This window comes from Agelaius tricolor, unplaced genomic scaffold (genome assembly GCF_023055355.1).
Source record: "Agelaius tricolor isolate 1412-34295 unplaced genomic scaffold, bAgeTri1.0.p SCAF_10, whole genome shotgun sequence".
Classification (NCBI taxonomy): domain Eukaryota; kingdom Metazoa; phylum Chordata; class Aves; order Passeriformes; family Icteridae; genus Agelaius; species Agelaius tricolor.
In genome coordinates this window covers 28,182,656-28,670,242 of record NW_027269270.1, presented here as the reverse complement: position 1 = coordinate 28,670,242, position 487,587 = coordinate 28,182,656, and the positions used below count along the sequence as shown (strand labels likewise).

The window sequence follows — 487,587 nt, the reverse complement described above, 5'->3', positions numbered from 1 at the left end:
AAAACTCATTTTATTTTTGAGCAATAACTTCCTGCACTGGAAGTATAACTTTTGATATGGTAGCAAATACTGCTCAACAGCCTCCCTTTTGAAAGAACAGATGCTTCAGAGATGCCTGAAGCTGGAGTCTCATGCAGTGAGAGGTTCCAAATCAGCAGTTTCTTTTGGAGACTCGTGCCATGGCTTCTGGCCGTAGTCTGTCCTCATTCTTCTTTGCTTCCTCTTGAACCAACTTTACCTGCCCTGGCTGCAGTTTTGTGCACCCCTCAGAGACACCCCAGGAATGCCTTGGTGTGTGTCTTGTTTTACTGGGAGGATTCTCTAAAGTAAGAGTCATTAAAGGATGTTATGCATATACAAAATACTGCTTGCTCATTATCAGCCTGCGGTGTCACAATCTGCTCACAGAGCTTACCAACTTCCATCCCCAAATCCTGGCTTTGGCACCAGCTCTGGGTTAGACCCGCAGAAAGAGAATCTGTGTATTCCTGGCAAGGCCTGCTCAGGAGTCTGGAGGGTACAGATTCTTAGCTTGTACCACAACCAACCCCCGTGAAAGTTATTTGGGTGAAAGTCTAATTAGAGATCGATTTCCTCTGCTCCACGGGGAAGCGTGGAGCTGTCGCGGTACTGAACAAAGCGCGGTGATTTCGGGAGCCCGTGCGGGGCCGGGAGGCTGGTGCCGGTGCCTCGTACCTGCGTTACATAAGCACGCCCGTACCCCGCTACCGCAGTGGGCTGGAGGCGTTTGGAACCGAGGGAAGAGGCGGCAGGAGGGAACGGGGAAGGTAGAAAGGAAAAAACCCCGCGGAGCACGAAGGAAAGAGCAGCCAGCATAAACTTTCTGCTGCAGTCTTACTCATCTCGGCTGAGAGCACTGCTGCGGGCCCGGCTTTCACAGAGCGGGTCTGATCCCGTTCATCTCCCCAGCCCCGGGGGCGCGGCCCGGCCGCGTCCCGGTCCGGAGCGGGTCCGGCGGGCGGGTCCGGCGGGCGGGGCGGAGCGGGTCCGGCCCCGCCGGGCGGAGCCGCCGCGGCGCCCCGGGGTGCGGAGCAGCGCAGCCGGAGCCGCAGCCTGAGCCCCCCGGCCGCTCGGAGGCGCCGGGAGGGACCCGCGGGCGCCCTGTGCCCGCCCGGCACCATGAACCAGACGGCGACCGTGTCCCACCACGTCCACTGCCACTCGTCCCGGGCCGTCAAGGTAGGGCGGGCGGCAGCGGGGCTCCCCGGCCGCCCCGCGTCCTCTCGCTGCGGGGAAGTTCGGCGGAGCTCGGGGAGAGGCGAGGGACGGCTCCGGCCGCGGGTCCCGGCAGCGGCACCTTCCGAGCGAGCCCTGCCCAAAGTTGCCCCGAGCGGGCGGCGCTCGGCGCGGAGCTGGCGGCGCCTCCCGGAGCGCTGCTCCGCAGTGCCGGCACGGCAAGGGCTCTGTGCAATCGACCTGTGAGACGCGGTTCTGGTGGGGTGTGCTCCGAACCGGGACCGGACGGGACGGGGTGCTTGATGCTCGTGGCGGTGTCCTTGCGTTAGGGAGAGTTGGGTGGGTGCTTTGGCCGGGCACTGGGGGGATCCTGCTCGGGGAAGAGCCGAGGGAATAGCGGGGTCTGTCCTCGACTGCCTTCTTGCCCAACCTCTGACACCATCCCGCCTTTGCATTGATTGAAAAGTACTTTCTAGCCGAGTTACTGCACTCTGGAGTGATAGAATGAAATCCCTAACCAGATTGGTATTCAGTAGGAAGTACCTCTGCAGAAATAAGTGTGGTTTTCTTTTTTTTTTTTTTCCTGAAATAAAATAAAAACGCAGTCAGTGACAATATTTGATTAGTGAGTTTTAGTCCTGAAAAAACAACATCTAGAAATCTTACACCAGGTATTTTGTTTCATAAAATGATGTGTAAGCCTGAAGAGTTCACTTCAGTGCCTTTCTGTGGGTGCCAGGCTGTGCTCGGGTTTGTGTGGGGTGAGGAATCCTGCTGGGGCTTCACTCCTTGTGCTCTGAAGTTGAGGGGTCTGGGGTTTGTTTGTCTTCTCAGAAGGAGCAGCTTCCTAACTTCACATCATGTTAGGAAATTCTCAGTTGGGCTTTATCCCGTTAGTGCTGGGAATAAAAATCATGACTTAGAGCTGAGGCAGGAGGGGATTAAAGGCATAAATCTTCGATTAGCACTGTCATTTTTATATAGGCTGCATTAGGCTGTGCAGTGTACGATCAGTAATGCAGAATGTCTGCAGGCTCGGGTACAGGGAGGGGGGTTACCTGTGGCTCTAATGACCACTTGTGTAAGGTGTAACTGTGTTCATCACATCACAGAATGTCCCCTTAGTTTATGCCCAAATGGGCAAGGTCATGGGAAATGATGAATTACAATTGCCCTGGCCTACTTCAAAGAGTCAGCAAATATAATCTTAAATTGCTTAAAACTGTTTCATCCTCTCTAGGTCTGTCTCTGAAAGTACTAGAGAACAGAGAGCAGTCTGGTACTTGCTCTGGGAAATATTCCCTTGTTATGTTTGCCAATGCTAATTTTTCACTGCCAGAAACATTTATTAAATTCATTTGACTGGACTTCTAAGCCAAAACAACAACAACCACCAATATCAATATGCCATTAAAAAAAAAAAAAAAAAAGAAAAAGAGCCAGAGGAGTCAATAGTCTTCAAAAAGAGAGAACATGAATCAGAGCCTTCTAGACATGAGTCCATTTTATGACCAACACAGTAATACTGATGCCATTAGAAAACTGTCTCATTTTTCTGCTCTTAATTCTATGTGTCAGGTGTGAAATGTGCTTTATAAATAGTTCTAAGTGCTTCAATGCTGAGCCAATGGATACTCCATGAAAAAGTATTTATGACTGTAGAGGAGCAGTAACATCCCTATGGTAATGAGGACCTTGTATTGTACTTCAAAAATTCATTAGTGATCAAATAGAAATTGCACTTTGAGCATGACTTCCCAAGAAACAGTGTTAGTTCTAGCAGTTATGAAGATTCAAGAAAAAAGGTTGCTGGAAAACTTCACACCTATTGGAGTGAGATCCCTAAAACCCTTTATTTTATTCCTCTTATATTTCTCCCCAACACACAAAGCTGTTGCATCTCAGCTCCTGTGCATTAATATCAATGTAATGTTGCTTCTCAGTGGTTTTTGGATCAGCCACTCTCTGCTTTGTAACACAGCATAAACTTCTGGATTCACGGAAGAAGCAGAATGATCCACTTGTCCACTAAATGGAATCCTGCAAAATTCGTCCTTGCCAGTTCCCTCTCTGAGTCACCCTGGGGCTGCAGGAGGGTTGGATGGAGGAACACCCCTGGCCCTCTCTCACATCCTTCTTTGTTGAGGGATGGGTACATCCTTCAACAAAATGATCCCTTTTGCATCCATGAACTGAGTGCACTGCATCCAAAGTAAGTCTGGTGACAGAGAAACAAACAAATTTTCAAGAGGAAAATTAATATCAAGCAAGGAAAAAAGCCTAAAGATACCAAACCCCTTGGAAAAAATGCCAAATCTCCTAGAAAAGCCTTTTACCTCTAAGACTCTTTATAGCTTGTTTTGAGGTGATTGCAAACCTCACCACCTTGCTGACAGTATTATGAACAATGATCTTTCACTCTGAGATGTGTAACAAAAGCTTTTAGGGTCAAGCTGGGAATGCCAAATACCTGCCTCATTTCTGTATCATTACATGCTTGACTCCAGGATCCCCCCATGGCTATGAAATTGGTTTTATTCTTCACAGTTTTGGCTCATCTTGTCAACACAGCAAGCAAATTAGCTCTTCCAGGAGAATCACTGAGTTTTGTGCACTTCCATGTTGTGTTGATGGCCAGATAATTTTTCAACATTCTATTTTGTCTGACAGAGAAAAATTCTGTTAGAACATTGTTTGCCTTGCTTGGAGGAAAGAAAGAAAGAAAAAAACCTCCACAACCCGGAAAATAGAAAATAATAATTATCCTGGCTAGCTAGGAAAACAAACCAAACATCTGTGTGAAATTTACCAGGGACTGTGGAATAGAAAAGTTTGTCTTGCTCTTAACACAGTCGCGATTACAATTTGCTCTTAAAAAAAAAATGGAGTTAAGCTAATATTTCTGTGGCTTTATACATTCTTTAATAATAAAATATTCTTTACCAGATCATGACTCTCTGCTGTTATCAACCTCATATTGATCTGACTGCAAGCTGGATCATGGAAAGAGTTACTAATTGGCATTTCAGAAGCACATAATTACTGTGTAATATAATATGTATGTTATAACCTTTTACTCTTCTTTCTTTCCTGCCTTCCTTTCACTTTTATTTATTCATTAGCTCTTAGATTGTAAACTATAAAAGGAAAGTGCAGATATGTCCTTAGCAAAAATTCTGCAGCAAGTTTCATTAGTGTCCAGGGACTGTATCAGCAATTTTTACATTTCAGGTTTATTGTAGTAGTGTTGTAGCACCTGCTAATTGATGGGTAGTGGTGTACTAATAGTTTTCTTATTTACAATTAGGTTGAGGAGCAAAGACTTTAGGGGGGTTTGTAGTGTTCCCTTTGGACTTCTATGTGTTTAGAACAACTAATTTCTTTTTAAACCAAACCTGTGCCTTAGCAGGAAAACATCTGCCCACTCCTGCAAACTGCAAATGCATCTCCTCCTACAGAAAGAGAGAGAGAGAGAAAGAGAGAGAGAGAGATAGACAGATATTCATATGTAACTGTTCCTGGTCATAAGGGCTGCTTGGTCACTCTTTTTGGGTTGAAACTTCAGGTAGCTGGATCTTTGAATGCCCACAGCGTGTGCACTCACCAGGCCTTGTGCAGATAGGAGAATCACTGCAATCTACCAGCTGCTTAGGAAATAAATCCCTTAAAATGAGAGCAGTGTTTCTGAAATCCATTACATCAAAAGCAAGTCACTAACAGATAATCTCAGTGAGTGTTCAATGATGAACTAGCCAGGATACACAGCAAAGGGCACAAGAGATACAGGGCTGTGTCATTGGTAGGAATATAGTCTATGGCAGCATAATAATGCAAAAAAAAACCCCAATAAAACCCCAAATAAGTGGTGCATTTAAATGGAATAGGTTTGCATGGTATTTTGTTTAAGGCAATATGGAATTTGAGCAGTGGTGTGCCATGTGCCAACATGTTTGTCTTGCTGTGTGAGGAGCTGCAGCTCTGGGGAAGTGCAGTGTGGTGGTGGCTGGAGGCAGCCTGGCCATGGGGACACATGTCACTGTCACCTTCAGGATGTGGCCAGCTCAAAATGCATGCTTAGAACAAAGTAAATATTTCTATTTTCCAAAGCACTGGGAAAGTGTACAACACTCCTGTGTTTATTCAGTTCTTGAGACTGTCTGGAGGTGTATAGTGACCTGTTAGGGGACTCCAAAAATTACAAGTTATAGCACCCATCAAAGAGACTTGCTTGGAGCATGATAGAAATGCCTTAAGTGTTGTTGTCTGAATGCATTTTTGTTGAGTGGAGTTGCTGGTGTGATTTATTTGTATTTTGTAGACCAAAACTAGTGCATGATGACACATACGTATATGTGGAGACAAGCTGGAGATCTCCAGGTGGAAGTTTGAAGAACAAATCACAACTTTTAAATCTTTCCATGTAACACCTTTCTGTATTTTTTCAGTCTCCTCGCCAGCATCTGTATTACTGGAGAATAACTGGGGCCTTTTCCTATTAAATGTCCGTCCTTTGTCATGAGAAGGGGCAGGAAAGAGGAAAAAAAAAACATTTGAAATGCTTGTATTTTCCCCTTCCAGTCTATGAATGAAGAATTGCTGCATGTCAAAGGTAACATCAAGATTAGTTAACCAGTACTAGATAAAAACTAGAGGAGAGAGAGAAAGGGGAAGAGTTGCTATCAAATCCCCAGCTGATGCCATAAGGAGCAGCACAGTGTCTCCATAGGTGCTCAGGCCCAGTGTGTCCCAGCAGCAGTGCCCAGCACTCCACAGCCAAGATAGAAATGGTAGAGGTCTCTCCTTGCAGGGGAACTCAGTCCCATTGCCTGCTGTGACCTTGCTGGTCGGGTATGTTTGCTGCCACTTCCTTGCCTACAAATTTCCTATACACTTTCAAAACTTTCCACTCTTAATTCCCTGCTCTTTTCATAAAACTTCAAAGTAATTAGTAAAAAGTGCAAGCACTTTTATATGCATGAACATATACTGATTCTGTGGTATAGCTTTGACATATGTCATATATAGCCAACCCCCCATGTATTCTAATACAATTCATGGCTTTCAGTGTAATGCTGACCATAGGGATTTAGAAGGCTGCCAATTTAAAACTAATAAACACAAAGATACATGAACATGGTGGTAAATTATAATTAATAATGGCTTAGTACTTTACTTATATTGTAATAATGTAAAATTTTTCCTACTACCTTACTTTAAGGAATAGGGCATTAAATTTGATTCTCTTTCAAGCCACTTAAGTTATGGGTCTGTGATGTTACATAACACCTTCCTGAATAGATACCACATCATGAGGAATTTAATCTTTCTCATTCTTTAATCCAAAACTGTTTTACTAACCATGTGTTAGGAAAATTTTGTGCTTATTTTGTTCAGTATTTCATTCTGAAACATAGCATAATAAGACCAGCATGCAGTCTAACATCTGAGTATTGCTTTAGAATTTGCTTAGGACCTTTCCTGTTTAAATATTTTTATCTAAGGTCCTCAAATTGAATTATAAATGTTAAGTTATGCAGCATCCAGGTTTGTGACTGCACTGTGTTAATCATTTGACAGGTTTTTGGATCAGTGACTTTGACTTCTCACGTGCTGACAACACCCAGTGTTACTGGCAGCATGTGCCAGTAGCAAAGCAAAATTAGCTTCTGGGACTCTTAAAAATGAGGCACCTGATGTGGCAGAAAGCATTGGGGGCTTTTTGTTTCAAAGAGAGAGAATGAGACAGGCAGATTCATTACAGTGTGAATGGAACCAAGAGTGATTCACAACTATGTACACCAACCCGAGGGACCTGAGGGAAGGAACACCTAGAATGAGAGTCATCAACTTAATTAAAGAGTCTCCACAGTCCTGAGCTGTGGAGCTAATGCAATGGCTGCAGATGAGGGTGTGATTTATTTCATTTTGAATTTAACCGGTGAAATAGTTTGAGTGAATTATGCTTTAAAATGCTAATTTCTCAGTGCTGATGGCAAAGGCAGCTCCAGTGCCCAAGCTGGGTGGAGGGTGTGTGCTGTGGGTCTCTTCCCCACATCAGGAGTGCCAGAGGGAGGGAGGGAGGATAATGTCCAAAGATGTTTAAAGCTTAGTGATACTGATTTCTATCATGCTGGCCTTGAGCTGCTGACCTCTTTCCTGAGGATACATCAGAAAAATAATCCGAAGGTAGAGTTTAAAAAAGAAAGCGAGTGGAACTGGAGAGAAGGAGACGGCTGTTTGAGCTTGTGTGTGACCTTACCAGGGAAACGGATGGGGAAGGCAAGCCCTGGGGAAGTTCTGCAGAAAGTTGAGAAGGAAGTAGAGATGATATCTGAAGGACACCTTGAGGCAGTGGCGGCAGCTTGGCAGGAGGAGGCAGAGACAGGGGAGTTTCAGGGAGACAGAACCCGAGTGTGACTGGCTGCTAATGACAGCTGGCAAGTCAAGGAAGATCAGAATGGGGTATTGTGTTCTGGCTTCAGCTAAGGAGACTGCACTTGGCATATTGGCTGCTGGGTTAGATTACATTGCTAGATCTGACCTGTCACACAGAAGTTGTTGCAGAAAGTCACAGCCCTAAAGAGAAACCAAGAGACAGAGATAATGTACTTTTTTTTGAGAAGTGACAGAGATGAGGTTTGCAAAGTTATCTCTCTATGGAACCCCCAGAAGCAAGGGAGCACAGTGTCTGCAGGCTTCATGCTGGGGAAAAAAACCCATAGGTATATTTGGAAGAGATATATATGCATATATTCAGAAGAGTTTGGCAATATGGGGGAAAAGAAAAATATATGCACAGGGCTTGTTATAATTAAGTCCACTGTTTTGTGTAGTAACATAGAAAAGTAACTAAAATAGTGCCAAAACCATGAGTTTGTCAGGAAACTTATGGTAATAATTATGCAAATGTTTCCCCTTTAAGAAAAGGTTTGGGGAGCCTACAGTGATAGTATTTTGGTAATCTTTGTCCAAGTTTGGCTACCTGTGCAGTAATGGTTTAGCACTGTGAGAGGCAATAACACTACATATGTGTTAAATTATTTTTTAAAAGTTTTAAGTTATTTTAAGCTTATTTAATAATGTTTTAATTGGTGTAGCTCATAAAAAATGAATATTTCATTACCAGTAATAAGCCTATTGCTTCTTGTACAACCTGAGCTACTTCTGCAAGTAATGGATGTCAGGTTCATTTGAGGGACATTTCTGCATGAGGAATTCTAAGAATTTTCATTAGCACAATGGTGGTGAAATCAAAATTAAAGCCACTTGTGTAAAAAAGAGTGTGCAGTTGTGCAGCAAGTTGCTAAACACAGAAAAATTGACACTGTTATATTAAAGAGTAACACTTAGGTTTTATGTTCCTTCAGATTGAGAAAGTCACAACATGCTAGTGCTTCATATGAAACTTGCCTTTACATTTATATCATTAAAAAGACAAGCTTTGTCTTCAAAGGTACTGTTTTTTGGGGTGATAATTGTGTTCCTCCTGCTGCTGGGAGAGCCCCGTGCCTGATCCCATCCCAACTGTCCTTGTCACCAGTGGAGCTTTGCCCAGGGACATCCCTGGCTGGCCGAGTGTCCTGTGGCTGTTCCTCAGAGAGGAACCTCTGTAGGTGCAGCAGGGAGAGAGTTTCACACCCTGTGGATAGGAGAGATGCAAACATTTTCAGTTCTGACAAAACTGAGACCTGCTGAAGGTTTTTAATGGGGAGAGGGAGGGAGAAAGCTGGGGCAGATGCCTGGTGGTCACACTGGTGGCTGTAAATGCTCTGTTCGTGCTCCTGCAGAAGGTGGAGGAGTTTCTCCAGGGCAGGGGATGGTGCTGGAGCTTTTCCCTGAGCTCTGCTGCACCGTGCAAGTCAATGCACCAAAGTCCATTAGCTCAAGGGGAGCTGATTTCTTGATGCCAGTGGTGAGGGCTGAGTGTGCCTCTGGGGACCCCATTTCCTCAGCCCCTGCCGCCTGGGTAAATGATCTGTCAGAGATCTGGAACAGTGCCTCTGAATTTGCTCTTCACTGAAACAGTCAAGGAATGAAGAATGTTTGTTTAAATTCTTGTTTATTAGCCTTATTTATGTTTTTAAAATTGTGGTTTCAGGAGTGTAAAGGCAAGAGTCTATCCCTTGGCTTAGTTTTTCCCTGGGTATTAGAGATGAATAGCAGGCTTACATTTTGAAATAAACTTTTTTTCTTTTGTAAAATCAATTGCTTAGGCAGGAGAGTTCCTGACTTCCCAATTAAGCAATTTATCTAAAAGAAATCTTTTTTCCTTTCCCTTCAGAGCATTAAACCCTTACTCAGCTTGAAAGCTGCATCAGTCTGCCAGTGTGGGATTAATGCCACAAACGTTACTGCTCATATTTGCTGCAGAGATGACCTGCAGACATGACCATCATGTTAAAAAATAGCTTTTATAATTCCTTGTGCCTGATAACAGAGCCAAAAAACCTGCCTCTGTTTTCCTGCATTTCTTCTTACTGCTTAGAGGAGGGAAGAAGACACAAAATGTGGTGCCTGCCCCCGATGGCCCATCCATCCCTGCTGCCTCCTGGGGCTTGGGCAGTTTCTGGAATGGCTTTCTGGCTGCAGTGGCTCTGCCTTTGCCATGTCCCTGTCCCGTGGGCACCGTGGGAGCATCAGCACACACGGGTGCCCCCACAGGCTGGGTGTGAGCACTTAGCCTGGCATCCTAGAACCTGCCCTGAGCCTGGTCCCACTGCACACCAGGCAGACCTAGGGCTTACTTTGGCTTTTTGGATAAATCTAGGGAAGGGAGGAGAATTTTTGTTTTCCTCTTAACCTGTTTGCCTGTTGTCAGTATAAATAAGTTTGAACATGTTTTGAGATTATCAGCACAGCTCCTGAACACTGAAAGGAATCAACCTCTCAAAGCTTTTGAGCTTTTCCATCACTCACATTTTACCTGTACAAGCAAACCCCATGTGTGTGTGTGTGGCACTGAGCAGCACAGTAGTGTGTTTATTCATTCTCTGAGCTAACCTTGCTTCTCCAAGAGGCTGGAAGGAAATTGCTGTGCTTCTGCATTTGCTTGTGGGACATATTAGTTTCTGCTGCTTGTAAGGATCCTTTCCCCAGCTTTCCTGATCCAAACCTAAAAAAACCAATCTAGCAGTGCTGGAATGACTGACTAAAGGTTTTCTCACTGTAATTTATACACCTATCAATAATTTCTTAGTTGATTTTTTTCCCTTGTACAGGACACAATGTCTTATTGCTGGAGCTGAAAACTGAAAAATTGGAGTTTGGGGTAGACTCATGAGTTCTGTTTCCTCTGGTGGTAACTGTTCATCCAGGCAGAGATTTTGCAACTGTTTCTGCTGGGCTTTTTCAGGGAATTAAGGCTGGCTTTTAAGGTTAACAGTTTCTTTTAGGAGGTGGAAGGAAGCTTTCCATGGCTTAGCAGGCTGCCCCAGCTGCCCCAAAGGTCAGGGTGACCTCAGCACTGCGGCGGGCAGAGTTGGGGTCTCTTGCTCAATTTTCCTTTGTGGCTTTCTGTTTTCTTCTGGGTGTGAGTCCTCGTGGGTTGTTTGCCTGGGCAATCACGAGCAAGTGAACTTCTGTGGCAGAAAAAGAGATGGTGCCAGTCACTGGGGCAGCCTGGAGGGAGCTTGGTCCCTGTGTCGCTCTGTTCAGCCACGCCTGGGGCAGCAGTAATTCTGGGGGGAAAGGAGGCAAAAAAAAAATATGGCAGAAAAAGACTGAAGGAAAAGAAGGGGGAGAAAAGTTAATCCCTCAGAGCCACTCTGGTGGCCTCAGGAGACACATCTGTTGATGGCACATTGTACACACCTTGTTCATGTGAGCATCTCTATAGTTTGGGATATGATTTTTGCTTTCTGAGAAGACAGGACTGTGTTCATCCTAAAAACCTTTTCAACTGATTTTTTTCACACGATATTATCTGGCTGCTGGGAGTCAATACGACCCTGGATTTGTCTGTTTAAAGAACCAATATATACAACCCATGGCTCTCTTTCCTAGTGATGATTTTTAAGCTGTGAATTCCCTACATTTACCTACAGTAAAACCTCAGCTGACATCCAGAGTGCATATTTTTTGTATAGATTTAGTCTGGAGTTTGAAAAATCTCAGTTTTGTAATTCAACAGCTGTAATGTGTTTTCTGGGAACATTAATGTTTCTGAAACTTGATTATGCAAATATTTGCAGAGGGCAAACAAACGCTCAGCGAACAAATCCATAAAATAATTAAGCAAAGACCGGTCGTTTTCTATTTTCGTAGTATTTCTGTTGGTTTCTATTTTCATAGTATTTGTGTCTGTCTAAACATTTCCCAAACTCTCTGGATGCCTCTTTCCCCTCAGCGATTTAGAAGTCCCTGGTGACATTGATTGCATCCCAAGAGAGGTCACCTTTACTGGTGAGACCCATGAGAAAGCTGATGCCATGTGAAGAAATTTTTGAGATATCTTTACAGATATTTTATAGATTCAAAGAACTTTTCTGGCATCATCAGAATCATAATACCAAGCAGTGTTCAAATTTGAGGACTCTTAAAAGTATGAAGAAAAAGAATTTTAGATGACCATTGTCCTCTTGGTTACTGGTGGGCAGCTGTGCTTTTCCACATCCAGTACTTAAATACCAACTCATTGAGTTGGTGGTTATGCTGTGGAAGAGATTTATTTCAGGAGTTATAACTAAAATTATGTTGTGTCAGAATTTTGTGATCTTTAAGTTGTTTTTTGTCATATTGGCTTGAAATTCTGCAGGTTCACTGTAGCAATCCTGATACAGGCAAGTTATATTTGGATTGAGCTCTAGACATATGGAAGTGAGAAGCTCATTCTCTACCAGGCTTTGTGTTCCCAGAACAGCTCTGTCATTTTTGTACTGGATTGGACAACATAAAAGAAATGCATTTATAGTCCCAGGCAGTGTTCAGAATGAGTGTTGTGCATAAAATTGCTTGCTGAAGTAACTTGCCTGATGCTGCATGAGAGATGGGCTAACAGAGAATTTGGGTCACTATACCTAAGAAGATTTCTGTAATTAAACTGGTTTGCATTTTTACATTAAATACTTGAAAAAGCTTTAAAGTTTCAACCTATCTATCCCCTTTCCTCCTGAAACAATATTGTTATAGCTTCACATCTAAACCATTTAGAACCAAATTTTGATAAAGAAAAAGAATCATCGTTGCAGGATTTTGAAGAACTTATTTCTCATGTTGAGAAAGATATATAAACATGTATTTTCTGTGTGTGTCGTCCTCTGAGTACTCTAGCCTTACAAAATAAAGCTGGCATGGGTTGGATGCAATGGAACTAAAAAAGACTGAGTTTGAATGAAAAAGAAATAATAACTGATATTCAAGATTTTTATGTTTCATTTTTAAACTGTAATCAAAAAAATAGTGTGTACTCTTGTTTGATGAATGCTGCACACACTGCAGAAAAAGTGCACTGCAAGATTTTGGAAAAGTGCCCACAACTGATACAGTGGGATTTGGGAAGAATTTTATTTTTTATGGTTTGGTATTTTTTAAAATACTAACAATTCTCAAGCTGCCTTCTTGCTTAGGTCAATTATTTTTTGAGGAGGGATGCAGTATGCTCATTACTTTCCAGTATTTCTTCTGTGTTGTTACTGCAGAGAAAGCAGACAGTAAAGTATCTAAAAGCCCAAATATCAGTCTTTAATGATTTCTGCATTTAGAGCATAGGAATGAAACTACTAACATTACAGTTTAGCATAAATTTTCATTTCTATTTAATAACTGCTTTGAATGGTGACTTGTGTGATTGATCATGCACACTTACACAATCAGCATTTATAGTTTAACTTTTTAAATGAAAATGTGGAATACCTACAGGTATAGGCTATATAGAGTAGTATGTGATAATGTAAGAGTTCTCCAAATTAGTACTATGACTGCTTGACAAACTCTCATAATGTCAAAGTTTAAATTATTGAATAGCTACAATTCTGCTGTAGAAACTGCTATGTAGATCATGAGACATAAAAGGAAGCATGTTCCAGATGAAGTAGCTGAGTAAATATATCATCCAAGTGGTTGATAAAGTATCTAAATTACTGTAAACAAACAATAAAACATCTTAGAGGAAATATCTCAGAGAAATTGCTTATTGAAAGCTTAAAAAGATAAATGCAAATTGTAAATATGTAAAGGCTGGAGGGCAGTTTTTTGATAAAAGCTGTAGGTTCTCTTGGCTGTCTGTCTAATACAGATGATATCCTTGAACAGTAATGACTATTCCCTCTGACACAGAGTAAAGCATAGCAGTTGAGAATTGATATAAGATGGACCAAATCTATTTCTGCCATTAAATACTTATAGAAATATTTCTGGGCAGTGTAATATGAAAATGTTCAGTGAAAGGAAAATGTTGGGACTGTATACATCATTAATCAATTATAAGTCATCTTAATGGATAAGAAATTACTCCCAAGATGTTTGTTTTATTAGTGAACTCAGTTCTGCAGAGCACCAATTCACTGCACACCACACAAACAGCCTTTTTTTTTGGTTTTTCTTTTCTTCTCATTACCTTTGATAATTTTAGTTTCCAGAAAATACCCATGGAATTGATCACCCTCTATCCCTAAGGCTGAAGATGCCAAATATATGATTTTATGCCAAAAGTATTTGTGGAACCATCAAAGTCCTTGTCTGCCAGCCAGTGGCCAGATGCCATCAGTAGCAGAGGTGGCTGGGAGTTTTCAAGCTGGAGCTGAGATGTTGTAAAAGAGTCCAGAGACCCTCAGAGCAGCCTGGCAACACTTAAAGGGCAGCACTTGCTCATCTTAGGAGAAAGATGGGGTCAGACTTTTTAGCTGGGCCTGATGGGGTAAGGAAAGGGGTAATTACAATTTAAAAAGAGTAGATTTAAACTAGATATAAGGATATATTTTACAATGACAGTGGTGAAGCACTGGAACAGGTTGCTCAGAGAGGTGGCAGAAGGTCCATCCCTGGGAACACTGGATGTCAGATTGGATGGGGTCCTGAACAGCCTGCTCTGGTTGAAGATGTCCCTGCTCACTGCAGGGTGGTTGGACTAGATAAACTTTAGAGGTCCCTAACAACTCAAATTATTCCATGATTCTATAAAAAAAGGAGAAAATTAAAAGTGCTATGAAGCACAGCAGAGTTGTCAATAATATCTCCTCCCATCTAACAGGAGGCAGCCTGGAAGAGCTGGAAGAAATTGTGCTTTGTGCATGCATTGCTCTGTGGTAATGTTTTCTCTTTATATTGTGTTTTTCATCCTACTGCCTCTGGACAACTCTCATGTAGATGAAAAGGTAGTGGTAATGAGTTGAGCTGATAAATCTTTCAGAAGAAAAAGGGAGAAAAAGAGATAAAATATTATAACTGTTTTCAGTAAGGGGGGCTTACTTGAAAATACTTAATATCTGATTCTCAGTGTTTTCTCAAAATGACACCTAAAAAAAAAGATGATAAAAAGTTTCTAAGATAATGAAGATAGTAAGAGGTAATACTAAAATGACATTGATAACCCTTCTGCATTCAGTATTATTTTATGTGACTACTTTATTCATTATGATTTATGGAGAATATCCCTGACTACAAAAGCTAGATAATAGATGGGTTTTATCTTTTTAATAACAGATCTAATCCCACAGTCATTATTTAATCAAAATTTCTTCTTTTCAGACATTTTCTTGCATGTATTTTTCTGAGTCAGGTCTGTGATATTTAGGAGTTTCCATAGGTGACAATTTACATTTTCAAAAAACACATCAAGAAATGGTCATGTTCTTGCCTTGTGCCAACATGATGAACAATTAAGCACTATTAATTCCCTTCTGTGATGGACATTGAGACAAAGAAAATTTAAATATCTTGCACAGGGCTGCTGAGGGTTTGGTGTTAGAAGTGATGATATGTTGAGGGTTCCTATCTCTTTCCAATACCCAGCTAGAAATACAATATTCAAGAGGAAAAGAACCAGTGTTGTTCCTTTTTAAGACAAATTGTCAGAAGTTCTGTTGATTTTTAAGAGGACATACTTGTTGCGTAGGTGACTCTTGATTTCTCTATAGGTCATCTGTAGGCACTTGGACAAGGTGCAGAATAAAGGTGCTGTTGTATTTTGGTTTTGTGTTTTTTTTTTTTTTTTTAAATTTTTTTTTTCCTTTCAGCCTGGAGGTATTTGTATTCACCTTTCCTAAAGAGATAGAAGGATCTAAAATTTGGAGGAAGCATATTCTCTAAATAAAAAAATATTATTATGAAGAATGTTTAATTATCTTTGCAGTGTCAAAGTAATGAACTGATGTAATTGTGATCTTCATTGCTGTGTGAAGAACAGAGGAGGGACACAAAAAAGCTAATGAAGATCTTCCCTGTCCAGCCACATTTGATAGATTTGCCTGTCATTCAGTGAGAAATGCTACAGAGCTGGGAAATCTGCCTGCCTCTGCTGAAGGAGTTTGAATTATGCTTTTTAATAATGTAGCTTTATATTTAGTGGTGAGTTACAAAGATTTTTGCCCTTCTTTCCTGAAGGCAAGATATGATCCAAGTTGGTTGATGAGACGAAAGCTGGTGGTGTTGAGTGCCATCTACATGCATCAGATGATCTGATGAGGAAACTTGGTTGTACTACTTTTTGAGGCAGACTCTAGGGCTTCTTGGATCCATCATTTCTGCATAGAACACTGAACATGCTGGAGGAATACACAGCATGTATAATGCATGCTGGAGGAGCGTGCTGATGAAATGTGGATGGAATCAAAGAGTAAAACCAGAGTAATTGCTGAAATCTGCTGCAGATCCTGAGTGTAACTGATAAATAACTACCAATAACCAGAGCAATAACAGTTTTGCTATGCACACATTCTGAAGCAGTTTGTGTTTCCAAGGGAAGTTAAAGCATGGCTGGGTTTTTTTCAGGTTTCAGTAGCAGGGCTGCAGTGCAGATGCTCTTTCCATGGTGCAGCAGCCTCACAGGGCCATGCTGGGAATGGGAACACCCTGCACAGAGACATTTTTGTATCCTGCTGGACTCAGTTAATCAGATCTGAGTGGCAACATACAGAGTTCCAGTGTCCCACCTGATGACTCTCAGCTGCTGGAATGGGATCACACCTGTCCATGGGCTTGTACCCTCTGCTACTTGATTTCAAAACTGTTTTGAAATAATGTGATTGTGCTGGTTATACAAGGAGAGCAAGCTTAGATGGCCTTTCTGCCATGGCTGGAAGATGCTTTGAATGTTCAAGCACATTAAATACACACAAAGTGCCAGGTGACTTTGTGATTTAGTGATGATAGGAACTCCCACTGATCTTCTTCTCCTTAATCCCATTTCAGTAGGTGGCTCTTGGACAGGTAAGATTAGTAGCCTGCCAATAATTATGTGAATTTAATGCCAGCTTCTAAATTTTATTTAATTGCTGTGAGATTCACTTTAGGTTTCTGGTCCAATAACATTTTAGTAATTAGTGACCTAACAGACATACAATACTGCAGCAGTCATTTGGATGAAGGTTTTGTTGGTTCAAAGAAGATCAGGCACTCTTTCTGTCATTAAGTGTGGCTGTGAAAATGGAGGACGAGCACAAGGCAGCACAGGCAAGGGAAGAGAGAAGATTTTGGTTCTGGAGATGTGCTGGTGGGGCAGTGAGGTCTGCCAGCCAGAGGGACAGGCTGGTGTCTGAGGAGATGGGGTAATTGCCAGAGCCATCAGGGCCTCCAGCCCCTTAAAGAGCAGCTGATGAGATTTACCTGCCCTCTGGCTGAGGCATCCCTGGGGGATCTAGGGCTGGAAGGGACCTGAGACAGGTCCTTTGATATCACTGTAAGGGTCACTTATCACTTGCACCTGCAGCTGAAACAATAGAAGCAATGTTTGTGTGAGCAGGGCGTGACAAAGCTGGGTCCTTCCATGCACTCCTGCCTTCTGAGGACAATTCTTACACAGCTGGAAAAGGACACATTGAAGTCTGGCATAGCTGTGGGGCAGAGCTGAAGGTGTAGCACAAGCTCTGGGAAGCACTGGACACCTTTGAGCAATCTGGTGTCCCTGACCATTGCAGGGGACTTGGAGTGAAATATCTATAGGGGCCCTTCCAACCCCAACCACTCTGGGATTCCATGACTTAAATGTCATGTCATGTTGCTAAACTGGAAATTTGTAGAAGCTTTTTAAAACAAATGCTTATATTAAATTACCCCCTATCTGTGAGAATTAGAAGTTGCTAGTTGCAATGAGCAGTTTTGTTTCAAAGAAATTCCTTAGGGAATAGAATGAAGGAGATTTTCTCATTTTTGTATCAATGCTTCAGTTAAATATTTATGAATAGAAGCTTCTCTGTTTGCTTTGAAGCCAGCTTCTTTCTCAGATATGTATTAGTGTCCAAATCCATCACTATAACATCCTGGATCCTTTAATTAGGTTTGCCAGTTCATGAGTAAACTAAAGTTGCTTCATCAGATGTTTCTTTGAGACAGAAAAGATGTTTCCTTGAGGTTTTGAGTTATTTGCATTTTCTGCAATGCAAATTCTAGGCTTAGCCTTTCAGAAGGCTTAAATGATCTTGAAAAATAGAGGTCATATCAGAGTGATGTAGAGCTGTCTTGCTTGTGCTGGCTTTATGTTGTTTCTAAGTAAAAAATATCCAGAAATGAAATGAAAACTCCTCCTTCAGCTCGAGTTCATATGGTAGCAATTGCTATGAGACTTCAGACAGACAGACCCTTCCTTCCTTCCTTCCTTCCTTCCTTCCTTCCTTCCTTCCTTCCTTCCTTCCTTCCTTCCTTCCTTCCTTCCTTCCTTCCTTCCTTCCTTCCTTCCTTCCTTCTCCTTCTTTTCAACATTTTTTTACCCAGATATTACAATACAAGATTCCCCATAAACGAACAATATAAAAATGCTTAATTGATATGCCTCTCTACATTTTCTAGCAGGAGCTGTAACACTTTATGGCAAGACCATCTTCTCTGTGGATGGAAAGCTTTTCAGAATCTGGGTTTTTGCCTGTGGTATGAAACAGCATAGCTAATGCTTGAAACAGTCAGAGAGCCAGCGTGTGGCCTGGCTGCCTTCTCCTGACAGGGCATGTGCCAAAAAACCATAAAAAATCAAAACAAATATGCAGGTTTTTACACTGTATGTGAGTAAGTACTGTTCCTCTGGGTTCTTCCATGTGTGTTGTTCCAAGGATTATTTGAATGATAATCCAAGGATTATTTGAATGCTGTTTTGGCTCATCTGAGGGCCCTGAAGGTCCAAAAAATAAGTAGTATTTCTCAACTTGTCTAGATTAAAAGATATTTAAATGGAATATGTAAAAGTTTTAGATAGACTTCAATGAAAATTATTTTTAAAGAACTTGTATATTTTGCACTTTACTTTTAGAAGTGGAAGTTTATTTTTTTTTTCCTCTAAAGTAGAAATGGGACTTTGAGTAGAAGTACTCATGCTTTGCACAACCATATCCTTCTGCAAACTTTTTTGAGTTGAACTGAGGTCAAATTTCCCATGCTAATAATGAGATAAAGATTCAGATTATGGAGTAAAGTTGATGATCAGTAATGGCTGATTATGGTAACCAAGTGAAGACTTTAAAAATCTTACTATTTCAGAACAGTTCCAGATCACATTTAAGAATGATTTAAGCAATTCTTGGTAAAAAAACCCAACTACCAAATGTAGAATATTTTGGCAAAGAATACACAGCCTTGTAAATGGAAATTGAATGAAACAGAATTTGACTTGAATCTAAAAGACTTTATATGATTCAGCTGAAAGGTTTGATATTGTCTCCTAGTCTCTAAGGAGATACAAGCTCAGGATAGACTGACAAACATTTATTTCATCAGCAATGTCACACGTACTTCTCACTGCTAAATTGCAAAAATATAAAGTTTACAGACCACTCATACCTTAAATTTTTATTAGAATAGATTAGAATCTACGCTCAAAAGAAACTGTTTTTTTCCCATGTGATCTTCTCTTCATACTTATGTTTATATTATATTTTATCCTTTTTCCAGGTCAACAGATAAACAAAAATTTTGGGGTCACATTATTCAGCATATTATTTTGTAAAAATTAAGCTTTTTGTTCTTAGAGAAATATCAAAGCTGGTTCTGTAAGTAAAACTTCACAGCCTGCCCACCCCCCTGCCGCCGCCCCCAACTTAAATCAGTGGAGGATGTTAAGACATTTTAAGAGTAAACAAATAAAAAAAAAATCCCATAGTTTGTTACAGTTTGTAGGATTAAACAGGTGAGCAGCAGAAGGCTTGTGGGCCTTTCCAAAAGAGGAGCAGAGGGGTTGCAGGCAAAAACCCCCTTGGAGACTGGAAAATGTCAAGTACCTTTTAAAAAAAACTCAACCTAATTAAAGTTTATTTGACTGAAAATGGTGCTAAAATACCTAATGCATGGTGTGTGAGGCTTCTGGTTTTGACATTAAAGATATAAAACAAATTTAAAATACCATAAAAATTGTACTGCTTTGTAAACTGTGAATAGAATGACATTTTCCTTCCTCTTCCTGGGACTGTCAGAGTGTGACTTCTAAAACTTGTGTTACTGCCTTAGAGTCTGTGCAAACACAGCCACCTCATGGGATCCCTTCTGAGGATATCTCTTGGATATGAAAATGATGTTTTCTTTAGAATCAGTCCCATGGCAGCCCTGAAGGTATTTTTGGTTAGTTTTCATCAGAAACAGGAGACTAAAAAGCAAGGAACAACACTTGGAATTCATCTTCTGAAAGTGACATAATTTCCTGCTTCCAATGAGGAATTAGCCTCAGGATTGGATGAAATTGGTTTAATGCTTTCCCCTCAGCTGGCTACTCAAGTTTTATGTCAGGAGGAGTTGCTGGTGCTCCAGCTGTACCAATTTCAGCCAACTCATCACATCTCACTGCCACTCACCCAGTGCAGCCACGTGTTGCCTCTGTTGGATGCCAGTTCAAGAGACTTGGTCTAGTTCTTGGTGTGCAGCAAATTAATTAGTTAATTGGGAGATAAATAAAGTCTAAGAAAATTTTAAGAAATGAGCAAGCTGGACATGGATCTGGAGTTTGCTCTTCGGTGATAAGACAATTCACATTTCCAGTTCTGCAAAAGAGGGAGCCTCCTCATTGCCAAGTAATATATCAGGTGAAATACAGAAGGTTGAAATATTCTAGAGTGTTTCAGAAGTAGCAAAAATTTCCAAAGGCAGCAGAATTTGTGTAAAAGCCACTATGGCTGTAATGGACATGTTTTGGGCAGTTCTGTGTCACTACTGAGGAGCTGTCCAGGGAAGTAAAACTGAGGCCAAATTTCTTAACATGATTAAAAACAACATATGCATAATCTTTAATAAGCTACTCATTAGAGAACTGCCTGTGTTTAAAGCATCAACAGATATTCTAGAGCACAGTTTTTGCAATATCTGCTTATGCCTGAGGGTGCATAGATGGGCTGAGCCAGAGGCAGGATGGAGATGGTGGGCACAAAAATCCCTCCAGTGTTTGCATATATGCAAATAATGCATTAGCTTTCCCTGAGGAATGTGTGGGGAAATTAGCATCCAGGTCACCAAACTCCATGTTTTTGTCCCAGGCTGATCTGCTGGGAGAAGGGAGGTGGCTGTCACCAGTGCCACCCCCAAGCTGCTCTGTGGATGCTTGTCATTAGTGATTACAACTTTCATGTCTTTAATTACTGAGCTGCTTTAATTCAGTCTGATACAAAATGAACTTAAGGCTCTGTGGATTCTCATTTGTGCTTTTGTAAAAACAGGGTTTCATAACAGAGCCTAAAATTCAGTTCACTCTGAACTTTCTAGAAGTTGACTGTTGGTGAGTTTGGGACCAGTTTTGACCAAGACAGTTTATGGCTTTCTGGTAAACCACATGAAAATTTGAGGATTTGGAGGCATTCCCTCATACTCATTATTTCATGTCTGAAAGGAGCCTCGGGGTATTAAATTTTCAGGTTACTGTGGTTTTGTTTTTTTGTTTTTTTTTTTTTACTGAGTCCAAGTCAGTAAGTGCTTTTATCCACAAGGGCCTTCCAAAATAGACATTATCTACATCCTAAACAGCAAAATAAAAAAAAAAAAGGCATACGGAAAGTGATTTATGAAGCTTGTAAGTAAGAACTAATTTATTTGCTGATTTGTAATACATCTAAACAAGAAGATTTTCCTAAATGCATTTGAATGGCATTACCATGTAGGCCAAGTAATGCAAAACAACAATCTGATTATCTTCCTTTTGTCTTGTGGCATTCAGGGTTTGATCCAACATGAAAATGGGAGCCAGATAAAGAGCAGCACTGAGCTAAGTGAGTAATGTAACTCATCCTCTTAGTTAAAAATGTTTATCTGCAGTCAAAGCTGCAACTGCCTGTAAATGGCTTAGAGAAATGCCCTGGGTAAAAGCCTTAAAGCATGTGCTTAATTTTAAATATGGATTTGCTTTGAAATGCATAGAACATATCATAGCATAAAAGTAATTTTAGAACAATATAATTTAAAGTGGCCATATAGGTTATTTTTTTTTTCTTTTGCTGTGATCAACAATGGTATTGTAGTTAGATCCCTATTGCTCTTTCCAGGCCAAATGGAGAAACAGTGATGGATGGAATTACTGAAAAATGTCAAGAAATGGATGCACAAATTACTGAGGGTATTTTTAGTGCTTTCCTTTGGGGGTGTTGCTTCAGGAGGAAAATCTGGGCTTCCACAGGTACTTGAAAGAGAAATCAAAACCATGCTTGGAGGGAAGGAGTATGTACAGCTACAGAGGGGGTTTATTAGGAAAGAAGGGTTTTCTCAGAACTTTTGCCACCCTTTGAGAGCTTGTAGGGAGAAACATTCTGTTGCCACCCAGAGACTTGAGGACCATGTGGGCAATGTCCCTGCTGAGCCTTATGTTCTCCTCAAATGGATTTGTCTCTCTGGGCTCTCAGTTTGCCCCAGTGAAGCCATTTCCTCACCTTCTGACTGCTCCCAAAGCTGAAGCCCAAAGAAAAGTAAAACAGACAATAAAGCATGTGAGCAATCCTTAAATAATTGTGTGCCACCAGAGACTTGTTTCAGGATAACTGACTAGGATTACTGACATACAAGATTTTTACTCTCTGCATTTGTAAGTACTTTATAGGAATTAGCACAATGTCTTCTGAAACCTAAATGTATGAAAACTGGCTGGCACTGCAGCTTTTGCTCCTGTCAGCAGCAGCAAAAGCAGGAGAGCATGAAAGATGTGGTCTTTGAGCATTTTGAGGTGAGACAAAGTGGGAGAAGAGGTGCCAAACCTCAGGTGTAGATAAACTATTTCTACAGCAGTCAGCTGACAGGCTGGCACTACAGTGCATTATAAATCATCCTGCCTATGAGTTAGCTACTGGTTTCAGCTGCTTCTGGTGAAAGCAAAAAGTACAAGCTACCTGCCCATGTGCAAATAAGCTTTCATCCTGCAATGGATGAACAATACAGGACAATTTAGTTCCCTATTTTAATGTTGCTTTGCTCTGATATTATGCCAGAATCTGCTGGAAAAGGAAACATAAATCTCTACACTCTAACATGTAGTCAAATAGGATTTTTGAATATGTAAATTGTAAACCCAGGTGGAGCTGGAAGTTCATTAGCTCAGTAAAAGATTGTTTTCAAGAAATGTTTAATAGACTCTAACCACTAATCTTATCACCAGGTTGCACTTGGTACATCTATCAGTGAAATTTAGGAAGGCTGAATAGGAGAATGTGTCTTGGGTTGACAGCAGCAGCACTGCACTGAGAAAAGAGAAGGTGCAGTTTGTAAACAACTGCTGCTTACAAGGCAGAGGGGAAGAAAACTTCAGTATGGTCAATTAAAATCAGTTGAAACCTTTTGAGGAAAGCTGTCAGGTCTTCCCAGCAGGCTGGCCAGTCTCCCTGTGTTGCAAGGTCTTTTCCATACAGCCATTTCTGTTCCTTGCTGGGACAAATCAGCACTGTTCATGCTGGGAGGATGATTTGTTGCCTTTTTGATCCGTGCCAAATATTTTTATATCCTGAGAAGGGATGAGTAAAGCCACCAACTTAAATTTTCTACAGTCTTCATTATTTTATCTGTCTTCACTTTTTCAAAACCATATAGTCACATTATTCTGCAGTGTCATAAATGTGATGCTTGGAGGGTCATCCAGTCCCATCTCCTGTAGGCAGCAGCCTTTGAAATGTGTTTAATTGCTGTTGTGTAACATCACAACATGAGTTGGGTCAGGCTGCAGCACAGGGGGGGTGTAAGTGCTCAGTTTGGTGTGCACAGAGCCTGGCCCTGTTCCTCTGACCTTACACCAGTCAGCTGAAATTTTAATCTGCTTTAACCCACAGGCTTCACCCCCAACATCCACCCTTGCCTCTTGTGTGGGGTAGGAGTGGATGTGCTGGTGAGACTCAGAAGAAAAGGAGTTTGCTACAAGAGCAGGCTGTTAACCCAGAGATAAAAATAGTGTCTGTACTGTATGTCACCTAAAGTGAAACTGTTGAACATCCCTGGACCAAGATGTTTAATTTTATCTCAGTTGTACAGTAGTCTGTGCCCTCCAAGACATGTTAAGACACCGTGAGAGCTTTAATTTTGATGCCACCAGCCAGACTACTCTCCTAAAGGCTGGGTTCCTGGGCTGTGCTATAAAAAAAAAGAGGAAGAAAGAAAAAGAGGTTTAAAACACTTTTTTTAGGACTGCTATCCTGTGAAACTTTAAGGGATTATAAATCATATCAGTAGCTACTGAAATCTTTAGTCATGAGTATTTTTTACAGAAATGTCAGCAAAAACCATAACAGAATGTGTTAACTGTAACTTGCTTTTATCGCCTGATCCTGAGCATGCATGCAAGTGTTAAAAAATGGGTATTTTAAAAGAAAACTTGGCAGCAGAATATCCAGCATTTTCAGGAGAAAATGTATATTTCTTTTGATGTGGATCATGTGTTAGCAGGGAGGGATAATCAGAAAGCACCATAGCCACTCAATATCATATCATACATCATTCTATTATAAATAATTCTCAGCAGATATGACTAATTTAGCACACTTTGGCATTACCTGTTGGTGCTGTGGGATATGCTTGCAACTGTAATTTCAGGTCTCTAATGTTTATTATGTTACTGTCTCTTTTGGTAGTATTAAATCTTGCCTGATTGTTTCAAAAATTCTCTGTTCTTTTTTATTCCCATATACTATTCCTGTTAGACACAGTTCATTGAAAACTCACATAATATTGCGTGTTAAATGGTACAGCATGTGTACTTTTGCTAGAAACCATGGCAGTAATTGTGTCTAGTAGTTTAGATCCCTTGCCTAGCAGGGGTGTGATCACAGTAGGGATATAAAAGTCTACTATCTTTGTGTTAGAAGAGCATTCAAAAGTCATTTGGGCAAAACACTTAGCAGAGAGCAGAATCCATTGTACAGGTGAGCACTCCATAAAAGCACTCTCTATATGTAAGCTGAGACACTAAAAAACACTCGAGAAAAGCTTGAATTATTTATTTCCGCATGTTACCCGTTAAAAGCACTTTAAGATCACTCCAAAACACTCCTGTCTGCACACAGTAATCTCAGCAACAGGAGGAGATGAAAGACACTGTTTGGGAGAGGCTTTGCAGAGTGGAAGTGCAGATAACTGCTGCTTGAATGGGCCAGCGATGTCTGTCTCTAGTTCTCTAGACACTGCTATAGGACTGAGACACTTATTTCAATTTTGCAAACAATTTCGCCTTCAAATCCCCAGGCCATGATCGCCACATGACATTGTCCTGCTTTGATGCACACAGAAAACTTGTCAGTGCCTGGAATGGGGCTCAGCTGTGCAGTTACCCCAAACTTTGTGTTGTGGCTGGACAAGCTAAGGGAGAGTTGTGTTCTTGCTCCAAATGGCTGTGAAAGGGTTTGGATCTGTGGCCATATTTCTCTTCACAGAGGAAAACAAAGCACAGCTTCCCAAGGATATTTCTGAGATTGACATTGTCTGAACCTCAGAGAAAGAAAAAAACAGTTCTTATCTCATTAACTGTTCCTGTGTTTTAAAACAAGTGGAATGCATTGAGGAAGATCGTTTACCTGAGGGAATTTGTTTGGATTCTGGTGTGAGTGTTTTGATTCATCAACCAATTGAATCCACGTGTGTGTTGGGACTGTGGGCTGACAGTCACGAGATTCTGGGCACTTCAGTGGGCTTGGGTACTTGTGGAGATTCAGTTTAGATTCAGTGTGATATAGTGTAATATAATATAGAATAATATAGTATAATAAAGTAATTAATTAGTGTTCTGATATCAATGGAGTCAGATGCATCATCTCTCCCCTTTGAGAGAATTGATGATTCTTTGTTGGGGTAGCCCTGCTTTTGCTATATGGATCCTCTCCCAGGTTCTTCCAAGAGACAGAGGACAGGCAGCATCAGAGGCACTGAAAGAACAGGAGTTATTTTACTGCCTGACAGAGCCATGGCAGCCCCTCGTTCCCTTGTTCTCCTTACAGAGCGACTGAAAACATTTCTCTGAAAAATGTGAAAAACCCCTGCAGTTTTACTCCCCTCTAGCTGTCTGCTGGGGCCATGCAATGTTCTCTCTGGATGTGGCAGTGAGGTTTGGAAAGTAATGAAACATGATGGAAAGGCCCAAAGGGTCTCTCCTGCAGTTCCTTGTGTTGGTGGCCAGGATTTGTGGCAGCATGTATTGGCACAAGTGCAGAGTCCCTCACCTTGCTCTGGTGGCACCACTGTGGGAGGGTGTGCTCACATCTGTCACCAATCACTCTTCACAGTTTCTTTGCGTCAGCTTTGTGCTAACATTTATTTTCTTCCTTAAAAGGATAAAAAGAGTAGATCAGATAATGTATTCCTTCCGTGTTTTTAGATTTCTTCTGTCATTTGAAATAAAAAAAAATTAAGAGGATGAAATTTTCGGAGAGTCAGTTGGGTGTAAATGTTTATTGCTAAAAAAGTGTGAAATTCTACAATTGTAGTTTCTGATGATGCATTAACTCTCTGTTTTTTTTTTTTTTTTTAAGTGACTTCTTAATAGCAGAGAGAGAGTGTTGTCAAACAATTATTTGTCTGGAGCTCCAAAAATCACAGATGTGATTTACGCTCTATTGAAAATCAGTGGGATACATTTAAAGTACTGTTGTGCTTTTTAAAATCCCACCAAGGATGAGGCTTCCAGGGGTGCCTAAATACAAATTCAGCTGCTCTGGACTATAACATCATTTTGAGGTGAGTATCTTGTTTGCTCTGTGAGGAAGGAAATGCACAGATCTGTCTTTGACAATTTGTACTGCAGATCTGGAGGCACTGCCTGAGCCTGCTGGTCACTCTTACACCTGTCTGGTGCTCAAAATGAGTCTGTGGCTGTTCTGCCTTTTCTGTCAGGGCATGGTTTTGTGACAGGTGATATGGCCAAGGGTGCAGGACAGAATACTGCAAAACTTGGATGGTTTTGTATGGCAAGAGGAAAAACCATTTCAGAAATATCACTGAAAGCTGGTAACCTAATTTGACATGCTTTTAATTGAATGTCCCATTAAAATCTATGGCATTTGGTGCTGCTGAAAATCAGATAAAGTATTTTGTAACAAGACTTGGTAATTGGAAAATACTGATTTGTCCAAATGGGAAAGATTTCTCTTCAGTGGGTTGCTTTGCTCATGAAATATGAAAAAAAGCTTTGAAATTGGGAATATTTTATTTAAAGAATTTTGTAAAAAACCTCACATATAGTATCCACTCGTGATTCAGTCTGGTGAGTAATATATATTTCTAAAAATAAACCCAATTCAAATAAAACATTTACAAAATATTGAAAAGAAACTCTTGCCTATTAAATGAGTATGATTCAGTACATAGATAATACCTGAAAGCATTTGAGTTTTTCAACTTTCCCAGGCAGAAACATAAAGCCTTCACACAAAACAAGAACAGAATCTGGATTTCCTGGGAATGCTGTTGAGCTAAAGAAAGCAGCTCACCTCCTCCCACCAAAGAACTCAGTGAAAGTCTCTGCTAGCACGAAGTCAACAATGCACTGTAAGTTTTTAGACGTGACCTTGCAGAGATTTCTTTTCCCCAGGTTCTCCAGTGACCTCTGCTCATAGGTTAAATGAGCTGTTCTGTAATGGAAATATCCAGAAGACAAACCTGACATATTTCTTGTACTTTATTGAAAAGAATCTGTATTCTGATAAAAAAACCAGCTGAAATTATAGCATGAAGGATGGTTTATAGAGTATAAAAGATAAATTGTGGAGAAAATTCTGTCCTCCTTTAGGTGAACAAATTTCCATCTAAATGGAAAGCTGCACAAGTAGGAAATGAAGTAAAATAAAATACAATATGATATCATTACAACTTTGTTTTCCAGATGTATCAGACATCTTGCTTGCAAAATTTAACATTAAACTGCAACAAATTTAAATATTCATTAGTATTCAAAATTATGGTAATTAGCCCAATAACTGTGCATTTTTCTATCAAGTTAATGCATTACCATTGTCCTTATCTGCTCATGTAGAACTTCATAATATATTTTGATAACCTAGATTGGTATCAAAAATCATAATAATCAATAATCATACACATTTTTGTGTATCACTATCATCTTCCCTGCCTATGGGTGATTAAATTTTAACTTCTCATGAAATGGGATTAACAGTCAGCAAGCAGTAGGAAAAAAAGCTAAAAAAATGAATAAAAAGTGCTAAAGTACATCTACTCTTCTTGCTGTAAATTGGGGTTTCTGAACTCAGTGAAGACTTCCCTGGTTTAACCAGATGAAAATTAGACTCACTGAATTTCATGTTTTGCCCTGGATTCCATCTGTTTCACAATTTTTTAAATATAGAAAATCTATGGGGTTTATGACTACCTGGCCCTTGGGCAGCACATCAGAGCAGGTGAATGTTTCCTGGAGAAATACCTTCAAATTTCAGGCTACATGGCTCCTGTTCTCTGTGCCAGAGTAACATTCTGTTCATGGGTGGGGAAAAATAACAGAAATCACATGGGAATTTGATTTTCATTAGAAATTCCAACATTTTCTACAAAAAAAAAAAAAAAAAAGCATCTCCACTCTGGGTGACAGCTTCAGGGGTGGCACAAACAATGGAATTAATATGCTCAATATTTTTTGAGAGGAGCAATGGGCTCTGCTTGAGTCTCAGCAGGCCAGAGATTGCCTAAGTGGGCTTCTCTGCAGGCAGTGGTGGCCCTTGTATGAAACTCTGTGAATCTTCAATGGCAGCTGTGCTCCTTTGCTTTTGCTGCCCAGTTCTTCTCCATGTGGTTGGGTGTACCTCCTGATTCTGTGAGTGATTTACATCTGTTAGTTTAGGAAATAATGCTTTGAAGGACAAGGGTTTCCTCTGCTGGCTGGAGCATCTTTCTACCCATGCAGGACAACATTTGCTGTTCTATGGGTGTGTCTGTGGTTCAATGCTCTGGAAAAACAAGGAGCAGGGAAGAGAATTTAACAGTCTTACCACCTGCTCACCCACCTTTGAACACACATCAAAGAAACATTTCAAGGGGGAAAGAACAACTACTTTATTTTTGTGGAATAAGTTTCTAAGGACAATTTAGTCATCTGGTAACTGTGGCAACAAGGGAATGTGTTTGCTTTCATGCAGATTGGAGAAAAAGGAAATAGTTTCTTCTAATGAAAATGTGGGTGTTTTTTCCTTCTTTTCTGTTGACAAAATTAAGGAGATTGTGCAAACAGAGCCGCCAAACATGTTTTCATTCATTAACCACATTGTAACTAGCACCTTCATGCAATGTTTTCTTAACAAGTAATAGTTCTGGAATTTTATTGAAAATCTTAGTGTAAAATAAAGGTTGTTTTTTTTTTTTTGTATTGCGTAATTGAAATCTCAAGAAGGACTTTTTACAAGTGCATGAAGTGATAGGACAGGGAGGAATGATTTCAAACTGAAAGGAAATAGGTTTCGATTGGAGATAAGGAACAAATTCTTCACTGTGGTGGAGGTGAGGCCCTGGCACAGGCTTTGTGCTGGGGGATTGGATGGGTTTGGTAGTTGTGAAGGTGCTTGATTCATACCATTGCATGTCAGAGCAGATTCAGGTTTTTTTGACTTTCAGTAACTTTCCCAAAGTTATTCTGCATTTCTTTTTCATTTGTGCTCAAGCAAAATAACCTAAAAAATGAAGTGTAGCAGTCCAGAGTTTCTTGTAAGGTTTCTTCTCTAGTTTCTTGGAAAAAACATTTTAGTGTGGACCTGCCTGAGGTTAGAGTTATTGTAGTGCAAAGTGAACAGGACAGAGATTGTTATTATGACATTCAGGGCTTATTTGGGTGAAATTCCTTGTCTTTTGGTACTGCACTAGAAGTGGGACAAAATAACCAATTTAAATGCAACTATGCAAATAATTTTTAGCTAAAATGTGCTTAGAATTCTGTGAATGCAGATTGTGGAGGCTGGGTGTCATTTTAAAAATGCAGTGACAGAGGAATATGATTTCTGGTGGCTAAGCCAAACTTCTGTCACTAATATTGATATGTTTAAGAGGCAATGGGAAAAAAACAGTTCTTTGTGGTATCTTATAGGGGCCTATGATAAGGAAGATAACAAGGATAGCTTATTATATATAAAGTTGATGCTTCCAGCTTGGGAAAAAGAATCTCATAAAACCAAGTAAGATTATCTGGCTGCTGAAGAGATAAGGCATCTGTTTTTGGTTGTGGGTCATATAAAAAGATAACAGAATTGAACATTAGATTTACTGAAAACTATTTTGCTTTAGTTCTGAAGGTGAAAGCTTCCATTTCAAAAGCTTCCATTTCTTTCTCAAGAGTTTGTGTGCTGTAGCCTATAATACAATGTAAATTTTACACTGAAATACAGAATAATTCAGGGAAGGACAGGGCCATTTGGCAGGCACAGGTGTTTGCTGTTTTAGCTCCTGGTGTAACTTCACACCTTGCTCTGCAAATCCAGATAAATCCAGATAGTGCTAAATTTATCTGCTGCTCTTTATTTCTGAAACTTAGAAATCAATTTTTTTTTGTGATTGGTACTTGCTAGGAGCCAAGAAAGGAAGAGTTTCTATGTAGTGCTCTAGTATAGCTTCAGTCTGAAACAATTTCCGTGTAGTTTTGGAGGAAGGTTTAGGCTCATGTACCATGTGTGTGTTTATCTTACCCAGAATTTAGTTGATTGTAAAGAATTAGCTAAGTGAAAGTATGTAAAAAATGGTTGAATAGATTTTCTTTGATATAAATTCATAAAATATTCCTTACTTTCAGATAAATCAACAAATTTCCAGAGAAAAGTTGGGCAATTTAAATAACAGAATTCAGAATTTTCAGAGAAGAAAATGGAAAACAAGTTAATGGAAAACAAGTTTAATTCCTGTCTGGGCTTAGTTCACCATTGCTGGAAGACCTAACCAAAGTCAGTGTAAATAATATTGTAGGTGGATGGAAAACCACATCAGTGTGCTGAGAAGCCAGTGGAAATGGCTGCAGCTGGAAAACCCTAAATCAGTGAGCTGAGCCATTGGAACCTCACGTGGCTGAAAACCCCAAATGCTTATGAAACATGGGAGGTTCAGGAGCCATCAGTTGTGGTGGAGCCACAGCTGCTGTTATGGGGACACAGCAAGTGGCAGCATCAGGGTTGTGCTGCAGCTTCCCTGACTGGTTTTGGGATCAGTGTGAAAGACCTTGGCACAGATATGAGAGTGCTGGTGTGATTTGCTGAAGATGCAGGGGTAAAAGGGACTGTCAGTAAGGTGTGGGATGTCCTACAGGAAGGATTGTGTGACCTTGATTAGGGTAACAGAAAGGAAATTCAGTGGTACAGAGGGAAAGGCCCTTCTCCAGGGGGTTAATAGCAGGAATGCCAGGAATTGGCTGGGAGCTGGTTTCCCTATGGGATACAGACTTTTAGTGTACAGCAGGTGCAGTCAAGCCTTTTTATTCTGACAGTTGTCATCTTTTAAGGTTGTGAAGCAGGTTTTGTTATTAAAAGAGTTAATACATATTTTAATTACATATTTATTTTTAATAATTTCTCTCATGACTAGCATTAGTTGTGTCTTGCCTGATCCATGTGTGCAAGAACAAAAACCTACCAGGGTGAACAAAGCAAAGAACTCTCCGTGTAGTTACCTGTGAGACAGAGAGAGGAAGAGAGCAGAAGCAAGGAAAGAAAATTGAGCATTCACATGCCCAGCTCATCAGCTCATTTGAATATTTGCTGAATATATGTTTTTTCCCTGTTGAGGTCAGAGGGTTCCTGTAAGAACTTGAGGAAAACTTTAATGCTCTCATGCCCAGACACTGGATGTTCACAAACACCAGGGCAGCACTCTTGGGCTCTCCATGGACCCAGTGCCTCAGGAAGTGTCTGCTGGCTGCTCTGTGGGAGTACATAGGGGAATACCCACCCAGGACCTGCCCTGCCTGACCCAGGTGCTTCCCCATCACTGCTGGGCAATGTTTTGCCCTTTTGCAAATCCCTGAGGTGCCCCTGGGTGGGGCTGCTGCAGAACCGACCTTTTCTCAGGGTCCCCACTGCCAGCATGGCACAGTGGGGAAAGTGGCCCACATCTCAGGAATTTGGGGAACCCTTGGGACTCAAGTGTGTGCCTCAGACTGTTTGAGAGGAGACACTGATGGGACACTGTCCCCTCCTCAGCTTTGGGGCAGGAACTGCCTGGGGAGTGTGGCACCACAGATTGCTCAGGACAGCTCATCCTCTGCCCTGGTGCTGTGGACTGAGGAAAACACAAATGCAAGTCCAGCTTGCACTGAGTGAAAAAACTAACAAAAATAGGTATGTGACTTAAGTGTTAGTGATATGGCAGGTATTTGGAAGCCTCTCCCCAGTAATGCTCCTCTGGCTGCCAGGTGGGCTGGTCTGGTGGCCACATCTGGTAACACCTGGACTTTTTATCAGGGCAGGACAAGGCGTTGTGGTTTTAAACTGAAAGAGAGTAGATTTATATTTGGTACAAGGAAGAAATTCTTCCCTGTGAGGGTGGAGAGGTGCCCAGAGAAGCTGTGGCTGCCCCATACCTGGAAGTGTTCAAGGCCAGGTTGGACAGGGCTTGGAGCAACCTGGGATAGTGGAAGGTGTCCCTGTCCACAGCAGCAGGGATTGGAACAAGATGATCTCTAAGGTCCCTTCCAACCTCAACCATTCTAATCTCTAATAAATGGGTCAGGAAAAAAAATGGAGTGCTTCAGACTTGTTTAATATATTCATTAATGGCCTTGACATAAATATTATGAGTGTACTTAGAGAATTTGCTGAAAATGCAGAACCAAGGAGCTCTAGAGGAATAAACCTGCTGGCCCAGGAAGGCTTGTTCAGTTTGGGATGACCTGAAATTAATTTTTCATCTTTTTTGGTCATTGAACTGAAACAGTGTTTTTCACACTGTTCTAGCAATAATAGCATTTATTTACGATGTGCTTTCTTGCCTTTGATATAGTGCTGCTGGCAGGAGCAGAGAGGAAAGATGAACATAAATGTTCCTTTATTTCTGGAAGAAAGCAGAAGACTGAAAGAAACCAAATGGGGAGAAAGTATGTTCAAGCTAGTAAACACTATGGGGAGAAAAATGTTATATATTTTGCCAAAGCATTTCCTTGTAGATCACAGGGAAAGAATTTATCACAGTGGAGAATTTTCTTCTGGAGCAAAAGCCAGGTTTCTTAAGTTTGTATCAAGGTCTTTAAGAACACATATGGCTGCTAGTGTAATAATTTTAAATATCCTGTGGAAATGTTGAAATTGTTGAAATGTTGAACTCTGTGGGTGCACTTCCTCTCCAGCAGGGACCTGTGCCTACCTGACCCCAGCATCAAGCACACTTGATGGCCCTGGGTTTGGGGTTCAGCAGCCCTCTGAGCTTCTCCAAGCAGGATATGTTTTGCTGGACAGTTCTGGGACCAGCAGAGGTGGCCAATTATTGTAAATCAAGGTGACCCCCAAGGAAGGGGAGGAAATAATGCATCTGACTCCATTGATATCAGAAGGCTAATTAATTACTTTATTATATTATCTTATTCTATTCTATATTACACTGAATCTGCACAAGCACTCTACTCAACTGCCCAGAATCTTGTGACTGTCAGCCAACAGTCTCAACACACACACCTGGGTTCAACTGATCAATGAGTCAAAACACTCACACCAGAATCCCATTACCAATTCCATTCAGATAAACAATGTTCCACAATGCGTTCCACTTATGAACAGCAAGAGGAGCAGCAGAAAACAGATAAGAACTGTTTTTCTTTCTCTGAAGTTCCTCACCGTGATTCCCAGAAATCTCCTTGGGAAGTTGTGCCTTGCTTTTCTTTGTGAAGAGAAATGTGGCCACAGCCAATGATGCCATGATAAGCACCACTTAGGGACCACCCTAAAATACGATTATTTTTTTCATGGGATTTTCACTTTTAAAAAAAATGAAGCTTACCAAGTGAAGGCTTAATTGAGTGTTGTGCAACACATGAGCTTTAAGTGTGGGAGCAGTTCTGATGGGCTTTCAAGGTCATTTTTCTTTATTGAGCATTTATAGCAGCTATGTAACAATTACTGTGTAATGGATACCTGCCTTCTCTGGAGTATGCAGAATTGATTTTTTTGTGAATTACTGATTGGATTGATTTTATACTTAAGACAGTACTGGGCAATTTAAGTGCATAAGTTAGTTTGATCTCAGATACTTTGATTAATCATGGCAACCTAAATCTTTAGGCATATTTGTCATGACAATTACAAGTTTGTTACAGTTTTGTTTGTTGCCTTTTTGGACTCTGAGAGGATGGTGTGGGTGGGTGCTGGCCCTGATGGTTATTACTGTTAGTGGGATGGAGAGTTTGTTATTAGATTGGAAAAGAATTATACAGATATTAAAGGAAAAGACAAAAAGCTTGAAACTGTAGGAAATGTGAGGAGGGATTCCCAACAGATTGGTCACAGTGTGAAGGGTTCTGAAGTACCTGTGTTTTCTTTGTTTCCATGAAAAGTGACAGGAGGGGACATTTCAGAGTGGATATTTTCACTTGGTGATTTCACTTGATAGGAAGGAGCTAACAGCTGTATGTTCTGAAAAAAAATGCTAAATAATTCCCATTTGCCCTCTGGACTCTGATTTCTGTCTGGCTGGGACTGCACAATGTTCCTCTGTGTTGTGTTCCTGATAGCACCCTCACATCCAGTCACCTTTCTGCCCTGTCTGTCCTTCCTCCATGGCATTTATGCACCCCTGCTGCAGGATCCAAACACCTCACACTCTTCTTTGCTTTTTCCTATTCCCCCATGAATTAGGCAAATGCACTTATTCCCATTTGAGAACTACAGGACTAAGGGGCTTGAAAACGAAAGGCTATAAAGTGAAAGATATTTATGCACTTCACACATTTAGGTGCCTAATGTGATTTTCTAAAGCATCCAACTGCATTAAGCATCCAACTCCTGCTGACTGTGATGGAAGTACTTAACTCCTCTGGATGTTGTGGTAAATTGCAGCTGGCTGCCAATCTGTCTCTCTTCATATTTATTTAGATAAATTTTGGAAAACACTAGTCTAGATCACTTGCTCCCTGCTACACAGTGAGACCCCCAACTGATAACCTATTACATTTGTTTCTTCAGCTTTTCAGTTTCATAGCAATTGGTTATTCTACTTAGAAGTTAATTTGAAATACTTTCTCCTAAAATATTATAAACATGGTACTTTAGCTATCAGATTTCTTAGCAATTCAGCAATAGTACCACACTTGGTTTGAATCATGCTTAGATTATCTCTCTCCTAAACCACATCTTTTCTTAAGGGCATTTATCAAAGCAGTTTTAGAAGATGTTTTAGCTAAATGCAGAGAGCACTGTTTCAGTTAGAAGGAGGCAGATTTGTACCCACACTTACCCTTCGGCATGGAAGCTGTGCATCATATTTCTGTTATTTAAATTATAATGGGATTTGATAGAGTGATAAAATATAACAGCTGCATTTTACAATCCTGAATTAGTTCACTTTAGTCTGGGATGCTACACTATTGAATCTTTGTAACAAAGTTCCTGAAAGCAGCAGAGAGTCCCAGGTGTGACATCTGAAAGCTCTGTCAGGCTCCTGGCCAGGTTCCCTGTGACCTGGGTGCTCCAGTTACTCCATGTGCTCCTGAGTCTTCTCCTCCTGCCTCAAGGCAGAGCAAGGAGCAGACCCTGACCCTGGGCACATCTGTTCTGGGGTAGAATTTTGGAGGAAGAGCTCAGGCCCCACTGGAGCAGCCCAGCCCAATGTGTGGATTCAATCCCCAAACCCCATGGCTGCACAAATCAGTGCCTGGCATTGTACTTGCATATCTTTAATATCACAGATCCCTTTCACAAAAAACAGTTTTCACAATTCTCTCCAAGTGAGAGATTCCTGACAGTGTTCAAATTCTTGCTATTCTTTCATATTCAAACATTTTAATGTCTTTTCCCTCTTTATCACACTGTGGAGGAGACTTGAGTTGAAAATTAATTTAAAAGGGCTGCAACTTTGTAAAAGCTGCACCAAGTCTCTCCATCAAATAATAGTTTGTTTTCTAAGTGGTTTAAGCATAATTGAAGTCAAAATAATTTATAGCAGCAACACTTCTGCCATTGAGTTCAGATCTATTTATAGCCTACAGCATTAAAATTGCAATTAAAAACTCCACGCTTGCTTTTAATGAAATGATCATTCATCTTCTGCTCTCCAATTAACAGAATATAATTGTATTTTTTACTAAGAAAATTTCTATATTTCTTTGATTCAAACCTCTTCTGGAAGTGTTTAATGCTGTATTTGATTTTAGCCACCTATAGGACATCATAAAAAAAAAAAATCCCTCTTAAAAAGGTTTTTGTGGGTGGCCCCTTTATATCAAACTGAATTCACACGTCAACTTGAAATAGCTAAAATCTACTCTGGCAGTGGATTGCTTTCATATTTTTGTGTGGATAGAATTTTGGAATTTTTTAAATCACTGAATAACTTTTTCATATCTTCTGCTGGAACAAAGCTGAATATATCTTTTAGTCAGATTCTTTAGGCAGGCTGTTCTGACATAAATGGAGAAATTGCAAACTGTAAAATCTGACTGTGCCTCCCGGTGGCAGCATGGGGCAATTCCTGCCTGCTGGAAGGCAAACGACTGTAACTCCAGAGAGGGATAAATGGATTATGGAGAGTACGTTGAGCTGTGTGAAACTAGCATTTTTCTCAGCTCTGAAAGCAATCAGCACCACTTCTAACAGATAAAGAAAATCAGCATCTCTTCCATTTTGCCTGTGGCTTTCATATTTAATGAGATTTTCATCAGTATAAACAGAATTCTTTTGGAATGCAAGCCTGTTTTTAGTATAAAATATGGTCTATGCATGTAATACAATAAATGTGTCTTGACTCTGAATGTTGCTGAAAATCAGTGCCTGTGAGGCTGAAAAATAATCTCACAAATATTTAGCTGCAAAACCAAAACCACTTAATTATTTTGAAGAGTCGTTGTATTTCCAAAAATTGAGAGGACCACGGGTTTGTCTGAGTATTTCTGAGTAAATAAAAACCACCCAGCTGTTCACATTTCCTTAGGAGATTAATCCTGCTGCCTCATAAAAACCTTTCAAGCTATGTTCATGTGTGGTGTGAAAATTACTGTCAACTCGTGTCCTCTTTGAAGGTTAGAGAGTGAAGATTAACTTTCCCAGAGATCAGCAGAGTAACTTGAAGTTCATAAAAAGATCAGGCTGGGAGTTATCCTTAGTGAGGTAGGGAGGGACATGACCCCAGATGGTCGCATTTTCCTTCTGGATGTGGGCTTGGATTGAGAGGCAGCTTGAGTGCTTGCAGCTCCATCTAATTGTGAGAGCACCAGAGCATTGGAGCAGAAAATTCCTACATGTGCCAGCAACAGGCTCTTCATTGCAAAAATGTGATCTTAGGTGTTGCCTTTGACACTTGATATGTCTGTCATGAGGCTGTGGCTTTCCTTTCCTTAGGTGACTGAAATTCAGGTCACAGAGCCAGGTCCTTCTCTAGTTAAAACTGTACCTTTATTTGTGCCTGAGCAGAAATAATCCCAGTCTTCAATGGGTGTCTAATGCTATGGTAGTAGTCTTGTGTAGCATGTTGGGTCTTTCTGTTTAACAAATCAAAGTTTCTCTGTTTTCCAAAGCCTTTTTCCTTTCTTAATATTTCTTCTTGTTATTTTCTTCTCCCAGTGGTTATATCCTGCCAACTCTCAATCTCATCATTGCACACTTTGCTGTCTTGTCTTCAATATGTCTTCATAAATATTTTATCTGTTGCTAAAATTCCTCAGAGGTTTGAATGATCCTGCAGCCCTTCATTTAAAGAATGGCATCTTTTTTGGCCCACCTTTTAGATGTTGTGTCTATTGTAGCAGGGGTGGAGGGTTACCCCTTCCCTACAGTACATGCTCTGTTGGTTTTTTCCCACCTCCAAAGTCACTCACTCATCTTTCTGTAGCTGTCATTGATTACTTCCAGGTGAAATCTTGTGTATAGAAATTACAGCTTTCACTGTAGCTAAAATCTGTTGGTGTTATCAGCAAGCTGTTCCTGGGGAGAGGCAGTAGAGGAAAATGACATATTTTTGTTGATTAGAGTTATGAAATACCATTCCTGATGACAAATATTTGCATGTCACCTCTGGTCTATGGGATTTCATCTTCCTGGGAATACACCAGAATTTGTGCAGAGTGACTGAAATTTATTTCTATGATAAATACTGACAAAGAAGATTATCTGTGTGGGTTTTTTTTTTTGTTTGTTTGGTTTTTTGTTTTGTTTGGGTTTTTTTTTTTTTTTAATGAGGTGTTGAGGAAACTTAGTTAAAATTATTAAATATTGAGGTAACTGTACTACATTGTGAAGGTGATTCATGCAGAGCATCCCAAACCTGATGTTCCCTGATTTTGCCCTTCTGATTTATTATTGATACAGCCATGTGTGACTCTTTCAGGAGAGGTGATAGTGCAACTGCTGGTTTTGTTCCTTTGGACATCTTTGTCCAATGGAAATCCCAGCTGGTTACCCCTCATTTTCTTCCACTCTTGCCGATATTTCCTCATATCACTTTTCTACTTTATTTTTCTCTTTTCCCATTTATTTTCTTAGTCCCTTCCTACTGCTCCTGGTATCCCCCTGTCACTTCTGGCAGTGTCCTGTGGGGTGATGTCCTTGTACCTGTGGGCTCAGATTTGCCTTTTCCCCACCTGCCCTGTGGCACTCTCAGGAAGATGCAGGTGGCTCTCTGGAAATCTTTCACCCATCCTAAAAATCTGTGGAAAATTTCAGATCAGCAAGGAAGCAGAAGGCAAAACAAGGGCATGGCCATATAAGTGGAAATGCTGAACAAGTAGCAAGTTGGAGAAACAAGCTTTTAAGTGGTGCAATTAATTTTAATTCTTCTTTACCTTGATGTACAAAAATATATTTAGAAGCAAGTGTTGGAAGAGAAGGTAATATTTAATGATATGCCTGTGGTCCTTGTGAAAGTTAATTACCAGAGCATCCATTAGAGCCAGGAACAACATATGTTTCCTCTGGAGTGCCTTTCTGAACCTGTCTAAACATTTTTATTGTAAGAAGGCCATGCTGGGAAGCCTGTCTAGCATGAGATGTCTCTAGAGAATTGTGAGCTAATCTTCCCTTCCTCAGAAGGCACCCAGTGCTTTTGGGTGAACATTATTAGGGTACAGCATCTTTATCTGTATGGGCTATTTCTGCTATCTTTTTCAATTCTGTAATTGAGTAAGGTGTTTTAGTAATTACCCTTGTTAGCATGTGAAGACAAATTTATTTTGCTGTAAGACTGGTTCCTTTGTAAGCTTTTGTATTTTTGCTGACACTTTACTTTCTCCATGTGCAATGTGCTGTTTCAAATGAAACCAAGAGAAAAAGTTTGTTTTCAAAGAAAAGAATGCAATTGTTGTACTGGTCCAGCTGTGATTTAAGGATGCATCCCAGGCTTCCCCAGCACAAAAATGTGATGTGGAGTTTATAGGAGTAACTTGCTGTAGGGTTACCAAAGCCATCCCAAACAACAAAACACCCCAAAATGAGCAGTATCAGCTGTCAGTGAGAGCAGTGAATGTGTGCTGGGTATTTGTGTCTTATGACTGCTCTGGGGGAGGAAATGTGCTATTAAATCCATTATGTTATCTATTCTGTAGGGCTGTAGTCATCTATGGGGATTTGTCAGAGCTTACAGGTTTCTGTTGAACTCCTTAGGTAGCAGTTTTTTCTAATAAACTCTTCACATTTGTCTAGAGCCTCATTGTTTTCATCTTTGCTACAACCTAAAGTGACCCTCTGGGATAATTTTGAAGTGAAAAGCAGCTCACAAGTTTGAGGTTATCAGATCATCAAAGTAGTTGTGAAGGAAAGAAATATTCAGAATGACTGAACTGTACATTTACTACTAAAGGATAGCTTTCTTTAGGAATTCACAGTGTCAGAGCCTGCTATACAGACTTTCAATGGTGGCTGAACTTCACTTTTCTGAATGAAAATCTGTAAGTGAAATTTGGTTACCAGCTGCTGGCAGCACTGCACTCCTGCTGAAGTGTTTGCAGGAAAGTTGTGCTCTTCCAGCAGTTACTTCCATCAGTCCAGTGCAGTGAGATGTTCTGAATTCAATTTGCTCAAATATTTGGTTTGAATATAGCATTTAGAATCAGGAAGTAAATGAAGCTTTCATAGCCACACACACAGAGTTGAAGGATGTTGCTATTTATTCAGATTATAAATCAGCCCTGTTTTGAGCTGCTGAATGTAATCCAAACATTGGCAAAGAAAAAATAATGATAACATACATCATTGCTGCATAATTTTAAGGCATTTTATAGCCTGGAAAATGTGGTGTATTCTATAAAAGTGACAAATGACAGAACACTATAATAAATAGTCATAGTTTATGCATTGTGAATTGGAGTTTAGAGTCAAATGGAAATTCTTTTCAGCAGATTGGATGTGAATTCAATTTCACAGGCTCTCTACACAAATTATTTTGGTTTTCATCTATTAGTCTGTATTCTAATCAATGATGATGTGCACATTCTATTATAAATAAGTACAGTAACAGTCATAATCAGAAGATACTTGACATCAGTTACTATGAATATGATACACACATGTAAGACATTTAAATGATTCTCCAACAATAAGACAAACTGCCTTGACTTAATGCAGGATGACTTTGATTAATTGCCTGTTTGGCATGTTTTGTTCTTACTAAGTTTATAAGAGAATGGTTCAGGTATGTGCTGAATTACCATCTTTATCATGGTAATTAAGTCCATTGTGCTGGAAAAAATCTATTTCCACTTCCAATTAGCATATTATATAAATATTTACAAGGATTGAGTTGTTTGAAACTCTTAATAAAAGGTAGGATGACTCTTCTGGAAAGCAATATTCCAGTGGTAGTCTTGTTAATATCAGACAGATGCATCACAGTTAAAGTGCTGCAGTGTTTTTATTATTCAGTGGAAATGCATTGGTATTTTTCTGACTACAAGGAATTGTTAGGAGTCAATATTGGACTTGATATCTCATGGCTAATTAAACAATGCAATAGTAGACATGAGGCTCAAATATAAACTGTGGGCTTTGCTAAATTATTCCACAAGTAGCTTGACTTGTACAATATCATCTAATTATAGTTTGTATGGAATATTTCTGTGACTGCACAGCTCTTCCCAAATAAAAAGTAAACTTTGGCAGCAATGTATTGCTGTTTACCAGACTAGAACAGATCCTGCTCAGCCTTGAACAAAATTAACTTCTAATGGTGCACTGTGCTCAGGCTCAAAACTTTCCTGCTGCGGCTGAATCAGCTTGAGTTGGTGTAGGTGGCACAAAAGCCTTTCAGGTGAAAGGAAAAGGCTCTTAATAGTAACCCAGTGTGGTTGGGGCACAAGAGAACTACTCAGGGCTCTGCAGCATAACAAATGTGAGAGTGAAATCCTCTTTTTGGAGAATGTTTTGCATAGGAGTTGTCACAGCAGGCTGAGCTGTACCAGAGCCAGTAGGGTGTTCTGCTGGTGCCTGTTATGAGCAATATTTCTGTCAGGAGAAGGGTACCAATAATGCTGTTAGAGGAACTGTAAGCTTGTCTTTGGAAAACTGGTCCTATCTCCCATAGATTGCTTAAAATTCTGAATTATTATTGTTTGTGCTTTAAAAAAACCCCAGCCCACTAATGCCACAAAAACTTCTCAAAATTACATCTATACCTTGAGGAATGAACGTGAGGAGAAGATCCAGTATCAACAAAATAATTACTTGTGTGGTCTGGAGACCATATTTCGGATGAAGCAGTAAAATTAACATTGAAATGAGAAAATCCATCAGAATGTTTAAAGTCTGCCTTTAAAACGTGTGTGGGTTTAGCAATCATGTGACTACAGTGATGTGTGAGTGTTTTCTTTTTGGTTTTCTTTTTTTTAAAGACTTTTGTTTCACTATAAAATAGGAAAATAGAGAGAAAATGACTAAGGGTATAGGGAACAATTCTCCAAAATTAAAAACAACTTGCAAAGCAATGGTACAAAGCATTGCAAAACAGAGCACAAAGTTAATAAGAAATTTTCCTGTACTCTGTTTCTTATAAATTTTGTGGTAGCATAGTCTGTGCTAAGGAGGTTGTCACAGGTTTTCAGTGTAAAGGAGTTTGGAAGGCAGAAATTGTCCTATGAAAATGTAAATCTTCCCATGACTTGAATGCATAGATCCTCCTTATTCTGAGTTTTGTGGCCAGTTCAGCTCCAGGTCAGTACTCACTTGAACCTGTGCCTTACTCAGTTTAAGAGAGCTTATTTGAATGTAAGTGTAGAACACTGTGACTCAAGGCAGGGTATGTGCCCAGATGTTCCTGAAATAGGGGTCATTTGTTTGACTCCAAATTACCACCATTTAACAACTTTTTCCCATTTAAAGGCAGTAAAACTCTGCACTTGGAGTGCTCAGAGCATGAATTCCTAATTAGAAGTATCCAACCCATGTAACAGTGTCCAATGCTTCCCTGACCTAGGAAAGTGAAAGCAGTATCTAAGCCAGAATCCTTTGGATTTGAAACTTTGGGAGCTGTTTAAGTATTCTTTTTTTTTTTTTCCATTCAAGCATATTTTTTGACCTATTGCACTTATCCTAGAGTGCCAGGGCACCAATAATTTTAATTGTTACCTGTATGTGACCATGAACAGGAAGTAAAGTGTGACTAAATATATTAAGTGGCCAACTAAGAAGTACTGTAGAACTGGTACTTTCCTTCAGGTAAATAGCCAGTTTTGCAGATTATTGGCTCAATAATCTGCAACCTTCAGAGCTGGCTGGTGTGGTGTAAATCTGTGGCCTCTCATGCTGTTTTCTGGAAATCCTAACATGTATTTCAGAGCAGATTTAGGGTGGTAACATCCTCTTGGACCTGCAGGAGGGCCCTGGCTCTGCTGCCATCTGAGACAAAGCTGCAAAAACAATTTAAGTAACAGAGTAATTGTGTGTGTGTATATATATATTTTTAAAAAAACCTTTTATGGTAACAGTAATATAGTAATAGTATACATATGTATGCACATATGTATTTATGTACATATGTAATACATAGTATTACATAACTAAATATTATGTATTTAGTTGTTCTTTTTGCACAGCATTTTTCTCATTCAAAGAGTCTGAAGTTTCTAGAGGGATGCTAATAGTTTTGCTTCTTGTATGTGAACCTGTAAAGATGAACACAGCTGGGAGATTTTCAGAGTACTTCATGTTGCATTTCTTCACCTAAGAAGCAAAAACGGTGCCATATATCTCGTGCTCTTCCTCATGTTACTGTTAGAAAATAATGTAAAACAATGCATTTGGAAACAAACTTTTTGTGCCATGTGCAGCTACAATACTGAGCTGTGTATCTTCTGTGTGTTTGAGGATTTACAGCAAAATAAATTAATGTTGGTTGGGAGTTAAAGGTATCTTTTGTTCCTGTAGCTTCAAGTAGTTGGTGAAGTGAAAGTTTCCCAGTGTACTTTGAAGACTTTTTTCCTTCTGAGATGCTTGTTTAGTGTAAAGTGAGCCATTTTAGACTGTAAGTGTACAGATGTTCATTGAGTATGAAAAAAGAATATCTTTTAAATATTGACATTACAGAGTTCTTTTCAAGTAAAGGGAAATTCACCCTGCTGCTCTCTTGCTTATACTCTCATAATTTGTCTTGAATAAATATTCAAATGTATTTAAATATGTGATGAATTATTTTACTTTGGGAAAAAGTCTTCGTGGGATTATTATCATGCTTCTATTTTTGCTGTTAGTAAAATTTAAATTTTTTTTTCAGCTGCCAAAGATGTCACTCTACCCAGATCTTGCAGCTGTGTCTCCCTTGATGGCAGTTCTCATTTTAGTTTTTCAAACAATCCTGATCGATAAAGATGTATATTATCACTTTACTTTTTTGGTAACAAACTGTTGTCTGAAATGTCCATTAGTAAAAAGCTTTTCAGTTGCTTCCAAACCCCTCAGCTGAGTGTGAGCAGGGAAGGGTAAGGAGGAAGGTGGCATTTAGCTTGCAGAGGTCTGAGATCCACTGTCAGAGCAAACACTACACAAATGAATTTTTAACAATGAGTTAAGGTGTTAAAGAGTTGAAATTGCAGTTTTCTTCTCAAACTTTGTACGTGTTGATGCTGTGAAGGGCATCACCACCACACTAAGTAGCACTTAAGACAATGCATGCACAGCTGATACTCAAATCCAACTAAGTGACAGTAAATGCCCTTCTTTGTGTCTGAGGGATTTGTGGGTGGAGGCCAATGGGAATTATTTAATGCACAGCAAACATGAAGGACAACCACAGACTGAAAAAAGGGCAGAGAGAAGGGCTTAGGTTAAAAAGAAATGGCCTCTGGGAAATTGGAGGTGATAGTGTGTTGAACTTTGATTTAGTTGCTGCATTCCTGGCAGTAATAGACTTATCTCCAATGTATTCTCTAGGGATATAGGTACAAAGCATGGATTTGTGCTGTTTCTAAAGTGGCTTTTTGTGGCTGGACAGTAAATTTAGCAGCAGACTTTAGGAGAAGGTTGGAAATGATGAAGCAGAGATGCAGCCCAGGATGAGCCCTGTGGTGGAGGAGCAGTGGGGAGCTCCTGGTGCAGGTGACTCTGGTGGCTCTGGCTGGGCCATCCCAGGACAGGATGGGGGAGATCTTCACAGTGGGAAGAGGGAGGTGCACATGGAACCCCTCTGTGAGCCGTGGCTGTGCCCTGCTGGGGGGCTGAGCACCCACCCACAGCCTGGAGGGTGCCTTTGGGGCATGGGCCAGCCCAGGATGTGCCAGCCCATCTGCTTGGCACTGCAACCCCAGCTTGGGGAGCCAGGAGGGGGCAATGGGATTCCCTCAGGAATGCATTCCCAGCCCAATTTAGAACCTTAGGGTAGGCCTACCCAATATCTGCAACCAGTTGTACAGGAGGAGAATTGTTCTGTGCACAGCATTCCAACAGGCAACACCAGAGAATCAAGAGACTTGGAAATAAGTTTAGATTATTATTCTTTTTAGCTATTCTGAGATATGAGTCAAGTAACATTAGGCCAACCAGAAATGACAAATCCATTTATGATGATTTTATGTTGAGGAGATGCTTCAGGTTAGATACTGTTGAAATATATATAGATATACACGCATATATATGTTTTCAGCTACTAGGGTCCATTTAGATGGGTTTGTTTGAGGAATGCAAGGTTTTCCCTTTTAAATGCTACTTTAAATTGCCTGATTTGTGTGGGAATGAAAAATTTTGTTACTTCCACTTGAATCAGATAACTTTTAATAACCTTTAATTGCCAGTCTATTTATACTGACTTGAATTGTAAGGATGAGATTAAAATAACTTCACATAATGACAGAAGGTAGCTTAACATTTATAAGGCCTCATTCACTCTGCCTTATGAAGAAAATATATTTTTATCCCTTTGATTTTTTTAGAAAACCTTTGGTGTGATGGAGTTTGGTTTGGCTGATTCAATTTGATTCTCATATTTCTCATGGAGGAGAGAATCACCATGATAAATGGATATTTTATGGATTTGATGAATGGTTACTTCCTGTTCCATATAATTATTAGGCAGTAGTTTCAATGAAAGATGCTGGGAAATGGAACTTTTCACTTCAGATAACCATCCACCCTGTCTGGCAAGAAAAATGGATCTCAATTTTCAACATATTACTGTGGATCAAGGCCCATGGAGGGAGGGCACCTTTTAGTAGGTTGTGAAGGATAGGATGGATTTGAAAAAGTGCCTGTCTAAATGAATGAAGTTGTGATGAAATTTTTAAGAAAAAACATGTACAGGCAATGTTGAGAAACCAGATTATTTAAGAAAGCTGATTTTAATACATATCCCTCAGGGAAAGGATTAGTGTTTATAAAAGGCACTCAAATGTAGTGGTTCATTTTTGATCCTGTATGTCAGGAAGTGTTAATAAGGATTAATTCAGAAAGAAAAAAAATGAGTATTTCTGTCTTAGGTTAGTTTAAAAACAGTCATTTGTGGTTTTATTATTTAAGTTCCATGTTTCTAATTTTCAGTTTCTTTCTCAAAGCACTTGTGCTGTGCCAATTGGTTATTATTTTGCATTAAGAACAGGAGAAATCAGGTAACAGCTTTGCCAGTATTTACCTCTTGTTATAAATCCTGTTAAGCTTACAAGGAGATTGGCTTTTGCAAATTTTAGGGAATAGCTCTGTTCTAAATTCTTGTGACAAGGCTCACAAGAGTTGATGTTCAACTTTCCTGTGTTAAGAACCATTAGAAGAGATGGATAAAAAATACTCAGTTTGGACAAAAGTATTTATTTTCAAATGCTGTCTTGTGTATAAAGATATGGCAATATTCTGTAATATGAAACAATTGGGAAAGTGTTTTAATTTATCAGTTTGTGAGGACTGAGAGAAGTGCTGTGATGGAGCTCCACCAGCTTGTTATGGTGAATGAGAAGGGGCTGTCAGTGTCTGGATTTATCTGGTCATTTCCACATAGATATTAATTTTAAACTACTTCTACATTTAACTGCAGCTTAAAAAGTAATAGGTTTTCCCTTTATCAGCTTGTTTTTAAAACCATATTTAGAACAAATCCCAATGAACAAATCCCACTATTTTTATTTTCCAACCATGAGGGGAGGGAATGTTTCCTCTTTTCCATTTCCCCTTTCATTCTTTTAAGGATTGGATGTAAAAAAAATTCCAGAAAATCTCCTGTCCTTGATATTATTCTACTTGCTTAAAGGACCATAAATTCTGTGGAATTTACCTATACATGTGCAGAGGGAGCCAAGGGGTGAAATGAAGATTTTACATAAAAATTATTTTTAAAATGTTTTTCTTAGTGACTGGTATTCAGAAACATAAAAAATACCTTTACTCATAAATCCTGCTGCCTGATGTGAAGGTTTTATGCAGGTGAAGAAGGAAGGTTTGACAGGTGGTGGTTCAGTGAGATGCAGCTGCCACAGGGGAGTGGAGTGCAATGGAGCTGGTTGGATCAACAGCTCTCCTGCAGTAAATCTTCATTCAGCACTTGCTGAAGTAAAAATGAAGTAAACATTTGTGCCCTAAAAATATCCAACTGCAAGCAGCTAGTGAGAAGAGCTTACAGTTTTCAGCAATAAGTGGCCAAGAAAACCCCATGAGGAGGATAACTATTTGTGATGGTTTTTGTCTGGCAGTCCCCAGGCGTGTGCTGAGACCACTGAGCCATCATTTCCATGAGCAGTGGCACCACAGGGGCCTGTTCTCCTGGGCCTCCATCCCCTGAGGATGAGTGTGTGTGTGCATTTCCTCATCAGGGATAAAGGGAGAAGCCAGGAGGTGGCATTTCAGTAGGAGCCTGTCTGCTTATCATTCCTACAGAAGGACAAAGTGACTGATGGACATCACAGGTACTGTCTCCATGTGTAGAACCTAGGCCTGATCTTTAATCTGCTTCTATACTTTTATTTTAAGCATAGATGAAACAGATATGTCCACATTGAAGTGTTGAAAAGGAATTATCTTGTGGTGTGATGTTCCAGTAAATTGAAAGGTATTTCTATTACAGGAGAAGAAAATCAATGATAAACTATCGTATCTGTACTACAGATGAAGATTAAGGCTATAATACCAGAATGAAATGATAAAAAAACCCCACTTGCTTATCATGTAGCACCCCACTACTACTATCGTGTAGTTTTATTTTATTAAAACTGAAATTTCATTAAATACTTTTACTAATTATCTTAGTAAAAGTATTTAATGAAATTTCAGTTTTAATAAAATAAATGAGGTAATTTTAACCTTATGATAATATAAAGTACATATTGAGTGGAGCAAGTTTGTTTAAAAATTATAACAATTACATGTAAAGGAGAAAAAAACCCCATAACTTCTATTATATTCTTTATAGAGCAGTGTGTGAGCCGAGATAAATTGCAATTGCAGAATTTGTTATTGTGATGTGTGTTTTGATAGAAAATTATGGAAAAGAGTTTTTCAGTTTGAAGCTATCTTTGTGTTTCTTTTGTGATGAATGACAAATGTGCTGGAACTCAGTTTGAATAGAAACTGAGTGACTAATCATCTCATATTTCCATTACTATTAATTTATATTTTTTTGCAAGAATTCCATTATGTAGGGCTTCTGTTTTCAGGGGAATGTAATGGTGGGTTATTTTACTCACACAAATTACTCTGATGGTCTGTGTATTCTGAGGAAATGAAGACATGATGAAGAAAAAAGTGCCTTTAGTGGTGATCAGAAGGATCATGCTTGCTTCATACCGAGGAACGTGTTTTCTGCAGCCTTTGTGGGAGATGTAAGAAAGAGGGATTTCAGGCATGACAATTATGCATATTTTCAAATGTAAATTAACATTACTGTCCTCAGACCTCGGTGCTGCTTTTTCAAGTCCACCCAGAGCAGTTCACCACGATTTGGATATTAAAATCTGACGCTGCAGGTGTGCCTCAGTGGTTATTTGGCATCACAGTCTCAGTGTTCTGTTTATTGGTGGAAGAGCTGCTGGTCCTGTCGGGGTTCTGTGCACTGGCATCCTTCCCCCACTAGGGTGTACAAACAGCCTGTGCAACTCCAGGCCATGGCAGAGACTGGATTTGAATTCTGCATACACTTCACTAGTAACAAGCCAGCCCAAATTAATCATCTTTCCCTAAAACAAGCAAGCAGGTGGAAAGATGTTGATTTCTGAGGCAGAAATTGCACAAAAAAAAAAAAATCTAGAAAGCATCACTTTTCAGAGTAAATTAAAAGCATATATTTCAGTCTGCAACACCAGAAACTTGATGTATTGTAAATGTTACCACACATTTCAAATCTCTTGAAAGATGCCATCTATTATGATGAGATTAAAGGGCTGAGAGCCTCATTCAAGTAAATCTCATACAAATCTAATTTGAGTGGATCCCTTAAATGTTTTGGGTAGGATACTTAAAAGGTAGATATCTAGCTATATGTACAGGAGTACCAGTCATTATTCCCCTACCAGAGTTCACCTGAATATTTTAATGATAAATGGGATAGGAACCAGAGCCAGACTGTGTAACAGCAAAGTCCTCACAAATGACTGCTGATTTGGTGACTTTAATCTCTATTTCCCCAGCTTAAGTTCCATTTAAAGGCTGACTTCCCAGAGGATCCTTACTGTACAGTTTGATGTGGTGGTGTTCACAGGGGTCCCAGGAAGAGGGAAGAGATGAGGATCTGACTCCATGTTTCAGAAGGCTTGATTTATTATTTTATGATATATATTACATTAAAACTATACTAAAAGAATAGAAGAAAGGATTTCATCAGAAGGCTAGCAAGGAGTAGAAAAGAATGATAACAAAAGCTCGTGCCTCTCAGACAGTCTGAGACAGCTGGACTGTGATTGGCCCTTAATCAGAAACAACCACATGAGACCAATCCCAGATGCACCTGTTGCATTCCACAGCAGCAGATAACCATTGGTTACATTTTGTTCCTGAGGCCTCTCAGCTTCTCAGGAGAAAAACCCCTAAGGAAAGGATTTTTCATCAAATGTGTCTGACAGTGTGATGTGAAGCACTGCCTGCCTGAGCACACCTGCTGAGGGGGTAGCTGCCTGTGTGCTGTGTTCCTGCATCCTTGATTCTGGGATGCCCTGCCTTTCAGTGCTCTTGCACTCTGCAGCTCTGCTGGGGAGCTTGTGAACTTTACTGGGAGCTTCTGCTGGGAAAACTGCTTTGCTGTGCCCAGATTCTGGTCCTTGCTCTGTCCCTTGGGCAGGTGTATTGAGGTGAGTGCTGTGAGATACCCAGGAGAAGGAATGGTGGGGAATACCTGGGCTGGTGGGAAAATGCTGAGGGAGTAGGAGGAAAAGGAATGCAACCTGGTGTTGGTCTGTTCAGCCTTCTCAGGCCACTTGCCTGCTTGAGTTGAGAAGATTTCTTTATGCAAAAGTTATGCAAAAGAGCTACATTTTCTGTGCCCTATGCCCAGACCTACTGTGTTGTTTTTGTTTTTTTTTCTCTGATGTTTTATGCATCTCAGCTGAGAACTTTAAAGATTTGAGGTTATCTGTCTTTCCTGATCTATGGCTTAATTTAGCACATTCAAATTCAACACCAGCGTGTGGCCTAAACACTTGAAAGCTATTTAGAAGCAAGAAAACGGAAATATAACACATCTGCTTTTCTGTCAGAAATTTTGTAATTAGTCACACGAAGAAACTTGAACATTTAGGTCAGTCTTCATGATTTGAGGAGGAACAGGAGTTTAGAGTGCAGTGTAATGGGTCTGGTTGCACAGTTTTTAGAATTCATTATCAGCTCATTATTTTAAGCTGATAACATACTTCAGCTGAAAAATGAAGTTTAAGAGATGCAAAAGGCATAAATAAAAATGTGGGGAATGCCAGTTTGCACTCTTATTTCCCAGCCAAAAAGAAAAGCTTGCACTTTAGATCAGAGCTGTGAGCTTCCTTGAGGCAGCACTGGAATAAATCAAATAATGTAATGGAGAAGTTGGGAGAGAGGTGAAGTTCACATTCTCAAGCTAAAGGTTTTCTTGTCTTGGGATTTTGTGCACTTTCCCTTGTGTCCCAGTCCTCCCAATGCCTCTTCTGGGACAGAGCTTTTTCTTGCTGCTGTGAAACAGATTCTCCCAGAAACCAAGCACAGCCTAACTAACAGCAACACACACATGATTTCATTTTATATTGGAAAATTATCTGTTCAGTTTTCTCCCTGGAGACAGGCCCACAGTGTCATGGGTCCTCTTCTGGCTCTCCCCATCACTGCTGGGGAGGGCTGGTGGCCTCTATCCAAGGCAGGAGTAAGAGATGTAAAGCTGGGAAGCATTGAAGTGTATTGTAGGGAATGAGGAAATAAGATTCTTAAGGAGAGAGGCACATACCACAAGTTTGTTCAGCTAATTTGAACACTACCATTTTTCCGAGGGACCAGGAGAGATGCAATCAATTGACTGTTAATTTAATTATACATGCTTGGAGTGTTAATATTCTTAGTTTACCTTCTCATCTACAAAACAAATACAGCTTATTATTAAATTACCACTGAAGATTAAGGCAGCTGTCTGTAGTGCTCTCTGCTTGGGAATGCATGACTGCATGTATGATAATGTGGTTTTCAAGAAGAATGTAGTAAATATGCAAATTCTTCTTTTTTTTTTTTCTCCTCATTCCTTAACTTTTGAGATTTGACTGTGTTAAATGTGTCAAAGTAGTTTATTTTTGATCAATGCTCTTCATCTGTTTCTGTCACAGTTGACATTTGTGGCTGATTGCAGATACAGTTCTGCACCACTGTCTTGTAAAGCCCTGCCTTGCTTCATGCAGAGCTCAAACTCTCGGGGGGAAAGACCCTGTGCCCCTTCTGTATTTGGAAATTCCTCAGTAGAGCAGGGTCTCTGGGTGAATAAGGGAACCTTCTCCCTTCCCAAGCTTTCTCATCATCCTTGTCTGCATGCCAGGGTCCTGCTGGTTGTGTGGGAGGTGGGCACTGCTCAAATGTGTGGGGAGAGACTGAGCACTCACATGTGGAAGAAAGCGTAGCCCAGACACACTGTCTGTACTTGCTTGTGCACTCATTTAGCCATGGCCACCAAAATTTAAGTGACTTGTATCTCTGGGAAGTATCTTTAGGTGCTTATGCAGTGATTTTTGCCTCCCTACCCCTTGTTGATGTTTATTAGAAGACTTTTTTCTCAATTGAGAAAGCTTCCTGATAATGCTTTCCAGATGTGGATTCTTGGTGCTTTTCTTTGGTTGTGTTCAAGGTAGAGTTTTCTGATCCTGCTTCTCAGGTGTGGTCTTCTAATTGCTGTTCCCTAATTACACCATTTGCATGCAGCTGTGAGGTTGCTTGAATAAGCCATAATAACACATTTTTGGTTTGATTTCTTTAAAATTCATTTTACACTGCCATGATTCATTAAAATAAAAACATAGAGAAGTAGCTTGTGAATGTAGTGCAAGGCTGAGAAGAAAACAGAACCCTTGAAAAACAGTGATTAAAATCCCTGCATTTGACCAGCCCATATCCATGGGCACAGCAGAACCTGAATTAACCTGCTCAAATTTCAAGAAGACCCTTCCAGAAGAAGTCTTTTAAGTCTCTGTTCCATAATTGTGCCTGTGTTATATTGTTTTGTACTGAGAGCTACCAGAGACCGGATTGCTCTGTAATTGTAGTAGAATTTATTGAAAAACACTTTTTGGCTTCAGTGTTGCCCCTCAGTGCCAGCTGGATGGTCTTGTGGATTTATTTATGTGTGGTGAGCACTTTGTCCTGATGTTATTTAACTTGTGCTCTGAACTGTTGCAGTATAGGTCTACTTTTATATCAGTATCTCAAAGGAACATATTCTTTAATTCAGCAGAGAAAAGGCTTAATAAACTCCCAGTGATCAGAATTTAATTGAATTTGCTCAATTAGAAAAAAGCATTAAATGAATTGGAAAAAAAAAAAAGAAAAGGAAATAGAATACTGGAAAATTAAGCTTTCAGAAATGTTTTAAATTAGATACCAAAGAACATTTTTATCATCTTCCCATTATTAATTAAAGAGGAGATCAGGTTTAAATGGGTTACAGAATAATCTGACTGGGAAGCCTGCTGCTGTGGCCTTGTGCCTACAGGAGGGGAGCAGCAGGGAACAACAGGTGGGCCCAGAATGGCTCCAGCCTATGTTGAACTGCACTGGTTGAGCTGAAGTTATGCAGAGAACAGCACAGAGCTGCCTGGTGGTACTGCCATAAGGCTGAACTCCTCCTTTGCCTTGGTCTATTATATCTCTTAAATTCCCCCTTCATTATTTTCTGTTTGAGGATGACCTGAGGTTTTAGTACTTTCTGTCTTCTAATGCCTGGGGAATTTGTCTGCCAAAAGGAAAAGCAGCATTAAAAAAAAAACCATAATTGTAGCTGCTTCACTGTTCTCTGGACTAGGAAATGCTAAATGTGAAACTAAAACCCAATCAGTTCTGTTTAATAATAAAATATTTTTTTTCCTGAGAAATGTACTATGTATATATATTAACAATAACTCCTGGAATATTTAATTTTAATGCTAACTGTAACTGTGATTTGCAATGTCTCCTGGTGCAACTTTTCTCTGTTAATAACTATTCATTACAGCCAGCTACTATGTGATGTATATTATGACATAAACTTCAAAATGTAATATACACACAGGCATTTCAAGCTACAGTAATTCTGCAGTCTCTGTATTTGCTTATCATAAGTTTCACATACTTGTAACAGCAAAATCTAATAGCTGTATAAAAAAAATTCTGAATGTTGTAAAACCCCAAAGGAAAACACGTGAATTGCAGTTGATAAATTGAGGATAACCAGTGAAAGTCAGGGTGAGTTTGGAGGGGTTACTTTGAGGATAACCAGTGAAACTCAACTTAGGGTGACTTTTGCGAGTTGCTCTGGGTCACTTGTAGAGGGGTATTTACTGAGAATCCAACTATTTAGAGGTGTTCAACAATTTATCTACAGGGAGGAATGAGACTATGAGAATTGTTCATCTGTTTCTTGGCAAGTTATTTACCTAGTAGTGGTTTGGGGTTTATATCATTTATTGTGTGTGTGCGGGTTTGTACCTGTGCTCAGCTGCAGGTGTAACTCTGGAGCTGAGGACTGTGTGCCCTCAGTGCACAGCACCTCCACAGTCTCCCCAGGGCAAATATCCTGACTGAAACCCTTCTGAACTCTCTTCTCTTTTCATTACTAAGGGTGGGAACAGGAAGGAAGTTTGCACATTCTGCATCTCTTAAAGTTGCTTATATTGCTTTAAGTGATCTTTTATTTTCTCCCATGTGCTGTCCCTGGCAGACTCTTCTTCTTCTCCTCTCAACCCCCATTGAGGCTGCTTCATGGTTCTTTCAGATGCTTTTACCTTCTGGTTAATTTAAACGTGTTTTCCCTTCAGATGCCCATTTTCCCCTGTAGCATAAACTCTTGCCTCTGTCACCTGAAGCTCTGTTCCTTGCAAGGGAAGGTGGCATTGCCTTCCCTTCTTGTCAATCTTTATCTTCTTCCAAGGTCTTTCACTTCACCTTTTTTCCTTGCAGATCTTGATTTTCCTTACACCTGCCCAAGGTTTCTCTCCTTATTGCCATGGTTTAATATCTGCTTTTCTCAAGGCAGCTTTGCTTCCCACTGCTCCCCTGCCTTGCCTCTGTGCCCTGTGCAGTGCTGCTCAAGGAGTGACCTGACCAGTGACATCCCCTCCCTCTGGCATCTTGGAAATGCTCTAAAACCCCCTTTTCTGGGAGTTGTGTGAGTCTGTAATATAATATAATGTATAATCTGATGTCCTCAGGGCTGCAGCTAAGCTAGGCACAGCCTGACATAAAAATAGAGGAGATGTGGAAACATGAAAGTCATGGAGAACCTCTGAAAAGTGACCCTGTGTGTCCAAAAATCAGAGGCTTTTTTTTTTTCATTCTATGTTGTAATGATGTATGTGATGGTAACAATACACAGTGATTTTTATTTAAAAAAATAAATTCATTTACTACAAAAATGCAAGATCTGCCGCCCAGTCCATGGTAAATGTAGTAGAACACTTTTATAAGGTTTCCTGGCTAAAGCAAAAGTCTATTTTAAAGTCATTAAAGTTCTATAATGAGGTAGCTTTCTAAGCTCACTGATAAAAGTACAATATTCTGTGGCTCAATGTAATAATTCAGTGAAATTAACCAAGTAAGTGGTCAATGAAGCAAATGATTAAAAAGCAGAAGATTGAAAAATGAAGATTAAGAAGGGAAAAAATGTGTTTTCTATTACTGTACATTTTGTAGGTCATAATTAAAGTCCACCACATAAAGAGTAAAAACACCCTTATAAAATGTATGAAATTATGTAGGGGTGCTTGCATCTTTGCCTGCTGTGTCAAACTATGCATATGTTGCTAACTTTAAAAGGCTTAAAACAATTATAAGAGAATTTGCAAACAAGAATAAAAAGGGCATAAATTTTTAAATGGTCTTAAGCAGCTATTCCAGCTTTTCTGCCTTGCTACTGGTTTGTTTTGGGGTTTTGTTTGGTTGAGTTTTGGGTTTTTTTTTCCTATCTCTGGGACTGCTAATTGATTATCTTGTGGGTGAAACAGATATTTATAGTGAGGTTCACAGACCATATTTAAGCATTTTGTGCTCATCCCTGATGTTTTCAAACCCTGTGCTGGTGTGAATATAGCAGCTGCTGCAGGGAAGGGAGAGAGTCAGAGGTCCTGCCAGAGAGGATGTCAGTGGATATGTCTGGTAGTCAGCAGGAGCTGCAACCTGACAGCCTGGGCTATTTCTTTTAAAATGGTGCTGGTGTTAGATATCACTGTTGCTCAGAAAATTCATTTTGTCTTCCCAGTGCTGGTGGTGATAAACAACAACTTAGGGGCTCTCAGATGGGCCTCAGTGCCACCTGTTGGCTGTGCAGTGTTTGACCTCATGTAAAGACTCTGCTGCAGGCTTGGGGTTCTTACATCTTTTGGTGTTGCCTCCTTCCAGTCACACTTGTGTCTGGATATTTGCTGGAATAGCCATAACTTTATGCACTTTGCACCAAGAGAAATTTTTAATTTTGTGCATAAAATAATGGCCTGGATTTTCAGTGTCAGGCTTCCTCAATTCCTGCTGGTGGCAGTGGAAACCATTTAAAAGAGCTGAATTTTAAGCCATTAACTGTGAGCATGTAAACAATATTCCTCAGGCAGCTGGGTGTAAATTTAATGGCTTGAATCATTGTAACACTGATTCTATCACCAATTAGGGACTGTAGCCCAACAATTTTGGCATTATTAATTTCTTTTAACTAATATTTACCAATATTTCAACACTATAGGTATTAGGGAGTCTTTGAAAGTCTCTGAGTATTCAGGTTTCATAATTAAGTGTGATTTTTGTGGTTCCCTTTAATATCCCAACTTGGGACCTTCAATTGAATCTAATTATGTTTCAATTGAAAATAAGATATTCTTCAGACCAAAGCTGTACATCAGGGCTCATTATTAAAGCAGCTCATTATTTTTAATGAGCAACTTCATTACATCTGATTCTGCAGAGAACAAGCCATAATTCCATGGGTGCTGAGAGTCTCAAAGTTTGGTAGTCAGCAGCATATGAGTAACAGCCTGAATTGGGCAACAATGATGGGCAAAAAAACCCCAACGTTAGGAGTCTAACCCCAACGTTGGGAGTCTAACCCCACAGATGAGTGAGTCTGCAAAACAATTTTCTGGTTCTTTTTTGTTGGTATGAACTTTGTTGGGCTGGAATAGATGTATATTCCTTTTGTGGTTATATATTCCACCTTTTAAGTAATCTAGTTTAGAAAATGAACAGCAAGCAAAATTCACAACAGAACATGATTTTTCAGGGAAGTTCTACTCCAAAGGAGGAGGTTACAGCATTTCCCTGCCAATCTCAGTGCCTGCTGGGAGTGTTACAATATGTGTTCTGTTCCCTAACACAGCATTTTTGTGTTGTGCCTCTGAATTAGCTCACAAATGTGTAAATTTGTGCTACCTGAAAACTGCCTGGGGAGGGTACAAATTAGCAAGGCCTCAGGTAAACATGGAGTCAGTGCAGCACAGAGCAGGAATTGAGAGCTCCTGGCAGGAGCTTGGTGCTGTTCTGCTGCTCTGAATCTGCTGGGGATCCCTTGTGAAGGCACAGGAGCTCTGTGCTGGGAGGAAGAGCCTGTGATTGCAGCTCTGCTCCTGCATTTCCATTAATGCATTGTTAAAAAGCAACAGATATTATTAAACAGCAAAGAAATAGTCAGAGAATGTGCTTACCTAAAAGTCTGATCAGATTTTTTTGTGTCTTCTTGGACACACAAGCTATTTAGTTCAAAATTTGTATTTTTCTCTAAATTTATTAGACACTTCTAGCTTATTTCTTAGTGCTAGGGTCATAAAATTGATGATGTAGCATTTCTGGCTTTGATACTCCAGTCTTATTCAGTATTTTAATAAAAAAGTTGGCTGATGGAATAGAGAATACACTTAATACATTTGGAGGTAGAGTTTGAACTGAATTTTCTTATGTTGGAAGAATCTCCTGAAAAATCAGAGAGAGTATAAAATAATCTTGATAAAACAGCGACATGGTCTAAAATCATCAATATCTGGAAAGGTGGAGCTAAATGCCCTAATAGAAGATGGGAGGAACTTGCTAGAAAGTAACTGAGTGGACATTCATAAAGGTGTGAGCAGAAAATAAACTACATGTACATCAATAGTTTAATGATGATCAAAAAATGAGGCCTGATACGGGCCAAGCTTTTTCCAAAACTGACAAAGCTTCTCCATGTTTGGGTAGAAGTTTTGTGTACTTTTCAGTGAAACAGGCCCAAAGACTTGTGTCTCTCACTTCTGCTGTCTCTTTTCTGTGTCATTTTAAATTACTGGAATCAGTAACTGAAACAAAAACAGAACTTTTGTTACTGCTGTGAGTGGGCTGCTTCTAAAACATCTGACTCATCCCCCTACTTATGTGGTTGATAAAGAAAACCACAAAGCATTTCTTGTGCAATGCATTTAGAGTTCTATTTTTCCCATTTTAAGGAAGTTTTCTGTTGCAGAGCTGTTCCTGCAGTGTGTGAGCATTCCAAAATCAGAGTTAATCTTGCAGTACAGATAATTGCAACGCTGGAGCCACTGTGTTAAATTTTTATGAAGGGCAGCATAACATCTGTCTGAGGTCTCAAGTGCTCCTGAGGCACTGAGTCCCACCTAATCTAGGAAAATCTTGCTTTAGTGTTACTGAAGTTGACATAACTATCACTGTTATTATTATTTCAGGCATCAGTTTAGACTGGGAGGTGTGCTGGGATCTCATTGAAAAGAGCCAAACATTTATTATATTGGTGGCAGAGTCTGTCAGTGGAGTTTTGTGATTTGCTTTCTGTGACTGGAATAAATCATTGGCCACTGGTAATGTTTGTATATTACATACATGAAATTTTTATGGAAATCCCTCAAAGCAGGTAAAAACCAGCAGAAGAACTACACAAGAGTGTTTCTATATACAAAGGAGTCAGGTTTATTTCCTACCTCACAGGAATGCTTTCACTTTCTTTGAACTTCAAGTGCTTTTGTTCTCCCTTTTAAGCTCATGATAAAACCTTCCTACCTGGATATCTATTCTGTTTATTAATTTCCTTATGGAATAGCAGAGCATTTCTACAACATGTAATCTTCTCTTTAAGTGATTCCTTCTCAACCTAGAGCTGAATGAACACAATTTTCATTCTGTTGAAAAGTTTCTTTCAAGTTTATTTCCAAATCAGAACATGTCAGAACTGGAATCGATCAGCAATGATGCTGTCTATTCAAGTATATTCAAGAAGCAATTATCAGTAGATTCAAAAGATAACAGTATCTGTGGAACAAAGGCAGCTGATAATTAGCCTGAAATTACATTTAAAAGGTGTATTTCATGCAGTGTTTTATATCCTATAAGATGTAGTGAATACACATAATGCCTCTGTAACAACAGCCAGTAATGTAGAATTTTCGTTCTCTAGAAATCTTGGTATCTTGGGGTCACTCCTTGAAAATTTAACCTCTAACCCTGAAAAAGTTGGTTCTTGAGCAGAGCAAAAAAAACCAAAAAACAAACCAAACCCAAAAAACCTCCCCAAATGAACCAACCAAAAACCCCCAAAACTAAGAAATCCCCCCAAAAACCCCAAAACAAACCAACCAACAAAAACAAACCAGCAATAGGACAATGTGAGCTGTGATTTATGTGAACTAATAATACTTCGCTAAAACCACTTGTCTTTATCTGTCTTTTGCATTTCTGTGGTGAAATTATTTCTCCTGGGGTCAGAAAGGGCTGATGTACATTGTATATTAACATCATGCAATACCTGGATTTTATTTGGAGAGGTGGTGCTTCATATTTAGTATCCTCTCTAAGTAAATCAGTGTTTGTGCAGGAACCCTCACAACATTTGTACCAGCCTGATTGCAAACTGCTGCATGACAGATGAGCAGCACTTGGAACACTTAACCTGAAGTATTTTGCTGTCATTTCTGTGCATGAATATGTAAATTATTTTTGCCATTTCTTTTCAGATCTAAGTGGACACTTCATCTTGATATGAACAGATATTGGGTTTTGAAACGTGGTGGGAAGGGGTTGATTCAGCACCATCATAGGTTATGTATGTACTGAAGTTGCATGAAAGACTATTAATGACATTGCTTTGGCTTGAGTGGCCCTATTCCAAATGTTCCAAATATCTACTGGGGTTAAAATCAAAGGATTGTAATGAAATGAAGACTGATATGCTTAGTTGAATTTTCAGACTTAAAGTGGGATGGAAATATGGATTTCTGTTTAATGAAATAAATTGGTTCCTGTTGAATGATAGCAGAAGGTTCCTTTTCTAATTCCTTGCAAATAACCTATAACATTTTTTAAACATGGACTTGATTATAAAAGAAATGGATTGGCATTTGACTTTCAAATGCATAATTCATCAAACCATCAAATGAATATTAGGTAAATATTTTGAAATTTCTTCTATATGCAAAAATCAGACCTATAGAGCCGTGACTTGAAATAAGTGATTCCTTCCTGCTAATGCAGGTGTGTAAAAGATGTGGTGAACTAGCAAACTTCAGTGACAGTTATACATAATCCACCTGATCTGCTTGAAAAATTTAAGTTTTAGCAAGACAGGAAAAAAGTTCCTAGATTGGCTCATAAAAGTGGTTTTCTGAATGTTTTTATGATGTGAAATATATAAAATTGTTATTAATCAACATAAATTGTGTTAATTCATATTAGAGATATTTTTATTAAATAATTATATTTTTAAAAAAGCATTTAAATTTTTAATGCCAGTTTCTGGTTTTAGGTATGCAGCAATTCTGAAAACCTCATATCAGTTTTTCTTGTTTTGTGCTAAGATTCACCTTCCTTCAGAAGTTCTTTCCCATATATTTTAACAGATCAGAAGTGGGTTCAGTCTAGGGGAGATAATTATACTTAATTCATCCTTTTCAGGTTGATTTTGCCTTTTCTTTGTGTGAGTGTGATCCATATTGCTCAATTATAGTGAGTCCACTGATCTCAGTTGGAGTGAGCTGTGAGGAGACCATTGATCCAATGCTTCTCCCAGCATGTCCCACAGGCTGCAACTCCTTCAGGGGGCTGGAAATCCTGAAAAGTCACTTGAATTGATCACTTTTGTGGATGGGTTGCTGACAAAAAGGAAGATCTGGGTGTTCTGTAGATGTATGCTGAAAATTAACAAAAAAAATGCTATTTCCAATGACGGTGAAGTCAAGGACCTAGAGAATTCCTAAGCACCTAATGGAATGTTCTTGCTCAGTTTGTGTATTATTCTCCAAATAGAACTTAATGGGTACTAAGCAAATGCTGTAGCTGAGGTGATTAGAGACAAGACTCAAGACAATTAATTGTGCAAACGTGCAATTCTGTGCATTTTTGAGGAAGACTGTTCCATCTTTGTTGAGAATAAAATACACTTTTTGAGCAGAGTTTTTGGAAAGAAGCATGCTGGTTTTTTAGGTGTGCTGTTTGGTGTTTCCTGGGGAAAAATTGTATTAGCTGAGTAGTGGGAAAGGGTTTTTTTGCTAAATTTGTATTTACTGGTAGTTCATGCTAGCAACTGTTGTAGTAGGTGATTTTAACAGACCAAAGGAGAAGGAGTCTAAATCAAAAACTGAGTAAAGGCAAAGATTTTTCTTAAAACACAACTTGGAAAGAAATACGGCTGTGCAAATTATACTCTGAACTTCAACAATGCAGGTTGTCATGCAAAAATCCTGATTTCAAGAGCCAGCTCATGGCTGGCAGAGGAACAAATTCCATGGAAAAATGTCAGAATTTGTGGTTGAGTTAGCAGCAACCTTGTGCTCTGCTGTGCCTGGTGAGCTTGTGTCCTGCAACAGGCAACGCAGACAGAAACAAAACAGTGATTAAAGCAGGTGCCCAAGTGGCACTTGGCCATGGAGAACCAGAGGAAAAGGAAGCTAATCATTATTTGATTAGCATTTCTTAATGTAGTCTGTGGATTACTGCAGCTGTAAATATTCCTTGAGAGAGCCCTGCTGCCAGGGCTTGGTGATGAATGGCCACCCTTGGAGCTCTCCTCTGGGAGTGTTTAGAAACTGTGAAAGTAGAAATAGAATAAATAGAGCACACTCCCTTTCCCGTAATTTATCCTACCTTTGCACACTGAGTTTTTTATTGGTTTGGTTTTTTACTTTATTTTTCAGTGGGAAAAATATAGAAGAGACCAAATAACCTTCAGCCTTGCAGTATCCTGTTTTTGTAGCTTCTTTTTTTGACTTGTGTCTCATGGAGGGTTGGAAGAAAGGTGCTACTGGGTCAAGGAGTCATAATTTTGGAAACTCCTTCACCAGATATACTCTGAGAACATACAAATTTTCTTCTTTCCTCTCCCAGCACTAAATCTTTTGAGAAATCTTTACATTCTGAATTAAATAAGTGTAAAATTGAGAAGTGTCTGAATTGTTTTACTGTATTGGCTGTTAGGAACTACCTAGATTCCTATGGACTCATGGATTTAAATAATCTCCATTTGCTCAAAGTGGTAATGGTAGAAATATTTTAGAGACAGCAGACAGATGCAGAAACTGTGGTACATAAAACTAAATTTGTTTAAAATATCATACAAAGATAAGTAAAAATGTATTTGTATGGATTCATGCTTGTATTTTTGTTTTCAACATAACTACATTTAGTTAAAGATTACTAGAAAATAACTTGCAGACAAAGAGGAAATATTAAATGTTTTTATACTTAGAGCATGATACAAGTTCTTTATGGAATTAATAATAGTGAAGTTCTCAGAGATCATTGGTGCCTTTAAAAGGCACAACTAAACACTGAAACTGCTCTGAACTTCAGATATTTAGGGATTAGGAATCTACTCTGCCTTGCTCTTGATAAAAGCCTTGTAGTGGTTCTACCAGTTTTCTATTTTTGTCTCCTCGTGTATCTTGAGCTTCTGGTGCTCTCAGTTGGCTTACCTTAAACCACAGCAGTTAAAGCAGTGTGACTTTTTCTGCAAATGTGGAGCACACACTGACTGTAATTCCCACAGCAAGAATTCACTAAAGGGTGATTTACAGAGGGGTGCTGTCAGGAATTTTGACAGACTGGATTTAAACCTCCATCTATATAAGACTTACTGCCTGCACTGCAGTTGCATGAAGGAACAAAGTGCCAGCTGATTGCAGCTTGTTGACAAAGTAATGGCTTTTTTAAAAACATCAAGATATTTTAGAAATGTCAATTGCAATCCTCTTTCATTTTTTCCTCCTCCTAGTGAAATGTTCAATTAAAACCTAGAAAGGTTCCATGATAAATAGATAACTTAATTAAAGAGATCTATGTTACAAGGGACACCAAGGTTAAAGTCTTTGTTTGCAGCAGAGTAGGGACTGACTTTCTAAATGTAGTCCAAGCTGGGAGTCTGGAAGGAGGATACTTCCTCAGGGCAGTCTGGTTTCTTCCTCATTCCCTCCTGAATTATGTTAGAAATATTTCTCATTTTGCAAATTCAGAATGAAAGCATGTCAAAAGCTCAATATTTTTTTATGTGAAATAGAATTCTTGGTTTCTGACCAATTCTCTGCTTATATTTGTGGTGAGCACTTAATCCTTATTTCCTGCAGTAAGTCCTGATCCAGGGAAGCCACTAAAGGTGTGTATAACATGAAGTGAGGAGTGCCCCTGATTTGAGTGGGGCAATCCTGTACACTTTGTATTTAGAGTGATTTGGGGAGTCTAAACACATCCAACAGGCAATCAGGAATCTGCTCTAGGATACCTTAACAATCAGGAATCTGTTCAACTCATACCTCGTGAAATGATGGAAATAACCCAAAACTGTTCTCAGGTGGATTTCAGTATTTCTGAAGCTTGATTAACACCTGCAGTAACATCCCTGTTAAGTACCTGTTCCATGGAGCACTTTGTAACCTGTGCTGCACAGGGAGAGCTCACAAAGCCAAGAAGTTGTATTCTATTGCCTGTGCTGTGGCTCTGTAATTTAATTGATGTATTGCAGGCTGTCAGCTGACCTTGGAACTCTCATATTCTCATTTTTCTTCCCTTGTACAACTGGTTCATGACGTGTATGTGATTTAAATGCCTGTTTCCTTTCTATAGTATCCTTTTTCCTAGCCTGCCCATTAAGTTGGGTGCCTGTGGTGGTTTTTCTCTTGTATGTGCTTTGCTGTCTTATCATACTCATATTTCTGTTCACCAGCATTAACAAATAGAAGTCTGGCTGTGTTTTCCTTTTTAGATATCTTTTTAAAGTGTGTATCTTTAATGTAAAAATTTTCTGCACACTGATATTTAAGGTCATAAGGATTGCTTATGAGGAAAAAAAAATTCTAAAAATTCGCACAACCTAAAGTCTCAAACTACTAGGTGTGCTTAATTTTTCAGTAGAAAAGCATCAGCTTCTGAAACTCTAAACTGAGGTTCCTTCCTTTCCTAAGGACTATGAATTTTTCAAAGTGGAGTGATCAACATGTTCTGAGAAACAGTACCTATTTCTGAGCATCTGAAAGCACTGAAACTACTTCCAGAATAAATTATCACCCATAGAAACATGAGTATAAGAATTTGATTAGTTGAGCTGCCTCTTCAGTTAATTGCTGAAGCATTTTTCCTGCTATTCATTGCAACTTTTCCTGAATAGATACAGACTTTAAAGGGAATGGGACATTACAGTAAATATTGCAATTCAAGCTTGGAGAGAGATTATTTAACCAGTCCCTCTTACCCAGAAGAAAGTGACTTTTACATTTGGCATCTGTAAGAAATTAGTTAACTAATAATGATCAGCCTGGCAAATAAATATTGACTTAACATACAGCTGCAAAATATATCCATACATATACATTTATATATAGTGTACACCTAGACATATTTTAAATTCAGGCAGCTATCACTAAATACTAAACTGAATATGGTTTTTTTTATTTTCTTTGGGTAAAATAATTGTTATATAGTGATAGAGTTAACAAAATATATGCCTTTGCTAGTTTTATTTACTTCTGCAAAACTCACTAAAATGAGATTTCTAGCCTGAATAGGATATTTTCTAATACACTAATATAATATAGAGGAGGAAAAAAATGGCTAAACTACTCTAATTATATGCTGTGTCCTGCTCTCCATCTTCCTGTTTGGTTCCCTGAGCTGCAAACATTTTAGGCCAATGATTATAATTATCTGTTTGACCATGCCTGAAACAATACAGAATAGGTCTCAAAAAAAGGCTGACAAAATAATCACTTCATAAGTTAGAGATATGACCCTCCTTGTGGGTCTGTCATTTTAAACTTGTGTTTAGTTGTTTTTCATCTGTATTTATGTTTTGGTGTTAGGACCAGCCTCGTATTTCTGCCTTGAGGGTCAGAATGAGTGCTGCTGAAATAATTGAAGAGCAGCAGATTAAAAATGAGGCTTTCCCTCTACATGTTAAAGGTTTTGCTTTTGTCTTGGAGTAATTTATAAAACCTACTATTTTGGACTTTTTGTTAATTAGGGCCCTTGCTCCCTCCCAGCCCAGCTGCCCTCCCTTTACTGCAAGCCCTGGTCAGTTTGGGGAGGGAAAAGTGGCTGTTCCCTTCCTCCCACCCTGTGTGCAGCAGACAGCTTCTCTTGGCTGAGAACAGGATCCTGCTTCAAAAAAACCTCCAAACCAAAACCACAAAACAAACAAACAAAATGCAGGTGAGACTTCCTCTTGGGAATGCCTGGGACTGGCTTTGAGCCCTGGCTGATCCTTGAAGGAGAACAAAGCTGCCACCATGCTGAGACCCTGAGCGAATCTGGTGAGCAGCGTGCTCTTCCCTGCCTCCCAGAGCAGGCTGTAATTTTACTGAGTGTGTTGACAGTCCTGGCTGAATGAAATGTCAGAAGAGAGAAAGGAAACAGGCATTTCTTTCCCTCCAGGAGCTGAGCCAGCTGTCACTGTGAAGGTGTGTGAGCAATAGCATGGAAGGTTCACTCCAGCTTCTGTATTTTATTTTTTACTCTCCCTTTGAGAGTCTCATGGAACTCTGTAATCCTCTGAAATTTAACATGTCATTCCCTGAAGTACTCTCTGTGTCCCCACTTGTAACTTATCTGTTACAATGTGGAATTTTAGGTGCATCTCAGCTGCCTTTAAGGCAGGTAGAGCTGGTTGTGACTTCAAGGAGATGAAGCTTAATAAAAGTTTATATGCTCTTTTCAGCCATCCAAGGTGTAAAATTACCCTCTCAGCTGCTAAGTGTGCTGGGGGCATAGGAGGTTGTGTTCTAGGGTGGAGAGGTGAGAGCAAGGCTGTTGCAGGATGAGGAAGAAAATGGCAATGGGGAGAGGATGGATGGAGGGAATTGGAAATTCAGACCTAAATTTCTTGTACCACCTGCTCTGAGGTGCACCTTGAACCCCTCTGTGGCACCAAGTGTCCCAGGGGGGAGAAGCAGCACCCTTGAACCCAGCTCTCAGGTTTATTTTGCTGCCCTCAGCCACCCACAGACCCACATTCTGCACAGAGACAAAAACAATACCCAGTGCATTTCATTGAACAACAATACCCAGTGCATTTCATTTTAGAAGTTCTGAGTCAAGCAAAACCAAGACCTTTAGTGAAGAAACCTTTAGTTCATACTTGTGTGGATTATTTTGAAAACATGAGCACAGAAAAAAGCCCCAGCCACCAAGCCCTTCCTCTGATGAGGGCAGCAGTAATTAGTGGTGTTGTTGTTGCAGGGTGACAGTAACACAGTGGCTGTTTTATTTGTCCTGTAATATGTAATGAGCATTCCATCTGGATTATAAAACAACACGATGGATGAATTGGGCTCTATCGATTGAACCTCTGTATCAGTCAGGAATCATTTGGTTCCTCAAGCTTTTATGCCTTCAGAGCAGGAATTAAAAAATGGTTTAATTAGAATGTGGGGAACTATCCCCTTCAGTCAGCATTTGCTAACAATAAACATAAAAGGATTAAAGCAGAAAGACTTGTTCAGGGATGTGGGAAGTCATGAAAGACCACATGAAATGGTGGTGTTCATTTCTTTATCAGACTCTATGATTATTTTCACTATTTTTTAAACTGGTTTACTAATTTTTTAAGTGTTACTCATCTAATTATAGTATCTTCTACTTAATCTACTATTTTTCAGTGAATGACCATTTTCTTAAAGAATTGGACTTAAATTGTCAGTATTTCATTGAAACAAAAATATTTGGAACATCTGGTAATAAAGAACAAAATAAATTCATTCAAAAATAAACATCTTTTGTCAGTAATCTCCATGACCAGCCTCTATCTAATTCTATTTCTTCTATGAGTTAAAAAAAGCAAATCAAAGCAGAGCTGAATCCTTTAGAAGTTAATGGGATGTCCCCAGGGCTGTGTCCTTTCTACTTCTTGCAGTTGGCTTTTGCACAGAGCTGTTGACCAACCAAAACATCTTTTTATCAAACTTAATTTTCTCTAGGGTATGAGCATACTAGGGAAAATAGGTGGGAATTAAGACTCAAGGAGAGCAGAAGGGCAACAGGTGTTTTTGTATTTTGTGTTGTGCATTTTGGAGCCTCCTCATGGAGCTCAGCACTGGCCAGTGCAGCCAGGCCAGGCAGGGCTGCAGCTCCAGGTGTCAGGAAAGGGGAGAACCAGCAGGGCTTCAACAAAGATTAAATCAAGAAAATCAGCATCACTCCAGGATGATACTTGTCCATCTTTAGTTCTGGTGCTGGGGGGAAGATTGGAAAGGAGAAGAGAGGGATGTGTGCTCAAGTAATGAAATTTAAGATGAAGTAGTAGTGATTTTTGGTAGACTTTGTTGAACACCCTGGGACAGGGATGGCAGAGGATGTTACCTAGCAACTGCTGGAAGGTGGTTAACTCTTTGGTACCCATCCTTTCTGCCTCCCCAAGAAACTGAGAGCAGAAGCTGAATTTCTACAGAGAAAAAATTGGGAAGTTTTCTGCTATTTGCAGTGTAATGTTTTATGGATGCTGTAATTAAAATGTTAGTAAATAAAAATAAAATAGGCCTGAAGTGTTATAGTTCCTATTTAAACTACTGTAATTATTTTGGGGCTTGTGAGTAGGTTGTTTACAACATTTTAGGGTTTGTGTGGAGGTTCTTTATAACCATGACAGACATGTCTATCACCAGATATAACACTCCTGTATTTCTGCTGCATGAATTTCTCTAGCATGTAACATGCATGTGATGCGAGTCTGCAAATGGAAATCTCTTGGAGATCTGAGATTTTTTGGTTTTTTTTTGCTATAAACAAAAAGTATACAATACATCAGTCCCATATTGTAGATCAGACTTCAAGGAGGAATCAAGATTCTCCAGTTCAACCAGTTAAATACAGTAAAATCATAGGACTTAAACCAATTGAAGATGTAGCTGGCAATATGGCATTACTGGGTAACAGCTGGTGTTGAGTTGGGAACTCATTTTAGATGCAATGGTTTTAACAGGTTGCCAAGTAAAAGCTTGTGAAATGTGTGGAAAGACGGGGGGTGTTTAGTAGGCATAGTTGAATACTCAACTATGAGTATTCTAAACTGAAATAAAGACAAGGTGATCTTAACTTACCCTGATATACTTTTCCCCATGATAGTCTGGTCAATATCTTTGTGAGGGTATTTGGATCTATAGTATTTTTTAGGTATTCCCATTGCCACATGTGTTTTATAATTGAATGAAGATATCTGCAAGGAGGCACCAGATGGGAAAATCCATCAAGTCCCTGTCAGCAACAGGGGCAGGAACCCAACTGTCCAGTGGGTAGTTAGGTGTATATAGTCTTCTATGTTATATATAATAGTGAAATGAGAGAGTGTTATACAGAAATAAGCATTCTTTCTTTTCCTGGTAACATTCCTATATTACTGTATTAGCTGCAAATTCAGCACAGAGTTGCAGGCAGCATGTCATAGTTTGCAGTTATTATAGCTGTTGGTTTGTGAGCCTTCATTCTTCTAAATGTTCTCATGAAAAGTGAGGTGCAGAAAGTTAAATGATTTCTCTCATTTATTATTTTGATTTTCCTTTCTTGCTTTTATTTATATTTTCTTAACCTCTTACAGTTTCCTCTAGGTGAGCAGGGATTTAATAATAGTAGGTTTTATTATGCAAAAGCAAAGACTGGCTGAAAACAGGTATGAAAACTCCAAAGAATAATAGAACAGGATGTGCTGGTAGCTGCATAGACAACTTTAAATTACATCAACAGACTGTAATGTTGTTACTGTCTCTATAGCTGAATATTGACTTTGATTTTGATTGCTTGAGCTAATATTTTGTTACAATTTCTCATATGAGAAATGCAATTGAAATTCTAACTTTTGGCATGTCAAGTATTGCTCATGTTGTAGGTGACAGTTGAGGAGTCTCATACAAGAATATTTTTCTTTTATTCTTTTCTTTATTATTCATGATTCTGTCTGGCTTTGCACTGAAGCAGAGTAAATGTGTTCAGCTGGAACTGCAGTTATGGTTAGTGTGCCTGGAATGGAGGTGGTCCAGGCCTTCATCTTGGCACCAGTCTTTTCAGGTGAGGTGGGAAGATGTGAGAGAGATTGAGAGCAAAAAGAGCTTTGTGTTCATCTTATGGTTTGCAGTGGCTGATGGTGACAAGGAAATGGTGGGGTGGTCATTGAGGTAATTGCTCCTGGTTTTAATTTTAATGTTGAAGCCAAATATAAAGCTTTGCAATTTGCATTTTTCTTTGTACTGCAATATTGAAAGGGACCTGTTTTCAAGAAATATTTGCCTGTGGAGGGGTGGTCACAGTAGTTTTACAGGGGTTCCAGAAATTCAAAGCCAGAGCAGTGCAGGAGCTGCAGTTCATTTGCATTGCGTAAGCCCTACAGAAACAGAACCATAATGGGGTTAAAAATTTATTATCTGAAGCTTGGCATAGCAAAACATTTAGTCCAGGTCTGTGGCTATCTGTAATTCCAGTGCTGGGAATGGGATGCATCTGAGAGCTGGGCTGCTGAGGGTATCATGTCCACTTTCAAACCATGTTTCTCCAAATGGGTTAATTGCTCTGAGCAGTTTGACTGGGGAAAGAGCAGCTCTTTGAAAGAGGATCATGGATGCCATCATGGGGTCCAGCAGAATTCCTTCAGGCTGCACTGGGGACTTCTTCTGTGGTTTTGGGTATTCCACATCCTTCAACTCCAGCACTGCAGTCCCAGTAGGTTACATCCAACTTCTTCCAGGCATTTCCCTCACAACTAAGATGGGTACTGAAGTTCCATTTTTACTTATTGATACAGGCTTTTGCTACACTCTACTTGGTATTGTCTTGACTTCATGGAATGCATTTAATAAGCATAAAATTGGACAATTATACATAATTTTATGAAATGACTGATTTGTGTTCAAACTATCTAAATGCCTGTGTATGTTCTCTGTTTTTTCAAGACTTTTTCTTGGAAACAACGATTGAAATCAGAGATGATATACATTGAGGGATCAGATATTAGAGGAGAGTCTCAGAAATAGATTTTACTATTTTTACCTCGCTGTAAATTTAAAAGCATGGCATTTTGATATTAATTATTTACTAAAGATCTTGCATTTAAATTTATAGTATGGATTTTTAAAAAATAGGCAGAGAAGACTGAAGTCTTAAAACATTTCTCACACATAAGTTTGAAAGGCATCAGTGGTTATTGAAGACAGTCATGGAGACAAATTTCAGTTTTAAGGCGATATAGACAAACTTGCTTGCCTCCATCTGCATTATGCTTGCTTGTTTAAATAAATTAAAAGTTTTTGAAGCTATACTGATTAAGTGGAATCAGGATGTTCTGGATGTTTATCTTCCCTTTCTGCTGATTCAGAGAGTAATAAACAAGATGTAGAAGGACAGAAAAAGGCTGATATTAATTGCTCCTGCTTAGGAGCAATTTAGGATGGCTGCAAACAAATTCAACCATGCAGAGCCATCCTTCATGCCCTAGGTTGGAAATGCTCAGTGAGGAAAGATGTGTCTACTGACTCCATCCTAGCTGTGGGCTTTTTCCCCTGTGACTTTTCAGGATGTGTTTCAGGCTTAGTGTTTTTGCTAATGTGAAATGTTGAAAATAAAACACAATTTTATAACAGTAATGTAAAGGAATATTTCCATCACACACTGTGTGACATCAGAATAAAGACCTGGTTCTCTCTGTCTCCTTACAGAATTTGGCTAAATGAGAATTACTGATGATTCTGTCAACACCCTGGAAATCACTGTTGCATTTCAAAGGCACATCCCAATGTAGAATGTTAAATTGCACTAGGACAGTATCAAATGTTTTTCTGTGACTATTTGAAATGCTAAGCTACACAGATTTCTTTCCCTTCTGATTTTTTCTTATTGTCCCTTCACAGACATTAACACAGCTCAGGCTTGGAATATAGCATGACATGAGGCAACAGCAATATAAAAGAGGTCTTTGAAGCTGTTGCTTTTTATCATGCTTTACCCTTAACAGGGTTTCTGTGGTCTAATTCCTTTGCAGTTCTAAGGAGAATTACATTTCAAGTTCCATAATTGCACCAGGGAATTGAAACCTTATTTAAACAAATACATAAAAAATCAAGTATTGTGTCCAAGACTGATTTTATTATCAGCTAGTATTGATGGTGATGTACCAAGATGTATCAAGAAAATGTTCTGAGTATTGCACAAAAATCCTGTTTATAATGAATATCCATGGAAAATTCAAATAGGCATTATAGCACTTTGATACACACTTTTTGACCTCACTCAAATATAATTGAGAAGTTCCGTGCTAGCACAAACACCTAAAATCTCATAAATCTAATGTTTTACAGAACCTGAATTACCCCATTCATTGCTAATTGTCTAAAATGTGATGATTGTACATAGACTGCTTTGTCTATGTACATGGTACTCATTTATGTTATGGTACTAATATTAATTTACATTTAATTTACATTTAATTTACACATCCAGAGGGGTGGTGTACTGGGAAAGAACACTTAGCCAAAGTGTAATACATCCATATCTCCTTAAGCCTCCCCAGAATGTGCTGGAATCCCTCAAACAAGTTGAAAATTTGATGGTACCAAATTGCTACATCTGATTGCATCCTGTCTCTTATTGACCTACGTGATCTTTTCTTCTTCCATTACGAACATGTTACATTCTAACGGCTAGTTTTTGTTGTTTCCTTCTTTGATCAATAAAACTCATAGAAGACCTGTGTATCCAACAGAGTGTCATTTAGATGAATGGAGAAATGACTGAAAACCAGCACAGTTTTGTCCTGCTGGAGCACCTACAGGTGTTGTGAAGGAAACATCAGCTCCAGAACTGCTGATGCTGGCAACAGTTCAGAGCAATTTGTGGTTCAGGTGTGAAGTCAGACTACAGCCCTTTTAAAAATGAATCATATTTAGTGTATTTGAATAAAATGCTACAGTCATAGGAGGAAAAAAACAACTTTATTGCTCATTAAGTTTTCTGTAGAATCAAGTCAGGAGTTTTTATTATCTTCCATGCAAATTTCTATTATAATTTGGCTTTTTTTGTTTCGAAGCTTCAAGGTCTTGCATATCCCCTGTACCCATTGCTTGTAGGCTCTCAGACTCTAAAATAGAGCATCTTATTTTATTTAATGGTGGGAAAAATCCACTGAGCAATATTATTCTGAGAGACAGTGGATGGCAGTGTTGGTTTGCAGCTATGAATCTACAAAAATGAAGCAGGACAGGACAACCTTAAAAAAAAATAAAACCGAAACAAAAACTACTGTACCACTCCTCCTGAAAAACAAACAAAATCCCTCACTCCATCCCCTCCAAAAAAGTCAAAATCAAGCTAAACCATAAAGTAGTATTGTCTTAAACTGGATGGAGTAATTTTCAAGCTATGAACAGTACTCATAAATTCTCAGATGAAGATAACATGTAAGATTCATAAACTAAAAAAAGAAAAAAAAAAACAAAACAAAAACCCAACGAAATTGGGTTGCTTCTGTCTGTTTGACCCTGGTTTTGTCAAAGGAGGAAGAAAATCCCAGCTGGCTGAGGTGGGCCTTAGTGATGGTAAATTAGTTGAGCTGAAGCACTGGAAGAGCAACACGCCCTCAGTCCAGGCAGGACTGTCAGCATTTGTGGGCTTTGAGGTTTGCTGCAGCAAGATCACACCTGTGCAGAGAGGAGGAGAAATGAGTTCAGTCATTTGGAAACTACTTACAGATGTTGTGGAGAAAATAAAGTGTAGTTTTCATGTCTGGTTGTGGTGAGGAGGAGGAAAGGTTGATGTGGTCTTGAAGGTTACTAAGAAAAGAACAGCATGGATTTTAAGAGCCTGGAATTGTACTGAGCTTTGCATCAAGAGATTGGATCCATTGGAAGGTTTGGTTCTTTGTTTTTGATAAGACCAAATGCACCAATTGTTTTGTCCAGTTTTATTCTAAAGTGTGAGGCACACCTTTGACCAGTTTGTAGAAGTCAGATCTGGGCATGGCCAGTGTTCTGGTGAGCTTCTGCTGGTAATCTGTCCAAATCACATGCACAGGAAATCCAATACTGAGTGAACATTTTAGCATTTATCATCTCAATGCCTTTATGCTTGCTTGTCAAACACCAAAATTCAATTCAATTTCTGTCATGTAAATGTCATTTAAAGAGAGATTGAAACTATTAAGGGGAAATACCACCAAAAGATGAATAAGACTGTCATTATCACTAATCTTTGTTTCTGATAGTAGCAACATCTCTAAAGAGAGAGAAAATTTATTTGTGGAAGTTTTACTCAATTTTACACTTATGAATTTGATGTTGCAACATTTCTACAATCCACCAAATATCTAAGCCCTTGAGAATTGTGTAGATGCTTGGTAGCTCACAACCATGCAGTGCTGTACATATTTTATACTTCTTTAGAAAGACAAAACCTGTTTAGTTTGTAACAGGGAGGGGAAGAGCCCAGTTGCAATTATGAGAAATTATGGCTTGACTAATTTGCCACAAAATAAACCCACTGTCTGGAAAGAGAAGAAGTACCCTTGTGAATAATAGTAAATAATTGAATTCAGCCTGGTGTGAATAACACAAGAACATTTCTTACAGAGAATGAAAGACAGGATATGAAGGATGAAATTATCATTCAGAAATTTGGGGGTTTTTGTTTTGTAATTTGTGCTTTTAAGGGGATTAGCATCAAATCAGGTTCAATATTATTGAATTTGAAATTCAACCTGTTGCTCATTTCATCAAAGAAAAAGACCCAATGGAATTAATGGAGCTGTTTGCTTCTTGCCTAAATGTGCTGTTTCATTGGAATGTGTGTTTGTGTAGGGCAGTTTTGCTCTTCAGTTCACTGTTCACCTCATTGCAGACAACACACAGGGACCCAGTGAATGCAAAGAGAGTGGCTTAGCCCTGTGCAAGTTCTTAATTCTTTTAAAACAAAAGCCCTGAGTAAGTCTCAGGGATTGCAGATGGGTTACAGGTAAATGGTATTTTAATCAAGGGTATCTGTGTTGGCTGTCAATCCATTGATGAGAGGCTCCTGTAAAAACACACTTGTATGAAGGCTATGCCTCAAAAGTGGTAAAAATTATTATATAGGCTGATGAATTTATAAAAGGGATTAGGTGGTCATCATTGGACAAAAGTTATTTTTTAGAAACTGCTGGTCCATCATCTTTGTGATGCCTGTAAAATTGCAAGAAGGGGCTTTGGCCAAATTAACACCTTTTGACACCAAAGCAGTACAAAATATTGATTCCATAGCTACTTAATCTGTATCCTGTAATCATCATGAAAGCCAGTTTTTATTTCCAGAAACACATTTTTTGTGATAATGATACATTGCCTTTAGGGGATGGTAATGAAATTATACCCCTCTCAGTGTGAATTTTTTGTATGTGAATGCCCTACAAAATCTCTCTAGCATTTGTGCCAGCTCTAGAAACCTCACACACAACAGTCATTGCAGCTGCTTCTGGAACAGATTTTTAATGTGCTCTGAGGTGACAAGGGATGCTCCTGTTTCACCTGCCATGGGGGCAGTGCCATTTTTGCATGCTTGGACCAGGAAATGATCAGTTCATCTTATCTTTGATGATTTGTATGGATCCTTGTTGCTTCTGTAAGAACAAATAATTGTTCTAACTAATGAAACCTTACCTTTTCCAGCCTGGATGCAGGGGAACAGGCTGCTTTGTCTACACCAACAGGATTCAGGTGCCAGGGAATATTGCAACAGCCAAAAACATCCTGTGCTGGTGTCTGTTTTCCTGCTTGGTTAGCTGTAAGGAAATACCCACCTCAGGAGAAGAATAAAGTTGGACTTTGGAGTTGTGTAGGAGCTTTGGCTAATACAGTGCCTTTGTTTTTTCTACATTAGCTTTGTTGGTACTTTTTCTAAAACACAAAGCCAAGGTGGTTGCTAAGGACTGTTATTATCAGTGTGACATGTCTGAGATGAGGATCCTTTGAGATGGTGAATGTGTTTGCCAATTAAAAGACAATGGGAGGAAATGAAGCAGTTTAGTCATGGAGGAGGATAAGAGAAGTGCAGTGGTGAAATTCAAAGAAAGGAGAACAAAAAAAAGATAATGATGAAACAGCTAGCTGAAACTAGTTTCAAAATTTAAGAAGACTGCAGAGCCAATCCTTTTTTCTGCTTAAATTCCTGGAGAGGAAATTGAATCTGGCCTTCTGAAATGCTAGGGGAAATAGGCTGTGCTAATAGAAAAACCTCAACATGGATATCAGCCAGCAGTAAAGTAGAAAAATATGGGTTTGTGCCAAAAAATCAGGCTGGAGATACCGAGTAAAATTGCAGCTTCACTGTTGCACCTGTCCAACCTGTAGATCCTGATACATCTTTTCTCTAAGTGTGCTTTCTTTTTCTTTCTGTTTTCTTTTTTTTTTTTTTTTTTGTCTCCTAATTTGCAAATATGTTGTGATTGATATTGTTTGTTATTTAATTTAATTTTGAAAAGTGGAACTGGGCAGCATCTTGGTTCCAGACTATTAAATATATATCATTGTATGCTGCAGAATATGATTATGTAATGTGGTCTGTGTGGGTAAATGGAGTGTTTCCACTCCATGACTGAAATCTCACTCCACAGGGGGAATCTATTTAAAAGCCTTGTTGTTGTACCAACCCAGAACATGGTTAATATTGGCTAAGGAAGAAAGGTAAATGCAGTTGCCTTCTGCTGAGGACAGTGCTTGCTGCTGGTGTTCTTTTCCTTCATTAGGCACTTCTCTTTCCTCCCCACTTTTCCAAAGTGTTTTCAGATCCCTGGGACAGCCCATCCTTTGCTCTACTGGTTGCCAGACAGAGAGAGTTGTTCACTGGTGTGATTTTATCCAGAACATTTTTAAGCTTTTATAGCTTTTGTTTTTATGTTTCCTTTGTTCAGACCTATGTCTCTCTTTTGAGAACTGGTTGGAAATTTTATCATTAGATACTTCTTGGAATGTATCAGTTTGTTAAAATAAATGTTATGTTGAAAGGGTCTTGTTTACTTTTGTCAGGAAAGGTTTTCTGGGCCTTGGTGGTCTCCTGGTTAGAACATGAGATTCTCCTGCATTATCCAACCACCCACAGGTCAGATGGGTAGAGATGGAGAACATAATAAATCTCTCCTACAGGAGTGCCACCTTTCCCTTAGTGAAACTCTATTTGATTGAAGCAGTGACCTGAATCCTGGTTATGCACATTTGCCCTGTTCCCAGCCACTGAAGTGTCTCTCTCCTTCCTCTGCATTCTCCCTGCTTTCCCGTGTACATAATTTACTTGATATGCTGGAGGAGAAACTGGAAAATAGATGAGGTGAATTGGGACTGCAAATCTGTGATCAGAATTAGAACCTTGGTGACCTTTAAGATCTCATCTCTAAAGAGCATCTTGCTGCTTCTGGATAATCCCCTTTTTTTTTTTTTTAATTTGGAAGTTTTATGCTTGTATCAGTGCCAAATGGAATATTTGGAATGCTTTGGAAACCTTAGTGGAGTTTTCAGGACCAGAGGTGTTATGTTTCAAATTGACCCCACCAGAGGAGTTTCTGTAGTAAAATGACTTCTTGTGAACATAAAACTTGTCAACATAACTCTTATTATGTCACTCACTTGCTCTTAGTGTTATTGATGTGAAAAATAAGGGATGGAAAGGAATCACATCATAAAGAAAGAAATAAAATCTCCTAGAATTACAGAAATAAAGTCAACATATTACCAAAACAGATGTCAAGAGCTAAGGGCAAATGGCTGAGTCATTGAACATTATGTTCTACAGAGCTTTCACAGTCCTACAAAATGTAAAAATGTATTTTGTTATATACAGCTGAGCATCAGGAGATGGCAGCAGTGCTCACTGAATTGCAAACCAAGAATATTGGGGAGAAATCCCTAGAAATTAAAAAAAGCTGCTTTGTAAATTTGCCGAAGCAGGTAACACTATTCTAATTTATTAGAACTGTGTACAATCATCCTCTTTTAATTGCAAGTTTTATTGACTATCTGGTGTGCTTAGCCTAGAATTTATTGTTTTTTATTTAAAAGCATTGAATATTGCCAGAGATGTTTATCAATAACATATTAATATTAGGATTTGGAAAGACTTTCTAGAAGAAATGTCTAATCTTGTCCTTGACCAAATTTATCATTTATGTCTCGTGAAAGGTTAAAATCATCAATCTTATTCAGGGTAGCAGCTTTTAGCAGGTACTACATAAAAGAGTAATCTCTGCTTCTTGGGCACAAAACTATACTGCTTTATATACAGTCATTTAATTTTACTGAGTATGTCTGTGACTCAGAAATGCACTTGAACTCATTCTATAAAATAATGAAAAGGGAAGCGCTTCTTTTCTGTGCAGCGTTTCCAGATGTGATCTTTGTGTGGTAATGTACCTTTGGTTTCCTTCAGCATGTATCTGGTACTTAAAATTTACTTTGGAGGTGAATTACAGTTACATGCTTTGAAATGTCCCAAAGGGGGAAAAAAAGTCCTTTTATGAAGTTAAAGGAAGCAAATTTCAGAGGAAGTGGAATTCTGTCTTATTAGTGAAATACAATTCAACAATAAATGAACAGTGGAATATAATGTGTAGCTAATGAATAAAGGAGGCTATGTGGGGGCTTTTAAAAAATATTATTTGTGGAAGAGAAAATACTGAAAAGCATAAGTTTCAAGTGTTGTGACTATGTGGAGAGAGTAATTGCTCATTATTCTAAGAACATTATCTTTTGACTTAAGACCACGAGCCTTTGTTTTTTGAAGACAAACTTACTCACTTTCAAAGTTATCAATATTAAATAGCAGTATCTATAAAATACAGCTGAGCAGCAGGGCTGGGTTCTGAGGGAATTCTGTGGGTGTGTGCACCATTCCTGTGCAGAGTCACCTGCAGGACAGCTCCTTCAGGTGTCACAGCTGGGCCACAGCTGTCTGTGCTTGATCCTGAGCAGGGACAGGGATCCCTGGGAGATGAACATATCCTTGTTCCCTGGGCAGGACATGGACACAGGGGTGGGACCTTTTGAAAGGAGCTGCACTTGGGCTGGTTTGGGTCCATACCCAAGGCTCACAGAGCTGTGCCAGATGTTCCAGCTGTGTGCTGAGCCCTTGCACTGCTGTTTCACCCAGCTCTGAAGCTGCTCCTCCAGTTGTGCTGATTTGGATATGGAGAGACCATACTTGAAATTGTATTGTGGCAACTTCAAAGGTTAGGAAGGGTTTTCTGAAAAAACAGCAATGAGAGCACAAAATATCACACAGGGTGCAGTCCAGGGGCTTGCTAAACTGGAGGAGTTTGCATTCAGCCTCTCATGTTAATCACCTTTGAACATGTGTAATCAGTTTGTAAATCCATCTTCATCCTTTGCTCCGGCAATCAATCCAATAATTTATTTATGTGTGTGTGTAAAAGATATTCCTTTTGTTCTAAACCTGCTGCCTGAAAAATTCACTTGGTGTCCATTAGTCCTTGTTTTATGAGAGGTAGTGACTAATCATTCCTATTCATCCTTTTTTCACTTGGCAGTTTTCCTCAGCTAAGGAGTTTGACTCCATTTGAACTGTCCTTGTATTGAAGCCTTTTATGTTTCTGATGATCCTTGTTGCATTTCCCTTTTATTGTGTTGTTCTTGAGATGGAACACTCAAAACTACATGTGCTGTTTGGGATGCAGGAATAACAAGAATAACAAGAATAGTGGAATAATTATCTTATTTTGTCCTTGTCTCCATTCTTTTGCTAAAAATTCCTAGCAGTCTGGTTATCATCTTACTGCCTTTTGGATGATGTGCTGTTGTTCCAGGGAAAGATCCCTGAAATATTCTTGAGTAGCATGAGCTGAATACTCTGTGGGTGTAGTATGGTTACCTTTTTATCCCCATTTACAATGTTTTATATTTATCTACATTAAATTTCAGTTGGCATTTTGTCACCCAGTCTCTCAATGTTATGAAATCTTCATGCAATTCTTTTTAAGGTTTATTACCCTGGATAATTTTGTATCAGCACAGGATATTATCACTTCCCTTATTCGTGCTCTTTTCAAAGCACTTATGTGTGTCTCAAATACCCCAAGTTTCCTCTACAAAGCTGTGGATGTTACTTCCATGTTTGAAGACTTCTTCTACTCCTGCTGTTCCTTTAAAGCTCTGTTGTTTATCCCTTTCAGCTTTTGGAGAGATAATGAAGTAGGAGAAAGGCTTTTAAAGTCACAGCTGTTAAAGTAGTTTGTTTACTCTCTCAGCTGGGTTTCAGTTCACAATATTTTTAGTGCTTGGCTATTTGTAATTTTCTTTTGGGGAGTTTTGACACTGTCATGCACTTTTTCTTCTTGAAATGGAAAAGTTTTAGTTTTGTTTTTTCTTTTAATTTAAAGAATGTTGAATTTGAAAAACATGTAAGAATACAGTATCAGAGTGGTTACATTGTGAGACCTCTTGCATGATGTTTGTGCCTAACTCAGGAACTCTTGGGATTTTGTGACTAGTTTCTTTGAAAGAACCATTTGTGCTTAATAATATTTTTTTCTGTGATCTCAATATTTCACAGTCAGTGCATTGGTTAGTTGTATTTCACTTGTAAAATCCTTTCTTTCTTTATGCAGGTAATAAAAAATCCAGGGGAATTCTGCAATGCAATTACCCTGAATTTATTCTCTTTGACTGTTGGCTTTCCTTCACAACAAGGCATTTCTCTGACAGCCAATTCCATCGTTCCCACCATGTCAATTTTGAAAGATTGGTGTTTCAGTTGTTTTCAGAGACCACAATTTTGAAGTTTTCATCATTTTATTTTAACATAGTTGCTGGAATCATTATTAATTTTGTGGTGTGAGGACTTGACACCATGTCAGTGTTATGTCTCTTTACAACTGGACATTTGGGGAGATAAATGTGGTGACTGGAAGCTGTTTTATCTGTCCATTCTGGGCTTCTCTCTTCCAGAGCTTTATTGACTTATCAGCAGAATAACTCAGAATAAAGAAAGATCAAAAATTCTGGCAAGAATTTTTGGTCTTTCTTCATAACACTGATAATTTTGGGGGTTTTTTGACCTTCATTTTTGCTTAGGAGAAAATATTGGTGCAATGTTCAATGCTGCTATTAACCATGAGACTGAAAGCTTATTTCTTTCTAATATTTCTCTTTGCAGCAGGGTTTGTAAGAGTTTGGAGAGTGGCAGATGATGTGTGTTGGCAGTGTTTGACAACACAGAGGGACAGGATCCAGCTCACAAAGTGGATTCCTTCACTAAGGAGTAGAAGAAAACCCTTCATGCCCCAGATATAAAACTATAGCTTGCTGGGAGAATCAGGATCAGATCTCTCAGAAAAGACTTTCCTACTTATTTTGTGGCATGGCCTGCTCAGGTGTGGGGGTTTTTGGCTGTTCATTAGAAGCAAAGTTGGATAGCAAAAAGGAACATTTCTACCAAGATCCACTAATGACACGTTAAGTGCTATAGAGGAGTCTCAGACAATGCAAAATTTTCTCCTTTGTAGATTGTTAAAGTACATGACAATGTTTTCAACTGCCAATGGGTAAGGAACATTTTAAAAGTCTTTTTATAGAAAAGGGATTCCTTGAATGAAGAGTTGTTAGATACTAACTAAAAAGGAAAAAAAACCCAATTGTTACTTGATGCTGCCAGGAATGTCAGATATTGTGTTTTCTGTGGTTTTCTTTTAGGGAACACTTGGAACAATCATAGCAAAATGTTGTGCAGAAGTCTGGCTTCCTGCAATCTTTTCAAATTTATTCTAATTTTTGACTGTGACTAGATGTCGGTCTGTTTAAGCATTGCATTGCTTAGTAACCTTTTCAGGGCAATGACAGATAATGTTAGATATTCCTGGTAAAGAGCATTATTGGACATGTTCTCCTACCACTGAACATATTGCTCTGCTAAACTAATTATACTGCTGCCTTAATGTGGAGGGCTTCCAACACAGCAGTCATTAACTAATGGTTCTGTAACTAAGGTACAGTCCAGAAACTGGAAAACTGCTTTCGCTAAAATATTAGGACTCTCCTAAAACTTGAATAAAAATCAACAGTGTGTCTGAATTGAGAGTGTATCTTCAGCAGTCTTCTGTTTCTTCATTTCTGATCTCACTTCACAATTTCTTACCACCCTCAGGTTTACTCAGAAAGTTCCTCTTGCTCTCTCAGTTCACAGCATTGTGTATCTGAATTGAACTTTGCTGCAGAAACCTGAGTGGCTTGGCTTAGCTGTCTTTTCAGTGTCAAGGCTTAAAGGCTCTTAACAGAGCAGTTTGATAAATGAAGGTTGCAATTTTCCTTTCTTTTCCATACTACCCCAACAGATGACATGTTGAAACTCTGAACAAGGAATTGACAGAGGATAAGTGAAGAACCAAACCCTGTCCCCTAAACTAACAGAAAAAGAGGGCAGGGCATTAAAAAAAAAAAAAAAAAAGAGGAAATATCTAGAATAATTAAAAGAAAATTGTACCTCTTCCATCAGAGGTCCTCAGCTGCCCTCTCCCACCATGGAGGTGCCTTGTCCCCACTGTTCAGTCACCCCTTTGCTCTTTGAGGAGTGGCAAGGGAAGGGATTGATGTGTGGATGGATTGATGTGTAGACCCAGATGATGGATTGATGTGTAGATCCATATTTTCACCATGTGGTTGCAATCCTACACAGCTGCTCCAGACCCTGTCTACATCAGCACCAATTCCCTTAAAATACAATGCAGATAGTCATGGCAACACAGGGCTTTAATAGATGCCATGGTGAGTAGCCAGGACTTCATTTAAAGGGTTAGGCACATCAGCCTCTGCATAATCTCTGTTAGTGCCAAATGCCCTTGGAGTGCTCATTTTGCTGCCCTGCCCTGATTTGGAGACTTTCTCTTTCCCATAATTGAGATGAATCAATTTGTTGCACAGCCCATGAGCAATTTTACACTGATACCTAAAGGAACACTCCCTGGGCAAGAACAGAAATTATTAATTATGCAATATAACACTATAACCTGGTAAGAAAAATTACATCACTAGCAACAGTTTAATGGTGATTGCTCAGTGCTTTCTCATGGATCCCTTTCTGCACAGGGACTAAATTCATGCTCAGCCTCGACTGAATGAAATCCTTTAAAGATCTAGCACCTTTCTCATAACATTTTCAAAATGTGGAATATATTTCAAATAATGAATAACAGTGAAACTATTAGGAAAAATAATGCTACTGCACTGTATGAGCCGGATGTTGTCAAGGTGAGTAACATCTGTTTTAGTATATTGACTTGACTGACAAGTAACCATGGTTTCTGCCTTCTTCCTGCCCTCCATTTACACACTTTCATTCACTGGATAAATATACTGGACTACAGGAAAGGAATTGTTTCTACACTTCAAGGAAAGAGAATCAAAGCAAAACATTCTCAGAGACTGAATGGCTGTGTGAATCATGGAAGAGAGGCAAAAAATATTGTATAATTATTCATAGGAGTTGTAACAGCTGATTGAAGTGACATTACCAATGTCAAGGCTGGCAAACAGGCAGTTATCTGTCATTAACTGGCACCAGAAAACTAAAGTTTCAAAGCTCAGACCCGAGGAGGGTAATTGTCAAAGCCTACGTGTGTTCCTCCGGGGCAGCTACAATTAAAAATTCCTTTCTATTCTCTTGTTGAATTGTGCTGGTGAAAAGAGAACTTTTTGTTTTTAAGCAAAACCACAATAAATAAAGTGATCTGAGCAGTGGGTTTCTAAATCTTATCTTAAGGGTCTCCTTTATGTTGAATAGCAATTAATTCTCTAAAGCTTTGTACTAGTAAGTGCTGTTTTCCTTTAGAATCATAAAATCATGGTTGCCATTGGCAGACCTGCTGAGGGTGCACTCAGTCCCATTTCCATGTCCCCAACAAATGTGCTGAGCAGTGACATCCCAGAACCAACCCTGAGGAACCCAGGCACTGGGGTCTCCACATTGAGCCATTGACTGCAGCTCTTTGAGTGTGAGCATCCAAACAATTCCTTACCCACTAAGTGGTGCATGCCTCACATCCCTGTCTCTCCAGTTCAGACCCAAAGGTGTTGTGTGGGGTGGGTCCAGTGCTTTGCACAAGTTCAGGCAGATGCTGTCAGTCATCTAAACATCTCTTTGGCTTTTATAGGGCTTTATCAGGCACTGATAGTTATTACTTTTTAAATTTACATAAATAAATTTCATGGCATCATATAACTTGGCTGCTTATTTATCTACTGGTTTTCTCATTTTTTGAAACTTTGCTGGACAAAATAATGCTTGATTTGATCCAATTCATTTGTCGTAGTAATTATTATAGAAAAATGCAAAAGCTGTCTCAATAGCAAAGCCATTCTTTGCAATTAGTAATCAAAATTGATCTCATTAACATTCCTTTTAAGTTCAGGTCTTCACAATAGGAATAATGGGTTTTATTTAATATTGTTTTTTATATATTAGCCTTTGAGATGATATCTGAAGTAATCTAAACATTTAAAGCTTTAAAGTTGATTCTTTCAACAAGATAAAGCAAAAATCTGGCATCTAAAAGAGTAATTTCTTTGGGGTATACTGAGCTTCCTCTTTCTCAAACCTCTTGAAAATGTTAATTAGCACAAAATACAGAACAGTGAAAAATGTCTGCAGTCTTCCTTGGAGACTAAGATTTGGGACAAATAATTTTGCACGTGAAGTGAATATGCAAGTGTAAAGAGATTTAAATATCTGATTTTAATAGGTTTCATCCCACTGGGAGAGACTCTTTTGATTATCTATGACCTATACCAATTATTGTGATTCTCCCTGTAGGCAAGTCATAATTTTAACAACTAATCAAACTAAGCCTGAAGGTTCTGCAAAATGCCAAATATGTACTTGCACTCTTGCCAGTTACAGAGCTCATACTCGCTACCTGACCTTCTGTCAGTATCTTAAACAACTTATTTTCAATCCATTGAAACATTCATCTTTTGAAGTAGAAATCCTTGGAAATCAAAATAAAACTTGATAACAAATGGTTGCTTCATTGGTTTTGGTTTCACAGCAAGTGAATAAAATAGCAAACTCTCATTTTAAATGAAAGTTGGCTTGACAGATGCTGAGGCTGGAAGTGTGTCAGTAGTGCAATGGTACAAGCTAAGCCAAATTCTAAAGCAAGAACCCCATTAAAATTGGTATCCAGTTCACTGCACCAACCTAATCTTGCTTTTTAGGTCAGTAGCACATCTTGTCCATTCACTCTGCAAAATAGACTTTAGGAAGCTCCTTAGAGTCAGAACTGAAAATAGTGCTCTGCTGAGGTGATTTTGCTCTTCTAAAAATACAGTGGCTGAGGTGAAACAGGAAATTCTGCATTTATTCATCACAGTGCTCCATTCAGGAAACATTGTTGGGAAGCTTTAGGCAAGTCTGCACCTCTGTTCAATCTCTGCAGCCCCACGTGTGGGAATTGGAGGAGATTTTAATGTCTCCCTGTAAGGGACAGGGTGTTGAGCTTATGGTGTTGTGGAAAAGGGCAAATTCATAACAGCAAAGGTACTGCAAACAATCTTAGCAGTGCATAGTGGCGCATGTGAATCTTAGAGTCAAACCCATTTCTTGAGGTGAAATGTTTTTAGGAAGTTGTTGCTGCAGTTGTTCACAGAGTGAATGCTTGTCAAGCTTCTTCTCACAGAACCTAATGGAGTTATATACAGTGAAAACTTGCATTTAAATGAAAAGAGATATTGTACATGGGTAGGAATACCTCTCTGCAACTTGCAAGCCACAGGATGGCTGTTATATGTAAAATTAGTCCAGAATTTGAATTACTGTGGCCTAGTGATGCTTCTGGGCAAGTGTGCTTTAAACAAAGAAAGTATACAGCTCATTAGCTGAGACTCAGACTCTGACTGGGTTTCCTGTCTCACTCTTAATGGAAATAAGTATTTCCTGATTAGAAAGCTTTGGCTGTACCAGCAGATGCTTTTGGGATGCTGCTGTTCAATTCAATTTGTGGCGTGTCAGCCAAGGCAGTACCTGCAAAAATTACTGTTCCTCTCCATTGATAAATTATAAATCTAAATGCACACCAAGGTTTTCCTAACAGGATTGTTGGGTTATAAAATAATTTGGCAAAACTTTAAGTCTTCATTGCTTCCTGAATCATGTCAGAAATTGTCTTATTGATTGGTGTTTTTAGTCAACCATCCAAAAAATTTGAGATTTGAAAGATGGTTCCCAGTAGAGGTTCTAATTTTCATCATGTTTGTTTACATTGATGTTTATTAGCTTTAATCTTGAGTAATTTTACAATGTTAATTGTATTTATATTAACAATTTTTTAAAATGCATACATTTTGTGTAGCATTTCATATTAACTTTATTCTGTTTAAACTTGGAACATTCCTAGTTAAATGCAGAATATGCATGGATAAGATTTTTTAAAAGAACAAATAATATGCCATAAAAGTGTGTTAAGGACATTATAAAAACATATTCAAAACTAGAAAAATTAGTGTGACATGAAATATAACAGATGCTAAATATTTGGTAAAATGGAACAAAAAGAAAGGTGCTATACAGCTGAATGGAAGAATATGTAAAAAGGGATATAACAGTTTTTACTAGACCACCTAAAGTAATTGGAAAAGACTTGATGCTATTGAGAATCGAGCTGACATTTTGGAAGCTTTGCACAATTTCTTTATGGCTCAGTTACTCATTATCATGATACTTTTTGCATTTCTTTCTTACAGCCAGAAGCCAAGTGGCATGGGCTGATCATTCCCACATTGTTTAGGGCCATCCCCCTTTGGAGCAGATTTGTATTGCAAGGAGAGGACTGGACCTGTCAAAACTGAATTAGAGAGTAAGCTAAGAATGAAGTAGTATGGATGATCACAGATCCTGTGTTTTAATTTTGTTGATAGAAACCTTTTTTCATTTATCAATGTAGATGTGGCTTAAGGCATCACCTGAGTGATGAGAACACAGTAAATATATTTAATCCAGCAATCACAGCCGTGTTTTTATACTCTTGATTTGGAGGCTACTGAGCTGATCATGCTCTGGAGTTGAAGTCTCCTTAATATTTATGGCAAGGTCTTGCTTGGAACTTAATTGTGTGTGATAATGAATCTTCTCTTTGGTTGAATGCATGTGAATACAACACAAGAGGCAGTAGGAGCAGCCCACCCTGCTCCTGCCCCTTTTGGAGCTCTTCTGTCAATAATGTGTCCTTTCAAGGACACCTGATCAGATGCCTCAAGTTGTTCAATACACTAAATCAGAGACCTGCCAGAAATCTATAAAATGTGCTGTGCAGAGCTTATGAAATCCTATTATTTTCTCCAAAAGCTGTCTCAAGGTGAAGTGTAGGTCAGTACTGGGATGGCAACGTTTAAAAGCACCCTGAGTATCCCAGCTGTTGCCACTGAGTTCATCATTTGTTTGAGATGGTATTTCAGGCAAAAAAACTCACTTTCTTCTCAGGAACCAGGAGCCAAGTGTCACCACTAAGGTTGCTGCCCTTGCCATCGTCAACCAAGTGGGTGATGAGAGATGACAAATTCGTTTCCTACTCACAAAAAAACTTGTGTACCAGCAGAAAGAATTTTACACTAAACAAAGACTGTATTTCTCAAGGAATTAGTAGCCTCATGTGAGAACAATTTGACATAATCCAAACACCTCAGTGCAGTCAGGATTGTGTTATGTGTGATCTGATGTTGGAATAGTCCACACTGACTGCTGCACCTGACTAAATAAGTGCATCCCAGACCTTTTGTAAGTAGTGACCATTATTGCCCCAGGTGGAAATAGAACTTTCCTTAAATGGAATCTTTTATAAAAGGAAAAAGCGAAGGAAGAGAAATCTTTCATGTGTATTAGCAGTGAACAGTGAAATTCTCTCGCCCTAAGTAATTTTTGACTAAAATATGGTAATTACTGATTTCCAAAGGCTATATATTGATTTTTCTTTGTAAGTGAGGATTTGGGTTTTTTCCCCACTGAAATAACAGTTCTTGCAATACTTTTATAGTGAATTGTAACATTAACTTGATGGGAAGAGGATGCACATGTATAAATAATGAATTTCTCAGAACAAAATCATTTGGAATTAACATTGTAGCACCTGCAGCTTTGGATTTTTGTTCTAAAATTGACTCTGCAAAACTGGACTTGCTGCATAAATTAAGGAATGAAGCCTTTTTCCATATGTACTGAGGCTGATCTTGGTTTGCTGCTTTATGTAAAAGGCAAAGACATGCTGTTTAACCAGGCTGCTTTCTTGAATGTCATTTGAAATTATTTTATCTGAGTTAAGCTGTCTCATTAAGCCTTTTTCTAGTGAAAACATAATTGTGAATAAGACTTTATTTAACTTAAGAAGATTTGTATTCTCACATTGTTGTCACTATAGTGCCGGAAAGATATAACTGTTAGGTTTTGCTTTTCTTTTCCTTCCAAGCTCTTAAATTTGTATGCCACTTAAACATGTTGTTTGCAAATTTTAAAATGACTTGTGAGTGCTGCTCTGGCATTTTCAACCTTGTCACTGTGAATCTTGATAAAATACTGATTTTTATTTTTTGCTAGTGACAGGAAAATTGTCCCAAATCCAAAGACTTCATTTGCATCTTTAATTTCTGTGGGTTCAGTGTCTCATCTAGGATGCTCCTGTGTGTGTGTGAATGCTGCACAAAAGGACAAAACCAGCACAAAATAATGCAAAACCCTCAGTCTAGTTTTGTAACTGAGACTTGTGTAACCAACCACTTCACTTTTGGATGTGAGGTCTGCATAGGTGAGTCTGACCTCAAGATTATGTGTTTATTCAGCTTTGAATGATTTGGGAATGAAATAAATGCCCAAACAGTAGACTTTTGTTGCCCCTAACTCAGTAATCAACCATATCAATCAAGAAATAGTGAATTTTACAGCAGTCAATGTTTCTACATGAGAAATAAAGAATAGTATATTTGTTCAGTATATAAGCCCAAGAATTATTTACTCTGGCCCCAAATCAGCCCCTTCCAAACTCTGAGCAGCAGTGTGAATTTAGGAATCTTGTAACTCTCAGAACATTATAATTTTAGTGGGACAACCCATGTAATAGATGTTACCAGAGGCTGAGTGAGGACTTCTGAAATGTCTGTCTGACATCTGTGTCTCATATCTATAAAGAAGACCATAAAATACTTTGATACCTTAACCAATAGCCTGATGTTTAGTGGGCTTCTGTTTCTGGCGTAAATAATTATCCATATTCTGGCTTTTTATGTGTCACTTTAAATCAATACCTGAGATTAATAGAAATACTGAACTTATAAATATTTTGGAGCTGTTTATTTCAGGATAAAAAAAAGAGATCTCAAGCAGTTTGCTGCTTTCTTGTCTTATTATACAGTCTTGACATTGATGAGTTACATTTGTTCACAGTGACAAGCTGACTTGATGAGGGCTAGCAGTCTCCTTCTGGAAGCAGAATGAATAGAAAGCATGCCTGAAATGTTTGGAAATGATAGATACCTGCCACTGAGTGGCAAATGCAGTTTGAAATGACATTGTGGATAGCACACGCACATTTTGATTTTGAAGTTAGTAATGCTCAAAGTGCCTCCAAATACTTGTGTCACCTGTTACAATAGATGTAACTAGATTTTGCTCTAGTCAAATGGCACAAATCTGAAATAATTGTCCTCAGTTTGGTGGAGTTGCACCTCAATAACTCCATTGCAGTTTTGCTGTAAAGTTGTTATTGCCCTCTGCTTCAATGCTCATTCTTTTGTGAGTTATACTTTTCATATAAGGTCATGGAGAAAAGTGGACTCCATTAATAGGACTTTACTAGTGCTTGAATATATGGAAGATATTTGTGGTAATGGGCAGTGGTATAGAATTGCACGTTAAATTAAAAATAAATCCTCTAGTTGGGCTACTTAGGTCTAAGTAATTACTTTTTTTTTTCTCCCTGACTTACCATGTCATTCAACTCTTACTAAGAAACTATTTTTTCCCCCTAAATTTCAATTAACAAAGGTGCACTATTATATTAAATGCAAGTTCTAGCTTTGATTTCTCAGTAATACTGCTCTGTGAGTCAGGATCCAACTGCCCAATAACCAACCTGGGCAATAATCAGTTAGTAAATCCCTAATTTGTCATGTTTTTTCCCAAGACACATAATGAGAAAGAGGGTGAGCTACTTGGTATTCCAGTATGTGCAGGGCAATTTAAGGACAAAATCCATTTGTGCATTTGGGAATTTACTGGAGTGGAGAATCCCACTGGAGCTGCTGCCTGAGGAGCATCTTTGGTTTTCTGGCAGTGAGAACTGTGCAGCATCCTTCAGTTTGTGGGTGGGTTTATGTGTGTGCTTGGTGACTGCAAAGCCCAGCCCTTTGTTGAGTATTTCACAGGGCTCAGCTGGTTCTCTAACACCTGCTGTTCCTTTGGTGATTGAACAGTTATGATGGCTGCAGTCATCTCCCACACCTGAGGAAGGGCTACAGCAATATTTAGGTGTGAGGTGTGTGTTTAGCTGATGTTTCAATGAAAGCTGTGAACAGAAACATGCAAACACATAGGAGCTTCCAAAGATTGCTTGTGCTTTGAAGCAAAACAGATTTTGGATGCAGGCAGAAGACAGGCCCACCCATGCTTTATAATAGTTGTTAAAAATGCACCTATTTTCACTGAGACTTTGCCTTTCTGCATTTACTCTGAAATGCAGAAATTAAGAACAGTGCCACAAAGAGTCCAGAATATACCCATGTGCTCCAGACTTTCAGTGGTACCTCTGTGCCTTTTCATAGTGTCAATTCTTTGAAAAATGGGCATTTTCTACATTCTGGAGATTTCACATTTTTTTTACTGCAGAAGACTGTATAAAGTATGCATTTTCAGAGATTTTTCCTTAAAAAATTCTGTTAGTTCTCTATAGGATTGTAAAGACACTCTGTGCAAATTTCCCCCAGTAAAATTTACCTTTCAGCCTCTCTGTTGTAGTTAGGGACAATACACTCCAAATCTTAACCTGCATTTCATTGCACCCCTACATTCTACTGCTGCATAAAGAATCCAAATTTTTTTTTTCCTCAGTTCCACATCAGTCTGCTTTCAACAGTAATCCATGGTTAAAATGTAAAATTAAAGTACATGATTACTGAGTGAAGTTTTTGTAGCATTTCAGATATACCAGATTGTCCAGGTAAGAGAGGCATAATGTACATTTTTGCCCAAATTCTTGCTAAGCATGTTATAACTGTAGTTAGGACTCACAAGCTCCTTTTGCTTAGAAAAATCCTGAAGAATTAGGAAGGCAATAAGGATTAGTTACCTGTCAAACTTCATAAAAAATCATCTGCATATACAATGAATGTAAACAATGGATTGCTGAAAATTTGGAGCACTTTTGTTGTGTCAGTTAAGATGATGCTGACTTTTGAATTGATAAGTATGAACCCTTATGATAAGCTGTCTGATTTCTGCTGTATTCAGGTATTGTCCATCAGTCACTTCTGGCATGGAGATGGACACTTCTCTCTGGGGCTTCTGTGGCACAAAAAGGTGTTTGACTGTAGCTCATTGTTTTGCTTATCAAGTCTGTCACTGCCTTCAAATCCACTTGCAAAAATTCTCTCAGGAGGGCCCATCCCTGTAATAGCAGTGGACTGGATAAAAATGACTATTTTTACCTTCATTCTTTATCACAAGACAAGATCTAAAATCTACAGGCTGATTCAGGAAGTGAAATAGCATTAGATTGAGTCAGCTGTACCTCAGTGTGCATAGGAAATAAATGAAAAATTATAAAATCCCTTCAGTTTGATCCCACAAGGGTAACAAAATCTCACATGCTTTGGCAAAATGTTACAGCAACACCAATAGTGAATATCTTCTTTTCATTGTCATCTCTACCACCTTATATATGGGAGATAAGTGTCATGAAGGAGTTAACCCTCTCTCTTTCACTGGTCTCATGAAATACTTAAAGCTCCTAAAATAAATTATTGATCAGATTCTAGTATTTTTGGATTTAAATATAGATTATTTATTTCCTACTTCAGTAGGCACTGGGTATCCAGGCTGGTAGATCCCCAAGGAGGCTTGCTCAGAGTTGCAGCACTCATCTCTCAGGTATCTTTGATCTGAGTTGCCAACATTTTCAGTAAAAGAATCATGAAGACTAAAAATGAGACTTGTGAAGGTCTGGATGCCTGATAGGGAACCAGAAAACTGCTAGTTATTAACTAATATACACAACCAAATGCATCCTCTTCTGTAATATGGAAGTTTATATTCACTGGAGATAATTACCTTCTGCTCAGTTCCACTTTTCAATTCCTTTGCATGTACAAGGAGCTGGAGGAATGTTGCTCTAAGTAGATCCAGGTGAAATTTCTGCAGTCATGGCCAAATTTTGAATAAAATTATCCCAGTCTGAGCCACCTCAGACAGTACAGAGGTGGGATCTGTTTTTCTCAGTACCACAGGACTTAAGTTATAATACCTATGTGCTATTCACATTGAGGGAAACTAGTGAACTTCTAACCCTTGTAACAGTACTGGAGATCTTTGGGTATTCCTATTCTGCCAGAATAATTTAGCACAATTGTGATTGTAATCAATGAAGTGACTCATTTATATTTAAAAAAATAGGGAAAATAAAAGTGATTTACAACTTAAAATGTATTTGATTTTTTTTTTTGGTAAAGTAATTTTATCATGGTGAATAAAATGAAGTTATTTAAAACCTGATTTTGTGTGTTAGGCCTTAGTAATAAACAGGAAGCCAGGAACATTAAATATTTAATTTGCTTATCTATATCAAATGAGATTGTGCTGTATAGTATAATGTTTCAGTGCTCTCATTGAATTTTCTTTTTAGTAGGAAGAGTTTATGTTGAATTTCTGAGAAATTTCCTTACTGGATTTTTAATACCTACTTTTAGTAGGTAAAATGTTGCCTTCAGTGAAATACACAATAAATCAAGAAAGGTTGGTTCAACTGCTTGAGTGTGCTACAAGCACAGTAATCAAACAAATAAGGAGGTAATATTTCTGGTAGTAACAGTAATATTCCTTTTGAACCAGGACTACATTGTGGTATTACTGCTTTTCAGTATTTTAAATACACTGCTGCCTCACTAGTGGGCTTTCTTCCAAGAATGAATTTTCAGAGTTGAATATGATGGGGGAAAAAGGCATCTCTTGCAATGTCATTTTTGGTTTTGGACACAGTCTTTTTGTTAAAGTGTCTTCTTACCACCTGTATTTGATAGACTGTGTAACATTTGATTCTGGTCATAGCATTGAAAGACATAACTCCAATTTCCTGGGACTTAAAACCTTTGTTTTGCACTGAGACCTTTTCTTCAATCTGAAATATTTCATACATATGCACAGTAATGATAAGTGTTATTATTATTAGGCACTGAGATAGGTCACTGCTACTGGTGTTAAACCTGCCTGGGTTATGTTTTATTTTTTAAAAACTGGAATGGAAAATCTCCAGCATTTAATATTGATCAAGGTAGCTACTCAAAACTTAGTATATAGAGCTGCCTGGGAAAATATGGTGCTAATGGAGAGGGATTCAGTTCCAGAGGCTGACTAGTCCACTGCCAATTTCCAGAGGAAGCCTGAGCACTGAAATTTTAACAATATTTGAAGGTATTGATGAAAGAATGCTGTGGCCAGTTCAGATGGTCAGAATCACTTACCATCCTTTTAATAAGCTCAGATACTAAGACAAATAATTGGGGATCATTCTGAATAAAAAATTCAAGGATTTGACCTGATTTTAATCTGTAAGTCTTAGAAAAAAATTGGTTTCTGTAATCACCACTGAATTTTTCTAACAGAGAGATTATGTCCAGTTTTTTTTTTTTGAGGAAAAATCATTATAGAATGGAACATTAGTTTGTTAAAGATGGGGTAAAATCCTATGAACCTTCTCTGGGAGAGATGGTAATTTTCCCTACTTCCTCCTTTAAAAGGTGGTCAGGGTGATAACACTCCTTCTGAAACTGTGAGCTAAAATAAAACAGTGCTTGACAACTAAGGCAAAAAATGAGACTAACTCTCCCACTGAAATATTCTGTTCTTGTCCACATTCACCTCATGAAAGTAAAGATCATCTTTGAATTTATCTTTTGAATACTTCAGATTCACTTTTGAAACAGCATACATGATAAATTACAAATTTTTAGCCTAGAAAATCTTACTGTCTTGCTCTTCCACTTGAAAACTTGAAGGTTATTTTGATATCTTAAATTACACTAACTTAAATATTCTGAAAGTTAGAATTAATTTTTCCTACAACCCCTGGAGGTCTGAAGACAATTCTTAGTTCAGTTTCACTAAAAGAAATGATATTTGATTTCCATTAAATGTCACACCAGCCATGGTGCAATAATATGGGAAATATTCTGCTGCATCCCACTGCTGAGGAGATAATGTGGGAAGTCTCATTAACCTGATTCAGTGCTGCTCTCTGCCTGATGAAGGAGCCCAACAGTGAAACAAAATAGGTTCATGCAAACTGTGAAATTTAGGTGCTGGAGTGCACTAGACAGAGTTTGTAGATGCAAAAATTTAGGTGCTAAGCTCTTAAATACACTAAATATGGTCAGGAATTTGTGTAACTGTGCTGCCTGCATGTTAATAGCTAAACAGAGTTACCACTTAGTTTCTTTTTTTGTTGTTGTTTTTTTTTTTTTGGTTGGTTTGTTTTTTGTGGTTTTTTTGGTTTGGTTTTTTTTTTTGTTTTGTTTTTTGTTTATTTTTTGGGTTTTTTTGTTTATTTTTGTTTTTTGTGTTTGTTTGTTTTTTGCATTGGTGGTTTTTTTTTTTTTTTTCATTGGTTGTATAATTAGAAAGGAAGAAAGGACAATGTTCTCTAAACCAGAAGGGACTGAATACTCATTTTGAGATTCAGGAAAATCACAGTTTGTACCTGAACAGCCATCTTGCTGCAGACTCAGTCACTTTATTCAAAACTCACCACTGATCAGTTCTCTTTCCATGCTCTTAGAATTTGGTAGCCAAGCCCATGTTGCTACAAAAATGCCACTAGGATTATTTTATTTTCTTTAATATTGTTTGTACAAAAGAATATAAACATTCAGAAAACAAAAATTGCAAATAAATGTTTCTTACCACAGAATTTGTAAGTCACAAAAAGGAACTTTGTGGGAATTAGAATAAACTAAGAGGTGGGCAAATATTTTCATGAAGAACTTTAGACTTATGTGTAATGTAATAAAATCTTATTTAGTTAAAAATTATAACTCCTTAAGTTGAGAGAAAAATCATTAAAAAATATGAGCACTAAATATTGGGATTGCTTCAAAGCATGCAAAAAAGAATTTCCTAAGCAGGTTTCTCATTTTGGATTCCTATGTAAAAACAGACCATGGAAACTGATTGTGCAAAATGTACAATGTCTAAAATTTGATAATAGAAAAGAAGTGCTTCAGCTTTATGGAAAGTTCCTAAAAGGTTCTGGAACATTCTGGAAATGTTATTTTGATGAGGGGAGTCTCTATTTGTGGTATAGCCCAATTTGCATTATTTTGCAATGGGTGAGATTGGCACAGAAGACTTCCCCTGTGGTGGACAGCTCTGTGAATTTTTAGTGCCAGAATCACAGGCAGAGCTGTGAACAGACATCATTTACTAATATTTTATAAGGCTATTTTTCCATGGGGTCTTAGCAGGTGTTAGTGTAGCTAATGCTGCTCTTAGGCTTGATTTCAGTAGATTTTCAAAAAAGTTTGAACACTTTGTTATATAAAATCCCATTCCTTCCCTCAAATTACCTTAATTCATTGCCTTCTTGCTATGATAGTTTAATTGAGTGTAGGGTATAAAGCTAATTTACTTCTCTTTTGCCATCCTAATAGTTCTCATTTTCTTTATTGAAATAGTAATTACTGCCTTTAGATACAATAACTGGGAAATTACTTTTTCTAATAACTTAGGTTATCATATCATCATCGTCATAGTAAAAATCATTGATGCACCAAAAAGAGTTTTGTGACTTCAAATTAGTTTAAAGTAGCTGAAATTGCTATAAAAAGTTATATTTCTATGGTCATCATTTAACCTTTCTTCAACAGACTTCATTGTTCTGTGCAGGACGTAAAAGACTGGGAAAATACAAGTTTATTTTTCTGTATTTCACATACTATTTTCAGCTGTTGAGGAATACATCCAGTTCTTTTAGAACAAACTTGCTGTTTTCACAGAATTTATCCCTCTACCAAATGTCTCTGAATGGTACAAGTGAAAGAAACAAAGATTTAGTGCTCTAAACCAGATCTCTTCTGCAATTACATAAGCATGTGCTATAAAAGAAGGCTTATGTGTTAGAAAAAGAACAATCCAATGTTGATAATGGCTAAAGGTGATTATGTGAGGTCTATGTTAACTACTTTAAAAAATGAGAAAACTGACACTTAAAATGTGTATCAGAAGAATTACTACATAAGCACTTACACACTGGATATGTGAGCAATTAAAGCTGAGGCAAAGAGTTTTTGATTGCTCATCTTCTGCAAACTGAGGGCACAATAAGTGGAATAGAAAATAAGATTGTGGCTTCTAGTGTGTATAGAACATAAAACTGAATTTTGCTCTTACACTTGCTTAAGTAATTCAGTGTAATTCATTTTTATTAACATGTTCATCAGACAAGATAAGCTATAAATGGGATTGTTTTGCTCCCTCCTGTTCTGTTGTCAATAATTATTTTGCATGTAGTAATGAAATGTTTTTCTTTAGAGGCCAGGGCAGGAAGGAGTCTTTAGACAGCCAAGTGGAACAGGCTCCACGTGCTGGATCTGAAAAACTTTCTAGCAATGTAAAAAACTAGGTGATGATAAAACTCTATAAATGATGAAGAAAAAATTGTATAATCTATTTATAGACTTGTTACCTGATCTATTTTTGAGTCTTTTAATTATTTCACTGGGCTAGAATCCAAAAGACTTTACTTTTGAGATAATGTGTGCAAGTACATATTCCTTTACCTGGCATCCTGTGGATGCTCTTCTCCTCTATGCCAGGGATGAATTTTCACAGGAAAGCTGTGCAATGTGGTACCACTTAATCTCATAATTATAGAGAGTTAGCAACCATTATTAATGGTTATTCCTCTTACTTGGCAGAGCAAGGTCACCTGACTGATATGTAGGCACTACTTTAACAACAGCTGTATTAATAACAGGACTGCAATGTCCTAATAGGGAGCTGGAAGATGTTTAGAGTCTCATTTTTGAAATTATTAATAATGTTAAATTAACCAAAAAAACAGCAACAACAAAAAAACCCAACAGCAACAACCACAAATTAAAACGCCCCTGCTCTGGATTTTCTGGATGGTGAAAGAGGTTTGAGGTTTTTTTTCCCCCCTCCCAAGATCAGAATTTTTTTTCACTCTAAATTAGTCTCAGTCATGAGTTGTTTCTTTTGGGCTCAGTTACAGGTGTAACTTTGGAGTGAGTCTCTGTGCATGTCCAGGTTAATGTTTGTGTCTCTGGAAGCTGCTCTCTCTCTGCACTGTGAACACAGAGCTTGAATCCCATGTCCCTGTCACCTGATGGGCATGGACAGGAGGGATCCTCTGTGCCAGGAGTGGAGCAGCACCTCCAGCTGTGGCTGCTGATGCTCACTCAGTGCCTGGTGTCCTTCACTTGTCACAAGACCCCATTTGAGCAAGGACAGCACTGTCCAAGCCTGTGTCCCAATATTGGTGTGAAATGGTTGTGTTTTGTTCCAGAAGTTGGTGGATTATAGTGACAAGGAACTGGTCTATCAAAAGGCATATTAGAATGGGAGGTAATATGCTCCATGAGCTTTTATAAAATATGAATTACTTTGGTTGTTGCTTTGTACCAGGCAACCAAAATTAGACTGCCTTTGTATGAGGCAAGATCAATATAACTGCACAAAAGGGAACAGAGTGGTTTTATTGTCACATGGCCACCTACGACCTAACTGTTCTTCTGTCTTGTGGTCTCTTACAAAGCAACAAAAGAAACTGAACCCACACTATATATCTTTCTTCTTATACCATTTCATCTCTTTGGAGACATAAATTCAATATTATGATCTGTAATGCAGTGTAGCATCTCAGGACTTAAATTGATCATAATCAATGATTTGCACACAATGGGGTACTGTTATCCATTGCAATTTTGTGATATAATTTTAAATATTGCAGTGTACATGGAATTGCTTGTCCTCATGTTGTTGTGGTTTTGCTCTTAACTTCTGGCCTCTATTCTTTCTACCTTTTCCTGGAGCAGTGCACACATCAGTACTAGTGGTGGAAAAGAAATTGATGCCATCTCATGCTTCCCAGGAGCTTTGGCTTAGTTAATGCTGGAAATGTATTTCTTGTCTATTGTGCAAGGTCAATCTCTCTTCTTTTAGTGGTAAAAGACACCAAATGTCTGTGCTGCTTTTTGCCTAGCATATAGGATAGAAAATATGCCACATCTCAGCTCACAGATTTCCCAGTAATAAACTATATGTGTGCAGCACTTCCTGAGTGAAGAAGATGGCAATATCTTTGAATCAAAGGCACTGCAAATAGAGAGGTCTTTCCCTGAAGACATACATATCAAATATTTAAAATGGAATGGGAAAAGACAGTAAAGAGACTCCCATCTGAAACATTTTGCAAGAAGCACAGTTTACTTCTCTAAAGAACATTGCACTGTGTATCACAGAGACAAGCCAAAGCTTGTGTTGTAATGACTTGAAATAGTAAAATATCACCAGGGTGATTTATCCATGGCATAACTCTCTTGACTTCAAATAGCCTTATGTATTTTGCACCAAAGCTCTAATTTGCCAGAAAGAAAAGAGTGCACCTGGTGACAGTTATTTTATTCCAGTGTAGTGCTGACTTCAAGATGTAAATAATAATGGCCTGGATGAAAGAAAGAAGCTTTGATTCTGTTCATTTTAAATAACAGCAGAGCAGTTGACTGCATGCACAATGTAGTTCCTGCTATGAGATTTAACCAGTAAGGACACTTGTGACTTTATTAGGCACCTTTAATAAAAAACAAACAAAGCTGTCTGGTGCCTGCACATTGCTCCAGAGGTGTTTCAGCAGAGCTGGTGGGTCAGAACCCTGCAGAGCTCTGGGTGGGCAGAGTCTTCAGATCTCTGGAGGCCTGGACAAGACTCCCTGGGGAGCTGCAGAACTAAAACACTTCCTCAATCATTCAAATGTGTGTTGCATTAAGTCTCAGTAGCTCAGAAAGGATTTTTCCCCATGTAAATATACTGCAAAATCCATGTTCTGCAAGACATAGTTTTTTAATTTTCAGAATTTAACCAGCAGTATTACTATTAGGAGGATGTGGGAAAATAAATCAGTGGCCCCTGCTTACTTACCTCTGAGTGTATTGACTATCTGGTGATGTATAGCTGCTTTGAAGCAAAAACTCTGACTTCTTGTCAAGACTCTTACTTCTGTTTACCTGAGTGCTCATGTATGATTTGACAGATCTGTCTGTTTTTAAATTTGGTGGGCTGATCTGTTTTTAGATGGGGATTTCTGATGCTGAGAGCTGTTACAGTGTTGATTTATTAGCATTCTTACTAACTCATAATTGCTCCAGACATGCCAATCAAGCTCCATCCTCTGTTGGCCTATGCAGGAAGCAGACTCTGACCAGCATTTCTAACCAGCTAAGGGAGCTTTTTAAAAAAAACATGAATGATGCACAGGGCCAGAGAGAACATAACAAAGATCTTAACACCAGAGTCTGACATTGGAAATGTGATTTCCTGGGTAGTACCTGTGCATATTTCACTCAGGTCCTCAGCAAGCACATCTGCCTTGGAAGTTAGTCCTGCTTTCAGCAGGAGGTTGGACTAGATGACCTCCACAGGTCCCATCCAGTCTCAATAATCCTGTGATTTTGTGATTTCATATTTGAAGAGCTGTTACAGTAGATTATTCTCTAACTCATTCTGTTGCTGCTCTAACCTGTGTTGCTGGAGTATTCTATGCAACTAATACTGCTAGCAGCTAGGGATACACACTAGAGGAGTAGGAAGAATTTATTTGATACCTTTAAAATAAAGGTTTCCAGTCTTTCCTGCAAGTTCTACATAAGCAAGCAGGTTTTAAGTGTTCAAAAATGGTAAATCCCTGAAAATTTCTTTAAATATGTAGCTTGAAAATATGTTACTACTAAATGATACATCCTCTTAAAGGCCAGGGCACCTTTCAGTGTTGAGCAGAGTGTATCTTTAGAGCTGCCAGCCTAAACATTTGAGCTGTGGTGCAGCCTCCTTTGCCTCTGAAGTACAGAAGAGGATGATAAAGGAATAAGGGCAAATCAATCTCAGTCATGGGTTAAATGGAAAGTCTGGAGCAAGAAATCCTGCCTCTGAGACTTGGCTGCAGAGCACACAGATAACTGTTTCACCTGCTGTGGCTCTACAGACAGGAAAGAAATGATAAAGCTGGCATGTTATATCACCAAACACAATATTCTTTATGGTTCTATTCCTGACTATTTTTCTCCCATAGGGGAGTTTTTGTGAGGTAAGGGCATGAACTCAAACCACTTGTTTGAGTTCATGCCCTTACAAGTGTTCAAACTGACCTTTAATCACTAAAGATAATGGGATGTAAAATCTACATTGGTATTAGAATTGTTGCACTGGTAGAAAAAAGCAACCTCTTTGTAGCTTTTGTCCTTTCTGACTTAAAATTTTATAACCAGCTTTAATGCTACTAGTATGTAAAAGATGAAGGAACATGGTGTAATGTTAGTGAAAAGCTGGACTTTAAGTATTCCCCAAATAACTATTCTGAGAAATTTAACTATATCAAAAATCAAAGTAGTTTTAGGTGAATTTAGTATTGAATGTCACTGTTTCTTCCAGTTCTAAATTTTAAAGAAAGAATTTTCAAAAAGTTTTCCATGTTTGTCTCAGTCAAAGTGGACTTGCCCTGTGTGCTGCTGCTGTTTTCTGCTGGATTTCTGTTCCAGTGTACTGCAGCCACTGCTTTATTTTGGTCTCTAATTGTTTTGCAAAGCATTTTTTGTTGTGACACACAAGAAGTGAGTTGAGTGGGCCTCAGCTTGGTCTAGTTGGTACTATTCATTTATTGAGTTACAAAAATAAAACCTGTAAATTACAGGGAAATAATTGGAGTGATCAAAACTTGATATGATGCCCATTCAAGCAGTGGGAATCTTCCTGCTGGTTTCTCTGCTTCTCATCAGGCTCCTCACTTGCATTTTTATTGTATTTATAGTTGTTACACTCCCTTGTCCTGGCATGTTTAATATTAGATCTGTAAACTCTTATGGTGAAAGGTGACCATGTCTTTCTTTGCTTTGGCTAGGAAATAGGATTGTTCCTCAGTCTTGACTAACAAATTTAGGCCCTACAGGGATACAAATATTATTATTATTATCATCCTCATCATAATAAGTATAATTTTACACATTCAAGTGTGCTTGTTCACTTGTCTACTGCAAATACTTTTATCTCTGTCTTGTTCAGGCTTGTATGAAGCAAATGCAATTGAGTGCTGAAACAGGAGGCTAATCCCATGAACTTGTATATGTCCTTAGAAATATAAATAGTGTCATTCAACTTCATCCCCTAGTGCAGCTCCATTAAATATAATCAGCAGCTGTTGACAGGGATTCAATAAGTGGAATCTGAAATTAAGCCATGTAACCAGTCTTAGCAAATGCTTAACAAGGGTTGGAGTTGTACATTTTCCAATTTGGGTATGAATGTTGTCATGGGAAAGGATTAATGTCCTGCCATTTTCTGCCCTTGTTACAATCTTTTTTTTTTTTTTCCAAAGAATGTCATATCAGAATTTTAATGTCTTGTATAATCTATGAATTATATCATTGTGCTCCACTCCTTTGACCTTTTCTACATACTCTAATTTGATAGAGTAGCCATTCCAGTGCTCTCTTTTTTAACTGCTTTATTATCCCATAGGGAATGTGCAGTCTGGGCAGGCATTCAGGATGCACTTCACTCTCATTTTGACTGTCTGCCTTTTCATTGCTTCCCAGGGCTGTTACTCAGGCCTCATATTCATTAATTGGTACCTAAAAGGGAAGTAGGCTTATCAAGGAATGTTATAGAGAAGGAACAACGTGTACCAGAATACTGAGAAGTCAGAGTTGCATAACATATTTCTTAAAGTAGTGTAACTATATGTGTTCCCAGATGGCACAGAGTTAATTTGCACTATGACAAAGGTGATATCAAAGTGGAAAAAGAAATAATTTTTGCCAGTTCTCATTATGATCTGGAGATAGTACACTTGTGGCCTTAGTGCCATAATGATGGCAAAATGTATGATGAATGGAGATAGCACCAGACACTGCATTTTGGAAGGGTACAGGAATAATGTTCCAATGTTATCAATGCCACAGCTGTGGTTGAACAAGACCAGAGTATTACAACTGTAAGAAAAAATGTTTAATTTCACAGTTTTCTTTTGAAGGTTCACGAGGAGAGAGACTGATTTCACTTTCTCTGATGCCCTAACAGAGTTTTGCCAGTCTGCTGTGCAGATGGTTGTTCTTTGGCATGACAGAAGTGCTTTAGGTATAATTTGATGTCCTATTTCATCAAACTTACTCTGGCTTATTTATTCAATGACGTTTTCATGAGCTTTTGTACTTAATGTACTCTTTGAGTAAAATAATAGAATTTGCTATGAGTGAAAGTGGTTTAAAAAGAAGAATGAGGGCTAAGGAGAAATTATTTTTGTTTAGCAAAGAGAGATTCTGAGCACAAGTTACTTGAAATGTACTTTTAAATGTTTATCAGAGGAGGTGCCTCTCACTGTGCTTTAATCACTTAAAACTCATGAAACTTGAGATAAATTTTAAGTTATAAGAAAAGGTATGTATATGCTATTGACATTAAACCAAGATATTTCAAAAGTTGGGAATGTATCTCTAACTCCTCACCCTGCTTTGAAACAGCAAATATTTTTAATAGGAACAAAAATATTCATAGTACAGAGCGACATCTCCCTTTCACATCCATTGCTGAGTGGCTTTAGAAGAGTTTCAGCCTCTAGGCTTTGCCATTGACCATTGGCACTGTAAGGGCTGTTTTCTTGTCTCTGGGGCAGCAGCCTTGGCTCTGAGCTGGAGCACCTACAGACCCTGCTCTGTGCTCTGTGTACCAATGTGCCAAGGAAGCTGAAGGGAGGAACCAGGCCCAGCCTGAGCTCCGCACACTTTGTGCCCAAATTGCTGCACCCTGGACGCTGTGAGCTGGCTCTGGGAGAATTGCTCAGCCTTCAGTCACCCTTGGGTGCCCCTGCACTCTGACCACGAATAAGAATCCCCGTGTTTCCATGTTTCCTTAGGTTACAGACGCAGAAGGTTTGAAAAAGCAACAACCCACGGGATGGATGCATAAAATCTCTCCCTGCAGTCACTGTGACTCTTCCCATTGATTTGGGTGGGAATTTTGGTCAGCACTGTGGTTTGCAGAGACCAAACCAGCTGGAGGGAAGGCTTGGTTTGTTAGTTGCAACTAGAAAACAAAAAATGTATGTGATGACTGAGAAGACATCTTACATCCTTCTTTCATGGTCTTTGTCTTTCATTCACTTCTTAGTATTTATGCTAAAAAACAAAGAAGAAGGATTTTAGGAGCTTCTTTGTCTGATTTCAGTATATTATTTTTTTATGTATTCCCTCCCTTTATTGCTATTCATTTCCCTCATCTGTTGTACATTTGCTAACCAATCAGTGGCTCTCTCAAAACTTCCCTAGAAGATTGTCTTTTATTACAAAGTGCTATAATCACCCATCTTAGTGACACACTGCAGAAGGCACAATAGCTCCAAAAACAGACAGACAATTGGTGCTTATTTTCGGCCAATTTTCATTTATGTGATTTTTCTTTTTTTTTTCTTTTTTTTTTTTCCCTCTTCTTTCAAATGCCTGTGAGTAACTACTTGACTCTTTGAAGGTCCCTCTGATGTGACTCTGCCTTAGGAAGATGACTCATTGTTCTGACCTTCACTTCTCTCTCCTCATTTTGATGAGGCAGCTTTCCATTTTGTAAAACAGAGAGCTGTTTTCACTTGCAAAATCATTTTATTGTGCCAGTCAAATTGCACAAGTCGTAGCAGGATGAATCTCTGATTTCCCATGAAGGCCATGGGCACGTTTAAAGAATCTTGCTTTGTGTGCTTGTGTATTAAGTTTTTCTCATTTGTTTTTGAGAACCAACTCAAAACATTTGCAACACAAATCCTCCCTTTGTATGCTTTGGTTTTGTGTTTTTTCATTAACTGGTTGAGTAATTTTGCTGCAGATGGCTCTTAGAGAGTCCTCACTATGCATAAGCATTTCCCTTTGGTAAGAATCAGGTGTTCTGGCAAGTAGACATGCAAGGTTTTCTTGATTTAATATAAAGGGAAAATTAATTTAATATTTTTAAAATGGTCCTTTTCTTTGATGTAGCCTACTAGAAAGCATACAGAGGAGTCTATAAAATTGCTAATGTTAAATATGTGTGTTGTTGCACTGAAATTCTAGCAAAGGAAGAAAAGTATTTATTAGAATGAACTTCTTATGAACTTGGAGTAAATGCATCCTTCCTCAGTTTTATTTCAAGAAAAGTTTCTTCTGTGGTTCCTAATGTTTTTATTTCCCAAAGGCCTTAAAAAAACATATTTAAGTCTCCATTGCTATTTTAAACTTTACAGAAATAAAGAAGCAGGGTTACTTTAATCTGATCCTTTTAAGCTTTCCACAATTATGGGTTTACCACTCTCCCATTAAAAAACATCTGAATTATTAAAATTTTTATAGTGACTGCCATTGCCAGTACAATGTGGGTTTTTTTAAGTGCTAACAAATTTTGTGCTAGCTTATCAGAGTCATGCCTTTGTCAGTGCACATAAATAAATGTACTTGACTTCATTTTCGACCATCTTTATCTAGGAAACCCCTGAATTATGCCGAATTGTTTGAGCAGACTTCAGGTATGTTTCTGTATGGGGAAAAGATGAAAAAGAGTAAAAGAATCTAATTTGCAGGAACCAATACTCTGGCTTGTGATGTGACTCCAAGCCAGAATGACACCAAGAAGAAGTCAGTTCTATTTGAGGATTTTAGTAGGACTTACTCTAGTTTTCTGCAGTGTCCATGTAAAGCTGTATCAGTTGCATTTCTTTTCTGTGGCATGGGCAAAGCCAGGTATTGACTGGGTGAGGTTCAGATGACAGAAATTCAGACCTGGTTCAAGGTGAGGTGTAATGAGGACTTAAGTTTTTCCACAGAGAGGGTTCCAGGAACTGTGTGTGTTGAGTCAGCACCATCTCTGTGTGCAAACCCCATTTCTGTGGGTTGGCTCAGCCTGGGCATTGGGTTTGCATGGCCAGGGTTTCTCATGGAGATCTCTTTCCCATGGGAGGGACTGCTCCTCTCTCTCTCCTCTTTTGAACTAACAATAAATAACAATAAAATAAAATTGGGCTAAAGGTGTACGTTGATAAGGTTTTACAACCTTTCCTATTTGCATAGAAAAATTCCATAAAAAAAGGATTCTCTGTTCTTTATGCCTCTTCAGTGTTGATTGTTTTCGTTCTCATTGTCTATAGCATATTTGAATCCTTAACTCTTTAAAAAGCAGCTGTGTGAGAAGCTCATTTTAGATGACTTTCTAGTTTAAAAACATTGCTGTCTTATGCTTTAATAACTGTTGACAGTAATTTATTTGTTATTTGCACATAGACCCTCTGGATTTGGTAGTTTATGAATGTTTTAAAAGTTAAATGGATCAATTTTATCTTTTTTTTTTTTTTTTCAAAATTTTAATGAGATGATATGAACTCCCTTCCATCTATGGACCATAATCTTCCCACATGCTGGGTTTTTCTCTGTTTTCTCAGTTCAGGAATATAAATCCAGATGCTACCATAGACCATATAATTAAAACCTGACTTAATGATCATTGCCTTTCAGACCCAGATGACAGAACATTAAGAGAAGATGAATAATCTTTCTACTTCTAGTCCTTCCTTCCCCTTCAAACCCTTCAGCTGGTGACACTATTTGAACAACAGTTGCCACCTCTCAGAAGGAGATAGTAGCTCCCCTGTTTTCTCTGCCAATAATACCCCTGTACCTGCATCCTTCACCAGTTTAGTAGCAGGGAAAGCATCAGGTGTGCAGCCTCTCCTCCCTTCTCTAGTATTCTTACTCCAGTGAATTAGACTGTTAAACAAAATACTGTTGTCTCAGTTTGAAAAGACAGGTCCTGCTAAGGAAGTCAGGAGCCTCCCTTGAGATGGAAAATGTAAACTCCTTCTGTACTTATTATTGTGATTTTGAAATTAAGGAGCTCTCAGGCAAAGGTATGGGTATAGGAATAACAGTACTTTACTAGGGAAATTAAAAAGCAATACAAATGTAACAGTACAAAAAGAAAAACCACTGCCAGAGTCAGAACATGACCTGACCCCCTGTTGGTCAGGGTGGTGGCAGCAGTCCCATTCCATGGTGGCTCAGCCCTCCTGCAGTGACAGCTGTGGTTCTGTTGGAGCAGGATCCTGGAGAAGGGTGGAGCTTTCCTCTGAAGCTCCAGGGGTGCTGGAGATGGGCCTGGTCTCCCTCTGGGAATGCAGTGGAGCAGAAAGCTGCTCCTCTGGGAATGCGGTGGGACAAGGCTCCTCCAGTGTTCCAAACCTCAGATTATATCCAGGCAGATATCCCCTGGCTGGAGCATCTCCCAGTGGGATGATGAAATTTTATCAGCCATGCAGGGACACTCACTGGCCCATGAACAGAAGATAATTAATAATTAATGGCCCATGAACAGAAGAGATCTCCTGGAGGGAGGATTGGTTGTGGAAGAGATAAAGAAAACTGCCCAATGAACAGAAGATAACTGCCCCACCTCTGACAGATGGGAATAGAATACACACCCCCAGCCTAAGACAACTGTGTTGAGTGTCCTACCCCTTTTGAACTCTGAAGAACATCTTTGTATTTCTGCAGTGGATTTTACTGGTTATATCTCAAACTCTTCCATTTCCACATCATCTCTTCATGGTTTTTTAAGGAGTTAAGACATGTATGGTTGCACTGTGTGTTCTGTACTCCCAAAGCTTCTCAGCCTGTCAGCTGATTCTATGTGGGTTTGACAGAAGTCTGATGGCATTTAATCCCTATTTTGTGTATCTCAGCCTGTGTGAACATCAGAATGCTCGGGCTAACCGCTGCAGGGCAGTCAGAAAGTCAGCAGCATCTCCCCTTGGAGACTGAGAGAGCCTTGCAGCAAAATTAGACTTTTCCTGTTGGAGCTCCTGACTGAACTAATAGTTATCTATAGTTATCCTGAGCTAAGTTATCCTTACCTCTTCCTAAAGATACCTTCCCTTGAGAAACTGCAAGGACAAGATCTGTGGGACTGTGTCTCATCTTCTTTTTGTCCAAATTATCTCAGGGAAGGGGATTTCCTTGGGATTTAGTTATAGTCAAACAACAGTCTTGGGTGGAACTCCTGGCGCTTGGGTATCTCATTAGATGATTCTCACCTGTCACAGTATATTTGCTTCCAATGTTTCCTCACTTCTGGACTAGAAGATCCAAATCTTTGATTGCCATTAATTTTGGTTGGAACAAGGTTTCAATCTTAAAGTCATATTAGAAAAGTGTTTCCAAAGGTAAAAAAGGACTGATGGAAAATCTTGGCATGTTTTTACATCTTATTTCATGACAACTTCATCAAAATTGCTTATCTGACAACCAGGTTGTTTTTTCTAAGAGACAAAAAATCTCCATAAGATTCTGAAAACCTGTGCAGAGTGGATGCACCCTCTCTCTCTGGTGTCCTGCCAGATTGAGGTTTCTAAGCTTTTACCCAGAACCCCAGGAATTTGTACAAAATGTTTGGTACAGAGCTCTCATATTTTTCTAGTAAATGGCTAACTTTCTACAATTTTTTTTTAATGAATATATGTTTTTCATTCTTCCTGCTGTGAAAATAACCCTACTTAAATTGTGTAGTAAAGGAGGGGAATTGTAGCAGATGACAGATAATTTTGAATGTAATAAAGTCCCTTTGATTTCTCTTGGATTATTTAGACATCTCTTATTAAATGTGTTCTATTTGGATTTAGGTAGCTATTTGTGCTTTGTTAAAAAACTGCATGATCACAGCCCAGAGGTGTAACTTTTAATGTTTCCTTTGTTGGAATTACACCAGATGAGTTGAAATGGAGGTGACTTGGTTTACATGAAAGATGAGAGGTAAAAAACCAAAAACCCCTACAGTTAAGAAAAAACTCTAAAATTACTGTAGCTTTTGTAAAATGCTGATTTCATGGAAGTATGTTGGAAGTTAACCTGAGTGTGCAAAAAAAATTTCAAAATGTCTGCATCTAATGCATTGCCATGTTCCTGCTCTCAGTACTGACCCATAACAGATGTTAGCTATGGTTACACAGATACTTTTAGGATGAATATTGCTGCTGGGCCTGTAATTAGTTTTCTGTCCGGCAACATTGGTGGAAAAAAATAATCAATATTTTTGTTTTGCACCTGATGACTTCGTAATTTTTGGGGTTCCAAGCAGTAGTGCTGTTGTTGATCTTAAACCATTTTCTTTCATAAGAAATGTAAAACAGCTAAAATACAATAATTCCTCTGATTTTGGTTCAAATCATGCACATTTGCCAAGGTAAGGAGAGCCATTGCAAAGGGAGAAAGTTTCCAGTGAAGTTTGCTTGTCAAGCTACCTCTGCTCTTTTGTAAAGGGTACTGCAAAAATAAAGATGATTTTCTGGGGAATGTCTGTACCTTCTGAAGGTGCTGTCCTAGCACAGGGAGATCTGGGTGCAGTGTGTAACTCTGGGATGGTGTAACACGTTTTAGATCACGGCCTGACCTTACCTATCAGGCTTTTTGCCTTCTTCAGAGTGAAGAGTCTCCTAAATAGCACTATTTGCAGAATGCCTAATGTGCTTGAGCAGAGCCTTGCCCAATGGGCTAATATCCACATTAACATGTGCAACATAGTAAAAGTAGTAACATAAGTCAAATAGCAAACCATTAGAAGATATGACTTATATGGATGAAACAATTTCCTCCTGTGTAATTGAAATTCAGGCTCTATAAAATCAGAGGCAATACACCCTCTTTGCAGAGCTGTAGTATCACCATTATTGCCATTCTTATAATTTGAATTAATCATATGCTTCCTTACTTGCAGTTTAGTTCTTGCTCAGGCTCTTAAAGTGCCTTTTTCTTCTCTCAGCAAAGACAGTGGAGAACAGTTTTGAAGGTAAACCAGAAATTCTTTTGGAGTGTGATGCAATTTGGTTTATTGGACATTTGCTTCCAGTTACTTTTGAAAATCCTTTTAGGTTTTTGCATGTCTGCCATGAGTCTGATGTAAGGGAAACAATCCTTTCTATCCAGGATAATTCTTTACTACCTTGGGGAGTTATATTGAAAAAATCCTGTGTTTAATTCCCATGGTGTGCATCTTAAAAAGAAGTAGTTGTAATTCAAGGGAGTGGAGACCATCGTTTGTTCTGTTGCTGTTCTTATGGGGCCACAGAAATATCTCATGGATATTTAGATAGCTATGAGGGCTGCAATTTATTAGAAAAATAAACCAGGAGAGATGTCAGGGGCTTACTCTTAATGTTGGTTTTATTTCATGCAAAGTCTGCTCGAGGAGCTGAGTGTAAATAATCAAATTCTAACTCCTCCCTCTGTAAAAGAGACACAGCACTGAGATCACATCTGGTAGCACTGATACAAGAAATGTACTTTATAGGCTGACACTGTTGGCTGTGTGGGAAGAAATTAGTAATTTAAAATGCTTTAGCTTTGTGACTGTTGATAAGCAGAGGGCTGGATGTGGAGAACCACATTTTCCCTCCTGTCAAATGGAGCTGGGTCCTGTCATGGCTCTGTAGAGACAGGGACTGTGTTCCCTGAGGATTTACCACAAGAGAAGGGCTCTGCAATTTGTGCACAGCACTCTGCTGCAGCCTTTATCCAAAGTCCTGCTCTGGGTATAGAAGGAGTCCTGTTCCTGTGTGGATTTATGAGCTCTACACTCACCTGCACCTCTTGTCAGATGTTAGATTTTGAAGACTCCTTTTGGGAAAGTCTGATAAATAGAAAATATCTGGCCTCCATCCTGAGTTCTAAGCATTAAAATCCCATGAACTGTTTGTGTAATGAACATTTGGAGTTAACATGTTCCTTTTTTTGCCATTTTGAATGTATTTTGTTGGGATCAGTCATGGGAAAGGCATGCAATGCCATGCACATAATGTGAATGTCTATTTACCATGATGGTGTGCTGTCCTCCTTCTTGAAGTAATGGGATATTCATGAATTTGGTGCACAACTGAGCATGGATTTTTCATTTTTCTCTAAGTAGCAGTGTTAATTTGCACTGTTTTAGACCACTGCTTAATTGAAAAACATTTGGTGGGAGTGGTGTAACAACAGTTTGAAGATGATGAAATCGACCCTCCTGGGTATTCTGGCTTATGGTGAGGACTTCAAAACTGCTTGTATCTTCTATATTCTTTCTTCTTTATTTCTGTTCTGTTCTAAAGCTTCTGAGAGAGGCTCAGGAAGAAATCTGTTGGCTCATTTAAGCCTATTGATTTCCCCTGCTTTAAAAGTAGTTCTGGTTTGGGATTTTGGAGGTTGTTTGGGCTTTTTGTTTATTTGTTTGGGGTTTTTTTCAGTCCTTGTTATTTTTATTTTCTTTGATAGTACAAACTCAGAGCAGAGGAAGTAAAAAAACACCCCCAGAATCCTGTTTGTCACTTTTGGGACCAGATGTTCACATGAGCTCCAAAGCACTTAATACATTGCTTGCAAATATTAGTTAAGACAGAAGATTGCTGTGATTAAACAGGTTTTCAGACTGCTGCTGTTTGTAGCCCTGCTGGTGATAAATGATGGGAATAGTGCTTGATAAAAATATCAGAGAAGTAATTTATGGATTTCTGCTAGATTCCACTGAGGTAGGGAATTATTTAGACTTAGTGGGAATAATGCAATCAGTTATTCATAAACAGTGCCTTGAAGGTCAGTTCTTGAGGACCTGGTGATGCCATTTCTCAAACAACAGCTGTAGTTAAAAATATTGTGTATATTTGTAGTAATACAGTAATTATAATTCCTTCAGAAATTATTAAGATCTATAAAAATCCAGAGTATTGTCAGGAAATGCAGAACTTGATTGAACATCACAGGAACTGTAGTCCATTTTCCTACCTAGAGAAGAGAGAGGAATTAATTTTTCTTTTGTTGATCCAAATAAATTTTCCTGGCTGGTTATTATGGCCCCTTCAGACCCACTGCATGTCCCCCAAAGGGCTGTCCTGTAGTTCCATAACAGTGCACAACCTTTAAGTCACTTTGACAGCATAAAGGAATGAAAAAGTGGCCAGGAAAAGCCACTTTTATGGTAGATAAAGCCCTTACCTGGCAGGGCTGCTCTGCTGCCTCTTGGCAGCTGCTGCAGCAGGACTGAGCTCTCTATCATCCTGCTCCACCCCCAGCAGCCTGGCATGGTGTTGGGTGCCCAACTGGGGGAAAAATAGAAGTTTTAGAAAATGGAATGTATGGGCACGTTAATCCCAAATGCCCCATCTTTATATCCTTGTTAAACACCTGTAATTGTCCAATCCAAGCTGATGAGCAGTCACAGGGCAGGATCAGGCACTCCAAATCAGGATTTTTAAAGCAGCTGCTCAATGAACATTTATTATGTTCATTTTCTAGCATGGAACTAAACCTACTTGATTTGGTGACCCCTGCCAGGTTTTCTCTAGGAAATTCTCTTTATTTCAAATGGTCCATACTGGCATTTATAGGTGAGGATTTACTTCCAATGATTGTAAATCACCAATGATTTACTATCATTAATATCTTGGTAAATTCCAAGCAGCTGTGTTGTGATAAATGTGGAATCTTAAGTCTCTATTGCTGTTGCCTTATAATAAACAAAATACATATCCCAAAATCTTGCAGTGTACTGAGCAGTTGTAGTTTGTGCAGAGATTTGCAAAGTGCAGCAACAGCACCAAAGTGAATTAAAGATGATTAATTTTAAGTAAGTTTTACATGGTTGTATTGATTATTTTCATTTACCTAAATCAGAGAAAAAAAACCCAAAACAAACCAAAATACCAGCCATTTTATGATTACCTGCAATAAATAAATATTTATTTATAGATATTTATTAAAATAAATAAATATTTATTTTAATAAATATCTTTTTTATTTAGAATGTCTGATGTTTAGTCTAGAAAAATTGTCAACCAAGAGATCAGTAAAACACAGACAGGACACCAAGAAAATAAATTGATATTAGAGAACAGGAAGCAGGAATTCTACTTTTTCTGGCTCTCTAGGTTGTATCTATAAAATTATGGCTTTCTGCATTAATTAGGCTGATGTCTAGAGCTGTGTCATGAAATTTGCAAAGCAATTAAAGTTAATGAGTTTTCTCACAAATGCAGCTGTGTCCTCCTCCACTGCCACTGGTACAGTGCAGCCATAAGCAGGCACTGGAGTCAGGGAATTTCTTTATACTTACTTATATTATTATATATAATATAATAATATATAAATAATATAATCTATAATCTAATCTATAATCTAATCCAATGTAACATAATATAAACAAATAAATATATAATATTAAAAATATATAAAACAATATATCTATTTTGTTAAGCATTTTCCAGTACTAAGTTATATATAACTATGAACAACTGCACAGTGAATCAGAGACACGGACATTTCACTCATTCAATAGCTGCACTCAACTAATAAAGCAATTTTTAAGGTCAATAATAGGATTATATAGATCCTGGTTTTGCCTTCCAGCCTCATCATACTGTTCCCTTGTTAAAACTACAGAGCTTGTGCTGAAATACAAAAACTGCCTTAGCACAGTGTTTCAGAAGATGTTCACAATTTCATTGTGACTTTTCTAGCCACTTTTAATAATAGTGTGTAAAATGAAATGTGAATATTTTTTTTAGCACAGGACTCTACATTTTCAAGGAAAAGCATCTTTAAGTCACATGATTAGTATTAAAATAAAAGTTATTGCTATAATAAGTGATGTAAAGAACAAGGATCTCACTCATATATCATAAGCACTTTAAGAACCATGTGAATTCATTACAATTCTGTTATCTTAGCCTATTCATTGGAAAGCAAATAATAGGGAAAAAAGGAATTACATTTAATATGAAACAAAGGACAGGAAAATTCCTTTAAATGCTCAGAAATGGAGATTTGCTGAAATCAAGTATAATTCTAGAACCTTGAAATGGAAGAACACAGGTTTAATTATGGGATTAGTTGTGTCTGGTAGTAGTGCACTTTAGAATATATCAGTGTATTACAAAAACCTTGTAGTACTTGAAAAAGGGAAAAAATAGTAATTCCACTGATTCTTTAAAAAGGAGAAAGGTGGGTTTTTTTTTGTGCTAGGGATGCTACAAAACATAGTCAGTTTAGGAAAGCTCAGTCAAATTATAAAACATTTTAAATGTTATAGGTAATGGCTTTTCAAGTTAGTGTTTCCAGCCTAATGCAGGTAATGGGATAATGAGGCATTTATGGAGATTATATTTTACAAGTTACAAATGTACTGCTTTCCAGCCAGCAAGATTGCACACAAAACCAGAGGGGTCTTTCAGGAAACCATTAGAGATGTTCATAGTGTAGAAGAGAGTAAATTGAACTTTGCTGGGTTTAATGGCTTTTCCATGTGTCCTATATACTTCTTATGTCCTTTTAAAAATTCTCCCCTCTGCCTGTGCAGTTGCACTCTGGGTTTAAAGTGCATTCATCTCCTCCAACCCAAGGAATTAAATTCCACATTTTTAACTCCTCCTTAGGTCCTTGTTTAGTTCCTTGCCTTGCCCAGTCAGCTGCAAAGGGGCAGGCACTTTGCCAGGTGAGATTTTTGCCATCAACTTCTACCTCAGATGGTGGAACCTGGCTCAAGGTCCTTCCTGTGGGGGAGCCCCAGCTCATGACACAGCCCCCCTGTCCTTCTGGCTGGTGTACTTAGCTCTGCAAACTCATGATGCCTTTTGAATTACCCAGCAGAAGGTTACTGACAGTCAGAAAACTGAATTGCTTTCAGAAAACCCAAGATTTCAGAGTTAGAAAGGTTTGTCAGTACTCTTCCTCCGTAGTTTGGAGAAATAAAGTGGATGTAGGGTGTGAAAAAAGGTGTAAAAATATCTTGATGTGTAAGTGCTGGACTCTCCATTGACTGAATCTGGTCATACATGAAGATTAGGGAGATAAAGGAATGTGGCAGAGAAGGAAAAATGGAGAAGAGATGAGGAAATGAAGAAAGGAAAGCATCAGAGAAGAAGAGCAAAACCATGTTCAGCAGCAAACAGGGATCTGTTTGAAGAGGATGTGGGTAACCATGTGGGGATCTCTTGTGAGACTGTCAGTGAAGGACTCAGAGCAGAATTGGAGCAGACCCAATGCAATATTCTTCTGATCATGTATCAATGAATTAATCATTACTCGGCGTTGTTTGATGTACCAATGAAATGCATCATTACATTGAACCATCTGAATTTTTTACCGTGCAATACATCACTGGTGAGGTAGAGCCCTAATGATAAACTAGCATGCAGCCAGGCTTCATTATGTTAAATTAACTAAAACAAGATTCTTTAGGCTTATAAATATATAATGAGAGCCGTCTCAGCTGGGAGCCTGAGAGATAGAGGGCTGGTGGACTTGCACATGTCAGGGTGTAACAAGACAGCAAACAGCACAATTTGGGGTGGTTTGGATATGAAATATCTGCCTAACGTGGCTGTGGAAGTAATTGGATGAACCAGCACTTCAATCATGAAACTTGTCACTCTGTAATTACCTCTTGAGTTCAGCATTATCACGCTGGTCTGTCAAATAAAAAATGTGGGAAGGTAACTGAGAATGCATGTCTGAAAATGTCAGTATTTCTCATTTTACAGACATGATCATTAAGAAGGGAGAAAGCTCTGAAGGTGCAGCCTCCTGTATTTGTAAGAAAACAGATGACAATTTAGTCACAAAGAGAAATTTAGTAAATTGCATTCAACCAGAATATAATATATTTACTTCCCTCTCATATCACCTCTGCTGAAAGTCGCTCCATACACATTCAAACATGATCTGATTGATATGAAAAATAAATCATGTCTGTGTGCCTGTAAGCTTGCTACATTTTAAAAATAATAACAGGAATTCTGACATTTCTAGCATTAAAGCAATAATTCCATCTGTCATTGAGTTGAGAAAATCTCAGGTGGTACTTTTAAAAAGTAACAAATGGAAATTGCTGCTGCTGGAATAAAATTCAGAACATGAAAAACAAGTACTTATAGTCACCTATTTATAGAGAAGTGATTGCTTATCTAACTATATAAAACAAAAATTTTCCCATTAAAATACATTTTAGTAACGCATGTAGTTATTCACAGGAAAATGGTTTTGAATTTTAAGGGAAATAATGATTTTGTTTTTGGTGTGACAAAACAGAAAATGCTTGATTATAGTCAGACACAATGCAAACAGTCCCTTGTTTCTACTTCAAAAATATATTAAAGAGAATTGAAATTTGGAATAAAAAAGAATATTTTCGCTTTCAATAATTCTTTGGAGTAAGGAAGCCTTTTGATCAACCATAAACAAAAGTAACAATAACATTTTATTTATAGAACCTGTTGGAGAACCATTTGGAAAATCAGCAGTCAATGTACTACTTACTATGTGAAAAGGTGGAAAGTGTGGCCTTTTAGCATTTCCTGAATTGTAGGTTACAAAATTTACAAAAGGATTGATGCAGTGGAACCACCATAGGAGGATTCACTTCTCAGTGCATTTTTGTTAGGTGGGTTGGAAAATCATCTCTAATCTGCTTATTTGAAAATATCTCAAATATTTTTTTGTAGCATTTAGAGATGTAAAACTTGGTCTGTATTCTTCATAAAATATTGAACAGCAAGGTACTAGCATCAAACAAAATGCATCACTTTGAGGCAGTATCCTCTTTTCCTAAATTTAAATTTGAATATTAATATGGTTTGCAGAAAGTACTTAACTAAAAAAAAAAATCAAATCTAATTTAAAAATTCATGGGCTGCATAAGTAAAAGGATTTGTGGAATATGGTTAAACATTCAAACCTAATTAAAAATACCTTACTACATAAAAAATGAGGGAACTGTGTTCATGATAACTATACTCCTGCAAATAAATTAGTTTTTTCATTAAGACTATTTGTTTAATGTTCTCCATTAAGCTAATGAAATGCTGAGAGATAATTTGGGATACATAGTTCTGTGAATTTTTCTTTTAGCCTAATCCTGTGTGTTTTAAGTCCTCCACTGATTATTTTTGAGTTGGCTGTGAGGCTTATATCCACTGAAAAGCTGCACAAGAGATGCCCTGAATCAACTACATAAATATATATTTGAAAATTAGTTCTGTTAAAAGAAGTGGTACAGGTCTAACCAATGACTGTTGGCATTTATTTATTTATTTATTTATTTATTTATTTATTTATGTGTACATATACAAGCAAATGAAGTTGTCTTCAGAACTGATGAGCAAAGTGTGTGTGCATGTGTTGTGTGTGTACATAATATGTGTAGCTGTTTAAAAAAATAGTATTTGCCATGTCCTGGCCTTCCTCCTACTCAATGAGAACGGAGAGGTTGGAGTTGATGGAGAGGATCACCCTTGAAATCTGGTTCCATGGATACCTGGACAATTAATTTCCTGTAAAATCTTTTTTGTATTCCTTCTACTCCCATTTGTTTTCAATAGGACCCAGAAAGTTCAAGCAGAGATCAGTTATTTCTTTTTAATTGGCATAGGTAGGATTTATGGTAAAGTCCTGATGGCACACCCATCTCTTATCATCTTCCTATGAAAAAAACAACAAAAAATTCCTTGGTTCAGCCCTGAAGAGCTGAATCCAGGATAAATCTTTGACCAGTCATCATCATAATCTTTTTTTCTCATGAGGAAGCAGATGCAAAAAGCCTGGTATAGGTAAAAATGTTAATGTTTTTGCTACCCACATTAAATTAGGGTTGTTAGGCAACAGTTTAATTACAAATATGTTATCCCTTATTTGACTACCAAGAAAATAAGCATTAGAAACATTAGACAAGTTCTATGTGATGAGCTATGCAAGCTGTTGCTTAGGTGGTCAATATTAAGCTGAAAAAGGCAGCCAGGGAATTAGTTTTCACCCTTTTGTACCCTATTCCCATCACTTACTGATATTATAGTTTTCACTAAATAAAAATATTTGGCATCCCCAAAGAAGAAGCAGGGGACTGTTTAAATAGCACAAACAACAGCCAATCCTATTACAAAAAAATCTACATTTCTGGTATCACAGAACATATCTAGCATGTTAAAAATATATTGTTCTTATGCAGTAGATTAGTAGCACTAAATAAATCTCTCTAAATATGAACAGTTTAAAAATGTACATATCAAAATATCCCCAGAACAGAAATTTATAGCATTTGGTGTTCTGTAGCATCATCCTTCTTCATATGCTTTGCATCTGAAGAATGAAATGTGAGCAGAGTGAAATGTGGAGATTGTGTGAAGAGCCACAAGGGCTTTGTCTCTAGATGTGACGTGTACACACAGATACACATGGAGAAAGAGCCAGAGTGTGCTGTGGAGAAGAGCATTTGAGCTTAAATTGCATCACTGAATTTTTCTTTTCAATGCCATTTTGCCCCTTCACTTAATTTCTTTCTCTTCTCTCTGGAATCTCATCAAGAAACTAATTGAAAGCGTAAAAGAGCATTGGCTTAGAGTACCTTTCATAGAGCTATTTTAATCAATCTTCAGTAGTGTATATGGATTCATATAAGACCTCCAATTAACTTGCACATTAACACTGGTTAAGCAATTTTAGATCCTTAACTTATCAGGAATGTTGTGTGCAAGGGATTTGAATAGCTGAGCAGAGTTTGTCATCAAACACATTTCATCACCGTGCTCTTATTATGCTGGTCACCACCCAGAAAGGGAAACAAATGAACTGAGAATGGTGGTTTTTTCTGGGATTTTCCATTCTTTAAGCATTAATGTTATCTGCATGTTGCTGTCTCCCAAGTTGGAGCAGGTTTTGTGAACAGAGAAGCACTTGCTGTCCCTGCTGACCTCATTCAGAATTGAGGGCATTCTCTGTGTAAAGAACCAGCCTCCTTTAGTTTTGTAACATCTGAATCTCTCTTTTTGTGGCACATTATCACCTCTCTTAGTAGTGGCAGCTATGAGGAAGCCTCATTTCCGAGCTGCTGCTGGACTGGCCATTGCCAGAGCTGCCAAAGCCAGAGGAACAGCTGGCACAGAGCACCTCACTCCCTGTCCTGGGAGCAGGAGCTGCTCCCTACACGGGCACATGGAGTGCCTGATGGAGCTCATCCTGGTTTTTCCAGCAGTTAACTGGCAAGATTAAATGAATCGATCCAGCTTTTAAGCATTTATTTTAAAATTATCTCCATCTCAAAAATTCTACTCGAATAAAACTGAGTTAATTTTGTGCTTTCCTGCTTTTTAAAATCACTTTATGGAAAATATTTTTCTGTCTTAGGTTTGTTTCTAGGGCCTCATATGTAATAGGAGCTTACTATGATATAGATAGAAAAATTCATAGCACCCACTAGCCTTCACCATGAAGAACCTGGATTATTTTACAATGTTTTAGCCTTTTGTTCCCATGTTCTGCTTTCAGAAACAGCAAGGTAAATAAAAATCCCCATGAATGAAAAGTATTTTACTGAACTAAGTAGGAGCTAATGCTTCTTATTCAAAAGTGCCTACAGCATTTTAACCTGTAGTGCATTAATTTCTCAAAACTACTTTGTGTCCAGTCAAAAATGATTATAACAAGCCCTTTCCCTAATCAGAAAGATAACAGTGAGTTTCAAATCCAATTATTTTGTAACCTGCTCAAAATTTCTGATGCCTGGCTGACATTATCATCATCATGCCAGGTTCCCAAGGATAGTTGTTGGTGTTGCTGTCCTTGCAGCAATGGAAGAGAACTCTCTGTAGCTTTGGGGGCCTGGCAATGGCCTTCATTTAATGCTCTCTGGTGACCCTGCTGCTTTTGTAACCAAGGCATCTCTGTGGTCAGCTCCTCTCAAGTGAAGTGTGTTAAGAATGGATTTTGACCCTGAGATTGGGACAAATCTTTGCTTTTAATTTACTGGAGGGGTTGTGTGATACAAAAACTCCTAAAATGAAGACCAATGAACTTTATTGGTGTTTATGAATGTGTGAGAAAACTGCACAGCATCACAAAACTTGGGTTGGTGGAACTGTGTGTATGAGATTTATTTCTCAACTATACTCTTTGCAGAACTCAGGAAATATGAGCTTGATAAAACCTTTGCACTGCTTTACTGATGGTTTTCAGTCAGGCTTTGTCATCTGATGAGCTCTGTATAAAACTGAACCCCTCTATCCCTGCCACATGGGTAACTCCAGGAAGTTTGAAAACTGGTTGCAATTACCAGATACAAGATGGCAATTAAAGGGGTGCATTCTTAACACAGATATGTATAATGTGCTGGAGACTAATTAAAGATGTGAGCACACAGATCACTAGGAATTGGCCAGGAATAGAAGTTCACTTGAAATAAGGTAATTAAGCTAATCTTCTGATAGTGGGGTTTTGCAGTAAGTGCATGTACTAAATATGAAAGGAAGGAACTTAAGAGGTAATTAAAAGTAATGCAGGCATTAAATTAACCTTCTAGCTATATGAAGTGGTAGTAATTACAGACATCAAAATTAGAATCATATTGTAATCAGATTAACTACGGTGTAATTTATGTACCTACATCACAACCTATCTACAAAAGTCAAATACAAGGTGTTGGTTTCCCAGCAACATTAATGCTTCAGCTGGAGAGCAAGGCTCAAAACTGGGAGCAGACATCAGTACCCCAAACCTGAACAAAGCTGCCTGTGCTGGGGATATGTAGCATTTTCAAGAGCTGCACCCTGGGGTTTCCAGGAAGGCTCTGAAATTCTCCCCAGATTTTACAGTATCCCTGTGCTGTGGGAGAGCTTTGCAGGCTCCCTGGCAGAGCAGGGGTTACAGCTCTGTGGAGGCAGGCAGAGCCTCCACTTTCTGCAATTAGGCTCCTCAACATCCCTCTCAGGAAAGTGCTACTGGCTCATTAAGGCTAATTGCTGGCAGACACCTGATTCCCTCTGAGGCCAAGCAGAGGAGCCAGGCTCAGGGGAGGGTTCTGGTGGCTGAGCAGGGGCCCTACCAGGCAGGTGGATGCACTTTTAATCATTCCTACAATTGACTTACAGCTACAGGAAACTTGACCTTTTCTTTGATTAGAATCTGAGCTGATGAAATTCCCCTTTTTCCCTGCAATCAGTTGCCACATGAATTAGGCCATTAGATTTGTGTATCTACCTATCTGCCCCAGGCATGTTGTTAATGCAGCTGTGATTAAAGAAATTTATTACCAATTATTGGGTGTGAAAAGGGATCTGATACTATGAAGTAATATTTTAAAGGAGACATTCTAATAGGCACAGTGAGTGTCACGCTTTGTTTTCAATTATTTTATCTCTGGCAAGAACAATAGATTACCCACTACAGGCTTTGTGTTATAGGGCAACTTGTACATGATCTGTGAAGCAAATGGAACTAAAAAAAAAAAAAATCCGATTGCATCTCAGTCTTAGCAGAGGCTGTACCATTTTCCAAGGCTGCAGAAGCAGATTAAACACTGCAGTTTGGTTTCTATGTATCCTTTTATGCTAGAGTTAAGCATAAACCATTTTTTCATGTTGGGAAAGGTTTCTTGCATGTTATTCCTCTCTCCTCCACTTTTTTCTTTGTCTTAATTTATTTCATGTATTTCCCTAGATAGCACTCAACTTCTATTTTAATAAAATAAAATTTTAATGTTGTGCATTTAGCTACATCTTTTCCATGTGAGCAAGAAGCCCAGCCCTTGTCCCACCATATTCATCCCAGGGAGTTTTACTGTAAACCTGGCAAAGTTTTGGCTCGAGGCTGTTCCCATGCAGCCAGACACGCTGCAAGCACCAGGAGGCTGCAGGTGTGTACATCAGTCCTCATATCATCAGTCATGCCTTTGGAGGTTGATTTCTGTTTTTGGCTTCAAACATTTTGGAGGGTTTGGAGATTTCTGTGGATGGGTGCAGGCACCCCTTTGTTCTGCTCTGTGCAGAGGGTCGGGGACGACGTGGCCGCGTCGATGCCTTTGTGTTTCCAGGACTTTCCTGCAAGGTTTGTTATTGACTTGAGCTGGAAAGATGAGAATTGCTGTGTGTAATTACACCATTGAACTGCTGGAATTGCCTGAAGGATAGATTGTATATCACACTCATGGCATTTATTACTTTTTCATCTGAGTGGAAAAAAAAGGCAGAATGCCGCGCAAGCCTGATCAAATCACACAACTATTCATCAGCAGTCATGAGTTAACACATAACATATACAAGACTCACTGAAAAGTCTGAATTTTACCTTAAAACCTGTTTGATTGCAACATTGTGGTCCATCAATAAAAAAGATAGTGTCTCTTTTTGTAATTGTGGATTAAAGTTGGGGATAATGGATAAAAGAGCAAAGAATCAGAGAAGAAAGAAAATGTATTTTTGATTCAAAGCTCTGGTTAATTGAATAAAATGTGCCCCTTCAATATTTTCCAAAAGAAAGAAGTCTTTGTACTTGGGCTGAAACTGCATTTATGAATTGGAAATCTGTCTAACAAAGCTGGAAAGCAGTTATTAAGTCTTCCCCTAAAAGATTTTTTCATAATTCCTATGAAATTCTTAGACATCTTTTAAAACAACCTGTCTTATTACTTGTTGACACTTTGGAGCCATTTTTTGTCAATGAAAATCACATAAGCATTTGATTATTATTTTGTATATTTTGATTATAAGGACTGATAATCTTCTTTGTTTCTCATCTGAAAAAAAAAATTTCATATAGGGATTCCAACTTTTTTTCCAATCTTATTGGTCAGAAAAATGTATTTGTTTAAGACCTTGAAGAAAGCATAATAACTTTTCATACTCAAAGGCTCTATGATTTCTCACCATTTTAATCAAAAGTACAAGAAACTGACTCCTTTATTGGAGTGTGTGAGGAAAAAAATTGGGTCACAGGATGGTTGGAAAACTGGACATTGCCAGAATAATAACAATGAAGTTCTTGCAGTGGTTTAGAGGCATTTGGCTCCTTATGGAGCCCTGGAGCTACAGGGAAAATGTGTCACTGAGTCCAAAATATCCTCACTCTGCATCGTGGTTGGACAAAATTGAACTGATTCTAGGGAGACAAATACAGAACTCTTCAAGATGTTAAACAGAAGTAGGTAACATCATTTAGTTCCAAATAAACATAAGCAGTGACTTGGTCTTTCTCCTTTAATTTCTAGATCATCTTATTGGAACACTAGAGAAAACCCTAGTGCAGCTATGTGCTGTAATCTGGAGTGATGGATAATAAATTTTTGAGAAACATGACTTTTACATGGGAAATAACACAAATGGACACTCCCAGCCATGGTTTTCTAATAAACAGCTGCTCCCATTAGGAATTAAATTATACCTGTTTGTCCTTGGAAGCACTGGTGGGTACCTGGAAAAACTGTAGAGCCCTGAAGCATTGTCAGGGGCTTTCAGGAAGGACACCTGAACACCTCTGCTGTTGCACCCTGTACTGTTAAAGAATTTATAGTTGAATGTTTTCAGTTGATTTCTGAATAGCAGGAAAACAATATTTTGTTTTCCTAGTTTTAGGGACATTAAGGTCTGCAATTTAAACTTTTCCTCAGAATTGCGAGGATCATATCATGTATACATATATCATGTATATACATATATCATGTGTAATGGATTTTATTTTTTAAAATTATATAAATTTCAACCAACTGATACTGTAAATCAGGTTTAAATTTTCAAAATTCAAAACATTGCCTAAGAGTTTTCACTACCATCTTAAATATAGCTGATGCAGAAAGAGTCAAGTTGTGGGAGCATGGGCTGCGTGTAACTCATGGTGCAGAAATGGCTTTGAAGTCAGACTTAAAGCCAAAGTTGCAAGTTGCCTACTCAGCGTCCTTATCAGTGTCTTCAGTGCTCCAGAGCCAGCAAGCCAGTGCTTCAGAGCTTGCCTCCCAGCACATTGGTCTGACAGTGGGCAACCCCTCAGCAGCCCACCTCAGTGTTGTGCTGTGTGGTGATAAGGGGCAGAGGATCCTACAAGGCCCTTGTGAATCCACATGAGCCCCAAAATCACCAGTCATGAGCAACAATGAGGTTTATGGATGGTCTGGTGCTCAGACATGACACTGCCATTGTGGACCACATGGAGAGGTGGAATCAAGTGCCAGGGCTGCTCTGGGTTGGTGGCTGCTCCAGGGCAGCTCAGTCTGGGTTATCCCTCTCCTGTGCTTGACTCAGGCCCCTCAGACCAAGCTGGAACATGGGGCAGCTGGGGACACTCTTTGTGTGGTGTGTGAAATTGAGTTGAATAACCTCCCTTCGTGCAGCAGTGAAGAGCAATCCTGTTCCTAAATATCATCACATGTGATGATAGGTTTGTTAGGTGACCCCATGGTACAAATAGATCACACCCAACCTCCTTCATCCTAACACTGTGCCACAGGAATTAAAGCATCTCTTGACTAAGAGCTTTGGATACCATGTTAGACTGCTGTCAGGCCTCTTTTCTGCTTCCCATTCCAGTGTGAATGGCTGACTCTTGTACGGCATGACCTGATCACCAGGACAGGTCAGCCAGAATAGAACTTCAAATTGGGCTGGATGTCTCTTGAATTTAATTAACTCCTGCTGTCTAGGCCACTTAGGCCTCACCTTCTGAGCTGAATGGTTTACTCTTCTACTTTCATCTCTTCAGGATGGGAAGCTGGGTCCAAAGACCAGCGAATTGAAAGGGCTTCAGGAAACTTTGTAGCCTGTTTCAATAACAATGGGGGGAGGGACTCAGAAAGTTCCTTTTGAGCAGCTCCGCGCCAGGTGAGAGCAAACTCGAAAGCGGAGGGCAGGACAACCGGGGTGCCATTCCTTCACTTCTGTTCTTGGAGCTGGAGATGAATAAGGCTGGCTTCTGCTCTCTGCTCCACATGCAGCCCAGACTTTCCAGTAGGGAGCAGAGGAATGAACTGAAATGGGTTAAAAGGATTCCAGGTTTGTTAAGGTTCTCTTGATTCATCTTTGTTTTGTTCCTTACTAGAGTCACGACTCAACAAATCCGTGTCACCAGAGGAGCTTTTCGAGTCTCAGGCAGGAGAAGGTGGCCCTCCTGCCCCCAAATAAAGAGCTGTGCTGGCTCTTTAGGAGGGCCACTCGTGTGTGTGTGGAGGATAATGCTTGCAGTTCATGCTCTTTGACCTGTCATGTCTGATGCTACCAGATGGGTTTGGAGGGTGACCATGATGGCCCTTGCAAAGTATAAGTGGCCACACTGATGAAAAGAGGTGTTGGGATAAAGGCAAGTATTTTGCTCCCCACACAGGGCTGTTGTCTTGGCATGTTACCTTCATTAATTAGCAGAGTTTAACCCACAGAAGGGTTTCCCCAGCTTCTAAGGAGATGTTCTGTAACTGAAGTGGCAATTTGGTAGCTTTGCAGCATCCGAGGTTTCTGATTCCTGTAGAACCCCATCAAATGGGTCAGAGCAGGGACAGCCTATTTCTCTTCATAATCCAACTCTGCTTTGGAGACATCCTTCCAACTTTCCCACTTTGAAACCAAATTTTTAGTATTCATATTCCCAATCAAGAGTATGTGTAGGTTCTTATAGAGCCTGAATATTCTGCCTCTCCCAGTGGGATTACTAGTCCCATCATTGACTGAGCTCATATAAAGCTGATAATTCTTTGTAAGGGATGGTGTTTCTTTACAGTGAATAAATAAATATCTCTATTTTATCTTCACAGTTATATGAGGTAACTTTCATAGATCTTTTTGCATATTTTCTGTGATTTTCTGGTGCCACACATTTTGTGCCACGTGTTTCTTCCTCAGTATAAATATTTCATAGCCACTTAAAAAGTACAAAAAGAATTATTGTGTGCAGCTGAGCTCTCAAGGGCAGTAATCTAATAACAAATGTGTGGATCAGAGAGAAAAAGACTTGATTATGCATTTCTAAACCATTATGACAGACAACAACAGATAGGAAATGTTTTTAACCTATGAAGCTTAATTAAATTTTATCTTGCACTGTAAAATGCTCTGGCTGTGGTCCAAGAAGGGCTTGTGTACAGATGTCTCCTTGCTCAATCCCTGGTTTCTCCAGCATTCTAGAGAACCATCTTTTAATTGTTTCTCCAGCATTTCTGGTTGCATGACCCTGTGCTGGGCAGTTTGCTGTGCTAAACACATCATGGGACGGGCTTGGAAGAATTAAGCTGGAAATTGGACAGGGCTTTTGAGTGTTGTGGGGATTTTAAAAGTTCTGTCAATACTGGTCACTCAGGCCTCTCCCTGCAATCTGCATCAGCTCCTGCCCAGCTCCCTGAGGTGTCTGTGTTGTGCACTTGCATCTCAGAGCAGAGATGGGGACATGAGCACAGAGCAGACAGAGAACAAAGGGCCACTGGAACCAGCTCTGCCTCCTGAAAGAAAGCCCAAGGCTTTCTCCTTGCACAGAGGAAGAAGACAAGGTGCTTTTCCTCTTGAGAAAGGCCTCCTAGAATTTTTTTTTTTTATATTTTACATAAATTAAGTAGTTTACTTTGAATTGTCTTTAAATGGAACACGCAAATATTCTCACAGCTGGAGCTGGATGCTCTTTCCAGCTGTCAGGGAGACCTTCCTCCCTCAGTGCTCCTGCTCAGGCACTGTGGCACCTGGCATCCTTTCCATGTGAAACAGCTTAAGGTGGACACTAAGGATGGTGTGGGATGCTCTGAGATAAACGTTTGCCTCTTGCTGTGTGTTACATCCTAATAATGCAGTAGAAGAACCTGAACAGTGTCCACCACTGAAAAGAGAAAGGCACAGGCAAGCTACTCAGAGCATACTAACCCTGCCTTGCCTTGACTTTGGGGACTGTAAGCTCTGTAGAAGTGTCTTCCTATAAAAAATTCCATTTTTCACAAAATATTTATACATTTTTTTCCTTCTGTGTGAGATACCTGGACAAGACAGTGAAAATGTAACTAAAATAACGTTGTAGCAATTGTTCTGTGTGATTTTTCACGGATGTGTAAAGGGTGACTTCTGTAATCTGATTTTGAATCAGTCTTACTGCAAAATCCATGCCCAGTACTTTTTCTGGCAGAATTGTTAATGTGTTCTCTGGTTGGTGGGCAAATACTATTGTCTGCAGTTTGTGGCCTAAGATAAGGAGCTGAATTTAATCTGAGACAGTGAGTCAGTAGCAGAACCAGAGGCAGAACACAAGTTCTGTGTATTTATGTTCCTCATTTGACACAGCTGCTGAAGCTTCTCCAGAGCTCCAGGATGCTTCTACCATTAGTGCTGCTGCACTTGTACCACTGAGATGGTCTCTGCAATACAGAGTATTGTACTTCATAGGAAATTTAACTGCTCAGGGAACAGCAATGTTGCAGTAGAGAAGGAAAAGTTTAAAGAAATTAATTGTAAATACATCAGAAATCTGCTAAATGTGGCACTTTCTGTAAATCTTGAGCTGTATAGAAATACTGCAATATACGTGCAGGGCACATCACACTTCAAGGAAGTTAGTCTTAAAATAGTGTGAAGTTTGACAAAAGTAGGTTCTGAAGTACATTCCAAGACCAGTTCAGGGAGAGGGTGAATAACATGAAAACTGCTACAAAAAATGGAGGCAAATTCTGCTCTGTATTAGAATGAGATATCCAATGGGTGTTTGTAATGTAAGTGGAAATATAAACTACACAAGAATTTTTGTCAGAACAGGCATAGGAGATGCCACAATTTATGCCATTCTGCAAAAACAGGTTTTAAAAAACAATTTACAAGAATTGTTGCTACAGCAATTAGAAATCACAGCATAGAAAGACTGGCAGAGCAAATGTTCTCACTTCTTTGATTTACAAGATTAAATACACTTGAGAAAAGCATAATTTCCCCTACAGGAGATGCGAAAGAGGAGGCTGTATCTGATGCTGAGCCTGTTTATTTAATGGCAAATAGGTGTCTGTACCAGTGGTCTCAAAAGTGCTCTTAGAAGAAAAGACCCCATGGTCTGTGAATTTCTATTCCTTTGGAAAACTTCTGCAATGTGTAACTTTGGTGGCATGTGGCATGGGAGGTGTCACCAAAAAGTAAAATGTGATTTTAATGATTCCAGGCTTACTAAGGTTTCTATGTACTGTATTTTCCTCTTAGGTACAGAATTGTAAGTGTTTAATGAAATGTTTAATGAAATTCTCAATGCAGTGTTAGAAAGAGCATATAGTGGGTAAAGCAAAACAGAACTGGCCAGGTGCAGAACTACACACAAGTGCTTATGTACCACAAACAGCTACAACATCCTGATCTGTGAGTTCAGATGGAGATGGAGACTTGGAGAACTCAGCACTGGCTCAGTGTGAAGTGGGAAGTTTTTCCTATTTGTCATTTCTGTTTCCTGAGCTACCTGTTTATTGCTAATCCTGGCTGTATTGTTCTGGAAGAATACCAGGAACATTTTTCTTTTCAGGTTATGGGGGTCCAGATTGTAGCTGTGGAACAAATTCAGAAGCAATTTGATGGCATACTTTAACTTCCAACAAGTTTTGTTTAGCATTATATAGTCAGATAAAGACAGAACAAGAGCATATTTGATTTAATTTAATATCTTTGTTGATGAATTGAAAGATGCAGAAAAGGTTTGATCTGAATCATAGTTTCTCTTTTGTAAGGTTTGCATTTGTTTCTTGTCAGAAAGTACCAAAGTTTATTGTTGTTTACTTTAGAGACAGAGGAGTTAGACATATTTTTCTGTTCAGGCAAAAGTTCATGTTTTGCACAAACTGCATAAAAAATGCAAATAATCTGATTTTATAGGTTTGCCATTGAGATGCTAAAGTTCACTCTCTGAGTTAAGTTGTACTGCACAAGGCATGGCAAGAGCGCAGAAAATAAATGCAACGAGCAGTGGAGGAACAGCTGTTGCAGAAGATGGATGTTTTGCTGTAATGATGTTGCTAAGATTATTAATTTATTTAATAGAATTCAGAAAGGATTCATCTGTTAGCTGTCATGATTTTATCACTGGGAGTCTGCAGGTTGCCATGGGCTATGGGCATGCTGTGTGCCTGTTAACAACATCCAAGGGGGGTCAGCTGACAAATAGCTTTGTTTATTACCATTTGGTTTATAGTTCAGGATTCATTTGGAATGTCCCAGCTAACATTTGGTCCCTCAGTTTCCTAATATTGCTGACACCAGCTGTACCAGCAGCCTTTCTCTTCTGTGAAATCCTTCTTCCTTTGATAAGCTTGTTCCCATAATTGGTTGGGTTGTTTTTTTCCTGCCTAGATTTTATTAATGTTGGTATTGCAGGGGTACTTGCAGGCCAGTTTTGACCTTGCTATTCTAGCCACAGTCTGTACACATCACAAAACCATATGTTGTTAAATATCTTCAGTTTCTGTTTAAGATGAGATAATAGGTGGATGAAAACAGCAGATGCAAGGGCTAAAAAATTATGAGAAGTTCTCTTAATTAGGTGAATTTGTAGGATGCCATGGATTTGTTTGCTGCTCCTTTGTTGTTATTTTAGGGTTTGGTGTTTCTGTCAGTCCTTCAATGCCATGTAGTAAACAGGACTTTTACCACTGCAGCATCTGCCTTAAAGTGTGCTGGTCTTATTTGGAGGCAGAGAGGTGAAGGTCACAGTAATTTATCCTGAAACCTGTACTGATGGCATCCATATAACCTCAAACACCAGCAGCTACTGGCTGTAATCTGGGGTTGTAATTCAAGTGGTCTGATTGAATATGAGGGGTGATAAGGCTTCTTCTCATTATTATTATTGCAGAGCAAAAGTACCAGCAAGTGACCACATAGAATGATTGCTCATCATCTGGAAACTGTGTGAATCAACACTCTCTGATTTGATTTCTGAGAAGCTAATGGAAGGATTTTTTATTCTTTATTTCTCTATTTCTTGTTCCATTTTTTTTTTGAGGAGCCTTGCATTTCTGTTCTTTACCCATCCAGTCAGTAATCTGACATTGTTTTAGAAAATAATATTACTTTAATTTCAAGCAATTTTTTTGGTAGATTTTCTAAGGAGGAATGTAAATAACAACAATTCAAGCCAACTTCTTTTTGCAACTCTGGCAGATAAGCCAGTCAAGTTCTCTCTGAGTGCTAGTTGAAATGGGGCACTATGTTTTGTGGAACTAAAGAAAAGCCACAAGTTACAGGAAATGCACATAATGGCAAATTAAGGAAGAGAATGGAGCCCAGGTTTAGCCAATTGGTGAAAGGAAAGCAAAGAATGTGGGATTGCTGGAAACAAACCAAACCAAACATCTTCACATTTGGAGAAGGAATAATTTTAGGCAGTGTTTCAAACACATCACAATCAGTCCCAAGACCAGGCCAAGTAATGTGAGCTCTGTACCTGAGCTTGCCTCGTGCTGCTCTGCTCATGTCCTTCTCATTGCCCCCCTGCTCTTCCACTTTCCTGCCCTCCCTGCCAAGCAAACAGCACAAAGCCATGGCAAAGGAATGTATCACTTCTCTGATTTCCATGTTGGAAACAACAGAAAGGGATGTTGCAGACTTGTAAGAGTGAAGTGACAGGTTCTGTGTCAGCCTGAAGAACAGCAGTGCCCACAAAAATGGATCAGAACTCAAATGACCTCTTTGTGCCTTGAGCAGGGGAGCTGGGTCTGCCAGTCCTTCCCTGAAACTCAGCTGGGTGGGTGACAAGTCAGCCCTGTCCCAGTGACTGAGGTGGGACTCACCAGCTTCATCTGGGTAATTGTGAAATGGAAGTGCAAAGGGGCTGTTATTGAACTGTGCAAACTCTTGTGAGACGCAAGAGGCTCCAAGTCTTTGTTGTAGGGATGGAGAGAGGAAAAATCCATGTCATCAAACCTGAACATCACTCAAATTGATCTGTTTTTCAGTTGTGTTGCCTTCAAAATTTGCACCCAGACTAACAAGAGAATGATATCTGAAGAAAGTTCTTCTGAATGATGAGGGGAAAGGACACATCTGCATAAACTTAATCTATAATGTAATACAGCAAGGTCTAATTTTTGTTAATCATGTTTTTGTATTATTTCTAAAATTTTGTCTGAGACAAAATAAAGAATATTGTCTCATTAAGAAATCTGCCTGTATTACTGTGACAGTAATCACATTTTCATTCTGTTTTCATAACCAAAGCTTCAAAGCAGCTTGAGAAATGTTCATTACTGATGCAGGCTTGAACATGCAAGTGAATAGCTGTATCAGTACTGTCATATATAATTTCACCAACACTATCCAGCACAAGAGAAGTTTATCTAACTGCAAGATAAAAACAATGGACTCCTGGATAAGATTAATGAAAATATTTCTTAAGAAGAAAATAGGTATCTCAAAAACAACAAAACCAAAAAAAAAGTAATTTTTTACTGAAGTAGTAAAGGCTGCTCTTTTATTGCTTGCTGTTGATACAATTATTTCCCAAAGGAATGTAGTCTGCTGGATTTTAAAGATCTACTTTAAAATATATTTTTGCTCTTTGGGGAAACACTTTAAAGGAAACAGAACTCTAATAATTTGGTTCTATATTTTATGTTTAAAATCAAGTGCTCAGGCAGGCTGAGATGTGCTTATAGAAGTTGGTGGGATGTGGTGAGGGTGAACACCTTGATTTGTCTCAGGTAGCGGGAAGGGTCAAGGGAGAATTTGTGTTTCTTCTCCAGTATTACTGGGGGTGAGAGCATTGCTGGTTTTCCTTCATTAACCTAAGAGGACAAATTAGTCTGCTGACAGTTTATAATTGAAAAGCTTTTTAATGGTGTGGAGTTGAAAAGCAAAGAACTAAAGATGGAGATGAGGACTATTCTTTTAAATTACTCAAAGGGAGCTATGGGATACACAATAGGGAAGGCAAATTTAATCCCCACCATGGGGTCTTTCTCTGCACATTCAGGGCTGCATAGCTGTAGTTAAATAAATCTAATACTGAAACTTGTGGTGATTTAAAACTATAATTTAAATCATATTTGCCTCCAGAATCTGTGGTGGGGAAGGTGGGAAGTAACATGAGAATGGAACCACCACAGGAGCTCATTTGCACATCCTAAAGTGTGCTGCCACTGGGCAAATTGTTCCACCTTTTCAGGGATAGTTTTTTTCTCAAGTAGACTTTAACCTTAAATTACAGGGTTGGAATTCTCTGAACTGCTTGAAAGTGGGAAAACCAGTAAATTTGTCGTATTTGTTTTCTGATGGAATTGCTAAATAAAGGAATTGGAATTTGGAGTACTGTTTTTAAAACCTGAGATGAAACATTAACATTCTTAAAAAGCAGTTCAGAAAATTTGCAGTGATTTTGAACTAAATACTTTTCCTGATATTGTCCTAAGTAAAGCCTTGCTGTTATTACAGTTGTCTGCAGCAATACAAACTTAGGGTCAGCCCTGGGAACATGAGAGAGAGTGGTAATATTTTCTGAATCAAATTCACTGCTGTCAAAGATCATCATGATTATTGTAACTATACCCATTCCTCTAAATCTGTGCATGCTAAAACAACAGGTCTGATTTTTTTTAACTTGGGTGTCATCCATGTTTTGCTTTGGAATACAGTAATTTGTAATTATTTTGGTTTTAAGACACATCACTGTGGTTATGTCCTGCTTGCAGCCTTGCTCAGCAAAACACAACTGCAGCACATTCTTGCTCTGTGGTTTGCACTTGTCACCACGGTGATTCCTTGTGAAGGCTGACCTAGAACAGAGACTAAACAGAGTTAAAGAATAAAGTAGGGATTTACTGGGAGTCCTCAATGGATCCACCTTGGGCAGCACAAGAGCCCAGCCAGGGCTACACCCAAAATGAGCCAAAATGGTCACAAAATGCATGACTGGTCATGAGGTCTCTCACTTCAGTAAGTTCTGGTCCATTTGCATATTGGAGTTAATTGTCCACTTATAGTCCAATGTTGTTTATGCTCTTGGGCCTGAAATTTGGATCATTTGTCCTTGGTCCCCAGCTAGAGAAAGAATTGTTTTGTCTCCCTACTCTGCAAAGAGAGCTTACTATCCCCTAATATGAAGCTCAGAACTACACACTAAAGCAGTACAGAATATGAAAAATATAAAAGCTAAAACCCGAGGCATCCATGGTGTGATGTGATGCTGTGTCATTGTCAGCTGACTGTGCAGCCTTCAGGCCTGGGCAGCCTTCAGGTCTTCCAACATGCACAAATTTCCTGCCACACTCCATTTCTCTGCTGGTTTTCTCTGGGCTCTCACTCCTCTGTGGGTTGTGGTTTCAAGGTTTTTGTCTCCATAGTGTTTAATGATAGTTAAAGCAATGGGAAAAGAAACTTTTGACACTTGTACTTGTTGCCAAATAAATGCTTGCAGATTTATATCTGTATATGTAAGGGTACCTAGTGAGGTGGAATTTAAAACTGCTGATAAAGATTTTGTCCTTTAAATCAACTCATGGTGACTGCAGTTCCATTTCCATTACAAATATTTAAAGGAGTCAAATGAAACAGGTGGAGTGGGAAGCAGACATAGTGATAAAGGATTTACAAAACCCAGTCTTAACATTCTGGGGATTTCCTAAATCATATCATGTGCTTTCTGCTCAGCTGTTCAGGATAGCAAAATTGTCCAGTGCCCTGGGCTGAAATAGATATTAAAGTGTTCAGTAAAGCAATGAAATATGAGAAGCTATTATAGCAGTTTTCTTAAGGAGTGACCCTGAATGGATTATCCTATATAGGGATTGTGTTTAGAAAGTTAAGAAAGAAAGGGAGGAAGGCTTATGAGTTAAAATCCATTGGTGTGTTTTTCATTTGAAAGGCTTCACTTCTTTGAATAAAGTATTTTACTTTAGCATGAGCTTATTTTTCAGATAGTTCTCCCTAAATTAAGTACCAGACTCTGTGAAGCAGCAGCTTTTGTGTAACGTTCTCTGTGTATCAGAGGTTGCTGGTGGTCCCACAAGAGCTGTCTTGTCATGTTTTTCATTACTTCCCAGCTCATTACTATTAGACACAATCAATGCTTTTCCAGGACTGAAGTTCTGTGGAATTTCCTGCATCTTGCCCAGGAATGTTGCATCTCTGATATTCAAGCTCTGTACACGATCATGACTGGGAAGTATGAAATAAGTGAGAGTCTATATTCAGTTGTGGATGTACTGAAGCTCTCAGGGATGGGTTGCTATGTAGGAAATAACTTCTCACTGCTGTAGGAGATAATGGAAAATCTTTTATTTTGGACCAGGACTTGGAGTGTGTGACTTCTGCTAAAAATAATAATTGAGACCTCATTTATTCTACAGCAGCTGTGCTGACTGTTGCTGGATGTTTTTCTTTGGCTCTTCAGATATTTTTGCTTCTTTTTAAGTTCCCTCTTCAAGAGATGCCAGACCTGCTGAGCACCTCTGCAGAGCTCCTGGGCTCTCCTGGAGGAGGGCTCGTGCTGTGTGTGCACAGGGCTGGGGGAGAAAGACAAACCTGTACAGAACCTGCTGGTCTGTGCTGCTGCCAAGGGCTCAGGGCTCTGCCCTGCTGGCAGTGGGCAGGGCACAGATTGCCCTAAAACATGCTGGATTTTAGGTTTTAGCATGCATTGCTTCCTGAACCAAGATGTTGCTCTCCTCTATTTTTCACTGTTGCCTTCCATGGACCTAAAAATACAGCTAGCTCTGATCTTGTGAACTTCATTCTATTTTTGCTTTTCTGTCTTTCTAAATTTAGTTCACTCATCTCAGTTCTGAGTCTGTGTTGTGCCATTTCTGTGCTCTGACTGCAGCAGTGTTTCTCCATGTCTGCCATTTACTGAACACTTTTGTTTCTAAGCTGACCTCTAGCAAGGAACAGATCCTGCTTCACTTCTCAACAGCATTTAAATGTTTTAGGGAAGAGTGATCATCACGTTTGATTTGAAAAGGAAAGGTTAGAACAGAAAAATATTAAAACAAGGAAATTCTAATCCATGCGTCTGCTTTAACTGCAAAGGACAGAGGAATGGTTGCTGTGCTTATGTATGACTTTCTAGTGCACTTTCTAGTCACTAGTCCTGAAAATGAAACATTTCTCATAAAGAAGCAGACATTTAATAAAGGAAGAAAGATGAGACTAAAGTGGTTGAAAATAGCTGTATGATTAAAATGCATCAAAAAAAAAGAGGGCATTGATGGAGTAATGGTGAAACTTGGTAAGAAAATTGAGAAATGTTTATATCTGCATGTAAACATAATAGCAACAATGATGAAAACATATCAGAGCTGCCAGTAGGAACTTAACTAGGTATGCCATTGTTTTTTTAATTTGTTTGATGCAGTTTTGTTTTTAAAATTGAGAGGTATATAAGTGCCTATACATTTCATTAAATAGACAAGGTAACCAGTGGGACCACCTAGAAAAGTGTCAGTCTGCCAGCTAATAATGTCCTGTGTTGAGCATTAAAATAGAAATTTAAATGCATGTCAGAAAGTAAGCTGTGGAATAATGTAGGAAAAATACATAAATGTGGGACATACAGTTTGAGTGCAGTGGTTTGAGCTCCCATGTCCCTTGAAGAATACCATAATGCTGGCCATCCTTAACAACTCAGTGTAAGCCAGAAATGAATGCTGATACTCTTTTTGCACGTTCCCAGGCTCCTTCTGTCATTTAAAGCTAATCAAAGGCACTTGTCACATGGTGTGGTTCACTTCCAGGAGTGATGGAGAATGGCCTGGGTGACCTAGATATCCCTGTAGTGTCTCAAACTTTTATGATTCCATTAAAAATGGTTTTCTCTCTGTGTCTGAGCAACACAGAAATGTCTTTAATCAGTGTCCCTCCATCTTGCTCTGAGTGAAGGAAAGATCCTAGCTGGGAACTCACTGCCCCCGTGGTTTTGCTTCCTCCCTGCAGTTCTATTTCTGGGACCTCCAGTTAGCTTTTCCCAATATCACTTGTTCAAATATGACATTTGGTTGCTATCTCCAGAGCCCAGCTTTTACATTTACACAGAGTTTGGCATTAAGGACTAAGCCCAGGCTCGTATAATTCTGATTTTGTGCTTATCAACACAGTCTATCCCTTTTCCATGGATGTAAACTGTTGTGGGTGTCTGGTACACACTGGAACAATCTTGAAATATTACAGGGTAGAGGCACTTTTATCTGCTTGCTTTATACATTTTCTGATAAAAACACAGGCTTTGTAGCTTTATTATTTTAACTAATTATATTGCATTTATATTAGACAGCACAGTCATGAATTGGAAAGTTAATGCTGTATTAGACAGCACAGCCATGCATTGGAAAGTTAATGCTGTATTGCATTGGTGGGAATGTTTTCTCAGATTTACCACTGAATTTATTCTCCTTCTGATTGTATCTGATTATTCTGTTATGACTAATGCTTTTATCAGGACTTTACTGTTAGTCAACTCTCTGGCATCCTGTTCTCTGGCATTTCTTTTTAAAGTCAGCAACCCTGCAGTTGTATTTACAGTGATAAATGCAGCACCAAATTTATATTTGTTAATTATGCAGGTAGGCAGGGCATTTGAATTTTGGCCAAACTGTCCAGTTCTGATTTCCAGTGTTATGATGTTTAGACTTTGTCATGACAAAGGTACAAAATTCTCCCAGTTGCTGTTGCCACAATGACGTTAGTGCTCATTATTGATGTAATAATTATTGAATTCTCTGAGGTACAGGTTAAATGCTGTAAACAGTAGAAATATGAGCCAATATTAGCAGTGACACATGTTTATAGCATTGATTTTACATCTCCTCAGCCCAGCTTGCAATGTATTTGTTTGCAAAGTATTTAACCTGGCGAGGCATAAGTATCTCTTTTGGGCCATAGTGCTGTGATAAAATATTAGTGGGAAACTCAGTAAGAAGCTTCTCTTTTTAGCTGACTTCCCTACATAATTTTCCTCCTTTCTAATCTGCAGTCTGTTTCTTTCACTGCCTCCTTCTCCCCTGCTGGCTCTGTGCAGGCGCAGTGGAGCACTCTAATGGTCCATCAAGTCTATTATCCATCTCCAGTGGTGATCTGTACCTGGGATCTTGTGTACTTTGTGATATTTTTGTTTTGACATTGGCCTTGATGTTTGCCAGAGAAGCATCCTGTTACATAAATGCATTAAGAAACCTTAGCTTTCATGTAAAAAAAAAAAAAAAAGAAAAAGAAAAAAAAAGAAAAGGGTTTTGGAGCTTTCAGTTACATGGAAATAATTCTGAATCCAAGCAGAAGGTGGATTGTGGCAGCTCTGTGTGTGTAAGCCTGCCAATATTGTAAAGCAGCAAAAACATCTTTGCACTTCAGGGACGTTTGACTTCAAAATGTAATCATTACTTTATAAGTATCACCATGACCACATCATCCAGCTTCTTTTTTGACTCTTAATTTCCCCTATTCAGGAATCACCTGTAGTGACAGTGGCCAAGAGACAGCAATTCCTTCATTGTTTTGTTTCACCTGCAAATGATCTGTGTGCAGGTACCTTGCAAGTTCTTGCTGAGAAAACCTTTCTGCTCCTGTGTTTTTTGTGCTTGTTATGTTGTAACTCACAGATGAAAAAGGAGCTAAACTTGGAGAGTTGTGTCAGGTTTCTTGAGATTGCTTATTTGTGACCTTCTGTCTGTTGAGGGCAGATATCTCAGACACCACAAGGCTTTTCTAAAAGAAGGTAAGATACAAAACTAATAAATTAAAAAAATGTCTCCTTCACTCCTTAAAATGTAATGCTTGTAAAGGACAATTTCTGTTGTTCCCCTGTAAGGAACCTCACATAGGTACTGGATTCCTCAATACAATTTGGCTTTTGAGAGCCGAAATACAAATGTTGAAATGCAGCCCTTAGGTCTGTATGACACTGCTGTCTGCCTGAAAGCCTCTTCTCCCCAAAAGGCATATCCCATTAAATATGACCTTGCTGCCAGCCACAGTGTCCAGGAGAGCTGTCTGTCCTGGAGGCTGCCTGATTTCACCCAAAAGGAAGGAAGAGAAGGAAGGTTCTCCCCTCACAGCTGATGGGAGCCACTGGGTGTGTTGGTGTTGGCAGTGACAGAGTGATTTTAGACTTGGTTCTCTTTTATGAGGAGTGAAAAAGGAACAGCTCCTCCTGCTTTCCAAAGAAGTGTGAATGTATGAGAGATGTGTATATACAAAGGGTAGAAAATAATGCACTTCATGCTTTTCTGGTGCATACTTTTGTGGCAAAGCAGAGCCCACTGCTTCTCACTTGGTTGCCATTTATTGCAAAGTGTTTATTTCTGCTTAGGATGATGTATGCTGAGTCCAGAATGGATTGTCCCTTTTCTTGATGAAACAAATGGAGATTGTCAATAAGTGAAGCAGAGATAAGATAGATAGTAGCTTGTTAGTGATTTGAGAGTGAGGTGATATGGCACAATAGATTAATGCTTTGCCTTCATTTGTTGACATTTAATCTCTAAACTTTGGTTTGTATTCAGTGCACAAAGTAACTGAAAACCTCTCCCATTTGGTACTTGGGAAGTTGATATTAGACTCACAGTTTGCTTGCTCTTCAGTATTTCATTTTAAAAATAACTTTTAAACTGTGTTCCTGAAAATTGACATGATTTCACCATTTTCTCCTCAGGAGACTCAGTAGTTATGACTTTGTGGCACACCTCTTCTTTTCTGATCTCCTTCCCCCTTTTCCCCCTTGGCCTGGTTGGAGGTTTGCAGTGTTACTCAGGGACTGACATTCATTATGCTCTGCCTGCATTGCCCTTGTAGCCCTTGTCCTTGCTGGCTCCAGACCTCCTGTGAAGATGAGTCCTGAGGAATGGGCAAAGCCTTTCTGTGCAAATATTCCCCCAGCAGAGCTCTGAAAGATCCAGGAGCACAATTGTACCTGTGTTTATGAAACTCATGATGATGCAGGGCTGGGCTGTTTTTCTGAAATGCTGTGAAGAAGGGTGTCATGATGAACTCTCCTGGATCCCAGCTGGGAGAGGCAGCAGCTCTCCTTAGGATGGCTGCTGGAAGAACACATGGCACCCATGTTTTGAGCAATGACTATTACAGGTGAGAGAGAGCTCATCTTAAGATCAGTGGTGATGGAAATTGCATTTTACTCAAAGAGCCTGTGCAGAGTGAGCAGCATTGAGTGAGTGCAGCCTCCTCCTCCCTGCACCACCGAGCTTCATTAAACTCAGAGAGTTTGCATCAAACACTGAGCTGGAGAGAGCAATTAACTCTGCAGGTCTGGTGGAGGGTGCCAGCCCTGCTGATGCATTTGATGCTGACCCTCCTCTTGTGGGACCTGCCCTTGCCATTAGGAGATTTCCTGCTTGGCAATGACTGCATGACCTATTCCACTGGAGGGAACGGGGCTGGGAAGGGGCTCTGCAGCAGCTGGAAAAGCCTTCCTCCTTCTCCTGCTGTCATATCTTCCTCTCCTCATGGTAGCCACAACTGTTCCTATTCAGCACACAATATTCTTGACCATTTCCAGGGTTTTACAGGCACAACAGATCCCTAAGAAAAGCGATGAATGGCAAAACAAGGAAACTGATTTTCTGTGCTGGCGCAGAAGAGCACACAGGGGGCCTGGTGCAGTGTGCTGCTGCTATGTGTCTTGCTTAGAGCTAACATTCTTATTCATTCAGGAAATACCAGTTGAGGCAAAAAGCCAGTTCATTCATATATTTGCTAGTGATGGAAATAGGCCCCCAGATATTATCTTGTCTTAATACAAAATTAATGAGTAAAGACCACATGCTCTGAATCAACATAAAAATAACATTTTTCAAGGGTGTTTGTTCCCTTTCCTAGGGACAATTAGTACTTGGTTTTATTTTCACCACACTTCAGCAGCCATGTCTGTACCTTCTAGAGCAGATTTTTCTGTAGTTAATATGCATTACCATATTTGATTATTAATTCATCTAGTCTCTCCTAAATCAGCCTTTTGTGTGCAGAAGAATGCTAATAGAGTTTTGCTTCTAAATCTTCTAATGAACTGTGAAAAAGTCTACTCCATGGCTGACTCCTGCCTCTTAAATATTTAAATTCGTGTTCTTCTGTCTGCACAACTGATTTGCAATGACCATTGTTTGGATATGGAGCTACCTGTCTGTTGTAAATACTTCACAGTCCCATGATTACCAGAATGAGCCTGCAGAAGCTCTTAGAGACTAGCTAAAATACAGCTCCTTGAGGTTTCCTTCAGATCTATTTGACTTGTTTTTAAAAAACTGCTGCTGAGTGCTGCTCTTTTCCTCTGCCCATCCCACTCCAGCACCAAGATTTAATCTCAGCTGACAGAATGAGTTACCTGTATCTAGTCTCCAAAAAACCCCTTTTTTGCCTTTGACCCTACCAGTTTACTCACTGTGGTTGATGGACAGTTGGTTAAGTAAAGCATTACAGGGCTTGTGCCTGACTGCACCAAATCCTCAATAATGAAATCCCCAGCTCAGTCTTAGCTGTAGATACCTGGAGTTGTTCTGTGCTTTGGTGCTGTTCCAAAAGGAGGTATGGAACCTAAGCATAATGATTTTAGCAGTGTGTGTTCAGCACCCTGAAGAGGATCTTCCTTTGAGGACTTCCTTCCTTGGTTAGCCACAGCACAGTCTGGGAAGCAGGATAAGCTTTTATGTGATGCTTTTAATGTGTTTTGCATCATCATTTTTATTTCTTTCTTATATCTTTTTGTTGTTGTTCTTGGTTTTAAAGCAATACCTGCAAAACTTCTACATGAAATTACTTTTATATAGAATTTTTAAAATTGTCTTTTTGGGTCGTGGTTTCTGAGTTCTGTTGGGTTTCTCCCAGTATTTTAACAGTATTCCTTAAAAATATAATTTTTTTTTTTCCTGCAATCCTTGATCTCACCTGATCAGGTGAACTAACCTGGGTTGTATGTGGCCATACCCAGTTTGAATCAGAGCACACAGCTATTAAACCCAGACACCTATAACACTGCTTTATTTCCTAAAATTGGAAGAAAACAGCATAGAAAATTGATTTTGCTCCAGTGCAGAGTCAATAAACAAACTGTGCCAAAGTATTTGTGATGCTGATTACAGGAAGGCTGCAAAAAATGAACGGCAAAGGTCACTTGCTGCCTTCTTGTGATGTTCATGACTCATTAATCAGAAAGCCAAGTTTGCATTTATCATTTCTCTAATCAGACAGTGAAGTCCTGAAGGAGCAGGGACCATTGGAGTATAGAGGAGATTTAATGCTGAACTGGTTGAGCACATGTCAGTTCAGTGTAGATCAGAGATTTGTGGAGGTCATGCCTTGCTCTCACTGTGGAGAGAGGCAGGACCCCCATTTGGAGCTGGTCTGAGTTTGAGTTACAGCCTTAGAGAAAGCCATGTGAGTGATGCAGCAGAATGCAGATGGTGAAGAGAGGAAAAATGTAAAGGAACATGGGTATCCTTTAAAAGTTTCAAATGGTCCTTTCAGCAAAAGTAGGTGACACTGGTTATTAAAAGGTTTAGATCACTGATTGAGGCTTTGGAAGTGCCTTTGCCATGGAGGAGGAGCTGGCCTTGGTGTGGCTTTGGACTTGCAGGGAGCAGATACAGGAACTGGGTTTGGTTTGTGTTTTCTGTTTCTCCTGTGGCCACAGTGCCTGTGTTGGCTTCTCAGCCTCCCAAGTCCCTGAGCAAACCTCAGGGGTCCAAGCAAACTGCTCTATGACAAGGTCTTTATTTCACCCTAAAACTGGGGTGAGAATTTTAGGAGAAGGAGGTGGTCGTGAAACACAGATTAGTTAAAAATTCATGTTTGAGCAAAAGAGATTTACAGAGAATTAACACTGTTGACCTTTTAATGTAAGCCCTCTGTTCCCTACAGAGAGCCCAGAGTGTGCATTTAGTCAGCTGGAGTCTGTAATCAGGTCCAGTGGCCATGTGGCTGCTTGGATACCACAGCACTGACAGGAGTTTGGGCATCCCTGGACAAGGAGCTTTATGTGGCTGAGTGCTGGTAGTTTTAATTTGTAGAACACCTCTTATATTTAGGCACAAATGTAGATCTAAATTTCCTTACTCCTGGTTGTTTTGAATATAAAATTCTCCTACTTTTCATAGTGAGGAGGATCTGTGAGGACCTGTTGGACTTTTAGCTGATTGTGAGATGATGGCTGGGTGGCTGTTAAGAAGGAGGCTGTTGTGTTTTATACCAATTTTCTCATCTCAGCTAGGTCTCTTCCTGTGGTTTTGCTGCCTGCTCTTCTAAGTATTTCTTGACTGTTTGCAAAGGTCTTTTCAAAGCATTTATATTTATATCCAGCTGGCTCAGACCAAGTGATGGCAGGAGCCAAAATATACCTGCTGCTGTTCCAATAGATTTGCTTCAAAACTATAAGAATAAGATAAATAATGTAAAAGGTATGTTAAACTGATTTTTACATTCATGAATGTCCACATAGGCAGTCTGAGTAGGGAATGTAGATAGGAAAGGTTTCAATGTCTCTCTTCTTTTACCTTGCCCACTGCCCTACATTTCACAGGAGTGCAGTGAACTTTGCTGGCTGTGGAGGGGAGGCTGCTGATTTCCCAGAGAGAGATGCCTGCAGAGCTCCCTGCCTCCTAAGTTCCCTGCTGTTGTAGCTTTTATAAGCATAATTTTAACCCAATATTGTTATTTTACCCACTAGACAAATTTCAGCATTTCATTATAATGAATATTTAGACTATCTGCTGTATGTGTTTTATGATTTTTTTTTTGTTAATACTGCAGAGGAATGGATAATATTTTCAGGAGTAATTGCTTAACTTAGTCTTCTGTGCCATGGAATTTATGGAAGCTTATAGAATTCAATTTAGCAAATGAAAATGACATTTGGAGTTCATTTAAAAAAAATGATCTTTTGCTCTAACTTTCAATCTGATACTCATCTCCTGTTTTATCACAGCTGTGTTCTCATTTTTAGAATAATTATTCTCAACTTTACCTGGCAAAAGAAATCTAGCTCCTTTTTTCAACTGAGCAGCAATAATTCTCTTTATTATAGGTAAATCTAGCTATTGAGGTAGTTAAGCAGAGTAGGAGAACTATTTTAAGCACTTTTGAAAGTGTGTGGTTTTACATAGCTGTGATCTGTGAGGATATCTGTGTGGCAAGAAGCCACCACTGTGCAGGTTGATGTAAAGCCCTTTATAATTCCTGCAAAGTTTAGCATTTTTTTAAACTGTGTGTAAAATATTGTTATATTTCTGATAGCAATTATTTGGGAAAGTTAGAAGGGCAAAGTTTTGGCCTACATAAACCACAAGTAGACAAAAATGTACTGGACCACTTGTAAATTGTAATTATGCAAGATGCAAGGAATCAACAGGCTCCTCCAGCTCAATCCTTCTGCAGTTTTGAGGGTTTAACAAATCAAATTCATTTCACAAAGCTGCTTAAAGTTGTCTTTGATGTGCAAACGTTTGGAAACAGTGAATATCTTGTTATGTTCTTGTTGAAGCACTAATCAGCTAAAGGACAGACACGTGTTTTGTTATAGGAACAAACAAAGTTCCTCAGCTTGAGGGATCAGAGAGAAAGACACGAGGTCTGACAGCTGTAGGCTTCTAAAGCAGGCTGGACTAAAAGGAGAATTTACAGAACAAGAGCCTCTGCTGTTGTGATAATCTGTTTTCATCTAAATAACTCCATTTGCACCAAAGATGTCTCTGAAACAGTGACATTTAATAAGAGATCTGTGTGCTCGCATTTGAACAGTGATGCACTAGAGCTACAAAAGCTCTGTAAAGGGCTAAAATTTGATTTTTTTTATGTCAAGAGAATATAATGGGAAAGACAAGAAATTAGGATGTTGAAGATACATATTAAAAAAATATTAAGTGGAAGCATAGTGCTGAGAAAGCTTTCATGATGCCATATTTAGATTACATTGACTAGGGTTAAGCTCTAGGTTTAAGGTTAAATATTCATCTAGTTTGGAAAAAAGAATATTTTTACACTAAATATGTTCTTCAAAGTAATGAAACCTTTCTCTTTTTATTTTTTTTTTTCTTCTGTAAAGTTCTTATTCCTGAGGTAATTAACTCCACATTTACTGCAAACTTTGCAGTGGTTCACAGAGCCACTGGGTTTCAGCAGTGCCACTGAGATACAAATCACATGTGTAGGCCCACATTTGGACAGCAATGCTGTACTGCAACTTTTAGGAAAAGAACAAGAAATTTATTCTTTTATCATCTAAAAACTCTTTACAGTGTGTGAGAGTTGAGATTTCTGGTGGAATATGGCAGAAGAGAGGATAAATTCCTGCATTCCCATGCAGTGCACTTATTCAGCTTAAATATAATGTGGTATTTTTGATTTTTCCTTCCCCAAAAGAGTGAGTTAGAATATATTGTTCTCCAGTATGAAAATTTTAAAAACATCATATGCATTTCTGAAATTTCCTGTCAATCACATCATGAACACCCAGAAAAAGAGACCTAATAAAAACTGGTGGCTGAAAACTAATATTCCAAACTGTCATCACCTAATTAATTTTCTCATTTGTATTCTAAGTACAGTCCCAACTCATATGGACTTCTGCCAGAGAACTCAATGATAAAATGTTCATTTAAAATTTCTAACAGTAAGAAAATATTGAAAGACTGGGAATAAACAATCTAGCCTTGGATGAATCAGTCTGAAAATTCTACATTTGCAAGTATGCAAGAGACTGGCCATAATTTTAAAATAATGATAAAACCATAGCAACTTTAATTGCTTTGTATTTTGGGACAAATTGAATTGCCCTTCACACCTGTTAGGTTTATTTTAGACTTTCAGAATTTACTGTTGGATTTTCTTTTTCTTCCTCACATCTTTAACCATATCAGACAAGCCAATTGTTCATCTTGCTCTTAAAATTTAATATTGCTTGCATTAAATGATTTAAACAGAGACTGAACCACCTACAAGTCATTATTTTAATCTTCAGATACTGAATTCAGTAACAAGATTTTTTTTAACATACTGATATACCTTAAGGTGCAACTAATGAGATCTATCAGAAAACATCAAAGGAGCTAATTCCCTAAATACTGAAGTACTTTAGAAACTCCTTGAGACATTACCTGCATCACTAAATATCTGTAAAACTCCAGCACTACAACCCATTTAATTGCAGATTGTCAGAGCCTGTGTTCTTACTTTCTCCTGTGAAATCCCATTCATTTAATTCCCAGTGTATAAAATTTATACTCATTTATGCCCATGACACCTGGAATTATGCAGAAGTGTTCATCAGGAAGGCTGTTCATAAAATTTCTGCCTTGGTAACTTTTAGATAGTGTTTTTTCTCACGTTGTTTTGTTTAGCTAAACAATGTATTTGTGAGAGCAGCATTGTTCTGGGTGGTTGTGTGACACCACAAAAATATACCAACAAACAATATATTTTCTGCAAAAGAAAGGAAAAAAAATCACCTCAATTTTCCTAAGATGCTGCTTGGTTTGGAAATTGAAAAATTGCTTGAAATTCTGCTAAGAATGGAAAGTAAATGGAAATACAATAAATTATAATGAGACAGATGTGAGCTCATTTTCCCAGTTGCAGCTTCCATGGACTGTGCCTTCACTTGCTTCGCCTGACATTAAAATTTGAGTAAATTCAGTGGTTTATAAGAAAAGCATCTGTTGTTGGAATGACAATAGCAAGATACAATAGCAAGGCAAAGGGATCTAATTGTTAATAGGTGTTGCAGCAGAATGCCAATGAGGGGCTGTGGCTGTGCAGGGATGCTGCCACAGGCTGCTGTGAAATTGGGGACACTGCACATTCGTGAGCAGCTCAGCTGGGGCTGAGTGTGGCCACTCGGACGTGGGGCTCTGAAAAGTTTCCAGGGCCATAAATCAAGAACAGAGCTCATAAACAACACATTCATGGGGGAATATGATATAAATTACTATGCTTTTCTTCTACTAACTTGAACCTTTTAACCACATTTAATTTTTTATTAATATTTTTATTTATTTTTTTTATTATTATTTAGTTTTAAATTATGGCTATTCCTTCTATTATCACATTTTCAGTCCACTGTAACACAGGAAAAACCTTGAATTTTGCCATATATTCAACCTGAGCATGCTGGAAAACCTGCAGCTTTATGGCCTCTGCTTTAAGATCTCTATTTGGGCATGTTCAGTCACTGAGTAGTGAGGGTTGCTGCTAATGACTTTTAATTAAATCAAAAAGCTTTGAGATCATAAACCTGCTGACTTCATTTCCTTTTCCAGTGCACTTCAAAAAAGTAATTACTGTACTCACATACAGGCAAATCTTGCAAAATACCCTCCAGATACAACTCAAAATTAAGACTTCTGATAATGAATAAAGTCAGTTATGGTTTTCAGTAAAGAAATTAACCAAAAATTACTATATTCTTCAAAACACATTTGAGAATTTTATTTCTCTTTTATTTTTAAATAAAAACCCATAAGAACCTGCATTTTCAGGCTTGGAGAGCATTAAATGTAAATCCAGTTTTCCTTTTTCATGATTGCTTTCAATTCTCTGCAGCAAATAAAGGGTCTGCAGTGGGTTTTGAGTCTTTATATTTGATATACATTGATTTTTCTTCATCATTAAAATTAGATGAAGAGCCTTGGAGAAACATGGAGAAACTATAGAGGACAGTCAGAACAATGGTCACAGGGGTCACAAAAAGTAAAGACCAACAGGATGAAAAAAAATAAGAGAAATTAATTTTCTTGTAATTTAATGTCATCTCCAACCTCTTCTGTGGCTCTTCCTCACCAACTCATTTTTTAAATTTATTTTCCTTTTTGGGCCAAAAGGGCATTTTGAAGTCAAAGATCAGAAATTTAAAAATACAAAATAAGTTTTCTGAATAAAGCTTTGTCATGGTTACACTATTTTCTGAATTTGGGTTGCAGGTGTATCCATTGAAAACCTACATTCCTGGACAGGGATAAGAAGTATTTATTGGAAAAAAAAATGCAGTTTTGTACTTTCTTGTGCAATAATTATTAGTACAAAGTACTTTTTGTGCCCAATGCCTTCTTTCCTACTTCCAGATTTGTCTCACACTGCAGTGGTTGGTGTGGGGCATTTGGCAGTGCCCATACCTACTTTAATTCCTTGTGCATGAATCTTCAGTTGTTCTTGGTAATTTTTTCATCACTTTATCTGCTTTTCAGCAGAATTTCTTGTGCTGTTTATTCCTCTCTCATAAGCAACAAGTAATGCCCAATTTTTATTTGTAACCATCTTCTAAACAACAAGAAGATGGGTTACAAATAAAAATTGTAGCTTCTAGACAAGCTGACACCTCCTACCCTCTCTGGTGCTTGCACAAGAGTTTTTGCCCAAACTCAGAATGCAGAAATTTGAGATTTTCTTTTGCATTTAGGAACATAAATAAGCATTTAATCTGTCAAGGTGCAAGGAAGTCTGGTAGCTGGATACCCAATAATTGTGTTTCACATTCTTCCACTCTTCCTTGAATATTCACAGCAGATAAAATCATCTTAACAGTTAAAAAACCTTGTTCTTTATCTATAAATTGTTTTAATCCATGTATTTACTGCCTTCTTTTGTAGAAAGTTAGTATAAAGCTAACACATCTTTTGTATGTGGTTGCTTTTGAATTAAGACAGCAATATTTTGGAGGCAGTGGTGTGAAATACTCTTTTAGTATGCAGCAGCTAAAAAGAAACTTCTGCACAAGGTCAAGAACCAGTACAGTCATTGCTGGCAAGACTAAATAGATTAATTTTTTATTCTCTTTTTTTTTTTTTTTTAACTCTTACACTTTTTTTTTTTTTTTTCTCAATTGTACTTTTACAGGTAGCCCAGAGCAAATGTGCTAAAAACCATAAAATGTACAATCGTGGCCGCCCCTTCCCAGGTCTAACAGCAGAGGCTTCCTGAAGCAGGAGCTGCTTTTTATGTCTTGAGATGCCTCAGGGGATTTCTGCTTCTGACCTGGGCACCTTCTCTGTGAACCACTATAGAGCCTCAGCATCCTGTGGCAAGGGCTTTAGCAAGGGCAAAACCCTCCTGTTTGTCACAGCCTTGCCTTGCTGTGCTGCAGGAGGTGCAGCAGGGGCCATCCCTCCTCTCCCCCTGCCCATGAAGGGCTCTGGGTGGTGTTCCTGGGCTGTCCCTGCATCTGAGATGTGACCTTTGAGGCAGGGATGTGTTTTTGTGTGGGGATCAGCAGAGTGAGCTGGGAGAGCAAGGCAGTGCTTTGTGGAGAGTCTCAAGGCCAGCACTGGGGACCATCACTTCAGGGGATGAGGATCACTGCAGGCAGCTCTGGGGATGCTCTCAGGGCTGCTCCTCACAGTGCAGCTCTCCCAACCCCCTGTCCATGGCATCTGCTCATCACTTTAGCATCACTTTATCATCGCTTTATCATCGCTTTATCATCGCTTTATCATCGCTTTATCATCGCTTTATCATCACTTTATCTGCTTTTCAGCAAGATTCCTTGTGCTGTTTATTGCTCTCTCATAAGCAGCAAGTAATGCCCAATTTTTATTTGTAAAGCAACAGACAAGCTGACACCTCCTATCCTCTCTGGTGGATGTGGAGTCTCAGTAAGATGTGGAGTCCCCAGCTCTAAGAAATTCTGCTCTGCACAGGAGAAATTCTGTTTGCTTCATTGCAATTCCAAATTATAATTATCTAGCAAGAACAGCCACTGTGTCCCAGTGTTATACTTCCCATTTGCACAGATGAATATAAATATGACTGTCTTGTACCTTGCAGTACCCTGCTAATTTTGGCAGTCACTTGAGGTTTTATTATGTTTTAGAGATTTTTTTTCTGTGTTTTTTTTTAGGAGAGCGGAATTAGTCATTCATTTAAAATGCAGGAGAGGAGGTGAGAGATGCAGGTTTGCAGTTAAAATTCATTTTATATCAGTTTGTGAGGAGATTAATAATTTGGTTGGGATTCAAAAGAAGTACATGGAGATAGCACATTGAGATGTACCTCATTGAGAAGTACAAAGCATATTTAGAAAATAACAACACAGATAGATTGTTCTGACATTCATTATTTATGTTCTTTCTAAAATTATTACTCCTTAAATCAGCTGAGGTTTTGTATTTGCACTTGAAGAAGTCACCTGTGGACTGGGGCTGTTGGGACCTATGATGATGAAGGGATTTGGAGGAAACTTTTGGGGAAGTAGAATATCTCCATTTTATTGTAATATAACACCCAGGATCCTGTGGGATCTCAGGGATGCTGGGGACTAAGGTGATGCCTTAAGGTTTAGCTTTCCTATTTTCCAGATTCTGTACTGCATGAGTGTGTAACTCTGAACTTCATATGAAGTGTTAGCAAGTTCTCCTCAGTTTAGTCAGACAGCACAATCCTGTTCCAGCCTGAGAACCAAGGTCATCATTGCAGCTTCAGGCCCAAAAAGGGTAAAAAACCAGCAAATTGAGGAGAGCAAACTGGGAGAATGGGACTTCATAACCTGGAACTGTAATTGGACAATTGACCTCAATATGGAAATGGACCAAACCTTATAAAAGTGTGAAAACTTGTGATTCTGGGTCCATCTTGGGTGGAGCCCTGGCCAGGCTCTTGTACTGCCCAAGGTGTGTCCTTTGAAGGCCTTTTAATGAATCCCTGCTTTATTCCTTTAACTCTGTCTGGCCTCTGTTCTGGGCAGCCTCTGAAGGCATCAGAGAAAGGAATGGAATTTATTGGAATGGCTGCCTGAGCAGTGCAGCTTCTTCTGCTACTGCTGCTTTCCTCAGCAGCTGCTCATAGCCACACCTCATCTGTCATCCAAGGCTTGTTTTATTGAAAATATTCAGGTAGTATTGGACTTCAGTTTGGCAGCAATTACTGAGAGATTACTGATCCTTTCTAAAACATTTAAATATGAGAATTTTGTGTTAGATTACTGATCATTACCTTTTGAATTGAATAGCAAGAAAACATGAAGACCTGTACTAGACTAGACCAGTACAGGTGATCTGAGAATTTAAATATTCTACTTAGCAAAAATATATGTCATACAAATATTTAAAAAAATATATATGATAATATTTCAATTAGTTTTTCATACCTAAACTCTCCCCTGTTTATGCTCTAGAGAAATGGTATTTTCCCCTTGTAGTTTTCAAAATTTTTCTAAATTATACTTTGGTTTTACTTTAGTATGTGTTTTTGACTCTGTTTCCAATAAGTAATTTTTCACTTGTGCTACCTTTCCCTTTTTTCTCTGCCCCATTCCTGGAAATAATAGAGTTTGAGGAGAGGCTACTAAAATTTTTGCAGCTTATCCAGCTTGTGGGTTTTTTCTCTAGTGAATATAGTTTGGTAGGAAGCTTTTAGTTGAGCTATTTGGGTCCTTTTATCTTTCTATGTTGAAAATATTTTGCCCAGCTAGACTATAATTTAAAAAAATGGAAATGCATCATAAAAGATATATACATAATTGCTACATATAGAGACTAATCTGAGCTCTCTAGAAATGTGTGTTTAGTGCCCTGGTAATATCTGAGGAATAAATATATTATTGTCAATTATTTTAAATTTATATTAATAGTAAAGGTTTAAAAACATCTTTGAAAGAACATGGAAGTACCTAGGGCCGGTGTGAGAAAGTGGATTCTGACCTTTCCAATGGATCAAAAGCCATTTGCATAAGCATCACTCCTCACCAAGAATTTTGGTTGCAGATGTCTCTAGAAACTTCTGCTTTTCCAAAGGAGTATGAGCAGCAGCAAATAAATACAATTGAAATTATAAAAGAGACTGTTACTCTATAGGAGGAATGCAAATATTATAATTGGCCTTTTGTATCCAAATGTTTTCATAGAAATGCAGTGATAGCTCTGCCCTGAATTTGCCTGCACAGGTGATGGTGAGGTGAATCTCACTCCTGTGGGCATCTCCTCTTGCTGATAAAGAAACTCAGGCTTGCTTTGTGCATCCCTGGTCTTGCTGGGGAGCTGCCCCCAAGGAGGGTGGAGAATGCACAGAGATTTCAGGGTGGTGCTGCACTCCAGGCACTGCCCAGCTGCAGAGCTGCTGTTTCATAAAGTGAGTTTTTTTGTGGTGAAGCAACGTCACAAAAGCATCCTGAGAGCAGCAATGTGCAGAGAGCCAGGGCTTCCCAGTGGTGGCAAAACCTGGATTTCTTTTTTAATGTGTTTCAATTGACTTCCAAAACCATTTACACCACAGGATTGGTCTGCTCAGCTGTACAATGAGGCTGAAACAAGGAGCATCAGCAACTAGTAAAGAAAAATGAGCTCTGTGCACGAATAGGCATTTATGAATTTGGCACATAATCTTTCAGTATTGAGAGGGCTTTTTAGCCATTTATCCCCAAAGATACATAATTCACTCTTTCTATAAAAAAATATTCAGTGCTCAGTCTCATTAACTACTCACTCCCAGCTTTACTTGCATGGAAAGCAAGCTCCATTAAACACTTAATGGTGTTCATGGGAAGCAGAGGCAAAACCCAGGCTAGCAGGGGATGTTCTCTTCTTGACTGCACAAACTATGTTAGATTCAATGCAGAAAATAAAGTGGGACATATATTTAAAAAGAAATATGTTTATCTATGTTTTAAGCAATTACTGTAATGGTAGTATTCATTCACAAATGATTACCAATCTGCATGTAGATAATAGGTTGGATTACCTGCCTTTAACATCATTTTCCAGGTTTAGATGCAATGAGTGAGAATTATTTGTGGCTGTCCTTTTCTGTAAGAAAATAAAGCAGCTGCTAGTGAGTAGGTACAACATTAGTTGGGATGTTAAAGAAAAGGGAGGAGTTACCACATAATCTTGGCTTAAATTCTTCCAAACCTTTTTTGGAAGGGATTTATAAATGGGTTGAAAACTGAAACAGTAAGTTTCAAGTGACTTTGTTGGAATGAAAAAGATGGGTTTAGCAGTTTTAAAATAGCTGGGCTCTACTGCCTCATGGATTGCCAGAGCAAGCTGGGAGAGAAGATATTTTAGGAAACATTTAGGCTCAGTTTGAAACTGTGGAGCACCACAGACAGTACCCTGATTTTGAAAGTCATTAGAAAAGACAATAATAATTGCAATTATAACAGTTGCAAATAAAAAATTTATTTGAGAATAAGGATTGTTTTGGGAGGTTTTTTGAAAAGGTGAGACCTTGGATAAATAATTATTTGGCCAAATGAGAATTTTTCAGCTTGATAATATAAAATGTGAATGTCAGTTCAATCATGGGAAAAACCCAGCATAGCCATCACAAATATCTTCTTTACTGGCATGGTTATTCCACAGCACAGTGAGTTGCTCACTCCAGTGTCTTTAGCCAAGCAGTAGAGTAGAGCTAAAAAAAGACTTGATTGTCCTGTGCTGGAAGCATAACTGAGTGCAAGTGGAAATCACTCAGTCAGGGAGACTTGACTTGAAATCTGTTAACCAACCTGCCAAAGACTGTGCCCTTTCACACTCTGTGATCCCCAATATTCCCATGAAATTGGGCAGGATTCATGCAGAGTGAAAGCTGAGAATGGGATAGTTATTAGTGTCCCCCTCTTTCCTCCATCCCAGAAACAGTAACTGGTGCCTTCAGCTGGACAAGGCAGGTGCCAGCTGTGCCCTGGAAATGCTGCTGCAGACAAATCCTGAGTGCTTGCAGAGCCAGCAGCACCTCAGGGCTTTTTCACTGGGCAGTGCCTTGGGATGGAGTGGAGGGATAGCATGCAGAGCCCTAGCTAAGGTCTTTCTGGTAGGGGTGATGAAGTGAATTTTGTATTTCTGCAAGGTGTAAAGGGCTGGAAAGGGGAGCAGAGCTTTCAGCTGGGGGAGAGAGAGCACCAGGTGCCTCCTCTGACTCCCATCTCCTCTCCTTGTGCCTGGGGACTGGGTGAAAACACCTGAACCTTTCTCACCTTTGTTTGAAAAGAGAAAGCACAGCACCAGACATCAGAAACAAACCTGAGATTACAAAGCTGAGCAGCAGGGAAAATCACATCATTTCCAGCTGTGAAAAAGGAGAACGAGAGCAAGGAAGCTTTTAGAAGATATTGAGAAATATCAAAGTTTTGACAAGCTGCTGCTGGAAAAGCTGGAGATGGTGCTGAGGGTGGGGGGATCAGAAAGTGCCTCAGAGGAGAGTAGGACCTCTGAATTTGCTGTGTTAAGCTACCACTGTAAATAAAAAGCTGTGTGTGAGTTCCCAGTGAGTGCAGAGGGGTGAAGTACGGAACACTGAGCACTGCAGGATGTTAGAACAGACTCCAGGCAAGGTGGGAGACAGCACTAAACATTAATGGACTGCTGAGATGGAGAAGAGGAATACACAATGAGGTGAAAGCCAGACCAAGGGAAGTTTGAATAGCGAGGAATTTCCAGAAAAAGGTCAGTTTTAGAGACACAGAGGAATTAACCCAGGGAAATGCTTCATTTGTACTCTAATTGTGGCCAGCAGACTGGGTTCAGGTGATAGTGCATGTTCTCTTTCTGGTGATGGACATGATTGCACAGCCTGCTGTAAATTATCATTACCTGCATAAGTAAAAAATTCATCAGGTACCTGATTGAGGGTCTCTGGGCACCAGCTTTCAAGAAATCACAGAAAAGAGCTGGTTTTATGTCTGGTCCTCTCCCTACTCTGTGCTCTCTGCACACAGAACTTGAACAGAGGATGAATTTACTGCATTATATTTGCTCTTTGTTCTAGGACCCAAGTATTTATTTCATCCAATTGATGCTTAAATTCCCATTAGTTACAAAAAGCATTTCCTAATTATACAAACAGGAAGCTGAATTTTCATCCTGATATTTTGCCCATATAACAATTCCTCTGGTAAGTGCTTTCCCACTTTCTTATAAATCAGGAAATAAAAAAGAAATAAAAAGTACACTACTCCTCTCTTTCATATCTGCAGTATAACTAAAGGTCAGTAGGTAAGACTAATACCATATCCTGGTGGTTAAATAGCTGCTGGAGGTGAAATAGCTGTTTTGTTACTACAATAATTTGCCTTGCTTATGCCAAGAAATGTGTCTTGGTAAATGTTCCCTCAGTTACAACAGTTACAAACAGCTCTATTTTCTCATGAAATACATGGAAATAATGTCTGATGTCGAGAAAAATTATGTTTTTTTCCCGTGGAAAAATATCTGATGTTGAGAAAAAAATGTCTGAGAAACTGGTTAGATGAAAGTTTTCTGCTGAAAGTCCTTTGAAGTCATCTTACAAAAATGTCTTTTGGAAAATAAAATGTTGCATTGTCTGATTTCTATGGACAAGAGATGGTTGTTTCAGGCTGCTCCTGCCACTGGTGCTCTGGAACATTCCACACATCTCAAAGCAGCACGCACATGTGAAACTATGGGCTGAAAAAAAGAATTTTTAGGTTTTTTTAGTAATATAAAATTAAGCCTGCTAAATGATCGCATTTTCCCCTTTGGAGGCATTTAATTAGACACATTCATTAGGATCACTGACACTGCTTTTATCTGCTTGATTGTTAAAATTGTATTAAAATTAGGTGTCACATCATGAAAGCTCTTCTGCAACAGACCTTAACTATTGCTATCAGATTTCAAAATTAATTTCTAGAAGCTGATGCTAGCCAGGCTGTTGAATATTCTTAAAATTCCAAAGAGTAAACAATTCTCATGATAGCACTTCTGTTGCCATAATATTAATTAATTTTTAAGCAGGACACAGCATGTTGTAACATGAAGAGATGATCTAGTGTTGTAAAAAACACAAAAACATGCTGAAATCACTTTGCAATAGTGCATTTTAAGTAACTCAAGTCTTTCAAACAACACATTTTGGTTATAATGCTTGCCATGGAAAAAAACTCTGATTCAATATGTGGGCACCATGCAATTAAAATGAGAAAATACATTTTTAAGTAAATGGTAGCATTTACAGCAACTGGGAGGCTGCCACTTAATCTGCAAGTCCTGCTCCTTCTTGCCAGATCAGCTGAAGAGATACTGTATGAAGTGGCTGTTGAATTACATGCTTTAGCAGTCTTTGTAATTGAAATGGTTAAATGGTTGCACATAATAACTGTATCATGTCTGGGTACTCTGTGTCTAATGCAGAGCTGGGATACATTTTGATTTGTCTTGTATAGTTCATGTTCTTTGCTTGAATACTAAGTATTCATGGAGAAATGGAATGTTACACCCTCAATAATTAATATAAAGTTTTGTTGTTTTCACTGTTACTTGATTTGCTTTAATTTTGTTTTATGAAGAATTTTTTTTTTTTTTTTTGTTTCAAGTCTTGGGAAATTTAATACAAAATACCAAATGAAAAACTACTGAGGTGAACCTGGGCAGCTGTGGTGACAAGTTAAAAGATTCCTTGCTCTGTACTGGGAATTGGAAGGTTGTAATTGAGTGTAAAAGTGAGAAGTACCTTGTCAGTCCCTGTAAGTTCAGTGGGGCTGCAGTGCTGGGCTGTTCCAGGTGTTGTGGGCAGAGGGAACCCTCTGAGCTGGGAGCAGATGTGGGGCAGAGATGGCTTCACCCACCTGAGCGACAGAGGAGTTTTGTGGCTCTGTTTTAGCCTGTTTATTCATATCCCTGGTTCTGTCCTGGTTTAGCCTGTTTATTCTGTCCTGGTTTAGCCTGTTTATTCCTATCCCTGGTTCTGTCCTTGTGTGCCAGGTTTGTGAGACACATGAGCACAAGGAAGAGGTTAATGACAGACTGAGCAGCAGGGTAGCCTCTCCCCAGCTCCTGATGCAGCAGTTTGTCAGGCTGCAGGCTGCTCAGGTTCCCAGAAACACAGCTTGTAGCACTAAAAGAACCAGCTGCAGGCCAAGGAAATGGGACTTGTGGGTTGTTTTATTCCAGACTTTCATCTTTTGTCATAGTCTCACTTTATTCTAATTTCTATTGATTCTACCTTGCTGTGGTACCCCTTACCTACTTTTTCTTTCTTTCCCACATCTATTTTTTTTTCCAATTCATATTGATGGTTTTGAAACAAGCTCTTCCTAGTCCTTCTGTATTGGTACAAAATAGAATATTGGAAAAGCAGAGAGCATGTGCAGGGCTTTCCTTTCTGAATGTGTAGCACCAAAGAGTTGGATTACAGATGTTTCTGTGGCCGATCTGCCTCTGTAGCTGTCAGAGGGCAAAGTGAAGGTAGATGATTGTGAAATTGTGTCCCAGGTGAAACCTCTTCTGTTTTATATTAATTCTGAATTCACAATCCCAGCATTAGTGATATTATATTTTTACATTTATATACTAGATCCATTGAGGTTTTTTAATAAACATTCCTGTGCTCAGCTTTGGGGACGTTTGCATGCAGTACAATCCCTAGATTGATTAATGCTGGTTAGGAACCATCAAATATAAATATTTATTCAGGATAGTTAGGAACTATAACCTCTGCCCCTTTCATGTCAAATATTTCACAAAACTCCATTAAAACTAGAAAATTTTCAGTCTTCTGGAGCATATGTGAGGTGCCAAGATTTTTTAGGCTACAAATCTTGGGTACAGGCAAGTCACCCTGAGTAGATGCTGTCTGCTAAGGACTTTGCTTGCTGGAGAAGGGAGAGGTGTGCACATCTTCTTTCCAGATGTATCTGGGAAGCAGCTACTGAGCTCTTCTCCCCTGTCTTTGGTAGAAAGGTTATCATTCTGCCTTGACATAGACTTCTATTATTGCAACATGCTTAGAAAACAAGCAAAACCCAAACCCAGCTTCCCTGTCTCTGCAATGTCCTACTGCTCCTCCCCCAGCTCTGTCTTCTAATTTCTCCTCTCCTACTGGTTTTCTACATTTAGAAATGTCAATTTCCTGTTGATGACTACCACCTTTTGTCTTAAGCAACTCCTTCATCTTTCAGAAATGTGCTGCTTTCTTTACATGAATCCTCTGGGTTAGGAAGATTTTGGTTCTGCTCTGGTGCTTTGGGACAGAACAGCAGCAATGGCAGCTCAGCCCTTTACAAAATATTGATCCCCAGACAGATTCTTTGTTCTCCACAAAGACAAAAATGGACATGAACCTTGCTTTGTTCACTGCCTTTTATACTTCTTCCTTCAAAGTTTGCCTGTGGGTTCATTAGAAAAAAGTATAAAATCTCCCAACAAAAAACCTTTGTGTGGAAAGATTCTGATCTAAAGTTGTTGGTATCTTCAAAGTACTGCTGGTCAATGGTACTGATCTTTTCATGCAGACAAGGATAGATCTAGCTAATATTTAATTTCTAGAATACAAAGACTTCTGCATAATGGATATTATAGATGAATGTATTGCTTGTGATATTCATATCTTCCCTTATAGCAGCTTTCCAGCACCTAAAAGGGGCTACAAGTCAGCTGGAGAGGGACTTTTTGCAAGGGCATGTTGTGATAAGACAGGGGTTGATGGTTTAAACTGAAGGATTGCAGGTTTAGATTAGATATTATGAAGAAATTATTTAATGTGAGGGTGGTGAGGCAGTGGAACAGGTTGCCAAGGGAAGCTGTGGATGCTCCATCCCTGGAAGTGCTGGGGCTGGATGGGGCATTGATGGAATGATTGTAAAGGAGCATTTTCCTTCATCTTCATTTGCTCCAGCCATTCTGGGAGTGGAAAAAAAACTGCTTCAAGATGAGCAGTGGTTCAAGTCTCTGGTGGTTTTTACTGAGAGGATGAGCTACAAGAGTTTTACTTTCTGGGAGTGCTGCTGGAATTTCCTGTTCTGTGTGTTCACCATGTCTTGCTGAGTCAGACCCTGCTCCCAAAGCTTGGCTTTTAATGTTGGCACACCCCTCCTGACACAGGGCAGCCCCAGAGCTGGGCTGTCACACAACCAAAAACCCCAACCAAGACTGTGACAAAGGGGTCTTACTGTAATCATCACATTTCTCTTTGGAGCACATGGTCAGTGGCTGTCCAGACAAAATCCAACCATCATCAACCATTCTAATGGGCACTTGGCTGGGGAGAGGGCTCTGCTTGCCAATGCTCTCACACAGTAATGCCAGCAGGATGCACCACATTACAGAGAGCACCAAATGCCACTTTTTATTTGCCTCTTTGGAGAGGAAATGGTAGGAAAAGCAATGCATGATATATGGTTGTGTCTTCTGCCCCTGAGGAAACATTTGGTGTTGGAGGACCCCAGTTTGGGCCAGCAGCTGCAGGGGGCAGAAAGGCCCCAGGCATTTGTGCACATGAAAAGCTGTGCATTTCCATGTCTCACACATGGCAGACCAGGATCTTTTACTGAGCTCTGGATTTGTCACTCCTGCTGAAGGGAGGAAGGGCTCCCTTCCTTGGGGGTGAGTTATTTCATGTGCTCTCCATTCCTAAGCTCTTCCCATGGTGTCAGAGTTTGCCATAGGCTCTTATCAGTGCCTGTGGACAAACTGTCCCTTCTGGCCTTTCCTGCACTTCCTGCAGTATCCAAATTGCGTTTCTTAATGTGCTGTGTCATAGTTTGGGTTGTTTTTTTCTTCCCTTCTTAAAACCAGCAAACAAGTGCATTTAACCATGAAAGCAGGTACAAATGTATTCCTGTTAGTGGGTAATAATGAAAAGTCAGAGAGATTAATGTGCTGTTGCTGTTTATTCAGTACTGCATTGCTTGTGACTAACTACAGTGGATGAGACCTTCTTTCTGCCTCATTAAATAAGTTAATCATGTAAATCAGGAGGAAAAACATTTTGGGTAGTGAGAGTACAGGCTGAGCATCAGATATGCAGTTTTTACCACCATGTGTTACGGGAGATTTGACAACATACAGGTGTCCCAACTACAAAACATTAATATCAGTCTTCTGTTATCTCTAAAATAAATGAAAACAAAATTAAAAGGTCAAACTGGTGCTTGTTTCTATCAGGAGTACATGGCCACTGACTGGAATTTCTTTCAAAGAAAGAGGGAAACACTAAAGAAAATGGAAGTTCTTGAGGAAGGCAAATTATAATGGACATTGCAATATATAAAGAAAAATTTCATGGCTTTAAAATTACAAATCAAAAGCACAATTCATTATCTATAAAGTAGGATTTACTAAAACTTCCAGATATTGCTCTCCCAGCTTACCAAAAACTTGCACAGATTTAAACTCTGGGTTTGAAGGCAAGAGAAGGAAAATGCAAATAGGGACATAATCTTGACAGCCTGGGAAGGAATAGGAATAAAAAAAGGGTTTGATTAAACCAGCAACAGTGATAAAGAAATGTAGCTCTCAGGATTAAAATATAGACTTAGGAAAAACCCACCATGTTATCTGAACATTTGTCCAAAACACTTTTTAAGCCCAAAACCAAGCTGCTGAGACTGAAATTTCAGGTTCCAGTAACGTGTTTTTTAATCAGACCCAGTGCTTGCATTTTGTGATTGCAGTTGGAATGGAAGAAGTTTCAAAATATTATTTTTTCAGCTCAGGAACTGCTGAAATTTTGATTTTTTGTCATCATAGGGTTAGAAGTCCAGAGGCTTTAGAAGCCCTAACAACTGGATATACTTTAATGCCAGCCCAAGAATAAAGTGGCTGTGGATATAATTGTTAGAAGTTGGCTTAAAGGATATAGAAGTATTGGAAAAGTATTGCCTTCCTTCCTTTGTTTTCAATTAAAAGATAACGTTAAATCCATTATGGGTTTCTTTTAGAGACAGAAGTGATCACAGGGGAAACACATAAGGAGGACTGCAAAAGGATATTGAGAAAATGGCAGCACTTTATTGGTTGGAAGGAAATGAGTATGGATCTGAAGCAAAACTTACTGAAATCAATGGAAGATACTCACTGGTCTCAGTGATATTTGAGTAAGGCTCAAGAGCTTGAGCTGATGTTACCTAATTAAGCTCCTGATGGGTTATTTGATCCAACAAATTGGACTGATGCTTCATTGCTGGAATAATACAGAGATTTAAAACAAAGTATTCAATTAAAGACAGTCATGCCTTTGCAATAGGCTTAATCTACATTTCAAGTCAGAAATCCCTATTTTTAGCACCAAAACCTGTTCTCCCACAGGTGAGAATACATTTGTATACAATTTGGATATTGAAACTTTTTATTAGATTAACATCCATTTAAATCCATATTTTCATATCTTTTAATTTCATAAGAACAATAGATCAAAATTAATTTTGCCTAGTCAAATTTTTTGATCAAATTTAATTTTGGGTAATAATGAGACAATTGTAAGTGTTTTAAATTTCTGTCCTAGGTTTGAGCTGGTAAATCCCTGGAGGTTTTGTTCTAACTGACTCAGTTTGGCCTGGATGCTTTAGGTTTGGGGAAGTTTTGATTTTGTAGCATCCAGCTTCAGAGTGGGAAAAGTCAAAAGTGAAAATAGAGAGTGAAACTGGGGCCAACCAAGTGCCAGCTCACCTTCCACTGTGGCTGTGGTCAGACCAATCCTCTTTTCTTAAATTAATTTTGCTGGGGTTTTGGTTTGGCTGAGAAGAGGACCTTGCCCAAAATAAGAGGTGAGATTGTGTAAGAACAGCTGTCCTGATCACATTTCTATTCAAGGTGATAGAAAAGTGAACACCTCAACTTATGACATTTGTAGTATTGTAGGCAGAAATGTTTTCAGAGCAGTTATTGACATTTTGACATTCCTGAAACTAATCCTTAGCTTTATTCCATCCTTAGTGGCACTTTTTTAAACTGATAATTGAAACAATATATAACTCTATTTTCTACAGTAAAATAGGTGCAGATATGGTATTTTCTTCTGTTGCTATCTTGGAGCTGTGCAAGCTGTAATACATTATATGGCTTCCAATGACAAAAAATTATGTTTTCAATTTGGTAAGTCGTTTTCAATTGAAAATATAATGCATTCCTGTGTAAGACATATTGCTCTGTGGCAGGCTGTAAGTATCAGGGAAGACCTACTATATCTGAAACAACATAATTAACACTCTTTGTTCATGATAGGCAAATAAACAACCAAGGCAGGCCTTTTCCAGTGATGGATAGCATCTTTATTAAAGAATTAATCTAGATCTCAAAGCAGGATCTATCTAGTGCATAAATCAGGGCCTTGTGGTTCCATTTATGGTTTCTTTTACAACCTAAGTGTTAAGTTTATTGCCATATAGCCCCATAATTCATTGTTGAGGGATGCCAAGCCTTAGTCTTCCTTCTCTCTATTCTCACTGCAGATGGAGACACTTTTAGTTCACAGCACCAACACTGATTTCCTCTGTTCTTAGCAAATAGTTTGGACTCTTCCTGTCTAATGTCAATGATATCACTAAGTTGAGAAGGTTGTGTTGATGAAATCTATTTGTGTATGTGATGTATTTGTTTTCCTCAAACCAAATGCAAAGTCAGGATTGCCCTGGCAGAGAGCTGCACTTGCCCTCCTGAGATGGTCAAGTTTGGAAGAACAGAGGAGTTCCATGACAGCGGTAGTGGTTTATTAGCTCATGTTTGGAGATGATGAGCCTAAATACAATAAATTCCAGCTGTTTGGTAGTTGCCATGATCTGTGAAAACTTACCTGAGCATGTGACCAATAAATTTCAATATTTTCCCTGGTCAGTTCTCTGTGCATGTTGCAGGTGCTTGGGATCCCCAAAGGCTTTTTCCTTGCCTGCCTTAATTGCAAGATGGGCAATTAGAGCATGGGCAATATTGAAAGCTGTGTATCAGCTTCCATTGCTGAGCAGCAGATCAAACCAAGGCCCACTGTCAGATCACTGGACACATCTATGTGTGGTGAAGTGCAATCAGTACAGAGCTTGCAAAATGCTTTGGGGCCCAGAAAGGCTCTTGGATGCCTCACTTTCTATTTTAGAATATTCTTAGGATGAGGTTTGTAGGTTGTTTGGACTTTATTGCATTTATTATATTTGGCTGTGAGCAGACTATTTGATTACTTACTTAAGAACTAAATGATGTTTCTATGCCTGGATGTGCAGAGGATTATCTGATGATGTTTTTGTTTAAATATTTAAGAGATATGGGAGACACCTGCCTATGAGAGGTCACGTCAGCTGTAATTTCAGATTGTTGCCAAATGCACGTAGATACATCTGCAGGGATTACACTGTTGGACTGCAAAGTTTCCAGGAAAAACATAGCAGAGCTCTAGTTTAGGGGAAAAAAAAATGCTAATAGTGTTTTAGTGAAAAAAGGAGATTTAAGAAAGCAAAGTTTGTTTACAAGATTCTCATGCAGATGCTTCTGCTTGTTAGGAAATGCCAGCGTGGAAGTTTTTAGTCCACAAAGATTGAAGATACATCAAGGAGAGGGAAATGGATTATTTAAGCCTTAACAACAGTGGAAAATCTGCAGTCTACATAAGCTCTTCAAAATACATACCAGCTTCCACTTCTCATTCTGCTTGGGAGCTTGAGAGAAGGAAGGTCCAAAGAAAGATAAAATCCTTTTTAGAGAGAATTTTTTTGTTTGGGTTTAGTTTTGCTTTTTGTTTGTGTTTAGTTTTGAGAAGGCAGTGTGAGTGAGCAAGTGAAAAGTGTAACTAACCTGGTAACTGTGAAGTAAATTTTCAAGTGGTTTTCAACCAAAGGTAAAGGAATAAGAGTTTTATTCTGTATAGCCAAGATATGCTACTTTCCAAGAATATGGATGTAGGATGCTGGTAACATTTTTAATGTGAAAAGGCTTGTGATTCTCAAAAATCAATAACTTTAGGATTTTATATCATGGTATCAAACAAAATGAGGCCCAGATTTCTGAAAAAACCAAGTGGATTCTGTATAATGCAAGTTATGGGTCATTTGTTTTGAGTAAAAGTGTGCAACATTGTCTTGTTTTCAAATAACACCTTCATATATAGGGTATCACAAGTCAGAATCTGAGTTCACATCTGTTGAATGAGCATCAGGAGGTTTTGTGCTTCACCTTGATTTTTAAATAATTTTTTGACCAAATTCAGCTTCTGCTTCAAATGCCTTACCTGGATGAGGTAATGATGTGGGCACTCAGGGAATATTTGCATAGCAACACCTCTGCTTCCTGGTGATAAATGATTTCAGCATACTTAAATATAGGTAAATTTGAAAAATAATGAACCTCCCATTTTCTAAGGACTTGGAATTTTAATGAAATGCTGTCTGGTAAGAAAGTGATGTGCTGTAAAAACCTTGCTGTACTGAAACTAAGGAACACTGAAGGTGGAATAAAATTATCCACATGGGTATTTTTAATAAGTTCAATAGTGTGTTTTCATGCCTGTTTGAGAAAATAAATTTCTTGCTTTTGGTGCCTCTTGCTTATATTACTTGGAATAAGGTATGTCACAGCTCAAGCAATATTATCTTCAGTCAAGAAAGCAATAGCCTTTTTTCACCTTAAAATACTGATGTAGAAGCATTCCCAATGAGAATTTGTAAACTGTAAATTTGGGGGCAGCTAAACTGACCCCAGAAAATCACAGCTGTCTCAAGTGGTGTTTGAAATGTTGTAGGTACAAATTAATGTTCACCCAGGCCATTATTCTGCCACGGGTTCTTTTCTGTGTCAGCCTGGTGTGCAGGCACTGTCCCTTTGCTGTTGTGACAGGTTTTGTAGGAGCACAGGGTCCATCTGCTTGGGCAGCAGCACCAAGGCCACACGAAATGCTGGTGCAAAGCATAAAAAATACATTTTATAAAATACATGACAGGCACTGACAGGGGGGCTGCACAAGTGGTGTGAGTCTGAATGAGAAAGAAAACTTCAGTAGAGGTTCATGCTAGCAGTTCTTCCAGGTTACATTAAAAAAAAAAAACCAACCAACATTAAATGCTTTGGATTAAATAAAATATTACAGTTCTTTTGTTGGAAGCTGGTTTAATTCCCATTTTGTTTCCATAAGCTGCATAAATTGTATTTCCTCTATAAATTCTCTCTGGTTTGAGTTTTGCCTCCTGGGGTTTTAATTTATCAGACTTGTCATTTCTTGACTATTATCACAGATTGAAATGTACAGTAGACACCTGGAGGGTTTTACTTTTTTCCATCCTTGGGCTTTGTAGAAATAGGACCATCTGGCCTGTAGGTCTGGAAGCATCAACATTCACTCATTAAATGTGTCTGAAGCCCTCACTTTCAATCTGCCTCATTTAGCTACCTGAGGACTGTAGTTAGGGGGTCTTTTGTTTTCACCTGTTGTTTACAAGCAAATTGTTTAAAAAAGTTGTTTAAACTTCTGCTCCAAACTCGAGGAAAGCATCTCCCACACTCATCTCAGTCTTTGTGTTTTGTTACCATTTGGCTGTTCTTGGAATAGGAATCTGGGGTTAAAGTGTGTTGCTATTTCTTCCAACATAATAAGAATTTCTTTCAACATAATAAGAAACTTTCACCATTTCAGAAATGTCATCAAATACAAAGATTTTAAGAGCATCCTGTTGGGTTGTCTGATGGCTGCTTCTCAAGACACCATTGGCAGGGAATTTTCTGTTTGCAGTGACATTTGCTGGTGAAAATCCATGTGGGATGTGCCTTTGCTATGTCTAACAGGGCACAGGTGCAAAAAGGAGTTCAAAGGGGAGAGCTCAGCTCTCTGGATGCGTCTGGGAAAGCAGCAGAATTTTCACATTGGGAGCAAAAGCATGTTCTAGTTTTGAATTAACTAAAGACTGTCATCTTGCAGAGTACTCCTGGGAGAAGTAAGACCCCAGAAAGGAGCTTTGTTTTGATTATTAGCAGTGACTTACCTGCCTGTCAGGAGATGGTGACAGGCTGTAAAACCCCTTCTATTTTGTGTGTGCTTGAAGAGTTGACAGCAGCTCATTGTGAACTCAGCAATGATGTAATTGCTCTGCCTTGCTAATGCAGTTTTTCTTCTCTCTGTAGTTAATAAATGCCTTTTAAAACTTTTAAATAAAAACAGAGAGTGTAAAATTCCAAACAAAATTCCAAAATGATTAGCTTTGCCATGTGGATGTCTGTGTGCACTGAGGCTTGTTGCAAGAGCAATCATTACGGGCATTTGGGCCAAACTTTCTTCTATGGAGGGAGAAGAAAACCCCTCGTACATAAAAGAAAAAAATAAGCCTGAAAATGTGCTGCTGTGATGTAAGCATGAATAAGGATTTAGCTTAATCTGGAGACTCTCAGGATCAATGAGAAATTTTAGTAGGAGCTTCTCTAAAACACAGATAAGAGCACTTTTACTGAGGTGAGGCCTTTATTTTCACAACCACAGTAGCAGCTTTAATAACTGGGAATACTTTAGAGAGTCAGAATAAATATTGAGGTTCTCTTCCTTTCCTCATTTTGCCCGAAATTCATGCAGAACTATCATTTCCTGAAAGTAGATCTGCCAAAGCTTTGGAATGTGCAAACCATTCCTGTCTCTCTGTATACTTCAGGTCTCTTTTGATGTAATTTCTTGTTACTTGTCCCATTTTCACTGAAGGGAAATAGCTCTCAAAATTAACTTTTCATGAGATGGTTCCAGCAGACCGTAAAATACACCATGACTATATGTAATAAATATCATTTGGTTCAGTCTTCTAAGTTGCTACAAGTATGCACCTTAGTCATGCACCTTTTTTATGAAACTCAGAGAAGTGGGGGGAAGGTAAAGCTGTGGAGCTTTACCTCCATGTCCTTGGAAATATAATGAAGTTCCCTGTGGGTCAGCTCTGTAACCCTGCCCAGAGTTGCTGAAGAGCCTCTGCTGCACCTGTAGAGCCCCTGTGAAAGCTCCTGTGCCCCTGCAGAGAGATCTGACTGCTCCATTCTCTGAGAGGGAGCCAGTGCTTTGCCCTTCAGCCTCACCCATCAGTGGGCTCTGGGTCGTGCCAATTCTCATATGAGCAAAGGGCAGGATGGGTGGTCGGGGCAATTTATCAGGTCACTTAGAAATATTATTTGGCAGTGATTTTCTTGCCCTGAGTCAACAGTCTCTTCCTGATCATTCTGGTGTACACCTTTTTTTTTTTATTTTCCTCTGGTGTAACCTCCTCTCGTGCGAGGATGTGCATGATACCTCAGGTGTGAGTGCTTAATGGACAGGAGGTCACTGGGGGCTGTGAGGGGAAGGTGGAGGTGAAAAGGAGTCACTGCTCCTGCACCTGATGTCAGAAGTCTCTGTCTTTTACTTGCAGCTTCAGTGAAGTCTTTCTTCAGGCTGTCTCCAACTATAGCAACCTCTCTGTACAAGAAATACCTGTTCTGACTGCCAAAAGCCAAAGTATTTTTTATCCTCCTTGTTTAGTGACCCATAGCATCACTTGGTCTCTGAAGGGGAGAAAGAATCTCTTCTGCAGAGAAAGGATTTCCTTTAATGCAGCAGTCACAGCAACTCACAAAACTCTGCTCTAACTCCCAAATTTGGGGCCAGCAATTAGGAAAGCTCAGCTGGAAGGGATGTGGAGTTATTTCTTCTCTTCTTCTACCATTATTAGTATTCAGCTTCTGTCCATCCATCTAAGTTAAATCCAGCAGGCAGGATGAAATGTTGGTGCTTTCTTCCAAATCAGTAAGTAAGGCACTCTCAGAGTCGTGCATCACCTGCTGCCAGAGCCCGCAGACACATCCCCAGCACAGCCAAGCAGAGAGCTGAACAAAAGCTGTCATTTAACCCTGGTGCTCTCCTTCAGGGCTTCCTAGCTTCACAAAATGCATTTTGGCCTGTGTTGTGATGATTTGGTACCTGAATGATCTGTGCACCTCAGGCAACATGGGCGAGGTGAAATGACTGAAATAGAAACCGGTGGCAAATGCCTGGATCAGCTTAAAGAGTTTTACCAGCCTCTCTTTTCCAGCTCTTCAGCTGGAGCTTGAAAATGAAAGAATAAAACGAATTTATAAACTCCTTGATTTCTAAGAGTTATAAGAAATTGAAGTATATAGCATGAATGGGAATTTATATGTTTCAAACAAAAAGAAAGTTTCACAGTTGGTTAGAGATCAAGCATCAGCACCCATCTCTGAAGGGGTTTGCATGGAGGGAATCTGTTTTATAAATGGTAAAACTGAGGTAAAAAGGATGCAGATCTCTCTGTGCAAGCTTCCATCAGCCAGCACCACTGTGCCTAAGAAGCACAGAGCCTGTTCTGCCACGTGCAGCTGGGCTGTGCACCTGCTGTAGCTGAAGTGTTCAAGGTGGGATGGGCTGGAGTGAACTCAGTGTTGAGACAATTTGCACATGAGAATTCACATTTCCAAATACCCCAAAGCTGACAGGTCACTGCTAAAATAACAAACTTGCCTGTGAGGTTGGATAGTCAGCTGGACAGACTAAGAAAAAATACATATGTATAACCTTTTGAATTTTCCATGTTCTTTTTATGGCTCAGACTTTAATCTGATGTCTTATAGTTATTCCATTGAGGTCTGTACCAAAATCGTTTAAATTACATCAGTGTGCAACTAGTGTGAGAACAGAAGTGGGATTCTTAGAAAGAAGGCATTGTTTTAGCAGTAAATCAATTCAAAATTAACAATAATACATAGCAACACACAATTCATCTTTTATTGCAGCTGGTCACTTGTGAATGTGCAAGAGTTTAATGCGTGCTTTTAGCAGCTGCTTGGAGTGCAATATAGAAATAAAGAAGGGTATATCAGTAGAAATGCTATCTGAACTTTTATAGGAAATATGTGAAATAGTACAAACCACTGTGGTGGGTGGATGTAGTGTCCAGGCAGTGATGAGGCTGACTGCTGAAGCCATCCATTATATTGCAGACTGGTTTGTGTGCCCTCCCAGCAGCTTCAGCTGAGGGAAACCCCAGAACTTGGAACCCTGCTTGCATTACAAAAGGGTGAGTTAGGAGCTGCTGTGCCAGTGCCAAGTTACACCAGCCTGGACCTGGTGAGGGGGGACAGAATAGAGCCCTCTCTGTTCACTCCTGCCTCATGAATGTGGGCAAGGATCTTGCTCTGCTTTCAAACAGAGGAAGAAAAATGCTCTGTTCACTCTCAATCTGCAAAACCATATGAAGTGAAAACTGCCAGTTTCTGTTTGCTCTGTCAGAGGAGATATAACTCCAGTAAATCCAGGAATTCAAGTAAAAATAGGACTGCTCATTGGTGTACAGGAAATGCAAACCAGAGCATCATGTTAATTAGCATTAATCACAGACAGATCTTTCTGTCTGATATAAATGTGAGTAACAAATAGCAGGTACCAGAAGATCTCATGAAAAGTTGCATCTTTTCACAGTTTAACAGCACTTTGAAGTACACAGGAACAGATGATGCAGGGCTGGACACCTCCAGATGAGGAGGAGGTGTCCAGAAGTTGCCCCACAACGCAGATTCAATTTTCATGGATTAAGTAGAATTATTAGCATCTACCCCTCCCAACATTTCCACTTTCACATCAAGTTTTTTCATACTACACAAAGTTGATGTCATGAATGCTTTAAAATTGGACAAATCTTCTTGTAGTGTGTATAAATGCTGATAGCACTGATTTTTTTTTTTTTGTGGTATGAAATGTGATTAACATTTTAAGCCACTATCCAAATCAAGTTGTTATTTTTACAACCCATCAAATGAAAATTATGAGGCTCTTAAAAACCCCTCAACAACAGACTCGTAAAGGGGATAATGACAGAGACATTAGCTGTTTATAAAAGCTAATATCTCATGCAAATTTGACATTACATGTCTTACTGCATGTTATTAGATGCTCATTTGCTATGCAAATATTATTCACTTTTTGTAAATGTCTGATCTTCAGTCAGCATAAGGAAACATGAACTTCAGTGCTATGCTTTAGCATTTTTCCATGAAAATACAAAAGAGCTAGACTATGGTCTTTGATTAATGCTTAGAATAAAATGAAAATATTCATTCTTAATTCAAATGCACTTCTTTAAGATGACAATTTTTTTTAATTTTTGCTAAATTATATAAAATGCTTTAAATTTTAAGAATGTGTGACAAATTTGGTTCATAATTTCTAAAATTGTTTATTAATAGTTGACATATTAGCACAGTTATTAAAGTGCCTATTGATTGGCATAAGGAAGAGATAACACTGACATCTTTAATTTAATATGAGATTCAGCAAGACAATGCATTTAAGGGGTAGCCTTTGATAGTATTTTTCAGCTGTAGTAAATATATGGTGTCCCATTCTTTTTACTTGAAAATTTACATGGCCAGGTAATGTAGTCTGGAAGAGGATCAGACATGAAGTTTCTTATGACTGGATAGACCTTGGTTAAATTTAATTCCTGCTTTCAAATGCAGTTGCTGGGGTACACAGAAGGCAGGATTCTGGGTCATCAAAACCAAATCATGTAATCCTTTAATAAACTAAATATATCCCATCTGCAAAATGTTTCTCCAGCTACTCCTCATGGAGGCTGTTCTAGGACTCTCTCTTCTGATCAAAATTATCAGCTCTACTGCCTAAATATATTCAAAGCAGTTTGTATCCATTTGTTCCTTTGCCAGTATTTGAGCTTTAAAAATGTCTTTTCCCTTCCTGGAGTGTCTCTGAAGTATTTTCTAAGAGCTATCATACTTCTCTCCAGCTCCTGTTTTGTTAGGCTAAACAGGCCAGGTTGTTTTAGCCTTGCCTGAACTTTCCCCTGATGATGGTGCCTCTGCTCTCACCATGTTTTAATTCCTTATATTTTAACGGAGATAAAGAATTGTTCAGAGCCTTCAGGGTATGCACTAGCACCTTGTACAATTCTGTGCTTGCTGTATCTTCGTGGTGATATCTCTCTGCCCACACAATAAATTGCTTTTTTTTGCCTTTTCCCTTCCTTCAGAGCTGGCCAGTGCTTGACCCCTCCTGTTCTAGGCAGTTTCTGCCTTTAGGATGCTGCCCTGCAGCAGCTCCACTGAGCCAGCAAAAGTCACTTTTAACATGGGTGTGGGAACCCAGAACATCCCTCTGGCTGTCCAGGATGGCCAGGACCCTGCCAGGGGGCTCAGAGCCCAAAACATCTGTGGGTTTGATTATGACCCATGGAGCAAATTACCAACCTTATATGAAGATCAGCAAGCCACAACAGTTTAGGTAGAATAATAGTGAAGTTATCACGGGGTGAAAAAGTCGATTTTGGGGTTTCTGGAATGGGGGTTCAGGAGGCAAGATGGAGGGAACTGGGCATGTCCAGCCTTTCTCCTTCTTCTTCTTGGCCTCCATCTTCTGCTGTGATGTTGGCACTTACAGACTGGTCTAGAGTAGAAGCTCACTGTCTAACATAGGTGATAGGTATTGGGAAGTAATGATAAACATTGTATATGTAGTTTTTAGTATAAAGACATAACACCACCCTGGGGGCAGGCAGAGTGCCTCTGCCTGTCTTGCTGAGTGGACCTTGGCTGGACAGGAGAAAGAATTTTATAGATAAGACACAATAAACAACCTTGAGAATGAGAAATGAAGAGCTCCAAATCATTCTTCAAGCACTCAGGCTGGGAAAAGAGAATTTTAACATTTCTCAGGGTCATGGTGACCAGCAAAGATCCTGAGGGAATTGGTGGGGTGGTGGAACAGGGCAGAGCTTCAGGGAGGGAAGGGAGCACAGGACATCTGCACAGCAGCTGGAGCTGCAGCCTGTCCCTGTGCACAGCTTGCAGCCTGAATTGCAGGAGCAGGGTTTTGTCAATCCAGGGGTGCAGCTGTCCCAGCTACACCTCTGTAGGCAGCCTGCCTTGAGCATCCCTCTGTGTGCACAGAGTGGGAGGGAAGGAGCGTGCTGGCTGGCACAGAGCAGGGCTGTGCCCACCAGGGCTGCCACAGACAGCACACACAGCTCCCCTCCTGAAGGAACAGCCCTGCATTGTGCTTTCCTCACAGGACGTTCCCTGCACCATTCCTGCTGTGCACAGCTGTAAACAGAGTGGCTGTAAACTCACCTGGCTGCTGCACTCCTCCTCCAGCCACACTGCAGAGCACTCAGCATCGTCCCCATAGCTGCTGGTTTCCTGCTCCAGTGGGTTTCTGTTCATTCCAGTCCTGTCAATGCCCCCCAAGTGCCAAATCCAGAAATTTAACATTCACTTAGCACTGTGTTTTGTTCAGGAAATATTCTTCAATTGCAATATGCTGTTAGTGTAGCATTATGGGATAGCAGCCTTCCTTTGCTAACAGCTTGCTGTAATCTGTGCCAGAAAGGATAGCTGAAATGGAGCTGTAAATTTATGTTTTAATAAAGCACAACTTAGTTTGTAGTTTACCTTAAATTTCATCGTTTCATGATTTAAAGTAATCTATTATTTTTCCTAACAGTACTTACACATGAAAGAATTTGTTGGGGTTTTTTCTGGCTTTTTTTTTTTTTTTAATTGATAGGAGAATTGCTATTATGATCTGCTGATGAGTTTATCCAATTGGTGAGTTTATACCTTTGCCTTTGCACCAACAAACATTTTTCATAGCAATTCCTTCTTCCTGTGGAAGTATTTAGAATACCCTATATATATGTCTAAAATAAAAAGGATGATGGTGTCTTTGAGCTATAAAGTGCTTCAGAATATCTAAAAAAAATTCTTGAGCAGCTGCCCAGAGTTGAATTAGAGCCCATATGAGGTCCATATATATTAGAAACAAGCACAAGAAATTCCAAAGTGTAGGATGAATTTGGGGCATACTGAGAGTATGAGCAGATGAATTTGAGGCAAAATCTTTTTCAGCTGAATGGAGTTTCATTGTTTGTTTTCTGATACTTCATTTGTGTTGCCTCAACCTGATTTGGTCTCTTAAAAGCCTAAGAAATAGCAGATAAGTTATTTGAGGAAGATCCAGTTCTCAGCTGGGAAGAGCAAATGAGGAAAGCAAGCAGATAATTAAAAGGCCTACCAAATTATTGGGAGTACCAAATTAGTCTCCTGTCCAGCCTTGAATGAGAGAGCTCTGTGTAGATGTGGAGAAGTTCCTTAGTGCTACAGAGGCTGTACAGACTGACAGGGATTTATTATCTGTTCAGCATAACCGAGTGGGACATGGGTATTGGAAAAAAAGGACTGAAGAAAATCATCCAACATCTCACCTGAGGTTTCAGATTTGCTAGAAGCCTAAATTCAGTTCTGACAAAAAAACATTACCATTTTCCCACCTATTCAGTCAGTCTGACAGTGCCTGTGCAGGCTTTTACTGTTCTCCATCTTACTAGGTAGTCAGCTAAGAAAATGACTGAGGTTTATTCTCTGGCACTGGCAAAATAGATAGGAAGAGCATGTAATAAAGAATGTTCTACTTATTGTGAGCTGTACAAGAGTGGGTGGTAAGAAAAGGCCCTGAAAGTCCATCAATTTTTCTTTCCCCACAACTTCTCATCTTTCCCTGGATCCTACAAGCAGATAAATGGACCCAGAACACACAAATGCCTTTCTGAAGTCTTTGAAAAGGAGAAGGATATTTTCTACCCCTCACCACAGCAGTGACTCACTGAGAGTGTTCTCGTTTGAAAGGTCTCTTTCCTGCTCCTTCTCTACTCCTACACCTTTTCTAATACTTGAAGAGGGATAATATTCCTTCCCTATTGAAATACAGCAGCTCAAGGGGTACATTTGTGTGAAGATGTTCTGCTCAGTATTCTTGAGACTCTGTTTTTTAAATGCCTCCTCGTATTTCTGGCTAAAATTGAGCATTTTTATTATTCATCATACAATCACCTTTGTATCAGAAATCACCTGATTGGCTTACTAAAAATGCAAATTATAGTGGGAAAAAAAAGGAATTTAGCATTAAGTTTGATGAATAAATAATTTTTTGTCATTTTCCAGTACATTTGTGTCCAAGTGTTAGTCCTTGGAACACAGGAATAGCTGCTCTGCTTTTACATTTGAAAGGAAGCTTTCCTTCCCTTTCCTGGGTTTCTGCAAAACTTCTGTCTTGTCCACTGAGTTTCCAGTTGTGGATAAAAAAAAATAAAATATGTGTATTAAAAACATTAAAAGCTACAAAAAATATTACTAAATTAAAGAAAGGTAACATTGTATTGAATTGTTTTGTGTCTGAAGTAATTTGGTACCAGTTTTGGCATTCCCCACTTGCTACATTTGACTTTGAGTTTTAAATGGGTTCCCAATTCTCAGGATCTGGCACATTAGGCAGTGAAAGTTTGTGGCTGAAACCCAGCTCTGGTGACAAACTGGGCACTAATATTTACTGGTGGCCAGGAGCTAAGGAAAAGAGAATTATTATAATAGAATGCAACACAAACCCTACAGATCAAGAAATTGGATTGTGAATGGGCTTGTTATGGGCTTAATGACTCTTTCTGATAGTATCCTAGAATAGCATCATGGATTTGTTTAGGCTGGAAAGGGTCTCTAAGATCATCAAGTCCAATGTTTCCACCATTATCTGTGTCCCTGAGCACCACATCTGCACCTTTCCAATGTCCCCAGAGATGCTGATTCCACCACTGCCCTGGACAGCCTGTTCCCATGCCTGGCACTCCTTTCAGTGAATAAGTTTCCCCTAATATCCAACCCAAACCCTTGGGGCTGTTTCCTCTTGCCCCTTCTCTGTCTCCTTGGGAGCAGAGACCAATCCCCACCTTGCCACAGCCTCCTGCCAGGCAGGTGTGGAGAGCAGTGGGCTGTCCCCTGAGTCTCCTCTCCCCCAGGCTAAATCACCAAATTCCACCTTATTCTCAACAAGAAGGGCTGGGATTCCTTCCCTCCTGCCTGCCCTTCCTGTGAGAAGCAGCCCAAGACACTGACTCACACAAATGATGTAGAAATGGAAGGCACAGCAGGTACACAACCCAATTAGAAGGGCATCAGTAATGAAGATGGGGTGGTGCAGATTTCATCTGTGTCTGTACAGGTTCCTGGAGCTCCTGGATTTCATCACAGACGAACCAGCCATGCCAGAAGGTTTTCACAGGCACTGCTGCTTGCACTGCCTCTGTCAAACTGTGTCCTGATGCAGGAGCTGCAAGTGCACCTGCATTGCTCTGAACACTGGATATTTATTTAGCATCCATTTGGGGTTTATTACAGTCATCTGGCCTTGTTTCATCTTGTACTGTGTGTTATTTAAAATAAGGAGGATGGCTAGGCAGGAATGGCCGTGGAACAATTCTGGAGAGGAGGATTAAAGCAAAGCATAACTACAGAAGTGCTGGGTGTGAGCACAGAATTGTGATCAGAGTGTATTTACAAACACAGGAGTCATGCTTTCACATAACATTGAGATTCCCCAGCAAATGAAATCATTACCATTGCTTCCTCTCTTTAAAGTGTTATCTCTGTGTGCCAAAATGCTGAACAAGACCTTTGGAAAGGATCCAACTCACATTATTCTTCCCTTAAAGCCTAATTTTTAAAAGAAGCAAGGGCAAAAGCATTACTTCAGTATCTCTTTTTACTTTCACAAGGCAAACAGCAAAACCTATTCAAAACAGTGTTTTCCAATGCCTCACCTGTCATGTTTAAACTCAAGACCAAGGAAAGATGTTTTTCAATAGCCAAATCACTAGTTATCTTAGGGGTAGGGTATGCTCCTAAGGAAAGGCAGGAAGATCATCTGAGAATTCAAAATCTCCATAAACACTGAAGGGTGAGAAAGATCAGCAACCTTTGAAGGTTTTTTTTGTTCATAAACTCTAGACTTCTTACTGATTAGTCTGATTTTTTGTTGTTTTGTTTTATATTGAAAACCAAACAAATAGCAGACAGGTGCACCATTAACCCATCCCTTTTACCAGCAATTATTCTCCCCAAGTACTGAAAGAGAATTGTACCCAAAGGAATGAGATTCAATATTTTATCCACACCCTCATCATTAATGTACTAGAATGGATTAAATGTTAATCTCTTAATAATCCTTAATGAAGCAGGATCTTGAGAAATTAGCCCTGTTTAATTGTCAGATGCCACCTCCAAGGAAATGCTGTTTGTTAGTCAGGACAGGTCCCAGTCATGGCTGGGTTTGAAAACAGATTGTTTATTTCTCTAGGACAAAGTGCTGCTGCAGCAGCTGGAAACTCTCTGGTTTAAAGCTGTGGATAAATTCTAGGAGTGGTGTGAGACAGAGATCAGCAGTGTGGAAGCTGTTGATAAGCAATCCTTCCTCCCTTGAAAAGGGAGGTCAGGGAAAAACAACACCCAGGATTCCTAAAAGGAGTGAAATGAGGGCACAGGGGGAGGGCTGGGTGCATAAATCACAGCCTCTGAGAGCCCTCAGCTGTGGGGTGAAAAGGAGTGAAGCAAGGGCAGCCCTGGTTCTAGACACAGGAGCAAGAGGGGTTCAGCAAAGCTTTTTGTGAACCATTTAATATTTCTGTTTAAATGCGGTAAGTTTGAGCTGTCTGAGCTCTGATGCTACGAAAAAATATCAGAAAGTAACAGACTTGCCAAAATAACTCAAATTGCCTAAAAACTTCTTGATAAGTAAATGTTCTTAGAGGTACTCCTAGCAGGAGGAAAAACTTGTGACTAAAATGTACATGGCTGCCTTAATTTTGCTTATCAGACGTGGGGGCTTTTGCACACAAAAGAAGGAATTACATATCTGTCACAGAAATATTCTTGAAGCTACAAATCAAAAATGGTCTGTTTATGTTTTTTTTTATCTAATCCTGAACAATTTTTTTAATGCTGTTATCTAAAATAATTGTCTGGTTTTGGATTAATTCATGTCAAAAATGAAGTCTGTGCTTGCCTGACTTAAGGCAGCTGTTTTCCCAAATGCATTTTGGTAAGAATTGACAAAATATTTTTGTATTAATAGATGCCATGGAATGGAGTCCCTTGGAGTTAACTATGCAAATTTTATCTTTTTTTTAAGAAGTAAAGCAACAGCTAGAGGAATATTCAATGAAGAATGTTTTTATTATTCCAGAGTCTTCTATCTTCATAGCCTAACTGTAGCAGGAACACTGAAAATAATGCTACAATTTGGTAGGACTAAGAATAATGAAAAAACCTCCAATGTGCAAATGTAAATACAATGTCCATCTTTAAACCTTACATCATTTTGTGGCACCTAAGTAGGCACATGAAAAGCAAGCACACACAGAAGAGCCTTCCTAGTACTGAGCATCCCTCATTAATGTTATTTTAATGTATTACCCAATTATTTGTAGTTTTCCTTCCTTGACAATGCATGAAGCCTTTATTTCTTTTTTTTTATTTCTTTTCTGTCATAACCACAGGAGTGGGATATACACAACTGGCTGCCTGTTCATCACCTCTTCCATCTCTAGAAATATTATGGGCAAGTTGGTCTCCCTTTTCCTCCATCTACTTCCAGCTAAACTTCTTACATCTGAACCTTTCAGATATCATCTAATCTTAACAGAACAATTTCTGTCATAGATAGTATTTGTTAATTATATTTTTTTAAATATCATAATTAAGGTCATGTGACTTGTAATATTTTCAGATCCTGTTCCTTATAAGCCTCAACTTCCTAAATAAGCCCTACTGGAAAATAACACAGTTCTGCAAGTAAAGGAACATAACTAATCAAGGATCTGATAGGATAATTCAAATTACTTACATTGTAAAAAATAGAGGTAAGGAGGGAAAAAAAAAGGAGGGAAGTTTCTTAGTTAAAAAAGGGTCTGTGGTAAATGTTACTTGAAAAGAAAAATAAAGCTTTTTTTGTTGTTGTTGCTGAATGGAACAAACTGCTGTTTGTTGTGTCAGAAGCTTCCCCACGTTGTGGTTTAGAAGGTGCATTGCAGAGTGAGTTATGTGTCTGTGAGCAGAGGGCTCCTCAGACCAGCCAGGCTCTCACCCTGCCAGCACCCAGCAACATCAGGATCGTTTTCCTTCAGTCCCAGCCTGTCTGTGGAGGCAGAGCTCAGATAATTTAAGCCAGAAGAGAAGGGTGGTGGTTTCAGCCCGGGAGATGTGGGGTGCTGGTGCTCTGCCATCAGTGAGCTCTGTAAAAACCTTCCCAGAGCCCAGGGCTGGAAAGGAGCCCCTGCCCCACAGGAATGGGGTGGGAGGGCTCTGCACCAGGGGCTGCTGGCAATATCACAAACCATGAGATATCACTGGATCATGGAGTTGTTAGTTTTGGAAAAAGCCTCCAAGAGCATCAATCCCAACCATCACTCATATGCCAATGTTTGCTTTGTACCCCTTTGTCACGGTGTTCACAGGGGTCTTAGGGTGAGGGAAGAGACGAGGATCTGACTCCATGTTTCAGAAGGTTTGATTTATTATTTTATGATCTATATTATATTAAAACTATACTAAAAGAATAGAAGAAAGGATTTCATCAGAAAGCTGGCTAAGAATAGAATAAAAAGGAGTGATAACAAAGGCTTGTGGCTCGGACAGCTGGGCTGTGATTGGCCATGAATAAGAAACATCCAAGATGGGCCAATCCCAGATCCAGCTGTTGCATTCCACAGCAGCAGATAATCAATGTTTACATTTTGTTCCTGAGGCCTCTCAGCTTCTCAGGAGGAAAAAATCATAAGGAAAGGATTTTTCATAAAAGATGTCTACGACACCCCTTACTGTTGTTTTTGTAGTGGACAGAAAGGACAAGAACTTCTCTCCTTTCACTGACAAGTTCAGTGACTGTTCTTCTGTAGCAGATATTTCTAAATAAAAAGTCTTCATGTCACAATTTCTATTATAAAATGTATAAATAATAAATCTTAAAGATGGTTTCCACTGAACTCAAAATTTCAGCTGCAAGAATGACTTTTTCATTCTCGTATTATGAAATGGTAGATAAATAGAATTTTATTCTGATTGAGCTGTGGGTTTCTTCTAAAATGTTCATCAATACATAGGCCTTGTCTTTGCACTAAAATAAAATTTATTGGGTAGCAAACTCTATTTCAAACTTAAATGAGAAAATTAAGATTTAAAAAGTTCTGTCTATCTGCAGATGTAATTAATGATCAAAAATGCAATTAAACATTAAAGAAGTTTTAAACTTTGTGGAATAGTTTCCATAATGAGTTCCTAATAATAAAGGATATTGAATAAGTTTGAGAATAGTTTAAGTAGGCAGTTACTTTCAGCAAGTGAAATGCTATAAGGCTTTTTTTTTTAATCAGAGAATAAAATGTTTATACCAATGGAACATATCCAAGATTGATCAGTGGCATGTTTTCAATATCTATCAGCTGTAACTAAGAAATCTAGAAATTTACAGGTGATATTGGCACAAATACCAACACTTTGTCATTATAAACAGCATGAAAAATTAATTCCCTGTTTATTTTCTTTGGAATATCCCCAGGATAAACTTTGATCAGTGAAATTGTCCCTTAGCTCAACAAGTAAACATTTAGAAGATACTTAAGTAGAGGCTGCTGGTTTTGAACTTGGAATAATAGAGTGAAATGTTTCCAAATGACAATTTTTAATCAGAAAAGGCAGTTTTGTTGGAACCAAATGATTTTTAAAGGAATATGTCATTTTCTGTAACAATTCTAGAGGTATTTTTTTCTCAAATGTGATTATTTGTTCCAGTTAAATAAGAAAAAATTGCTAAGATAATGTTTTGACTCGTTTAGCTCTTTTTTTGTTTTTACACTTTAGAGAGTTCCATTATGTTCCTGACTTTAAAAATCATAGTGAGATTGCATCTTGTCATTCTTTTAAGTTGTTTTTTTTAATGAGAGATCTCTTTTTCTCCATTAGCCTAACAAAATCTTGGGGAAGATCTACATGTTTCTAGGAAGAAATGTGAGTGGCAAATTAAGTTCAAAACCAAAAGAGCTTTTGGCAAATTTTTAAATGAAGTTTGAAGTCCCTTACAGTAAATATGACTGAAACTCTCTCAGCACAAAAGATGCAGACAGGAGGGTGAACTTTATGCCCATCTCTGTTACCTCAAGTTACCATCTTTTGTAAAATATTGGAATTTTCATGGTACACCTGGTATTAAAAACCTTGATTTTAAAAATCCTACCCCTTCCAAAGAAAATGTGTTTGACTGAGAGCTTGTGTTGTGTCATATGAGAGAGAAAAGAAAAGAGAGGGGACAGGAAGGAAAGAGGTGCAAATCGGGATGTGGTTTTTGAAGGGTGTCTGCATGGTTTCCAGGCTGTGACAACTATTTTGATGTCAAAACTGGTTTTGAAAATAAGTTTTTGACCAGTTTAAATGTGTTATGTTCACATTGGCTCTAAAAGCTTTCCTTGAAAACTAAAATTTGTGGAACATTTATTCATTTTGTAGTGTCCCCTTGGATAAATCAACCTGTTGGGAAGCAAGAAACCATCATCAGGTGATTGAGATTGGTGTACCTGAAAAGGGAATAAATATTCTATATCATTTATGGTTACTTCAAAACGACTTTATGAATAGTGTGTCAGGCTCCTTTTTGAGTCTTTGTCTCCACTATATGGCACCAGCACTGTATCTGATGTAAATGGTGTGAAAGTAGTTTTATTTGTGATGCTGGGTGCACAGCAATGTTCTGTCTTATTAAATGATCTCTGATGTGTTTTCTTTTCATAATGGGGTGATATAAATTACTGTGGTTTGTTTATGTGCTTACCTAACCCATCTGGAGATAAATACTGAATATTATTTAATGAAACACAACTAAATACATTACCCACACAATTAGCAGTTTACTGTAACTTTAATAAGAACATTAAATTATGTTGAAGAATTGCAATGTGCTTATGACCAAGCAGTAATTTAGGGGGAAATCGTTGCTTTTATTTCCTCTTTAATAAATGGCCCCTACTTGTAGGAGTGCCACGAGTCCTGGAGGGGCTCAGTCACAGTAAAAGAGAAAGCAAAGGTCTGGAGTTACCACTCTGAGTTCATGCACAAGTTGCACAATGTTTATTTAGCTCAGGCCCTTTCATCTCTTGCATCATCCTCAGACCTACAGTGGTCAAGGTGTGGCCTTTTCTACTCTATTTTGGTATTTTGGTGTGATTACCTGAGATTTCCTCTGAGGGGAATGAAGTTTGCCATCTGTGACAAATTTACCTGTGAACCTGTAATTTCACTGATACAGCACAGATGCAACAAATATTTTACAAATATTTTTAGTTGTGTCTCAAGAAGTGAACTGTTACTTTTTTTTTTATTCGTTTAGTCTAAAAAAACACTCAGAAATTATTTCCTATATAACCTGGTTCAATTAATGGTGGGTTTTGCCCATTGCTATAAAATCTTAGAATGTATCTGTTGGTTTAGAGTAATGAAACAGATCCTTTTCTTTTATAAAAGGAAATCTACCTGCATGTCTATAGGATGGGCATCACATCTGTCCCATGTGACATTCTGTACCCTCAGGCCTTAGAGCAAGAAAACCAAATATATCTTTTTATTTCTTTTCCCGTGATTTGATTCAGTAACTAATTTAAGAGTCAATATAAATAAATGCAGAATTCTTTTATCTTGGCTGTAGACAGGCTTTGTTATCTTTTTGTGCCAACAGTGGTAATTTCAGGCTGATTTCCTTCAGTAGCTTCACTGATCAGGAGTCCACTCTTGTCAGTATTTTGAAATGAAATCACAGCTCTGTAGATACATTGTTTTATCTCATGTTCTAGCTTCCAATGTCTCTTTTCTCTGTTTTGTCTCAGTCTGTTGAGACTGGTCATGAAAATGTGGGACTATTAACCTTCTTTTCAGAACTGAAAGGGAGGTTAAACCCCACCCCATTTCATGGACTGCTGTGTAACTCATCTTTGTCCATAATGATGTCCACAGAGAGTGTTGTTTCCATTGAAGTCAGGGTAAAATACACTGCTCACCATACACATCCCTACAGGTATTCCTTCCTGCAGTAGTGCTGGAAACTTGTGAATTTTGGCAGGTTTATTTAAAGGTTGTGATGCATGGTACTAATTTCATCTTATTGCCAAATGAACATTTATTAAATTTTCTTTAGGAAGTTGGAATTGCTCTCAAATACAATATTTTGGTGCTGTCACCCTTTCTTAGGATTTAATGGCATTATTGTGATGAGTGACTCATTTGGACTCATTGTTTCATTGTTTCTACACGTTTCCTCTGCTGATGCTTTCCAAATTTTCAGGGTCTTTGAAGATTTATGCATTCAATTTGTTTGTTGCACATTGCTTTTCCCATAGATGAAAATCCATGGCATGCATCTTTGATGGAGGGCTGGGTTTACCTAGACCATATCATTATTGCTCTATTACCATACATTGTGGCTGCTGTCAGTGAGCTGATATAATCTATTTTTTACCATGGTGTGGAAAGGCTTCATCCACATAGTGCTGCTTTTCTATTGCCTTTTGGTTTGGAATTTGCTTAGAAAATAAATGTTCCTTTTTTACACTCTGTAACACATCCTGTACAACAAGTTGGTAGCTGCTCTCACTATTAGGATTTTGCTGTTCTTGTGATAGGTGCTGGTTTCCCCAGTATCTTTCATCTCTCATTTTTTACAAATCTTGAGCTATGTTAATCAGATCTTTATATGGAAATATAAAGTAATTGATATTGTTTACATGCTACCAAAAGACTGGATTGCTCCTCTTTTGTTCTCCTTTTTTTTTAATTTGAGATAGACTTCTCTACCAGCAAGCAATAATTTTCAAGTATAGAAAGAAGCTAGAAGTTAATAGAGCAATTTGAGGAGAATAATAACCTCAGGTTGTGGGCTTGATTATCCCCTTGTTTACACCTTTCAGAATGCACAGGAAGAGTTACCCTAAATGTGTATGTTGCTTGTTTTACAGAGATGTCATGACTGCAAAGAATGCAGGGGAACAGCAAAGCAGGCTCAATATTTGGCATTTGTAACACCACAAAATGAACAGGAGCATCCATTGACTGGAACATTCACTGGAGAGATCTTGTGAAGGGCTAACATAGCTGATTCTCTTCATTCCCTGGGAATGAGACACAACTGAGCTGTAGCAAAAATTTAGGGGCACTTTTTAGTGCCACAGGGGCCAACTTGTCGTGTTAGAAAAGACTAACAAAACTTAACAAACTAACAATACTTCAACAATTAATCCTGAAATCTGAAGCCTTATTTTCTAATGTGATTATTGCCCTACTTGACAAGCTCTTAAGAAAGCTTTAATAAATGTAGTGTTCTTTCAGGAGCACTAACAGGAAGAAAAGATGGAAATTCAGAATATTTTGTTCCCATTATTGTGATGAGGGCTGGATTGTTTTATGGGAGACAAAAGAACTTTACAGCTATTCCATCTTTTGGTCTGAAAATCAATGATTAGGTGTCTTTTTGGCCATAGTTCTGGAAGTGGAGCATGATGTAAGGCTGTGAAACACTCGTGGTGTCCCAGAGATGCCAGTGCTGCAAGGGCAGGAGGCCAGGTCCAGCTCCCAGACTTACTGACTGCTAAGCCCCTCAGTCTGATAATTCTGCTTTAAAAATCCACATATTGCACATTTGCCACTGTACTTCTTGTCAGGTGGTTCCAGATGAAGCAGTGCAAGTTAATGCTTCAGTAACACACTTTGGAACCGGGAATTGTTTACCCAAACCTGGGGAGAGCTGGAGGCCCCTTTAATCTGAGTCGTTTCAGTCAATTAACATTCATAGTTTACAATTTCTGCTGTAATGAGGTACCCAGTTCTGCATTTGAAAGCTGACCTAAGCACCGATGTAAAACACCTTTTTTTGGCAGGATTTGGAGGTTCTCCTTGTGTCAGTGTGAATATTTGACTGTTGCTTCCCAAGTTATGCTGGCTGAGGCTGGAGCTGAGTTACCCTGAAGAAATGCAGCAGCCTGGAAAAGGCTTTAATTTTGGTGATTGTTGTCCTGAGTAGAGCCTAGGAACAAAATTATCCTGAGTTATTTGGAATTATTTCTTTCTCCTTTAAGGGGAAAATGTGGTAGAATGTTGTGGCTGCTGGATAAGGTGGTGCAAACCCTATTGACACCATTTCATTAACCACCTCCAAAATGTGACTTCAAGCTGTTCATGTTTAATGAAGCAGTGGATAGTTCTGGTAGAACTGTGATTTTTTTTTTTTTTTAATTACAGGGCAAGAAATGATAAACAAGGACAAGTCCTCAGTGGGAAATAAATCATTTTGGATGTGTTATCAAACACTGATTTTTAGTAATTAAATGTAATTAATGTAGTGAAAATTATGTCAAAGTTTGACCTGGCCCCAGTGTTTTTTTAGACTCTTTAGTGCATAAACATACATAGAATTTATATCATTTAAAGCTATCTTGGCATCATTGTGATGGCTACTGTGCTTTTGCAAATTACTTTGTCTTCTTTGTGGCTTTGCAATTCTTCTTCTTGATGACACGTCACTGATAATGTCACTTTTAACAGTGACTGTAAGAACACTAAGAATTACTAATAATTTTCTGACAGTCTGTTTTTTAGATAAAGACTTTCCCTTCCTATCTTTCTTTCCATGAAAATCCAATGGTGACAGATTTTCAGAAAAATAGTGTCTAAATCTTTGTGTTTAAATATGATTTTCTTCACATTGTAGACTATGCTTCAAGATTAGGAAGATAATAAGACATCTCCTTTAAATAAAATCAAGTTGAAAGGTGTGATACAGAATAACCTTGTGAAGATTTCACTCTGCAGCAAGTAATTAAACACAGTTTAAGCATACCATAAAGTATGCAATTAAAAAAAAAAAAGTTGTTCATACCGACAGGTAATGTAGTAAATTACAGTCCTGCAATGTCTTTTACCTGCTTTTCTACAAGCAAACACAGAGATTATCTTTTGTTGAAGGTCCTTTGATCAGACAGCTAAATGTTAGCCAACCTGAAATATCTGTCAGTGTGTGAGCCCAAGGGTCAAAATAAGGATATATTTCATAGGAGTGGAAAAGGGATCCAGACAAGAAAATATGAAAGCATGTGGACTCATGGATATTTTTTTTCTCTGAAAAAAAGAAAGTTGTTATGAGACCAGTCATATCTGGTAGCATTGAAGCAACCATCTAGTGGTTTTTTGGGTTCTTTTTGGTTGAAAACCATCCAATCTTTAGAAAGTCCTCCCATTCATTCTGCTTTAAAATTACATTTGAGTACATTGCATAAAGCTGATTTGATCAGGGGTGAAGAGCTTGTTCTTAAATTCCCATGTGTGTATGGGAGTGCTACAGCTTGAGTCACCTTTATTTGGGTGAATGTGATTAAAGATAAAATGGGCATCATGATTGATTTCTCTAAGAACAGGACTGTGCAGAAGTCTATCATTTAAATCAGTTTGCTCTGAAAATAATGTGAAGGTGGAAAATTAAGATTAGCAGTCTTCTTTTGCATTCTTCTCCCCTTTTCCAGGTCTATTTCTTATAGAAGGCAGTTACCTTCCTGTGTTGCAATAATTTAGACCCATGTCACCGTTGTAATGACTTTGGAAAGCCATAAAGACACAGTTTGCAGAGTTTTAAAGTATGTGCTTAAAGTATATTGCTGTTGAGCAAAGCACTTAAGCGAGTGCTTAATTTCAGGTATGTGGTAAAGTGTCATTGGGTTTATTTATACAGCAGTCTGGGTGGCTGAAAAGTGAATTCGGGCCTGAACCCTGCTGCCATGCTGAGATGAGTGTGGGACAGAAAGGGAAGGGAATGCCAAGCACCTGGACACTGAGGGTTTAAAGGAAATCCTCAAATTCCTCTTGCTCCTTCCCTGAAGTGCCTGAAAACCACCTCTGGCAGCACCTGGGCAATTCAGATCCAGTTGGTACTAAGGGAAATTCCTTATCATCAGGAAGAGTCATGCTCCTGAAGCATTCCTGTGGTTTCTGTAGTGAAAATGCTTGTCTTGCTCCAGAACAGCCTTTTGAAAAAACCCAGGTGTCCTCTATCTTTTAACACTTTTTTACATGCTGGGAGATTAACCAGATTCAGGGAAGCTAAATCTAATGATGTTTTCTCTTGATTAAAAAAATCAAACTTCTTTAACTGCTCCTCACACTTTCTTAATTACTCCTCTTGCTCCTCTTGTTCCTCCTACCTTTTTTTTTTTTTTTTGGTAGTGTAGCAACCAAAATTGACAACAGACCCACAAGATTGATATTAATCAGATGAAATATTGGTTTTGCTGGCATATATTGAAGCCCTACTCTTCATCTCTCCCAGGACTGAGAAGTGGTTTTTTTAGGTAACAGCATCAGCTGCAGAGTCCTGTTGAGCTCATGGGTCCTGCACTCAATCCTTGTTGGTCCTTTCCAACTCAGGACATTCCATGATTTGATGATTCCCGCTGCAAGATGGAGCATGGGACAGCATTTCTGTGCTGCTTCTGGGCTGCAGCTCATCCTCTTGTTGCTTTTCTGCACAGATTTCAGCTCTGTGTGGGTAGCACTTCACACACTTCTTGATTGAGTTTCACGATGTTGATTTTGGATCATTTTTACAGCCTGCTTCCAATTCTGATTCTGTTCTTATCTGTAAGAACACTCCAAGAGCTGAAATAGTGATGAATAGTGATGGACTTGCACGAAAAGTCCCTGAGAGTCCCTAATTGAAATTACTTCCCCTTTTGACAATTCAGTATTAAGAACTGACATTTCACACAGCTTGTCAAACAGCTGTGCAACAATAATTTCATCTAAATCTAATTTTCTTACAAGAAAATCATGTGCTATTGTTCTTGAAGTCTTGCAGCACTTTGTCCTGATTATGCCTAGTTTGTTGGTTGAGTGAAATGAGATGGGCTGGATATTATCTTGTCAGGATAAATTAATGCTGGCTTTTTTTTATCACCTTATTGTCTATAAACCTAAGTTTTGTAGGTATATTTTTTTTCTTTTCTGACACCTAACCACTAAGCTGCTTGTGTGAACTTTATTCTCCCCTTCCTTAGAATTTTTGCCATTCTCCAATCCACCAGAATTACCCTTTCTTTTTGAACTTCTCAGAGATTTCTCTTAAATAGTTCAGTGATGGCTGAAGCCTCAAATATTTCTGAGTGCAATTGATTTGTTGACTGAGATTTCGATTTATCTATTTGTTTATTTCCTTTATATTTTTTATTTACATGTTCTGGTCTTCATAATTTGTGAACATATAGTTAAGTATGTAGACTCAGGGTTTTTTTGTGTGACACGAGCATTGGAAACATCAGCCTTATTCCTTTTCTCCTTCTTCTTTTGAAGTTTGCTTTTGCAGAAGACTTCTCTCTTTCACCTTTCTCTCATTTTTTTCCTACTCTTCTCATTGGAATAACTTTACATTCTTAACTTCAGATTCTTAACCAATTCTTTTATGTTTCTTCTATTTCCCTGGTGGTTTCTCCTTCCTTTTGGGAGACAAAATACAGTCCCTGTTGTGTTCAGAAAGTTGACATAAACTGTATAATAAAAATCCTTCCTGCTGCCTGATCCATCCTGAGGGTGCATCTGCACATTACTCCCATCAATACATAGACATGAATCTCAGGATGTTTGTGGAGCCTGGGGCTTGTGCTTGATTTTCAAGGTCAAAGAGGGAAAGAATGACTCCCTGCAGTACAGCACCCCTGGTCGTGGTTCCTTTTGTCTTTATGCAGTCATTCAAGGAGACATTAATTCCCTCTGGCTGGTGGAGCTGCCAACTTCAGAACCAGCAGAGGTGTTATTGATACAGAGGCAACACCTCCCCTTCCCTTGGCCTGCTCCTCTTGAACAATTTATTGCCCTTTTACAGCAAAATCCCAGTTCCACAGCACATCCCATTGATGCTCTAGTGCTGCTTCCATTATTGACCTTGTGCAAAAATTTCAACCACTTGCAGCTGTTTTTCATTTTCATGACATTTACATATCACTACCTTAGGTACTTAATTGGAGGTTCCCTTTATTCCTTTCCTATAATTCTACTTTAATTTCCCAAGCAAATAGCTGGCCTGAGAATTTCAGACTTTCATAATATCCCCTTTTTTTTGCCCATCTCTGTGATTTTTTTCACTGTACCAGCCTAGCTTAGGGGTGCAATGTGAAGGATAGCTCTTCTCCTTAATAGCATTTTATTTTTCTCAAACATCCTGGATTCTCCAGGGTTAGAAGCATCAGCAATTCTTTATCTGCCTCTCCTGCCCAATAGCCTGTCGAAATCCTCAAGAGGGTTTCTGAATGCAGCTCCCAGATGAATAATGGTGCTGAGGCTGGGTTTTAGATATTTATTTGGAATCAAAGTATCTGTGTGTCAATATGTGGTCCTGTGTAAGTCTCCTGAGAGGACACTGTCAGCACACTTGGGAAGTCTGATGTTTGTGCCCAGTTCTCAAAGTTAAAAATAATCCCAAACTTTCTGTAATGCTTCTCAATGCCTCCTTCTAAGTCTTCAGCTGGATTATTTTCCCACTGCCTGCATTTTTCCTTACACACTTTGCTTCTAATTAGAGGTTCTTGGTACCAGCACTGAAAGGGAAAGAGCTCTCTTTTGCCTCAAATCACACTCCATGACTTCGAGTACCCTTGAGTATCTCTGCCACCTTCTTCATTGAGCAGAAGTGCTGAAGTGACTGCCAAGCTGAAAAGTCTCAGAATAAGATCTAAATGAGATGTCTGGTCACCATAATCACAACTAGGACTGAAATGAGAGTTCAGCCATAATGCAGTCTAAATGCTGGGTTCATTTGGGGTGATGCTTTTCATTTTGGAAACACTTGGTTGCATTAACTTGTGCTGATAGGAATTGAGTAGACTATTGCTGAGTAAGGTACTGTCTTCTCCTTCTGTTTCTGGGACAGACTACATCAACAGATTTTTTTTTTTTTTAATGTAGCAACAGTATTTGGAAACATGAAGGAAGACATGCAATAAACTAGTCTTAGAACTTATTATTATCCTTAATATTCTTAAATATTTGCTTATTTCACGTAATGTTGCAATTGCCAATATCCAAGAGAGATCCCACAGTATTTTATTGAAGAATTTGCATTATAAAAGCAAAATTCCTCCTAAATCTTTTATACTCACATATTGTATACTTAATATTTTCCTCACAGCCTTGACTGGAGAATACTTCCTTCATTTACTAAAGTTGTTTTTTTTTTTGTGTGTGTATTCACATAGTTGTTCTGCTTTGCCTTGGGCTGTAGTTGTGTTTCCTTGATGGATGAATAGCTTTCTGTGTGGATAATTTGTATATCAGTTTGTAAAACATTTTCAGATCCTTTGGGAAGGAAAAGGTATTACACAAATCTTGGATAATGGATGCATGTATTACTGTACAACTGTCTGATGCCTTTCATTATGTAACATCTGCAGTGGATGAGCAGGCTCTTAGCACAAAGTTCTGTGACAGCCCCGTTTCATGTTGCAGTAACAGCATGGAAAAAAGCTCAGTTGTCCAGTTTTACACAAAACCTCTTCTCCTTCTCTTTGATGTAGTCAAAAATCTTTTGGCATGCTAAGATCTGCTCTATCCAGTGACTGCTGATCAGAAATAGGAGTATTGAACAGAGACCAGGCACTTGTGTTCTCCACTCTTTCCCCTCAGTGTTTTAAGGCATCCTAGAATTATGGTGGCCAGTGGAGTTGTCATTTTTAAACCCAAACTGTGCAATGTTAGAAGATTTTTGTAATTTTCAGCATAATGTAAGTGCATGTAGCCATATCTCTGTTTCAAAGGAAAACAATTCTCAATAGAAATGTGGTGTTTAATCCCTGTCAGCTTCATGAGGCTTGTTGGTTTACTTGTAGAGTGAAGTGGAGCTGGATGAAAAATACTTCAGCGGAAAATCAGCCTACAAAAATGAATTTTGATCAAAAGAGTCAGGGGAATTACATAGATTTTTACAAGATTTTAGAATAGGAGAAGATAATAATTTCTATTGGTATAGGAATGTTTTCTCTCTGGATGAAATTAATTTAAGCATTCAATCTGGGTAATTTTTAGTAGTAAGTACCTAATCTGTTGAGGCTCTCTTTAACATCCCACCTACTTCCTGCATCCCTCATGGTTAAATATCTGTGAATCTGACAAGTCTTCCAGGAGCAGCAAGGAGGTCTTGGATTCCTGAATAGGCCAACTGCATTTTTGTGAACTGTGATTCAGGTCATAACCTGGGCCTGCATATTAATCTCAGTTCTTTATCAGTTGTTCACCACTGATAGGGGATCCTCAGGGACCCATTTGCTATCACAGAAATCCATGCAGATGAAGTTTTTTGAGGAACAGCTGTGTGACAACCATCAAGGAGAAAAAGAAATTAGCCTCTCATTTGTGGTTTTAACCATGAGACTACTCTGGTGATCTTTTTGCTTTTTCTAGACATGTTTCTGATTTATACCTATGTTAATAGGTTAATAGGAGAATTCTGAGTTCCCAGACCTGTCATTTGTTGACCAAATTCGAATGTTGACAGATTTGCAAATATATGGTTACACTGTATTTCTGGATTCATGTATTTTACTACAAATATTCATTAGGAGCATTTTAAAGGTGTGAACCTTAATTTTTTTCACTGTACAGGCTGATCCTCAGTACAAATTGTACTGTGGTCTCCCTCAGTGGCAGATGTATCTTCTTAAGAGTTACAAAGTAAGCTGAAAGCTTTTACATGCAAACTCTCGTGTAACAGATTTTCATGGGTGAGGAGTTCTTAGAGTAACTTTTGCCAGGTTAAAGATACAGTGCAATAGTCAGAGTATTGGAAATGCATGTTTCAAAATCTAAGATCTAGTCTTGCCTCTTCCCAGCCTATTCTATGATTTGTATAACTGCTTTCTTGATAAAAGTAGTGTTAGTGATATGCACGAGTAGTTTTATATTATATTATTATTTATATTGTAGCAGTTTCATGTTAGTGAACTCTTGTGAGGTCTGGATCTTTTGCTGGAAGCTGCCATTAGGATTTAAATTCCGTTAATACATTCGGATAGAGTTGCTCCATGGAGACTTTGGGAGTGGGTCAGGCCTGCCCTTTGAACTTTGAACAATTGTTAGAATATGCTGTTTGTTGGATAATGAGAGTTATTTTTGTCTGTACTTGGTCTTGTTCTCTGTACTTTCATTGACATATTTGCATGGGTATTTTAATAAGTCTTGTAACTTTCCTGCTGGAATATATTTGCATTTATTTGTATTAACTCAGTGTTTGCATTGATTGTTTTATCTAAAACAAGACAAGGAGAGAAAAACATGAGTACAATTTATTCACAAAGAAAACAGCTTTTCACTGAAGCAGGTGTTAGAATGAAATGTGTTTCTAAATGCAGCAGGTGCCTGGAATTTTCCCTCTATCAAAGAGTTTCTTAAGAAGCAAAGTTCAAATATTCAGTTATTTAAAGTCATAATTTAAAAAGCATTCTGTACAAAACCACAATCTGTCTGTTTTTCAGCTTTATGTGACTCAGAGTGGTTTTCTTCTGGAGTACTATCTTTAGTTTTTGCAAGCCCACAAATCCACTTAAAACACAAGTGAGGAACAATCATCTTAACTTTTCTTGGGTTTTGGTGACATTTGTTTGATTTTTAAATTCACCTTTATAATTTCAAGGATTTTTTTTTTAGCCGACTTGCCAGAGCTTTAAAATGAGTCAGAAATCCATATTCAGAGTTTATTCATAAGATTTGATTTGGAAAAGCTATCAACAAGCTCTCAAGCCATGACCTTGCAGCTTTCATAAAGGCATCAGCTGGACTGCACAGAGGCTGTGGGTGATATGATGAGAGTCTTTCCCCCATAGTTTTAAGAGCCTGAGTGCTGAACTTCTTGGCCAGATGTGATTGACAGTCTTAATCTCAACTACAGAATGACAGAATCACAGAATAAGCTGAGTGGGGAGGGACCCACAAGGATGATGGAATCCATTTCCTGGCCCTTCATGAACCATCCCCAAGAGTCACACCATGTGCCCTAGGGGATTGAGGGGATTGTCTAAACTCTTCTTGAACCCTGTCAGACTTGGTGCTCTACCAATTGACTTGATCACAAAAAAAAATCCAGACACTCTTTGTAGGAATGGCTCAGCTGGATGTAAAGGGTATAAGTGGCTTCTTGTTTTTATGGGAATGCTTATAAATAGGAAGTATTTACACCTTCACTGGAATTGCACAGTAAAGAGAGCCATATAAAACACAGAAAACAAAACTGGTGCAGGTTTGTTCTGTGAAACTCCATCGCTGGAGCAGCAGCAGAACCCAAAGCTCTCTGCCAGAGGAAGGGCCAGGACCTGCACTGTGCCAGTAATGCTGTTCTTCTTCGTGGTGGCTGCTACAGAGCAGCATCTGCTGACACAGGGCAGTGAAATCACTTCATCACCAGGGCTTTATCATCACCAGGTTTTCTGTCTGTCCTGCAGCTCAGTCCCTGCATCTCCCAGCCCATGTCCCAGGGCTCTGCAGGGATGAACACCTGGCACACCTGGGCAGCTTTTGGCACCTGGGCACACTCCCAACATCACCCAAAAGGTGACAGGCCAGGAGAGTGACAAACCACCAGGGTTCCTTCAGGGACAAAAGGGATAATTCCCCTTGCATGTGGCATCCTGTGCTGTATTCTTTTTGCACATATGTCTGGCCCCTTTACTTTTCAAACAGTTTCCTGGCTTTCTGTCCAAAATTTTTACTGCACATTAGTCTGCTGTGTCAACAGAACATATGTGTGGTTGAGTCATGGTGTGCTGCAAGCTGCAATGATTGGATAATGCTCTGATGGAGCTGATTTTCAGCTTATGTGGAAGATAAAATAATCATGTTGTGTTTTGACTCATGCACCCAAAACTCATGTGTGAAGATGGAGGAAGTTACAAAGAGTCTGTAACATTAAATTGCCATTGAAAGGTGGGTTAATGTAAAAGAACTGATTCAGACCATAATTCTATGGCTTTCTGCAGCTATTTTACCCAAGGCTTACGTGCTTTTCCTGGTGATACCGTGAGGTGTTTGGGTTAAAATGGTACAAGGACCACCATAAACACCATACAACTTAATTGCTTCACCCATATGGCAGCAGTTTCAGTACCAGCCTCCAGTTTCAATGATATCTCCTATTAATGGCTGAAAAATGTATGTTCCTTTAAACTTCCCAGTCAAACGACTTTTAAACAGTAATTTGCAAAAAAAGTCCTAAATAAAAATTGGTGTGGGCATTAGTGAAAACTGGTGAATATTAATTCACCAGTTTTCACTGATGCCCACACCAATTTTTATTTTCTTTATTTTAATTTATTATTTTAAATTATTTTAATTTATTTTATTTATTTTAAATATCACCAAAGCATCAATACTATAAATCAATGAACCAACATTCAGAATTATTGATGAAAGATAAGAATGAGTGCTGTAAAAAGAGTATTAGCCTTGATTTTAGGAAGCTTTAAATAAGAATCATTGTGTATACAGCCAATTCTGAAAGTCCTACCCCAAAAATACTTCTTTCCCATAATTCTAATTGATTTATGAAAACCCAACCCAGCATGCACAACCTCTGTGAAGCTTATGCTGCATATCTCAGTCCTTTAGAGTGGTAAAACCTCACAGTGAATATATTGTTGATGAATAACCAAGCTTCAGCTAAATGACTGCTGATGTATTTTTCCCTTTTGATTAACAGTGGAACTCCATCACAATGGGTCTTATTGAAAACAAGCTGAAAGTAATCTTGATTGAAACATGCCTATTCTAACCTTAAATCATTAGAATTCTTCAGCTTTGATGAGGGCCCAATGATTAGCTGAGTAGCAATAGACCTGTGCCATAAACAGCATGAATCAGACCATGTCTGCTTCTAAGAGTTATTATTTGTATTACTGTAGCACCTAGAGGCCACAGGCAAAATCTGAGTCTCCCTGTGTTACACATTGCTCAAAGCAAACAAGACCCCAAATCCAACAGAATGCAGCCAAAACAAAGGCAGGGAAGGCTGCTCTGTGGAAGTAAAGCAGAGCAATGGGCATGGGAGTGCACAGGATGCAACCTTTGCTGCCCTCTTTGCTTTTTCTTTGCATGGCGCAATTGTTAAAACAAAAAGAGGCAGCAGCAGAGGGCAAGGAAGTAAAGGGACAGGGCTGACAGCAGCTGGGATGGGAAATAATGAATTATAAGAGAGAAAATAGATATGTAAAAGGGAGAGGTAAGGGAAGAGATGGTGTCAAGAGAAGCACAGGAACTCAGGAATCTGATGTTGATTCCAGAGCAGAGAGAAAGCAGCTGTGCAGTGAGAACAATCTTGTAGTTGGGTCTCATGCAGGGGACTGTGTGGTGGCCCTCAGTGTTTTGCTGGAGAGGGATCATAAAGTCAGCAACAAAAAGAGATTGAGTCAGTTAATTTAGACAGTTCTCCTACTCTAGGCATCACCAATTATACTCATATTGCTCCAGAGAGACATTTAGACAATAATCAAAGATTATTTTCATTCTTTGCTAGCACCTTTTAAGCACTTGAACATAGTTTCCATATCAGCCCCCAGTTTTCTTTCCTTAAGACTAACTAATCCAGGTTATTTTCTGTTTTCCTTTACAGCATGTGCTTGCCACACTTCTGATTCTCTTGCTGCATGTCTGTGCTGCTGTGCACTCCCTGGCCTTGGCTCCTGTATTCAACAGCTGCCCTGCCAGCACTGGCAGGAGCAAATGGAAATGATGCTGGAGAAACAGTTTTGTGGATACTTGTTTTAGTTTTACTCAGATGATATTTTTCTCTACCAGATGAAACTGTCCTGGAAGACAGTGCTGGAATCCCTTGTGAGTCAATCTAGGTGACATTCACTGCTCTCCTGCTGACAGGCTTGTTAGCCTGTTAAATAAAGAAATTAGGTTTGTTTGACGTGATAAACTCTTGACAAATTAATGGTGGCTATTAGTCATCATCTAGTTTTTGTCTAGGTGCTTGCAAAGTTCATTTTCTTGGGTTTTTTTTGTGCCTCTTGACTGGTGGAGGAGTCAACACAGCAATAGGTGGTAGTGGAAGGTGGAAACAGTCAGTTCTCTCTATTCTGTGGCTGCCTGGTGTGTAGTTCCTCAGTCCCATGCCATCTTCCTGTCCCTTTTAAACCAGTTGCCATCACAGACTGAAATCTTAGATCTCTGTCACTGCTATTAATTATGCTCACCATCCAGTCAGAATTGACCTTTCTTGTAAGGTTTGATGAAAAATATATTAAAAATGATCAAAAGCTTCTCTTGCTATGTGCTGACAGCTTTCCTTCTACCTCTCAGCCTCCTGAGACCAGGCTGACTGAGAGTGCTGGGGCTCTGTCCTGCCAGCCACACGTTCCCATCCCAGTGGTCCATCTCCTGCATGGAGACAGTGCTGTGCTCTCCATCCTCCTGAGTGCTGGGGCATGAAACCAGCCTGAATTACCAAGCAGCCCAGCCCAAACCTGGGTGTTCCACCTGCTTGGGTTTGAGGTTCTTTTCTCTTACAAAGACTTGTGTTCGCTATGCCTTGAGTTAGCATCTGTCTTCACAGTTCAACCATTTATTTCCTGATGGTTAGAATCAAATTGGAGATGGTCTCCTTCATTCATCCTTACACAGAGCACCCCTTGAAGCTACCTGATGATATGGACACAGGGTAAACTGGATCCCTATGGTCTTCCCTCATGTTCTCCTTTTTCCCAGTTCCATATCAGGACCTCCTGTGCTGACTTCAGCTAAAACGGTCCTTGGAACCCCTTTCAAAACCTTGGGCTTCCCAAGATGAGTGTCTTGGTGCACACCAGGGTTGTGATTCCCCATGCCGAGCCTCCCAGTCCGGGGCTGGCAACATTCCTTCCGGCAGAGCCGGGGCGATGCGCCTTTGGCCGCTGGCTGCTGAAACGCCTGGCGGGGCTGGACAGCGCCGGGGCTGGACAGCGGCGGGACAGCTCCTGCCCTGCCGGCAAGTCCGGAGCTCTCTGGCACCAGAGGCGTTCCAGCAAGCGAGCAGCGTAGCCGGGCTGCCTTCACCCCTTCCTCCCCTTTCTCCCTCTGCCGCTTCCAGCCTCCCTCGGCGGGGCAGCAGCGGCGGGGCCGGTCCCGGCGGGGCGGTCGCGGGGCGGTCTCGGCGCGGCCGCAGCCGGCAGCGACGCCCCCGTGGCGGGGGCGCGGATGGTCTCTCCCGGGCCGGCGGGAGCGGCTGTGACACCTGCTGGCGGCGGCGGGCCGGCCCACGGCGGGCGGAGCGGGGGGAGCGGGGCGGGCGGGCAGAGCGTGCCCGCTCGGGGCGCTCCGCGGCCGCGGTGCCCGGCGCTGCTGCGCGGCCGCCCCCGGCGAGGGGCACGGCGGGGCCGGGCGCCCCCTGAGCTCCGGCGCGCCGGGCACTGCGGTAGCGGCGCTGCCGCGGCGGCGGCTCCGCGCCCCCCGCCCGTCCTCCTCTTTCTCCTCCTCCTCCTCCTCCTCCGCCGCGCCACTTCCAGGGGAGGCTGGTGTCATGCGGCTGGCGCCGAGGGAGGGGTGCCCGGGGCCGCAGCAGCAGTGAGAGGCGCCGCGCCGAGCCCCTGCGATGACAGCCATGAAGGAGCAGCCGGCGCACCCGGGCGGCAGGGGGAACCCGCCGCCGCCGCAGCCCGACCAGGTGCGACCCGCGGCGGGAGGCGCCGAGGGGCCGGGGATAGACGGGGATGGGGGCGGCCGCCGTCCCGGAGAAGTTGTGCGGAGCTGGAGAAAAGTGTGCGGGAGGGAGACGGGGGACACGGGCGCCCTCGGGGCGGTTCGGTCGGGGGGAAGAAGGAGCCCCGCGGAGCTGTCTCGGGGATGCGCTGGGGCCGCCCGGAGGGGACCCAGCCCGGTCCGGACCCGTATCGGGGCTGGGATGTCGGTCAGCAGAGGGTCCCGCAGTAGTTTGCGCTCCGCTTCCCCGCGAGTTGCGCCGGGGGAGCCGCACGGTGCGGGCGATGCTGCCCTGGCCGCGGGGAGCCGCGGTGGCACCGCGGGAGCGGCCGGGCTGGCCGGCGGTGCGGGGCGCTCCTCATCGCCGCCCGCTCCGTTCGGGGCGGGCAGGGAGCGGCCCCGAGGCCGGGGCGGTTTCCCGGGGGGATTTTGGCAGCGGCCGGGCGGCGGTCACGTCCCTTGGCCCGGCGGTGCCGCCCCGTGGGCCGGCGGGGCTGGGGCTCCGGGCTGCTCTCGGTACCGGCGTCTCTCGGCACCGGCTGGCTTCGAGTCTCGGGCGGCATATGAGAGATGGTACCGGGGAGCAGCCGAACTTGGATGTCATCCTCACAAAATGATGAAGTTTTCATCACCAGATGGCTGCGCCCGGTGCTCCCGGGCGACACGATCTAAGGCACTCTAAGGAGGGATGGGGCTGTGCCCGGGGGAGCCTCCGGCAGCCGGGGCGGGGCGGGGGTCGTGCCGGAGCCGGAGCATCGCCCCTGCCCTCGGTACCCGGCGGGGGAGCCCCCCGGCAGCGCTCAGCTCTCCCTCTCCCCCAGGCACTTTAAAATACGCCAACTCCAGCGGAGGGGGTTTTTTTTGCACATCACATTGTCCGTGCGCGCCGCTTTTGGTTCGGAACTCCGGCTCGCTGAACGGGCTGGCAGGACGCGGGCAGCTGCATTTCACGTTTTCATTCTCTGCTACATCCATCCACGGAGCTGAGCTTTCCTTCGGTACACTGGCATTGGGTGAAAAACGGCAGCAGTGGAAGCTGCTGGGCTCAGATCTGCTTTAGCCAGCCCGGGTACCCAGTCCTGCAAGCACAGCCAGGCTGCACGCTCAGCTCTGAGGAGTCTGTCCAGAATCACTGAACCCATTCATTTAAATAAATTTATGCTCTGCTCTCTGCTCAAAAATGTATGCACTATGGCACATTTTCGTGTAATGCTGGTAAAATAATCCATTTGATCCTTCCTGAATAAATTAATTGCATAAGTTACATGATCTGAAATAGATGGGTAACTTCCACCAGTGCTTAAATAGTAGAATTTATGGAAAAGTGAAGATCATTTTAAATAGGCTCAGAGGTTCATGGAGCTCATAAATTTCAAGGACATTGTTTTCTATTTGAGGGATACTTCTATTAGATGTAATAAAAAGTACTTGAACTTAACCAATCTCTATTTCTTTATATTCAGTTCAGAGGTGTTGAATTGGCAATTGTTGTTGGAGGTGGAAATCTTTTTAAAGCAGGATTAATATTGTATGAAAAAAATTACCAGTTTGACTGCTTTTTTAGGTTGTAATGAGGAACAGCAGTAAGATATCAATTTAAAGCACACTAAATATTAAGAGTTTAATTCTAAATACAGAAATATGACTGCCTGAGTGCTCTGGAGTTTCAGCCTCTCTCAGTGGTTTGTCCATGGGCCTGGCTGAATGAAGTGGAGGTGGGAAGTGCTGTGTATTTGGATTGAGTTTTCAGACCAAGTTTGATTATCTTGATTAAAGTTCATGTTGAATCAGCTTCGGTTGCCTGTTGTCTTAGGTGCCAGGGATATTGTGCAATATGTAACAGCACGGCATGAAAAATGTTGCTTTTAGTGGATAGCAAGCCTTTCTATGGGTTTGAATGCCTGTCATAAGGACAGAGGTCTGAATCCTGCAGTGGGCTCTGTGCAGAATGAGGCCAGGATTGTGGATGCCCATTCATGCACCTCTGCAGCAGCTGAGGTCTGTGGGACAGGCTCAGCCCTGGGCAGGGCTGGACCAGAGAATGTGTCTGACTTCAGGTTTGTGCAGGAAACCATTCTTAGTGCAGCAGTGGGATGTGGCTGTGATCCTGACAAAAGAATATTACAGTTTCAAAGCTTTTTGTTGGCTTTTCAGGGTTGCAGTTGCAGAGTTGGTGCTGTGATGAGCGTGGGAGGGAAGAAGAAAAGGGGTTCAAATGTTCACTCTGCTTTTCCACACCCCACAGCACCCTTATGGGCTTGCTCATATGGAAAATGCATCCTTCTTGGGGCCTTCAATAAATCCATCTCTGTGTACTCATGTTTCACATTGCATGTTAGTGAGCTCGTGTGAACTTGTAGTGCCACTGTATTTGACACCTGGAGTTTATTGACCTATTTATAACAAGGAGGTGTGTGCTCTGAGAAGGGTTTCCTGAGGCAGCAGGGCCAGCACATCTTTTCTGGTGGAGAAGTAGAAAGTCCTAGAAAAAATAAGGAGTTGTACCAAAATCTTCTAAGTGTAAATCTCTTCCCTGCTTCCAAAGTCTGGTTTTACTTTCCTGAGAGCAGTCATACCAAAGGTGAAGCATTTCTGGTAAATGTATAGGCTTGTGACCCAAGATGGGATTTCAAATCACAGCAGGCTAATGCTGGGATTCTCCACTTTAAATAAAAGCTTGGATTGACTGACTGAAGCATCCACAGCCATCACCTTATGAATAATTGGATACAATTTCATATCCAACACTTCCTCTGATAGTACTTTTAAACCAAGGCTCCCCTGGGACAAGGCATCCAATAACAACTTCCATTAACAGTGCTAATGATGTTTTGGCATTGGGTTTGATAAATTAGCCAGATTTATTCTCACCTCTCTGCTGAATGATGAGTCATATTTATTGCAAAAATTACAGTTTTACGTTCAGGTGATATATCTGCAGAAAGGAAAATAGCTGTAAATTATCTGTATTTCTGGAATGCTCTATCCTAGTGCTTAGCACTGTGTCAGGAGTTAATGTGGCTCCTTCAGTTCCCCTTAGAGGACAAAAATGAGTGTTTTCATCTTGTAGCTCTTAAGAACTGTCTTGGGGTCTTGGACAATGATCTTTAGTGATCTTTTTTAGAAGGCACAACCGTTTGGTAGTCAGTGGACACAACATATTTGAAAAATATAATGTACCTGAATGACTTGCTGGTTGATGAATGTTTCTGTCTTTGCAGATGAAAAACTGAGATAATTCCTCTAGGTATTACCTTTGTGAGGCTTCAGTCTGTTTACAAGGAGCCAGATGATCTACACCACCTGGTGCTACTCGCTGTTCTTTGTGTGTGCAGAAGACAGACCTTTGAAATTTATAATCGTTTTCTCCCGAGCCTTTTTTACTCTCCCAACCTGATGTCTTTTTGAAATTGATTTTAAAGCAGAAAAAAGTGGGTTTTTTTTGTTTATTTGTTTTTGTTTTGATTTGGGGGTTTTGTTTGTTTTGGTTTTTTACTGTATATAATTTTAGACTCTACTACGTTATTCTTCTTTAAACAGGCAAGGTCAAATCAGATGTGTTGTACTAAGTCAGGACATTATTTGATACACATTTAAATTGGATGTTTAGTAAAAAACCAAGGACAACTGGCTACTGCTTGATTGACTGTCTTGATTTCAGGAGTTGACTTTTTCTGTCTCAGGACCAGTTTTGGTGGTCACCAGACAAGTGGCACATTCTAAAAGTGCATCTGAATAAAAGACAATTATCTGTGTTTTGTTTTTTCAGTGACTAAAGCCAAAATAATTCCTTTTTTTTTTTAATGTCTTTCTTCATTGCTCTTCTTTTCCCAAAACCAGACTGATCTTGTAGTGGAAAAAACACTGATGGATAGCTGTGTCTGTCCAGAGCAATATTCACCTTAATGAGGTTTTATCAAGGTGAAAGGGCTCTCCCTTCCCCACTCAGGTCAGTTTGACCTTGGTGGGTCAGGAGGAAACTTGAACTCTTAATCACATACACACAACAGTTCCAGTCCTTGAAAGATTCAGTCAGATGGCCAAATTCATGTCTCCCCCTCCTGTTTGTGTGCAGAGCTGGCTTCAGGCTGAAATAAGAAATCCAGTTGTACATAATCCAAAATGACTTTGCATTTTTCCTGCTTGCCAGCCTGGTGGAACTTTTACCTTGCTTTGTTGTGGCTCTTTACCCAACTTACTGGTTTCAACAAGGTTCAACACCATGTCACAAACAGTAGGTAAGCAAAGCCAATAATAGTGGTGAAATAAAGTTATATTACTATGCCCAGAATATTTCATAAAGAGTTATTGTTTGAATATTAACATAAACTTTTAAATTCTTTTTCTTACCCCCTATAGAGGCCACACTATATCTGTGCTGGATCCAGCAAGGGGGATTACAGGCTTGCAGTATCTGTTGACTGTGTGACCAGCTTCACAAGGAGCTCATAGGAAAATGTGTTACCTGTGGTGCTTTGTAATATTGCTCAGGATTCAGATTGCAGAGGAAGGCACAGATGTGTCATCTTTCAGATAGTACATGTGGCCTTTACTCCCTTTCTCTCTGCCTGTGACTGTTTCCATGTAGTTCAGCCGTGTACTGATGGTGGTGATTGGCACAAAAAGCCTGAAGCTTGTCTTCACCTTCACTGCAGTTCTTGTCTTCTGCTCTGAGCCCTGTGGGGCAGGGATGAGCAGGATCTGGTTTTGGTGAGATATTCCTAATGGTAATTGAGGAACATCATTGTCAGTGACAGCTGGTACCTGCTCTGAGTGCGTGCGTGATCTTGGGGAGCTTGAGCCACACACGTTTTCCAGTCTCTGCAGAGCACATGGGGGTACTTCTCTGTACCTCTCAAATTCACAAGTGATGAGTGTCCAACAAGTGTCAGAAACTCATTTTCCTAATGCAGAAAACTTCACCAAGATCCTTCCAGTCCTTTACCCAGCCTCTGCCCTGGGGCACAAGCACAAGAGCCTCTGCTGGTGGAGACACAGGGCAGGATGATCATGCTGATGCTCTCTTGCTCTTGGTACCCTCTCCCCATGGTTCTGATTCCTTTTTGCAGTGTGCCTTGCTTGCAGAACAGCCTGTGGGAACCTGGGCAGCATCATACAGCACCTGACTTTCCTGCATGTAGAGGCCTCTGCTTGCAGGTGGATTAAAGGGATTACCTAATGCAGTAAATCAAAAACTGTGAAACAGGGCAATCTTTTTGGCTCTTCTGTGTTAGAAAGAATTGCAGGCATGCTGTAGGTTACATAGTAGCCTCAGATATTTGAACATGCGTATTGTATTCGCTGTTTTTATAAACCCTGTCTGTGGTTTTTTTTTCCAGCATCTTCCAATTGAAAGTATTGCTTCAGGCAAACTATTTTGATAATTAACAAGAGGGAGGAACTCTTTAAGCAAACAGTGATGCTGTTTGATGTTATTCTCAAATTTGAAACCCATCATTTTAGCACTTTTTAATAACTTGGAAGCATATGCATGTGTTAGTGACACACAAATATGACCACAGACTCTCTTCCCATGGAAGAGAATAAATAATGCAATAAGTGATCCCTAGAGGGGGTATCATTGTTGTTGTTGTGTTGTTTTTTTTTTTTAGAACTAATAGAGTTTTGAAATTTGTCTGACCTATGGAAGGACTTGTAGGTGTACACATTTGCATTTCACATATTTTTCTTTCTTTAACATTGCATCTCAAGACACAGGTAGTCTCACCTGCTGCCACACCTGCCTGTGTCCTGCCAGCAGGTACCTGTAACTTGTTGGCACTGTCTTTGTAAGTCTAACAGGACCTGTGTCATATTTCAAGTCGATGCTTTAGTCACAAAATCTCAGATGTCTCAAACCCTGTCCCTTTCCACTTTAATCATGCACTTCTTTTCCGCTTCACTCAGCTGCATCGAATGATGTCCGTGAATATATGATAGTAAAAAGAACAATGCTGATGGTGACTGATGATGATAAATTACTGTATTTATCCATTAGGAAGGACATTGGATGACCTACAGATCTGAGGCTGAAGCTAAAAGACCTTTTTTAATCTTTCTTAACACTGCTGGCAACAGCCACATAACTTATTATGTGTTATTTATGTAGAGAATCTGTAAATAGTTTTGACCGATTCTAAGATAAAATAGATAAGATAAAAACCCTCTGGCGTTTGGAGGATATTGCCTAGGAAAATCAATTAGGGAGTATTAAACAATGTGATAATTTAAGGAAAATAATGATTCTATAAAAGCTTTTGGGGGCATATTTTAGACTGCCTGGGGCAGTATTTGCAATCTACAGTTCCTTTGGGGAGGAAAGAAAAGCATTTTGTAGCTTTCCAAAAAACAAAGCGGGCCAATATTGCAGTCTTATTTTTTGAGAATATGGAGAGAATTCCAATTGCAAATGGGAAAACTTGCTTGAAGTGCTGGGCAAGTGCAAGAAAGTAAATCAAACACTGCCAGTGTGACTGATCATTCATGCCCAGTGTTTGTTCTCTCTGCTCCTGGCGGTGCAGAGACTGCTGACCTCCTTTCCCCTTTTTCCATCCTGAGGCTTCAGAGCTTGGTTAAATCAAAGCATTTAAGATATATTGGGGGAGTTCCTCAGAACAAGGATTTGAGCATAAGCCCCCCTAATTATGAGTGATGGTGTGCTGCAGTTTTGAGTCTTAAGGAGAGCTGTTCAAATCAGTGGTCTACTAACAGTTCTAAATAAAGATGTAATTGCTCTAAAAGTTGGGTGACCTGAGTCAGTGTATTTCCAGAAGAGTGCCTTGGCCTGTAGGACGTTGCAGTTGGGTAAGCACATGGTAGCATTTCCTGAGTGACCCTGATGAATTTTTCTTGCACCTTGGAGCAGTTTCAGAGTTGGATTCCCTTGGATGAAGCAAAGGAAGCTGATGTGCTCCAGGAGCACCCGTGGGGTGCACCAGCTCTCAGTGGGTGTTGGATCAGACTGGAGCTGGTCCATGAAATACAGCAGGTGTGCAGATCAGGTCCTTAACTATGGGAATAAATCATGCCAGACTCCATTTTCTTCATGCAAGAAAAAACCCTTTTTTATTCACATAACTCATTTTTATACAGTTTTACAGACTTTGTGTGTTACTCCAGTTGGTTAGTAGCTTTCTTGCCAATTACTTTATTGGTTAGTAATTAGTCATTGGTTAGTATTTTATTTGTCAATCAAATCTCTCTATTCTTAAATTGTTTACATATTTTCTTCACTGGTTCTCATGGAATAGATTTAATGTTTATTGCAGGTGTTAGTTGTTTTTCACCCAGGAATAGGTTGTTATGTTAATGGACTGTTCACACCAGGATTGCTTTCACGTGGGAACTTGCAAAGTGCCAGCTTGCCAGGCTAGCCACTGAGCTGACAGAGCAGGCCTGATTTTATGAGGCCTTTTATAATTTTTCTACCTTTCTGCAACACTTAACAGGTATGGCTTTGCAGTTCTGCTGTTCTCTCTTTGCTACACAAATTTAACAAATACAGAAGGTGATCAATATATGTATTTAAAAGCAGCTCTATGATTTTGGTTTGTTTTTTTCACTTGGCTGAGGCCTGATGAAATTACATTGCATGACTTTGTTTTTTTCATTGCAACACTGGATCAATTTCTTACATGTTTTAGGCATTTGTTTGCTATTTTTCAAACATACCAGTGTTCATTGCCTCCCCAGTCAAGACAGAAATATACTGACATGAATAAGTGAGTTACAGGTGGTGGAGAGGTCTCAGTTTCACTGAGATGCTTATGAGGACCACTCAGAATCTGAAATAGACAGCAGAGAACAAAGGGATTGTTTATAGTGTATAAACAACAGATTTATAGAGGAGGTTTATAGATCATATGATCTTCTGCAACTGAGATTTTTTTCCTAGCTCTGCATAGAGGGATCTATCTGAAAGGGCTCCACTAACTTGAAAGAGAATGGAGATTACAAAATTGGAGGTTAAAAGCCCTTGTTCTGTTCTTGACTGGTTGCAAAATTTCTGTGTGATTTAGGCAGGTCCTTGAAGGCTGCAATTTCAGGAATAATGTTAGTGTTTGAGCTGTGTTATTGTTTTGGGAATTTGAAATGTCAGAGTTGCCTGTGATGGACCTCCAGTGCACGTTTAGGGAAAGCTGACTGCCTTTTAAAATGTTACTGAGCAATGCCATAGGGAGGGGGCTCACGTGTGGTGGTCTGTTAGTAACACAGTGGCTCACTGCTATTTGTGCACTTCTGTGGGAAAAACACCAAGATTTAGGAGTTTTCTCACAATCCAGAGGAGCTGCAGGAAGGTTGGTGTTGTTGGTAGTTGTCAAGGGTCTGGATTTCTGCCCATCAGGCAGGAACCTGAGATGATATGAAATACAGTGGTCACAGTGGTTGTCATTTAGGGTGCAGTTGCTGCTCCCAAAGTGTTGCAATTCCATGTGTCTGTGTTTGCTGTGCCAGTGGAGCAGCCCCACAGGGGTAACACATGTGCTGCTCCTGCTGAGGGGTTTTGGTGTGTGGTTATTACTCACCCTACCAGACCATCTCTGCAACCTGGAAATTCCAGGTGGAAGATTTTCTATTTATTTCAGTGCAGATTGTGTCTGTGAATGGAGTCTCACATGAGAAAATTTTTGTAGTCCTGAAAAAAAGAGACCGTATTAGAAAATCAGTTTAATCTGATTTTCTTGTACTATCCCTTCTCCATCCATTATTCCAGGAAAATGGTAAATAAAGAGCATACCTGGGAATGTTGGGTATGATCCAGTCGAGCTTTCAGTGATTATCTCTGAAGTGGTTCATAGTGCTAAAAGCAGCATTTTATCTGCATAATTCTGTGATTTTGGGCAGAATTAGCATTACCTGTTTATCTAACCCAGCAGATTTGGGCTGAAAATTCCTCCTCTATTCTTGCTGCCAGCACAATCCTGTGTGACTGAGCTGAGCAGGATGGACTCTTAATCACTCACCTATTTTTCAGTGATCTGTGGATTCTGAGGACCCAGCACTGAGTGTTGCTTTCACACCACTGTGAAAGCATTTCCATCATTTTTAGGAACTTGAACTTGTACTGGTAATAAGGAGGAGAGGAGCAGCACATCAAAACTGTCAGCAAATTGCAACAAACCTGAGAGGAACAGGGGTTTTTTTGCCTGTGTTGTGCTTAGTGTGCTCAAGTAGAGTATGGAGTAATGAGGCATGGTCACATTTACATGGAAACACTTCCCCTAATGAGGGGAACGGCGTTATCTATTTTACTGTAGTGGATTTCCATTAAAAGCAGGACTTCAGCACATCCACCATCTAACATGTGGGCTGGGACTGGCTTGGTGGAAAGAAGGCACATAAATAGGAGGGATGGGATGGGTGAGGTGGAAATCTCTGGCTGTGACCAGTTAAGGGAGAAAACAGACACAGTGTAAGAAATCCCTGCCAGGTGCTGCTCTGCATTGCAATTGAGTGCCTGATCTTGCACAAATCATAACAAGAAACAATAGGTACATAAAATGGAAAAAGGAGAGTGAAATAAGGAGCATATTTTTCAAGGCAGGCAATTTAACCCTTGGGATAGAAATGCTGAGGTAAGCTTTGAACTCTGCACCTTTTGATGTCTTGAAATGAAAAATGGTTTCCAGAAAGATGCCCAAGCAAAATTTTTTGGCTCTTGGGTAAAGGTGGTATCCCAGGGAAATGTAATGGGTTGCAGTCTACAGGAGATGGAATGATGGGGATGCCTTGGTGAATCAGTGAATTACTGGGAGTTTTACTATTGTTGATAGTCAATAGAAATGAACTCCTACGAGATACAAAAACAAACCTTTATTACAATCATCTCTCTTTTTTTCCCCCCTTTCTGCTGCTTGACAATGATGGAAGGTTCCTCCTTTCCTTTTTATGTGCTACTGTAAATCTTTGTTGTAGTAGGAAAGAAATAATAGGTTATCTTATATCTGAGCTAAAGAGAACTTTTCCTGAAGAGCTGCAGACTGAAGAATGGAATTCTACTGATTTCCATGCAGAACTTGACAAAACTTAATATATATTTACTCTGGGGTCTGAAAGCTGCAGCTGTGACTGTGGAAAGGATTTCAGAGGCTGCACTTTGGCTGGATGTGGTCAGCATTCATCCATGACCTGGCATTAACTTTCATGCCAGGACCTTGATCTGGCTGTAAGTGCTATGCCTTTTTTTTTTTCTTTTTTTCTTTTTCTTTCCTTTTTTCTCCTTGGGAGTGCAAGAATTTGGGTTGTACAGCATCTCACTTGCTATAAAGATTTTGAGGAAAGGACTTATTTTTTTTCTTTTCCTTTTAATCGTGTATCCTTTTTATTGCAGTGGAAGCAACTTGATGTGTGTCTTCCTTGTGAATGTGCAGTATGGTGGCTGGGTTAAAGCAGGCACAAAACCACTTGTTTGGTGGCTTTAGCAGGTCCATCTTGGGCTGTGCACGTGCAGTAGTGTCCACCCAGCTCTAGTGAAGTGACTCCATCAGTTTGGTGGGTGTCATTTGTTCTGTACCTCAGGGAGGTGGTTTCCTCCCAGCGAGTCTTGTTTTACAGCTGGTGTGTTGGGACTTACTCTGGAGACACTGCACAGGGTTGGCATCCAAAGTCTGTATTTAAAAGTATTTGTAGAAGCAATGTTTAGTCACTGAAAATGAATTAACTGGTTCTACAAAGGCTCTTGGATTTAGCTGACAGATTACTGGGAGGCTTTTGCCCTTAAGGAGTTTCTTGAGGTTCTTGGTGTGGAAAAATCTGTGCTTTGAGATTAAATTATTCAGGTGTTTTTCAAAGTAATTAAGGCTTCTAGCATTTAATGTTTTATGTATGCAGGTTAAAAATGAAGGCTGATTAAATCACAACAAAGGGAATTTATTCACAAACGACAGACAGAAATGTCTCTTTTGTGACTGGTGGAATGCTGTTGAGCCCACTTCATTACATTGAATATTGAACCATTATATTAGTGCCATTTTTTCTAAGTGATGGCATTGTTAAAAAGCAGGCAGTAGAATTTGATGCAGTACAGCCCTGGCTGTGCTAAGTAGTGCAGAATACTTTTTTTCCTGTCAAGTATCTGATTTATAGACAATTTTTCAGTTTGTGTTTTTGAAATGGCCAGGTGAGCTATACAAAACTCAGCAAGACCAGGAGGCAGGCCAAAGTAATGATTTTCTTGTTGGAAAGTAATAGACATGCCAGTATAGCATGTAATAACAGCAGGTTTTACAGAGTGCTGCAGAACAGTGGGAGTGTGAAACACATACGTTACATAAATTATCTGTGCTTCCATTTCTGCAGAGTTCTGGCCCACAGTAACTCATTCATACTTTCTTTTTGTTTGGTTTTTTTTTTTCTTTTTTTCCCCTTCTTTTTTTTTCCCAGTCATTGAGAGTATCAATGCATGAACTCCTTCAGTCTTTTAAAAACTTTACCTGTCTTACCCCCTCTGGATTGAGTACCTTGTCCTTTGGATACCTGTACTTGCTGTTCAGGAATCAGTGAATGGTCTTTGAAATCCAACAGCAAATCAGACCTCACTGTTGCAGGTTCCAGTGTTGTCTCTCATTATCCTCTCTCCTATCAGGAAAAACAAAGAAATACCTAAGACACAGATTTAGAGCATCCCCTATGTGTCAGTGTCAGTGTGAGAATACTTGCTTGTAATGAATACTTGCTCATCTGTGCAAGTATTCATTAATTATCCTGAGTCTGCTTTTTAAAGAGCTACTTCCATAATAACACTGAGGTTTTGTACTCTTCTGACAGTGTTCCTTAGTCATTGTGAAGATCTGGAGACATATTTTGTCCATAATTTTTTTTTTGGTCCATAATTTTTGTCCATAATTTTTGGATATTTTATGTGAGCACACAGAAAGGCACCTTGTCCTGCATGTCTTGTGTTTCCATTCCTGTACTCTCAGCCTATCCCATGCATTGTAACAGCTTGTTCCTCTGCCTGAGATCCCTCCAGTTTCTCTTTCACAGCTTCCAGGGAGGTCTGGGGCCTCTCCTAGTAATTTCTGCAAAAAATAAAGAAACCAAAGTTGCTCAAAATTATCCATGCAAAGCTTAGAAAGGGAAATGTAAGTTAGAAGAACCCTGGTTGTTGGAGAGAGAGACGTTTCAAGAGTGTAAATCCTTTAAATTTCTTGGACATTTGAGGCAAATCCATGAAAACCTTGTGAGCTCTGTGAAGTATCTTAAGGGACTCTTCATCAGCTTCCACTGGTCCTGCAAAAAGCATAGTAATAGGTGCTTTTTAATCAGCAAAGTTTTCCCATTTTTGTTCTACAGAGATGGAAATTTTCTGGTGATATGAATACACTTTTTCCACATGGGAAAAGATTCTCCCTTTGTTTTTGCCCTACCTTGCATAAAGTTGTTTTTGTATTTTATTTTAATCTGTTTTTTATTTATTTATTTTCATCCATCAGAGAGAAGGAATGTTCCTATGGAGATAACATTTTCATGTTATGAAAGTGTTTTCAGTAGTAATTCTCCTGCAAGTCGACCTGGATGAACCAGTGACACTACAATGCCCTTTCTGGTTTTTTTTCCCTTTTTGTTTTGTGCTCAGTTTCATTGTTATTCCTGCTTCTGTGGCTTTTCTTGCTACAAGAAAAATTCCTTGTCCATTATCATAGGGGCACTTTATGGACTTTATGCACTTTATGGATTTAGTTTTTAGTAATACCTATGAAAAATAAGTCTACTTTCTGATCATGCTGCAGTCTTCTGAGACTTGGAGGTGTCTGTGCCTTACCTTGAAGTGTTTGAAAACAGCTCTCAGCTATCAAGATTTAACATCATTTGGGAAAAATCAGAAGTTAGTTGGCTTTTAAGATATTGCCCAAAGGCAATGCATTCAGCATGCAGCCTTCTGTGATGTACGGAAGCACAAAATTTGAGTCTCCAGAAATTCACCTCAAGCATAAAACTTCTAAGTAAAAACAGGACTTGGAGGGTGACAAGAGGTTAATCTGGGTGAGGGTGAGTTGTTTTCACCAAGAAAAGCCTGTTCCTTTATGAACATCTGAAGGGCTCTTGGGACTGAGGCCCACAGCTCTGAATCTGTCGCAGTCACTGAAATATCCCATATTTTTTAGTGTACAGGGTTGTGGAACCTTTCATTATTTCTCATCAAAGCAGCTACTGGTTTTTTGAGGGCTCAATTCTTCAGCTGCATGGCCCCAAAGACTTTGTTTCTGTGGTTTTGTACTTCAGTAGTTGTAGTTCAATTCAAATAATTTCTGAAATTTTTATTTATATTGTGACAGGGCTTCAATCGTCACCCAAGACTGAATTGCAATTGGAACATTGAGGGAAACAAAAGCATTTTTCTGCAGTCTAAATAGATAGGATAAGTATCAAGGGGATGGAAATTAATATTGTTATCTCAATTTTCCATTTTTCTTGTTCAGTTTTTCTTAAATAGCTGTGAATTGGTGTGATTTGAGAAACCTACCAGCAGTTTGCATTGGCTGTCTCTGAAATGGGGAGAGAGTCTTTCCAGGTAGACAAGAAGGGAGGGGAGAGCATTTCATTCTCTTGACGTGACTAGATTTTAAAAAAATCACTACATAAAAAGAATATTTGCAAACAATCCCATCAAATTGGAAAAAGAGGCAGCAAGTTTATGTATTAGGAAACGAAGTAGCTGAGGGTATCTGTGTGATTTGACTGGAAACATTTATCTAGAACTTTAGGATTATTTTCATTGTGGCCTTTCTTGCTCAAGGACTTTTGGTGAGTATTAATAATCCTATGCATATAATGAATTAATTTAATTTAATATCTTTTGCATACCATATAGTGATAACTTCAATCTGCTGCAGTCTGTGTTATAATTATTTGTATATCCTGACTTGGAGAATTGATCCTGAATCTACTGGATAAGTTCCTGTTGTTTGGGCAAGGCCAAGTGTTGAGCTGCTGTGGTCCTCCTTTGCTGTGGTGCCCCAAAACCTTGGGGGTCAGACCCTGAGCATGGATCAGTGGAGGTGGAGGCTGCAAAGAGCCTCTGGAAGCAGTAATTGGAAGATGAACCTGTTGGTACTTTTGACAAGGATTGTGAGTGCGTTCATCCCATTTCAAGTCTCTCACATTGACTTTTTCTCCCCCTTTTTGGGTTTGTGCCCAAAGAGTCTTTCAAAAACTTGTAAAGAGTCTAATTCTGGAAGAAGCATAATGGTTTATTTTGGGTTTTATTATTTTGCCACTGACCAAGAGAAGCCTTTTTGTGCCTGGATTTATGATTTATGGGCATGTGTAAAACCTATTGTCTGCTTCCCCCATGGATTATTCATCTTTTTCTTTCAAAATACACTCACATTCCTGGAAGTTATCCTAGTGCTTGCAGTTGAACCTGCAAGTTTGAAGACATCAAATCACCTGTGATACTAAACCAAGCTGTAGTTGATGTAATGATACCTGCTTCCCAGGAGGGTTTGCATTTCAGGTAGTGAGCATTTGTGATGCAGTTTGAAATGATACAATGGTAGGTGCTTTGAAAATGTTCCCCAGCACTCTAGAAGGGCTCATAAAAATGTAGCTGCTACTGTTGAGAGTTACTTAAGTTTTCATCTTGGGACATGTGTTGTGTAAATTCAGTTGGAGATTTTATCGATGTTTTCTTGGATCTTAAGGAAACTACTGGTAGCCCTGCTGCTCAGAGAGTAGCTGAGTTCTAATTCACCATGCTGTGGCTTTGAAGAAACCAGCCTTACAGGAGCTTCTGTGTTCTTACAAGACAGTGAACTGATGAAGCTGGATGTAATCCATATTAATCTTTGCTTCCAAGCAGTGCAGCTTGCAGCAAATAACCCTTTCCTCTAACACCCCTGTCCTCTACTGTAGAAACCAGTCTTGGGAGGAGTAACAGAGCAGTGATTAAAAAAATTTAATCCAGTCATCCCAAGCCTCTGAACATTAAGATAAACCACACAATCCCATTTTCCTTTTCAGAAATGTGGCATAATAAAGCCACCAGTTGTCTGGATGTAATCTGCCTCTCACTGCTGTGCTGCTGGTCAGAGTGCAGGGCTCCTGCAGTGGCATATGGGATTGCATGGTGATACACCCATGAAATAAATAGAAAGAAAATATTGCAACAGTTGGTGGTAGTTTTATAATATTGTAGTCACAGATTTTAGACAAGGTGTTGGTAATTTAAAGGCTGGGAAGAGAGGTATGGTATGGATGGGCCTCCCACTGTGCACCATGGCACAGACCAGGGCATGCAGAAAGGGAGTCAGGCCCTGTGAAACTGGGGTTGTACCAAAATCCCGTGTTATGATCCCACTTCTGACACCAATTTAGTGTTATGATCCACCTCTGATACCAACTGATGTTAAGATCTGCTGGAATAATGTTAGGATCCCACTCCTGAAGTAATATTAGTGTCTGACCTAAAGTGCAGATGAGACCATATGCACTTATGAAAAGGAGACTCAGGGGTGACCTTGTCACTCTCCACAGCTCCTGAAAGGTGCTTGTGCTCAGGTGGGGTTGGTCTCTTCTTTCACCAGGCAGCTCTGACAGAACCAGAGGACACAGCCTGGAGTTGCACCAAGGGAAATATAGGTTGGATATTAAGAAAAAGTTTTTCACTGAAAGAGTGATAAAATACTGGGATTATCTGCCTGGGGAGGTGGTGGAGTCACCATCCCCTGGATGTGGCACTCAGTGCCTTTGTTTGGTTGAGCTGTTAGGGCAGGGTTGGACTCAATGATCTTGAAGGTCTTTTCCAATCTAGTCATCCTGTGAATTCTGTGATTCTTTGGAGCTGTAGATGCTCATGGGGTGTGGTTTCAGCTCTCCTGGCCATTGGCAAACCTGGGAGGAAAATCACAGACTGAGCTTGCAAACACTTTGCTCTGGAGTGTGACTGATCAACATTCAGAAATGCCAAACGCTCACAACATCCACCCTGAGGTACTTGGGGTCTGGAAACCACTTTAAGGCAGAAATGATTACAAACCAGTAGACAGTAACCAATTTTCATGCCACTGTGACAAAACCTTTTCAAATAATTGCATGAAAATACAACTCTGAAACATGTATTTTCTGTATTTCTAGTGCTATTTATCAGATATGCATCAAGCTGTTAGAATTAATCTTCATTTGCAAATTTCTTTGAAGCAAAGCACTATGACTGACTTCATGGTTATTAATCCCTTGAGTTTACCATCATGTGGACATCAGAAGGGATGCTGTTTTACTTTGATTGGGCTTTTATGCAGAGAAAACAGCACATGCTCTGTCCATCTGCTTCATTAAACTGTAAACACCATTCAATTTTGGAACATTTTAATGCATGGGCATTAAATATTTTGTGGACCTTGAGTAGATGTCTGGCTGTTGTATTTTTAAAGCAAATTTAATCTTCTGTTCTAGGTTTCTGGGTTGCCTTCTGTTCTTTTTTCTTCTTTTCTTTTAATTTCTTTTTAATTTGAAAGTCCTCCTACCTGACTTTAAGCCTTAGATGAAGTTCTTAAATCAGCAGGGAGGATTAGACAAATTTTAGGTATTTCAGCAGAACAATTCAGGTCATCAGTCTTTTGCAGTTAATTATAGAGGGAAGCCTGGGTGACTTTGCTCTTAAATTAGATGCCTGCAATTATTGTGAAATGAGCCTGGATCTTAGCCTGGTGAAATGATTTCATATCCCAGTACAGGTGGGTTAAATCGCCAATCCAAAAATATTTTTTTTCCCTTCGTTGCTATTAAAAATACATTCTCAGAGTCAATTTTTATGAACATTTCCTCTGCTTAAAACATAGCAATGTCTGAGCTGGGTTTCCTTCAGGCGTTTGCCTGCATTTCCTTTTGAAATGGAGAGCAAACAGAATTAGGGGGAGCTAGGCAAGCCTGTCCTGGGCAGTGAAGAAAGAGAGCTTGGTCTGCAGTGCCTTTGAGCCACTGCTGGGAGGGTGTGAGGCTGCTGAATCACATTCCCAGGATCTGCTTCAGGGCTCATTTGCACCCAAACAGTGCTGGCATAATTCTGGGGGTTCAGGAGAGTTATGTCATGATTTCAGAGTGGTCTCAGGCTGCTGGCTCCCAGGAGAGAAAGTGGCATTGTGTCAGAGTGTTCTGGTGGCACCAAATATAAACCTCAGACAAAGGTGATTGACAAAGAGTAATGTTTTGTAATTGGGAGCATTAGAGAAAGCTGAAGACCTTTGTACTGTGTATTTTTTAAAAACAACCAGCAAGCTGTTCAGAGAAGTACAGCATGGATCAGGATAAAACCTCATTTTTCTGTGTAATGAGAGCCATAGTTAGAGTTCAGTAAAAATTGTACTTTGCTTTGAGTTGTTTTCTGGCCCTGTTCATGACAGCATACTGATATGTGTGAGGCTTGAGCTGAGGACCTGAGCATGCTTTAAGATCTACACTTTAACAGTGTAGCACAAATACTACATTTATTTTTCACTTCTGAGATGTTTTTCCCCCTGCAATTTAAAGGAATGATATTTCCCTTATGTAGCATTGCCCGAGCTGTTAACAGGCTAGTTTTATGTTCTTGCTGTCACATGAAGAGGGTGGAAATCACCATTGTAACAACTATGTGGCTTCAGAAGTGAAAGACAAAAAAAACCCCCTTTCTCCTGAAAGCATCAGCTACAGGACAGGTGGTATTTTTTTTTCCAAGTGTTCTCATCAAGTTGCAGTAAAAAGCTTTTCTCCATTCCATTTGTGTGCCTTCTGTTGGGCTTCAAAGCCAGTTTTACCCTTGGATGGCTGAATCAGGAAAACTCTTCTGTACAGACTGTGGCAAAACTAGCTGCAGCAAGGAAGGAGAGAGGATTAAAAAATCCTGTTTATCAGAGGAGAGAGCTGACCCCAGTGCCCTGAGCTCTTAGACTGTCTGAATGGCCTCACTTGTTGGCATCAGGGTGAGCTCTGTGGCGGCTGGAGCTTTTCAGAGCTCGCAGGATTTGCTGTGCTGAGCTGCCTCTGCTTTGGCACAGCAGCCCAGGAACATCTCTGCAGCCCTGAAAGGAGGGAGGTGATGGAGGTGAATTATTTTTGACCTGTGATCAAACAGCATTTTCAATGAGAAAGAGCAGCAAAGAGAACAGGCTGTATTGCAGAGTCATCCTGACTTCCCCTTGCCTTCCACACTGTCTCCTTGCATTTTGTTGTGCAGGAAAACAGCATGAGCCTTGCTTCCCTGGTGCTCTGGCACAGGCAAGTGACTCAGGGGCTGTCCCACATCCTTGTCCCACGTCCTGCACGTGATCCAGGTTTGGTTGAACAAGTATGGACAGTGTAAAGGTGACAGTTTCTGCTGCATGAAGGTCTGGGGACCAAGCAGGGACCCCATGGGATAGAACCTGGCAGAAAATGTAGCTTGGGTACTATTGACAGCAGTAGGGGGTTAAGGAGAGATTTATTTCACTCAGCAATGTTTTTAAAATTTTTGTTCATTTGTGGTGTAAGTGCATCTTCAAGATGCAATCTGTATGTTTTTTCCACAAAAGAACAAAAAGAAGGGTTATGTCATATCAATGTGTGATTAGTTTAAAATATTTATATTATGAATAACCATTTCATAGCAAAAGATTCTCTAATGAAGACCAATAATAATCATGTAAAGTCTTTCCTAATAGTAACGTTGCTGGGACTTTTTTGAAAAATGTCTCACAGACAGCTCTAGATGTCAGCTGGTAAAACCAAAAGTCATTTCTGTGCAATAGTGCTTTTATCATTGTGAGAGATAAAAGAGATTCTGATGGAAGACATTTGTGAAGGGTACATTTCCAAAACCTTTCTCAGCAGTGGAGGCTGCAGGATGCTCTCAGCTGGTCCAGCACGTTGTGCAGCTTCAGACCAAAGCTGAGTTCAAGTGGATTTTGTTTCACCTGCCCCCCTTTCCAAGGACCCAGCTTTGTGCTGCTTCCCACTTGTGTGTCTGCTGGATTAGTGTGCTGAGAAGATGAAAGGCTGCAGCTATGATCTTTTGGAGATAAAAAGTTCTCAAGTGTCTCATGTTTCAGCTATTTTTTATTTGCCTCTGGAATCCATCTTCTCCATGCACTGGTTTTGGTTTCCCCAGATTCCTTTTATTGGTTTTTGCTTCTTTTTGAGAGTGGGCAGCAGCAGATCCTTCACTCAAACTGCTCTCAGAAATTACAGGTGCCATGCTAGTGAGCCTTCAGGCTGCATGCAGCCTTTTCATCAAGGCAAGAGCCCTAAGACACAGGTAGTGTCCCACGGGAAATCAGGACATTTTTGGATCCATTTTTGCATCCTTTGTCATCTTGCTCTTTTTTGTTGCCATCCACTTGTTGCTGCTGCAGTGCTGCTGTGCCAGGGCAGGTGCTGGTGTGATTGTCTCTTCCCAAGTGTTCTAGGGAGTTGAGGTGTCCTGTTAATCAGATGGGAGTCTCCAGGCTGCTGGATGTGATTTGGGTGTGTTCTGCACATCAGAGCTGTGTCAGGATGTGCTCCTGCAGCTGTGGCACCTTGTCCATGGCCGAGAGCCCCAGGGGCTCCTGTCAGCTGCAGCACTTGCAGAAGTTACATGAACACCTAAAGGCAGACAGGGATATATGTGCCCATTTCTGTGAGTCTATAATTCCCTAAATCAAGGAGTGACTGAGAAAGAGGGTGGCAGGGCATGGTCTTTGAAAGTGCCTTTGAGCACTGCTGGGAATAGCCTGGGAGTGGCTTTGCCCAAATCTCCTGGGTGTAGGTGTTTCCAGCATCTGCTCAGGCTGCTCAGGAAAATCTGCTGGGTCTGAGACCCTGGGCAAGCCCAGCTGCTGAGATCTGGGCTGAGCTGTGGGCTCAGTCTGCAGGTGAGGGATGGAGCTGGATGTCTGTGCCCAGGAGTGCAAGGACAGAGCCCCCCAGGGATGCAGCCCCACCCCTGGCAAAGCACAGCCCCCCTCAGGAAGCATGAGCAGCCATCTAGGAAATGGCATTTTAAGAAACTGTAAAATCAGCAGTTGGAAATAATTGAATTGTGCTTCATATATTTCTTTTGTCAGTGCCTCCTGTATTAGGCTGTTCAGTTATTAAAAGGAGGAAACCCCCCTGAGATCTCTGCTGCTTTCAGAAGTGCTGGGCAGGCTGTAGCTGCATCCACAGGGTGCTGGTTCCTGGAAGGTCCTGGTGCCATAACACAGCAATCTGTATTCATGTGCTGTGCTTTCATCCCAAGATCACAGATGAAACAGGATCATTACTGTATATTAAAAGAATTAATTGTGTGGCTTGGTTTGCTGGCAAAGCTGTGTATTGAGAGTAGAGAGCATTGCAGGTAGCAGAGGTTATGTCCTAAGTCATGGGGTTCATTTCTGCAGTCCATCCTGCATCTGTCAGAACTTCCTTCACCTCTGGAATCTCACCTATGCCCACAGCAGGGTGCACAGCTGTGACCTCAGGAAAGAGCCCTGTGGTGGATGTCATACCCATGGGATTTCCCAGGGGAGGAAGGTGTTAAGGTGTTAATTTTCTCCAGTAATAGGCAGTGCTTTTTGATCCTGATCTGAGGTGGAAGTGAGGAGCAGAGCTCTATCCCCCTGTGTCTCTTTGGAAAGTGTCCTCTAGGCTGAGGGCTTAAATCCAATCCTAACACACACACACACAAAAAAAAAAAAAAAAAAAAAGGAGTTGCCTGTACCTGCTGGCCTTGCAATTTGCTTAGAAAGGGAAGAAAGTAAGGGATGGATGAGGCATAATAATTTCATTTTTGCACAGGGACTTAAAATCCACCATCACTGCTACCACGAATTACACCTGGCATCATGTCTCGCTCTCTGAATGCTTTGCAGGAACTGAGTTCTCCTCTTACTTCAAGGATGCAAAACATTCAGGGTCAGGGTAAATTCCAGCACTATGTCAGTGTTCTTCCTTGGGTCTGAATCACTGGGGAAAAAGAGGAATCATAAAACCTTGGGCCCACCTTTGCCCATCAGGGAGATACCAGGGAGGGAGTCTCCACAGAGTGGGAGCTTTGCTTCAAAGCCATAGGGTGGGTCTGTGCCTAAACTTCCATCCCACTTTGATTCCTGGCATGGTCAGAGATCCTCCTTGTGCCGTGTCTCCTCTGCCTAATGCTCTGAAAGAGGTGTGCTCCTGCACTGTGCCAGCAGCAGCAGCAGCAGACTCTTTTCCCCAAAGGCTTGTCAAAGCTTCCTCAGCTTTCTCAGCAAATACTTTTATCTATTTATGTATAAGCAGCATTTAAGGGGAACAAATGGCCTGTGTGATCATTCCCGTGTTCATTTTTTAATGCATTTAATTCCTGATGCTGACACTTGGTTTTTCAAAGCAGGATTAGAGCTGCTGAGGATAAACAGTGCCAGCATTGCATGCAGCACGAGTGGAGACCTGTGTAAAGCTCAGCCAGGCTTTCTTATTGACAAAGCCTAATTAAAAATGCATCAAGTTAAAGATTTTTTTCCCTTGATAGTCAGATGTCCTGGAATGAACTGTCCTGTGCAACTGTTCTTTTTGTGGTAACACAAAGGGGTTTAAACCATGAGTTGATTCCAGTGTGATCTCTGGGCATTCCCAAGAACCATGGGCTGGACATGCCATTTCCATGAGCAGCACCTCTAAACCCTGCAGCACAGCTGCCTTCTCTCTGTGTATTCTATTTAAAAGTCCTGAAATAATTTCCTGGAGCAGTTCCTCAAAGCAAGCAGACTGAGCATCAAAGGATTGCCCAAAGCCCTGGGGTGGAACTATTTATTAAGGCTGATTAACACAATGAATGTGCTGCATGTGAATTCAGGGCCCCCTACAAATATTGGACTTCCAAGGGTTTATAGAATGATTTTGGAGAAGTGGTTCAGAAGCAGTGCTACAGCCATTGCTTTGCATTTATTTTTTGTTTGGTTTTTTTTTTTCCTTCAAGTAGATTGTGATTACTGTGAAATTATTTTTAAATTTTAGTTTTATTCAGTGTTTAAATGAATATCATGCTTATAGTAGTAAGGGGTGTACAGGCTGTCTTTTGGAATTAAAAGCAATTTTTTTTTTGCTTGTGTTTGTTTTGGGCCGGGATGAGTAATGACTTTGGGACAGCTTTGTGGTATAGTGTGTTTTGCTTTAGGTTTACTGACGAATGGTGTTTTCTTCAACCAGCAGGCTGGCAGGGAATTGCAAACAGTGACCTCATTTATCCTACTAGAGCTCACTCTCCTTGACGTTTTCATCAGCCAGTGGGGGAAGATGTTTGCTGTTCAACTGCTGCCAGCAGAGCTGGGCTTGTTTTATCTCAGCAAACTCGGTGAATATTCTGAGCATCGTGTCAGTGCAAGCAGTGCTGTGCCTGTCCTGCATGGAGCCACGTTCTGTGCTGAGGCAGCAGCAGCAGCAGCTGCACAGTGAGTGGGGCAGGTTGGTTCAGAGGTGTGTTTCATTACAGCTTTGTGCAGCATGTGCTGCAAGGCTGTTGGTAGGGCTCTGTGTCATTTGGACCTCACTAGCTGGAAACCATTTGCAAAAATAATGCAGTTTTTCCTCTTTCATAAAAGATGCAGGAAAATCTACACATCTGTAATGTTATTGTCTTGATCTTTAGGAAAGAAGTTAATGAACCTACTGCAGAGTCATCATTTTCTTGTCTTTTTTCAACTTTTAGCAGGTGACTTAAAAGAATGTTTTGCAAAATCAAGGCTTAATAGATGAACCAGTACTGAAATGCCGAGCGAAAAACAATTTTTCCTGTATTCCTAGGAAACAATAGGAACTCTGAACAGTTGCCTGAAGTGTCTCCTACTCTAGATTAGTTCAATTTTGTAAAATCAGGCTTAGATTTTTCCTCCAACACACAAATTGTGCAAAGTACAATGCAGCCTAATGTGGTGTTGTGTTGGATAGCAGATCCTCAAGTCTTTATTTTCTTGTTGTAACCTGGCATTAGCAATGCAGACACAATCCCTGCAGTGTGTGCTGTGGTAGAGGAGGGCAGAAGTGTCCTGGCAGATGCAGGCTTGCAGACTGCCAGCTGTCCTTTGTGCATGTCCTGGCAGTGATTTTGATGTGTCTCTTAGTTAATGGAATGCCTCACAATATTTTTAAAAATTAACTAGTGCTGTAAGGGTTCATGTCAATATTTACTTAATATTCTGTAGTTTAAACAAAAGAATACCTAATAATAATAAATAATAGTTATAATAATTTCAGCGAGTTTTCAGACTTTTTAAAAAGACATTGTTAATATGCATTGTGCCTTTTCTGCCCCATTTTGCACAAAGTTCCAGCAGGATGTGTAGAGGCAGATGTGATGCTGACTGGGGTACCTGCAGCTTGTTTTGAGTTGGGAAGAGTTTTCGTTGGAGGCTTTTTAGGTATCTGCCAAGAACATCTCTAGTTCAACTGAGAAACAATGCAGTGGATGCACTGTGCAAAATAAATAATTAAAAATGTATAAGACAGAAGAATTAGTGGCTTCATGTGCTACCACTGGCAAATTTGAATAGAGTTTTGCAGCTTTTAAGTTCAAGAAAGGCAGACTGCTAATGGGGTTTTTTGAGTAACTGAAAGCTCATTGAGTTTGCTAGCAACTTTTTTCAATCATGTAATTAATTAATAGTAAATACTTTCTGAAATTGCTGCTATTATGCAGATTACCTTTCCTGACTTCAGATTCTTCTGGAATAGGTTGAACTCTGATATTTACTCTGCAGCGTTCAACTGAGAGCAAACACATCCATCTCAGAGACAGGGCTGCCTAGTTTGCTGCAGAAGCTTAATGAACTCATCCTGAATACTCATTTATTCAGTATCTCTCTCCATATCACTGTATCAGTGTTTAATCCTTAAGAAAGCTGCTTGTTGCTGTTCTTATTTCCTGATTCTAGAACACGCTGCAAACAGCATAAAGTTCCCTTGCTGCCATTGCACTGGACTTGCAAAATAATTTGTTTTGCTGTCCTGAGAGCAGTACTTTCATATAACCAAGCTATTTTGATGATATTTGTTGTCATCTGCCTCAGGAAATGATAGTGGCATCTTTGACATATGAATTATATTTCATGTTCCAGTCCTATAAAAAAACCTATCATTATTTTCTAATTCTAGCTGCTGCTTGTCCGTAGCCACTGCAACAAGATTTTTGGGAACAGTGTTCTAAACATCCACAGTCACATATTGTTTACTTTCAGGATATTTAAATATCTTAAATATCAGACTGATATTATATATCTAATTATAGATAAGTAGTGGCATTTAAAATGCATGTAAATACTTTTTAATAGATAAATAAAGACCTATAACAATGAAATGTGTCAGGCTTGCAATGCCATCCCTGCCCAAACTCCACATGTTTCTCCAACACTCCAAAAATACCATGGAGCTGGGTTTTCTGCACTTGTTGTGTCTCTCTGCTTGGTGCTGTGTGCTGTCAAAACAGGCTTCTAACAAAACAGGCTTTTAACAAAACAGCTTTACATGCTTTATTTTGGGCATCTTCAACCAGAAAAGTCCTGCACAAGTAAATAAATGTGTTGTAAGGCACCAAAGATGCCCAGAGCTGTGTTCAGTGCTGTGCAGCAGGGATGGAGCCAGCAGAGCTGTGTGGGCAAAGCCTTTCTCTGCAGGGTTTTTATGGGCTAGGGAGATTGGTATGGTCAATAATTTAAGATGCATTTTGAACACTTAGAATGATTTAGTGTGTCACATAAATGGAAGAGGGAAAGGCTGTATCTATTTTTTCCAGTTCATTGTTCATGACGATAACAGGAGTTTTATTAACTTCACAGTTGGTGCTACTCTGTTGATGCTTTTAATTTTTATTGTGTTTGGTTTTAATCCATTTAAAAACTCAACAAACCAGGATTATACTGGTTTGGGGGTTTTTGTAGTTTGGAATTTTTTTCTTTTTTTTTTTTTTTTTTGTTTTTGTTTGTTTGTTTGGGTTTTTTGTTTTGTTTTTGTTTCTCCTTTCTGGTCTTTTGTTTCTTATTAGGAAGCTGCAATTCTTCACAGAACTGACAGGTACAATTTTGGCTGAGTATTCAAACCTGAATACTCCACAATAAGCATGCAGGAATAATGTAGACACTGAAAAATGGGGAAAGTCTCTTCATCTGGGCTAGGAAATCGTATATTCTCCGCTAGTTTGAAGGCTGAGAATGCCATATAAATCACTTTTTTCAGTTAGTAATGCAATACTAGAACAGTAGAGAAGGGAAAAGGTAGACATTCATTACAGAATGTAATTATGGAATTCATTACAGAAAGTATGGACAAATAAAGAGCTGAAGAAAAGAGTTTGAGAGATGTCCTTGTCACTTACCTTTGCCTATGAAGTGTTGCATGTCTGCAGAGGAGCAAGGCAGGGGTTTTGTCTTTCTCTGTGCTCTAGAGGCCTAACTGGAACAGGCTGGGGTTGGTTTTGCTCATTTGCCTGGTTTTTAAAGCACAGAACAATCTTTATTTCCATTTTCCTTAGATTCTTGTTTTGTTCTTTGGAATGAATCCACAGCAGATGACCCAAAATTCATGATGATCTGGAGGTGCTTGTTATTATTTATATAAACACTGATAGTGTGGGTAGTAAAAAACCCTGAAAATAGGTAGGAAATGTAAAACCTGAATTGGAAACTAGAGCATGTTTAAGAACTTGGGTGAATATGGCACATTGATAGGAAAACTAGATTAGGCAGTTCTTTAAGAGAGGTTAGGGGCATTTGGTGGACAAGACCAGCAACAATTTGCCACAAAAGTGTATTAAAATATGGGAAAAGATAGAAAGTTTTCACAGGATAGGGAAAGAACAGGGAGGTATTTGAATAAAAAAATGAGGGTTTTTTTTTGTCTTTATTAAATTACTGTCAGAGGGCTTTCTCTGTGTTACCTGCAAACAGTTCATTTTGGAAAGGAGAGTTCTTTTTGGTCCAAAAACCAGCTGTAGAAACCATTAGAGGTGATTACCAGGGCAGCTTTGTAGGATGCTGCATAACAATTACCAATTAAAATTACTAAAACTTTCTGAGTGTAAATGTCACAAGTAACAGTTCAGTTTTGTGGTACATCCATGGAGAGCATAATTGAATGAGCATTTAATAAGAGGCTTTGGAGCTGCATTCATGTCCTAAGCAAAGTTTAAATGCAGAAGGATTCAGATGAAGCACTGAAGCTTAACCAGACTTTATTAGAAAACAAATCAAAACAAACCCCAACATTTTGAAAATAGATTATTAGTATGGAGTCATTGTTGTGATGGACACCTATAATCCAGACACAGGTTCACCACACAATTACTGTTATTTGTTCAGATCAGTGTGTATAGACTCTCAGCAGGTTTAAAGCTACACTGTAGGGCATTTTCTATTGTCTAAATTCCAGAAGGGTGCTTCATTTGTCTTGAGAGATCCGTAAAATTTAAGGGAGCATTTCAGGATGTGTGAAGGAGTCGATAAAGAATTGTCTGCTTCAAAAACTTTCTTTGTTGAAGCACTGTATGAAAAGAGCTTAGAGAAGCAAAGTTCTTCAGTTCTAGAAGGTTTCAGGGCTTACCCAGCCAAAGCAACAGCAGCTTTGAGGGATCATCAAGGGCACAGCTTCAGAAGATGATTTATGTAGAGTTCTACCTTGAGATTCAATCCCCATCCAAGGAGTTTTCAGACTTTTAAAAGGTGGTGGTGACAAAAAGGTGTAAAAGAGTTGGTGGTGAAAAAAGGTGATAAAAGAGGTGGTTGGTGTGTCTCACTGTCAGCAAAGCCCTCGTGGAGGAGGAGTTGAGCCTTTTGTAATGATCCCTTCAGTAGGGCCCCTTCTGCCTATTTTTAAAATGTGCTCCTGTCAATGCACAAATCCCTGCTGTGGTTTAGGAGGTGCTGCTGGACCATTGCTTATATAGTTTATATAGTTTATATTTGGGTGACTCTGTGCCTTAACCTGGTGAGATACACAGTGCATCAGCAGGAGAAAACGGGCTCAGTCTGGCTTTCATCTGCAGTCATCTCTGATCTCGGCACTGGTGCCAAAGAGCTGCAGCCAAAATCAGAATCTGGGGTAATGTGTTGTTTAAAAAGCTGTTAAAAATTAGCCCAAACCTGGTTAATATTCTTGTGAAGATGCCCACTGCACCGTACACCTTTCTGAAGCAGGACCAACCCTAATCTTCTACTGTCTCTTTTTGGCTTTATTTTCTGTAAATAAGTGGCTGTTAACCCTGAAATAGAGTACTGATACAAGGTAGAAAGATAATTCTTTTCACAAAATTACAAGAATATTTCTAGATGCTGAAAGGAAAGAAAAAAAGAAAGTCTTACATGTCTAATTTTTCTGCAGTCAGAAAAGGAAGGAGACTGTTGTGAAAACATACTGTTCATAATCCTTCTCAAAAGTCATCTTCTTAATGTTTGGCAATATTTAAAATCCTCAGCATGTGTGTGGAATACTAACTGAGGCATTTTTAAAATTAATGTTACCTCAAACATGTTTTGAATCAACTTCCTGTGAATTTAATTAATCATTACTTCTCTGGCAATTCAAATTTACATATTTTTAAGGCTGGCTCTGATCCATGTTGGCATCTGAAGTGCAGAGATCAGAACTCCTCTGAGTAATAGAGTGAGGCATCAAACAAATACTGAGACTTGAAATGCAGTGTGAATTGTTACCTTCTGCCTAATAATAAAACTCTGGATTTGTCAGGCTGAAGAGACAATGTGCAGCCACTGAAAAATATTTTGTTTCAAAACATGCTGTGTATTCTAGCAATGGCAGCCTTCTAGGGCACCTGTTTGCCCTGGAAACCATGGCTATGGAGAGAACCCAGAAAGTTTCCTTGAAAGCTGGCAATTCCAAATGTTTGGAAAGCAATACATGACTGTTCTCCTCATATTATCTTATCTCTGTCACCAACAGTCCAAGAAAAATGTATCTTTTAGGTCAGAACTGATGGAGAAAAAATGAATAAAAATATCTGTTCAGATAGATATGCCATGATAGATGTGAAGTGGGTGAGTAATGGTACCTCTTGTTAAATTGGAATTAAGGAAATATTTATTAAAAGAGTTTTCTTAGTAGGAGAAAGGTTTGAGGGCTGTGTTTTATTGCACTGTCTTCAGTGGTGTGCAAACAAGCATGACGTGAGTGAGATAATTTTACTGGCTTAGAAGAAAATTTAAGGAGATAATTTTACTGGCTTCTTCTGCACTGCTGAAGAAAATTTGTAATTGTGAATTGTCTCTTCCACTACTGCCATCAAGAGCAGAAGGAAAAAAAGAGACTTTCCTCCATTAAAAGCTTCTAGGGAAGATGAAGGATCATTCCTGCTGGACTGCTGAGTGCACACACAGCTTTGGGATTGAAGTGGTGACAGTGTCTGTGCAGAGATGATGGAAATTGCTCCATCTCTGGGTGAACATCAAAGCAAAGCCAGCTGCTGGTGTGGAGGTTTTTTGCAAGACTCCTTAGGAGATTCAGCATGTGTGCCCCTCATTCTCTGCTGTGAAAGCACAGAATGGGCTCAGCTTTTCCCCATGCACTCATCTGGTGAGTGTGTGGTGGGAGTGACTACAGGCAGCAGAGCTCACCTGCTGTTTCTGTAGTTGCTGCTGCTCTGTTTGCCCTTGCTAGGCAGTGCTTTCTGTCAGGAAGTGCAGAAATAGGGAAGTTTCCAGGAGGACAGTGTTGCTTTCAAGCATCCTGCATTGATAAGAGGCCCTTGCTCCTGTTCCATCCAGGGCTGCACAGCTGTGCTTGTGCAGAGCCAGGAGGATGAGCCCCCAAGCTCTTCCTCCCCTCTGGTGCAGTCCCTCTTCAAAGGCTTTCCTCAGCAACAAATTCTTGTAGTAACCTAGGTGAGTCTTTGCTCAAGCAGACCCTGACCTGTTACATATCCTTTTTTCCCCCTCACTTTTCTGTCTGTTGTTGGGTGGTTCACTGAAACTCTCCATTCACAGCCTCCCTTCCAAGCACCCACACTGATGTGTCTTTTGTGAAGGGTTACTGGGACAGCTTTTACTATGAGTTAGAACATAGAACACAGATTTGCCCCTGAGCTCTACCTAACTTGCTCTCCAAGCAGCTTTGGCTCCTCAGTTAAATTTTCCTGAGCAATGTTTCCTGCCCCTGATTGAAGCAGGCATGGAGAACACTCCATGGAACCTGTGTTCAGGGTGATGCTCTGACTGGAATAGGGAAACCACCACAACTCCATCTTCTGTCATCCTCCTCCTTCCAAAAGTCCTTCACAGCTGTTTCAAGAGTGCAGCCAAAGCTGTGCTGGTGGGAACTGAAGGTTTTGCTGTGTTTCAGTTGTCACAGTCCAGCCTAAAATGAGTTGCTGTAATTATGGTATACTGTGTGCCCTACTCATTGTACAAACAGTGTGAGTTTCCTCTTGAGAATGAAAGTAACTTTGGCCACTACTTCTGTCTTTTATATTGTATTAAAATAATTCTATTTCCAGTGTTTTCAACTGTTGAAATAATTTTTTTAATGATCTGTTATATTTTAATTAAAAGGTCATATTTGAAGACTGAAGTCTATTTTTATGTGTATAGAATCTGCTTCTGGAGTGCCTTTGTTCATTAAAATCGGAAAATTAAAATAGAAAAAAATAGACAAGGGAAATGAGGCATATTATACTACTACTTTCATGTTTGGTTTTGAAGGTAAAACTGTATCCAAATGATAATTAGGCTTTGCCCTCAAAATGGCCTTGCTATAGTACATGCACTGATGGAAGCAGCTCTGGGATTTCTTCCTTTCTGGAGTTAGAGAATTCCCATCTGAGTAGGCTCAGAGTGTCTCCAGCCACTTTGCTAAAATAAGATTATCATCCCTGAAAGCTGGATGTGTGGGAGATGGAAATTCATGTGTGAGGAGTTAGAGGCATCACTTGGAAGACACTGACAGTGGAATTGATTTTGCATTGGAAAATGATTACTAAGAAAAACTACTACATACATTAAAACTCTGGATTTCAGCCTCTCAGCAAAATGGCATCCTTGCAAAATCATTTTATGTTTCAATGCTTTTATCCACAATTTTGTTTGGTTTTTTTTTTTTGAACTTACAATACATGTTTTGCTTGGATATGCAAAACGTGTTTTATACATCCATTAAGTCACATCCACTAAATTACAGAATATAGTGCCTCTGGTGGAAGAAATTATATATTTGGGTAACTTTCCACTATCAGAAGACACTTTTCATCCCTGAGCTGAGTGGCTGTTCTTCACATGAGCCCATTTTCAGGACAAATCAGCATTTTTTCACCACTTGGGCACAAAACACTTGCTGGTGCTTTGGGGCCCTGTGAAACTCTGAGAGGTTGTATCTCATTTCTTTGTCCATCCCTGCATCACTTCAGTTTTCTGTGCTGTGACTTAATTACTGGTTCCCAGATGTGCAGAATGGCTGATCCTCTTTAAATCTTCTAAGCTCTGTCAATAAGGAATGAATCCAGGCAGGTAGGCAGATCTGCTCTGATTGTACAGTGGGATAATCAACCCAGAAATCTCTGTGATAGCTCAAAAGCAGTTTTGAACTGAGGCTTACGTTTACTTTTAGGCTTTTTTTTTTTTTTTTTTGAAAGGATAGTGTCCAGATGGTGTAAGGTAGGTTTGCATGGTTCTGTGTGCAAATACTGAAGTGCAGGGAAATTAAAATGCAGTGCTTTTCACAGTACTTCAACTTGATTAGGACTTGAGTGGGACTGTTGGTACTGATTTAAAATAAGTCATCTCCACTGAAATAAAGAGACTTAATTTAGGTGCTATTAAAAGCATCACCCTGAGAAACTGCTGAGGACTTCAGAGCAGATCTGAGACCCATCCATGGTTCCACATGATTAATTCAGAATGTGTGAACCCTTACAAAGTACCTACAGTACAAGCAGAGAGTACACACTCAAAATCAGTAATTCACAGTAAAAAAAAAAAGAAAAAAAGGAGCCGATTGCCTATAAACATGCATTATTTTTATCCTCTTTTATGATTGCAAAATGGTGCACCTCTGAAGTTTCTGTGAAGCTATTTTCTTTTGGGAAAAATTTCTTTGAATTCTAACCTTATTAGAGCAGAGTTCACACTCAAAACTGATATGCAAAATTCATTTCAAATTAATGACTTACCTTCAGGTGTAATATTTAGCTTTGATTTGAACCTGTGGCATCTGCTCAAGGTCAAGCCACAATTCGTTGACATTTTTTAAAACCCCTTGTTTTTACCATTTTGAAGTTTTGGTTGTTGCTGTGGGAAGGGGAAGGAGGATCATCTTGCTAGGTTAGTTGTGCTCTATTTTAGTTATGCAGATGTTCATTATGGTGAACAAAGTTTGAGTATAACATAATATTGCCTTGTAAATGGTGCAATGACCCATAACGTGCTTCCTTCATTCAAAAAAATACAATATTAGCTCAAAAGAACAGGTGGATGAAAAAGAGTTTGGTCCACAACAGCAGAGAATTGTGAGGATTTCTTTTGATTGGCAGCGCTGCTTGTTTTTGGCAAATCCTGTTTGATGCCAGCTAATAAATGTTGCAGCATTAATTCCTGGAGATTATCAGGTGTCTGGAGGGAATGAAAATGATCTTTGCATTGTGCATTGTGGGCTGGAGGCAGTGCAGAGGTGCAGGAGGTGCTGAAGGCTCTGGTGAGCAAAGCCCAGGGGTCACCCTGGGCTCTCTGCTGGAATAGCTAAAAGAGTCTTACCGGGTCCATAGGCATTTGAAGATCATTAAAATGATGTAATGATGTCTAGATCTTACAATTTAGGTCATTTGTTTGTTTGTTTTTCTTCTTGTTGTTTTTCTTTTTTTTGCATAAAATGTAGTTTGACCAGGAATTAAATTAGCTTTACAACACAGCATTGCTCATAAATAGGGTAACATTTTTTTTTAATCTGGTCCTTTCCAAAGACAGCTCTGTGCACTTATATATGTTTAGAAATGTTGGAAGTTATTCTTATGGCCACAGACATTTGTTAAAGCAGAGTGATTTTGGCTTTACATTTCAAGTTCTTAATGGTCACTGTAGTTAACAGAGCTACCTATAGCTCTAGACAGCAAAACTCCAATGCATGGAAAATGAGAATTGTAGAAGGAAAGAGATAGATTTGTATGGTGTCTGTAAAATGTGGGCAGGTAAAGATGAGAGGCAGTGTAGAGCTTTTGAAGAAAAGGAGATAATTTAAACTCTCTTCTATCAGCGTTAGGGGTAACAAAACCAAGAGTAAGTGTGGAATAATGGGCTAAAATGGGAAGGGGAATGAAATTTCAGTCACCTGCTATAGCCAGTGTTCTCTGCAAATTATTCCAGTTTTACCAAACAGAATAAAAAAAATTAATTTCTGAAGGAATTGAGTGGTAGGGAGGATTTTAGTAATTTGAAGAGAAATCTTAAGACAGTATTGGCAATTTTCAAAAGGCTTGAGTAGATACTCCTGAAGACTGAACATGGTTATTGCATTGTAAAGCAGCAAGACAGATGTATGAATGTAGGAATTATTAAAAACTCCTGGTAGTAATTGCAGCTCAGGTGGTCATTTTTAATGCCTCATTTGTGAAGAATTGAGTAGACCAGGGTTGTGATGTTCCTTAGTCTTTCTTCTGGATGATTACTTCTGTGGCAAAATGACAAAATGAAAAAACCTTCTGAGTACTTAGGAAATGAGTCAAAAAACCCTTAAAATAGTGCCAAGTTAATTTTATTCTATTGGTTTTATTCTGCTGAGATGGACAAACACTCACTGTTAAAGCAAAAACCTTACACTACTCTGAAATACACCACAAGCTGATTGCTGTTCTCAGTCTACTAAAAACACTCTAAAATGCTCTGATTTTCTGAAGCTTTAGGCACCTACATTTGCCAGTCTTACAAAATTTTGAATTTTTGCGTGTATGTTTTGTCTTCTAAGGTTTTTTTCTTCCCTGAATTTTCCATTCTTTTGGTATAAGAAAACCATGGTACCAATTTGGATATAGATGTGGACAGAAATCTGACAATTAAGATGAGAAACTCGTAAATAAGAATAAAAAAAGTTGAAACGAACTACATAGTGACATTTGGCCTTCATTTTTAGATAATCATGGTGCTTCTGGGATGGAAATTTCCCATACTCCATGTATTTTATTCTCCTTTGACCTTGGATCATGTCTGTCACCTGGTACATTAAACAGCAGTCAGGTTCAGAGCCACCTATAACTGATAAAGAACTTCATGAAGTTTTACCCATCCTGTGATTATCAGTCTAATTTTCAGGTGTGGAAATTACTGTTGTAATCTCAGAAGACAGTGACCCATAAAAGGTGTATGATTGAAAATCAGATCTATGATTGAAAGCATGTCATTATTTCTTTAAATCCACGTTTATGTGTTGGTGCCACCTGTCAGCACCTAGGTCTGCCCTTGGTTGGGTGTCATTGCCTGGCTGCTCAGGTACAGGCATCAGGACAGCTGTGGGTCATGAAGATATTCCCCTCTGAGATGAGAGTGGCCTTATTATAATTTATTTTTTTTTCCATAAGAACGAAAGGAAGGGATCACAGGGGAGGTAGAGCTGTTCATGGTTACTTGTGCTGTTTGAGCTGAGTGAATTTCCACTTTTCCTCATGCCTCTCCACTCCTATCTGACAAGGGTCTCAGAAACTACATTTAAGCCACAATGCATTGTCCTGATGACTTCTTCCACTCTCCTGCCTAATTACCAGTGAAGGCTGCAAATCAGCCTGGCTGCAGTCAGAGCACCCCTAATTGCACCCTCAATTTGAAACACAACTAGAAGGCTTGGGACAGGTGCATGCTCATGGAGGGAGCTGCCAAGGATTCTTGTGGGCCCTTCCTCACCAAGTGGCTGCACTTGAGGCATTGATGAAATTCTTCTCCTCTGTCCTGCAACAATAGCTCCACTTGTCATCTCAATAATATGTTTTTCTTTTCTTTGTAACCTTCACATTAATGCAGTAATTGCTGAGTGGCTGGAAGAATCGGAATGGGTCTCATTTCTTTTTACCAGCTTATGCTCTTTTCTTGCTTGCTATGCTTAAATATTTGAAGTTGCAGCTTTTAAATAAATTATTGACAAAAGCACCAAGGGTTTCTTTCGTTGCTCACTTGCAGGGTTACCTAAATATGCAACTAAACACCACAGGGAGTGCATAAAAACCAGAAAATAAAACATTCTTGCTGCAGTGCCTTGGCTACTGATGCAGAGATATTCAGAGAGGGGTGGTACACTTGGGGGTAGATAGTGAGTGGTAATGAGACAGCTTTTGGATAAACTGCAGTTTTTGATTCCCACTTCGGTAAGGGCACCCTGAAGAATTACTTTGTATATTTTTAGTAGCTTCTTGTTTCAGAAGTTGATGTATACAATTGCTGTTGTTGCACTTGTGCATTGCAAAACTCTTCATTACCCTCTTGGATGTTTTCAGATGTCTGCTATTTTTATTCATTTTTCCATTCTTAAAAAACAATCCAGCTTTGTGCTTTTAGTAAGAAGCAAACACTCCTCCCAAATGCTCAGAATAAAATTACACAGGTAATAACATTATCAAGTCAAAATGTCAGACTTTTCTTTTGCAAAATCCTGTGCACAGTATGAAGTATAAATAGAATAATGCATGCATACTCCCCTTCTAGGGGAAATAATTGAACAATTACTACCAAAACTTTTTTTCCTAGGTCAGAAGAACATTTTCTATATTCCAACTATGGTACATAAGCAACCATTTTGATGCATTTTAATTAAGGACAATTTTAACAATGTAGATATGCAGCTGTTATACTGGATTAGAACCTTCAAATTCTTTTCCTATAAGATGTATTGCTTCAATTTCTCTTGCTGCATGGTGCTGAAACACCATGTAATTAAAGCATTATGTTGTTTTGCAGAATATTCTCTTGTAGACAGGTAGTCTTTGTGAACTGATGAGATGAATACTTTTATTTCTCTTTCAAATATGTGAAAAATGATGGTTTTTGCTCTCAAAGGCTTCTCTAGAAAGCACTAATGGGAATAGTGCTCCATCATCAAATAGGACTGATTGGATTTTAGAAGCTGAGCTTTTTACTGATGTTAGTTTTCATGACAAAATTTAAAAAAACCCCTGTAATTGTCCCCATTAACCTCCAATCAAGTCTGGGTGAGCAGAGCATGCACAGAAAAATGCTTTGGGGTCCTCTGTTGCTAAGAGTGTCATGGAATGATTTGTAAGGCTTGTGATGAGCAGGAACACTGGGGGCAGAGGTGAGGAAACACCAGATTTTCCACCAGCTGGTCCATCAGGCCAGCTTGGGTCCAAGTCAGCTTTGTCAGAGCCACTTCTGGTTTGTTTTGCTCTTGAAGTTTTGGTTTTGTTTGGTTGGGTTTTGTTGTTTTTTTTTCATGTATTCTGATTAAGTAGGTGCAGAAGTCAGAAAGGATGGAGTGCAGTCACTGGACTTTGTTTTCCCACTCAAGGTGCTGCAGAAGAGCTACTTTAGTGCTGTTTTGTTTTTTTTTTTATTTTATTTTCAGTACCCTGAGCCCAGCAGAGAGCCACAGGGATTTGGCTGCGCATCTCCACACCCTGTGATTGAGGAGCTGTTTCCTCCAAGGGCTACTTTAGCCAGAAATCACAGGAGCAGCTTGCAGCCAGCTGCTGGCTTTGCCATTGGTGTGTGTCAGGTCAGCTGCAAGGAGCTTTGCTAGTTTTAATTTAAATATTCCTCAAAATTTTAGGCTAAAGCTGGCTAAAGTTGCAGTCTCAGGAGTTGTAACGTAGCTGCTCCCAGAAAATTTCATAAGTTGTTTACACAGAGGAGGCAGGGATGTGAAAGATTATTCAGTTACTCAGGGGGGAATAAGGAGCATACGGTGCTATGAGCTGCAGAAAACAGGAAGAAACCCCACAGGGATCAAATCAACACAAAATGTGAAGAAAGAAATTCTCCTGCAAAAGTCAGGTATTAACTACACCAACACTTTTGTTACAGCTCCCTTTGTGTAAATTAGCTGAAACCCAAACTCTTGGCAAGTTTCCATCAGTTTGAAAATACATTTGTTAATCACTGCCACTTATCTGTGATAAAATACAGACTTCTGTTCCGTGGGTGGTTTATTTGCTTTAATTTGTTTTGGGTTTTTTTTTTTTTCCTCCTGTTTTTACTTTGAAAGTGGTTTCTATTTTATGAACATTCAAGATTACCTGTGAACCCATTTTTGCATGGCACAAATCTGGGAAAATTCCTTTTGTAGCTTATTAATGAAATTATTCAGTTTAGTTGGCCATGTAGGTCTGGATTCTGACTCCTAGCAGCTTGTTTTTGAGTACACACTGAAGAGGTTTATTCATTCTTGTTAAAGACTAAGCAACTATTTAGAAAAAGGAAATGAAGGTTGATACTTTTAAAATTATTAATCTGGGGAACCATGGAGTATCCTAAGAATCCATTTTATTTAAGGCCTATAGTATAAAAAAAAGCCATGGTATTACAGCCTGTCTCATAGCCCAACACCTTCATTTGAGTCAAATATTTGCCTCCAGACACTTCAGTAGGAGCTGTTGAAATGGATCTGAAGGAATTATTTGGCTCTTCTATTAAAGCTCAGAGCCAAGGAGAGGTTTTGAGCTGAGTGCCTGTTGTGAGTGCTGGACCTGTAGACAACAAATGATCTTCCAGAGCATTAATGGAAAATGCAGTGACAGGACTGCTTGGAATTTGTCATTCAATGATGAAATCATTGCATGAAATCATGAATCATTACATGTTTAGTGTAACAACTCTGCCAAAGGCAGGTACCCACTTCTGCATTGGTAAGATCTTTCTCTTCTATCTCTGTTTATCAGAACTTATAACTCTTCTAAATTTTAAATGGCAAGAAACCCCCCCCAAAAAAAGATATTATGTGTTTTAAAGAGCTCATCCTTGCTTTATTTGTCATTGGAATCAGACAGAAAGAAAACATTGCTCTGGGGAAAATGAAAGGTGCCATTCATGTCTTTCTCTGAGTCAAAACTCCTAGTTTGGATGGATTTCTGCCAAAATTTCTAAGACAGTGATATGCTCTCACCTTTATTAGTAAAAATATTAAAGCATACAGGGAGTGCTTGACAACATCACTGCTTTTCTTGGCATTATTATTATATTACAGTTTATTATAATAAATTGTTATATAATTGCAATTATTATATTTATTATATTACAATCAAAGGCTCATTTGAGTTGTTCCTTAGAATGCCCAGGCTTTGCTAGAGCAGTCCTTAGTGGATCTGTGCATTTCTTTGCTTTTCTGTAAAAAGCAGCATCTGGAGAAGTTTGCCAATAGGAGCACCTTGACTCTTTTTGGGTGGCTCACATTTCCCAAAGAAACATAATGGATAAAGGGCCTTTGAGGTGTTTTATGCAGATAGGTTTGGCCATTAGGTCAAATGACTTTGCAGGGAAAGAAAAGCTGGATTTTTACATTATCTGGGAGTATACTGAAAAAATCAATGAATCTGGTAAAACAGCCAAGAAATTCCTGATGTTTTTTTCCTCCTAGTACTAAATTTGCTTTTTAATTGAGTGGAATATATGTAAAGAGATGATTTTGTGACCCATTGTCTTTCTATAAATGCTTTTTTATAAACTCTGGATGTGTGTATGAGTGTTGGAAAAATGTGATGTGCTCAGTCCTGTGAGAACTTACACTGTTTTAAAGTAAAATGTGATCTTGGCTCTGCTCTGGTCATTATATATATGTATTAACTCTATATAATGTACCATAATGTATTGCATCTACCAATTTCCTGATCACCTCTCTGGTCTTTTTATCCTAAAAAAAGTGCAGGAAAAAATAACATATCTTCATTTCTGATCATAAAATCATAGTATTTTAGTGCTTTAAATAGAATTCCATTTCCTGGAAAAACAGGTAATGTAATGGTGAAGCAGACTGGGAAAAATGAAATGATAAATTTCCAATTGGAGTCCAGTGATACTGACTGAGTAATTTTGCTTGCTACGTTTTTGTTGACAAATATTTACATAAAGAGTGGCTGGTTTCCCATTCTCACCTGAGCTTGGGAAACTCATGTAACTTTCTACTGCTTTAGATCCCTCTAAGCACAGAGATTGTGTTTGTGTTCCCTTTTCTGCTACTGGCACTCCTTGGTTAATTAACATTTTTATTTGTTTATTGGAATGTTGACTTCAATAATATTTATCTCTGTATATATTCAGTGATATGTGCATGTGTACATATGTATGTGCACAGTCTTATTAAGGCACATTTGGATTTAAACTACTTGTTTTATTTGCATGTAATTTATATGTAAATCTGAAAACAAATAGAAAAATCCTGATGTAAATTTGCAAAATAACCTTTGCAAATGTACTTCATAGTTTGATAAATCTTGATTTAATCTCACTCATCTAAAATAGTTTCTGTCAGATCCATTCTCCAGGACTGTTAAATGGCATATAATTAAGCATGTGTACAGATACCTGAACAGTGAGAAGCTCCAAAAGTTGATTTTGTTCTTTCTGCTCTAACAGTGAACTTTCTTGAAAGTCATGCACCAGTGCAGTTTTTTACCATTAAAAATAGGAGCACTGTGTTACATTTAAATTGTAAAATTACGTGGCACAGATCTGAATGTGACTTTATGACATTGCTGCAGTTTGGTAACCTTTGCTGTTTATCTAACCTTCAGTGAACTGCAGTGTTGTGTTGTCAAGCAGATCTGCTTATTAATGCTGAAATTGTTGATGTCAGTCTTAAAGATCATTTCTTATGGGACCTTGCCAGTGTATCCGGAAATAAAAATGCATTTTAAAGCCTTTTCTTTTTTAAGCAATCAGGCAAAGTATAACTTTGTTTCTGAGCAATGAAAAGTGCAAATTCCAGCAAGCAACTTTGTTATATCTGTAGAAAAATCTATAGGTATGCAACATGGATAGCCTGTATTCATTTATTTTTTAAGTCCCTTTTTCTTGAGATATGTTATTTTACTTGGGGGATTGTGATAAGAATGGAAGACATATTTTAATATCTTGTGATGTTTCATTAAATTTGGGATCAATAGAAATATGTGAAAATACATTTATGGCCGTAAATGGCTGTGCCAGTGTTTATACAGACTCCTTGTGTTGCATCATAGTAACCTGGATAAAATCATGTTTATGCCTGCTGCTTTGTCATCTTTTTCTGTCCTTGGCCTTATTTGCTTTAGAATTCTTTGCTTTAAAGAATTTTCTTTAATTATGCAAAGGTATTGTTGATTTCCTGTAGAAATGGTGAACGGGCTCATTAGAAATTGCTTGCTTCATTTCCATGTAATCTCACTGGCAGCCTTCAAGATACAGAGGTGGCTTTTCCTAATCAGACAAAAATCTCATTAGCTTCCAGATGAGACTAGAATGAGGAAATGAACATGTGGCACAGTGTGAGCACTGGGGCTTTGGTCTGGTGAGGACACAAGGAGCACAACCTGGAGTCAGAGCAGAGCTGTTGGTGAGCTCAGCCCCCCAGAGGAGTGTGAGGCTCCTCTGGACAGCCCTCTGTCTGCAGCTGAGAGTTGCAGGGGAGGTTGGAGTCCTGTTTAATAAAGCAGCTGTTCATTAGCTGCTATCCTCAGGAACTTGCAGGGATCCTCATAGGTGGCTTCCTGTAGCTTTCATGTGTCGTGAACGGCGGGAGAAATGTGACACACCATATGCGTGAATAGCAAATCCCAAAGTTTATTGAAAACCCACACATATTTACATTGGTGTTAATGAAGCTTATACATATTGTAAAAGCTGAGCTCATTATTGGTTAAAGCACACTTAGATCAACTACACCTACTTCTATCTTCTAACAATTGTTTTGCTTCTATGTTTGCATTCTTCTAACTTCTCTACCTAAGATATCTACATTTCTGGCAAGCGATTTTCTCCCCCGTCTTCCCGTTTCAGAGAAGGTCACTGTGACCTTTGTCAGTGATTGGACACTGGTTGCTCAGTTCCCAGCTTGTTTCCCCTATCCTTATCCATTGGTATCACATCGAAATGTCCTTTCTCAGCTAACCAATTATCCAAAAAGCTCTCTACATTCATGTCCCTCCATACTCCTGTCATCGCAAGATGCTTCCTCACCTCTTGTCACAACTTTGTTATTCTCCCCAGCTCTCCAAGTGTTTCTGCTGGACTGCAAGGAAAGAGTACAGTATTTTTACTTCCAAAACTTTGTCAGAAACAAACTATAAAAGATTGTGAGCACGGGGTGGAAAGGGGATAACAGCTCTGAAATCCTGAAGCTCAGTGAAGTTGCCTCTGATGCTGGCATTGCACCTCTTCATGGAAGTGCCTTGCATTCAGCTCAGCTTCCAAAAGCATGAGGAGCTCCCTTGCCTGCTGCAGCTTCTCTCTACACTATGATTGCTCCTTTTTTCAGATAAAACCCTCTTCTGTCATCGATTGCTCCTTTATTCAAGTCTCCCTCTGCCCCATGTTCTCTGTAGTTTCTTTACTGTTGAGAACTGGGATAGTTTATTTCCCCCCTCCCTGTTTGAATGCTGCTGTGTTAGCTGATGGCCACAAATTTTTCCTTCTGTTTTGATCAGTTGTGCTGACCCATCTCTGCTTTTGTATTTATTACATGCAGGAATAATGACCTGAGGTTTAAACTCATCTGCTGGGATTAGACCTTGAACAAGGGTCTCAGCAGAATGCTTTAGAAGTTAAGCTTTTACTTATTTGTCTAGTGTAATAGCTAGCTCATTGTCTCTGAGTAAGTGTTACAAGGTACACTACAAAATGAGTGGGAGGATGTGGAATGTCTTCTTAATGCTGGCCATAATACATTAAATAGATTCCATAAATGTTTCTAGCCTTTTTTTTTTGTGAGTAGTTAGAACTAAGGGTGTTGACAAAGCTGTTCCAAAAGACTCCAAACAACCAAAATCCAGTTCATGAATGGGCACTTGCAAGTCCAAGAAAAAGATCTCTCTGCTTAGAGCAAAAATGATCAAGCTGAAAGAAAGCACAAAATATTTTTTAAGGTTAACAACCAGTGCGAGTGATCAACACTTCTCACAATGACTTATATGTGCACATTTGGTTTGGTTTATTGTTCCTGAGGAGGGGTGGGTTTGGGCTTGTTTTAGTTCTATTGGTCTGGGTTTGTTTTCACTTTGGCTCTGCAAAAGGATGGCTTTGCTCTACCAGAGCAGCCCGAAGAAATAAAAATATGAAGGGAGATTGTTCCCACATCCAAACCCTGCACCTGCTCTGAGCAGGGTAATTGCTAACAGGCTGCTCTCTTTTTAAAATGCCAGTTATCCACAGAGCTGACAAAATCCTGCATTCCTCTGAAAGTGGCATTTTACAGTGACTCTGAAAAGAAGTGCCAATGTTTTCATGAATAAAGATATTGACCGGGGAAAGCAATTGTGTGACCATAATCATTGAGACAAGAACTGTAGCAGCAGGATCTTCTAACACAGAGGATTGGAAAGGGAACATGAGGGATGAAAATGATAGGTACTTATGCAAATGGATTAGAACTATCCTGTGCCACTTTGTGGATCTGTCTTTTAATCTCTCTTGCTATCTAGGCCATGGGATTAGTCAAAAGCAGCTGGAATGGAATGGACACAATCACTTAATCACAAAATCAGAAGGCTTGCTGTGGTAATTTCCCTTCAAATGGCACACTGCAAACCCAGGGCAGGTAGTACTTAATATCAGTTGCAAGCTCAGCTCTACAAAGAACTTTGGAAAGACTGCAATCTTTCCATTATAAGTGTATTGAGTCTGTCTTTTAAAACACCTGAAATGTGACATGAAATTATTAGTCTTTTCTTTTTCTTTTGTCACCTTTTCTTTATGTTTGGGGAATGCAAATGGCAAGAGTTTAATGAAGTGATGTTGTTGTGATTACATCTGAGCTGCAGAGTGAGACTCATTCTCATTCCTACTGCAAAGCAAATTACGTTTGCTTTTCCTACTCTAATGCACTTCACCCCTGAAATTCTTGCCAAAATAAGGAGGGGGCTGTGATTCTCCTTAGTGCTTTTCTCTGTAGGCTTTGTCTTGGTGACAGAAAAAAAGAAAAAAAAAAGACAAAAGGAAGCAGGTGATTTATTCAGAGCATCAGAAGATGCCATGCTGGCAGAAACTGCTACAGCCCAAATCAAGCCCCTCTAAGATCTTTCACCTGCCTCAACACAAGACCAGGCAAGCACCAGACACTGCTGCAGCTCGGTGCTGGTGGGTTTTGTGTTCCAAATAACCACAGTCCAGGGCTAAACACCAATGTGCATCTGCAGACCTGGACTGTCAGGCACACAAGCTTGGTAAAGTTCACTCTGGACTGCAGAAATTGTGGCAGAATCTCTGCATTCAGTTTGAGCTGAACCCAGCAGAAATATTTAAAATATTGAATTCTTGAATATGCTTGAATTCTTGTTCTTAGCTTTATGATAGAGAAATGCATCTTTTCTGCATTTGGGTGATGCCACCATTCATCAGCAGGGGTGATGCAGCATGGGCAGGAGCTCCATGAGAAAAAGCAGGTTGGTTAAATGCCAGCTCTCAGGGTTAATTGTCTATGAAAGTCTGGGTTTCACTCCTTCTCCCAAAGGGGATGCTGCATTTTAACTACCCAATGTCCTCTGGAAAAGCCTGGCAGAGGCACTCAGGAGTCCTCAGGCTTTAGCCAGTGCCCTCCCACATTTCTGCTCCCACCAGGCATTCTGCTGTTGCTTCTGGCATGATTTCCATGGTGGAAATTGAGCTGTGTCACAGAAATTTTCCAAGAAATCCGGACAGTGCTGTTAGGATAATTCAGAAACCTGACTTACTAATGCAGCATGCTATGCCAATGTTTTCTGACCTTCTGTTCTCTTACAACAACCTTAGTTGTACACACTTGCTGGAAAAATGATGTCTTAAAGACTTTTTATCCTCATTGATTAACAATAAAACTGTGATACTCAATAAGCTTCAGGAAGGAAGCTGTGATTTTTTTTCTGGTTATACTGCTTACAAGAAAGGTTGCAAGTTTGTTCAGGTAGAAATATGGAAATATTTGAAAGTTTTTTGTATGTTCTTCTACTACATCTCTTAATTCTGAGTGATTCTTTTTCTCAAATCAATATCCCCAGTACTATTTAAAATATGTGCTTGCATTTTTGTGTCAAGGGATAAAAAATATTTTTATTTGAAATATATCTAGCTGAATTTAGTTTCATGTTTTTATTTCTATTCTAATAGAATAGAAATAAAAGGTAAAAAGTCTTCTTTTTACAGTCTCATGTAATACAACCGTTATGGAGGCAATGTCATAGTTTTTTTATTCTAAATATAAAACATCTATGTTTTATATTAACTATTAAAACTATATATTTCTGTATTAAAACTATATATTTCTGTGTCAGAATCTCTATTTTATTTAAAAAAAGAGAACAAAAGTTCAGAACTGCTGAATGAGACTACAGCCTTCTAGGGTTACAGCACTGGTGTATCAGGGCAAAGAGAGTGCCATGGACTTGTGCAAGGCTTTTGTCACTGTCCCACATGGCAGCCTGACAGGCCTGAGAGATGAGCCTGTGTTCAAGTTCAGCAAGGCCAGGTGCAGAGTCCTCAGGTGGCTTGTGGCAATTCCAAGCTCAAAGGCTGTGCAGAGGATGGATTGAGAGCAGCCCTGAGGAAGAGAACTTTGGGGGTGCTGCTGAGTGAAAAGCTCAGTGTGACCCAGCAATGTGCACTTGCAGAGATCAGCAGCATCCTGGGCTGCATCCATCCCCTGGAGCAGCAGGGCAGGGATCAGAGCATCCTGGGCTGCATCCATCCCCTGGGGCAGCAGGGCAGGGATCAGAGCATCCTGGGCTGCATCCATCCCCTGGGGCAGCAGGGCAGGGATCAGCTGCATCCTGGGCTGCATCCATCCCCTGGGGCAGCAGGGCAGGATCAGAGCATCCTGGGCTCCATCCATCCCCTGGGGTAGCAGGGCAGGGATCAGCAGCATCCATCCCCTGTGGGCAGCAGGGCAGGGATCAGAGCATCCTGGGCTGCATCCATCCCCTGTGGGCAGCAGGGCAGGATCAGAGCATCCTGGGCTCCATCCATCCCCTGGGGCAGCAGGGCAGGGATCAGCAGCATCCATCCCCTGGGGCAGCAGGGCAGGGATCAGCAGCATCCATCCCCTGGGGCAGCAGGGCAGGGATCAGAGCATCCATCCCCTGGGGCAGCAGGGCAGGGATCAGAGCATCCTGGGCTCCATCCATCCCCTGGGGCAGCAGGGCAGGGAGGGGGCTCTGCCTCTCTACCCTGCTCTGGTGAGACCCCTCCTGCAGGGCTGCATCCAGCTCTGGGGCTGCAGGGTAAGAAGGATGTGGGCCCTGTTGGAGGAGTCCAGAGGAGATCCCAAAGGTGCTCAGAGGGCTGGAGCACCTCTCCTGCACAGACAGGCTGGGACAGGTGGGGCTGTTCAGCCTGGAGTAGTGAAAACTCTGTGAAAACTTTAGAGCAACTCATGAAGGGGTTACAGGGGAGCTGGAGAGGGACTTTTTACCAGGGCTTGTAGTGACTGGACAAGGGAGAATGGCCTTACACTGAAAGGGGCAGGCTTAGATGAGATATAAGAAAGAAATCCTTCACTGTGAGGGTGTGGCACTGGCTCCTGGGGAAGCTGTGTGTTTCCTGTCAGTGTTCAAGGCCAGTCTGGATGGACTTTGAGCAAGATGGTCTCGTGGAAGGAGATGGGGCTTGTACTGAGCTGATCTTTAAGATCCCTTCCCACCCAAAGTGTTTATGATTCTGTGCCATAGCTTGTGGTATTCAAAGCCATCTCTTGCTGCTGCTTCAAAGATTTTCATGCCTGTAGTGAATCAGTTCATCATCAGCCTGAGAACTGTGTTTGGAGATGGACTATATATATCTAGAAAACAGCCTAGAAAAGGAGAGAGAAAGATACTTCAGCCTATTTGAATTATATTTGCTTTGCATATTTGCTGGATGTATTTTTTTCAGCATTTCCCTCTGAAATACCTCGTTTTGCAGTGGTGAGTGGGATTTAGCACAGAGGGCTGCAGAAGGGTTGAAATGACCCATTTGTCCTCTGACAGCCTCAACCTGTCCTACCTCCCACACCCAGGCCCTGCAGATTTTTGGTTTAGCCTTTCTTTTGGTCACTTTAGCCTTTCTTTTGGTTACTTTAGCTTTTCTTTTGGTTACTTTGGCCTTCTTTTGGTTGAGGATTTGCAGCCTCTGTGGTGCTGTATCACACATGTGGTGCATTCTTTTTTAAGACCAGTCTTTTAGGGGTCTTTTCAACAGAAGCTGGATGGAGACAATCACAGAGCAGGGACTTTAGGCTTTGTCCTTTGGTTGCAGGCATTGAGATCCCTGATGGTGAGTGCTTGCAGGCTCTTGGTAAATGTGGTCCCCAGCATTTGGCAGCAGCAGCCATTTGAACCTCTAATGTTGGTGTACAGGGGTTTTTTGTGCAAGAAGAGTTTCATTTTTCTCTTTGTAGCTGTGTTTTAGTAAGGTATTATTCAGTCACAAATTACTTTCAGAAATATGTATTACTTGAGGATTGTTTTTGGCAACAATGCAATTAAATGGTTTGTAAAAAGCTGCTATAAATAATGAGAAAACTTGCAATTGTATTATTCTTTGCACAGCCATTTTCTGATTCATTAGAGTTAGACTGTAAAATCTATAATAACATTATAGGTAGTGTTATATATAAACCACCATATTCAAGAGCTGGTATTTTTTCAAACCACATTAAAAAAAGAGCCTATTTAGGAGATTAAATCCTTAAATCTCCATCTGTGTCTGCATGGTTGTTATGTGCCAGTTAGCAGATAGTTATGGGGAAACTACATGTTGTCAAAAGCTTCTCATTGTATGGCTGGCTGTGATGTTTCCTGTTGAAGGGCTCTATCTTCTTGTCACACTCAGAAATCACAGCTTCTGCCTTGCCACTGATACACAGCCCAAAGATCCCTTTAACTGCCTTTTGCTTATGGCCATTTCAAAGCAGCATGAGGCTAAAAATATTATATTGTTGAAGGACTGCAGCTTCCACTGTTTTAAAACTTTGTAGGTGACAGCCCAAGAGTTGCATTGGTTAGCATCAAAAAAGTTAATTGGAGATGCCCTCGATGCAGACTGTGCTATGAATTCACTTCATTATAGTAATTTTTCCAATGTTTCATTTCATTTCATTTCATTTCAATTTTTCTTCATATTTCATCAATATTTATAATATTTCAATTTTCTAATATTGTTTGTATACAGTAACTTCATAAATGTCTTACAAGAATGTTGTCACTCAATATCAAAACATCATAATGGCCTTTCATAATTTCTAATATAATAATTTGATACAACTTTTATCCAAATATTAAAACCGAATATCTTAATTTCAGACAAGCCCTTCTTTTTATGTCATTCCCCAGACTTTCAGCTAGCTAGAAACTCTCTTCTTTCTCACTGTAAGCTTTGCATGTTCAGTACTTGATTCATCTCTTTGGTATTCTCCTTGCACAAATTTGCAGAAGTATTTAAAATGAAGCTTTATTTTTAGAAACTGAACAATATTCATGTCTGAAGAGCAGAACCTTGTGAGTAATAAGGACTTGGTACATTTTTTAGAAGCTTTGGCACATTCATCAAGTTGTCCAGCTTCTGTCATTTTAAGTCAGTTCTTTGGAATAGGGTTTCACAATGCTCTGAGGGAAACTAAAGTTCTCTCACCAGCACTTGGTTCTGTGAGCTTCTAGTTCCTGTCTCAAACTGGACTCTGTCAGATGTCATTTAAATAAGGCTAACACTGTGATGCTTAGAATTAGTTTGTGTTTCCTAGACTGTGCTAGTAACACTTTAAAATAATTCTTACTTAAGGGAAAATCATAGCTTGGATCTGAGTTCACCTGCAGGATGCAGAAATTCTCTATTTTTGTGGATAAGCTGTGCATCCCTGCAATGTCCCATGGCCAGGGCTGTCCAGAGAGGATGGAACCACCTGGGGTTCATAACCTGGGTGATGCTCATCCCCTAGGGATCCCCAAAGGGCTGGTGAAGCAGTCATGCAGGCCTTGAAGACCTGTGTCTAAGGCCACAGAATTTGTGGTAATTAGCATTTCACAAGGGAGGAAGGGAAATGAGGGAAGCAGGCAGGCTTGGAAGTGGTTGGGAAGCAGGGGCAACGGGGTGGAGAAAGGAGATGGATGCCAGGAGTTCCTGTTGACACCATTTCTTCCCCCTGGTTGCTGAAGCCATGGTAGGGGCTGCCCTGAGGAGACAGAATGGCTGCTCTGCCACTCTGGTGAGAGTAAAAATCTCAAAAATGAGCAATCTCAGGAAGGCTGGGCAGCACAATGTGTCCCGTGGGCAGAAGTGGGGACATTCCTGGCTGGGAGCTGTGATGTGCTGAGGACTGCTGGGAGAATTCCCCGTGGGATTGCTCAGAGCCTGTGTTGGGCAATTCCCCTTTTATTTTCTGGAAAAGAGGACCAGGGAGAGAAGGTGTCTTTTATAGGTAGAAATGAACTGGCAAGGAGTTAAAAAAACAACGTGAAAAAGTTAAAGACACAATTGCTGCTGTGGGTGATGTGTGATGCTGAAGAGGTGCATGTGAGCCAAGAAGGCACAAGAAAATTGCCACTCTCTGTTAAGACTTACCCATTTCACACTCATTATGACTCAGAAATACAAAATGAAATAATGTGTATGTGAAAAAATTTTACCGTGCTTTTGGAAGCTTGTAAAACATAACAGGAGGTGGTTTTTGGATTTTTTTTTTGCAATCCTACCATAGCAATTACTTATAGCAAAATAAAATAAAAGCATTTATCCTAGAAAAAAAATTACTTGATAATTAATTATTATTAATAATAATTGTTTATTACATAAAATTATTAGTAACTAAAGGCATGTGTCATTGTGGTAGAGAAATACTTCTGCTTGCCAAATCTAGATAGAAAAAATAGTGTTTTCTGTGAGGGAGGGTTGGGGTTGTAAGAAACAATTGCACTAGTTTTGTCATTGTGTTGTTAGCTGTTCATGTGCTGTTTGGTCTCAAACTGTACCATGAATGTGGGCAATACATGGCTGGGATTGAAAATATGTAAATGGTGCCTGGCAGGAGTTAAATGTGTAAGCACAGAGGGTGGAGGCTTAAGTGCACTGGTACTTACAGAAGCATTCATTTAACATTTGTTATAAGCTACTGTTGTTTTTTTATAACTAATAGGGGAGCAGTTTACAGTTGATCTACTGCATAGAGAAAAAGAGCTTGTAGCTTCAGATGGAATAGTTGCAGCCTCAGGCACTTTTGCTAATGCTTTCTATTACAAATAAGTTTAATAGTGTGCATTAAAAAGGATGTGTATTTAAACCTTTATGGTCCATACCATGTTAGGTGGAATTACAGTAAATTGCTACATTTCATTTCTGTAATTATCTTATAAACTGCGAGTTGATATTGTCCTGAAGTTTATGTTCAGGACATTTTAACACCAGTTGTATTTTGGACAGCTTGCATAAGATCATTTGATTGTCTCTTAGGGGTACAAAATTACATATATATTAAAAAAAAGAAGAAAAAAATCTATTAAAAAAGCATGAGAGTTGCACACCTTTGGATGACTCTGTGTACTGCGGAGAAGGGAGGGACCATGATCACCTCCCCTGCACATTATGAGCGTGCACAGAGCAATTTTCCTGTTGCTAATAGTTCTGGAAATGTATGTTTGAGAAACGTGGTCTTTTCCTTTTATTTCATTTTTTTCCATTCCTGTAGGAACTTGGAAGTAACAGCCCTCCGCAGAGGAACTGGAAGGGAATTGCCATTGCGCTGCTGGTGATTCTAGTTGTTTGTTCTCTCATCACCATGTCAGTCATTCTTTTAACCCCAGGTAACCTTCTTCTTTATTTGATCTTATTAAAGGTCTGTGATTCATAATGCAGTCATAAAGCAATGGATGTTGAAGTGTCTCTTGCCTTTGAGCATTCTTAACTTGTGGCTGTTGTAAATTTGGTGCTGTAGGGACCCAGGAGCTGCTGGAGGCCTCGTGAAGCAGAAATATTTGGGGTTGGCAATATTTGGGGTTGGCAATATTTGGGGTTGGCAATCCTTAGGGCTGTGTGTGGCTTGAGGGGGTTATAGCAATCCTTGTGAGCCTCAGCAGGTGTGAGCTGACTTCAAGAGTTTGTTGTTGGTTTTTCATGTATTTACAGATTCAGAGATGAGCTAAGAGAAAATTGTATTCCATGGAAAACTGATTCTGAGAATGCAACTTCTCTCTGAATCATGAACATGGATCTTCCACCTGTACATGCACAAGCTCCTTCCCTTTTCTCTCTTTCTGAAACAACAAAGGGAAAGTAATTGCTCAGTCACAGAAAAAAAAAAGAGAGGGCAAGAAGAAGTAGATAAAAAGAGAAAACACTGCACAAGTTTTAAAAAAACCCCAACTTTGAATCCCTTTGCCAGTTTTAAAGTTGGAGTGTAAAGTACCTGATTTGCATGGCAGGCCTGGATAGTAAATATTGGTCTGCAAATATTCTGCCATTCAAGTTTGTGTAAAGCAGAAAGTTAATGAAGCTCTTTTCACTAAATAATGGTTCCAGGCTGTTTGGCCACGAGATGAAATCACTGAGGGAAGCTGTGCATGAGCAAGTACAGCAGCACAGTGCTGCTGCTTTAGAGGAAGGTGGTGAGGCTAAATGGAAAAGGATCAAAAAGCTTTGCTTGTCAGAGGGCATGAGGCAGCTGGAAAGAGAAGGCAGGAGCACTATGGATAGTCTGCTTCCTCTGTTTTGTAGAAATACCTACTCCTTATGCAGGGTGCTGTGCAAAATAACTGTTTGCTTATTTCCACTTAGATCAAGTTGAGAAAAATAAAAGCAAAGTTGTGCTGCTGTAGTCTCAGTGAATAGGAGCCTTCTTCAGGGAATAAGAAAAAAGAGATTTTGAGAGCACATGGTAGTGTATCCTAGTACACTCTAAGACAGAAGACTGTTTTTTGTTTCAAGGAGGATGTTTCCCTTTTTTTGAAGACTTATAAAATATCAAGTGTTTGCTGGAACCTACAATAATAACTTTCAGTTGTGTCTCTTATATCTATATAGAATTATTAATGATGTAAAACATAAACTGAAGTCCTTGAAGGCACTCATGGAAGCAGAATAAACAACTTAGGGGAATGTTAACTTTTTTAAAAAAATATGTTAAAAAAGCACAGTGAATTGCAACATCTCTGAGGCTGTTTCAAAATCCAGAGATCTTGGTTGAAAACTTGTGTAAGCTGGGACCTACATTTCAGCTGAAGTCATGCAAGTGAAAACGAGTTCTGTCAGCTCAGATGCTCTGAGATATCCCATAGAGACTGTGAAGCTTGATAGAAATGAAAACCTTTCTCCCAGAACAGTCTAGGTCTGCAAAACTGGGCTTTCCTGTGGGTTGGGAATGCTCACCATGGAAAGCTTTGAGGTGCATTGTAGGATAGATAATTGCCCTGTTTTGGCCCCAATCATTGCTGCTCCCCCTTCACTTTCATTATTAACTTGTTTGATTATTATGAATTATTAGTGGTTTGGGAAGCAGATATTTTGTTACTCTAAGCACTATAGCTGACACTAATTTCTCATGAATATGTTTTAAGATCACTGTGGGATGTTCAGTATTTGAGGAGAGGAAAAAAGTAGAGACCCCCCCCCTCACATCTGGCTATTGTGAAGTGCTCAGTTCCAAATTGATGCTAATTTGTTATTATAAATATTTAGCTTTGAAAATCCTTCTCATAAAATATAACAGGTCTGAATGAAGATATTCAGTGCAAATGTCCTTTGTTACCCTGGGATGTTTCAGTGTTCATTTCCAGTACTATTTTGAGCATCAGAGAGTTCTCTCCCTATTTAGTTCTGCCTGTATGGATGGGTGCTTCTTAGATTTCATGTAAATTCCCCTAAACACTGTACGTCATGCTGCTTCTTTTTATGGAAATGCTGATAATTTCAGATGGTTATGGCTCAGAAGCATGATTGTTTCACTGGTGTTTTTTGGAGGCAAAAGTGTACTTACTGATATGCCAAACACAACAGCAGTGAACTCTTTTGCCTGTAATTATTTACACATTGTTTTGTCCACAATGTAAGAAACTCTTAGGTCTGTGTGCACTAACAGCTGTCATTTGACTTCTCTCAAATTTTGAGCAACAGCTTTCCTGCCTTTTCATAGAGGGACCAATGCTTCCATATGGGATAGCATGTTTTTAAAAGAAAGTGCAATTCATTTGCAAAAAGCCTCAAAGAGGCTTTAGCTTCCACTAAAGATAGAAATTATGTTAAAACTAAAAGGAAATTCTTGATTTTCTTTTTTGTATTATCTTTTATCACATGAAATATAAGTTGACTATACAATATTAAGCAGGATCTCTGTTGAAATAAGAGATGCATTTTGACCTATTAGTATATTGGCTTTTGTTCATATATGAAAACTCTGTGTTACAATTATGTTTGTGGTTTGAGTAAATGTTTTGTGCCAACAATATTAGTAACATTTCTGATCATTTAATCTTGCTTTTAATCTATTATAATACTCAGAATCTTTATAAATGTCTGAGTCTTCTCAACAAAGAGATGAAAAAAGTGGAAGAGCAAATAACCCAGTGGTATAAAACATTAGTGGCAGAGCGTGAATGAACTCAGCCCAGTAGCCACATGTTGGGGCTCAGGAACTCTCTGTGAGCCCCCATGGACTAAAGAGCACATTAAATAGACCCCACTGCTCCCAGCAAGTGGAAATTGCTACAGTGCTCCTTACCTGGAAGTAGAAGGCTTGCAGGCAAATATCCCTGCTGGTTTTCTTCAAAATTAGAAAAGTGCAGTGATAAAGAAAGTGCATAGAAATGCCAAAGAATGAAGTTGCCCTTGTTAAAGCAGAGGGCTGGAGTGGAAAAACTTGCAAGTTTCAGAACAGGAAACAGTCTGTCCTCTGGGGCAACTGCATTATGAACCTAGTGAGTTTTGTTTAATATTTGGAGTGGATTTGGAGTAGACTGGAGAAATATTTAAGAGAAAACAAAAGAAAATACCTTGAAAATAATCTTATAAATATATCTTTATATTGGGAATCAGTGGCCAGTGCAGAGACATCCATGAGATGCCATCATTTGGTTTGTATGTCAGTATAAATATAACACAGGCAGCTTTCTTCTGCTGCTTTTATTCTATTTTATGCTTTTGAGGTTTCATCTCACACCTGCATATACTGAAATAGTCTTGGGTAGATTTTTAGATATCAGTGCCTTTAAATCATTCCTGCCTTTGAATCAGCTTGTTCTTGCTTTGCATCATGACAGTATGTTCCACATTGTAGGAATTATGTGAAGACCTATCTGATGAGCCACTGTTGATCTCTATCTCAAAACTGACAAATGTTCAATTGAAAGTATTAGCAGCTTAAAGGTTTATATGAAAAACCATTTAAGAACAGCCTAAGAGTTGTATGGATTTGGCCTCCCCTGTACAGGTGTTTTGCCACAATACTTAAAGCTGTTTTTTTCCTTTTGGGACTGTCAGTATTTCTACCTTCATGTTAACTTACAGTTTCTGAAGGTGTAGGAGACTCAAATGCTTTTTCTAGGACTTGATTACTGAGATATTGATGTTGGTATTTAAAGCATGCCTGCTGATGTGTGCACTTGCTGTTGAGCAAAGTGGCACCTGCCTAATCAGAGATTCAAGGAAAACTCACACATGACAGGAAAAAAAAGACACTTTTTCAGAAAAATTACTTTAGAAAACATTTAGGTCAGACAAATGGTCAGAAAAAGACTTTTTGTGGAAAGGGTTGAGTAAAATCAAGCTCTGGGAAGAGAATCTATTTGGATTATGTCCAGTAAATAAACTGTTCAGGGTTAGGATCAACTTCTCCATACCCTCTCTCATACTAATCTTAAAGGAAAAGAAAGCAAACTACTATTCTTGATTTATTTTTTTTCCTTTGGTGATGTGGATATTCAGTGCAAGAATTTTCAGGTTTCTGTTCAATTCTGTATAGGCTCCCTGTAGCTAGTGTAAATTGGCAGGCAGGTTTTGATATCCAACAATTTTCTGGCAAGTTTTCTTCCTTTGTCATGATAACACAAAGTGAGCTATGCTAATTCCCAGTTACACCTGCTAGCTTGCATGCAGTTTACTAGTGAAAGTGTTTTTCCACTTTTCAGATGGCATTTAACATCAAGCCTTTATCCTAATTTCGAGCATAAAACCTTTTTTTTCCACAGTAAAGTCAGTAGGGAGTTTCAGTTAATGGCATACTACAGTACATAATTATTAGTTTTATTTGCTAAGTTAGAAGGCAAATTTTAGGAGGTGTTTAGACTATATTTAACCTGCAAAAATAATATCCTATAAACTCGTGAAAAGTAGCAAGGCCATTAATTTCAAGTTTTGGAGCCTTCTAGTTTAGTAAGCATAAACAGGTTTGTCACTTTGAATTAATACATGCCAGTATTGGAACTCTTTTTAATTGGATGTACAATTAAGAAGTAGTCATTTAGTCTTTAGCATTTGATTTTGTTTGTGTCTCTGTAATCTGTGTCATTTGCTGCACATATAGACATTATATATATATATATATATATATATATATATATATATATATATATATATAATTTCAGACCAAAATACAGAAATCTGTGGTAAATAGCATGAGAACATTGGAAATATCATTCCTTTAAGGAATAATTCAATAAAATTTACAGGGGAATGAAAAAGAGATATTAGGCTATTTTGTAATGTAATAATGCAAAGTAGTAAAAGGAAGTCTTTAAAATGAAACAAATGCATCCTAGAATCAGAGATTAGTTTGGGTTGGAAAGGACCTTAAAGATCATCTCATTCCAACCCCCCTGCCATGGGCAGGGACACTTTCCACTATCCCAGGTGGCTCCAAGCTCTGTCCTGGTTTGAGCATTTCCAGGGATGGGGCAGCCAAAGCTTCCCTGGGCATCCTGTGCCAGGACCTCTCCTCTCTCACAGGGAAGAATTTCTTCCTGACACCCAATCTAAACCTGCTCTCTTTCAGTTTAAAGCAATTTCCCCTTGTCCTGTCACTCCATGACTGCCCAAAAGTCCCTCTCCAGCTTTCTTGGAGCCCTCTTAGGTATTGGAAGGTGCCCTAAGGTCTTGCTGGAGCCTTCTCCAGGCTGAGCAGTCTCAAACCTCCCCAGCTCCATAGCAGAGATGCTGCAGCCCCCTGGGCATCTTTGTGGCCTCCTCTGGACCTGCTCCAGGGGGTCCATGTCCTTGTCACTTGGAGAAGAGTTACCAACAATGCATTCCAGGAACCTTCTGGGTTGGTTATGCCCTGCTGTGCTGTCCCCCAGGAGATATTGGGGTGGCCAAAGTCACCCACAGGGACCAGGGCTTGTGGGTGTGAGGACACTGCCCTTGCTCTCCCAACTGGGGCGGCCTGTAGCAGCCACCAAGGAGACAATCATGTCACCTGTCCCTGTGCCCTCTTTAATCCTGACCATAAGGTCAGGTCACCTCATCCATCCATCCATCCATCCATCCATCCATCCATCCATTCCATCCATCTCCATCCATCTCCATCCATCCATCCATCCATCCATCCATCCATCCATCCATCCATCCATTCCATCCATCTCCATCCATCTCCATCCATCCATCCATCCATTCAATCCATCCATCCATCCATCCATCCAATCCATCCAATCCATCCATCCATCCCAGCTGGTCCCTGGCACAGAGGGCCACCCCTCCTGTTCTCCCCTGCCTCTAAGTATAAACGTGGTGGGGTACAACTAATTTGCTCAATAGAGATGAACCCACTGCTGTTTTGAGGGTTCCCAGGATGTGTAATTCATCCTGTTATAGATAAACATCCAGATGTTAACATCTATATAGATAAACATCTGAGATGTTGACAGAGAACAAAGGTGGAGTTAAGGGTTACAAACAGGACTCTGATTTGGTTAAAATTTACCATTAAGAAAAAAAAAAACACTTCTAAAACATCTTATAAAGTTGCTTGAAGATGCCATTTTTTTCAGTTGATAAATGCAAACCATAATTTAAAACTTACTTTAAAATCCAATTTATATTGAGATTTCTTGCCAGGGATGTGATAGCAAACAGAGAGCAGAGCTGGTGTTCCTTTCTTCTCTAATAGCCTCTCTGTACTCAGCTGATATATTGTTTTAGTGATTTTTATTTAAGCAGTTGGAAAAAAATCTGTCATAGGTAAGGCAATCTTTGACAGCATAACAGCTTGTGTGAGCTTCATTGCTAGTTGGCAAAGTGGCAGGAAATAAAGGGCCAAAATGAGTGGAAACAGACTCAGGTAAGGTTAGGAGGGGAACACATTTGGAATTACAAACAGCATCAGGACCAGGGTGTGTGGAATCCAAACAGGTGATGGAAAACAGCTTGTGGAGGGTAAGGCTGTCAACAAGGCTGTGGAGAAAGGGGATAATGAGCATGAGGAGAGCCCAGTGTCTGGTACTAAGTCAGAAGCAGCGTTCTGAAGACACAGGAAGGTGTTTGTGGAGCTGAACAGAGCACACATAACAACATGTGCTCACTTTGAGGATAAAACACAGTGTGTGGCAGGAGCAAGAGCTAACAAGGTCCCACAATGTGTAAACAGAGGGATTAGGTATAAATCAAGAGAGATAATGTTGCTCTGCTGTAAAGCCCCAGTAAGACTGCAAGTGGAATGTTGTGAACCATGCTGGACTGGCAGATGAAAAATAAAAACAAACCTAAACAGACTATTTTGATTCCTGGAAGGTAGGAAGAGGGGAAAAAAGCTTATTTAAGGATTAGAATGTTTGTCTTATGAGGGAGGATCCTTACAAGACATGAAGTGCAAGGAGAGTTGATTGCAGTGGGTCAGTGCTTCCCAGAGCCCTGCTGCCACCTGGCAGGGAGCAACATGCAAAAGGGAGCAGAGCTGGGGAGTGAGCAGCTGGGATGGCCTTGTGTCTATTGTAAATTCATCATGTGCATTAAAAGGGAGTTTCTTTTCAGGACACCAAGGATGCACCTTTATTAATATCAGCTGAAGTGGCTGCAGCAGGCAGTGTTGACATTTAAAGGCAAAAATACCATATTGCTGCTGATTCCAGCAGGCTTTCTGCTGGCCCTCTAATTGAGAAATTTGGCTGAATAAAGACCAATAACAAAACTATTGATTGAATTTATTCTCTTTGAAGGGTCACATTTTCATCCAAAATGTATGACAGGATATGACCTTTACAAAGCAAATTTCTTTGTTAAAAATGTCCTGGTAACATCATGAGTTGACACAAAGATAACAAAGATGCTTGACTGCTGTGATGGCAGATACTCTCTTTGTATGTGTCTGTCACCAGAGCACTGTTTAATACCAGTAAGGACAAAATCTGCCTACCACAAAGGAGAAGGAAAGAAAAGCTCATAGAGAAGAGAAAGAGTGCAATAATTTATGGTAACCTGCCCAAGAACACAAAATTATTTTAAAAACCTGGCAGGGCATTGGGCTGGTTGTGTGGGAAGTGCACAGGTGCATCTTTTTGCAGAGGCAACAACCAGCACAGCTTTTGGCAGCTGCTGTCCTAAAGAGCCTAAAGCAGTCAGGTGAGGTGCAAGCTGCTGCCAGTGATTATTGCTTGGAAACTTGGTGGGTTTGTCTTTTGACACTAAAACTTTTGCTGTAATAGCAGTGGTTCAACATTACCACTGTTAGTGCAGCAGTTCACTATTGAATCTACTTATTTTTATAGCTTCCAGCACAAGAACACTGATATTTAGCAGAGCTTCTTTTTTAGTTTTCTGAAGTGTGGAGATGATTTTAGATGCAGGACAATAATTTTGGTTTATTTTGTTTGGTTTTGTAAGTCAATGTTGGCTAATGTTCAGGAGCACAATATTCCTGGGTCATGTTTGGGACAAACACAAGGCTGCTAACCAAGTTATGTTTTTCATGTCACTAGAAAGCAAGCACAGGCTATGAAATGTGCATGTAAATTTTTTTAAAATTTTATTTTAATTTGTTGAATAGGTGAAGTTGGTTCCAAATTTTCTTGCAGGAATTTTTTATCTAGTTTCTCTCAGTGTATGGTACTCAATGTGGCCAACATCCTTTGGCTGTCAGGAAATTTTGGTGTTGTTTGTAATTTTTTGTGGTGTGGGGCAGTGGTAAGGAAGAGTTTTGCTCTGAAAGTCCCAATATAATAAATAGCCAAACACTAAATCCTGTAGTTTTCCTGTCCAAAACCAATTCTTTGTTTCCTGAAGCTTTACTAAACAAAAACGATACCTTGCTCTTATTTTTTTTTATAACAAGTAAAAGTATTGTTTCCATGGTTCTATAATTCCAGTGTTTTGAGAACAATACAATATATTGTTTCCAATCTTTATCTAAAATGATTTTGTTGTGTTTATTTTAGATGAACTTGCAAATTCATCAGAAAACAGATTATCCTTGGAAGATCTCTTCAGAAAAGAGTTCATAGTTCATAATCCAGAAGCCAAATGGATTAATGGTAAGTTTATAAGCTCTCACTTAATTTGAAACTAGGTAAAAATTTTAAGTCTTGAATGATATTATCCAGTCACTGAGGAAAAAAAAAATAAAATCAGTTAAAATTTCAAACCCTCTTGAAATTGGCCAGGGTCCCAGTTTTCCTTGTTGCTCTGAATCACATCTCTTTCATTAATTTTTGAAGTAGCTTTCTAATTTTAAAGGTCTGTCTAGTAGAAACCCATTAAAATTATCTGTTCATGCTCCTGACTCAGTTGGAAGCAATGATGAAGAATTGTATTTAAGAACTGGATCTTGTTTGTGGATTCACAGGAAAATCAACTCTTAATATCTGAACTTTGAGGTCTGGGAACTGGTTCTCTTTGCATCTTGAAAAGACTTGAATATTTCAATATCTGTACAGTCATAGTAATTTTCTGATGACTACAAATTGTATTTAGTATTCTAATTTATTAAACGTATGCATGGCATACAGAGTTCTCAAAAAATTAAGCAGTTTTAACGTAATTAAGGAAAACTAATTCAAACTCTTTTTTCAACTCATTGACTTCCTTTTCTCTTTTGTTTCCATGCCTTGTTCACTTTCTCTCTGTAAGAAATGTACAGGCAGTGCAGTAGCAGCTGTATCAAAGGAATTACAACAGGATTTGTGCAAAACTGAGCAAGACAAAACTGTTGTGGAGTGCTCTGTGCAAGGCAGGGGTCTGGCAGGCTGTGGCTGTGTGTGTAAATTCAGAATGACCTTGCATGGAAATAATGCTCCATTATATCACCTTTGGCATTCAGCTATAACTAGAACTGCTTTACTTAGCAGGGAGCTGTGTGATTGAATTATTGCTTTGTGATAAACTCTGAAGAATGAAGTGGGTATAATAAACATAAGTGCATTTAAAAGAAAAAGCATAAAAAGGAGAAAAGTATGGTCAATCTTTTTTTTTTTTTTTTTTTCAGCACCTGCCCTGGTGTTATTTGTTAGCCATTAGTTTAGGGCTAAGAGAAGGGACACTCACTTTAGTTTCCTCTCACCTCTGCTGGGTTGCCCTTAGTTTCTTCTTGGGACTGGTTTCTGTCTGCAATCAGTGCAAAAAAAAAACCACAAAATTGATACTGGGTAAAGCTGGAACAGTTCTGTTGCCAAGAGGAGCAGTTTCTTGTGTTTTTGCTAATGAAATCATAAAAGCAGGTTTTCAATTTTCTGTTCTCTGTTAAATTCACAAAACAGCTGCTTCTGACCCCACCCTATCTGAAAAACCCTGCTCCTAATTGTCAAATAGAGGTATCCCAGACCCAGTATTGTAAACTAAAGGGGTAACTAAAAGCAGGTAAGTACATAGTGGAAGAACATCATTATGCTGGTTCCATCTATTACTCTTCTTACTTAAAAAATCCATGAGATTATTCTCCTAAGAGCTCTAGTAGTTCCTCATAACATGTGCATAATATTCTATGCATAAAAATGATCCTAATTTCAAATCCCAGGACAATAAAACTAAAAGGTTGTGGATGGAGCTACATTAAATATTGGTGAAGCTATAAAACATGTAGATAATTGTATTTCTTAACTCTCTTCTACAGCCTGTAATAACAGCAAAGCTTCTTTTATGAGTTTTCCAGATGTGGTAAAAAAGAAATGCAGAATTTGATGCTAAACCTTTGCTTGGATACAGGTTTTCCCTGTGGTCTTCAAAATCCATCTTAAAAAGCTCCTACAGAGAAAGAGAATTTTATTAGCATCATGCAAAAATATAATTTGTATCATGTAAAAAATTATTGTAAGCAGTCTAGTCTAAAAGCTCTGAGATTGTACAGGTATGAACTTTTCCATCTCTTGAAAATAATATTAGAAATGCTCTTTATTAGAGAAGAGCCCTGTGTTTTATTAATAGTACACTGGTACTAATATGCAGTCTTTCTGCAATGATGGTTTTCTGAGTCAGTGTGAAAACTTGTAAGCTTTTTACATTAAACTCAGCTGTTCTCCTGAGTTTATTGGCCAAAGAAACAATGAAGTTCAATAGTACAAAAAAAAAAGGAGGCAAGAAAGGACATTTTGTTTATCAGAGTATGTGTGTGTATTAGAAATAAAGAAATAGTGGGGGTAATTAAGGAATTATGAATTGTTTAGTATTTTTGATAAACACAGAAAAAATATGTATAGGTTTTGGGATTTTTTTATATTTTTTTATTTTTTTTAAATAGCCAGTATAGTTAATGATAACCAATATCTTGGGCAATAAAAAACCCCAAGGAATAGTCTTGCAAAGCAGCATTTCTGCTTCCTGCTTCTATTTTTATTTTTTAAGACTTTATTTCCTGGCACTGTGGCACTGCAGTGATGGCATTATATGCATGGAAAATGAAATATGTAACTTCAGATTTATTACTGTGGAGCTGGAGGGGAGCATTTGGCACTTTCTTTGGGTATTGGCAGGATAAGTGAACTCTGAGCAGGACGATTTTAGCAGAAAATAAATAGCTACTTACTACCTCTTGCTCCTCTTGGAATGGGATAATTTGTATCCATCTGAAAGTTTTATCATCTTTCCCTCCTGGGAAGGGGTAGGAATAGAGATGGAAAAGTGGCTCCTACGGTAAGCAGTGTCTTCAGGGTCTGTCTGGAGCATGTTTTGTAGAAAAACAAAAAGAGAGATTGAAGGATTTCAAGTGGTGGATGAATCGCTGTGTCCTTAGGTAAGGCCTGGGATTTAACTGCTGCCCTTCAATGAAACTTTCCCTACTGATCTTTGCATTTCTCTGACATGATCTTCCAATCTTGCATTATTTCTTCCTTGTTTGGAATCTCCTCCACTACAAACCCCATCCTCATGCAGCTATTTCTAGAATGCTCTTTAATAAGAGCAGCCCTTAAATGCAGATTTTTTTTACAGTCCATTTCCTTTTCTGCTTGAAACTGAGTCCACAATTTTATGGGCTTGCCACCAAAGTTAATAATTATGCAAATGTCTAAAGGTGGAGAGGAGATGTTGGTCTTTATCTGAGATAATCAGAAGTTGCTGAAGAAAATAAAAGAAACACTATAAGCTAGTCTTATAACTGACAAAATATATTCCCATTTTATATAGTATGTAAAGATGTACCTGTGCAGATATCCAGATTTATCTTCCCTTCACTTTTTTCGTTCTATTTTGGTTTATTTCAAAGGCAATATATATATATTTTTAACCTGACTTGGATTTTTTTTTTCCTCTTTGAAAGAATTTTCATAGAAAGAATAAGAAAATAGGGATGGTAGCTAGTAATTTTGTTGTAAGTAACTTAGTAGGGCACTAAGCTTTGTCAGCTTTAAATCTGATTGCTTTGGCTGTAAAAGGACATGGTGGAGAGTGCACACAACCATTAACCAGTCCAATCCCTGTTAGCTGGAAAAGTGTTTAATTTCAGAAGGCATTCCAGTTGTCTGGTTTGTTTTGGAGACCTTAAACAAGAGTACATCTTCCTGTAGCATTATTGATCTTCAGGTTTTCTAATAGGAAATAAGAATTTCAAATGCTGCCAGCGAATAAGGAATGTGAATGTGTCAGGTTGAACCTGACAGCTCACTGGGGCAGAGGGAAGAATTTTTTCAGGATATTTTCCCAATTTCTCTCAAGTTACTTAGAAATGTGTGTGCTGCCCTTTGGGAAATATTGAGGACTCAACAGATTTGCATTCTTTTACTGAGGTCTGTATTTACATCTCTTGTTTCAGGGGCTATAGCTGTTAATGACAATAAAATTCAGAATATTTTTGTGTATTCCTCTTCAAATAGATGAGTTGCTTGCATTTTTTTCTGTTCAGACATTCTTTGCTAATCTTTCCTGTACGTGATGGAGTGCACTGGCTCCTTGGTGGCACTGGCAGATGGGTGCATAGCCAGCACAGTGACAGGATTTTTCATATATTTTAATAAAGAGTGGGTGTTTTTGTGTGTGTGTGTTTTTTGTGTGTATGTGTTTGTGTTTGTTTTCTCTTACTGTAAACCCCTGTTTTGGAATTAGGTTTATCACCTTTTCCACCATAAAATCCAAGGTTGTGCCAGCAGTCCCAGCAGGCACACCCTGTTCAGTTTTAATTTTCAAAGCAAATAATTTTTTAATACACATATATATTTTCAAGGCAAAGATTGTTCAATTTTTTTTTTTTTTTTGTTTGTGTCTTCCCCTTTTACAGTTTTAATGTGTTTCTTTGGACATTATAATAAACCACTCCATCCAAGTCAGAAATATTTTCACACCAGGTGTTTTTTTTAACTCAAGCCTTTGCATTAACTTTATTTAATTGTTTTATTTTGGTGTTTTTATGGTGTTTCTGGATTTCCTGTATTAGCCTCAGCAGAAACTGTCATTTGCTAATTAATTGATAGTTCTGATGTGTGCATCTTTTATTTTCATATAGCAAGGAGAAAAGAGAACAGGTGATGACACCCCTTTTTGAACATCAGAGAAACCATGGAACTGGTTTAGGGGGGAAATCTTTCTGCTCTTAACATTTATTTTGTGAACATTTATTTTTTCAGTAGTCTCTAAAAAGAAAAAAAAAGGAAAAAAATATAATTTTGTAGCATTTTTACTTTACAGTTGACCGATGGTTTCACGGTCATGTTTTGTAGACTGTATATTATAGTTTACATGGAAAGATATTACCTGGCTGAAGAAATAATACTTCAGCTTCTCATAACATGTTTTCTTTCCTTAAAGAGCAACTGAGAGAGTGTCTGCCCATAATTTCATCTGTGGCTGTCCCTGGCACGTTTCTCATGCTGCGCACCGCCTTTGTCACCTGGGGAGTGAAATGTGCAGGCAGAGGCCTTTGCTGGAGCTTCCCTTGGGTCTCTCTTGCCTCTTGTCTCTCCTGAAAAACAAAATAAAAAGTGGGCCTGGGAAACCTGGCATGAAGGTGGTGGAAACTGCTTTTAAATGGTTTATGATAGAAATGGAAGTGGTTTGGGAGGCACAGCACTTGGATTCCACAGTAGCACATATGCCGACTTTGTGCAGTAAAAATATGGTTTAAAACATTTGGCACCTCTTAAAAGAAGCATTTCCTGTGTGTGAGATAAACACAAACTTGTTTTCACAGAGGTGAGTGTGTTGTGATGTTTGTCAATGGATATGGGTCAAGTGCAAGAAATAATCCACCACTGAGCAGTAAGAGAAGAGATTCTGCTCCAGAAATGGAGTTGGATTGCAGAAGCAAAGAAACACCTCTTTAAGAATTACACATCTGTGTGTGTTGGTGCTACCCTTGCAATCAGGATGGATGTTAAGAGTGGAGTTATTTCATTCCCTGTCCCCTAAATGAGATGGGAGTGGGAAGTGGCCAGGCTGGAATGCAGCCATGGTGCAGGAGAGCCCTGGTGGTGTAGCAGGGGCCCGTGAATTTGCTGTGATGCTAATTAATTAATTAATTAATTAACTAATGCTCTGTCAGGAGCTTGGGCAGAAGTGAAGAGGGGTGTGCTCAGTGTTACCTGTGCCAGCTCTGCACAGAGCTTTCATTTTTTGTTGTAATCTGTCTGTGCAGAGCCTGGAGCTGGAAGCCAGGCCAGGGAGTTGTTTTGCTGTCTCTTCTCTGTGAAGAGTTTATTTCTGAAAGGCAGCAGAGGGGGATTGCACTTTGATTCTCTGTGCTGCAAAAAGCAGCCTGTGGAAGAACAAGTAAAAAAAAAAAAAAAATCCTAAGATAGCACTCCAATCTTTGGAGGCTTTCAGCCGAAATTCTTGTTTCCTTAAACTCCAGCAAGTTGTGTGAAATACACACCCAAGTTTTGCCAAGTCTGAAGACAATGGTTTGGGAAAGGCCCAGAAAATTTGAGAAGATACATAAAGCATCTCCAGGCTGGCTGATAGTTCTCTCAGAAACTGCTAAAAAGAGGAATAAAAGGCTTGATTGATACCATTCCACTGATTTATTAGAATAACTTCTTAAACAAAGGAATTTAAACGATGTTTTTGTGAAACAGATTGAGCGATTCAATTCTCTCGTTAAGGAACAGAATGGAGGAGTTTGGGGCTGTGTTTGTGCTTATGCTAAAGATTTTCTGTGAGCCAGCTGTGGGTGGGTAATTGGTCATTCAGGGAAAGGTTGTGGAGGTACCACCCCTGTGCCAAGAAAAATGTGCATTGTGGTGTCCTTTGCTCCAGGAATTGTGGTTTCTCAAGCAATGGACTATTTTGGTTTAGGAAGAATTTTTATTTTCTCATTAGTTTCAGTTTTTGTGGGTGGTTGGTTTGGTGTTTTGTCCTCATTAAAATTCTTTTTTCCACCGTTTGTACCACAATGAGGTAATTTAATCAGTAATTTTCCTCTTGGCTCTGGTCTAGTCTTTAAACAATGTTACTCAGTGGCTGTTTCACCTGATCTCCCTGCCCCACCACACTGTCAGGACCTGCTGCAGGGACTGTGCCCATTTCTGCTCTCCTGGAATTGATGTCCCCAAGGTGCCACATTTCTGCTTCCTCAGAAGCAGATCAGGGTAGTTTGTGCTCAGATCAGTTAATCCCTGTGGCTGCATCGATACTGGTGCCACTGTTAATGATCATGAACAAGGATTAAACAGTGCTGTGCCTTCAGGGCCATTAACTTGTGTCACCACTGGATTCTGCAAATGACTTCTCCCTTCCTTCACCAACATTCTTTGTACACCAGGACAATATTGTGTTATTGTGACTTCTGCAATATCCTGTGACTCTTGTTTTCTCTCAAGCATCACCATTACTGATTGCAAATTTTTTTTTTTTTCTGGCCATTTTTTATTTTGACATTTTGTTTTTGATTTTTACTAGGTGTGTTGTATTTCCTCCACAGAATACTTGAAATATATTTTCCTTAAGAGTCCTTGCTTCTTGGAACAACTTACTTCTAGTTGTATTTTATTTTGAGATGTAGCCTGATTCCATGCTAGTTGAAATCTCTAGGTATGGGACAAAATCCAGAGACTGGGACATAAGTCAGGAAAAAATGAAATCAGATATTCCAGCTGGTGGGAGATCAAATTACCTTTTGCCACCAATGGCCAAAAACACAGCTAATCATTGCAATCCTTCTTAAAATTTATGTCCCTATTGATTTTTTACTTATTCCACAGCCCAAAGCATTAAGAATTTAACAAAGACATCGATATCCTTAGAAAACATTTACACAGGGAGAGTGTATCTGTTGCACGAGGTGTCTTTTGAAAGAGATTAGCAGAATGATTTACATTTTCTAATCAGTATTTCTGGATAGTAACCTAATGCTGAAAGGTTAAGTACATCAGTTCTGAGTGTGAACCCCTGGGAGAGAGGACCAGACACTAAATAAATCTGAGTTCTCCCTGTTTATTGAAGCAAAAGTCTCCTGAGTGCAGTGCAGGAGCAAGTTTAAATATTCCCATAGTTTCCATAGTGATGTTGGTGGAACAGGGAGGCCTTTCCTCAGTAACACATTTCTGGCTAAGCCAGCAGTCTTTAATGTGATCAGCAGGTCTAAACTGAGTGTGCTACATCATTACTCCTAGGATGCAGCAGCCCCCCAGGGCGAATATTTCTGTTGCATGAGCAGAGCTGAGCAGTGGATGAAGCATTTTGGAATGGTGACAGATGGTGGGTGCTCCTCAGCAGACTTGTGAGCTCCCTCCAGACCTCCACATTGTTTTTTCTTACTCATGAAGACCTCAGGGGTGGATCTGTGTGCACCAGCAGGCTCATGGACACATGAAGGGTGATATTTCCACCCTGTGCCTGCTTGTTCAGCTTTCCCCACTTGTCACCAGCACAAAGTGTACCCATTGCCCAGCTGGAGCTGCAGCCCTTGCCCCAGGGGATGGATGGATTTGGGGTGGCCTGTTCACTTTTCCTTTGGAAGCTGCTGTTTATACCTCCAGCTGGCTTCATGGTCCTTCTTAAAGGCTCGTTGAAGGCTGCTCTGATTTGTTCATCAGCTGTTGGATTTTCTTCAAAGGAGTGCTGTGCAGGAGGGGGATGACCTGCAGTTGTAGCTATGTGCAGCAGCAGCACAGCTGGCCTGGTTTCCATTAAACCAAGGATTTGGTTTTATGGAAATGGATTAAACCAAATCCTTGAATTTTTGTCGGTTTTCTTTCTAGACAATTCTTTAACAAACACTCAATTGTGTTTTGTGGCACATAAGTAAGCTGTACAGTGCTTAAACTGAGTATCTCTAAAAGCCAAAGTTTTACATTGCTAATCCTTACATTTTTGTTGTCCATTCATGTTTTTTCTTGGATTAAGAGGCAGTAAAACCAGTGCTTTCTATACCATTCTGTCTAGCTCAAATGTTTGCATAATGGATCCATAAAAATTGCATTTTTAAACACGTTTGTATCTATGAAGATATATATACATATAAATTTATATCACTTTTAGTCCTTTTTTAGTTTGCTCTCTTTAACTGATTCCATTGTGGCAGATTTCATAGACACTGGCTCACATTTGCCACTCATTCATCCATTTTCCTGGTCTGTTTTGCCCAGGACAGGGTTATTCTTCTTATGAAAATGTGGTTGGCACTTGAACAATTTTTCTTGTTATCTCTTTCAGTGTGATGCAAAAGGACTTGGGTAGGTTTAGTATGTTTAGGTTTTAGTATTTTTGGGAAAGAATGTTTGGATTTTATTTGTCTACATATACTGAGCTCATGTATTTGGGGTTCTTTCAAGGTCTATTAAGTGCATCAGTTCTGTTCAATTCTCACAATAAAGTGTGAAGTGCAGTGAGAACAACAGTGCTATGAACTTGAAATTATTGCATTTTTGACAATTGGATTTAATTACATTTTTAATTTACTGCTGTAGAAGTCAATGTGTCCCCCATACTGTCTGTGTGGCACTGTAGTGTTGAGAGGAACCCCAAGCAAATTGATCTTTGCTTGTTTCTGCAATCTGACAAAGTTTATAGGCAATTTGTGTGAGAAACTTGTAGCTGGTAATCATTGGAGTAGCCATGTATTGTTTCTGCACATCTGTAAATATAGATTGGCTTTGACCCACTAATGTTGCAGTACAAACTCAGAACCTCTTTAGCGAGATAAATTAAACTCCAGGCACCTTGTAAAAAAACTATTACTCAAACAGGGGAATGGGAGAATCAATCAGAAATTTAGACAGAATTTAGATATCAGCCTCCCATGCTAAGAGTCATTTAACTTGAACCCAGTTTTTTCCTGTGTTTCCCATGATATCTTTGAGAAGGGTGTCCATAGTTGAGACTTCCTTGATGAATGCAGACCATCTTATTTAACTGTGCCTCAAAGGGAGATGCAGAGTGTGCTTTCTGCACTTGCAGCCTACTTTAGGCACTGATTCTTTAGGCATAGGACTGACTGAATTTCTTCTGCATGTGGAATATTGATTTTTAAGTTCAGCCGAAGCTACTTGGAAGCCTAAAGTTTTCTGCAAACCTGTAAGTTGCACTTTGAAAATAAAAATTCGAAGCACTTTAAAATTGTGGCTGTGAAAACCCAGGACTTTTGGGTTGTCATTGTGAGCAATAGCAATACATGAAGCAAGAGAATCTGTTTTATTGCAGGGCTGGCATTACATGAGAATTAGGTTGACTAATTTCAAAAGGTGGGTTTTGACCCCATCCTAGAGCAGCTGGCTCTGGGATCAAAAGGCAGCTTTGTTTCTTCTCAGGCCTGGAGTCTTGTCTGCCAGACTGGGTCTGTTCATTCTGTAATGATGATTCAGATAATTATGAATTTATTATCAGGATCTCAGCTGAGACAGCTCAACTGTAAAGGTCACTGAGATGTCTGATTCAGAGTGACGAGTATGGTTGGCTGCAGATACATTTGTTAGAAATGTTTTCTGATACTTTTTGATGTTCACTTGCAGGTTTTGTATGAAGGAGTGTTTTCTGTATAAACTTAGTGAAGAAGGTTTAGATAGTTTGCTTCAGCTTTCTCACATTTTGGACAATGTGATTTTCAATTTTGAATGTCGAAATCTTATCTTTGGCGTAATAATTTCATTTTGACATTGTTATTTTAATGTGTTTGATATTACTTGGCTACAATATTTTAGTCATGCAAAAATGATGTATTATTGGAGTGAACAGTTCAACATTTAAAAACAAGTATTTCAACATATTCTATTTGAAATTCTGAGGAATATTTTAACTAAAAAAATAGTGAAGTATAAGGTTTTCAATTTATTCTAATTTGGAATAAAAATGATTGCATTATCCAATATTTATTCCTCTCTATGGGCAATGTAGAGAAGGAGGCTCTAAGCCATATTATAAATTAAACCACATTATAAATTTCCCAAACTATGATGTCATGTTCCATTCATGGAATCTGTTGCTGAGTGAATATAATAATCTGCAGCATTTCCATTGATCCTTGATGGATTCCAGATGTACAGAGATATGGAAATGGGCTCCTGTTATGAGGTGCCTCAAAGGTAGATGCTAATTCTTTGCTTTCTGGGCAACTGCACGTGTAATGAAATTTATGTAAGCTATGAATTTTTATCTTTTTTTCCATTTTCATACCCAGTGTTGTACCTTGTCCTCCTAGAGGCAAGGACTCACTGTTCCAGCAAGTTAGGTTTTCTTTTTTTAGCAATTTAAAATGGTCTTGTAACATGTTACATAAATGTTCCTCCCTTCTTAAATGCTCTGCCCTTTTCTCTAGCTATTTTCTGAGCTCTTATTTTGATAAATTGTTAATTGAAAACAATTTCAAACTCAAACTTCTGCTGAAGACCTTGATTAACTGACTTCATGCATGTTACTATATTTGAAATAACAGCAACAGTTCTGCTGTATTCTTCCAGAAGTTATAATGTTAAATTATATTTTTACCTAATTAGCTAAGATCAGGGCAAAGAGTATAGAGAAAGAGCTGAAAGTGAAGATAAATGAATTTTTACTTGAGTTGCTGCCATTGCCATATCATTGTTTGATGAGTTGCATGTGGAAGTAGAGGCAGACAATATGTCTTTCAGGACAAAATCCTTTCTGACTCACTGCCATCTTCAAAATAATCTTTTATTAATTTTAACCAAACACTTTTTGAGTTTAGGATGTGTCTGTCCTGGGTACTGCAACACACAACCACTGATTGCCTCACCTCTAGATTAAAATGTACTCTGATTTAACAGTGGGTTTTATTTTATTCCTCATTATGAAACTGAACAAGTCTGAATGTTCAATAATTTACATAAATTATTTTCTGTTTGCTCGGTGATTTTCTGGATAAGGCCAGGAAATACAATGAATTTGAAGCAGGGTTTGATTTTATCTGAGAGCAGGACTTTGCAGAGCTGGGGGTGGGAAAGAGGCATCACTGACAGCCTGACTCCAGGCTGCTCTGTGAGAGTCCCTTTGCTGAAAACCATGACATCTCCTAATTCCCTACACTGGTAATGTGCTGGATGAAGGTTATTCTAGTTCTTAGAGTGGAGATTGACTTAGTATCTGCTTTAGTCTCTGCTTCCTTGTTTGTTTAATAACCATAAAAACCTTCAGAGCAAAACTTCTCAAGCAACTCCATTCAGTAACTCAGAGTGCACTGATGTATCTGCAGCTACTCATTCCTTTAGTAGTGAACTTCAGCACACTGTCATATTTTAAAAATATATTTCATTGTTACAGTGACTCAAAAAAGGAAATTTGGGCTTAAATCAAGTCAGAACATACAGATATTAATTTTTAATTAAAGCTTAAAAAATGCTTAGGAGTTTTTGTTATTTCTGGTAAATGTGATGCCTCTGCTGAATAACAGTTTACAATGTTATATTTGTGGAATTGATAAAAGAAATACTTGTAAAAATCTTGATTTTTCAGGAAGACTTGATTTTTCAGCACTCACAACTGACTATGATGCTTATATAAACTAATTTAAACATAAGAGTTTTTAAAGTAGCATTTTTTTCTTTCAAAGACGTGAAGGAATTTAGTGAGTTCCTTGCTTTGGAGTCAATATTTAGACAAGTGTGAAGAGCTCAGGGGTCAGGAAGAGGATTTGGTTTTTTAGCAAATAAGGAAACTGATGTGGAGAGGCTGTTAACAGCCACTGACTTTGACAGTGCTGCTGAGAGCACATGGAAACCTGTTTGATGTGCAGGAAAAGATGGTTTGTTACCTGCCTTTTCAAGGAAGGTTTTTGTTATGTTTTGTTTTGTTCTTTTTTTTTTTATTAAACAGTGTTGATGGCTGTGCTGGAGTAAGAACTGGGCTCTGATCTTTTTGGAGATTAATCTTACTGAACAAACAGTGTCAGAAAAGGGAGATAGGCATCTCTAAGATCTCCTGTGCTTTCCCTCAGAGCTCTTGATGGCCTTTTCCTTCCCTGCTTCTCAAGGATGGATAAAGCTTAATGCTTTGTCAGAGAATTTACTGAATAAATGAAAAGAAAAAGTTAATAAGAACTTGATTTGTCATTTTAAAACTCCATCAGTTCACCATCTTTATTAAGGCACGATTAGCTGTGTGTCCATAGAATCACAGAATGCTTGATAGAGACCTTTAAAATTCCTTTAGGTCACCCCCCTGCAGAGAGCAGGGACATCTCCAATGAGATCAGGCTGTTCCAAGCTCCATCCAGCCTTGAATGGCTCCAGGGATGGGTCAGCCACTGCCTCTCAGGGCAGCCTGTTCTGGTAAAAAGAGGAAAAAACTTCTTCCTTCTTCCTCTAATCTAAACTGATCATCTTTTAGCTTCAAAACATTAGCCCTTGTCCTGTTGCAAAAGATGATAAGAGAAATCCTCCTGCTAAAAAATGATAGATAATCAAGATATAGCAAGAGTTTGTGGTGGCTGAACTCACAGTGATTCTTTGGGAGGGTGTTAAAGAAAGCACCACAGAGAGGAATTGCCTGATTATATCTTTCCCAGAACAGCAGTGAAATGTTCTTTCAATAATGGATTTTTTTAAGCATTTTACCATGACAGCCTTTAATTATAAAGGTGATTATTTTTACTGCATTTTGTGATGTATTTTTTTTACATAATAGCAAACTGATTTGCTGCATTCAGTTCTTCCAGTGAAGGAGAAATATTTTTTAAGTGCTTAATCTGAATTTAAATTAATGCAAACCTTTGTACTCAGCTTGCATAGCATGCAAACGATAACTTCAGAAAAATACAGCTTTGTGACACACTGATTACTTTTGTAAAGATAGAAGTATATTCTCCCTTTGATGAGTGTGTCTAACTTCCATTAGTGCTAATGGGAGTTATGCATTTATGCTTTGAAGAGTCTACACTCCAATTAGTTATAACACTTAAAGGAAATGTGAGATGTTGTTGAAAGCAGAGATTCTTTAGTGTTGAAATAGGGAATTTTTTTCTGAATTTCTCCCCTGTTCCCTGTTGCTCTGTGCATGCTTTGATGTTGACTGACACATTGTCATGAAATCTTGTAAATATGAGTATTGTGTGCAGTTGAAATCACGTTGTGACATATTGATAGTTAAAGACATCTCACATCTAATTCTTAGATATGTAATCTACCTTCTGGCAGTCTCTCTCTTTCCCTGCTTGCCTTTAGGTGACAGCTGAATATCTGTTCCCTTGATTGATCAATGTCAAGGTTAACCTCAGATCAAGTTTTACCTGGCTGAAGTTGAGATAGACAGGAGAGCTGTGTTCCTTATGCCTTGCCTTAATCTTCTTGTTGTGAGCAGAGAACAACAAACACCAGCAAACACATAAATTGTCCCTGGATCCTGTGCTTCAGTCTGATGGCAAACAGGAAACAACCCTTGAGAGGAGGGTGAATGGCTTGGAGGAAAACAAGGATGAGCTGTTGCTGCAAGTCACTCACACTGAAGGTGATGCAGATGCAGCAGGTTCATCTGGGAACTGAAAGCAGTGAAGCAATTTACTCTTTGAAGGGACATGGAAGTGTAGAAGATCAGCACAAAGGGAAAGAAGATGAATCAGTTGGACCAAAGAGACCTGATTATTTCTTTTCCCTAAAAGTAGCTTATTAATATTAATCTCAGTTGCTTCTCCCTGATGTGTGACACTTGGAGGTGCCCAGGCATCTGACAAATCCTCTGTAAGGCTGAACTTTCCCTATGAGCCACAGGAGTTATTTGGGGCTGGAGGAATACAAATTGCATTCAAACTCCAGCTGATGGATCTCAGAACTGAGCAAGATCAATAAGGATGTAATGATACTTCTCATATTCATTCTTGTTCACAAACAGTGTAAAATTTGCAGCTCAGCTTTGCCACAAGTTGGAATCCCCAGAAGTTAGTTTTGTTTTTGTTTTTTTCCTGCTCTTGGCCTGAGGGACCATGATGGTGTCAAATGCATCATCTAGAGTGTGTGGCAGAAAGAGGGAGCATGTTTCTGGTTATGGTTAGGGTGTAATTTAGTTTTATTATTGGATGTTGTGTGTCCCTGACACATTCAACTCTGTTTTATGGATTCTGTTTCTTTTTGTCTTCAGTTTAGTATTATCCAGTACAAGTTTTTTCAACATTTAGAGAAATTTCTTATATTTGTGTATTGAGTTTCACATTTTCTCTTGCTGACTGAAGTCAGGCTCCATCCAACCTGGCTGCAGAGCTGCTGATGAAAATCCTGACACCCTTCACTGCAGCAGCGTGGATGTGCTGATATAATAGTTTAGTCTGAAAACATGTAATTATGGTAATGGCAAAAGAGCAAGTCTCTGTGGGGACACAGATTTCCTCCCTTAATGCAAACAAAAGACAGTCTCAAAACTCTAAGTTCTGTTGTTTCATCTGTTAAAATGGGCAATTAATCAAGGCACCAGGAGAGAACTCTGCTGATAGTGGTGAGAGCTGGCACGGATCTTTCTAATTTGTATTGCAACAAATGGAGAGATGTAATCTCAGCAGAGGAGGATGTTTAAATAAAATTAGAGCTGTGATGTGAAATGACAAAGGGAAGAAACTGAGAGTTAAGGATGACATTCTGTCTTATTTTAAAGCAGCTGTGGAATGGAAAAAGACCATCTCAGTGGCTTGTGTTGTGCTGAAACAGATGAGCTGTCAGCCCTAACTACAGATTCTGGCTTGGAATTTGAGGATGATATATCAATTGCACTAACAGGATATATAAAAATATATATATATAAACATAAATATAAATATATATTTATATTTGGTCTGTGATTTTCTTGCTTTTGTTGTGCTTCAACACCACTGGAGAATGGATTAAAATGCTTTTATTTAAAATAGGAACAAGCTGCATTGAGGCTGATTTATGAATATACATATGGTGTATGAATATACGTGTTATATATGAATGAATTTCATCTAGACCTCTGTCTGCCTACAAAAACTATGTTTGATTAGGGTTAAATAATTTTTCTTTTGTTTCAGAAACCAAGATTTCTCTCTGTGGTTATGGGTATGTTAGATTTATAACCTAAAGAAAAAATAACTTTTTTCTTCCATAAAATCAACCTTCATACCTGAGTTAGGAGCCTGTTTTTTTTCTTTTTTCTGTGTATGTAAACTTAAAAATTCTCTTGAATGAAGATTGGAGTGTGATGTAAATCTCTGTTTGGTTCTGCACTGAGGGCTATATACAACTATAATTCATGGTCTCAAAGAGAACCTGGCTATTATAATGCATATTTTCATTCTAAAGTCCTTCTGTGAGACCAAGTTGGATGGATTAGGAAGTCACTACCTGATAGTGGGCTGCAGTTCCTCCCTTTGCATCAGTGCAAAAAGAGCTGCTGCTCTGAGCAGGAGTCATGGAAATAATGACCTCAGTGAAGATCTGCATCATCTCCATTTCTTTATCATTGTGCTCTGTCAATGAGAAGCACAATCACTATCCCTGGTTTGACATGAGGAAATTAAGGCATAGTACGAAAGAAATGAAAGCAGTAGCTGAAGAAAAGAGAAGAGAATTGCCAACTCCCTATTTCCAAGGTGGAGATGGTGGCAGATTGATGCTTCAGGCTGTGTCTGTGTCAATGAGCAGGGGTGAGCCTGCAGGAGAGGATTGTCAGAGGGAATCTGCTCCACCCTGTGTGCTGACAGGGGGGTTTCATTTCAGCCCAGCTGCTCTGTGGGGCCAGAAATGCACCAGGTGCCCTCCTGGGGGAGTGTCGGGTCCGTCTGTCTGTCTCTGCCCCGACACGGGTAGGGTGGTTCTTTGGTGGGCGCGATTCAAAGGACGAGTCTGGACTCTTCAGCTTTTTGGTCTTCAGATTGTTTATTGTTTCTTATCTACAAAATTTTCTGTCTGCCCAACAGAGGTCTGATCTGCAAGGCAGCCACAGGCACTCTCTGACCACCCACGGGGCGGTCGTGTCTTTTTATACTAAAATCTATGTACATGATATTTACCTTTATTCTCCAATACTTTTCACCCATGTTAGCAAGTGCACCTTCACCATAAACCAATCCCCAAGTGCCAACATCACCCCAGGAGATGGAAGACAAGAAGAAGAAAGAAGAACGAGACACGCCCTGATCCCTCCATCTTGTCTCCATAACCCCCCTGTACCAAAAACCTTAAAGTCTATATCTCACCCTCTAAATGTGTCCCTTTTACACCCTTCACTCTAAAGTGATTCTCATGTCCTCAAACTGCTGTCACTTCTGTGGATGGATCAAAATCAAGCCACCAAGCACTCTTGGCAACATTCCAGGATTTCCGAGACCCCCAGGGGTTCTCCTGGCATCTCTGGACATCGGGAACGATGTGCTGAGATCCCACAGGGGAGTTTTGTTTCACCCTGCAGGGCTGCAGTGCTTCTGCTCAAGGGTTGTTCTGTGGTGTGAATTGTTAAAGGGAGAGAAATGAGATGATGAGACAAGCATCTTCCAGGAGGGGTTGGGATGCAGCTGATTCTCAGCAGAGCAGGGGAAGTTGCAGGAGGAAGAGATCAGGGGAGAAGATATTTGAGAGAGGAGGATAAAAGCTTTCTTGATGTCTTTGCTGGTCTATCTTCTCTCATTTTTAAGTTCAAAGAATTTTCATAGCATCGTGGGAAGGGAGTGTTTCTGCAAAGTGAATTCAGCTTTCTTTGCTCCCTTTCCTGTGCTTTTATTATTGCAGGACATTCCTCCTCACCAGGAATATTGATTAGCCTGGGAAATCCATCATGAGCATTGTTAGAGTGATTTATCTCTGTACATCTTGCATATTATAGTGATGACTGCCTTGCAGTACCAAACCCTGAGAGAAATACATTCCAGACTTGCAAAATGTTTCTGTAAAACAATAAAATTATTTAACCCAAAACTCCTGGGTAGCAATAAAGAGTAAAGTTTAATTAAAAATAAAAAAAAACAACCAGCTGATTCAATTTGTATTATATGTATATTAAATCCTCCAGGATTTGGCTGCATTGCTGATCTCTTTTAATTGGGCTTAATTGATTACCAAGAGCAATCAAAAAATGTTTGTGGTATGTCTAGACTGACATTTGCAGTTGAGTGCTAAACTCATTGCAATGGCCATTTAATTGATTTGAAAGGAGAGGAGAACTTTTGCTTAATGATTTTTGCCTGCTTCATCTCTTGGTGGCTCAGAGGTGCCACAGGGCTGATCCTGAAGCATTGCAGTAAATCACAGGGGTGGATGACTTTCATGGACTGGGATTAAAGATTGGTGCTGCATAACTTCTCTGATAAAGCCCAAATGTTCTCATTTACAGTAGGTACAACAAAACAGGTTTCTGTGTGTGCTGTTTTTTTCCGGATTTGATGCAAAGAGGAGGGATACTCAAGAACCCAATAGCAATTGTGTATTAGCTTTTGGGTTTTAGGTACTGAACACTGTGTTGTTTTTTTAAACTTGTGCCCAACACTGCATGAGACTTATTTTTATTTAACAAGATTACTTTAAGCTCAAATTCTAGTAGAAAGTTATTTTTTATAAGTGCGTGGTAATTGATGGGCAGCTTTAACTTCAATGTCATGAAAAGTGCTTATTATGGTGATGCTTTTATAAAGAATGTACTCACACACTCCTGTTTCTATTGAATGAAGCTCTAGAAAGATTAAATACGTTTTACTGGAGTGGAGCCACCTCTTGTCCAAGCCTCAGTACATAGTAATTTCTTCTTTGCATGCCATTTTTAAATAAGCAGTTCCCCAAAAAGCTAAAAGCAAAAAAAAAAATTATTCAAGTCAGTACAAAACATAAATTAATGGCATCTTTGAATAATAATATCTTACAGCACTATTTAGACCTGCAGTTCCATTTTGCTGACAGAAACTTTCCAATCACCTTTTTTTCATGTACACCTGTCTGTCAGTGTCTAAATGCCAGTATTTAGCACTCAGTGCAAAAAAAGGAGTGGTTGTTGTCTAACCAATGACAGGAATGTTGAGGGAATTCAGGTTGCTTGGAATTGCTGTAACAAGTGAATTTCAGTAGCTTCATTATTGAGCCTCCATATTTTCCCCTGCCCTAATGTGCTGCTTTATGAGTTTATGATGAATTTTAGGTAAAACATAAAGAAATGTGTTTAAGTTGGAGAAATCTGTAAAAGCCAAAGCCAACTCTGGAATCCCTGTGTGTTATTCAAGAAAGGGTGTTTTCCTGAAAAACTAAATTTTCCTGTGCACATCAGCCACCAATCAGGCAGAGCTGCTTAAACAAACCATGGGATGAGTGAAAGTGTTGAGTTTGTGAGGTCCCCAGGACGAGGTGAGAGATGAGGAATCTGACTCCATGTTCTCAGAAGGCTGATTTATTATTCTATGATGTTATATTATATTAAAAGAATACTATACTAAAACGATACTAAAGAAAGAGAAGGATACAGACAGAAGGCTTAACAAGAATGAATAATAAAAACTCATGACTGACTCCTCAGTGTCCAACACAGCTGATGGTGATTGGTCATTAAGTAAAAACAATTCACATGAAACCAATCAAACATTGACCAGTTGGTAAACAATCTCCAGACCACATTCCAAAGCAGCAAACACAGGAGAAGCAATCAGATAATTCTTATTTTCATCCTTTTCTGAGGCTTCTCAGCTTCCCAGGAGGAGAAATCCTGGTGAAGGGATTTTTCAGAAAATACAACAGTAACATAAAACCAGGTCAGAGTGCTCACTGCCTGTGCCCTGCTCCCTGCTGGACTCCAAGCACTGTGCCTAGAAACATGGTAAACCTTTAAAAGTATCTGTGAAAGAATTTCAAGGGAATTGCTCTGCAGAAAATGCCAGTTGCCCACAGGATTTGTTTGTTTTGCGCCTCTCACCTTGGTTTCATAGCAACACATGTCCAGGACTTTCAAGGGTTAATTATTTTTTTCTAACAATAAACTTAGACTGAAATATTCTTCTTCTACAGGGTCAACATTGCCTAAGCAAGTTAGTCTCATTTTTAAATTACAGAGCTGTGTGAAGAAATGAAAAATTTCAGGAAAACTCTTGTTTTCCACCATGCACTTGAAACACAGGGCAGGGATTGCTTTTTTCCAGCAGCATAAGAGTTAATAATTTAGGTTATAGAAATTGTGATTTCACCTTATGAATGGAGAAGAAAAGCATATCTTCATGGATGCTGGCTTCTTGGATTTTTGGAAATGACCAAGATCCTGCGTTTCTGCCAAAAAATAGAGTCCCATTGCTTTTCTTCCTGTAAACTTAGGTCACATCTACCTTGAGGCTGAGCATGAATCTGTTTCCATAGCTTTGCCTCTTGTTAGCTTTTCTCTATGGAAAAGTCTGTCCCATTTCTTTGTGCTGCTGTGCCCAAAATGCAGCAGGTGGAGATCCTTGCTGGTTGTCCAGAGCTGCAGGATCAGAGCTGCACACAGGTCACAGCCAGCCCTTAGTGCTTGCAGGAGTGTGGGGAGCTGAATTCTCCTCTCAGAGCACTGGGAGTTGCTCTCCACACTTGCCTGTAAAACCCCTGCACTGACAGCCCCACTCCATCATATTTAATGTGTCAGGGATGAGTGAGAGCACCCTTAGGTGAGTATCTTGTTGAGCTACCCCATTAGTGAGGAGCTTCATGGTAGGTGATTCTCCCAGAGGTTATTTGGGGTTTTTTTAGCTTTACTCTTTCCAATGGGAATTTTGAAATATTATTTTGCTGGAGAGGTAATAGTATTTTCTGACAGGAGGAAACAAAGTGATTAAGTGGCTGAAGTGAAAATGTCAGTGGTGCAGTAAATTTGTGGTATAGGAGCTGATGTTTGCTGCATGTGGCCCTGCACTGTAGAGATTTTGGATCCTCTGTGCTCAGATCAGCCATCCCATTTGTGTGTTGGTGTTGTAGCACCTTGTGCATAGTTGGAGAGGAAATGATAGTAAATAAGATTGCAAAACTTTATTTTCACTGATTATCTTACTTTTCCCGATCCCACAAAGCAGGAGGAATTAGCTGTAATCTTTGTTTGCTAATGATCTGAGAATAGAGAAGGAGCTCCTTCCTAACTAAACTGGAAAATGGGTGGTCTGAATGCAAATGTAATTCTGTTAACATCTGTGACATGGTTGAATCCAAAGCAGCAGGCACCTGAATAATCAGGTGTTCCCAAAAATGACAAGCTCTTTCTTTCTTTTCTTCCTGCAGGATAAATTTAGGGAAAACTAAGAAACAACAAGACTGTAAGAAAATTCAGTTACTAACACACTTATTTTTTACAGGAGCTGTAATAGGCAGCACCTTGCAGGGACATTTGCAAACACAGACTTTACATGAAAGCCTTGCACCCTAAATTTAGGTGAAGGGCAGGAGGGATTGATCTCAGGAGCACCAGTGAGAAAGACACTGCTTAGGCAGATGGGGGTAGGAGGGAGAATACCAGGCTGTGCCAAGAAAAATACCAGTAAATAATTCTAAATTTGTGAATTACATCAGTCTGATGTAATAATATTCTCTATATGGGTGAATGGGGTCACTTAAAAATCGTGTTGTGGGTGAAGAGTCAACTTCAGTTCACAAACCTTGCTGCCCACAATTCATGTAGTATTTTTTTCTTTCCCTTTTAAATGGGGACCATTCCCAAGGTCCCAATCCAATGCAAATAATGACAATTTTAAGAAGGGAAGGAGGTGGGCTCTGCCCTTGCGCCCTGTGTCAAACTTGCTGTGCTTATTCCCAGTGGAGTGGAGGATGCTGATAGTGAAGTGGGTGTCATGCCTCATGGGCATGAAGGATAGACTTCCAGAGATACATTTCTTGTTTTTTGGTGTTTTGGCCTTTCCATAAAATATCTAAAAGACATGTGCAAATACATGCCACATCTAAAAAAAATAAAATTACAGAGAGCATGAAGTTAGGCATGTAGTGATCTCATCCACCAGCAATCCCAAGCTAGGCAAATTCCTCTGTTTCTGGAAAATACTGTTTCATTGTGATCCTGAGGTTATTGGAACATTACAATTAAAATCAGGAGGACTTCTGACATGTTACTCAAGGTTATGCTTTCACCATAAATGTGCTGTCAAAGCTTTGCTGAGTCTAATTACTGGTTGCATCAAGATGTCCCATGACAGCAGGATCAAAAGGTTCATTATATGTTCTGAAGAAAATCTTTATTCTATCCATATTATATCTTCATTTTAATATCATCAAGGAAGCATTTCTCTTGCAGAGAAGAAAGGCAATATATATGTTGTTTTTCACTGTACTTGTGGTGTTATCAGGTTCTTTTTTCTGAATTGAATATATAATCCTATTGTTTTGGTGCTGTTTTCTGTTTCCAGCTGTATTCTTTTGCTTTTCATAGATTATTTTGTGTCACAGAAAATAAAAAAAAACATGTACCTCTATGAAATAGCTGGTTGTAACCTGTCTTTTTCAACACCTCCCCTTCTCACTGTCAGATCCTGTACTACATTGAAAACATAATATATCTTGTTTCATTCTCTGGGGTTTTCTTCCTAATAATAAATTACAGTCAATTCATAACTTACTCTAGTAAACAATTCTTTAAAATGTTCTTCCTGGTGCACACCTCTGTGTTGTTCTCTGCTGGCAGCATTGTGTTCCTGGCTTTGTGGCTATTGCACTTGACTGGGGAGCAGAAAGGAGAGTGCTGAAATGCACCATGAGTGTTGTGATGTAATCTGTCATAGGGACAGAACTGCCATGGGGGGGGAATAAAGCTGCTCTTCATAGAACAAACTTAGACAGAACAAACTTAGATTTTCACAAAAAGCACCTGAGATGTTCACAGAACAAACTTAGATTTGTGGTTCTGCCTGAAGACCAGCCCCAGGCTCAGTTCCACAAGGTGAGGTGAGTAGGGTGTAGGCTGAGTCAGCTACCTGACACCAGCACAAAGCCTTGGGAATGGTCCCTATTTAAAAGGGAAAGAAGAAAATACCACATGAATTGGGGGCAGCGAGGTTTGTAAACTGAAATTGACCCTTCATTTATTGTCCTGTGTCTACTTCTTTTGGCTTCCATTCCCTTCAGTGATGGACCAGTTCTGAAACTCTTTCAGAGACACCAAAACCTCATCATTGTCTCTGCTTCCCTCATTTTGTAGTCTGTGCTATTGAGCTCTTCCTCCAGTCACTTTGGGAGAAGAGACTCAATGAAATGAGGATCTATTTTCATGCTAAAGGCTCTTCTGATTTTCATGATGTTTCTCTGGTTGTCCCCCCTTGCTGCTCTTGGGATAAGAAAACTGACACTGCATTCCTGACTCTGCAGCCAGTGGGGCACCTGGCAAAAGCACATTTCCTGTTGGTACACATAAACTTCAGTGGTGGCACCACAGAAGCTGATAATCACCAAAACACAAGCTTTGGATTGTGTGAGAAGGAATTGTTCTCACAGTGGAGTTTTGAGAGTGAGTTTGGGCAACTTTCTCTCTTCTGTGTGCACAAAAAGGCAGAAGAAATAGCTGAGAATTGGGGTTGAGATAAGGAGAGAAGTGGAGGAAAGTCTTGATGTGATCATCTGGAGGCAACACTTACATGCTCTGGCACTTGGTTTTATTACCTGTCTTTTCCTTGTTTCCTATAAAATCCCAACTAACTCCAGTCTGCTCTGTGGGAGCTGCAGGGTATTGAATGTCCAGGTGAACAAAGACAAGGGAATTCCAAAAGTCTACTGGAGTTTTCTCTATATCAAACTAATTTACATTGATATTGAATATTGCAGTGATGAGCAAAGACACAAAACTCATAAACAGCTGAATCAAATATTTAAGAAAAATAATTAGAAATTATATCTCAGGGTTGTTAAATGAGATTCTGGGTTAAAAATGAGAGATAGGAAGTCTTGACTCTGCTCTTGACCTCCATATTGGTTTTATTAATTTAATTACTAAAATAATCATTATTAAAAAAGACTAAGGGCTGTAATATTGGTGATGATGGACTATCACCTTGCTTCATCCGTCCTTAGTCCTTGAAGTTTGACTTTTAAAAATGAAATGTTGACAGTGGTTCAGTCTGCATAAATATGGTTTGCTAAAGGTTGTGGTCCTAGAAGATCTGAATTAACAAATATAGGAAGGTCACTTCTTTATGGTTGTGAAGGTCAGTCTCATCTTTTTAATTTTATTAAATTTTATGTCTTTCTATCTGCTCCTGTATCTGCTTCATTATTTTATTTTGGCAGTATTAGATATATAACTCTTCTGATATACTTTGGATAAAGAATTATTATGTTGCATAGTTCAAGAAAAGATCAGACAGTCCTGAATATTTGAGTATCCTCTGTCCAAGAGGATGCAAATAATTTCCATTCATTATCATTAACATTAAACTTCTGAAATTCTTCCAAGGTTTCTCAGCCCTTCCTCCAGCCATTTGTCAGGAGGAACTAGCAGGAGCTTTTGATTAACATTCAGATGACTCTTTTTTTGTTTTATTGACAGTTTCTGTGGTCTTTCAGCCTCATCACTTTTGCATTCTTTCCTTAGAAAATCAATTTGGTTCAAAGCTGCATCAAGTGTTGTGTAGTCCAGAGGTAGAACTCATTGTGCAATGTGCAATGAACATTTGATCCTCTCCAGTTTTGTATACAGTAGGTTTTTGGTTGGTTTGGAATTTTTCCCCCCTTCTTTTCGTGCTCTGATGTGGCTGTGTTGGCACAGGGGCTGTGGGGCCATGGACTGCAGGGCTGTGCTTCCAGCCAGCCAAAACCCTCCCCTGCTGCTGGATCTGAAACTGGCTTTGGTTTCCCAGCTGACTGACAGCAGTTCCACCCTCTGGTATGGTCTGGAGCAGGGAGTTTTCAGGGCTCTGTGCTGCAGGGATTTCATTTTGGATGAAATGATTGAGCCTTGGTTGGCCCTGAGTGTTGCACAGACTGTAATTGGCACTTGAGCACAAGTGGGGTGTTTATCTCCCCAACTGGACATCAAGGGTCTCCAACATGTTTTATGCAATCCAATGATGTGTAGCTTAAAACTGTAAAATTATAAAATTTAAACAGAAATCCTAATCCCAGTTATTTGGTCACCTGAAGTAACAATTCAGTAAGCATGGGAAAGAAAGGATCTTTGAGAGTTTTTAAATAGAGAATGATACCAAAGGGGAGCCCAGGAGCCTGTAAGGTTCCACATTTCTGACAAGTGACATAACAAAATACTGTTGAGCTGAAAGAACAAGAGGAAAACAATTTATAAAAATATATTAAAAGGAGAAAAGACTGGCTGTGAAAAATGCACTCTTCTCTTTTTTTAATTTCCCTAAATTCTGGTTAGCTAAGTGCCTCCATGCTGGAATAGAAAGTGGCTGGTAAAAAGCTTTTATGTAATTTAATAAAAAAGACAGCAGTATAGTGCTGGAGTAGAAAAAGCATCCAAGGTTTCTTTTTGCTGGAATGTTTGATTACAGCATTATTGTACAGTTTTATCACACTACAATTACAGGTACCTGAAATACCCTGTGCCTGATAACAGCTCTTTCATACAATTTAAATTGTGTTTAAATGGTTTCTGTTTTGTGATGCTCTGAAATACCTGTTCTGTTCTCAGACTAAAAGTTTCAAAGGTGGCCTGTTTGACTTACAGCCTAGTTCCCACTAAATTTAGCTGTTTGCAAGATGAACGGTGAAATCTAGTCATAAGGAGCTAAAATTTATTTTTAATGGTACTGATAGATGAATGCTGAGTAGCTGTGGTTGTTAGTTCCCTTCCACTAGCAATTTCTATAAATTTTTGTGATGAGTGTTCTGTAAATTGGTGACAAATGTGTTATCAAAAAGTTTCTTCACCAAGGCCAACTTGTCCAAGATACAAATAGTCTTGTAGGGTTTTTGTTTGTTTTGTCTTTTAGTGTTAAAATATCCCAGTATGGGATGACAGGGTTGTAAAAGGAAGACAAAAAGGATTGTCTGAGAGGATGATGTGGAATGTACTGAGATGAACTGATTTAGCTTTGTTCTTTCTGCTCAAATGAAAGGTTCTTCCAAGCCATGATCTGGAGTGCCCTGAGCTGCCTGGTGAAAGTGTTATTCCTTGGATTTCATTTCAGATGCTGTCTCAGGATATAAAACCTCATGGAGTGAAAATGTGTTTTTAGCCTCCTAAATCCTTTGATGTTTCTGTGGTTCATAATTACAAATTTTAAGGTTTTAGCTTTTCCAATTTGATGCTAGGAGAAGTAGGCATTGCAAATCTGAGTTGGTGTGCTCTGGAGGGAGGCTTTGTGTCTGATTTGGATAGAATGTGACTGGGGCTGAGGCTCTGGCTGTGTTCTGTGCTCTATGACTGTGAGAGACAAGGGAAAGACAAAAATCTGCTTTCTGCTGTTCAGCAGAGCACCTAAAACATTAATGTACCAGAATCCCAAGACTAAATGGAGAGAAAATTGCAATAGCAAAGAATAATATCTAATAGCCTTTGGCAGATCTTCACAGCTGCAGGGTTTCTAATGGCAAAAAAGGAAAAAAAGCTGTGCACCCTAATAGTCCTGGACTGTTTTTCCTGGGGCATCTGTGTATTTGCCAGTGAGAAGAGTTTGTGCACATTTTTTGTATCTAGTTTGATATTTTTATTGTAATCCTTTTTTTCAGATTCTTTGAATGGGTGTGTGTAAGGCCATATAAGCAACAGCAAAATCATTAAGCCATTAGGGTAGAAAATATTCTAATGATTGAATAGAAACTGCATTTCTAAAACTTAGCTTAGGGAATGTGCTCCTCAGTGCCTGCTGCACTGTTTGAGCCCTGAAGAATCTGAAATAGTCAAATGTTAACTAACTGTACATTGTGTGCACAGAAATTTTATTACTTCAGTTCATCAGAATTTTTCTTTAAGGCTGCATGGCAGTTTCTTAATTGCTGGAAGAAGAAGTGAATGTAACATGTGAGATCTGCTGGGAAAAAAGTGATGGTCCTGGTTCAGCATCAATTCAGGATTTACTAGGAGTTTGGTATTAAAATATTTATTTGGCTTTAAATTAAAGATTTTATTACATTCAGCTGTAAGCCTTTAATTCTGGCTTATAATTCAACTGACAGAAGCTTTCTTAGAGCTTTCTTAGGATTTAAAAGGATTTATTACCTTTGTATTAATCCAACAATTTAACTAATTAGATTATTTGATTCAAATACAATATTGAAGTTGACTCTCTGGATTCACCTTGATTTGATTGCTATGCTGCTTTATTCCTGATTTAATGTACAGTTATTGGCATTAATACTTGGGGTTTGGTTGGTTTGTTTGTTTTCCCCCACTCCCTCTACCAATTAAACACCAATAATTATAATATGAGGTTATATTTCTTTCAAGAAAAGTGGAATTTCTGATGACTTGGTCAAAACCCTGACCCAGTTTTGTTTCACTGGACAAATGCTTTCTCATATTTGGTGACAAACCCTGGGACAAACTCAGCAGCAATCTTAGACACAATTCTCCTGAGTGACAGATATGTCCCAGCTTATAAGAAGTAAAGAATTTACATCACCTTGTGTTTGCTGAGTCTGCAGGCATTAAAAAATTTGCCATGGATTTCATTGTAATAGAAGCTTCACCCTCTTATAAGTGAATCCATTTCTATTTAGGTATTTATTCACTGGTAATTTTAGGTTATTTTTCATTAATATCTGAATTGCAAACAATCTTAGAGTTTTCAGTCATCCTTGGGACTCTGTTGCTGCACTGTGTCTGTGTTTATTCCATGAGGGCAGGATTTTATTCAAGAAATGTGAATGTGATAGAATCCTGCTGATAAAGTGGAAAAGGAATCTAATAGCCGAGAAAACTATTTCTTATACTGTTAGTTTTCCTGATTTTTTTTTTTTAGTATCCACTATAACACTGAAAGCAGATGAAGAATATTCAGGTTCAGAGTACAAGTTTTATGACCAACTCAGTTCATAGATTTGGAAGACTCTGGTGAAAGGAATCATTTGCTGAGCAGTTTTCTGAATTGAGCATTCTTCAGTACAAAGGTTCTTCCCTGTGCCCCCAGAGGAGGGTTCAGAGCAGTGGGAGCCTGGCTGGAGGCACATTTTGTCACTGTGACTTCCTCTGTGCTGCAAGTGCAGGGGCTCCAGGAGAAGTGATGCACTGTCCTGGCCAGAATGGGCCAGAATAAATACCCAGTGCACTGGAGAAAGAGCATTTTCCACAGTGAATATCTGAGTGTGTAATGCTGAGAGCTCATCAATGTCTCTTCTTTCAGACACAATGTTTGGTTATTGCTGCTAATGGCAGGGAGTTATAAATACTGGCTGCTCAATGAATATTGCCAACTCTCTCCTGTGCTGCAGGGGATTTTTTGGTGCATTCAGAGTTTTGTGACTGTTGGATTGAAGGTCCAAGGATCAGTGAGAAAAGACAGGGCATATGGATGGAGAGCATTTCTGAAGGTTCTGATGAAATGTTTGCTTCTCAGATTCTTCATCAGCTTATTAGTAAATATTTTCTGAGTCAAACAAGGATTTATGATTCAGTAGCATTTTATCCTACTGTATTTTACTATGTGGCTTCATGGCAAGCAAAGCAGCTGAAAATGAAACTTCTGTATAATTAAAGCAGAAAGAAACATCTGAAGGACAGTGAAGTTTTCATCCCTTCTAGTTTGTCTTTATTTTTATCTCCAGCTCTAACGAAGCTATTTGTATAATAAAATATACTCTTTCTCAGTATAGAAATCGTTTCCTTGATAATCTTCACTATTGTGACTAAAGCTATAGGACACTGACTTCAAGACAATTAAAATTCATGAGGAAAACATAATGGATGTTCTTCTTTTGAATGGTTTGAATACTTTAAGGTGCTAGTCAATGAAATGCTAATACAAGTTTATTTCAAAAACTTGAAAAGATGCATCTTGAGATGGAAAGAGGTCCTTCAATGGTGGTACACTGGTTTATGTCAAAAATGTTCTTTCTTATATTCAGCGCTCAATGTCCAAAGCATTTTCTGTATCTAAGAGTCAGCTACTATAAGGACTATTCAAAAATTGAATAATATGGCACTTACTTTAAAATGGGTGGGACTGCACACAATGTGATGGTTGAGGAAGAGCCTATAAAATAATTCTATGAAGAAAAATATTTGTATTTACATGTTGCAAAGTAGTACTTCTGTGGGTGATTGAATTTTATAATTGGTTTTATTATCTTTTCTTAGCAGAGAAAATATTCTTTGCAATTGCTCACCGGTAGCTGAGTAAAATAATTGATTCAAATTTTTTTGTAATTAAAGATGATAATCTTTTCTTACCTTATTACTAATGTCATATAATATGCTGACCATTAATTTGGTGCTTTGGGCAATTGGAAGAGTATTTTCCCTCATAATTATTTTCATATATCTTCTGGGGAAGAAATAGAAAAAAAAAAAGGATCATATGTCTGTGATTTCCCTGGTTACTTCTCATACTTTAGAAAGAAAGAAACTTTCAGTCTGGCAGCAGGCAATATGGTTTTTTTCAGTATTAGAGCAAACTGAAGAGGTTCACCTCCATGCTTGCTACCAGAATCTTTGTGGCTGCACATCCAATCAGTTTAACAAGCAGCATTCCCTGTGATTTTAATTTTTTTTCTTACCCAGTCTTCTGTTATACAAGAGACTTAAACTAATTAAAAAAACCCTCAAAATACAACCCCAGGAGAAGTAAAGAAAAAAAAAATTGAAAGCCATGCTTGGAGTCCATCAGTAAGAAGAAATAGCCCATACAAAGCAGTGTATATGTCAGAACATTTTCTCTCCCTGTACTTTGGAAGTGAGAATGCAAGGCTGTCCAGGAGAGGGAACAGCTCATGAGCAACTGAGTGAATGGGCTCTATATTGCAGTAGTGAATTTTACATCATTTAGTGAAATTCTGTGATAAACCCACATTATTAAATATTATGCTGCATAACTGCAATGAAAAACTATTCGTGTGATTAGCATTTTCTTACTGCATACTGAGCACTACTTTATTGAAAAATCTCTACTATTATAGAACAATTTTCATCTCATAAGAATACATCCATCAGAACAAAAATGCTATAAAGGTTAGATATAACTAAATGGCTCAAAATTTAGAATCATTGTGTGCAGAAGAAAGGACAGTGGGTGATAAAGAACAGGAAAGAACAAAGTGATTTGTATATACAAAGGCCTAAACAAAGAACACTGATCAGAATGTGAAATGTGGCTTAAAAGTCATCACACTTGCATTGCTCCTCCTAGCCATTTTCAATTTGATGAGTTAAGTAGATTTGTTGAAAAGATTTCATGCATAAAATTCTTCCTTTATTTTTTCCCAGTTAATTTTGTGGAGTTGTGGGTATTAAAATACTTTATATGAGAATTTTTTAATGCTTTTAGGTGCATCACCAGACTGTCAATGCTGTGTTAGATCAGCAGTTAATGCCACATGGAAAGCAAGGGCTAAAAGGGATTTGTGGCCCAAAAAACCCAGAAATCAAGGGCCAGTGTGGAAATTGATGGCTGAATGTGCCAGTCAGCTGCTGGTCTTTAATATCAGGGGAGTTCTTCCTGCACTTCAGCAAAAACATGCACATGAGCTTCTTGGGATGTGAGGATCAGGATGAGGCTTTTAGAAATTCTGGAGTCAAACAGAAGGTAAGAAAAATACTGGAATCAAATGCCAATGCAATTGGTGTTGAAGTGGGTTTTTTGGGGTTTTTTTGACAGCTCCAGTAGAGTTGTTCTAGTTGTACACCAAGGGGGGGGGTGGATGGGATGGACATTTATTCTTAGGTTTTTGGAATAATCTCATGTAGGAAGGAATTTGGAATGGCTGAAATCTGTCTGTTTTAATTTTTAAATATCATTATTCTATGTAAGCTGCAAGAAATCATTGCGTGCATGGTAAGCTGCTTACTAAAAAATCCTTATAAAAAATAGATGCTGTGAACTTATAGTAGTCACGCAACAAATGCTCACACTTTTCACTTCCTTGAGCTCATTTGATAAAAATAATTTGATAAAAATAATTTACTTACTAACTTAAAGACCCCAGAGGGCAAGTTGCAGTGGCAGTGATGATTTTTGGACTCATAAAACCAGGTTAAATCATAAAAATATTGTTCCTTGCTATTTGGGGTGGTCATGGCTGTTGTGATCAGTCCCATCATACAGATGTTCTGTGACAGTAAAGGACAGGATGAAGAGACCAGTTTTTGGATATAATTATTTTTGTGTTTTCTCGTAAACTCCTTCGTCACATTATTGAATTGCCTTACAGGGATGATTGTATTTACCTTTGCAGGAACGAAAAAGCTTTTTATTTGAATAGCTGAAGAAATGAGTCAGAGTAGGAGTGGTAAGTCTGCCAAGTGAGACCTCTGTATTAGTGTGAGAGATGGAACCCCACTATTTTATATCCCAGACTCGTATCTCTGCCCAGGGGTAATGAACCCCTTGAATTGACTCACTCTCCTAAACCATGAAAAGCAAAAACCTGGTACAGGACTTAATATACCCTGCTGTCCCTCCTGCCTCTGCTAAGGGACAAATACACCAGAAATGCCAGAAATACCACATTGCTTTTCTATCCCGTGTCCCTGTAGGGAAAACCCCGTCCAGCCAGGATAATTCTCCTGGTTTGCATGCACAGAGGGCATGGCTGCCAGTTTTTCTGTCTGATCTTGTCTCAGTGGCACGTTGCAGTGCTGATAAGGCAGCAGAGAAGTGAGAATTGAGAAATACAGCTTCACTCTTTACGGGGATTTGTTGCAAAGCTGCTTCTGAAAGAACATCGTGTACACACAGAACTTGTGGTGGTGGAGTCAGCACAGAGAACTTTGTCACTGATTTCAAAGGCTCAAAAAAGCAAAGAGGGGGAAGAAGTTAATCAAAGATCAGTTCCCAGAGCTATTAGCTTTGGCTCTGACCACAGAGGTCATTGCACTGTCAGTTTTCTTTCTTCACCATCTCTCAGTCAGGTCTGTGCTCACCTTTACAAGAGGAGTGAGGTGTGTAAAACACAGAGTAAGATAACTCTGAAATATCAAACCCTTTCCATTTAATGTCAGCCTCTGTTTTTCCTTCAGGTGACAAGGTTAAAAGGGAGTCTCAAAACTTCAGCAAGAGGTTTTCCTTTTTTCCTAATGAGAGTGACTTTCCTTTTTTTCCTGTTAATTAAAAGGCCACTATTTAAGAACTAAGTGTCTGACCCATGTAACAAAGCTTATTAATAATCATTTTGTGAACAGGACTCTCTAATATTTTTCTAAGTATCAGAAATTAATTTGATATTAATTATGTTATTCCAAGGTCATAAAATCTTTTACTTATGCATAATTAGTATTTCTTTCTACCACTAGGGACAGCAAGTGACACAGAGCAAAAGAAGACTTCTACACCTTGATTTGTATTCACTCCTTCCAGCTCTAGCCCTGTCTGTCTGATTTTAGTGGAGTTCCCCTTGATGAATAATAGTGAATATTATACTTTGCAAAACACCTGTGAACAAATTTGTGGCCATTCTGATCCAGCACTTTGCAAACATCTGGACCAAAGGCTCAGGCTTGCAAGCTCTTAAGCACAGAAACATAACTTTTCATGTGAATCACCATATTGATATTTGTGAGCCAATTTAGATGAAACATTGCAAACTTTACACAACACTCAAGATCCTAATACAAGTGCAGTTGGAAAGGGCCATTTTGTTACACCATGAATTTCCACAATGAAGATCACTTGTCAAATATTCCTGGGGGAGGTGGGGCACTGTGGCCTAAATCAGCCTCACTCCGAAGGTACAGGGACAATTTTCATCTCAGTTTTGTGGATCTGTGGGGGTTTTCTCAGATCTCCACCACTCTTCCTGCCCACAGAGAACTTCTGCTGGGCTCCAGCTCTCCTGAATACACATACAGCTTTCATCTGCTGTCTGCAGAGCAGCAATTAACTAGTAAGAGAGATTTACATTTTTTTTTTTTCATTTAGAACAACACATTATAAGACTTCATGACATGTTCAGCCTTAGCTTGAAAGCTCTTACATCAGGGCAATTGTAATATTTTAGACTGAGTTTTCTGAAGTGATGTTTTGTTACAGTGTGCAGAGGATTACACCTTAATTTTGAGCAACCATTACATGAACGATCATTGCAAAGAATTTAACTCTGTGAATTGAATTCAGTGGTGTTACTGCACAAAGAGGGATTCTTACAACCAAATCCAGTTTAAGATTCCTGGGGAGCAAACTTCCCAGAGGTTTACATTGAATTTCTTTAATATAGTACTGTTTGCTTTGGATCAGGGCTCTCATCAGGATTAACTGCAGGTCATGTGTAAAAGCAAGTAAACAAAATGAGAAATACAGATTTCTAAAAGGGTGAGGATTTTTTAAAATCTTTTTGGCAACTCCTGCATTCTGGGGATTTAACTCAAGACCTCTCATTCTTCCTTCCTGTCTCTTCTGTTTGTTGGGTGATCCCAAGGAGATTTTTATTCATTCTGTGCCTTTGTAGAAACTGTGAAGAGCTTGGGCCATATGTTGGTGTCCATTTGGTGTTTTCTTGGCACACAAATGTGGTTTCTGTAGCTCACCATCTCTTTCATTAATACTGCACTTGACTCAGCTTGTGTCACTTCAAGAGTTCTGCACTGACCCAACATTTAAAATCTACATTTAAAGTAAAACTTTCCTATAAGTCACTGTAACACATTTATCCATGTATATTCTGGAGAGGGACATGCAAACATTGTCCAGGGAATTATTAGAAACAGCTGATTGCTCTGTGTTTATCATTGTCATCAAATATTTGCAAATAGTATGGGATTAAAAACAATACAACAAATAAACTTCTCTGTTTTTTTGCCTCAAAAAGCTGCACAAACCCAAATTACATTTGTTTTTTGATGAAAGACTGTTACCAGCCAAAATGGATCCATTTATCTTGAAAAAAACAGTATTTTGATCCTTATTTGGTGAAAATTGTATTAAAGACTGAAATGCAATCTCTTCTTTCATGGATAGATATTGGTCAGTGCCATGTAAGTTTGGAACAGTGAATATTAGGCTGATACAATTATAAATTTTTTTTATGTGATATTGGCTTTTTAAAATTTTATTGTAGTATGTTTGTTTTGCCAATAAATCTATTCTAGCATAGGGCATATCAACCAGCTTCCAATACAGAATTCAATGGCAGGGGCTCAAATCCCAAACTCCTAAAATACCTCATGGTTTGGTGGTTTGGGGGGGGTCTGTGTTTTGTTTTGTTGTGTTGTTTGGGTTTTTTCCTTTGAAAGATTCACTGGCTTGGTACTGAAGATTTGATAGATTTGGAGGAACAAAATGGGCAGACAGGTGTGCACTTGCTTCATTGAAATTTAAATTAGTTATGAATTCTCAGGAATGAAATCAGCTCTTTCTGTCAGGAGTGTCTTGTGGAATTTCCCACAGAAATGCAGCTGCAATTGCCTTTGGTGAAATGAGTGTTTGTTTTTGAAAGAACTGAAATCTTAACACAGTCAGAAGGTTGCCTGTAATGTATATTTAATTGCAATGGTGGAGGCCAATTTTCTTTTCATGTGTTTGGAAGCACATTTTATGGTTAATTTGTTTTTCAGTGTACAGAACCTCCAAGCATTGCCTTCCCAGGCCCCAGATGAAATCCTTGGTGAGGTGGAGCACAGGAGCCTTAGGGCCCCTTAGGGCTCAGGAGGAATCAGGCTGCCTCCTCTGTAGGCTGAGGTTTGGAGTGGTCACTATTCCATGTTCTAGTGAAGCCTCCAGCAGCACAGTTTCTTCTCTTTCTCTCTGTCAAGGGCTTCTAATTCTGGGCAGCCATTCAGCCACACATTGTTATTTTTCATTTCAAAGAGCTTTTCCAATCATCCTCTCTTGTTTTGTTTCACCCGTTTCTGTAACCTGTACTTGAGATGGAGGATTTTTGGCTGTAGTTCTTAGACTTTAGTGCTGAGAGACTAAAACACAGGCTTTGATTGTCTTTAAAGCTTTGTTGTCTCTAGGACATGTATTTAAACACCTAAGTTCCACCTAGTCTGTGGATGTTTATCAGTTCTGTAGTAGGAAAGGTGGATGTAAATGGGACACTTAAGCCCATGACTACTTTTCAGTAAAATATTGTCATTTAGAATTAAGCAAATTATTTCTCCTCTCACATTCTCACATTAACCAGAATAGCAGTATCCATTTTAAATGGATTAAGAATCAGCTGATTGGCAGACCTTAAAATGTACCTGTCAGTGGGAAGTCAAAATGTCATCAGAATGGTTTGAATGAGGCTCCCATGGGGGAGCTGTGGGTTCCACATGCCCAGTTTGTTCAACAGGGAGCTCAAAGGATCTCTGCTGCTGAAATCCCCTGTTAATGATGCTGTTAAGATCCTCATGAGAGTAAAAATAATCTGTATATCTATGTCATATAGAGGGACAATATATGCACACCAAGAGCATTTTGAATTTCTTTTAAAACTAATACCTGTAGTCCTAGGGAAGAAATGGTTGTGCTGCAGTCATGCTGCTGTGATGTATCTTAGAAACCAGTGGCACTGAGAAAGGTTCACCTGTAGGAATGAGCAATGTGAGTTTCTAGAGTGATGTTCTGGCAGAAAAAACCAGCTCAGGGAAGTGGAACCAGCCCAGAGCTCCTGCAGCTGTTGAGCAGGAGCAGAAGCAGAGGTGACTTCCAGCTCAGGATGTGGAATTGGCAGGTTCAATACAGGAATAGTTTTTCCAGTTGAGAGATCCCCAGCTTTGGAAGCATTTTTGAGGGGACATAGGGGATGTAATATAAAATCTTTAAGGAGAAGCTGGATTTTAAAAAAAGGTTTTTTTTCTGTATTCTGACTGACTATTATTCAGTTACTAGATAGAAAGATTTTCTGTCCAACTGACTGTGAACAAAAGCATCTTCTACTCAGTTTGGAAGAGTCCCTGTCCATTTTCTGTCTGTTTTCAAATGCCTGGATTGAGAAACACAGAGGACTTCAGCTGTGGGACAGATGATGTATTGATCTGGACTGGGGTTGAGTGCAGGTAGACATACTGTTCAGCTCTGTTCCTGTAATGAATGTACAGAAGCTGTAGCACCTGGAAAAAGGTGACATTAAAAAGTAAATTCATTTGCCATTTAGGATTCTCTTTTAGGAAGTCGTTGGGGGCTTTCAGGATCACAGTTTTTCCTTCAGGTCCTAAGGAATTGAACACATTTATTTGGAAAACTGACGGTTCAGTTCTTCATTCTGATGACCCAAAAGAAGTTGATTATACTCTTCTGAAAATTCATCCATATCCATTACCAAGTGAAGCCTTTTTTATTGCATTATTGTGTCACATTTTGACAACTAAATAATTCTGAACGCTATTCTCCCAGAGAAGGAGAAAAGAAAATGTCTCAGAATGATTGGCATCTCTCTATCTACTAAGTGCAGAGCACATTAAAGTGATAGATGACTTTTGTACAAGTTACTGAAAGTGGAAGCTTCATTCAGGGAGTGTTGCCAATAGCTTAGTGTGGTGAAAGGCCAGGGTGCAGGAGCATAGCCCAGCCAAGTGACCTGCCATAAACTTTGTGTTCTTTAAAGAAAAACCACAAAAAAAAAAACCAAAACCAAAAGCAAGCACTTATGCATTATGTTGTTGTTACTGTTACAACTCACATGCTGATGATACCTTGAAACTCACTAGAGAAATCAGGTTAATCAGGATGTTGAAATGTCAAGGTGTGCTTTGTGGTTGTCAGAAGCCATCCCCTTCAGTTCTCATGTTTACTGTGCCCACGCTTGGCCAAGGCTCATGCAGTGAATGTCTCTTCTCTGAAGACTCTGCCTGAATGAATTAAAGAGAACGAGGAGAAGAAACTTGTGCCTTGCCTCTATTCGGGTCCTTTATATCTGTGGACCTTTTTTCCCTAAGACAAGCAACAATTGAGTAATTTTTTGTTCCTCTAAGACTTGGCTACTCTTCACAGTGCTCACAGAAAACTGCTACTTGTTTTCTTGTTACTGAAAGATCTGGATTGTTGAATAGCTGTCAGACCTGCTTTTATCCTATTACATCTTCTCAGGGAGTTAAAAGTGCAGTTTGACATCTAGGGGGAAAAATCTAAAACCTCACTTTCAAACGTTTCTTTCTCTCTTTCATGTTGCCAGAATGGCTTTGTTTTTTCCCCTTTTTTCTAAAATCATAACAGCTGTGCAGGATGTTTCTATTTGTGTGCTAGAGTATTGCAGTGATAATCAGTAGCCAGTCCAAAGGTGCCAGTGGGCAGAGTGAAACCACAGAAAAGGTGTGATCACCTGCCAGGGGACACCCTGGAGCTCCTGTGGCTGCTTGGCTGAAATGCCATGGCATGGCTCCTAATTCTGCCTGGGAAAAGCACCTTTCCCCCTTGCACGCTTGCAGATGTTGTGTTGTTGTTGCTCCTCGTGGGAGTCTGGGTTTAGTTAGTGAACCACAGACCTGGAGCAGTCTGAGAGCTGGAAACTCAGCGTGGGTCAGCCATACTCTGTGGAATCTGCAGGTTTCTAAAGGAACTAGAAAAAATCCCAGCCACTTCCATATGCAGTACACTCTGCTGTGGTGCTGCCCTGTGAAAATCTCTCTCCAGACTAACCTTAGGGCTGGAATTTAAAGATGATCACAGCCAACAGAGATGAAGAATTCCTACATTTGGTATATCAGTTGCTTAAATTTGGAATTCTTTTCTAATATCAATCTGAAGTGTATAGAGACTGGGCTAAAATCTGATTTTTGGAAACCTCCCAATTGCAAACTCCTCTCTCATCTGTGGTGCTGCACACTGAAATGACAGGGTTATATAAGTTTGCCTCTTGGAAGGACAGAACAAGTGACAAAGACAAGAAGTAACAAAAGATATGTCTAAGCTGAGACATAAACATGAGAAATTAGCACCAGTGCTTAGAAAATATTTTGCTCTAAAGAGTGAAATTCACTTTCACAGGAATAAGGCAGACAACAGAAATGCTGCTTAAAATATATTTAAAATATGCTTATAAATTCTACCAGCACCCATAACACAGGTAAACATCACCTGTATTTCCAAAGAATATTGGCAATTTTTCACCAGGTTCTTTTTTTAAAGTACATCTTGGAGGTTTAATTGGTAGATTAAACCCACTCAAACTGCAAGATTTGATCTGGCATGGTTACTGTTTGTATCTTTAAAAATAAAACCTTTATAAATAAAAGTCACATCCAGAGCTAATGTAAATTTGCATAGTGTCAATTAAGTTAATGATAGCATTATAATGAATTATATTACTGATGTAATTGTGTTATTTATTTTTATCTTTGTACCTTTAAGTTGGCAGAGAGAGAGGGATTTTTTTAAAACTATGATAGGAGAAGTTCTTAAATGTCAGCAGAACTAATAACATCAAATCATCATCTTAAATTATCATAAACTTTTAAATATTGCAAAATCTACAGCTTCGAACGTTACAGTTGCAGAAATGTTTGGAAGCAAAGTTGTTGGCTCTTCCTTTTTAAAAATTCAAACTCAAATCAATAACTATCTAGAGCTCCAACTTGAATCAGTCTCTGTTGATTAGGTGAAATTACCCTGGCATTGAAACCAATTGGAATTGCTGAAAACTCTGTTTTGTTCTTCTGTAGGTTGCTATTTTAAGTCTGTCTCAATGGCTTCTGTCAGAATCGAAGTGTATCCCCACTAGTGATGATAAAATAGATTTCACTGCTAGTGAGGGACTAAGTGATTGATATTTAGGAGTGAAGCATGCCCTGATAACTCATGCCTTCCCCCCTTTAAAGCTTGGAATGCATCATTTGAAGGGGAGCTGAAGTTGAAAGAGGCATACATTTGTGGGAGAGATACATATGGGGATGAAAGGAATTTGGTGAACTTTTTCTTGAGCCTCTGGAGATGGTACAGGAAATTATTTATTATTCATGGCAATTTTGCAATCAAAGCTGAAGGCAGAAAAATATGTGATTAATAGGCTGTTCTTCAAGCAGATCACCAATAGGAACAAACAGATAATGTGTAGGAGGTATTCCCATCTGCACATAAGTATTAAATATTATTGAAAATTACATTTTTCTTTGTCTCTGCTTCAACTGTTCATCAAATAATAAAACTTATCCCTCCTTGAGCTCCACCTCAAGCTTCCCTATGTCTCTGTGTGATCACTGCAATAGTTCTATTATTGCTTGATAGTGTGCTTGGTGGAATTGGTCTTAGCCCACTTATTGCTATTGATCAGAGTGGATAGGATTTCAGCTGGGCTCAGAACAGTTGTATTCCCTCCCAGTTTGTGATTTCATGCACGTTTGAGTGACACAATAGCAGTTTTATCCGGGCGCACTGGAATTCAGCAGGCATTATCGCGGGCGGATCATAATGGCTTTGCATCTTCGTTTTGTGACATAAAGCTGGTGGGGAGAAACACAACAAGAGCAGTCAGTTGTGAGCAGCTGCTGTGCTCTTCTGGAGACAAACAGCAAGGAGCACCACGGCTCCTCGCTCTTCCGTGCTGCGGCACCGGCGTAAATCTGCGCCGCGACTGGGACAACGCCTGCTGGCCATGCTGGCCCACGTGATGACCCCCTGAGATTTCCATCTCCCACTGTGTTTGGGAAGGTGAAGATAATTCTGCAGGTAGCTCAGGAGAGGTATTGTCCTCTGCTTGCTCTGGTAGCTGGAGCTGTGCGGGATAATTGTTTGTAAGAATCTACGCGTGAAGCGACGTTGCCTTTGTAAGGTCCCAAAATTGGCTGTTTTAATGGGGCTAAGCTTGTAATGTTTACAGCTCTGTGACAGCTGTAGTGTGCTGTAGGATGCAGCAGATCTACATTATCATATAAAGGAATATCTTTTTCAGCATGATAGCAAAAACCTGCTAAATAATAATCTTTGTAACATAATTGCCTTCCCTATGGCAGAAAGTGGCATATATAAAGACAATTTTGAGTCAAAGAGCATCACTGCTTGCAGACTTTATCCTTGCAAAGTATAAGAGCTAAGTCTGAATTACAAGACCATTCTTAACTCAAATGCCCTTCCAAATCTTTCTGTGCCTTTCCACATTATCATGGGACTGTCCTTGGAAATCCTGAGCATTCAGTTCTCACTGTCTGCCTGCTCTCAGAAGTACTCCATCATTTGTGGTGATTCTGTATCTAATGTACAGATACCAACTTTACTTTTCCACGTTCATGGCCATTTTAATATATCACACCTGAAACCTTGGTTGTTATTCATTCTTCTTTATTCATACTCAAAACCAGGTGATGATCACTCCTGGAAGTGGAATTAAGTGATGTACTTTCAGACAGCTCAGCCTGGAAATCCAGAGTAGGAGCAGAGCACACTTTGCAGCCAGCATTTCTGAGAATGTGTTATTGCTAGAATCAAAAGTAACATGAATTATTTACCTAGAAATATTAAACTGGCTTGAGATCACTGCTGGAAATAGAGGGAGTTCTGGGCCTTGTGAATCATTCATGATGCTTTATTTAAGAGACTTCTTTTTTGTCTTTGCAGATCACTGAATCGTATTTTATAACTTTCAGGATGTTCCTGTGGGTTTCATTCTACTTATAATAGGTAGGGTTTCTTTCAATGCTTTGTCAGGAAGCTCAGATCAGTAAAGTTACATTTTTATGTTTGCTTTTTTCACACATCAGAAGGCATGGAAAGGGGCAAAATGATGTGGAGAAGAAAGAGGAGATGTGTTATAGTTTCTGGTTGATCATATTCTTCGTGCCATGTTTGCAGACACTGGGAGTTGAGGCACCCCAATAACTGAACCCATGGATAGGATGGCCTTTAGCCACTCCTGAGGTTTGCTCAGCAAAGAGTGTTCTAATGTTTACTTATTTTTCAGGAGATTGTATTAAAAATACTGCTTAATATATCCAGAAATTTGTTCTCCTACATGTGAATATTTACACTCTTAACATTTGGAGATGCACCAGCTAATGCTGATTCATTAATATTCAAATGTGGGCTTCTAATACTATTCTTGTGACTTTTAAATCTTTAATAGTTTCAAAGTATGAAAGTAACATTGCTGTAGGAATAAAAGGGGAAAAACCATGAGTTACTTTGGAACCCCAATGCAAACCCCACTTGCTGCTTGATGTCACAGTAAGCAAGTGGGACTTTTCCTTACAAATCCTCTTCTAAAGGAAATGAGGTAAAACAAGGGGAAAAACCATGGAATCCTAGGTGGATTTAAGGAAAAGAAGATAAACACTAGAAATATCAAAACCTCTCAATTCAGAGAAGAGCTCCTCCTCTTCCCCCTGATGAAAGAAGAGCTGTGATGCTGCTGGCCATGAGAGGCAGAGGAACTGTAGATCACAAGGACATCCCGAGCCCTGCTCGGGGACACGGGGTGTGTGACAAAGAAACACACTGAAAAAACACTTGAATGACACTTACAGGCAGTTTAATTCCACAACAGCTCATCTTGTGAAAAATACACAGCCCAGCAGGTGTAATTATACAATGTTTCTTTACATTCTTATAAAATCTCTGCTGATACGAGAGATTTCTCAGGAATACAGCTCTTTTCAAATATACTTTTAATAAAAAGCATAAAACAACCAAGATCTGTTGGTGTTAGTCAGATGAATCACCTTTTTGTAGCACAGGTCAGATAATTTTTGTGTTTAATCTGACTTCTTGCTGCTGGAAATGATACACTTGTAAAGGAAAAAAAAAAACAAGCTAATGAATAAAATGGATTCTTCTACTGGGGAGGCTTTCTCTACTTTGTGGCTAATATTTTTCTACCCCATATCAAGACAAATCAATCAATTTGATTTATCTTTAAAGGAAGAGGAGAGTACAAGTGACCTGCAGACCCTTTGCATCCTCAGGGAGAGAATGGAAAAAAATCTAAACAATAATTAATTCCTACTGATAGTTTTAATTGTTTCTAACCTGCAATAGTAGTGAGAAAAGAGTGGCTCTTAGTTCTCTGCTGCTTGCCCAGATGGGAGCTTGTGGGGGTGCATGTCACTGAAGCAAGAGGCTTTTAGTCATCCAAATTAGAAATGGAATATATTCACCTATATAGGATTTTTAGAAATCCTTCTAAAAGAAGTTTGTTAGTATCAAATGTATATACAATACTATAAGTACTTATGTTGCCTGTGGAAATACACTGATTTTATCCTAAAGTTTATATTAGATTTCATCATATGATTTTTGGGGCATCTCCAAAGAAGAAGATAAATTGTATTTCTGCACTCACTGTGTGCACAGAGTTGCCATCTCTGTGAGTTATGTTTTGCTCTTCAATAAAATTGAGACAATTAGAGGGAGAAGTAGGATTGCTCCAGCACCTGTGTGACTGGAGCCTCTCTGGAAGCCTTTCCTTTCCCAGGACTGATTGATCCCAGACCTAAGAGCAGTTCTCAGTTCAAGAGTTTCATGTAATTAAAGCAAGGTTTGGCTGCTATGGCTGCTGAAGTGATTGGTTTTTGTCCTTTCTGATATCAGTATGAAGCTTGCTCATTTCCAGCTAAAAATCTGACAATGTTTTGCTGTAGCAGCTGAACTGAAGAAAGAGAGAGGGAAATACGTGCATTTATGTAAAAATGGTGATTGTGAGTGTTAAGGATTTTTGTTGAATGGGGAAACTTTGTTTGAGGTAAATGGGACTTTAAATTATTTTGAACAAATGTAAAGCTCTGAATCACAAAGTGTCTTAAGAGCAATTCATGGAACAGGAAAGAAAACAAAGTTCTTTTCTATCTTGTAGTGTTTTTGACATTTTTTTAGAGATGTGGCAAACCTCTTTTCAGTCTTTTCAGTTCAATCAGTCTGAAAAGTTAGGACCAACCCACACAAAGGTTAGGACAGGGACAGGTGATCTGTAAGGTCAGTCAGATCCTACTTCCTACAACTTGGCTTAAAGCCATTGTGATTGCCAGTCAGGTTATTTGAACCTGATTTTGTGCTTGCTTGGGTGGCAGTGCCATCTGTTATGTCAAAAGGCATAGTGGTAAAACATTTCCAGCTGAAGCACACAGCTTGAGCTCTATTTTCAAAAGATGATCTAAGAGATTTTACTTTTCTCTTCCCTTTCTCCAAAATGCTTAACTCTCCTAATGATCAAACTCTTAGTGTGGTTCACTGAGTTCCAAGGAGCCTCTAGCTTCTGCCACTGAGGTAATTTCTCTTTCAGAACTAAAAGTAATCCTTTGGAGGAATTAATGAAAACTTCTAACTGTAGATCTGTGAAATTTATTATATACCTCTTATTTTGCCCAGCTTTTTCAGACTACTCTCTGCAACCTTTCTGCAATATCAGTTAATATTGGTAGAAGTTGAAGGTGCAGGAATTTTCAGTCATCACAACATGTCTCGGGAAAACTCAGGTGTTTCCTCCCTCTGTTAAAAAAAAATTAAAAATAGGTCATCATTAAAATAAAATCAGAATTTTAATGTATTTGATAGTGGCTCTGCCTCTGTTATGCTGAGTGCTAAGATCACTGTATTTCAAATCTGTTGAAGAAGTGCTAATGTTATATCTGTTATATATGGTATAAATGTACTTTTTCCCATTAAAAGAAATATCACAGGCTGGCATGTGATAGGCAATATCAGAATACAATCTGCAGGGAGTAAAACTCAATTCTCTGTATCACTGGAAGGATTCAGATATTTCAGCATTCTGAAGCTGAATTTTAAGCTGTGAGAACTCATTTTCTCCCTTGGACTGCCACTGTTCCCTGCAGGTGTTGTTGATGTGGGTGCTTAGTTAAGCTGGATGTGGTATTTTGTTTCAAAGCCAGTTTAACTTAAATAATTATAGCCTGTGCTACTACCTCACATCAATACTGGGGTAATCTGTGCTAAGAAATACTATGCACAGTTATAAAGTAGACACCAAGATAATGGCTTAGTAAAACCTTCCAAATGGCCTTATTTCATGGGAAGTCTGCATGGTGGTACCACACACCATATTAAATTGATTAGTATGATGCTTTAAAAGGTAAAATTACAGTGGAAGTATTACATGTAGCACCATATAAAGTGCTGCACCTAGAGTATAATGAGGTTAAAGTCCTTGCAAGATGACAAAAAGCCAGTGGTGAAAGTCACACCACTGATGTGCTGTTGCTTCTGCAGGAAATTCTCACATTTTTATTTTTTAACCAGAGTGGCACAGAAGTGGCACCTTTCTGTCATTTGGTGTGGCATTCACATTCTCTGAACAGAAAGAGAGAGAATTCTCTCTCTCAGTTTTTTTCCTGGAGAAGCACAGAGAGAAAATAATTCCTATCTCTACTTGCTGCTCCTGTTGTTTTTGCACACGTGGAATGTGTTAGGAAGATTGTTTACCTGAAGGAATTTGGTAATTGGATTCTGGTGATGGTCGTTTATTAATATTTGTTAGTTAATATTAATAATAATTGACCAATCACTTGAAGCTGTGTCCTGACTGTTGGGAGACAGTCACGCATTTTCTTTAGTATGTAATTTAGTATAGTACAGTATTAATATAATATAATATAATATAATATAATATAATATAATATAATATAATATAATATAATATAATATAATATAATGTAATATAATATAATATAATATAATATGATGTAATATGATGTAATATGATGTAATGTAATGTAATATAGTTTTAATAAAGCAATTTTTCAGCATTCTGAACCAGTGGAGTCAGATGCCAATCATTCCCTGTGTCGGGGGCACCCTGCTTTTGACAATTTGGCACTTTATTTCTGTCAGACTGGCTGCTCCATGGCTGGAGGGACAGCTCTGTCCCCTGTATATCCATGCTCCAGGCAGAGTTGCTGTCCCTGTGCAGCCACCCCGTGCAGTGGGCTCATAATGAACTCCCTGGTTTTGCATTCAGGCTCTGACATCTCCATCCCCATGGGGGTTTGCCGAGCTCTGTTCCAGAATCACTCCTGAGGAGTGTCCAGGGCAGCCACTCAGAGATCTTCTCTGTCTATTGAAAAATAGCAGGATGAGCAAGAGAGATTTGTCAGCTCATTTTGCCTGCTGTAGATTTGAAGTGACTGGGAAATGTTTGTCTGTAAGTATGAATTTGCTTTTGAAATCCAGTGAACTGACTTTTTACTTCCGTGCCTTTTATTTGCTGTGAATTTCCTGTAACACTCAAACATTACCTGCACAGGTCCTTCATGAATAGCAGTAACTCTTAATGTTGACTGAATGCAAAATCTGTTAGATTTTATGGGAATATTTTGGGTTTGTTGTGTCTCTCTGTGTTACAGGAATCACCAGTTGGTGACCTGAAATAACCTCTTATGTCTTCCATAATGAAAATAGTCTTTCTTAGTGTTAGTCATTTCCTCTGAGGGGGAAAGATTAATTTCAGGATTTCACTGGTGAACAACGTGAAAAGAATTTTTGCATGTCTTTATAAGCAAGCAAGCACAATTTTTAAGATTTTTTTGATCTACAAGATAAATATTCATTCTGGTTCTGCCACAAGCAATGACAATTATCTTCTACAGCATTGTCCCCACATCTTTTCTATCTTCATATCAGTTAAGAGAGTTTATCTATTGCTTCTTCTAGAAGATGCTTCCCACCAAGCTGAAGAACATGTGGAAACACATTTTGTGCACTGAATGTTCTTCTCTGTAAGGGCATCTGCTTCTCTTCTTCTATCTCATGGTTCTATAATATAACTGATAACAGCTACTGATTCTTTGCTGAAATGTGGAATATCAAAAACTAGGATTTTGGTTTTGGTTGTTTGTTTTAGATTTGGTTGTTGATTCTGGGTGGAGTTTTTGTTGTTTTGTGGTTTTGTTTGCTTGTTTGTTTTTGGGTTTTTTTTCCATTTGATTGTGATTAATTTTCTTCTAGCTTTAAGCTTTAGAGAGAAATTAAAAACTTAGATTCTTCCTTTACTACTACATCTAGAAAAACCTGATTAAAATTTTTATTTATCATTTCTTGTGTCCTGTTTAATGAATTCAGACAGTCTGAAGAAAAACTGAATCTACAAATACCTTTCTAGTACTAATGAGGTCCTGGGGTGTAGACTCATGTCCACCTTTATTGCTGTTAAACACGTTCTTTTAAGTTATACTCTGTTTGGCATATTTATGTCTTCTTGTTGCTGCCTTTTAGAAGAATTTCTGGCTTTTGGATAGTTTAGTTTTCCAATATGATGTGCAAGAGGTCAGGCATGGTGACTTTAACAGTCCCTTTGCTCTTCAGTGTCATTGTTTCTGGTCTCTGACTGTATGATTTGCTCTACAACTGTCGTTAAGTGACCAACCCCATAAGTGTTACCCATTTATCTTCCAGTATTCAGTTCAGCTGGAGAAAATTGGATGTAAATAGAATTAAGCCTGGTGAAAAAACCCCAAAAGAATAATAAAAAAAAAGGAGTAATCCAAGTGTTCAACTAATAAATAATAAATGCTTTATCTTTCTGGTTGATGCAACCTAGGGCTACTGGAAAGGCCATCTCTTACTGCAGAAATGCAGAAGAAAAACTGGAAACTTACTTTTCTATACACTCTTCTAGACTTGACAACAAGTTCTTCCATGAAATATAAAGCAGAATCCCTTTTCTAGTGGCCTTTCCCTGGGCAGGAATGACTCCCACAGCTGCTTCTCTGAGCTCAAGTGTTTTCCATGCATCAGTTCAATCTTTGTTACAGTATTTTACCAATGGAAGGATGCAGGGACATAAATAAACCTATCCTAATAACTGAACTAGAAATTCTGCCCATTTTATTTGCTGTCCAAATGGAAAATATAACTGGTTGGGATTCTCCTGGCCAGCACAATTTTAGCTGCCATCTAATGAGGGCATCAGCACCTCCGTCACTGCCAGTGGCACTGTGAGCAATCCCAGAATAAAGTATTATAAACTGGTTCTGTGCTCAAGCTGCTCAAAATCGTTTTGAACTCAAAGGATACAAAGCTAGAGAGGATGCTTTTATAGCTGAAGTTGCTCTGGGTGACAGGCAAAACACTCTGGATGTGATCAGTGCAAGTGATGTAGAAAGCAGCGCCCTTGTCGCTGCTGGGCTTTGCTCTCGGGGCTTTGCTTCCATGACTTACCAGTCAGGGGTTGCCTCAATGTATTAGGCTTTAAAACAGTTTAACATTTTCTCTAAACTGACTTACTATTCAAATGTTTCATTTGACATTTATGAAAATCATTCATTAAAGTCTAATTATGGAAGAAAAACCTGTTTAAAGGGGAAAAAATCACTAGTTTTGCACTTGCCGATGCATGTCGTCAATGATATTGATTATTTATATATTAGTTTGGGCAGCATCCCTGGTGCACAAGTGAATCTAAATGAATTCTTGGTCTAGATGAAGTGATTGGTGCTGTGCCAGGGGAGCAGGTTCAGATCTGGTCTCAGGCATGAGCCCTTCCCAGGCTCAGGGCTCTCATCCTCCTCCTCCTCTCTCTCTGTGCATCTGCTCAGCCACACCTCTCAGCTGCTGCTTGGCCTCACAGTGCTGGACATCACTCTGTCCTCTTCTGATTTTGCACTAACTCAGGATTTTAATAGGCACTGCATTTCTTGATTGCTACTTACAAGAGTTCACTTCAAATTTTTGCTATGTGAACTGCATTCTTTTTTAAAATAAACTGTCTGTGAAATTCTGGAATTGATACTATTCTCTTGGTGTGTGATGAATAATCACATTATATGACATGATTGATTTTAATTGGACATATTGAATGGTTCAGTGCATGAACACTTATCAGACAGGTAGCAGAACGTCACAGCAGGATGAGTATGCTCTTAAAAAAGGGTGAGTATTATATTATACAAGGTTATAAGAAATCCTGATGTGGTCTACACAATGTAGCTCATATTTACAATTTGTTAAATATTTTTAGGACTTTTTTATTGCATTTATAATTGGTGCATGAACATTTTCTGATGAAATATGTAAAAATAAATGCCATATACAGTTAGATGCCACATCACTTTAGCATTTAGCTGGGTTAGGGTGTGCTGGCATTGGACTGTTTATCCCCCCTCGAGTGTCTGTTTTATAAGTGAAAAATAAATGCAATAGAATCTCAGATGCTGATTAGAAGTAGTACCTAGAAACCTAGAACTTGGAAATAACTCTGTGCTGAATGATTTCAAAGCTTTTTTTGTCTTAAAAAAAGACAAAAATCAGGTTTGAAAAAATGGGATGCAGATTGTTTATCTCATTATGCTCTATTTCTGTTTCCTTTTGGTGTCTCAGAAGAAGAGTGTTTAACTGGCTATAAGACTGCAGAAGCATGAGTGACAGCTTTTTGTCTTTTCATAGCTGAAAATAAAATTATATTTCATAGGTACTCCTGTAGGTATTGCTTATTTACTGAAAATGAATTTATTTTTCTTTGCTGTAGATGTTGTATACTCCCCATATTTCTCCTAGAGGAAAGGAGAACAGTGATTAAGTCCTGAAGCAAGTGCCAGGTCCAAGCTGTGCCAAACTTTGTCAGCAATGAGTTTCAAATATTTTGAAAGTTACATTTTTCTCTCAGCTGCTTTCCTTGCTATATGGAATAAGTAATCTGCTCCTGCCAAGAGCTAATGTATTTTTTTCTTTTTTTTTTTTTTTTTTTTGAAGAGAGAATTAAAACACTTTCCTCTCCTCCCTTCTCATCTCCCAAAACCAAACATGCCAAGCATGTCCTCATCACTGAGCACAGACTTATGGTGCTGATATTTCACTCCAGGGAGCTTGGAAGCTTTTCTTCCTCTGCCCTGCTACTGAGTAAGGAATGTGAAAAGTCTTTCTTGGAGTCATTGGTATCAGGCCAAGAGTTCTTGGCACCTGCTTGAAACAAGACATCTATCTTCAAATGTAGTAGCTATTTTCTTCCTAGGAAATAGTTTCCTTCCTGGGAAGCTCCAATTCTGGATTCTTTTCTTGGAGAAAAAAGGTGGAATACCTCTGTTTCCAGTTCAGGGCTGTGTGTTGAAAGCTGATAAAATGCTGCTCTTTTTTTTTGTCTGAGATGAAAGTAAGTGTTACAGAAACAGTAATGCTGTCACTTCCTGTTGAGTTTCATTTTCAGGGAAAATGCCATGGCAGAAAAAGGAATGTTTCTGCTTTGTGCAGATTGAAAATGTGATTTTATATGGAGTACAGAAATTTATATGCACAACTTAATTAAATTATGTAATAGAAATGGAGTAGTTGGTCTTTGGATATATCACTGTATCACCTAACCTGTGTTTTTACCCCAACAGTGAATTGTTTCAGTGCCATAAGCTGGATTCAGACAGTTGAACTGGGCACTCTACAGAACAGAGCAGAACAGGCTCCAAATTCTGGCATCTCCTTAGTGTGCTTCACATTACACAGTAAAATTAAATGGATTTCTTTTATTGCTAATTCCCCCCAAGCATTATTATAGTGAAAGGTCTTTAAGTAAGGTGTTAATGACATCCTAGTGGGATTTGTTTTTTCACTTTGTCAGCTCATAGTATCAAGAGCTGTGGTGGATTCTGCACTAAAGTGTTTAAAACAAGCCTGCATGGGAAAACCCAACAGGAAATTACAGGCCTGGTGCCAGAATTGCAGGTCAAAATCCTGTAATCTTGGCTCTGAAAGAATTCAGGATAGAAGTACATAATGAGCTCTTTTGGCCCTGAAATCTCTGAATGCACTGCATAAAATGAATGCAATCTATTCTGCTTCCATCAGTTCTGATGGTCCAGCCTTTATGTACTTGGAATATATAATTTGGAAAACAATATCAAATTCATATACTTCATATGAGTATGTCGAACTACTAAGTAGGTTCCTTGTAATCACTTAAATCTCAACCTGTAAACTGCAATAAGTTTGTCTTTAGAACTACTAAAAGTGATCTGCAATTGGGAAATGTGGGAGGATTTCTGTCTGTGTTTCAATTAGGTGCATGAAGGATTTGTATTTCTTAATTGCATGAAAAATGAAAATAACAAAATCTGTTTGACAATTTCACCATCAGGAAAATATTTGCTAAAGATGATAAAAATGGGTAAGTGTAAACAAATTTAAAATCCTTCATTTAGAAAGATGTTTAATATTCTTCCAAAGCAAAATGTTTAGGTGTGAAAACATGGATGTTCTGCCAAAAGCAAAGTTACACCAAAACAAATTTTGTTCCTGCTAATGTATTTGGATCAGCCATTCTTGCATGCCTTTATCTCCTTGGTAATGGAGTAGAGATAAAAATTCAAGAATCTTCCTACTGGGGCTTTCCTCATAATGTAATGGTGCTTATTCTAGATCCAGTTAATAATTGCTAATTATGAGCACCAGTTACATACTTTTCAGCTATGGCACTCTATTTTATTCAATCCTTCCAGTTTCTTTCCTTCTTTTTTATGGTACAAAAATAAAATAAATCCAGACAGGTGTGTTAAACTTTGAACAGAATATTTTCTGTGTGTCTAAAGCAGTTATTGAGCAGTGTGGACTTACTAATGAAGTTAATGTGTCAATGAAATAATGACACTTTGACTTAGGGAAAACCAGAAATTAATAAAATGAGTAATAATGTTAATCTGGAAGGGGATCCTAATTCAAATAGAAAATAAAAGCTGCATTGCTTGAATTCTCTGATCAGAAGCGGGTAGGAGGTGTAATTCTATGGAATAATTATTAGGATAAATTTGGAAACATAATTTAAATATTCATTCTTTGAAACTCATGTATGACTAAAGCATGGAGAATAGATCTGCTGTCTCACTTGCACATCACACCTGGAGGAGGCCTGTGCTCCTCCATTTGTTGGGAATGCTGTCAAATTGCCACTAAATGTTCATGCTGGTACAGAAGAGTTGCTGGCTTGCCAAGAATTCCATTGTTCAACCTCTCCTTGATTTTCTTCTTCTTGCAATATTCCCATTCAGCTACATTTTATTTTAAATTAATTATAAAGATAAGCTGCACCAATGTGTCACCTTTGTAATTTTGAAAGAAGCAAAGTGAAGCACATGATGATAATGTTAAGATAGAGACTTAATTGCTTGTGTCTCTTTCCTTTTGGAACTGAGACTTCATCTTTGAGCCAAATAAAATCTGTTGGCAAGTGCTCCAAAATGCAATCAGAATCCTTTCCAGGCCAGTATGACAGGCTTAATGCTGATGTGTTTTGATCAGAAGGCTTGTTTGTGGGAGTTTGAGCTTACACCTGAGTTTTCTGTTTGGATGCTGAGGATAGGGCACTCTCCTGGGTCATTTGCTCTCCAGAGCTGCTTCCTGCTCTTCCAGGGCTTGCCCAGAGTGTGCCAGGCAGGGCAGGACCTGGTGGGTGCAGCCAAGCACTGTCCTGGTGATGCTGCAAACAGAACAGTGGAATTACATGTGCAGATGAAACAATGGCATCCAAAATGAATGGAAGCCAAAGGAAATTCTGCCAGTGTTTTCAAATGCTGGTGCCAAATCTGTGTTTCCATATCTATGTTGATGAGATGCCTACACACTCACCATTTCATTTTCCAATTACCTGGCATGGTTATTTCCCAAGAATTTCAGTATTATGGTAGGTGATGAACACATGTGAAAACAACACCTAAACTGCTTTCACTTTTTGAGTTGAATTTAGAGACACAGAATTTAATATTTCTGGGCAAAAATTCTTAATGGCACATGTGACTCTTGAATCTGTGTTTTCTATTCAAAGTACAGATGACTGACTTATCAGTAGAAATAATTTAATATAGACAAGTATTTAAGGTTCATAGAAAAGTACAAATAAAATAGAAAAACAGTGCCTTGGTCTGATTAATATATTACTGGGTGCATGATAATTCTTCCAAGCTAATGATCTTCATTTAATCAACATCTTGTTCTCATAAATCAGAATGAGATTTGGAAGAAGCAAGTTAAACAATTGTGAACAAAAAGTTGCTTCCCTTTGTTTACTTTTATAATAAAATTCTTTGTTTGTCCTTTGGTAGTATAAAACAAAAAGGATTCAGCATTGTCAGAGTAGAGCTGGAAATCCTACTCCATGACCCTGTTTGCCCTGGATGTGTTTTGCTGGGTGTGCCAGCCTCTCAGGAGCTGGGTTAGAGCTTGTTAAGGACAGTCCTAGGGCACGTGGATATCAGAGCTGTGATATTTCAGTGTCTGAGCGTGGTGCTGGGCACTGAGCCACCAGCTCTGCCTGAGTCAGCTTGCTGAGATACCCTCATGGGGACTAAAGGGAGTGGGGAAACTGCAGCCCTGTGGCTGCTCCAGACACTGCCCTTTTACTGGGATATGTACATAGCCATTGAATTTTAATTTTCTCACTTGTTGGGCTTTTCTGGGAAATGCCAGTTTCATCTGGAGCGCTGCAGAAGCAGAGACAATGGTGAGCCCTCAGGAGTGCTTGTTTAGAAGGCTTAGGGTGTTCACATTCCTATTGCAAGCTGAAATGCTGTTTTATTTGAGATTTGCAGTTATGTAGGAGTAGAGAAGCATATAAATGTCCCTTCACTGCAATCACTGTCCTCTCCAGAGTGCAGCCTTGCCAGCTGAGCAGCCTGTGTGAAATGCGGCCCCAGAGCAGAGCTGTCCCTGTTCCACCTGCCCTGGCTCAGCACAAAGGTCAGCTCCCAGGGCTGCCAGAGAAGTGCTGCTCTACTGTGGTTCTTTATTATCCCTCTGGGGAAGAGGCTGGAATGGCATGTGTGACCAAATCGGAGAATTTGTTCCCTAATTTTCACAGTGGTCCAGGGACGTGTACGCTATTTGAACAACAGCTGTCTGGGTCCATTGCCAAGCTGGCTCAGGAATGGCCCTTGGTGCAATGCAGGAGAGCAAAAATGTTCCCAAGAAGTTGGGAAAACTGAGGAGTTTTGTCAGAATTTCAGAGCTGGCAAAATACCAATGTTTGATGTTTCACCATCACTGTGTAATGTGGACCCTGGGAATGGGAAAACCAAAGTGTTAGACATTTCACCACTCATCATCTTTAAAATTTCTTATAATTATTTTCTAGTTGGATCCTCTGTCTCTTTCTTTTTTTTTTTGACATAAAGAATGGCTAAAGAAAAGTGTAGGTACCCAAAGTTGTGTGGTACTCAAGCAGTGATGTGGCCTAGAAGGAAGGCTCTGCCAATGCAGCCACTTCCCCTTCCTTTCTTTTGGTGCTGATTTACTGTTAATTGCATCTCAAACAAATTGGAATGGACTAATAGACTGAAGTCTATTATCCTAGCTTTTAACACAATGAAATCATGTTCAGTGCTTTGCTCTAAGAGGAGGAATGAATATCCCTGACATTTTCCTCCAAGTAATGACAAAGATACAGATGGAGATTTCTGCATGATGAATAGTGGGATGGGGAAAGCATGGGGAGGAATGCTAGAAACAGTCACATTTTGTGCTTTAGTCCATCAACTCATTGCTCTTTGGGTTAGATAACTGCCTCCCATTTATGCTGGCATGCACTTAGATCTTTGTGTTTTCATTTATTTTTGTTAATTTACTTTGTAGTGCTTTGATCAGTTGTGCTCTAAAATGAGGGAGACTTAATTCTTCTTATAGGAGAATAATTATGGCACAATTCTTATTTTCTTTCAACTTCTTTTAGCTGATAGACAACTCCATTAACAATGTCAACATCTTGCTTGCAGATTGTGATTTTGGAAAGCTGAAGCTCAGATGTAGTTGTGTTATTCTGAGTGTGCTCTTGGAAGAGAAAATGAGACAGACCCTGCTGGGGCAGCCTTGATTTGACAGGTTTTGAGTGAGCAGATCCATGTAAAGGTGCTCTGCTCACTGCCAAGCAGAGTACCAGGGGAGCAGAAGAGAAATGCCTGACAATTTGTTCATCCAGGAAGACTGGGGAAGAAATATCTTCCACAAGCTGTTGCTGCTCCGTGCCAGGGATAGCAGGACCAGAGCCCTCAAACACTTACAACTTAAGCCATGAGTGATTTGATAAACTTCTTGGAAAAACTTGGAAATTTCTAAATTAGAACAGCTTTCCATGATCATGGCAGCACATAGCAGAGGAATATATGGTTTAGTTTTGTGTGAAAACTGAGCTGACAGCACACCTGGATCGCAGGACGTGTCTGGATAGAGCCCCAGGACAGTGGCTGCAGCTTTATTCAATCTCTGTGGTCACCTGCATTTCAATTTATCTGCCTCTATCTTTGTTGTCTTTGTGAAGTAATTCCCTTGTGTTTCCACCTTTCCAACATGTCTAGAAGTGGCTTAGGCAGCAGACAGTGATGTTATCCAGCTGAGCTTGTCACAGACATAATGACCTGTGGCTGCTGGTCACTGTCCTCCTTCTTGCCTCCCACAGTGAATGTTTCCTCTTGTTTCAAACTCCAGAGGCTTGGCTCAACTGCACTATATATTTCACTGTTGGTTGTTTTGTTTTTGTTTTTTCTTTTTTTTTTCCTGTAAATCAATCTCCCAGTGGATTTGTTAATATTCAGGAGCTGTCTGGTCCCCCTGTTCTGTCTGATGTGGGCATGGGGATAGTGTGATACTGAGGCATGAATCCTGTGCAGCTGCATGACAAGGAAGAAATGGATTTCATAAATGAATACTGGCTGTTGAGCAGAGTTTAGGATTTTCATACATCAATATGCCAGAGTAACTGGGACCACTGAAAATTGGCAGGAATTGAGCTTGACTTGCTTTGCAAACCAATGACCAGATTAGGAAAAGAGGAAGATACATTGAGTATGGACGGAAATTTGAATTTTCTAGGTCAGTCCATGCCTGGCCACTTCATTCTGAAGTTCAAGAAGGTAGGAAGAGCAGAGCTAATTAATTTGTGCCTGGCAGGGTGCCACTGTCACTGTGCCGCCTCCATTCCTGTAGCTGCTGCACCATAAGATCTCTGTCTGGTTTTTGGCTTTGGGCATAGATGGGAAAAGGAAATAGGATCAGAAAGAACAGGAATTACCTGTGTGTACAACTTTGCAAGCTATTTTGAATAGGAAATCTTCTATATACTAAAGGCTTGTCTGGAGGAGTACATTCCAAGAGTACATTGCATTATAAAACTAGTCCAGAATAATTTTTGTCTTGAGAGCATTGCTAACAGCCTGACCTTTTAGAAGAGCAGTGGAAATCTTGCTCAGCTGACACGTGACTTTAGTAACATATTGCAATTTGGTCTGTATCTCTAATATCTCTGTAAATGACTATTTAATTAGTAAACACTTCACTAGACAAAGAATTGTCTAGCACCCCCTGTTTATTAAATCAGAAAGCATTCTCTATTTTAATTAGCATGACATTTTCTATAATCAATTTGATGAAATGCCATCTGCAGTTCTAATAATACTGTGTACAGCAAAGGTTGATTGACATATGTGTTGACTGCAAGGTATCAACCTTCTTGCATGTTTGCATTTGAAAAAACATAAAATATAAGGGAGAGGAGGACTCTGACTTGCTAATGCTGATGTTTGTGCTGCAAAGCAGAATTTTAGCTAAACAAACTAAAACTTAGTAAATATTTTCAGTGGGAAAACAAGCATTAGCAATCTTCAGGTTAACACTGTCAGCAATTTCAGAAGACTACCCTGAGGCCTCCTTATTCTAGATACTATGGAACAGATTTTCAGCATTGCCTGAATTATTTCCTTCTCTTTCCTCCACTTTTTTAGAAACTACTTGCTCTCTCAAGACTGTTTGATAAATTGCCTTAATACCCAATGGTTTCTATGCACAAAACTGCCTGAGTGCTGATCTCCTTTGGACAATTAGCTTAGGCTGATTTAAAGTGCTCTGTGCAAATAACCAGCAATTAGCAATCTGTGCACCTTCTTTATAAATCAGGTTTTTTTTGCCAAACCATTCAATATCAGTATTAGTAAATTCTAAACCACTTTTAAACCAGGTTCTATCAAATTGGTCTTGGCCTGTATCTGTTCAAATTGATCAATCCACACAAGTTACCATGAAATAAACCTTATTATCAACAAGTAATAAATATCTAGCAAATATTTTATCAAACTTTTGTTTGGCAAACAAAATGTACATTAACTGTATTGTGAATTTGATAAGAATCGGGTTTTTTACACTCAAAGAAGTGCTGTTAATTCTGTTGCTCCTTGTCAGTGCTAGCATCTGCAGAGATTAATGTGAATAATCTCAGTGAACATGATGGCAATGTAGATTTACAGGTTTTAGTTTTATAATAAGCTTGGGCTGCCATGATGTCTATTCAAGGCTAAAGAATAATTCAATGTGTATTCATAGGTCAAAAATCATCACTTAAAACCTCTGAGAATGGAATAGACTAGGGAGAAATGCAAATCTTGTCTAGTTTAGATGAAATATTGACAGGATAGTGGAGGCTCAGATTGAGTAATCTTCTAAGTCCTGTGGCTTTAGTGAGCCTGTGATGGGTCTCTATATTTTCATAAATTCTTATTCATCCAGGGCAGGATTCCTGCTTTCATACTTCATCAGGGAAGCCCCACTTGTTCCTAAGACTTTTGAATCTTTCCAAATACAACACAGAAGACTTTTAGTACTTGGCTGATGACATCTCATATCTCTATTGATCTGCAATCTCTCGTAAAATATCCCAGATTTAGGGACCTGCAGAAATGACAAAACATTTCACACCCCCTTTGCTCATTGACGTGAAGGACACAGCTCCCTTCTCTTGACTTGCTGCTGAATTACAGAGATAGAACAACAAGATGTGTCAACAATATGTGTCAACATCTTAGGGCACACAGGGAGACTCCTGGAGTTACTCCATGGCAGAAAAAGAATAAATGTGATTAGCAGCCTGGAGCTTTTTGTGTCACATAAAGGTCTAAAGATGAAAATAACGCCGATAAAAGAGGAAGACTTCCAGCTAATAAAAGTTGGATCAATATAGATGTGAAATTGAATAGAACACTGGACTGAAACTCAAGAGATTTGAAAGTGTGTGGTAGTGGGTCCTTTCAACTCAGTGTCATTTAAATAACAAGATGAATTGCTTAATTTCAGTGACACATGAAACTAGAGTTTATACTCTTCAAATAAACCACCACAATTCAGTGTCCTGTTGTCACAAAGATAAATCATGAAAGACCCTGGCCCAAATTCTTGCACTAGAACAATTCAGGGGTTGATTTGCAGTATGGGGATGTATTTAAGGCTGGAAGTTGCTCCATTTCCCCCCTAAACAATACAGGATTTTTCATTAGAATTTGCAAGAGCCTGGATTGTTTTTTTGGTTCATGTGAACATACCTTGTGTAACTGTGAGTGCTAGAAAGGAATTCTGTAGCATTTAGGATGTGGTAGCAAGTTGTCAATTCAATAAAGGGGGGTGGTAAATTCAATAAAGGAGGGAAAGAAATTATTGCAAAATTGATGGGGGTCAAGCTGCTTGTCAAGTAGGAAAAGTTTTGCATTGATTTCTTTTCATTTTATGATAGTTTGCCTGTACTTCGACATTCCCAGGAACAATTTATGTTATGTCAGGCACAGTATAGAGCTGTATTTCCTGCCAACTCATACACTGATCTTAAACAAAACCCTTAGCAGTGCTGAGCCTAAACCAGAAACAATACTCTTAGTCAAGCTATTTATAAGAAATACTGCTTTTATTTAAAAAAAATACTTGAGATTATCATGGTGCTGTATTTATGTAATAGTGCTGTCACTGAGGGTTATATTTATATCTATCCAAACTCTGATTTAAAATGTATGGATAAATCATTTCAGCAGAATGTATATTCCATGTTCTTTGCCTAGAGATAAGGTAGATGATGAAAATATTTATTTTCAAAAGCATACAGTAGCATAAACATTTGGACATTCAACTTCACAATGATAAAATAAATTCCTGTTGGTTCTGCAATTAGTACAATTCTATAAGAGGATGTTGCTGACTAAGGTGAATTTATTCTGTTGTGAATTTTGTTCAAAATTCTCTCAGAATTTTGTTTGAGTTTGTTTTCATGTAATATTTTATTTAATGTTGCATTCTTTGTGAAAGCCAAATAAGTTGTAGAGAACCTGTTGAGCATCAAGCTGTCCTGCAGGGGTGTGTGTCCACTAGGCAGCCTCCTTCTCAGTCAGCCTTAGAAATAAGATGAAAATCAAGATGGAATCAATTCTTCCCAAAGATAGTTGTGTATAATAAACCTGTCCACCTCTATTTTTTTGGTGATACTGTTTTTAATCCTTCTAATGTCTTTCCCATTAATTCTGTTTAATGTAAGCTTTGGATGTCATAAAATAAATCAAATACCTTGGATGAAAACCCAATACAGAGTTTCAGCAGAGTTGCCTCTATCAAATATAGGACTCTCAATTTTTTTTTAACAAGATCTATGTTCTGTAAAGTGCTGTTAGGTGTTAAATATATTGTCAGCCATTATTTTTCTGGGGAGAATCCTGGATTTATAGTGCCATTATTTTCTTTGGTACTGATGTCAGGATAGCTTGCATACAGAGCCTTGGTTGTCTATATTTGTGTTTTAGTAAAACAGAATAAATTAATCAGTTATTCAGTGCTCTGGAGTTTCCAAACTTTTCAGAAATTTGAGAACTATTATAATTAGGAAATTTCCAATCAGTTTTTTCCAAGGCTTTGCGCAGTTTTTTGTGTGCATCATCCAGGGCTGGTGACTCGATAGCACATCTTCTTTACAGAGGCTTCCTCACATTCTCCTTTGCTTAAGACAGGATGTTTTTTATTCTGGTGATGTCCTCAGATCAATAGTATGTCTCCTCAGGGCTGCAGTTTGTGCCCAGCTGAGAGCTTTTCACATGATACTACTGTTTGTTTCAAATTAAATGAGAATTTCTTTGAATTAAGAACTCCACTTCTCTGAATGTCTTTGTGAAGTGTCAGAGGTCTCTGAACATTCCTCTGGTGAAGGCACCAAGATAATAAATAAAACAAATGCATCAACTGTGCAAATGGATGAGGCTAAGGACTAGGTATTGTTTTCTTTTGTAGAATTTCTGACTCTAGGTAACAATTTTTTTTTAAACCCTTGTGTTTATGGCTCTTAATTAACATTTGAGCAATCAATGAAAATGATCATCATCATGTGGTGTGATCATCAGCTATCCCATTATCCAGCCTGAAAAAATCTTGTTTGGAATGGGACTTCCATATTAATTGCTATGATTACTTTTGAAGACTGTTATGCTCTGTGTTTACATGGGATTTTGGTATTATTTTTTACCTGCAAAGCACCATACATTTTGCAAGCATTCATTTGATTAATGCCTTTCAGGAGGTAACTACTGAATCCAAGTTCAAAGAGAAGTATAATTCCTGTCCAGTAAAGCCTGGCTCTTCAAGAGGTCTGACTCAGTTTTCTGTTCTGATTTATTGAGTAAATTTTCTTCTAACTTTAGAACAAAGGCTTTCATTTATGTCTCTCACAGTATTTGCCATTCCAAATGTTGTTTCACACCTTGTGAAGGACTTGCAAGAAGAGCCTTAGGACTGTGTATTTTATTTGTTTTGGTAGGATTAGTTAATGAGGCACAGTGCTATAAATTCTGCTGGCAAATGACATGTAGGAGAGTAGATAAATAAGAAGTCACATTCTGTATTTATTTGGATTTTAGCACATTAGTGTCACCTATGGGGTCAAAATGCATGGTTTGGAGCACTGCTGTTCCGTGTCCTGGGTTATTTATGCCATTTCTCACAATATGGTTCAATCATAACTAGGGACAGGTTTTTAGCCAGACAACTTCATTTTTTCCTATAAAACTCAGCACAGTGATCCAGTGTCATTGGAGATTTCCAGTGCTGGGGTTTCTAAAAGAATAAATGCAAAATAGCCTAAAGGAAGCTGCAGAAACAGCCATGTTCTGTAATTGGTAACCTGAAACCAAATAACTGTCTGTGAAGTGCTGTTCCTTTTTATTCAAAATGAATGTTTGAAATATATTCTCTTTAAAAGGAGCTGCTGTTAATTCCACAGTTCACAATCTGGTTTGCCTTCCTAAACAGCAGCTCTAATAATACTGTCCTAAACTCCATCAATCCCACCCCACTTCTCAGCCCCAGTCCTAAAATAGCTTAGTAAGCTCTTCAAATGAGGCTTCATTAATTTTACAGAACCTACCAGAGGACATTCACTAGTGCTGGATATTTTGAGCTGCTGTGGAGTCAATTAAAATAGAGCTACATTTTTCTGAATAAGCAAAGCATTTTTTTTATGATAGCATAACCTTTTCCTCCAGTCATGTTTACTTCCCACTTCATAAAATTCAGGGATTTGTAATGAATTTCTCAGACATTACTGAAGATCAGGGAAGTTCTTTTGTGTTTCCTTTAGGCTTCATTTAGAAATTTTCTTATGCTTTTTATATTGTTATAATAAAATTGTTTCATTTAATTAAGTACAAATCTCTTACATGGGTTTTGAATAATCTGAAAGAATCAGCACTCTATTCAATCTTGTAACAAATAGTGGAAAATTTGGAACTTTTTTTTAACTCAAGGCTGATGTAGTAATTGTGTATTTCTTGGTAATTTTGCATGTTTTGATACAAACAAATACAAAATATTTTTCATAGAAATCCCAATTAATTACAGATTTCTTTTTTTTTCCTTGACACGTGTTGGATTCTTTTTCATGCAAGAAATGTTAAATCAAGTGAGCGGAAAAAGTTGCAAAAGTTCATCCCACAATGTTTTAAATGTTTTTCAAGTGGACCTACTTCGGTTTAACCCTCCTTTGCTAACATTCAGGTCACAAGAAAATTCATTATTCTGCAGCCAAACGTGAATCACACACAATATGGACTGTCTTAAAATAGTCATAACTTTGTCCATCCAGTCACCAGAAATACAGACCAGTACAGAAGTTTTGTTGGAATCACTTCTAAGGAGATGTGAATATGGTGCTCAACAAAATATTTTGTTTTTTTGCAGAACTTTACTTTGCTATATGGCCAAAACTTAGATGTATTGAATGAGGGTAGCATGCTATAGGGCATAAACTGGTAATTTTGAGGCTCATGAGGCAAATCAAGAAACCTTCTGTCTTGTTTTTGTGTAGTAATAAGGATAATGTAATTAATTTAACCTGCTGGTTCTCTCTACAGAGGTATTAAGTTGTCAGTGTGTTTGCTGATTCTTATTTCTTTGTCATTGCAGATACAGCAGTGGTGTATAAAACCAGGAATGGACATGTTGTTGAACTGAACGTAGAAACAAATACAACTACGTTATTACTGGAAAACACAACTTTTGTAAGTAATACATATTATCTGCTTCTCTCTCAGTGAAAGTCTGCTAACATTTTTTTCTTACAACAGGAGGGAGAGAGTACAATATCTAAAAGTTAGAGGAGATATGTTCATGACCTAGACTAAATTGCATATAAATGAAAAATATAATCCATTCCTCTGTCATGGAATGATTTCTGAATGAAGTTATTTGTTGTTTTATGTGTAAATAACCAAGATGTTGGAGGATGTGCTGTTGGTTGTGCTTTGTTCAGACCATCTGAAGGATGGATCATGCTTGGCATATGTGCTGGAGAATCTACCTGATGTCTATCAGGAAAAAACGTTTCATAAAAGGTGGAAATGCTACTTAAATGTGAGAGTTTTTTCACTATTAGAAAAGAGGGAAATTGTTCAAGATTCATAGGAATATTTTCCTTCAGAGAAATAAATATGCAAAGAAAAATGTCATGTTAATCTCTGGTTTAGTTGTTTCTCTGTGCTTTAATGGCTGAGTAGATGATTGGGGATTATTCCTCTTGACCAGCAAAGGGTCAAGAATGGTTTCTGACTAGCAGTAATTGGTAAAAAGTCCTTTAATACTTCAGTCTGCATTTTCTTTTGCTCTGCTTGGCACTGTTATTCTCAGGGATACCACTTACATTCCACCCTGTAATTCTCGTTTATCAGGGTTTTGCAGCATAATTGTGTGGCTTGTCAATCTTTCCTCATAAATACTCCATGCAGACCACTGGCTGTTATTGTTAATCCCTGTACTTTTAATTTAATAAAATCTTTTACACCTGCAGACTCAAAAGGATGATTCATTTTCATCAGTGCTCTTTGGCAAAGGCTGATTTTATTCCTGGTCTGTTCCTGGCCTTTGCTGATAGAGATTCCTCTTTTCAAAGCATAAAGCCTCAGGTGACCTTTACTTCTAACTCCTCAAACAAGAAAGAGGAGAGTAGAACCTTTACTTCTAACTCCTCAAACAAGAAAAAGGAGAGTAGAACTTAAGGAGAAGGAATTTGATGCTGATTTCCTAGGTCAGTGTAAAGATGGAGGAGGATGGAGGAGAGAATTATATTTTAATGGGGGTGTGTGTGTGTTTGACTCCCCTTCTGTGAGCTGCACCTTCCATATGCTGGGATGTGCCTCAGGGGACCTCTTAGCCCAAAAAAGGCTGTCAGACACAATTAAAACTGGGTGGTGATGCCTTGTGAAGGCTGACCTAGAACAGAGACTAGATGGAGGTAAAGAATAAAGTAGGCATTTATTGAAAGACCTCAGTGGATACACCTTGGGCAGCACAAGAGCCCAGCCAGGGCTACACCCAAGGTGAACCCAAAGTGGTCACAAAATGGATGACTGGTCATGAGGTCACACACTTTAGTAAGTTCTGGTCCATTTGCATATTGGAGTTAATTGGCCACTTATAGTCCACTGTTGTTTATGCTCTTGGGCCTGAAATTTGGATCATTTGTCCTTGGTCCCCAGCTAGAGAAGGAATTGCTTTGTCTCCCTACTCTGCAAAGAGAGCTTACTATCCCCTAATACAAAGCTCAGAACTACACACTAAAGCAGTACAGAATCTGAAAAATATAAAAACTAAAACCTGAGCCATCAGTGGATGGCTGAATGTCTGTAAATACAAACCCTCAAGTATGAGGAAGCACTTTCCCTGTTAGCCATTTATCCAAGGCTGTGTGAGCCCTTGCCTGGCCTGTGCCAGGTCTGTGTGGTGCCTTCAGTGCATCCTTGAGCAGGAGCAGCTGCTTGGGCATCCCCGGCTGCAGAATTGACTTTAATGCCAAGACCTGAGTCTCCTCACAGAGGAATTCAGACCCTTCTGGCTGGAAGTGCCTGGCCTGTGCTCAGGAGAGTGGTGCCAGCATGACAGGCTATTCAGGCCATTATGGCACCCCAGCCTTGCCAGCTGATGATGGGCTGGGAAGGACAGGCTGCTTCACACCAGGGGTGTCACCTCTTTCTGCAAAGTTGTTCTTCTCTGGGCTTTTTATGGAACTGATTTATCCTCAATTCACACAAACCAAGTGAGCTCTAGACACTAGATATCTACTATTAAGTAACAATGTGGGAAACTGATCCAAAATATGTAATATTCAAACAACCATTTAGTAATTATGGTGAAAAAAATAAAAACCTATGTGTATTTTTTTTTCCTGCAGAGCTCCTCTCTTTACACAGCCAAAAGTTGAGAGTGTTATAGTTAAAAATAGTCAGTTCCAGCAATTAGTATTCACATGGAGGAAGGATAATAAAAAGCTGAAAACAGAGCAGAAGGCCCAGCAAGTTTGTTGGTGTATGTTTGGAAGAGAACAGTGGGAAATGTTCTGTGCTGTCTGACATGGTGGCCAACAATTAATGTTATCCAACAAAACAGGATAACATTACTGAGGCAGGCTGAAATCAAAAGCTCTCCTGTTCTTCTGAGCTTGACTGTCCCCAGATTTGCACTGCTAAATGTAATCTTCTAAAGTTAGACACCTGGATCATTAATCAAACATCTTCCTCGCTCAGTGTCACATCTGCTTAATCATCAGTGCATAATTAGAATGGTGGTGGTTTAATGACTCTGCAGAGATGTCTTGGATTAATAAAAAATACAGCAGAGATCCAACACAGGCAGTGGCAATGCAAGTTCCTTCATTCTTCCCTATCAAAGGGTTTTAGTCATGGAAGAGTCACCTTTTGATGGGAGTTATTAGTCTGATCTCAGTCTGCATTTGCTTTCCTGTTTGCCTTTGCTCAAGCAGCCAGAGAAATGGCAGGGTTTTCTCAGTAATGTTGATAATTGTCCATGGAGAATTGAACTGCTGTGATAAACTCCTTGTGCAGAGGAAAGGGGCAAATAATGACTCTTTGTCACCCCTGACTGGACTGTGTTTGAATCAGCAGCTCAGAGGAGATTTTCTTTTTTTCCCTCATTGCTCAGCCCCTGAAGCAATCTTCTACTGGGCACAGATCACTGGCTCTTCTTTTGCATCCTAGAGACTGCCACTCTCCTGCAAAATACACACCTTTTATCCTTCTTTGTGTTGCTTATTGTGTAGGAGCCAGGTGGCCCTAATGAGAATCTGCTGTGCTCACTGTGTAGGTGTATCATCCAAAAAGCAGGCTGCAGATTTAAAAAAAAACCCTATGTTAACAGATATAAAGATAACAAAATCCCCCAACCTTTAAAAATACCGTTAATAATAGTCATGCACCTGGAAAGAAGAAAGGCAAGTGTTTTGTCATTGTGGGATGCCCTCTTCTCTTACAAAGGAGAAGTATCTATCCCCAGTTCTTGAATTAAAGTACTTTTCTTCCAGTATAATCAAGTTTTATTTAGAAGTAGAAGAAATTCTCGTGTTCTTCTGGAACAGAATCCTTTTCTGTAATCAATTAGTAAAACAGTCTGGCTTTTATATAATTAATCTATCAGCAAAGCAATGTTATGGGTAACAAATACAGTGCCATAAGTGAAAAGGGTAGGTGGCAAAGCACAAAGAATATTTGTTGACATCTCTGGGTGTTATTTTTGAAGGATGTTTTCTAATACACATTTCCCTCTGACTGTACCCATGTAGTCCTTCCTGCTTCAGCTGTCTAATAAACAGTTAATATCCTTAGCCAGCAGCATATAAATGCTCACAGCTGGAAGCTGGGCCGGTCTCCTATGAAGAGGAGCCAGAAAAAGCCCCAGACATTAATCACTGTGTGGCATCCTGGTGTTTGAGATGCTGCCTCGATACATGATTACAATATGTTCTCTATCATCTGCCTGGGCTGCCTATCACTGTGATCCTAAGTGACAAATTCAGCATTTGGCAATACTTTATTGCACTTCACACTTCCAAAATCAGTGGCATTATGCCATATTTAGCTAAGAAATTTCAGTGTTGAGCAAGCATTTTGTTGAATGCTGTTGCCATCAGCTGTTCCTTAAGGTCAGTAAAAGCAGGGTATCAGTTCACACACAGCACAGCCACGAGTGGGAGAGGAGAGCATGCAGGACCACATGGATCCTTTAGCTCAGGGAAAGTTGTCCATCTGGTTCTTTATCCCAACTCAGCTTCTCAAGCCTGTTTTACAACCCTCAAACACAAAAACAAACTGGAAAAAGCAAGCACGGAGAGGATAGAAAATGTGTGTAGGGACTGTGTGTTCTGGTGTGGAACTTTCCAAATGTGTTGAATTCTCTGAAAGAAACCTGCAGAAGTTTTGCATTCATGTCTCTGTCTTTAAAAGCTGCAATAATTTTGAAAGTGGTAAGACTTTTGTTAGCCCTCAGTTTCACTGCTCTTGTGGTGCATGTATTCATGCACACACCCTGACAAACACTCAGGGTCCTCTGTCAGAAGTGATTTCACTGGGAGTCCTCCAGGCTTTGGAGTGTGCTTAGTGGGATATATTTTCAATCTGTTGATTTGTTTTCAATACCAGGCAATACAAATGGAATTGTTTTCAGTTTGTGAAAACTGTCCAGCTGTACTCTTCTAACCCCCAGTAATTCCTGACTTGCTGTGCCCCTTGATTTCTGTGCCTTTCCACAACTCTTCTCAGGCTCAAAGGGAGACTGCATTCATGGCGTGCATCAAACCATTACTGCTGAGCTTCAACGCTGTTTCCAGAGGCTTTAGAGGAGCACACCCTGCAGCCTGTTGTGTTGCTGTGCTCCTGTGGACCATCTTTTACACGAAGATGGAGAGGGAAGGGCCTTGCTGCCTGCTGCTGGAGTCAGAAGGTGACAGAGCAGGAGCAGTGCTGGCTCAGGGACCGCGGTCAGGCTGAGGCAGCCCTGTGGAGGCCTTGCAGCCAAAAGCAGAGAATGAGAGCTTCAATCTGAGCAGAGCTTTTGGCAGGGACTCTTTCGTGGTGTTTTCCAGAGTGTTGTTCATAAACAGCCCTGCTTGTTCTCTTCCTTTGGACACTTATTTTATTTTGTTTTGTGCTCCCCACCACCACCCTCCTCTTTTGACATGAAACTCAGTGCAGCATCATAATGCAATTACAGTTCCTTTGTTGATTAAGGTAGATTTAATTGCAAGAGTAGGTTGCATGCTTCTATTTAAGAACCTTGCATAAGAGATTAATGAAAGGGTGAATAATAGTAAATACATTAAATAACATTATATAACCACATAAATATTAATAGTTGTCGCAACACTGGACATTTTAATGACCCACACATGTTGTAAATAGGTGATTATGAATATTGTAACATTCTCTCTACTCTCCCATGCTCCTCTGGGTGTCCAATAACCCTCTCAGCACAGCCTTTTCAGCAGAGGGGTTTTTATGAGGAAGGGGTTTATTGTTGCAGTGCACCACTGTGCATCAAGGCAGGAAAGCCTGACAGATGCAAGGGTTTGCAGTCACTGTGGTTAGGTGGTGGCAATTGGTTTTTGTCCAAGTTTTGTCCAAGAAGGAGGTTTCACCATAAAAAATGTGAAAATATCAGGTTACGGCAACTCTGTGTGGGATTTCTCTAAATACTATTCCTGGTAAGATTGTTCCTTGATATAGTTAATTGTTAACTATGTCAATTGTCCTGGGAAATGGAGGGGGAAAAACTTGTATGATTGACTGGTTAGAAGTTGTTGTCAGGGAGGTGGTGGCGCAAGGTTCATGGTTGGTTCATGTCTATTTTTATGTCCTACAGTTCCAGGTGGGTTTGGGGAATTTGGTTCCTGTTTTTCAGAGCATAGAAGTCATCTGAGGTCATGATTTAAGGCACATTTGTCTTTTAAACTGGACAGGAAACCTGAGGGTTAACAGTTCCAACACCTGGCATTGCAGAATTTTTGGGTCTAGATTAACTGCTCAGGTGACACAGGAAGCACCGCATTAAGAAACGTAACCTTGGAAACCCAAATTTTCCTTCATTCCAATTATAGCACATTTTTCTAATTACAACCTGTCTTTCTCAGAGGTTCCCTGTTTCCAGCCTTGCTCTTCTGCTGGGCTCCACTCTCTGCTGCTTTCTCCTGGTCCATGTTCTCCTTTCAGTCACAGCAGTGGCAGTGAAGGAGAATCCCATTGTTCCCTGGACTGCCAGTGCCTCCCAAGGGAACTGTGACATGCCAAATGCCTTCTCCTCCTGCAGCTCCTGTAATTCCATCCTGCCTGACTCCTTTTATGCCATTTGGCCAGCTCCTGTCTGATAAGTGGAGCTGGATGCCTGTGAATGCTGATGAACCCCCATCCCCTGAGATTCCACTACACCATCAAGTTAAATTTCTGATACAGATGTAGATGTGCAATAGAGAGATCCTGGTTGCCACCAAGATCTAAAGCAACATTCCTGAAGGTCTTAAAATATTTCATTCTGGATGAATAATAATAATAATAATAAAAAAAAAAAGCCTAAATGTGTGTTAAGGGAGCCCTAAAAAGCTGGAGAAGGAGAATAACAGGAGTGTGGAAGATGAAAGTTTCTGGGGAAAATAGAAGCACAAAAAACTTAAACAGCAGGAGGGGTCAACCTAAAGGAAAAAACCCAAACCAGACAATTAAGCAGACTCCACAACAGTGAACATTTCTTTACATCAGTTTTAACTGTGATATATTATTTCACTTAAAACCATCCAACTGAAACTATGGAAAAAGAAAACTGTAAAGTATACATGTTACAAAAATATTTTTAAAACTCTGGGCTAGACTGTATTACAGATAACTTCATCTGTTTGTTCTTTACCATGGTTTTGAAAGATTATGAATAAGGCACTGATTTAAATGTCATAGTAGTTAAAATTCACAAAACCAGTAACCCCAAAACTTTATAGTATGTGAAAGATGAATCAGGAGCATCAGGAGCTCAGAACTAGGGTTTAAGAAAACAGGAGAAATAAAAAGAGCTGATACTAGGGGCCCTTGCTGAGGATGCAGAGCCTCAACCAAGCCTAAAATTTCTCTTAAACACAATCATAACAAGTTATTTTTAACAGGAAAACACACATACATACAAAGTTAGAAAAAGAAAGAAATATTGACATTGGAAATCAAACTTGAGAATATATTGTCCACTGGAATTCTGTGTTCCCTTTTAATCACCCATATGGAAAGATGGAGAAAGCCAATTCTTCTTTTCCATGCAAAACTATATTTTAGCAATTCTTGAAAGGTGGATGAGAGAAGGAAACTGGAAAGCTGAAGGACAAAAGTCTGTTCAAATTCTGTCTTTTTGCCTGGATTTGTCTTTTACTGTTGCAATCTGTGGTGGCAGTGAGACCACTGAGGTCATCACATCATGCATCACTGTCAGGAGAAGAATTAAATCTCTTATCACAGGAGGTATTTCAAAGAATCCTAGAAATACAATGTTTCATATGGCTAGACCTGATTTTACAGTCAGTGGGGGATTTGGTCAAGTGAGCAATGAAAGATCAGGTATAAGGATCATTTATGTTTGAAAAAGTGAAATTATGTCAAATACAGCAATATAGGGGAAATGGCTGACAGGTGTGTGAATTAAGCAGGGAAGACAGTGCACCAGTGTTAAAAACCCCCACATTTATTTTGTCTCAGAATTATGCAATAGTGTGGACTGTAACCAATTCAAGGATTACAGCATTTTCTCCAGTCCAAATGTTTTCTGCTTGCATGGAGCTGATGTTTTTTATAGGGATTTCAATTCTTGGTGGGGCTGGGTAGAGAGAAACAAGGAAACTCCCTTCCCTTTTAACTTGTGTTCTGCCTTTGGAAAGGGATTAGGGTGTGCAGGGAGTGCACAGGGTTGGACTGCCCCAGTCCCCAAGTGCCGATAGTGAGCAGGGATGCAGAGGGAAACCAGCCCTGCATCCCTGGACTCTGCCCAATTAGGCAGCTCTGTTCCTCCCAATTTCAGAGCTTGTTTGTCCAAAATTCCATTTCTTAGAGATCAAGCACAGCAAGCCCATAGGGTTATAGTCACATGGGGCAGCATTTAGGTCTGTTTTCCTTAACGAAGGCTGAATAACTCCTGACAGAGCAAGAAGCTTGAGGAATTGGGGATATGCAGACCCATGCAACAACCATCCTCCAGATAACAAGACACCTGAGGGTTTTTAATTCCTAGTGTATTTCCAGTGTGGAAATACACTTATTCTCTTCTCAGAAATGTGTTCTCCTGAGAAGAGAATAAACCCTCGGGGTCTGAGTCCTCGCAAGCTTCTTTTTAATGAATAAATATATCTAACCCCTGTAGAGACTGGCCCAATAGATGCTCTCCCAAAGGTTTGTGTGGCAGACATCTCATCTCCTACAGCAGGGACTGAAACTTTCTTTCTCTTTAAGCCCTTCACCAGCTGGTCTAATCTCCTCAGCCATGGGGTCAGGCAGCTGTTGGCTGATGAAATCCCTTAGACATGTTTGAAAAGGGGGGAAAAAAAAGAATTCTGTCTTTTGTTTAAGTGACTGACAGATCTTGAGTTTACTTGCAGGAGGAATGACTCAGGTGATTTAATTTTCTGTTTTTCATCTGTAAGGGCTTCTTCTGTGCAGATAAGTAGGTGTTTCTGAATTAATTGCCAAAATTGTGCTTGTCTTTACCAACAAAAAAAACCCTTCAAAACCAGAATTTTAAGGAAATTATTATCACTTCAATTCACTTAAATATCTCTGCAATTCTATTAGAATTAAATACCTATTTTATTAAAGGCTTGATTGTAAATGAGGCTTAAATAAAAGGACTAATAAGGTTTTTATGATAATTTAAAGAAATCAGCATTTCTATCAGCTTTGGCAATGAGCACAAGATTTCTGCTTGTATGAAACAGCTTTATACTCCTTTTACCAGGAATTATGCCATTATGCTAACAAAAATAAAACTATTTTGCCCAAATCCCATTACCATAGTTTTTTGCATTGAATGTACACCCTGTGTCTGGAGGCAAATAAAATTTTGCAGGTGAGTGCAAAGCTGAATAAACAAGGTTAGTGGGATTCAAAAGACTTTAAATCTCAAATCCACAACACTCAGTAATTGAATATGCAAGTAGCTCCTGCTGGTACTGCCTGGAAGTGCCAATAGCTTGCAGCTCAGCTGCTCAGGTGTTTGCAGGAAGAGCCTCAGTGCCTTTGTGGTGGCACCATCAGGGAATGCAGGTTCTTGCTAAATGTGTGAACTGGTAGGAGCTGCGCTCCCTGGGAATGAATTTGGAAAGTTGCCTGGGTTGTGTAGTGCTGAGGTAGTGGGGCAATAATTAATAAACAGCTAGAAAGAGGATAAATTTCATATCTGAAAATATTTTCAGTGAAGTGCCAGGAGAAGGGAATGTTACTCATAGATTAACATGGTCTCTGCTTAAAGATGATTAACTCCTAAAAGCAAATTTGGGCACAGTAGAAATCTGTTCTGGATGCTTTGCAGATACAGAAGGATGGTTTAAGGTGTGTTGTCTTTTTTTTTCCCTTCTTTCTCAAGACTGCAGAATTATCTTCTGACTTTTGATTCTGTTATGCTGCTGAATCATAGAGTTTATCTTCAAAAATATTTTTCCCTTTAATTATTTTGGATAGCTTGATTCTAGCTATATTAAAACCTTAGGAACCTGAGTTTAATATGTATACCAAAATATAGCATCTTTTCAGTTTATTGGAAGCTTTTTTTTCCAGGTATAGCTCCTCAGCTACTCTGAATGTAATAGTTTGTGACTTCCTGCTTGTGTACCTTTAAACCCCTGTTGAATTCATTAGTTTAGTGGTGGGATTAGGCTAAGCAGAACAAAATCCTTAAGAAATCAAATAGTGGATAGATCTTGTCCTACATAGCTGTATTTATTTGTTTTCATTTTATGGTTTCTGATTCTGTTATTTTTTTTGCTGTCCTACTTTTTTTCTATTCTTATCTGCATTTTTCATTTCTTCCTTTTCCTTTCATTCTGCAAATAGATGTCTTGAGATTAATTTAAAATTACTTCCTTCAGTGCCCTTTAAAGCACATTCTTATCTTTCTCATGCACTAGATTCATTAAATTATTTCTGACATCAACATTACCCCTTGATGAAATTACAGTCCTGAATTCAATTGGGTGTCATGTAGTTTTGAGTGGATGTAAAGCATTATTAGTTTTTATAACGTTACCTTATGTTTCACTTTTCTCTCTGCTAAGAATTTTCTTTATTTTAAGAAAGATTTTTGCTTTGGTTCAAGTTTTGCAAAATGTTTGTATATGTGGTGTTAAAAGAAAAGCAGTAGAGAATGTAGTGCACACTTTTTCTCTTTATTGCATATTGTCTTTAAGGCCAGCCTAGTGATGAATCTCCCTTTTAATCATTCCAACCAAAGGGTCTTCCTTCATTCTCTGGGAATGACTTGGTTATAGTTATCCTACAGTTATAGTTATCCTTATTATCCTTGAACATAGTGCTTCTAGTGATGATTAAAAAAACTCATCAGCCTCTCATTGGTATTCAATGTTGAAGCCAGATTCTTCTGTTGCCATTGTGCTAATACCAGCTAATTAGACTAAGAATTATTTAATGAATCCTTATTTTGTGAAAATTACATTGGTTTTCTAAACCAATTCTGTCTTGTGAATGGGAAGTTCTTAAATGAGGTGCAGGAAAATTTGGGAAAGGGGATCTTATTACTTTTCTATTGCTAGCTCACTTCTACTGTTTGTTACTTCATTGCAGGTAACCTTCAAAGCATCAAGATACTCTGTTTCACCAGACCTAAGATTTGTTCTTCTTGCATATGATGTTAAACAGGTAAGCCAAGCCTTCCTAATCAAAGAGCCTCTAAATCAAAACTCCAAAATCTTTGTTGTTTTGTATTTTCAAATGAAAACTTTGTTTCACTTGTAATTCCACATGTTATTACTTGTATATTTGATTTCTCTTTCCAAAAACTTCTGGTTCAATGATGGGGAAGTTTGTATTGAGATGTGTGTGGAGGTGTTGCCTGGTTCTCAGGAAGATAATTTGCCATGCTGGTTTTGGCAGTAGAGGTTTTCTAACCCTTAAACTGCTCTGTCACTGCCTGTTTATGTGCAATCCTATCTTTTGATATTCCTTCTGTTTTAAACAGCTGCACTGGTAATTTATGGACTGCACAAAACAAAAGGTCTAGGCTGATGCACGTCCTGGAATTTTTATTGCTGTCTTCAGGAGTCTGAAGTGTGATAGTCTGGATGCCTGTAAATGCAGTGTATTCTTTGTTTCTTATAGTATTTAGAGGTGTTGGAGGCCATTACATTGTCAAAAAAAGTTTTGGTCAATAATACCATGTAGAGTTTTCTAAGATAAATCTTGTAACACAGAAAGGAAAGAAACAAAACAGGTTTACGAATTTCCTGTGTGTATATTGGTGTTTGTATAAAAAGTGGAACTAAAATATGAACTGCTTTTCATGAAAGAATGGTTCTGGGTTGATGAACTCAGTGGTTACTTGAATAAGTTTGGGTTGTTTTGTTTGTTCTAACAGTGTTGATATAAAGTGATTTGTTAACTTGATATTACATCCAAATAGGGTTTTCATCTTCCAGTTCTGCTGGATTCCAGATCAAGCTTTCCTTACAATATGTAGGTGCTTACAATCAGTAGGTGCTGTTGTTCAGTTCACTGTTTTTTTGATGAAGGGTTCCAGCTTTATTCCTATGCTCCTTGCTACTTCCCTTCTTGATTGCTTCTTATTTTGTGAAACAGTTTAGTAATCCCTCATACTGACTTAAATTCCTCATTTGTTCTATTGAATTTTTGATTTTGGATGTTTTTTTTTTTTCCTTTGAGATTTTCTAACATATATAGCTGATAAAGATAAATAAGGAAAATGTGAAAGTGTCTGTCACACTTTATTACATCTAAATGTGTCAACACCATGATAAAGATGGTACATTGACATGCAGAGAGCTCTCACTGTATGCTGATCCTATCAGCTTGCAATTCTTTCTGTATTTCAGTCTTGGTTTCATTGCAAAAAGAAACTTTTCTGTCCTTTCACAGTGAAGTTACATAGAGGAAAGAGGTTTGCAGCATCTGTGTTTTCCATCCAGAGGTTTTCTTTGCTCAACTGTGTTGACAAGAAGTAATTAAAAAGAGAAATGAACAGGGGTTGGCCAGGAGTTTGTGGTGGCAGTCCTGGGTGCCTTTGCATGAGGTTTGTGTCACTTGGACTGCTCCAGCTGAGCTTGTGCTTTCAAACCAGGAATGTGCTGTGATTGTTGTGTCTTCTACAACTGGTGGTCCTAAAACCATAATAGCTGGATGTTGTCACTCAGATGTAAATAATACCTTAGCTCATGAATGTGTTGCTTAAGGTGGAAGGAAGGAGCACCAAAAATCGTGTCAGACAATTTATTCAGATGTTGCAAAAAATGTTATTGTGAATAACTGGGGAAAGTCTTTTATTTTTTTCCTCCTAATTTTCTGACTTTTAGGATATTTGTTAGACTGGTAAGGCACTTTTGTTTCCTCCAGATATGTTGGAGAAAAGGCATGCAAGGCCTGTATATTTCTTCTTAACTAATGCTTCTGAATTACACCCAGGGTTAAGTTAGTGTTCATAATTCTTGTGGTTTAGGAATTTTTTTTTCCTCAGTCAGAGCCAGACTTAGTGCATCTGGATGAGAGGAAATCTGCCCGTCTACCTTTGTTTTCCCACAGCTGCTAAGTATAAATGATTAAATTTATTGACTATAAAATTAAAATCAATACTAAGCAGCATAACTTAATTGGAGAGTTTCCAATTAGTTTCAGTAGAACCAGGCCAGATTCTTTCTTCATGCCTCTTTTGAATGTAACTTTTTATGAAGCTGAGGATTTCCTTATTGTCAAAGTTACAGCACATGGTTGAGTCTAATAATGCCCAGTTCAAGGAACCACAAGTAACTCATAATAAGTATTTACTTGATCTCTCCATCTGCTATAAATTGCCACAGGTCTCTGGACCTTATATTTGCCCCTTATTTTTCCTGCTTTGTTAAGATTTAGGTGTATAATTGTCCTGCAATGTATTTGATGGGATTTCTGCTTTTGAGGACTGTGAAGAATTTGGGTCTTTAAAATTATAATGGTTGTTTACATACATCAATCTGTGCTCTTTGCAACATACAGTAATACAGCTGGAACAGATTTATTAATCAACAGTTTTATAAATAAGCTAGTGTGTTTCAGCTGAGCAGATTGGAGGGAAATAGAGACAAATACTTCTTCAAGACATTTTGTCATGAAATTGTAATTAGGAACAAGGTTATTTTGATGTTTGGATTAAAAATAAATGTTAAATTAAATAGTCGAATATTTATTTTACTGTTGTCAGCATTTTCTTTAATCTATTTTATGCTTGGACTGGCAAACTTTAATTAAATTTGCAGTTGTTTCAGCACAATTAAGAATATCCTCTATGCATAACGAAACATAAATCTGCATGAAAATAAGCCATCTTTGAATACAAAAGTAATAATTGGATCATTTAAATTATGCTTAATACACGGATGAAAACCATTTCATGTGGCATAGCAGCTGATTTGGTAGAGCTCTGTGAAAATATTATGGAAGAAAGCTCTTTTTCTAAGGAGTTGGAGGTGCTGTACATTGATTTCTGGATGTCAGGTTCCCTCCATCTCCTTCCCAGCAGTCACAGAACACAAGCCCTGGGGCTGTCTGGTGTTTCCTGCTGGAACACAAGGCAGTGGTGATTGTAGAGGTGCTTTCTGTGTGATCTTTGGTACTCCCCCATTCTCCACACTCCTGGGTTGCTTTTCACCAGTTCCCCAAGGTTTCTGACTTTCCCAAGCTCCCATGGCTCAGCTGCAGTTGTACGTGGTCTTTCTGTCTGCAGCTCACCACAATTTGGTCGGTGTCGCTGAAAAAGTCTCATTGTGCAAGGCAGCAGATCAGAAATAGAAACTAATTTGGGAAATGAGCTCAGGCATCCTTGCTGGATGTCAGGCCATCCTCATTCTTCTGGGACAGTGGGAAGACAGCGCCAGGGAAATGGTTGTACCCATTGTATGCAGGGAGGGGACAGTTTTGCAGGGCTGTATCTTTTAGATTTTCCTTTGAAGATTGTCAAGGTGTGAGCAAAGAGTGTGACACTCTGGTGACAGCATATCTAAGCCAGTTGAGGTTTCAAGAGGAAAGATTATTTCACTGTTGCTTTCAATAAGGACTGTGTTAAAATGATATTTTCAACTTTTCTCACTCTTCTGGTGGTATAATTCACAACTATCAGAATCTGATTTATAGTTTTGATAGGGAAATGGAAGTCAGACATTCTGTTCTTGTATTAATGGTAAAGAAGGGGGCAGTGAATTTGCAGAAGAGTGAGAATTAAGGTCCTAAGAAATTCTTTCACCATTAGGAAACTTTGGTGTTAACTTGGTATCACATCCCTCAGCAGACTGTCCCTGCTTGTCCCTGGACACCACATGAAATGAAAAAAACCAGCTTTATTCCAGATAATAGTGAGTTTTTGCTCAGACATCATGGGCATGTTCTCCCAATGCTCTTGCTAGAGCATAATTTGCTACAGAAGAGCAAATGAAGAAGTAGATGAGATCACTTCCTCTCATTCCTCACATGATTAAATCCTTGTGATTTTTTTTTTCTCTCCCTGCAAACAAACTGTTCTTTCCTTTTCTCTGCTTTCAAAGCCCTTTTGAATGCCAAGCTTCAGGAATTTTTCCTACTTTCTTTTCTATTAATAAGGCATCATCTTCTGTTTTCAGTACAAGATAATTATGTGTGATTTTTTTTTTTAGCTCTTGGTTCAGAAATGTGCTTAAAAACAGATTAAAGTTCAGCTCTAGTTTAGAAGCATGAGCATTTAAATACTGTCTAAAAAAGGAAATCTTTTCCTGAATTAGGACTTCAAACTGTAATCTTTTTTAACTAGAGAATTTTATTTAAAAACTATGCATATTAAAAGAAATAGATTTTAACACTTCCTATGGTAAAATCAGGATGAAGAAAAACCCAATACTCTTCAGAAAGGAAGGAGAAAAATACTTTTAGATCTAAATGTCAGTCATCCAGTAGAAAGAGTTCAAAAGTGTATCTGAATATTTTCAGTTTAATGTATAAAAGACATGATTCCAACAGCATTTGAAGCAAAGAACCCCCAAGTTACTTTCTGCTCTGTGCTGATTCCTGTCACCACTTTGCTGCTATAATATCTATTTTTAGAGGATAATGACAAGGAGTACTGACCACGGTCTATAGCAAATGAAGGACAAACAAGTGACATTCTCATCTCTCTTAGCTCTTAGAATTGCCTCTGATACTGACTTACTCAAGTGCACTGAAAGGATCTTCAGGATTTTGTCTGCAAATTGGGAGAATCCATGAGGGGAAGAACTCACTGAAGTCTTAAATTATGAGTATGTGTTCTGCATTAGGAGATTATCTTTCTTCCAAGCAGGTGGAAGCTAAATGCTCAGTTATCAGTACCTCTAGGTCAGTGAAATTTATTTGTGGATTTTTGTTATGAAAAAGTTAAGAGGTAAAGAAACTACCTTGCACTATGTCTTATTTTTAATCACAGCACTGGTTTTTACATGTGCAGGTGTTTTCAAGATATTTTATCCAGTGCTTGTGGAAGTCTGACTATGAGGGGCATTATCTGCATATCAGCCAAGGCTTGGAAACACACATAACAAAGATGAGATGAAATCTGTCACCTAGCACATGGAAACAGCATTTTCTCAACAAGATTATTTCTTACAAAGGAATAACAAAAGACTTTTTAAAGCAGCAGCAATTGGGCCAACAATATTTTATGCAGCGCTCTCCGTGAAGTAAAGATCTGATATAAAATTCATGATATCACCTTTTTCCTCCAAAAATGCATGTTTCTTTAGATAAACCTGTTTTTCATGTGTATTTCTGCAGGTCCTCAGGGTAATCTGTCATTTCTCATTTGTTCATTTTGAGATGAGTCCAGAAGCAAATCATGCACAGTCCTGAACTTACAAGATCGTAAATAAAAGTCTGATCCTGACATGACTTTCCCATTCATCTTTATCTCCTGTCAAGAACAAGAAAGACCAATTTTTATCAGCTTTAGGGCAGCAAGAAAAAAAAATAGGAAGGGATTTTTAAGAGAGATCCACCCCCAAAATCTGAGCTTATTTCTTGCAAATAGTTTTTTGTGATATATTTTCTTCCTCTCTTAGATATAACAAGACTGGGTGCTTAAAAGGTCAGATATTGAGCAATTTGTGGAATTAGGCTGCTCAAATTTTTGCCTTTTCAAGGCTGTTGTTTTACTTTGAGCTGAAGTTTTGATGGACAGAGTCTGGTAATATAACAACTAGGGCTGTTGGTTTTCTTGGCATAATGCTCTTATTTGTCATATATTTGACTTTATAGAGCTCCATGGCTAAGCAAGGCATTTTAAAGATATAAAAAGCCAAGGTCTTTGCTTGAGGAGATGATGTGCTTTGTAGTAAAATCTGGCCAAATGAATTTTATGACACCCCCTACTATCATGAATTATCCCTCAGGAGTGAGTATTCATGTGAATACCCAGTGTCCCACTTCTGTCCAGGATTTTATCTCAATTATGTGGCAATGCAATAGCAACCCGCACCCATAAATAGATGATGGGGAAAACAGAGTCTGTTTTATGGTGGGAATCATGGACACTGATGCTTGTTTTGTATTTTTCTGAAAAACAGACTTCATCTTTTATTCCTGTTGAGTTGTAGTCCTTCAAGTGCTTGCCTTCAGTCCATCAGACAGGTTTTACTGCCTCACCACTTACTAGAAGCAGCAGAGTTGTAAGTGGAGGACCTGCATATATCTGCAATTCTGTGTAAAAATTATTGTTGTATTTGTGATGGGATGTTGGGGATGCTCTCTGCCAGGCTGTTACTGTGGTGTCCTGTAGGAGAGGGCTGGAACTGTCACAATTTTTTCCTCTAAAAATAAAAAAATGAACTGAAAAGATGGGAAATTGGAGTACTATTTGGATGCTTCCACTGTTTCTTTACATCTAATAAGGGAATATCACTTATCACATACCAGTCCTTATGCATCCACTTCCTGTTTTTCATAAGGGATGTGTTGGTTCATAGATGCAAGTTCAGCCCAGTGTAGCAGTTAAGAAAATAGATGACTTTTCCTAGTAAACCACATAAGGCAGGGTATTGCTGCTTTTCAAGTAGCTTACTGAGTTTTTCTGTTCCATTTATACTTACAGGATTGCTGCTCAGCCTCAAGTTTTAGAAGTAAGCAAAATAAATAATTCTAATTGAGGTAAAAGATGGCTTTTTTTCCTTGTTCAGAGTTGCCAGAGCTGAAAAATCTGAATTCATGTTTCAGGTTCTTGTTCAAAGCCAATATTGAAAAAGAAGATTGTACTTTGCTGTTGTTCAGGAAGAATGAAGGCGTTCAGCTTTTCAAAGAAAATGTTTATTGACAGAAAAAGTATTTCTTTTCAATAGTATTGTCATTCCTATCAAGTATGAATACTGTTATTTCAGGAGGACCTACGTGGTGTCCAGCTGAGTTTCTGAGATCCAGCAGCTTAGAAACTCAGTCTTAACAGAAATCTGATTTTCAGAGTGGTTGTACTCCTTAGTTCCCATAATAATCCATGGGACTGGAATCCCACTGTGCTAATGCTATAGAAACAGGAAATATTGCACTATTTGATTCATCACTTCCCCTAATCTATGGACAATTTATTCTGTAAAGCAGAAGTTCTGCCTTCTGCTGTGAAACTGGCAACTGTCACATCCTCCCTGTTCCTCTCTTGTGCATGGAAAATGTGCAGAAATGACCCAGAAATGTCCATTGCAGATGAAGAGTTTGTCTGTCACAGCCCCTGACAGAAAAACCCAGTGTCTTAAAGGTGTTTGGGCTTTCTCTGTTGTTTTGTGATGTTTTTAATTCCACATATTTCTTCTATGTGCTGGAAACGTGTACAACTGAAAGCCAGTTATACACTGGTAATGTAGTGTTTGGGGGTTTTTAGAAGACGGGGTAGAAATTATTTTTCTTATCAATATATGTGATAACAAGTCTTCCTCAACAATGCTGAATGGAAAAAAAACCCAAGAGGCTGTTTTAATGAAAGAAAGACAAGCAAGGACAGCCTGAATAAATAACAGGGCAAGGACTGTTGGGAGCCCTAATTGGGGCTGTGTTAGTGGCTGTTAAAGGCTGCAAAAGCTGAACAGAGTTTTAATTTGGATTGAGATCTGCCAGAGTTCACCACAAATTAGACTCAACTGGTGCACCCACCTGTTTTCAGCAATTCTATATTCTGTTTTCCTAAAAAATAATTCCCTTCCTCTCTACCAAAACAATAAGGACTAAAAGAATGTTTTCTACATCTTTGAGTTTTGACAGGTTTTACCCTGAGCATGAATCATTGCTACTTCAACTGCTACTCCTATTGATTGCTCAAATACAAGAGCTGGCTCACACCAAATTCTGTGAATAAACGACCTCTGAGGAGCAAAATTACTTCATGGGTCTCACTCTCGCCTTATGTTAAAACCTTTTGCTGAAAATGCAAAATGTATGTTTTATCTGATGTAGATATCCTCATGTTCTATAGTGACTAATTTCAGTTCTAACTTACACACATTCTCTTCATATGGACTGCAAATAAACAAGATGGAATTACCTTAAAAATAGTCCTCTAAGCAAATGCCTGCAGTCCAGTTCATGGGTTCAACACACTTAAAAAATCCATTTTAAACGATGGGCTTTTTTTGCTTTTGTTTCATTTTTCATAAGAGTGTCTCTCTGAAATTCAATAATAATGTTTCTTACTGAGAAATGTGATATGCATTATAGCTTTCTCATTAAGCTTTTAAATAAGATACCATTAGTATTGATGAATGTAATCCCAAATGGTCACTTAATCTTAAAATTGTCATTGATCACACATTCAGAATTTTAGTCTTGCAGCCAAAATAGTACATATTGTCAGTGGTCATGAATTTTATACCAATAGCAATTAACATCTTTCTTTGGCTGCAGTGTTATGAATTAGATTTACAAACTAGGGATGACTTATTGAGTTTCTGGTTGTTGGGTTTTTTTCCTTAACAACATTTGCTAAAGAATCTTTTCAGAGGTATTGATATATGAAATAGAATGCTTAAGCACAGTCTAGAAACCCAAAGTTGTCATCTTTTAAAATATTTGGGTTTTGAATTCTCATGGAAATTAAGAGGCAGAGTCACTCCACAATATTCACTGATGAGCTGGCATGTGGTTAAAGTCGCCCTAACAGTAGAGTTTGTTTTTAATAAAATCTTCAGAAAAACTGAGCCAAATATCTTTGTAAAGGAGCCATGGTGGTTTTCACATGTTAAATGTCATAGAATCATAGAAAGGGACCCTGAAGATGATCTCAGTCCAACCCCTGCCATGGCCAGGGACTCCTTCCACTGGCCCAGATGCTCGGGCCCCATCCAGCCTGGCCTTGAACCATTCCAGGCATGGGGCAGGGATGATCCATGAGAATGTATTTCAATATACATATACATGCTTATGTGTAAGTAAATATTGACTGAATATTTGTTTAAAATATCCTAGAATTTAAATTAAAATACAAAGTAGAAGCATATACAAAGCAAAAAGGGTAATACCTCTCCTGTCTGGTCTGTGCTCTCATGCATCTCTTGACTGAACTCTGACAGTGATGCTGTCCTGAACCCAAAACTCCCAAATGTAATCTGCAGTTCTTATTTCAGGTGTTAAATACAATCAAGCCTAATTAGACTGTGCACTTTCAGGGCCTGGTTGGGTCTGGATTCAGAGCTGATCCTGCTTGGTTGAGGGAGTTCAGCTCAGGCTGCCTGAGATCTTTCACTGTGGCTGAGTCTCTGAGTCAGCACCATCACACCAGGAGTGTTCCCCCTTGAGATAAAGATTCCCAAGTTTTAAAAAAAAACCAAACAAACATTATATTTTAGAACAGCTTCCAAGAAGGAAAGCAAATGTCAAATGTGTACCCAAACGTTCAGTTTCATAAAGATTCAAATAGTATGTAAACATTCCTTAAACTATTTCCAATAATTTTATCTATACTTTTCTTTTATTAAGATTAGGTTTGTAATCTCCAGGCATCTCCATGTATTTGTGAATATTATAAATCTCATCCCTAGCTGTTCCAGACACATGAACATTCTTTCTACATTCTCTCTGTATCAATGATGTTTGATGGGAAGAAATCCTGAAATATTTCTCTGCTGCAAAAATGAGGAAAATCAGAAAAAGGGAAAACCTAAGCTTTTACTGAAGGTTCACAATCACTTTTTGCTATGATTAAGTATCAAACAGGCTGGCCAAATCTGGAAACCAATTATTCTAAAATGTGAGAGGGGAAAAAACTAAATATGCTTTTCAATTATTCTGCATAATTCTGTCTCTATCAGCAGTGCATATTGAATAATAATTAAATCTTGCTTAAAATAGACAGGTTAGGGAAAAAAAATGTAGCTTGAAAAAAATCATAGCATGATTTTATGAATTGCAGCTTATTTTAAATTCTGAACAGCAGGTTCCTGGTCAGAAGAATAAAATACACAAACTGAAGGTGTAACTGGGACATAGTTAGCAAATGGTGTTAGTCTTGAACAAGAGAAATTTTGTATTGTGCATTAACTCAAACTTTTTCAGCAGGGGTGAAGTGTCAGCCTTTTTTGTTTGCATGTTTTTCATAAGCAGAAAACACCCAAGTGTGTTGACATCTTAAAATCCTGGCACTATTCTGGAAAAAATCAGTCACTTCAAAGACAAGTTCAGCTATCAGTACCTGTAACAATCGTAAATGGTCCAAAATATGAGGAAACTTGTTTAAAAACTGTCCCATGGAGAATGTCTGCTCTTCCCAAATGTAAAGATCCTTCCAAGAAGGATCAAAAACCGAGAGAGTGCCCTGGGTGCTCCAAGGCTGCTTGTCACACTTCAGAGAACCAGTGCAAGCACATGAGAATTTAATTTTCTTCCATAGTCTTACACTTTGACTGCACAGGAAATATCATTTACTTTATATTCAAGTAGCCATCATTATCTAGCAGGCTCCTCAAGTGCTTATCACTTCTGAACTTGATGCAAATGCAATTAAAGTCCATGGAACTTTTCCCATTGTCTTTAAATTGGGCTTTTGGGTTAGCCCTTGTCCACCTATCACACAAATGTAATAAAGTCATCCCCACAGTGTGACAGCAGCAGCCATGTGGACAATGGATAAGGCACAGGATTTTCAGCAGGATCTTGTAGAGGATTTATCAATGTTTGCAGCAGCTCATCTGTGCTGTGAGTTGGCCTTGAGGTCTGTAGTTTGTTTATAACTTTGTGAAGATCAAGTCACTTGTTTCTCATGGTGTTCCCTCTCTTTAGGGACAAATGTGACAGAGACTTCTGACAGCTTGCTACTGTCACTGTTATTTTCTGTAGGAATTGGAGTGCAATTCACTTGGCCCTGATGCACTGTCAGCTCACAGTGGTTCTAATTGCCATCCTCACTGTCATTATCTTAAAGATATGTTAAACCTGTTTTCCTCCAGTGGAAAACTTCCAGAATATGACCTTCACCTGCTTTTTGTGGATGCTGAGAGAAGAGTTGTTTCCAGTTCTTGTCCCTGTGAGCTTGGTGTGCCCATGGTTTTTCTTCTGGCCCTTCCTCTGCTGGTTGATCTGACACGTGTGACTGTGCTGAGTTTAACATGTTTAGGAGGCTGCAGAGGGGAGAATGAGCCAGGTTGTTCCTCTGCTTCTCCTCCCTCCTGGGGAGCTGTGCTTGGAGTGGTGCCACTCCTAAATGCATCAGCTCTTCTCTTCTCATGATTTGTGTTCCAGGAGTAGAAGATGAATCTGGCCTTTGGTTGCCCCTGTGATCTCCACCAGCAGTGCTGGCTGGGCTCTCAGAGCAGAGGAGATCAGTGACTCGTGCTCAGTGCAAAGCACAGCTGAGCCTCAGCCTGTCCTGTGATAATCCCTTGTCTCCCTGCTGTCCCCTGGGTCTGAAACCAGGATCTAACAAAGTCTGCTCAACAGCTTCAACTCACATCTATGCTCTGATGGATGATTTATGCATTTGCACAGTGTATTCCTGAAAAAAAAAATCACCTTTTTCTAAACTTATCTTGGAGTAGAGGTAGGAGGAAGAGTCCATACCTATGACTAGATTAGCTGGGAGGGGTTTGCCTGTGGAAAAGCTGTGCTTGTTTTCATGCTCTGTCACTTAGTAGCACAAGCTGTTGTACCCTTTGATGGTTTATTTGTTTATAGATATATTCTATACAGAATATAGAATAAATAGATATATTCTACTATTTGTTTATATGTATATATAAATATATTATAGATTATCTATACATTTAGATAATTTGCAGCTGCAATGCACCTCTATCTCTAGTCCTTGCTGGTATCTTGTAGACCTTGTGTTGTAAAGGTGCATCCAGCTATTCCACAGGATACCCTGAGTTGCAAGGGACCCCTGAGGATCACAGAGTACAATTCTAGTATCCCTTAACCCTTTGAATTTCAGTCCTTTGGAAAATACAGAAAATGAAGCTGGCAGAAGTAACTTTGTGTCTCCCTAGCACATGATGCCAGTGCTACTTTATTTTAGTCTCCCTTGTCTTCTGGAGTCATCAACACTAACAGCAGTGGAAGGTTCATTTCAGCAGCATAATGAAGATCTTAAAGGGCATGGTGTTAAATGTGCTTTTAGCTCATCAAAGTGTCCTTCAGGTTCAGGGCAGATCATTGGTATTAATGTAACCTTTCTTTGGAGGCTTTTTTCAGAGAGTAGACTGCATAAATAGTTTAATTTACTGTACAGGTCTCAACCCTTTGCTGTGAGGTTTATATTTGTCATTTCTGTGGATGCTGGTCAAAGGTGAAGAGTCTTTTTTTGGAAAATGTTGTGTTTTCTTAACCTGGAATTCTACCACAGAGGCTCAGGTTGCCATAATGGTTGAAGAACTTACCTGAAATAATGTAAATAAACTGTAGTTAAATTTAAATTAGGAAGCTGAAGTGGGACTTGTTTTAATGGGGAGTATATGGCTTTTTCCCAGTTAATTTTTCTGTAATCAAATGTTGTACCTTGAAATTAGGCAAGGCTTTTGTATAAATGTTACAGACCTTAGATCTGTCTTATTTTTGTGGTAATCATTCTTTTTTTCATGTGCCTCAGGTTTTTTTCTGTCACTAGTATGTATAGTGCTATAAATATATAATATATATGTATAATAACTTTATTAAAATATTTTATACTATAAAAGGCTCAGTTGAAAAAAACCACTGGGCTATTTTGCTGTGTATTATTAGGCTTAATTCTTAATTTTGCTAAAAGATTAGGAGCATTTGGAGTGGGTGGTTGATCGGACTTCCACATAGGAAGCTTAAAAACCATTAAGCTAATATGTATACACATAAAATAAAAATGCAGCAATGAAATTTGAAGTTTGGTTTCCAACACCTTGAGGCATGTAAAAATCAGTTCTCCCCAAAAGAGCAGATATAAAGTTGAGAAAGAAAATTTGTATATTGATAGTATTTCTAGTGAGTGGAATTTCACTGTGGCTCTCAGCTGTGGTATTCATTAGAGCAGCCATCTGCTTTGGCAGTGCTGGAATTTCTTTTTTCAGTATCTCAGATGAAATTAAATGCATCATACAGTGAACACTGCTAGGAAAGTAAAAATCTAAATATGAGCTTGGTATTAAAGTTATGGTAGCTCATTGCAGTTTATGTCCTATTTGTATAGCGTTCCAAAAATAGAAGAACATCATTAACTGTTTTGAATATTCAGAGAAAGGCTGTCTATTTGGGTGGTTTTGCTTATATGAGTGTTCCAGTAATTCTTGCAACCTTACAGTGAAATGGGATTTTAGAACTTGAAAATGTGACAAGCAAATGAATGGGGAAAACCAGAGAATCAGCAGAGGTCACAGCGAGGAACAGATTGCTCTCCTCTCCCACTCTCTTTCCTATTACTGATATCCAGTGATATGTCATTCTTAACTCCTCCTTTTACTCTATCTCTTAATAGTCTGAAGCTTGCAGCTTTTTACATTTATCCTGATAGTTTGGTGTTATGTTCTGTCAGGAAGCATTCCCTGCTGTGTATTCTATGTATACTTCCATGTGCACATTAAAAAATACCAAGTTGATTGAGAAATCTCATCCCTGCTTCTCTTTTTTCCTTTTCCACTTTTCTAGCTTTTCTCTTGCCTCTGTTTTCTCTACTTCATTTAGTGTTTGTAAGATTTAACTTGCCTAATCCTGTGCCCTCCCAGATAATATTATGCACTCTCTTACTCATTTAATTTTCCTTCTTGTTTCTTCTCCGTCCCTAAGAGAGAAAGTTCCCTTTTCAAATATGTTTCTTGATCTCAAAAAATCCTCACTTAATCCATAATCTGCCTACTTTGTTATTTTGCCTCTTGCCACAGTTAGTAATATCTGCTTTCATTATTGCTTGTCTTGTATTTGATAGTTTTATAGATAAATCATAGTTATAACCATCTTTTGTGTGTTCCAACCAAGGAAAAATGGGAATTCAGAGCACACAGTCTCTCTGCAGCTCCTTGTGATTTGGCTACAGAGTGAGACTGGAGCGTGCTTAGGCAGCATTAAATGTGAGAAGATGGCTGATTGCAGAGCTCCTGTGCTGATTTTGCTGCTTGTATCTAAAGCTCAGAGGTGTTCAATGACCCAAACTGGATCTGTTGTCAGGTGGAGAGCAGTTCTATGAACGGGGCAGATGGTCTCATTCCTGCCAAGTGCCGCTGCACTGGGCTTGAAGGGTGGCCCAGTTCATCCCAGTTCCTATAAAGTTCTTGCCACTGGGATGGGCTATCCAAAAAGTCTGAGGCTACAAAATGTTCCCATGTATAGAAAAGAGCTGAAATAATATTCAGAGTAAAAAATGAATGCAGTGGATGAAAAATTCTGGCAGCTAAACTTGGTCCTCACTTCCACTCGTTTATGTCTGATAAAGTACTCCAAATGGGTAGTGGATAGAATATCTATCAATATATACATTTACTGAAATAATGGAAATGAAAGTCAGTTCCTGAGCTATATGTCTCTCAGAAATGTTTGAGACTTTTTCTTCTTAACCTTGAGGTGTTATATATGGTAGCATATTAAATTAGCATAAAACATTATGATCATTGAGAGTGATATACGGTCATGTGTTCTCTTACAATGCATAAAATATAATGAGTAGTAATTGGTTCAGGACATTGATTAAAGAGCTGTGGAGATGTAGTTTACTACACAAATGGCCTATCAAATTTCATCTCTGTTGTACTTTCCACTTTATTACTCTAACCTGAAAATATTTCGTGAAAGTATGCCTAGACATATATATATATATATATATATATATATATATTTATTTATAAAAAACTTTTGATAGTTATTTAGTCCAACTATGGAAAAAATTCATGTTCAGGGGGGTACACACTTGACATCTCCAAAAGAATTTTCTGTGGAGGATTTTACTGGAAGTAGATCTTTAGGTGTCGTGTCTTTTATTGTGGGGGATCAAGGGTGGTCACAGAAAACCTTTATTTTAGCCTCATTTTGGTGGTAATGTCTCACAGCAGACAGGCAAGTTCAGTGAATTCTCTTCAGTCTGGTGTGAACAGGCTGAGTCACCATCCCTGGAGGTATTTAAAGGTTGTGTAGATGGGTCACTTCATTTGGGACGTGGTTTAGTGGCAGTGCTGGGTTAATGGTTGGGCTCAGTGATCTTATTGCAACCTAAAGAATTCTGTGGTTCTGTGAAATCTCATGGAAGTGACACACTAATTCTTCATATAAAATAGATTGGAAAAAATGATTTTTGTTATTGTTAGCTGAGGAAGATATATAGAATGCACTACAAATTGATCGATTCTCAGAGATTTGTTTCTGACATATTTCATTTATTTGCATCATTTTTTTCTGTTTTATCCTTACAAGGCATAAGTTCTAATATGCCAAAGGAAAAACAGGGTTCAACAAGAAGCTTTTATTTTGAAAGTGTCATCTTATGAAAAAAAAAATGCATCCTTAACTGAATCTTTTATTTGTTGGGGATAAAATTCTTTGCCAACTCACTTTTGGCATTCGTAAGAGCAAAACACTTGTCTTGGATAACCTTGGCCTTGCATTTTTTTCTTTGAGCAGCATATTAAATGACAATGCTAGGTGGCTTTGCTCTAATAACAATAATGGGCAAAACAAGAAATCATTCTTTTTCCATAATTCTTAAACAGTTGTATGAAAGTACCTTAGGGTGGGAAAGACAGATTACCTTAAGGCCTTTGCACGCATCTGCAGTAAATCAATTTGCCATGGAGATTGGAAAAGGAGCTGAATGGCCTTGCACAGGAGGGTGCAGAAGCAGTAGTCAGGATATCTGTGTTAATGTGTCTTTCTTCTGACAGTTAATCTCCATTGGATATCTCAGACTTTCCATGACTTTTTTTTTTTTTAAATTCTCTGAGCAATTTTTCTCGCCTTTGCTCAAGAAGTGAGGAAGAAGACCTTGAAAAGATCTGGAGAGATTGATGTGCTGTCTCATAAGAAGAGCTAAAAATGCTTGGTTTGTTTTCTAAAAGGATGAGGCGAGGCAGGGCTTTGTATGCTAAAGGACAGCGTTGACATCAGAACAAAGAAATGAAATACACTCTAAGGTAGAAGAATAAGTCAAAAGTGATAACCTTCAGAGCAGGGCAGTTCAGGGTCATTCTTCCAGTGGCAGAGCAGAGGCAGCAACTGTGCAGTTGGAGGGGGAATCTTAAACAGTCTCTGCATGAAATTCTGGGAAAGTCTGGGGTTTGAGAGAAGTGGGATGCATTTGATAAAAGAGAGGTCTCCTCATTACTCAGTATTTATGGTAGCTATTCCAGTGATTAAAAAAAAAAAAACAACATAAAAAGACTTTGACAAGTTTTTTAAAGTATAAACTGATTCTTGAGTACTTTCAGAACCAAAGTGAACATAGTGCAAAGGAGAAAAATAGTAATGGAAGAGGACCGATTTTATATTATGAAGTAGGTGGACCATGTGACCATATGAAAAGATTTCTATGTCTGATTACATTTGATCCCTTTGATGTTTCAACTGTGATATATTTCTCCCTGATGACTTCCTACTCTTAAATTACTTGAATTCATTTATTTCCAGTCCTACACAAAATACTCCTGCCCATCTCTGTGCCATTCATCTATAATCTATTACCTTTCTTTTTTGCTCTTGTTTTTTTTTTTTTTTTCCCTTAAAACATACACTGTAAAATTTTTATCACCTAGAACCATTCAGCATCAAAGTGAGTTAATAAAGAAGTGTTTGCAAGCAAACTTCTCTGATACTGGAATGAATTTTCAGGAGCTCTGGTTCAGTGAATTCCTGCTCTGTCCCATTGTTACTGTCCCACTGACAAAGAAGAGACTCTCTAACTTCCTGGCAATTTCAGACAAAAAAATTTCTCCATCTTTTCAACTCGATTATGTTAGTCAAGGGAAAGGTGTCAGTAGCTTAAATGAAACAAAAATAACAAATAATAGTGTGAAGTCTGCAATTAGGGTTTTTTTTCCTCTACCTTAGGTTTTGGCAGTGGATAAAAGTGACTGTATTAGGGTGAGCTGAATCCAGTCAATAGACTCAAAATGCACAAAAATACCTAAGCAGACAAAATAAGTTTGAAATCAATGCTTACTCAGCAACACACTTTATTGTAGACAGTGAAGGGTGTTTCTATAAGGAGACACAGAAAACTGTCATCTAGATCTTACCTTGGATAAGCAGGATTTCATCTACAGATAAGAGGAGAATTAAGAGTCTCTTCTCATTCTAAATACTCCATCACTTGTAAAGATTGTATGCACCACAGTGTCCTCCAATAATGAATTCCAAAGTGGTTTAAGAATATATTTATGTCATGGTTTTGGTGTACTGTTTGCATTCTGAGAGCTGTTCTGTTTCTCTGATATTGTGGTTTGTTTCCCATAATGATGCCTTGTGAAGGCTGACCTAGAACAGAGACTAGATGGAGGTAAAGAATAAAGTAGAGATTGATTAGAAGACCTCAATGGATTCACCTTGGGCAGCACAAGAGCCCAGCCCGGGCTACACCCCAGGTGAACCTAAAATGGTCACAAAATGCATAACTGGTCAGGGGGTCTCTCACTTTTATAAGTTCTGGTTCATTTGCATATTGGAAATTAATTGTCCAATTACAGCTTTAGATTATGAGGCCCCATCCTTGTCTTTCTCTCTCCAATCCATGTTGTTTATGCTCTCGGGTCTGAAATTTGGATCATTTGTCCTTGGTCCCCAGGCAGAGCAGGAATTGTTTTGTTCCCTACTCTGTGAAGAAAGCTCATCCCCTAATATGAAGCTCAGAACTACACACTAAAGCAGTACAGAATCTGAAAAACATAACAGCTAAAACCTGAGGCATCAATACAAGTTTGTATCCAATCTCTGCTTTGGAATAAAGGGAAAAATCAGTGGCTGGGAAAGCGTAGTTTTGAGTCCTGACACTAAGTGTGAATGTGACCAGTGCGAGTGTGCTTGACAGGCAGTGAATGGAGCAGGAATGCAAAGGGATCATGACAAGATTTTGCTCTCTCTGGCCAAGGGTGACCTGTCCCATTTCTGGCACTCTGCTGCTCTCTGAGGCTGTCAGTGGCTGTCCTTGGCAGCAGGGCTGGGCAGAGCCTTGTGGCCAGGCACTGGCAGCACTGGGAGGTTCAGTGTCACAGCCCCTGGCCCCTGCTGTGGAGAGGCAGGGGCTGGCCCCCATCCTTTGTGGATGTCACCACAGAGGGCTGTCCTGCCCTGTGCTCCTGCCCTGTGCTCCTGCCCTGTGCTCCTGCCCTGTGCTCCTGCCTGATTCCCCTGCTGCTCTCTCCTGGGGTGTCAGGGATTACTGCAGCTTCCAGGAAGTGTTACTGCAAAGTGCTCCAAGATTGATCAGACTGGGTTTTCTTCCTATTTCCATTTTCTGTTTGTTGCTTAAACATGGTGTCTCTGGTTCCACATATGGCAAATCAAACCTGGAGAAGCGCAGTAATTTTAACAGTAAAAGATGTTCTCAATGCACTGATGCACAGTATCTGTTTTTCCTTTTGTTCACTTGCCTTGGAGTAGCAAATGTAAAATTCTAGAGGACAGTATTTTGTATTGATTTTATTTATAAAATCAATAATTAAAAATAGCTTGGCACAAGAGGGAATTCAATTACAAGCTTCATGAAAATTGTTGGAAGACATAATAAAACCTTAAAATGAAGTAATCTGTATAAGTAATCAAGCAGTGTTGACTACATCTTCATGAATGACAAGCTTATGGTATAAAGTACTCTCTTAGTCCTGAAGGTGTATTTTTATTTGTGACTCTTTCCCACTTCTCATGGGCATAGCACATAAAAATGATGGATATTGTTTGGAGAAGTGTCAACAAGGCACAATCTTTCAGAGAAGCCCTAAAATATGCTCTTCATTTCTCTTCTGTGTGTCTGCAGCTTTGTCTTCTTCTCATTATACTCCCCAGCTCTTACTGATTCAGTGGATGCAGTAAAAACTGTTATTCTGAGCTAATTGCCAGGGGTTTTGCTGGAGCTGCTCTGTGGCATTTGGTTCAAGAAAAGCCAGTATTAAAAAGCTACTATGCATAGTGCTCTGGCAAAAATTAAGAACTAAAGATCTAGACCAGCATAAGTGCAGTCAGGAAAAGTAAGATGTAAAATACAGCCAGTAAAGATGACTATAGCTGGAACAGCTGACTCACTCTGAAGCCATTTTGGGTCTCTTTTGGCCAATGTAGTAACTTTGGAAAGTTAACTACATTGCAAAATCACCTGCAGAATTTTTGTCCATTTATGCATCTTCTTTTTCCCCCTCAACCCTCAAATCTTTCTCATTTTATGTTTATAATAGCTGCTTACACAGAGGAAAACACATTTCTCAGTTCCATATAACAGAGGAAGCAAAAAGACCTTGTGATTTTTGAATGTTCTCCTGTCTCTGAAGGTGTAGAGGATCAATAATCATATGCAAGGGCTGGAAGAATTTAAGGAGTACAGATTAAAAAATTAGGATCTTTATGTATCTCTGGAACATGCTTGAAGAATTATTCTATACCAATAAAATTGCATGTCTTTTATTTAAAATTATTTAAATTAAATAAGTTGATGCAGTATATAAATTAGGAATTTGCATTTGATTGAAGATTATATGATATCCTGAAGTGTGCAGCCTAAGATCTTGATGATTTTGCAGTCAGGCTTTCTGAGAAGTCCTTTATAGCAAGGCAGAAATACTATGTAATTACAAGTGCAGAAGTTCATGTAGGTAGCACCAGTTTATTCTTTATCTGGTTTAGTTCAGGTTTTCCTGAAGTTCAAATCAGTTGTTGTGCACAGAGCTAAAACAAAATCCTTTTCAAACTCAAATCTGGGTTTTGGGTAGGAAATGAGGGGGCAAAGCTTTACCTGTGTTTGGTTTGTCTCCCTCTACCCCCATGGGTGACTTCTGAGTGAATCATGCAATGAATACAAGAGGAACCTGTAAGGTTTTCCCTTTATTTTGGGGATTGTTTTCATTGTGTTGCTACAAAGTAGAGTCACACCAAATCCCCTTCTGTGGCTGCAAACTTGGTTTATCTTTCTTTTATCTCTATCAAACATGCAGGGACCCTGGTATTTGAAATGCGCTTGTCATTTACAGCAGGAATTAATTTTTTCTCCCATCCCTTCCTTATGTAAGTTATTAGACTGATTCATCCTGAAAATAGGCTCTCACTTTATTCCTGATTGAAGAATGATTTGTCATGTCCCTGCACATAGGAATGTTCCCTTTGGGAATCCAGCCTTTTTGACAGGAAGGAAGAAAAAATGAAAATATTGCAGCTTCCATCCCTGCTGTCCAGTTTTACAGTGTTTTGTGGTCTGCAAAGAGCAGGGCCAGGGTGGTGGAACAGGCAAATAGGAGATGAAAATACGAAGAACATTTCAGTGATTCAGCTTTTTTTTTTTTTTTTTTTTTTGCAATATCAGGCACTGTATTGCCCACCCTACAAATCAAACACAATAATTAGACCCACAGGGATCTTAACCATGATTGTACAGAATATGTAAAGCTGTCAGAGATCTCAGTCATTCAGGAGCACACTGCTAATGCTTATTCAGCCACAAAATAATGGAAAATGTAAAAAGAAGATCCAAGAGTCATAAATTAAAAACCAAGACAAAAGAACATGGAGTTCTCTTAAGTTGCAATCTTTCACTTAAAATATTGTCCTAACAACTTAAATGTACATTTAATGAAAATAAGAGCAATTTTAAAAGGAACCCATAAACAAAATGTAAATTGGATTTAGCATAATTAATTTTATTTTCCCTTTTCTTTGAATTAAAAAATCCTTTAAATCTTAAGTCTTGTCTGGAATGTCCACTGTGATGATATCACAAAATTTTATTTGTGCTCTGCAGATTGAAGTAGACAAGCTGAGTGTATGGATTTGAAAAATTCTTCATTTGGAAATTGTAACATGCTATCACTAAACTAAGTGTTGGGAGAAGATTATGGTTGTGAAAGGATGCATAGGATTCCTAAATATATGTGAAACTTAAATCTCCTAATTATGAATGAGAAAATAGGGAAGCATTTGTAGTAAACCCATTTCTGCATGATATTTCTTGATTTTTGCAGATCCTCCCACATATGATGTTACCTTTGTGTCCTGTTACGTTTGTCCTCCTTTGACCTAAATAATATATTTCTTGGGTTCTTAGTATCTTACCTTTTAATTGCAAAACAAACAAATAAAAGATACTTTGAGAAGTATCTTCAGCCTTGTTGTGTTGCACTGAAAATGATGTGTTGAAGGAATATTCAAAATGGGCATTTGGTAACTTTTGTGTTTCCTTTGACTACTAAACCAAAACTGGTTGGTGAGGGAGGGCCCCACTCCATCATGTGAGAATTCCACATGATTGGAATATTTCCACAGCAAATACTGCTCTGAGCCCTCTGCTTCTTTCCCCCTGACCCCAGGAAATGTGTACTGCAGAGAATAATACAAAGTAGTCCTTAAAGGTGTTTGATAAACTAGAAGAAAGAAGAATACACAATCAAATGTACTGATTTGTTTTTAAACCAGTATAGACTAATTAAACCTTTAAGTCTGTGGGACTTACACAGATATTTGTCCAACAGCATGCACATGTTGCTATGGCAATCATTTTGTTTGTCAAATGCTAAGTAAACACTAAAGAAAAAAAAAAGCCTTTTCCTTTTTTTTATTTTTTTTTTTTTTATTTTTTTCTTTCTGTTGTGCCTAGTACCTGCAGCCCACACACAGCTGCTCTGAAATAGCTCAGAGCCTTCTGGCAGAGAGGGTTTCCAGTCTGGCAGGAGCCTGGTGCTGTCACAGGGCTCTGTGCCTGTCTGTGAGCACTGAGCCCCCTCTCCCACGTGTGTCCCCACTGCTGGCCACTCCTGCTCCCCTGGCTGGCACTTCCCTGCCTGGCTTCCAAGGGCACAGCCCAACTTCCCCTGTGCCTAAAATCCCTCTAAGGCATGTAGGATAATTCACTTTTCTTATGGCCCCAATAAACAAGGGTGTTCTAAGCTGTCTCTGCACACAGACTGCAGAAGAAGTGCAGCTTTGTGAATTTATGGGTCAGGGACAGAATGTGGTTTCTTTGGAGAGCTCTGACTGCCTGGCTCTGCTGTTTGCAGGTTGGGGTGGGTGCTCAGGTTGATGCATTCCTTACATTCCATTGCAGAGGGGGAGAAACCCTGATCAGATCTGTGCACCCAGAGCTCTTACTGACATCATCTCTCCTGGTGTCCAAAGAGTGGGAAAGGATGTGAGAGTGACCAAAGTGGGAAAGGATGAAAACTGGTGCTTTGCCTGAAATTTCCTCAGAACCTCTGAATACCAGCTGCAGGGATTCTTTTCTCCTCCTCTTCAGCAAATAGTTTGCAGGGACGTACCTGACAAATGCTATCTGTAGAAAGGACCTCCATTTTCAAATGGAATGTTACAACTCCATTTTTATGACTACTCTATTAAATTTTCATCTGTGAACAGGTTTTTTATAACCTGTGACAACACATGGAGAATAAAACATTTTGACTGCTCATAAGAACTTCTGGGGGGCATCTAACAGTGACAGCACAGGTAACTATTTGCCTTTTTTCAAGTTCATGCATTTGAGGGCGATTCTTTGGCTCTCCTGCACCACAGCCATTTTGAGATGTGTGAGTGTGATGGTATTTTAAGGAAGAAGCAGGAAGCTGCAGCATGAATCCATTATATAGATTCTGGCCTTAAGGGATCATGTAGAGAATCCTCCTTAATTTGGTGACTACCCAGAAAGCATTTGAGTGCTCCCTAAAAATAACAGCAGCTATGCCAGCATGTGCAGCAACATTTTTGACAATTCCATGACTGTAACCATAATTTCACCACTTGATTCTGAAATCTTTAGGAGGTGAAAGTTTTGTCTTGCACAGGGGAAAGATCCTGCCCAGAAGTGCATTGAGTGCCAAAGGTGGAGTTCATAAATGTCTTAGTAGCCAGCTTTGATAGAAATGTTCTATCTTTTGTGTGGGGTTTATAGGGTTGTATGGGCAAGAATTCATGTTCAGATATCTTGAACTTTTTAGGCATCTTGTAAAGATAGCTTTAAACTGTAATTTTTAGAGGAAGATACTTTGGTATAAGAAAAGTTGCTCCAAAGAAGACACAATTGATGTATGAGTTGGAAAAAAGAAAAGTTAAATAGATTTATACAATATGTATGAGAAACAAACAAAACTGCATTGACCAAAAATAAATTATCTCTGTTTTGCTGCATCCTTGCTTAATTGAACTGTTCTGGAAGCTGAATTTGGAGAAGCATATTTTGTGTTGGGCTCTGAAAAAGAAGTGCAGGTATTTTGATTGGCAAAGGAAACTTCATACAATTTATAAACTCTCAGCCTTATAATACTCATTAATGTCAGTATGTCTACTTATAATGGACACTTATATTCTCCACTAATGTCAGTATTGCAAGACAAAGAGGCAGGGCACTGAAGAGACCTCTGTGTTTTTACCCAAGGGGAATTTTTAGGTTTAAATGCTAATAATAGCATTTTCCTCTGTAGTATTCTCAGATTTTCTTGTTTTGTTTTTGCTCTGCAGTTTCATTGTGGGTTTGTTTCATACTTAACATAACTGGCAGAATTTCAAATGTCATACAGGAGGTGTTAGCAGACAAGCTATTAGCTGGGAAGTTGCAGATTTGAATGCACATAAATACATAAATAAACAGAGGCTGGAAGGAGAAAGATGGAAGGAAAGGGATGGCTGCAGTGGGTTTTAACTATTTATGTGTGAAGGCAGCTTGCACTTGGTAAAGATTTCAAGTTGGCAAAGCCCTTATTCCTATCATCACTATTCCCTTTTGTGATCATCAGCCTCACAATGTATCAATGCAGGAAAGATTTTTAACTTTATCTTCTGAACTAACTCAGGGACCCTTAGAGCCTGTTTATATGTAGTGTCCACTGTTATGTGTAATATCTGCAGGTGTGGTGGGTGCCTTAGAGAATGGAACACATTCCACACTGCTCCTGTTGTGTGCAGAGCACCTCTGAATGACAGGCAGAATGACAGGACTGGGGAAAATTCATGAGCAAAATGTTATATATTTTACCATGTAATAACTGTACCAGTCTTTTAGATTTGTAACTTGTTTCAAAGCTCTCTACTGGAAGAAACCAATGTGTATTGGGAAATGAAAATGACACTGAGAGAATCCATTCTGCATTTCACTGGTCAGTTGTCTGTATTTCTTTAATGCTCATCTAGGCAAGTTTGGGGATTTTTTTTTCATCAAAAATTGCTAATATCTGGCATTTCTTTTTTAAATTAGTGCCTGCATAATCTACTTTAGATAGTGGACTCTGGTTTTCAGGCTGGAATATGGTACAAATACCCTTGACTTGAGCAGATACCATTATTCTCAGTACCTTCTCTAGTTCCATGCTGTGATGATGTCTGACATCTGGGATTATTTCAGTGCTTGACTGCTTAGGTTCTAAGCATTCAAGAAATAATGTGATTAAGAGCTGATTCCTGATTCCAATTCAATATCCAGTCAATATTGTCATCATTGACTGGATTCAGTGGCAATGGATCGAGCTTTTCACATGCAACATACAAGAGTGAAATAAAAACTTCAAAACCATTATTTATACTCAGCTGATGGGAATCATTCTGAGATTAAGTGTTCTTGAGGGGAAGCTTGATAGACCAGGGAGAATTTGAGGGAATTCAGAGAGGAAATTTGAGGGAAGTCAGAGAGGACTAGCTCCCAAACTGCTGACTGCTGCCATATGTGTTTGGGCTTGTTTGCAATACCCAATCTGCTATGAAAACATTTAGAGACAGCTTTCAGGTTATAAATTACTGTACAAGGTGCAGGTAATTAATTTTAAATGGCACTGTTTATAAGCTCTCTCCCAGTGATGGCAAATCTTGGAGGGCTGTTGGATTCCTAAATTCCAGCCAACCCACCCCATCCATGGTCTGCTGTGTGGGAATTCTGGAGAGAGCAGATGCTGTGAGTGTTGCCATGCAGAAAATCTGGGAGTCCACATTTCCCATGCATTGGAGACTTGTCTCACATAACAATGAGTTGTTGAAGGGCTTGTGTACTAGAATAGCATGGGTAGATGTAGCAGAAAAATCCTATTAAATGTTTTTCATCAGAAGTTTGTTCACACGGCAGTTGTTGCTTTCATTTCCAGGCTACTGGAATCTTATTGCAGAACAAAGAATCTTAAATGAAATCTTAATTTGAAAATCCTCAGCTTATCAACCAGCAGTAAGTTCAGGTCGTCAGAGTTCAAATTCCAGATGTATTTTGCCAGAACTGGAAATGAAAAAATGGTGCTCCATGCAATTTTTAAAGTTAGCTGTGCAACAGAAACAGCATTTAATGCTCAATGTGCACAAAATTTAAACTACAATAAGGCTTTATAATGAAAAGCTTGCATTGGTGTGAGACTTCAGGTTCCATGAGGGATCTGTTCTGGCTGCCAAAAGCAGGTGTTGACAAAGTGGAATAAATGCATACAATTAATCAAGATGTCTGGGTGCTACTCTTCATTTTAATTAACTGTGGTCTTTAGAATAAGTAAATTTTGATTATTTACTTCAAAATCAGATTATTTGTTACTGAACAAAATTAAAATATCAAAGCTGATAATGTGTAAATGATTATCAATCTTACCAGACTGAACATGATGTGTATTTGTTGAATATATATAAGCAGTCCAAATAAATCTGCTCTGGTGAAAGTTTATTCCTTTTAAGTGTACTGAATCCTGCTTTGTAGCCTGGGCATGTGAGGGCCTTGCTGCAGGGCTGCTCTGAAGAAAAAGGTGCAGATCCATCTGCCCTAAATCTTGCATATTTCTCCATTCTGAGAAGGCTGAAAGCTCAGGTTTTCCTTCCTTTAATGAATTTCTCCAGGCTCTCAGTTCCACAGGATTTGAGGGTTTCCATGGAGGAAGAAAGAGAGTTTTGTAGGTTACCTTTTAAGGATTTTACCTCGGTGCATACCATGTTCTGCATTAGATGGTTTGCAACATTTTAGCTGCAAATGCATCTTTGCAGTAATTAAAGCTGGAAGTGAATCTGGCTCCCTATTTATATCCTGGACTATTTTGTACATTCCAAAGGGAAAGTTAGTTATCTTTTTCGTGTGATAACTTAGTAATTCTGTACAATTCCATCTAAATCCAAAACAGTACACCTGAGAAATAATTCTAGCTCTCATTGCTTTGGCAATGGCTTTTCATCGTGTGTCAGTCTTTTTTTTTCCTGACAGCTTTTTATTTATATATTTCTATGATGCTTTTTATTTGCATATATTCATGATACTCTTTATTTGCATATTTCTATGGTACTTTTTATTTATATATTTCTATGATGCTTTTTATTTACATGTATCCATGATACTCTTTATTTGCACATTTCTATGGTACTTTTTATTTCTATATTTCTAGGATATTCTTTATTTGCATATTTCTGTAGTACTGGGGTCTTTTGTTTCCTTCCTTTCTTCTTTTTTTTCATGATGTAGTGGGCTACAAACAAAGACAATTTTCATTAAATGTTTTAGAGTGATTCCACCTGTTTTATTTTTCCTGATGAAATTAAAAAGCTTGTCAGAGTGGTCAGTGTTTCACTTTTTCAGACTGGTTTCTTAAAATAATGAAGTTTCTGAGGCATGACCATCAGTTATTCCTCCTCTGGTTAATATTTCTTATTCAGCTTCTACGAAACAGAATTTGCAGTAGTAGAGGTGTCAAGGTTACAAACATTCCTCAAGTTTTCCTCTGCTATTTTGCATTTTTCACCAAGAGATCCAAATTAATGTGTGATGACTAATTCTGGGGGGTCCCAAACCAACCCCTTTTCTGTACTTGCCTGACTTGGCATTCCTAATCCACAAGAGTTCGTAGGTTTTATTTTCCCGTTGTCTGTGTTTGCTCATCCTCTCCAAGCCCTCAGCCTCTCATGGTGTTTTCAGGATGCAGCTCACTTTCTGTTGGGTTCCCAAGCCAGCCCTGCTGAGGGTGATGGGTCCATGGATTCTGCCATCAGCAGGGACGAGAGGCCATTAGGTCCATTAGGTACTTACAGATTTTACATTCGCTGCACTTGGCAATTCAGCCCTTTGTGTTCCTGCCTCTTTCACACAGGGTCTCCTATCAAGCACTGTTTTGTATTGATCTCAGCTCTCTCACCATCTGCTGCTGAATCAATTTCCCTGTTTCTTTCTTTCACTTGAGCACCTTACCTGTATTTTGTTCCTGACCAACCTATTTGAATTGTACTCGTGTATTTCTTAGGAACTGTGACGAAGGCAGATGCTGCTTAGTGAGGTGGAATTGACTTAACTTAAGGAAGTGGGGTTTATTTAATATTTTATCTCTGCTATGAATTGCAGCATTGGCAAGCTACAGAACGTCATGTTATCAAACTGTGGGCAGAAGGGCTCAGTTTTACCTGAAATTTAACCTGGGTTATGCCTGTCTTGCCTTTGCAGGGTGAAAAAAGACCAAGGGTGAAAAAAGACCAAGTCTCCCTCACTGAGACACGGCTCAGAAAAGTTGCATATTTGACCTAAAACCCTTGACTGTATCCTGTAAGCCAGGAAACTGATTTTTTGTGTGTTTTCTAGGACACAGGAGGTTGTAATTGTCTGTTTACAGTTTCCTAAACACTTGTGGGGTTTTATGCATACTTTTTATAGCTCCTTGAATTAGCCCTACAAGTTCATCATCCTTGGTTCTACTACACCATTCTCTGCCTGTTCTTGCTGTGCATTAAGCAACCAGAGTTGGCAGAGATGTGAATTAGAAGTTATGCCCTGTAGTAAGACTGTGATCTCTTTGAGTAATGTGAATATTTCAGGATACTAACAATAAATGCAACTACAAATTAATAACAGAGTTGCATTTATTTTTAAATTTCTATTAAGATGTGCAATACTTTAAAAAAGTGCATTGCCAAGTCCCAGGAGCGAGGACCTTTGGGTAAAACTTTTAGAGGCATTGAATACATATCACAAAACAAATTATGTTCTGCCACATTACTAATTATACCTTGTCTATAGGGACAATTTTCTGTAATAATACCAGGTACCTTGTTATTCTTAAATGCAGGTTGGAATGTACCTGGATGAATTGACTTCTACACAGTCAAAGTGAATTAAAGATACAACTCTGTGAATTTTAATGGGAATTTTGTACAAGTTCTGTACTCGTTATTCTGTATGAGCTTTATGCAGTTAAGGCATTTCTACCTGTCTCTTTTCAATCCTTCTATATGTTTATGTATTTTTAATGTCTTTTGGTTTAACTGCTTCAAATAATCTGTTTCATCATCACCTGTTATGGAAAAAGAATGTGTGCTTAATTGAACTTAAATTATTCTAAGGGTCTACAACTTATAACCATCATCTACTAAAACAGAATTTCCAACTTGTAGGAGTTAGCAACTTTGAAGTTGACATTTCTTTTCTCCAGTAATGATTGCAACTGCAGATTCTGCACAAATGGCATATTACATGAAGTGAAAATTTAATTATAAGGGGAAACTTAATTGAATATTTCTGTTTGATTAATAATAAAGGAGCAGGAACATCACGTTTGGTTGTAGACAGGCCAGATAAAGGTTGTTGAAGTGCTGCTTTCAGTGAGTTCAATGTGCAGTGCTAAGCTGTGCCTTCTTTCACTGGGTTTCCAGGCTGAGCAGGGGCTGTGGCCTCTCTGCTTTGGTTTCTGCTGTGTGGAATCCAGAGCAGTCCAAGGCAGAGCAGACCCAGGTCAAAGGCTCTTACACAAACTCTCTCAGCTGCTGTCAATAGATGATCTTCAGTTTAGTGAAAGCAGCAGCGCTGCTCGAAAGAGCAGGGCAACAGCTTTGTGTGAGAACAGACTGAAGTGCTGCAAAGGATGGGTATTGTGCTTTCCTCAGACTGCCTGCTGAATAAATGGCCCAGCAGCCTCAAAGTCAATGGGCCCTGTTCACATCTTATGTAGAATTATTTGAATCCAAAATGGCCACTGAGAGCTCAGTAAAATCAGCCCACGAGGAAGCAGCAACAAAAAACAAGCCAATGAACAAAATTTGGATTATTTTGTTTTTTGTACATCAGAATTTCAGCTTTTAAAATTTATTTAAAATTAAAGACACTTAGAGCATGTCAATTTTTTCCCTGTTGTGATTATGAATTACTGAAACCTGCACATCCTTTTTGCCACCGTGACCTCTCCTTGCTGGGCTTTCTAACCACTAAATTATTAACTTCAGAGCAAGCTTGACCTGCTGCCAGAGACACGTCCTTTCTCTGGGCAGGCTGTTTATGGCATGTAGCTCCCAGATGATTATCATATCACTCACAAACAGTTGTTTCTGAACACACCCATTTAGTGAATGTACAGGATTTTTTTTACTGGCAAAGTTACTTTACACAATAGTTGGATGCACAGGAACTAAAATAGAAAACACTACTGAAAATTCAAATGAGTGTTGTCTGTAAATTGTTATGTGTAAAATCTTGCTTTCTGAGCAAGAAGCTTAAAAGAAAACTCCTAACAAAACAGCTGTAACTGGAAGTTGAATTCAACCATTGTATGTTGTATAAGATGTGCATCTCCAAAAAGTGCTGTGGTTTACAGCATTGTGATGGGATGCTGTTTCAATAACTAAGATATCCTAATAATTAAGAAACACTCCTGAGTAAACAAACCCACTTTTAAATGCTTGGGTTTTCCATAGAATTTTTTGTCAGTAAAGTTATCAAACTTAGGGCTAGAACCCCACACAGTTAGAGCTGTAGATGTGGTGAGATGGGATTGTATCTTATACCCAGAATAGTCCTGTATGATTTTTCTTTTTCTTTTTTTTTTATCTCAAAAAATTACTGTGATGCACCAAAAAAAAAAAAAAAAAAAAAAAAAGAGTGGGGTTCAATTTCTAACACTAAAAGGTATAAGAGGGACAGAAGAAAACGGTTTTGATTTTCAGGGTACTATTGAGCTTCATAGGCAGGTGCTTGTAAATGGATACTAGTTTTGCTACAAAGTTAAGAATTTCTGGAAATAATCATATGTAGCTGAGCATTAGCACTGCTTGATATTCTGATAAATTAAACTGCCCTCATGATGATGCTTTTGAATCCACACCATAGGAGATTTGGGCTTACTGGCATATCTGCACTATAACCCGTGTATCTAACCCATAGCTTTTAGCTGGAAAATTGAAATAAGCCTCACAATTCATCTGAAATGTGTGCCAGGGCTCCCAGTGCATAAGAATAGCCTGATGGAGCTGTATGTGAAGGAGGAGAAGCTTCTGAACTTTTCAGTAGGGGGTTGAATGTATATTATGGCAAATAGATCATTTTAAATTAGTGTTCAGTACATTTAGGATAGAGTGTATTTTTTCTCCTGTATAAATTGCCTCTGAACACAATTCAGAAACCCAATCTTAGGCTTAGCAATGAACATTTCAAAAATGTAAATTAATATCTTCACGGGGAAGAAATATGGTTTATTATAGAGTCACCTGCAATTGCCACTATAATTATGGCTTTGTCAGTATTTCTGTGAAAACTATTTATTAGGAGTTTTGGAAAAATACTCTTTCAGAATGAGCTGTAATGGAGTGTGCAGCTCTGCAGGCAATGACTGAGCCTGAGGTGTGTCCTGCACTTGGTGCTCTGAACAGGAAAATTTGACTTTTCTCCTGCAAAAGGTCACGCACAAGTTGTTGAGAGATTCCCAGGGATGCTGACTTTTCTCTTTAAGTAGCCTTTTTAATATCTTAAGCAGGGAATCATCCTGCTTAGGATGCCTGTGGCAGAGGTCTGTTCTTGCTGACAGCATCACTCCCTGGCAGGTGGGTCATGGCCCTTCCTGCAGGGCTGGCAGTGCCAGGGCAGGGGGGAATTGGCTTCTCCTCATGGGCATGGCAGTCCTGGGTCAATTGTTGGGCTTGGTAACCCTGCAGATCTTTTCCAGCCTCAGTGACTTGGTGATCCTGTAATCTCTCTGCTTTCCTTAGAATAAAAGACGGAAAATTTGCAATTAGCAAACTGTGGCTGTATCCCCTGGCACAGCAAAGATGTGTAATTCAGTTTCAGCATTTTCCTCAACACTGGTGCATACACATTAAAGGGGTAGTACTTGATGCTCTAAATTACAAACATAAATTTAATTCATATTTCAAAGTTAGTTATTAGCCCAAGAGACCTATATAAGTTTGACCGAGAATTAAGAGGATGCTATTTTACCACACTGACTTTCTGCTTCAAAATGGTGACTTTAATTTTTATCTCTTCCTTAGCTGGAAATCTTGACTCTGTTTTCTGAAACAGCCTTGTGGTTCTGAAGAAGTTCAGAAACTAATAGAAATGAGAATTAGAGTGAATGAGAATAGAGTGAAAATGAGGTTAAATAAATGAGATGGAAAGCCAGACCTACTCAAAGATACTGGAAATGTTAACCAACCCATAGTTAGTGAGATGTCTCACAAAATTCTTTTAATGTGAATTAAATTAAAAACAGGGAAAAGAATAATTAGAAATGTAAGAAAAACCAGTGATCCTCAGTTGTTTAGTCTGAAATCAAGCAAGCCAATTTTAGTGAGGCTAGAGTGTTTTTCAGGATAAATATATGTACAGATGCTGGGGCAGGGGTTTAGGGCAGGGATAAAGTGCCTCTTATCCCACTTTTTTGGGCTTTGTTTCAGAGAACAAAGAAAGAAGAATTAAAATTCTTGCACCCTCCAACAGAGATCATTATGTGTCAGATAACCCAATGAAGAAATTCTTTCATTCCAAAAATGAAAAGTTATAAAGACATTCACAAGTACAATTTTCCTCCTCAGCTGGTAATATCATTTGAGTGTTACCAAAAAGGGTGTTAATGAGTGATTAAAAATGGGCATAATTTAGTTTTTTTAAGTCCTGCTCACTCTCTCACAATTAGCACAGTGTGTTTATATATTAGTGGAGCTTAATCAGATCAGGAGGAAAGACTTTTAACTCAGAGGAAAGGAAATCCCAGGGCTGATTTTTCAAAACAGATATGAGCATATATTCTCATTTAAGGATTACCTACACAGGACAGGATTCACTGATGCTGTAACTCTGGCTATGGAATGAAGATGGGCAGGTTCTAGATTCTGACTGTGACTTGATGGTTTTCTTAAAGGGTTGTTCAAAATCATACAGAAATTATGGGCATGATGTGTCAGTCATGGAATAATATCTGTTATTACCATGAGGTTGGCAAAAGCTCAGAATAGAGATTAAAACTGGTCACTTTTGGCCTTCAAAATAGAAAAATGTAATACTGTTGTCTGTATTCATAACTGGTACAGAAACTCTCATTTCCGAGCTCTGGTTAATCTTCAAAAATACCAGAAAGTGGACAATTTTTTTCCACTTCTATTCATTGGGAAGAACTGTGTTTTCTATCCCTGTAGTAATATGTCTTGAGATCAGAAATAATCAGTTTGTACAGTTTATCATTACCTCTAATCCTTAGATTACACTCCCACTCTAACTAAAATCATTGCAAGTGGCTTTCATGAATTCAGTAAGGCACAGCTCTGTAAAAAAACCCAACATTGCAACTTATGAAGGAAGCACTTGGGAGGGAAAATATGTTCTGGAAATGGCCAGGGCTACTTCCCTATTCTGCATATGTTGAGGAGTGTGTTTGTTCTGTGCCAGCTAAATAAGCAGCATTAGTAGTTAATTAAGGGACTATTGAATATGAACAAGGCTGCCATAACCTGAACTTGTAACAGGGTAAATGGAATACAGAAAATGTTGGTTGAAAACATAATGTGAAAATTTCTCGTGCTAATCCTTCAGAGTTTAATAGTTTGCATTGTGTTTTGTCATAGATTAAATAAAGACTGGTAGCACATCTGAATAGTGGCATTTTATACTCATTTTTAGGAGGGAGTGGTTTTAGTATCCCAACCCTAACTTACAATGAGATGAGAATATGTTATGAATATACCTTAATTTCTACCTGCTTCAGTCATCTTCAGATTTATTTAACATAGGGAAGCAGTGCCAGAATCCCACACTGTGTGTCATAGTAACCACAAACCAGTGCAAGAGATATATATCAAATAAGCATTTGAAAAGGGGAGGACAGAATTACACAAGCATAGCAATGCTTTTTAAAAACCTTCTCAATATAGGCAAACAATTTTTTAATACAAAATGAATGATTTTTAAATTTTTGTTTTCTTTACACATTCTGGGAAATTTTAAAAGTGAATGTATGAAAGCACAATAATTTTGTAGTATTAGTAAAAAGAGAAAAAAAATTAAAGTATTTTAATTTAACATATGCTGCTTCTTTTTCCCATCCCTGCTTCAGGGAAGAGTCAGGCCATGCCTGACAATAGATTTGTAGTAAAAGTGTGTAATTGCCTTCTTACAGGCATTCCTTATTACTTTTGAGATATTTCATTTCATAACAAAGGCAAAGAATCATCTTAGGCACTTTTATCATGGTAATGCTTTAAAACACAGAATGACATTTGTGTTTTTTGCAAATTCCTTTCATCTTCTGCAGAATGGGGTATATCCTGTATGACTGTGAGTACCTATGGCAATTCCACATCTTCCTCTTTGATTTCCTAGGACAGTAGGAATAGAAAAGTCCTAGTAGGAATTTGCAGAGATGGTTTGATAGAATGGTTGGTTTAGTGAGTGTAGTGTCATCAGAGATAAAGCTTCAATTCCAATTTCTCTGTATTTGCTAATCACTTTGAGAAGATGGAACACTAAATAGACGTGTTCAGTTTTCCTACTTTTTTTCTCTTTTATAACTTTTTCATATCATTATTGCTAGACAATTTTGTGCCCAAAATACAATGGAAGTTTATAAAAAGAAATCAAATCACTGCAGTAAAATCAGTCTGCCCAGACTGTAGCAGATTGCACCCAGTGAAGGACTGCAGGACATGTGATGAGTGAGTGCACACACGTGTGTAGGGAGCACTCCTCTCTCCACATTACCCTTTCCTTGAGAAGAGCTTGATAAACACAGCTCCTTTTGTCCTCTGTGGAGAAAAATGGATGAGTTTCTCACTCCAGCCCAGGCAAATTTGGGATCTCATTTGTGAGGCTCAGAGCCATGGGCTGGCAGGCTTTTAGCAGGGATTCAGGTAACCCAAGGAGCCAGAGCTGGTGCTTTGAGGAGTCTCTTGCTGCTGCAAAGTTTCCCAGGTTTGTTCTCAGAATTGGCTGAACTGCTTTTCTTCAATAATCAGGGAAAGCAAATTCCCTGGAAGGCCCCTGTACAGCAAAAAAGGTCAATGAAAATACCAATGGTTCAAGGTCTGCCACTCCTAAGCATGTAAAGTAGTGTTTCAAAAGTTACCAGCAAGCAAGCTGTAGCTGCAGGCAAATATTCTATAAAGCAACTTGTACACCTCTGTAAAATATTTACATGTGTTTGAAATGAGGTTGTCCCTCATAATGAAAAATAAGTAACCAATATACTTACTTGACTCTACTTTGCATTTGAAGTTTGAAGGCTTTTTAAATTTCAAATCAGATGTAGTTTCTTGTCTCAGTGTAAATTAAAAAAAAAAGAAATATGGGCAAATTTATACACTTTATTCTGCTATTAGATTATTTTCTAGACTTTCCTTTCAGCTCTTTCTACAGAATTCACACTAGGAGTGGATTTAATTCTGGAAAGTTATCAACTTTATTGCATAACTGTGGGATATTCTTCTCTAAATGTCAGGTATTATCAGAGCAGAGCACATTTAGAAGAACTCAGACTGTATAACCCCAAGGTTAGATGTATTTAAATTTGACTTCATTACATTTTATACAAGACAGAATATCTCTATCCAAAAAGGTCTGTGAGTTTTTTTCCCTCCCTTTACGTGCCATACTTGGAAAAAACCTTCAAAAGCAGAGCTGTGAGGGTCAGAGCTGCACAAAGCACTGACACATTAATGTTGCATGTTTGATTAACAGTGAGATACACCACTGTGTTACTCACCCTGCCAAAAAACACCTCCTCAAGAACAAACTGATTTCTTCTCTGCTGAGGACTGGCACAGGATTTAGTCAGTCTCAATGGGCAGGGAGAGAGTGTTTGCTGGAGGAGGGGAGGAGAGAACCTCCCCTGGCTTCATGGCTGGAGAGAGAACCTCCCTTGGCCCCAGGGTTGGGGACAGAACCTCCTTTGGCCCCTTTAGGGCTGGGGAGAGAACCTCCCTTGGCCCCAGGGCTGGGGAAAGAATCCCCTTTAGCCCCAGGGTTGAGGAGAGAAGCCCCCTTGGCCCCAGGGTTGGGGACAGAACCTCCTTTGGCCCCAGGGCTGGGGAGAGATCCCCCCTTGGCCCCAGGGATGGGGAGAGAACCTCCTTTGGCCCCAGGGTGGGGGTAAGAGCCCCCCTTGGCCCCAGGGATGGGGAAAAACCTCCCTTGGCCCCAGGGTTGGGGACAGAACCTCCTTTGGCCCCAGGGTGGGAGAGAGATCCCCTCTTGGCCCCAGGGCTGGGGAAAAACCTCCCTTGGCCCCAGGGTTGGGGAAAGAATCCCCCCTAGCCCCAGCATTGAGGAGAGAAGCCCTCCTTTGGCCCCAGAGCTGGGGAGAGAGCCCCCCTTGGCCCCAGGGCTGGGGAGAGAGCCCCCCTTGGCCCCAGAGCTGGGGAGAGATCCCACCTTGGCCCCAGGGCTGGGGAGAGAGCTCCCTTGGCCCCAGGGCTGGGGAGAGAGCCCCCCTTAGTGCCAGGGATGGGGAGAGAGCCCCCTTGGCCCAGGGTGGTGCCTCTGGAGCAGCATTGGGCAGGGCAGCTGAGGCTGCTGGGGCATGGCAGGGGCAGGGGCAGTGAGGGGTGGTCTGAGGATGCCCAGCAGAGTTCAGCTGCTGGGGATATCAGATATGTTTTATGTATATAAAATATATATGTATATCAGATATATTTTATTTGCAGAGCAATTTAGCGCCTGTTTCAAAACCATTTTTTTTTTCAGTGTGTGAGGAATTTTAATGCTAAAAGGACACCTCTAGTAGTCAATAATTGAGTTTCTTTTGACTGATTCATTTTCCCTCAGGGCTGCAGTACTGGGTTGCAGTGCCTATGATCCACTTCACAAACCCAGGTTCTGTTTACATCTGGCTCTTAAAATTATTCTGAGAAAGGTATGCTGCTTTCACATAGGATTCCAGTTTAAATTGATAAAAAAACTGACCTCATGGTGCAGTTAACTTCAGTAATGTCCATGTGAATCTTGATGCACAGGTGCTTAGCTGAGCCACAGAACATGCAGGACAGCTGCTTTAACCTGCAGAAGGCATTTGTAGCTGCAGAGCAATAGCTGATTCTTATTCCCCCTTGTTATTTTTTTTTCTGTGTATATATTTTTTAAAATTTTTTATTTTCTTAAGCAGTAGCTAGAAATCAGACTGCTGCCTGTTTTCATTCATCATCTCCTTTGTTTGTTCTTGCCTGGGCCTGCCTGAAAGTCTGGAGAAAATACATGAATCAAAAAAAAAAAAAAGCCAGAAACAGATGCCTTATGCTGAACTTTGTACAGGAAGAGAATAATGAGAGCAAGTAGAGAAAAATCAAACACCACAGCCAGAGGTGTGAAAGCTGAGTAGGAATTAGGTAGCCCTAATTAGGTAGCTGAGTAGCCCTGCAGATGGGCTGGGGGCATCAGGAGAGCCCCTCCCTTCCCCTGCTGGCACTGTGGCCATCCCTCCCACAGCACTCACTGAAAGCAGGAGAAAGGAAAAACAACACCAAGGGAGGTGCTGTTGATTTGTGTTTGTGTCAGTGGTTATGGCATGGCCATATGGGATGCAGGACCAAGTACTTGGGATGTCCCCCTGGGGTGAGTGAGTGACGGTAAAGAGTCCTTAGAAAGTGCTTCAACAAAAAGGAAACAAAAACAAGGGGAAAATCAATCTGTTGGTGAGAGGAGGAATTGCTTGGAGCAGTGAAGGTTAAAATGTTGTCTCTTCTGCCCCAACATTCAAAAGCAAGGTTAGCTGTGACCTGGTTGACCTAACAAATGCTTAGTTTATGAGAGTTTAAGAAAATATTAGAATTGCCCTCCTGGCCCTGATAAAAATTGCTGCAGGGAAGTAGCTGAGGTAAAGTAATTGTCATGATTTTTAATCTCTGAAGACATATGGAAGATTGACATGATCCATAAAACTGGAAAGGACAGAGTGGTTTTCCCCCAAAAGAATGAAAATAGGATTTCTGTAGGAGTTTTGGTGGAGAAATGGAGTAAGATTGATTTTATTTGAGAGGAGTTAAACTGCTTGAAAATACCTAGAATTTAACAAAGAGCGGGTAACTGCCAAGATCCATCTGTAACGTTCAAATCATAACAAATCAGTTTAATTTCTCTGCAATTGTACAGAAAAGCTGGTGAGTAGATAAGGAGTGAGTGGCCATGGTGGTTGGTGTCACCAGGGGGAGATGAGGAAATGTGGTCTGAATGGGACAATCATAATTAAAGCAGATTGCAGTTCTATGCCTGGAGTGAATGCTGGCAAATAAATGGTTCACTGTCAAAAAAGATGGATTTATATCTCATAGGGCTCTGGCCAGAGACCAGATATATTCAGCATTTTGATAATTCAGATCACAGAAAAGGGAATACATCTATTTAAATTACCAGATGATATCAAAGTGGGTTACCAGCAGCCTCAGGAACAAAATTAGAATTGAAATCTATATGAAAAAATTGGGAGAAGTGATTTGTATATGCAGGTTTCAATTCAATGGATACAACTGCAAGATATTACACTTCCTAGGGAATAAATCTAGTAAACAGACATGTTATAGGCAGTGTATTTTAGTCAGTAGTAGTGTATAAAAATATATGGGGATATGGGTCAGGGAACAAACTAAACACAAAAGTAATGTCCTATGCTTTGGGAAAAAAAAAAAAAAAAGAAGTTTCACACTTCATGTGTTTTTTGTAGGAAATAGTGAAGCCTTGAAAAGAATATTTAGGTCAAGAAAGAACTGAGTTTCCTTAGCATCAGCAGGGGGAGGCTGGGGATACAAGTCTTCAACTATGCAGCAGATTCCTGTGTACAGTGAGATGATTTTTTTAATATGATTTTATGGTAGGCGATTAGATAGATTAATTAGTAGCCAAATAGATTTTGGTTGGAATGAAGAGAAACATTCGTAAACCATAAAATAGTTGAAAGCCAAAATAATTTTTTTAGAAAGTGTGTAGAATTTCCATATTTGGATGCTTTCGTAACCTGATTAAGCCCATTTCTTCTCTGTTCTTTAGTGGCAGCTCATTCTGTCCTGAGGTGAGGCTGGTTCTCAGTCAGATTTTTCTCCCATTTTTCCATCAGACACTGATATTTTGAGTACTAAATCCCACACTGCTTAGTATTGCAGTCCCCTGCTCAGTCTGTTTCAGTGCAGGGGATAATCCAATAACAGAGAAAGTCTATTTATGCACATCTTTGAGACTTAACAAATTCTCTTTTCCTATTGATTGCAAAACCTGTTTAGGTTGCCTTAAGTATGACCAGAATGTTGATAAGCTCTTCTGCATTATCAGGCAAGGTGGAAAAATTCCTCTTTCTTTATTACACTGAACTCTCTTGCATTAGCATGTTAAAGAATTGCAAATTAAGCCAAATCTGATACTGTGGAAGAAAATCACATGATTGGTAAAATCAGGCAAGTAGAGGAGTAAAAATATTGCCCAGAGAAGTAATTTAGAAGATCATGAAGTAGGCACTGTTTGCCTTCAGATCTAAGTGGAAAACTTAATTTAAAGTTAGTATTCTGTAATGCAAGCTTTTAGTGTCTTTCCTACTGAAAAATAGCATACATAATTTGTTATATTGACATAATATAGAGTTATAACTTGGTTTTAGCTGGCTCTAATTTTTAGTACTTGAAAATTTTTAAAATAAAGTTGCACATGAGAAGTCCACTCAAGAATGTCAAGTTTTAGGTGTTGGGATTTTTTTTTTCAAAAAATGGTGTTTTTACAGTTTAATACTCAGAATTAATTGCATGCTCATTTAATTAGAAATGGAATAATTTGTCAGTGTTAGAAAGTTCAAGTTAACTTTTGTAACTTGCTGCTAGGACATTGTGCACAGAGCAGTCTACTCCCAAACCACTTTATTTCCTATACTGTGTTTATGGAATATAATGCACCTCTTTGCTGTGTGATAAATACCCTGGAGAAGGTTGTTAGAGAATTAAATGTGCTATTATCAGCATGGAACAGAGCAGATAACCTTGCTGAACAAAGCATTGCAGTGTCTTTATCTCATCTCTGCTCTGCAGAGCTGCAGTCACCAACCCGGGATTGCTCCAGGAGTTCTGTGCTCACATCAGCTGCAGGGAAGGCCAGGGAATTTCAGTGTTTTATGCTGCAGCTAATGATGCATTCAGCCAGGAGCCTTTAGCAGCTGGAACAGAGTCTAGATGGATTTAAGGGAAATAAAGAGGATATTTATTGAAGAGCCTTCAAAGGCTGCACCCTGGCAGTACCGGAGCCTCAGTCGTGGCTCTGCTGGATGGCTCCAAGCTGGGAGCAAAAGTAGGCTTGGTCACAGTTTTACCTCACATTTTTATAAGTTCTGGTCTATTAGCATATTGGAGCTAATTGTCCAACCACAGCCCCAGCCCATGAAGTCCCATCCTTCTTGTTTTTCTCTCTTCAGTCCATGTTGTTTATGCTCTTGGGCCTGAAATCCAGATCATTTGTCCTTGGGTCCCCGACTAGAGAAGGAATAATTTTGTCTCCCTGCTCTCTGAAGAGAGCTCACCATCCCCTTTTGTGAAACCCAGACCCACACACCAAACAGAATCTGAAAAAAATAAAAAACTAAAACCTGAAGCATCAAGATCAGCTGCAGGGGAAGGTCAGGGAATTTCAGTGTTGTATGCTGCAACTAATGATGGGCTAGTGGAGATTCATTCAGCCAGGAGCTGAGCTGGAAATGCAAGTGGAGCATTAAAAGGGCTTGCTTGGGAATAATGGAAAATGCAAGTTCTCCTGGACAGAAGTAGTGGTAGGATCCCAGGTTTGAGTCCAGTTGGATCAGCTCCACCAGAACTGATGTAAAGAGAGCAGTCTTGTGTGGGAAGCTCCATCAGTTAATAATGGGAATGGATGATGAGGAAGTTAAAATTTCTTCGAGTGAAGCAGATCATTAGCTGCCTGATTAACTTTGCTTCTGAAGTACTGATAGAGAAGTGTCTGCTAAGAGAAAGAGCTCAGTAGCATTTAGTTACATGTGCCTTAGATGTCAGGTACCACTGACCTAATTGGGACAAAAAAAGGTAGAAAAAAAGGTATGAGAAAAAAGAAGTGATCTCTAATAAGTTCTTAATAGACCCTTATAAATTCCTAACCCACTAAATTAATATGCAATTAATCATATAACTTGCACCCACCTCTAAACCAGTTGCAGGCTCCAGAGGTCTGGATGTGTCCTGTATTACCTTGGTAGTGCTGTGCTTGTGAGGTGCATTGCTCTTACTGATGATCTGAAAAAGAGAAAAGAATGATCAGCTTTTTAAGAAGTACTGACTGTAGGGTCACATTTAATGTCATTCCCAAAGCATTTGCCAGTAATCCATTCATGTCTGTGTTCATTTAATATTAGCTGGAATGGGAATGGTGCATGGTTAAGGTCACTCCACAGACCCTTATCCAACATTTATTTGTTTAATGGAAACCTGCAGTCTGTATGTGTGAAAGAGATGCCTGAAATGGCTCTTTGTGTTTGTGAGGATACCTGTGCTCTGTACCAGTGAGCACCATGAAATTTTTTGTTACGGAATTGAATCAGGGAAGATCCAGATTTTAAGCAGGTGTTGAACCAGTTACAGCACTCAGTTTTGGGCATGTAACCAAATGTAGACAGCACTTGCACCCTCTGAAAGGTGGATGTGCTGTGAATCCTGTCCCTCCTCAACATCTACAAAGCTTTGCTGCTGGCATAATCTAAGACAGGGTTCTTATCCTTGAAAGAATCCTGGATCAATACATGATTCTGTATATTTTTTTTTTTTAATCTCAGCTTCCTTATTGAATTTATAGTTCTTACAAGTACAATTTAATTAAAGGGCGTTGAGTAGGAGTCATTCAAACTACAGCACCATAATTAGTAAAGGAAATCCTGTAATGAATTTACTAAATTGGTGATAATTTTCTGTAAGGGAAGAGGAGTTTTCAGGGAACTTGATGGTCAGTATACAGATCAAAGGGCTGTTCTCCCTCTTGAAAAGGTGACCTATTGTGCACCTCTTATGACAAATAAACAAATAAATAAAATTTTAATATTAAAAAAAAAAAACCCAAAAACCAAAAATATTTTAAAAGGGGATGTAGGTGTTCAAAGTGGGCATAGTGCAGTAGTGAACAGAGATGAGAAATCATTACAGCAACTGAGAATCTGGCCAGTGGATTATAATCAAATAGACACTGCTGAGTTAAAAATCTAAGCAAATCAATTTGATTCGAGTCAATATCATTTTTAAAAGAACACAAATGTGAATTTGACTAGGTAGTTCCTCATATTAAAGGAGCTTAAACAATTTTATAACTCCCACTTGCTTAAATTAAAAAATAATTGATCTGTTTTTACTCATTATGTACATAATCATTTTAGGTTTAATCATTTAATTCTGCACACTGAATTACAAAGAAGATGAATTAAATATCAATAAGTGTTATATTATGGAATTTGCTCCACTTGAGTATGTGAGAAGAATATAAGCACTTTATATCATATATTTGATGTAAAATCTCTTGAATTTCATTGTTTTGATTAGAATAGCTTTAGTGCATGTGGAAAGGGGAGTGGTAACAATTTCTGTGGTTTTATGTGTCACATTTATTTATTTGAGTGCCTAAAGATGCAGCACCAGAGATGTTTTTTTAGAATCATGCTGGAGCTGTGCATCTCATTGACTTACCAGTATCTTATTGACTTCATCTGACACCTAAATGCATCCATCTTCAGAAAGTTTAGGATTCTATTCCCCACATATGTTTTTGCAGAGAAAGCACTAAAATTATGTCAAATATGGCCACAAGACAACCTTGGTGTTATTGTTGTTCCTGCAAGAAAGCTACAACCTAGCACAATCTGTTGAGTTTATAGCCTGCACTCATGGGCTGTTCACTGCTTAGTTCATCTCCATGAGCAAAGAACTCTGTAGGGTTTCATAGTGCAAATAATTGAAAATATGCAGTTTGATCTTTGCTTATATATATATATATGTGTGTGTGTGTGTGTGTGTGTATATATATGGAATACTGTGAGCATATATGTCAAATTAATAGCAATGCATATTTAAAGTGACTACTTAGTTGTTCCTGGATACAAATCACACATTAATGAACTAAACAAAGTTTACAGAGATATAAAAAGGTTTTAAAGGTTTTCATCATAGATGTATTTTTCTAGCCACATCTTTTCAATAGATCCAGATCAAAGGTGGCAGTGGTCAACATGATGGGCAGTAATAGTTGTTATCAATACCTAGATTTTCCTTATACATGATTCCTTGTGTCAAGAGTATTTTCCTTGCACAAATTTCATAGGCTGAGCTCTTTAAAAAAAATTAGTTTTATTCAATGGAACAGACTTTATCAAAAGAAAAATGTCCCTCTGAAGATCCCATTCACTATCATGTTCCGTTTAGTAGGTACAATTATAAATCTATTGGAAATTAAGCCTGCTGACCAGAAAAAACATTGCAAATCAAATGCTCTGTGTAATAAGTCATAAAAAGATCTGGTTTGTTTATCTAACAATTTTTTTTTTGTTTCTGTGAAATCACTAGCTTTCTCACAGATTTTTTTTTGGATCGCTATAGAAGCTGAGAAAATGTGCAAGTACTCTGTCAGGAGGTTTTGAAAATTGGCTTGTAGCCCACACAGTGGTGTTAAAAGAACAAATCCAGCCAAGTCCTTAACTTGATATAGTGAAGTTGGAATGGGTTTGCCATTCTTAAATAAGAACTAAAATATGATGCAATTCAACAAGTGGTTGATATGTTCTGTGACAAGCTATTATGTACAATCAGGGCACAAAATAGTTCTCTGGGAAATATTCAACATCAAGAACAAATGTAGTAGTTGATTATTTTTAGAATAGAACAAATGTTTTGTGAGAGCATTCTACAAATTAGAAGGATGAACACAGATTCTAAAAAAAATTAAATTGAAAGAACCCCCCCAACCACCTCCACTCTGAGTCTCTTCCCCCTACAAAACAGAAATAAGGCAGTGAAGTATCAAGCTAGCTCCTTTATCACTGGAATCTGGAATTGCTGCTTCTTATTAAACAAGTACCTGTACAGGCTGCCCCTGTGCCTTTCTATTAACATAAAATTACTTAGCCTGAAGGGAAATGGTCAGCCTGACCCAGGTCATTGCTTCAAAAATGCTAAGGCAGAGTTTTCATTCACTTGAAACGCCACTGTACAGCATAATTGAATCCACCATGCAAGTGGATATCAATGGGGATGGTTGGCTCTGTTTGACTCTTAAGAAGTAATTCATTAATCCAGGGGTGGAAAACTTTATTCCAGGGCAAATGTCCAAGATAAAAACAGGCTGTGTGTTTTTCAAATATTTTAACCATCCTGTCTCACAGTCCTTTTCTCATGCACTGCATGGCAGGGGTATTTCCCACCTGCATTATGCACGAGGAAACCGTCCCATCTTTCTCACATTGACCCCATTCCTGGCTCCTTGATCCCAAAAAAAAGAGGTCTGTCTGCCTCTGGCTAGGCCAACAGGACAGTTGGGAAAGCAGATAAATCTGCTGGTGTTGGCATTTCTCAACAGCGCTGAAAGGAGTGTTGGATAAGTGGATTTCTGTAAATGAGAGTTAACAGTTACTTTGGTACAGATAGAATGAAAGAAAGGTCTTTTAAAATACAGACATAGAGTTGAAATACCTTGAAGTAGGTGGAAAAGACTAGACCTTTATGTAACTGTCCCAGAGAAATGTTTTAAGCTGTCTTTGTTGCACATCACTCTTTAAACCAAGCTTCCATCTCAGGCTATGAGGAGCACAGATAGTGTGACAGACCTAACAGATCAAATGGTTGAGTCCAATTTTTAGAGAAATATTAAGATATGCCCCGTTATTATCCAATTTTTGTGTTCTTTTTAAGTAAGGACAAGTCTTTTTGGGTATTTGAGCATGAAAGGTTTAGCGTGGGCTCTTAGGCAATAAATTAATGTTCCAGTGAAGGCAGTCAACCACCTGCACAAATTTAGCCTTTATAGTTCTATTTATTATCTGCAAATATAGCACCAGATTAGATGTTTCCTGGAGAGATGGGTTTGGTGTGAGGTATTCATCACTTTGTTACAGCTTCTTTGAGATCACCACGAAGTACTCCCTTGTACTAAATGAATAGCTCTCTTATCATGACCTTTTAATCACTTCATCATGAAGAGGTCTTTTACTTGCTACAGGAGTCTACTTCATGATACCACCATCAAAGGGACTGTAATATCATAAAATGGCCACAACAGAGACCAGTACAGAAATATGGCACAATAAGAGAAAATTAGTGAAGATAGACCTAGTTGGCTGCAAGCAGCATCATGGCTTGCTAATGGGAAGTGCTGGAGAGGATAACTGGCTGTGAGCTCCATTGTTGGGAACTGCACCTGGAGGTGATATTTTGCTCAGTTTTGTGTCAGGGTAGTGGAACAGAAGGGGAACAGTGTAAGCTTGCTAGCAGGGCCAGCAGTGCCAAAGAAATCATGGAGATGTGGGAGATGAATAGGGCATGACTGAAAAGGAAGTTTAAAGACCAAATTTAGCTGTAGTCATACTTGTTGAACTTACTCCTATGGAAAAGATTTTCTTTTCATACTGTATTTAAAACATGAAGATACTGGAGTTCACATTGCAGTGCAGAACTAATGTAAGAAGGGGAGAAATCTAAATTGTGGTGTTCAGATTATTTGAAGAGTTTAAACAGGGTTTCTAGAGAATGTCTTGGAGGGATGGAGTCCTGGCCATGTTGGTTGCCTGGAATCATAAAGGTTTGATTGCAGTACAAGAGCACTTTAAGCACATGGATTTCCAAAGTTGTAGTGAAAGCTGTTCACAGCTCAACCTACAGGCAGATAAATACTGAAAGAGAAACAAACAGTCATTTTATCTTGAAAACTCTATTAAAGGCTAAATAAGGAATTTATTTTTATTTAAAAATCCTGTCAGTAGTACACAAAGATTCCCTGGACCCTCCAACACCCAGAGCTACCATTAAAGGTGTCTTGATGTCACAGTGGGAGATAGGAGAGAGGATGACTTAACCCAAGAAACACCCAGTGCCTTCCTGCTGTTCCACGTGTCATACCCACACTAAGCAATTACTGACTGTAGTAATCAAGGCAGTGAAAGTTAGATAGTTCATGTACAGGCACTGAACTGTCAGATTGCTTAGAAAACAGCTTTTCATTCATGCCTTTGATCCTGCAGAAGAGAAAGGCTCTAGGTGCCAGTGTGTTCTGCCTGGATGCATTCCTCAGTTCCCCGAGCCTGTGTATTGCAGTCACCATGCCCACACACTGCCCGTCTGCTTGCTGCCTTCCCTCCCTGCTGCCTGTTCTCCTTTCATCTGAGCCTCTTCATTTCCAGCCCTTTAAGGGTCTCAGCTCTGTTTTGTTCTGGATTTGTTCTTTCTTTTTATTACGTCTCTTTTTTCCCATCCTGATATTTTTAGCCCTGTCTTTTTGTCTTCCTTCTTTCATCTTGCATGCTTGCTGCTTTAGCCATCTGCTTCCCTCAGCCCAGTTTTCTTTTCCATTTCCCCTTTCCATTTCTTCAGACCCACAGGCCATTTATCTCGTTGCTTCTCCTTTCTCCAGCTCCACAGGGTCCTTTCATCTCCTCATGCAATTTGTAAGCAAACAGCAGATGAGCATCTGATATCTGCTTCCTAAGTGCTGCCCGAGTGACTCAGATTGTCTGGAGAAGAAAAAGAGATATTGAGACTATAGTCTTTACTTCAAAATTGACTCATCACATGCTTTGATTTCCTTTTGTGTCCTCATCATTTCAGGACACCTTCAGTTCTGTTTAGTTTTGTGCTCAGAACCTGGACAATTCATTTATATGAAATGTTAATTTAGAAAATATTTTCTCAGTGTTTTTTTAACTTTTTGGTTTTTGCATCATATTTCACATGAATCAATTTATGCATATTTTTGTAAATATCATAACATGTAGAAGTGTGTCTCTTCAAAACAGGGTGGTGTTTTTTCTGCATTTGGAAATTTTCTCTTCAGCAATCTGTTTGAATAAATACAATTTGTGACTCACTGTGGAAAAACTGAAAATAAAACCAGGCCTTGACTTGTTTCTTTCTTCCACAGTACCTCAAAGAGCAATTAAGCCATCTCAGAACACTCTGAGAACACTTGATGAAGCTTGCCTTTAAGAATCAGTGTTTTTAAACATTTTGTTTTCAGTTAATAATTTTCAGTATGTGTGGAGACACTCAATCCAAATTCCTTGTAGATGATGCCTTTTGTGTGGGATATGAGTAATCCATAGGACCTTGTAAAGAGATCAGACTGTCTGAAGTGTCAGGCATATTAAAGTACTTAACTGCATATTTTTCTGAGACAGGTTCTGATTCTCAGCTGCATTGACCAGAGGCAAGCACCCTCACCAGTCTCATATTTCCATGGAGATTAAGTTCTGGTTGTGCTGTCAGAATTTATATCTTTTGTTTCCCCTTACACTTGTCCAGATCAAAATGCACATGCACACTCTAAAGCTGTCAGCAAATCAGTTCAGTAAAAGGGAAGATCCTATAAATCCCCAAATATTTATAAAGTCCAAATTTTGATCACTGAATATGGGTGTGAGCATAAGCTTGAAAAGGATGTGCACATACCTGTGTATCAATACAAAAAAAAAAAGCACGTATTATGCTTGAGGCTTGAGATTTACCAGTTTCACTGTCATGTAACAATGATTTCAGTGCAGTCATTCCTGTTTTTTAGTGCTGCAGGGGTGAATAAGCCAGAAAAAAAACCATATAAATTTTTGTCCTAAGTCATCTCATACAAGACTCAAGGAACATATTTTACGTGGTAGTGTAACTAATAGAATTTCAAATGACAGTGATATGTGAGGCTTTGAGAAGTGGCAATGCAGAGCATTCTTTCTTGAATAATTCACTCCTCTGAAGTTATTATATATTCAAAACTGATTGAGTTGCATATCCAAATGATGGTCTATCAACTGTTGATGTAGGACAAGAAAAAGAAGTTTCAGCATTTATTCTGAACTGTGGTTTGTATCACATTACTCTTGGTTATATGAACTGAGTTTAATTGATTGTGATTTAATTTACATTCTGCAGTGGATATCTTTTTCTTGAGATAATTAATCTTGCTGAAAAATTCTGTGTGAACAGTTGAGGCTCTAACAGATTTTCTAGAGGTGCATTTTTGTTTAGGCTTCCTTGACAGCCTTTTTTCTTACAGATAAATTACGTGTCTCAGAATGTCTTGCCTTTATATTTATTTTGGTTTGGCAGCATATAGTTGTTATGGCTGGCAATATTTCATACCCCAAAGTATTAATGTTAACCATAAATTACCACCAATGATATGCAGTGGTTCTTATCAATCATGAGAAATAATCAATGCTGATTGAAGCAAATAAATATGATGCTTTTCAAAGTTATAACCTTGTCATATAACTTCAGTGCTCAAATGCATCAAGTGCTATCTTAAATTAACTCTGCAATTATGTACAGAGTTTTTAGAAACCAGATATTTCACTAAAAGAGCTAAAATTGTGCAAGACTATATAAATATTTAGTCATCAATAGTGGCAAAATTTACCTCTATTTTTTTTTTTTTGCTTTCAGAATTGGGTGGAAATAATAGGATTTACAGATGAGTGGCAGTTCATCAACTCAGTATTGCAGACTCTTCAGTTGATTGTGCTAAGAGTTTGCTCTGAAACCAGTTGAAGGACATGTTGTGTGATACTATTTAAAATGAGAAATCCCCACTGCTCTTTCTATCCCAGCTATAATCAATATGAAATCAGTCGTTAACTCATCTGGCTTAGCTTACTGAATCTAACTCCAGGAAAATACCAGTTAAATGCTAGAGCTCCAAGAGCAAAAGGTCCCACTTCACTGGTGCATGGTGTGAAGCATTTCTGGTGTGTGTCCCAAAGTGAGCTGAGCTTTGGTGTCAATGCATAGTCTGAGCTCTCACTGTGTTTGCTGCCATGGCATGAAATCAGCAGAATTCCAGTCTTTAATCAATATTTTAATGAATATGCAGAGGCCATCACTGATTGGTATGGAGTGTGGTTTTTCAAACTCTTCACTAATAGCACAGGTATTATCCAGTGGTTTCATGTCCCTCTGTGGCTCAGAATTCAGTGATGTAGAGCTCTCTCTTCACCTCTTACATACCCAAGGAACCAATTACTTGAAACCCAACCATGGCCATGCCATGTTCAATCCCATTTAGCAGCATGTGTTCCCTGTGCTGGAGAATACACGGAGTCAGACTGGAAAGGCAAAGGGGGAACATTTGATGTGAATGATAACAGAATTTTAGAGAAATTTGGATTTCACCATAATGTTATTGATACCATTAACATTATTAATTTATTTAGCACATAAATTGCAAAATGGATGGAAGTTTCATCCACCAGCTGTGCTTTGCCTTTGGCAGTAGTCATGCTGCTCCTAATTTAATCTTATTAACTCCCTCACAGGTTTTACTAACGGGGTGCTGAACATCTTGCAATACAAAGATAAGAAAGGGATGTATCTTCTTTATTGTTTTGTGATCAACACATTAGATACTGATTCCATTCTCTTTGCACTGCAGTCCCAGCAAGGTCACGTGTCTTAAAGCTCATAAAAAGGAGATGAGGAATAGGAGCTGGTTGTGTGAATGTTAATCCGGTTTTTTGGAGAGCAAGAAGCTGCTGCTTGGAATCCTGATGGCATCAAGCAGAGAGTGCCCCCTCCCACTGTAACTCATTTGCTTTCAGCAGTCTTTCCACAATGGAGGAAGTTTGGCCACAAATAATCTTGTGTTCTCCAGATGTGTACTTGAATAAGGAGCTTGTACATGACATTAAAGACCTGCTGAAAACCTTTTCTCATTTTCATTGCTGGAAATCTGAATTACACCAGTGTTCTCTGAGCAAAATTGATAGTAAACTATCACTAACTATAGGAAAAATAATTTAAATAATTCTTTGCATAATTTATAGAAATAACAGACATAGAATTTATATAATTTAATATGATTTATATAGGCTGTGTTTTTTGTATGAGGGGTGAACTTGAATATATATTAACTTACTTAAAATATATAATACAGCTTTTGTTTTCTGGCAACAAGCAGACTGTATTTATATCAGTAATCCCTTCAAAAGATCTCCATAACCATCCTGTGCCTCATTATATCCCCTCACATTCTCTGCACTCAGCATCTGGTCCTTGCTCAATATTTGTAGCTCATGGCATGTTCTGGATATTCCACTTTTCTTCCAAGATACTTTTATCCTAAAGGCAAAATAGGAAGCAATGTATGTTTACGTTTCTTTTTCTAAATTGTATTTTTGAGCCTTTAGTAGAGGTTTGTTAGAGATTTAGGTTTTTGAATGAGATTCTGTTTGTCATTGTGTGTGAGTCATTGTTTGTCATTGCATGAATGGCAGAGGAATGATGAGATACTTTTTGCTTGGCCTTCTAATCGCTTAGCCACAGCAAAGGCATTTTGGTTCAGTTTTCAGCATAAGTAGATTTTTCAGTAATTCTTCAAATGCTTAATTCAACTGTAGAAAAGAGGATAAAGGCAGAATCCCAGTCGTGGTGCTGTTTTTTACACTGTGCACAACAGCCAGCAGCTCCTGTGGCTGGCACCCACTGAGGCAGTTTGGAAACGTGCCAGGCCATTTTACTGATGCATTATGAAAGATCTTCAAAAGTGAGAAGGGCCACGGGTGCATGGAGAAGTGAGTGTCCTTGGCAAGCTGTATTCCTGTTTACCTCCCTGCTTCACTGTGTCCTGCCCCCTGATTTCTGGGTTCACATGCCTTTTGTGACAACATGCACTGTAATGCAGGTTATTCATTTTGAAGGATCACTTTTAGTTTGAGGTATGGTTTTTTTTCAGCTGGGCTTAGGAATATTTGTTTCTCCCTAACATTGTTGTTACAGATGTGGTGGCCTGAAGGGATAAGACAAGACAAGATTTGTGGGAAGAGGTAATATCTTTTATTAGGCCAACTGATGTAGCTGGAAAAAATAGAAAAGGTTTCAGGCACAGAAAACCTTTTCCAGGTCAGGTTCTCTCATAGCTTTGAACTTCCTAATAATTAACTTGTGCCTGTGAAGCAATAAAAGCAGTTTTTGATCTTTGTTTTTTTATGAGTAATACTGTTTGAGAGGCATCCATATATTGCAGGAGTTTAGGCTTTACCCAGCTAAGGTTGATTATTTTGTGTCCAAAGCTGATTAAATTCTTTAACTCATCGAACAAGAATATAGTCGTTTTTCATTCACATTAGTAGTCTCATGAAATACTAGATTTTATTTTTCATGGGATCAGAAGTGTAAATTAACCCGTAAAAGATCTGATATCTCACTCTTGAATCAGAAAGACCTGCATGGTTTTGAACCTTATCTGAGAAGCTGCCTTTCTTTTCAAATCAGGGTATGTGTTTGGAGATAAGTGGGATGGGAATGATGGCAAACACTGCAATTTCAGTAATTTAATGAGTCTCTGCTGCTTTTTTTTTTCCACTAATGGGAAGGGTATGGCTTTTAAATAGTGTGTTCTATTTGCTATGTTCAATACAAATAGATGGATATCCATGCTTTGTGCAAGACATGGACACCATTTGGCTGTTAAGCTTTGGAATAACTGAAAATATTACTGCAGGTGCTGAAGTTTTCAATGTATTTCATATCCTCTCAGCTTTTATAATTCTTGCACAGACTGAGTGCTTTAATGCCCTGTGGGGTGCCTTATTGGAACCTGAAAGGGGAATTTACAGAGTGTAGCAGCACTGAGAGCTGCAGTGAGGAGTTCACATTGCAGGTGTCTGTTTGGGTGAAAACAAAAATACAGGACAGACACTCCACTACCTTGCAAAAAGCTGTGCCAGCAAGAAGGCATCATTACTGCTCTAAATAACTAACACATGAAAGAATGTAATTGGTTTATAATACAGGAAATGGATAAAGGATGCATCAAGGTGTTTGGCATGCCCAAGCATTTTGGGATTATAGCACTGCGAGGTTCTAATGTCATCAGCTCTCTTCCATTTCCCTGGAGCTGAGAGCTCTCATCACACCATAAAAATACTGCTACTGAGCTTTTCTTGGCAACTTTTTAGCAAAAACACCATTCTGCTGAGAAATGTTTTCCAAATTACCCAGGGACAGTGAACTGGATCTTTTCTGGAACGTTTTGCGGAATTTGTGGAGTGTACTTGGCAGAGTGTGTAAGGCAGTTTTCTTGCATCTTGTTGGGCTCTGCACTGAGTTCCATGGAATTATTTCACTTTTAGAACCACAGAAAGAAAAAAATAATTCCTTGAAAGGTAGAGAATAAAGGACACATGAAACTCTTTCAGTTGTTGAAAGAATCACACCTTCATCTAAATGTGTCATCTAAAAGTTCAGATCATGATTGATAAGTGCGTTTTTTATTGTTGGCTGTTAGCTGAGTAATAGATTGTTATTTCAATACATTTTGACTGGAGCAATTTGTCTTGAAATATTTTTGGCACCTTTTTCTTTTAGGTCCTTTGTAGTGGAGTTCTGTAATTTCATTTTTTTCATACACAAACGCATCTAACTTTTTCAGTGTTGAGCAGCACCAGATGAAAGCTTGTCATCACTTTAAAAGAATGAATTCAGAAGAAATATTTAATATGCAATGGTTGTTACTGACTGCATTCTGTGGCAAAAGAAAAATTAAATAAATTGCACTGAGGGGGAGGTATACTGTCTGTCTGATCGAAAAAGCCATTTTCACAGTTTTTAACATTGCAGGGAACATTTTCCAGCTTATCATAATAGAAGCATGCAAGTTATTTACTTGCCAGAAAGGCCTGAACCCTAGCAAGCATACATGCCACATCTGAAGTTAAGGCTCCTTACAGTACCCAACCTTAACATCTATAATTATTTTAATAAATTATACCAGGCCATTTTCCTATTTTTGTTTTCCTCAGCCGATATAACACTGCAGAAATTGCTATAATTCATTTAAAATTTTAAAAGGCTTTTCTCTCCTCCATTGATTTTTTTCTTAGAGATGTTTTGTATGTCCTTAGTCATTAACTAATTCTCTCTGTATGTGGAAGATGAGTATTTTTCACTGCAACCAAACCCTTTTCTTCAGTTTCACATCTCTTATTTTGGTCAGTTGGAGCAATTCAATGCCCATGTTTAAATATCAGTCTTTAGTCAGTCTTTTGATAGGACCTCAGTTAGAAAATGTGGAGTACAAGAAATGTCTGAAAACATTTTGGAATATGAATGGTTGCACTTTGGATTTGACTTGCACACAGTAGCCAGCCTTCACTGTAAATTCACTGGGAGAGGGATCAGTGCTGCCTAAGTTTTTGTGTGGTTATTGTAATAAATTACCAGGTTGGTGTTTTCTTTTTCTGCTTAGTGCACATCCTACAGTTCAGAAGTTGCAGGGCATAATTCCCCAAATTCCCCAAACCTCTTCCACAGAGGACACAACTGGTGGCTGTGTGGGAGGTTTGATCCTGGTGTTGAGAGGGTTGCTGCTCCTCCTCCCTGTGTTGCCAGGTGTGTGATGGGGTTAGGGAAGGGCTGTGTCCCAGCTTTGTGCAAGAGGAAACCAAGCAGGTTGAGCCTTTGTACAAAAATACAAGAGCTTCCTAAGGACATTCTGTAAGAGCCAGACTAGGAAAAGAAATATTTTCTACATCCATTTTTGTTGATTTCACGTTGACATTGATTGTGTTTCAGTGTGTGGCTCTTGCAAGCAGGATGATTTAGGAAGCTTGGTATTTGTCATTTATGCATGATGTTCCTGTTAAGAACTAGCACTAATATGAGTAAATCAAGAAAAAATGTCAGCATCCTGTCTGAAAGTGACCTCACTGTAGTGTTGGTCTCCACTAGAAGTGGAGCTCTTTCCACTTTTTTCAAAAGATATTAATGTTGCTGCATAAATGTTTAGACAGAAATGTTACACAAGGCAGGAGCAGAGTTTCCACATGATATATGAAGTGTTGTTCTTGTTGTTACAGTATATTTTCTGTTTAAGCTGCCAAAATGACTTATTAGTTTAGCATTTCTTGTTGAAATATAGTCTGTCTAATAATTTACTTTTAAAATATTCCTATTCAAAATATTTATCAACCCTCCACACATTATCTTTGATACAATTTTCCCTTTTCCCACAAGGGCAAGAGATCCATTTCTCTTCTTTGTAACTGGCTGCTGGCAAGTGCCCCTCTGGGTAATCTCTGGCAGTGCACACCCTGTGCAGAAACCACCATGATTTAACCATTTGTCTCTACTTCTCAGAAGAGGCTGGTACCTTGCATGACAAAACAGTTTCTCTTAAACTGTAATATAAAATATAAAAATGTTTGGGGCAAACTTATAATTAATATTTGTATGATTCTTACTGAAGCAACAGTTCTGATGTTGAACACAATAGACTTGGAAAATGGAAATTATTTTTGTCTCAAAGGGAAATTTTATACAAGGGATATTCAGCTGTTGCGCAAAGTAGGGTTACTAATCTTAGAAACCTTTGTGGGATTCTTGCTGCATCAGCCAGCAAAGATTTAGGGCATGCTAAATCCTTGGCACGTGTTGGCAGGAAACTAATGATGAGAAGGGAGTCAGTGGAAGGATGTTTCAGATGGCTCTGTTATTGAATGGCCTCCAGGGAAAATAACAACCTCTGAAACCCTCTCATGTGCCATAGTGACAAATTCCAATGGCTCTGTCCATGTAGGATCCCCCTTTGCCTGCTCCCTTTGAAGGAGACACTGAAAGGTTCCCAGAGCAGAAAATTTACCCTGAGGAGCTCCCAACACACGTAGCCAAGTAAAGGTTTTGGCTTTACAACTGTAGCTGTCCCCATCTAACTGGGATTAGCCTGTCCAGAAAGAAATCCTCCATGTGCCAAGCAGAGATGCTGTAACTGTAGACATGGAGCTGCAGTAAGTCTAGAGGATGTTATCTAACATTTTTTTTCTGACAGAAGTTTCCATTAGAAAGATTTTTGCTTAGTTCACTAATAATTAGTGGCAAATATATTTCATATTCCAAGACCATGAAGCAATTTCAAATCATGTTAAAACTAATACTATGGAATTATGATACTTTCATGATACAAGACATAGAGGTAAAAAATGAGCTAGGTGAAAACCAATCGCTCGATCCTGGAAGAGAGCAAAATGTCTGCTATTGACTATGTGTGTATAGACTAATGTTTGACTAGAGAGAATGTGTAATTGTTTGCTTTGATTTGAGCTCTGTGGTGTGGTGGTCCATCACATTACACGCTGTAAGTGCTCTTCTGTTCTGCTCAGAGAATCCTACAGGTTTTGATTCCAGAAGTCACTGATAACTTGCTGTTGAATGAGAAAGTTAGGTCTCGTAGTTCTTTCTTTTACCCAAAATATCAAAAAAACTTCAACAAACTTTTCCTGAAAAGCAAAGAAAGTCGGCCAAAATCAGACCAAAACTTCTTTAATGAAAGCCACAGCAAACAGAGCCCCACTAAGTACAGAGATTTTCTGTTCTGTGAGCCATTCCTGGGAGGTCCTTCAGGCTGTTCATAGCAGGTGGTCAGAAAAATACCATATGAGTCTGTATTGGTCTGCATTTCAAGTAGAATAACTGTGATGCCTGTGCAATCATTTTGACACAGCTTGACGAAGGGAAAAAAAAAATTGTTTTTCTCTAATGGATATTCTCAGTGGGTTTTTGGTTTGGTTTTTTTTTTTTTTTTGGAGGGGGGGAGGTTGTTTTTATTGTTGGGTATTTTTAAATGAGAATGCAGAATTTTCTAACTGGGACATTTTCTGTGCAGTTGTACTGTTACAGTGGCTGGTTAAATTAACAGGTGAGTATGTGTGTCCTTCCTACAGCTTTCAAAACCTGGTTCAGGTCTATTGGTTATAATTAATTCAGTAGAACCTTCTTTCAGTAATAAAGGTGTCAGTGTTTACCAGGGTTGAAGAGTCTGACTGCCCTCATGGTAGTTTGTATTTAATCCTGTATTTTGTCTTGTAATTCTTTTTTTCTTTTTTTTAACAGGTTTTTCATTATTCTTATACAGCTTCATATGTGATTTATAACATACACACAAGGTAGGTCACATTGTTTTTTCCATACTGTGTCATTGTCAGTGGCTCTATGCATGAGGTGATGCCAGTGTGTTCAAGTAAAAATGTTTCCCTTTTTTCAAGGGAAGTTTGGGAGTTAAACCCTCCAGAAGTAGAGGATTCAGTTTTACAGTATGCAGCCTGGGGTGTTCATGGACAGCAACTGGTAAGCACAGTCATTAAAAATGTATGGACTCCAGACAGACTGAGGTAAAACAAAACTGAAAGCTTTAAAATAAGTTGTGTCATGTATTTCTGCACTATGCTAGTATGTTCCTATTACAGCTTTTAGGAGAACTCTATTTGTTTGTTTATTTTTTATTAAAAATATGTTTTTCCAGGCTGACCCTCAATAAGCAAATGGTGCAGTTGTTGAAAGAGTCACACCTTCATCTAAATATGCACTCAGGTGATTTTCAGGATAACCATCTCTATGGCTACTGCTGTGTGGGAAGGAACATTAAAGGTGAAAGGCAGTTTTCTTTTAAGTGCAATATCAATGAAAACTGTGGGCAAAAGCAAAAGCTTAGCATCCAAATGGGATATGATGGACTCTTGAAAAGTGATGTTTTTATTTCAGTATGAAAATTACTGCCAAGGTCAACTTTGCTGCATTGAATTCATAATAATTAAACAAGATGCCATGTTTCATGTACAATATTTTTTCCAGAAATTTTACCATTTTTAATGAACATTAATCATCCATGGTCATCATAATCCATGTCAATATAAGAAAAAAAAATTGTGGTTTCAGAACAGCAATGATTTTAAGCTGACCTGTGTTGGTAGTTGAAGGCAAGAGACTGATTAAATCTTCAGTTCTGCATAAGAAATTCAGATAATCCTTGTTACAGTGTTCTAATAAGCTCATTAATGCCCCCAGGCATGATCCCAGGGCCTCCTTGCACATCCAGCTTGTTCATGCAGAGAGGCTGTAAGCTGAATGTCTAGAGAATATACCCTGTTGCTTTATATCATTCATCAAGATGATTGGAAAGTAAAAAATGTTTCTGGTTGGAATGTTTTGCATTAAGGAAGTGGAGGCAGGTGAGAAAAAGTAATTGGAACATGCTTGGTATGTTTTAATAATTAAGCACATTAATTTTTTAATAATGAGACCTTGGCAACAGGATTAGTGGAAATAAATACATAGGTTATTTACCAGGCAGCATTATGGAATGTGGCAAACCATGTAGGTTGTAGTAGAAAGGAGAAGCGTTTGCAAAATTGAACAGATTTAAGAAATATTTTGATTAAATTTCAGTTTGTAATATTCCTCTGTACTGGACAGAGGATCTGCACATTTGTCTGTACTGATCAGAGAATCAGTAATCTGAAGTAGAACTAAAATGAAATGCAGTGATTACTGAGAAAATATTTTTTTCTTTTTGTGAGATATCTCATAGGAACAGGGTCAGATTTGCCAATCATAAACCTCAGAAAAATAAATCAGAATAATGCTGTCTTTACGTGGTTTTGCTTAAAATGTCATTCTGAAAATATGTATGAATACTTTCAGGTACAGGCACAAGTGGACTCCTATTACATCTCAGAACTGCAAAAAAATAGGTGATTTAGGACAACCTTAATCATCCAAATTTGAAAACATTGGCATAATTCATACTTGAGCGAGGATAACATTACTCATCTTTGTTAATGTCCCTAATAAAGTTAATGTCATGCTTTAAAAATATCTGCTTTACTGTGGGTTTTATGGTGCCATATGGTCTGCAGAATTAGGAAATAATAACTTTGAACACAAAATCTTCTGTGCACTCTGAATGGCACCGAGTGTTGCCATAGAGATGTACACCTGCAGGAACAGTCCACTGAAGGTGACTTTAGGAATGCCAATTAGAAGGATGTCCTCTTGAAGCTGTTCACGTGGCAGAAGGAGGTTTCCAAAGTGACAGAAGTGCCTTGCTGCATTGCCCTCCCACTTCAGCAGCAAGCCAAAAATGTAGAAGGAGCATGAATGAATAAAGACTGTTGTGAGTAATGGTTGTTGCTGCTGTCCAAAGGAACATCTGCCTCGGGCAGAAGCAGGACAGAGAGTTCAGCCCAGCAGAACAGTTTAGGCAGAGGAAAGATGTGTGGCTGAGGACACATTGCCACAATGGTTCTGTTATAAAATTTGTCATTGGAACAAACACTGGATTAGTGGGTTTTAGTAAAATAGTACAGGAGGCAAACAGCAGTGAAACAGGGCACAGAGGAAGGCATAAAGGGAGAGGTCTAATGATGAAAATCCATCAGTAGCTATCAATGGAAGGTACCTGCCACTGGCAACTATTTACAGACTCGAACAGGATGGGACACTCAAAAATCAGTGTCTTGAGCCGTTTTATTTCAACATCAGTCTCAACACTTAACAATGGAGACACTTGATGTGAACAGCTCACTGATTTACACAGAATGCCAAAGAAACGTGATGTTACAACACAGCATAAAGCAAAATCTTTCTAAGTTTCAGCCAATCACACATAGAGCAAAAGCATATTGACATTACTTCTACTCAATTACATGGAGCACACGTAGCTTCGGTTAAAACAGTAGCGCCTTACTTTCTAACACAATGGCTCGTTCATGTTAGCCTTCTAAAATATACATTAAATAAATTTGTTGCAACCAAAAAGGACAAACTACATAGGCTTATTGTTCTATTTCTCATGACTAAGTTGCAGCCTAAAACTCTTTCTGCTATCTTGGCATTTCTCTGTCCTTGCTGGCTTTTTGGGGCCTGCTTTTTTACCATTTTCTCAAAACCCTCTAACTTTATGGAATCCAGCAGTACCTGGTGCAAACAAAGCTGCAGTCTCATAGACCCATGCTGCCAAACACACTATGAATGGTTTACCTTCCTGAACAAAATTTACATCTCTTTTCTGAGGAAATAGTGATAATTCATGAGTAAAACAAGCAATTAAATACTTACTCTCTACAAAATAATCATAGTGTATTAACCTGAGTAATAATCTCCAAGAGCCGTTCTTTACAACTGAGGAACAAGTGGAGAACATTTGGAGAAGAGATTAATTTTATATACAAAAATTTGATGTAGAAGGGCCCATGACATGTGCTGTGTGCCATCACAAAGATAGAGTGTATGTGGTTCTCTAAAGTGAGGAGGAATGTCCCCCTTCATCTGTGGTGCAGAAATGAACAGCAATACTATAGCCAGGACTGGTCAGCAAAAGTAGCACAAAATGTGAAACATGAGGTGCAGGTATGTCTGACTGAGCCAGAGATCCCAACTTTACACTAAAACTATTTGGAAAGTCTTGGATTAAATCCAAATTATAGGAGGATAACACATGGACTTGGATCAACTATTTTTATAGGCTATAGTGTAAAATAAGATGTTTCCAGTCCACAGTTGTGCAGATCTAAGTACCAGTGCAGCCTACATGGTTATCTTAAAGTGTTCCAATGAGGAGGAATTGGCAAGATGTTCAAACAGATAATGTAAGGATTTGAAGGGAAAAAAAAAAAAAGAGGAAGGAAAATATGTATGAAGCCACAAACTGCTTATTGCACAGATGGAATGTGGCTGCAGTGAAATCAAGTATATCCAGTGTTTTACATCCTTGTGGAAAGCATGCATCAGTCTCATTTTACTGTTAGGGATAATTTCTGGGGCTGTCTAATGGGCCCCAGAGCATGCCCCATGTGGCTAGTGAAGAACAGAGTCAGTTTTCTGTCAGAGGCCAGGTGACTGAGCCACAGTACCATTGTTTGCCAGTGGTTGCAAGTTATTTCAGTTCCTTGCTATTTCCCTAGAGTAGAAGGTTTCTAGTGATTAAGAGGAAAGCTCAGAGAAACATCTGCTGCTTGACTCATGACATTTTGGTGGTGAAATTGAAAATGTTTGCCAATGGGGAGAAGAAACTTTTATCTAATGAATTAATGTATCTTAAGGTCACATAGTTCTTAAAATCAGAACTTTTTTCAAGGTCACACTCTTTAAAATGCTGCCTGTTAACTGTGTTAGAACTGTGCCAGATCTAAAATACCATTTCTGTGTCATAGTATGTTAGGGAGCTGTTCATCTCTTTGCCAAACATTACTCATGTTTGATTAAAGTTGTGCAAGTTATTAGTTGATTATCTCTTTATCTCACCTCCATAGAATCCATCACTGCAGCATCAAGTAATTCCAGGAAAGACAAACCCAACTAGAGATCTAATTTGTTTCATCAACATTTTTCTGCCTCCAGTTTATAGATTAAAGACCTCACTGTTTGTGTCTGAGAAAGAGCTATCCTATACCTGGTGGGAAGGCTTTACTGAGAAGAAGAATGCTTTGGGGTTTTTAAAGGGCCTCTGTTGTTGAAATACCCAGGTTTTTATCTGGAGTTCTCCCTTCTTGAGCCTTATCTTCTCCAGCAGTTTGTAGCAAAGGTTTTCATGTGTTTGTGCTGGACCTGGCTGGTGTCTGACACAGAGGAGACAGCTCTGGATCTGTCTGTGGGGATGTATTGCAGTAGGAGCCTGGATATCCAAGTTCAGGCTGGAGATGCCTCCAGTGTTTGCAGTGCTGTATTTAAGTGTCTGTTAACACTCTTGTGTTCTTCTGCAGTGCTCCATGTCATACAAATAGTTCTCCTGACTAATTATTGTGTGGGCTACTTCAACTAGCTCCTAGTGAAGCATGGTTAGAAGCTGTTCAGTTTGAAATAGCTTTTCTTTAAAAGTTATGTATAAGGGTTTTTTTTTCCTGCCTTGGTGGTGGTATGTGTTGTTTATGTTGTATAAAATACCTTATTTCTCTTTATTCTATGAACATACATCCATGCAAATCACTTTGCCTTTGTATTTATAATAGATGTTTTGTGTTATTTATTGCAGTAAGCTTGTTTTTCTTTTGATATGTTAAGTGATTCTGAGGGGAGTTTGAGTTACATATTTGGATGGATCAGTAAAAATAATGATCTATTGACATACAGATGAATGTCTATGCATAAATTAATAATTTTTTAACTAAACAGAAATCAAGAAAATACTAAAACTATCCAGAATACTAAAGAAAAATATTTTTAGAACCTTTGACAAAGATTGGTACTACCAAAAAAATATAATATTATCAAATGGTAGGACTGAAGATGAGCTTTTACAATGCTTTGTTTTAATTTAGACCCTCATTGAGTCAAATTACCCATTAGGCTGTATACACTAAGAATAATTCGGTGACTGTAGCTGAATTGTGGATTCAGGATGTTCTCATCAATTTTTAGAAGGTAATTTAAATATTAGAAATCTATAAATTACCCTCATCTTCCAAAAAACCAACTGAAAAACCCATTACTCACAAATAATAGATTTAGAAGCTGAAGCTTTTGCATAAAGGATGAAAAAGATCCAGTGAAACAGTACCTCACCTTGTATTGAAACTACCTAAAAACCAGAAATACACCAGAGCAAAATCTGCTTTAATTGCTGTTAATAAATATACCATTTCAAGAACTCTCTGCCCTTTTGCTCTGTGATCACTCATCTTGTCTTTATCCTTTTGTCATATTGAGGCCTTCAGTTTCCCTTCAGCCCCTCACCAATACCTACTGCCCCACAAAAATGCAAATACTTCTCAGACTGCATTAACATGACATTACCTTACAATTGCTTTTGTCAAAAGTTTAGCCTTTTTTTCCTAATGGCTTTCAAAGATTGTTTTAGATAAGACAAATAGTGCAGCAGCAATGTTCTTTGATGTATTATTTTCTGTGTGCTCAGATAAACACTGGACTAATTTTAGCAAATGAGGAACTAGCAGGATTGTTCTTGGGCAGTTACCTTGCTCAACACATGCTTTAACAGCCATTACTTGCTGAAAGCTCCATTTACTGTTTGGTCTATCAAGGTAATGTAAAACTGCTATAAAACATGGTAATTTATCTTTCTGTAAAATATTTGCCATGTGTTTTCTTTTTTGCATAATTAGTGCTGTGGGATCTTGGCACCCCCTCCTGGCAAGAACACTTGCATATGCAAATGAAGTAAAAGCTTAATTAATGCTAATGAAGTATGTCCTAAATAAATATATTTCTTCTGCTTTTTTTTATCTGCAAAGTCTTCTGCTCTTTTGACTTACTGTATTTTAGATGAGTAACTTAAAATTACATATGGAAATGTCAAGGCTTTATTTCATCTTTCCTTTTAATGACTATGCTAATGAGGCAAATGGCAGTGAAACTGAGAGCAAAACAGTCTGCTGGAATTTATTCTGAAAACTAGAAATAAACAAGAACACTTCAATGTGACATTAACCTCAGGTATGATACTTCATTTAAAATGCATGAGGGGCTCAATTACCAAACTTGTGTAGTTCAAAGCACATTTGGAGGTCCTTTGTCCTGCTGGGGATGTTTCTCTGAAGGAAGGGAACTGTGGTTGGGCATTGCCCACCCAGCTGAGTCCACAGAAGAACTGGAGTTGCCTAAGAGACTTAGTTAAACTTTCTTCCTACTAAGCTGCTGCTACACATTTCATTTTTCTCTTGGATTTGTCAAACTATCATTGTAAAATCTATATGTTTTTTGCCTTTAAATTATTTGTTTCAAACTATTCTTCAAAGAAAAAAAAATAGCATGAATTTCTCTGAAGGTATTCTACTGAACTGTGAATTTCCATTATGAATTTCTGGGTGCTTACTCCACTTAAATATGGATTGGAGGAGCATTTAATGCATGGTCTCTAGTTCCAAAAAGTGATACTCAATCTGAAAGCTTCCCATCTCAGAAAAGGGGAATGGAGAATGCAGCCAGAAAACACAGGCAGTTTGGCAAAACAGGAAAAAATACAGTTTTACTTATGAAGGATGGATATATTCAATAAAATTTTTGTGAGCTCTAGAGACCACTACAACATTATAAATGGAACAATATAAATGGAGCAAGGCTAAGTTGAGCAAAGAAGTTCCTTCATCAGTTTGCTTGGTGAAATACAACGAATGTGTTCTAGTATCAAAGGCAGTTTAAAATGATGAGTATTAAGAGTTAGAAATTGCTGGCCCTTTGTGGGAATAGCCACTTGGCTGTATCTGAAAGAGGTGAAGAAATAATGAGAAAATCGTATGTTTTATAGGGGCATTATTCCTCTACCACTGTTTTTCATGTGAAACAGTAAAAGGCCCAGCAGCTTTATAGTGAATAAATCAAGAGAGGAGATAAAAGATGTTTCCTCTTGCTGGTTCTTATTTTGTTATCACTGATCTAGCATGCAGCTAATATTTGAGTCAATATGGATGCCCTGCACACAAGTATTGTGATTTTTTTAATCCAGAAGCAAATATATTGGAAATTTGATATATCACTGTGCTAAAACTCAAATTATTTTTTTCACATGCTTTCTTGTGTGCGTGTGTATATATATATGTGTATGTATGTATGTATATTTCTTTACATACAGTCCCACAAAGACACAGAAACAAGTATAGACATACATGTTTGATAGGAGCAGTCCTAAGGACTTTTCCATGCAGCAGCCTGCAGGGAGCAATGAAAACAGCAATATGCACCTCTCATCATGTTGTTCAACATGTCTGTGTGTAACAAAGCATATCTGAATATTCACACTTCCGTCTGTTAGCTAATATTAACTGCAAGTCCAATGGCTCATAAAATAGGGCTTCTGTGCTTCTTGTGTGAAAAATGTGTGGCTTTCTGTAATGCAGAAACATGAAAATTATATTTCGGAAGTCTAAAATTCTTTGGAAATACCCACCCATTAAAACTGTGAAGCAGAGGTTGAAATTTGATGGAATCCTTAGCTAAACTGAGAGTTGGGAAAGATTGGGCTTTATTATGGACTGTATTTCTATATAACTCCAAAATCCTGCCCAAAACCACTGAATGCTTACCTGTGTCCCTGGACCATATAATCATGTAGTCACTTCATATTTAGTGATTTAAAAAAAAAGGTGTACCCCAGAATGGGATGGAAAATTTGTCACATCCATCTTCTGGTAATATAGTGTAAAAAACAGTTTTATCTGGCAAATAGAAAAAAAGAGTAAAAAAACCCCAAGAAAGCAGCTATATTCTATGCTCTTTAACACCTTGAAAAAGGAAGATTCCAAAGAGGAAGGCATCAAAATGTCAAAACAGAAGACTTTGAAGGTTTTTAATGCCTTTCTGGTTCAGGTTCTGTGGCAGAGGTTGTTCTAATCAATTGTAAACAGGACTTGCCTTTTGTAAAGTGTTTGGCAGAAGACTTTGGAGTTTCTCTGATGGTACCCATGGCTACAGAGTTTTTGCTAGGAACAGGCTGAAGTGGCAAAACCAACTTGACACAAACTCCACTGAACTCTTGCTCTGTGGCAGGGTTCCTCCACCTCTTCCATTTATAGGTTCTGTTTGCTGTATGTTAAAATTTATTTCCTCATTCAGCACATAAAATCCATCTGAAATAAGAGAGGAAAGTCATAGTGACTTTCCTCCTCTGCAAGGTTGAATCACTTTGGGTATGTTCAGTGCTTCTGGCTATTTCTCTCTATTTTAGCCAAGTCCCTCTTGAAAAAGAGACATAAAATTCCATCATCACCAGCCCATAAATGTCCTTGCATGTTTCTTTTTCCCTACAGTGGGGTTATGACTTCCCCACTCTGTTTGTGCTGAAAATCAGAGTTGATTAAACTTTGGCTGCACTGTGTTAAAGTGACTTAGGCTTTCATGTTGACTCAGCCTGGATCAGACAGTGAAATGCAAAGAACTGCTTGTGGATGTGTAGTTGTGGGCAATGTATCTCCACTGGCAGCTCCAAGGCCTGGAGAATGAGGATTAAAAAGTCAGGTGTACTGTTGATATCTAAGAGAAGACAATGCATTGAATGCCTTCATTGTTTATGGCAGGTGACAGCATGTTTACAGAAATAGAAGGGAAAAGTTTTGTGTGGAAGGGAAGCAAATAGTTCTTTTCGTGTGTTGTTTCCCAGATGCTAAACTGTCCCAAAAGAGGTGTTCTAAGAGCCTGTCAAAATTTCCTAATTCCTCCTTGTCTCATTCCTAATGAGATATTTTCAGACAAACTCTTTCTTGCATTGAATGTGCTATGTGGAGTCTGTACAGGTGGATGCCATCCAGTAAAGTTTTGGCCCATCATAAGGACAACAGACAACTTGAACCCTGTGTGCAGTGGGGAGATGAAGGCACGTGTTCCATACAGCAGGATGGGCTGGCTCAGCAATAGCAGTTGAAAGTACAAACTTTTGTGTTCAACTCTGCTGGGGTTTCTCATGTAGGAGATGCTCAGAGGCAGCCTGGTCTATGTATTTCATACAAAGTTCTCAGGGGCTGCCCACTGCCCTAAAAATAGTAGAAAATGTAAGTATGAATTTACAGCTCAGAATTTTCAATTCTGTATCTTTTTACTTTTGTTCTTGCAGTTGTAATGCTACTTTCTTACATTTTGTCAAAGAAAACAGAAGATTCCTCCTCTGATACCAAGCCCTTACAATTCCCTTAGATATTTTTCTGTCTCCCAACATTGGTTTTTTTCTTTCTGGAGTAACGAGGTTGAAAATTTTTCAGTTTAGCTTGTTATGGATTGATCAGTCTGGGCATAATTGAATGCTTGATATCAGTGTAAGATGAGCCTGAAATAACCAGAGATCATTTTAAAAGATTTTATGGTAAGGACAGATTATGATTTTGTTATAAGCTCCATGCTGGCTCATTAGTCAGAAGCAATCAGTAAGTGTGAGGAAGGAGGAGTGTGAATTCTTGAGCATGCACTGGTTTTGGATAAGTCTGTTCTTCACATCACTTAGACAAAGATCAAAGGGCTGAGCAGCCCAATCCTCAGTGACATTTTGCACAGTGCTGCAGCCAGCAGAGCTGGCTGGATCAGGCAGCTCCATGGCAAGAAGCATCAGATCCAGACCATCAGCTTGGGGGCAAGGCAGTCTTGCTGTGATCTGTGCAGCAGATTTATGAAGCAGCTTTCTGCATAGGTCGTAGTTCAGATATTATATATGATTTTATTTATATAGCACATTACACTATGTTTGCTCTCCTGGGTAAGCTGTCATTGGATGAGGCAGGGTGTGAATTAGTGAGCATCATGATCCAATATCATTGGAAAGGCAACATAATTAATGTGTGTTGAAACAAAAGAGGGCAACGCTTCCCTGCATTTATTGGAAATCAAGGACATAAACATCAGAGTTACCATGGAATTGCTGATAGTCTGAGTTCATGGCCTGGTTTATGTCATGACATTAGTAACTAATCTTACAGCTGCATTATGAGTGCATCCTTGCTATTGTTTACAGTAGATTTATAAACTATCTAAATAGCAATTAAATATAATAGCTTTGTAGATTGTTTGTGGTTGTTCAGAAACCATTGTGCTAACACATTACTGTGATGCAGTGGCATTAATCTAGACAGAAGAAAAGTGGTGCTTCAGTGGCTATGTCTGGCAGCTTGATTACTGCAAAAATAAAATTAACGTATTGTAACTGACACCAGAAAAATGTAGTGTATGACATTGGGGTGTCTGTGCTTTGAGGTCTCCATGTCTCTTACTGATCAACAGCTACTTCCCCTCTCCCTTAATTACAACATAATCTAAAGGTTTGAAAGCTTCCTCTGATAGAATCGTTGTGCAGGTCAATCACAACATTTAGAAAATTGGTACCTTTAAGAGTGAATATAGTTCTTATTGTTTACAAATATAATAATTCTGTTATTATCTATTATTTCGTTTCCACCTCATTTGCAGTGGTGATGATTTTTGGAACATGGATCGTGAAAGGGCAGATTTTTTTTTTTGTCCACTGCCAGGCATTGCTCAGGTAGCTCATGGTGCCCAGTACCTGCATAATTTAGCGCTCTGTGGGGCAAGAGCCAGAGCAAGTCAGAGCTGAATGGCTCTGAAAATTTTGTACCAGTACAGATTGACCTGCAAAAGAAAAAAAAAAAAAATCTGCAGGGAAGAGATCAGAGTCATTATGCACTCCTGGAGACTTGCAAAGCAGCTGTATTGCAAACTAGATCAGACATTGTAGCCTGCAATCCTGTCTGTGAGAGCTCACAATCTAAATAGACTACAGATATACTGTCGGTGAAAGGAATAGGAAACAAAGCTGCTTTGCAATACAATCCCATAAAACTTCCCTTGGAATTGTCATCCTCTAACATGTGTGATCTGTATGGAAAATTTGTAAGATGTGAGAAGAAAATAAAAGGCTTTTGGAAGAGGTCTGTGTCATTGTAACTCACTAAGTCACTAAAGAATATTCTAACCTTCTAAAATTCACACCTATGAAAGCCTTATAGGCCAGTTTCCTGTGGTTTATATTATCTGAAATATAATAATTCTCTTTGGTTTTAGAGATGGCTGCTGTAGGAAAGACATTAGCAGGATAATCAGTCCCAGCAGTGAAATGCATGATGAGTGTTTGGGGTGGTAGTTTGCCACCCTGCATATCACTTGTCTCTCAATGATAAGTGTCCTCTTCATTACCATAGAGCATCTTCCACAGCTGATTCCTGTGGGCAAGAAAGGCAGACACCAACCCTTGATTCTGCTCCTTTTCCAACAAAGTGCGAAGCACCTCCTAGAAATGTGGATTGTCCATGTGATTTTGTACACAATGTGTGTTCAGTTCACCTGTGTGGAGCAGTAAATTGACCCCTGATTTGGAAATACTCCAGAGCCTTGTCACAGGAAGGCTGGGGTGTACCTGTTGTCCTGACCGTGGGCACTTTGAGTGCCAGCAGAGTAAGGAGTCTCCAGCTGTAGATAAAAATGGGCCAAATGACATCACGCCCCCAGGTCTGCAGAGACCACAGGAAAACTCACCTCTTTCTGCTTCCAAATAGAGCCCTGAAGGATTTCTGTGGCTTTCTCCACCATGTGCCCTGTTACTCCTGGCCACAGAGAAGCTTCAATACAGGCCAGAGGGTTTGGATTGCCATCATGGAACTTCTAGCTTGGGACAGCAAACAGCTGTTCCTGTCTAACACTGTGTGCCCAGTCCTTCTGGATGATATTTTCTTCCCCAAATGAGAATTTATCTTTTCTGTGAAAGAAAAAAAAAGAAAAAATAGCCATTACACTGCTGTTGCGTTGGCACACAAAACACATAATCTTAACTACACCTTGTTTTTCAGCAGGAATCTCTCTCAAGTAAATAAGATTTTGGCAAGGAAAAAGGGCAGGAAGGGGTGCTCATCTTCTGTAACAGTGGGTATAATAATGGTCTGACAATCTCAGTTTAAGTTTCTGAGTCCCAGGAGTATTGTAAGTGAAATCACAGATGACAAGAAAATGTTTGCTCAGTTTGGACTGGAAGAGAGCAGATATTACACTGTGACTAAAAACAACGTAATCAGTGGCTCTCAGAAAAAAAAAAATTGTCTATCAGAACTTTGAAGGATGCTGAATAGTGGTAGAGAAAATGCCAAGCCAGGTATTCATTTGAAAGCTATTGCATTGATAGATCCTATGATTGTTTTGCAGTATTTTTTTAATTGGTGAAAACTAATTGTAAATTTCTGAAGTGGAGCTATTTCTATAATTTTTCAGATCTCTGAACCAGAAGATAGAAACAAATACTTTAAATCCTTGAATGAAAACCAAACTTGCTACCTTAACAGCAGCTGTTGAAAGGTAGCAAGTTTGGCAACCAAATTATCTCTATGTGGATGCAAGGCTTTGATTTTAATTTCTTCCAGCAATCCAAAGTTAGTTCTAATATTTCTTACAAGTCAAAGGAACTTACAAGTCAATGGATATCTGCATTTTTCCATAATTTTGGTGAAAGCAACAGTAGGAATTGAAAACACATTTTTAGAATAAAAATTACTTTAAGATAATTCTAAAATTAATTATTTCATTTATTATGCCACTTATTAATTTCTTCTGTGCAAGACCATTTTTGTGCTGGACTTTCCATATGTTCTAGAAAAAAAGGGCATCAGCTCTGTGGATATATATAATATATATGTGTGCATCCATGTTATCATGCAGTTTAAACTTAGCACTGCCCCTGAAACTGGAGAAGTCGTGGTTTAATCTCTGAAGAGCAAAGTACAATATTTGCAGGGCAACTAAAAAAATATTTTTTATTTGACTTAGTTCTGCTCATGAATAGCTGATATTATTTGTATTAATGGTTGTTAGTGAAAAAACATATTTCATGTGGAAATCTTAGTGAATGATTTTGTTGCAGACCGGTAAAAATGTTATGAAAGAAAAGTCTTATAAAATATAGATTAGGCCCTGCTACTTCAGCTAAGCTAACAATAGCTTACAAGTTCCCATACAAAAACATCTTGAAAATGGGAATTCATTAGCACAACAATCTATTCCTAGGGTGAAAAACAAGCACACCTGTATAAACAACACGATCTGTCCCATGAGAATCAGTAGAAAAAAGATGTAAACTAACTAAAAATACAAAAGTTTGATAAATACGCAAAATACCATGTACTCACCAATGAACTAACTGTAAATGTATTGTCAACCAATGAGATATAACACAGTGATAATAATGCTAATCTAAACAGTGATAATAATGCTAATCTAACTTCTAATAATTCTATAGAATGTAACATAAACATTAAAGATTGAGCTTTTCCTGCATGAAGAAAATGTAGTTTTAGCAAACTTATTACAACGTGATCTGACTGGGGAGCAGCTGGACTTGGCCCTGGCTAATGTACAGTAAGACAGGAGACAGAACAAATGGTCAGAGGCAAGCCCAGATGGAAAAGCATCTTGAAGCTTTTGAAGAATCAATTATGCAGCTAATTGGCTGGCAGTGTCACCAGGAGAGGTGGGATTGTGCAGAATGCTGAGGAACCAGCAGGTTTGGCGGGGCCTGTGCTGAGGCGCAGCCATTGCGTGCGCGCTGGGCCGGGCGGGCCGTGTGGGACACGGGGTGGCTGCCGCCGGTTTCTGCAGCAGAAATGTCCTCAGCCCCTGTAGAGAGCCACAAGTGGAGCTCAGCTCTGTGTTCCATGGAGTGCTGGGCTCTGAGCTCGCTGTGCTGCCCACAGAGCTGTGTGTCCCTGCTGAGCTGGCACAGGAATGCAGCCAGGGCTGGGCTGCCTGAGGAGGCCATGGGGCCATGTCTGGCTGCCTCCTCAGAGGCCGAGCTGTGATGTCTTCAGTGCTGTCATTAGCAGGAGTTCGGTGGCTGAAGCATGTCCCGAAGGTCTCCCTCTGGGCATAATCAGAAATTTCTTAGTCTTGTCATAGCTCATATTTTCAGTGTGAAAAGTAGGAAAGACTGTCACGTTCTCTGGGGTATTGAGTGGGAGTGCTGAAGTTGTTCCAGATTGGAGTATTTATTTGTCTGTTATTGGTCCGAGATTCTGTGGAAGAATCGGATGATTTTTATGCATCACAGGGAGAACTCTCACCTGTACCAGTGCTTGTTGCACAGATTTTTTTTTTTCTATACCAAAGATTTATAGATACAGGTGACTTCTTTGTTTCCAGCTGCATCTGCTCTGTATAGCTTTAGAGTTTGGTTGGCACTCTCCTTGAACAAGGCGTTCATCCTTATGAATCCATGTAATGGTGAACAATACCTGTAGCCACACTCCACAATTTCTTTCCTTCCAGCCTGTTCTGGTCCCCAACCAGCCTCTGGAGGAAGAACCTTCTTCTAATACCCAACCTAAACCTGCCCTGGCACAACTTCAGGCTGTTCCCTTGCATCCTGTCACTGCACAGAACTGTTCAATGTCTGCCCCTCTTCTTCCCCTCACACAGAAGCTGTAGTTGCAGTGAGGTTTTCTCTCAGTCTCCTCTTCTCCAGACTGAACAGAGCAGCTTTGCTTTTCTTCCACCTAAAAAAACCTGGTCTTTAGAGTGACCTGCAGCAGCTCTGGACAAGCTTACAGCTGGAGCAGAACAGGCTCGTGCTGTCACTGAAACGCTGCCCTGCAGTCACAGGGGGGATTCAGTGTGGATCAGCCATGCTGGAGACTTCAGTGGAGCACCAAAAGGGAAAAAGTGGAGTATTTTTCTGTAATTTAGCAGCTTTTCACTGCCTGTAGTGTTTGAAATGATTAAAGACACACGGGGGGCCTCTCCAGCTACTGTCACTAGGTTTGCTGTTCAGCTGGGGAGTGGATGTCTCTGTTTTCACAGCTGCCTGCCATCTGCAGCTAACTTGGACTGGGTGCTCTGCTCCAGACCTCAGCCTGAAAGCAAATCCTGTAATTGTGAAACATGCTGCAAACAGTAAATAAGTGTTTTGGGAAGAATTCATTTAGAAGAAGGTTTATGAAAAAATGGTTTAGAGGATGCCAGATGTGGAAGAATGGGATTTGTGCTGAGGATTAGTGCTGAGGTAGAATATTAGAGTAAGCAGGGCCTCAAATTCTTCACAGTCAGTGGAAATAAATGTGATCATTACCAAGAATTAATATCTCATTAAACCAAAACATTCTTGCAGGTGTTTTTCATTAATTGGAAAATACTTAATAAAATAATTAAGGAATTTCTGTGGGGTTTTTTCTCCATTTGGTTTAAGACTTGATGTGCAAAATCTCTAAGAAACCACAAAGTCATAATTTTGAAGGTAGTAGATTTTGACATTTATCCCCATTTACAGCAGTACTAACTGAGGGTCTCAGCTAAAAATTGCTTGAAATGTTTTAAGAATACTCATGAAAGATGGATAGAAGAGAAGAGGTTAAAAAACATGTAATAATAATTTCCACATACAATAGCGTATCCTGGTTCCACTTTATGCCTTTTTCAATTTACTTTCTTATCATTATACCTGAAAGCATTGAAAGCTTTTTGGGCACAAAGCTACTGATGTATTCTTGAGAATATCTGTCTGATATACAGTTAACAAACCCTTTTTTAGCAGTTTGGGAAGATTCAGTAGTTGCAGTCAACATTTTAGTACTTGTGATGTAGTAAATAGACCCAAGTGTATGCTAAGAAAAGCCTTTTACTATTACTTGCTCCCATATACCTGAGTGGAGAGAGATGAGCAAGGGAAATCTTGGTTTATGTGATGTTGCTCAAAACTCAATATCCAATGTGATGAATTATGTCCCCTTCCTGGAAAATTTTGGGCACATCTTCAGTTCTACTTGCTGAAGTCAGGTAAGGTACATGTGTTTGCAAGACTGTGCTCCAAGGATTTGTTTGGTTTTGTTTGTTCTGATCAATTATTCTTATCCCAGGGTCATGATTTGTTATCTACTTTGCAGTGCTGGAGAGTTTCAGTCTCTCTTATAGGAAAAGTAGCTGAGTTCTCTCCTAGCCACTTTCTTCCTCTTTTACTCAATTTTGAAAACCAAACTGTGGCTCATAAGTTCAACTTCCAGGTATTCTGGTACTGCAAGTAATCAGCAGGAGTAGCTGCCTTTAAAAAATAAAAATTTTCATCTAGTCTCTGTGGTTTTGAAAAAAAAAAAAGATTAGAAATAAATTTTGGTGTAGTATAAAGTAGAATTATAAGGAGGTTTCATCAGAAAGCATTGGTGATTTTTAAATTGAGCAAGAAAGAGAAAAATACATGAAGCAAAGAAAAGGATCTCAGCTGTTGTGCAGGGAGGGGAGGGCTTGGCATTTAAGAGATTCCCTTCCTCTGGGGTGGAATTTTTTTGCATGTTTCAGCTGAGGAATAGTTCCATTTCTACTCTTAGTTTGGGGGCTCTTGGTAATTCACATAAAATAAAGCCAGTGTCTGTTTTCCTCCTAAAGCCACTTCACATTTGACACCACCTCTTGCTGCTGGCTGTTGTATCTGCAAGGACAAGGTGAAAGCAAGAAGGATCTACTCATAATCTTGAAAAGAGAATTAATTTCAAGGGGTGACCCATTAAAATTTCAGAGCTATGTGTAAGGTAGATTTGTATCATATAAGTATTATACTGGGAAGAAGAATTCACAGTGAGTCTGCCTTTTGGAAATGCCTTTCTTGGCTGCAGACTGATGGGAGATTGGGCTCTGTGGGTGCTCAGAGTACTTGGGCTTAATTGAATCCACTGCTTGCATTCACTGAGAGAGAAGTGAGAGTCTCTCAGCCCATGACTAAGTAGCCTTCACAGTAATGTTACCATTCCTGTTGCAACTCTGCTGCCTGTTTTGCTGCAAAAAACAACATTTTAACTCCCAAGTCCTTATTTCCAAGTGGTGAATGGGTTAAATAGTTACAGATGAGCCCTTTGGCATGGTCAGGGGTGGGTGGAGGGGAATGCAGGCAGCCCTTGCTGCAGGGCTGTGTCACTGTAGGAAGGGTGCATTTCTGTCAGGGCAAACAGCAGCCCAGGGGTTTCCTCTGGAAAATGGCACCTCCTGAAATACAACACAAATTCAAAATTACAGATGAGATTAAATGCCTAACCATAATGGTGAATCTTTCTAAGATGGTTTACAGGCAGGGGAAATAGATCTTTTGGAATGGTCCAGACTCAGTGGAGAGCCATACTTGCCAGAGCTCCAACCCCTCATCCATGCAGTTTAGTTGTGTTGAGGAGCATTAATGGTTGTATTTCATAAATGTTCTGCAAAGGAACATGAATTCTTAATGTTAAATTCAGTAATCAGTGAGCTCAAGGCTTGCTAGGGACAGAGCTGCTGTGGGACTTTGAAGCATTTCAAGAACTTTAAAATGTTCAAGTAGGTACATTCAAGGAAAAAAATGGGGGTTTGGAGCAGCTTTCAAAGTTGAAGCAGGTTCAAAGTTGTGTCAGGAGTGACGAGGAAAGGGGAAAATTTGGATGATAGAGTAGACTAAGACTGTGAGGATGTTCAGAGGGTGACTGACAACTGGTTTGGGATGGAGACAAAGCTGTTTTATGAAATGAATGGGGAATAAAGATGATACAGCCACAATCAGTGGCACAACAGTGAGTATCCTTCAGAGATATCTACTTAACTGAGATCTGTCAAATGGAATTAGCAATGCCTGATAAGTAGTAATAACAGGATTAAAAGCCTTCTCAGGGTTAAAAACCTTCTCAGGGTTCAGTCATAAAACAAATAATTCTTAATCCTGTACTTTGTCACTGATCATTTGAAATGAAAGTTTTCACTGCAGAGACAAGACAGTGTGGGTATCTTCACAATTAAGAACACTAACAGCCTGAAAAGGGGGGAGAGAAGCAAAAATCATACTCCTGATCCTCAAAAATTAATTAGATTTTTTTTTAATTAAAGTAGATTAAATAAAATACAGTCATCTGACCAAGCAGGCTCTTTTGGTAACCTCTTGAAAGCTGCTGTTTAAATAAAAAGAGATGGTCAGCTCTCAATAAGAAGTTGCTTCATAGGAAGCAATAGCCATTAGAGTGGTTCACTACTTAATCTACCTGTAATGGAGTATGATAGCAATAGTTTTATTTGACATAAACAACAAATACTTGGCTAAATTATTTTATAAGCAGTTAAACATGCCTTGGTTTTGCTTGTATTAATTTCTTTTATGTTAGAAATAAAAGTGCATTTTTGGTGTGGAAATACACGTTAAAGGAAATTCTTGTTGATGTTATTTCAAAAGCATCCAGCATTTGATACATCCAGGGTTCTCTCATGCTTGTTTTCTTTTGCTGTTGATGTTGAGTGATACATCAGCTTCCCAGAAATTCTCTGTACTAATATAAAGCTCAGTACATTTTGGATTGTTCAAATAGGTTCATCTATTTTTACTTCAGATTTGAGCTCACTGCTAAGCTTTGATATCTGTCCATAAAGGACTTACTTCCAAGTCAGCCTCTGTTCCCAGTAATGGTTAAAATCATTGCATTGCTTATGGTATGTAAAAACCCTCAGCTTTATAGCTTTCTGCAGCAGAAATCATGAAGTGGCTACTCCTAAAAATCATTAGTTTGGGGACTCATAGAGAAACCTATTTCAGATGGTAATTTAGAAGCAAAGGGAACAGCAGTGATAGTGATAATAAAACTTTGCTCTTTGGTTAGTATTTTCCCATAAGTCGTGTATTATGGAAGTATAAGAGAATGATAAATGAATCAGGCTTTTTAAATAGTCTTTGGTGGAAATATATTTAGTTCCTGTTACACTCCCTGAGACACTGTATATCATCAGTGTACAGTGCTGAAATGGTGTAGCAGAAACTTCAGTGGCATTTGGCTTCTTTAGTCCTGTCACAGATGCATTTCTCAGTGTGAATTGAGGTGGTGCATAATCTTGCTGTTGCTTTGATTTTGGTGTTAAGCTGTGGAAGTGCACACATGGCCATTATGATTTATTGCACTTTGTCATGGAACCTGGAGCTCAGCCTCACAAAATGAGTGAACTTGATACCCTTTGCAACAAAGTGAGCAGGGAAAGAAGAGCAGACAAGGCTAATGAGTGGCAGTGAAGAAGGAAAAAGGGTGATGAGGAGCCCAGACTTGAAAAATAAAGGGCATTTATATAGTACACTTGAGGTAAAACATTGGTGTGTCAGTCAGAAGTCATCAGCAAGCTGAGAAAAGCAGGCTGCTATTTGTTTTTGCTTTTCTCATGTGTTCTCACACCCTGATATAAAGCTGTAACTTATATTTATGATGTATGAACTGTGCTGTATGTCCTTGCAGAAGTGTGTCTCATTTCACAGTTAGAAAACCAGATGAAAATTTCTTTATTCATTCAGCTGTTCATAAAACTTGTCTCCTGTATGATTTTGAAGAATGTAATAATATTTTTTAACATGAATAGGAATATTTCAACTGGAAAGACAATTTCAAAAGAAGGATTTGCTTGCCATAAGTATTAAAAGTTTGTTTAGTTTGTCCAATTTTATAATAAAATGGAATATGAAGATAATGTTGGTGCAAACTCATGCTGAATTATTCTGTAGACTGTTCTGAGCTGGAGGAAATTATGTATTCATTGCTGAACATTCATTTATATCCACCAAAATGTTGGTTTTCTCTCCATCTCTCTTACCTCATCCAGATTTATATATTTGAAAATAACATCTACTATCAGCCTGATGTAAAGAGCAGCTCATTGCGCCTGACATCCTCAGGAAAAGAAGGAATTATTTTTAATGGAATTACAGACTGGCTATATGAAGGTAAGCTGGACAAATAGATCTGTTTACAAAAACAGATGCAAGGTCCTTGCACAGACCCAACAGCACAAATCTGTTCATTCCAGAAAATGCTCAGGGTGGGTTTGTTCCTTTCCCTTCTCGTTTTCCTGCAAGATTGCCTTTGTATCTGCTCATTCTTTGTATTGGCTGCTGGTTGCATATAGCAGTGTTTTCTGAGAAAGAAGCTTTCATTTCAAACTAGAATGTGGCAAATGAGCTCTTGATAGCATGCAAGAGTGAGCAGGGAAAAGGCTCAGTTGGCTGCTTTCAGGGACAACAGTGATGATCCATTTGCAGTTAAAACATCCCCACAGAAAAGGGCGCCCAGATTTTAGTGGGGGGATAGCTCAGTCTGTCTCCTGTAGCCAGTACCACAGAATGTTTCTCTCTGCACCCAAAATGCTTTTAACATAATAATAAAATTAAGAGAAAAAAAAATTTAAAAGGGAGCAGATTATCTAGCTTGGTATAACAGCTTAAAATTATTACAGATTTCAGCTCCTCTTTCTATGAGACTCATATATTCTATAGATAAATAGCTTGGTGTTAATTTACCTGAGGTATAGAATTTCTTCTGTGAAGAGTTTTTTTTAGGAATGGTGTTAATGCCATACAGCATGGAACTTCACCTTAAAAATGGTCTATCCACACCTCTTGGCATTGCAGTAGTTGTGGGCAAACAGCTCACTGTGGGTTTTTTCCCCAAATCTCTGCCCAAGTGAACTCTGAAGTTAAAATGGTAATCTGCATCCCTCAGCCTGTATCTGATAGCTACCCACTTCCAAGGTTTCCATTAGTGTTTTGAAATCTTTTAATGTGGCAGCACTTTTCAAAACAAAATAACATTTTGTTTTGAAGATTATTAAGTGCATATAAAATTATATTGCATTTTTTAAATGCAATATAATTTTATATACACTTAATCTTAAAATCTTACATGACAGCATGCAGATTGAAGAATTTAAGGAGATATAGCTTATCAAAGTTGATGTAATATATCAAGTTTTTGCTAAAAAAAAGTGAAGTTAATAAGAGTTAATAATAAATTAATAAGAAATTAATAAGAGTCAAAGAGTCACAGCTAGAAGAAGCAAAAGTTGTTTCATTTGGGACTGGAAAATTTCTGAGGTGCTGTGGGAGATGATCCCAAAGCTTTCCTCATGAATCATGTCCTAAAGCCTTCTTTTAGTGAAGAAGCCTTCTTTGCTCATTATTTTCCAAGTCTTTTAACCTGCAGGCAGGCAGTGAGCTCTTCTCAACTCTGAACACCATGGAAGTCAGGGTGAGACTGCACATGCTGGAGAACCCCAGTGTCTGCTGGCACTGCTCCTTTCCCATTAACCTAGAGCACTGCTCCACTTTCAGCACTGCTTTAACAGCATCAGAAGCTGAGCAGGCTGGAGATTTTCCAGGTGAAGTTGAGTGATTTTCAGTTGAATCGAACACTCTTCCTCCTTTGTCCTCATTTGTTTTCTTTTATCTTTTCATGAGATTGTTATTAGCATTTTACCTTACAAACCATTTGGGAATAGCTTTCCTTTGTGTGAATAACCTTGTGTAAATGCAAGCAGTAATATTTTAAAGCAAACATAATTGTGGTTTTCTGCTATCTGATATTCACCATTCGTTCTCTGCTCTTCTCCTGTGTAAAAGGTTTTAGTTATCCAGCCAGGGAGAGAAGCATGACCCAGAATATATAGCTTTGAATATAGGTCCCAGCTTCATTTCACCTCAACTTAGATAATTCAACCCATTAAGCTGCTTCAGAACCCTCAGAATCCAATTAGCAACTTGGAGAGTCTCTATTGACAGTTTAAGTAGTTTTGTTAGGTAAGCTCTCCAATTAGGTATGCAGTCAGGCCTTTTCCCTTAGTACACTATTCTCAATTAGTTTTCCAGCCAAATTCTTCAGATTTAAATAAAAAATCCTAACTAAGCAGGGTAACATATCAAATACATAATGAAAATTCTAAGTGTTTTCACAAGTGGAAGCAGAAGACTGGTACAGGGAGAATTCAAAATTGCTCAGGAGCTGCTGGGATTCCAGGAGTTTGGGTTCTGTGCCTGTGGTTGCTTCTGGTTTGTTTCTTTTGACTGTGATATACAATGACAATAAATGTAAGAAAGTATTGAGTGACATTCTTGGAGAATAGGATTCATTTGGAAAGCAAATAAAATTTGGATTAAAAAAAAGTTTGGTTCAGATTTTCAGAGTGTTTCACTCCAGAAGAACTGAACTTCCCAAAAATTAAAGCTGTCCAATAGACTGAGACAAGAAAATCATAATATTGCACTCCAATATTGATTACATAAATATGACTGTGTGAAGATCTGCATGTTATCAGGTGCCACAACTCAGAGAAATCAGATATACTGAAGTTCTATATTAAGAGGAGAAGAAAAAAATTGGCAATCACAAAAGATACCCCAAACCCCCAGATTATTTTAAATTATTTAAAATTTAAGTAAACACACGTACTGGAATGCAATAGAACTAAGCATATGTCAGTAACAATCATCTTTCACATTTAGATGGTTTATTGATGTTAGTGGACGTATGCATTTGAGGAAGATGCTCCTTCAATGTTCCTTGTTATCCAACCATTCAAGGCAAGATGATGTGAAATTACTGAAATTACAGCAGGCACATTTCAGGTTGGCACAGGGAGAACAATTTGGTGCCAGCTCAACAAGCTGGACGCTGTGTGTGAATATTTTCATGGAGCCTAAGGAAATCTGGTTTTGCAGAGGAACTTCTCCACTCCCACATTGCCCACTGGTGGTCTCCAGATGGGGAAAGACTGGCCTTCCTGACCATCAATGACTCTCTGGTGCCCAACATGGTCATTCCCAGGTTCACAGGAGGTCTGTATCCAAAGGGAAAGCAGTATCCATATCCTAAGGTAAGATAAGTGGGAATGCACCCCCCACCTCCTCTTCTGTGTTCACTCATAATGTTCAGCCATGTGGAAAGAGTTTTTCCAGACAGTAACAGAGGCTGGTTTTGTTCATGATGCTTTTGAGGAAATAATATTTATTTTTTTTTCAGTAGATTATAATACCTGAAAAGAAGCTGTCGGGTGAGGGGACAGCAGAGAAACTAATTTAAGTCATTTCATCACTGATATTTGGCTTGGTAGAAACAATCCAGCACCTCAGAGAGAAGGATAAAGCATTTGAAGGACTGTCTAGGAAAAAGATCCAGCCCCAGCTGCTCTGGAGTCAGACACTCTGTGTGCAGAGCTCAGGGCAAGTTCCTTCGCAGATACAGAGATCTCAGTAGATTGTGCTGTTGTTAATAAATGTGACAGACTGGCATTGAATAAAATAAGCCACAGTAACATATTTTCATGGCCATCAAAAAGAGAAAAAAATTTAGAACTGTCAGTGTTTTAGAAGATTTAGAGAAGATTTTTTTAGATTTGTTTTGGAAAGTGAAAGAACAGCCCCCACAGGGATAATGCCTGAAATAATTTCTCATTTCCTGGGGATTTTCTGGTGAGGTGCCTCCAGATCTGCTGTTTTGATCTTCCAGCTGATCAGTTTCTTCAGCCCTTGCACAAAGTGTCTGGGTTCCTTTCTGACAGGTCCACCTATATGGTACTCATCTGGCATTTCAGGGGAAGTTTATTGGGAGCTTTAGAAAATATTCCTGTTACCTTGCTATTCTTCTACTGCTTTTTGGTGAGGAATGTTTATTCTTGATGGCTGAACAGTTAGACTGTACCAGGTACTATGAAACAATAATATACATTATATAAATAGAATATGTTTGTGTGCTGAAATAATACTCTGAAATAATGAAACAACAGAAATTTTAGGGATAGTTTATATTACTTGCATTGGCAAAATGCCTCGAGTGACAGAGCAAAGAATAAAATAAGGAATATTTTTAAATCAGCTTTGTAAATGAGCAAGGAATAATATTATTTCATTAGCAATTCAGCATAAAAGTGATACACAATACTACTTCAGTAATCTCATTAATGAAGAAACATTATCTTTATTTAATGTCTCCATTTAATACAAATTTAGTTCCTCGTTAAACATCATTAATTGGTAATGAAGCTGGTGGTGTAGCAACAGAGATTACAAAAAAGATTTGGCCTTTATTATAGAGTGCAACCATCAGAGAAAATTATAACTAGGATTAAAAAATAAAATGAAACACACGTGTTTTTGTGAGCACTGGAACATGCTTAACTATGTCTGTGTACATGTCGTACACATAGACTGTATTCTTTAAAAAAAAGTTTTTAAACCTTTTTTTTTTTCCTAGCAGTGTTATAAACACACAAATGCCACTCTCTTGTCCTCCATAGCACTCAGAAATGAGTGGATGCAGCATTTGGACTTTATTTGGAGATAAGCCCAAACAGGAATTTTTAACAGGAATTTGGGGGGTGTATTTCAGCCTGTGAAGAGCCAAGTATACAGCTTTGTCATATACAATAGTAAATCTGTAGAATCAGTGATTTTTACCTTTTCCTTCCAGTATTAAACGGCTCAGCCCCATTGAGGAACACACGTCATGCTTTGTGTCCCAAGGGTGTTATATAGTGTAATTCCTGTGACATGAAACTGAAACTTGGGCATAGCATAGGGCAGGGATGTGGGACCAGTAGCACCTCCTTGCAACCCTCCAGAGCCTCTCTTCTTCATCTCAGGAACATCCCTTAGCAACAAGCCATGTTACAGGAGAAGGATGTTTCCCACCTCCCTGTAGACCCTCAAGATTTACCAGACTCTTCCCAGTGGGTATCTATCAAACTGCCATGTTATTCCTCCTTAGCCACAAGAAGCATTTTGTTTCCCTGGGAGCTGGCCTGCCAAAGCAGCTGGCTCCTGGTGCAGCCCAGAAATTGGGATTTTAGCTCAGCAACCAAGGGAAGGAAGACCAAGGGAAAATGGTAAAGAAAAAGTGAGGTGAGAGAGGAGGAATGCTATCCAAGACTGAGGTAGTGCAGCTTTTCAGAAGAAGGAACAACAGCATCTGAAAAGGGCTTAGCTGGAGGCTGCCTTTACCTGTAGATTTAGGAACTGGCTCTGTTTTGGTAGCTGACTGCACTGAAGTGGGCAAAGCCTCTTCTAGTGCTGGTCACTTGCTCTGCACAGGAAGGTGTTCCATCAGTAAAGGGTGGTGAAAGAATCACTCAATACTTCATATCTTTATCTGTGTGATTCATATGGCTATGAAATTAATTTTTCAGATTTAAGATACTTGAGCTTTAATAACTTTTCATTATTATAAAGATACTGAATTATTTTAACAACTGAGTCTCTTTAGCTGTCACTTATTCAGTGCCTCTAAGTCTCCTATTTCTTTTTTTCTTTTCCAAAGGCAGGTCAAACAAACCCCACAGTAAAGCTCTTTGTAGTTAATCTTTATGGACCAGCACATACCCTGGAACTGATGCCACCTGACAGCTTTAAGTCAAGGTATATAATTTCATGGTGAAATGTTTTATGGTAATTGTTCCCAAAACAATCAGGATGTTAACAGTGGCCACTTATTCACAACTGGTACAAACAATCTTAGGCTGGTGTAGCTCTCTTCTACATAAATTGAAGTACTCTAATTTATTGCAGGAATAATTTAATAGTGAATTATGCCTTGCAATTATTAGTGTCAACTGGAATGCTTACTGATTGTAACTTTTGTGTTAGTAAGAGAAATTATTTTGAATGAGTTGAGGATTTTGAAGTATTTTCTGTCTATTGATGGGCCACTACTGAAAAACATAATAAAATCTGCTGCTGCTTGCTAACCCTTCATTAATTTAAACAGTGCTGTAAGATCTGAAAGAGATTTTTTGCCATCAAGATCAGCATCTTCACTCTCCTTAATGACATTAAAGTTGAACTTTAAGTGTCAGAAGGAGCAAAGAAGCTAAACAAAAAAGCATTGTGTAAGAAAAGATCCCCAAGATAAAGATAATCTTGAAAATGTTGTTCAGATGTTATGGTTTCACTTCAGGGTTTTCAGATTCATTCTGCCTCCTCAGCAGATGGAAAGTAATAGTAGACTCAAATATAAATGTTAGTATCTTAAAACTTTCTTTGTCTTCTTGAAACTGAAGCCAAATCTCTGGAGCATCTTTGCCAGTTCTTGATAAAGATATTGTTTTTGTTCATTTGATGAAAATTCTGGCTTGCTAGTGCATGAAAATGAGTAAATCTATTTAATCTAGGGAAAAAAGTTATTTTCTTCTTCATTTTAACTATTAAGGTATAATTTTCATGCAGTAAAACTTAGAAATATTGTATATTTCTTATCTATTTTTACTGTAAATTGTGAATTTGACTCAGGATTTTAGTAACAGTCTTCACACTGGTCATCAACCCATATATGAATATATATGGAGATATGAACAATGTGCTTTAAACAGGCTTTTCCAGAGTGAAAATCTTTGAAGTTTGCAATGATTGGGAGTTTTTGGGGTTTTTTTCCTAAAGTATAGCTTTTATTAGTAAAAGTAGCAGCTACCTTTAGAAGTTATTTTATTTCATTGTGTTTCTAACCCTTTCATTATGGAGTTATTAGTAAATAGGTCATGGGAGTATTTCAGAATTAAATTGAATGGCTCATTATTACATATAGTTTTAAGGTCAGAAACATTTTTAGAAATAGTTATAGGTTATTTATTAAACTATTTTTAGAAGTAGTTATACAGGTCATAGCCATCTGCTGTTATGAAGAGATTCACTCCTGTACAGAGAAACCACAGAAATGGGAAGGGAGGGACAAAGGGAAGGGGAAAGAGGTTCTGTTAGTTAACCACAAAAAGTAACATTCAGATTCTCAACTTTTCCCAAATTGTGTCTGGTTTAGGACCTTTGAAGACATAAAACTGTTTCCCTGATATTTTTAGGCATCTGGGAACTTGATGTAAGATTGAATAAATTCAATTAAAAACTCAATGAATAAATTCAATGAAAAATTCATTTTCTTCTTTTAGAGATCCTGTAAAGGTGCTTGGTAATATTTCCCTAGTCCTGTTCAGGCTATTCTGATATAAAGATAAGATAACACTTGTAAATTTTACTCCTGAAAGTTTCATTCTGCAGAAAAATTTACCACCTGCTATGCACTGTTAATGTCACAAAAAGACTGACAATCTCCCTTCAGATACATGGTTGTATTTCATGCAATTACTCTTTCCCCCTTGGTGCTTCCATTTCATGTGTACAGTTATGTTTTCTTCAGTGAAAAACATCTTTAAGATTTTACTTCAGTCCTTTCTCCAGAATGCAATTAGTTTTTCCTCTTGGAAGTGGGGTTATGAGGAAGCTGGAGGTGTGTACAATAGAGCCTGAGAAGCTTGGGGACACAAACTGATTGCTCTCCTGCTTGTGTCACCTGCTGTCATGGTAGATCTTGTTTTACTTGATCATACATTTTTTGCCTTTCAGTAAGATTAAACATCTGTTAAAGCAAAAATAAGAAAAAAGTTAAATATTAGACTCAGAACACACTTCAAGCCCCCATTTCTATTTATCATTCTGGTATCCAGATGTGAAAATACCTGTTTTACTAGACCTAATGTATGAAAGCCAAGGGAATCTGCATGTTGGGCTGCTCAGGTGTGTTCTGCAAACCCAGCACCAGGCTGGGTGAGGCTGCAGTGCTCTCCTGTCTCCTGCCTCTCCTGTGTGCAGCTTTGCTGCTGGTGCTGCTCAGAATCTCTGATCTAGCAAGGAGCCTTTTGAATGCATAATTAAAAGCCTGTTGTCAAAGAGTAATGAGATCCCTATCAGTAATAGATTAAAAGCCTAATTATATTCAAGCTAAGCCCCTTGTTTTAAAGGGGGGGGTCTGAGATTTTCCAGACAAGCTGACTCCACTGTTGCACATAACTCAGCTGGGCTGTGAGAGCTGCCAGCAGGGGAGAAGGGAAGGAAATAGCTGGGCAGGGATGACAGAGTGCAACAGGCTTCTCTTAACATCCCCAGCCTGACAGCCTAGCAGCATCTTGGGAGGAGGGAGGCAAATCCTCCATAGCACCAGCCCAAGGGAAGCCCATGTGCTCAGCCAGGGCTGTTGAGGGACAGACCATTTGGCTGATGCTGTGAGCTGTTTGTTAAAACAGAAACAGGAACATACTGATAGTGAAGGGACCTCCCTTTTATCCAAAAGTCCTGGTATAAAATACTCGTTATTTTATAATTTTGAAGTGGGCTCTAGCTGAACTCTAATATTATAAAACTTCTTTTTTTTCTTTGGCAGTAGGACTGGATGATTTTGCAAAAATGTGTGTCATCTGAAGTTATTTGTGGTAGGAAAATACTGGCTTCTGTTGGAATTCAGTGCTTGTGTCTAAGCTGGCTGGAAAGTACACAGTTCATGTGTATTTGCAAGCATATGTCTCACAGTTGGTAAAGTTTGTGTATATATGCAAAAAATTTCCCAGGGGAACATCACACTGAAGGACTGAGCCACCCCACTTGTAGGAACACAGATGCTGGACGTTTGGGGTTATTTTCTTGATCCTTTAGTACTGGCAGTATCAGGCAGTACAAATTCAGCATTTGAATGAATGGTATACATGGGGTTTTTTTCCTGAAGTCTAATCTGAAATATCAATGATCTGAACATTGTGTTTTCAAATGTTTTGCTTAGGGAATATTATATCACCATGGTGAAATGGATAAGCAACACCAAGGCTGTGGTGAGATGGTTAAACAGAGCTCAGAATATCTCCATCCTTACAGTTTGTGAAACCACAACTGGAGCTTGTACCAGGGTAAGTTGTTTGGTTTTTGTGTTTTGTTTTTTTTTTTTTTTTCCCAAGGTCTCTTTTCAAGGTTTCTTCTGCGTTTTGTTTTCATATTCAGAAAAAGATATTTGGAAATCAGTTTGCAGATGCAGTAGTTGCAAGCTGAATATAATTAGTCAACAGGGAGGAAATGGATGTGAGAAAATTCCAAATGTGGTGAAATGAGTTCATGCAGTTAGCAACTTTGAGTGACATTTTCAGAATTACTAAGCTTTGTTCATTCATTAGCTTCATTGGAAGCTGCAGTTGCTGAACATCATGTACTTGGGATATAGCTAGAGCAGTGACAAGCTTGTCCTCTGACAGATATTTTCAGCTGACTGGTTTCTCCTCTCTCCCCCCACAGAGTTTCATTTTAGATTTTTCTGTCTCTCACAGCTTCCATACACTTAAGGAAAAAGTGTAAAATTCTTATAACTCCTTCAAATTTGATCACAGAATTAAATAGCTTTAGAAAAAAGGAATTGAAAGGCAACAGGGATATTTCATTTTTGAATGTAAACCAAACTGAAATATATTTTTCTCTTTGAATCCAGACACATTCCACCCCTGGACCCAGACTTTGACTTCTGACACTCCTGCATTACATCTCCCCATTTTCTCAGTCAATCTTGCATCTTGAATGCATTTGGCTGCTTTCCCATTCTGAGTCACAATCTCTTCCCAGAACCAGCTAAAAGTATAAATATTTTCTGTCATTGCTGATATCAGTACCAACAGATGCTCCAAAGGAGAGGGTATAATTTGGCAGTTTAAATGGTTATGAGTGATTAATGTTGGCCTCTGAGTCAAAAGACTCCCATCAGTGTCTGCTGCTGAAGTCAGTCATATTGATGTGTCAGAGATTATTTCCAAGCTCAGCTTCTTCTTTTGCTGCCTACTCACTCAAAAACTATGAATGAAACCCCAAAATACAGATTAAGATTGTGACCATGGAGATTTGGTTCCTGTGAGCCTTTTGTCTTTTTATTAAGAAAGTTGGTCCTGAACCACTACAGCTGCTTCTGAGAGGGAAACCTTTATGTGCTCGAAGGTCAATTGGATTTGTTGGAAGTAGGTACCCAGGGAGCTGTAATCCAGGACATAATGTAAGAGAGAGAGACTGAGAAGTTCCACTCCAGAATACTTAGAGTGCAGCAAAGGACATTTTTAGTGGGCTGAAGAAGGATAGTGATGCACTCTCACTGTTGTGAGCCCAGCCAAGGCCTGGCTCCTCCTGGAGGGTTCCTACCCTGCACCCTCTGGGATAAGGTGATGCTCTTGAAAGCATCAATGGATGAGGAAAGGCTAAATATTGTGAGAATTTAACATTTTATCACACCATTTGATTTCAGGTGGAAACCTTTTTTTCTCTCTAGGATGTTGCACATGTCCTCAGTTTCAAAAAGGAATGTATAAAACCAACTGCTGCAGTAGCTACAGATTTTCATTTTTCAGGCCATATATGTACAGATTCTTCTATAGCTAATAAATTTTCATTACTTCACTGTGACTATGACAATTTGCAGCAGTTGATGTATATTATATATTTTTTCCAACAGTGTGTGCATGATATTTGGTTGTTTTATTGTTGTTTTTTTTTTTCAAATGGCATCATGTGAAATGAGTATGAACAATAAAACTCAATAATTTGTTTTTATTTTTTTCCCTCATCACTAATGCCACACTACAACCCATTAAAGCACAGGATTGTGATTTGAAAAGGTCTCACAATTTGAGCTTGATTCTGGCTGTTTGCCCAGTGTTGATGAAGGACCTAAAATATCCAGTTGTCAGATGATGCCTAGAGGTAAAAAACAAATAGAGCTGCCTATGAAAAGCTTCTTGATAGCTAATCAGAAAGGACTGAAATGGGATTCTTAGTTTCCCCTGTGATGTTCTACCAAAAACTCTGAACAAAGCCGCTGACTTTGTAATTAAATTATCATTTGTTTCAATGCAAGTGCCAGCAAAGAGATGAGGAGATTGTAACACAGTAGAAAAAAACCCCATTAAATAGCTAGAGGCCTCTTGCTGAATATGGGAAATATTTTTTATCTAGAGCTATTCCATAAAAGCAATTTTTCCTATTTTTTTTTCTTTTAGAAATATGAAATGCAGTCAGATCTGTGGCTTCCTAAACAGGTACAGTAGAAATGCTATTTCTGGGTGCATAATGCATAACTGCTTCATTGTCATTTTTATTTAACTGTGTGTTATTTTATATGCTAATAAAATCCTGAGGCACCTCTGAGGGTTTTGGAGGCAGTATTCCCTTCAGTTTCTGGTCTGTCTGGATTCAGTTCAGTAAGCATTTAGATGAGCAGCTGATTAACTACCCAAGCCTGGGATGGTGGAAGACAGACCAGATGAATCTCATTCCTTGCATGTCCTACTTACCGTGATTTGTTCCTGATTTAAAAATTATCTCACCAAATTAAAGCAGAGGTTCAAAGATTAGAGGTCATATGGGCTATAATTGGAATGAGAAAGTAAAATATTTCTAAATTCATACCCAGAACAATATGTTTAACTAATATGTCAGCCAATTATTCCACTTTCATAGCTTCAGAAGAACTGTCCAATAACTGGATGAAACACATTCCATTTAAACTACATTTCAGGCTTCATTTTGCAATGTGCAAATGAGAAATCATTTTAACAAAAAACCCCTATGCTTTTATAGCAAGCCATTTCCTTTAATACTTCTGTGCAAAGCTAGACAGGGAGAGATGGTATCACATCAGGCTACAGTTTGTGGTAAAACCCTGATTCAGAATATCACTTCAATGTGCTTATTTTTTCCATACAACTTTATCAAAAGCAGTGGGTGTTAAACATGTACTCAGTGAGTCCAAACCATCGAAACTTTTGTTCTTCTCCTCAGCAGTAGGAGTTGTCTCTGTCATTATTTGTATGTCTGTAAAGGACACTGTCCTGGAAAGTGTCCCTGGATTAGGAATGAGAGTACCAGAGGTAATTACCAGAGATTATTGTCAGGGAGAGATCTACAAGGGCTTTAACCCAGCCTTTAGGACAGGATTGCACATGGTATGAACCATATTCAGCTTTAGCCACCACTTTCTTCTTAAACTTAGCAGAATATACTTAAAATCTAAGAATGTTTTCTCCAACTGACTTCTGAGCACAGCAAAACCACGTAGACAAAAAAATGGAGGCTGATCTTTTGTTAAGAAGTGTAATGAGGAGTGTGCCAGACTAAAACTGCCACCAATAATACATTATTACACTTCCAGAATGAGGAACCTGTTTTCTCCAAGGATGGCAGTAAGTTCTTCATGACTGTGCCAGTGAAGCAGGGTGGCCGTGGCGAGTTCCACCACATAGCCATGTTCATTGTGCAGGTAAGGCTCTGGTCAGGCTGCTTGTGATATCCTGCTGCTTATCTGGGGCTTTTATTGTGGCCTAGGCACAGGCCTGAACTTCAGTTTAACCAGAACACTTCTGTCATGGTCATTTGTCCTGTCCAGCTTGTTTCTCAGTGCAGTGGGATGTATTTATAACTTCTTCCAGAATAAACACTAATTTTACCTTCTCTAAATACACTATACATGCATGGTTTTAAATAACAAATAATTTTAAATGTCTATTCAGAATCTGCTCTTACAGAACAGTAAAGGGAGGCAACACCCAAACTTAAAACTTTTGTGAAAGTTAGGACTCTTTTATTACCCTTTGCAACATTTTTCAGCAGCTTCCATTTCCCAGGGTCATTACTTTTTCCAAAGAAGAACCTGAAAGAAGATAAAATTGCAGTGTGACTTTGAAGGTCACCAGTATGAAGTTGTGATGAACTAATAAAGGAAATTATGCCCTGGAACAGAACACTCCAAGGCATCTATTTAAATCATCAGAGCATTAATCCAGGTGCTTTAACAGAGCCATATGACATAGGAAGGATTACCAAGGTAGCCAAACATCAAAATAACAGATTTGTGCCAGGCAGCTCTTGTTATCTGCCTTTATGACAGTGTTCTGGTATGAGCGTTATTAAGTCTGAAATATGTTCACAGTGCACTGCAGACAGAACAAGAACAAAAGAACTCTAATGACAGTTTAACCTGAAGAAACAAGAACAAAAATACTCATTCACTAGAGTAAATACATCAGGAAAGAGTCAGTGAAGATAAAAGGGATCACAGGCATGTCAAATTCTATTTCCTAAAGAAAACAGTAACTCAGATGACAGACTGGTAAAAGTGTATATTATTGATATAATAACCACATAAAAATTCACACCTGAGCAAAACCATTTAGTCAGTTGTGGTGGGCCTAGCACTGGCCAAATGCCAGTGCACCCACTAGAATATACTTACTCATTTCCAGCTGTGAGATAGGATTAGGAGAAAGGCAAAGCAGGCTCAGAACTTTATTAACAGTAACTAAAAGAAAGCAGGGCTGGCCTTATTACCTGTTGCCAGGCTGGAAGGAAATGAGAGAATTCCCCGGGTTTGTGTGTTTTAAATTGTGAATCTCACAGAGGTGAATCTAGTTTTTAATTGGCTTATTAACATGCTTATTCTCAAAGGTAGCCAGCAACTGGTTTTGCTAGGCACAGAGGAAGCTCTCAGCACCTCCTCGCAGAAAAAATCACTTCTGTGGGTGGCTCCAATGCAAAACCAGCACATCAATCAAGCCTTATTTTGATATCTTTCACAGTGTGAATAACTAGCTTTAAAATACATGAAATAATCATGATTTAGATGTGAAAGTTCACTTGCAACATTCCCAACATTCCATTGTTACAGATACAATCAAGTTTGCCTTAACCTTGTAGGCTCTGACATTTATTGCTACTAAAAAGTCCGGGAAACTTGATTGTAATTCAGGAAAATGTTTAAGCAAAGATCAAGCCCACTCCTATTCAGTAAGATAATACATGCCTACTTTTAAACACCTTTTAATTCTGGCAGAATAATGTTTAAAGTCAAGCTTACATTTCAGAATTTAGTATTCTGTCCCTTTTAGGCAGAATTAGAGCCCTGGGTACTGCACAGCTCCAAAACTAGAAAATACTTCTATTTTGCCTGCCATCAGCATGAATAAACAAATCTGAATGGTATCACCAATGACAAATTTGGCTTTAAGCATGTAGCTGCTCCTGAGAAAAAGGAAATGTGAAATCCCATGTGATATCAGCCATTATTCATCGGTAAGCAACATTCTGTGTGGTAATGGGGCTGATACAGAGCAGTAAAGGGCAGGAAATATGTTTATATGATGTGTTTTACACACTGCATTAATCTGATTGTCCATTATTTCTAAAGCAAACATAGAGGCATAAAAGGTATATTAAGCGTTGCACATAAAGCCCTTGGTCACATTAGATGTTTGTCACACCTTGTGAGAGCCACAGCAGCACAGCAGGTGCCCTGCAGAATTTAAAGCAGTCAGCAGATCACCAGTACCCAGATGGTCCCAGCATTTCCAGGATGGAAAAGGGTAACTCTGGAGTTTGGCACTGGGATTCTCATTCCTTCTCTGGTGCCACTCAGTAGAGGCATCAGCCCAGTGACAGAAATCAGCTTTCATGTGCAGGAAAGTTAAAACAGAAGCAATGTGGACTTGCAGGGATAAAGGAGGAAATTTTAATGGCTTGCTTTGATTTAATCACTGAGGCTGATTTCTCAATCATACAACAAATTCTGGTGTTTTTCAGGCTGCATTTCTTTGACTGCACTTCAGAAAAGCATGTGTCAATCACACAAAGCATGTTAGCAGAGACACCTAATTAAATCTTTATGCAGGGAGAAGTTACTGTCTGAAAGGTTACTGTCTCTCATAGATTATTTACTGTATGAATGGAGAGGGCTGGATGTGTGGTTTATTGTTTTCAAATGCTTTTAGTAACTTATGAAATATTTAAAAGAAACTAATCTCAAAATGGTATTGAATCATGTCTTATGTATCTAGACATTTCTTTCATGGAGCTTTGCAGCTCTAGAAAATCTCTTTTTTTTCCAGCCACAAAATAAGAATTATAAAATAACTTTAATGGATCAAGGGGATAACTTTCTTCAAGCTTCATAAATTATGTATTATGGCTGTAACCTTGAAAAATAACCATGTTTATTAACGCTTGGCTAAGCTTTTTATTGCTCTTTCTTGTTAGATTCTGTGATCTTAATATTTAAATATCTATTTCAGTAGTTGCAGCTTCTCTCTCTCTAAAGAAGAAATAGTCACTTAGAATAAATCACTGATATGTATTTTAATCATTCCTGGAGACAGCACTGACTATCAGAACCTTCCTGAACAGGGAGCCCTCATCATAAACAGATGTACAGCACCTAGCACAATATCCTGATTTCATTTGGTTGTTGCAAGGCTTGACATAGAGTTGCTATGTCATTCTTTCCTCATGGATCTGCTAGGAAACAGATCAGTTCCAAGGGACTTGGTTCTGCCTTGCCAGCTCCCAAAGTCTCATAGGGTATCTTTGTGCATTTGCTTCTTTTTAGTTATTGCTGCTGTTGATGTGGGGCTCAGGGCACAGGTCAGAAGTACATGGATTAAAAAAAAAAAAGGCCAAGTTTTTTGCCTTTATGACTTTTTGTAGGCCTTGTAACCACTGAATATCACCTCTGAGACATCTCTTTTCTTTATGAACTTTGTCTTGAATTTGAAAACTAAGAACATGTATATCCAGGCCAAGCATAATAACCCTAATATAGAAAAATCCACAAAAAGGATGTCCAAGCTGTGAGGGTTTAAGTTTTAATCTTCAATAACCTGAGCCACAATTTTACCTTTTGCACTAGGACACACCCTCAGTTAAGCTTCTCACTTAGGTTTTTTTTTATTTTAACTTGTGTCTGATGAAGAGTCTGCTGCAACTTCCTACCAAAGAGTTGGTTTTACCTGCATTGCTTCCTGACTTCTATTGTTTGTTGACATGGGGGCAACTGAAAGAAAAATTGTGCTGAAAACAAAGATTATTTCAATGACTTTAAAAGGCTTATAGATGGGAGGGAAAGGATAAGTGAAGTTCAGGCCTCTCAAAATATTTATTAGGTTTGTGGTTTAAAGATGTTATGTTGCATATTAAAGTTTAAAAAGCTATAATCAGTAATGACATGTGCAGGCAATCCTGCCAGGCAAAGAAGAATGTAGCAAGGTGAAAGTTAATGTTTTCCATCTCTCAACAGGCTAAAAGTGAACAAATCAGTGTGAGACACCTGACTTCAGGGAATTGGGAGGTTATCAAAATCCTGGCATATGATGAAAACACTCAAAAGATGTAAGCACTGTTCCCTTTTTTTATAAAAATATTCAAGTTATTAAAGTAGAATCCATTAAACTCAAAATTAAACAGCTATATTTCTTTCATTTTGGAGCATTACCATAACTTTGACACACCTGAGTACATAAGGTGCAGTTTTAAGGAAATTCATCTGCTATTCTTTTCCTAAATGCCTTTTTATGCAGAGGGAAAGAATCACACTGTGATATCACTTGACTCTGTATTTTTCAGAATAGAAGGAATCAACACACAGTGCAGCAGTAATAACATTTTGGAAACTTCTTTCCTGGAATCCAGATAGGAAGTCATAATATATTTTTAGTACTTGATAAAACATCACACCTTTACTGCATGAGGTCTCAGAGTTTTGGGAATCTGATCCAACTTCATAAATTCAAATTATTTGTAGAGATTATCAGAGCTCCTGATTCTCACCCACAGAGAACTCTTTCCACAGCCCATCTTAGTGAGAGAGTGGAAGGAATTGCAATGCATATTTGGTGCTTTTGGAGAGGAGTTTAGAAATAACACAAAATGTCTGAAGGCTTCACCTGACTTCAGTGGATCTTGTTTAATTTTCACTTTTATCTGTCCATGGCAAAAAATACACAAGCATATCTAATTCTCATTTGCTTTAAAATAAATGCTATTTCAACAAGAATTTTTTTGAGGCTGCAAGAAGTCCCATCTTTTCCACTGGTACTGGAGAAAACCTTTTTTTTTGCAAGTCTTTCTATGGGCTTTGAAAATATATCTGTAGAGAATTTCCTGGTGCTTCTGCAAGGCCCAGGGGTAGAAATGAGGTCTGGATGCAGTCAGGCTGCAGAGAGGTGGCAGATGTCACAAGGGCTGTCTCAGCCACTTGAGGGACTGCCTTGCCCTCCTTCTGCCTGTCCAGCAGAAACTTTGTGGGGATCTCATCAGGGAAACACCAAGGGCTTGTCTTGGGGTTCTTGCAGAGTCTCTTTCCACCTATGCAAAGCAGATAGAAGAAAAAGTTGGTTTACAGCTCAGAGAGGCTTTCAGCTCTCATAAGACTTATTGTAATATGTGACATAATTTGATTGTGACCTTTATCTGCTATTTGGGTTTATATTGCAAACTCTTGGAGTGAAGCAGAAACTTTCTCTTCTGTATTTTTAATATGCAGAGAGGTGTCCTGGTTGCTACTGGAACTCCTGGGCATCACAGGAATTAAAATCATGAAATCCTGTTTTCATCATGGTTTTAACAGGAAATTGTATAGCTGCTGAAATAACTAATCTGTATATTGGATCTAAGTTTAATTTTGAACTTGGGTTAATATATAAGTACTTGATATTCATGGATATTTTGTGAATATTTTGTTGTGAACTTTTAATTTTTAAAAATGTTACTTACAGTGTTTTTCACTTCTCTAAACACTACCCAAATTAGATATTTTTACGAAACTGAGTTTTAACTTTTTTCCTCTTTTGGACACAGTTATTTCTTAAGCACTGAAGAGTCCCCAAGAGGAAGACAGCTGCACAGGTAAGAGCTACATGGGGCTGTGTTATCAGCTTCTTCATCCCAAGCCATAAGTGCTATGGTGCTTGGGTCATCATTTACATTGTGTAAAAATTAGTATGCTTGAGCTGTAACAAAGAAACTGCCACAGCTTTTCAAAATTAAAATTCCCATTTTCTAAAAAGTAGAAAAGTTTCTAACAAAAAATGTTCTTACCATAGATCTTCACTAGTCCTTTATAATCATCTAAAAAGTTAAACCTAAATACAAGCATTTAATATGACTGTGTTTTACTAAATAAAAATATTTATAGGGTTTAATCATGTAATTTAAAGTGTGGGGGAAAATCACCTTATTTTCAGTCCTTAAACCTGAGGCTAGTGAGGTTTTCATGGTTTCCTACTAATGCTGTGAGTTATTGCAGTGCCAGTGGTGCTTTGGGCAGCTTTTGGATCCTGTCTACATAGCCAAGGTTACTTTGCTGTACTTTATTCCAATGTAAAATGCTTCTGATCATTTTCTTCCCCCAGTGTATCAACAGTGGGGTCTCTGAACCGTCAGTGTCTCTCGTGTCACTTCCTGAAGGAGCAGTGCACCTACTTCAGTGCCAAGTTCAGCCCCATGAACAGGCATTTTCTCCTGCACTGTAAAGGTGAGGCAAATGTACAGGGTGCAGTGCTGCTTGCTGCTGAATTAATGCATTCCTTGAGAAGGGCATTAGGCTGGACTCTAACATTGAGGTCAGCAGTGGATTACTCAAAGCTCTGTACAGAGCCTATTCTAAGACTGCAAGTAAAGATGTTCTGTGAAATGATTAAAGATGTTCTCTAAATTATGAGTGATGTCAGAACACTGTTCCAATCCTTACCCCTCTGTCCAAGTAAAGGACATCAACTTACATTCACCCTAAACAGAAATCCTTCACCAAAACATTTGGAATTTTGGTGATGGTACTGTGGTTTGTAACAGTTTATTATTTCATATATTGGGATTGACCTTGTGTGACTATACCTAGCTAAAAAATGAGAGCCTGTGTTCTCTAGCAGTGTTTGTACACATGTATGTGCAATGTATCTATACACTCCCATAATTATGTGTATGGGTGTATCTACCAAAAACCAGCTGTGGTTTAATCCCCAGAAACAGATCCTCTATATCAGAAGTTGTAATAAATAACTCACAGTGTTTTACTGTTAGCTGCATTCCAGTAGCACTAAATGGCACCAGTTGGCTTCAGAATTTCTGTATAAACAAAAAGAATTAAAACTTTCCCAGAGAAAGTTATAACCTACACATAGGAAGTAAACATTGATATATAAGTGATAAAAAAAGGTTCAGAAATGCATGATTCAATGCATAATAAAGTACATAGTTAGACTTGTTGTCCTTGAAACTTGAAAAATTTTACAGACACTATCCCCCCAGCATTTTTTAATAGCTAGGATCAGAGTGCAAAGAGCAGATGACAATTCATCTGAAATACATATGAATAGCTCATTTTATAGTCATGCTTTTTCTCTATTTCTTTTACAACTCTACTATTTTTTTCCCCACACAAAAATAAAATACCGGCAGACTTGAGCATTGAATGTATCCAAACAAGGAAACTATGAATATATATTGGCTAAAATAAGGGATTTGTTTTCGGTTTTGTTGTTTTGGGTTGTTTTTTTATGGAAATGCACCTAAAGTACAGCTGATTAAAAGAAGAATGTACAGACTGTATGGTTTTAGATGGTTAAATCTGCAGCAGAAGTGATGGAGCTAATCTTGAGGTCCTTCTCTGAGTAATGAGCTCCTCATGCTTTAGGCAGAGTTTTCCCTTGTGCTTGACATAATCCCTATAGGGTAAATCTCAGATTCTTGCAGGAGAGAGGGTTGATAATTGGGAAGAGATTTTTGCCCTGAATCAGCAATGTGCTGGGGTCCAAAAGCATCTTGTTACTATTTTAGCAAAATTTATCCAGCCTGTAATTTATAATGTGCTTCTGTGATATAAAAATGTAGATGCCAGTAGAAGGTTGTGCATGTGATTACTCACAAGCTCACAACTTTCAGTGACTTTGGCAGTTCTCTGTTTGAGCTGGAAAGACTGTAGATCATCCTCCCAGGATTGAACCTGCACTCCACTGGGCTGCAGTAGACTACCCTGAGCTGTAGATGTTGGGCAGGGATGCTAAACCACTGTCATTAATTTTTCCTGCCTCTAACATTAATGTAGAGTTAATGCTGGCTGGGAGTTGTTCAGGGTCTTCTCCTGTGTTTCCTCAGGGCCTGGCAGGTGCAGCAGCAGCGTGGCCCCAGTGGAGTGCCAGGGCCCTGGGCTGGGCATTTGGCAGTGTCAACACTGGTGGCAAGGTCACCACAGAACTGGCATCAAAACTCTCCTGCTTGTGGGAGTTTGAGCAAACTGCTTTGAGGAGACAAATGGCACATCTGCTGTGTGCATACACACTCATTTTCCCACAGCAAAAAGCCTTCACCCAATTGTTACAAAAGCAATTTGCCCAGAAAAACCCTTGGGGGACTCTGGACTGGTTCTATCTGTATAAGTTGCAATTCTTCAACCTCCTGTTCACCCACAAGCACCTTTATTAGGATTGTTTCTCCTTCTTAGTTTCCCTCAGCCAGGAGATCTCTCTCATTTTACCAACTCCATCCATCTCCAGATACTCTCCTGAGTGAGGAGTCATTTCTTGCCTGGTCGGTGAAGGACTGAATCCTCAGCCTCTCAGTTTTGGCAAGCACATCCTTTGCACTTATTTTCCACACTGCTTGGGGATTTTTCCTTTGGCACTTCACAAACACTAGCAAGATATTTTTCTCTCCACTCAAATAAGATAGTTTAGAAAGGGAGTAATTGTTTCTCCCCTTTTATACAGTAGGAAAGAAGCTGTGGGTTTGGGCTTAGTGATAGGAGGTCAATGGGAAATCCAAGTGTTGTGCTTTGTTCTGATGCACTGTAACACAATGCCTCTGACACAAATTTGTCCCTTTTTTTCCTCTGATCAGCATTTTAATCTACTTCAATCTCCCTTTTTTCAAAATGTCATCATCCTTCCATCTTTTAGTATGACAAATAGAAATAGGCTGGGAAATGCTGGTGCTTCCCTGCTCAGAAATGGTCTTAAATAAGAATTGAAAGCAAAATGACAAGTTCAGAAGTAAAAAGAGCTGGAAATAAAAACAAACCAAAGCAAAAGAGACATCTTATGAAATTATTTTCTTAGAGAGCTAAGTCAGAAAGCTGTGATTTGTCAACCACCTACCTGTAAGATTTTTGTCAATCGTCCCCCTTGAGGGAGAGAATGAAACTGATAAAAATCTTCAGTGAAGGCTGTGAATGTCATCATGCTATTTATTTCAGGTATTTACATTTCCCTAGGCTCATGCCATAATTAATTGAGAGAGACAACCTCTCAAAACACATAAATTAAGCTCTGTCTCTTCACTCTCAAAGGGAATTGGTTTTTTTTTTTCTCAAAAAGAGAGTTGTAACTCCTAATTTCAAAGGGTCCATGCCTTCATCTGCCATGGGGTCCTCAGGGACTTCAGCTTTTCTCTATTGTTCTTCATCACCCAATAGTGACTGAATGCTGGTAATTTAAGCACTGAAGTAACACAGAGCTTCTGATGTGTAAATTCCATGTTGGGGATGGGGACGCAAGATTTTCTTTTGCAGGTTTACCCTGGTGGGGATCTTCAGAGCAGGGACAGCAGACTGAGCCACTTCTGAGTATGCTGAATGCTTGGTCATGGCAGTTTCCCATGCCACCTTGTAGCTGTTGGCATGAACAATTATTCCTTGTTTTTAGTTTCTTAGTGGTGCAGTGAAAATAGAGTATGTGAAATAGGATTAGAGCACATCACACCTAAATTTAACTGAGATGCTGTTGGTTTGGCAGAGTTGGCATAGCAAGGGAGCTCCTTAAAAAGATAATAATATGAAATATATTTTTCAACACATCTATAGTTTTTTCATAGACAAAATAAGTGGATATTATCATTAATTAATTTCCCAGTCAACCTGTCAAACTGCTATATTTTAAACAGTACCATTAAGCGCGATAAAAAATCCATAATTTTTTTATTCATCACTTAAAACTAAGACATGGAAATTATTAAAGAAACAAAAAGAGGAATGTTCTTTCTGGGTGCAGGGTCTGGGCTGCTGAGCAGGCAGAAGGCAGTGTCTGTTTCACACTTTGTTGGAACTGTAGCCCAGCCTGTGTCATTTCCAGAGGTACCAGTGGAGTTCCTGCTGTGCTTGAAGTGAATTGTGTGTCTGGAGCTTTCAGGATCCTGTCTTGTGTGCTCCCAGTCTTTGTCACTGAACTACAGAGTACAAACTACCTCACCCTTCCTCTGTTTTTCTTCTCTCTTCAAAACAGGACCAGGTGTTCCAGTTGTAAGTGTGCACAGGACTAGTAATACTGCAAGTGAGTATACCTTATGAAATAACTAAGTTTTCCTATCATCCCTAATTTCATTGGGGAGCGTGGGAGAGGGGAAAGCAAGCACATGAAGATGTCATGCAAGTACATGAAAACTAATTCATATAAAGTGCTATTAATTACCTTTTAGCAACAATCACATCAGCAAATGGTAAGGAAATCAGTTAATCCTAAAACTTTTCCAGATTTTTAGATATTTTTTGGACTAAATGCATGTGACTCATTTTCTGTTTACATTTGAGTAGATTAGATGGCAGGTGGGTCTAAGTAAATTAGATGGCAGGTTGGTCTTCATCCTTTTCACTTCCTATGTAGATCATGCTGCCATTGCAGTACACCTTCTGTGTTTTTAGAGATGTTTTTAAAGTTACAATCCAATTATGTTGAAGTCAGGTACAGTCCTGGGATGATTGATCATAAAAGCTGACCTACATATGGTGATTTAGTCCTTCTCTTCCATTTCTCAAACCAGAACAACTCCACTGATACTTTCAATGAAGACAAATCCAATAATAAAGGCTTTTTAGGAGGATACTCTATACCTCTATTTGTCAAGTTTTACACATTATTTTCTTGTATATTGATGCCAGTATTTACTGTTACTGTTTCCTGGGTGCTGAGGTGCTTTTTAGTGGAAGACTGTCCTTCAGCAGTTGAATTTTCCTGGTGGTGCAGCAGAGGTAACAGCTCTGCCACCTCCAGCTCCACTGTGACTCCACTAGCATGGAGGTGTGGGTTATAGGAATGGTTATAGGAACTTCACTAGCATGGAGGTGTGGGTTATAGGAATGGTTATAGGAACTTCGCTAGCATGGAGGTGTGGGTTATAGGAATGGTTATAGGAACTTCGCTAGCATGGAGGTGTGGGTTATAGGAATGGGGGACAACTTTTCACTCAAAAGCACTAAACCAACTCTTACAAGTCCTCATTTCATTAATTGGATTATCCTCAGGATTTTTCCCAGAATCCAGAAATCCTGAACTGTACCTGTGTGCATCCCCTTTTTCCTGGGCCAGTCACTGTTCAGTGGGTCTAATCTTGCATGTTGAAGTACCATCCTGATAAACAGTGCCATGCTATGAAGTGTTAATTAATATCTACAATTTAGTTTCCATTTTTTTTTCTTTTTTCCTTTTTTTTTAATGCCATTGTTTGTGTTTGCAAAGCCCAGTTCCACAGCACACCAAGGGCAGGGAGTTTTACCAGCTCAGTAAAGGGGAGCTATTGCTCAAATAAATGTGTTTTAGACTTGTGTGGAGCTCCTCATTTCTGTGTAGGCAGGCTTTTGCTCTTTATTACCTGCATCTAAAGTACTATGGAGTGTGAATTACTGAAATTGAGATTTATGTGCAGCACCTTAGAGTCAAATAAAGCAAGTCAGGATAGAGGGACGTTGTTTGTTGTAACAACAAAAAGCCAAATAATAAGAGAGATAATTTGCCATTAGTGTTTCAGTGCAAGATGAGATTATCCTCTTCAATTCATAAAGGAATGATTAAGGATTATTTCAATTATTCCATCCTCAAACTATAATTATACCATTTTGGTTGACTGCCCAGAACAAGCATTCTCCTCAGATTATCTGTTTTGGCCCTAAGTGAAGAGTTTATTATTTAATTTAAAAAATCTAAATTTTGGAAGCAAGATCGGTAATTTGAGTTAAAAAAAAAAACAAAACAAAACACAACAAATTAGCCATTCTTTCATGTGTAAAAGGGTTGCATCAAATTAGTCTGCAGCTTTAAACCAAGCTGATGATCTTGCTCTTGGCTGAAGTGCAGAAGACAGATAAGGGCATGCAGTGACCACATTTAGCTGTGCTGGCTAAATATTGCCTTGGAATAGGTAATACTGGGGAAAAGGATGCCTGCATGAGGCTTAGGATATTGCCCAGCAGAGCAGCCTTGTGATGCTGCAGCTGCTCTTAGGATTTATCAGAGATGCTGATGTTCATGTTGGTCATCAGAAATTTCCTTGGTAGTGCATAATGAAAACAAAGCCCTCCAAGGCCAGAAAAACAAACTGGATGTGCATCTTTTTGAATTGAAACATAGCTGCATTATAAAAAACTATTTACATAAGGAATTAATTTACAATATTAATTGCAAGATTAAATTTACAAGATCATTGCATATTTGTCCTTTTTGTAAAATTTTTTTTAATCTTGATGTATCTCTGGTGTGATGATTCTCCATGCCTTTCAACATGGTTTTTCTTCCTGTTTTCTAGAGTTTTATGTTTTGGAAAATAACCCTGTGTTGAAAGAAGTTGTTCTTAAGAAAAAGAATTACAAGACTGAAATCAAAATGCTTCACATTGAGGATTACGGTAAATCTGGCAAAACGTTATTTTAGCAAGCCAAAAGTTTTGTTTTAATGTTACTGTTTTTCATCTGTGTAACTACCAGCCTTTAATGTTTTGCTCTTTTCTTAAAAGAATTCCCTTTACAGTTGTCACTGCCAAAAGATTTCACGGATCGAAACCAGTATGCCCTTCTATTAATAATGTAAGTATCTGCTTGGAATCACTCAAAATAATAAAAAAGAGCTCCATAGAAAAGATTCAAATCTGAAATTAGGGGGTTTTTTGTTGTTCTTTTTTTACCTTTTGTAGGAAAATAAAATCTTATGGATTTGAGAAGAGAAATCAAAAGGCTTGTTCTTGAGAAGGTTTTGTGACAGGTGCTGTCTGGTAGAGATGCCTCTGGGGTTTTTTTGTGCTAGTCAAACCTGACTGTGCTTTGCTGTACTTTCATGTTTGGGAGGCACTGGTGTTTCTGATGGTGTAGCTTTAAGAAGTCCTGCAGTGTTTCCTGGACTCTTACTGATCCTGCCCACAGAACATCTCTCTCAGAGCCTGTACTCCTTTTTATCCCTGAGAGAAATGAGTAGACCTTCCAGAAGGGGCTCAGTTGAGATGCATAAAACTGTTTTTAGGAACTCCAGAATGAAATAAAAGTTACTTTTGATCTTCAGTGGTTGAAGGCATGATAGTCATGATCCAAAGTCTGTGGATTTTTGTAGAAAAGCTGCATGGGAGGAGAATGGTATTCCCTGGAAACCTGTGCTGTTCCTCTAAAAGGAGATGGGGTGTGTGTTTCCTGCAGGGAGAGTCAGCCTTTAAGTTGTATCTGCACATGTGTAGCAGAGGAAAAGAACAGAGTCATGAGAGTGCTTGAAGCCTGCCTGGTAAAAGTGGTGATGGCCAGCTCAGGGCATCACTCCTGTCTCCACCTGAGCTCAGCATGGGTGGAGAGAGCTTTCCTGGACCTACAGAGCTTCTTCCAGTCCCAGCTGGAAAAAATTGATGTGAATTTCAGTCAAATGTAGGAGTGTGCTGCTAAATTGATGAAAATGCCACGTTACTGAGCCATGTCACCTGGAGCAGATCTCCCCTCAGCGACAGCACAGGTCCTCATTGTTGGATGTGAGGTGTTTACAGAGCTGAGCTGCTGAATGATCCCAAATACCTCTGCTCAGATCAGATAACAGGACAGAAAGGCACAAACCTGCTTATTTCTAAGCCCAGTTTGTGTTTTAAAACTCAGAATTTTCAGTTGTAATTATCTGCAGTTGTGGAAGCTCTCTGCTTTAATTGGCTCACAAACATATTTTTCTTCCCTTGTGGAGAAACAGGACACATGGATTTTATTTCATCTTTGCAGCATGATCTTGGAGGCATGATTATATTTTAAGCAGCTCTTATACAAGTGCCAAAGGCAAACTGACTCTGTGAGTTGACCTCAGCAGCACTGCAGGGACTTGCAAACACTTGTGCTTATTTCTGTTTCTGAGAGCAGGGAAACACAAAGGTGTAAGCAGCGCAACGCTTCCCTTTTCAAGTGTCCCAGAAAAATACATAATCTGCCATATGCAGCTGTGGGAAAATATGGGGTTATAAACTCATGTATAACCTAGAGAAGACAGAAGAGAAAGATCAGAAACCTGACAAGTCCAAGGCCAGAAATCACAGGAAAAGAAAAAAAAAAAAAAAAGCTAAAGAAAATACTATTTTGAATTGTTTTTGATATCAAGAGTTGAAAGAAGTAAGAACAATATTGAGTCAGGGTCTGAATTTAAATTTACCAAAGTTGTTGCTACCCTGTGAGCAAATAATGTCGCCAAGTCATGATGTATGGTTATATTTTATAATTGTTTGGGGGTTTTATGGTAGGCATGTGGGATAAAAAGGAAAGTTAACAATTTATGAATTCAAATTGTTGTATCTGCATTTATAGTATGGGGACTTTGTTTCTTTTAGGTCAGATTCTTTGCAATACTGAATTCTCATTGTTAGCTTTAGCAGGGGTTATTTCTAGAAAACCCTATAAACTAGTGAAAGTATGAAACTGAAAATTTTAAATCTGTCCTGGCTCATGTACTGTAGCATGTTTTGTGTCCTCCTTTCCCCTAGAAGAAAAAGAAGTTACATTCTTTTAGTTAAGCTATATTTCTTCAGCAGCTTTGTACAGACTTAAAGCTAAGGTTGCCAGCAATCCCTTTTTCTATTAAAGAGGTCCCCAAATGAAATATAAAACTGCAAACTGTCACTGAAGTTATGGGAGGTTCCCTTGTGGGATGATTATTTGAGCCTAATAAATTCTGTCTAGCTCCTGAGAAAGAACTGTTGGATATCTGTGGGTGTATAGGGGGTAATTTCTTGACCTACACAGCTCCAAATTAACATCCTAAGGTTTATTTCATGATCAGAAGTACTACTTTCAAAAAAAAAAAGAGAAAAGTATTCAGGTCCAAGGAGAACATGTAGCTTTTATAGGGAACATTGATTAGTTGTGGAGATGATATCATTTCCCAGATATTTGACTCTCCTGAGTTCCAGAGTGGTACTGTTGGGACTGATGGAGAAACACCCTGTTCCTACTGCCACCAGTGTTAGATGAGAACTGGGGGCTGATAACAAGTGCTGGCTTTTGCACTGCTCAGCTGCCCCTGCTTTCCTTCTTCCATTCTCAGCCATGGTATGATTATCATTATATTCCAGCTAATGAGAGAAAAACCTTTGAAAATGAGTGCTTATCAATGTCCTTGGTAAGAATGTTGGTTTAATTGTATGCCCATTTTTTTGGAAAGGAGATTCTATAAAACATCTTGATCCAGGAAACATGCACTTAGAAATAGAAATCCAGAAGATACAAGAAACAGAAAAGTGGAGAATATTAGCAGAGAAGTGGTGTTTGCTTTCCCATCTCAGTAGCGCTGCACTTTTAAGAGTAAAAAGAGAAAAGAGGGAGGAAGGTGATGAGTGATTTTATTATGGGGATGATGTTTGGTGTAATCTGTTACTTGGGTTTTTTTTTTTCAAATCACGTAAAGCTGGTAGCCATTTCAAAGGTGGATGACTATGAAAAGGCTTCTGTATTCATGCAGGGATGTCTGCAGGTAAATTTGAACTTCCAGCACATGGCTCCCAGATGCCTGAGTGTTAAGGCTGAATCCTGGAAGGAAGCTTGTACCAAAGCAATCTGGTCCTGATGTGAAACCTGGGTGTGAACTGCGTACAGTTCCATGTAGATATCCTTAAGCTCAGTTTAAGGACCAAGACCTGATTATGCTGTAACCATCAGCATAAAGATTGGATGGACATTCATCCATTAGCAGCTGCAAAGCAAGATGCAGAACTCAAATAGTAGGTCATTGTATTGCTGTGTTAAAATTTATGTCCCTCTGGATGGCTGGGCTGTCTAACAGATCTCATGTAGAAACCAGTTATGTTGGCTGGCACTCCTTTTCTTTCCAGAATTGTGATGAGTAGCCCATAAAATGTTAAATAGATTAAAACACTTTCCTTTCTTCCATTTGTTCTCCTAAACCACTGATAATGTTTCACACTCAGTTTCCTTCTGATGTAATACACACAGTGTAACTATATATTAGAGAGCTGCATGGTAATTGCCTGAAAAAGTGATTACCATCTCTTTTCTATATAATTAAGATCAAAGTTTAAATTTCAAATCCTTGATTTCCTCATTATGGTTCACCTTACTCATTAAAAAAGTTGGAAGATACTCCTCTTGGTAACACACAGGAAATGATTAAGTAACGACTCTGGCATTTAATCTGGGTAATAAAATCAGATCTGATAATCATTCTTTATTTTGCCTTGATCATAATTAACCTCATTCCTTCAAATGTGTAGATAATGTATCTTAAATATCAGTATCTATTATTTAATGCCATTTAAAGTTGTCCAACATGTAAATTGATATTGTAAAACTGAATCAATTAAAAGATTGTCCTGGTATTTGAGGGGGATTTATTTGCTTACTTATTTTTTTTATATTTTGGTCATAAGTAGGGGTTGGTTTACCTGGATTTGAACTGATGAATGTTTTGGGCCTTGCACAAAGAGTCAAACATGTTTATGCCCCCAGTGAATACACTCTCAGGACTGATAGCAAAATGAAGCAGTAGGGTTGGAAAGTCAATTTTTTTGTGCAGCTTTGAAAACAAGCCATTAAAAGACTATAAGAAATATAGACAGGCATAATGCAAATATTGGGAAATATGTGTCTGCTGTCTCTCTGTGGAGGACAGAAGCACACCTCAGATGCTCAGTATCATTTTATAGTGGCAACTGAAGAATAAAGAGACCTTTTGGTGCTAATAGGTGTTCTGATATGTACCTCAATGGAAATAACTTTAAAGGCTTATCACAGACTATTTATATGGACATTCTTAAAAATAAACTGGCCACTGGAAAATTGCTTCCTAAAGCAATATATCAAACAATCCATCACGCAGGGCTGGACAATATGTAGTGTTTGAACTCTGAGCCCAAAAGTAGCCAAGCTATGACCTCCAAAAGGAGCTTAAGAAACCAACACTGTCAGTTCTCACCCACTGAGAGACTTGCTGAGGTTCTGTTTGTTGTCCCCTTTTTATTGGAAGAATTCACTTTGATTTTTTTTGGTTTTAAGCAGTTTCTGGCGTAGAGAAGGGCTTATAACTGTAATGGTGCTTCTCCTATTCCTAAGTGTCTAGAAATATAACATATATATATCTATATCCATCAGATGTGTGTATAACCTAGATATAGAACATGTATAAATCAAATGTGATTACTATGTTAGTTTTGGTCTCATATTTAAAGGGAGGAAAGCAGGCTGACTCACAATGTTTTCACTTGTGTGGAATGTATTAATCTGTTGGAAGGTTACCTAGTCAAACATGGGCATTTCTATGTATTATTGTGGAAAGTTGGAATAACTTACTAATAATTGTAACTGGTCCGAGGCTCATTGGAAGTAATGATAAATACTTACCTTGGAAGTAATGATAAATACTTACATTGGAAGTAATGATAAATACTTAGTGAAAACATCTGTGTCAATGTGAAGTGCTTCTGAAAACCTTGCTCTGTGCAGTGAGCAGATAGGGGAAGTATTGTTCTGCTCCTTATTGCAAATAATAATGATTATATACTTCCTGAGTATATACTTTTCTGCAGAGCTTACTTGACAGTATTTGCAGACTCATTGCTTCACAATGTTAGTAATTAGTATAATCATAACTGAATTGGTTAAGAACACCAAAAAAAAAAATACCCTTCTTTTCTTTTTATAAAGCCAAGTATAAGCCTGGTGTGCAAGATAATGGTAAATCAAGCATAACATGTTGTGGCTGAGTCTGTTACCAAGTAATCCTGATTTCAGTGCATGATTTAGCAACTGAATAGATAGGTCTGACTGAATTTGAGAACACACACGTTCATCATATGCTTGCTAATTAACTGAGTGATTACCTTGAAGATGGTCTGTGTTATCCACAGTCAAAGCCAGATACTGAATCAGCACATTATTGTATTTATAAGACAGGACTTATTGGAGGATATTTTTTCTCTCTTTCCTCCCCAGGGTTTACATAAGTAAAGTTTACATAAGTATTTGGCAAAATAATAATTTCTGTCTTCATCTTTCTTTCACCTTAGACAGGATATTCCCACAGACCATCCAATTTAATTTCCATACAGCCAGCACAGACACTTTTACATTTTAATTTGCATTCCACTGGCAGATGCAGCCTGCATAGAACTATTTTGCATTTTGTACAACTTAATGGTAGCCTGTTCTTTTATTCTGTGTTTATCTTGGGGGAAAATAATGACAAACTTCCCTTTTAAAACTGACATTTTATTTTCTTTGTAAGGAAAATAGTGTATTTGGCTTCAATGGAAAATCTTATTGTTCTTCTAGAAACTGCATTCTCCCATTCTATTTCACCTTTTGTGCTGTAAACCACCTTTTTTTTTTTGTCATAAAATAGACTTATCACTCCTGCCTGCATCCATTTCTTCGTATGAATTTTGATGGAGAAAATAGAATTTTCTCCAGTGTATGCTTTAGTCTTCTTTGTACTGTATTTCAAAAAAATCTATTCAAGAATACAATAATGCAATTATTTTTGTTTTCTCAGGTGACATCCTTCTTAATAGTATTATATATCCTACAAAATGGTAATCAGGATGCTGAATGAATTTACCTCATTGTGTGTTCAGTGAGACTTGACAAATTCTGCATGAGCTTTCCCAGAAGTGAGCTAGCCATTAGTGATTTTGTCTGGGGTTTTTTCCTTCACTTTATTATAAGCAGCACTACCTGCTTTAATTTTCTGTGTCCTTCAGCAAAATGTATTCAGGTACTGGCAGCACCGCAGCACAATGGTTATAAAGTTAAAGAAATTCTTTTGCTGCAGGGCTTGCAGCCCTAATGGGATGGTATTGATGGAAGTGACAGTAGCTCAGCAGGGTTGCATAACCAACTGAACTCTGCCACGCAGGCTAAATAAAATATCAGAGCTCGGCACAGTGCATCACATTGTCAATAGTCTTCGTTTGTGTCTGGTGTGTTGGTATTTGCAGTGATGAAGCTCCAGGCAGCCAGTTGGTTACAGATAAGTTTCACATTGACTGGGACTCAGTGCTTGTCAACTCTGATAATGTCATCGTAGCTCGATTTGATGGCAGAGGGAGTGGATTTCAAGGCCTCAAGATCCTACAGGAGGTCCATCGGTGCTTAGGATCAGTGGAAGTGAAGGACCAAATAGCAGCTGTAGAGTACGTATGTGCAAACTCTTCTTGTCTTTCACCCTGCCTCCACCTGGATGAATGAGCACTTGGACTAAAGCTGCCCAGAATGTTTTATTTGCATTGTTCATGTTTGGTTTTTAATGCAGTTGCAAATTTTGTAAACCGTAATCCTTCCATTACAAACAGCAAGTAAAAATCAAAGAGGTGTTTTGGGGTTTTTATTTGAGTTGGTGCTTCCTTCTCTTTGATAGAGCTGTCCTGCTCTGTGCAATCCAAATATGCCACCTGAGCTAATTCATATTTGTCTATATTCCATAGGTAAATTCTTGCTGTCCACATTAACATGTAAATACATTTGTGTAACAACATTTTAGGTCTATACCAGAGGATATTGCTCTCATTTAGACCACTAGAACTCCATTTGCTTTGTGCAATTACTCCAGAATTCTGTAGTAGAAATGAGAGTATTTTGGCAAATGCCTGCTATTTCTCATTTGCATTATCATTCTTAGACTGATATGATTCTACCAGCTGCAGGAAAGAGTAATTTCTGTCTGTGGAGTAGTTATGCATAGCTTGGACAGCACTCCTTACTCAGGGTGCACATGTCAAAATGGCACATACCAAGGTCTGGATGGATTTTTCCTGGGGTTTCCCAGGGAAAGACGGATTTTAAGCCAGATATTTTTTCTTTTGAAAGGGGTCAGCGCTTCACCCATTCCATGAATAAGCAGATGTGTCTGATATTTGCCCTCAGGTTATTCTGTCTTTTCTGTATAAAATTCACCACAGATGATTAATGGCTTTGATGAGAGAATTAATTATTTATATAATTATCTAGATTTAAGAAGTTCCATTCACCTTACCTTCCTTTAGCTGGTGCTAGGCACCTGGTCAAAGCCAGTCATTTAAGCTCTAGACAGTGGAAAATCCTGGCATTTCTGAGGGATAACTCTCCCCAGACTGAGAGAAGTTTCCAACATGTGTAGGAGTGCTAAAGGGTATCTCTCTTCTCTCCATTAACTGAAAAGCAGGTGTAAATGGATAATTTAGACAAGATGCTTAAATTCAGATATCTAAATTAGGTGAGATTGGCCAAACACCAACTGTTTGCCTTAGGAGAAAGGAATTAGGAAACAAATCACATTTCCCAGTGCAGTACTACTTGCATGGCAATTTCTTAATGCACAAATAATGTTATTGACATACTATATTCAGAAAGTAAAATCCACTATTTTAATTTGACAAAATTAAAAAATAAACTTTTTTTCCTTTCAGATCACTTCTGAAACAGCCCTTCATTGATCCTAAGAGACTGGGCATATTTGGAAAGGTAATGTGCAAAAATAGCAGGCTATATCATCATGGTTATTTAAGAAAGTGCTGTCAGTTCATAAACAAATATATATAAATATTTTCCAAAGACAATTTTAGTTATTAAAACAGGGAGGAAAAGCCATCCATAGTTTACTGTCTGTTCTGTACAGTATTTTTTTCTCAGAACAGGTATTTAAGTCAATAAAATCATTTTTATGCTATAACACTATTTGCATTTCAGAATCTGAAGGAGAAAGTATTTGTTAAAAATTCTGCTTTCTGCTTTCTTTAGAAATTTTTAATAGGGACTTGGGTTTTGTGAAAGCTTGTTTATTACAGTTTTATGTTTGGGCTGCAGTTAAATTGACAATGTTGTCCTGTAAAATACAAGTTTTATATCTGAATGTTTTACTGACCCTTGAGCTTAGCTGAGCACCTACCCTGTGGTACTGTCAGCAAGCTCCTTGTTGCACCAGTGAGAAATCTTGCCTTTGCTGTTTTATCAGCTGTGTGTCATTGCCCCTAGCATGAGATACAACGAGGCAAAGGCTCCACTTTTAGTAGCAAATTAATCAGCATTTTACTGATGTCTTTTAAAAAGCAGCAATTAGAAACACCCCACAACTGCTGCTTCATCGATGAACCGGCATGTGCAACCTTTTAAATTTGTTAAATTGTTTTGGGGTTTTTTTATTATTAAAAATGAAGCTGTTTTCTGCCTTGGAGCTCAAAGCAGTAACAAACCCTGATCAAGTACGCCCCAGTTATCACTTTTAAGAGCAGCATGCGTTTCTCCATGAAGTGCCTTAGTTCTCACTCTGCTGCTGAGCTGCTGCACAGCCTCAGGCAAGTCATTTAACCTGCATGTCTCAGCCTGTCTGGATGCAGGATGAGGAGATTGACATTTACCTCCTGCATGGTAGCATTTTGAGGACTGGCTGATGTTTGTGACTGTTATTAACATTTCACATGAACATGACCTTCCTCAAAGATCTGAGCTCCTGCTGTACTCCTTGAGCTAAGAAAGAAACTCTCAGTGCAAGAATGGGTCAAAACCAGTATTTGGGTTGTAAGGGAGCAGCCAGAGATTTTCCAGCTGGGGATGTAAAGCAGGGCCAATTTCATGCACCACGTGATCGTGGCACACACTTCTGCTCAGGTTTTAATGCCTGTTGCCAATCTATGTGAAAGTACACAGGCATAGAAGCATCAACATTTCTCCATATCCTCTTCCCCTTTCAATCCTTTGATTGAAAATACTGTTTCTGGAATGAAATCCCTGAGCAGCCAGAATTGCTTGGTTTTGCCTGCAGAAATTCTTTTCATTGCTACTTGAAAATTCCCACTTGTTTTCTGCCAGATTTGTCAGTATCTTTTTTCCTATGAGTGATGTGACGAGACAGTTACTGAAGAGCATGCCTGTAACCATGGCTTTACATATCTGCCAAGACCTACCCCCAATTCTGTTTTCTTTCACAAAATGTTATTGATTGCCATGTTCCTGCATTTATTTTCTGAAAGCAGTGTTGAGGAATGAAGAGTGGGAAATTCAATAAGCTTTCAACACTGCTTTGAATTCAGGGAAATTTCCCCTTTCCAAGTTAACCTTTCAGGGTTGTTTTTTTTTTTTTTACTTTCAAAAGAAAAAAAAAACATAAAATTTAAAAGTTAGTTTTATAATTAACAATAAAAATATATTTAACCACTTCTTAGGGTTAATTGTATTTTTCCTCCACTCTGCTTGTTTTAGAGTCAATTAAAAATCTTTTTTTAAACTCATTTCTTTTATATCACATACAAGAACATGATAAAGAAACAAGGATTTTTTTTTCTTTCTATGCATTAAATTTGCTGTACTGATGGAATATGCACTTTGCTTGAAAATAAATTGACTTTGTAATGGCTTAGTGTTGATCTCATAAAACTGGACATGCACACTTTCAGGAAGCTCTCTAAGAGGTTTCAGAGCTAGACAGAAGTAAAATTCCTGTCACAATTGATGATGGCAATGAGGCACAAGAGTAACAAGACTGTCCAGAAGGGCACAGCAGGGTAAATTTCCAGGCAATCTGCCAACTCCCCCTTGCTTATCTCTGTGAGGGGTGCAAGCCCAAGTGATGCCTGATCCGAGGGTCTGAGCTGTTAGACAGCCAAGTGTGGTTCCATGGAGTTTGTGGTTTTATTCATGGAAGTGAAAAGAGAGTTTAAAAATAAGTTGCAATTCTACAGCCAACGTTTTTCTTCAAAATGTGGCAATTAGGCTGCAACCCCAGAAACCCAGCAGGTGAGTGAGGCAGCACATGTTCTTGCATCAGGGAATATGGAATAGCAATGTCACTGTGAAATGCTTCTAAGAATTTATAAAGAACTCACTCTGTAGTGTTTTTGTCCTGGAAAGCCTGGCTGGAAGGAAGGACACAGGCACAAAGGGAAGAAACTCTCAGGAGAATTAAACAAGCTCTTAATGAAAGCATGGAATAAATAAAAAATAACCTGGCAATACCTATCCTTGGATTAAAATTGTGCTGTGGAGCTGGACAAGGCTGGGCAAGACACAAACAGAATATTAAACAAAAGTAAAAGCAGAGAAAACCCGGAGGCAGAGGAAAGTTGCTATTCTTTTAAGCTCTTTGAATTACACAAATTACAGAAATTCTGTCTTAGGTGAAATCTGCTCCTGCTCATGAACAGATCTGGATGGCTCTTGGCCCCCTGGGCTAAAATTTGTGTGGGAAAGGAGTAACTCAGTTCCCCACACATTTCCTTTGAAAATCCAGCTCCTATTTGGTATTTTCTTCAGTATGTCCATCCCTTAATATGGATTGATTGCAGAGAACAAGAAACCTCTTTACTTAATATTTCTTAAAGAAGGTTAAAGGGTTTTTCAATATTGCCACTCTTCCACAGGAATAATCTGTTCAATAAATATTTAGACATGAAGAACAGGAGCAGGCAGCATTTGTAAAAGTCTGTGAGAAAACTGTAAGCACTTGATGCATTATCTTTTTTTGGATCAGCTGGTGTTTTGCATTATATTTTCCCTGTCATGGGATAATTCTGTCTTCCTGAAATGTGTTGTGCCAAACACAAAACAACAAAAACAACAAAGTACTTGAAGAAATACCAATTTTTCAGTACCAATGAAGGGAAAACAGATGGCAAGTAGAGAAATTTGAGGAGCCTGTAATATACGACTAAATCATTGATTCCAGGAACCACATTCAAAATTCCATTTTCTGTGAGTCTAGAATGATTACAGGTGTACAGAAGTGGATTGCCAGTGTCATTTCAAGGAAATCTGTGGTTTCAAGTTAAAGCTTTCAAAAAGATTTCATGACTCTCTGGTATCAGCTGTTCCAGGGGAAATGTGTTAGACTTCAGGGATGGTGAAGAAATGTTCAATACTCATTAACTGCATAGATTAAAAGTCATGATCAGGTCAATGGGATCTTTATGCGCCCTTAAACCATAAAAATTATACCACTGGATTAGCACAGTGGCCTTCAGCTTTATTTTTGCTAGAATGAAATAAATAAACCAAAATTTCCATCCCATTGTTAGGGATATGGTGGCTACATTACATCAATGATCCTGAAATCCAGCGAGCGGCTCTTCAAGTGTGGAGCTGTGGTGTCACCAATCACAGATATGAAGTTATATGGTGAGTAATCCCTGACCTAAACCTGTGTGATACTTTATTCAAAAGACCTTTTATTTATGGAGCTGCTCTATTTTAACTAAGGGCAGATAACATAACAACGTTAGTGAGATTTCAGCTCACTGTCTTGGTCTCTCCTGTAAATGAAAGTAAAGCTGATACTGGGACACTTCACCAAAACCCACAACACACTTGTTATTACTGACAGCACTGATTTTGCAGTTACCTCATTTCTTAAGAATCCTTTATGTATATCAGCATGAATCAAATCTTTTATTAGGAATGAATCCTTTAAGGTTCACAGTGAATTCCCTACAATATCAGTCATGTTATCATTCAGTCGCAGGTTATTTGGTTCTGTATGTAAAGTTTTGGGTACTGTGATACACAGGAAACCAGACCAGATTATTTTAATGGTCTGTTAGACTTTCTTTGGGGTTTAGCATGTGTTTTCTTTTGGGTTTGGGTTTTTTTGTTTGGGGTTGGTTTTTTGTGTTTTTTTTTTTTTTTTTTCTATTTTAACTATTTAAAAGTGGGTTTAAATGTTGCATCAAAATGATACATTCTGTGTCTCTAAATGAACATCTTCATGGCTTAAATAGCTTCTGAAATTATGGGTTTTAAAATAGAAATAACTTAAATTCACAAGATTTGTTTTGTTTTTATTTTTACAGCATCAGCTTTTTCAGAAAGATACCTTGGGATTCCATCAAAAGATGAAATCACCTATCAGGTAAGTTAGCATAAACAAGTAACTTAAAATGACCATTTTACTCTTAAAATGCAATTCAATCACAGCTTTGTGTGTGTTTGTTCACTAGGCATCCAGTGTATTACACAATCTTCATGGTTTAAAAGAAGTGGATTTGCTAATAGTTCATGGGACAGCTGATGGTAAGTATTTACAGATGCAGCTAATTTGGAGTCAGAGCTTCTAACAGGCAGGTGTTGAAGGGCTGATGAGGCACACACCTAGCAAGTACATTTGCAGTTTCTTTTTCCCTCTGATAGGATTTTTTCTTTTGTTTCAACTGTCAATTCTAACTCTGAACTGGTGAAGCTTTTTTTTTTTTTGCTGAGGATTTGCACCTTTTAGGTTCTGTATGTTCTAATTTGTTTAAATCTTGTGGACCACTGTGATGCTAGTGAAAGGTATTACATGAATAATTAATAGTACAACATACATTTTTAATGTTGTCTTAAATTCATACAAATTCTGCAGAACTATCAGTACAGCTGGTGAAGTACATCAGCAAATGGGAAGTTAATCTTTTCATCTAAGTAATTACAAGGTACTTGCAAACCTTCTGAAGCTACACACAGAACCTTTTAATAGCACCAATACTTTTAGCAGTAGATTAAAACAGAGAATGAGTAACACAGGGTAAATTCTAGCACTTTAGATGGAATCATAAGATGTATGAATTGAGATAATTTGTAATTGCAGATTTCACTGCAGTGTATTATTCTGAACTTTCTTAACTGATGTCTAAAGAATGGGCTTTGATGCAGGCACAAATTACAGTGATGCAAACAGCTGCTCTGTACAGACTGACATGCCTACTTCTTCCCCAGTATTTTCTGGTGGATGTGGGATAATACAAGGTTTCTTAGTCTGAAGAGATAACTGCCTCTCAGTGGCAAGGGCCAAGGGGACAGTGCCCATGCACAGCTCGCACAGTGCCAGCCCATCATCCCCGACTTGCCAAACCCATTTTATGGATCCAAAGTGCAACCAGAGGGGTGCAAGCCCTGTCCAGTGCTTCTCCCCAGAGCACAGCAGGGAGGGTTGAAAATAAACTGGGTGACTGAGGGGGCCTGAGGGGCTCAGGTTTTACTGATTGCAACAGGCAGCAGCAATTTCTGCCCCTCTGAACCGAGCTGGAGGGAACTGGGGCTTTGGTGATGTCTGAGCAATGCAGGGTGCTCTGGCCTGGCAGTGTGATTGTCTGCTGTTCCTGCTCAATATCACATCCAGTGACACTGCCCAGACCACTTGCAGCCTAAACTCTGCAGGGTTAGACATGGTAATCATGGCTTTGCCACACAAAGATCAGGTTACTGATAGGTTCCAGGAAGTCCATTACCTAAAGAGTGGGGTGTAATGACCCCGTGGGAGCAATAGAAAATGCAGCGTGCTTTCTTTCCAGCAAATTAGAAGATGCCATGATGTTCAAACAGAATGGTTTTACACACTCTAAGCTATCACATCAAGGGTAAACAGAGGAGTCCTCACTAAATGACAAGTGTTTACCCTGTAAATCAAGGGTAAACAGAGGAGTCCTCACTAAATGACGGGTGTGGCTTCCCCTGGGGCTTCCAGCTCCTTCTCCAAAACCTCTGCTGTAACACCCTGTTGCTGCTGGGGCTGGCCTTGGAAATAGTCAGCTTCAGATCCAGGAATTACAGAGCCTGGAAATGTTTTCAGCCAAAGCTGTGTAACAGATAAGTATTTCACATTCCTGTAGCTGTTTCTAATAATATCAAATGTTTTCTTGCAGCTAAAGTTCACTTCCAGCATTCAGCAGAACTAATTAAGCGTCTAATAAAAGCTGGGGCTAATTACACTATGCAGGTATGTGCACCTGTGACTTTTCCTATAAACATAGTTGAACATTTAACCTCCTATTGCTATTTCTTCACTGCAAAGGATCCTCTCTACCACAACACAGTGGTATTTCCTCAATTTGCAGTTAGAACTCTGTTTAATCCCATTTTTTCTCACTGTTTGTATGGATATCAGGAGCTGTATCATCTTGTTCTCCTGGGCTCTTTCTCCTCTCTCTCATCTTTCTCTTTTCTACCTGTTTATCCTACAATTATACAAAGTGCTCTTGAATCCATGGACACCCTTTGTAACATGAAGATGTCACTACTTTGGGTTCCTTTTTACCTAAAAAGGTATTGGGTCACATGAGAGTAATTTCCCCTTATTTTCAACATTTACATTTTTTGGAAGAGCACGACAGAGCCTCTGTCAAGGTACAGGCTTGCATGGGACGCACCTGGAGCACATGGATGCTGCTGGCAGAGGGTTTTGGTTGAATCAGTCTCTCCAAATATTCCTGATGCTTGTTGGCCATTGCAAACCTTGACCCTGCTGGGCTTAAGGTGATCCTGTAGTTTGCACTGGAGTGTGAGCTCCTGTCAGGGAGGAGGTGGCAGAAAGGGGCTTGGTGCCACTTGGGGAAGCAAAAAGGACTTGAAATGTAGAACTGTTCCTGCTGCCAATGTGGTTTCAGCTGAGGTGATGTGAAGGCCTGTGGAGAGAGGAAGAAGCAGGAATGACAGTTCTCCCAGAGGAGCCCTGTTGAGCTGTTCTCATGCAACCTTCTGATAACCTGGGTTTGAGGAGGCAGCTGAAGCTTTTTGCCTCAGGCCTCCTCAGGTCTCTTGTCTTGTGGCCTGGATTTCTTCATCCAGCCTGCAAATCTTTGCTTAGCCTCATTTGGGAGAAATTCCCAGTGGTATTTTTTTAAGAGTTAAAAATGCCCACATCCACCCAAGGGGAGAGAGAAGATGGGCTTTGGACCAGATAGGAAGATAGTAAAGATATGAATAAAAAGGGTTTTTGCCAAACACAGAATTTGAAATATTGAGAGGTCCTTAAAAGCATGAGGCAATTAATCCTCATGGATGTTAATGGGATTTGGATGCCTAGGCACTATTGAAAATGCCAGCTAAAGTAAACTGTTGTAAGCACAATGGCTGAGAATATAATTTTTTTTCACTTCTGCAGATCCCACTGCAGTGGTTGTTTTATGTAAGTTCAAATTCCAAGAGAATGAGTCTTACTTTAGGTTTTATTAGCTTTCCTTGATGCCATAAAACTAATGCTATCATCCTGTTGTCTTCTAAAACACGTTGGAGATCAGAGAAAGAAAATTAGAGCCCTAAATATTTGAAAAGCCTTTAAAAACTATTTACTTTTTTTCCTTTCTCCTCTGCCAGATCTATCCGGATGAAGGTCATAACATTGCTTCTGAGAAAAGCAAATATCACCTTTACAGCACAATCCTTGGGTTTTTTAGTGCTTGTTTAAAGGAGGAGACACCAATTTTACCACAGGAACCTGAAGAGGATGAATAAGGAAGCCTATTTGTGTAGTACTGAAGGGGACTTACTCTGCAGCTCAATAAAACCTTAAATAAAAGTGACTGTAAGATTGCAGATTCTGCAGAAGCTCAAGGGCAGCTAAAGGATACCACAGTGGAACAGCACATTTACAGACAATGAGCTAATAAACTGGAATTCAACTACAAAGTCCAAACATATTACCAAGGGACAAAACCTTTACCTTTGTGGAAGGTCAACTGTTGGTTACAGTTTCCTGGAAGAACTTAGTTTTGCATAAGTGTAGGGTTAGTGCATGTTTGTTATGTTAAGCCTCACTGTTGGTTCTGTAAGTGGTTGCTTGTTTTTTGGTTTTGGTTTTTTTAAATTTAAATGCACATCTTTATTCATCTTTGCATAAGGCACAACCTATCATAAGTATTATGGCCACTAATATTCTAAAAGGTGAACTGGAATCTAACACTGTAATGTTACAATAAGTGCAATTCTCCTGCTGTCTATTACACGTAAGAAACCACAGAGATAATAAAGGGCACGGTATTTTCTCTAGTTTCTGCTCAAAGGGGATATTGTCTAGTGCATCATATAACATGGTTATTGAAAATTATTTCCCCCACGCAATTTAAGCATTTACAATTATTACTGTAACTATTAGTAACCAATAGGGGTCTTTTTGGTGGTGTGCTCTTGGTCTTTATGTACATACCCAGGAATCCCTAAGCAGAAAATCTTTCTGAGCTTGAAGAAACTTTTTCAAGATGTAATTGACAGCTGTATTTAAAACGATATCTGCAATTGAAATCATTCCCCAGTCCAAAATGTATCTATTGTTTCCTTAAAATATGTTTGAGTTGTGTTTTGGTATTGTTTATAGTAGTTAATAGTTTGCTGGTTACACTCTAATTTTAGAATATGCTACTTTGTCACATGTAAATTAGATACATAAATATTAAATTATAGTTTCAGATAAAGAAAGTTTATTAACAATGTATAATGCCATTGAGTAATACTTTACTCCTCAAATGAGGACATATTTTGTACAGTGCATCTTCCTTTCCTCCCGTCTGCTCTCAGAGGTAATTCTGATGTTCATCACGGTGGTGACGTAGCTCCAACACACCTTTAGTTCTTATTCCAAGGCTGCTCATTCAGTCTCATGCAACAAGATTTAGCTTAACAGCATCACAGAGGAATGAAATGTTTTTCATTCAAGGCAAAGGAAGATCCGACAGACTAGATTTTATTATTTATTCAGAGGGCGAGCCCCTTGCGCATCCATTTATTTGCCAGGGTGAAGTACAGCAATAGAAATTGAAACTATGAAATAAACAAGGCAGCCAGGTTGGGTCTGCAGAATATTAACTCTGATCATGGAAAGCAAGTACAGTGTGGGTTTAATTTGGGATATCTTCCTGAAGGTACGTGAAAACTCCTGACAGATGCTGTGCCACTTAGAGGGGAATAGCTGTAGTTTTCTTATTTCTGGATATATTCCAAATACTTTCCTATATAATTAAGGTTTAATTTCTTGCAAGACTAAAATGAAAGTAATTTTTGAAGGTAAATATGCTATTTAAGATGTAAAGTTCTGCATATTTTATGAGAATGAGAATTGTTTTTAATGTAATGAAAAATCACCTGAAGCTTTTTTACTCATTACTTCCTTCTGGAATATTTTCTTTCACTGTTAGGATTTTTTTTATGATGCAAATAATTAATTTGTCTGAAAGGCGTGGTTTTATGGAACACTGAAAAGTCTCTTGTCTTTTAATGTTTAGTAATTCTCTCGTTTTGTTAGCAATGTTCAACTATTTTTCAATTAGTTTAATACAGTTTTAATGTGCAATGATATCTTGTTTGGGTCCCAGTGTCACCACAAAGTATGGCTTTGCTTTGTGGTATTTATAGGACATATGGAGTACAAATGTATAGTGTAGGTAGGGTATAATTTATAGGGGCTACGATGTGCACTACAGTAAGATCACACAAAACAACAACAGAAAAGTAAGAGCAGAAGTCAAACAAGGTTTTGCAAATCCTGTTTTCCATGGAGGAGCGTCATTTTCAAGTCTTCTGTTGGCTGGGACTGCTGCTTTGTGATTTTATAAATGACACCTGTCACTTAATAAACGCTCACCTGACAACACTGCTGCTTCTCCTAACCAGACATGCTCAATGAGCTCCTCATCTAGCTCAGTTCACTGAGGTTTTTCCCAGTTTGAGCCAAATGCACATAAAGGAAACACAGGCTGTGGGCGTGTGCTGAGCACGGACTCGGCGCGCGGAGGATTTGGGAAAAGGCCGATTGCCCCCAGATGTGCTGGTTGGTGTTCCTCTGCAAAGCAGCCACGCCGTGCTCGTGTTTGCCATGTCTCACACTTGGTTGTGTTAGTTACCTGCAAAAGGAATGCTTGTGTCTCAGCAGTGCTCAGGAAATGTTATCTCAGATCTTTGGATCCTGCACCTCCTCCTAACTCTGTTTTAGGCCCCCATTCCCAATTCATTCTACCCCAGCATCCCACCTCCAGCTTTCCAGACTCTGAATGTGTCATAGGACATGGCCTTCTGTGGGAATGCCTTTGGCAAGACTGGTGCATTTAAAAAATGTGTTATCTGAAATCTGGGTGGAAATGTGGTATGCTTTTAATGTTTTCATGGTTTCTCACACTGTCCTACAAATACAGATATTTTTATGTAATTGTGTACACAAGGGTGAGCATCAGACATAAATTAATTGCTTTTACTGATATTTTTATCCATGAGTTGATATTGCAAAAGTGTTTGCCAGATGCTAGTTAAACTGAAGAATTTAGTTTAGAATTTAGTAGGATGTCCTTTTACTTTTGCTGATCTGTTGAAATAATCCTTCCACTTACAACACAACTGAACAGTGCTACCTATCCGATTCTACATCATAACTAATGGCAATCATGAATTACTCCAGGTGATCTACAGTAGAGAGCAAGAGTTAGTACACATTTCACTGAAACAGCACATGTGTAGACTTTTTGTAGCTTATCTGCCGTTAAGCACCATGATGACATTTTAGGTCTGAAAAATTGCTGTTTGATTCAGCTGTCCTTAAAATATGACACTTACTAGAATGAACCTATTTATGGAAAGCTAGGGAATCAGCATATCCATTTAGTGCTTGCTAGAGCTTATCTTTACCTTCTTGATTTCCTCGCTCCTTTTTCTGCTACTACAACTTGCAAAATCTATGAAACCTGTAGGTCATATTGAAATTTCAATTATATCACAAAACCAGGCATAACTGCATGTCAATTGGAACACTTTCCCCAGATTGTTGAGTACAAAGAAAGGCTGATTATTTTTTAAAACTAATTTATTTAATCTTTTGGCAGCAAGGATGGAATTATTTATGACCTGGTTCTTTCAATGTCTGCTGTGATTTGCTATAACCAACTACTCCTTGTTGCTCAGTTTTTGGCATACGTAGATTTTTCTTTGTGGCTGAAAGTGAAGATGATTGTCTCTGTTCTCTCAGCTCTGGCACTTTGAGTATGGAGTCAGGTTCATTTAATTGAGAAATTGCACCTTTTAAGGCAGAAGAGCTTGTATTTGATCTGAAGCCAAAGATTCTCCTTGGAAACTTGGAATATTGAGTGTTGACTCCTCTAATAAAATGCAGAGGATACAAGGTGTGACCTCGTATCCCTCCACACAGGTTTATTAGACTTCAGAGAAGAAACAAGAGAGGAAGAAGACCCAGAGATCCTGAATACCACTTTCTTCTGCACAGTTTGAAAGTACCCAGGCAAGGTGCAGTGGTCCTGGTGTTTTATATTTACTGCAAGTAACTCATCCTGGCAAGTCAGTTGCCTCCAGGGAAGGAAGAACCTCACTGTTATTGATTACTGATGCATCTTCTGCACCTCTTCAGTGGCATTAGGATTCCTTCTCCTTATCCCCTGGATGATTTCAAGAGTGCTGCAGAGAATGGGGAGCTCCTGGGATGTGGCTAAGGAGAGTCACAACTTCCCAGGCACCTGGAGCTTTGAAAAGGAAAGAAAGAATTTAGTTAAACTTCTATCTGTTGAATTTCAGACATGAAAGTGGAGAAGGAGCCTGACTTCAAGGAGGTAGGTGCATGACAATGTTAGTGATTCTGTCATTGAGGGGGGGTAAAACTACAGGCATCTTACAAATGCAGCACCTGAATGTGCAGTGGTGAGTAAAATATTTGTTTTCCAACGTCTGCAGATTACAGTGTTGTTGGATTGGGTATTTGGATAGAATTAAGGAAATTAAACCACCCGAGTGTATGCAGACCAAAGTGTCCATTAAACTCAGGACTAGACCTCTTTCCTGTATAATTAGTTTAGAAATCCAATATCCTATTTTACCTAATTGCAACTTATCAACAAAATTGATTTAATAATGCCTATACTCCATGAGGACACAAATTTTATATATATATACAATTATTTTTAATTAAAATATCCCATAAAGTGATTACAGCCTTTTTTTAGATTTCATGACCAAACAAGAAAAAAAAAAAAAAAGCTTCTGATTGATGAAACCATCAGAGGATTGGTAGGGAGATACACAGGAAATATTTCTGTGAGGAAATTGATGTTTTCTGCTGTAACATATTTTGTGTCCTGGGTGCTGAGTGAGCTGAGAGTGCAGCTCTCCGAGGTGCTTCTGTGTGAATTTGGATGCTGATGTCCCAAGGCTCGTGTGGGGAGCAGGTACCTGTCCAGGCAGGTGTTCCCATGCCCCAGGCAGTGCAGAACCTTCCCAGCTCCCTGTGGAGGGGGGGTCATAATCCAAGAGTTTAGTCCATCAAAGAACACAGCTGATAGCAAAAGGTGTGAAATTGCTGCCTTGGGAAGAAGAAGAAGAAGAAGAATATTGTTAAAAATGACAGAGCAATATGGGCATCTTGCTGTTCTGCAGTTTGTCTGGGGTGAGGGTGGGACCTTGGCCAGGGCACTTGGTGCCCAGCTCCACACACCCAGCTGACAGAGCAGCTGGCAGCAATTACAGCTCCTGCAGGGGCTGTGGATGCTCCAGCTTCCCTGGGGAAAAAAGGGAAGGGCATATAATGCATGGACAGAATATCTTGTGCTGATAATGCTGCAGAGGAGCTCTTTTACTAGAATGATGCCTCCAAAATCCTAATGGAGAGCAGCACGTGCCTGAAGAAGTGCTCTGGTTTGTTCCATCCCTCAGCCCCTTCCTGGCACATGCATTTGGCAAATAAAAGAGTGTGTTGAGTCCAGTCTTAAGGGTCTCAGCACCATTAGGAGAGGGTTAAGGAAGGAAAGTGTTCTAGGGAGACAAGCACGGAGACACTTTATTGCAATATGTTGCTCTGTACAGAGCTGTCACTCCAAAATAAATTGGTGCACCAGTAACCTTAGAGACAAGTGTAGCCAGTGCTTGATTCAACAAACTTTCAGCTAAGGCAAGAAAGGCAGATCATTCTGTTATTTCCACAAAAAAAGTGATGAATTATGTGGTTTCTTACGGATTTTCAGTTCCGTGCTTCATTTATACCCTACATTTCAGATGGTCACTAAAAGATAAGAATTATGTTGAGTATTATTCCACATTTGAAAGAAGCAGTTACAGTAAAATATTTCATTTTTAAAGCATGAAAATTGTTACATTTAAAGGTGTTTACATTGCCAGGTTAACTGTTCTTCCTTTTGGGTTGTGGTAGACACTAAATTTATTGGGCTGACAAGTTTTTTAATTGCAGTGGAAATTGCACTGAGCTTGGACAGGGAAGCTTATCTTTTTTGTAGGAATTGCTTATGGAAATGGAGTGAATCTGAATACCAGTGAAATATTTGAAAGAGGGCTTGTAGAACAGCATATGAAAAATATAGAATATCATATCTATACACATACTGGGAAAGTGAGGAACAGGAAGGAACAAGTACAGTAATTTGTCAGTATAATCAGAATTAAGCAAGACAAAAGAAAAGGCAGTGTGAAAAATTGATTTAGGCAGAACTTTTAGGAGCACTGTGAGAAAGCATATAAAATTTTGTAGCTTTGCTCTATCCTAAATTTTGTTTGTTCAAGAACTTTGTTCTGAGGTTAGGCATTGAAGCAAAGTTGTGGGCAGATTTTTCCAACAGGGACCAGAGTCTCTATCAATCGTTTTCTTATTAAAAAAAATTAAAAATCAAAGCCCACAGTGTAAGCTAGGAGCTTAGCAATAAAAGATTGGAAAAACAGGGCTTAGGCTGATTTTGAGGAGTACAGTGCTTCAAGAAGAGGCCTCATCACAGTGGGAAAATAGAGCAAGGTGCTGTTAATGCTGAGTGAAGAAGTTGAAATGTGGTTCATAAACAGCATTAGGATGAGATTCTTTCTGTTTTACTATGATGTGATGGGAAGGTGCAGTTTCTTTGGTATGCTAATGAGTATTCACTCATTATAGCAGGTGATGGATGAAGGGTATCTGCCATGTCTTGCCCCTTCCGTCCATGAAAGAGGGAAAATTAAAAGCAAACCTAACCTCTTCTGGTAGTTCAATTTAGGATTGTGGTTTTGATGAAAAAAATAATACAGTCAACATGAGCATGTTGAAAATTGATTTATTGATAAGCACCCACTTTTTTTTTTCAAGCCAGTCTCTTTCACAGTTTAATCCACCTGCACTGCAACCTTTGACTGGCAATTACTGGTTCTTAGCCTATCAGCCTTGGCTCCTCTGTGACTGTCCTGGTGTGAGTGTGGCACCCTGGGGAGAGAGCACACCTCAGAAATACTGGTACACAAATTGCAGTGTAAAATATGGCTGTTGATCAATCTGAAAGATTTAAGAGCCTTTTTTTAGTATCCTAGCTGAAACTTCTAATTTTTGCAGATAAATATTGATGTTATTGCCATAGGAGCCTTCAATTCTTCATCAAATCCTGGTTTGGGTTTTGCTCAGTGACAGGCTTGAGGTGAGGGGAAATACATGAGGATGTGTGAACAGGAAGCCAAGGAACACTGTGTAACTCACACTTTGTTAGTGTTGTCCCTCCAGTGCTGGGTCTGGGTTCCATTAGCTTCTGGAACCAAGTACTGAATAAAAGGAAGCCATATCTGCACTTCATCCAGCAACTGCAATGAGATTCTGGAGCTACAAACTTTTTTTTTTTTTTTTTTTTTTTTTTTTTTTTTTTTTTGGTAGATATAAAAACTAGCTTGATGCCTGCAGAGATCATTGTGTATTTTCCTATAAATGTATAAAAACATTCTGATGCTAATTCTTCTGAATGTTACCTTGAGAGGGTATATCTGGAAGGAGTGGAAGCAAGCTTCCAGTTCTTTTTCCCTTTTTATATCACTGGCACTGGCTGCTTATTATGGATGCTGTACTGCATTTGTGTTCTGTCCCAATTAACCTGCCACCTTCTCTAAATGAAGCTTGTTCAAATGTTGCCATGCATGACCACCAAATGCCACTGCACCTCAGCACAAGCAACAGAGAGTTGGCTGGTTTATGTTTTCTTTATTATAGCATTAAATTGATTATTTATACATTGATTATTAGAGCAAGTTCATCAGTTTAATGCTGTAATAAACCTGGCACTGAGCAAAGTTTTAAACGTGTCAAAGTATAAAAATATGTACATGGCTGGACCTTTCTAAATTGCAGGATTGTGAACCAGACAGAGAGAAAAACTGAAAGGTATGTGTGACATTTAATGGCCATATTAAAAGGCCTAATAATAAATGACAAGGTAATTAAGGTTGGGAAAAATACCCCAGCAAAAGTGGTTCAGGCAATTACAATAATGTTATGGAAGTAAAAGAACACATCCAGCTTGCAGAGGGGGGATATCAGATTGTCCAAGTAAATTGATTATTCACATGGTCAGGCACATATGTCTCCAGCTGTACAATGTAATGTATGGACTGGCACGTCTGACCATTTTAAGAGCTGCAGAGAATTATAAACTCCACTGGGTAATGCAGAAATGTATCCACAGGTGAGGCAAACACCACAGACACAGAATGGATTAACATGGATGAGGAAAAAAGGGAAGGAGGTTTTATTCAGTTGCTGCTTTGTGGAAAATCTGTGCCAGACTCAGACTACTGGAGAATCGAAACCCAGACCTAAGGGTTTATGTAGAGATAGGGAGGTTATATTAGATGTAATTTTGAACTATAAGTTAAAACAAGATTAGGAGCTGGTTATCCACTCACCTCCTTTGTTTCCTTCTGTATTTTAATTATTCTGTTATTTGACATTCATGCTGTTCCTTAGCAAGCATCATACACCTTTTCAGACCCAGCAGCTGGACTGTCCATCTTCATCAGTGAAAGCATTTACATGAAGTTTTTAAGAAGAACACTGCTAAACCAAACAAAATGCTACTAAAGCGTTCTTCTATTTCATTTGAGAGGAGAAAATTACCTATTGCACTTGCTAGGATGCTTTTCTCAGCATCTGAATGTGCTCAAGGGGATCAGAGGTTTCTGGGTTTGTGATCTGTGCAGAGTGAAGCCAGTGCAAAGTCTGGCAGAGATTTTGGGCAGTGACAGTCCCAGCATTGTCCTCCACTGTAGATACAGATACTGTCCTGTAACAGGGAGATCTGTGGCTCTGTGCATGCTCCTTCTGCCAGAATGAAAGTATTAAATGTGAGACTCCAAGTCCTGCTCACCCATTTGTAAAGAGCCCCTAAGGAGGAGGGATAAGGCTGAAACTCATGTTTCAGCCAATTTAGTCTGACTTGTTCACAATCTCTCTAATCCATTTCTAACCATGGTGAAGCACAGCCCTTCCAGCCTGAAACACCAAGCACTGTGCCCAGTGAAATTGCAAAGGTAACTGTTCTCCCAAGCTATGTTTACATCATAAATTTCAAAATGCATCACACATTTACTTTTCATATTTTATGTTATGGCTTAAAAAGAACATAGCCTAACTACTGGGGTTTCTGTTCCCCATGTGTGAAGCAGAGGAACAGGCACACAGTGATGTGAAAATGCACAGAAGAGGAGTGATGTGTTTGCCTTAAACACTTCAATGTATTGGCATATTGCCTGTTTCTGCTGTACCAACAGAGTTCTTGTGAGGGTGGGGCAAAGGGAGTAAGCAAAACAAACTGTCTGCATTATACATATGCTTAAATAATTATTTGTATTGATTCTCAGAGCATTTGTGTTCAGCAGAAGTGGAGTACACTACCAGTGTGGATTGCATTCTATTTTATCAGAAGTTGGGAATAAAGAGCAGGAGAAACCTTCCTCCTCCCAGCTGAGCATCTCCTGGGTGCCTGGTGAGCCTGGGGTGTTGGAGGGAAGCTGAACACACTGATGTGGCCTTCTCCTGCTGGAGGGATGATTTCATCCTTGCTAAGGACAAGGCTGAGTGCTGTGTGAAACAGTAAATGTGTAACATGAGAGAAGGAGGAATAAACAACCATCACTGTAATTAAGTGGCCCAGAAAAAAACTTACTGGACCTTACTCCATCTTTTTCTTTCAGTGGCTGCCTTGTCTGTTGTGGTTGTTGCCAGGTTCCCTCCCTCCTGCTATTGCCCACATTTCCCTCCTCATTGTTACGACTGAGGAGTCAGAAAAGCTTCTGTGTGACTGCTTTGATTTTCCATCTCCATCCTCCCCAGTACCTTTGGGGTTTTTTGAGAGGCTGTGTTTGTCAGCTGCCATGAATGGGAGGTTACCAGAAAGAACAACCAGAGTGAAATTGTCTATATTCTGGGGGAAACCTGCTCCTGCCCTCATGACCCATGGACAGAAATGACCTCTAGTTGGTATCTGCAATGGTGAATCACTTGGGCTGTTTAAATCAATCCATCCTGCAGGCTACACGTGTCTGAGGATGTTTCTTCAGAATGGTAAGAAAAGCTTTCCTGGATTCATTGGGTAAAAGAATCCACTAGTGTTTCATCTCCTAATGCAAGCCAACCCTTTTTCTTGGTGTTTATAGAGACACTTCTGCCTGTATCTGAGATTGAAATGCTGCCTCTTCAAGAGATTGAAGGTCTCTGACAGCAGCAATCAGTGGTATAAAAAATGAAGAATGGTTTTCAAGACTCATCCATCCCTAAGCTTCTCTCAGTGACATCCCTGCTCTCTCTTTAGGAAGCATCTCTTGATGAGCACATTTCTTCTCCTGCTGTTGACAGCTCCTTTTTCTGCCAAATTTTTACTTTCAGAAAACTTACTTGTATATTATTTTGAGCTGTTGGTCCTGATGAAAACAATGAAATAAACTGATGCTCCCTAATTTGATGGGCACTCAAAATGTGTAGCCTCCTGCTTTATTCATACCTAGTCCTCCCAGGAACTGATGCCATGAGCCAAGTTCCCTGGGAATTATGGCCACCTTGTCCCAAATTCTGCTCAGCTTCAGAGGATGGACTGCACTGATTTCCTGGAGCCACAGGACTCAGGGTAAGATCTTCTCGTGACACTGGCCAGTTCAGAAAAGCAGAGTGGCCAGGTTATCAGTGGGGTGGCAGTGATTTTCAGTCATGCTGGGAATCTCCAGAGGACTCTGTGTCCTGCTGCCTAGGAGAGCTGTCCTCAGAGAGGTGGTGGAAGGAGGGCAGTAACAGGATTTGTCCTGTCTGTAACAGGAGAGTTTTGAGATGAGATACTTGAAGATTCCCCAGTTTGCATGTCAGTCTACATCAGGCTGTAATTTTAATGGCTTGGGTTTGTATTGAGAGGTGTTTACAGGTGAGGGAGGTCTTATGTCTTACAACAGGGATGTCTAAATACAGATTGGTAATGTGCAGGAAAATTCAGTATTTATTTTAAAAAGAAAAATGACAGAGACGATTGAGGCAAGTTGCCCCAATTGCATTTGAATGGTCTTTTTATCAGCCTTTGGTATCCCTGAGGTTTTGTTTTGCTGGGTAACTCCTTGAGAGCACTGACACTTCAGGAAGCAATATTATGGATTGTCAAGGTTTAATGTAGGAGGAACCATCATTATTGTGTCCTTCTCTTTGTGCCCCTTAGTTGTCTCCTACTCTCAATCACCAAGTAAGTAAATTTGAATTCAAAGAACTTGGGGTTATTTAAAAGATTAGAATCTAGAGATGTCTAGAAAATCCACTTCTGAGGGCAGGAGATGCTTTCTGTTCCCATGCCGTAGAGAACTTGGTGGAGTGGTGACATATTTAGAGATGCTGACAATTCTTTCTCAGAAGCTGGAGGAGGAAAATCAGGTGGTGGTTTAGTTGTGAGTATTTTGTTGACCTTGGCATGTGATTAAATGGAAGACCCCATCTGTATCAGTGAACATACATCATTTCTGGAAGACACACACCAAACAATATGGCCTTAAATTGAGAAAAACAGTTCAAGTAGCAGCTTATAGGCCATAAAGCTTGTTTAAAATGTCCTAATAGATGCCTGGAATAAACACCTTGTTAAAAGAAGAAAAAAAGTTTGTTTGGAAGGAAAAAAAAAACAAACTCAGCCATTCAGGTAAAAGATGCTGTTGGGAGTAATAAAGGTGTACTTTAAAATGTGAATAATTTGTAAGAATGAAAGAAAAACCAATTCTAGTAGCTGAAATGTAAAGCACAGCAGATAGATTGGAAGAAATTGTGAGACATGGTTTCCTGAGGGCCTAAAAGCTGATGATGGAAAACTTCCCAAATCCTGGAGAGGCAGAGAGGCTGCAGGATGCCCGAGGGGCTGGGTAGGAGTGGAGGAAGGGATGGGATGCAAGGGAGCATCGTGGGCAGGTGCAATGAATCTCTGCACAGGAGTTCAAGGCAGAGATGGGACCATGCTGAGACCTCAGCAGAAATGTTTTTAAAGCAAATCAATAAAATTTACAGTTACAAATGGCTGGGCTCAGATGCTTGTGCCCTAAAGCTCTCAGAGGATCCGAAGTGTAAAGCTGATGAACAATTTCTGGCAGTGTGGAGTGTTTAAACACATCTCAGGAGCAGACAGGAGAGAGACAAACAATTCCAGCCTTCAACAGCCTGTAAGGAGGGGGGATGGCAGCCTCAATTCTGCATCCAGCATGGAAACAGGAAGGCTCATGGTTGGGGATGGTACTGTGGGAAAGAGGTTCAAGAATTCTGCAGGAACCCACTCTGCCCCAAGAGCCAAGGAAAGTGCACAGGACTGTTCTACCATTTGTCACGTGTGGATTTTCTATAAAAGTCCTTTACCAAATTCTCTTATTGACTTGAACTTTCATGTCACAGAAGAGTTGGTAATAAAACTATGTAAAAGATGGGAAACAAAGGTGGGAACTAATAATTCCAGAAAAAACAGTGTTTGAATGTGTTTGAGATGTTCATAAACAAAGGAAAAAGACAAGAAAATGAAGCCAAGAAAACAACTCTGCTGATGATAGAAAGTTTCTTTGTTCTGACAAGCCCAGAGCTGACTCCAAGGGGTGCAGGAGGATCCTGAAATCCTGAATGGCTGGAAAATAAAACTGCAATGAAATTCAGCAGCAACAATGAAAATTAATGAGTAGAGAGGAGAAATTTTTCTATTTTTGTGCACGGTAGGCACTGCTACTATGCAAGGGAGAGATCATAGAATCATTCTGTATTGATCTCTGGGTACTGCATGGAGTTCATCAGCAAGAAGGCCAAGTAAAGCATTAGGGATTATAGAGAACACATAAAGAATAAAAGAGGAAACATTATTATGCAGTCGTAGAAATCAGATTTTAGAAAGCCACCCAAAAACCTTGGACACTGTGTGTATTGCTACTGCTCCCTCAAAAAAGGGAAACACTGGTAGTCAGAAATTGTGAATATTTACTTTGTAAATATGATGCACAAAACAAGTAAATCTCTCTCTTCTCAACATCTACATCTTGATGCCTGAATCACTAAAGTTTTGCTTGAAATATTTCCAAGACAATATATTCATTGGAATTGGCCTACACCATGAGTAAAAAATATTCAGTTGTTATAACTCTTATTAAAATAAGTGAAAATTCGAGGAAAGTTGGTCTAAGAGCACTGAATATTTTTTTTCCAGAGAGAAATCATGCAATTTTAGCCAAAACAATTTTTTGGGTTTGTGCATTTTTTAGCAGAATGTTCCACCAAACAGGCCTGAAGGATCTGCTGTGTGAGGGGATGTGCATGGCAGGTAAGTGGGGAGAGCTGGCACAGAAACCTTTGTTAAAGATGGAAGGTTTGACAGGTGCTGTACCCTACTAATTGTGGCATTTTCCCATCACCTCCTGATGGTCTAGCACCACTTTCCTTGCTGGTTTTTTCCCCCCACAGTATTTCAGCTCTGCTAAGCCAGGCACATGCCAAGTGATGCTGCTCCCTGGAGTGTCATTGTTAGAGGGTCTAATCCCTTGTGTAACATCACAGTGAATGTCAAACTACTTCACTGACATCCAAGGGTGTTCCCAGTGTAATTTCCACACCTTTCAATACTGTGCTGAAGTCTGACTTTTATGTCAAAATAAAACAGGGGTAAAAAAGCAGCAGAGTAATCATTGCTCTATACAATTGCAGATAAGCCAACTGAAATTAATTACATTTAGCTTTAATTAAAGCTTATATAAGCCAATAAAAATCTAGGTTATAAAACACTGTTTAACACCAGGATATATTTTTTTAAATTTTTCATTTTGTTGATTTGCATGGTATGAATTAGAAGGAATCCTCAGTCCTGGTATGGAATTATATGATAAACTACACATAGATGAGGCAAATTAGAAGTTAATACAGCATTAAATAATTTTAAACGTTTTCCATTCCATAAAAATAGAAGTGAAAAATGCTAAAGCATGCTCTAAACTGCCTCCTTCATCATGCTGTTAATACATTATTAGAGTAAAGTGGTAATTTTTCAAGTGCTTTACTGAATAGCACCTATCATTATGGAGCAATGAATGAGTTGAGAAAAACAAGATATAGAACCAAAGACTTTTCAAATGAACAAGAAAAGGTCAGTTCATAATGCAAGTAAAAGGAAAATAGACATGTCTGTGACATTTGGACAAAATACATACACCTAGAAATGTGAAGTGCCATTGATTGGCCAGGGCTCTTGAACTGAAGCCCTGCTGAAACAGAAGTTAAAGAATTGCTATTTAGGATCACCCAGGGGAGGCCAGGGTGCCTAAAACCCCAAAAAGAGCTGTCTCAGACCAGGTGGTATCTATAATTACAGATGAATAGCTTGGGAATCACACTTCCAACCTCAGCAGCTCAGCAAGTCCTCCTCACAAAGGGGGTTTCTGTTCTCACTTGAGGATCTGAGGATCTAAAATGGATTTAAGCTTGTTTACCTCTCAAAGTAATGAGGGGCCTGATGTTTTCTAGACAGAGCAGGCATTTCCATCATTCCAGTTCATTGCTGCTTATCCAGTGAGCAGGAATTTGTCTGGCTTTAATGGTGGTTGACTTGCAGAGTTATAGTGAGGTGGGTTTGGCTTGGAAGTGCAACATGGGTGGGAATTCAGCTTCTCAATTAGGAAAACAGTTGTGTGACTGGGCATTTCTGTCCAGCTGAAAATTTATATAATTTTAAGACCCTTGAGGTAAAAATCACTCTATGATATAATTTATTTCTCACTGCTGGGAAAATGAGGGGCAGGTGCCCAGTTTACCCTTTACACGAATCCAAAGAATGAGAATTGAAAAACTACTGAAGATGAAGGACAAAAAGACTGAAGAGTTCTATTTGTACATGTGCTGAAAAAGAGCCAGCTTTTTTTTTTTTTTTTTTTTTTAATGTTCTGCTCTTAAAACCAGATATCTTTTATTTCATGCCTCTTTTTGCTGGGAGCTCCCCCAAGGCTGCTTAATTAAAGAGAAAGACAAGTTAAGCCTGGGAGGAAAAGCATCTTGGATATGTGTTCTCCTGATTTGTGCCCAAGGACAAGGACTGGAATTCACACTGGAGCAGAGCAAGGCTCCTGCAGGTGAGTGGGTGACTTAAATTGTCTGCACTGAAGGAAGAGGATGCTGGGAACTGCTAACTTTATATATATATATATGTGTGTATTTATATTTGTCAGAAAGAGAAGAGTGTGTTTCATAAAAGGTCCTCTAGGGAAGATGGAGTCTGGTGTTTTGTAGCCTGGAAGACAGAAGCATTTGGGTTGTGTTATTGCAACTGGCTGCAGAGAGCAAATCAAGGATTTTTGATATTGGATCCAAAGTGAAAAAAAACCCAAAACAGTGTAGATTGAGCTATTTTAAATAATTATTAAAAGCCTAATGCATTTCCTAACCATGGGAGAATGGTTATAATTCCTTTGTGTCTATGCCATGAGAAAATTCTGCAGCTTCTTACAAAAATTTGAAGAAATTCAAAGAAACTTGATTTTTTTCCTCTTCTCCTCAGCTTCTCAGGGAAAGGCCTGGCTATAAAAGCAGTGAAAATTGCCATATTTTATTGTTGACTTCTTATATAAGTTCAATTATGAGGCTGAAATTAGGCTTTCTAAAGACACTGACCCTGCTCAAAATTAGTGCAATCACTGAAAGAACCTCTTTTTTATTTTTCCTTCTTCCCAGGAATGGAATAGAAGTCTTTGATTCTGTAAAATTTTAGGATGATTCTTATAGTGCAGGGCTGCAATCAGTCATAAAATGGCCTTCAAACATTTCCTCCCTCCCTACAAGGCAGCAGGGGGGGCTGGATGCGACTGATCTCACTGTGCACAAATGAGAAATGTTCCAGCCAAATTAAATTTTCTTTTTGTAAATGTAACTCAGGGGTCCAGGCAAGAGCAAATCTGAAATTGCCTAGAAAGTGGGAGCATGAGAGGGAATTGAACCTCAAAAAGCCCAGTGGATACAATGGATTGTTCAAACCCCTGATTTTCTGTATGGAGCCATTCTCACAAATGTGTCTCAACCTGCATCTAACAGAAGTAACAAAACCAAATAATTAAATGACATGTTTTAAAAGTTGTAGACGCCCTTAGAACTCTTTTTGGAATAAGGGGGTGTGTGTGTAAACCTAAATTCAGTCCCAGCAATAGGCTCCCCATTGTCCATGCTCATTTCTTTCACATACAACCTTAGGGAGATTTCTACTGCAGAAACTGCAAACTCTTGTGAATTATGAATATTTTCTTTATTCTCCTGCTCATTTAAAATATTCTCTCAAGCAGTTCATAATGTTTATTTGGTTTTTTTTTTTTTTGATTATTAAAGTTTCTAACATTTCAATACATTAGAGAATGGGTAAAGCTGTTTTCTCAGTGCAGTGAGATAGCATAAATTAAATGAGATGTGGAAAGTTTATCTTTTGCTTTGTGAATCTGTTCATTTGCAATGGCTGAATTAGTTCATTTTGCATGTTGATAGAATGTCTTGTTCAATCTTGGAAACCACACACAGTATCTTTTTTCATTTATAGAAGGTGGCTTGTGCTGTGCACACCATTAGTTTGAGGGGAAGATGGTATTGTCACAAGGAAAGGGACAGGGACAGATTCTGATTTGGCTCCACTTTGGATTGTACATTTGAATCCATCTTCCTGAGGAATTGCTCTGGATTTTTACTGTAATTCATAAAGTAGGACTGCAGTGAATCTATTTGCTGATTTGCTACAATTCTCTGAATACTTTCCCTCTCTGAATGATTCTTATGTATTTTAGTACTGCAGGTCCCTCTCTGGCTCTCCTTGACTGGCTCTTCTACTTTTATTTTATCAGATTAGACTCTGATTTCTGTATTCCTCCCCAGGATCCTCCAGAAATACACTTCTTCACATTTCCCCTAAGTTTGACTGAGTCAGTCATTACCAAAATAGACAATATCTCTACTGGGTGCTTAGAGGCCTTCTGAGACTGTGATGTGCAAAACATTGGTAGAAAGAAAAAAATCTAAATTGCTTATTTAATTAAGTTTGACCTAGTAAGGTTATTATCCTCTTTGTTTAGTATTTCTATATATCTCTATCTCTTCACCTGGATGTATCCCCCCATATAAATATAGTCAGTCTGTCTGTCTGTCTATCTATCCATCTATCAATCATCTTTATCTATCTATCTATCTATCTATCTATCTTTCTATCTGTCTATCTGTCTATCTGTCTCCTGTTTATTTGATCTAGTCAGCATTGTTATCTGTGCCAAATGTGGGCAGTTGCATTTGCTGTGGCTTAGGAAGTGCTTTACAGTTTTCCTGATGTCCTTCACCTTGGTTTTCTGCTTCATAAGCCCTTTGAAGCTGAGAACTGCATCATCCTCTCTGACCTGCTGACACAAAATTTATTGCCAGCCCACCTAAAGGAAAGGCTGATGGATAACAAGAACAGGAGGAGGAGGTGTAGGTTTGATGGATGATTTGGGTCTCAAAAGCCTGTGATCAGTCCAGCAATTGCCTTTGTCCATTTGAGTTATTAAGAAATCATGTTAGTCCTTTCCTTTCCTCAGAACTAATAAATCTGTAATAATATATAGAAGAAGTTTGTATTGTGACAAATGTGCCTGCAGGTGGTGAGGTGGGATTGGGCCAGGGCTGGGTCACAGAGAGGAAAAAGTGCAGCTTTTCACCTCCAGTCTCACCCTTCTGTGCTTTTGCAGTTGTCATAGGTGTTTTTCACAGGCATTGAAGACAAATCATATTTCCCATATCTCTTTCTAGAAGACAGTTCTAATGGAGACTTTGCCAGTCCTAACAGGAATACTCATGGATTTTTTTTTCCTTTTCAACAGAATTTCATTCCAATTTACCAGCTTAAATATACAAAACAATCAACCATTTAAAGGATGCAGCATGAGGGGCCAAGACTTCTGGTTTCTGTATTTCTGAGTCACCTCTGCTCACCAGGATGTCTGAACTCTTGCTCCTTATTCACATTTCTTTCCCACTGACTCTTGAATTATTTTTCATTAGTTGTAACTTTCATTATTGTAACTTCATGGCAATGCCTGGAATTTGTTCATACAGCCAGCACTGGTCCTGCAGGGCTCTGGGAGGGGGCCAGGGAGTGCACAGGAGCATCTCAGGCTGCCTGGGCTGCTTCTGCAGGGCTCCTGAGGCTCAGGGGGTGAGAGTGGGCTATGGGGTACAGATTCCCTCATTTGCTTCAGAATTAGGGTTTACTGGGAAGTTCCTGTTCGGCTCCTTGAGGACCTGCTGGTTTTTTCCAGCTTTTACAGAGATGAGGCCACTGAGAGGCATTTTAAAATATTTTATTCCATTGTCAGTTTTGATAAATAGTGAGACACAAGAGTGTCAGTAGTGAGACACTCTCTCAACATCATCTCTATTCCACAGCCCTCCTAAGTCAGCACAATGTTACTTAGAGGTGTACAAGACTCCATGAGCTTTCTGCCAAGTTTTAAAAATTCTTTACAAACCCATTTCCCACCTGGACCCCCAAGTCCATGAAAACATCAAAAAGCTTCTTTCCATTTTTCCCTTTCTCAGCCTCCTCTCTGGGGGGAACTCAGAGGTGAGGCTGGAAGTGTGGGGAGGCCAGTGAGGAGGCCGCTGGCCATGGCAGTGCCATCACAGAGAGGAAAGCAGCAGAAGCCTGGGCTGGAGAGGCAAAGGGATCATTCCCAGCTCTGCTGGGGCCTGCAGGGCACAAATGAGATGGGAAAGGCCAGAATGTGCTGCACAGATGCAGCTTCCCCCTGAGCCTGTGTGGAGCCATTGCAGAATCTGGGAGGTGCTGAGGGAATTCCCAGCACCATCCATCACAGGAGAGCTGGAGCACAGAGCTCTGAGCTGGGCTGGAAGCAGGATGAGCTCTCTGTCATCCAGCCTCTGCTCTTGGGCAGCTCTTCCCCTTTCTTCCCTCAATTCCACCTGTGCTTTCTGTGCTCAGACTCAAATTCTCTCCAAAATATAACAAGCAGGTGATGGTGGGGTTGTTGTGATGGCTCTTGTCTCTCCCACACTGTGCCAATGGCCTTGCTAGATGGCTCTGTTGGCATTGGTGGTGGCCTGGCTCACTGCTGACACTGGAAGTTAGATTTTCTAGTGTGAAATGGGATGGATAATACCCTTTGTCCATCTGTAAAGCATGCTGATGTCTGGCAGACAAACAAAAAACAGAACAAAAAAAACAAACAGTCAAATAAAGAAAATGTCTGTGATCAATACAAGGTCATCATTTGCTCTGCAGGAAAAATAGGCAATCTATGTTCTTTTGCAGAAATACAGAAAATAGCTCAAATTGCACAGGTTTTGGATTGAGGCTTCTTCAGTGAGTGCTGTGTTTGACTGACAGGTGTAATTTAAAAGAAGAAAGGATGCTATAAATATTTTTAAAGACAACACAGCTCCATCCCTGAGTATAGAGGCCTTTCTGCCTCACAAACTGCATATAAAGATGCATGTCCTTAGGAGACAGTAAGTAAAGTAGAAGTGAAGCTTTTATCTCTCCAAACCATTAAACACAATGACAAAAATAAGGGTTGCTCACATAATACCTTACAAATGGAAAATGGAAGAGCACTTAAAATGATGCTGGATGAGATACACACCCTGTGTGCTAAGACAATGACATTAAATTTACCACTTTTTTGGTTGTTAATTTAATCAATCAGATGTAATCAGTGTATTAATTTCAGTTTATTAATTATCAGGGATTCCTGATTGTTTTTGGTGTTTTTGTTGATAGATGTGGTGAATGATATTTTCAAATGTTGGCCTGTTAGCATTACAGATGCTCTCACTGAGCATCTCTGGTTGAGCTCCTTGCTCTGTGATGCTGGGGTGAATCTGCCCCCAAAGGCTCTGCCCCCAGAGATTCTGCATTAGGCAGCAAATTCTCATGATGAAAAGAAGAGCTCTCTGAGGAAAAGATATTACAATTTACCACATGAACAACCAAGTTCATTCACAGGGCATTGCTTACAGATTCCTGTGGAAAATCCTTACAAAATCAGAGCACTTGGGCTATCACACAACCTGTTAGAGGGCTCAGCCTGAGCAATGAGATCACAGCAAGGTAAGCCTGGCTTTCCCAAGCAGAGCTGGCAGCTGCTGGGTGATTTGAGGCCAGTTTGTTCTGAAGCCCTGGAACCCCCTGTGCCTGACCCCTGCCCACCACCAGATGCTCTGGGTGTGCTGCAGCCCCCTGACAAAAGACTGAGGAAGACCAGTAGCCTTCACCAACTGAAATTTAATGAGGAGTGAAGAGAACTGAGTATAGGTTTGAAAGATGCTTGCCTGATTTTTTATTTTTTTTCCATCTCCAAAACGACCTTGCATTTTTAATGGCTGCAGATTAACACCAGTAATGAATCCCAAGGGTCCAATGCACATCAAGGCTGGGTTCAGGAAACATTAAGGGATACCTAGGAAGAGTCATAGATTTTACACAGAGAGTACAGTAATGATCTTGCAGACAAAAATTAATGATTTAAGAAAAAGCAGAAATGCTGTTCTCATTCCCAAGGTTAGGGAAGATAAATCAGAAGTGATTGCTTTCCCCAATTGCTTGTTTTGGGATAAGGAACTTGATAGAGCTGTAATGATAAACATGGAAGGGCTTGGGAGCTGCATCAAGGCTCATGGAATTCAGTGGCTGATGGCAGCAGGGTGCCTTGGTTGCACTTTACAGCCAGGCTGGGGGGCTCAGGTCCTTAGAGAGTTATTGGGGAGTATTGAATTGTTAATATGGAAGCACAGATGTGTCTGTTGTGATGAAACACCACTCCTCAAGCTCCACTGGGCAAAATGCTTCCATTTCAGAGTGGGAAGAGGTGGATATGGCAGAGGGATCACCCACTGGTGCATTTGAGTGGCTCAGAGGCAGCTGAAACAGACAGGAGTTATCACCAGGCTGGTCAAAAGGAGCTTGATTTGAAGGTGCTGACACCCAGCAAATTGGGGTGGAAGGATGCTCATCAGAACTAAGGACCTCAACAGGAAACCCAGCCAGAGCCAAATGAAGAGGTGGTAACTGACAGGAAATTGATCCAAAAGCAACTTTAGCAACACTGGGAGATGTGACTCAAAAAATATTTTTCTCAAAGTTTTAGGAAAGATTGTTTAGAAGCCCCAAAAGAAGATTTGTTTGAAACAAATGAGTTTAATTTTTTTTAAAAGCATTTTGCTGTGAAAATTAGAGATAGAATTTATAATATAGCTATAGATAGAATATTATATAGAAAGAATATAGATATAGATAGAATATATAGAAGAAAGCTGGTGAGAGAGATAATAGAGTAATGAAGTATATGATCATATTTGACCAGTGAGTGCTTGAGGTCCCATCTTGTGGACTTTATCAAATTGTTAAAAGTAAAATATTTTAGGAAATGCTACAATTTGGAATGAAATTGCATATTCTATCTATAATTGGAATTAAAATGATGCCTTCTGGGCGAATTTTGAGGAATGTGATTATCAGTCAATAGGCCTTGCTGTAAGCTGTGTCCTATCTCTAAGCCAGCAAAAGTTGCATTCTTTGCAGCATTGAAAAAATGCATTGCATGAAGTGTTGGAGCAGCCACAAAGTACTCCTAGAAGCAGCAGAACACACACCAGGGGTGGTGCTGTACAGATACAGAAAGTGTGATCTGTGCTCCAGGTTCAGGGGGCTCTGCAGGGGCTGGGAGTGCTGGCAGCCAGGCTGGGGTGCAAGGGGCCTGGAACAGGGCTCCTAAAGGGATTGCTCCTGCTTGCCTCAAAGCCACAATCATCTGGATATTCCCTTTCTTTCCTGTGACAGCTCTGGCTTATCCCTGCTGTGGAAGAGAGGGGATTTCCTTGGCAAGTCCCTGAGCTCTGTGTGGGGTGGGAAACCACGAGGGCACAGCCCAAGCAATGTCCAGGTTGTAGATCCCAGGTCCTGTGGAGGGAAGGGCCTGCTCTGAGGAGAAGGGGGTTCAGCAAAGGTGGGGAGCCAGGTGCCACAGCAGCCCAGGCAAGTAAACATTTCTGCCTGCAGCAGCCAGGTTCAGACTCACCAAACCCAGCATCTGTGTCCTTGCCGGTCTGTGCATCCTTCTCCACACAGCACCACCTCTGCTTCTACAGACCTGCACTAACAGCTTGAAGCTTCCTTGAAGTTCCAGCAGGGACTTCAGAAGGTAAAGTCCTGGGTATGTTGAACTTCTGCTAAGAGTGTGGTTCTACTTTAAAGGAAAACCCTATGGAAACAGAATTGAATGGAAACAAAACCAAACCCAGCATTTGTGTCCTTGCTGGTCTGTGCATCCTTCTCCACACAGCACCACCTCTGCTTCTACAGACCTGCACTGGCACCATGGGCTACTGAAAGGTGTCACAGACATATTTCATGAAAAATCCTTTCATTAGGATCTTTTCTCCTGAGAAGCTGGGAAGTTTCAGCTTCTCCACATTTTGCTGCTTTGGAATATGATTTGAGAATTGTTTACCCAACATGTGAAATTGGTTTTACTTGATGACCAGTGACAGCCACCTGTGTCGAGGCTGTGAGCAGTCACAGGATTTTATTATCATTCCATTCCTTTCCTTTGCTAGCCTTCTGATGTCTCCTTTCTCTTTTCTTTTAGTATAGTCTCAGTATATAATTTCCTTTTAATATAATATAATATATATAATAAAATAATAAATCAGCCCTCTGAAACATGGGGTCAAGATTCTCATCTCTTCCCTCATCCTGGGACTCCTGTGAACACCACCACAGAAAGACATTGTTTTTTAGTGTTTAAACCTTTTCCTGCCTCTCAATTTTCCCACTATTGCAATCTTACACATCAATTGTTGTCTGGCATCTTTCATAACAACAAAGTGAATCTCCAGAAGCTTTAAGTAGGCAATAAACTTAACTCTAATTCTTTTGTTTGCACTAACAGAGTATGTGTGAAAAAGCATTTCTCAGCAACAGGAGACTGAACTTTCTGCTCTAGCCCAGCAGGATAATTCTTATGTACCAGTAACATGAAAAGGGATGCAGGTACCCAGACCTCACTTGCATTCATGAAAATCTCAGTTATTTAGTCTGATCAAGATGGTATGAATTGCTTAAACATTCCTTGCACATAATTTCATGTCAGTTAAGAAAGACACCAAAATCTGTGTTTGCAGCTGGTGGAATATGTTGGATCAAAACCTTTCAGTGCACCTTTTAGATATTTTGGTATTTTTATCTGCAGTTTACTCTTGACTCATCAGTGCCATAACTGAGAAAATGTTAGTTCAGATTGTACAGCCACCACCTCATACTGTCCTTATTCTTTCTCATGGTCCCTTCTCCAGTGACCAGGCTTTTTATTTTTTTTTTTTTATGTGAGGCATTGAATGAATAATAAAAAAATAAAAAAATCCCAGGACAGGTGCAGTTAAAAGATTAGGAAGTGCCAGAATTTTACATCGACAAAAATAAGTTATTGAGGCTGATGTATAATCATATAGGAAAAGACTTATTTTCTGCCAGTTTAATGTAGTAACAACAGATAATAACACATCTTAGAGTTCTCAAGTGGAGCAGGAGGGTATTTATTCTTTTTGGGCAGGTGGTGCCATGCCCAAGCCTGGGTATATTGCATCAATATTGTCAGCATCAAACATATCTCAGAGAAGCAGCCTGATGATGAATCATCCACTTGGAGAGGTCCCAAGCCACCATTTAGTTTTATCTACCCGCATTTCTTACAGGCATTTGGTGCTTTTGCCTCTGCTGAGAAAACTATATTATGTGTAATCCTTCTTCTGGTTTTTTTTTTTTTTTCCCTTATTCATTTTTACTATGCTAACAGGAAAAAGCCTTGGCAAGGAACTAGACACCTCCAAGATGGAAATTCTGTTCTACAGCCAGTTAGAGAAATTGCCTTAAAAAAAAAAAGAAAAGGATTTTAAAAATTATTTTAAACCCTGAGAGATAACAATTTAGAATTTTTCTAATTTGTGTTATTTCCTTACTCAGACCCCAAGAGAGTTTTGGAGAGTAACTGGGCTCAATAACTATATGAAGTCTCCTATAGTTTTCTAAATTTATAGCATGGCTGGTTTGGGATAAGCATTGGGAGTCACCCAGGGTGACAAGGGATGCATTAAGTGGCCTAACAGCTTGGAGCATCGAATTAAGACAGGGAAAGGCATTTTGTCCATACAAAACCCCAGTAATACCTTACATAATACATTGGAAATCCCAAGTAAGTGATCATGGGTTTATAAATGGCAGCAGGAGGCAGAGGGGCTCAGCATGGAGAAGGTGACTCTTGATTCCCCTGAGGATCAGGAGCAGCTTTGTGGTCCCCAGGGAACTGCTTGTGACAGCAGGCAAGGTGCAATTCATCAGGAATTCAAACACAGCCATGGCTACAGCCTGACCCCCAGAATTCAGCTTAGAAGTGCTCAAAGGCTGGAACATAAAACTGGTTTTTGAGGTGGTTTTTTTTCCTTGGGCTGCTATTATGGAGAAAGCCTCTTAAATGTCAGTCAAGAGAGCAAACAATGACTTAAGCTCTTCTCAGTGCTTAATTCTAAAGTTGAGCAGGTGTCACTGAAGGATAAATGGATTGAAGCACAGCTAAAGCCATGATACTGGAACCTACTTTTAAGAAAGATGCAAGAAAATAGAGGTTTTCAAGGGTTGTCTCTCCTTTTGTGGGGACAAAAGTCATTTCTTGAGAAAATAACCATGTTTTGTCTCCTTACCATTACACCTATCTTAGACTGTTACCTTGGGGTATGTTTTACATGATTCTACCTTCCTCCTTTCTGGAAACAACTAAAGATAGAGGAGGTTGGAGACATTTTCACCAGTCCAGACATGCAAAGATGGAATAAACCAGATATAAACCAGAAATCAGATGTAAAATATCTGATATAAAATAAATATAAAATATATCAGATATAAATCAGAATGAAATATAAAATAAATCAGATATAAACCAGAAAAAAAGTCAGTTGTGTGTCAGAGGACAAAATGCCATTAAAACCAGAACTCCAAAACGTGGCTCCCTTTTGGTATTTCTAGAACTAAAACATCTCATTGCCCAGCTCCTGGACTTCTTCTAGTACCACCACCACAATTACAGAGCATCTCTTTGTAGATCAATTCAGCTATCCTGAGAGCAGAATGCATCCCCCTAGGAACATCTAGTAATAAAAAAAAACCCTAGTAATAAAAAGTATAATCATATTTCTTTTCCTTTTTAACTGCCAGTGCTTCATTCCCTTAAGGTACAACCAAAGTCAAGAAAGCCCCTTGCTCCTAGCCCTGAAGCTCCAGGAGATTATCATTAAAATGCAGCACATCTAAATCTGTAACTGAAAGAAATTCTCACACACTAAAAAGGAGGTTCAGGTAGATGAAGAAATCAGAGGGGAATTGGCAGCACAGTTCTTCAAAAGGCAGAAAGGCTCAGCTGATTTCTGACTCTTGCTTAAATCTGGATTAAAGGCAGTACAAGCAGTGTGTGCTGGTGTAGACTGGGCCTGAGCTGTGTGTGAGATTGGCCATGGGCAGGTAGGGATGAGTCAAGAAATTCTGGGCAGAAGCCACCACAAGCAGCTTGTGCCACTTCTGGAGCCAGCTGTTCACAGACAGTGCTGAGTCATTCCCTCATTGTGCTGTGCAGGGACTCAGCACAGCCTTTAGACATGAGTTTTGGTGCCTTGAATGAAAGCAAGCACTTCACAGCCTGTGTTTGTAGCAGTGCTAGGCTTATTTTGTCTCAGAAATTACATAGAAAAGAGCCTGTTCTTGTACTGGCACACTTTTTTAGTTTTAGAAGCTGGCATGCTTTTTCTGCCATTCAGTGAGCCAAGCCATGCTTACTCACTGCTTTTATGTGCAGAGAAATTTGATTATATCAGGATTTAAAGTTTATTTTCTGCTTTTGCTAAATGATAGATTACTCTGTTATTTAGCTCTACATTTAGCTAAATGTAGCTCTACATCCCCCACAGATTTACTCACTGTGCACTGACTGCTGCTGTATGGCTGCTGTTTAGTTATTTTTCTCTCAGAGCTGAACATAGAAACCAGTTTTTAGTAGCTGTTAGTAGTTTTAAGTAGCTGCTAGTAATTTTAAGTAGCAATCTGGATAGTGCACAGGAGGAACTAAACTCTGTTGTGGGATCCAGAGCCACCAGAGGGAATGAGCCACAATGAGCCAAGCAGGGTGACAGAAGGTCCTTGTCTTTCTCCTGCCCTTCTGTGTCTTATGAATGGTGAAACTTGGACCCCCTTGCCCTGAATGGGTGCTCAAAACATTGATTTTCTTCCTGAGCAGTGGCTTTTCAGAGTGCTGTGGCCAGAGCTGGGCTCTGTGTCAGGGTCATGCATGCAGAAGGAAGGGTCTGCATTTTAATGATAATTGCCTGGGGTTTCAGGGCTAGGAGCAAGGAGCTTTCTTGATTTTGGTTGTACCTTAAGGGAATGAAGCACTGTCAGTTAAAAAGGAAAAAAAAATATGATTTCACTTTTATAACTAGGGTTTTTTTATTACTAGATGTTCCTAGGGGGATGCATTCTGCTCTCAGGATAACTGAGTTGATTTACAAAGAGATGCTCTGCACTCAGGGTGATGCTGGAAGAAGTCCATGAGCTGTGCAGTGAGATATTTTAATTCTAGAAAATACCATAATGGAGCCACATTCTGGAGTTCTGGTTTTAATGGCATTTTGTCCTCTGACACACAACTGAGTTTCCTTAGGGAAAACAGGAATTCAATGCCAGATTGCTTGGATGATGAACATGGCAGCCATGAGCTAAAAAAAAAAAAAAAAAAAAAAAAAAAAAAAAAAAAAAAAAAGAAAGGAAGTAGCATATCCAGGATTGGTGGATTGGTGGCCTGATTTCCAGAGCTCTAGGGAGATGTAGTAAAATGACTTTTATATCTCTGAAATGCCATGTCATGTAAGAGTGTGGCCAAGCTGCCCTCCTACTCCTGCACAGCCCTGCTGGCTTTGCATAGGGGAAGATGAGAACTCACATTTTTAAAGTCTTCTGGAGACTGCAGTGAATCAGAGCATGGCCTGCTCAGAGCCTTTCTGTCTAAAGCAGTTCCATTTTCAGGATAAACTACATACACTCCTGAATATGGCCCACATTTTTTAAACACTCCTGAAAAATGAGGAGGTGGCACAGAGGAGTCACAAAGAGATTATTTGCACTGTCTGGCAGCAAAAGACAAGAACCCAATCTGTTGTGCTGAATGCCCTTAACTTGGTAGTGAAAGGCAGAAAAGGAACCTCCATTTATCAGGGAAACATAAATTATACATTTTGGAGGGTGAAAACCTCTAAATTAGACAAAAGGGGTGGGGTTGAGGGGTGGGGTGGGGTGTTTGTAGAGGTGGAGAGTGAGAAGAGGAAAATAATTGAATGTGTGTGGAGAGAATTACCATCAGCAGAGCTGTTTACAGGAGATGGAGGGTGCCAGGGCCTCCCATCTCCTCAGATAACATCTGGATAACTCCCAGGAAGATGCTAATCAACCAAGAAAGGGTTACATTTTGACCAAAAGCAATTTATTGTGCTCAATACACAGCTGCCATGTAGTAGTTGGTCTCACAGAGAAGGTCATTTTTGATGATTTTATGGTCCCATCAAGCCTGGAATTCCTTAGATATTCCTGTGAGAAGCTCTGCCCTCCCAGTACTTCCTTGACAGAAGCAGCTCCTTAATCTGGGCCAGGATTTCTTCCAGTGAAAACAAGCACTAAACAAAACCGAATTTATCTGAGGCTGTGCAAAGGAAAAAAAAAGCAGTAAATTAACTAATCATGTATTAAAGAGTTATCACTAAATATCAGTAGTAGGCACAGGACTATCTGAGTACAGACCAAGCCAAATTCTGCAGCTGCCATGAGGCTGCACTCAGGTCTAAGGGCAGGGAGACAACAGAAAGGGAATGCAGAGATTTCCAGATTTCTCCCTCATTTCCCCCTTATTTTTCAGATGTATAAACCATATTTACCCTCCATAGCTCTCCAAGAGCTTCAGGGTTTTGTCTTTTTACCATTACCATGAAGCAATCAGTAATTTTTTCACTGCTTCATTGCAACATTAAATATGGAAGAACTGGTGCCAGCCAGCCCAGTATCATCAAACCTGAATCACAAAGCACACCTAGAGAGGGTCCCTTTCATTATGCTGCACCTCTGAGCCTGATCTGTGGCCAGAGAGGTCAGAAAAAATATTCCTGTTGTGTCCTGGGGCTGGGGGACCATCCAGCCTTCCAGTCATGTTGGATTCTCTCCTGTGCATCAGGCAGAACACAAATGGAAGTGGGATCAAAGATGTTACACAAGCCCTAAGCAGAATAAATATTATATATATGTCAAATCTGTCACTTGGTGTTTCTATAGAAAGTACTTTATACATTAGAACCTGTCAGCCTTTATTGTCTCTGTTTGAGTTGGTCTCTGCAAACCCTTAAGCTAAATATTGACTTTTTGCATGAAGAATGTGGTGATATACTCAGGGGATGGATCAACAGGCCAAGGAGGAAATGCAGGCTGGGCAGCAAATCAATGGTGAGATTCAGTTCTTCAGGGCATAGGATGAAGCCAGGCATTGTGCTTGTGAAATCATTTGCTCTGCAGTTTAGAAATGTACAGAAATTCACTGTGTCTCCAAATGTGGTTATCCCATCTTAGTGCTGTTGATCTGAATTTTTTTTAATGCTCATTATCCTGCACTGCTGAAACCAATGTGTTTGAGTATCAAGGAAAGAAAGGTTAAGGCTTTTGAGGAAAACTGTTCCTCCACTCTTTTGGTTTTTTTTTCTTCTCCTTCTCAACAGTACATGTACTTTAAAGCAGTTAAATTTTTGAGGTACATTTCTTCTCACATTATGGGGTCCTTCTCATATTCCCCTCCAGGCTTTGCTTGGGAAATAATGTCACCTTAATTTCCTGTGAAACAGTCTTTATTCAGCTATAGGGGTGTGTTCATACAGACATGTGCATGTATAGATATTTGTATTTGCACAAAAAAGTCTTTAGACTGATATCTCATCCTAAAATCTACTCTAGGCATTTGCCTAATGTGTTATAACAATAGAAATGGATAAGTAGGCATAAATAATGGACAGTGCTGCTAAAGGCCAATTACAGACCCTTATCATCAGAATAGCAAGAATTTCCCTTTGATGTGTCCTTGATTTTGGCAGAACTACACAAAATGTATATTGTCAGTCTGTGGGAGTCAGAGCTCTTTGCTGGAGTCTAGCACAGACTCTTCAAATTCTCATTACATATTTCTCTTTTATCTACCCAAAAAAGCTGTGCCGCTTGCTTCCAGCTAGTGAGGAATTTGAGCAACTTTTGCCTCCATTGTCCCTTTCCATTTTTGATACTCAGATGGAAAAACCACCCTTTGGCCTCATGCAATTTGCTTCATCATACTTAAAAAATCTACAGTAATTGCAAAATTGAATGTAATTCATTTTCCCAATGCACTAATGGGGAAGTAATAAGTTAATGGCTTTTTCAAAAAACAAAATGTAACTCCAATAGTTTGGATTCTGCAACCGGATTTAGAGTGGTTGTACATGAGAATGTGCAGCACTTTCAAGAGCAGATTTAAACAGCTGCTCTCCCTGAAGCTCCAAATGTTACATTTTTCTCTAGGGATCTGTGGGAAACAGAGGGGCTGAAGGAAAGAAAGGCAAGGCTTGATCCTATTGCAGAGTGCAGTCCTGCAGCAGCCACAGAGGCTGAGTGCTCTGCACAGCCACTGGTAGGCTAGAAAAGGAGTGATTCCCACCTTTTGATGAACAGAATTTAACAATTTTCACAAATTTAACAAAGGTCAAAAAAGATTTCTCACACCTATTCTACCAGGGGCAGGGGAGAGACAGAGATAGTTGATTTTTGAACATGGTGGGTAAGTGTCCATATGGTCATTGCAGTAATCTGCATACATTTCAGAATAAATTGCCTGTGATTGCTATGTTTCATGTTAGATTGTGGTCGTGTTAGATCATGTTATGGGTGTGTTAGATGTTGCTGTTATGGTCATACATAAAACAAGAAGCTGAGCAAGCACCTGAGAAGGAGTGAGCTGGAGCTGCAGAGTGGGGAGGCTGGGAAGTCATCCTGAAGCCAGGCAGGGAGCTGCAGGCAGGTATTTCATTACCTTGTGATCCCAAAAGATCCTCAACATTCAGCCTCTCCTCTCCTCTCCTCTCCTCTCCTCTCCTCTCCTCTCCTCTCCTCTCCTCTCCTCTCCTCTCCTCTCCTCTCCTCTCCTCTCCTCTCCTCTCCATGATAAATTTCCATTTAGTTAAATTGTGATCCTTTGGCATCTTTCTGAATGATTTTCAGGTTTGGCATGATGTAAGTAATTCAGATAAAACCAGGGCTTGGTAATTTCCTTTGTGTGGTGCTGACAGTGCATCTATTTCCTGCACTTGCCAACAGGTGCCAAAGCTGGATGCAATAAATAGCTGCCTTCTCATAAGACAAAAAGTAAGGCTAGGGTTGTATTAGTATGCAAATGCTTTTCATTTATTCATTACAGTCTTTCTGAGATTTGTGCCTCTGGAGACACTTTTTTGTTTAGGCCAGAAGAAACTCAGATACTTAAAAGATATGCAAATCCTTTATGAAGTGGACTCAAAACACCAAATGACTTCAGAAATAGCTCACAGTCTATTGGAAGCCTGTAAGTATGGGATTATACTGCATCTATTGCAGGAAGTAAAGTGGACTTCAAAAAACCTTTTTTCTTTTAAAATAAATAAATTAATTAATAAAAACAGGTCTCAAAATACTTTAGCTATAAATAAACTATTCATGATTAAGTGTAGAATCTTCCAGGACTTCTGGAGTACAGGTTAATCAAGATGGCTTTATGTGCACAGAAATGTTCAAAAGTTGATAGTGACAGTTTTTCCTGTTGCTGGCAAATTACAGGGGCAATAAGAAATACTGTGAGCTTTTGTAATTATGATTAGAGCATACCTGGATATTTTTAAATAATAATAATTTTAATCCAAGGTAAAAAACAAACTCTACAGAAGAGTATTTTTCCTTTGGCTGAAATTTACCATAAGATATGTTTTTAGTGTGTGTAAGACTCTCCCAAATTTGCACTCTCATTTTTATGAGTGAGGGAAGGCTGAGAAGCAAATTTTCTCCTTGGTGTAGCTGATGCAAAAATAGAATGCTTTAAAAATCCCACTTAAGTTAGGCTGAATAAATCTCCTCTTTGAGACCACACAGGGTCTGAGCCACAGGTTTTCAGTGATATCAAGCAGCACAGGTTTTGGATTCAGTGCAGAACAGCACATGGAGATCTGTCCCACTGCATCATCTGCCCTGTATTTCTTTGCTTTTTGGAGGGGTTTTGCTGGGTTTCAGTGCTCAGTTCTTGTTTGACCTTATTGCACTTAAATTCCCTTTCATCTTGAAAGAGCCTCAGCTGCAAAGAAAACAACATAATGTTGTTAAGACACATCTGTGTTCATAAGGAAATGGATGTAATTATGTTGTTTGAGTGATATGAAAGAAGACTTTCCAAAGTAATATAGATTGCATTAGGGGAAACAGATCCCATGGCCAATCTGCCCATACATTTCATTATGGGTTTGTTTTTTTTTTCACTTCTGAGTGCACAAGAAAGAGCATGAGAAGCTGGGAAAACAGCACCATTTTTTTGATTTTCCATACTAAGAGTGGAGCCACTCAGAAAGGCAAAGGGAGCAGCCAGGGCCACTTTGCTGCTGGGAGCAGTCCTTGAGCAGAGCGTGGCATCCTGGCACTCTCCTGCCAAACCCTGCTGCTTTCAGATCAACCCTGCCCTTGTTGCTTGATTGTTTCATGTTGGGAAGTGAAAATAAATGAATGAAAATAAAGGAAAAAAAAAATGGATGCTGCTGCTACTGAGACATCTTTTTGAAGCTTGTACAAGCACAGCTGGCAGAAAATACATTTGTGTTCAGCTCAGAGTGAGAGAAACGCTGTGGATGAAGTGTGTTCAAGGTCAGCTTGGATGGGGCTTTGAGCAATGTGATGCAGTGTAAGATGTCCCTGCCCGTGGCAGGGGGTTTGGAACTGGATGACTTTTGAAGTTCCCTTCCAACCCAAACTCTTCTGTGCTTCTGAGATTCTATGAGTGGGGCTCAGAAGAGCACAGCTCCACCCCAGGGTGTCCCAACATTTATACTTCCCACTCAGACCCATTGCCTTGCCAGTTTCTTGCAGACTTTTAACAATTTCCTAAAGAAAGTTTATCTCTTTTTTCCCTTCCTGTCATCTTTTCCTTCCCTGTCTGTCATGCTCAGTTCCCAGCAGCACAGCTCTGTCAGTGGGCTCTTCCTTGCTGAAGCCTTGCAAGAGCTGTTCTTTCCCCAAATGAAACCCCACTAAATCTGGCAAACTGCTGCAGAGTGTTTCTGTTTGTGAGCTGACATTTGCTGCTCAGGAAATGCTTCACTGTAAATCTGTAAAATCTTCACCCAGCTGTAGATACCATAGTCCTTTACATTTTGTTTTCAAGCTCTGGTCACCCTTGCAGGCCTTTGTCTGAGCAGGCTGGGGGAGGAAAAGAAAAAAATGACAAAGTTATCTTTGTTATTTATTTTTTTGCTAGCAGAGAAAAATCTAACAAAGGGAAAAGAAACCCCACTGAGACCATTTTAACAGCCATGTATCATTGAAGGGCAGTGCATCCCTAGCTGTGTAAATAAAGCAGGAAAATATGAACCAATCATTATGGGTCCAGTTTAACACAACTTCTGCAGCATTAATGAAAATTATTTCTAGGGACCTTCATTTGTTATGAAAGTCATCCCATGCAAGTTTTCTCTTTTATAATACCAAGCAAAACAACAAAAAAGATTTGCCACAGTTAAATTGGATGGGCTTTTAGTGTTTGCTGTCTTGCTTCAAATGCTGTGTGGTGTGAAAAAATAAAACTTTGACATCACCTGCAGCAAGTTGAGGTGAGCTGAGTAACTGTAAAATCATGAAGATAATCTTGCTTGACATGCAAATTGTGCAGCCTAACCAGGGAAAAAGCTAGTTCGTCATTTAATCTTGGAAAATGCAATTTGGGCTGCTGTAACTGGAGCTTTCCAAGAGATAAATTTCTCAAAATGATTAATATCTCTGGCAGAAAATTATATCAGTAATATGTGTAGAGCACAAAGGAGGCTTGGAGTAATGTAATTCTGTTCAAATTTTTATTTTTTTCATAAAAGGGAAAGGTAGATTATGCCATCTAGTTAAGCCTTTACATATTCTAAAGAGAAGCAGTATATTCAAATTCTAAGCTCTTCTTAAAAAGGGATAAATTTGTGCCTGCAGGTTTGCAGGCCCTCAAGGTAGTGGTTTAAATGAAAAAGATGACATTCTGGAATGGGATGAAATTTTAAAATCCCAGGAAAAAGAAGATTCTGAGTTCTTAAAATTGTATTTTGCCCTGCAAAAGCTGTTGATACTGCTGAAAGCCTAGAGGAAAATCACTGATGGCTCCTTTTTTTTTTTTTGAAGAACAGACTAGAACAGACTTTACTAATCTTAAACCTCAGTGTTGATGTAAAAGCTTAGAGAAAATTGCAGAAATTATGTTTTTCTAAATAACATGAGTAGTTTAAAATTTAATTCCCTTGAAATTGTAGATCCACTTCAACACTTATTTGGAGAGGATCTTCAGAATCCAGAGGCATGACCTGGAGCTTAGGATCTTTTAGAGGGCTTTTGAAATGAACAGAAGGATTATTGCATTGGACATGTGAGGTTGAAGGCCAGGTGTCTGTGGGATACTCTCTGTTTTACCTGGGTTAATTAGCTTTAGTACATGTTTATCAAAGACCAGTGCCAATTATTTTTATTGCCAATTATTTTAACACCATTAACAAATGATGAGATAATAGGGCTGTATCACTTTCTCCCAGGTTATTGGTTTCACTTAAGTAGTAATTATAGAAGTATAAATTCAAAAGAAGGCGTACGCTGCATAATCATGTCTTCCACACATCAGAAACATAAAACTAAATAAATCCTTCCCCAGGGTGGTCCTGATTTATGCTGGTGGGTGAGAAGGAGAGTCAGGCCTGGCAGTGAATTGCTGACCTGCATTGTTTTCACTTCTCTCATGCAGACAGTGCTTCAAAGTGCTTACAATAAAAACCCAGTGCTCTGATTTACTGCATCCTCAAGCATCCTGGAGAAACCTGGGATGATCACTGTGATGCTTGTGGTCCTTCTCTGCCACCAGCCTGGTGCATCTCCTATTTCTTCTTATTTCCCTTCAAGGAACTGTGGAACTATTCTGCAGTTCCCCCCAAAAAATTCTTTAGGAAATATTACCATTACAATGTCTTTAAACAGCACCTAATTGTTAAAAGCTAAATCCAGAACAGATGCCAAGATCCACATTCATTTATTCCTTGCTATTAGGTTAAAGAATGGAGAAAGGACAGAGATGATTGTATCTCCATTTCTGCCCATCTGATTTTCACATGGTGATTTCTGCTTGCAGATACCTGCACAAGTCACAGCAGTTCCAATTTTAGACCAGCAGAGCCCAATGAACCAGGTGTGAGATTGGAAATCTGGTTGTTGTAGCTTATTAATAATTGGCTGGATTTTTCTTCTGCTGCAATTTGTCCCAGCTCTACTGAAGTTGTATCATCTTCAGCATATTAAATGAAGTAATAGAGCTGAGGATCCCCTGAACATTTGGTATAAAAACCTGTATGAACCATTAAAATTTTGGACAAAAAAGATTTACCACTGGGAAAAAAGGCATGGATCTAACTGAGGCACTGGCTGAGTACTGTGTTTGCACCTTCAGCTACAGACACCCAGGTAACAAACAGAAATAATGTCTGTGTGCAGAAATAATCTGTCTGTGTGTGCAGAAATAATCTGTGTGCCTCTTTCCACCTGGCTTGTGTGACCAGCCATTAGTCAATGTGTGTCAGCTTCATCTGGGAATTTTTCTCCCTTTTATGTTTGAATTTTCTGTGTGGCACAATCTCATGCAACCCCTCAGATTGGATTGCAGAGCATGTCAGTAGAGTCATGTTGACTGGAATGACCTCTGCTTTGAAATGGAAGGAGGTAATTGGGTTTCCAAATTCAATGCTGCATCTGACATCAATCAATTGTCAAATTTCATTAACTCTCACACTTTGGGTTCCAGGAAGATTGACTGTACATGCCTGTATGGCTGGGAAAGCACTGAAACTCTGACAAGCCTTGATAACCAGAGCTGCTCAAGAGAATGTCTTTAATAAATGCTCTCTCACTTTTCTGTATGACCCAGAATTCTTCAAGGGAAGTTTATTATGCAGAGATATAAATATTCATAGACAGAAAATTAATATATATTTGTATATAGGCATATATGGAGAGTTACTTGTCAATCTCTAGATAGATTGTGTATATATATATTATATATTTTATATATTTTTAATATATATATACACACACACATATATATATATATATACACACATTTATGTACCTACATGCATATATATATATATACATGTTGTATATACACATATGTAGGTATATAAAGACAGGTCTGTATATATACATTTTTGAAACATCCATTCCTCTCAAATTCAATCCAATCTAATCCAAACATAATAAAGTCCTCCTGAAAGGGAGGTCTCCTATAACTTGCCAGGGGAATGGACCCACAGCACCCATTGCATTATGGAGAAAAAATTCTGGTGTCCCTGCTTTAAAACACAGAAAGAGTCAGAGGCAGGGATGTGTTAGAAACATTCAAAAAATAGTCTTGAGTTGAAATCTGTGCTTTTCAAGTAGGCAAAGATTCACAAATCCAGAACAAAATACCTTGGGCCAGGCATAAAAACACTTTGGAATTTAGGAAGAACACTGATGCCAACTTAACAATATGGATTGTTACTGAAAACTGCTTTTAACACTGTAAGTAATCTGCTGTCATGGACCTGAACATTTCTTTATTTTTTTAAAGACATTACCATAAAAAAAATAGGAAAGGGTAAATACTATCAAAGAAAAAGAATTGAAAGTATGTTTCAGGTTCCTGTGCCTCAGTGCTGCTATGCAAACATAGACAGATCTGGTTTTGGAAGAGCTCTGGGCTCCAGCAGGAGATAATCACAGCTTATGCTGGACATCTGTGGTCCTCAAAGAGCTGCTAAATCTCTGGGTGTGGAAATCAGGTGAGCAGAAAATAGGCTTTTAAATTCCTAAACCAAAAACTACCCAATTAAGGAACTTAAGCCCTGGTTCAGTTTCCTTGCATAGTTTGTTGAAAATCTAAAAATTTTAGTACATATTTGTGGACTTGGTAGCCTACCAAAATTCACACTGAAGAACATACAGTGGCTCCCAGCTTTGTCTGATGTGATAAATAAGATCACTCGATATTTTTTAAACAACTGACTTCCTCTATTTTTTGTCAATATTTCATTGTCATATTCTTATCTCTACAGTTAATTTAATTTGCTATTATACCACCCACAGTGCTTGCTTGTTCATTCTCTTTCATCTCCCTCTGTATCCCACAAGAATCTGGAGTCAGACTCCTGTCACAGCTCTGCTTCACATAAGTAGGTGGTGAGAACATCAGAGCTGTAAATTTTGTGTGCTCCATTTGCATCACCAAAATCCTGGAAACTCAGTTGTATACATTGTTTGCTCAGTTGTATGCATGCCAGCAGCCCAGAACTCATTTGAAATTATAGTTATTTATGCTTTTGTATGGCATTGAGTGCCTGTTTTCCCCTCCTGTCATCACACCAGAAGTTGTGATTCTATTTTCGATTCCCTGGTTGTTACTTCTGGAGATATTTTGAAGGTTTGTGTAAGGTGGAGCACATTTGAAGCAATCAGTCCAGTTAAACCCATGGCAAGTAGCACTTCTGCAGTAATTGCTGCACTGCTTCACCTTTCCCCTTCAGCCTCTTCAATGCCAAGATCTTCTCACAAGGAAAAAAAAAAACATACCTTGAAAAAAGTATGTTAGTGATGAAGATTCATTATAAATTCTGTACACATTGGTTGTTTGCAATGATTTTGTTTTTCCACTTGTTCCTCAGGCAGTAACAGTAAATTTGGGTGCCTGTGACATTGCTGCAATTCTACCTTTGAATGAGGCTCATGCCATATATTGCCTTATAAATACTGACTTGCTTTAAGTCCCATGTGTGCCTCTCATGTAGAAATGAAATAGACAGTGCAGTCATTATTCAACTTAATTTGCAATATTTATTGCCCTTGCTGGATCCAAATGTATTTGTAACGCTCACAATAAATGACCTCTGGGTTTCAGAGATGCATTATCTTAGGAAAAACTTGCAAGGAGTAAATAATGCCCTTCCCATTCTCTCTATGATTATTGCTACAGTGCCACTATTGTGTCCTGTACCTAAATTTAATTCATGCTAAGCTGAAGGACTCTTGCTCCTGCTATAGTGTGAAGCAAGGGTAACATTTGTGTAAGTGCAGTGAGAGGAAAAACAACTCTGTGACTTGCTCTGGTGACATTTGGAGAAAAATGCCCATAAGGACCAGCTGTAGAACAAATGTGGAATAATCCTGGGGAGTGAAAGTGCTGCCTTGCCCTTGGGATGAGGAGTTCATTATCCCTCACAGCCAGGGGATCTGTCTGGGCTCAGGGGAGAATGAGCTGCATAAGCAGGGCCATAAAATCAGAGTGCCCAGTCCCTTATCATGAAGTGGAAACCACAGGAGGAGCAGAGGCAGCAGTAGAGTGGCAGCTGCACACCTGAAACAAAAGGCAGCTCTCTTAGTTTTGCTGTTATTGAAAGCTGTGTCGTTTTAGAGCTAAAATATTTTAATATTTAAAGATCAGACTGAAAATGTCAGATGATTGGATTATGTGTAAAACGGTATTCAACATTCATAATTCATAGATTAGGACATCTAGTTCTAAGCTTCTCAATAAAAGTCAAGAGAAAGAAAACATTATTTTAGAGCTGAAAAAGGAGTGACTGATAAATGGACTTTTCTGAGATCCCATTGGAGGTCTGTGCTAGACATGTGTGTTTTCTCTGAACTATCCATGCCAACTTTCCCCACCTTTCTGTGGAGTAAGCCTAATTTTTATACTTTTCTTTACCTTTTAAAACTCCTTCCTTCCAGTCAAAGGACAGATACTAGAAAGAGATAATCAGAACAAAAATGTATGTTGGAATTATGGGGACAGACTCCAGTAGGTGCAGTCACCTTTGAATATTTTGCACTTGCTAATAAAGGCTCAAAGTTCTGTCAAACAGATGTCCTAGTTATGTGATATGCAAAAGAGGCTGATTTAAGAACTGACAGAGAAGCTGGATTTGAGACTTTAAGGCTATTTTAAATTAAATATTAATAACCTGGAAATCAAGAGGGGACAGGAAGAGAGTTTCTGTGTCAAACACAAAATAGGAAAAAATGTTTATTCTTGAAAGAAAATTCTTAGGATACACTCCTGATCTTTTCCAGCAGAAAAGCTCAGTCTCACAGAAATTCCTGTTGCAGGAGGTAATTTTATTCAATTCATAAATCCTTATAACAAAGATTTTTGCTTTGCCAATTATCCAGATATTCATTTCACAGGAGATAATGAAGTATGTGGTAAATGTTTCAGCTGATCTTATTTTAAATTTTCACCATTCGTGTGACAAAATGCCATACATAAAATCTTACATCAGGTTTTTTATTGGTGTAAAAAAATGATACCTCAAAACATTATGCATGCTCATGGATGAGAGTCTAAAATCAAAACCCATAAAATGTGTTATTGGAGGTTGTGTTTTTCATAAATGGCAGCTGTGCTCTCCTCCCATAATGTCACTGCCAAAGCAAAGTGAGATAATAAACCCCATTTTCCTTTGGCCTATTTTTTTCCTAAATGATATAAAAAGAAGTCATACACTTATTACCTTATTGAAATGCTTTTTAAGCTTTGATATTTGCAGAGAACTACAAAATGTCCTTCCTGTCTAGGACTTTCAGTGGCTGACTGAAATGAATCCACAGGCTTCTCTCTCTTGGACTGTTAGACTGGATTATTTGCTTTTAATTCAACATATGGATATTGTAATTATCTGAGGAAACTATAAGGAGGTGTAATACATTATTGCCTACATCTTGCTCCAATGCAGTTATGCAGAATAATTTAAAAAGTAGAACAAAGCCCAATAATTCTAAAGAGCACAAACCTACCAGTTAAATTTAGACCAAAAAAAGCATTGTTTTATAAATAAACCCCAGTGTATAAAATAGATAGGAAAATGAGTGACTAGTGTCTATAAAATCAGATTGGAAATAGCTAAATAAATCTTCCTTCCCTGACTCTGAATTGCCATTATGATCTTTGCAGAATATATTTTAAAATTTCTCTAGCTCTGGCTCACCTAACTACATTTTGGAGCATATTTGAGGCTGTATTTTCTATTTCTCTGCTACGACATCAAAATAGAAACTTCCCTTCAACTCTCACAGGTCCTAACTGGTTTTGTCTGAGGAAATTTTATTTGGTGGGGATATAGAGATGGAGCTTCCACAGCATTTATAGGACTTAAAATTTATGAGCAGTTACTCTAGAGAAATACTCAATTTCTGCTTCACCATGGCCAAATGTAAGAGCTCACTGAGCTCATTGTGGAACTCAACAGAGTTCTTTGTTGAGGCAGTCAAGTTCAGAGCAAAATTCCTGTTTATATAGTGTATAAGCATCATATTTCACTCATCCCTGTGGTTTTCTGGAGGGACTTTTTCCTTTACTTTCTTGCTGTTCTCCTTTCGAGCTTTTCTGACCTGATTTTCTCCCCTTTATGGTCCCATTCTTCTCATTCCTGGAGCCAACTGGGGCTGCAGAAAGACTGAGTGCTGGATGGGAACTGCATTAACAACTGTGACAGGGTTATTGCCTGGCTGTCTCTGCAAATGTCTTTTTTGATCTTTACTAACAAACAAACTCACTTAAAGTGAGTTTAGTTCACATTTCTGGTGAGCTGGAGCAGATGCAGATTGTCCTCAGAGAGTTGTCCTGAGGGACACTTGAGATGTGCATGTGCATAAGATCAAGGATTCATTTTGCTGCTTTCAGAAATCCCCCCCAAAGCCATCTCAGGACTTTTACAGATTTAAAACAGTGTCAGAAGGGTTCTATGGGCACCTGGAGAAACCTGAGCAAGCTGCTTCAGTCTAGAGGGATAAACAGAAATAAGCATCAATCAGTCCCAGCACTGCATTTTGTAATGAGTTATCTAGGAATAATCTCTTTTTTTTTTGTTTTGCTGTGGGCAGGGACACCTTCCACTAGACCAGATTGCACTAAGCCCCCCCCAGCCTGACCTTGAAAACTTTCAGGGATGGGCATCATTATGTAAAAGGTGATTTTAGAAGCCAAATTCCTTAATTTCAGAGGCCTGGCTTTGGTAGTGTTTCAAACTTACCCACTGCATTTCCTGAGGTGTAGCAGCACCAATAGTGCTGGGTGATTCACAGGAATTATATTTCTTACCAACCTCCAGGTCTGAGCCTCTAATTAGACAGCTGAAATGTGGCTTCCCGTGGTTTGTCCTGCTCAGCCAAACTGCTGGGCCAGTGTCTGCTTTTTTAGAAACTTAATTTCTTTCACCAAGCCTTTTAAATGCAGAATGAACTGGGTTTATGAAGCTCTCATGACTTGCAGCTCTGCCTTGAATACCTTGTGTTACACGGTTTTGTACAGCATTGGGCAAGATTGTAAGGCAGCACTCCTAGAGAGCCCTCATAAAGAAGAGATGTTCATCTCATCTGGCAATTGCTGAGAACAAAAGAAAAAATACAGGAATTATATTTAACGTTGCCTGGAAATGCTGTGTGCTGACAATAGAGGCAAAATGCCTCTGGGATGCCTCCCTGCCTCTGCAGCATCCCCAGCAGTGAGCCCGGGCTGGGGCAGCCTGTGCAGCACAGTTGGGATGATGCTGCCAGGAACAGCCCTTGCATTTGCTTTTCCTTTCAGGAACAAGCAGGCTTTGTTTGCCTGAGCTGCCTACTGGGACTATTTGCAGAATGTCTTAAAACTTTCAAGAGAGACCTTCCCTACCTAAAGCAACTGTAATAAAGGAATTGTTAAATTTAATTTCTGCCAAAAGAGTGAGTTAGCTTTTACTTTACTACCCCAGTGAAATGGATGCTAAACAAATCTTGAAAGGTCACAGATGGAATGGAGGGAAGGTTTTTTTAATTGCTTAAAAAAATGAAAGTACTCTGCATATGTGGCTAAATGCATTGATTTTTTTTCCCGTTTTTACAGTCTTAGGTGTCACATTTCTGATTTCTTCAGCTATGCAGCTTTATGTTATTGTTGTAAAACTATATTCATCCATAAAACAAGTACTGGCTGAGGTTTTTAGTGCAGGCTGAGGTAGGAGATGCCACAGGAAGGACATAAACCCCCACTGCCATTAGACATCTGCTGTCCCTCAGCTGCTGAGTGTCCAAACCTGCTCACCAAAGGCTTTCCCTGCAGATCCCACCAAGGATGAGCAGATCCCTACAGGGGTTTGGAAATTCTGCCCCCAAATGGCTCTGCCTGCTCTGCCATCCTGCACAGGATCCTGCTCCCAAGGGGGTTTGTAGGTGATGTTTTAAAACCCCTTCCCTTAAGAAGCAAGGTTGGAATTGCAGCTCATCCCTGGAGTTTGGTGTAAGTGAGCTTCCTGCTGACAGAGAAGACCAGAGGGAATAAATCAATCATTTATTTGCAACAGCCCAAACATATCAGAGGGCTATGCAGATGTGCCAGACCAAGCAGGGAAGGTGGAAATAATTTTGGAGCTGATTGATCTCAATAGTTGGTCAAGATGCAGCAGCAAGGAGACAGTAAGAAGCAAAAAATATTTAAGACTTAATCAGCCTGAAGATGTCAGGTTTTATCCCGTTAAAAATGCAATATTTAGTGATTCACTTTCAGATCTTTACTGAATAATAACTAAACTGATCTATAGCCTTATTTTTTTGGCTGCCAACAATGGAAAAATCAGCAACAAATACAAGATCTGCATGTGGGAGGAGGTAAACTTTAAAAGAGAACTTTGGTATATAAATTCAAGGCAGTTTCGACTGATAAGAGTATAGGCAGGCACTGGCAGGAGAAAAAAAAATGATACTGAAAGTATCATGGATTTGTTGAGGCACACTACAACAGAAATAGTATAAAAAATTAGTTATGAAAAGAAACATTCACAAATATTTTCATTATCATCTCTGGATAAGTTCTTTATCCAGAAAGAAAAAAATTACTTTCCCTGGAAGATTTGAGAGGATAAAAAAGAGGAATGTGTGTCCTTCAAGAATGTGGATCCTTAGCTGAAGAGAGCAAATAGGAAGGTGTTTTCCTAAAATACCCTTTGGAAAAGTTGGTTGGTTTCAGAACTATGTTAATTTCTTTTAATTTGTGTGGGAAGGAGGAGGAAAGTCAATAAGGTTTCTGCTTTCTCCACCAAGACTTAGTAATCAAAGGCCATTAGACTATATATCTTACAGTAATTAATGTGAAATGAGAGCAATTAGTGATCCTTCATTAATGAGTCTGTTACATTTGATTAGTAAGTTTCTATTTTTGTCAAATTCTATTTAACATGCTTTAAGACAGACTTTTTTTTTTGGTTTTTTTAATCTACAAAATTCACAAAATTCCAGCTGGGAAAGGCTTGGAAATAATAGGAATTACAGCTGATGAAGTTTTTCTTTTCAAGTGAAGTGTCCTGACTGACACTGCTGAAGCAGATGTCTGCTGAATTATTTTGATTTTGAGGTTCTAGGGTTCAATATTCTGGGGTTCAAAAGTACCCACATATCAACAAATCAATGTGTGTTCAAATTCTATTTGTGCCTTTCATATTTTTACTTCTCCAGCTAAATACATGCTGGGAAAGAAAAGACATTAGAAATCCCCACTCAAGGGGAAGCTGAGTTGCTCTTTGGAAAGATTTATTGTAATGTTTGCAAAGGACATTGAACTCCTCAGATGGTAAATAAAATACAAGTGCAAATTAAAATTATCACTATTCCAAGGTGTTTAGTACAAACACCCAGTTAAAAGAAATTACTCATTAACTGATGGTTTTAATGTTTTTGCTGAATCTGGATATTCAGTTGTTTTTTTCATTATTAGCAGCCAAATTGGAGGAGGATCTCTAATGTGAGATTTGACCCTTTTGTCTCAGGTGATGTGAAAGGTCTTTTTCAAAAATCAGAAAAGCTATACTTGCATATTCATTAGTGATAATGATTTACCAAACAAAGAGCTAATTTTCTTCCATCATCACCTTGCTCTTTGCATAGTCCAGACTGTGAAATTCTGCTGTTAGCTCTCTCTATCCCTGAGTTCAAGGCAGATGCAGACTCTGCAGAGAAAAAAATTTAAAGGAAACTCCAATTTCATTCAAATTTTACTGACAATTAAGACACAGCCTCTATGTGAGGATTGGTGAGTTTCCCACAGTGTTTTTCATCCTGATCACTTATGGCAAAAATGTGTGCATGAGAACTTCATTTCCATCAGTGCTGTGATATACCAAGAGTGTAACCAAAGCTGTAACCCAAGAGAACATTGACATGTTTAAGCTTCACTGTTCAATGAAATGCAACCATCACTTTGTTTTCATTCAGTCAATTAAGCTTAAGTACATACTTAATTGTTTTCTTAATTCAGGGATCAAATAGCCTCAGTTCTTAATGCCAAACTGAGAAATTCTACCCTGTAATTTCTGCAACAGCAGAAGTAGGGTGTTTATGGACAAAAGCTCAATGATTAGGAGAAAATCCTTGGGAAAAACCATCCCTTTTATTGATCCAAGATTAGTGTCAGCTTTTAAAATAGAGAAATTTGAACTCAGTAAAGCATTAAAGATTTGGAATTGCCAAGGCAAGATGTCTGCTGTAATTCACTGTTGACAGGGATGCTGCTCCAACCAGAGATAAATGCACCAACAAATCCTCCAGGAAATGGTCCAGGGAAGTCTTTACTTATTCTGCAGTAAGATTCACTCCAAAGAGTGAATTCTTCCTTTATTCATGGGGTGGTATTTGCTTACTTATTTTCTGATTATTGTTAGTAATGATATTTGTGGCAGCACAACTTGCACTTTGGGAGTGTTTCTTTCTGGAACAATAAATTTCAGCCCACAAAATTATAGACAGCAGATTTTGCAATAGAAAACTTTATGAGTTGTTTTACTGGAAAAAAATATTTTAAGTCTCTTTCTTTTGCAATTCCCTTGGTAACACAACAACCACAAAATATTTAGAGAACATCTCTGATGACTGAGAGGTTTTGCTGATGCTTGAGCACCCCATGATTTCAGATATTTCTTTTTCCTTCAGTTTTTCTCATCTTCCTTAAGCAGCCCCAGCCCATGCACTCACAAATGAACAGGCAGAGTCAGGTCTATGACATGAAAATTAATTTTTGCTTGTTAAAATAAGAAAAACATTTCCACAGAACTATCCATTTGTCTGAGGATTTACCTTTTCCTTTATGCATTCCTTGCAAGAAGATGTTTCACTGTTTCCTTAGTGATTTATTTCCCAGAATCTTCTCTGATTAAACACTGGAAGATTTATTTCTTCAATGTTATATTCCACATAGAATTTTAATTGTAGAACAGTGGGGAAAGAGCTGGAGCAGAATAAAAACACATTGGTGTAATTCAATTTTTATACCCTTTCTGAGATTTTTTACCTTTGGGAGATAACTGTGTTTAAGAATGGTGAGGGGAATACAACTTATAAATTCTATTTGAATGATTAGTAATAAAAATAAATGATCTTATTAAAAAATTACATTAAGCAGTGAAATGTTGAATGACTGTTTTAGCTCGACAATAGGTGCCATGAGGCACATATATAACAGAGTAATGACAAAGCAGCAAAAATCTTATTTTAGTCAAAGAACATTCTCCATTATCTCTGGAAAATGTGGTGCTTTTTGGCATACTTTGGATTCATCTCCTTTTAAATGCAGCTTTGAAATCAATACCTGTTACCAACAGAGGTCATTTGTAACTGCACAGCTGTAAAAATCTGAAGAATTTAGAGGGCATTGACATCAGGATTTGCCAGTCTTGAGGTATTTACAGCACAAATTTTTTTGATTAAAAAAGTATTTAAGTATTTCTTAATACTTCACCCTAAAATTGTGATGGAAGCCTTTCATACTGGGTGAGATTCCTCTCCAAAGGGCAGTGTATCACACAGCTAACCCACTGAAGTGAGACATTTTGGAATGATGTGCAGAAAGCTGCAAATCTCATGGCTTCTCACCTTCCTTCCACCTGGCCACTCCAGCACATTGACTTTTTTTGCTGGGTGAAGCTCCCTATAAATAATCCTTGGTATTTTTATTGCTGCAGCATTTGGAGCGCTTAGGCATGCCCTGGGCTGCTTGGAGCTGCTCAGAGCAGAGCAAAGAGTGGCAGCACAACATTAAAAAGTGCTCTGTTATCAATCAGCTTGCCAGCTCTGCCCCCACAGCAGCCCACAGCTTAACTCCTTGGATTCTCAGCAAAAAACAACTGCAGGGGCAGCTGTGCTGCTGAAGGCATCAGCTAGGTGTGCCAAGAGGATGCAGCAATGCTCTCAGTGCAGCAGGCTGCAAATTTTCATGCAGTCACATTTTTTAACAAGGGGGAATACTGGGTTGTACGTTTTTCTTTTCTTTTCTCTTAAAAAGATTCATCTCAGGATCTGCTTTTCTTTCTATTTTAACTTTTTCATCTGTTAAATGACAGAGAAAATAATTATTATTTATGTTAAGAGGCAGTGCGTGGTTCTGCTGAATGATTTGGAAATGAGCAGTACTGTGAATGTGATTTTAATAGCTCTGGTGCCAAGTGGCTTTGATAGAACCAGTAGACCCTGAACACTAAACATGGGGACCTTTACTTGCCTTTTTACTTTACATTTTTACTGTTTGTTTTTTTTACTTTTTTCCCCCCTAGGTTTCTATCTGTAGAAGAAAAAAGATAATTTTAAATTTATAATTTCAAGGATTTTTTTTCCCCATATCTTTTATCCATATTGCAATTTTCAAATTCCTCATCTGAGTTACAGACATGGATCAAGATTTAGTCTCCATCCCAAGCATCAGCACTTGTTCCTGCACTTTAATCTTGGGGTTTTGGTATTTTACCAGTGACTTCATGGGTCTCATGTTTCCATCCATAATTAATAAGCAAATATTTCACACAGTGTTGTTGGTGGGTAATACAATGTACAACATGAAAATAAATAAAAAATAGACAAAGACTATTATTGGCTAGTATCTTAAGACATTTTGCATGTGTCACACAGGCTGGGAGACATCTGAACATTATTTTTAGGGAAAAGATGAAAATGTTTCACAGCATGTCTGTCTGTACCTGAACATGAATGATTAATGTACTTTTGGTCCAGCTTCAGCTGAGTTTTTATAGATAACAGCCAAGAAACAACCTCTGATCTCATATCTATCAATAGATCAAGAGACAGCTATATATATAAATATATATATTTGCCTTTATCATATGTCATGCCCTGCATTATAAATCAAGGCTTGGCAAAAAAAAAGGATGTGTAGAGATGCCAGATTTTTAATGTATGTCTTTTAGTATTTATTAATTCTTATTTTCATTTTTGACTGAGAATCACTTGATATACACTATCATTTCCCAAGCTTTCCTCTGTATTGAAAAACTTGCAATGCTTCCTGAGAGGTATTATAGAAAGAATGTCAACTCCTCATTAATCTGTGTAAAGTAGGCCCTTATTAAGGGGTTGATTTTTTAAAGAATCTTTTTTTCTTTCTAATATAAGCCAAAAAAAATTAAAAAAAGAATTGAAGTTGACTAGAAATTTGAAATGAGGTAAGAAATGGGGACAAAGGGCGATTAATTCTTGCTAAACAGCAAGGACTTCTCCCAGTGTCTTAACTGAACATCAAAGATCTTGTTTCTGGAAAGAAGTAAGAGTAAAATTGAACAGCCAAACTTAAAAATGATATGTTAAGGAATCTCAGTTCCTGCATTAATCATCCTTTCTGGAAATTTGAAAGCAATTCTGTATTTATTTCTCCATAGAGAACTGTCCAAGGATACCCAAATCTGTCTTCCCTTTTCCTTATACTATAATTTCTGATAAATGAACCTCATTGTCTCAACAAAATAATTCTGTTTCATTGTCATGCACTGTAGACTGCTTTTAATGCCTAGGTTATGTTTCCAGTCTAATACCTAGAAAAAAAACCCCACCTGTTTTTGAGAAGCTTAAAGAAGAATTTGAACTCGTAACTGAGTCAGACTGCAAAGAATGTGTTGGTGAATGACACATCTGAATGCTGTTTATAGCTGCCCAAATCCTTGCACACAATTTTGCATCCTGCCTCATGTTGGTATTGGAAAAAGACTTAAGTCAAAACTATTGCAAATATGTAATCTGAGTAATTCACTGTGTCAGCCTGAAACATTGCCTGACTGTCACATCCTTCATGAAGCTGCTGCTTTTGTGGAATACTCATGTTTCTATCACAGTAATCCACCCCAAACCGGTAACAAAAGGCAAGTAAATATGGAGATTATAGTGCCTGAGGGAAACCTGCCACTCTCAGTACAGTGAGAGCCAGCTCAGGCCAGAGGAATTTGATTCTGTTGCTCTGCTTCAGAAAGGCACTGAGCTTCAGAAAGGCACTGAGCTTGGCCCCATGGCAGAAGAATTGGATTATCTCCATGTAAGAAGGTCCAGGACAGTTGTGTGGCTCATGTTGCAAAGATGAAAGAACTGCCTGCAATTTTTAGTGCTGAAAACCGAGCCCTGACCCATGTGATTGCTCCAAGGCTGCTGGAGTCCTTGGGACACTGAAAATTGATCTGATTCCTGTTGATGTCATTCATGTTCACTGCACCTACAGTCTCATATGGGAATTAATCACTGCTCTCATGAATGTGTGGCAGGCATTGGAATAAACCTGGTGTGAGGTGAGGCAGCTGACAGCTTGAGGAGAGCATCCCAAGAGGGCTGTGGATGCACCCAGCCTAAACTGCTGGGAGATTTGAATCAGAGGCACCTGAATTTAATTCTTGAAAAAATGATATTAAATTTATTCCCCACCTCCACTGATGGGTTTAAGAAGAAGACAATGAATTACTGGTATTTTCTTCTAGGGCTTTTTGTCAGATCAGGCTTGGGCTCTGCATATCTTGCTGTCTGTCTGCCTGTCTGTTTATCAATTTTTCTGTCTCTCTCTATATCAGTTCTTTGGCCCTTTTCATAAAGCAACAGGGCTGACATTTCTTGGATATCTTTGGACAAATGCAAGCAATAATTCAGGAGCAATAATTCATTACTTCATTTCTCAGGTAAGAGGTTGCTCCCAGAGATGATTATATGAGGCAAAACCCAGCCACAAGCAATGTGTGAAGTAAACAGACTTTTCACAGAAGAGACTGTCTCATCCTCGTTGTGAACCTTGAATTTGAAATGTAAATCCACTGGGATTATATAATTTCATAGCTCAGAAATTAATGTGCCACATTTCATTAGGGCCTCTGGCTGCTGCACTGCAGAATGTTTTCTCCTCTTTATTCCATCTGTGACTTGCAGTTGGAAATCCAAAATGGACCAGTCTGGGATTTTGCTTCAGCTCCATCTCATCTGACAAGCTGTTTAATAAATGCCCTGAAGAAGGGATGTACAGCCTGCTCCTGAATAGCCTTTCACCAGATGCCAACAAAGCTGTATCCATCTGCCTGATTAGAAGAGATTGCAATGATTTTCTTGTCATGCAGCTTCCCCTTCACTGAGCTGAACAAGGCTGCTTGCATGTTGTTGAATTGTTCTTATGTCAGTAGCCAAAGATGTTGAATTTCCTGGCCTTGAATACTACGAATTGCCACCACTACATGATGTCAGTGGATTTCAAAAATCACATAGAATGAACCATCATTCTTGTTGGCTATAAAGAGAAAGAAAGATTCACTATTATTCTTAATATATTTTTAAAGATTACCCATGGTAATTGATCCAGGTTTTCATAGTGCTCTCTGTCATAAACTATGCACATTAAGGACCCTGTAAGTGCTTTTGGTCAGTCTGTCATTTTAGAAAAGCATTTCCTGAGTTTGTGCCAACTGACTTCACTGCAGCCACACTGAAATATTCAGGTGTCTTCACTGGAAACATTTTCTCTGGCATTTTATCATTGATTCTGTTTTGATGTGTCAGCTTCAATATGGTGATGCTTCAGCATTTAGACACCAAGGCTCTACATCACTCATGTCAGCATTTCTGACAATCATGGGGCTTCTCCCAGGCTTGTGAAGCTTTAATAATGTTTGCAATATACTTCAGACTCAGAACACAACAGAAGATTTTGTTTTTAAAAAATTCCCTATCACAAAGTTGACTTCTCTGAAAAATCCCCTGGCACTGGTTTTCATCTGGCAACAACCCACTAATGAAAGATGAACATGTGTTATCCACCTCAATTTAAAATAAAAACTCTCTCTTTTTGCTGTAATATGAGTAATTATATTATCTGTATGGCCCATTATATGGAAACAGTTTTCCAACTAACTGTCTCTTCCAAAGTGTTACTTTCCAAGAACCAATATTCCATTTTTTTTCCCTTTATATTTTCTTTTCTTGCATAAATATAATTTTCATTCAGTTCAGAAGTTGAAAAATGCAACTAATTCATCCTTACCCCATCTCCATGGATCATTTATTTCTGTCAGACACCCAGGGATATTTTCCAATCCATGTCTTCTTCATTGTTTGGATGATGCTTCTTGCTACGTTGTCATCAGGCTAGAGAATCTTGTCTGAAAACGATATGATAAAATAAAGATATTTTAGTAATCAGGAATGAGGAGAGAAATTTGATTTTCCTGATTATGAATCAAAGCAATTGCTTCTCCCTCCCTAACACCTGGAGGGAGCTAATAAGTGTTTTCTTTTCTTTTCTTTTCTTTTCTTTTTTCTTTTCTTTTCTTTTCTTTTCTTTTCTTTTCTTTTCTTTTCTTTTCTTTTCTTTTCTTTTCTTTTCTTTTCTTTTCTTCTCTTTTCTTTTCTTCTCTTCTCTCCTCTTCTCTTCCTTTTCTCCATTGTTTTCTCTGCACTAACTCCTCCACTGGGAAGATGTTATTTTTGCTTGACATACCCTTTAAAAATATTCCCTAAGGACTCTCAGCTAAAATTGTCTGGTAGTTTAGACAGCTTTTTCCTGTTATGATATTTAACCTTCTTACTTGCCTAACCTGGTGGGAAAACTGTTATTTTCAGCTTATTGGACAAGCTTTTGGGTTGGTCTTCTTTTGCCCTTTTTCTTTTCTTTTTTTTTCCTATAGAGCCTTACTGCAGTATTCATAAAAAATTACAGACATAAATCCTTCCCAGTTCAGCCAAATTTCATTATAGGGTTTTTTATTTAGCTTTCATTAACTTTGTTTGCAAAAAAATTGGTCTGCCCTGAAAATTTCCCAGACATTTTAAAGCACATTCTGAGAAAAATGTTGAAATGCTTCTCCATTTATAATGTGTCTAAATTTAAATTGTGCAATTGCAATTGTGCTTTTAAAAAAGGGTGTCATTTTTGCACTGAAAGTGAATAACATAATTGAAAATGAGAAATTATGGAATAAGACTGGACATTATCTGTTACAGGAAGGACAGGCAAGCCATTTATCAGTTGGAATTGCTTTGCTATGCCAACCTACTAAACTTTCTGTCCCTCTTCAAAGCTCTCACCTTGACAGCTTCCCACCTGTCAGTGCTGGACAGCAGCACTTTGCACTTCTGATTTCATGGTAAACTGAACTCCCTGCACCAGAAATTTAATTTGATTTTATTATTTCTTTTTAAATCCAGAATAGGCTGGGGAATGTGCCTGAACTGGTGTTTGTAGATTTAGTGATTTGCTTTATGTTTGACTAAACTTCCAGGTGTAAATTAAATGTGTTTCAGCTTGCAGACCCTAAGACAAGTGCTAAAGGTGGTGAGTGACTGTTGGTCATTTTCTAGAGGAGTGAATGTAATGTTTTAATTCTGTGCAGGGATTCAAAAGTTTGGTTATCTATAAGAGTTTTGTCCCAGAATTAAAAAAAAATACACCCCTTTAGAAAATAAATAACAAACTTCC

At 39.0% G+C, this 487,587-nt stretch overlaps 1 protein-coding gene across 2 annotated transcripts; it reads left to right on the top strand.

Annotated features, from left to right (window-relative positions):
• The first annotated feature begins 1,011 nt into the window (after positions 1-1,011).
• DPP10 (dipeptidyl peptidase like 10) lies at positions 1,012-438,784 on the top strand. 2 transcript variants are annotated; one of them, XM_071435373.1, is made up of 26 exons: positions 1,012-1,200; positions 241,485-241,599; positions 250,147-250,242; positions 310,578-310,672; positions 321,272-321,346; positions 376,496-376,548; positions 376,648-376,729; positions 396,443-396,563; positions 399,330-399,484; positions 401,923-402,020; positions 405,202-405,325; positions 407,444-407,482; positions 408,595-408,702; positions 412,507-412,598; positions 414,066-414,113; positions 414,620-414,741; positions 418,481-418,528; positions 420,774-420,872; positions 420,981-421,050; positions 427,422-427,616; positions 428,868-428,922; positions 432,468-432,567; positions 433,239-433,297; positions 433,386-433,458; positions 435,066-435,139; positions 436,516-438,784. In XM_071435373.1, exons 1-26 carry the CDS (start codon positions 1,141-1,143, stop codon positions 436,651-436,653), a joined length of 2,394 nt encoding a protein of 797 aa, XP_071291474.1. In that variant the 5' UTR covers positions 1,012-1,140; the 3' UTR covers positions 436,654-438,784. The 2 variants fall into 2 exon arrangements, with proteins under 2 accessions (XP_071291474.1, XP_071291473.1); XM_071435372.1 differs by lacking the exon at positions 1,012-1,200 and adding an exon at positions 192,386-192,762.
• The last annotated feature ends 48,803 nt before the right edge of the window (positions 438,785-487,587 follow it).

What these genes read in the sequence shown, in the direction of transcription:
- DPP10 (XM_071435372.1), top strand. Translation starts at nt 192,691, where the DNA reads ATGACAGCCATGAAGGAGCAGCCGGCGCACCCGGGCGGCAGGGGGAAC. An exon ending in GTGTTCATGGACAGCAACTG is followed by an intron (nt 376,730 to 396,442) that starts GTAAGCACAGTC and finishes TACCTCATCCAG; the next exon opens with ATTTATATATTTGAAAATAA. An exon ending in TAGCCATGTTCATTGTGCAG is followed by an intron (nt 408,703 to 412,506) that starts GTAAGGCTCTGG and finishes ATCTCTCAACAG; the next exon opens with GCTAAAAGTGAACAAATCAG.